The sequence below is a fragment of the Carcharhinus amblyrhynchos genome, chromosome 1 (assembly GCF_965287045.1).
Source record: "Carcharhinus amblyrhynchos chromosome 1, sCarAmb.v2.hapA, whole genome shotgun sequence".
Lineage (NCBI taxonomy): Eukaryota > Metazoa > Chordata > Chondrichthyes > Carcharhiniformes > Carcharhinidae > Carcharhinus > Carcharhinus amblyrhynchos.
In genome coordinates this window covers 153907591-154380835 of record NC_137324.1, presented here as the reverse complement: position 1 = coordinate 154380835, position 473245 = coordinate 153907591, and the positions used below count along the sequence as shown (strand labels likewise).

The window sequence follows — 473245 nt, the reverse complement described above, 5'->3', positions numbered from 1 at the left end:
GGGCAGGCTCGAAGGGCTAGATGGCCTACTCCTGCTCCTATTTCCTATTTCCTATTTCTAAAATGCTGGAGAACCTCAGCAGGTCTGACAGTATCTGTGGATCTAGACTAGAGCAAATGTTGAAACATGCTGGGAAGGGGATGTCAGTCCAGAAACGTGGAATTTTTTTATTTGTCTGGTGAGTGTGTGGAACAGAGTTGGGGACTAGATGTGTGACTCTGGGTGAGGTGGGGGTTTCCTTCACTGCTGCTGTCAGTTCCAACCTCTCCACACTTTTGACCTACCATATATTAAGCTGATCTTTCTCTACACTCTATCTGTAACTGTAACACTAGCGTCTCCTTTCCTTCTTGTCTATGTACTCCATGAATGGTCTGTTTTGCCCATATCGTTGAAACATTGAAATGTTGGCTCTATTCTCTCTGCACAGATACTGTCAAACCTGCTGAGTTTCTCCAGCATTTCTGTTTTTGTCTTAGCTTCCAGCGTCCACAGTATTTTGCCTTTATCTTAGGCATGGTGGCACAATGGTTAACACTTCTGCCACACAGCGTCAGGAACCCAGGTTTGATTCCTGGCTTGGGGCCACTGTCCATGCAGAGTCTACACATTCTCCCCGTGTCTGCGTGGGTTTCCTCCAGGTGCCCCGGTTTCCTCCCACAGTCCGAAAGACGGGCTGGTTAGGTGCATTTGCCATGCTAGGTTCTCCCTCAGTGTATCTGAACAGGTTCTGGAGTGTGGCGACTAGGTGATTTTCACAGTAACTTAATTACAGTGTTAATGGAAGTCTACTTGTGACACTAATAAATAAACAAACAGACATTTAAAGTTAAACTTAAAAAAAAACAGAAAATGCTGGAAAATCTCAGCAAATCTGACAGCGTCTGTGGAGAGAGAATGGAGCCAAAGTTTCGAGACTGGATGACCCTATTATTTTGTTTCAGATTCCAGCATGCAGTACAGTGCTTTTATCTTTTTAAAAAAAATTGTGTGTGTTTCAACTACAAATCCCACAATTCTCGTTCAGAATTTTCCTCCTTCCCACCCCACACTCACATACTGGATCGCGTCAGTTCACGTCGCCCACGTCACTGAATAGTTGGATCGGTTGGGAAGTCGGTGAGTTTTTTTTGTTGGGGGGTGGGGGGAAAGAAAGTGTGCAGGCGGCGGCTGGGAGAGAGCTGGAGCTGTCACTCAGACATCCCAGGGAGCCACGGCGCGAGAGACAGTGTCCGGGCTGGGCCGGACTGCACTGTATTGGACTGGACAAGAGCGGGAAGAGTCAGACTCCACACTTCACACGAAGTCTGCCTGTCCCATCATCAGCCGAGTGAGGCTTCTCCCGCCCCTCTTCTTCCAACACCTCCCCACCTCCCTCCAGGCTTCTTCAACAGGGGATTTGAGGTGGGGGGTGGGGGGGGAGAAAGTGAACAGATTACCTGGGGAAAAGTTAGCTCAGACTTTTCCTTCCCTTCACCGGGCCGGGTGTGGGGAGGGACCACCCCGGGGTTTTATCTTCACCGACATCTGCAGCCCCTGAGCAAAGAAGATGAGTGCCGGCGATATTGTCTACCACGGCTGGCTGAGGAAGTCTCCACCGGAGAAAAAGTTGAGACGTTACGTAAGTTTTTTTTCAAAAAATACACAACTTCGGTATAAATGTGTGCAGATTAAACTGGTTCAGGTTTAAACTCTGTGAATGATGCTGCAAGCCAACCCAATTGTGAAAGTTTCGTGTTTACCTGCGCAAAAATTTAATTTCGCTTTCCCAAACAATGAACGATTGATTATTCCCTTCGGCAGGACAGGACATTTACTGGATGTCTTAGTGCCAGTGTGAAGGGTACTGGCACTAAGACATCCAGTAAATGTGTACAGTAACTGCTGGCACTGCTCCTTGTACACTGCACTCTTGTTTAGTATGCAAACTGGGACTCGTTTGGAATTGCTTACTGGACGTGACAATTTTATTGAAAAGCCGAATTGAACTATTGCCAGCACAGGGCAGTGGAGTGTGCAGTAGTCCATTCCAGAGTTTGCAGATGGGGGGTGGGGGGTCAAAGTTATGGAGTCCACTGTCTCTATAGGAATGTTTTGGCGTTTTATCATTTGAGTGAGGTTAAAGTCACACATGGCTGAGCACAGGGGACAGGTCAGATCGCCGATATGTGCTGAGCAGCGATACTTTTCAAGGGACGGTTTGTGAACTGATGAAACTGTCAAGTTTCCCAGTGTGGGGCACACCCATTAACTTGGCTGCTGCTATGATTACATTTGAGGTAGAATGGGTGTTGGTGTTTTCTAATGCAGGTGCAATGCCAAACGACGTGGAAGGATGAAGTGAGTGCTTTGTAATGGGCGGAAATCCCTTGGGAAGTCACGGGTGCCTTGGCTCCCAGGTGTGGTGTCCTGTCCCCCCCCCCCCCCCCGTTGCTGCAGGTCTGGGGGAGGTTGCAGTATTTTGGCAAGACAATAAAAAAATCTTTTCATCCACCCAGACACTTCTCTTGATTTGAGAAGGATAGGACTAGCCAGACATTGGGAGAAACATCCTTGGATTCAAAATGTATTTTTAAAATAATTTCTGTGGAAATCTGGCAGAGGCTTGTGATAGCCATGAAGATTTTATAACTTTCTCTGCAATCGAACTCTGTTCTCTGTGGTAGCCTAGTTCTCTCATGGAAAGTTGTAATGGCGTTTCATTCCTGGACAACACCTAACTTATTTTGAAAACCTATTGCAAACTTTGTACACTTCACTCAGTCCGCAGGTTTGAAGAGCCGATGAGCTAATTATTTACCTGCAGCTTGAGAAAATAATTTCTAGTTTCGGGACTTTGACCCTTTTAGGTTTTGGATTGGCTGCTCTAGCTCTGGGTAAAATAATTTAAGGTCGTCTTAAAGAAAGACTGCATTTGCATGGCAATCTAAAATTGTTGTGACTTAACACACTGGAAAACCATGAATCTTTGGATATACTTTGGAGATGTACTTGGAAAAGTAGAATCTGTTGGTATTCATTTTCCGCGAGTTTTACTTGGTTTAATCACAGTTTTATGGTGATGACTACATAAGTGAGAAATGGTTTCACCCTCTCAAGTTCAAATTACCGGGTTTGTTTTTATTAAGCCTCTCAAGTTTTCTTCCCACTCCTTCCTGCCAAATTAGTTACTTGCAGGGAATACCCAGAATGGTGGGTGCAGTAAATGTCTTGTTACTGTCAAGACTTTTAAAACTAGTGCCATGCAATTTGTATTTACAGACTATTAAATTGAAGTGTTTGGAAATGAGCATCACTTTCTGCCATTTGGTTTTGCTGGAAAAGAATAAACAAAGTGAAAGGATACATTTTGCAAGATCAGCATCTGTCAGCATTTTCATATGTAATAAGCCTCTTACTGCCCTGGTATTAATCAATATTGATAATCAAAATGTGGATCTGAATGTAACGTGTGCCATTTCCACTTCAGCAAGATCAAGTACTGTATCCCCATTGTAAATTCAAAATATAACATCCCATTCTTAAATTGTTATTTACAATATAAATTACAATACTTTTGAGCCTGTCGAAAGAGCATATAGAAGTTTTTCACCCATTTTGATTGAGATGCTTTATTTGTTCAAGTTCCACTCTTCGTAATGCTAGGGAGAGAAAAGGGTTTGCGTGAAGATTGCATTGCTCTCCCTTGCTTTGGGCTTCCCAACTTGGAGAAGAAATTGCATGAGTTGAGTCATTCACATTTTCAGGCTGCAATAAATCACTTCACAGCCAATGAATTAGTTTTGAAGTACAGGCAAATGCAAAAGACAACTTGTGAACAGCAAGAACCCAAACATCAGCAAGATAAGTAACCACTTAATCTCATCTTGGTGGTGACTAAAGGATAAATGTTGGCTGGGACCTCAGGAGTACTTCCTTGCTCTTAAAATAATGCCACAGGATCTTCCAAGTTTACCTTAAAAGGTGAATAACAGCTTGGTATAAAGGCACATCCAAAAGATAACAGATACCCCAAAGATGTGCTCTTAGGCTGATTGGTTTACCAGATTGACACTATTCTCCCCTGAATCTGGCTAAGTTAGGGGTTCCATTCGTAGACACGCAGGGTAGAATAGGTGTAGGGTGATGCGGCGGCGTGGGCTCGTTGGGCCGAAGGGCCTGTTTCCCATGCTGGGTTGTTCTTTGTCATGTTCATTTGGTAGTGTATTGTAATGTCTGTGTTCATTACGTTCAGAAGCCCCTGGTGCGAGACCTGAATTCTGACTTGGAGTTGATTGCTACCACTGATCTACACTGGCACTTTCATTTTCGTTCGTCAAACCTAATAAGCCAACGTATCTCAACCGATTGCAGCATCACTTTTTCTTCCCTATTTCCCCCCAGCAAGCAGCCACAATTTTTAAAAATTCATTTGTGGGACATGGGCATCATTAGCTGGGCCAGCGTTTATTGCCCATCCCTCGTTTACCTTGAACTGAGTGGCTTGCTAGGCCATTTCACAGAGCAGTTGAAAGTCAGCCACATTGCTGTGACTCTGGAGTCACATGTAGGCTAGATCAGATAAGAACGGCAGATTTCCTTCCCTAGAACAGTAGTGAACAAGATGATGAGTTTTTCAGACAATTGACAGTGGTTTCATGGTCATCAATAGATTCTTAATTCTAGATTTTTTTTTATATTGCATTCAAATTCCACCCTCTGCTGTGGCAGGATTCAAACCTGAGTCCCCAGATCATTTGCTGAGTTTCTCGATTGAGTCTAATGATAGTACCACTAGCAGTGGCCTCCCCCAAATATGCATTTATGTAATGTAGTTCCATGTAATAAAATGGCCCTGTTTCCATGAAAAGATCATCATACAAAATTTGCCACCCAGCTGTTTATGGATGTAAGGGCCCAAAGCTTGGTCAAAAAGGTGGATTTTAACAGCATCTTAAAGGAGGGGGAGAGGTTTGGGGGGGAATTCCTGAACTTAAAAACTATACATCTGAAGCCATTGCCTCCAGTGTTGTCAAAAGAAAATCAGTAATGAGCAAGAGCTAGAGTTGGAGGAATGCATGTAGAGATGGCAACAGTCACAGGTAATGTCTCTTCTATCCATCCATGTAGGGAATGGATTTTACTTATGTACAACAATATCCAGGTAATATGGACCACCTGTAGAAACAAAACAAACTCTACAATATATTTTAAAAATTACCATAGTTATGGAAGAAGAAGAAAGAATGCCATCCCCAGTAGCATGCTAGTCCACATTTATTAGATTGACTGACTGATTAAACCTTAAATTTATCTTGATGGTATTTGAACACACAACCTCTGGATTTTAAGTACCTCCACACTACCATACATGAGAGAAGCATTACTTAGTATTACTTGTACTTGTATTTAGTTAATTTTCAGAAGAAAAGTTGAACTGATACTAGCAGCTCAGGACAAGGATCTTTTGTTTCAGCTTGACCACCTGAAAATAGAAAGAGTCAAGGAGATTTGCCTTTTGAATTGTTAGGAAATGTGGAAAAGGCAACTTATATTTTTTTTCAGCTTGATTGTTTTTACTTAAAAACTGCTGTGAATAGTGAGGAAATAGTGAGCTCAAATAGTTATTCACGTGAACAAACATAATCATGCAGTGGTAAAGTGCCTGAATTTGGAGAGGGGTTGGATCTTGTGAACTAGAGTGAAGGTCAGAGAGACATGGCATTTCCTGTAAATTAAGTGAATATGGAAGGGAAGGAAATGGTGAAGAGAGAATGCAATCCTGGGAGGGCGAATAATTTTTGAGCAGGTTTTTGGGGATGTAGTGGTATTTATTCCACCTACAGTCTTTTATAGACTAAGTATCTTCAAATTTCAAAGTAATAAACCAGTTTACCATTCTTAAAATAAACTGTTGCTCAAATGCATTTAAAATGAATTGGGGAGCTCTAATATTTGAAAAATTGTACAGTTTGAAAAGCACCACGAGAAGACTTCAAGAACTTTCACAGTTATTGTTTGGAGGTCTGGGTTAGGAATCCAGAGCTTTTCTCAAATTCCCTAGAAAATGTCCTTGCGTTTTTAATGTGTCAGATGACTTTGTGATCAATCTTTCTTTTAATAATTTTACAAAATCAACTATAACAGAATGAGTGGATCAGTGATATTAATTGGCCCAAAAATCCACTCATTAACTCTTTAATAAATTGCTAACTCTTTCAGATTGCCTCTTGCTCATTGCTTTTTTCCTGTTACTCGCAACCTCCTTATTCATGTCATTCGTCAAATTGCCAATTCCCACCCTCCTGCTTACTGTCTATTCTGCACATTGCTTCCCTCCCACTTGCTGCCTCTTGCACTCACCACTTTCCTCTCTGACCCTCGTGCTTGCCGTTTCCCCCTCCTGAACCCCTGCTCTTTGAGTGAGGGCTCAGGAGAGGAACAGCAAGAAGGAAGAAAAGAGTGAGGGGCTTCAGGAGGAAAGTTAGAGCAGGGAGTGGGAGAAGTTCTGAGAAAAGTGATAGCTTCAGGATCCAGGAACCCACGGAAGTGAAATTTTGCTGTTTATTCCACCTGATTTATTATGTTAGCCTGGGCTCTCAGCCATTAATTTCCCTTCATGGGGAGTGTAGCAGTTTGCGTGTGGGCTAGAGTAATAGTTAACCTCATTTAACCATCAGGCTGTGCACAGCTGTAATAATCAAGTGTGTCACTTATTGGACTGTTGTGCAGGCAACCTGTTGCACAGGCATACAGCTTGGAGTGAACACGGGTTACAGGGATGCGGAAGGGTGGATGAAGTAATGGAGGAATTTGAGCACTCAGGAAAGAATTTTAAATTGGAACTGTTGCCGCAATGGGTTTGGATGGAGATTGACATGCGTGGGTGATGGGTAAATGGGACTTGATGTGAGCTAGAATATGGATAGCATTGATTTAGAGCTCAAGTTTAATGAAGGTGCAAGGTGGAGACCAGCCATTAGAGTAGTGAAATGATTGAGAATTGACATTGTTGAGTTGAGGTGACGAAGGCATAAGTGAGTAGCAGATGGGCTGAGGCCATGGTACAGATGGACAATATTATGGAGGTGGACATAGGTAGCCTTCATAATGGGGTGTTGTAGGGTCAGAAATCCTGGTCTGTGCCTATAAATGCTGCAAAAATGTATTTAAAAGTTTGTATTCTTAAGAAACCATACCTTGTGAAAGCATGTAAACTTTTCAAATCAAAATTATGAAAACAAGAGTTTGGCAATCTTAGAAAAAATAATAAAGGCTCCTGATTATTCCCAAAGATTTGGGAATCTACTCCAGGCTTTGTAATTGCTTGTAACAATTTTTCTGGTTTCAGAATAGCATTGTGACTTGAACCAATACTGTGTTTCTGTTTGCTTTGATTCCAACAAGGCCATCATGATGTGTATACTTCTTCAGATTCCATTATCATACATGTGTACACTGAAGTGCCTGCTGGCTTTGTAAGGTCTGACCAGGTTTGGAAATAGAGCAATGTGTTGCAGTGTCAAAGGCAATAAGATCAGAGGTGCAAGATGCAGTATTATATTTTAAACTTTTAATTTCCTTTCAATCAATCCCTCCTTAGCCATACCAAACAAATTGGGTAGTTCACCTGCCATTTAATTTTATTTTTTACAGAGCACGAGAGGTATGAAATAACTTTAGGAAAACAGAATAGATACTCAATCTGTCATGGAAGTGGTGGGTGCCTGGTAATCATTATTTGTAGTCTGCAGAATGTGCTGGAAACTCTGAGCAGGTCAGCCAAGATATTCACATGCCTGTCTGCCACTTGCATCTCAGTTCTGAAGAAAGGGCCACATTAGAAGCTTTAGCAGATCTCTCCTTCCCGCAATCTGTGTGTTCCCAATAATGTTGGTTATTATTTCACGTTTCCAGCATTTGCTATATTTTGCTTTCTGTTTTTTTTTACATTTTGTAGCTTGATGATCAAAATGTCAGTGTGGGCTCTGTAAAATCATGATGTAGCAAAAACAAGAGGAAGTTGCTGAAGAGGAAAAGCAAAATTTGCAGCTGGAACATCTTTTAAATGTACGAACACATTCAGATTGAAACTAGATGTGTAATATCCTGCATTGTTCTGTAAGAGGTAGTAGTGTCTGTTGTGGTTCTCTTGACACTGATATCAGCATTATGTTTACTGCTAGGGACAGCCTGATAAAGGGCTTTTAAAACTGATTATACCACTGTCTCTGAGTTTCCCTTCTGTTTTGCTTCTGTTTTATGATCTTTTGGTTTCACTGTCCTTTCCTTTCTAAAAGAGTTTAGAAAGCTACTATGACTACTGCTGTTGTCCCCACCAGTACATAAATCCAAAATGTGACTGGTGACATTTTTCCGAATGCAAAATTGATTTACTAAAGTTGGCAAATAAGGAAAAATAAGTGGAAAATATTGCGAAAGTGCTACAACTGAGGTTATTTTAAAATGTGCATAGGTGTACTTATCGGAGTTGTCTTATTCATTCCGATTAGTCTCACTTAGGTTTTTGCAAAATATACATTTAATGTTGATTGTGCCCTTTAAGGAAAACCTGGACTTAAACCCTGGCCTTCTGTTTTCAGATCATAGGGTTCAAATCTGGTTTACATTGACAAGCTGTATGTTGCCGGCTTCTTGCTATGAGGATTTTGTATGGATTCAGTACTGATCATAGGATTACAGAACAAAACTGTTTCTGGTTTGCTCTAATCAGTATTCTTATTTCAAAATTTCATATGGTGACTGGTGTTACTAATGCAAAACGGGTGACACAGGAGCAATAGTCATGCTCTCCTGCATTTGTTGGGGATGAGTAGAGGGAGCTTGACTTGGGATTGCTTAATGCTGACACTATCTGAAATGTGAGAGTTCTTGATCAGCGCACAAATTTTTTTTTAAATATACGGAGGAGGAATAACACTGAAACATGGATGTTAGAATTTTAGACAATTGCAAGCTGAATTCAAACTTGGTTTAGTATTAGAAGCGAGCATGAGGAATTAGGCATTGATCTTCCTGATTTGATTTTGATTTATTAATGTCATGTGTTAACATACAGTGAAAATTATTGTTTCTTGTGCGCTATGCAGACAAAACATACTGTTCATAGAGAAGGAAACGAGTGAGTGCAGAATGTAGTGATACGTTCATAGCTAGGGTGTAGAGAAAGATCAACTTAATGCAAGGTAAGTTCATTCAAAAGTTTGACCGCAGCAGGGAAGAAGCAGTTCTTGAGTCGGTTGGTACGTGACCTCAGACTTTTATATCTTGGGGTGCTTGGGGTCCTTAGTTATGCTGGCTGCTTTGCTGAGGCGGTGGGAAGTGTAGACGGAGTCAGTGGATGGGAGGCTGGTTTGCATGATGGTTTGGGCTACATTCACGGCCTTTTGTAGTTTCTTGCAGTCTTGGGCAAAGCAGGAGCCATACCAAGCTGTGATACAACCAGAAAGAATGTGTTCTATGGGGCATCTGTAAAAGTTGGTGAGGGTTGTAGCTGATATGCCAAAAGTTCAAAATTAACACTTCAGCTTTGCAAACACTATTACCCCCTTACTTCCTTCCTTGAAATAGGCTTGTCAGTAAAATTTCACTGCATATAGAATGTGTTGTACGTAATAGATTTTGATTTGATTTATTATTGTCACATGTTAACATACAGTGAAAAGTATTGTTTCTTGCATGCTATACAGACAAAGCATACTGTTCATAGAAAAGGAAGTGAGAGAGTGCAGAATGTAGTATTAGAACCATAGCTAGGGTGTAGAGAAAGATCAACTTAATGCAAGGTAGGTCCATTCAAAAGTCTGACTTTTGAGATTGGTCTGTAGGAGTGTCAAAGTATAATCCATTAGGTTTCTGTCTGTTTGAGTCTGTGCTCGATTCAGTTTTTTTCTATATATATTAATTAGAATCTCAAATATTGATTTCTGTATGCAGGGCAGCAGAGTGGTTAACATGCTGTCTCAAAGCTCCAGAGACCCAGGTTTGGATTGGGTCATTGTACGGAGTCTGCACATTCTCCCCATGTCTGTATGGGTTTCCTCCAGGTGCTGCGGTTTCCTCCCAGTCTGAGGGATGTGCAGGTTAGGTGCATTGGCCATACTAAATTCTCTGTGTACCCAAACAGACGCCGGAGTTTGGAGACTTGGGAATGCAATGAAGAGTAACTTCATTGCATTGTTAATGTAAGCTTATTTGTGACGCTAGTAAATAAACATAATAATACTATTTTTCTTTGAATAACTGGCACTGTCTTTTGCAAGTTAGGACCAAGGCTTTGGGGGCGTTGGTGTAAATTTACAGGTGGTCCCCTGAACAGAACGTTGTGGAAATTTCCGGCAACATTTAACTGACTTCCACGTGAAAGTTTGGCGTTGATTTTGCTTGATGTGGACCAGGATGCAGCAATTTTAAATGAAAGAATGAAACAAAAAGTGGCATTTTTTTCCCTGTATTTTGTAGCATCAGTCTTGAAACATCAGAATATCCAGTGCTCATTATCAACTCCAAACCACGCAAGTGTTTAACATGCCATTGCATCAATGCAGGAAATCCCACACAAATTAGTTAAATATTTTATAATCTGATTCACATACTTGTTGCATATTTGTTTAAATCAACACAACTATTCATTTTCACCAACAGTTATGTTTCTGCACTTTTAGATGCCAAGTTAGAAATTAAAGAATATCACACTTTCCTGATTGTGGTTTGGATTTGATTGCCTGTTAAGAAGAGATGCAGAAATGTTTCCTTACCCTCCTTATTTTTGCTTATTAATGTCAGTGCACAGTGTTAGCATAGAACCATATAAAATCTGTGATGCATAGAGGCCATTTGGTTCATCATGAGTGGCCCAGTTGTTAGCATTGCTGCCTCATAGTGCCAGGGACCCATATTTGATTCCAGCCTTGGCTAACTGTCTGTGTGGAGTTTGCATATTCTCCATGGGTTTTTGCTTGGGTTTTCCTCCAGGTGCTCTGGTTTTCTCCCACAGTCCGAAAATGTGCAGGTTAGGTGATTGGCCAAATTGCTCCTTAGTGTCTGAAGAGGTTTGGGGGATTGGCGGGGTAAATGCATGGGGTTACGGTGATAAGGCAGGTAGTGAGCCTGGGTAAGATGCTCTGTCGGAGAGTCAGTGCAGACTTGATGGGCCGAATGGCTTCCTTCTGCATTTTAGGGATTCAATGATTCTATGTTTTTGCCAGCCAGAAAGTTGTCTTTGCAGCCTAATCCCATTTTTCTGTTCTTGCTCCCTAGCTGTATAGGCTATGGTACTTAAAGTGCATATACAAGTATTTTTAAATGCAATGAAGACATCTGCCTCTACTATTTTAAGACAGTGTTCCAGGTCCCCATTAAACTTTGAATAAAAAAAATTCTTTTCAGCCCCCTTTAATTCTTCAACTAAATACTTTAAATCTATGCCCCCTGGTTTTGGCAGGGTAATGGATCATTTCTAATGGTAATAGATTGTTTTTATCCACCCTACCAAGGCTCCGCATAACAGTAGTTGTCTCCGTCAAATCTCCCATCAACATCTTTTGTTCTAAAAAAAAGCAACTTGAGCCAATCTAATCCTTTGTCAGAGCTAAAATCCTCCATTCTTGACAACATGCTTGTAAATCTCCTCTGGTATACTCTCGTGCGATCACATCCTTTCTGTAATGTGATAACCAGAACTTGCTTACTGTTGTTGTGGTGTATCTAGTGTTTCATATAGTTCTACCAGAGTCTTGCTTCTTTTATATTCTCTTTCTCAACCATTAAGGGAAAGGATTCCAAATGCCTTTTTAACAACTTTTATCTCTGCCCTGCTACTTTCAGTGGACTGTGGCCATGCACTCCAAGGGTCCTCAATATTTCCCAGTATCTGTCAGTTATTTTCTTGTCTTTTTGCTGTTCCCTAATGCATTGCATCGCTCCTTTATTTTTCCAGATTCAACTCCACTGGCTACCAGAACAGTTCATTAATATGAAGGAGATTACAGTTGATCCCTTTACAAATGATGCAAACTTTTAAAAGTTTTTGTAAAGCATTCTCAAAACGTCTGTGGAATTTGTAATTGTAATCGTAAGAAATGTAAAAAAAACTGTTTCTGGCTTAGGGGTTGTCACATTCTATAAATTTATTGATATATACCATAAACAGCAATGGACTCAGTACTGAGCCCTGAGGAACAACACTGGAAATAGTCTTCTAGTCACAGAAACAGCTGTCGGCCATTACCCTTAGCTTTTTGTCACTGGACCAGTTTTGAATCAAAATGGCCACTTTCCAGTGAATCCCTTGGGTTCTCACTTTTCTCACCAATTTGTCGTATGGGGGACCTTGTGGATTGCTAAAATCCATTTAGACCACATCATTTGTACCAACTTTATCAACTCTCCTTATTACTCTCCTTATTAATCAAAGTTTGTCAGATAGATATAACGTTCCCTTTGTCGTATCCTATTCTGTATGTTCTTTGAAATCCAGGGGTGCCTAGATTTCAGTCAAACCTTTCACCAATCGGGAATGTATTTGTTCTAAGACTCTTAATCTCCTCCTTGAATACCTCCCATGCTCTGCCACTGATGTACTTTCCGACTTGCTGCTTTCATAACATAAGAAGATAAGAAATAGGAGCAGGAGTAGGCCATCTAGCCCTTTGAGCCTGCCCCGCCATTCAATAAGATCATGGCTGATCTGAAGTGGCTCAGCTCCACTTTCCCGCTTTCTCCCCATAACCCTTAATTCCCTTGCCTACCAAAAACCTATCTACCTGTGTCTTAAATATATTTAGCGAGGTAGCCTCCACCACTCCAACGGGCAGAGAATTCCAGAGATTCACCACCCTTTGAGTGAAGAAGTTCCTCCTCAACTCTGTTCTAAACTGCTTCCCCCCTCATCTTGAGGCTGTGCCCTCTAGTCCTGCTGTCCTTTCTGAGCGGGAAGAATCTCTCTACCTCTACCCTATCCATCCCCTTCATTATCTTATACGTCTCTATAAGATCCCCCCTCATCCTTCTAAACTCCAACGAGTACAGACCCGGTCTATTCAGCCTCTCTTCATAGTCCAACTCCCTCATCTCTGGTATCAGCCTAGTGAACCTCCTCTGCACTCCCTCCAAGGCCAAAATATCCTTGTGCAAGTGCGGCGACCAAAACCGCACACAGTACTCCAACTGCAGCCTCACCAGTGCCTTGTACAGTTGCAGCAAGACCTCCCTGCTTTTATATTCTATCCTCCTCGCTATAAAGGCCAGCATCCCATTCGCCTTCTTGATCACCTGCAGACTGGGTTTTTGCAACTCATGCACAAGGACCCCCAGGTCCCTCTGCACCATAGCACGCTGCAGCTTTTCGCCCTTTAAATAGTAATCCCTCCTACTATTATTCCTGCCAAAGTGGATAACCTCACACTTGCTAACATTGTACTCCATCTGCCAGGTCCTCGCCCACTCGCTCAGCCTATCCAGATCCCTCTGCAGACTTTCCACACCCTCCGCACAATTTGCTTTTCCACTTATCTTCGTGTTATCAGCAAATTTTAACACCCTACACTCAGCCCCCTCCTCCAGATCATCTATATAAATGGTAAATAGTTGAGGCCCCAGCACCGATCCCTGCGGCACTCCACTAGTCACCAACCACCAATCAGAATAGCAACATTTCAGTCTAATGTTGCCAAGTCACACAGTAAACATGGTCACACAGTGGCTTAGTAAAATTGTCATTTTCCCAATTCAAAACCTTGTTGACTCCTGGTCTATTTTATCTTTATTCATAGCTGCGAAATCTAACTAAATTGTGCTTTCTACCTCTGATATTAATCCTTTTCACACCTCTACCACTAGCTCAGCTTAATTTTCGAAAACAAAGCCCAGAATTGTCCCATTCTTTGTTATCCTTGTGCTGAAAGAGTTCTCCTCGATACTCTTTAATTCTCTACCCCCTATACATGGATGTAATCCCAGTTAATATTGGGGTAGTTGAAATCTCCACTATAGTGCCTGCTGTTTCTGAACCTTCTGAATTTCCCTTCATAATTTGTTGTTCTCTCTCTGAGGGTCTATAGACACTCCCAGCAGTGTGATTGCCTGCTTTTGTTCCTCTGGTCAACTCATATGGCTATATTTGGTGATCCTTCTATCATATCATCCCTCCTCACAGCTGTGACTGTGTCTTTAACCAACATTGTGACCCCTCCCAACTTCTTTGTATATTAACCTCTCCATCTCGCCTGAAAACACTATAACCAGGAATGTTGAGCCGCCATCCCTCCTTTTCTTTAAGCTACATTTCAGTAATAGTTGTGATATCATTCACTAAATGTCTATTTATTGCCCTCAGCTCATCTGCATTATTCACTTGGCTCCTTACATTTAAATATATATCATTAATGGTGGTTTTTGTAATAATCTTACACTAATCACTGAACAACTTTTTTTTTTCCTTGACCTTCCATATTTGCTTACATATTCTCTGCCTCCTGTTTCCAGCTTTGCTTCTCTTCCTTCTGAATTTATGCATAGGTTCTGACTCACCTTTCAAGGTGGTTAAAAACTGCCAAGACAATACCAGCAAATCGACCTGCCATGATTTTGGACCCAGTCCTGTGGAGTTGTAACCACTTCGGATGGTACAGGTCCCACCTCCCACAGATCTGGGCTTAACACCCCAGAAACATAAAGTTCTCCTTAATACACCATCCCTCCAGCCATGCATTTAGCTGCACCATCCCCGGATTTCTGTGCATTGCATGTGGAATAATTTGGAGACTCCTACCTTTGAGGTCCTACTGTTTAATTTCTTTCTTTTGCTCCCGGAAATATACATTCAGGACCTCATCTCTTTCTCTGTCTTATTTAATTGGTACAGCTACGGACCACGCTCTCTGGCTGTTCATCCTTCCCTCTTCCTGCTGTTCATGCAGCTCTTAGCCTTGTAAATGCACAGCAATAACTCCAGCTGTGGCTCAAGCTCTGAAATCTGGATATTGAGCTTCTTCAACTAATGACAATTCCTGTACATATAGTTGTTGCAACCTGGAGTTCCCAGATAGCACAGGATATGTATCTGATGGTCCTGCTATGTGCCTATTTCTTAGACTACTAGCTAAACTTACCAGCAATAAAACTTGAGGTTCACTTAGACATAAGCCTGATTAAAACTTCTGAACTTAAGTTAATGGGTCACAAACTCAATTTCTTGGTTTAACCTTTTTAACTTCAAGAAAAAAGAGATACTACTCACCTGCTTTCTCCCTGCCTTCCTGGAGTGTTACTACTTGGTTTTTAGTTTCTCTGCTGCTGTTCAGGTCCAAGCTTTGATAATGGCTCTGTCATTGAAAATTCATCTTAAGTACCTGTTGCTCCTGTAGGTGGCAGTGTGATTGGTATTTTCAATGTTAAAAGTATTATTCTGACACAATAGTTGCATATTCATAGTGAGTATATTGTCCTACTCTTATCGGCCTTTGGGTTCCTGCAAATTTATCAGGCCTTTCTCGAATTTATTTTCATCAGTTTTTTTTGGTAACTGAATGTCTGATGTTCAAAGTAAAGGTTTAAACATAAAAAGTCAAGTTAGATAATATGTAACCACCATTAAGTTTATCAATTGAATTGTTTGTTATGCCTTTTTATGTCTTCGTTGAAGGATTTAATTGAAAGCCTTAGACTTTCTCAAAAGCCTGTGTTTAAACTTCATACTTTTGCCTACACCTGACAATGTCATCACCTGCATGTTGATGACACCCAATACTGAAGCTTTCGCTTTGGGTCCAGTTACAAACTTAATTCAGTAGTCGCTGACTCCATCCATCTCCCTGCTTGCTGTTTGAGGCTGAATCAAACTGTTTCCAACTTTAGCATCATTTTGACCTGAGATGAAGCGAAGCACATCACCAATACTGCCTATTTTTATCTCCTTAATGTTGGCCACTGTGCTGTACCTCAGCTCATCTGTTGCTGAAATCCTCGCTCTTTTTTTCTCTTTGTTTCTTCTAGTCACTTCAACTATACCGGTGAATGCTTTGCCAGCCTGCCACATTCTGCCCACCCCTTAAATTTGATGTAGTCCGAAACTCCACTGCTCATCCTAACTCGCTGTCTGGCCTAACTCATCAAGTCCTGTTCATCTATCACTCCTAATCTGTGTTGACTGCTGGTTAAGCAACACCTCAAGTTTAAAATTGTCAACATTGTTTTGACATTCTAACCTCCCTTGGCCACTCCATAATTTTCTTCGACCGTACAAACCTCCAGGAGGACCATGTTCCTCCAATTTTAGCTTCTTGAGCAACTGGGTTTTAATCAAAGCGCAATTGGTGGTTGTGCCTCAAGCTGCCAAGGCCCTGACCTCTGGAATTCACTTTCTAAACCACTCTGCCTCTGTTTGCCTCATTTCTCCCCTTAAGATGCTTCTTAAAACCTACCTTAGGCCAAGCTTAGGAACGAGCATCTTTTTCAGTTCAGCCACTAATTTTGTTTGCTGCAAAGCCCTTTGTTGGAATGTACTATGTCAAAGGTTCTGTATAACTACAAGTTGCGTGTTTCATGGAGATGGTGCAGTCTGAGTATGTAGTGTACCTACATACCAGGATGTACAGTACTATTCAATTAGCTTTGTTGATTATCATTTCTGTCCTCTAGCTTCGTACATGTTTTAACCACTTCAAAGAATTTTGAAATGCAAGAATATAAATTTCAGAAGCTTTAATGAGATAACATTTATAATGTGCTCAAAAGTGAGAGGCTGTGTGCAATGGAGAGACCTGTTGTGGCTTTTGTTTCATGTTTTAAAAGTCAATAAATCAATAAATCTGCATCAGAGACAGAGAAAGTGGAGTCAGAGAGATTCATTTAATGTTTAATTTACAAAAAAAGGTGAATCGTGAAACCAACTAATTATTTCCATGTATATTTTGTTAACTGAAAAGTCCAGTGCAAATGACTTACAAGCCACGTTATAATCTCCAACATTTTCTGAGACGTGGGATGATCGGCACAAAAAGAGATTCTTTCGTTGTTCCAAATTGATTTTGTTGAAGATTAATTTTGAAAGCAAATAAGTTCTCATTTAAAAAAAAGCAAGGAAGGGCGAAGGAAATTGAGAATGAGAAGGCTTCTGACTTCTAGGGAGCAAATGGGCAAGGTGATTGATGGAACAAGAACATGAATAGGCAGTTCCAAAGGGTTGGGGAAATTATAGGAATGAGGGGTTTTGCCACATGGATGGATAATCTGAATGTGGTTACGTAATGGATGCCCAGGCTATAAGGGAACTGGGGAAGCTCAACTGATTGGAAGGCATGGTAAAAGGAGTCAAAAAAGTTACATTTTTCCTTCTACTAGTATCCCAAATACAGACTGCAGTCGCTGGGTCTCCTTCGCCATACTACCCATTACCACCGACCTGAAAGGAAGGACAAGAATGGGGAGTGGAAGGAAGTGTGATGATAGAGACTGAGAGAAGGAAAAAAAACATAGAGGGAATAGGCACCAGGGTGAAACGTTAGGGAGGAGAAACACGGTGCGTGGAAGATCAGAAGAGACAAACAACACTAAAATAAAGAATGGTTCAGAAATAAGGGGAGGTCAGACAGAGAAAATAAAGTGTAGGCTATGAAGGTTTGAAGTGCATGTATGTAAATGTGTGCAACATAGTACATGGAGTTTGAGAGATTCAGGCACCAGTTATAGTGAAAATAGTAGAAACTGACACAAAAGAGCCGATGATTGGGAATGTGGTTGTTCTAGCCACATTCAGGAATGATGGGGAAGGGAAAGAGGAAAAGACAACCTGTATCGGTTAAATAAACGATTATAGCTTTGGAGAGCAATGATGACGTTTAAGGATCGATAACAGAATCTTTTTCAGATAACACAGAGTGAATCTAATTGCCTGAAGGCTGCTATCCATAATGGTCTTAGGGTGGCAGTGCCCAGCATGACTTGCATGTTGGGCACTGCCATCTTTATGAATGAGCATATTCCTCTGATTAGTCCTTTAACTGTCTGCCACCATTCAAAACAAGATGTTGCAGAAGTGCAAAGCTTTGAACTGATCTCCTGGTTATGAGTTTGCTTAGCTCTGTCTATAACACCCTATCTCTGTTGTTTGGCACAAATGCAGCTTCACCAGGTTGGCACCTCATCAAGTATGCCTGGTGCACTTCCATGGGTGCCAGGTATCCAAGTAACCATTCTTCAAGTAGGAGCCTAGGTAGTGCAAATCAGCGCAACATGTGAAAATCTGATTTTATTCACTGTTATAGTTTTCGTCAAGAGCTATTAATTAGGAAAGACGACTATGATTATCCCCTCTTCCCCCACTCCTTCATGTTTCTGTGTTACTGTCAGAGTATTGAGGTTGAGTGTAGCACCCCAAAGGCTACATTGCCTGATGTCAGTTAACACACTGGTTAGAGGTTGAAATTAGAATCTTTCTGGTCGATGTAGCTCAATTTCCCCATTGTAAAATCAAGAATGCATAGATACATTATATGGCACATCAGCTTAAATACTGACCATACCTTTCTGAGCTCAAATTCAGCCTTAACTGAGGATGATGGTCAACCCTAATTTCCTAGTTCCATCTGGAGTACAGCACTTTCCCTAATTTGACAAAAGTTTTGAATGTTGGAGTCGCCAGAGGATGACTGCTATGGGAAATGGAAATGTAATGTCATACAGGTATGATAATGATGTTTTTTTGAGGTTGAGCCTGAGTAACAGGAACTTTACTCTCGGCATATTGTTGTGCAGTACCCGATCAGAAATGCTTGATGCTGACGCTGGTTGCCTGAAATAGAAAAAAATTCCAGTATTCAGTGCATCTAGAAAAAGGATGTGTTGTCTTCTGAATTTATTCTGTTATCTCATCCTTTTGTTGAGTTCCCTGCATTGTTCTCATGCAAAGGAGGTTAGTATCATAGAATCCTTATGGTGCAGAAAGAGACCATTCAGCCCCTTGAGTCTGCACTGGCCCTCCCCATAACTGTGTATTTACCATGACTAATCCACCTAACCGGCATGTCTTTCAACTGGAGCACCCAGAGGGAACGTATGCAGAATTGAATGTGCAAATTCCACACAATCACTCAAGGCCCGAATTGAACCTAGCAACAATGCTATTCACTGTGATGACAATTTTAATTCCAACAAAGCAGTAAATTCCTAAGTATAATAGGATAAATCACAGAAAATCATGAAACTTAAGAACATAAGCAGTCGGAACAAGATAAAACCATATGGCCTGTCAAGCTTGCTGCACCATTCAGTATGATCATGGATGATGTTGAGCTTCAGCCTCACTTTTCCATGTCCATATCCCTTGATTCCTGAGATACCAAAATATATTCACATCCACAACCCTCTGGAATAAGTAGAGAATTCCAAAGATTGGCAACCCTTATGAATGAAGAAATTTCTCCTCATCTCAGGCCTTAATGATTGTTCCCTTACCCTGAGACTGTGACCTGTGTTTTTGACTCCCAAGCCAGCAGAAACAACCCCACTGTGCCTATCCTGTCAAGCCCTTTCACAATCTTATGTTTCAATGAGATTGCCTCACATTCTGCTTAGTTCCAGAGAATATTAGCCCCATTTATTCAGCCTGTCATTTTAGGACAACCTTATCATTCCAGGAACCAGTCTAGTGAACTTTCACTCTACTACTGCCAATTCACATATATCCTTCCTTAAATATAGAAATCAAAAGTGTATACAGTCCTCCAGGTGTGGCCCTATATAATTGTAGCAAGACGTCTTTACTCCTGTACTCCAATCCCCGTGCAGTAAAGACCAATGTGCCGTTTGCTTTCCTAGTTGCTTGTTGTACCTGCATGTTATCGCTCTGTTTCTTGTATGAGTATACGCAAATCTCTGACCGTCAAGTTTCTTCCCTGTTAAAAATATTCTTTTTCTATTCTCATGACCAATGTGAACAACCTCATACTTCCCCATACTTCCTTGTGTTATCTTTTTGCCACTCACTTAACCTGTCTATAAAGTCTTTGCAGCTTTGTGTATCTTCCTCACAGCTTACGGTCCCACCTAGCTTTGTAATGTCAGCAAACCTACATACATTACTTTCTGTCTCTTTGTCTCAGTCTAATATGGATTGTAAGTAACTGAGGCTCCAGCACTGATCCTTGTGGCACCCCACTAGTCATAGCTTGCCAAATTGAAAATGCCCCATTTATCCCTGCTCTCGACTTCCATCTATTAACCAATCTTCAACCCATGTTAATATATCACCCCAAACTTCATGGGTCCTTAACTTGTGTATTAACTCTTTGTGTGGTACCTGATCAGATATCTTTGGAAATCCAGTTACACTGCATGTACTGGCTCCCCATTATGCACTTTATTAGCTGCATTCCTCAAAATTCCCTACTAAATTTAATGAGCATGATTTCCTTTTTGTAGAACCATGTTGGCTTGTTCCAGTCTTACTGTGCTTTACTAAGACTTCTTTAATAATAGATTATAGTAGTGAATATACTAGACTAGATTCCAGTACTTTCTCTAAGATTGATGTCAGGCTAATTGGACTTTAATTCCCTGTTTTCTCTCTTCCTTTCTTGAATAACAATGCTACATTTGCAAACTTCCAATCAGCATCACACCATCTAGGGAATTTTGGAAAATCATAGCCAGCGCATCCAAGATCACTGCAGCTTTCTCATTTAGAACCCTAGGGTCTACGTCATCGTCCTCTGCAGGTTTGACGGTTTTTCGTCCGTTCAGCTTCTCCAGCACTTTTTCTCTGCTTCGTTAATTTCCTCACTCTTAGGTTAGCCCTTAGGTTATCCTTTATGACTGGTATGGAACTTTTGTCTTCTACTGTGGAGACAGACATAAAATATTTGTTCAATGTCTGCCTTTACCATTTCTTCATTCCTCTTGATAATTTCTCTTGTCTCTGCTTAAGGGACCAAAGTTTACATTGGCCACTCCTTTTCTTTGAATATACTTGTGAAAGCTCTTGTAATCTGTCTTCGTATTCTTGGCTAGCTTACTCTTTTTTTTCTTTTTATCAACTTTTTGAGAGCCCTTTGCTGGTTTAGAAAACACATCTAATCTTCAGATTTACTACTATTCTTTGCAACATTTTAAGCCTTTTTAAAAAAGAAACTAATGCTCACCTTGGCCTCCTTAGTAAGCTGAGGATGGATGTCATTCAGCATTTTTGTTTTTAATGGAATGTGATTTTTGTCACATTTTGAATTTTCATATTTTGAATGGTGGGGGAGGGTATTGGTGGTAGTGACCATAATACATGTTTGTAATAAACCACTGATATGCACAATTGTGTTATATTCTTGTAGTTGCGGGTGCTTTATTCTGCTACAAAGCCGGGATCTTTCTTATTGCTTATTTTAACTTCATGGGTCTGCTAGTTTGTGGTATGTGACTCTGACCAATTTTCTGTAGTCAAAGCATCCTTAATAGTGCTTCAGGCATAAAGGTCTTGACTTAATTGGTTAATTGGCCAATAACACAGCTTTTTGTTTATTTTGAGTTATGGCCTCAATTACTTTTTCCACATTGTTATGATACAGGTAATCAATTCTCCCCCACTCCTTGCACCTGTATGTTGTTAAAATGGATGTTCCCTTATCGAGCACTTCTTCGAATGTGCAGTTTGGTCCTTCAGTTCTGTTTTTCTGTACTCTAAAGAAAATATATCTTGTCGATGAATAGTTGTGGTTTACATGTCTACTCTATGTGCTGTAAATCAATGTCCTCATAGAAACATAGAAACTAGAAGCAGGAGTAGGCCATTCAGCCCTTTGAACCTGTTTTGCCATTCATTTTGATCATGGCTGATCATCAGATTCAATCTCCAGATTTCCTCCTCCCCCCACCCCAACCATATCTCTTGATCCCTTTATCCCCAAGAGCTATATTTAATTTCTTCTTGAAATCACACAACATTTTGGACTCGACCACTTTGTGGTAGTCAATTCCATACATTTACTACCCTCTGGGTGAAGAAATTTCTCTTCACTTCAGTTGTAAAACGTTTGCCCCTTGTCGTCGAACTATGATCCCTAGTTCTGGACTCCCCCACCATCAGGAATATTCTTTCTGGATCTATCCTGTCTAAGTGCTCCCTAATTGTGTAGGGGAGAGGGAGCTGGATGAGACAAAAGGAAATGTAGGAACAAGAGGATGAACAATTTCCAAAAATGCTTGATCTGGCATATCTATTTCAGCATATTGCATTCAGCTAAATTGTGCGGATTGTGATTCCAAGTACCTTCTTACATTGGTTTTATATTGTCTATTTGACATCAAATGGTGAAAAAATATAGCCATGTTAGAACCTTGTGTCAGAAACATGACTTGAAATGTGTGAAGCATTAAAAATTGTTTTGGTTTGTTCTGTTGTTTTGGTTCCACTTTTTGCTTTGGAAACTCAATTTACTTCTACCATCGTGACGCTTGTGCAAGTGGTTACACAATAATAGAACCTTGAACTTAAAACAATGTTACAAAGAAGTTGGAAATCTTTTTGTTATTATGTTGGATGAACATTTGGTCTGCAATCAAGTTTTTGAACTTATTATTGGGCTTGCCCTGATGAAGCAGTGGGTTCAACTGTGTTAATGTGTGTGTGTAGATGGATGTCTGTGTGTGAGAGAGAGATAACTGGCTACAGTTTTCCAAAGTAATGTTCTACCAAGTTACAAGTACCTGACTTTGAAGCTTCTGCCTGAATCCTTCTCACCTCGGGCGATTCCTTGAGCTGTTCGGTTTGGTATATTTCATTCTGACTATTTTCATTGGGACAGTTTTTAGTTTGTTCATTCAGTGGAAACTACCGTCCGAAATTCAACGCAATGGCGTGTTGTTTTCTGGTCAGTGGCGAAGCAGTGGTGCTCGATGAAAGTTGTTCACAATGATCCCTGTGGTACGCTTTTCCTCATTCCCAAAGGAAGTTGAAATCTGACAGCGAGTCAAGAGCATCTTTTGGTATACAGTAGCAGTGATGTCAGTAAGCAGCCAAACACTATAAAATATTCACATAAATCAGAAGATTAAAAACAATTAATATCCTTCACTTTTAAATTTGCTATTCGAAAAACTAAATGATTACAGTTGGACTACGATAGATGCAAAAATAATGATAGCGAAGCTTGAAAAAATGTAAACTGTGGAAGTTTTGTATCATTATGAGAAACTTTGAGATCTGCCAAATATAGAACTAACTTCCCCAGGCCAGTGAATGTGTTTAGCAATAAATATGAAGTGAGCACACCTCTAAAGACCCAGTTGCACCTCACTGAATAAGGCGTGGATTTCTCAAAAGGTTTACCATGAGACTAACATGAGACAGATCATACATATTTTTGTCATATTTGAACTGTTTCACATTTTGAATTGGGGTGGGGTGGGATTGGTGCTAGTGGCCATAATCGATGTGTATAATAACTCACCAATATGTACAACATGGTTGTATTTCTGCAGTTTGGGTATTTTATTGTGCCACACAGCTGAGATCTTTTTCATTGCTTACTTTTACTTCGTAGGTTCACTCATTTCTGGTATGTACCTCTGACGGGTTTTCTATTGTCAAAGCATTGTTATTGGTGCTTCAAGCAAAAAAAAGGTCTTGACTTAATTAGTTAATTGGCCGCCAACACAACTTTTTATTTATTTTGTGTTATGTTATTGCAGACCAGTTGTTCATCCAATAGAATAAAGAAAACTCCGAGTTCTTTGTAACTTGGGTGGAATTTTACGACTTGATTGCGCCCGTTTTGTGGCAGGAAAATGTTGTAAAATCAGCATGATGCAACTAGTGGGAATGGTGCCCATTTTCATTTTACCAAAAAAAATCGGTACCATTGGGAGCCCACCCAGAATGGGTGAAACACCAATTTGCATTTTTTTTTGCGTTCATCACAATGACATTAGTGAGTTTCACTCCCAATTGCCCCAGCTCACCAGCCTTAACCACCTCGTTCACAGTAGCCAGATCTATCAGGAAAACACCTTCTCAATAAAAGTTGGGTTCAGGCACTTGATGAACGAGAGTGAACAAGGAGGTGAGTCTCGGCATTGAAACTGCTCCTTGCTGCTCAGGGGTTTGTTTTGTGGTGGCCACGGTGGGGGAGCTGGGAGAGGAAGGAGGGAGCGGAAACCCTGGCAGTTTCACCACGGGTGTCCTTTGAGCAGCTGTCGGACATTGCATGCCGCTGATGGCCCCGGCTCCAAAAGGTGACAGCGCAACACCTGTGCCAATTTTGCAGGACTTGGCACCTCGGAGCACGGGGGTGGGGGAGGGGAACCATCCATTCCTGGTAGCTGTGAAGGTGATGGCGGCCTTAAACTTCTATGCCACAGGCCACGAGTGGAGACGTGTGTCATTTCCCAACCATTCATCCACAAGTATGTCAAAGAGGTCATTATGCCCAGGCCGGTCAGTATATCAAATTTGACCTGGACCAGGCCCAGCAGGAAGTCCAGGCTGCAGAATGTGTGGCCATAGTGGGGATGCCAAATGTGTGGGGGGGCTATATACTGCACCCACTTCGCCATCAAGGCCCTGGTGAAGAATCCAGGAGGATTCATGAACAGAAAGGGCTTCACTGACATCAACATGCAGGGTCCCTTTGGCGACTGTCAGGGTAAGTACATCCAATTCTACCCTTAGCTTCCTTCGCCAACCACCAATATATCACTTATGGAGTTTTGTATCACAACAGAATGAATTTTCAGTGAGGATTTTGAATTATTTCTTCAAATGTTTGCCATTAATTATCTATCTCCATTCCTTTTAATCCAGTTTCCCAATCAACCATAGCCAATTTGCCTCTCAGACTCATGTAATTAGCATTATTTAAGTTCAGAACTCTTGTTTTGGACTTGAGCCTATCACTCTCAAAGTTAATGTGAAATCCATTGTATTACGATCACACTGCCCCATAGGATCCTGTACTATCAGATTACTAATTAATTCTGTTGGATTACACAACACAAGAACTAAAATAACCTTATTTCTGGTTAGTTCCATTAGGTATTGTTCGAAGAAATTGTGAACTCATCCTTCAGATAACCTTTGCCAACTTGCTTTGTCCAATCCAAATGAGCATTCTCTCTCTGACTTTAGGTACTATGCCCTACGAGGATGCTTGGCCAGAGACTTCCATGCATTGTTCTGTGGTTATGCTTGGCAAGGGTTTGCGGAGATTTGTCATTGCCTCCTGCGGGTTCTGTCTGATCAAGAGACCCTCCTGCTCTCACTGCCTTCCATAGGCAAATTGGAAGGACTTTCAGGTTGATAATCAAACTATTTGGCCATTTTCTGAATGCACTTTCTACGCCCATCAAGTTCCAGAGTGAGACCTGAAACCAGAGCTTTTGGCTCGGAGGGAGGGACACTACGACAAGATTTCATATACAAGATTATGTTCCTATTTTCTTTTGAAGAATAATCTGTCCAATGATATAGTTAGTGTTAGTGTGTCTACAAATGACGCACACTGGTATTTTTGACCTCTATTCCTTGCATCTAGCCACATAGATACTAATTCATAATTTTCAGCCATGATCCTTTATCACAGTTATACTAATTTTGTAATTTAGTATCAGAGCCACATGCCCCAATGCCCCTCCTTTTTCATTCTGTCTCCCAAACTATATCTCTGAAATGGCGAATAAAGTATTTTCAAGTGCACTCAGTGTTGCTTTGTGGCTAGTGTGCATACAGCAAGATCCCACAAACAGCATGTTCTAAAGAATGAAAGGAAAAAAATTAACTTAGTTGGTTAAGCTGAGGAAATATAAAGTGCCAAGGCCTAACAGGATACATCTTGGATCCAGAAGAAGTTAAGAGAGGAAATTGCAGAAGCTCCAGAAAATTATATTTCAGGGACCAATTAAGTTTGGATGTGGGCTGGAGGTTTGGAAGTAACCCAGCACAGTAAACATACTTTTAAAAATGGAAATAGGCTGAGCTAATCCTGCTAATGACATACTGCTCATCTGAACCTGCAAAGTAGGGAAATGTTTGCACCTTTAGATAGAGGGAAAATAGTTGCAAATAGTCAGCACCGATTTCAGAAGGGAAGATCATACAGCACAGAAGGAGGTCCATGAACCGTCATTCCTCATATTCCTATTTCCTCGTACCTGACAACATCCTGATGGTTATCTGACATATTCTTTGAGGGGTCAATATCCTTCCTATAGTTCAGAGCCCAAAACATCACACAGCATTCTAAGTCAGATCCTATTAAATCTTTATGTAAGCTCGCCATTACCGCAGCTCTTGTATTTTATATCTCGAGAAAGTGCCTCAAATTCTGTTATCCAGAAGAGGTCCTAGACCTGAACCTTGGTGGGCACCCTTGTACAGTAAGGACCACTCTGGGAAAATGGCCCTTAACTCCTCCATTTTATCTCTTCGAACAAGTTTGTAAAATCAAGTTTGCTATTCTTCAAATTTCATTCCCCGAAAACAGTTATGATGCTTGACAAGCTTTGTAGTTTTGTTTAAAACAAAAGACGTAGGTCCAGCAGGTGAGGAAAATTCAGTGAATTTAATATTTTTGGACTTTAGGAGAGCCCCTAGTAATGCACAATATGGGAGATCATCAGAGATGTTTAAGGGGCATGACGGTTGGAGAATAACGAACTGTTCTTTCCAGCAGTGGAAGGATGGGTCAGGGTCAATGGAAATAGCCTGTCCCAAGTTGGTGGGGGATCAAGAAAAAGGGATCATATATATGAGATTATATGCAAGAGGCTTAGAATAAGGCACAAGGGAGTTTGGTAAAATTGGATAGTATTCATTTTAGTGCAAGGAGTCTGACAAATGAAGCAAGTGAACATAGGGCACAATTTAAAACATGGGGATAAGATGTCATTGCTGTCTCTGAGAGGAGCTGGTCTGGGAGCTCAGTATTCAGGGTTATAGGATCTTCAGGCGACACAGAATGGAGGTTTGAAAATAAAAGGGAGAGTGTCACAATTCTGATCAATTACAGCAATAAGGAGGTATCACATCTTAGGAGGCTCTTTTTAATAAAGCTGCATGGGTAGAATGTAAAACTAAAAAGGAGCAGTTGCATCTGTGTACTAAAGGCTCCCTAACAGTCCAAGAGAAATGGAAGAGCAGATATGTAGGCAAGTCTCAGAAGAGTAAAATGAATAGGGTAGTGATAGTGGGGATTTCAGTTTCGTCAACATGAAGTAGCGTTGTCATAGTGAAACGTTTAGAGGGAGTGGAATACTTAAAGTGCATGCAGTAGAACTTTCAAGTCAGTACGTAGAAGGTCCTACAAGAATGGGGGCTGTCCTGGATTTAAATTTAGGTAACAAAGCTGGGCAAGTGGTTGAAGTATCAGCAGGGGAGCATTTTGCAATCACAGCTGTTGGATTCAAGATTTTAATGGAAAAGTCCAAGGATGAGCCAGAAATCGAAGTTCTAAACTGGGGGGAGGCTGATTTTAATAAGATCAGATATGATTTGGCCAGAGTGAACTGGGAGCAGACATTTTTAGGTAAATCTGTGACACTACAGTAGGATGCATTCAAGAAGAAAATAGGGAGCATACAGGGTCAACATCTTCCACTACAGAAAAAGAGTGGGACCAACAAATCCAGCGAAACATGGATATCGAGGGATATACAGCATTGGATAAAGAGAAAAAGGGAGGTCTATGGCAGACGTTGAGGGCTCAAAACAACAGCAGCCCTAGAGGAGAATGGAATGTGCAAGGGGGAACTTAGGAGAGCAAGAAGGGGAATATGAAAGGAAACTACAAGTAGAATAAAGGGAAATCTCAAGTTGTTTTACAAGTACGTTAAGGGTAAAAGGATAACCAGAGAATAGGGCCCATTAAGGACCACAGTGGTAGTTTGTGTGTGGAGCTGGAGGATGTAGCTGGACTTGAAGTAGATACTTTGTGAGAGAGACAATGTGGGTATAGAAATCAGGGAAAAGGACTGTAAGAAATTAACCTAGACACAGAGGAGGTTCTGAGTGGTCTGGCAGGCTTAAAAGTAGATAAATCTTCAGGACCAGATGAAATGTATCTCAGCTGTGAGTGAGACAAGGGAGGAAATAGTGGAGGTGCTGGCAACAATTTTCACAAGCCACAGAAGAGCCAATGTGGGACCATTATTCAAGAAGAGATAAACCAGGAAACCACAGGCCAGTCAGTCTAACCTCAGTGGTGGGGAGGCTATTAGAAGCAGTTAATCTACATTTGGAGAGGCAGGGATTAATCAGAACAGTCAGCGTGGTTTTGTTTAAAGGAGGTCATGTTTGACCACAGTGGCACAGTGGTTAGCACTGCTGCCTCATAGTGCCAGGGTCCTGTGTTCAATTTCCACCTTGGGTGGCTGTCTGTATGGAATTTGTACATTTTCCCTGTGTCACAGTGAGTTTCCTCTGGGTGTTCCAGTTTCCTTCCACAGTCCAAAAATGGGTAAATTGTGTGGTTTAGCCATGGTAAATGCATGGGATTAAGAGGATAGGGCAGTGGGAAGGGTCTGGTTGGGAGGGTTCTTTTCACCCTAGGAGAACTTACTGCCTGAAAGGATGGTGGAGGCAGAGACCCTCATAACATTTAGAAGTATTTAGATGTGCATTTGCAATACAAAGGCATACAAGTGCTGGAAAATGGGATTAGAATAGTTGGGTGGTTTGTCTTTGATGGGCCAAAGGGCCTTTTTTGTGCTGTTTAACTCTCTGACTCTGAGATTAGAGGGCAGGAGAAACATTTTCATGGGTTGAAACCGTGGAATTTGCTTCCGGGGTAAATGGTTGGGGCAGAAATAACATTAGTATTCAGGTTTTGATTGGGTGACAGACCAACTGATTAAAACTATTGGTTACCATGGAAAGTAAGTGGTGGCTCTGTGAATGGGATGAATGACTTGTTTCTGTGTTGTAACTTAATTGTACTTCTAAGTAAAACTAGGGCAGTTAGCCTTTCTAGAGAGAAAACCCAATTGTCTTTGAAATCCAGCTAATCAAATTATTGATCCTTTAAAGGATAGTGGATATTTAAACAGAAATGCTGGGAACTTAGAGCAGATCAATGTTCATTCGTGCAGACGAGCTTATGCTTTGGATGTGAACTATTTTTCAGACCTGAAATATGAGAGCCAGATAGGCACTGTAGCTCAGTCAGAAAAAAGGCAGATGAAATGTCATCAGTAGAATAATTTAAAAGATCAAAGTGAAATGATGTAATAATTGTACTACTAAGCTTGCCTGTCTCGCATCTTTCTGTTCTCAAGGGTCTGCATCACAAATGTTAATTGGTTGGTACTTTCAAACATAACTTGCATTTGTATAACACCTTCAGTGAAGCAAAATATATCAAGTCCCTTCGTAGAATAATTCTTGAGCAAACTTTTACAATGAGCCACAAAGTGATCGTGGAACAGGAGACAAAATGCTTGGCCAAACTTGTTATAGGAGCGCCTTAAAAGGAGGTAGAGGTAGAGAGCTTTAGGAAGGGAATTCCAGAGCTTTGGGTCAAGGCAGTTGAAGACAACTCCATTAAAGATGGAGTTTACAATTGGTGATAAGTGACATGACAATGTTGGGGTACAGAGATCTCTAGCGGTTGTCGGATTCATAGGGGTTACAGAATTGGGATGGAAGAGGCCGTGGAGAGGTTTGGAAACAAGGATGAGAATTTTAAAATTTGAAACATTGTCACATGGAAACCAGTGTTGGTCAGTGAGCACAGAGGGAATGGATGAACCAGAAGCTAGGGATCGGAGTAGGCCATTTGGCCCTTTGAACCTGTTCTGCCATTCAGTGTCATCATGGCTGAATCTCTATCTCAATATCATGTTCCCGCTTTCTCTCCGTACTCCTTGATGCCATGAGAATCTAAAAGATTATCTATTTCTTCCTTAAGCACATTCAGTGACGACTTCCACAGCCTTCTGTGGTAGAGAATTCCATTTGTCACTACCCTTTGAGTGAAGAAATGTTTCGTTATCTCAGTATTACATGTTATACCCTCTCCTATCCTCGGTTTGTGACCCCTGGTCTAGTTTCCCCAGTAAGAAGTCTCACAACACCAGGTTAGGGTCCAACCAGTTTATTTGATAGTAATCTCACATGCTTTCGGAAACGGTGTTCCTTTGTCAGGTGTGTGGAAGTATCTGATCGGAACCTTCCACACACCTGACGAAGGAACACCGTTTCCAAAAGCTTGAGAGATTACTATCAAATAAACTGGTTGGACCCTAACCTGGTGTTGTGAGACTTCTTACTGTGTTTACCCCAGTCCAACACCGGCATCTCTACATCTGGTTTCCCCAACCAGGGAAAACGTTCTCCCTGCATCTAGTCTTTCTAGCTCTGTTAGAATTTTATACGTTTCGATCAGATCTTCTGTCATTCTGCTAAACTCTAGTGAATACAGCCTCAGTTAAACCAATCTCTCCTCACTGAACAGTCCTGTCAAACTTCAGTATCAACCTAGTGAACTTCCTCAGCACTCCCTCTATGGCAATTATATACTTTCTTAGGTAGGAAGACCAAAACTGCACATACTGCTCCAGATGTTGTCCTACCTAGGTCCTGTATATCTAGACCCTCATTCTGAACTCGAAACTTCTTGTGATGAATGGCAATGCACCATTTTGCCTTCCTAATTGGTTGCTGCACCTGCCTCTCCTCTTTCATTGACTGGTGTACAAGGGCACTAGATTTCTTTGTACATCCACACTTCCCGATATATCACCATTTAAATAATAGTCTTCCTTTTGGTTTTCTCACTGAAGTGTGTAATTTCACATCTAGCCAAGAAGGACTGCATTGCTATGTGTTCACCCACTCTCTCAACTTGTCCAACTCACCTTGAAACCTCCTTGCATCCTCCACACAACTCACAATTTTGTGTCATCACCAAACTTGGAAATGTTACATTTAGTTTCCTCATCCAGCTATATATATCATGAACAGCTGGGGTCCAAGCAATGATCCCAACAGTACCCCATTATTTACTGCCTCCACTTGGAAAAAGACCCTTTATTTCCATACTCTGTTTTCCTGTCTGTCAACCAATTCTTAATCCAAGCCAATGCATTATTCCCAGTCCCAGGTAATTACATTTTGCCAGCTAACCTCTTGTGAATGTCCTTATCAAAAACCTGCTGAAAGTTCCAAATGTATCGTATCTATTCATCCATTCTACTAGTTACAATGGCACAGTGGTTAGTACTGCTGCGTCACAGCACCAGGGACCCAGGTTTGATTCCCGGCTTGGATTGTTGTCTGTCCGGAGTCTGCACATTCTACCTTTGTCTGTGTGGGTTTCCTCTGGGTGCTGTGGTTTCCTCCTGCAGTTCGAAAGACCTGCTGATTAGGTGCATTGGCCATGCTAAATCATCCCTCAGCATACCCGAACAGGCGACGGAGTGTGGCAACTTGGGGATTTTCACAGTAACTTCATTGCAGTGTTAATGTAATTCTACTTATGACACTAATTAAAAAAACTTCAACTTATATCCACAAAAATAGAATATTAGGATATGTGGAGCAGAGTTTTGAATGAGCTCAAGTTTATGGAGTTTGCAAGATGGAAGGCCAGCGAGGAGAACATTGTCAGAGTCAAGTTTACAGGTCACAAAGGCATACTTGAGGGTTTCAACAGTAGCTAAACTGAGGCAGAGATGGCAATGGGCAGTTCACCATCTGCGAGATTCAACATTTTTTAGTTTTTGTTTGGTTACATAAGAACTAGGAGAAGGAGTTGGCCATCTGGCCCCTCGAGCCTGCTCTGCCCTTCAATAAGATCATGGCTGATCTTTTCATGGACTCGGCTCTACTTGCCCACCCGCTCACCAAAACCCTTAATTCCTTTGCTATTCAAAAATTTATTCCAGCCACAATAATATTTTACTTGTATTATTTCATGTTAACTTGAATTCCAAATCATCACACTTTAAGTTGCTATTTTAACTGCTGCAAGGTACACTTGCAATATTTTTCTAATGAGAGGTTTCTGTTAAGTACGTTCAATTTTCACTTTAATTGAGTTAATTAATTGTGTTTGTTATCATTCCTGCAAGAAAGGATGGAGACATGAGTAGGGACCAATTAATTTAGTCATTTTAATCATATTTAATTGTGTTAATGATGATTAAAGTATTGATGTTAGTACATAATTCTTGGTTTTGTTTTGGCCTTGACACATGTTTATTCAACTTGTCTATAAGCTGTTTGAAGGAACTATTTCTACTGTATGTACACTGAAAGAGAAAATTATATATCAGTTAAATATTGTCTTAAGGATTTGAGCATGGTAATGCATTTGACGAGAGTGAAAGGTTAAATGATACTTATACCCGTGTCCTGTTTGTGCTGCAGTTATGCTGTGAGATGTCATAACAGCAATGTGTAATTTCTCAAGTTACTGAAAGATAGCCACAGTATGTGTTGTCAGCCAATGAAATTCACTGAGCATCCAGCACTATTTTCTGCAGGTCCCTGGTGGACTGTCTATGACTTCGTTTATGCTATTAGTTGCCAGTTTGGACTGAGTCCAGTGGTTTCTTTACAGCTGATAGGTGGCTTCTGAGCTGACCAGTGTAGTGACTGTAATTTGGGGGTTGGGGGTTAGAATGTGCAGTGACTGCTTACAGCTCATTCTCTTGCTGATGCGGCAAGACCTTGCCAATGTGTGTTTTGTTTTCCCCACCCCCATAGTATGTCCCAGTGGGGCACTGATGTAATGGTGGTAAGACTACCTGATGCTTATTAGGCTGAGGTTTTCTTCACTTGTAGTAGCAGAGCCCCTTGTCAGTGGATGTTCTAGCTGCCTGTATGCCCAAGGATGACAACATTTAAAACCAGCTCTTCTTGGAAGTGAATTCTGATTTTTTATTTTGTTTGAAAGGTATTTTGCAATTTCAAGAATTTTGGAAAAGCTAGAACAGATTTTGTGATGTATTTGTAAAGCTTTTATTTTGTTTCAGCTGTTGTAAATCATTGTCTGTCATAAATTTTATTTTTGATTATTTGCACAGAAATGTTGAGATTTCACAACTGTGTAGACCAAGGATAGATTTGCGACAAATAAGAATTTAAGTGCTTTAACTGAAGTGGTTAGTAATGGGTTCAGTTTGGCAAGCAGTATCTGCAAAACATGAGCAGTTGCTAAGCAAAGTGGATTTCCTTAAAAATGTTGGAATTGACTTTGATTGTAACGGCATGTCAATATTCATCATTCAGTATTCACTGGCATATTCAGAGTTAATTGTGAAATTTGGAGAAGGGACTATTTTCGGTAGATTATTTTATTTTCTAAACTACCCATTTTGATTTTAACATTTTTTTTTCAAATGGCTATAGTTGTCATGTTGCTCAGGAGAAAACATCCACCCACATCCTGTACAACTTTCGGTGGGTGTTGTTGGTGAACGTGATTGTTTTCTCAGCAGTAAAGTGGACTAAAAGCTATGATTTTTTTTACTTCTGGTTTTGTGAACCGTTCAGCTAAAATATTTTGAGGTATGCATCTACTTAACTTCCAAATTATGAATTTTTGGTGTGCTTTATTGTTAAATGCTCCTTGCCTTGTAGAGGTTAATTTTGTATATTTGACATTGTGAAGCAGAGATTTGTTTACGAGGGAACGATGTGATTTGATCACGCACAGTATGACAATATGTTGACATTTTGGAGCTCAGAAAAGCTGTCCACTTTATCTTTAATTTCAGTTCGAAAGAAAGTATAAAATTATGCAATTTTCTTCATGATCCTCCTTCCCAGCTTGATTCTTTGTGCCAGTGATTAATGAGATAATCCTATTCATGACTCGTTAATGCTGAAAATCTTGCCATATTAGCATGTCCTTGCTTCACTGGGCTCATTCAAACTAGAGTGAGACTTCAAATCATATTGGATCACACTCTCTCTATAATTGTAGATTAATTGAATTTCAAACTGTACATTTGGATCAAGGAAATTGACTATTCTGCTCCCCGCCTTGTTGCTATTGTCTATAGATTATGCTTTGAAGTGGCAATGCAAACATTTTCTTTGTTTCTACAGCGTAATCACTTTTGGCTACAACATAGTGCTGCAAATACCATAGTTTCAAGAAAGCAATATTTTAATTTTTCCTAATCCTCAACTTGTGTTGACTCACCTGTTGAGTTGTGGATTTTTTTTGTCGCTATTTTTGCTGACATCAAATCTAATAATGCTGGAATATTAGTGTCTTTAACAGAACATTTTCCTAGGCTCTAAGGAACTGCAGTGTTCCTTTTGGTTTAAGTTTTTTCAGTCGAAGAATGACAGGCAATTGGTTGGATCGCTGATGTATATGGTATTGCTAATGTGAAAGCTGAAGCAATTTATAGAGGAATAGAACCCTCAAGTTGCCCTCCGGAATCTTGGTAAGCTCAGAGGAGTGTGTGATTGATTAATATATATTTCATACTTACATTATGTGCGTAGGTATGTATGTGTTCATGTAAATTTTGTATACATATATGTTTTGGAATGTATGCTAATAAATACTGCAGCTTGTTCGAGCCCTTGGTCTTGTTTGTATACGTGTATCCAATGCGTAGATGTTGCGTGCACGTTTGGCATTTTTGAGTTTCACTCTAGGTGTGACTTGCAATGTCAGTGCGATGTAGTCATTGGCTTAAAGAAAACTGAGATATGAGCTAAACCAACAAGTAAAGTACATTTTCCCAGGATGAAGTAGTTTACACATATCCAGATTGTAAGTTCTGCATTATTACATGGATGATTTTGTTTATTATCTGTTGACTTCCTTGCATCATTACATTTCCGTATTTTGTTCTCACGGATGATGCAGGCAAAGCTACATTTTATTGCCCCCTCCCCCTCCCATTGCCCTGAGGAACTATCAGTGCACCTTCTTTTTGAGTTATTGCATTGTTCTGAATTTTGACTCTGCGGTGATGAAGGAATTTAATCCAGATCAGTGAGGAGGGGAATTTGGAGATTATGTTCTCCATTTACAAGTAAATACCTGATGGTAAGAAGGTTGAATATTGAATCCAGTAGCAGGTGTGCCCTTCAAGTGGAATTCTCTGTTCAGGATGATGTCAAGCTGCCCAAGTGTTACAGCAGCACCTGGAAATTCTAACCATAGAGTTAGATGCACATTTGGCATTTTTGAGCTTCACTCAAGGTGTGACTTATAGCATCAGTGAGATGTAATTATTGGCTTAAAGAAAAGTGAGGGCCAGAAAGTGAGCCAAATATCAGAGTACCATGGACTCTGCCCTTCTCTGTAGCTGGTCAATAACAGTAAAATTAGGTTGATCCAAAAAATGTTCCATTGTATGGAGCAGAACTTTGTCTTCTGTGCCAACAAGATCATTAACTGTGTTTGCTGTTGTGGCCCCACATTCTCTAGAAACTGCTCCACAAGTATTGCTGAACTTGGTCAAATTTTTCTTCCTGTTTTTGTTGAGTCCCTTGCATTGTGGTTAAGGTACTGATCAATGGTGGTTCCCAGGGTACTGATGGCAAAGGACTTGGTGATGCTAACGCTGCTGGAGTTCATGGGAGATGGGTGTTTTCTCTTGCACTACCTGTCATATGCATGTATTTTATCAGCCATTTGCGTGCCCAAGCCTAGATATTGCCCAGGTTCAATTATAGGCTGGTATGAGCTGTTTTATTATTGGAGGATTTGAAAATAGATATGAACATTGAGTCATCATTGACCAGCTCCTGGCCTTATCTCAGAATCTCATAGATTCTTGTGTTGGAAGGCAATTGATTAAGCAGGTGATGATTTTTTGGGTGATTACTTCCAGGAGGAACACCAACAGCAGCGTCCTGGGCTGCAATGATTAGCCTCCAACACCCATGACCATTTTCCTTTGGAAGGTATGAATGTACTGATATCGTTGAATTGTGGTTAAATTGAGTATATTCAGGGTGATTCCTTGTTCAATACTGCATGCTTCCAGGGTCATTTATGGCATTAGTTCTCGAGCATTTTTGGTTCATGGACCCTGTTTCAAATGCATTTGCAATCACTGACCTCCAATCCAAATGATAATGATACACGACACTCATACTGGATGTGTAAGAGTGTTTCAATAAAGCTTTTAAGAAAACAGATAATTACTTAGAATAGCAATTTAAGAACTGTTACACTGATGTCGACAGTGATGAGACAGAACAGACAAACAAGAGGTGAAGGACAAGCATAACTCTATCTTCTAGAGCTTGCCAATTGAGCTTCTTTTAATGTGGTTAAAGATTGCTTGTTGATGACACACATGCAGGCGGTACAAAGATCGCATCCAATGCAAATAACTTCTGGCCAAATCAGTATTGCCAGTAGTTTAATCTTTTTTAGATGTTTAACAGGCTCAAACAGGTTATTATTTTAATTTTTTTTAAAAATTTCCCATAATTTTATCAGTTTCTGCCCCTTCGATTCTATTACTCACTTGAATGTGACATTCTCAGCAATGTTTTACACACTTGTGCAAACCCAGCCCAATTTCTCTCTCATTCAATCATATGGGGAGTTTACATTACAATGTGTTGGAAAATTAAAGTAAGTCTAACTGACGGTGCTTCCATGATTGCAAGAATCAAGTCAACAGGAGATTGATATAAACAGAAAATGCTTGAAATACTCAGCAGGCCAACAGCATTATAATGACTCTTGTTTATTGCATTAGTCCAAATTGAAAGTATCCAAATATCTTGGCAAGTATCCCATTAAAAATAAATGTGAGACTTGCCACTGAAAACTATAACAGCTGTGGCATCCTTCACTGCAAAGAAGGGCAAGTATTAGGGTGCTTTGCAAGTAGACATCTTATCAGCTACTTGTGTGTACAACCACTGCTAACTTGTACCAAATGAATGGAATGTATTTGTTCTTTTTTTTTCCTTGTGTTTTTCTCTTTTTTGCCTAGGAAGAAGCTTATTTTGCTAGCCTTATGGGAAGTCTGTGCAGACCCCAGTTTCAGAACCACTGATTTAGAGTAATTTCTTATTTCATCAATCCCGCAGCCTCTCAAGATTTAGTGGAGTGACAAGTATTGGAGGTTGCCTGCTAGGCTTGTCCTTACACCCATCATTTCAGAAAAATGATGTCTGGAGGAATGTGCAAAACCCTGTACTGGATATGTTAAATTATTTTCTGTTTTTCTTTATATTTTCAAGTGTTAGTAGGGCTTAGAGCAGCAGGTGAACACCCCCTCTCCCGCGTGGGTTTCCATCAGGTGCACTGGTTTTCGCCCAGTCTGGTTAGGTGGATTGGCCATGCTAAATTCTCCTTCAGTGTACCTGAACAGACGCCAGAGTGTAATGGCTAGGGGAATTTCAGAGTAACTTCATTGTGGTGTTAATGTAAGCCTACTTGTGACTAATAAATAAACTTAAACTAGATTTGACCTTGACATTCTTGGGTAAGGCAGGCTCGGATACAGAGGCCAACATTTTGTGCATCCAGTGGCCATTTTGACAGTGTGCACGTAGGGACTTTGGAGGATGGTTTTATCTGTGATATCCTTTGTGGCTGAATAGCCTGCTGATCGCCACAGGTATGCATGAATCATGGCTATTTTGGTATAGAATTCTGCTCTGCAAGGAGTCATTCTGGAGGTGATGAGGGAGAAAATGGTTGGAGATCAAAACAGTTTGTTGTTGTTGGTAGACTGGTAATGAGCAGCAACGATCATTAATGTTTACAACTGTTTAAACTCCTATTTTTAGCTCACTGCTGAGAGCTGGGTTTCGAGTAGCTTTCGTACTGTTCTGTGAAGACAGATAGTGAAAACATATTTCAGACTGTGACGCACAAAACACATAAGGATTGTATTTCTTTTTCCTTTCTGCTTCGTGGAGCTGCCAAATGCTTAGCACAATAGATGAACTTTTATTCCCTGGATGAAGTAGTGCTGCTGGTGGGTAGGAGAGAAATGAGGGAAGAGAGTTTTATGGACCACCTACTCTTTTTGCAATTTAATGTGTCAGTGGATGGAGGTGTGAAATGCAACCCATCATCCAACTGCACTTTATGAACTTGCACTAATCAAAATGTACTGCAGGAAAAAGATGTATAGAACATAGATCACCACACAGCACAGAATATGAATTGTTTGTGCAGCTGTTTGTAGGATGCCCTTGGAGATGGGGAAACCATGTGAACTAATTTTGTATTCTATATTTTTTATATATGTGTGTGTGTGTGTGTGTGTGTGTGTATATATGTCAAACTTGGTTAACATTTTTTTTCTGTCAACAAGGCCATAGCAATCTGGAATATTTAAAAAAAATTATATTGTTATTGGCCTCCGCAATTTGAAGAATACAACAGCTTTGGCCACCCAGCGTTAGTAATAATCATCCTGAGGAGGGAAAGCACCACAATTAGACAAAGTAGTGTTCCTCCTTCTTTTACCCTGACAACATAGCTGCTATCTATAATTTCCTAATTCAAAAACAAAAAATGCTGGAGAAACTCAGCAGCTCTGACAGCATCGGAGGCAAAAGAACAGAGTCAACATTTCGAGTCTCGATGACCCTTCGTCAGAGCAGGAGAGAGGAAAACTGGACAAGATTTAAGAGGTGTGGGAGTCTGTAATTGGGCAAAAGGAATGTAAATGGTGATGATGAAGGCTGAGGCAGATGCTTAAGAAGTCCATTAAGTGATCAAAATGTGTGAATGGCAAAATAAAAGTTTAGATTATTAGGGGATTATCTGAGAAATGTGGCAGCTGGCCCAAGGACATTGCAAGAGGCCAAGGACGGACGTGTGGACAGGCAACGTTCTAGTGAACCCTAATACAAACTGGAGGAACAGCACCTTGTCTTCCGACTGGGCAATTTACAGCCTTGAACTGTAACATTGAATTCACCTTCAGAGGATGAACTCACTTCTCCACTTTCAACCCTTTTCTATTTATTTTGTTTAATCTTGTTTCATCCTATTGATCTATCTTATCTTTCTTTCTTTCCTCCGTTTCTCCACTTGCCATTCCAGCTCTCCTCCTTGCCCCCACCCCCCTCATGACCCCTTTCAGGGCAACTGCCACACTCCTCAGGCTGTCCTTGAACAATCTGCATGTTTGTCCTGTCACTTAATGGACATTCTTAACACCTTCTCAGCCTTCTATATCATTTACATCCCCTTTGTCCTATTCCACTCCTGCCTCCATCACCCTCATTGTATAATCTCTGCTGATTCTCTTTGCTCTCAGCTCTGAAGAAGGGTCATCCAGACAAGAAACATTGGTTCTATTCTCTCCCCACCGATGCTGTCAGATCTTCTGAGATTTTCCAGCATTTTCTGTTTTTGTTTCAGATTACGGCATCAGCAGTATTTTGCTTTTTTCTTAACCTGGTAGGTAGGTGCTTTTCTAAGCTGTACAACTAGAAATGTGATTCATGCTCAAATGTAAGCCATCAAAATTTTCCAACTGACGGTTGGAAAAAAAAATGACCTGTTTTTGATGTTTTTATTCTTTAATTTAGTGTTGCACTACGCTGCCCTTTCAGTTTATTCAGGCAATGTTAGGCATCTTTGTTTGACTTTGGCGCAATTGAAAATTTGAAAACAACTCATTAGAATATCTTAGTCTTATCTACATGTCAATTATACTTCTTCCGAGCTCACTTTAAGTTGCATGTTTGAAACATGTGCCTTCTGCACTGTAGGGATTCTAAGACCACTTTAATCCTTATATAATTACAAGCAAACTCTGCATGCCACTTGTGGTTTAACATTTATTAGAGATAAGTGTTCTACTTCATACTTTTCCGTCTTTTTTTTAGGTTATTGTACTTTTAGGGTGTCTTGTGAAGATCTTGGACATCATTAAAGCTTGCTATCCCTGGTTGGACATATTGGAGGAGTGTCGTCACAGCTCATCTCCATCACTCACTTCATTGGTTCACCAAATGCCCACATTCCCAAACCAATTGAAAGGCAAATTGATTCTTCAGTCCCTGATTGGAGGATTTGTGACCAATCAAACAACATTTTTCTTTTTATACCTTGTGGACAAAATTGTTTAAACAATTTTTATTTACTGCCCCTTTGATCTTCCTTCTGAGTCGCACGCAGCTGTGACCTTGTGATTAGCATTTAATTCCTGGAGACTTCAGAGCACTTCTGGAGGGTTGGCAACTCTAACATCATGAATAATAAAGACAAGTGATGGTGTTTGGCTGGAATGAACCTATAAGTGGCTAATGTAGTGTAGATGATTTTACTGCTTTTCTTTCTGGCTTGTTGCATTATTAATAAAACCCAAAATAATTAGCAATAGCCTGCTGCTTTAGTCAAACCATCCATTACCTGGTGAAGTTATCAAATTGGTTTGAGATAGTGGGGTATGAAATGTTCAACTCATGCTGTTTCTTGTTTTTTGCGAAGTGACCCAAAGCTCATCCATCCATATTGTAGCTATCTGGAGTTGAGTAATTACTACTTCATGACAATGGAACCACTGATATGACTCCAGAGTTTTGCGAGCCCCTCTGGAGGAGAGCCTGTCTCACTCGTTAATATAGTGTGGAATATAACTGAAGTGTTGCATTAAACTGCAGTAACTCACATTGAGTATAGTGCTTTTATGTGTGGAAAAAATTAGACAACCACTTCATGGAGACATTGATTCGACAAGAGTTTTGGAAGAACTTAACTTTACAGATTGGAGGATTTTAAAATATTCTTTCATGTGATTCAAATGCCCCTCGCAAAGTCTACACTTGTTGCCCATCCCTAAATGTCTATGCAGAGGTAAATGGTGGTGAGCTGCCTCCTTGAACCACTGCACTGCGTGAAATGTAGGCACATCTGTTAGGAAGTTCCAGCTTTTCAACTCAACAGCAGTGAAAGAATGGCAATATGATTCCAAGCTATGATCCTGTGTGGTTTAGAAGGTGACGTACAGTTATTGATGATCTCATGCGTTTGTTGCCTTATCCTTCAAGGCATGCTTCAAATGTGTCTTTTAATTGCTGCACTGAATTAATAGATGGTACATGCACTGCTGTCACTGTGTGCTGGTGATGGAGAAGGTGAACACAAGATGATGGATGGGCACTGCTTTGCCCTGAATAGTACCAATCTTCTCGAGTGTCATTGGACCTGCATTTATCCAGGCAAGTGGAGAGTATTCCAACACACTCCTGCCCTGTGCCTTGTAGATGGTGGACATGCTTTGCGGAGTCAGGAAGTAAGTTGTTTGCCACAGAATTCCCAATTTCTGCCCTGCTCTGGATAGCTTTAGCCGCAGTGTACATGTGATGAGTTCAGTTAAGTTTCTCATCAATGGCTGTGTGGTGGGCAGTGTTATGAAGGGCGGAAGCAAATGATCCTTGTGATAGGAAGAATATAGGATGGGAAGCTTCTCTTGGGGTTGAATTGGATGCTGAGTTTGTGGTAGTGTCTCAATCTGAAACCCTGAATAGAGGGAGGATGGCATTGTGAATACAGAATTTGTAGTTAAAGACAATAGTTTTGGCCTTTTCACTGTTTAAGGAGAAGAAATTTACATCTTATCAAGACTGGATACTGGATCAGTAGTATGAAAAAACAGGAATAGTGGAGGTGCGGTGACAGTTAGATCTGGGTACCATTAAAGTACTTGTGAGAGTGGTACCCATGTTAACGAATAATTTTACTAAGGTGCTGCAAGAAATTAAGAAAAAGGCAAAGAGATACTTCAGGGACAGCGGAGGTATGGATTCTTTATTGAGAAGAGGCTATTGCTGAAGGAACTGTGGATATAATTGGATAGTTATGAATGGAATAAAGTGAGAGCAGTCTCACCAAGCAGGAGAGCAAAGAAGTTTTGGAGAAGCATAGTGGGATCAACTATGCCAGAATAAATGAGGATAATGTATTATCGCTTGTTAGGTTAGAGCTGCTTTACTGCCCATGCAGGTCTGTTTTACACAGTTCTCAGGGGAGGTCTGTTAAATGTTGAGTACTCTGTCAACTCAAATATATTGATTATGCAAGGATGCCTGGTTTCCCTCTGAAAATTTCAAATTTAGTGGCTGAAAGCAGAGTTTTAAGCATCCCCTCTCCTGTATCTCAGACTGAATCATGGATGTTGAATAGGCACTGCTTGCTATCAATGAGATTTGGTAGTATCTATAATTATACTTACGAGGATTCAAATTCCGATATTGTTCTCTTTGTGCAAAAAGATATCACATTAACAGTTGCAGTATTTAATGAATTTTATACTGGATTGCCTGGGAAATGTATGAAGTTATATTTTCAGCAATTATAATCTTTTCATTTAGTTGCTGATAGTTCTCACTGGGGGTTTCTAGCAATGAGTCAGTGGTTGTTGGGGATGCCCCACCCCGGAAAGGATTGCCTTACTCATAACATTTAAAGACTAAATCTCCAAGGAGATTGCCATTAAATAATTCCTATTTTCAGAAGAAACATTAAACAGAGATCCCATCTGCTCTCTCACATAGGCATAAAAGATCACACCACATTTTTTCAAGAAAAGCAGGGATGTTTTTCTTGCGCCCTGGTCACTATTTATGCATTCAACACCACCCAAACAAATGATATGCTTTTATACCCATTGTCGCTTGTGGGATTTTGACTGTTTTTTTTTTAGTTACAATAGTAACATCATTTCAATAGTACGTAAATTGGCTATGAAAAGCTTTGGGATTTGCTAAGATTCTGAAAGGCACTTTATGAATCCCAGTTTCTTCTTCTTATCCATTCAACTCTTATGTACGATAAGGTTGTAATCTCCTGCTGTTATGATTCAACATGTTGCCCCAGAGCTAGGCACAGGATAGTGCTCCCTTTAAAGTTTAAGTTTATTTATTAGTGTCATAAGTAGGCTTACATTAGCACCGTAATTAAGTTCCTGTGAAAATCTGAGTCGCCACACTAAGGTGCCTTTTGGATACACTAAAGGAGAATTTAGCATGGCCAATGCACCTAACCAGCACATCTTTCAGACTGTGGGAGGAAACTGGAGCACCTGGAGGAAACCCACATAGACACGGGGAGAACACGCAGACTCCACACAGACAGTGACCCAAGTCAGGAATTGAACCCGGTCTCTGGCACTGTGAGGCAGTGGTGCTAACCACCATGTTGGTGTTTTATTTTGGAACATGAGCAAATGACGTTTGTGTATTGATCCCTGGCTTTTCATGAATTAAACTTGGCTCTGTTAGCCACACATCAGTGTTACAGATTCATGAAAAGATGGATCTAGAATGCAGGATTAAAGAGACGGATCTGGTAGAGTAAATGTGGAGATTTGCTGCACAGACAACAATCATCTGATAACCCAAATTAAAATGTGTTTGTTCCATTTCTCAAAATTAAAATAATCTCCCTATTTGAGCTATTGCAAAGAGCTAGTAAACAGAAGCTGAATAAGTAGGCATGTTGCTGCTCTAGTTTCCTGCTACAAACCTGGTTTAAAAAATTGATTTTCTATTAAGTAAATAGCTAGGTGGTAGATATTGCAATGGATCAATGCTAGCCCTTCATGAATTGTGTTAAGTTTGCTTCCAAGTTGTAGTCAGCTGCACAAAACTATTGTCAGGAGATGGTATCACTTTAGTGGATCTTCTTGACACACAGGCAGCTCTAGGTTCCGAAATGCTACAGCAACTCCAACGTCTGCTGTTACACCTGAAAGAACTGTCCTTGACCGAGTGTTGCAGACTGGCACATTCCAAGGTCCAGGTCTGCGTGCTGAGGGACGCGCTGAAGCTTGGGGCAGCTGCCGCAAAGGCACAATGGGGAAAGGCCACACTATAAGGCCTTTTAACGGAGGCAGACCGAGGGCCCGAGAACTGCAGAATACCCTCGACCTGCGTAACTGTGTGCCAATCTGAGCAATAACGGCACACAGTAACTTATTGAGGCATGTATATAGCTTTAAGTATTGAAATGTAATGACTGTAATTTGTACAAAAGTGTAAAAATGTTTTGATTCTGCACTGTTTGCAATTCAAAGCCATGTAGATTTGCAATAGTTTATTTGAGATTTTTATGAATAAATTATAGTTTTGGAAAATAATCTGCTGTTACACTGTCCTACACAAACATAATGATTTTTGCCAATATATTAGCAAAACTCTTCATGTTTAGAACTGCTGTACAAAGTGGCTGTTTAGTACCAACGGAGTATTTTAGTGACAGGGAATGGAAAGTTGGTATATATTCAGCATTTTCTCCCTCTTCACCAGCAGTTGTACATTTTGTTCTGGATTTTATGAGTTCATCCTTTGGATGAGTACTCTTTTGGATGGCCCTAATCTGTGTTTCTATTTATTCTGAATATTTTGTATTTGTACAGTTCACGAAATTTCACATCTGTTTGGCACTTCATAAATTGAAGGAAAATCTGGATGTAATTTGATGGGAATTTGAATACAATTTTGGAATAGTTGCCAAAAGAAATTTGAGGAAAGCAGCTTTGGAAGGGTGGTTAAGCAATTGTTGTTCATAGAACCCCTGCAGTGCAGAAGGAGGCCATTCGGTTCATCGAGTCTGCATCGACTGCAATTCCGCCCAGACCCTATTCCCGTAACCACTCATTTACCCTGCAAATCCCCTGACACTAGGATCAATTTATAGCGGTCAATTAACCTAACCCACACATCTTCAGACTGTGGGAGGAAACAGGAACACCCAGAGGAAACCCACGTAGACACGGGGAGAATATGCAAACTCCACATGGACAGTGACCTGAGGCTGGAATTGAACGTGGGTCCCTGGCACTGAGAGGCAGCAGTGCTAACGATTGTGTTGTCCCTGTTGTGCAATTGTAATTAACTGAATTCCAAAACACACAAACCTCAAGTTTTTTTAACATCCCGATTTTAAACTGTTGTTACAGTTTGACAACTTCTGCCCCTCACCCTTGTAAGCGTCTAAGTGTAAATGGATGTGAGAATCATCCTTTATCAAGAATACTTAATATCATGTGTGGCAACTGAAACCTAGTGCTGAGTAAAATCCCTACAGTGCAGGAGGGAGCCATTGAGTCTGCACCAACTCTCTGAAAGAGCATCTCACCCAGCTGCTCTTGCACCCTATCTTCATAACCCCACATAATTACCCTACATACTTTGGGACACTAAGGGGCAATTTAGCATGGCCAACCACCTCACCTGCACATCTTTGGATTGTGGGAGGAAACTGGAGCACCTGAAGGAAATCCCCACACTCGCAGGGAGAATGTGCAGATTCCACACAGACAGCACCTAATGTTGGAATCAAACCCGGGTCCCTGGCACTGTGAGGCAACAGTGCTAAGCACTGTGCTACCCAAGGTATTTTACTTGAATGCAAACACGTAGACTAGTCAAGTGACCAGTTGCTGTTGAATGTACCCTTTCAGCATTGCCTGCATCAATAGCCTCCCCAGTATCTTATTCAATTACTCTTTTTATCTTTTGCATGGAGTCCTCTTGCAGCTTTTTGGGACTGATTTTCGATATTGAAAAAACTACTTTTGATGTATCTAGATTTATTTTTAAAGTTTGGAGTGATGGGTAGTTTAGATACCATTTGAGGTAGCTGCATCTCCTCATAGTGGGAAGGAAGCAGTTCATAACAAGCCTGTTGTGTTAATTGGAAAACATATCACACTTGTTGAATTGGAAAATAATTGAGCCGAGAAACACAAGGTGGAGGCTGGGATACAAGCTGGCAGGGAGAATTTTCAAACAGGATGCAGTACTGGCTGCTGAGTTTTTTTAGAGAGGAAGCTGCAGTATGTTTTGTGGAGGCTAAGGTCAAACATGCCAAAGGAACAGTTAGAAGTCATAGTTTAAGTCACTAAGGGCCCACTGGTGTAGGAAAGTGTGGCAAGTTCTTCGTAAGTTGTGCATTTTGAAACACTTGGACTATGCAATCATGCAAAACTTAAAAGAAAGATCAAATTAAACTTCTGCACTACGTGACACTACACAAGACAGTAAAGACTGAAAATATTGTAGGTATGCTGCCACAATCCCACTGGTGGAATTGGTGAAGAGTAGTAGTAGCTGAAGCTTTTTATTTGTGTTTTATTTATTTGGGTCATGGACTATGGGCACTCCCTGACAAGGCAAGCATTTATTGCATGTCCCTAACCGCCCTTAAGATGTCTGATTTCATCTCACTCTGTTTGTTTGATCTGTTTCTGGAGAGATTGAAACAGCATATGTGTGAAAGACACAAATATCCAATTCCGGTCACAAATGGGTATTATTACACCCCCTCTGGGTTATGCTATTGTATAAGCAGATGTAAAGCAGTGTGAGCCAAGTCCCACAAAAGCAAGTGCCGCTTCCCACTTCGGGAAGTGACTGGTGCCATTGAATACGAGAAAATATCTATCTCAGAATTCGTACTAAGTGGTGAGTTTGCCTCAATTTCCCCTAACATTCTAATTTTATCCTGTGCCCTCTAATGTTTGAACATTTACTTTTAGTAAACATTGAGGCTGGATTAATGTTGTCAATTACTCAAAAATTTGAAAGCTCAATTTTAGATCACATTTGAAGTCTCCTATCCAAAAACAGCAAACTCGACTTCCTTAGCCTTTCTAATTACTCAGAATGCCTTATCCCCGAATCATATCAACTGCTTTACTCTGCATCCTTTTGAGGGCAATATATTTCCTATGACTAACACCTTATGCAGCAATAATACCATTATATTTGGTTTCTACACTCCTCTTCAAATACAAACTTGTGTTGCAGTTTCATGTATTGCTTTCCTCGTCAGCACTGAGTCTGCACTACACTCATTGTACCTTTATATTATGCTTGGCATTGTTCTACTTGTTTGTAAAATGGCTTTGTTCAGAGCTGCAAAATGATCCTTGGCTTCAGGTGAATAACCATACACAGAGAGCAGATGACTTATCTCTTTGTACATCTACTTAAAACTCTCTAATGTCTTGCCTTGGTATTGTAGGTCTAATGTACATGAAAGTGTACTAATTTTGAAAGGTGAAAGGTGCTGGAGTACTGCTGTTATGGCTTTTTTCTTTTTGTTCATGGGCTGTGAGCATCACTGACGAGACAAGCGTTTACTGCCCATCCCTAATTGCTCCTCCAAACGTGGTGGCGAGCTGCCTTCTATAACTGTTGTTATCCATGTGCTATAGGTACACCCACAGTGCTTTTCAGGGAGAGGATTCCAACATTTTGGCCTGGGAACAGTAAGGAATGACAAAAGAGTTGTGTGGCTTTGAGGGGAATTTGCAGGTTGTGCATGCTGCCCTTGTTTTTCAAGGTTGCAGATTTAGAAGGTGCTGTCATTAGGACTCTGACCACTGCAGTACACCTTGTAGATGGTATACACTGCAGCCAATATGCATTGGTGCTGGAAGGAAAGAATGTTTAAAGTGGTTAAGGGGGTACTTTGCCGTGGGTGGTGTCAAGCTTCCTGTGTTTATACAGGCTCACTTGTTGAGACAAGTGGAGAGCATTCCTTCACACTCCTGACTTGTGCCTTGTAAATGATGGACAGACCTTTGGAGAGGCAGGAGGTGAGCCACTTGCCATGAAATTTGCAGCCTCTGACCTACTCTTACAGCCGCAGTATTTATATGGCTGACCAAGTTAAGTCTGTGGCCAAGTTACATCTTTGATCAATGGTAGTCTCCCAAATTGTTGGTGGCAAAAACAGTGATGGGAATGTCATTGAACATCAGAGGGAGATTATTAGAATCAAGAAAGGGTTATGATGGTCATTGCCTGGCACTTGTGTTGACTATATTTTATTTGTCAGTCCAAGCCTGACATTTTCCAGGTTTTTCTGCATGTGGCTGATTACTGCTTCAGTAGCTGAGGATTTGTAAATGGTATTGAACATTGTGCAATCATTGGCAAAAATCACAATTTGTGACCATTTGATGGAGGAAAGATGATTGAAGTAAGCGAAGAGGGGTAAGACTAACCCTGCAGCAATGTCCTGGGGTTAAGATGATTTGGTCTCTAATAACCATAACTATTGTCCTTTGTGTGAGAGTATGCCTCCAACCAATGGAGAATTTCCCCCATGATTCTCAATGACTTCTATTTTGCTTGCAGTCTGAGAGGCCACATTCAATCAAATTATGCCTTGTTGTCAAAAGCAATCATCTCCCCTCAAACAATTCGATTCTTGCTTTCGTATTTAGGTCAAAGCTATGACGAGATGTGAAGCTGAGTGACTCTTGTGGAACCCAAATTGAGCATTGGGGAGTAAGTTATGTGTGCGCTTGATAGCACTGTTGACTATACCTTTCCTCACTTTGTTTGGGAGAAGGCTAATGGTGTGCTAATTGACCAGGTTGAATTTGTTTTGTATTTTGTGGATAAGGTATACCTGGGCAGTTTTCCACAATGTCAAGAAAAGACAGGGTTGTAGCTGTCCTGAACAGCTTGGCGCCTAGTTCTGGAGGACAAGTCTTCTTCGTTATCACAGCCAGGATGTGGTCAAGGCCCATAGCCTTTGATGTGTTTGATTTCTTGATATCACACAGTGACATTGAATTGGTCAAAGACTGGCATCTGTGGTGGTGGGAATCTCAGGAGGCGGGCTAGGTGGATCATCCATTTGGCAATTCTGGAGGAAGATGGTTGGAAATGCTTTGGTCCTTTTCCCTGGATGCTCAGCTCCCCAGTCTTGAGGATGGATCTCTGTGGAAATTTCTCCTCCATTAGTAGTTTAATGTTCAATCACCATTCACAACTGGATGTGACGGGACTGTAGAGTTTTGATTTCTCCGTGTTGGTATCACTTAGCGCTGCCTTTGCTAATTAACCTGCATGTAATGTTGTGTTATAGGGTTACTGATTGGCACTGCATTTTTAGCTTTGCCTGGTGGTGCTGGTTCTGACATGCTGTCCTACACTCCTTTCATTAAACCAGTGTTTGTGTTCTGGTCTGACTGTAATGGTAAAATGGGAGACATGATGGTTGAATGCAATTCTGCTGCTGTTGATGGCCCACAACACACTCTATGGATGCTCAGTTTTGAGCTGCTAGATTTGCTCTGAATCTGGTCAACTTAGTATCCTGTATGTGATGATGGTGCCATGAAGCCAGCTGCAGGTTGGTCATTCCACTTCACTGAGGTTCGCTCTCCCAGTTATGTGTTGAAAGTTGGTAATCTACTTCTTTCAGCTGTTTTAAGACAACCAACAGAACAACAAAAATTTGGGTTTCAACCTAAAATGTGTAGCTGCCTTTTGCTGTGCCAAGTTTCATCCCTTCTGTCACAGTAGAGATAGAGAATTGGGGAAAATGTACAGAGGAGGGCCATTAGGTTGACATCAAGGTTGAAATACTTTTTTATTATCATGTTAAGTTGAGAGAAGTTAGACTCTTTGCTCTGAAAAAGCCTGGATCTTAAAGAGTTTAATTGAGATGTTTTAAATATAATGAAAGATTAAACTTTGTCCAAGTATATGAGTCTGTCAAACTTAAATATGTTAAGGAGTTTGCTGACACATGCAACCACTGGAAGAATTCACATTGTAGATGGGTACTGGAGCATGTGCCATTGTGCTGTGGTCTTCGATAATTTCTTGTAGTGCATTAAGGGTCAGAGGGGTATTTCCCAGAATTTTTTTTCCCTAAATGGGCTTTGAGTCATTTTTTGCCTCAACTGGGAGATTGCGTAATCAATGGATTGGGTTTGGGATTCAGCAATTAAACCATGCTGTATAGGCCAGCTAAATCTATTATTTCGCTGTGCTTTAATGCACTATTTTAAGAAGTACTTACTGATAAATCTTTTTTTTATCACAATAGACCTCAGGGATTCATCTGTAGGTATAGGTACCAGGATGTAAAATTATCTAGATGCATTTTATTTAAAAAATACCTTTGATTTATTCTACACTTCGCACTGCTGAACTGTTTTCAAGTAATAGTTAAAACATTTTATAATATGACCTGTGTGGTCAGTTGTTTTTGTTTTCATAAGTCAGTTGAATAAGTTGTCAATGCTGTTTGTCTTGTGTGTCTCATACAGTTTATTATGAGCATTACTGGAATGAATACAATTTAGGGGGCAGTTTAGCTATCTTGCTTTCTCAGTTGCATTCACTGCGCGTGTCTGTTGGAAGGAAGAATTAATTGGTTGACTTTGTCCAAGAATCTCTGGTGATCTTTTTGTAACTACTGTAGATTAACCTGGTACATTTTTCTTCTGGCATACTAATTTTCCCAGCATTTTAAGAAATTTATTCGTGGGATGTGGGCATCACTGGCTAGGCCAGTATTTATTGCCCATTTCTAATTGTCCTTAAGAAAATGATGGTGAGCTGACTTCTGGAACTGCTGCAGTCCCTTTAACGTAGGTGCACCCACAGTGCCATTAGGGAGGGATTTTGACCCAGCGACTCTGAGGGAACAACAATACATTTCCAAGTTAGGATAGTGAGTATCGTGGGGGTTACTTCCAAGTGATGGGTTTCCACGTATTCAACTATGTATTCATTATACTATTCTGTAATATAATCAGTAGTCTGTATCCATGTTAATGAATGACAGTGCTGTTACAATGATGATTAAGTGTTGACAGGAAAATTATATATTTTTAAAATAATTTTATCTTTAAGTTGTTATGCATTCTAGCACTTTGCAGCCTACTGGTGTAGAAACCCATTGTGTCATGACAAGAAAATAACCTTGATGTTATTCTATGATGTGATGATATATTTTCATTTATAATGTCTCTCTTTATAATGATGAAGGAGACAATTGTGAAAATCAGCCAAGCAGTGAAAGCATAAAAGGAACTACAGTTCAGTCTGAAGTTTTGGCTTAAAGCAAGTTAGATCACCTATCTGTAGTGGCAGTCACTTGTGTTACTGAAAATGATTATTTTCTTTAAATTGATTTCCTTCTGATTCACACCTAATATCCCTTAATGTTGAAAATGCTAGCTTTACTTAGTTGCTTGTTAATGTGCAGTGAGACTTGACCATCGCCAATCAATAAATTCCTTGCAGCCTGAATACAGTAGCTCAGTATTGTCAAGTTTTCTCTTTCCACTCTTAGCTTCTCTTCTAAGAAGATGAATAAGATGAAGGACACATCTACAAATGATTGTTGTGCTTCAACCAGAGGCCAGGGTTTAAAAAGATACCTCATTAAATTTAAGCAGATGTGTGCACACATGCATGGCAGACAGAGCATCAGTTTAACATCTCATTATAAAAGTGGCACCAGCAACAATGCAATACTCCGTCAGCACTGCAGTGATGTGTCATGCCTAATTCTTGCGCTCAAGTCCTTTGCCTGGACCTCCTGGCTCAGGGCAAGAATGCTACCAGTTGTGCCATGTTTAACATGATAAAAGAAAAGTTTTTAAAGTTTCGTGCAAAAGGCTGTACTTCCAATGCAGCGCTCCTTCAACATTGTTTTGTTTTTTTCCCCTTCCTGAATTAAGTGAGTTGCAGAGATTTCATTTGTAGTTAAAATCGACTAACAGCGTGAACAGGCATTTTCCTAATGCTAATCTTTCAGCGGTGGATAGAGAAGAGAGAAATCTATCTGATCCAGAGCTGAGAGAGTCAGTTTTCCTTGATCTGTGCGTTAAGGAATATTTGTCATTTCACTGGGATGACGCCTGTTAAAGACACAGTTGTTTTCACTGAAAAGCTCATAAGCAATTCTGATGACAGTTTGCCATTTCCTGTGCAGCTAAAGGAAATCTAGAGCAGTGAATCAGATGGAGCAAGGGATGGCAGATGAATCCAACATAGGAATGAGGAACAGAAAAGACCATTTGTATATCACATGGTTATGCATATTGGGAATGGAAAATGAAGTATGTTCACTATGAAAGGATGTCTCTGCTCAGGTGCAATGGTGCACAACTAGCATTTATTGGTCACTTACTAAGTTTGAAAATGATGGAAACGTTTTGCAAGCTTATTGAATCCTGAGAGAATTTGCCTTGCTCTGCCTGTGCACCTCCCCCCACCCCCATCCCATTCTTTCCCAGATTCTGTACTTGCTTAGAAACTGTTGAATCCCTAATTTCTTCCAGTTTTGCTGGAAGATTATTGACCTGAAACATTGAACGGGATTCTCCGATCTCATCCGAATTTCCCTCTCCGCATATGCTGCCTGACTTGGGTATTTGAGGAGTTTTCTGTATATAATTTCAGATTTCCAGCATCTGTAGTGCACAGTTTTTGTTTTAATAATCATTTTTGAGGGTATTTTTTTGGAAATTGTAAAACTTGAGCTCTTGATCTTTGAAGTATAATTGTTATGTTGGACAGGGCTCAGAAAAGTATGGTTGAGTTGATCCTGTGTCTTAGACTTCGAAATTCTGTGGAATGTCTTACAGACCTGACAGTGTTCTCTTTGAAGAAATATGTTTAGATCAGTGAAGAGTGTTAATGCAATTCTCTTGATGGCTTGGCGAGGTTATCCTAGAATAAATTGCTAGTATGTTCTGAAATACTTTCAGGGATAATGATACAGTTGCTGCAAATGGCACACCTTCCTCTCAATAACAGAGTGGAAATTGGCCAGGTTTCCGTCCCCTAGTTGTTGGGTAGAGAATCTCACTGCCAATTTTGGAGATTGTGGATATTGCAATGAAGTCAGGAACGGTCTGGGGTTCATTATTCCAAAATTGTGCATGTTAGGTGGATTGGCCATGCTAAATTGCCCCTTTATTGTCTCAAGATGTATAGGTTAGATGGATGGTAAATGTTATAGAGGGCCTGGGTAAGAGAGTTTGTCAGAGAGTCAGTGCAGACTTGATGGGTCGAATGCCTCTTCTGCACTGTAGGAATTTATGATTATTCGAGTAAGCCAACACACACTTTCAATGATCAGATGCATGGATAACAGCCCCTCCCTCGCAGGGCAATCTCTCAGTTGCTCTTAACTTTTCCTTTCACTGACCACTGACCTTTGTTCTCCTAGTAACACATTCTGCTAACATACTTTTAAGCCTCTATCAGCACCTTCCACAGTCCTTCATGCTGCTATTAACATTTTCTCTGTCGTGCCCCACACATCTTTGTTGCAATCGCTCCTATCTCCCACCAAACTTTTTAAGAATTCCTGGTAATGTCCTGTTCAGAAATTGAAAACTTTCTTTGTATGGGGATGGGTTTTTTTAAACGGGATGCAGTGGGTAAATAAATTATGAATGCTTTGTTTACCACATCTACCTGATGTACATCCCAGAGTTGCTTGGTGTGATGAAAAGGCAATTGGAACTGAGGAGTGATGATGGCGTCAGGTTTTCCTCTTCCTGTTTAGGCCAGTGCTTGCTTCAGTGCAGCTGCACCTTTGTTCAACTGATTGTTTAAAAATAGATCTTGAAGTGCTGATGTGAATCTGGGAAACATTTTAGAGTAAGTGCACTCAGTCTTTAATTACCATTTGGTACCTAAACGCTCAAATAGTTTGAAAAGATTGGATTGTGTATGACAGATTCCATTTCTGATGTGATTTGAAAAGTTTCAGTGAATTTCTCTTTTGTCCTGTTTGGTAATATGCAACTTTTTCATCTGCTGACTGCCTGAGACCTTTGCTTAGTCACGTCTGTTTGGAGACTAAAAGCTGGTTGGTTTATTTGGTTAAATTGTTAACAGTTTGTTTTTGGTAGGTGCGAAATGTGGTTTGATTGGTGTTATTTTTGTCCTGTCATGTGCTGAGGCTGCAGACTGAGGTGGTTTAATCAGAGTTCGAAATGTTTGACCCCGAGGTGCTCGGTGCTAAATGTCACCATGTTGTAGTTTGCATTCTGTTTTCTGACCTCAAAAATGTCCTCTTAGTGTCAAAATGAGAAGAGAGATTTTTTTTAATCACTGCTCTCCTTTCCCCTCTCTGACACCATGATCTGCCCACTCTGCAATCAGCTTGCAGCATTGCTTTGGTACCAGCACTGCTATTTTGGAGTTCAACATTCCAGCCAATGCCCTCTCTTAACCTTGCATAGCTGAATGCATTAAGCAGTAGGAAGAACATACCCCCTGCCCCCCCCAGTAGGGTGAAAAGAAATGGATCATCCACTATGTTCTGTGTTAGTTGCTGATTGATTTCTGATGTGTGTTATGCTATTATACATATGTATGGTGCTCTCTTAAAGGCAACAGCCTACAAGCAGAGTGTGACAGGTGCAGAAGGGGTATTTTGCTGACTTCAAGGCTTCCTTTCTCTTGCAATGTGAAGAATGAAGAAAAGTATAGCCTAGGAAAAGGCCCTTTTGGCCCTCCAAGCCTTTGCCAATCATGTTGCCCAAACCAAACCTAAAAAACCTTCTGCCTTTACTCAGTCCGTATCTGTCTATTCCCTCCCTATTCATGTTTCCTTTCGGATGTCTCTTAAATGTTGCTCATGTGTCTGCTTCCACCACCTCCTCTGGCAGCGCATTCCAAGCACCCACCACTCTGAGTGAAAAACTTCCCCACGCATCTTCCTTAAACTTCCCCCGCCTGTCACCTTGAACCTGTGCCCCCTTGTAATTGACACCCCCACCCTGGGGAAAAGCCACTGACTATCCACACCGCCTATGCCTCTCATAACTTTGTAGGCCTCTATCAAGCCTCCCGTCAGCCTCTGTCTTTCCAGTGAAAACAATCCTAGTTGACAGAGGCTGAGGGGAGACCTGCATTACTGGGAGAAAAATAGATGGCTGTGTTCAATGAAATATGGAATGGATTGGTGAGAATTGACCAAACCAAGCACAAATGACCAAACATGAGGCAGCCATCCACACAAATTGAAAGACCATTTATTTCCAAGATAAATGTGTTAATAGTCTTTCTTCCCAAAAACAATACCGCAATGAAACAAGTTGCCAAAGGAAATGGTCACAACCCCTTTACTGGAAATCTGCAAGGCCTACCTTTTAGATTATTTCTATTTATAAGTTTTTGTCATCAGCCTACCATATCAGCAGGTCGTATCTGGTGTACCTATTGTTAAACGTATACTACAAAAACAAAGAATCCTGGAAAATCTCAACAGGTCTGACCACATCTATGAAGAAAGAATAGGGCCACGGTGTCAAGTCTGGATGAACCTTGGTCATTGCCATATACATGTTCACAGAATATGGATATTAATCTGTGGTGCCAACAACACAGCTAAAACAGAATAAGAATGGTTGCAATGATGCAGAACAAGACAAGTTCTTAGGAGTGAGGGAAGGGCACTCAGCAGGAGGCCACATTGACCCAAGGTGTTCTGTGAGTAATTGTCCTGTGTAAACCTCAGCAACAGCTGATGTTTGAAGGCTCAGTGCTTCACTAAGGAGGCTGAAATCTGCAAACTGCTGCTACCCCAACTCCCAATCTCCTGATCATGGCAGAGATTTTTTTGAGTCTGGCTCCTTCCAAGCTGTTGCTTGAGATAATAGCAAGATCTCACAGTTTGCCATCTACTGTTGCAATTAGGAGATCATTAAGATGCTCTGTTCAAAGACAAATTTTCAAAGAATGACTTTATTCCAGTCCCTCTTTCCAAAAAGAAGCAAAGACAACAGTTTTCAGACTTTCTTCAGGGTCCAGTTTGATGTTGACTGCATTGCTTTGCAGATGCCAAAGTCAGCCAGCCCTACCATGTATTGAAATGAAAAGGATTCCTTTCCAAGTGGGGTTAGGCTGGGTGGCTCATTTTCCGCCAGTACAGACATGATGGGCCAAGTGGTCTTGTTCTGTGCCAGAAACTTTGTGATTCACTTACTGTCAAGCTTGTTTGTGACTACATGTATATGTCATACAGATCACTGCCTGGTACTCTGGCAACAGAAGATGCCTTTGTTTTGTGACAGTCCACTATGCCAGCTGCATTTCAGCCACCACAGCAAACTGCAGGGTGGATAATGGGTGACCAGGGCTATCTGCTGACCATCTGATGATGACTCTGCCATGCAATTCACGCACATGTACGCAGCATGCAATACAATAAAAGCCATGTTACCACAAGACAGAGCAGACCATTTGGCATGGTGGAGCAACTATTCCATTACCTGGACCATTCTGAGGAGTCCTGCAGAACTTGGCTTAATGGGTTTGAAGGTTTGCTTTCATGAGGAGAGACAGCTCTCTTGGGTAAGATGCTGATGAGCTAGCAGAGGAGGAGCAGGATGTGGAAGAAAAGGAAGTGGTAATCAAGACAGACCCCTTCTTCCCAGACTGTTAGTGAAGAACTAAGTCACGTGTAACACCAGTAACTTCAGCCTCCTTTCCCCACTCACCAGTACCACACTACTTGTCTTGCCTCTGTCACTAACCTTCACAACATCCACCTGGCCATGATGCAAAAATTAAAGCAATATAAAATAAACATTCCACAGCAAATTTATAAATAAATTATACCACATTGTATACACAGAAAGTAATCATGCTCGTGCATTCCTTTAGTGCCTGTCTTCCATGTCCTGTGCGAAGATGGCCTTGAAAGAAAACCTCAAGTAACTTTGAACCGAGAAGATCATCTTCAGATTACGTTATTTCTGCATGGGTACAACAGTCCGGGCTAAGTGACTAACAGGCAAGAACAAGGGCAATGGTAATGTGTTGTAGCACAAATGTTGTTATTCTGAGGGAGGACAGCAGGCCGTTGCTCCATGTGGCCACTGCCACTCTCACCAGGTGGCATTTCAGCAATTCTGGTAATGCGCTGTAGGACAGGTGCAAACTTAGACTATTTTCACTCTTGTAAGTCAGAAGAGATTGTGGGTTGAGGGGAATTGGGAAATAATGAGGAGTATTAGGCATGAACATATAGTCACCTGCATGGGGCTTAAAGCATGCAAGCACGCAAATCCACTGCTGGTTAATCCCTGCTGCTTTTGGTTGTATACCATGTTCTCTGGCAAGAGACGGAAATGTGTCAATGTCAAGAAATCTGTTTGGCTGATGTGGCTGTGATGGCTTGATTGCTTACAACAGGCAGAATGATGTGGGTTTGAGGTTTGCAACAAAGCTGTGTGTGTGAAAACATATGCAAGTTAATTCTGAGTCTTGATTGATGAAGATTGTTGTAAGGTGACAGTGTAGTGATTTAAGCACTGGCTGGTTGATGTGACATTTTGAAAATGAATTCACTCATCTTGATCACTTGTGTGAAATAATTTATCAGCAAGCACTGATTGGCTGGAATTCTCCCAGAAAAACCTTAAGTGTTGAATTCACGTGAAAAATTGATTAATTCACACTGTTTATTTTCAGCGGGAGTTCAGAGAAGAATCTCTCACACAGTGTGCACTGGCGTGTATAACATAATTCAGGGGGCATGGTGTATTCCCACCCGGGAGATCGGCACATGCACAATGGCCTCACGCTGTTGGCCTCCTGATTGCTGAGCAGTCCTGCAATCCCTGCACCGCCAGCTGTGTGACACCCACTTTTACCTCTCCCTTGCAGTGGTGGTGGTGGGGTGGGGGGGAAGGAATGCTACTGAGCCCAGAGACTCGAGGTCCCAGGCCCGCTAATCATATTTAAAAACAATTTAAGTTGACATTCAAATCATTTCCGCGCCTCCCCGCCAGTTTCCGGCATGGAGTTGACGCTGCCAGAAATCCATCACTGGGAGATGCCCTCGCAGCAGGAATGCATGCGTGATACCACACATCGCCCGCAGTTAGATTCCCCTGGCCTGCTGCATTTAAAAAAAAAAATTAGCATTGCAGAATGGAAAAATCGTCCCCATTATCTTTCACGTTTTAGACGTTTTTGCAGAGAGTAAAATAAGTGATTGGGGGGGGGGGGTACACATTAGAAACTGAAGCGTTTTAACAAAAATATTCTTTTAAAACTTGAAAATGTATCAGAATGAAAAAATCTGACATTACAAAAAAAAAATCTCTTTTCCAGGACAATGAAGTTCTTCAGTAGTAGCCACAATGTTGTACACTAACAAGGCATAACCTTTTTTTGAATTCTTTCGATAATGATAGCAGGTAAAAGGTGAAATTCTCATCAGTTCTAAGGATCTCAGCCTCACACCCTCTGGCAATGTGTGGTATTACTAATGGCAAGTTCTGCATTTCCATGTTTAACAACCACGTGTCCAGACACTAGAAGGAGTGAAAAAGGCCAAATTTGTGGGAGCACAGATATCTTGTAGGGTTGTCGGGCTGAAGGTGGTTACACAAATGTTGTGAAGACATGGAGGGATTTAACCACAGGATAAGAATTTTCAAGTTTTACCCCCAGCTTGTGTTGCTGTTTTTTCTGAAGAAGTCATCTGACTTGCCCAGCAGCTAATCGTTAACCTAATGGTAAAATGTGTTGATCCAGTAGCAAAAGCTAATGCAGGGAAACTATTCACATTAAAATGATTTAATCTTCTTTAAAAATGTTGACTACTTTTATGCATGGAAGTCTGGTTTCGTGATTTCACTTAAAAATCCTATTGTTTATGCTCAAGATTGTGTTGTGACTGAGTGACTAACAATACCATTTAAGTTCTATCATAATATAGTGCCAGGAAATGATATGCTACTGTTTCAGTTGGCTAACTGAGTATCTTTTGCAAAATTGAATTTATATTTAGCATTTCTTGTCCATTCTTAGGACCATGCTGTGCTGCAAATGACTCATGGTGCTATAACCTAATTTTCTATGAATGTTAGTCATTACTGATCCAGAGGTGCCTCTTTACCAAGTCAATGGTAAAGTTGGTCTGACTAACCTCAGTTGTTTGTCTTTTTTTCTGGCAGAGAGAGGTTTCTTTGAGCGCTCTGATGCACAGCTCTTCTGTACTGTCTATTGTTTTGTCACAACGTTCCTCAGTGGGACTGCCATTGATAGTGTCCACACAAGGATGTTTGGAAGTGTTTTTGAACCATAGCTGTATTTTGCTGCTGCAGTAATGAGTTGCTCTATTTTCAGTCAGTGGGTCTGAGCATGCATTTTGACTATTAGATTGTGCACTCAATCACTTCAGTTTGGAAGATCATGTTGAAGTTCCTGACACAGTGCCAGCGTACTACTTTTCAAGTACCAAACTGCATTATTGGCAAGATGTAGTAATTGCTGATCCCCAGGCAGAATAGTGCAGCATTGACAGTGATCTTTGGAAACCATTCACAGCTAGATTTCCCCTCTACACCCCCAACCCCAAACATTAGAGTTGCATCAGCGACGTATTACTGGTCCCTGTAATGTTAAATACACAACAATTTAAATAATTATCCTTAATCTATGAATACCAAAGGAGCTTGGAAACTCCAAGCCTTCTGTAGGACAAGATAAAAATGTGGGTGCAACTTCTGAGGGAATTTTTTTTGAAAAATGGATTTGAAAAACAATCACATTTTGTGTACAGCTGCAAAAGTCAACTTGCACACTAATATGCCGTTACTTTTTAAAATTGTGCTGCAGAATTAACTTTAATGTAACATACCATTCTGTCCTTGTGATTCTATTATTTTAAATTATAATGTGACTGTACCCTTGATGTCTAATACCCTTTAAGATGCATCTGCTCCCTACATAAAAACACTATTACTATATGCATATGTAATAGTCAAAGACATCAATTCACCATTAAACAGGTGTTTTCTACTATTTTCTTAAGATAAGTTTGTATTCTTACCGGGCTGTAAGAGTAACTGAAAGGTGTGTTACCTTTCCTGTTTCAGCAATAGAACAGAAGTTGGGATCCACGATTCTGCATCAAAAACCCATTTTAACTCATTCACATGCAGGTGGTTTTGTCAACCTGGTCAGAATACGCAGCTGAAGATAGGTTGTGACTTCAGTTACAGTCACAACATCCACAAGGTACAGAGACTTGCATCATGTTAAGGACCAGATCAGAAACTCCAAGGTATTTTTGTGAAGTTAGCCTAGACCACGACTTTTACTTTTGATTTTGGAATTAGGGTGAGCATTAAGTGTTTCACTGCAGGTATAATTCCAATGACATGCTGGAAAGCTTTCATCAAAATAAACTTTATTTAAGAACACAGTTAGAAGGTAACAAAGAATTATCGTAACTTTTACCAATTGAAATAGTTAAACATGACAAAGTTTATATCTTTAACAGCTAGCTATCTCTTTGCTCTAATTTAGTAGTATCCCCACATTGACATAAATCCCTTCTTTTGAACCAGTTAGCACAGAAACTAAAGAAACTTATGTAGGTACTAGATTTCTGGCCTTCTAACAGCTCTGAAGAGTGAGCCAGACAGATACTTGTCTTCTAATTCTCATAGAGCAACCTCCAGAGAAAGCTCCACCCCCAAAGCAGCAGAATCACAAAATTATTCTCAAGCAGATTCTAATCTCCAGACCTCAGAGCAAGAGTTACAAAGAAAGCTACCTCTTCCTAAAGATGCAAAAAAGTAGACTGCTTTGAGTTCCCTGTGAAATCCTAGCCCCACACAGTTATTTTGGCCTTTGCTGTCAAACAGCCCTATCAAGTCCTACTCTGCAATATCCCCAGGGAAGAGACACAGCAACAGAGCGCTGCATTAGTTGAGATTAAAACAAACATTGTACCAATTATGCTGCTGCAGTAACAATATAGTGCAGCTGCATATAGACAGAATGGACATTTCCATTGTTGAACCCTCGCCCGTGTGGATTCCATGGTGGGCATGTGGTAGAGTTCCAGCCTATGACTCCGAGTGCATAGAACAGATCTTGAGTAAGAGACACAACTAAAATGCCTTTCTTAAAGGCACTATATCATCACAATCCGACTGCAGAAGAGCTGAATCTAATTTGTTATACATACTACCCAGTCACTGAAGTTTTGGGACTAATTGAAGATGGGAAAACCCTGCAAATCTGCTGCAGTTACACTTTGAAAGCAAAGTGCATTCACTTTTTGTGCTGCTGGGTTAAGTTGGATCTCTTAGTGGCTGGTGCAGATGATTCCCTACCTCCAATCCTACACTGTTTAGAACATGTTGGCTTTAGGTAGTAGGCAAAAATCCTTTATTTTTCTAAGTGTGAAAGCTGCATATTCATACATAATAGGATAACATTTTAATACAAGGCTATTTATGTGAATAACTTGCATAGATTTAAGTGAACGATGATTCTAAAATCTTTGTATAGCATAAGCTTCACTGCTCTCAAAGGAACAAATATCAACCATAAAATTTCCTAAACTTGGGAGTGTCCTCTTGATAAATAATTAAGCTTTGAAAGATGAAAAAGAGGATTTTCTTCAGCAATGGCAATCTTTTCTAATTAAACTTGCAGTATAATGTAAGGTAATGGAGCATTTTAAAACCTAACCCAACTATTGAACAAATAACATTGCTGCATTTGGAGGTAGTTTTATTGTGTCAGTTAAGACCCCTCATACTTTGAGACCTTTATCGTGTTCAAAAGGGAAAAATGTTCCATCCTGTAAACCAGCTTACATAAGATCCAAGAGTCAAAAGCTCAGGGTGCTATTTATTGTAAGTTTCAGCTGCCACTAGGCAAGGTTGTAACAGACACTTAATTGCACTTCAGCTTTCTGCTTGTAATAAACCCCTTTATCCAACTTTTTCTCAGACATGATTCCTGGTGACACAAATAAAACTTTTAATTAAATTGTGTGGTTTAAAATTCCGCCATGCATTAGTTTTACTGTGGAAAATGTCATGTACCCATTCAACTTTGCTTATGAGGTATCCTCAGTGTATTAGAATCATCCAGATGGTAAAAGGTAGTGGAGTGTAAGAGTGTACTGTTATCTTCAGTAACCAGATGGAAAATTCATGGCCTTTGGCTGAAAAACTCCATTTGGTTAGCTAGATGTAAGAATGTATGGATTCAAATCCACCTTTTCACCAGGAAGTTTTATTGCACCATTTTAATAACTTTGTGCATCCAAATATTTGAATACATCACTTGAATAATTGATGGAATAGTTAATCAACAAGTTGGCTGCCACAGCACTAAAATGTTAAGTATCAATCAATACCAGTAATGGTTAGAAATTACAACTCAGCCATTAATCTTCTTCCCAGCCACCCAATCTGTACTGACAATATTGTGGGGAAAAAACCCAAAGCTTTCCAAATCATGAGTGTGTACACCGAGCAAGAAATTGGCAAACGCTAACCAACACTTTCCACACAGTTGTGAATTTAAACCCATGACGTAGATAAACAAGTAATTACCATGCAAGTGCAGTGGGCAGTGATTTACAAAGATGCAGATGTACTCAATATTTTTCCTTATGGAATGCAAGTATAGGCAGTCCTCGACTTCACTATGTTCGACTTATGACGAATGGCGGTTACAAATGCCCTGTTTTGAATTTGCAAATCTGGTTTAGACTTTACAACACTGCACCAGTGAACAAATTCAAACATTAATACGTGTGCATCAAGGTTCTGTGCTGCTCATCCCCTGACTTCACACATTCTCCTGCTTTTCTGATAGTTGGTGAATTGTTGTGTTTCTAAACTTTTTCTTAAAACTTGCATTCTAGAATTTATTGCTATGTTTTTTATAATTGAATACAACTTGTCTGGATTATTTTGGCAAAAGTGGGGTATTGGGCCTTGGTTCAAGAACTAATCCCCCATTAATAATAATTTTCTTGTATGAAAATTGGTTCCAACTTGAGATGTGATTTTCTGGAACCAGATGCATCATTGGTCCACAGGCTGCTTGTATATGAAGACACAAGATGCATTATTTTTGGTGGGGCCACATTACAAGTGTAATGGGACTCTGTTTTAAGGCCCAACCGAAGCACCGTGTGTTGCAAAATTTGATCATTTATGATTGTAACTACACGATAGCAAAAGGTTCTATTCAAGATAAAAGTAGGAAATGCATCTTTGTAAAGAGAAAAATCTTGATTAATGGGATTCTTAATGGTGCAATAGTCCCTAAAAGGAAAGGGAGCCGGTTTAGATGTCCTGATAAGTGGTATTTCCGGTTATCACCTTTTCATATGAATTAAAATTGCACATATTTCATCCAGACGTGATTTTTAGTACAAACTTCATGTACGTAAATGTCACCTTTCTAAATGATGCTGTATCTTTTAGATTCTGGACTGGTATTAATAAACTAATCAGCTTCTGTGAGCATTGATACTTTATTCCATCAGGGGATTGACATAATGGACTGTGAGTTGGATTGCATTTTGAAACCACATAGATTACCTCATTGCATTAGTGAACATAAAATGGAGCACTTGGTGCAGTGTTCCAGAGCTCTTGCAACTACTGCAGTTAGGGTAATATTTAAAAGGATCTGATGGGCAATATTGTATCTTGCATTCATATGATAAGTACATTTTCCTTAATTAAACAGGAGGTGTAAATATGTTGCAAGAAAAACTGAGCAAGAATATTATTTACATCACTATCTGATGCACTTTGTATATATAAATAGTTTTAATATATAACATTTATATACAGAATGTTCTATTAATGTACTTAAATAGTGTGTGCAACTGTAAGAAATCCATATTCAATTTAGCACAGCTTCATTTCTGGGTCCAGTTTATGCCTCTTTTTGGGAGCTTGACTTTTTGCAGTGGAAATTCTTCTAAAATTAAAATGCTTGGCATGGTTTGAATTGAATCGTTGGGCTGGAAATGTCTGTTTTTGCATCATGTATGATATTATTAAACTAGAAACAGTGCAGAAAAGATTTACCAGGATGCTACTGGGACTTGATGGTTTGAGTTATAAGGAGAGACTGGACAGACTGGGACTATTTTCCCTGGAGCATAGATGACTTAGGAGTGGTGTTATAGAGGTCTGCAAAATAATGAGGGGCTTAGATAAGGTGGATAGTCAACATCTTTTTCCAAAGGTAGGGGAGTCCAAAACTAGGGGGCGTAAGTTTAAGGTGAAAGGGGAGAGATACAAAAGGGTACAGAGGCAATTTTTTCACACACAGGGTGAGTGCCTGGAATGAGCTGCCAGAGGTAGTAGTAGAGGTGGGTACAATTTTGTCTTTTAAAAAGCATTTAGACAGTTACATGGGTAAGATAGGTCAAATGCAGACAATTGGGACTAGCTTAATGGCAAAAGCTGGGTGGCATGAACAAGCCTCAGGGCCTGTTCCTATGTTGTAAACCTCTCTGACTCTGTCCTGATCACAATTCATCCCTCAATCAACGTGACAAAGACAGATTATCTGGTCATTATCACATTGCTGGTGTGGGAGCTTGCTGTGCACATTGGCTGCCCACATTTCCTGCATTACCACAGTGACTACACTTCAAATGTATTTAATTGGTTGCAAAGCATTTTGAGACCTGCGATCATGAAAATTACTATATAAGTGCATGTTTTTCTTAACGGTATAGAGTAATATGCAACACATGTCTATCTGTACCATACTTCTGTTTTCATTGCATTTCATTTGGTTTTGCACTCCATGCCCTTGTGTTAATGTAAATTTGCAACAAGTCCTTTTACACATGGTCCTGTTCTTGAGCAACATCTTCAATCGGTTGAGTAGAATGCTATGTGCTTTGTGAACACCACTTGTTAAATATAAGTTAATGTGCCAAGAGGAAAGAAACGTTCTCCAAGACCCTTTTGGGGCAGCAAAACTAGACCTTTTGAAGATTGTTGGTTCCTGTTGATATTCAGAATCAGAATATTCTGAAGTTATTAGTGCAGCATGCACATCAAGCACAAGTGTTTTCTCCTCTTTTCACTTTTATGGATTGGGTAGGTTGCCACAATGTAGTGAATGTCAGTGTTCTATAATTTATTGAATTTAAGTTCTAAAATATATTGCTACTCAAAGAAAAATAGAACTTTACTCACTCCTTCAGCTGACCAGTAGTTCTAAAACTAAGTCTCAAAACATTTCTCTAACTTGATAATTAAAGTGGTAAAGTTATTTTGGGGACTGTTTTGGAATTGAAATTATGGGCCATGTGATGCTCGGAAGTTATGATGGGTTGTATTCCCAACTTCAGAAAATTACATTGCCCTATTTGGGTGTGGACTTTCTCTCTTTAGAGTCTTCCTCTTCTCCTAAACCAAGAATCGAAATCTGTAAAATGTTGACAAAACAAAAGTTTAAGATATTTAGGAATATAGCTATGCAACCTGATGTTAAGAACATGTAAGTATTAATTTCAGTAGTTAACCTCTGACCTAGAAAATAATGGTTTCACTAAAGTGCCTGCATTTTGCGTGATTTGATTTTCATCTTGATTTCTCTCTTCTTTTGATCTGTGCCCATCTCTGGTATCTGTCTCTTCATAACTCCCATTTTCTCTCACTTTTTAACACACGCTTCCCCTCTTGTCTTTTTTTTAATCTTCTTTTCATTAACTCACACAGCAGGGGATGGAATTTTGTGCTATAACGTATCATTTTCTTTAGTTTCCAACTCAACACTAAACCCTTTCTCATTGATTCCCAGTTGTTCTTTTCAAATATTTGCTTGCAGGTTTGCGTAGGTCTGCTATGTAATTCTGGATGAGGAGCAGGGAATATCTGGTAGTACAGTATTCAGTGTGCCCTGTTGTATCGAGTCGGGAGGGCAAAGGGGTGGGGGAGCTAAGTGGTGCCTGGAAAATGGAAGAATTCCCTTTGGACTTCACTTGCTTTGTAATGCTTGTTTTTATTGATTGGATGTAACAGAGCTAAAGGAGGTAGGGCTTTTTCCTCTCATCTTTCAGTGATGGTGATACGCTCTCTCTCACTGGGGACTTAATGAAGCTTCAGAAGGATTGTGGATAAAGAAGTTCTGATGGGCTGAGGTAGCATTTTATAAACATTCTTTCTCTGAGCAAAAAATCTTTTGCCATCATGTTGTGCTGCAGTTGGGAGAATACAACAACAGTGAGGCTTTGTGTGTTGGTGCTAGTTTCCTGTTACTGATTTTCCAAGTAGCTGGTCTGATTCAAAAAGGGACAACAGTACACAGAGTTTAACAGTTATAAATTGTTTTATAAATCTCTGGTAATTTGTAATTCTAATGCCAAAATGTGTTCAGTTGTATGGTAGATAAAGAAGAATATTGTAGGGAAAAATTGTGTTCAAAAACTATAACCGGGTGATGCAGTGCAATGTCTTTGTTTATCTAAATATCTCGCAAGAGTAGCAAAGTTAAGGTCAAAGAATGTAAACATGTATGTTAAATCATTCAAGGCTTGTCTTTATGTGCTTATAAATAGTATGGCCCTTTATAGTATTGTGTACTATTGTGCTTGTTTATCGTTTTTTATGTTTATAGCATACAAGGTGACCTTTGTTGTCTGTCTCTGTTAACTCTTGTTTTGAAATTCCTCCATGGCCTCAACTGTTTACCCCCACCCCATCCCCTCCCCTCCCCTTCTTGGGCAGCTCTCCGATTCTCGTCTCTTGTATACAAGTGATTTTCAGCACTCCACTTTCAGCTGCCTGAACCCTGAGCTTTGCAATTTTCTCTCTGTATCTCTACGCTTCTCTCTCTTTCACTCTTCTTCAAAACAATGCTTAACGCTTACCACTATAACCAAGATTTTGCTCATCTGCCCTAACATCTCCTTGTCATGGTAACTTCATTGTAGTGTTAATGTAAGCCTACTTGTGACACTAATAAATAAACAAACTAATCTGGTTCTCGGCAGATTTTAATTGTTTATCGCACTTGCGAAGTGTTTTGACATGTTTTACCATATTCCATCATTGCAAGCTGTTGTTGTAATTGACTTCTGCACCCATTTGTATCAAGGACTGTTATTTGAGATATTGGGCTCTTCAGCCACTGTCAGTGTTGTTGCCGTTGATGCTTTCATCGTCGTCTTTGGATTTAAGTGTTTGCCATACGAGATTTTTGTATGTTTGTTAATAACTTGACATGATGGTGCGGAATTGTGAAAGGATTTGCTGCGATGTTTTCTGAATTTTGCTACTTCCATGGTTTGTTTCTCCAATATATCAATGCTTCTTTCCATTGCTGGATTGAGATTATCAGTTAACAATTTTTTTTTCACTCGAGGGATGTGGGTATTGGTAGCTAGGCCAGCATTTATTGGCCATCCCTAATTACCATTGATAATTTCTCTCATCTGTATTTAATATGTCATTACCCTTTCCCATTTTCTCATTGTATTAATGTGTCTGTCTTAACATTCAGTTCTTAAAAAAAGTCTGAAAGAAAAAAGATTCTCTCCCAGGATCCTTTGCAATCCAAAGATGTGCAGGTTGTGTAGATTGGCTGTGCTAAATTGCCCCTCAGTGGCAGGGGGACTAAGTAGGGTAAATGCATGGGGTTAAGACGATAGAGCCTGGGTGGGATTATGGTCGGTGCAGACTCAATGGGCAGAATGGCAGCCTCCTGCGCTGTAGGATTCTATGATTATGGCATCTTCTGCTCTTGTTTCAGAGTGCTTTCATTGCTGTATTTTGCTTTCTACTTGTTTCAACTATTCATTCAATAAACAGAATATTTACAAATATGATAGACGCTTACCTCGCGAAGTCTTTTTGTCCATGTGTCATATGAGGCTGAAAAAATGTGAAATATGATTCTTAAAGTGGTTTCATGACTTACAATAGTATAGTTGTTGGAATAACATCCTATTCTCCTTTTAATCTAGTAATTGTATTGTAGGGGCTACTCTGCAGTTTGCACCTGGTATCTCCTTAAGTAGTTTTTATACTTTGTATTCTGCTCTGGTGAAGCATCTTGGAACATTTAATTACTTCAAAAATGTCATATGAATATAATTTATTGCTGTTACTGCCACTAATGTAATGAAATGGAGTATTTCAGAAACTAGAGTACTTCAAGAATTTGATGTAGCATCATTAATTATCTTGGGATTGTACAGTGGTTAGCGCTGCTGTCTCACAGCACCAGGGATCCAGGTTCAATTCCAGCCTCGGATCACTGTCTGAATGGAATTTGCACATTCTCCCTGTGTCTGCATGGGTTTCCTCTGTGTCTTCCATTGTCTACGCTAAATTGACCTTAGTGTCAGGAGGATTAGCAGGGAAAATACGTGGGGTTGTGGGAATAGGGCCTGAGTGGGATTGTGGTTGGTGCAGACTCGATGACCGAATGGCCGCCTTCTGCACTGTGGGGATTCTATGGATCTTCAGTATCTGTTCTGAGATTCATCCTATTTCAGATTCATGGTCTTGTCTGACAAAGTCTTGATATTGACGCTCACTAACATCAAACAAGTTCAATAATTAGAATGATTTTTAAAGACTATCGTAATGGAGATATTAAAGAAACAAAAATCTGGAATGCTAATGTGGAATGTTGGGGTAGCAGGGTGGCACGGTGGCGCAGTAATTAGCACTGCCGCCATACAGCGTCAATGACTCCGGTTCAATTCCCGGCTTGGGTCACTGTGCGGAGTCTGCACGTTCTTCCCATGTCTGTGCAGATCTCTTCCAGGTGCTCCGGTTTCTTCCCACAGTCTGAAAGACATGCTGGACAAATGAATTGTCCATGCTAAATTCTTCCCCAGTGAATCCGAACAGGCGCTGGAGTGCGGAGACCAGGGAATTTTCAGAGTAACTTCATTAAAATGTTAATGTAAACCTATTTGTGACAAGAATAAATAAATAAACTTTTTAAGAAACTTTTAAGTAATGACACATGAGCTTTCATTCATAATGGAGGCTCTGTTGTCGAATTGAATTGATGCCAACAATTTCCAATTTCCTTTGATTATGTGTTTAAGAAAGCTACTCGGCTACATCTCCTTAAAGCAAGAGTATGTGTTTTATGCTAATGGTCTACAGAACCGCACAACAACTACATGGACTTAGTCAAAGCTCAAATTTTGCAATGACTAGTGCTTCACCAATTCAGCAACTTTTTAAATGTTATTTGATTATTGTGCAAAGTGAATTGTCTTGCACCGTGCTTGATCCTGTTAATCTATTGGAAGCACTGATTATAACGAAGATTTGAAATATTATTTACATGGGGTAGGGCTTAATGTGGTGATGAGACAAATGGATACTTAGCATTTATGGAATGTACTGCTAACCACTACAGTATAAATTGTTCAATACTTCTGGGAAGAAAAATTTGTACACCTACACATTGCCTGACCACTTCTGAAGAGATCCTGGTGAATTATCTTTTACATGATGTCACTGTGGCAAGTCTAGCAGCTGATTTCTGGGTCACCGTTCTGGATGTATTAGCTTTCCAGATCTTTTGGAGGGCTCCTTCTATTAGCGTTGCTACCATGTTACTGTACATGTCCAGCAGAAATGAACAGAGACCCACCGCAGCAGCCACCCTCCCTCCCAACTCACCCACTGTCCAACCAACACATCCCCTTGCTTTGCCTCAATTATATACTTGGAAAATAAATATATTGGGATTCTTTTTAGGCTCCAACCAGATCTATTTAGCCATCAGTAATCTCTTGACTTCCTTTCTGAAACATCTCTGCCTCACAACCAATTTCTCTTATCTTAAAGATCTTAGCCATCCTTCCTAACGTCTTTTTCTTGTCAATTTTTCTGATTCTGTAGCATTCTTTGGATATTTTTCAATTGCTGATATATTAATGCGTGTTGTTGTGGAACATCACAACAGACCATATTTTTTAAAGAAGTACATATATTCAACAAAGAACACACAAATGTACAACATAAAATATTTATTAAGTGTGGTCTGCAAACATGATGAAACAGTAAAAATCTATGCACTTATCTATCGATGCAACTGTTTCAAAGCTCCTATTTTCTTCCTTTGTGCAATGGCAGCTAGCTAAAATCAACCTTCCCATCTATGGAGACAATTTCTTTTTGACTCATTCAAATGCTGGTTCTTAAATTGGCATCTTTTGCATTTTAACAGGGAGGCAAGATTTGTTCAAAATCTTTAATATCTAGCCTTGTTTAAAAATAACAGGTCGTAATTGAATTAAACTATATATTAGACCTCCAAACCTGTTACCAGTAAAATAAAAGCATTGTACTTCGCTGCTGTCATATTTAAACTGCAAGCACAGTCCCTGATTTGAAGGAACGTGTGAAGAAAAGTGGAACAAGACAGGACAGTTAACTCCTGTTGTCTGGTATGTATTTGCCTGGTTACATAATGTTATACAGCTGATCCTGTACAGAGGCCCATCCTCTGCCTTACCCCTGCAACCTTGCACATCTTCCAAGGCCAATCCACCGAAACTACACTTCCATGGACATTGAGGGGCAACTTAGCGTGGCCAATCCACCTAACTTGCATATCTTTGGACTGTGGGAGGAAACCAGAGCACCCGGAGGAAACCCACGCAGATAGGGAGAATGTGCAAACTCCACACAATCACCCAAAGCCAGAATCGAACCCAGGTGTTTGGCATTGTGATGCAGCAATGCTAACCACAGTGCCATCTAAAAGTTCAGACATTATTCCAAAACCAAATAGAACATGATAGGCCACAATTGGGTGACAAATGTTGATCTGTGGAACATCATCTCAGTGTATGTTTCATAATAGATACTGTCCACTCATTAAAGTTACATTTTTAAATCAAGTTTGGGAAAACGCTTGAATGATGATTGTACAGTTGTTGGATTTTCCTCAATTCATTCATTTATAGCTTGTGGTAAAAAGATCGACCAAGTCTCCTGCCAGCTGCAAGCTGTACCATACAAATGCCATAAGAGGGTAACATGTCACAGGATAGTAAGTGCTCTTTTGCATCACTTCACAGATCCCAGGGACTAATTACCACTTCCTCCCAGCTCCCCGTAAGACAGGAAATAGCACCACCTTTATATACAGGTGAAAACAATAAATGCAAATTATTACAAACAAGACACGCCCTGAAAGCAGCAAGATGCTACAAGAAATTAGTGGAACATTGTCTTCAACATTATTTTCAATTAATGCAGTTCTTTGCTGTAGATTTGGCAGAAATGATATAGGAAATTAACCTTTGTCCTTTTGCAGCAGTGCAAAGCAGGTAATGTGGGACCACAGCACTGCCCCGCCTCTGTTTTGTTGTTAAAGCAGGCTTGTATGGTGATCAAACATCTTCTTTTCAATGGCCAGCCAATTATGGTTTTAACCATGGAAATCTTTGTTCTATTTCAACATTTGAATACTTTCAATGCCATTTTGTGGTCTGTTTTACTTTCAACACTTGTCAGCAAATTAAAATCCAGCTCAGTTCTTGTGTAATAGTCACTACATTTCAACAATACATGTTTTGAATTTCAAAAACAAAGCCCTCTTGATGGGTCAACCATTGAGGATCTAACGTATTTATCTGTGAACTTGCATAGTTTGGCACATGTTAGTAATTGAAACATTACTATTGAAATACCCTGTAACTGACCAATTTTAATTGGCATTTGACCAATAAAATTATCACTGTTTCAAAGAAACTAGCAATAACTAGCATCTAAAATCAAACTTCTGCAAGTTGCATGATCTACAGACTGAAGAACTATTTGCTGCTTGTGGATAGGTCTTAATCTTGAACTTTTTGATTTATTATTGTCACATATATTGGGATACAGTGAAAAATATTGTTTCTATACAGACAAAGCATACCGCTCTTGAGAAGGAGAGAGGGGAGAATGTAATGTTATAGTCATAACTATAGAGAAATGTCAATGCAAGGTAGGGCCGTTCAAAAGTCTGATGGCAGCAGTGAAGAAGCTGTTCTTCAGCCGGTTGGTAGGTGACCTCAGACTTTTGTATTTTTTTTCCCAGCGGAAGAAGGTGGAAGAGAACATGCCCAGGGGCGTGGGGTCCTTGATTATGCTGGCTGCTTTGCCAAGGCAATGGATGGGAGGCTGGTTTGCAAAATGGATTGTGCTGCATTCACAATCTTTTATAGTTTCTTGCAGTCTTGGGCAGAGCAGGAGCCATACCAAGCTGTGATATAACCAGAAAGAGTGCTTTTTATGGTACAACTGTAAAAGTCAGTGAGAGTCGTAGCTGACATGCCAAGTTTCCTTCGTCTTTTGAGGAAGTCGAGGTGTTGGTGGGCTTCATTAATTATCATGTTGGCATGGGGGGACCAGGACAGAACTTTCATAAGCAAAGACTGAAATTTCACACGGAAACTGCCTATCAGGAACATTTATTCCTAATCGATCAAGTATTGGCATGGGTCTCTGGAATTGTTGTCCGCTAAGTTGGCCACTACCCATGCATGGCTAATTGACAATTTGAATGTGAGCAATTGCATTGTGGATTTTCAAATTTAAAAAATGTTAATTGTTTTCCACATACCTTGGTCAGCATTTATCTCTCCTCCAAAACGATCAAAAATTGTACAAGCCATTAATCTCATTAGTTATTAGTGGGGGGTCTTGTTACACGCAAATTGATTGTGAAGCACTTAATGACACCTAGAGGGCTGAAAGGTGTAGGTCCCTTTGTGTAACACAATGCAGAATCCGTCTGGGTTCCTTTTCCAGCATAAGGCACACAGATTTCTACAAATGCAAACAAATAATTAAGAGCGTAGTTTTGTAATTTTCATGGGAAAATGCGAAGAATCATTAAGTGCAAACCACAAAAACATTGGTTAAAAATTCCATGTAACAAAAATAGGATCTGCTTCAGTTACAGTAAATCATTGGGTCCAATTATAGTTGGACACATTACAAAATACTGAAAAATTAATTGTAACTGTTGCAATGCTGATAATAAGCAATGGTGTTTTAGGCAATGATTCCAATGTTTTGTGCTTTTTCAAAGTTATTTTAGCGTACGTATCGGAGAAGAGTTCAAACACAGGTGTATATTTTCCTGCAAGTACAATCATGTAAATTAAAAGCAAATAGAGATTTGAAAGGTGAATCCACTAGCTGTTGAGAATATTTTGAACTGAGTTTCACATCTCCAAGATGACCTCTGTCTCAAATGGATCTCAGAAATGTGTCCCGTTTCCACGCGTTCTTACAGGTGAAAGCACATGGACCAGAACTAATTCAGCATCAGACTAACAATTTTACTCGGAAAAGCTAAAAAAATGGCAACATGGGAAACTGAAACATCGACATCCAATATAAGAACATAAGTCCATAAGAAATAGGAGCAGGAGTAGGCCATCTAGCCCTTCGAGCCTGCCCCGCCATTCAATAAGATCATGGCTGATCTGTTGCGGCTCAGTTCCACATTCCCACCCTCTCCCCATAACCCTTAATCCCCTCTCTTATCAAAAACCCATCAACCTGCGTCTTAAAAATATTTAGCGAGGTAGCCTCCACCACTTCAACGGGTAGTGAATTCCAGAGATTCACCACCCTTTGAGTGAAGAAGTTCCTCCTCAACTCCGTTCTAAACCGCCCCCCCTTTTATCTTGAGGCTGTGCCCCCTAGTCCTACTATCCTTTCTGAGCAGGAAGAGTCTCTCCACCTCTATCCTATCCATCCCATTCATCATCTTATACGTCTCAATGAGATCTCCCCTCATTCTTCTAAACTCTAACGAGTACAAGCCTAGTTTATTCAGCCTCTCCTCATAGCTCAACCCCCTCAACTCCGGCATCAGCCTAGTAAACCTCCTCTGCACTCCCTCCAAGGCCAAAATATCCTTGCGTAAGTACAGCACCCAAAACTGCACACAGTACTCCAGCTGCGGCCTCACCAATGCCCTATACAGCCGCAGCAAGACCTCCCTACTTTTATATTCAATCCCCCTCGCTATGAAGGCCAGCATCCCATTCGCCTTCCTGATCACCTGCTGCACCTGCAAGCTGGGTTTTTGCGGCTCATGCACAAGGACCCCGAGGTCCCTCTGCACCGTCGCATGCTGCAGTTTTTCGCCACGTAAGTGATAATCCTTCCTACCATTATTCCTACCAAAGTGGACCACCTCGCACTTGCCAACATTAAATTCCATTTGCCATTTCCTGGCCCATTCGCCCAGCCTATCTAGATCCTTCTGTAGACTCTCCACACCCTCCGCACAATTTGCCTTTCCTCCAATCATCATGTCATCAGCAAATTTCGACACCCTACACTCGGTTCCCTCCTCCAGATCATCTATATAAATGGTAAATAGCTGAGGCCCCAGCACTGACCCCTGAGGCACTCCACTAGTCACCATCTGCCAATCCGAATAGCACCCATTGACCCCCACTCTCTGCCTCCTATTTGACAACCAATCCTCTATCCACGCTAACACCCTACCCCCAACTCCCTGTCCCCTGACCTTCTGCAATAACCTCCTGTGAGGTACCTTGTCAAACGTCTTCTGAAAATCCAGAAAGACCACATCCACCGGCTCTCCTCTATCCACCGCCCTAGACACATCCTCATAGAACTCCAGTAAATTTGTCAGACACGACTTCCCTTTGAGAGGCCTAGAGAGTGGACATGGAGAGGATGTTTCCAGTAGTGGGAGAGACTAGAGGGCACAACCTCAAGTGAAGCTCTTTTAAAACTGAGGAGGAGGAATTTCTTCAGCCAGTGGGTGGTGAATCTGTGGCACTCATTGCCACTGAGGGCTGTGAAGGCCAAGTCATTGATTGTCTTTTAGGACAGAGATAGATAGATAGTGCTCGATCAATAAGGAGATCAAGGGTTACGAGGAGAAGGCAGGAAAATGGGCATGAGAATCATACCAGCCATGGTTGAATGGTGGAGCAGACTCAATGGGCCGAATGGTCTAATTCTGCTCCTATATCTTATGGACACCAGTTTAGTAAGGACTGAGTCTGTGACTGAAGCATATTGTTAGTGATAGTAAAGGAAACTTGACTTTGCATTAACCATGGCGTACTTGACTTTGGAATGTCTGCTGCTGGGACTGGGTGGAAAAGAAATGTGTCCTCAGCATAAAAGCAAAATACTAGGGATGCTGAAAATCTGAAATAAAAACAGAATATGTTTGAGATTCGCAACAGATTATGAAGCAGGCTATGGAGAGAGAAACAGTTAACATTACAGCCCTGTGACCTTTCAGCAGAAGGGTTCTGGTAAAAGGTCACAGACTTGAAACGTTAACTTTGTTTCCCTCGTATTATCTCTCTCCACAGACGCTGCCTGACCGGCTGAGTATTTCCAACACCAGAGTATTCTCAGTTTGGTCCACCTCTATGAAGTTAATGCCCAATCAAGAAAACTGCTTTTTAAATTATTTTCCCTTCTCAGAAGATCCTTAATCCTAATCTTGTCAACACAGCTCCAGGTAGGTAGCATCATTTTCCTCTGAAGGTATTAATAGTTTTCATAAGCAAATCAAATGAAATTGCCTGAAACGTTTCGAGGCTTTTTTTTGCAGTATTCCTTTTCTGGTTCACTTTTTAACCACAGATTAAGTTAAAATCCTTTCTTGATGTTGAATCTTGATGCCAGTTAGGAAATTGATTGTGAAATAGACTGAAGCAAGAAGCTGTTAAACACAGACTGAATGGCACAAGAGCCGCTTAGTGTAATTTCCTGTACTTTTCAGGCATAACTAATGTAAGCACTTGTTTTAATGTAACATAAACATCTGTTAATGCTCATAAATGTACCATATTGCACTCATTAAGTGAAGAGGGAATGGAAAGATAGATGGAAATTCAAGCATAATGAGGTTTCCGCATCAGTGATGCACCTCCAGTGATTTACTAAATTACAACAACACAACTGTAATATTTATTGTAGCCAAGTATAATGAAAACAAGTTGCACTTAAATAGTGCTTGGTTAGAATGAAACAAACTTTTTTTTGTGAGCCACGTGCTATTTGTTTATATTTTCATTGCTTCTTTTGCCAGGTTAACTGCGGTATTCCATGTTGTAAATTAGTGTAACGCCCACACATCGGTTTCTCAGCTTGGTTCTTGAGCAGGGTAATATTATCAGACTTGCATCCCGTTTTTTATATTGTAGCTCTGCTTGAGGCAGTGCCATAATTTTAGTGAGTGGACTTGACTACCAGTGGTGGTAAGGATCACGCCACAGGCTGGTGCGCCAGTGGTTGCTGTCTTGCAAAGTTGCAAGTGACATTTGTAGCAACCGGCTATGTGTGATTGTTCTAGTCTTTGTTGCTGTTGTGCTCTGCTGTAAAAATGAGCCAAAGTGGGAGCATAGGGAACCAGTTCGCATTGAGTGGTAATGAATCGACAAGGTCATTTCGGTGTTGAGATGGATCAACAAGATATCCAGATAATTTTTTTAAAATCATGATTGACTACATATAGAACCACAAGAATTTTATAGCACAAACGGGCCCATTTGATTTTTTCATTTGATGTGCCCCAATTCTTCACTAGAGTAATGCAAAACTAATCCTACCGTCTGCTCACTCCTTCTGGCCTACCTCAAGTATTTGTCTAATTTTCTTTTTGAAAGTTGTATTGCATCTGATCTCAGTGGCAAAGCTTTCATAATCTCTTTCATGTTTCTCATTGCATCTCTCATTCTTTTAGTCGAGTAATAGTTTTTAAATTGATTACATTATCAGCTTGCAACTGAATTAAAAGTTCTGTATCGTTGCTCGTGCAGCTTTTGCCTCAGTGGGGGGAGGGGAGCACCTTCTACTGGACGTGTTGGAAGGCAGCAATGATTAGTGGTGGTCTCTTTAATGGTATGGGATTGAAGCCGACTCTGGATGGGATGATGGATTTATTTTTACATAGCCATGGTTGATCTGAGTGTTCTGCTGCTGGTGACTGTTATTTTCAGTCTATTGTGTCTACTTCCTGCATGTCAAAGGTCTTTGGAGGAGGGTGGTGTAAAGATGGGAAGCTGGCAGGAAAGTGACCAGACTGCATGTCGCAGGGCAGGCTCAACCGCAGGAACAGCTGGTGCATCGACTGAATTCACAGGCAACAAAGGGTAAAACTACGGTGGGAATAACTTCACAAAGTGCAGATAAACTTTCAGTCGAAACGTTCCCGTTGAGTTGAGTTTTTGTTTTAGGATCTGAAGCGTTAACTGGCAGCTTTACCCCAAAATCAAGCTGAAGTAGGAGATGCTGTGTGAAAGTGAGAGTCCAAGGCATGGGGTGTGATTCCTGCAGCTGCAGTTTCTATGTCAGCATACCCTAGTTTTCTCTTCAGAAGGTGGAAATTGTTGTGTTGTGAGGAACTTATTATCAGGAAGATGCAGTGGCCGTTTTTTTAAAAAAAATGATTTCTACAAAGTTAGAAACTTGAACGTATTGTGATGTTTTCTGAAATGCTGTTTCTGATAAATCCATTATTGCTATTATTTAGAAATCATGAAAGTTCACAAATGATGTTTGAGATTGAGACCCTAGTTAACAATGATTGCTGGTAATGTTAACATGCAAAACAAATACAGTATATTTGGATAAGACTTATTCTGCCTTGGCGTGTGTAGCAACAGAATCTTTGAGCAACAGGTCTAACCTTTGACAAAAATAATTGAACAATGCCTTTTGTGTACATTTTTCTCGCAGATTTCCTCAAGGTTAATTCTGAGCCTTTTTTAGAAAAAGCCTCCACGCCCCGTTGCCCCATCAATCTTGTCTTTGTCTTTTAATTTGGACTCCCTAATATGTATGGATTTTCGTACCTGGTCTAGGCTATTGATGAATTGGAGTAATTTCAAATTTTTTTTTTTATTTTGTAGCATTCCATTGGTTAACATGTCACTTGGGCTTCAGTGACTAGAATGGCGTTAGCTGAGTCTGTGTACAGAGTGAAATCTGTTGTGAATTATGTGCTCCAGAAATCTGAAGAATGAGAGCCATTTGGTGTAACTTTTTGTTTTTGAGCCATATTTTTGTGCTGCTATGCTACTATTGGATCATCTTATAATGTTTCAAGCAAATTGTTGCAATGGGGTGGGAGTTTTGGGCTATTTTTGTAGTCCCCTAAAATTGGGATTGATGGCGCTGAGACCAACAAATGTAAAAATCCTTTGAAAACAGGAAACTCGGCCACAGTGTGAGGAACAGATGATCAGGATGATAGCCAGCTGAGTGGAAACTTCCAGGGAGCCTGTTTTTTCCTTGTTTTGCTCTGTGCACAACTGAGCTTCCTGGAAAACTCACAAAAAAAACTTTGGTCCGATCGTTTGAGTTTCGTGTAGTCACACATGCAGTAAATAGTTTCCCATTGTGTTCTGACCTGCCTTCACAGTAGTGCAAACAATTTTGTTTTTTCTGTGGTGGCACAATTTACTTTATTTCCAAAACGTAGTAATTTATGTTGCCTTCCATTCTTCTTAGAATCACAATGAAGAAATATTTCAAGCATATGTTTCGAGAAAGAAAAATTGTAAGAAATGCAGTTCTGTAATTTGTATATTATAGTTAACATTGCTTTATGGGTCGTTGACATATCTCAAACGTAAATAGAAAATACTATTGCTATGTTGTTCTCTAAAGTACATCGCGTGTACTAATAGATCATGCTTGATTGAATATTGCGATAAGGGGTTGTTATGTAGAATCTTCTTGCTCTCTTCGTACACATGATGGAGCCTGGTCACTTCAAATTTAAGTGTTGTCTCAGTCCAGAACATTTAGCTCCAAAGCTCATATAGGAAGAGATTTTGGCCCAGATTTTCACATCAAAGCAATGGTGTGGCTAATGACATCCAATTGTATCACAACTTCAGATAAGTAGCAGATGCATCATTAAACTCAAATATCCAATGGTTGTGGTCTAGGTTGTACCAGTCAACCATTGCTTTAAAGTAAGTAGCTCACCATTGAAATGCAGTGAATGGTGTGAAGTTGTATTTATGGGGGCGGCATGTTAGCATAGTGGTTAGCACTGCTGCTTCACAGTGCCAGGGACAGAGGTTCAGTTTCCGGCTTGGGTCACTGTGTGGAGTTTGCACATTCTCCTCATGTCTTGTGGGTTTCCTCCAGGTGCTCTGGCTTCCTCCTTCAGCCTAAAGATGTGCGGGTTAGGTTGATGGACCATTGCTAAAATTGTGTCCTGAGATGCACAGGTTAGAGGGATTAGCGGGTAAATGTGTGGGGATAAGAGGAGGTAAGGCCTGGGTGGGATTGTGGTTGGTGCAAACTCAATGGGCAGATGGCCTCTTTCTGCACTGCAGGGTTTCTATAATTCTAAAATTAAACTAATCTCAAAGTCAAATCTGGTCTGCTCAGGTCTTGAGCACCCATTTAATAACATGTTAAGTGCCAATCAACCTTACTGGCACTGAAAATCAACTTTATTAAAGGTTAGAGTCTGTCTCATTCCTTTCGATATTAGTTATTGAAAATGTATTTTTTGGTGACTTTACCACCTTCTTTTCTCTTCCTCTATCTTAATCCCCAATATCTCTTTCCCCTCTTAATTTCTCTTTCAAATTGGCATTGAATTATTTAACTCCCACAGTTCTCAGACCATCTACTATTTATTTCCCAATAGATAATTTTGAATGATTAAGGAGAAACGTCATGTGTCCTGTTTCTGTCAAAGCGCTGTTATTAATTGGCAGTTCCAACAACTTGTGATATCAAAAAAATTGAAAACCTAAGTGTGCAAGGTATGTCTGTGTAATGACAAATGCCTTTAGATGCCCCGCGACTGCAAATTTGTTCCAGAACTACCTTTTATTCTTTTTTAAATTTAGAGCCTGAAGCTTCAGGAGTTCAAATCCCACCACTGGTCTTGAACATGTACTCTAGGCTATCAGTTCAGTGTGTTACTGAAGGAGTGATGCATTGTCAGAGGCACTGTTTTTCTGATGGCTCATTGTGCTGAGCCCTGTCTATCATGTTGTGGTGGACAAAATGAGATCCATGGAGTATTTGTAAAAGACTAGGGGGAGTTACTTGACCAAAAGTTAACCCTTAAATAATGCCACCTGCTCAGATTAACTGGTCGTTTCCCTCGTTGCTGTTTGTGCAGGCTTGCTGAATGCAAATTGTTGCCAAATGTGACGATATAAGGGACTATAATTCAAGAGTAAGTAATAGGTTATGAAGTGTTCTGGGATTTTTTGATAATGTAAATGTGTTGAACGAATAGAAGTGCTTTATATTGGGAGTTGATTACTTCTGAGGTTATTGGTTAATTACAGCTGCTGAACTAGATTATAAAAACATTTTTTTTTTGTTTCCTGTTTATATCGTTCTGTGGGGCTAAAACCTCAGGGAGCTAATTGCTGCAACATCCTGTTCTAGTTTGGGCCTGGCTACCTGGTGAATTTCAGTCTTTGTTTACCACTTTTCTCCCACTTGAAGACAGCAGCCCAATGTGTTCTGAGCAGACTTACTGATTTATGATGAATAAATAGTGCATGTTTGGTTTTGTTAGGGGGTTCAAGAATTTTATGATGCCTTAGGAATCACATTTTACGATTGTTGGTTTTCCTTGAGAACTGCAAAGGGGTGACCACCTTCTAACAGTAACATTCAGATGAGCCAAATTGCTGGGACAGTTATGCAGTTAATGTGCTGCCTCAGTAACAGCCCTACCACAATTAACCCCAAGCCTGAGTAATCTGTTAGTAGGCATTGGTTGCAATGCTATATGCCACCAAGGGAAATAGTGGACCAGATTTTACCGGAAGTGGGCATCTGAGTGGGTCCTGTTTGTTAGATTCCTGGTTGTACGGTTAACTTAAAATTGCTTACCCCAAACTTGATGGAAGTGCAGGATGACGAATGCATAGAGAGGGCAGCAGGACATGAGGAACCTGGGTGAACATGGAACGAAATGTATCTCCGTAACCATTTGAGATTTAAGGTTCAGCAAATAAGCTGAGGAGACTGAATTAGAAAAGAAATGAATTGGAGGCTGGCACGGTGGCACAGTGGTTAGTGCTGTTGCCTCTCCTTTCCAGGGATTTGAGTTTGATTCTGGCCTCAGGCGTCTGTCAGTCTATGTGGAGTTGACACCGTCTCCCCTTGTACATGTGGGTTTTTAAAGTAAGAAGTCTCTCAATACTAGGTTAAAGTCCAACAGGTTTATTTGGTAGCAAAAGCCACTAGCTTTCAGAGTGCTCCTCCTTCATCAGATAAGTGGGAGTTCTGTTCACAATCAGGGCATATAAAGACACAAACTCAAGTTACAAAGTAATGGTTGGAATGTGAGTCTTTACAGAAAATCAAGTCTTAAAGGTACAGACAGTGTGAGTGGAGAGAGTGTTGAGCACAGTTTAAAGAGATGTGTATTGTCTCCAGCCAGGATAGTAAGTGAGATTTTGCAAGCCCAGGCAAGTCATGGGGGTTACTGATAATGTGACATGAACCCAAGATCCCGGTTGAGGCTGTCCTCTTGTGCGGAATTTGGCTATCAGTCTCTGCTCAGCAACTCTGCATTGTCGTGTGTCGTGAAGGCCGCCTTGGAGAATGCTTACCTGAAGATCAGAGGCCGAATGCCCGTGACTGCTGAAGTGTTTGCCAACAGGAAGGGAACGCTCTTGCCTGGTCGTCCAGTACTTCCCTGGAGCAGAGAAGCTACGACATCTTCTCTGGAGCCTTCAACATGTCATTGACAAAGACAAACATCTTGCCAAGGCCATCCCCACACCCCCACTTCTTGCCTTCAAACAACTGCACAAACTCTGACAGACCATTGTCCACAGCAAACTACCCAGCCTTCAGGAGAACAGTGACCACGACACCACACAATCTTGCCACAGCAACCTCTGCAAGACATGCCAGATCATCGACATGGATGCCATCATTTCACATGAGAACACTATCCACCAGATACACGGTACATACACTTGCAACTTGGCCAACGTTGTCTACCTGATACGCTGCAGGAAATGATGTCCTGAGGCATGGTACACTGGGGAGACCATGCAGACGCTATGACAACGGATGAATGAACACTGCTCGATAATCACTAGGCAAGAGTGTTCTCTTCCTATTGGGGAACACTTCAGCAGTCACGGGCATTTGGCCTCTGATCTTCGGGTAAGTGTTCTCCAAGACGGCCTTCATGACATACGACAGCGCAGAGTCGCTGAGCAGAAACTGATAGTCAAGTTCCGCACACATGAGAACGGCCACAACAGGGATCTTGGGTTCATGTCATACTATCTGTAACCCCTATGGCTTGCCAGGGCTTGCAAAATCTCACTAACTATCCTGGCTGGAGACAATACACATCTCTTTTTAACATGTGCTAAACGTGCTCTCCACTCGCATTGTCTGTACCTTTTAAGACTTCTTTACCTGTAAAGACTTGCATTCCAACCATTATTTTGTAAATTGAGTTTGTGTCTTTATATGCCCTGTTTGTGAACAGAACTCCCACTTACCTGACGAAGAAGCAGTGTTCTGAAAGCTAGTGGCTTTTACTACCAAATAAACCTGTTGGACTTTTAAATTAGTGTTGTGAGACTTACTGAGTTTACCCCAGTCCAACGCCGGCATCTCCACTTTGGGGTTTTTGCCAGCTACCCCGGTTTCTGGTCACACCCCAAAGATGTGTAGGTTTGGTCGATTGGCCATAGTAAGTTGTCCCTCAGTTTGTCTGTGTGTGTGTCCTGTGATGGACTGGCATACCCTGCCTAATGCCCAGTGTCTATCAGGATATGGTCCAACTTTCTGCAACCCTGGATTGGAGTAAGTGATTAAGTAAAAGTGAAGTGGAGAAGTAAGTTCAATGTTAAATCAGGCATAGAGGGAAAGAAAGTTGGAATTAAGAGAAGGAAAAAGAAACAAGGAGAAAGATTTACAACCCGACATTTCTACAGTCTCCTAAAAACAAACCAGAAATAAAATAAAATAATTTTTATTTTCTGAACAAGAGGCTCATTAGCAGTTACTGCATCATTAACCGAGTACTTATGCCGATCGTTTTAGACTTGTTGGAGTGAGCTTAATGGGCAATAAATGTAAACAACATCATGAAAATCTGTTTTTGCAAAGCTAATGGTGCAGCAGCACAAATGGTAGCAACTTGTGATTTGCAATTCACAGAGTATTTCTTCCCTGCTGCAAACTGCTTATCAATTTGTGCATTAATAATGGTGTGTGTCATTCACCCATTTTTCACAAATGGAAAAAAATGCCAATCACAGCAAGTTGAGGAGGGGATGGCCTAATGGTACTATTACTAGTCTATTAATTCAGAAACTTAGCCAATGTTCTGGGCACCGGAGTTCAAACCCCACCACAGTAGGTGGTGGAATTTGAATTCAGTAAATAAATCTGGAATTAAGAATCTACTTCTGACCATGAAACCATGGTCGATTGTTGGAAAAACCCACCTGGTTCACTAGTACCCTTTAGGGAAAGAAATCTGCCATCCTTACCTGGTCTGGCCTCCAGATCCACAGCAATATGGTTGACTCTCAACTGCTGTCCAAAGGCAACTAGGGATGGGCAATAAATGCTGGCCAGCCAGTGGCACTCATGTCCCATGAATGAATGAAAAGAATAAAAACTACGCTAAGCTGCCTCAAGGTTATGCAGTTGAATTCCTTTTCTGGGTGGAAAGCAGACCTTGGGCTTGATGCTGCATGAAAACTTTGGCAATCCGATACCTAGGCATTGAATTTCCTTTGAGAGTGCAACCTGAAATTCTGTGCTGTTCACCTATGCTTACTTGCAAAGTGGTCCTCATCCCAGGAAACTAACTAATAAAATGAAAGCTAATTTTTTTTTTGGTTTGTGACACATATATTTGGGACAATTTTTAGTCTCATTTTTCATTCTAACCAATGTTTATTTTACATTATTGGCGTTTGGCCAAATGGCTGGCTGCACATGAACTTTAACTAATTTGGACAGTCTTGTTGAAGTTTACTAAATATGTTAAGCAGGCATATGTCCGGAAAGTTGCTGTAGTTGACAGGTACATGACTGTTAAGATGATAGCTGAGAAGCTATCTGGTACGTTTATAAAATATTCTAAGGTACGCTTTGTACTACATATGGCATCACCTGACTTGGGGTTATTGATGGTTAGATAACACATGTTGGGTATTAGCCAGCTTGGCAAATTAAATTATGTTGTTCTTGCAGTTAAATCAGTGACCTCGAGTATTGTTCTTTCAGCCTGGGATGTGTGATGAGGAGAAATATGGAGATATTTAGGATTGTTTCATGACATTTGGTTCTGTTGATATTCCTAGAGTCTGGGGAATTGAGCCATTTGTTCTGACAGGTAATGTTAGTATCAGTGACATGAAATGGAATGTGTGGCTGGAGGAGATCGAAGTGCATGTTGACTGTTGCAACCTGTCTTGGGGCGAAGGAAAACACCAAGCCAAGTGATTGTATTGTTAATCAATGCAAGTGCTTTGGTGAGGGAAACTCCCAAGACCTTGCCTGATATGGGAGTGTGAACTTACAGTGAAAGCTTTGAAGGACCTTTACGTAGTAATGCCAATGCCACATTCCAAAGGCATGTTTGTCATCACGTAAGATATGAAGAGGAGGAAATGGTCACCTAATTTATGACCCATTTGAGGCAGGCATCAGAGCGATACAATTATGCCCTGGATCTGAATAACCAGATAATGCATCAGGTGGTCCAACATTACAAGTTGGATAAGTTGAGGTGCATGTAAACTGCTGCAAAGATGAGACTTAATATTGGGTGACTCTTTTGAAAATAGCAGCTCTATTGGAAGAAGTGAATGGACAACTTTGCAGCACGAAGCTTTGGTCCTGCCTCTGCCATTGGTCAGGACAAAAGTTGAGATAAATCAAATGGTTCAGCAGAATCTGAGTACATGTAAATGTAAACAGCAAAAGAGTGTTTCAGATGTGCCAACTTGGGGCACTATGGACAAAATGCCTGGTGCCTTGCCACAGGATATATTGGGGCACAGACCATTTTGGCAAAACGTGATGAAGCAAAGCTATAAAACAGCAAAGCCTGGTGTGCCATGTCAAGGAAATAACAACTAAAGTAGCACAACTGAGAGATGGGTTGGAGTAGATAGAGTTGAGCACTCATACATGATTGCTCCTATTGGCAGAAACTATGCAAGTTCCAATGATTGTCGTGTTGAATGAGTATTATTGTATATTCAGGTAGTGACGGTAATGTCATCAACAGAGCACTGTGGGAGGATCTGAGAACAAAGAAAATCAAGTGTACTGCTTGAAAATGTGTCAAAGACCTCTGTTCTTGCAAACCTAAAACCCCCACTTCAAATTGTTGGTTGCTTCAATGTTGTGAGAGCTGGGGATCAGAAGAATGAGGCAGAATTAGTTGTAATTCAGGCGGATGGTGAACAAAATGTCAGGAAAGTGAGGAAGTTTTCTTGGACTTGTGAACTATTATTTGAGATGCGTTCCAAATTGGTGTACTGGTGTTGTCACAGGCCTAGTAATCCAGCAAACCTAGGGTAATGCTCTGGGGACTAGGATTCCAATCCGGCCATGACAAATGATGCAATTTGAATTCAATTAAAAAACCTGAAATCTAAACTTAAAAGTTCGATGACCATGAAACCATTGTCGGTTGTAAAAACCCATCTGATTCACAAATATCCTTTAGGGAAGGCAGTCTGCTGTCCTTACCTGGTTTGGCCTACAAGTGACTTCAGACCCACAGCAATGTAGTTGACTCTTAAAATGGCTCAGCAAATAGCTCAGTTCAAGGGCAATTCGGAATGGGCAATAAATGCTGGCCCAGCCAGCAACACCAACGTCCCATGAAAGCATTTTTTAAAACTCCTGGCCGGTCCATTGAGGAAGTTGACCAGAAAGAATGAACAGTTCAGATTTGATGAACAAAAATTTGCACCATAGCTTTGAAAGACAGTTTGACAAATGCTCAAACCTTGGGATACGATGATCCAAATGCACCAACGAAAGTCATGGCAGTTGCTAATCCATGAGCATGAGGAGCAATGCTGGTGCAACTGCGTGCTCAAAACCTGTGAATTGTTGCCTTTGAGCAGATCTTTGTCCAATGTAGAAAGGAGGTATTTTCAGATGGAAAAGAAGTTTCTAAGATTAGTGTAGACTTGTGAAAGATTCCATGCAAACTTGTTGACATTGAGTTTGGATTAGTGATGGATCACAAGCTTTTGGAGATGATTTGTTCTCCCAGATCCAAACAATGTGCTTGATTTAAAAGAGGAGTTTTGAGATGAGGTGGTTCATATTGCTGGAAAGATGGGCATTGATGTACTGCTGCCGCAGCTAATGAGAAAGGGTCAAAGACACAGATCCTCAGAAGAGAAGGAGGCTGAATGTCATGCAGTTTGTGATCTGGGTGCAGTGTGAACTACCAATGACAAAGATTGAAAGCGAGTCAAAGATCCAGAATTGGATGATATCAAACAGAAAATCCAAGCTGGAAATGTACAAGATGAACTGCATACAATTGGGAAATATGTTCTGAAGACTGAAAGTATTGAAGAAATTTATTTACTCAGTGAGTTAAGTGAAATAATAATTTGTTAGTTTGTTTACAAAATCTTTTACCATAACTTAATAAGGCATGCAGTTTAAACTATGCTCATCAAACAGGTAAATCATGGTCTTGTTTTTGGCCTAATAGGATGTCATGATGTTAACTGTTTGTGTATGTGTGGACTCAGTGTTAGCTACCGTACAGAATTCAAATAAGGTACTATAAGTTCCACTCTTCTGCATATGGGGTCATCTAACCTTGGGGAAGTTGATGGGCAGGTAATGCATGTTTAAAGTTTATTTTATTAGTGTCTGCAATGAACCTACTGTGAAAGTCCCCTAATCGCCACATTCTGGCATTTGTTTGGGCACACTGAGGGAGAATTTAGCATAGCTAATGCACCTAACCATCAGGCCTTCCACACTGTTGGAGGAAACTGGAGCACCTGGAGGAAACCCATACAAACATGAGGGCAACATGCAGGCTCTGCACAGACAGTGACCCAAGCCAGGTATTGACCTGGTGCTGTGAAGCAGCAGTGTTAACCACTGCCACCATGTTGAGGAGCTAGCCAGCATAGCAGATTAAATGATATTCTTGCAGTTAAATCTGTGACTTGAGGTGATGCTGAGATATGACAATCGCTAAGGTGGCCATTATTTGCACAGAATGTCAGAAAAATATGTTTTTAATGTCCCTAATGCTCAACATCCAATGGTGTTATATGATGTAACGTTGCATAGAAAAATATAATCCTAGGAAAATATGCACTTGAAGATTCAATCAGCAATGGGTTCTAAATGTATAAACTTCCCTATGTTATGTTGTGCAACATTAAGCAGCTATTATCAAGGGTTGAATTGAAGTAAGCAGCTATACAGTAAAACTTGTGTGTTTTGGCAGAATATCAAAACTGGAACATTTATAATTAGAATGTCAAAGCTCAAAAACCCTTTTGATTTTGAAACTGAGAATGTGGTTGAACATTGTCACCTTTTTCACAATTCATAAACGACCCATTTTCACATAATCATGTTGTCGTTCCTGTTCTTTGCAGTCATTTCACACCATTTTGAGAGCTGGCATTATAACTCAGTAAATAATGAGTTCACATACTTCGAGGTGAAGTTGGAACATTAGGAAGAAGACATTCTTACCTTTGAAGGACCACGTATAATATAAATGCTTCCATTGTTCGTTCTCAGTATTACTGTGGTTTGTTGCTGCATCGTGTTGGTTAGCTGGATTTTACTATGTGGTTTGTGGTTGATGGTATCATCGTGCATTTTGAGCATTAATTCTGCATTGCAGATTGGGTTGAGGGTGACAATCCTGCACTGATTATTGCTGATTTAATATAACATTACAATAGAAATTGTGCTACCTGATGACAAAGACCAAAGGACAGTTCATATTCTACAGGTTTGCATAGGAATAGTCCTTTTGAATGTGACTATTTCTGAAAAAAAGAGATGTGCTGTCAAAGTTTTTTAATATTGCACTCATCAGGACAGCTTGCATGAAATAGCAATGGTAAAGAGAAATACAATTTATACTGCGTGAGAACAGTTGGCAAGTGGACTCTGGCAGAGACATTGCTGTGGGGAATGCAGCAAAGAACGGTAGCTTTTGTTCAAATTCAAATCAGGCTAGTTGATTCTGATTGGTCAAAGGATTGCCATATGGAATGAATCAGGGATCTCTCTCCCCCCCCCCCCCCCCCAAAACAATGACCTTTTTTTAATCGAAAAAGTACAACGCATGGACGTGCTCCTTCTGTCTACAGGGGATAGAACCCTCTGTGTAAATATATGTGACTTTGAAATGTAAAAGTCACACTGTGAGCCCACTTGACAACCTTGGGTTGATTTTCAGTATCATTCTTAGCACACTGTTTAGCAAGTGTTTTCCAGTTACAGAATCCCTTGGATGCTTTGTTTTGGGTTTTGCAGACATTGGCTAATTGGAGATCGCCAATACTTTTTTCCTTTTGTGAACAGCCAAAAGGAGGTGTTGTTTGTTGCAATCTGCCAATCATTGGGTTGTATGGCCTAAATACCTGGCATCACACTGACACGGAAATGTGGTGGCAGCATCCTGTTAATGGATAATGTTATTTGTTTTGCCACTGCATTGTAACAGCTTGCTTCACCTGTTGCTCAAGATTTTGAGAAAATGTCTGAATCTATATCCATTGAACTTACGAAATTAGCAACTTCTGCAAGTAGATGGAGTTATAAGGGATCCCTCCTAGGCCAAGCTTTTGCAAACATCATTGTTAGTTTTGCCAAGAAACAATATCTAATGCCTTACCCCTTGCAACTTTCTGATAATTAGCCAACACATTTGCTATCTTTGAATCCACAGCTGCATGCAAGAACATCCCATTACACCTCAAATGGGCTCCATTCTACATTCTAATTCACCATTTCTAAAGGAGCAGTTAATCCCCCTTCCTTCCATGGGTTAACTACATACTCTGTCAGTGGGTTCTCCACTACAGTCTATAGCAAGCCTACCATCACTGGTCAGTATGTTTGGTCTTATCGGCAACCTCGTAAGTTGGGTTAAGCCATTCAATCGCTGAGCAAGCATGATGTTGAAATATTGTATGTCAAAGCAATCCTGCAGGACAATAGCTATCCCTGATCAGATGATTGACCATATTTTGCGCAAACTCATGAATGGGCCTACCTTTGGTCCCGAAAAGTGTCCTGTTACCACAGAAGGGGGAGGAGGTATTTGAGCAATAAATGAAGCAAGCCTTTTTGCTTTTGAGGCCACCTTCTTGCATTACAAAAATTTCATGGATCCCCTAAAACACAGCACAGGCATTTTTTTCTGTGGAAAAAAAAAGATTCTACAATTAAGCACCTATCATTTTTATTTTACTTGATATGAAACTTGTCGCTGGTGTTGGCCACTAGATTGAGGCTTGGAATGAGAGGCATGGGTTTTAGATTAGCCTCCGATGAGAAGACTAAACAACAGGTTGCAGATGAGAGATGTGGTGATGTTTTGCAGCTGGATGCTTGCTTAGGCCTGCATGAGTGGCAGTGCTCAGTTACTGGCCTGTTACTGAGTCAGCTCAGTAAGAAGTCTCACAACACCAGGTTAGAGTCTCACCAGTTCATTTGATAGAAACTGGTTGGACTCTAACCTGGTATTGTGAGACTTCTTACTGTGTTTACCCCAGTCCAACGCTGGCATTTCTACATCACCGGAGTCAGCTAGTCAGGGTCCTCCAGTGTTGGTTGAAAAATTCTTCAGACAAAGGGATGTAGGTAGACTGCATAAGGTCCATATTTTATATGCTATGTAGGTATTTTTGACAGACCCTTTGAAATCCCCTCATGGATATATACCCCCCTCCCATCCCCACTTTTGAGAACCCCTGTCCAGTCCCACATCATTTCCTGTTCACCAGTTAGTCTGTGCTCATTGACCTACATTGGTCATCCATCCCCCAGTGCTTGGAATTTAAAATTTGCTTCCTTGTATTTGAATCATTTCATGGCCTCTGCCCTCTCTATCTCTGGAACATTTCCCAAGTTCACAACTCACCAAGGGATCTGTGTTCCTCCACCCCTGGCATCCCTGCTCACTTTGTCCCACCAGTTGCAGAGTTGGGGGAAAGGACTAAATGAGGGAGGAGCATGTGAATGACGCACTTAGGGCATCATATGATTCAAATATGGGAATAGGAATTTTAATGCGTTTTTAAGGGACCTATTTAAATGAACAGTGAAGGGTGTGGGACAAGCCAAAGAAGAACAGTCCGTACCTGCTTGAACAAATATAATACCAGATCCGTAAGGTCTCTCTCTGTCTCTCTCTCTCTCCTCTGTCTCTCTCTCTCTCCTCTGTCTCTCTCTCTCTCCTCTGTCTCTCTCTCTCTCTCCTCTGTCTCTCTCTCTCTCCTCTGTCTCTCTCTCTCTCCTCTGTCTCTCTCTCTCTCCTCTGTCTCTCTCTCTCTCCTCTGTCTCTCTCTCTCTCTGTGTCTCTCTCTCTCTCTGTGTGTGTCTCTCTCTCTCTGTGTCTCTCTCTCTCTCTGTGTCTCTCTCTCTCTCTGTGTCTCTCTCTCTCTCTGTGTCTCTCTCTCTCTCTGTGTCTCTCTCTCTCTCACTGTGTCTCTCTCTCTCTCTCACTGTGTCTCTCTCTCTCTCACTGTGTCTCTCTCTCTCTCACTGTGTCTCTCTCTCTCTCACTGTGTCTCTCTCTCTCTCTCTCTGTGTCTCTCTGTCTGTGTCTCTCTCTCTGTGTCTCTCTCTCTCTCTCTGTCTGTCTCTCTCTGTGTCTGTGTCTCTCTCTCTCTCTCTCTCTGTGTCTGTCTCTCTCTGTCTCTCTCTGTCTCTCTCACAGTATATAATGAAGAAGTTGGAAAGTGATCCATCAGGTGCTCAGACTGAGCAAACAGTTGACTCCCATTTTCATATTAAACCAGTGTTGCTGCCAGCAGCCCCTGCCCCCTGGCGCACCCCCCCCCCCCCCCACCCCCAATCCTTAATTTGAACAAAGAGCCTTTTGTTTTGCAGTGAATGAAATGGCACAGGGTGGGGGAGGTGGGGAGTGGGTTCACCATATTAGAACATGAGCGAAGAGGCAGTCTTTAGAAACAAAGTGATGCAATCAGCATTTGGGTAAGGAGGAAGAAAAAAAGAGATCAATTTAAAAACTCCTAAATAAAGGTGGTAAGGGGAGGGCTGAGCCATGAAGCTGACACAAATGCTCGAGAGGTGATGAGCAGCCCAGGACTTGTCAGCCAGCCTCGCTCACGCATGCACAGTTCATTCACTTATTCTAGTTCATGTGCCTGGACTTGTACACTTGAACCTCTTGGACCCACCCTCATTGGCTTTTGTCTTGATCTAGTCTCATGACGATCTGTGCAGTGATGCACCGCAACTTTCCAAATGCATTGGTTTGCATAATAAGTTAATTGTTTAAAACACATTCCTCACCACAACACCTTTCCATTTGGTCTTAAGCCCTCCTTTTCTCCTTTCTGGCAGTCCTATCTCCATCAGTCGCCTCACCACAAGATGACCATACCATTTTGGATACTCCCATTTGGTTCCTGATTTTTGTCCTTTCCCTTTATTTCATGTTGCTATTTAGTTATTAACTGAATATTAATTCATACCAACAAATTGAATCTTATGATGTGTTTTACTGGTGACTTATTGATATTCTTCCATAAAACTGGAGCGGAAATGCTGCAGTATTGTAAGACAAGAGGAAGCTGGAGCTGAGATTTCTGCTGCATGGGTTTGCTCAAGACGGTTTTAGGGAAATGCAAATCCATTATACACCAGAGTGACTTGATAGTTCCAACATTGCATCTTTACAAATCTTCTGATTTTAAAGTTCTTAAATCAGTGCAAGAACAGACATAGGAGCAGAGGCAGGCCATTGAGCCCATTGGGTTTCTAGTATTAAGAATGTGATTTTGGTTTGATTTATTATTGTCATGTATTATATACAGTGAAACATATTATTTCTTGTGTGCTATACAGATAAAGCATGCCCTACATAGAGAAGGAAAGGAGATGGTTCAGAATATAGTGTTATAGTCATAGCTAGGCTGCAGAGAAAGATAAACTTGATATAAAGTGGGTCCATTCAGAAGTCTGATGGCAGCAGGGAAGAAGCTGCTCTCAAGTCAGTTGGTACGTGATCTCAGTCTTTTGTGTGTGTTTTGGCATATAAGAAGGTGGCCAGTACTCGCGATGAGCAAGTCCAGCCTCTCTTCCTCCAGTTATTTCTATTGAAGAACTATTAATCTTGAAATGTTAGAATCCAGACCATGGAATGGATCACAGCAATATATGTTTGATATACCTTTAATAGTAGATCTCCTAGCAAGAGTTGAGTTAATTGGATGTCAATACGACAGTTAACTGTCTTTTGAATCTCAAACTACATTAAAATACTTTCTTTAAATAATGCGGAAAGGGGAAATTTATTATTTAATCTCTTGACTTTATCTATGAAGTAGCTGAATCAAAAGGAAGAAAAAGCAACCCAGGGATGTAAGTCATGACCATTGAAAAGCCCTGATCCTGTCCTGCTTAGGTCAGTCCAACTCAAACACATTTTTCCAATCATTTTTATTCATGCACAGATTGTTTTCATACAGGATTCTATCAATATGGAAATAATGCATTATATTTAGCTTAAGTATGTGGGCTATGAGGGTTGCAGAAGCTAAGTGTGAAACATGATTAACTGACTGAAGATGCAACAGACTGAAGAAATTCCAAAACAAAATACTGGAAAGCATAGGAAGTTTGCCAACTTGTGATCAGTTATCTCTAGTGAAGAATTTTCATTGGTGGGGATTGGAAAAAAATAGTCTGTTCTATTTCATATTCTGACCTCAAAAGCAATTTATTGTCTCTGGGTGTACATTTTATTTGAAGTTGAGAGGTTGATCAAGTTGTTGAAATTTGGCAAACTTCTGTATCTTCAGCATAATCTAAGCTGTCCTATTTTAGATTGATATGGAGCCGTAATTTAGTTTGATAGTTACCCCATAATTTTCTACCACTTTTGTGTAACACTTGTGTTTTCCTTTAACACAAATACAAGAATGCTGAGCATTTAATGGGTTAAATCAAAGGTTTAATGGGTTACTCATTCTATGATGTTTCTAAAATTCTATAAACTCAGTGAGCTGGAGGTGCAAATGATTTATAGATGTTCTGGAAGTGTTGACGTCCTAAACCTGTAGGTTTCAGTAACCGTAACAGTGTAAGCTTTTACTTGACCCCTATTAGTGGGATTCTAAGATCTGAATGAATTCAGCCAAATAATTCCATATCCAAAGCAACTCACTTGCAAACAAGGTATTTTAAAATTGGTCAGACAAGTTGTGATTTTTTTTTAGGGAAATCTTTCATGATCACAGGGACTTAGCCCCATTTTGACATTGAGGTACTAACGAATACAATTAGCATGGCAAAGCATTAAGTTCAACTAACTTGTATCTCAGATTTTAATTTTGGTGTATGGTTTCTGCCATTGTATATCATATAATTTAAACTGAAACTTAGAATATGTTTAGATTTTACTTTTATTCCGGGAGTGTGATCAATTTTATTTCAAAGCACTACCGCAGCTGTCCTGAAAAGTTAGTAGTGAAAACAAAAGATTGCTGGAAATACTTGGGGGGGGGGGGGGGGCGGGATTTTAAGGCCCTCCCACTGTCAGGATCTTCCAGTCCTGTCGAAGTCACTGGAGCTTTGAATGGCTTACTGCAGTTTCTGGCCCAGCAAAGGTTCTGCCCACCCAGTGGCCAAAATCTTCCATCCTAGTTCACAGCTGGGATTGTCTGGTGTCACTGAGAGTGAATGGCATTTTGGCTGGAACACCAAATTTTGCGTTCTCGCTCACAGCAGGCCCCGGCCACTGACCAGACTGGAGAAGCCTGCCCAATGTTTTAGGTCCGTGAGCCACCTTCAGAACATTTCTGAAGACTAGTTATTGACCTGAAACATGTCTATGTCTCTCATATTCTCTCTCTCTCTCTGTCTCTCTCCCCCTCCCCACAGAAGTTGCCAGACATGCTGAATGTTTGTCCAGCACAAGATATTTTGTTTCTGATTTACTTAAATATGGACATCCTTTTTGCAGAAGACTGATTTTAACCCACTTCCAAAGGACAGCTCTTCTAATAAAGGCAGGATTTTCTGATCCAGCCCCCCATGGGACAGGAAATTCCTGCCCAAAATCAACGGATCTTCTGGTCCGTCAAATTTTCTGTCCTGCCTGCATTGATTCCTGCGGTGGGTAGAAACCAGAAAATCCCACCCTAAGAATGGATGTATTGTGCTGAAATTGCGTATTGATTTTTAAGCTGCTAAATTGGTCATTCTGCTTTTCATCCAAAGAGCATTTATAGATTATATGAAAATAAGCTGCTTGTGAGCAAAATGTCTTCACGCAAAGTGGGATATTTTTGCTTTTCAGTTGTAGACCTGATGGTAAAAGTAAACAGCATTATTGACAAATTAAAAGCCTGTATCAGATGAACTGATCCAAAAAAATACTGCATTTGCTGGAAACTGAAATAAAAACAGAAAACGCTGGTTAGATTCAGCAAGTCTGGCAGCACCTGTGGAGAGAAAAACAGAGTTAACAATCCAACTCCGTATGAACTCTTCTTTGGAATCCAGAGTCTCATTTCAGATCAGTGAGTAATATATTACTCTGTACATCATGTACAAAAAGGGAAAGTGACAAAAGGCCATTGCAATTAAATGATGCAAACCTGAGCATTAGCCTTCCTAACTAGCAATAATGCTTATTCCTGGATGCAGCAAAAACATTGCATTACATTATTATCCTCAACACAGGAGACACCTCGCTTCACTTATGTAATCCCAGGAAAGACATTTTCCCGCACTGTAGCTAGAGGTTGTACACGTTGCAGCAGACAATAATGATCGGGAACATTCCCTGCACATTTCATTCCTGCTAAACATTGTTTATGTATTTAACAGGCTGACACCGTGCATTTTAATCACCAGTTATTTATTTGTTGAAAACTAATTTGGAAAGCTAATGTTTGTTTATATTCTAAACCTACATTACACAACATGAGATCAATTAACACTTGTGCTTCCTCGAGCTATGCTGGAGCCATAAGGGAACAAAACATAGTATTGTACACTTTTACCTCATTAGCTACCAGTGGTTGGTTATATTACGAAAAGCTGAGAGATGTAACTTGTATTCCTTTATGTAGTGCTGAAAATCTAAATGTTAACGAATTCTATCCCACGTCACTGCAATGTATTCTCCATTACAGTAGCGTGGGGAATTACAAGCGAGACTATCAGACTGCTACAATAAAGCATATTGTACTGAAATGATGTATGATGGTCTTTAACGTGAAGCAGATGCCATTTCTAGATTTTTGAAATGTAATTAATGCAGAACAAACCAAATCAGTTTGTCATTGTGACCTATCTGTTCACCTGTTGAATATTAATACTATCCCATATCAATGGTGAAATATAGACTTGAAAAGCAAAAATGTTACGTTTTTATTGCAATCCAACTTCTCCAATACTTAGGGTGAAGGCAGTGTAAATTGGAGATGAAGACACACATGACTATCAGTAGATCAGAAACTGCTGTGATATCAAAAGCAGTTGCAACTAATTCTGAGCATTAAAATTATTCTTTCCACCCTCCTCACCATGCCCAACTGCTCAATAGGGGATCCGCACAATCTGATTTGCTACCTGCAATGTTGGTATTAGACTTTCAATCACATGACAGGTATTTAGAGAGGAACGTTTCCCAACAACATGAAACACCGTGTTCACGTTAGTTGTCTTTATTGATCTTCACAGTTAAAGTTTTTTTAGAAATCCTGGTGCTTAATCCTGGATTCTGCCAAGGTTACAACCTTGTTATTTTCTTAAAAAAAACAACTGTCGACGTTTTGTCTGTTCCAAACGGGGTACGTACTTTCCTAAAAATATATTTTCTGTTGCTTCACCTCAGAGCCTTATTTCTTATGCATGTAATGGTAACTAAAAAAAAGCCAACAATTAACAAGGTTCAATCAAAGCTCAAAACCACAAATAATAAAAATTACAAATCAAAAATACATTTGTGAACAATAAGTGATCCAACAAGTTTGCTCAACTTAATTTCATGCAATAGTTTTGACTATTATTTTTTCAGCCTGTTGACTTTACATTTTTAAGCTTGCGCACTTGTTACCAATTTATATTAAAATTCAGCAATTATATGGGAAAATTTATGACTAAAATTTTCTGGCCATTCATACTGGGGGGGGGCCTTCCATTCCTGCCAATGACGCATTCGCACCGTGGGTTTCCCGGTGACAAGTGGTGCATTCAGTTAGCAGCACCCTTTGACAACAGTGGGACTAGAAGATCCTGCCAATGGCAGGCTGCCTCTGTTGCTACAAAACGAGCAGTGGGTTGAACAGGAACCCTAAGTGTCTCATTGTCACCTGATGCGTAACTTCAGACAGAGTTTTGGGGCTTACAAATGGTTTTAAATTGCCGCCTTGTTCCCTGATTTGCTAGATGTGTGATTTACACCAATCTAGGTCTTATATGCATGTGTTTTACATTTTTCCCTGATGACCAGAAAGTGGAACCTGTTTACCTAACAACTTATTTAAACAGCATTTCCCTTTGTCTTTAATATTCAGTTGAATTGTTTAAATGAAATTGAGTCTGCTGAATAATTTACTTTTTAATTAGGAATTGGGATAGAATCTATAATTTTTGTCTTTTTTGTCCAGTTGGTTTTGTCACTGTCCCTTTAAATTTCATCACCATGAATTGGCATTTTTCAAAAGATTTTTTTAAAATCTTAATGCAAATTTTGGGCTTTTAAAAAAGTTGTTTATGGTATAAGGGTGTTTCTGGCAACATCTGCATTTACCTGCCAGTACCCCTCCAATTAGCTGACTTGGAACAAAACACAGTTGCTTCATTGTTGCTGGATCAAAATCCTGGAACTCCTTTCTTAACAGGGCGGCACGGTGGCATAGTGGTTAGCACTCACAGCTCCAGAGATCTGGGTTTGATTCCTGGCTTGGGTCACTGTGTGGAATTTGCACATTCTCTCCGTGTCTGCATGAATTGCTTCTGGGTGCTCCAGTTTCCTCCCACAGTCCAAAGATGTGCGGGTTAGGTGCAATGGCCATGCTAAATTGCTTCTTAGTGTCTCGGGATGCATAAGTTCGAGGGATTAGCGGGTTTAAAATGGAGGTTACGGGGATAGGACCTGGGTGGGATTGTGGTCTGTGCAGACTCGATGGGCCAAATGGCTTCCTGCACTGTAGAATTCTATGAACTGCACTGTGGGTGTACCTTCACACATGAACTGCAAGGTATGATTCTGGCTAGTGGAGAATTTTGAGGACTTCCTGGTCATTCTTGACCACACACCAATATGCTGCCACCTCTGGTGGGTCTGCCGCCCCCCCCCCCCCCCCCTCCATGGGACCCAGATGGTGGATGAAAAACGTGAGATGCTGTCTGAAAGGTATGATTCTGAGAGCATGTCTGAACTGTGGGTTGTATTTGGATACTTCCACCCCAGAGCAGTTGAAGGGACTTGCCAATTACACCCACGCATTCTGATCATGTGCAATATGCCGAGTTTGATAGATTTCCTTTGATTGACACAGAGGTTGCCCTCACCTTGAGGGTTTGTGAGTTTCTATGCTTTTGTCAGAACTTTGGAATACATTGGAAATTGAATTCATAGCATTATTACAGGCAGGTTTTGGCTTTCAATAATACATGCTCAGTGTTATTCCTAACTTAGGCCATGCTTGTAATTAATAGTGCCTGTGTTTCTTTTGGTGACATTTAAAAAGAAGATTGCTTACTGGAAGTGGGTTTCAGTCATATCAATCATGATGTGTTTCTCTCCTCTATTTTTAGCTCCAAGTTCATTTTAAAAGTACAAGGTTGGAATGGCTGCATAAACTGAACTTTGGAATGTCTAATGTGGTTCCTTTTTTGTTTATGGAAGTGTGAAGAGTACAAGTTGACAAACCTCTAAATAATGTCTTTTAAGATGGAATTCAACGTAGGAATTGGGTGATAAAGGAGTGGTGGGGGAGGAGTTACCTGCTAACAAGGGAATTGGGGAAGAGGTGGACTATTTGCAAATTTGGGGAAATGCCTGATTATTTCAGTGGGTCAGTTTGCATGGGCCCCTCTGAGTGCTGTCTGTCTGTGGTCCCCAAAGCTCTAACCACATCAGTTACCCTCCTGGACGACATCACCATTCAACTGAAAGACTCCCAAGTACTGGGATCTCCTTCCAGTTTTGACAAGCCTTGAAACTGCCATTCCAGTTTTGCTGATTGCTGGGACTGCCCTCTGTATTCTCAAATTGCTGAATCTCCCTGTATTAGCTCCGCAGACCTCCCGCTCCAGTGTTTCCAGATCTGTATAAGTTTCCCAGCGATCCCAGTTTGAGACTTCCGACAATGTTTTGTTTTCGGTGGCTTTCTCTACAAGTTCCATGGATTTCATGAATGTCTTCCCATTGATTTCAAACCATCTCAAATACATCTCAAAAGACGCTAGATCTGAGACTCCATTCTACTGAGCTTCAGGCAGCTTTCCAATGCATTTGAATTCTAGAGTTGTCTCAATACTGATGAGTGTACATTTATAATACGTAACAGTGTATTGACCGTTGCAAAATTTCTTTACATGTAAACTTGTGAGGATGTTGAAATTGCTGCCACATAAGGTGGTTGAAGTAGATAGCAATGGCATGTTTGCGGGGAGGGAATAGAGGAATGTGAGAGCAGGGGGTGAAAAGCTTGTTGTTGGAGTCTTGTGTGGTGTGTAAACATCAGCATCGACCAGTGGGCTGAATGAACAAGATTCTCTGTGTATTTGTGTGATTCTGACTTATCATGAACATCGTCAAAACATGTCGTTATTAAAAACTATTTCAGTGGCTTGTTTCATTGGTTGAAGTGTTTTGGTTTTTTACACGGAGATTCATGTTTCACATTGATAGGGTAGGAGTTTTTGCAACTAGAACAAAAGTGTGATCAGTTCTTCTGTTTTAAGTGACTTTTCATTGATCAGGGCCCCTCCGTGAATTAAGTGAATTGAGAATCCCCCTCCAAAGACAGGAGATGGGCACCAAAGCAGTAGAACAATTCATGTCAACTTCATGCTTCAATTTTGTCCCAGGCTGGATTTTTGAGACACTGCTGATATAAAAACGTATAGCTAAAGCCACATTTTCTGCATGAAAATATAGTATATAAACACAAAATAGGTTTACCAAGAGAATCACAAGCGTAAATCATCAGCACATTTGAACACTTAATGCTTTGAAAATAAGTATATACTTTGAACTGTATGTGCAAGTATGCATTGGCTTTCCACTCAATAAAGCAAACACTTGGTTAAATTACGAAGCGGAAGTTCATGCTTTGAGGATATTGAGGGTGATTTTCTGCACTCAGCAAGCTCGCCTAGTCCACTGACGATGGCAGAGAAAGTGGATTCCTTCAAATTTGAACAAGTGCTACCTTTTGGACATCATGAATGTTTGTTTGAAATTTCCTCCTTGATGCCACTGAGTAATATCAGTAATAGCAATATTGAGTACAATAAAAGATGTAGAGATTTTAAAACCATGATTTGTAAATCAAAAGGCAAATAAGTTCTAGAACTAGGAATGCTAAAACCGTACAGCTGATCTGTCAGCAACTGTAAAGAGAAAACCGGTTAATGTTTTCAATACTGTTTGGCAGAACTAAAAGCAAATGAAGTTTTAAGAAAATTTGGGGAAAATGTAATCAAAGGAGTAAAGGGATTTGGGGAGAGAATATTGAGATCTGTAAATTGCTTAATAGATAATTATTACATAAGATATAAAGCATAGAAACAAGTAATTTGGCTAACTTGTTCATTCAATGTTCACATGTTGCATGATCCTCTTCCCACCAGAGCACCCACCTCATCTAATATGGTCAGCCCAATCTATTCCTCTTTTTTCCAAATGAAAATCCAAATCTGGCTTCCCCTTAAATACTTCTGCCTGGATGACAGTGTGTGCCAGGAACATTCAGGAAACCTGATACAGAGCAAAGTAGCCCACTTGATTGGCACCCCATCTGCAAACATTCAGGCCCTTCATTACCAATGCACTATAATGGCAGTGTGAAAAATCTACAATATGCATTGTAACCAGTACTACTTAGGCAGTATCTTCTAAACCTGTGACCGCTACCATCTGAAAGGACAAGGGCAGCAGTCACTTGAAAGTTCCACTGTCTGAAACTTGCCCTCCATTTTGACTTGGAAATCATGTCACCGTTCTTTCACTGTCGCTCAGTCAAAATCCTGGAACTCCCAGCCTAACAGCATTGTGGGTGTACCTACACCACATGAACTGCAATGGTTCAAGAAAGTCGCTCACCACCACCTTCTTGAGGGCAATTAAGGAAGGGCAATAAATGCTGGCCTAACATCTGTGAATGAATAAAAAAAGTCTTTGCTGTCTGCCTTAACATCTTCCTGTTGTAGCGAGTCCCACATTATAACCATCGCTGGGTCAAAAGGTTTTCACTGATTTCCCTGATGGATATATGAAGTGATTATCTTGTATTTATGACCCCTTTTTAGCCCTCCCTTAAGTGAAAACATCTTTCCTAATCCACCCCATCAAACCCCTCCATAAAAGACCTCTGTTGGGTTACCTATGCTGTCTTTCTTTCCAGAGAAAAGTGCCCAGCCTATACTATCATTGCTAATAAGCTATAATACAAATTAAAACTTGTACGTTACATCGCATATCATTATTTTTGCACCTTGTCCAGTGCCTTGATATCCTTTTATTCACATTGCTGGAAGTGTAGCCTTATCTCGTTTCTGAGAGTTTAACCTGCATTCTCTGATTGACAATTTTCTCCTTTTTAAAAATGAGCTATATTCTTATCACCTCATCAACCTGTTTTAGATCATTTTACTTTTCTGTATGCTTAGATCTTTGCTCCTCTATCCATATTGGACTCTTAGTTTCAGAGGATCTTTGGTCCCCTTATCTTGCCACCAAAATGTAACATCTCATCTTTATCTGTATGGAAATTATTTTGCCAATTACAAATCCAATCTGTAAATGCATTTGTGTTGTCTGTTAAAATGTAACCAGTGCCAACTTCGTATGTAATGTGACTAGTGGGAACAAGATTTAAGGGTCAGCTGAGCCAGTAAACCATGGAATCAATAACAAAGGGATGTTATAGTCAGCTGACCAGCTGATTCACTATAAATAAGGAACTATGTAGAATTGTGGGCAGTTTGGATTGGCCCAGGACGAGGCCCCAAGTTTGGAGTAATGTTTCTCTATTAAACCCTTTCTTTGATTTGTAAGTTGGAGTAAGTTTTGTTGTATTTTCATTAGCTGTATTTTGAAGAGTTCCTTCTGAAGAAGTATTGTCTTGTATTTTATCACCGTCTGCCTTGGTGTTGACAAGATCCTACAGTTTAGTGTCATCTGTAAATTCTGGTAATGCATGTGAATGGTCGTTGATGAACTCATTAAAAATTCAAAATACCAAAATTGCAAATAATGTGGGAGAAAGAAAAAGAAAAGTAAAAAATTGGAGGAGAGGCGAAGTCCGTAAATGCTGAAGATCTGAAGTGACGAGAGAAAATTCTGGTGAAACACATTGCCCCCCCCCACCAGTCTGCACAGTGGTTAGCACTGCTGCGTCACTGTGCCAGGGACCTGGGTTCCATTCCTGGCTTGGGTCACACACACTCTGTGCAGAGTCTGCATGTTCTGCCCATGTCTGAATGGGTTTCCTCTAGGTGCTTCGGTTTCCTCACACAGTTCAAAACACAAACTGGTTAGGTCCATTGCCATGATAAATTCTCCCTCAATGTACCCAAACAGGCACCAGAGTGTGGCAACTAGGGGACTTTCATAGTAATCTCATTTGCAATGTTCAAAGGAATGAAAAGGTTAACAGCATATCCCCTCCCCAGCACTATTATCTCCAACAGTGCAGTGTTTGACAAAATGTAACCCTGTCTAAAACGTTGACCAACCCTTTGGATGCTGACAGACGTACCCCATATCACCAGTACCCCTGTTGTAAAGAACATGGCCATTATTGCTAAGGGCGCAAGCCCTTGTCCAGGCTAAAGAAAAGGTGGAAAACTAATTGTGAAGCTTGCATTGAGGTTGTTTGAAGCACTGTAAGAGACCAAAAATAGTTGAAGTGTGAATCGAAGTAGAATCTAAAGTGGTGAGCCACAAGGGCCATCATTACACAGACAAGGCAGAGGTATTTCCCAAGTCCCTTGCCTGAATTGGAGACAGCATGATGACCAATAAATGCAGCATAATAGATTGAAGGAAATGAATGTAAATTGCAGTTTCACGTTGACATTTTGTTTGGGGCCCTGAAGAGCAGTGTGGGAAGAGATAAATGGACAAATGTTGAATCTGCTGTAATTTATGTGGGAAGGTGCCAGGGAGATGGGCAAGTGAAAGTAGGGGTGGTGAGTGAACATAGCTTTCCTGGCTGGAATAGCCACTACGAAATGTTAACACTATAAATATAGCAAAGGAAAAAAAGCAGATGTTTAGCCCTTTTTTGATTTAATCAGAATGAAGAACTTGAAGTATTAATGCTCTACTGCTTCTGTGGCTGTGGAAGCCACAAGATTTAAATATAGAATCTGATTTTTTTCAATCCCATATATTTGCACATAACAAAGAATGATTTATATGCATGCCTACTGCAAATTGGCAAAACATAGAGGAGCTTTTGTTCTGTGATTGAGCATGGTGCTGATGTCAGTTCTCCTGCCTCACATACAGAATTATTCTAGCATTAAATTGGTCATTGTTCCCTAATGCAGGGAACTTTTCTTTCACAGTTATTAAATTGTCTCATTTATGTGATTGCTTTTGTTCTTTATTTTGACCATGCCTGTTATGCAGCACATGAGTCATCTAGATTGTTGTAAATACTAATGAGTACTGTGTCACACCGTGACGGGAGTGGCAATCCCCCAGTTTATTCAGTGAATATCTCACCAGTTGACAAGATAAGTTACTGATGTTGGACAAGTGTTGAAGAACTGTTAATTTTTAAAAGACCGTCAAATTGGTTACCTTCAGCAGAAACACAAAAAGCTCCCAATTATATTTTTTTTAGGAGGTGGCGGTGGGGTTCAACTATTTAACAAAACAAGTTATCTGAAAGATGTTTAGCTCACCTATGTGGGATAAAAATGAACACCATAAATAGCAGTTGACTTTTTGAGGGGCTGGAAATAAGCATGAACTAACGCCGCAATCTAGATCACTGCCAATAAGGGGCAACATGATGGCACTTTTTGCATCAAGTCACTTATGTCCACTGACTTGGATGAAAGGACCAAATGTGTGGTTGCTAAATTTGCTGATGACGCAAAGATAGGAAGGAAAGTGAGTTGTGAGGAGGTCTGAAGGAGTCTGTAAAGGGACACAAGTTAAGCAAGTGAGCAAAATTTTACAAAATGTGAATTTATCCACTTTGGCAGGAACAGTAGAAAAGCAGTAAATTCTGCTGCATGCTCTCAGGTGAACACAGTAAGAAGTCTCAACATCAGGTTAAAGTCCAACAGGTTTATTTGGTAGCACAAGCCACTAGCTTTCGGAGCACTGTTCCTTCATCAGATAAGTGGGAGTTCTGTTCACAAATGGGGCATTTAAAGAGACGAACTCAATTTGCAAAATAATGTGTAGAAACTTGATGTCTGTGTCGATATGTGTGATCTTCTTGGGGATCCTCTCCACTTGGTGCCAACAGTGTGCAGTATCAGTGGTAGCCATGATGTGGAGATCTGGGTGCCCTGGTACATGAAGCATGAAAAGTTAGTATGCAGGTACAAAGTGATTAGAAAGACAAATAGAATGCTGCCATGTATTGCAAGGGAATGTTTTGCTGCAGCTATAGAAAGCATTGATGAGACAACAGCTAGAGCACTGAGTACAGTCTTAGTCTTATTTAAGGGCAGACATAAACACGTTTAGAAGCAGTTCGGAGAAGGTTCACTTGACTGATATCTGGGAGGGAGGGATTATCTGATGAACAAAAGTTGGGCAGGCTGTTCCTGTATTTGTTGGAGTTTAGAAAATTGAGAGATGATCCTGAGGGGGGTTTATAGAGTAGATGCTGAAAGGATGTTTCCCTGTGTGGGAGAGATTAGAATTATGGGCCGCAGCCTAAAACTACAGGGTCTCCCATTTGAAATGAAGATGAGAGGACATTCTTTTTTTCGCAAAAGGACTGAGAATCTTTGGAATTCTCTTCCCCAGAGTGCATTGAGGCAGGGTCAATTAATATTTTTAAGGCAGAGATAGACTGTTGACGAACAAAGGAGTCAAAGTTTAGCAGGGGTTAGGCAGAATGTAGAGTTGAGGCCACAGTCAGATCAACCATGATTTTGTTGAATGATAGAGCAGGTTCAAGGGACCAAATGGCCTACTCCTCCTCCTGTGAGATGCATTATTATCTTCACATTACTCAATGCTGTAAAGGAATTTAGTTTAACACATTTGACTTTTTTTTTCTTTAATTTGCATATGCTTTATTGGCACACATTTGGAAGCATAAAACTTAACCCTAAGCCTGTTTATCAGGAAGTGTGGTTTTAAAAGTGCTTGGCTTCCCACCTTTTTCTGCACCTGCCCCACTTTTTCCCTCTCTCTCTTCTCTACCCCCCACCCCTCTCCCTCCAAACTCACTCCAGTTCTCACTGTCCTCCTCTTCCTCCTTCAGTTTGCCTCATTGCCAAGGGGATATGATTGCAGTGTCATTCCTTACTGATCCTTTTAACAGTATATAAACTTATTAATCTATATTTTCCATTCTAATGCAAAGCAAAAGACCTCATGAAACTGGGAAAACAATGATTTATACGCCAGCCTCGGGAATTAGCCATGAACTAGTTCAGTTTCATTTTACATGAAACAACTTTGCAAAGTATTACCTGGGTTGAGTTTAATTGTCTGGCAAAGTGCACTGAGATGTATCTGAAATTGTGTCATTTGCATTCTCTATTGATGCCAAAACTGCTGATACACTCTCAAGCTGCTGTCAAATGATTTGCATTTATACAACACAGTCCTTCGATAATGTTTTGAGAACAACATGTGCAAATTAATGTTTAATCTGGATAAGGATCACAAGATTGTAGCATTGAGAGAATTCTGGACAATTTCTGTGCAGCTGCTTGGGTTGTCGAGCATTTGGCACTTAGATCTATTTACTGGAAACATTTTGGCATTTGCACAATTACAAAGACAAGAGCTGTGGATAATCCAAGTAATGGTGTGTGTAAGAGGTGAGTGAGATAGTTAATGTGTTCAATAACTTTTAATGATTAAGAACCTAAGAATGGCCATTCTGAGTAACACTACAGAACATTAACAAAAGTAGTTGACAGTGTTTCAAAAATATATGAACTTGTCTCGCTTCATGGTTTCTAGTGGTTGAAATTTCCAGCATTTCAGTTTTCATTCTGTCTCGGTTCAAGAGATTTGATTTATTATTATTGTTCCATGTATTAGTATACAGCGAAAAGTATTGTTCCTTGTGTGCTACACAGACAAAGCCTATCGTTCTGAGAAGGAGAGGGGAAGATTGCAGAATGTAGTGTTACAATCATAGCTAGGGTGTAGAGAAGGATCAGCTTAGCGTGAGATAATCCATTCAAAAGTCTGATGGCAGCAGGGAAGAAGTTTTCAAGTTGCTTGGTATGCAACTTCAGACTTTTGTATCCTTTTCCTAGTGGAAAAAGGTGGAAGAGAGTATGTCCGGTATGCATGGGGTCCTTAATTATGCTGGCGGCTTTTCTGAGACAGCCAGAAGTGTAGACAAAGTCAATGAATAGGAGGCTGGTTTGCCTGATGGACTGGGCATCATTCACTACCCTTTGTAATTTCTTGTGGTCATAGAGCAGGAGCCATACCAAGCTGTGATGCAACCAAAAGGAATGCTTTCTAAGGTGCATCTGTAAAAGTTGGTGAGAGCCGTAGCAGAAATGCCAAATTTCTTCTGAGTAGAGGTATTGATGGGCTTTCTTAACTATAGTTTCGGCATGGGGAGACCAGGATAAGTTGGTGATCTGGACGCCTAAGAGTCTGAAGTTCTCGACCATTTGTGCTTCGTCCCCATTGATGTAGGCAGGAGCATGTTCTCCACCACACTTCCTGCAGTCGATGACTATCTCCTTCGTTTTGTTGATGTTGAGGGAGAGATTATTGCCGTCGCACCAGTTCAGCAGATTCTCTCTCATTCCTGTACTCCGTCTTGTCATTGTTTGAGATTTGACCCACTACGGTGATGCCATCAGCAAACTTGAAAATCGAGTTGGAGGGGAAGTTGGTCTCATGGTCATAGGTGAATAAGGAGTAGTTTTTGGGGGGCTGCCTTATTAGAATGGTTGATTTTCAAGATCTTAAGATTTCTCTTCATATTTTACTGTTGGTGCTATCTGGTGGTGTGGCCCACTGCACCATTGTTTAAAATAAATAAATGATGCTGCAGTTGGCCAGATATGTGCACAAGAGTTGGAAAAAATAGCCCATGTTCTTAATTCTAACTGCATTCTAATGACTCTTTGATGTGTATTTGTGGATATTGGTGAGCATGACTTCATGTTTGGATGCCGCTGCCACCCCCCCCCCCCCCCAAATGATCGAGTAGCCTGCCAGTGCACCAAGGGTGTGATTATAGTTTGATAAGATTGATAGGTCCTGTTATTGACTAAGGACATAGAAAATTTTAAGAATATGGACAGGGTATGAATTCAAAATAGGAACCCAAAAACATCTGTATGTCCCAATTTGATTACCCCAAAATCCTAAATAACACCACCTGAAGACCTAACTTAATCTTAAATCTACATGGAAGATTAATTAGTATTTATATGCTCTAAAGAGAACAGTGCTACCTTCTTTACTGTGCTACACTTATTTCACTTATTTTCTTAATTATTTGCTGTGGTCATCCTAAACTTGTGTATTTCATGCACAAGGACACTCAGCTCCCTCTGCCTCTCAGAGCTCTGCAATCTCTCACCATTTGGATCATTTTTAATCTTATGGCCAAAACGGACAGTTTCACATTTTTCTACATTATGCTTCATTTGCTACATTTTTGCCCAATCACTTGACCTATCTATAACCCCTTGCAGCTTCCTGTGTTCTCTTCACAACTTACTTTCCTATCTTTGTATCATCAGCAAATTTAGCAACCGTACCTTTTGGTCCCTTCATCCGAGTCATTTATATAATTTGTAAAAAGATGAAGCCCCAGAACTGATCACAGTGGTGCACCATTGTTTCCACCTTGCCAACCAAAGAGTGATCCTTTTTAAAATTCATTTACAGCATTTGGGCATTGCCGGCTGGGTCAACATTTGTTGCCCATCCCGAATTGCCCTTGAACTGAGTGGCTTGCTACGCCATTTCTGAGTCCATTAAGAGTCAACCACATTGCTGTAGATCTGGAGTTACATGCAGGCCATACCAGGTAAGGGCGGCAGATTTATTTCCCTAAAGGACATTAGTGAATCAGTTGGGTTTTACGACGACTAATAATGGCTTCGTGGTCATCATTAAACTTCTAATTCCAGATTGTTTTCTATTGAATTCAAATTTCACCATCTGCCATGAAGGGATTTGAACCTGGGTACCCAGAGGATTGTCCTGGATCTCTGGATTACTAGTCCAGTGACAATACCAATTATTTGTTGAAAAATATCATTTTGGTAAAACAGCCTGTCTTCATTATGTAGCAAAAGAGAAATAAAATCATGATCAAAGGTTTTAAATGTGCTGTATTGAGATAGCTGTCAATCTGCAATCTATGACCACAGTTCAAGAGAGTCTTGGAATTCTTATTTCATTGCAAGTAAATTTGGAAAATTCCCAATGTGATACCCCTTTTTCATTTCATTAAAATAATTTATTTTCCGAGGAGCAAGTTGGAACAAGAAGGAGCACAATCCAATTCTTGGAAATTATACTTCCATGAGTGCAGAGATATTGAGTAACTTGAATTACATTTCTTAATTCATTTGCTTACTGAAGGTTTCTCTGAAAGTGCAATTAATCCAGGATTTAACTGTTTGGTCAGTTCCAAGTCAGAATTTCCATGTTGCTTTAGGCTTTCTGATACTACGTTGAATGAACTGTTTTTCAATTTGGCATTTGGGCTCTCCCTGTTTCTATGTGGCTCTGTTGCCTTACTACCTTAGTTTTCACAAGCTTATTTGTCACTTTCGTTTAATAGCTTTGAACTGTGTGCCTTGTGACAACTCCTGAAGAGCAGCTTGGAGTTAGTACCAGTTGTGAAATTGTTACATTTCCTTTTTATTCTCTAACGTCTAACATTGTTTAATTTAATGAAACTAGCAGAGATGCGCAAAACATTTGGGACAATATTAATATTTTTATTGCAGCAGAACTTCTTTAAGTTTTTCTCCTTACCCTATTACCACTCTTTTTTAGCCATGTAATAGTAACTGTCTTCAACACTGTCACATACCATCCTTTTTCCTATCCCATTCACCACTTGCTCAAAACCTATTCCTTCTCAAGTTGTTATGAAGTCATCAACCTAAAATGTTACCTCTTTCTGTCCACAGGTCCTGCCTGACCAATTTCCAATATTTGCTGTATTTATTCCAGATTTCCAGCATCCAGAATACTTTGCTGCTGCTGCTTCACTTTCGATGCTAGAAAGGCCATAACTAAAGGCACTGTCTACATGCTGTGTGACTGTGATGCACTGATGCTGCTTATCTCTGTGCAGCCTTTGAAGTGGTTGATGATACAATTCTCCTCTTTTGTTCAGCTTCATGGGCCCCACCTTGGTTCCAGTCTACCTGATTGTAGCTAGAGTATCTCCACTAATGATTTCATTTGCTACACTCCACTATCTAACTGTTTCCCAAACACAGCATCCTCTTATTATATGCTAATCTTTAGCAACAACATCTGCAGAAATAGGGCAGGGACTACCCTTTTCAATCCCACCACCATCTCTGCACAGTCAGGCATTCTAACATTCAGCCTTGAATGTGCTGCAATTTTCTGCGGTAAAACATTATGAAGAGCTAAACCATTGATCAGGATTTTGCAGTAATAACTTTCTAATAATTGCATGTTAGAATGTGACAGTCCACAGCAAGTCTGTGATGAGTGTAAGTGAAAGGAACAGCTAATGCCATTCGTTCCCTGCTGACTGGAAAATCCTGGTCAATGACTTTGGCCCTGATACAATGCCCACTGTCTCAGACTAAACCAGACTGTTGGAAACCTCCCAGTCTCCTATTCATCCCTGTGCTGAGTTTCCAAGTCCATACTTTAACCGCAAAGATAACTTACTTTCACCTTTGCAACGTCATGTGCTGCTGCGCCTTTTCAGCCCATTTGCTGTTGAAACTTCATTCATGTCTTTGTCACCCCCACCATAGTCAACAGTTTTAATGTTCTTCCAGCTGGTCGCCAGATTGGTGTCCTCTACGAATTTCAGCTCATCAGTAGCTTATCTATTCCTTATGTTGTTCCATACTTAAGCCCGACACATTCACCATCCCCAGTCCTCTCTGCCTATATTGGCAATCTGTCTTCCGAAATGTAAAACGTATACAGCCTCTCCTCTGCAGCGTGTGTGCGCAGACACGCACGCGCACACACACACACACACACAGTCTAGCAATGGTGCTGATAAATGAAAAGTAAAGTGTCTTGAGACATAATTTTTTGAATATAATGTGATGAATTGTTTGTTGAATATGAAAATAATTATAAAGGGAGCATCTTGCATCAGCATTTGAGAGGGTATGTTGGTGGGTTTTCTAAAGATGAATAATGGTTGTTAGTAGGGAGGTCTTTGTTGCCAGCCTGATCAAGGGGAAAATTTTTTACATAGGACGAAGGGGATGTGAATTCCCATGTCTAATGATGCAAAGCTCGTGACAATATTTTTGAGAAAATTGTTACATTTTATTGTGTTTCCGGTTTTCTCAGTTAAGCACTGGTAGGTGTAATCCACTTGTTGAAATACTTTGGGGTGCATTAAGAGCAAAGAAACTTTATTTGACTGCCTTCTCTCAAACTACCCACCCACTACTGATGCACCAGAAAATGAGCCACGGGGTACATGGACCATGGTGTAGATAAACTCGAGCTTTCCTCTTTGAGAGAGTGTCAGTGTTCGTTTGCCTCAAAGAAGATTTTTTTTAACCCATGAAGAGCACTAAACATGAATTGAATAAGTTATTGTTTTTATTAGATGAGGTTATGTGAATTTTACCGGGATTTTGCTTCTCAGTGGCAACAGCTTTGAGAGTTATCCCTTTTGTTTTCATTCAGTTTCAACATGATGACTTTTCCATCTGTCAGGATTGTACAAAATAAAAGATTCCTGTCCAAATCACAGAAGCTTATTCTCACTACTGAGAATAATATGGTCAACTTTTGCTACCACATATGTCTAGCATAAATATTTGCAGCAGAAATAATTGAATCTTTAAGGAGTTAATTGAAATTTAAACCTTCCTTTCCTTGTTTATAACCAGTGAATTTATTGTGGCATGATACAGCACGTTCAGTTGTGTGGGTTTATGTCTGAAGTGAGCTGTTTAACTATGTTCGTTTAGAGTTGAAAGTAAGCCCCTAATGATTTTTGTAGTTGAAAAGCTTTCTCACTATTTGGGCCCAACTTAACACTTCTGCATTTGAGTTTGTGCCAAAGCCAGTTCATACATCAGTGCTGAATAAAGGTCTGTCTGTAGCTGCAAATTAACATTTATATATTTCTCTGTTCCAATGCTGGTGGATCTGTTTTTTTTTACGAACAGAAAATGTGTATACTCTTCTCTTGATTGCCGATTTGTTGGGCAATCATACTTCCCAAACATCAGTACCTTGAATTGTCAACAATAGATCCAGATTCCATCTATGATCAAGACATAAATTCTATCGTTGTTTACTTTCCACTACTGCCATATCACTTTCAACCTCTGAGTGGGAAGTTGTGCTGATTGTGATTCTCCTAAGAATTACTATGTTGTAAAAGTTTTCTGTAGGCAAGGGTGCCAATTGGATATATGATCCTCTGGCATCCTGTCAGGGGTGCAGAGGAATAAAACAGGTTTTGCTGGACCCTGCTTTGCAGTCAAGTGGCCATCTCTAAAGCGCTGTCGGACTTGGCATTCAATGGGACACTGCTCTGCTCCTTGGAAGATCTCGGGCAGGTCTACCCATCCTCCACAACTTGCCCTTCGTTAATTCTTAATGGGTGTGGCAGCCACAGGTAGCCCTGCCGTTGCTCACTCCCCACTAGCAACATTGCTTGAAGCAGGAACACGTTGGCCTGCTTTTCCAATGTCCTAACCTGCAAGTTTGCTCCTGGTCCTGCTTTCAAGCTTGCCTGTGGGATGCAGAATGATTCAGTTTAATGACTCTAATGTGATCCTTGCTAGCCTTTCACTCTCCATGCTCCATAAACTCCCAACTTGTCCAAAACGCTCATGCACGTGTCCCTCACTAATTCAGTCGTCCATATTTCTGAAATCCACAGGTCTATATCTTCCCCAAAACATTTGATACATTTGACTTTGACCTTTTCCCTTTTAATCTCCCATTCATGACAGATCCTTCAGCCATCTTGATCCTTGCTTTTTTTTGAGCTCCCTTTCACAATCTCTGCTCCGGCGTGTCTCTTGATCCTCAAAGCCCATTTCTTTGAGCTGTTTGTCAATTCCCCCTTTACTATGTCTGTTTGTGAAGCACTTGGGACACCTTTGGAACATAGTGGCACAGTGGTTAGCACTGGTGCCTCACTGTGCCAGGGACCCAGATTCGATTCCTGGTTTGGATTACTGTCTGTGTGGAGTCTGCACATTCTCCCCTTGTCTGCGTGGCTTTCCTCAAAGTGCTCTGGTTTCCCCCCACAGTGCAGGTTAGGTGCTTGGCCATGGTAAATTCTCCTTCAGTTTTCTTGAACAGGCACCGGAGTGTGGCAACTACGGAATTTTCACTGTAATTTCATTGCAGTGTTAATGTAAGTCTACTTGTGAGACTGATAAATAAACGTACTCTTTGGTACATGAAACTGCATGAATTACACTTCATAATTTTCAATTTGAGTCAGTCTTCCATTGTCATGTCTGCAAAATAAACTATACGATTTATATGAGGATTGCAAATACTTGCCCTTATTTGGCCAGTTGTGGAATGAGAATGTTTCTGAATTCATACTCCTTTGAATCAAGAGGTGTGATCTGGTTCTAGATTGTTGTGCAACTTGTGTTGAAGGGGCTAAATCTGTGTGATGTATCTTTGTACAGCATATAAATGCCAGATTATGACTAATTGGCATCCACACAATGACATGACATTAAGCTGAATTATTGTGAAATTTCTGGTTTTCCCTCTCTCAGGACCAAAGAAAAAGTCTAGTTTCTTCTTAACTTCCATGTACAGAATCACAACACCATGTGTGTATTAAATGATTTTCAGTTAGAAATGTTAGGACTCTCTTTTTGTAATTTAGTGTTTGACTAAAATGGGGTGAAAAAGATTAATGGGGGGGGGTTGGTGGGAGGGTGCTTATTAGTTGTGTTGTTAAGTGGGACAGAGGAACTGACTGTGTTTTGCTGAGAACTGAAAGACTTTTGCAGATAATTCTTTGCTGAATATTGTGGTGAAGTAGGGAATGATTTTTCATGGAGTAGGTTGGAATTGCATTTCCACAAGGCCCTGACATTGAACTGTGTTGGAGAGAGAAATGTCAACACAGTTTCTAAACTACAATAAGTTCTCACGTTGAGTCGTCCCAACGTTAACTTGTTAAGTTGTTTCAATTTAACATCATGTTATTCGTGGAGTGAGTTTTCACAATTAGCATTGTGGATTTTGTATTAATGTCGACCCATACCAGGTGTGATGTCAGATCACGTGACCCAGTTGGCACCATTTTGAATTGGCCTCTCCCTCCGGGTCGCTGTTGACCTTCCCCATGGTAACCTCTCCAGCTTGCAACTTACCTCCATAATCCTGAAATCTTTAAGCTGCTCTCACTCCATAGGTTGCTTCCTGCCTCCCGCCACTTATCTCCCGAGCCCTTATTCACAGCAACCACTCCCAAAATGCAGAGGTCAGGTAGATTAGCCATGTTAAATTAGTGCCAGGGGATTCCCAAGATAAATGCTTGAGGTAACAGGGATACGGGCTGAGTGGAACTGTTGAGCCTGCACCGACACTGAGCCAAATGGCCTGCTACACTGCAGGGATCTTATGATTAGCATCATTTGCTCAATATGGGTAACTGGTTAAACATGCACAGTGGGGAACTGTGTGTGTGTCCATTTTTAATATATTTTTGTATTTATATATAATGACAGCACCAATCATTTAAAAAAAAATACCTTATCTCAGGATTTATGCACTGCCTTGGTGGTTGTGTTCCTGGTAGTACAGCTACAGCAGTTTGTGTTGATTGAAAAGTCACAAATGTTGAGGATATTCTATTCTTTTACTTCAACCTGTTTTGTTTATTTTATACTGACCATTATTTAATGGTTTGCTTGAAATCTAGGAGGTGATATTGCAACCCATCTTCAGAAGACTGTAAAATATTATTGTGTTAAGCAAGTTCCAGTTAGTTCAAGTCAGGTTGCCTGCTTTTTATAGGGGCGTAATGGTGTTGTATGATTTTTTTTTATCCTCCCCAAGAAACACATTTGTAATTGGTTTGTTAAGGACCAAGGTATAATTAAAAATTCCGTTGTGTATATATTTTAAGAGACCTGTGCACTTTAGCAATGAAGATTGTTCCTGCTTCTGTTTGCACAGAAAACCTGTTCCGTGTACAAATTAGAAATCTGAATTGTATAGTCAGTGTGTGATCATCATATTCGTCTTCATTTTCTTCTTTATCATTGTCTTTGTCCGTTCTCTGCCTAAAGGCATGTCTGACTCAGTGATGCAATCTCCACCATGTGTAAGGCAAGGATGCAGGTGCCAAATCTACCAAAAAATATTTGGATGAGCATTTGAAATATAATTCCCAGTGATAAGGGACAAGTGCAGGAAAATGCGATTAGCATGCCTTTAATAGTGGAAATTATCAGTGCAGACTCAATGGGCCGAAGAGCCTTTTCTGCACTATATGACTCTCTGGGTGGAATTTTCCCATCTCGCCTGCCACAGGAATCAGGGGTGGGGGGAGCAATACAAAGGATTTTCCAGTTTTAGGGTAAGCACAGCTGGAAAATCCTGCCCTATGACTCTACCCCTGCCAGAAAGAGATCAAATGCCACGCTGTTGTTACCAATCTGATCCACGCCAGTCATCGTTAACTGAGCCAACCGGCCACCTCAAGGAGTTCAAATTGCTGTGGCACCAACATGCACATGTATGTTGTAGCCCAGAGCTATGGATAGTGATGGTAGAAAATCCTATTTCAGTCTACCACTGGCTGACCAGGAATCTCTCCCACTCTTTGTGCCAGCCATTGGCCCATGTTGGAAGGATTTACTGCAAGATACTCAACCAGTTTGGCCACGTAATGAACGTATGTTCCTTGGGCATTAATCCCTGGCATAGACTTTGAACCCAGAGCTTCTGACTCGGAGACAGGCGCAAGACCTCCTCAATACATTAATCTGCTAATAAATTGTTTATATTGCAAAAGACATGGATTTTATTTTTGGAGTATTGCTTTTAGAAGAGTTGGAATGAGTCTGTATGTTGTATATAGTTTGGGTGTCCTGTTGTGTCATTGAGCATTATTGGGTTCTATTTATTGCTGTTGTTTGCTGTTATTAGAATGTTCGTGCAACTCCATTCCTTCCCTTCCTCAAAGGAAAATCCTGTTGTGAACAAGTGATTCTGCAGCTCAGACCCAGTGTTATTTGCAATCCAGAGCCACCTGAGGTTTTTGACAATCAAAATGTCATTTTGTTACCCAGAATAGAAGTTTCAATTTTGGAAACTTTTGGTTCAACTTCTTTGCAAGATTTTAAAGAGCCTTGAATTTGATGGGATGGGTTTTCAATTTGTTCCGTAAACTATTTATCTTGGCTGCAATTAGTTTTGCTTTCAGTTGCGACATGTTTGGGTTGTTTTCAGTTTCCTTTTTTTTGATCGGCGGAATGATTAGCAATTTCAGCTTGTGGTTCCTGCGTTTTTACATTCAGTAGTTAATTTACCTTGACGGATTTAGAAAATTTGGGGAATGGAGAAGGGGGGAGGAAACAAATGCATTGTTATTCCTTCAAAGAATGATAGGTTACAAAATGCTACTACTCTTCTTTAAACTATGCTGTTTAATTATTTAGAAATCTCAGAACAGATTCACAGCACTGCATGTTTTGAAGTGCAGTGCTTATTACTTTGGCATATACAGCAGCCATTTCATGCAAGGCAAGCTCCCACAAACAGTAATGATTATTGAATCAGTTTTGGTTGAAGGAGGAGTGTTTGCCCAGAACAGAAATTCAGGTTAGCAGGATTGCAACTGCTCTTAAGCTTACCTTGAATCTGGTTTCCAGGATTGCATCAAAACTCAATATCCATCGTTGCAGGTTTAAATCTTACTGTGTCCTTTAAAAGTCTCTTGATCTCATTTGGGTTTCACTAACTAGCTATATTGTCTTTCAGTTTTTGGTTTTTATCTAGTAATCTGATTTTTCCCCTTGGACTACTCCAGGGTATTGTTGATATAAAATGCAAAGAATTCCAGGTTGTGTCAATTTTTACAGTTGGTGTGAAAAGTACAATATAGGGATACAGGTTAAATACGCAGAGACCAAGATTTCACTGGCTCGCCCTGCCCATCAATGAGTGGAGTGAGCTGATAAAATTGCGCTAGAGCCAAGAAATCAGGATCGCATCCAATGTCTTGGTTCTCACGATCTTACGAGAGCTGGATTTCCGCCGAGAGGCTGATTAATATATTTAGATTTATTATAATATTCATTTGCATTTGCACTGAATCGTCTGGGCTCACTTGCCTTACAGCCTCACCGGGAGAGATTCTGTCTGGCGAGGAAAACACTTGCTCCCCATTAACAGGAACAGTTGTGTTGGCCTACAGTTCCACCGGTGAGACCATCGAGGCCACCTGGGAAAGCTGAGGGAAGAGGGGTGCCCCTTGGGCAAGGCCAGCCTGGCATTGCCACCCTGGCACCTTGCCAGTGCTATTTCTATTGGACATCCTGGCAGTGCCAGGGGTGGGGCCAATGGAGGCAGGGCCTGAAAGAGCAGCCCGATCGCACAGGGAGGGGCTGCCCACTGCCACTCGCTCTGTGATCAGACCAGGGGGGAGTGAAGCCTGCTGTCACTCTACGGGCAATTGGATTGGGGTGAGGGGAGGAGGTGGGCATGATCAGCCTGGGCGGTGGGGCTACATGTCTGTGCAGTGTGAGGTTCACGATCAGCTGCGCACCCTACAGTTGTGGGGTGGAGAGCGGGGGTAAGAGTGTGGAGGTTCAGGCTGGCATCAGCACCTCTGCCTGTCAGACCCTGTGTTGAAATTGCGAATGTGCAGACACAGAGGTCTGCACATAATCGCTCCCTCTGCAGGCCGACTGGCAAATTGAGCCCAGCCCACTGCCTGCAGTAGCTAGAAACTGTCGAGCCCATATTTTCAATGTCTAAGTATGTAAGGTTGGGCGTGAAAACTTGACCAAATAACAGATCAGGAACTCTCCCATTTTCACGCTAACTGGACACTTAGAATCATCTTCGTAAAATTCCACACAAATTAGATTAAGATGGCATTTGCACCATGTATAATAATATTGGGTTATAATTAATGCAATATTGGGCCATACATTGCGAAGGCACAGCAATTCCTTTGGTTTTATTTGCTTTTGCCATTGCAATATTTTGCACCACAAGTTGCTCGCAGTGTGAGCTGATACGATCACAGTGAAGGAGACGGGCATCTGAAACCTGACTAAGTACCCAATCACTCCTTCAGTAGTTAAAATGGAGTATTATAAATCCAAGAACTGAGAAGGATGTCTAACCTAGTGTAGGTGAATTCAATGTGAAATCCAGTACAGGAGGAAAAAGAGAATGAAGGAAGATTCTGATGACACAAAGGTTGGAGATGTTGTGGATTGTGTGGAGGGATGTCAGAAGTTGCAGCGAGACATTGATAGGATGCAAGACTGGGCAGAGAAGTGGCAGATGGAGTTCAACCCAGGTAAGCATGAAGTGGTTCATTTTGGCAGGTCAAATAGAATGGCAGAATATAATATTAATGGTAGTACTCTTGGCAGTGTGGAAGATCAGAAGGATCTTGGGGTCCGAGTTCATAAGATGCTCAAAGCAGCTGCGCAGGTTGAAGCTGTGGTTAAGAAGGCGTATGGTGTACTAGCTTTCATCAATTGAAGAATTGCGTTTAGGAGTCGAGAGATAATGTTGCAGCTGTGTAAGACCCTGGTCAGACCCCACTTGGAGTACTGTGCTCAGTTCTGGTCACCTCATTACAGGAAGGATGTGGAAGCTGTAGAAAAGGTGTAGAGGAGATTTTACAAGGATGTTGCTTGGATTGGGAAGCATGCCTTATGAGGATAGGTTGAGGGAGCTCAGCCTTTTCTTGGAGAGAAGAAGGATGAGGGTTGACCTGCTAGAGGTGTATAAGATGTTGAGAGGTATTGATTGAGTGGATAGTCAGAGACTTTTTCCCAGGGCTGAAATGGTTGCCTCAAGAGGACACAGGTTTAAGGTGCTGAGAAGTAAGTACAAAGGAGATGTCAGGGGTAAGTTTTTCACTGAGGGTGGTGGGTGCGTGGAATGGACTGCCAGCAACGGTGGTGGAGGCGGATTCAGTAGTGTCTTTTAATAGACTTTTAGATAAGTACATGGAACTTAGGGAGCTATAGCTAAGCCTAGTTATCTCTAAGGTAGGGACATATTTGGCATGACTTTGTGGGCCGAAGGGCCTCTATAGTGCTGTAGTTTTTCTATCTTTCTAAGGAAAGATAGAAATAAGGGGAGGGGAAAATAGAGACGAAGGAAAAGTTTAAAGAAAGTCTTTTTAATTTTGTAGTTTTAATAATCCAACAACAATTAAAACCTGAAGGAATGAGAATCTTCATTTGTAATCATTAATTTTCAATGCCAGAGAATTTCAATGGCAATAAGAACACTTAGCATGTTATTAACAAAAATCTTTGGCTAATACAGATTTAATGAAATATACACAACTTTAAATGGCTCCAAAACTGGTTTGTTACATCATTTTTGACTGGTTCTAATTTTCTATTCAGTTTAGATCCAAAGTAAATTGGAAGTACTGTGCAAATATAGAACATAGAACATTACAGCGCAATACAGGCCCTTCGACCCTCGATGTTGCGCCGACCAGTGGAACCAATCTAATGACCCTCTAACCTAAACTATTCCAATGTTATCCATATGCCTATCCACTGACCATTTGAACGCCCTTAAAGTTGGCGAGTCCACAACTGCTGCAGGCAGGGCATTCCACGCCCTTACTACCCTCTGAGTAAAGAACCTACCTCTGACATCCGTCCTATAATTGCCACCCCTCAATTTAAAGCTATGTCCCCTTGTGCTAGCCATCACCATCCAAGGAAAGGCTCTCACTGTCTGCCCTATCTAACCCTCTGATCATTTTGTGTGCCTCAATTAGGTCACCTCTTAACCTTCTTCTCTCTAATGAAAATAACTTCTCAAGTCCCTCAGCCTTCCCTCATAAGACCTTCAACTTCATGCCATTCATTGTGTTTCAGCAGTGAGACAGGCATCAAGGTGCAGTTTTCAGGAAGCTAATGGCAGAGAAGCACAGCTCAAACAGCAACTTTTGAACTTCCATCCAGCTGTTCTTGCCTGAAGTTGCTGTGGTATTTGTGAAAAAAAAGTGATACAATTAGCTTTGCCATTATTTTGACAGGAAATTATGGGCCAATATTTATACCAGCACTTATGTGTGAAACCACAAAAGTTCACAGAATAAATGGTCGTTCAGTTTAGAGCAATCCAAACTAATCCCACAAACTGTACTCACTCCCTAAAACTCAGGCCAGATGTGCAGCAGTAACCATTTCTTAATATTCCTTTCATTTTTGGCACTAGTCTTTCAGCCAAAGTTTTCCTGGACCATCCAAGAAAACCACCGGCTTCACAGCTGGCTTCTCTCTACATTTGTTCAGCACTTAGAAAAAATGCAGGAGGCATGTGTCTCTCCCACCAAACTCCTCCTCCTCCTCCTCCTCCTCCTCCCCCCCCTAAAGCGCACAGGGATCTCAGCCCACTGATGATCCTCAGAGCAACTGCCCTTAGCACCGCCAGTGTACTCTCCAGGCTTTTCCCTCTCCTCCCGTTCCCTGGGGGGGCTACCCTTAGCTACATGTCCCCAGCAGGTTCTCTTCTCCTGATTCACCTTTTGAAAAACCTGCTGTTAACATCACCAATATAATGTTACGCCGACACAGTTCCCAAAATAAGGGAACAAAACAGTGGAGGAGCTGACCAATGGTGTGTTCTTGTCCAGTGGGAACCTTGTTACGTCACTGGCAGGGGCAAGTGAAAATCAGAACCCGTGATCTCACCAGTGAGATTCACGGTTTTGGGTTCTCATGAGATGTTTGCAGTTGGATCGCTGTTGAGCAAAATCGGCCCCTATGCTGCAGTGAATGTTTGCACAATAGTATAACCAGGTGGTGCAGGTGCATTATCTTTGTGTCTTTCATCATTTTTAATATTCTTCACACTGCACAGGGAGTCACATGCACTCTTTCATTCACAGAATCTTCACAGTGCAGAAGTAGGCCATTCAGCCCATTGTGCCTGCACTGACTCTGATAGAGCATCTTACATAGGCTCTATCCCTATAATCCCATGTACTTACCCCACTAATCCTCCTAACCTACACACCTTGGACACTAAGGGACAATTTACCATGGCCAGTCAACCTAACCCACACATTATTGGAGTGTGGGAGGGAACCAGAGCACCCGATGGAAACCATGCAGACACTGGGAGCACGTGCAAACTACTTACAGCCACCCAAGGCCACAATTGAACCTGGGTCCCTGGTGCCGTGAGGCAGCAGTACTAACCATTTAGTCTATCATACACTCCTGGTGTGCAGGATTGGTGCAAATGTGCTGTTCCTCTCATAAGGGTAAGTCAGAATCCTCCGATGATCTCTGGTGGAAATAGTTGAGTTTTTTTCCTTTAATTCAGATCGTCCCACTTAATTAGACACCACCCACTTAAGTGTACTAAATAAGGGGTTTCTGAATGTTGCTTAGTTGAGCTTTTAATTTATTTATTGTTCACAGGAGACAATCCATTCAAAAATCCCATCCGTTTGACAAAATACCAAACATGTTGTTGATAAATACTTTCTCGGTTACCAATTCACTGCTATAGAAACATTTATTGTTTCAGCTTTATACTATTAAACATTTCTACAAAATAACAGATGCTCCAAGGTTATGTAGAACCGACCTCCATTTGCTCCCTGTTTCCGCTGTTCTCTCCATTTCTTTAAATGAGCCGTTACCTAAGCATACTTAAATTTTTATGGCCTGAATGAGAGACACTTAACTGCTTTGAAGATGCCGATGTCTGAAGATGGAGACTCCGATTCACGATTCCAGTTGTGTATCAGAGACCTGAGCGAACAATGCAGTACACCTTCACAAATCTAATACTCAAGTCATAACATTATGGAAGCTGTTACTCTATTATGTGCAAGTCTTGGCTGAGTGCAACTTGGGCTCCAGTCCCACTAGAATATTCTGACCCCGATATAAAATGTGTTAAGTATAAATTATGAAACAAGACTCCAATTTAATATAAATTTTCCCTGAATGTTTGTTTGTGTAACATAGTAATGCTGAGTCCCATCAAATGGTTGGATTCCTGAACGAAGATCGATCAATCAGGTTTGAGTTATTCAATGAATCAGTTCCAAAGTGATGAATAAATTCTTCATCTGGATCCAGAAGGGAACTAAAATCAGCTCTATTAGTTGAAGGGGGATGGGTAAGAGAGTCCGCCACCCTGCTTCAGGCCCTGTGTTAAATTCTAATCCACAGGTTTCAGTGTTTGTAACATGGAGATATTTTCTTGTTTGAGGATGTTTAGGGGTCTCCTTTCTGTTGTTGAGCATGCTGAGTTGGTTGTAAGATTTGGAGTTGTGCAGTATTTATTTGTTTTTTTTGGTCTTGTAATCCTTGCATTTACAGAGGGATTACTTTCTTTTGATACCCTTCACTTTATAGATAAGAGCAGTAGTGGCATGGCAGGGTGATGGGTTGCTGATTTGGTGATTGGTGTGCCATTATTAGTCTTCACAGTGGGTGAGGAAAGCCCCCATTAGAACTATTGGGCTTGCGTTCTTTTTATACTTTTATTGCTTTTGGATTAAGCAATCCTTGATTATTTCCTATGAAGGCACAGATTGATCATGCATTTTGGAAATGAACGGGTTCTTTTTTTGTTGGCATCTTTATTGTGATTTGAGTTAGAGAAATATGTACTTGTGCATGCCATGGCATGGTCAGTTAATCCTTGGATGTTTTGCCTTTTTTAGGTTGGTCCTCTATATTTATTGGCTGCATCAGTCATAACAGTGGTTATCTGATTATTTGGCTCAAGGAATGTATAATGGAAACATTTACCTTGTTGTTAGGATCTCTTTGGGGAAAATGGTTGGAATCTCATTTAATGGCAGGGTCTATGTGATGCCTCTGGGGTGCCTAGAGATGGGAGTAGTTTTGTTCAATGTGTAGAAATGGTGTATCGGTTCTTAATCTTGTGTGTTGTTGATCCTGATTAGGCTTGCTCGAGTGGGTTAGGGCAAGAGTAACTGTCTTTATCTGAGTCAGATGGAGAGTACATAGGGTGGGAAGTAGGTTGCCCTCCTCTCAGATGTCCCTCTTTAGAGGGCTTTTGTGCCACTCTCCTCCTTGAGACTTAATTCCCCTGAGGATATGGTTATCCTGTTGGCTGCGGGTTCTAAGTGCAAGTCTGAGTGCTTTGGTTCTGCGTTGTTGGAGTCTTTCTTCAGTTGGATGTTAGGTTAGTTGGAGGGGTAGGTTGCCCTTCTCCAGATGACCCTATGTAGGGATTTTGAGACTGTTTTGAGGTTTGAGCTGCCCTAGGGCTGCCATATCCTTTTTCATATCAGGTTATGTTGCTCTGTTCCTGGTATCGTTCTTGTGAAAGTGTATATTGCCAGACTGTCTTGCCAATTAGCTAATCCTGGTATTTTCCTTTTTCTGGGACTTCCTTTCTCTCTCTGGGTAGGTGAGATGCTGATACAGGCTCGGATTTGTTATAGAAACATAGTCTCTGCCTGCTCCTATCTTCTATTTGGCCCATCAGGCCTGCTCCACCATTCATCACGATCATGGCTGATTGTCCAACTCAACAGCCTAATGCTGCTTTCTCCCTATAACCTTTGATCCCATTTGCCCCAAGTGCTATATCTAGCTGTCTCTCGAGTACATTAGATATTTTGGCATTAAATACTTCCTGTGGTAATGAATTCGACAGGCTCAGCACTCTTTGGGTGAAGAAATGTCTCCTCATCTCTGTCCTAAATGGTCGAGCCTGAATCTTGAAACTGTGACCACTGGTCCTGGACTCCCCCACCATCAGGAGCATTCTCCCTGCATCTACCTTATATTGAATTATATTGAATTCCAGAAATTCCCTTGACTTTTCAGGAGGAGGAGGGTTGCATCTCTCCCCAAGATATCCTGTTGCTGGATGTCTTTGACGATTCTTCTTCTCCTTAGTGGTGTTTTTTTTGTGGAAAATGACTTGACCTTTTCCAAGAATGGTGGGACTTGCACAATGCCTCAGATACAACTGGAGAGGAGTGAGATCTGCTGTATTATGAGTTTGGCATGGTATATCGTTGGTCTACTGGCTCTTGCCACACCATGTCTTCTATCGATGGTGGTGTTCTGATGCTCCCCTTTCTTCTGGAATATACTTTAATTCCCAGGAGGTCTTGGGATTGGTTGTATTTGCCCCTTAGAGGATCCCATATATTGTACAGCACTGCCATTGTTATCCTGTGAAGGAGGGTGTGCACCATCCTGAGATCCCCCACTCTGGTATTCTTTCATTACCTGTACAAAGGGAGACACCAACTACAACAATGACAATGATAATCTGATGAATATTCATTCATTTTTTCCCGCATTCTACAGAAAAGATGTGTATTAATGGTGCTCATGGAAATCAAAAGGCAAATTCCTGACGAATGCATTTGAAGTTGAGAACCATAAAAATGAACTGTCTGAATTATTGTTGTGGTAGATTTTTTGTTACATTTAGCAAAAAAGGTATTATTTTCTTTAAATTATAATTTTGTAGCCTGATTGGAATGTACAGAGACAGCTTGATAAATGCAATTCGGTTGAGATGGTACTTTTAGAATTCACTGTTGGAATGTCTCATTTTAAAATTGCCTGAAAAATTATTCTTGTCTTGCACCAAATAGAGCTTTGTTGCCGTAGCATTGTAAGCAAACATAATTAGCCAGTTGGATCTATGACAATCAGTGAGCTGTAGGGAATTGGGAGAAAACATGGTGCAGACATATTTCTCCAACATGTGGAACGTTGCAAGGACTTCTGATCCGGCCTCCTGCAGTTATTTGTCTGTGAGGGAGAAGTGAGGATTGATTATTTGGTGTTAGCATGGGTTGCTTGGACAGTGGACTGGATCATGTTGAGCTGTGGAAGTGCTGTACTAGGAAGGCATGAGGAGCAATTCCTGTTTACTGCTCATTTTAACTTCAGTCTCCAGCAGGAATAACCCAGCTGCTTCCCTTAATACAGTGATTGAACTACTATTCATTGCATGTGTGTGTGATATCCTTATTTATGAGAACCACAACTGTTAGATTCAGGAACTGATGAGTATTAAAGATCCGGTGAAAGACTCTATAAAATTCTGATATTTTATTGGGAAGCTAAATTTGTTGGTACAGTGTCACCAGTATGTTAGCTACCTATCTCATGCAACTAATTGAGAATCCAAATGTGACAAATTGCAGCTTTGACCAGAAAATGGTAAATGGAACGTAGGAACAGGAGTAGGCCATTTAGCCCTCGAACCTGCTCCATTATTCAACCAGGTCATGGCTGATCAGCCTCAACACCATTTTCTTGCAATATCCTCATATCCTGTGATGCCTTTAATGTCTGGAAGTCTGTTGGTCTGAACATACTCAATGACTAAGCCTTTACAGCTCTCTGGATTCCAAAGATTCACCAACTTTGAATGAAGAAATTCCTCCTCATCTCAATCCTAAATGGCCTACACCTTACCTTGGAATTGCCCCACCTAAACTAGATTCTGCATCTGTGGCCTGGACTTCCTGGTTCCGGCACAGCTGATGTGGCAAGCTTGCCAAAAGTTTCATCACCTTCGATGAAACCGGGAGATCTTGCTGGCAGGAGGGGATGGAAAATCCTGTCCTGTATGTTTGAATGAATACACCCCTCATTCTTATAAACTCTAAAGAATATAGGCTCAGTTTGCCGCAGTTGCCGCACCACTTCACCATGTTCTCCATCTCATTCCTGTACTCTGTGTCATCATTGTTTGAGATTCGATCCACTACGTGGTGTTGTCAGTAAACTTGAAAACCGAATTGGAGGGAAATTTGGCCACACGGTCGTAGGTGTATAAAGAGTACAGTAGGGGGCTGAGAACACAGTCTTGTGGGGCATCAGTGTTGAGGATGATCATGGAGGAGATGTTGTCTATCCTCATTGATTGCGGTCTGTGAGTTAGGAAGCTCGGATCCAGTTGCAATCACAGTACCACCTCCAATGCAAGTTTACTCTTCCTTAAATTTAGGGGCCAGAATTGGCAATAAAAAGTAACATATCCTTTACCTTCCCAATAGATTGCTTCATCTGCATGCTAACTCTAAATTCCTTGTACCAGCACACTCGAGTCTCTTTGAACGTCAAAACCTATAAGTTTCTCACTCGATTAAAAGAAAAATTCTGTTTTATTCTTACAACAAAAGGAATAACTTAACATTAGTCTGAAGAGGCCTTCTGCTGAAGGAGCCCCTTTCCTGCCCGAGATCAAGGGTGAGAACTTTTTCTGTTCACCATCTTGATTCATTGGGCACCTGCCAACCTTAAAAATTGGGCTGGGTGGGTAAAGGCCCTAATGGGCCTTAATTAGGGCATTGGTGAGATTCTCGTCTGAGGCCCTGTCCATCCCACCACAAATTCATGTGCGGGTCACATGAATCCTGGGGTAGGGAACATAAAATTCTAGCCTTGGTTTTCCTGAAGAAAATCTCTTCCTAATAGAGATGAAAAGAATTATTGTGGTTAGAAAATTATGAGAACAAATGATTTCCTAGGGGGTCACCATTTATTCTTTCTGATGACTAAAATTTAGAAATGTTAAGTGCTCCGTTTGTGGCAGTATTTGTTTGAAACTATCTGGAATGTTTGCAAGAGAGAACATTTAGAGTTCATAATGTTGATGAGAGAGCTCGGCTCCTAATAAGTAACTTTACAGCTTATTGGTGTTGTAACAGTGTTTGCTGCAACTCATCAAATGAAATGGGCCAAGGTCACTGAATAATAAACCATTTTGTTACTTATAAATGATATCTTTTCAAAGGATTCAGTAGTGTATCTTTTCTTTAAAATATTTGGAAACTATTACCTATTGTCACTGCTCGCTGGGTGCGCTGAAGGACTATATAGACCAGGGAGGCCCCAAGTCAGAAGGTTGAGAGTTCAAGGCAAATTTCATGACCCGAGAATGCAAAAACTCCTCAGTGCAGCACAGTGTGTACAGCTAGAGACATTGTCTTTCAAAAAAAATCATTTCAATGCAGAACTTAGTTACCTGCCTGGGGAATAGAAACATCTTGTGGCATTATTCAGGGCAAGGAATATGTCCAGTGATATTTTGCCAACATTGACCCCTCAACCAGCACCAAAACAGGTGTTAGTTGAATCTTGCTGTGCATAGATTAGCTGCTGTGTTTTACAAAGCCACAACAGCGATGATACCTGCATAAAGTAATTCATTGGCGATAAAGCTCCTCGATGTTGTCTAAGGTTGTGAAAAGTGCTATTCCTTTTGCTCTCTGTTTCTCTGTCTCCTTAACCTACAATCGCCTTCACTGAACTAGAGTGATGAAAGTAGAGGTTGAAATGATAGGTATCAGTGTTTTTAGGGGGTGGGAATTGGCATTATTCCTAATCCTGATTTCCAGACAACATCTCCTGCAGAAGCCTGCGTGTGCATGCTGATTGAAGCTGTAGTGGGGAATCACAGTATTCACAATGAATGTATCTCTCAAGCTAAGTTTCCACCCTTGCATCTTGTAGCATGATGGAGTATGTTTCGATAGGCAGTGATTACAGAATTGTTACAGCACGCAAGGAGGTGATACAGCTATCAGTACTGGCTGTCCGAATGAGAGGTTTTCACCTGGTGCAGTTATCCTACCTTCTCCTTGTAAACCCACATTGTTTTCCTCCTCTTCATCCTGTTGAATGCCTCAATTAAACCTGCCTCCATCACACTCAGGCAGTGCATTTCAAATCTTAACAACTCATTGCGTGAAAATCACTATTCACTTAAAGTTGTTTCACTTAAAGTTGTCATTTTCAGGCACGCAATCACAACTTGAAGTGAGGACTTACTGTATGCTTTGTAAAATGTTGATACTCTTTCTAACAGTTCTCCATGCACTTACTATTTCAAGGAGTATCAAGTAAATCTTTCTCTACACTGTCCCCATCAAAAGACTTCCAGACAAGTACAGCATGGGATTAGATACAGAGTAAAGCGCTCCCTACACTGTTCCATCAACGTTCCCAGGACAGGCTGAGTTAGCACAGCATTGCCCTCTTCACTTGCAGCCATAATAAAAATCACAAAGCAATTGTAAATATTTCTACATACAAGAAAAATAGATGACCAAAGTAAATTTGCTGACGTAGCATCCATGAATTTGTCTCCTCTTTCTACTGTCTTTATCACTGAACAGCCGGTTTTATTAAAGCACAAAATGGCAGTAAAAACGTTAGAAAGTTTTAATGGTGCTGACACTTCAATGGAATGTTCTTGGTTTATTTTCAGGCATGGAAGAAGCGCTGGTTTGTACTTCGAAGTGGCCGTCTGACTGGAGATCCGGATGTGTTGGAATACTACAAAAATGATCATGCAAAGAAACCTATCCGTGTCATTGACTTGAATCTTTGTGAGCAAGTGGATGCTGGGCTGACTTTTAATAAGAAGGATCTTGAGAACAGTTACATTTTTGATATCCGAACAATTGACCGTGTCTTCTACCTGGTAGCAGACACTGAAGAAGAAATGAATAAGTGGGTTCGATGCATCTGTGATATCTGTGGGTTCAATCCTACTGATGAGGGTAAGTGCCTTGCCTTTGCTTATTTCCACTAAGTGTTGCCCTTGATGGCATATAATTGGCATTGTTTTTACACCATTTTAGTCCACGATTAGAATGAAGAGATTGGATCCTAAAAATAGATAATAGAAGCAATATCTGGATAGACAGAGTTGGGATCTAATTAAGCTGAGGAAGTGATGACCTACATGGAGAGCAAGAGCACACATTAAGCCAGCATGTAAATTTGTGGGCGCATTGAAACATGATGCAACTGAGGAAAATGTATCAAACGACGCACTTGTTCACATGGTAAGCTGGGCATTACTGGTATCCAGTAATGCTAAGAGCATCCAAGGGCTTTAAATTTTTTGAAGGTGGAAAATCTGTAATAATATTTTAAAATTTAGCATAACACTGCGGCATGCTCACCGTAAGGGGAGTTACCTAAGCTGGGGCCATCAGAAGGGGGCCTGGCTCACTGGTCTTCCCCCTCACCAGTCCCCCTGGCGGATCCCTTTGACAATGGTTCATTCCTCGGTCCAGAACAGGATTTGTATGGAAGGACACAATGGTCGGGCTGCACGATGCATTATTCTTATCCAATAGCAGTTCAGTAGATACGCCAATAAGCATCCCCTTATGTCCTGTATAGTTTTGGTTGAATCATTGCACTCCTGCTGCTTGAGTCAGAATGTCATGTAATCAAGTCTCACTTTAGAGATTTCAGCGTATAATGTCGGCTGACACTTCATTGCAGTACTGAAGAGATGCTCCAGTCTTGGAGGTGACATCTGTCAAATGAGATGCTAAACCAACCAAGTTGTTGTCTTTTGTCTCACACTACAATTTCCACAGTCTAGATGCTGTTCCATTCCATTAAGATAAAAGCAAAATTTGCGGATCCTGGAAACTGAAACAAGATCTGGAGGAGGGAACCGAGTGTATGGTGTCGAAATTTGCTGATGACACCAAGATTGGTGGAATGGCAAATTGTGCGGAGGGTGTGGAGAGTCTGCAGAAGGATCTAGATAGGCTGGGCGAATGGGCCAGGAACTGGCAAATGGAATTTAATGTTGGCAAATGTGAGGTTGTCCACTTTGGTAGGAATAATGGTAGGAAGGACTATTACTTACGCAGCGAAAAACTGCAGCATGCGACGGTGCAGAGGGACCTCGGGGTCCTTGTGCATGAGTTGCAAAAACCCAGCCTGCAGGTGCAGCAGGTGGTCAGGAAGGCCAATGGGATGCTGGCCTTCATAGCAAGGAGGATTGAATATAAAAGTAGGGAGGTCTTGCTGCAGCTGTATAGGGCATTGGTGAGGCCGCAGCTTTGTGTGCAGTTTTGGTCGCCGTACTTACGCAAGGATATTTTGGCCTTGGAGGGAGTGCAGAGGAGGTTTACTAGGCTGATTCTGGAGTTGAGGGGGTTGAACTATGAGGAGAGGCTGAATAAACTAGGCTTGTACTCGTTAGAGTTTAGAAGAATGGGGGGAGATCTCATTGAGACGTATAAGATGATGAATGGGATGGACAGGATAGAGGTGGAGAGGCTCTTCCCGCTCAGAAAGGACAGTAGGACTAGAGGGCACAGCCTCAGGATAAAGGGGGGGCGGTTTAGAACGGAGTTGAGGAGGAACTTCTTCACTCAAAGGGTGGTGAATCTCTGGAATTCTCTGCCCGTTGAAGTGGTGGAGGCTGCCTCGCTAAATATTTTTAAGACGCGGGTTGATGGGTTTTTGGTAAGCGAGGGGATTAAGGGTTATGGGGAGAGGGCGGGAATGTGGAACTGAGCCACGACAGATCCGCCATGATCTTATTGAATGGCGGGGCAGGCTCGAAGGGCTAGATGGCCTACTCCTGCTCCTATTTCTTATGTTCTTATGTAACAGAAAATGCTGGAAAATCTCAGCAGATCTGATCGCACCTGAGGAGAGAGAACAAAGCCAAAGTTTCGAGTCTGGATAACCCTTCATCAGACGTCATGCTGGAATTGGCAGAAATGGAGTTGGAGTTGGTGAAGGGTCATCCAGACACTGTCTCTGTCTGCATTTACCCTTCTCCTTTCCTTATTTCTCTCTATCTCTCTCTTTTTTCCTTTCCCACTCTGCCTTCTTTCTCTGTCTCAAGGGTGGCACAGTGGTTAGCACTGCTGCCTCACAGTGCCAGGGACCTGGGTTCAATTCCCAGCTTGGGTCACTGTCTATGTGGAGTTTGCACATTTTCCTGGTGTCTGCATGGGTTTCCTCCGGGTGCTCCAATTTCCTCCCACAATCTGAAAGATGTACTGGTTAGGTGTATTGACCTGAACAGGTACTGGAATGTGGCAACTAGGAGAATTTCACAGTAACTTCATTGCAGTGTTAATGTAAGCCTTACTTGTGACATATTAATTTAAAGAAACGTTAAAACTCTCTTTCCCCTTTTTCCCTCTTTTTGTCTCCTCTTTCCCTCTCTTTCTCTCTGTCTCTTTTCCCACTCTATCTTTCTCCTTTACAACTCTCTCTCTTTCTCTCCCCCCGCCCCCAGCCTCTCTCACCCCCCACCCCCCTCTCCCTCTCCCTAGCTATGTTTGTGTGTATCTCTCTCTCTCTCTCTCTCTCTCTCCCTCCCCTCAAACACTGTTCTTCTCGCTTGTCTTTCCCTCTTTCACTCACATCTTTCCCTTTCTCTCTCATCTTTCTCTCTCTTACTCTGTCTCTCTCTCTCACGATGTCTGGGTGTGTCTCTCCCTCCATCTTCATATCTCTCTGTCCAACTCTGTTCCCCCCCTTCTCTCTCTCCTTTCCCACTCTTTTTCCCATTCTGTCTTTCTCTCTTTTGCAACTCTCTCTCTCTCTCTCTCTCTCCCCCCGCCCCCACTGTATCTTTCTGTCTCTTCTTTCCCACTTTGTTTCTGTCTCTCTCCCTCTCTCTCTCTCTCTCTCTGGAGCCTGGACCCCCTCTGGACAGTCTGCAGGGGCCAGGCCACATTTTGAGCCTAGGATGCATTGAAGTGGAAGTTTTGTTTCCATGCACGGATGCTACTTGTGCATTCTTTTCACAGCAAATATCTGTGTATAAGGTACTTTATAATTGTTACCCGTCTTTCCGATAAGATATTAAACCAAGGCCCTGTCTGTGTCTCAAAAGATCCTATGGCACTTCTTCAAAAAAGGGCAAGGGATTTGTCCCTGATGTTCTGGCCAATATTTATCCCTCAATTTACATCATAGTAAAAGATAATCTGGTGGTTATCATTTTACATGTTGTAGGAGCCTGCTGTGCCCAAGTTGGCTGCGGTATTTCCTACATTACAACAGTGTCTACACTCCAAGATTACTTCATTGGTTGTAAAGAACTTAAGAACATCCTGTTTACTTGGGATGACTTTCAATAGATCACAACAAGATAGCTGCTCTGCTATGTTCGAATCCCTGAGCCAGAATCAGGGTCATTTATGAATACCATAGCACCGGGTTACCTATGAACATGTTGTGCGCTAACAGGAGAGATGGCACCAATCCAGCCACACCCCAGCCCTGAATCAAGTGGCACTAGGCACCGACTGTAATCAGCTATCCCAGGCCAACCGGTGATCTGCAGTGCTAGAGTATTGTTACTTTGAGGCAGGATTCTGACCTAGAGGTGTTCAGTCATAATCCCACAGAAGGTAGCATTGCACTATTGATTCCTCCGCCAAGCACATACACCAGATATCTAAACCCGCAGTTCATCTTGTACTGAGCAAGATTACTATTACAGTGACACATCATCAGTAGGATAAAACTAACCTGTCTCACAACAGTCTAAACCGTGCTCGTGTTCTGTATTAGTGGGTGAACCTTTGGTGAATCTAACATTTGGTGAATTCTGCTTCACAATGAAAGGAAGTGTCAAGGTCGAAAGATGAAAAAGCGGCATCGCTATGAATGCCACAAGCCAGTTATCCTTGTGATAACTTTTTTGACACCTCCTGCTTAAAACCCAAAAGGTTACAAGGATTGTAAAACTTCAGTTTCTGCCACAGTCTGTATTTGTGCTGAAGATAAAGATCAAGCAAGCTTTTGCTCTTCTGCTCCACAGGAGGTTTCTGTCCTCCCTGAGGTCACCTTAGGACACCTGTGTTATGGTGTGACAGGTGTACCACCCCAGTCAAACTCCCCACTTGCCGTTGTCCCCAGAGTGGGTCATGACCAGCCTCCAGGATACTTCCGACCAGAAGCCAAGAGCCCATCGGGGCTCGCCTCTCTGCTTCAGCGGTTAAGTGAAAAAATGAAAAGTGTAATGGTATTTAAGCAGTGGCCAAGTTCTCCCACTTGTTGTTGTATGCCTGTGTGACTGAATGCTTGAACATAGATATATTTTCTGACAGGCCATCACACTGGTTTCGTTGCTTTTCACCCAACACAAGCATTATTTCCGCAGAAGTCATTGGATATTGATTAGGTGTTCAGTCTCCGGGCTGATCGCTGTATACCCATTCCTCCCACGAAAGACATGCCAGTTAGGTGAATTGGCCATGCTGAATTCTCCTCGGTGTACCCAAACGGGGGTGGAGTGTGGCAACTAGGGGATTTTCACAATAATTTCATTGCAGTGTGAGTGTAAGCCCACTTGTGACACTAATAAATAAACTTTAAACCCTTTACAATTGTTGCCCTTGAAAGTAAAAGTACAAGTCAGATTCATTGTATTTACTTTGCTGAAACTGGCACCCATCATAGACACTGATTTCATGCAGATAGTTTCTTGTGTGTAGAATAGCCAGCAGAGGGATAGCAGCCCGTCTGCCATTAGCAGCACTCTTGTGTAAAAACCTCTTTGCTTTATGCAAAGATGTTCCATTTTTATTTGATAAATTAACTACATTGGAGTGTATCTATCTCTAGGTTGTAATAATTCTGCATTCATTAAATAGGTAAGGTTCTCCCAAAAGTGTTGAATTGGTGGGAAAACTGTTCTTGATCACAGTTTTTTTCTCAGTTCAACTTCACACTCAAATCGTTAAAAACATATCGAGAACAAATAGAAACACATGCTAAAAGGAGAGTGCACTTTCCTACATTGGCTCAACTTTCCAATTTTCTGGCCTTATTTCCCTTCTGCTGAACATGACACCTTGACAGTTCAACAAGATAGTGTTGACCTTTCAGCACGTCACTCAAATGGCCACTTCTCTTAGGTGATCTTAGTAAAATTTTTTCGTTAGAACTTTGAGAACCATGCAGCAGGTCTTGGAAAGTTGTCATCTCAGAAATTTGAGAATTATTTAAAGATATCCTTTTTAAAAAAAATATGCACCAAATTACTTTATACAATTACCTTTGTGCCTGCCGTCCCACCACAATTCATTACTTTCCCAAGCTTGCTTGCACAGGTGCATTAGCCTGTCAAAATATTTAGAACAGAGGCAGATGGGTGTTTGGTAAGCATTTAGAATCCATTCCATATATCCTGAATATCTGTCTATTACAGAATATTGTTGTCTTTTATGAACGGCACTAACCATTTCTTGCAGTGGGCGCGATACTGACAAACAAGGTCATATTTGTGCTGAATCTAATTTTTCAGAAAGGGGTCAGTGTTGCCATTATTCTTGCTGCCATTGCCTGTTGACGAAGTTTGTGGCTTTCTGTAAAGTGAGCTGATGTAATGAAGCAAGCTTAAATGATAAATTTTGGCACAGGGCATTCTGTCTGTTGAACTTTGTTGTTGATATCCAGCTATTGTCAGACATCAAAGCTTATTGTCTTTCCTGCAAAGCAAAAAATGATCTAGTGTCTTGCACACGACGCTCCTGATTTAAGAGAAACAAGTTAAATGGGTGCCCAGATGGGCCGGGTGTCCTTGTCTTCCTGTTTTTGTTCTGGCACACAAACAGATTAGATCACAAGTTATCATTTGCATTGGCAAAACTGCTCATATTTGATACATCTGTCTCCAATTTTAACAGTTTGATGAAATGTGTGCAGTTAGTACGATCAGTTAACATACTTTCAGCCATTCTTTAAGAATGAACTTTTGATTCAATACACAGCAGAGATTGCAGTTGAAACCTTACAGTACCACTTTATTACTGTGCATCTGTCTTGACAGCTGGGTTACATGGGCCCACTGCTATGGTACTAGAGCAGAATAATTGGAAATAATTTTAACAGTAGTCATGCGGTGAGAACATATGTGTAGGAAGAACCAGGAAATAGCTGTTGATCTGATCTGGGTCAGGCACACTACCACAATTAGTCTTAGGAATGAGGTCATTGCAAGCACAGTGCAACTACACGACCCAAAAAACATGGTTACAGCATTAGCAGCTAACTTGAACCCTTTGATTATCAAGTGTGCTTTCCCCGAGTTGAGTAAACTGTTTACCAGACATTTATGGACGTTTCTGGCCCTCAGGATGCTTTATGCAGCCCAGTGTGCTGCACAACCAATTGATTACTCGAGTAAGTGGACTTATGTCATTTAAGTGAGCAATATGAAAGTGTATTTACATACAGCAGGATTCACAAACATTGGGTAAGATAAAGGATCGGTTAATCTGTTTCTAGTGGTTTTGATTAAGGACATGGGAAAAATGGTTTTTTCCTTTGCAATTATTGCAATGGATCTTTATACCACCAGAGTAAGCAGCAGAGACCTCTGTTTAACACCTTTTCTCAAAGCTGACATCTTCAGCCATACAGTTCTGGCTGAGTATTGCACTTCATTGTCAGCAAGGATTAAATAGAATGGTTACTACAAAGAAGGAGGCCATTTGGCCTGTTGTGTCTGCACTGGCTTTCTGGAAGAGCAAGTCACTTAGTGCCATTTCCCTTTCTTTTCACTGCAATGCTGCTTCGATTTGTGATCCAATTCTCTTTTAAAAATCACAATTAGATCTGCCTCCACTAACTCTCAGGCAGTGCATTCCAGATCTTAATCACGCGTTGTTTAATAAAGTTTCTCCTCCTGTTACCATTTCTCTTTTTCCCAGTCAAGCTAAGTTGATGTCATCTGGTTTTCTGGGAATAGTTTCTCCCCATCTATTCTGTCCATCCCTGCCATGATTTTGTATATCGCTATCAAATCTCCTCTCAACCTTCTCTTGTCTAATGGGAACAGGTCCAGCTTCTTGAACCTATGCTGTGAATCTTTACTGCACCTTTTCTAATCACAACCTTCCTGAAGTGTAGTGCTCAGAACTGGATGCAATACTTCAAGTGTGGGGCTTCAATCAAAGCCTTCTGCAGAGCCAGGGGTGAATAAGATTGATAAATATTTAGCTATGCAGAGTTTGCACCTTCTCCCTGTGTCTGCATGGGATTCCTCTGGTTGAGCCAGTTTCTTCCCACATTCAATGATATGCAGATTAGGTGGATTGGCCATGATAAAATTGCTCCTTGATGTTCCAAGACACACAGGTTAGGTGGATTGGTGGGGTAAATATGTGTGGTTATAGGTAAGCCTGGGTACGAGTCAGTGCAGACTCAGTGGGCCGATTGACCACCTACTGCACTATAAGATTCTATGATCCTGATGAATGTTTTCACAGATCAAACAGATGCAGTATTGTAACAATGGACTGAACGTGTACACCTGACGTCAGACAAATAACTATCTGATTGGATTGATTGGTTAAACCACTATCAGCATTCATTTTGTCCTCCATGTTGTCCCATTGATCATGAACAGCAGAGTAACAGAGAGGTTAGCACTGCTGCTTCACAGCACCAGGAACTTGGGTACGATTCCTGGCTTGGGTCATTGTCTGTGCAGAGTTTGCATGTTCTCCCAATGTCTGCGTGGGTTTCCTCCAAGTGCTCTGGCTTCCCACAATCTGAAAGATGTACTGGTTAGGTACATTGGCTGTGCTAAATTCTCCCTCAGTGTATCTGAACAGGTGCCAGAGTGTGGTGACTCGAGATTTTCACAGTAACTTCACGCAGTGTTAATGTAAGCCTAGTGGCACTAATAAAATAAACTTTTTTAAAAAATCATGGCTCTAGAATAATCCCCCATATGCTGTTTAAACGTTGCTTGGTTTCAAAGCACCTTTCCTTAGGTACCCATTTTCTTTAAGGTCTGAAGTCTGAGTTGCACCATGTTGCTCTATGTTCAAGTCTCAAGCTTTAGCCTCAAATTTATAGTTGTTGGCTTATTTCTAACCCCCTTGCTGATCTGAATGGTTGCATGAACTTCTTTTCTCGATGAACTGTTGTATCCAACCATTTCATGCCGTTCTTTGGTTCCCATGCCTATTGTGCCCTCCAAACTCCTCATCACCTTCCAGGATATGGAAGCTTTGAATTCTTTTGCTTATTGTTCTCCCAGTTGCTGTAACTCTAATAACTCATTCACCATCTTCTTTTTGTTTGGCACATCTTTTCCCAATGATTTGGGTTTTCTACAAGCCCTGCAGTTTGATCCATTTGCAGGACATTTCCTTCTGTTTGTGGACTCAGTCTTCCACAACTTCTGTATATCTTTCTGTCTGTTTGGTGTGCATTCTCTTGTTGCTGTTGCACTGTATCACTCGTAATTAAAAGCTGGCTGTTTTGGCAGTTGGTGCCTCCATCTCGGCTTGAGGTTTCGTGGACTCTGGCAGTGTCTGCAGTCTGCTGAATTGTGAGCTTGCCCTTTCCAATAAGTTTTTGTACCTCAGGCTTGCAGTGACCCATGTGAGTTAACCAACCATCCTTTCATCTGTGTCTTTAAATTCACATTTTATGGCTGTGTTTTTCAACTTATGAAATTGTCAACATGCGCACTTAGTTCCCGAAATTCATATTGGTAGTTCTATTTTTTTCACAAGTAGGCTTGCATTAACACTGCAACGAAGTTACTATGATTACATAACTTTGACTGGAGTTGTGTGCTGAATGTTTCAAGAAAAAGTTGTCTGCATTTCTGCCTTGCTTCTAAGCAAGGCTATCCATTCCAACTTCCTCCAACCATCTTCTGCTATGGTCTCCCAGTTTAAAACAAGTATAACTAACATCTTAAGCATGACCACCTCTGGTCAGGACTCTTGCTTTTTATACTCTACCTCTGGAGTCTTGTATCTAAGAGCTCTCTCTTCCTAGCTTGGCTTGTCAAGATATTCTACTTGGTGTTAGTAGAGTCAATCCATTCTGAAGCTTAAAAAAAATAATTTTAGCCAGCACACCCTTTCAGTTGAATCCTGCTTGAAAGACATGGCCTCCCTAGCCACCTTGATCTGGAAATAAACCCAAACTACTTGACACAGAACAACACCCAGGGTCCCCCTCATACTTATCCTGGTTGACCTCGTTCCTTCCCCCCAGCCCCAATCATTGTTCCCCTCCCAGGCAACTTGGGTCACATGATCAATTACTGCATGTCAGCTGCTTTTTACAATAATTTTTTTTTGGAGAAACCTATCTTTTGTCAGAACCATCACCTCAAAATTAATGTTTCTTTTCCCCAAAAGCACATGGGCCATCGCATTAGACTCGTACATTAGATTCTTGGAACCTGACTGCAGTGCAACGTGAATATGGCATTCACGTTGCACAGAGCTACATGTTCACATGACTATCAGTTCCCTGCTCTTTACTAATAATAAAATGTAACATGCGTGTTCGTGTAGAATGTAGCATCCCTGCATTGCTAGGGAAATTATTTAAACTAAAACATTCACTAAATGCATAGTGTTGTATTTCAACAAACTATGCTAGATTACTCTGTATACAAAACAAAAGTGACATTTGTAGGTTAACCTTTGTATTTGCATAAACCTTAAACAAATCAAAACAAACAATACCAGGGTTCCCATTTGGAATTTTTGTTTTAAGACCTTGGCTACAAAACATTAATTGCACTTGCTGGTTTAACCTTGAGTAAAGTTTAACCTCTTGATAAAAGTGATCTGGAATAGTAAACTGGCCCCCACAACACCAGTTTTTAAAAATAGGATATGGGGGAGGATTAGAAAACAGAGCGATTCAGACAGTACGTGAATGTTTAGAGCATTTCTAGCTGTAGTCATGTGTCCAGTTTGATTTGTGTGTGAAATTATATTATTCTATTATAACTGATGTATGACTACAGCAGAGACTGTATTATTTGTATGATATATTTCAGTGTAAATTGAATCATCTTTAATTCTGTCTACTTTAAATTTGTCCTCGATAGATTTGCCAGTGCAGATGAAGGAACAAATCCTTTTTTTTCTCTCTGAGAACAAGTGATGTGTGCGTAGGTGGATTTTATAACGCCAGGGACTTACCCACACAAGGCATGAATCAGCAAACACAATGACTGTTTGGTGTTCATAATATTGTTTGGCATTATGATTCCTCTGTTGGTATATAATTCAGACACAATCAATTAGTCAGGCTTTTGGTATTTCAAATACAGTACACACAAGAGCAACATAGTAGTGTTAGTTTAAAATGATCTGAGCAGATTCATTTATTGTTGGGCACAATCTGATTCTCCGTTTTCATACTAGCATGTGAGGTGAATTCTTACCAATATGAAGCCTTCCGAGTAGAGGCAGAAGCCACCTTTCTTCATGCCCAATAATGTGGGTCATGAAACTAATCCTGTCAGGTAAGCCTTGCTATCAATTGAACTCGATTGTCTACACCAGACAAGGGTTAACCTGAAATTGTCACCACAGATAGAGGAAGAACAGAACTCACTGGAGTATCTTGTAGTGTGTACTCTTTGTGGGGTTATAGTAATTCACATAGAGAATTATAACCAAGTGGTCAGTAGAGTGATTATAAATCTGCCCACTGGACAATATGAAAATGATAATAATCCTTGGGCCAACTTTAGGAAGCTCCCAATTTACTAGTTGATGCTGACAGTGCGTCTCCCAAGATAATAAGCAATATTTCTCCTCAGCTGAATTGTTCAGCAACCTGAAAATTCCCATACAGGTGACAGACAAGTTGTCTCCTTTATGTTACCAAGCTTATGCACCATGCAAGAGCTCAACACTATGGCTGTGTCCAACAACAGAGGGTACATTGGTCTTTAGGACATTACCAAGCCACCTAGTTCAGAACTTTCTCAGTGCTTGGTCAGAATCATTCTTGACCTGATGAGAGCCATGATGTATGATGAGGCTATAATGCATATTCGAGAGTATGTCATGGAGAAGTTGGGGTGCTTGGACAGGAAGGCTGATTTCTTGAATAATATCCTAGCAGCAAGCCAAATGCAACTGAATATTTATTTTAAGTAATCTTGATTTTGTCAGGTCATTGCTCAAGAGAGCATTTTAAAGAAATGCACCTTGCACAACTACATCAATCTGCGATGACCCCAGGAGAAGCCTGTGTTTACTTTTGTGTTACATCCCCTTCAAACCAGACGGGACTGGGATGCTTTCTGAAAGAGTGTTAATTGGTTCCTTGAGGCAGAATTAATAACTGCTTAAGCTCCACTTACCATCAGGCCCCAATTTTCAGGTGTTTGAATGAGTGCAGGGGCAGGGAGAAAGCTGAAAAGTGACTCAGCTCGGACCTTGAGTGGACAGGGCATGGGCAGGTCCATCAACAACCTCCTTCTAACATTGGGTGCCCCCTCGCAAATGATCTGGCTTTTGCATGCATTTCCTCCACACCACCTGGCCCCTGGGAAGGGAAGAGAGTTAAGGACATACAGTGCAAGGAATGAGCTGTTTCAGTGCTGCCAGAGCCCACCCAGTCATTTAAAGAGGTCAGTCAGAAAACGGAGTTGCTGAGGATGCTGTGCCATCAGGACTGTTGTGACGCAAGTGAGACGGCACATAGATGTGCACCTTGCCAGTGTTAACAAACAGCGTTCAGCGATTTTATAAATGGAATATGGCTGTTGCTGAATGCAACTCAAGGGCTGAAATGGTCAAGGGAGAAGTGGGAGATCCTACACTGCAGGGTTGAGCTGGAGAAACTGGGTGATTGCGCGTGGTGCCTCGTTTTTGCAGCCAGTTGTTTCAATTATTTACCTCTTTGTTTGACATGCCCTTCATCTGTTAATTAATGTTTTGAGTTACCATAAACACTCAATGAGTTGAATCCAAGCAGAGTCGCCTTTAAATTCTGGTTAAACAGAGCATTGTGATATCTGATGAGGCCCAATTTAGCACCAGGATATGCAAGTGTGCAACCTAATATCCCTACAAATGAATCTACTGTATTAGTTTTTTCAGATTCAAATTTGAAATGAAAAACATAGTATTACACTAATAAAGTGAAAAAATCTTTACTCAATTAGTTTATATATAGTTTACATTTTGTTGGCCATCCTTGGGGGATGGGGTTGACCTGGGGAAAAGGTAGGGGTTTATCACTAGAAAAGCTCCATAATCCTTTTATGTGCTCAATGTTGCCATGCAGTCAGTGCAGTCAAATGTGTTATTAGTATTTACGTGTTGCAGTGCGAAATTTTAGAAAATCTCTACACCTCCACAGCATGACCCAGGTAAACAAACAGACATTCATCGGAATCTTCAGGGTCATCACCACCTTGGCTAAAGAATGCACTGTATCTACAGTGATATCGTCTGTCAGTTCAGTGTGCATCATACGGCATCATCTATCTTTTTATCGTTGTCTCTGACAGAATCTCCATCTTAGCACCCGAGAGGCAAAAGGGAAATGCCTCACCATCATGTAGATTCGCATCACCCTGCTCCTCATCACTGCCATTGTTTTCTGCAGCTGTAATCTGTTTGAACCCAGCATTGTTGAAGCAGCTTGCAAATGTGGCTTTCCTTCCCCATTTTTTTCAGTGTCAACGTGGCCTCGAGAACAGTGGGATTTTAGCCCTACTTCTTATCAATGGCCTGTGAGATCTGCCTTCAGTAGTGGGTTTTCCAGATCCTGAGCACATCCTCATCCACTGGCTGGAGTTTGGCCATGGTGTTGGGAGGCAAGAACATCAGCTTGATGGTCTTGAGGCCAGCAGTTCAGGGCAGTTGTTTACAATGTTGGCAATGTTCTTTTTCTTTTGAATCCCAGGGAGTGGTGATGGCCTAGTTGCACTATTGCTCGATTATTAATCCAGAAACTCAGCTAATGTTCTGGGGACCGGGGTTCGAATCCTGCTATGGCAGATGGTGAAATTTGAATTCAATAAAATATATCTGGAGTTATGAATCTACTGATGACCATGAAATCATTGTCAATTGTCTGGCTCACTAATGTCCTTTAGGGAAGGAATTCTGCCGTCCTTACCTGGTCTGGCCTACATGTGGGTCCAAATCCACAGCAACGTGGTTGACACTCAATTGCCCTCTGGTAACTAGGGATGGGCAATAAATGCTAGCTACCCAGTGAAGCCTATGTCCAACAAATGAACCAAAAAAAAATTTTGTCTACTTTTCTGATCCTTTTTTTATTTGCCTTATTCTGTGTGGGTAGTGACTTTTGAAAAGAATTGTGGTTTCTTGGTCTTCCTCATGAGAGGCAACAGATTTTTGATGCCATCCATGTTGGCATTGTCCATAGCCGTGGTCCATTCTTTGCTCTGCTTTCTGCCATTACACGTGCTCCTGTAAACTCCAAAGAGCAGTCTGGCAAAAGACGGTAAAACCGTCCGGTTTCACCCATGTCAAATATGTCTCTTTATGCATTTACATTCAAGACATGGACAAGACCATTTAAGAGCCAGTCATCTGTCATTGTTGTCATAATGGCAATGCCCTCACCACTCGCTGAGCAGAAGACAATGTTGTGCCTTGTCTTGAATCAGTCCAGTCATCCATCATTGCATGTAAATTCCATGTGTCCCAGCTTCTTCACCATGGTGACTCCCCTTCTCTGCAGGATGGAGCTGGAAATTGGCACATCTCTGCTTGGCCAGCATGGATTGTACCACATTAGCAGAGCTGCTTCGATGTTGGCACAGATGGTCATTCTCTCCTCCTCCCCCTTTGCTGGAGAGAATGCCCATTTGTTGAACTGTTCCAAGATGTTCTCCTTGGCTTTCAGAATTGTGGACAAATATGATAGCAGAATTCCCAGCTTTCTTGCAGTGTCTACTTTCTGTCACTATTTTCCACCTGCCCTCTCAACGTTTCGCTCTGGTTAACAAAATCTTTAACTTTCTCACAGGTCTTGCCAGGTCTAGTTCCACAGAGAAATTTGAGTGCACTTAGCTCCAACCAATCTGCTTTTTTGGCACAATCTTGTGACCCCTGATTTCAGCATTATTTCTCTTGTCAGCACCCAGCAAAGGTTTGGCTAATCCAGATCAATCATTATGGAATTTCAGCGAGTCATGGGCATTGTTCTATTGCTTTTGATAATTCTGCCAGTGGGAATAGTTGTTAACATCAACAAAGCAGAATTTCATGCCACCTGAGAGTGAGTCATCAAGAGTTCACTGTGCGTTGATTTTAATTAGATCATTACAGTGAAAGCTTTTTAGAAAGCAAAATCTTGTCCAATATATTTTGTATTGTTGGCATTGTAGGGATTCCTTTCTCCTTAAAAGGTTATTGTTCAGTATGAGGATCATAACAAACCCTTCAGACTGTTGCAACCAGATCTCAAAACAGTCTCAAAAAAGCTAGAGAAAGATTTCTATTTCACTTGGAAGGCTGGCAACAGCACCTACTATCAGAGGTTGGCATGGATAGAGAGGAGCAGGATCTTAGATAGCACAGGGGTACAGGTAACAAGAGTTATGAATGAGGCTGTTTATTTAGGTAGAATTCTAGGCATTTGAGAAATTAAGCTTGGACAAACTAGAGCAAGGGTTTCAATAATGGTTGGGATGAAACAGACAGATTTTGTTTTAGGATGAATGTGCACAGTATTGATGTAGGAGTGGATGTGGAGTTTGAAGCTATGGTCAGCATTGAATAGAACAACAAGGTTATGCACTGTTGAACTGATGTGAACTTAACTTTCATTGTTAAGCTGGACTGCATTTTGGCTATCATCAGCATGACAATGTTTCCAAGCTTAAAAAAAGTTTATACATTGATCCGCAATCAAAACAATTGAAGCAAGAAAGATTTCAGCAGGTATTAAATAGGAACAATATAAACCAATCTAAACAAAGTGATTTGTGGCTTAACTGCTTTTTATCAAAAATTGCTTTGAAGATATGGCTGGAATTTTATACTAGCCACCCTGTGCACCCCATCTTGCACTCCAATCTAACTTCGCTTATGGAGCAGACATTAAGAATCAGGTGGCGTGGGAAGTTTCTGTTTCCACTGGTATTTTACCAGTGGCAGGGTAGGTATGGGCTGGCTCACCTACCCACCCTTTAGCCACTCTAGGACCCCAACAGAGGCTCTCCTAACAGTGATTGCCACTCTGACTTATTCCGACTCCCCCACCCACCTCATCCTGACCTCCCGATCACAGCCCTTCCTAACTAACCAAAGAGAGGCCGCCGTACTTGCAGTCCAGCCTCTGTGCCATTCCACATGGGGGACTGACTGCAGTTGCAGCAGTGGCCACCACTCCCATTGCTGAGACTGTGAGCCATCTAATGGGCCAACAGCTCTCTGAAGGAGGACACCAAACACATGGCACAAAAGCCATTACCTAAACCACTTAGCAGTTTAACAATAAAACAAAGTCAGATTTTTCTGGCTGTGCAGAGACGGGCTTGCTGCCGAATTTCTTTGGGTGGGCGAAGGGGGGTGTGGTGGTGGTGGTGACTGTACGTGGGGACAATGCACAGTTTTCCACCCCCCTCCATGAGGACAATGCCATTCCTTCTGATGAAAACATAAATTTATTCATTGTATTGGTGTTGAATGGAAATTTAACATGATATCTGCCATGTATTGAGTTTCCTTTGTTTGATAACTCAGAATTCCAGTAGTTAAACTGTTGAGATGTCTAGCATTTTCCTGGAAATTTTGGTGCAAAAATAATGATTTATGTAAATTGATGGGGCAACTGAGGCTGATGGATGATTCTAGTTGAGACAGTTCATAATGTGATTATGATTTAGCAATAGAAAGTTGTTTCACAATTTTGAAATATAAAACTATAATTGGTAACTTGAGACGTTGAAGAGATGTAGTCAGCCAGGTACATATTTGTGTCTGAGAAGCTTTTAGCTGTCTCTGTCCATGTTTCCCAATATATAAGTCCCTGGCTTATTCAGAATATTTGTTTACACCTAGGTGATGAGTAGCAATTTTGAGTCATCATAGATGTTGGTTTGTGCAAATCATTAGGGTTGCAGAGATAAATGGCATTGCCAATGTTTCTGTCTGAAGTTTTGGTGAGTGAAACTGGTTAGTGTACTGCCTTTTAATGTTCTTAATGGTGCAAAAGAAAGTAGAACAGGATATGACTTTTGATCTGTTTTTACTATTAAGAACATTGCAGAATTGCCAGAACAGGCAGATAAAACAAAATTGCATCAATATTGAACCCTTGGAATTTGTTGAAGAATATGTCCTTGCTAGTGTTGGATTGCTGGTCTGGATTGTATTCACCTCAGTAAATGCCAGTCACTTGGCTCACGTACTTATCAGTTTGTTGCAGTCTGGGAATGTTTCCATTGACTGAACAGAAGCCTGTCGCGCCTATATTTAACAAAGGGAGCAAGTCGGTGTCTAGCAAATGTATGCCAATTTGACATTCAATACTTAAAGGTATTATTAGATATGCTCTACACAATGTTTTGAAAGAGTGCTGCTTATTAGGGATTCTCAATATGGCTCTTGAAAATACAAATCATGTCTCGGCAACTTGACAGGAAGTTTTGAAGAGGGGACAAAGTTGTTTGATGGTAAATAGTCTATACAGGCCCCAACACTTAAAGCATCCTTGCTTATCCTCAACAGCTGCCTTGCCTGATGTATATTAAATGCGCCAGCTATTTTGGGCAGTGCTTCTATGTTGTCTTTTAACCAGCCTGGTTATTCACTATTTCTGGTCACAAAATTAAACCAAACCCATTATAAACTTTTGAATAAAAAGATGAGAACCAACGTGCCCTTTCAACTCAGTTTTAACTATCATTGGAACAACGTTTCCTTGAATCCTAAAGCTTTTTGATCTCCCCTGTTTTTTCTTTTGCTCCCAATCTCTGCTCTGGTGTTTGTTGAGCATCACTGGTCTTAGTTCCGAACCTTAACCTGTCAACTCCTTGTGGGATAATTTTCCCAGGGATGGTTTAGAGCTGGGAAAATTATAAAGTAGTGAACTGAGCCAGCTCTCTGATGCTTCCTGTCTCTGGCTGCTTTTCCCAGGAGCTGGCTGCGTGCCTGGGTGTCAAACCGCTTGGCTGTGGCGAGAAGCCAATTGCAGCCATTATGGTATCAATTAACTGCCATTTTCCTAGGGCAATGGCAGTTTGCTGGAGACGTTCTGGACCCCTGCTGTTTGTGCAACTTTTCTCGTTACAGGAGGTGAAAGCACAACGAGAGGGTGAAATGCCATAAAATGAATATGCAAAGCTTTCTTTAAATCAGTCTTGGTTTCATTCAGCACGTTCACAGGCTAAAGCAAGCATTTCCCTTGCTGACGGATCTGGGTGTTTGGACATGTCTGCCTGTTCTAGTAATGTATCTCCATTTTGTGGCACTCTTACCTTCTCTCTTTGGAGCAGAACACGCAGTTCTTAGTGAGGGTGCCAGTCACCCTTTTCTTTTGCGTCTCTGACCTTCCAGTGACTGGTACCAGTCTGCCCATGGTATGGGATGGCACTCCTAGTGGTGGTGGTGGTTGCTTAATTGAGCACCTCTGGGAAGCTTGTGTCCTTTCTCATACCATTCCTCCTTCTGCATTTCAAATCCTGAACTCATTGCTGGAATATTAATAACAAAATCAGTTTGCTTGTCTTCCACCCGGATGTCAGACCTCAGCTCTGCCGTTTTTGCATGGGCCTTGGTTACAGAGTCCGCCTGGAACAGCAGGCCAATTAGGTTGACACAAATAATCAACATAAGTCGGGATCTGGGTTATGACCTTAGTTTGAAGCAACTTTAACTATGATTTGGATGAAGCCATTGTTAATACAATCCTTCTACCTTTGTGACATCAGCAAATTTTTATGTGGGAGTTCAGATTTGGGGGAAATACTTTGAAGACTAATTTTGTACTGGTGACTGGACTCAGTGTGGAAGAAGTTCTTATGTTGATTATGTCAATAAATAAGGCATTTACGTCATGGTAATTCTAGATTTGTCTGACATGCTTGAATGCAGAACAGATAGAGACCTACCTGGTGCCTCACTCATAAAATGCTTAAAATTCAGGGGCATTGTTATAGGGCTTATAGAGATGGTAAATAGGTTGATGAGTATATACGGTCAAGACCGGGAAATACAAAGCCAGAATAAATATAGTTTAGAAATCACACATCACATTCTATGTTAAGAATAATGCTTGGCTTTTCTCCACCTGCCTGTCAGGGGAATATCTTGGCGGGACCACCACATAGATCAATTCCAGGGTATTTAGTAATCATTACAGACTTGGGGCAACAAAGCTTAATGACTAGAGGAATGTAAACCAGGAGAGAATGCTTCGGAGGCGACGCAGACAAAGTTTTAAAACTTCTGAAGGGAGTGAGTTCCATCAGTTTGTCATAAAAAAAAATACTTACGTGCCAAATGATTTTCTAATCTGCAAGCTGAAGAACCTGAATTGGACAGGACAGATGGTCTGACATGTGTTTGCTTTAATGCAAGGAGTATGACAGGTTAGGCAGATGAACTTAAAAGCTTAGATTACTACATGAAAGAAAGATGTTGTGGTAATTATGGAGACTTGGATGAAAGAAGGGCAGGACTGGTAGTTTAGCATTCCAGGATTTAGATGCTTCAGGCGAGATAGGGTGGCAGAAGAGGTGGGGGTGTTGCTTTACTGATTAGGGAGAATGTCACAGTTATACAGAGGGAGGATACGTTCGTGCAATCATGCAGTGAGGCCATATGGGTAGAACTCAGGAACAGGATCAGTGCAATCACACTGTTGGGGTTGTACTCAAGACCTCCTAACAGCCAGCGCGAAGTGGAGGAACTGATATGCCAACAGATTATGGGAAGATGTGAAAACAGCAGGGTTGTTGTGATGGGTGATTTTAAATTCCCCAATATGGACTGGGATTCCTTTAGCGTCAGGGGTTTGGATGGGGCTGAGTTTCTTCAGTGTTTCCAAGAGTGCTTTTTGAGGCATTGTGTAGTTATTCCACCTCGGGAAGAGGCTATCTTAGACCTGGTTCTGAGAAAAGAGCCCAGACAGGTGATTGTCTCAGTGGGGGACCATTTCTTGAACAGTGATCCAATTCTACCAGATTCAAGATACTTATAAAAAAGGGTAGAAGTAGTCCCAGAATGAAAGTACTGACTGTGGGAAGGCTATCTATGATAGTATTAGGCAGGAGCTAGGGAATGTAGACTGGGGACAGCTGTTTGAGGGTAAATCCACATCTGATATGTGGGAGGCTTTTAAAAGTCACTTGTTAACAATTCAGGACAAGTATGTCCCTGTAAAAATGAAAGATAAAGATGGCAAGATTCGGGAACCCTGGATGACAAGAAAGATTGTGAGCTTAGTGAAAAAGAAGGAGGCATACATAAATTTCAGGAAATTGAAAATGGACAAGACTCTTGAGGAATACAAAGATGGCAGGAAAGAGCTTTGAAAGGCTAAAAGGGGCCATGAAATGTTCTTGGCAGGCAGGATTAAGGAGAATCCCAAGTCTTTTTATCCATATATAAAGAGGAAGAGAATAGCTAAGGAAAGAATGGGTCCATTCAACAACAGTGGAGGGAATTTGTGTTTGGAAGCAGATGAGGTGGGTGAGGTCCTTAACGTATACTTGGCATCAGTATTCACAAAGGAGAAGGATTTGGTGGATAGTGAATATGGAAAGGAGGATGTTAACATTCTAGAGCATGTTGAGATAAAAAGGAAGGTGGTATTGGAGGTTTTGAGAACACTAAGGTAGGCAAATGCTAGATAGGGTCTATCCCAGAATACTAAGAGGCGCAGGAAGAATTTACTGACGCATTGGCCAAAATCTTTGTATCCCCTTTAGCCACGGGGTGAGGTACCAGAGGATTGTAGAGTAAGTAACGTTATTTCTCTGTTTAAGAAGGGCAGAAGACAATCCGAGAAATTATAGCCCTGTGGCTAGCACTGCTGCCTCACAGCGCTGGGGATCTCGGTTTGATTCCCAGCTTGGGTCACTCTGTGCGGAGTCTGCACGTTCTCCCTGCGTTGCATCAGTTTTCTCTGGGTGCTTTGGTTTTCTCCCACGGTCTGAAAGATACCTTGTTAGGTATATTGGCAATGCTAAATTCTCCCTCAGTGTACCCGAACAGATGCCGGAGTGTGGCGACAAGGGGATTTTCATAGCAGCTTCATTGCAATATTAGTGTAAGCCTACTTGTGTCACTTAAATAAACTTTAAGGTAAGATCTTGCCATCAATGCAAGTTAAATCGATGTTTGAGCTTAGGCCCCCATCCTGGCCACCTTCGAGGTTCTTTAGCACCTAAAAGAAAATTGACATTGCAGAACTTAGGAAAGGAAGGACTTCACCAACATAATTGGAGGTGTTAAATGAAGGCTGACTATCTGGTGACAAAACAACAGTCAAATAATTGGGAATATTTTCAAAGTAAGAAGTAAATGGAGGTGCAGGGGAGTTAAGGGGTTTTGAGAGTGAGAGAGGATAAGTAACCAGATTACAAGTGGGAAAGTTAGTAGGGTAGAGGATACTCAACAAGTATTGATTACAGTGACCCAGCAATATATACATGTACCTTTAATCTAGCAGGGAAAAAACTAGCATAATAAAAGGAAGAAAATTAAAGTAAGATGGTTAAATTTGAATATTAGAAGCAGTTTAAATGTAAGCGTGGAACTGTTCATGGCAACTTGGAACAAAGCATGGTGGGAACATCAGAAATGTGGTAAACCCATAGGACAGAAATTAATTTAACATTTGGGGTATTGAGTACGGGGAACGGACAGAAAAAAAGGCAATGTCATCATATATGTCAGGGTCAATTGGAGCATAAAACAAATTGATCCTATGGGAGGAAATGAGGTACATAAAGAACCACTTTAGGATAGAAGTTTCCAATGGGAAAAAGATCCAAGCTGCTGCTTGGGATTTTCTAAAGGTCAGCACGAGGAGGATAGATTGCTTTGTGAGGAGATAGAGTCATTGAGAAATAGGAACGTAATTGAAAACGGAAACTTCAACCAACCGAACATAAATTGGATTCTCAGGAGGTTTGGAGTTAGAGTTGGTAAATGTAATGCATGACTGTTTCATGACTCAAATGTGCAAGACCAGCCATGAAAGCTAGCACTCACCTTAATCTAACATACTTAAATGGCTCAACAAATTTCAGTCATGCAAACCACAGGTAACGTTGCTGCAAATTTAAAACAATCTTGGGATTTGGCTGTAAGATGAGGAAACAAAAGAAATTTTTAAAAGAATGAAATAAATGTAGCAAAACAGGAAGTTTATTAATATTTCAGTAGATGACAAACTCTCAAGTGTTAATACTGAGTACGTAAGACAAATGCAAAGCTGGATTTTAACTCTGTGAGTAAGATCCAGTAGGGCATAGGAAGCTTGAAAGTGGGTGCAGCATGCATGTGAGTGACTTTTAAATGGGACGCCGCATTACCGTATTCCTGGGTTTTGTTACCATTTGGCAAGATGTCAGCCAGCTTGAGGTGACATTACAGGGACACTCCAAACACATGCAATTTGCTGTAGTTGGAAGCACAAAAGGAGGAATTCACAAAATAGACTCCAGATATTCAGGGACCTGCTTTTAGTAACAGCTCCCTGAATGTGATGAGAGGTCTGTAAGAGCCCAGAAAAGGAATTGCTCCAGAAGAGAAAAGCCAAAATAGAACTCATGCCATCCAGGAATGTCACCAAACTACACATGTTTATGGGCATGATCAACTTTACTCTACAGACACCTTCAAAAATAATCTTCCAACACAAGTGTTTTCAATAAAGCCTTTCATACAAGCAGACAAGAAAACAGTTATGAGGCAAATTTGGTGGTATATTTCCCTGTCGTGTTGTAATTGTACCTTCTCCTGACTTACACGATTTTGTTCCGGGAATTCCACTCTCCCACAGATAATTTGCAAAAGCCATGTTAATATCAGTTGAATTGAGCAATTAACACATTCAAATTGACACCCCATCTCTGTATATGCAGCTTCGTGTAATGCACTTAGAATCATAGAACCCCTTCAGTGTAGCAGGAGGCCATTCTGCCCATTGAAGCTGCACTGACAACAATCCCACCCAGGCCATATACCCTCGACCCCACATATTTACCCTGCTAGTTCCCCTGACGCTAAGGGGCAATTTAGCATGGCCAATCAACCTAATGCATGCATCTTTGGAATGTGGGAGGAAACTGGAACACCCGGAGGGCATGGGGAGAACATGCAAACTCCACACATGCAATCACCCAAGGCCAGAAATGAACCTGGGTCCCTGGTGCTGAGAGAAGCAGTGCTAACCATTATGCCACCGTGCTGTATAATAGGAGCTGGCTTCCTCATACACTCATATTTTTCCAGGTCTTAACTCAACCCACACGCTTGCTTGCAATAAAATCTACCAACTGCCCTTCCAGCACCGCTGCCGCCCTTGCCCCTCTCCTACCTCCATCATGAGATCAGCAAGCTCAGACTCAACAAACCTGATCATAAATGGGTTAACGTGTTAAAAAGGGAAAAAAGATGTCAAGTTGCTTGAGCAAAGGTTTATTTCGGAGTTTGGTTCTCAAGGAGTTGATGTATTGGGAAAACTGAGATCCCAGGACGAGATGCTCCCAGAGTATTGAGCAAGACTAGTGAAGTTTATGAAGCACTGCAAATTGTTTTAATAGCAATGGATGCCAAGGAGATAGCACTTGATTAGAAACAGGCTAACATGATCTTTGTTTTCAGAAGAGTGATAAAGCATTATTAAAACACTGTTTTAAATGAGGAAGAACCTTCATGGCCAACTTCCTTAAGTTTTTTTGAGGAAGTTAAATTCACAATCGTTAATCCCACAAAGTTATGTTTTCAGACTTCCAAAAGGCATTCGATAGTTCGATGAGTGCCTAGTATGCTCAAAGCCCCATGCCTCTGAGCTTAACTAGCATTTTGCAAGCATGGGCTGTCTTGGTGTGGTCTATATTTTGCACGTCGCAAAGAGCGAAAGGGACATGCTGTTTGATATGATAACATGTGGCAAAACAGTGTGTCCAAAGGTCGATGTGATTCTGCAATTGGACGACATTTGCTAAGTAATCGTCAATGTGCAAAAATTACGCTTACAACTAGTTAAATATTGTCAGTTGGGCTCTGTGTGGTCCATTTGAGTGTACTGGAAGTTGCATATATTAATATGCAGGACCCTGCTCCTTGTGGAGAGAATATTTACATACATTTCAGCTAGACAAATAAATTATAATCATTTGCTGGCTCATTCCAAAGGGCAATGTCCCGACTAGAGTCCAAACAGCTTTGTTTAAATTGATAACAATGCTTGGCAGTTAACTTTCATTCATTATTAACTGGTGCATTCTCCCTGGTAATGGTTCTACCAATCAAAATTTATTTGCCAACCAATCAGCGCCCTCTTCTCATATAGTATAAAGTTGTAATTTCCCCTGATGGTGGTATTCTTGCAATCATCCTGATGAGACAAAAAGCTTCGACAAAATGTCCTTTTTCAACAATACTCAAATTTTGTACTACAAAATGACCAACGTTCATTTTAGTGATGTCTTAAAATGCAATTTCCATCTATTATCTAGAGTTAGAAATATCTCATTAGAAACTAAATGTGGCACCAAGGCGAGAGACAATTTCTAAGTCACTAATCTGTTAACATACTCAGATTCTGTTTGTTCAAGCCAATCTCGCAAATATATATTTTGGTTCAATGCTGGTTTTGCTGCTTATGGAAATTTGTTGTCAAGATGTTCAACAAATGTATTTTTGATGGGCTGTGTGGGGGAAGTGCAGGGAAAATTTAAGAGACTGAATAGCTTCACTATTGCATCAGCTTTGTTAACATTCAAAATATTATCTTGCCTTCCAAAAGAACTTCCCCACAATGGTGTCCAGTATCTCATTCTAGTTTGAGAGTACAATTCCAGGATCCTGCTGGGTTACTAAAAATGATTAGAGAAGTAGGAATTTTTTTAAAAAGTTAGAAAATTTCTCTTTTCCAACAATGTCCACATTTTTCCAGCCACAAAATTCGCATAAGGAAGTATTTGACATCTGTAACAAAAATTTATTCTGCAATCTTTTACGCATTTTGAGCTCCAGAGAAGATGTTGATTAAAACTTTGTGAAACACAGCAGTATTGCTCTGCGGTTTGCCATTGCACTGAAATACAGTGCTGTATAATTAACAGTTCTAGTGCATCCAGTTTAATTTTTCATATGGGTAGCATTTTGGAATACTTCAGAGCTCGCTGCCACAATCTGAATTTACATACAAATATATTGTAGATTGATCAGTTCTTTCAATTTTCAAATATTGATCCAATCCCTGCCCTGTTCTCAGTCTGTTCCATTAAAAGTTGAACATTGTTGTTACGGTCTTTTTATTTCATTTATTGATAACACTTTTTTTTTTGTACCATTATAGATGCTGTTAAACCATCAAATCCCTCTGGTAATGCTGGTACTGAGGTACCTCTTTCTGTACAGCCTTCTGTTCGGCCAGCAGTTTCCATGGGCTCGCTACCTCCCCCCTATCAGCCCATCAGTGTGCGACGTCTGGCATCGTTATCCAGCCAGGAAGATCCACAGGATTATCTGTGGCTAGCCAACTGTGAAAGCAAAAAGCCTGAACCCACTAGGTAAGATGAGTACTTGGGAAGAGTAGCAGTATCATTTGTAAACTCCATTAGGGCCACACTATTTAATCTGAATTCCTGACACAACTTCATAATTTGTATAACTGGAATATTATTCATATGAAATGTGAATAGAAGTTGTACTTTTTGTCAGTGGTCATTGATACTCTTGAAGTAATTTTAAAAAATTCTGTTAAGGCTACTTGTTTTTTGTGGTTTGGAGTTGAGTTTTCAATTGATTTAGGCATAAGGCAAGTTCCTCTGTTGCATTTTGGCCACTGATATCAGGACTGGGTCTCTAATGCTTATTGCTTGCAATGTTATAGGAGCTATCAAATATTATTATCTAGAGATGCTGAAAAAATGCAGAAAGTTGACTTTTATGGTTGTGCCCTACTTTATTGATGGATTTAGTTTGTTGCCTGACTAACTTACATAAACTGTGACCAGTATGATATAGTTGAAAATAAGAGAATGATGTTTGGTTGGTCAAAGAGGAGGAAAACTGGGAGGTGAAACTGTCCTTACCTTTCCTCTGTTCAGTTTCTGCATCTTTGATGCTGTTACTCTCAAGCTTTGTCTCTTTTCCAAAATCTCTCTCTCTCTCTCTCTCTCTCTGATTACCTGATTTCCTTAATTCAGTCTTTAATCTCCTGTTCTACATCAAACTTTAAACCTGTATACATTTTCTTTAAATTAACTTATTAGAATCATTATGCCATTGAAACTGAAGTTTTTTAAAAGTACTTCATTCTAGTTGTGTGTCCAGCAATACAGAACAAAACAATTCTTTCATCCAAATTGCACAGATTCCTAACCCTAACTTATTAGTGAAAATAGTCTCCAGATGAAATTTTGTCACAACAATACCACTATGTTTCATTGGAATGCATATCTCCTCAGGAATGAAAAGATCTATCCCAGCCAGATTTCCAAATGTCAATAAACAAAAGAGATTAGAAGTGGGACGTGCAACCAGTTACCCAGCTCTCTTTCAAAGCTGCAATAATTGCTACAAATAAAAGAAAATTCCTGGAACACTTAAAACTACTTCTTTGTGTTGTTTGCCTTATGAAGATGACCTTGTTCATCATCTGAGATGTTTGGTGATGTTCCAGAGGGAATGTATGTGACTGCTCATGTTGATCTCTGCCAGAAGGTTCTGCTGCATGTAGGATCGATAGATGATTGAACTTCGGATGAGTTGCTGGTTCAGAATTTCCCCTCGTTGCATTTTCTCTTCACCTCCGATATGCACTTGCTTTCAAAGGAGGCACTTTTTTTTTGTCTGATTATGCCAGATGCAGAGATCCTGGATAAGTTCCTCCAAGGACCCAAATCAACATCAAAACTCCAAAGCAAAGCCTTGTAGTGCTTCCTTTGGCCGCCACGAGAGCATACTCCAGACTCGAGCTTTCCATAGAAGTGTCAGACATTCTGGCTACATGAACGGCCAGCTACAGTTGTGACTGTCTCAATATGGCATTGATGCTTGGCATGCCAGCTTGGGTGAACACCTGACATCTAATCTGCAGAAGTTTCCAAAGGCAGGTGAAGTGAAAGTAGTTGAGCTTTTTGGCTGGTTCACAGTCCAAGCCTGGCATGCGAAGAGTGAGTAAGCACGACTACTGCTCTATAGTAGGCAGACTTTACTCCTCCATTCCCAAACTGATGATCAAAGTCTCCCAAAGGCTACAGATGCTTTGGGAAATTATTGCATGTGTCTTGTCATCAATATAAACAGCTGAGATAAATGAACATGTCCACTGCTGATCGATCTGGTCATGGACTGAAATCTTTATCGCAAGATAGGACTTTCCTGGAACAAGCTAGTGCTTTATTTCAATTTTCTTTGTGCTAATTATCAGGCCAAAGCTGTGGCATGTATTGGAGAACAAGTCCAGATTACATTGCATGACCAGCCCTGAACTGGCAGTAGTGCACAGTCATCAGCAAACAGGAGATCACAAAGGACACCCTTGGAGACCTTGCTCTTTGCCTGGAGCTGTCTCGGGTTCAGCAACTTCCATCCATGCAATATCTAATCACAGCATGGCAATGAAAAATGTGCTGAAGAGGATTGGTGCCAGCACATAGCCCTGTTTAACTCCACCAGTGACTGGGAATGGGTCAGAAGATTTGCCATCATTCGGGGCATGTGTGAGCATGAAGACGTGGAACTGTCGAACAATTGTAATGAATGATCACTTAATAAACTGTGTGTTAACTGAGGCAGATTTAAGGATGATGAAGCCTGCAGCAAAATACCCCATCCTTTGCCAAAAGCTTGGGGCATGTAGCCAAGTGTGGTAACCACTTAAAATGAATGCAGAAGAAGATTACTGTCACATGGGCAAAAGTGGAGTGAATCAGCAGATGTTGCATGAAATATGAAGTGTAAAGAGGAACTAAGTATGCAGAAAGGAAAAGATACTGCAGAACTTGAGAGGGGGATAACCAACAAAGAGAAAGACTGGACACGTGTCCTCACTCAGAGTCTCCAGTGATTCTATGAAGTGTCAGCTTTTTTATATGTTAAAAATGCTGTATTTCAGTTTTGGAGATCGGCTAACACTATAATCTCTGACTCAGAGTTGAGTGAGACTAAGTTGCCAGGAGCCTGGTCACAGATTGGTCTTTAATGAAGTTGCAGAAAAAGCAGGGTACAAGCAAAAATCTGCGCTGAAGAATAGCTGGTGCATGTATGGTTCTATTATTTTGGCATGATTGAATGATGTCATGGAAGGGTTTTAATCTAAGAACAAGCATCTTAACATTGGTACTGCATGATGGCACTGGGCCAGTAGAACACGGCAAGGGCAGAGCTGATGGAAGTGCAGGAGAATTGAACCTGCACTAGATTCTTCAGAACTGTCATGGCAACCATATTCTATATGGTTTTGCAGCTTTTATTCTTTAATGCTTAGAAATAATGTTTCAAAATATGTTTTAGAAATGCATTTATATTGAATTTACTTACCATGTTATGCGAGATAAACATTTGACAGAACAATTAGTACAAAATAAAGTAGTTGAAACACAGCATTAGGACCTGTAAATTGAGTATTTATAGATTTTCTCAACATTTACCAGCACCTTTTCTATTTTACCATACCATTAACATTTAATATGCCACTTTTGCACTTTGTTTTCCTAATTTCTCTTTCATGCATCAGTGTCACAGTCTTATTATTTTTCAGTTGAAATACAATGGATTCCTTCAGAAACTGAGAATCTAGATTTGGTGTTTGAAAGGTCGTAATTGACATCTGTATCCCCCTCAGTGTTTACCTCACTGCTGTTACAAGCTTTGTAACTTCAAAACAACATATACCTCAATTTTGTAGAACAACACTACCTGTTTTTGCCTTTTACAATATTATTCATAAAACATTGCAATCCTCTTATTATAGCAAGAGGATTTGAGTAAAGGAATAGGGATATTTTACTACAATTCTATAGGGCGTTGGTGAGGCCACACCTGGAATATTGTGTGTAGCTTTGGTGTCCTTATCTGAGGAAGGATGCTCTTGCTATAGAGAGAGTGCAGTGAAGGTTTACCAGGCTGATTCCTGGGATGGCAGGTCTATCGTATAGGTTAGGATTATATTAACTGGAGTTTAGAAGAGTGAGCGGGAATCTCATTAAAACTTATAAAGTTATAACAGAGTTAGACATTGTGGATTCAGAAAGAATCCCCCGACGGTGGGGGAATCCCGAACTAGGGGTCATGGTTTGAGGATAAGGGTAAACCTTTTGGAACTGAGGTGAGGAGAAATTTCTTCAGCCAGGGTGATGAATATGCGGAATTCACTACTACAGAAATTAGTTGAGGCAAAAATGTTGTCTGATTTCAAGAAAATATTAGATATTGCTCTTGGGGCTAAAGGAATATGGTGGAGGATCGGAATATTGAATTTGAGGATCAGCCATGATCGTGCCGAATAGCGGAGCAGGCTCAAAGGGCCTAATGGCCTAATCCTGCTTCTAGTTTCTGTTTCCATGTTCCTAATATGAACAGCAGCTAGTGCAAAGTGCTGCATTGGAATGCATCTGTTATAGAAGCGAGAAGATTCAAAACAACGTGATGACAAAGAAAAGAGAACACTGATATTGAATCTAAAGTTTATACCCATCCCCTGTCTGCAACTGCCTATTAATTGATATTGTCTCTTTAACCATTGGTTCTGGTCCTATTGCCTGGATGAATGCAGCTCCAATGATACTCAAGAAGCTCAACAACATGTAGGACAAGGGAGCCTACTTGATTGGCACCCCCCATCCACCAGCTTAAACATTCACTGCCTCCACCAGTGACGCACAGTGGCAGCAGCATGTGCTATGTACAAGTACATAGCAGCAACTCGTCAAGATGCCTTCATCAGAACTTTCCAAACTTGTAACCTTATACCATCTAAAAGGATAAGGGCAACAGATGTATGGAAACACCACCAGGTGCAAGTTCCACTCCAAGTCAAACACCATCCTGATTTTGAATTATATCGCTGTTACTTCATTGTCACTGGGATCAAAATCCTGGGTTTCCCTTCCTTAAACGCACCATGAGTATTCCTACAAAACATGGACTGCAGCGGTTCATGAAGACAGCTCACCATTACCTTATAAGGAAGCTCAAATCATCATTTTCCAAATGTTCTAGAAGCATTTCATATAGCCAAAGCAACTGTCATAACAGACAGTTTGATCCTGTGATGATAAACTGCAGAATTTCTTTGAATAAGCTTCTCTATTCATATTTGTGTTTTATGAGCTGTTAAATTTCTAACTCTTAAATGTTAAACTTTGATTCTGTAAGCACATAAATGGTGAAAAGATGGTAAAGAGAAGGGATGAGGCGGTTTAAGGACCAAAATGGGAATCTATGCATGGAGGCAGAGGAATATGGCTGAGGCACTAAATGAGTGCAACTCTCTCTATCAAAGAAGATGATGCCAAAATCAGTGAAAGAGGAGATAACAGGATTGTCGAAAGATGGATAAGGCTGTAACAATTAGTAAGTCACCTGGACCGGATCAGATGCATCGAGGATGCAGAGGGAATTATGGTTGGAAATTGCAGATGCACTAGCCTTAATCTTCCAATACTCTTTAGATACAGAGATGGTGTCAGAGGACTGGAGAATTGGAAATGTTGGACCTCTGACTGGAAACTAAAGCCAATCAGTTTAACTACGGTGATGGGAAAGCTTTTAGGGATGATAATGATCTTTGGAATAAAATGAACAATTACTTGGACAAGTGTGGATTAATTTAAGAAAACCAGCATGGAATAGTCAAAAGCAAATTGAGTTTAACTAATTTGATTGAATTGTTTTGCTAAGATATCAGATGGTTGATGAAGGTTGGTTGATGTAATGTACGTGGACTTTGGCTAGATGTTTTATGAAGTGCCACATGATAGATTTCTCAGAAAAACTGAAACACATGGAATAAAAGGGACATGGCAGCATGGATTCAAAGTTGGCTGAGTAACAGGAAACAGGTTTAATGGTTAATAGTTATTTGTCAAACTGGAGGCACGTATATATGGTGCGGTTCCCCAGGAGTTGGTACTAAGGCCACTGCTTTTCTTGATATATTTTAATGACTTAGACTCTAAGGGTGCGCAGGGCTCAATTTCAAAAGTTACATATGACAATTAGTGGAAACTGATGAGGACAGTGATCGACTTGAAGAAGCAGTTGGCTGGAATCGGCATAACGTGGCAGGTGAAATTAATGCAGAGAAGTGTGAAGTGGTGCTTTTTTGTAGAAAGAATTAGGAGAGGTAACATAAAATAAAAAATTCAATTCTAAATAGGATGCCGGAAAAGAGAGAACCAGCATATGTACGCCCAAATCATTGAAGGTGACAGGTGAGGTTGAGAACGTGGTTAAAAATGTTTAAAGGATGCTGGGCTTTTCAAATAGAGACAGAGTTCTAGAGTAAGGAATTTTTGATGAACCTTTAAAATCAAACATCGGTTTGGCTTCAACCGGAGTATTTTGTCCAGTTCCAGGTACTGCAGCCTTTTCGGGTTTTTCGAGAATGGCTCTGGAAATGAGGGACTTGAGTTATGTGGATAGATTGTGCGAGTTGGGGTTGTTCTTTTACGAGAAGAGAAAGTTGAGAGAAGATATAATAGAAGTGTTCAAAAACATGAGAAGCCTGGATAGAGCAGACAGACAGTAATTGTTCCTGTTGATGGGACAGTCAAGTGCCAGAAGACGTGAAGGTAGTTGTCTAAAGAATCAACGATAACATAAGGAAAAACACTTGCACAGCGAAAACCTGAGAGGATGGTGAGGGATACCATTTGGTCTCAAAGGAAAAGCACCTCAAAGAGAACATTTAAGGCTATGGGGAAAGAATGGGTTCAGCTAGTTTGCTCTTGCTGAAAGCTGACACAGATACGACAGACTTGCCAAAAGGCCTGTAAGTAAACCATTCTGTAAGTGAATATGTGAACAAAACGTATGTGATTGCAAACATCCATTATCTAATCAGACTGATGCAACCACTAAGCAAGCAAGGCAGTCACCTGGAGTGGCAAAATTTGCATTTGGTTGGTGGTGGCAGGGGGAAACAAAAATATTGAATGAACTATTCCTGAAACTACATAGACAATCCAACGGACTTCAAGAGTGGCAATCAGATGTCTAGATATATTCACGTATGTTGACATACATATAGATTTCCATGTATTTACATTGTAGCCTTTGCCAAAAATTTGTATTCCTCATTGCAACATGACTGTTCTATAACTGTAGACCAATAAATAATATTGAAGAATGTAAATTGATCCAGCTCATTTGATCACAATGGTCATGGGTGTATAAAATTATCTAGTAACTGTGCACTTCTTCTAGTACATATCCTGTGAAAAGTGTAGAACAATGAGAATACACAATCAGTATCATAATATTCTCCATTTTTATGTAAAGAATGCTCAGAGTCTACTTGCCAATGAATCAGTGCTCTTCTCATGTAGTGTGAATTGTTCTTTTACTGTCCTGATGAGAAGAATAGTATTTCTTTTCAGCAATACTTAAGCAACGTACCACCAAATGACTAAAATAAATTGGCTTCCAGTAATTGTGTATTTTTTCATTCTTGAGATATTTTTATAGCTTAGTTTTATCTATGGCACTGGCCCTTAAAGGAACAATAACAAAGTAATCTGCTGTTGCAAAACAAATATTTAAGAGTTACTTAAGTACGTTGGAAATTAGCTGTTGTTTATTTAATGTTTCAAGTTTATTCACTTATTTGCCTGTGCCTTGGTCAAATTTTATATATTTCATTCTGTTTGTGTTTTTTTTAACCAATTCTAATTTGACAGGATATGCGCAAAATTCATTGTATTTCTGTAATTGGCTGCTTTGTCATCAGCTGCATTTCAGAGGAAGATGGCACTTTCATATAAATGTCTGCTTCTTTTTGTTTAAGATCTTTATTACATTCTGCACTGAAATTAGATTTAGCCACGCCATTTTTATGTTGTCATCTTCCATTTCCTCTGTGAAATAGCCGAGCATCATCATTTACCACAGAAGAGGGGGACGAGTATCTTCTGCTGGAAGATTTTGAAAGCAAAAAGCATCCGATTCACAATCAGTGAGTTTAATGAATTGCAAATGGGTCTATAGTGAAAACATGGACCCGTATGCAGTTCTCAGCATTTCAGACTTGATCTGTGTGCCAGAAATGGTTTGGCTTTCCACTCTGCAAACTACACTCTTGCCACTGCTTGAAATTCTAACCTTGATATATCTGCTTCCTACTAACTTTACAGTGGCTTTTGTGAAATTACGTCAGAGTTTCTGGGAAATGGCATGGCGTGGAACTCGTGCTTGGTGAATCCTGAGTCCAGGATGGTAAAGGTTGCATGGCACGCACTTGTCAATCAATTATTAACCAATGTAGACCCTTGAAGAAATGTTTTATATGATCCACTAATCTAATTTGTTGAAATGGATCGCTACATGAATTGATTCTAACTTTCATAAGTTGGTGGTAAACATATTGAATAAAGCTGAATCCAATGATATTTAAACCTGTCTAAATACTCTAGTGCAATTAAAGGAATGTTCCAAGATGAGGCATAGTGAATTATCTTTGAATGTTATGTTAGATGGAAAAAATGTCAGCTATACCTTTTTTTAAATGGTTGACTTAATCAGAGTACATTCTAAATATATGCATATAATGTATGTATCCATATTACATGTATGTGAAATATCCAGTGTCTGTGTACTATATTCAATTGAACATTGAAGCCAATTGATTGAGGCTGAAAGTAGATGATGATGATATTCCCAGAAGAAGAGTACAATCTCTTTAAGAGCCTAGTCTTCAAAAATAATTGTACTTGGATTGGAAAGCCAGTCATGCATAAAAGGGGAGGGCTGAAAAGAGGTAGATACTGAAACAAGTTAGGTGTTGAAGAACTGAAATGTGGATCTAGGCCCTGTATTGGTTCCTTACTCAATAATAACAATAATTAAGTTTATTTATTAGTCACAAGTAAGGCTTACATTAACACTGCAATGAAGCTACTGTGAAATTCCCCAAGCCACCACACTCCGGCGCCCGGTTGGGTCATTGCATCTAACCTAAGAACTTGTTTTTTATACACTATGTCTAACAATGAAATGATTCCAATGCGCTTTACAGAAGTGAAATAAAATCTGACACTCAGCCATATAAGGTGACATGAGGGCAGATGGCCAATAGCCTGGGCAAAGGGCTAGATTCTAAGGAGCGTCTCATAAGAAAAAGGAGAAATAGCGAGGTTGAGGGTGGAAATTGTGGAGTTTAGGGCTTGGGAAGCTAAAGGCACAGCAATCATTCATGGAGGAATTAAAACGGGGAATACTCAAGAGCCTAGAATTGTAAAAGTACAGATATCATGAGGGTTATGGTGGAGGAGCTTACAGAAAAAGGGTGGGGCTAGGTAAGGGACAGATTTGAAAACCAGGAAGAAAGTTTTGAAAATGGAAGCATGTTTAATAGGGAGCCAGTTTAGATCAGTGAGAACAGGGGTGATGGATGAACAGGACTTGGTGCAAGCAAGAACATGGGCAGCAGAGTTTTAGCTTATCTCAACATTACATTGCGTAGAAAGTGGGAGGCTGATGAGTGTATTTGAATCCTCAGGTCCAGACGAACAGATGAGTTGAGACAGATGAGGTAGAAATAGTACTAGTGATGGAGCAGGTTTGTGATCAGAAGGTCATCTCAAGGTCAAACAGGTTGTGAACAGACTAATCAGTCTCAAACAGTTGCCAGAGAGTGGGATGGAATTTGGTAGCTTGGGAATGAAGTTGCCACCGAATAGTTACAATCTTCCCAATATTTAATTGGAGGAATTTTCTGCTGATCCAGTCCTGGAAGGTGGATAAGCAGTCTGCAATTTAACAACAGTGGAGAAGACAAGAGAGGCGGTGGTGAGGTAGAGCTGGTTGTCATCAACATACCTGTGAAAACTAATGTTGTTTTTCTCCATGATATTGCCAGGGGCAGTATGTAGATGCGAGGTAGAAGGGGTCCAAGTATACATCTTTGGAGCATAACGGGTGTAACAGAGCAAAGAGAAAACCCATTGCAGATTACACTCTGGCTGCAGTTAGGTAGTTAAGAGTTGAGACCAATGAGTGCAGTCCCCCTCAGCTGGACGATAGTGAACTTGCATTGGAGTAAGATGGTATAGTCAACTCCGTCAAAGTCAACAATTAAGTTGCTCTTTGAAACAATCGTTATGGACCAAGTGTGCTGACCTTTAGTGGTCTCAAGGACATCAATATATTTTGTTAGACATTGACTACGTCCTAAGGCAATTCCACTAAGGAACACAACCTCTAAAACCTTATTGGGTGAATTGTAGGTGTTCTATAGATAGGGAACCCAAAGAAAATCTTAACAAGCCAGCTAGTCCCTTTGTGTCCAAACTGATGAAAGACTTTTGTACCTCATCTGTATTAAGAGCTAAGGACCTCCATGCTGGTCCTCAGAACAATAGCCCTGTGGAAAGTTCAGTGAAACCCTCAAGTATATGTCAAAGGAAAGGTAGTCAAAAAGAACTTGGAAAATTGGGTTAACCCAGTGCCTTATACTATGCTTGCCATTAGTGGGGTGCTTAAGTCTTTAATGAAGTATTCCCTGGTGACCTGTTCTGTGGACAAGAGTCATGCAGATTCCTTGACAGTGCTAAAGAGGAACTCTCCAAAAATATTGTTGAACACATAGTGAAAGTGAGGGAGTGGATCAAGTTGGTTATTCCTGTGTAGTAACAGGAAAGCAAGGTCTTTGCTTTGTGGCAAGAACCTTATGATGCTACAGATGGTGCACTATAAAGATCAGATGCTTTCAGAGAAGGCATCCTGAACAGATCTACCACACAAACATCTTTAAGCTATTGAGAAGAGAGGGGCCTATCAGTGGTGGAGAAACTACCAGGGAACCTGACACCAAGATACAGAGAATACAAAGAAGAGTTTACCTCTCTGGTGAACTGACTGAAGATCAGTATGGACAGGCACAGGATGTGGACTAGACTTTGCATTTCCATCTCAGCCCAGGAGGACAAGGGCAATCTGATGTGTGCTAGTGGCACCAGCTGAACTGACAATAGAAGTAAGACCTTACAGAATCCCAGAAGTCAAACAAAAGGAGGAGAATTAGTTAAGAAGATGGAAATTGAACAAGGTATCCTAATTTAGTGCTTACTTGATGGTAGTCTAGGTGGATGTGGGGTAATGATTGAAGGAAACCAATTATCTCACCACCTTGGAACAACAACATCTTGGACATTGCCGATCCTTGTAACAGTTCACAAGCTGTATTTTCAGTTGCTGGCAGGGTGGAGAACAATTTGAAAATGGCAACCCTGGAAGGCATTCCTGCTTGGTAATGCCTGCTTGATGCACTCCAGTTTTTAAAGCGAAGGTGAGGTGGGGGAGTGGAAGGGAGGTGGGAACCAGTTTGCCTCTAATTAACAGCCTGTTAAGCTCTTGATGAGCTTGTTAATTGGCCGGAGAGAGCAAGAATGAAATTTTCAACGTGGAAACGATGAACCACTCGTAACTATGGACCGGGTTATGAGTGGGTGTCCAACAGTCACTGCCTAGGCTCCAATGTGCAGATTGCTAATGCTTGTGGATCCATAAATCCAGTTTTTGGAGTTGGCATTAGTAATATGCATGTCATAGAACATAGAAAAACTGCAGCACAAACAGGCCCTTCGGCCCACAAGTTGCATCGAATGTGTCCCTGCCTACTAGGTTTACCTATAACCCTCTATCTTACTAAGTCCCATGTACATATCCAAAAGTCTCTTAAAGGACCCTTTTGAATCTGCAGGGTCATACCGATGTTTAACGTTGCAGCAGTTAATTTTACAAAAGGAACAAACAAATCTGTACACCTTTGCAGACGTTATATTTCAAAATTTTCAAGGTAACTAAAAAACTGCCTGAAGATAAGTAACATAAGGCTTCCCATCTAGGTTACTTTTGATTTGGGGCTTTTTTTTTAAGATCACATACTTAATTATTTGAACTATGGAAAAATATGATAAATCTAGTTGTATGAGATATTTTGTTTCAATGAGAGATGATCACTGAATCACTCAACGTGTAAAAATAATGAATGAGCAAGATGTTAGTGTGTGGATGAATTGAGATACAAATTACTCATGGAAACCCAAAACTTTTTAAAAGAAGTGGACCAATATTTGTCACTTTTTTGTGGACTTGCCTGCACATTGCCATTACAGGTTGTTATTGCAGTTACCAGAAGTTGAGTTATATTTGCATATTATAGAATGGCTATAGCACAAAAGGAAGCTGATCAGGCTGTTGTGTTTGTGCCAGCACACTGCAAGAGCAACTCAGCTAGTCATCTTTCTCTGCCCTTTCCCAATAACCCTGGACAGTTTTTCAGATCATAATCTAATTCCCATTTGAAAGCCACAATTGACTCTGCCCATGACACACTCTTAGCTAATGCATTTCATGTTATCCCAACCATGTGTTACATGAAAATGTTTTTCCTCGTAGCACCTTTGGTTCTTTTGTCAAACACCTTAAACCAGTGTCCAAACCCGCAGTAATTACACTCTGTACCAGCCATACTCCGGTGGAGAAATTGTTCCCATTCGTGAAAAGATCAGGAATAAGACACAGATTTATGGGCGGCACGTTGGTACAGTAGTTAGCACTGCTGCCTCACAGCTCCAGGGGCCTGGGTTCGATTCCTTGGGTCATGGTCTGTGTGGACTTTGCATGTTCTTCCCGTGTCTGTGTGGGTTTCTTCCCACAGTCTGAAAGATGTGCTGGTAAGATGCATTGGCCATGCTAAATTGCCCCTTGGTCTCCTGGGATGCGTAGGTTAGAGAGACTAGCGGGGTAAATATGTTGGGTTATGGGGATAGGATCTAGGTGGGACTGTTGTCAGTGCTGACCTGACAGGCCAAATGGCCTCCTCCTGCACGGTAGGATTTCTGTGATTTAAAATAATTCTTAAAGGCAGCAAAAATGTTCTGAGATAAAGCTGAGATAAGCAGGCCTGGAATGCACTACCTGAGAGCACGGTGGAGGCAGGTTTAATTCAAACATTCAAAAGGGAATTAGACTACTATCTGAAAAGGGTGAGTGTTCACAGGGAGAAGGTGGAGGAATGGAACTAGGTGAGTTGCTCAGACGGAGAGCCACATGAGTGGCAGTGCAGACATGATGGGACAAGTGGCCTCCTTCTGTGCCATAACAATTTTATGATTCTGTTTGTTTGGATCAAACTCCTTGAGAATGTCAGTAAAACTAAAATAGTGCAGATGCTGAATCAAAAACAGAAAAGGCTGGGAAGACACTGCAGACCAGTCAGCTTTGGGGAGAATGAATTAAATTTAGTGCTTCAGGTGAAGGAGGGTCTGTTATCTCGCCAGATTCTGACTGGCCCTCTGTGTGATTTTCCATTTTTTTGTTTTTCCATGAAAATGCTGCTGTGCAGTCTGACATGTTCTCTCATAATGTCATGGCGAATTGTAGAAGTACAATTTTTGTTCTTCTACCTTTTCCTCACGCTCCATGTCAGAAAATCCAATCAAGCAAATAACTTCAACTGTGTCCTTAATTCTTTGGTGCACCATATCATGGTCTTTGACCATGAATGTGTCCAACAAAGAACACTTAAAGGACCAGTTGAACTCGTTAACCTGCCTTGCGAAAGACTAGCTATTCATTTAATTTGATGTGAATAATGTACATGATTTTCATAATGGGATAAGATTCTCTAATTTATTTCTAAGAGACATACTTAATAAAGACAAAAGCATGAGAATTAATGTGCGAAAAAGAGGGAGAATTGCACGCTGGCAATAGTACTTTTTGAAAGGATTATCCAGGTTGGATTTAGATTTAGTATATCTGTCATATTCCTTCAAAGACAATTTAAGGAGCAGATGTCCTCCATGTATCAAAGCCTAAAATGACATTAGCAGTGATGCTTCTGTCTATAGCCCAGCTGTAAAACCAAATTTATCGGTGATCAAAAACTTGTTTGGAACTTCATTGTGTTTGGAAACTATAAAGAGTTACTTTGCTCCTAGAATTATGATTAAACTGTCACAATTGCACAATCTCCATTATTAAAACATGACTAGACCCTAGTTTCCATCCTTTAAATTGTTGCCGCATTTCCCAATGGCGCATAACTTTGATTGAAGCAAATTTGATGTATTGCTTGAAAAAAATACTATTCTGTCGAAGCTTTTTGTCTTGCACTCATCAGAACCTTTTGCAACAACATCGATGTAAGGGGAAGCAACAAGGTAATATTGTATGAGAGGGGAGTGCTGATTAGTTGAGAAGTGGACTCTGTGGGGAAGTTACCGTGAAGCATGCATCACTTGACAACCAATTAACACACTCTTCTCATACAGTATTAATTTGTTGCTTCCCCTTACATTGGTATTCATGAAAACTATCCTGATGAAAGTAAGACAAAAAGATTTGACAAAACAGCAATACTCAAATTCTGTACTATCACACAAAATTGATGTATATTTTCACGATCTTATCAAATGGACAAAACCCTGGCAGATGATGCATAAATGTGAAGTTGCTCACTTTAGCAGGAAGAATAAGAAAACCTAGATGGAAATGGCTGTAGAGGATTCACGGTGTTCCAGTGCATGAGTCTCAAAAAAATTTGTATCCAAGAACCGCAAGTAATTATTAAGACTGATAAAGCACTGTCTTTTATTACAAGATGAATTGAACATGAAAGTAAGGATGTTGCTTCAGTTATAGAGTATTGGTGAGATTGCATCTCGAATATTGTGTTCAGTTTTGGTGTCCTTATTAAAGGGAGAATGTAAATGCATTAGAGGTACTTGAACAGAAGTTCGCTAGATTGATACCTGGAATGAGCAGTTAGCCTTATGAGGAAAGGCTAGACAGACTGGTTTGTGTCCACTGGAGTCTAGAAGAGTGAGGGGGATCTGATTGCAGTATCCTGAACGTTATTGACCAGGTGGACATGGAAAAGGATGTTTCTGCTTGTAGGTGAGTCCAGAACTGGGAGGCAATATTTTAAAAATAGGAGTTGGCCTGGTTAGGATAGAGATGAGGATATGTTTTTCTGAGGTTTGTGTGATTTAGGAACCCTCTGCCTCAGAATTTGTGGTCATTAACTTTTTTTTAAGGCAGAGGTAGTTAGATTCTTGTTGGACAAGAAAATCAAAGGTTATCTGAGGTACATGGAAATGCAGGACTAGAAACACAAACAGATCAGCCTTGATTTTATCAAATGGCAGTGTAGGCTTGAGAGACCGAATGGTCTACTTCTCCAATTTTATATGTTCATATGGCCAAATTGTATAGAAATGTATGGAATCTGAATATGGTGGAGGTGCAGTTGATTGCACCAGTAGAATTTCCAGTATTGGTCTTCACTTTATTCTGTTTCACTGTGTCCTGAAGCAGCTCTTTTTCTTTCTGTTCAAAGGCAACCTCCGCCACAGATAGGACAAAGAGGCAGGTCTCAAATCCATCCTAGCTGGAACATTGATCAAATCCCAAGCTGTTTGCACCAATATGATGTACACAGGCCATGAGCGAACCAGCCCTATGCACTTGACATGCAAGTTTTGACCAGAGCCATGAATAGTGATGGTAGAGGCTTCAGTTTTCTTTCCATCACTTGGCTGACCAGAAATATCTCCCATTTTTACTATCTGTCATTTGCGTTTTTGGGAAAGATTTACAAATGGATACCCAACCTGTTTAGATGTATAAGGGACACAGCTCGGCCATCAAGTCTTGGAGTTGGACTTGAATCAAAAGCTTCTGGTTCAGAGGCAGGAATGGTACCCACTGTAACACAAAACCTCTCCAACAGCGCGCTCAGTCATATATGGAAGTTGTTCAGATACTAGCTTTGTTAAAGTTTTATTCACGTTTATTGAGAAGTGTGTAATCTGTATAGGTAATATGTTTTTTTTAATAACTTAGACGAGAATTTTAAATTTGTGGCATGGGGAAGTAGAATTCAATATATTTGGTGAAGACCAAGGAAATGGGTGAGTGGGACTTGATGCCATGTAAGATATGCAGAGCTTTGGATAAGAAGGTTTACAGAGGGCAGAGTCTCAATAGGTTTCCATGGGGGTGAAAATTGTGTGTTAAATAAAGCTATGTAATTTGATCTGTAGTTGAAATGTAAAATTTCTTGTCTGCATGTTTGCATTCCAGTGGATTTACTTTCTCTTGACTGCTGATTCAAGTGATTTATTTAATATGTTACTTATAGCAGCCCTACCCTTTCTTTCATTACTAAATTAGAAGCAAGTGAGATCAGCAGGCCACACTGATGGCATGCTTTCTGTGTCATTCCCTTTTTGTAATAAATGTAAAAGTACAACTAAGTGTTCTAATCCACAGATTGCCTAAAAGAAAAGTTGGGGTTGCTAGATTGTCTCCATCAAATCAGTTTTCACCGAACGCAGCCAGTTGCTGACTCCATTTGCACTTGTCACTTTTCTACATTTTGTTAATGATGCTAATGTGGAAAATAGTTATTGAGAGTCCTCTGTTTTGTTTTTCAGGTTGCATGCAGACTCTTTGACCAAGTCCACCTCGTCAGAAACTGACTGCAATGACAATGTACCTTCTCACAAACCCCCAGCACCTCCAGCAACTAAACAGGCTGTGAATGGCTTCTTTTCACAACAAAGTTTTTATGATTCTCCCCCACCCAGAGCTACATCTACGTCTACAGATTCAAGTCTTTACAACCTGCCAAGAAGTTTTTCCCAAGACATAATTGCTGGAACTTGCCCTCCATCGGTTGCTGACACTGAAGGAGATTTATATGTATTTAATACACCCTCACGGATATCTGGTATAGAAAATCAAATGAGACAGATGTCTGTCTGTTATGACATTCCTCCCACGCCAGGAGGTACTTATCAGATTCCACGACCTTCCGGAGAGGGGACCCTAAGTCAAAGTTGCTCAAAGTTGGAACCTATACCAGATGTTCCTCCTCCTCGCCCACCAAAACCTTCTCTATCTCATGACCGTTCCCCCGTGGACACCTATTGTGTACCACGCTCGTCCTCAGAGGCTGATACTAATTACAGCATTCCTACATCAGGCAAAACTCTTCGAAGCAATACCATTGGCACTGTGGAAGGCCATTGGCTAAGAAAAGGTCAGTTCAGTGGCTTGAGTAAGTAACCATACTTTCTCTGATCTCTCTCGTTTAACCACTGAGTCATAAAGACCACGGAGGCTCCGGGTTCAATTGCTAGGCAGTGTTGAGATATCTGATCACTTCTGTGATTGTATTAAAACTGTTACAGTTGGTCTCGCTGCTCCTAGAATAATGAGGGGAAAAGTAAAGCAGTTTTTTGTTCCAATTTGCTGTGCAGTGTCCCCGCTCCTGCAGTGTGTGTGTGTGTGTGTGTGTGTGTGTGTGTGTGTGTGTGTGTGTGTGTGTGTGTGTGTGTGTCAAGTGAGGACAGGAATATGGTTCTCTCCATGGTTGAATAATTTAACAACATTTGCTGCTGAGGCTCGTGAATCGAGTAGGAGCCTGTGAAATTTTCTCGAATCAATAGCTTTTAAATGAGGAGTGGTGGGGAAATATGTTTGAGAAAACAACATTTTTCATAAATGTGGAGTTGTCCCCCTAAAGGACAAGCCATGAAACCAAAAAAGCGAATTCACATTGGCAAGCCCATACTTGTCCGGAAATTTGACTCTGAAATAATATTTAGTAACATTGAAACGATGCACCTTTTTCATCATAAGCCTATTTTCATAGTCCATGTATAATTTTTGTAAAGGCTAGAAAGGAGAGGAATTTGCTTTCATTGTTGATGTGTACTCTGCTGTACAAAATAAATTGATGGTCACCAAGCCTGTTTCAAAAATGCCAAGGGCTATCATGACATTACTTCAAACACGTAGATTTTTATTTGAGTTTCTGAAGAGAGATCTGAAGTCATTGAGTCTAGCACGTGTCTGAGCTTGTCAATTAGCAACTTCAGCTCAAGTTGTCCAGGGCCTATTATGCTCCCAGCACAAGTGTCGATTCTGTGAAACAGGGAACCATGTGATGGTTGTCTCAATTGTATCACATAATATTCCTGTTGTGCAGTTCTAGAATTCTAATGAATGGGATAGAGCCCCAGGCAACTGTGCTTATGTACGGTTGTTTGCTTTCTTCAGTTTTGTTTGGTTTCTGATTGTCTTTTACTAGCAACATCCTCATTACCCTGCTTAAAGTTTCAGATACTTCTGCCACCTATATTCTGCAGCCAGGTGTGTGCCCATGTACAGCCATTAATTGCTATTAAATAAGAATAATGGGAAGTACTTACAATGCAAAATATTCTCTTACCCCAGCATTTTGTTTTAACTTCATTATTTGTATGTAACAATTTACTTAAAAAGCTGTTAATATCTTGGTGCACATTTAAAGGAAAGTTTTTCAGGTTGGACAGGGGCTTTGATTTGTGTTTGGGTGACAACTGCTCGAGGTTTAGTTGCCGAGTGTGGGTGTTGACTCCGTAAGGATTGACAGCCCTTTCATTCATTTGTGTTATGTTATTGCCTTAAAAATGATTGAATTCAATAAGAAAGCTGCAATAGTCAGATTATATGCCAGCTTTTCCCCTTTCAAGCTTTTTATCTTCCTGTTCCCATTTATGAAATTGTTAAATTCAACCTAAACTGGGTAAGGTTTTCAATTTGCATTGGTTACAGGTTGGAATAATGATTTAAAATTATTATGCACGTATATAGGAACTGGAGTAGACTGTTCAGTCTGTCAAACCTGCCCCACCATTCAATTAGATCATGGTTGATCAACCATGCTAATGCTATTTTCTTGCACTACCTCCATGTCCCTTGATATATTCACTATTGATCTCTTTCTTAAATGTGCTCAATAATTGAGCTTCAACAACCTTCTGGGTAGAGAATTCATAAGACTCTCCACCCTCCAAGTGAAGAAATTCCTTCTCCCCTCAATCTTAAATGACTTGTCCCTTATCCTTGAGATTATGTCCCTAGTTTTAGACTCACCAGCTGGGGGAAACAGCCTATCTACATTTACCCTGTCATACCTTGTAAGAATTTTGTACATTTCAATGAAGTCAGCTCTCATTCTTCGAAACTCTAGGGCTTTCAGTCGCAGTCTCCTCAATCTCTCCCCACAAAACAATCCCGCCATCCCAGGGATTAATCTGATGAATCTCCATTGCATTTCCTCTGTGGCAAGTATATCCCTCCAAAGATAAAGGGACCAAAACTGTACACAGTGCTCCAGATGAGGCCTCACCAAGGCTCTATAGAACTGCAGCAAGACATTTGTACTCAACTCCCCTTGCAACAAAGACCAACATACCATTTACCGCCTCAATTGCTTTGTTGCACCTGCATGCTAACTTTTAGTGTCTCATGAACAAGGACATCCAGGCGTTATTACATTGCAATAATTAAAGTATATATATATCAGCCTTGGGAAATGTGGCATCAGTTAATTTTACTGTCAGGAAAGGTATTCTGATTAGCTCATACCATGCAATGCCCTCCAGCTAAAAGTATACAGCATTCTGCTGCTGCTGCTGTAACCAGAGAGTAGGAAGCATGCATAACTAGACTCTTCTGTCTGAGGCACTGTTACTCCTCCTTTGGAGAACTTGGCACATGATTAGTTTCTGCTATAAGCTGGATTTACACATGCAGTGACTGTATCCATGCGCTGACTCACTCATTGCTCTCCAATCTTTTGAACATTTTCACTTCATAAATAGAACATTGCTGTCATTTCTATTTTATTTCAGATCAGTATTGGAGCGAGTTTTCTGTTTTGGAAGGTCTGGTTGAATGCAGTAAAGAATGAAATTAAAAGGAAGTGCAGGCTGCAGTAAAACCTTGACATTAAGTAACTTCTGTGCAATTAATTTTATTACATATTTGTAATAAATCCATTTCTTTATAGCTATAAAGCTGTTCTTTTCAGTTACTGTGAAATTACAGCACATCACCCTATATCGGTATAAAAGATTACCTTAGACATCAACCAATTATAGAGAAACAAATGCTTTTAAGCATACAGTACCGTCAAACTTCAAAGTCTTAAAGATCTATGCAATTGTGATGGACAGAACTGTTGTACTATTAGTAAGTGATCTTGACTGCCATTTTGAGAGGGAATCAACACCAAAAGCTATTGTAATTTAAACCATTGGTTTCATTTCAGTTTTCAACAAATTAGATATTTTTGAACATTGAATGTAATACGTTCTGCTGTTCGTGTCCTACTTTCTTCCCATTTTGATTTTGGTAACCTCAGTCTTGAAACTCTTTCTTTTACAGACTGTGGTCCTCAAGATAGCTACGATATTCCAAGAACATTTTCAAATTCAGTCGATCTTGGGGAAGGGTTTAGTAGTTACCTAGTAAGTGTGTTTTACTTATTTTAATACAAGTCATCACAAGGCTGCATTTATTTAGAATGAGTTCTTAACCCTTCAGGTTTCAAAATGTAACAACGTACTTTTTCAGTGTACATTGTAAGGCATAATGGGGTAGAATTAAAATAACCAAAATAATCAAATCATATGTCCTGGAATAGTCATTATCAAATACAGTATTTGCAGAAGAGATATTTATTGAGTAATTCCAGAAAAAACTGTGTAACCATGGCTCATTTGGAGCACTTTCGCCTCTGGTCCACAATGTTCTGAGCCCATTCCAGGGCTTGAGCACAAAAATCTACACTTAGTCCAGTGGAGTACTCGAGTGTTTGTGGTACATTTGGCCATTTAACTCCTGTAATCAAGTCAGAGTTGCAAATTAATTCCCAAAGGAAAGTTGAGAGCGTAGATACAGCACAGGCTTGTCCAATGCATTGCCTGCAAGCCCTCCCCCCCTCCAGGTTTCTTACTCATTCTCACCTCCACATACTAAGGCACAAACACACCTACTCTCCCAGTGAGTGTGTGTGAGTGATTAAGCATCAAGAGATTTGGAGTGAGCCAGACAAACAGTCTTTGTACCTTCTCCTTCCCACCCTGCCGAGTGAAAAGGTTGGACAGCCTGGATATAGCAGAATGGAAGTACAGTCTAAATGTCCATGATGTCTCATGGCTGCATAATGTATTATTTAAGATTACAACTTGCTGACACTTTCCTGCAGCACCTCCCACACCGTGACCACCACCACCTTAAAGGACAAGGGCAACAGGTGTATGCGATACCTCCATTTTCAAACTCCACTAAGTCATGTGCTGCCCTTGTATATGTCAGCATTCCTCCAACCTCCCTGTGTCAAAATCCTAAATCTCCCTACCTAACAGTATTGTAAGGACACCTTCCATGTGGATTTTAGTAACTCAAGGCGGCCCACCATTAGGCCCACCATCTAGGGATTGGTATTAAATGTTGCCCAACAAGGATTACCCACATCTCAAGAATGAATTTATAAAGAAGGATCGGGGAGCGGAGGCCTTTTAAATGGCCTGTAACCCCATGGCAATTTTTCTCGTAGTAAGAAGTCTCAACACCAGGTTAAAGCCCCACAGGTTTATTTGGTAACAAACGCTACTAGCTTTTGGAGCGCTGCTTCTTTGTCAGGTGAGTGGGGAGTTCTGATACCAAATAAACCTGTTGGACTTTAACCTGGTGTTGTGAGACTTCTTATTGTGCTTAACCAAGTCCAACGCTGGCATTTCCACATCAATTTTTCTCCCTCCAAGCTCATTACCAGGGCAGGCTATCCCCAGTATTTCAGTTAGTACTTGAAGATTGCTATAGTACTGAACTATACAGGTCTGAATAGGATGAGATTTTAATTCCTTCAAAACCCACCCACTTAATGAGTTAAAATATAACCTTTAGTATCCTTGATGTCATTGAGACATCTGAAAGTACTTTGCAGCCAATGAAAAGCTTCTGAAGAGTAATCTTGTTATAATTTTGGCAAACGTAACAACCAAGTTTCATATTGCAAGGTCTTACACAAACAGCAATAGAACAAATGGCCAGTTGATCTGTTTTTGGAAGCTGGTTGAGGACTCCTCTTTGAATAGTACAGTGGGACCTTATTGATTTCATATCTCTGACAATGCAGAACTTCTTAAGTACCATTGAAAGCCAGTCTGGCATATGTGCTCAAACCTGTAATGAGGTTTGAACCCAGGACCTTCTGATTCTGAGGTGAGAATGCTGCCATTTGGCAAGCTGATATTAGGAGGAATGCTGTTCTTTTTTTTTTGAAAGAGTAAATTGAGCAATTTGAATGAGTTTTTTTAAATTGCAACTTTTTTCCCTTCAATTTTAAGCAAAGGAAGGATATGCTGCCACTGTCAAGTTTGTGTAATGAAGAAGCTGACCAGAACTATGTGCCCATGGATGCCAACTCTCCACCACGCCTGCAGTCAATCAGCCACACTGAACCAATCCAGGACACGAATTATGTAGCTATGACACCTGGTCCTTTTGATTTCCCTGGACTGGGAATGCAGGTACCACCTCCAGCACACATGGGTTTCAGAGTAAGCCCAAAAACACCTCCCAGGAGGCCAGTACCGACTGCTGATTGTCAGCCACCGCCAGTGGACAGGAACCTTAAACCCGACAGGAAAGGTAAGTGTAGATTTGTACTGCCTTTCACATGTTTCAGTTTATTCTTGTTTATTGCGGTTTAATCTTGTGTTAAAAATATTAAGGTGATGTATCAATTTAATATTTTGTGATTCACTGAAAACATGAGTAAGTAGAAATATTTTATTTGAACATTCAGGGTAAAATAATTTTGAAATGTTTGCTGTTAATTTGGAAGAATGTGATGTATCTATGATTTCCATTTGAAGTGCTGGATTTTAAAATGGAAGCGTTCACCGCACAATTTGGCGAAAAAGAAGGAAAATTTGCACAGAAGCTGCTTGCTGGCTGCAAAACCAATTAGATTATTGACAATTTTTTAAAATATTTATGGCATCTACAACTATTTAAAAAAAAGTTAGAAGAGAGCTGAGTTTTGCATATTAATTTTAATTAATTTTACATAGTGTAATAAAATTGAAAAATATGCTTGAAGAACTCTTCCAGATTCAAAAAGAGTTACTACATTAATAACTATATCCTTTTCCAGTACCACGGCTCGTGAGAAAGGCCTGGTCTAGTTGGTGTGGAAAATAATGGTGTTACAAGGTCATCTGCAGTCTTAAATGCTTTTGGTTTGTTAGCATTAAATTGCTTTCAACTGTGAAGCAGACTTTCTCTACACCATACACAGATGTATGTTGAATGGATTTTTATCCTTCTGTCAGAGCCATGCTGCTTTTCAAAGTTTATGTTCCAAGTTTGTGCAATTATCCAGTGAAACCTAACACGAGTTTCATGTTAGTTAGATCAGACAATTCACAGTTTTGGTTGAAAATATCTTTTAATTGACATTATTACAAGAAACCACTTGAATCATTCCTTTTCAGTTAGTAAATTAGTTATTTTGATTCGATCTACTGCTGTTTTAGAAGTGGTGAAATGCTAAAGTGTTTTGATTTGTATTTGGAATGTTCTTGTATCTGCTGTCTGTTTTTATAAATTTGATGCGCTCTTGTACCTGGGCCTTGCTGCAAAAATGCTTTTATTGTTCAGCTATTTCTGGTGGAGGTTGCTATAGCTGAGTTTATACTCAAACATCACATTGCATTTGCTTCTAAGATTTTGGGTTAATTTTAACATCACCTGCATTTTAAGTAATGTATAAAAAATATTTTTAACGTTTCATTAGGAAGTGGATCGAAGTTTCTTGCGTCACTGTTGTCACTAGGCACGTTTAGCTTCTTGGTGCCGGTAATTGTGGGGACAGGGCAGAAAACCACATTATTTCTTGCGTGAAAGCTTGGCATCTCGCATTGCTCCCAGCTCCAAATGCTCTTTGAGCACTGCCCAAGTTTGGAAAAACAGAACCTATAATTGTTTTGTGGGGTGGTTTACACAATCAAGTAGACCATAGCAGAAATGTGATTTATTATCTTTCATGAAGATCCTAGTGACAATATATGCATGTTAAACTTTGAAGAATATTATCTGAATAATCTGCTTACAATACTTTTTTTCCCACCCCCACCCACTTTCCTTTCTTTGTCCTCTGCTTCTGTGCAATCAATGCTCCTTATCTCGCAACATCCAAGCTATTCGGATTGTGAGACTGATCTGGTACTGGTGATTACAGAATGTAGGTGGTACATCACCATCACCCTTTGAAGGATGCTGTACCCTTATAAGAGTACGGTATTCCAACCCAGTAGCTTCACTTTAGATTGAAACCAAGCTTGTAAATTGAAAGCAAGTTTGCCTTTACTGTCAGTGTTTGAATTACAGCTGTAGTGGCAGAATGCAATCTTTTTATGCAATAGTGTTAGGGCGGTAGTTTCAAATGTCAGATAACTTCTCAGACAGTGTTATAAGACAAAAATTCCAAGTAGAATGATTCTTGAATTTTGCTTGGAACATATATTGAAAGGTGGTTTGTGACCATATTTGACGTTGAGAAATGCCTGGTCCATAACAGTGATTTGAGGGTTCCACAAGGATTGAAAGATGCTGAAGATTTGTTATTTTACATTGTTATTAAATCTGACGCTTGTGTGGGGGGTTGGGAAGGTTCATGAGTACAGTTCATTTCAGAGCAATCACATTTTCTCAGGATTATATAAATTCTGTGAGGTTTGTTAAAACTGAGAAATTTTCCTTTCCACATTGACCTTATTCCCTTCAAATTTAGCTAAAGTCTATGCGGATGATTGAGAGAAAACAGCAACCTCAGATGTATTGGTATTGCTTAAGATATTGCCAGCTAGTCAGTGCAAGACCTAGATTTCCTAGGTAATGATTGTTCCCTAATAGGGACCAGGCTATGTCAAATACACAATTTAGTTTACAATTCCTACTGTGTAATATGGCTGCTTTAAAAATATATATACATACTAATTTCTAATGGCATTTTTCTACGGGGATGAGTTGTATCAATTAGGTGTGTATGTGTTGTGGTTAGCAAAGATGTGTATTTGTGCTGATCTTTGCCTCCTGAAATGCAGTTGCTAAGTGGAATCAATAGCACTTACAGGCAAACTTCCCCGTAACACTGCAGGTTCAGATTGCCATGTTTCATTTTTAACTGCAGAGGAGATGTTTTTATTGTAGAGATATGAAAGCATTGTTGGGGAAATGTAATAGATTTCTTTTCCATTTTAAAGTAGGTTTTCGACCATAGAGAATTCATCCTGACATGATACTATGTGAACAACTATTTTCAGGAAGTTTTGTAGGTTGATTTGTTCCTGCTTTTAATAAGGAGGCGAGCTTTTGAGTTTTGCTTTTTTTTTTGTTCGTATTTGTCAGAGAAAGATGATATACTTTGATTACAGCCCCCGTGAATTCTGTGAAGCTTTTAGATGTTAGTGTTATGCTGTGAAAATCTGGTTTGTGTAGAGCTAGGAAATTAAACATTTCCATTTGGGATACTCAGTGGATTCAGCCATTCTCTGGTCAAGTCCTTTGCTTGGGCCAATGCAGTGGAAAACTCTTTCCACTGTCACAACAATGCACTTAATCTCAAACTCAAAAGAGTGCTCTCAGTTGCACAGATATTTTTTAAGAACATAAGAACATAAGAACATAAGAAATAGGAGCAGGAGTAGGCCATCTAGCCCTTCGAGCCTGCCCCGCCATTCAATAAGATCATGGCTGATCTGTCGTGGCTCAGTTCCACTTTCCCGCCCTCTCCCCATAACCCTCAATCCCTTCTCTTATCAAAAACCCATCAACCCGCTTCTTAAAAATATTTAGCGAGGCAGCCTCCACCACTTCAACGGGCAGAGAATTCCAGAGATTCACCACCCTTTGAGTGAAGAAGTTCCTCCTCAACTCCGTTCTAAACCGCCTCCCCTTTATCTTGAGGCTGTGCCCCCTAGTCCTACTGTCTTTTTTGAGCGGGAAGAGTCTCTCCACCTCTATCCTATCCATCTCATTCATCATCTTATACGTCTCAATGAGATCTCCCCTCATTCTTCTAAACTCTAACGAGTACAAGCCTAGTTTATTCAGCCTCTCCTCATAGCTCAATCCCCTCAACTCCGGTATCAGCCTAGTAAACCTCCTCTGCACTCCCTCCAGGGCCAAAATATCCTTGCGCAGGTGCGGCGCCCAAAACTGCACACAGTGCTCCAACTGCGGCCTCACCAATGCCCTATATTTCCATATTCACACTAACCATTTGATCATTTTCTCATTCTGTACCAATCAGTTGCCAGTTCTGTTCAGGAGACCCACTGGGAAAATATGTGAGACTCACCAAACATGTTTCACATAGATCCCCACAACCAATGGAGAGCAAAGACTTTCCTGCCTCATTCCGAGCTGGATTCTTGCCAAGCCGAGATAAAATGAATGTGTCAATCACTACCGATGCTACTGACTTTAATTAGAGGAAACAAAAAAGAATATACAGCCCTCTGAGAAAGGCAATAAATTCATGATGATGTGCAGTGGGATCAAGGTTACTGTGTGATTTATCTCCTACCGACTCTGCAAATTTCTGAGAGTGGCCACGTTATTGGACAAAGTGGCCAGCTTTTTACTTTTGGGGAAGAAACATCAATGAGAAGATGGTCCTGAACCGATCGTTCACACCAGCTAAAACTGCATTAGTGAGACTCTTGGTAACAGAATGAGTGAGGAGGTGATAAAATCCAAAATGCTTGGAGCAAGAGGGCTTTTAAAGGATTTGAAAAGAATTGGCAGCAAATATACATACTCTGAGTTGTTGACTGAGACACAGATGATAAAACATTTAATGAAAAATTATCACTGGGAATTACCTCTGGGCTTTTTCTCAGTACACCATTGTAGCTTAACAGAGGTTGAACAGCAGTCCGAACTATGCGTGTAAACAGGGTGTCCACCATAATTATGGTGGTGTAGCTGGAGAATCCCTGAGAAAATGTCTAACAAATATAAATCTTCTCATTTACCACACTTCAACAAAATTGCATCATTATCATTAGGTTCCTGTGCCTGTCCCTGCCATCCATCCTCAACTTAGAAGTCCCAAAGCAATCCCAAGAAATATAGGGGAGATCAAAAAAAAGTACTTCTTTACTGCATGGGCCTTGCTAGTAATAAGGCAGAAGCACGACCACCAAACCATTTGGGCTGGAAGAAATTGCTAGTGGCAACATCCTCTTGTAGTTAAATGACATTTGGTTCCAAGTTAATTGATGTGTAATAAACATGGGGAGTCTGTAAGTTTCTAAATCATGGGGAAGCACTTTTGCTTTCCTGCAGTAAGATTGCAGCCATTCCACTTGCATAATGCGGAAATTAGTGAGAGGTATGAAGTACTTTCATTTTGCATTTCTGCAGAATAATCTTAATTCGCTTTCCTTATAGCAAGACAAGAGTGAATAATTGGCTCCATAAATACTGCATTCAATGTTTACAGTCCTGATCCAGATTAATTTCAGTACCTTGGAGTACTTACTCTGATTAGTTTTGTACAAAACTTGCATATTAATGCACACACATTTCGGCAGCAATTTTTGAAGTATCGTAGAACGATGTAATAGCAAGTCAGTATCCAAAGTATCCTGAAATTGGCCAGAATGACTGCTGTCACAATAACTTGTCAACCTTGTAAGTTTAGAATTGACTTTGACAAAGAAATTAACTGGCTGTTAACTTGATGCACGTTGGGATGCATGCTGACATGGACATCAGTTCAGTTATAGCGTAAAACTTTTCCTTCATTATACTGAAAGTTGTAAGAATTATGCACATTGTGCATGCTAATGCATGTGCAAAATGTGTAAATTGTGTTTTTAATCAATTTGTAGAGTAGACCAACAGCATTAATCAAGGATTTGATAAGTTGAGTTAACATCCCTGAAGGAAGTGTAGTCTTGTACTGTAGATCAGTTTACACTGTTGCATTTTCAATTCATTGCAGAGTTGTTTGCTTTCTCGTACGAACGTTTCCAGGTTTCTCGTAAGATATCCATTCCCTTTAGGTATGCAGTCCCATAAATATCTGATGCTTCGCCTAAATGGCTAATGTTGATGTCATTCAGAATGGCTAGCGCCAACATCCTCTTTGGCCTTGGAGAACATCATAGCCAAACCTAACCCTATTCAGAGTCGAAACAGAAAACTCAGGTGGTAAGACAGTATCTGTTTCAAGAGAGAAACATTTCAATTCGCTGATCTTTTGTCAGAACTGGAAAGAGTTGGAAATGTAACAGGATTTAGGCAAGTACAGAGTCAAGCAAAGGGGAACAAAAGTGAAGGCCTCTGATAGGCATGAAGACAGGTGTGATTAAATGACAGTGATACAAGGCACAAGGGGGTTGATAAAGAAACTGCAGCTGGGTCCAGGAGAATTGTAAATGATGAGAGCAGGATCTTCTTCAATAGCCAATGTATAAAAATAGGGCAGTGGCATTATCTGAAATTGTTGAACTCAATATTGAACCGGGAAGGCTGCAAAGTGTCTGATTCATAGATGAGGTGCAGTCCCTCCAGTTTATGTTGAGCTTCTTTGGAACAGTGCAGGAGGTCAAGATGAGAGGTCAGAGTGGAGCAGAGTATTAAAATGATAGGTACCTGGAAGCTTAGGTCACACTTTTAGACTGAGTGGAGGTGTTGTGCAAAGTGGTCACCCACCCAGTGTGTGTTGATCTCTACAATATAGAGGATTGTGAACAATGAATAAAGTATACAAAGTTGAAAAGGTACAAGTGATTGAAGAGTGGACCAGAATGTTGTGGCAGTCCCTTCAGAATGCTAGAAAAAGAAGGGCAGGGTGATTCTTTATCATCCCCAACAGAACCACCTCTGATCGCTGTACCCACCCAAGATTAGTACAAAAGCAAAGTACTGCAGATGCTGGAAATCTGAAGTGAAATGAAAAAGTGCTGGTCAGGTAGCATCTATGAAGAGAGATAAATACAACCTTCTGGACTGAACATTGGTTTCAACAATTTCAGATTATAATCTTTTTTCTACATAACAAGTGTAGGTGATGATTCTGCCCTTCTCATTTACAAATCCTTCAGACACATCTTTTCTTCCTTTTACTTATCCCGTTACCATCCCTTTTGCCTGGCATCATCATCCCTTTGTTATTTAATCTTCGCTATCAGGAGGAATCTCGGTCCCTTTGGTCTTTCCCTCTTAGCATCAGAGATCCAACCCCTGGCCTTTTATCTCTCTCTTTCCCAATTCCCTGGGTCTCAAATGCTGCTCCATGTGCAAAGGCAATTTATTTGTACTACTTTCAATTTATTACACTGCATTCATTGATCACTACTCAATCTCCTCTACACTGGGGAGACCAAGCTTCAATTCAGTGACTGCTTTGTGGAACACTTCCATTCACTGCACATCAAGCTTCAGGTAGCCTGTCATTATAATTCTCTGCTCCACTCCGACTCTGCTGTCAGTCTCCTACCCTGTTGGAACCTACAGTGAAGCTTGAAGAACAGCATCTCATCTTTGGAAGATACAACCTTCTGGACTGAACATTGGTTTCAACAATTTCTGATTATAATCCTTTTTCTAAATTTCAACTGGTGAAGATTCTGCCCTTCTCATTTACAAATTCTCTGCACACATCTTTTCTTCCTTTGCTTATCCCATCACCATACCCTTTTGCCTGGCACCATCTTTCCTTTGGTCATTTAATCTTCTCTATCAAGAAGAATCTTGGTCAAGTTTGGTCATTCCCTCTTCCCAAACCCTTTCCCTGCCTCTTTACTTCACTAAAATATGTTACATTTCTAACTTTCCCAATTCTGATGAAAGGTCATTGATCTGAAAGGTTAGCTATCTCTCTTCACAGATGGTGCCTGACCAGCACTTCCTGTTTTCACTTCAGATTTCTAGCATCTGCAGTATTTTGCTTTTGTACTAATCCTACCCAGAACTGATAGTTACATTTGCAATTCCACCAAGTGTCCCTGATGACATTTGAGTGCAGAAGTGTTTGCTGGTTTCTACCTCCATCCCCGACCAAGAGGCATCATGGCTGATTGTAACGCATTCCTCCATATTGATATCAGTTAACACAGCTAACTGGCAACCTAATCCAGGTCCTCCCTGTCATGTAGAGCTAGCTTGTTTGCTGGTTAACTCCACTAAGCACTTGGGACACTCAGGCTGCAAAGTTCAAGGAGGGCGAGTCTATTTGCCCTTCCCTATCATCAGAGTGAAGTTTCCATTTCACATAGTACATTACACAGCAGTCCACAATGAAACTAGCTCTTCTTTGTACAACTTGAGGGGAAAACAAATTAGTCTCCCGCCATCCTTGGGCTTGAAGTCATTACTGCTTATGGGAGCCAACTGTTCACACCCCTTGCTAAAGCAAGCAGTGGAGATTTTGTGAGCAAGTAGTTTAATTCTAGTCTAAATGCCAGTGTTAAATGTGGTTTGTTTCCCGTGTAATTTGAAAGATTGAGGTAATGGCTGAAATTGAGGATGTGGCTTTCAGAAGTCTTGATGTCTCCACGAGTTTGATTGCTAAACTAACCAAACAGGAGTCAGTCTGTTTACTGGAAATGACTGATGGAATTGCAGATGGCTGATAACGTTTAAGATTTGCTCGCAGTATAGATTTTTTTTTAAATGCTGCATTCCTGAATTGAAAATGCTGTCCCACCCTAGTTGAGCACCAAGTTGGTGATCATTGACATGTGGCGAAAGGACGAGCTTTGAGAGTTAGAGCCAGGCATGTTGGTCAGATACAGCCGAGTATGTTTACTCAGCATCTCACCATGCATGCCTGGCTGATGACGGTGGCTGTTTGAAATGAAAGATATTCCATTCCTCGGCACAAGCAGAGAACAAAACTCCATAAGATTTTAAGATAAAAATGAATCTGTCTGATGACATTGTCTTTGCAACTGACTTCACTGCATTGCAATCAGGGATGGGCAAAAATTAGTCACCTCTTCCTATAAACTGATTGCTATCTAGCTAGTCCTGCTGTAACATGTGTATGTGTCGGCTAAGAGCAGGATCAGATTAGACTCCACTGCTTTTCTTCCTGTGCACACGATTCTGCAGATGTTTAATGTTCAGAAAATCTACGAAAATGGCTACTTGAAAAAGGCATCTGAGAGTGGGCGAATCTTGTGGAGCTGTTTGAAAGAGGTTTAGGCTGGTGGTTGTGACAGAAGCGTTCAGCTGTTTGTGGGACACTGGGAAGTTCATCTGTACCCTGGGAAGAATTCTGCGTTTACTTTTCAATAATTGCCTGCTTTGACTACACTGCTTCGGATGTGTGCATGATATAGCTACTTATTCCTCTACTTAAAAAATAAATAAATAATGTTTTGAATCTCTAAGCATGAGCATGGTGAAGACTGGCTGATTGGCCAGATTGCTTTTGCTCGGCTGGTTATCACTTGCACCTGCAATTTCAGCACAGCTAACTGGCCACGCTAAGAGCCCAATATTGCACAACCATTTTACAAAGAAAAATTATAACCGAAGAGTCTTCTTTTCTCATCAATTAGGTCAAAGTCCTAAAATATTAAGAGCTAAACCTGTTTTAGAACGAACTGATACTCAAACCATAGGTGACTTTCCTCCAAGACGACACAAGGGTAGGTAATGTTCAGCATGCAATATTAAGATGGCTTGGAACTTTAACTGACTAAACTTTTGGTAATGTCTGTTACTATGCAATTAATCCTCCCATCAATAGATTGCATTCTTGTTCAATTAATCAGTAAACGTTATGTCTCTGTTTGTCATTTTACACTTTTGATATCTTTTATACAATGCTAAATATTTCTGGATAAGTCATGAAATCTGCTGTTTATAATCCATAACCCTCTACACCTGTAAAACATCTGCATTCTAACAGCTCATGTGGCTGCCATTAAACGAAGGTTTTAAACTTTATTATCAGTAAGTGGTTCCATTTTACCTTGACAGCAGAACTTATTGACAATTTCATTACACTCTATTTATATACGGAACAAAAATGAACCATTGTACAGTAATCCACACCATGAATCCGAGCAGAAATAAATTGCAAACTTTGTTTAGAGTGGCCTCTGCTGTCCTGATGAGAGTTTGCAGAAAGGTTCCAACATATTAAAATGTCACAGTGAATATTTTTAAAACCCTGTTAGTTTAGTCTTCTTCTTATTACTAAGCAACTTGCGTTCTGACATGAAGCAAACTGTGTTTATATAATACATAAAAAGCACAAATGAAAGTAGTGTTGTTTCTTGAACAGCCTTCAGCAGTATGCCTTTGAAATCTATTGTCTTCCACAGTTAGGACTGGAAGAATAGAGATCGATTTAGCTGCAACTTTTCTTTTCAATTTTATTAGCACAGGCGGCACAGTGGTTAGCACTGCTGTCTCTCAGTGCCAGGGACCTGGGTTCAATTCCGGCCTTGTACACTATCTGCGTGTTGTCTGCACGTTCTCCTGTGAATTTCCTCTCGGTGCTCTGGTTTCCCCTCTCAGTGCTCTGGTTTCCCCTCTCAGTCCAAAGATGTGCAGGTTAGGTTGATTAGCTATGCTAAATTGCCCCAGGGATGTGTCGGTTAGGGGGAATTAGCAGCGTAAATACATGATGTTACAGGGATAGACCAAGGATTGTTGTTGGAGAGTCAGTGGGGGCTCGATGGGCTCCTTCTGCACTTCATGGATTCTATGAATAAAAATGACTGAGAAATAATTTTAAAATCTTGATGCTTATTTTGAAATGGGTTGGACTTTAACAATGAAATATTTGGTTTGGTGCTGCTTACAAGTTCAACAGATTGTATAATTGGGGCAGTGTGGTGGCATAGTGATTAGCATTGCTGCTTCACAGTGCCAGGGACCTGGGTTCAATTCCTGGCTTGGGTCACTGTCTGTGTGGAGTTGCACATTTTCCCTGTGTCTGCATGGGTTTCCTCCCACAGTAAAGAGATGTGCAGGTTAGGTTGATTGGCCATGCTAAATTCCCCCTAGTGTCAGGGGATTTAGCAGGGTAAATGTGTGGGGTTAAGGGAATAGGGGCTGGGTGGGATTGTGGTTGGTGCAGACTCGATGGGCTGAATGGCCTCCCTCTGTACTGTAGGGATTCTATGAATTCCAGAAAATTGTCTGCACTTTTACGGAATTCAAGCAAATCATACGTTTTAATTGGACTCTGTGCTTGGCCCGTTAAGAAAGATTTTGAATCTATCCTTTTAGAAGGAAGTCTCTTTATTTGGCTGCATGCTTTGAAACTTCAGATGTGGATTGACATGGTTTTTAAACCTTTCAAATGAATGGATGGAAGATCATTGGTCTTGCCTCCTGTAGTTTCTCATGGTGCTGCTGGCCAGTGAAGCTCCCCACCAATATTGTTGTCTTGTAAAATCAGCACCTTGTGTATCAGGCAGGCTATACTTGATGTCAAGGTTGGGCAATCAAATGCTCTCTGTTTCTAATTAGTGCAGCTACATTCTGAAATTTCCTCGCTGATTTACAGCCAGCTTCTGTTTGCCCGAGTTAACATGAGCAGTAATACATTCTGCAGTACGTTTACTGATTTTAAATAGTCTAAGTTTTTGTTGACTTTAGTCTTGCGCAAACAGCGAGTTTTTCGCAGAACAGTTTTCTAAAACTAGCTACATGGTTAAAACACATGGTTTGCATTTCTGAGAACCTGAGATGGATGATTAAATGAATTAACTGTCATGAGTTTTGCCAGATCTTGATCATTTTCTCAGGAGGGTGGGGAAGAGGTAGATTGAGAAACCATATTTCTTGTTTTCCCACACTTCCTGAGAATTGGCCATGATGCCAAATGATTTTCCAGTGGTTACAATTACGAACCATTATAAGTCCAAGTGCCTGAAGCACAGTTGAAGCTTCTTGTGTTTAATGGAGAGTATTTTCAAAGGGCTCAATAATCCCCAATTAATATGTCTGTGATATTAGTTACAAGTTGTATACTTTTCCAATTTTAATTGATGCTCTGAGTTGTAAACATGCCACCAGCATCTTTAATATTTTGTATGCTGTTTGTTAAATGACACCCAGCAATTTTCTACAGTAAGTATATTCATGTGCACTTTTTATACCACAGTTAAACCTGCCCCCTTGGAAATTAAACCTTTACCTGAATTTGAAGAAATGCAAGAATTAGCTCCAGTAAGATCGCCAGTGACCAAAACCTTTACCAGAGAGTAAGTCCTAACAGTCACTTAATATTATCTGTACAGTATTGCATTTTTGTCACATTGCATTTGTTCAACAGGGTTTGGATATATCAATCCTTAAGTATAGCTGATTTTGCATTAATTATGTGTTTTAAATGTTCATGGAAATTTAAAGGTTTGAACTATGTCAAGTCACAAAAAGGCAGTTACCTCAAGTTGGCGTGGAGATTTGAACAAAGTTACTAGAAACTTCTGAGTTTCCCATTTTGACTCTGCTATCAAACTGACACAATACATACACAGGATGGCATGGTAGCTCAGTGGTTAGCACTGCTGTTTCACAGAGCCAGGGACTTGGGTTCGATTCTTGGCTTGGGTCACTGTCAGTTCTCCCCATGTCTGCGTGGGTTTCCTCCGGGTGTTTCAGTTCCCTCCCACATTCTGAAAGACGTGCGGTTAGGTGCATTGACCCAAACAGGCACCAGACCCTGGCGACTAGGGGAATTTCACAGCAACTTCATTGCAGTGTTAATATAAGCCTTCCTTGTGACTAATAAATAAACTTTAACTTTTAACCTGAATCTTGTATCCTCTCCTACCACTACTCCTCTCTGTGACAACCTGAGCTCTGAATCCTGACTTGTGTTTCCTCGGTTTCTCACCTCTTTAACACAAAATTCCCGTTCTGTTGACGTTCCAGGTTACCTGTTCTTCAGGTCTAGGATCCCAAAATGATTTGAATCTAATTCCCACTTTCTATAGGCTCACATTGTTTGCCAAATGACCTCAATCTTTCATTCTCAACAGTTATATTTTATACTTGCTTTGTCTTTCCTTCATTACCATCCTATTCTGGAGCACAGATTCACGCTGGCAAGAGAATTAAAATTATATGTGTTAAGCTTATTTAATGAACTGAGGGCTGAATTTTCCCCATGACAGGTTTCGTGGTGGGCAGGACAAAAAATTTAGAGAGGCGTCAAAAATCGGAAACCCGAAAGTGTTGAATTTTCTCTTCACCAAGAGTCCAGGGAGTGGCCAGTTTGCGATTGTGAAGAAATGGTGTGAGAAAAGTACCAATATTTCATAGACAATGGTGGATGGTGGGTTGCATTTCCCATTAATCCAGGCAGGAATCCCATTTGCATTCCTTACCAGGTCATGAATGCTCATTAAAAATGCCATTCACCGGAATCTCTCAGCCTTCCTAATCTAGCGCCACATTAGTAGAAAATAAGAGCAGACTGAAACATGTTTGGAAATAAGGGCCACTCATTTCGCTCATGAATTCAAGATGAGTGTGACATTTAAAGCCTGCCTGCAGAAGTGCAGCTCCGGGTTCTTGCCAAGGCCAGGGAGACGCTACACCGGCAGTGTGGGGGTGTAGATTTGCTGTCCTTATTGGCTTCCTCCAGTGCCCAAGAGGGTGTTGTCTGGATGCCCAGGCAGGACAGCAAACCAGACAAGAATGAGCTTTGTGACCAGAGAAATGAGTCTGGGTGGGGGAGGGAACAATGGACAACAATGGGGCTGGAGGAGTTGGGAAAACAACGGCAGAGGCAGATGGGAGACCATAGGTGGTGAAGCTAGAACCTAACATTAAAGACTGAAACACAGACACAGTAAGGAGTGGAATGGGAACAGAATTAAATGAGTTGGAATGGATGCATGCAGATTGTAAAAGAGGGTGGGGAGTGTGGCATAAGTGATTAAGGCTTGCACAGAGATTCAGGGATGTAAGGGAAGAGAGAGGCTTACACATGAGGGCCAGGTTGTGGGGGAGGAACACTGTTGTCAGCAGTCAAGAAGGAATGGGAGAATTAAGAGAAAGATGATCAAAATTGCTGCTCTGGGACCAAGTATGATGTGGAGATGCCGGCATTGGACTAGGGTAAACATAGTAAGAAATCTGACAACACCAGGTTTAAGTCCAACCAATTTATTTAATAGTAAATTCACAAGCTTTGGGGGTTTGCCCTTCGTCAGTTGGACTTAAACCTGGTGTTGCCAGACTTCTTACTGGGGCCAAGTAATCAGGGTGCAAGAGGGAAATTGTTCCTGGGACTTCGCACCCTGACCATCAGGTTTGCTAGATTGAATTCAGTTCAAGGGTTTTCCAGGCAATGCTGTAGGGCTATGTATGGCATGTCTGTTGTAATTCCACTTCAGGGAGGGGCAAGGCCTATGTGCTCAACTGGAATGAGACATCATTTGGTGTGTAGGCCATGATCTTGCTGTCATCGGCTAAGGTCTTGTCTGTCTTCGTATTGGACCATAGTTGGGATGCTAAGAGTTGGGGGAGGCACCTGTGGCTTGTAAAGGGGGAGTGATAATACAGAGGGGCTATTCGAGACTTTCCTGGATTTCTTCTGTGACAGTTCACACAAACTCAATATTAGGGAGGGTCAAGGTCCACAGTGGGCATGGTGACATTGAAGGTATGGATTCAGATGGGAAGGATGGTATATTGACCACTATAACTAGGATCCAGGATTAGTGAGGGGTGATGTTGTAGAATAATGGGAGAGCCCTACCTGCAGCCATAGGGTTCCAGGAAAATTGGAGGAATAATAACACTCATTGAGGAATGATCGAAGCTGGTCTAATAAAATCTGAGTGCCATCATCTTGACAAATTGAAATAAAGGCACACTAACAAATCCCAAGCGAAAAAGTACCTGGAGGGGAGAATTCCAAGTCAGTATATCGGAGGATCCCAAGGCTTCTCTCGGGAGCCCATTTTGTGGGGCGGTCTCAGCCTGTTTGCACTCAAAACATTGAAATGGAATCAGAGATAGGAGAAAAGTGAAGGATCCCCTCGAGAAATTTACATTGGAACTGTGTTGCCTTTTAAGTGCTTTAAAGAGACTGCAGGAGTCACTAGCTTCACAGTGTAGTCACTCAATTTGAGCTTCAACAGAGAGGAATGTGAGAATGGAAATGAGGTCAAGTATCTGGGAAGCACTGCTGCTGCAGACATGCTAGATCAATCTCTAAGATTCTTCATCCAGTTGGCATGGATCACAGACCAAATGGAATCCAGTCTTTGCTGAAGTGCTAGTTAAGGTTAATTGGCATAAAATATAAGATGTTTTGATAAGGTTATATATTTTATAGTGTGTCCAGAGAGGTCCAAGAGTGAATCCTTGATTTGAATTCTGTGGAATATATGTGATACAGCACTTTAAGAGTGTTTGATGTGCAGGTTAGGTTGATTGGCAATGTAAATTGATCTTTAGTGTCAGGGGAATTAGCAGGGTAAATATGTGGGGTTACGGGGATAGGACTTGAGTGGGCTTGTTGGTGCAAGCTCGATGGGTTGAATGGCCTCCTTCTGCACTGTAGGGACGCTATGATTTTCAGGTCTGCACCCTGTTCTGTGGAAAGAAAAATGTGCATTGCTATAATAACACAACAAACACCAAAACGTATTTGTTGCATTTGTCCCTCTTTTCCCAGCTTGGGATGTCTCCCTCTTGTTCTAGGCAAGCTTGGACTGGATGAAGATATGTTGATGGAATGTGATGGAGAGTTGGGAAGCATGCATACCTTGTGTGTGTGCTGAGCCCTCCCCAGTAAAGATGGAGTTTGTGCAGCATGATAGATGAAATGCTGGTGATTGGAGATGTGTCCCTGCTAATATTGTGTGAGATTGCTGAGCAGTGTAACCCTTGGAGTGCATGATGCCATAATGAGAATGTGAGATTGGAATGAGGAGAAGGGTGACTTACCTTGGCGAAACAGATGAAATCAATCATTGTCTTCCTGCACTGAATTGTGTTTTTGAGGACGGTTACACAATGAGCTCACCACCCTCTCAAAAGGTGTACCAGGCCGATGAGGCTGTTAGACCTCCTGGAGCCACCCCTGGCGTAGAGGGTATCCTAGCGTTATCACACATCATTTATGAGAGCCCCCACGGAGTCATTGCAAAATCTTGGAGCAACGTTTTTCTTTGCCACAGCCATTGCCATACCTCTTCTTCTGAAAGCTGAGTTAGACAGAATGAGTTTGATGTTTAAGTATGGCACCAGGTGACAGCGAGGGCGAACGAATCAGTTCTCGAACCGTCACGTGATTTAGAGATAAAATCACGCGTAATTAATGAGTGAACAAGTGTGAAATCAGATAATTTCCCACCACGCTGCCCAGCAGGACATGTCATGGAACCCACTCACCACTGCACTTAATTTCAAAAATGGGAAATTCCACTCATTTGTTTTTATTTATTTAACATGTAACCTTGTGTAATCAAATTTATATTTTACTGAAGGCTTTATAATTGTATGCTGTGACTTGAGATACTGTGTTTTTTTTTGCAAGGGGGTACACTGTATCTATTACCTAGAAGTACTGATATTAAAAACTTAACCCCACTAAATTATTAACTGGCCCCTCGATCGAATTCTGTGAAATATACATAGCACAATGTTGTAGGAGTGTTTGATTTACTGGCCCACACCCTGATCTGTAGAAAGAAAAACTTGCACTGCTGTAATAACAAAACAAACGCCAGAATCTATTTGTGGCACTTGGCTTGTGTACCAGCTGAAAGAATGTAATCCTTGCAAGCCAGAGCTTGTTTGTAGCATCTTGTGGTTACTTTTACAGCATATTGCACAGAAATACATCAGACTCTTGACTGGAAAAAGCCTAGTTCTGAAATGTTTAATTGCCTATACTGAATGCCTGCATCTTTCAGATTTAAAATATACTCTCCAGTCTATACATTATTAGTTAAATAGAGATTATCAGTGTGATAAATCCCTATATGTTCATTTTTTTTGCAGGAATGTTTCTATTTTAGGATCACGTATATGTTGTAATTTCAGCCTGTATTGCTTGAAAATTGTGCATAAAATATTAATTGGTTGCTTTATACATTAACTTTTTCTCCATGAAGGTTAACTAACTTTGGATGTGGCCACAATGTTTGATTCCACCAAATTTGGGTGATATAGGTGTTAGCTTGGATTTTTTAAAAAAATTAAAAATTCATTCATAAAAGTACATCAGTGCATTCCCAATTCCATCCCTGATAAATGTGTGTTTTTTCAGTCTCCCTAACTTAGCTATGTAACACCTACTGATTAACTTGGCTATTGAAAGTAGACCTGTAGCACAATCTACTTTTCATTTGTTTCCAAACTTTGGGTTGGTGAGGATGCAAATAGTGGGCTAACTAGAGCTAACTATGACTGAAAGATAAACTAGTTGTATGGGTATAATTATAAATCCTTAGAAATCTTTGGATCAGTTTTGATACGAATTGGAGGGAGAGCTTGTCACTGTTGAAGTCATATTGAGCAGACAAGAAGAGGGTTGTAGTTGTTAGAAGTCAATTATTTCAGTCCCAGGACACAGGAGTTTCTTAAAGCAATATCCTAGACCCAACCATACTCAGGTGCTTTTATCAATTACCTTCCTATCATCCTAAGGTCAGAAGTGGAGATGTTCACTGCACCATTTGCAACTCCTGGATATAAAAGTAATCCATATGCACAAGCAGCAAGACCTGAACAGCATTCAGGCTTCAGCTGTTAAATGGCAAATAACATTTGTGTAACGGTGCCAGGCAATGACAGTCTGTAACAAGAGAGATTCTTACCATCTCCCCATGACATTGAATGGCATTACAATCACTGAATCCCTCACTATTAACATCCTTGATCTTACCAGTGACCAGAAGTTTAGCTATGCCTTTTTAAAAACATTTTCATTCAGGGGATGTAGGCATCATTGGCAGGGTCAGCATTTGTTGCCCCTGAGAAGTTGGTGGTGAGCTGCCGCCTTGAATCATGTGTTGTAGGAACACCCATAGTGCTGTCAGGAAGGAAGTTCCAGGATTTTGACATAGTGACAGTGAAGGAGCTGCATGAGAGTTCCAAAGCAGACTGGTGTGTGTATGCACAATATTTATATGGCAGGTCCAGTTCATTTTCTGGTGCATGGTGTCTTCCCACTTCCCCCCAACTCCAACTCCCCAGGATGTTGATAATTGATCTGTAACCATATAAATACTGCGCTACAAGAACAGCTCAGAGGATGGGAATTCTGCAGCACATAATTCATCACCTGACTCCCCAAAGTCTGTCCACCATCTACAAAGCACAAGTCAGGAGTGTAATGGAATACTCTCCATTTGCCTGAATGAATATAGCTCCAACAACAGTCAAGAAACTCAACACCATCCAGTACAAAGCAACTCGATTGATTGGTACCCCATCCACCACCTAAAGTATTCACTCCTACCACCTATGCATGTTGACAAGTGTTTGCCATCTACAATATGCGCTGCAGCAACTCACCATGGCTTCTTTGACAGCACCTTCTAAAACTGTGACTTCTGCATTTATAAGGACAAGGGCACAAATGATTAAGAACACCACCCCCAGCAAGTTCCCCATCAAACCACATATCTTCCTGACTTGGAAAATGTATCTCCATTCCTTCAATGTCACTGGATCAAAAACCCTGGAATTCCTTTCTTAACAACACTGAAATGTACCTACACTAGATGGACTGCAATATTCAAGAAGAAAACTCACCACCACCCTCCAGAGGGCAATTAGGGATGGACAATAAATGCTGGCTTTAGTAGCAATGCCCACATCCCCTGAAAGAATACATCTAAAATCATGTTTATACACTAAATTTTTGAGTGGTGTCCACATCCAGAAAATATTTTAGAAGTCAGACGTGCTTAAATTTACCCCCATAATTTAAATTCCAGATGAGTTGCAAATTTGTTGTGTTGCATGCAATCCCTATCTTCTATGATAACAAGCCTTTTGCATCTCTCAACATGAGAATCTCTCGTGTTAAAACTGGGCAACTTTCCTTTACCTGTAAAGCAAAAGGAGCATGCAAGAAATGTGCGCAGCAAATGGACCGTCTTTTGTTTTCTGCCATCCTTATCTTCTAGCTCCTTGTTTTCTGATTGGATCATAAACCACTTTCAGAAGGGTAATCAGCAGAAAGACTTCTGGCTGTGCTGTTCTTGAGCTGACCATTGGGTGGTGCACAAAGGCAATCTGATGACAATTTAAACACCATCATTTTTCATTTCCAGAGCAGCTGATGCAGCATTTAGTACAGAGCCATGTACCCTTAACACTCTTTGATGCAATACACTGGAACCTTTATCTTGCAACAGATAAGGTCCCAGTATTTGAACATTTTTGGTAAAATTGATAGTCTTGTTTTCTCAGGTGTTTGGAAAAATAATGGTTATGCCTCAACATATTCTTGTTCTGTTAACTGATGCTAGAAATTAAAAATCTTTTTGCACTGTTTTATGTTAAAATGAAAGAAAGTACTTGCACTTACTTTAGCACCTTTCATGACCAAATGCTCCATAGCTCTTGCAAGTCAATAAGATATATTTGAAACGTAGTCAATTGTTTAAATGTAGGGAAATGGAGCAACTAGGATACACAACAAGGTTACACAAACAGCATTGAAAGAAATTAACAAATCATGTGTTTTAATAATGTTGGTTAACGGATTAATGTAAGTCAGCACAATAGGACAAGTACCCTCTTCGTTTGAATAGTGATGTGGAACATTCCCTCCACAAAGAGGGACAGAAAGGACCTGAATTTAGCATCACATTGTAAAGACATCCTTCGATAGTGCAGTACTCCCCCAGAACCACATTGAATAGCTAGCGAAAATTATGCACCAACCTTTCTGCATCAAGGCATGAAACCACGACTTCCATTTGAACATAAGTATTTTCATTCATTTTGAGCAGATTAAATCAATTTAATTCCATTTAAGAATTGGACATTCACACCTGCCCTATTATTGGGATTATTTGCCTACCTCTAGTGAAAGTAGATTAATCTCAAGAAACTGGATACTATCTAAACATTTTTTGTGACATTGGACATAACTCCAGTTAAAAACGTATTTGGGGGCTAATGATCTGTTCCATGGCTCCTAGTCACTTATTTTCAATTTATATCCTATATGATTGTCATTTTTTCTTCATTTTACATGAATTCACATTTGATCCTAATTACCAAAAGCTGTTTTACTTGGAAAATTAATTTGGAAAAAATTGTTCCAAACGTTCTGTACATCAATAAAATTGGACATAGGACAAACTTGGATTTATCTCTGCTTTTAAGCTCATTTACACAATATATTTTATTAATTAACTTGGCATGATTTTTATCATGTCCTGAGTTGAGTATAATTTGTGGTTTGTCCATGAGTCTTCGGTTCGGTCCACTGCCTCACGTACAGTTTTATACTTTGCAAATGCTGATCGTGTATATGGGAAGATCATAAAGTGTAATTGTTTGGATTCTTGCTTCTTTTCCTTCCCCAATAATCCCTAAGAATCAGCCACTCCAGGTTTCCTGTCAATCCCCGACCAGCTTCCATACACAGCACTGCTTCCAGCACTGACTCACAGGAGGATAGTGAAGAGAACTACGTGGCCATGGAGTCTGCTCCTTCCACAGATGATCCAGTATGTAACCTTCCGATTCATCGATTTTCATGTAGCATTATCATATCACAGTCTCAGCAGAGAAACAAAATATAGTGCAATGTAGGTAGAGTATTTTGAAGCATTCACCATTAAAACTTGCAACAGTGGTGATCATCCTGATTTTAACATAGGTTGATTTGATTCTTCTCATGAAACATCTTGTTTAAAAAGAAGTTCCATTTCTGATTAAAAATGTACATAGTATCACTGGATAGCTACTTTAGTGTTACTAAAGAAAAGTTGAGGTGTTAGTTATCTGGCTGTCTGTAAATGCTGCATTTGGGTAAGTTGTGATAATCTGTATCTTACCTTTTGCAAAATGGGATTGGATTTGTCATTATGTTCTCAGATTGGAATAATACACTTGGAAGGACTCCTCCTATATCTGTGAATTCTCTCATTTGGTTTGTATTTCTCTTCAATTGCTCCTTTTACTTTGATTCCTTTTATGATTTATATTAGAAGCTGTCTTATTTTTTATTCAAGCTCCCCTTAAGTCATCAAAATGCCTGTGTTGCCTTTTCCAGTACTGTCATCTTCTAATACTATTTTTTGTATTGTTTTCCCATCTACTTTTATTTCTTTTCCTCTCAGGTCTGTGCTATTCCACATCGTGGCTTTTCCTTGGAGTTTTCTGAAGCTTTCTACTTGCTCTGGTTTCTCCTTTCTTTAAGTTTACCATTTCCTTTCTTTTCTGTCCCTTCATTTCTTTTCAGTGAAGAGTCCTTCTATTGTACTGTTCCTATCACACCCATTGAGCGAGAAGTATCAGCATGGGAATGGACAGAAGAGATGAGGTGGGATGATTTTGGAACCGCAGCTTTCACCTCTGTAAGCAGCTGTTTTTCAGTAAGACTGTGTATTTTTAATGAAAAGGGGTTTTCACTGTAAAGCATTGTTATTTTTGGTCAGCCACTCTTGAGCAGTCTGTTGAGTTCACACTGTTAATATGTTACAGGTGTGCAGAATCTTAGAGAAATGATTTTCAGTGAGGTGTTTCTGTATAATGCCTCTTGGATAATTGCTTACAAGAAGGTGTAATGTGCCTAATAACTTCTAGAGGGGCTGTAAATATTATTAATTCTTCTTCAGAAGCTCGTGTAGACTCTCAAAACAGCAATTTTGTTTCAGCTAGAAATACATAGTCAAGCAAGTACCTTTATTTTTAAACAGTCCCAGGTAATGGTAGAGAGATTGCAGGACTTATTGCAATTGCTTCTGTTCTTACTGGATACGATGAGACATATTTCAAGTTCGTGAACTGACAGCTATCATCTGATGTAAGCGATCCAGAATCATAATTTGTCATGTGTTAATCACTTCAGTTAATTTCCTGTTGAAATAGGATACAGAGGAGCTCATTTGAACTTGCCTGAACTATTTCCCACCCTGGGGGCAAGAGAAAAGTTAGATTCCTGCTTTGAACACTGACATGTAATCAATGTGGGTCAGGTTGCTGTTTTCCTCCCTCCAGAGAATGCTTAGCATTCAGAAAGTATCTTTCAGCAGCCAAACCAATATTACCATTTGTACATCACACAGAGATATAGGTTCTTGCTATTAATTCTGTCTCACTTTTTTGAACCAATAGGATCACACATTTTCATTTTAATTTAACTGTCTTATGACATACACCTCACATGATCTCATACTGCCTCTCGACTTTTTAAAAATCTTAAAACAAGATAAAACAAAATAATATTCTCCAGCCAGCCCTTGGTAATCATACAGTCTTTGCGTGTTTCTCTTCTGACCAGGCATTAAGAGACCCACACTGTCAATTGAAGTTGACTACATTAGTTGAATGAGTTTTTTTTCTGTCCATCCTTTGTTAATAGAGGTACCGCTGAAGAAAGAAAAGATTTTCCTGCGACCATTTGACTAAATGCCTGCTACATAGTGATTCCAGAAGGGCCTGTTTGTCAGGCACATTTTCCCTTTAACTGGATTTAAAAAATCATTTTATTGTGTGGCCTTACAGCAACCTCATCAGCAAGCAGACATAGAACCTGGATTATTGCACTGATAACAACAATTGTTTAATAAATTTGTCTTCAGTATTGCTGTAAAACTGAATGCATGAATTAAGTTATGCATTCTCCATGGCAATGTCTTTACCAATCAGAGTACACTTGCCAACCAATCAGCACCCTTTTCTCATGAAGTTGTTCCCTTTTTGTTTGGCACATTGTCATGATAAGTGCAAGGCAAAAAGCTTCGACAATGTGTCTTTTTCCAGCAATACTCAAGTACTACACTATTAAACAACTAAATTTGCGCAGTGTTTGATCTGATTAAAGTGAAGTTTAACAATCAAAACAGATTTTCAAATGTAAATTACCTTAATAGCAATTTTGTCCACTAGAAGGAACCTATTCTCTGTTGTATTGCAACAACTGGGGAAAGGTTGATGATATTAATCTGTACATTTTGTCCCCATGGCCATGTCACATTTACCCATTGACTTTTTTGCAGACCATGAAACAAGGAGCGCTGCAATGTGGTGATGGGGGAAGCAGTTTAACAAGATCTAAAGGTGACAAACAACAAGTGGAATACTTAGACCTGGATCTAGACCCTGGAAAATCAACACCGCCTCGAAAGGTACACTTTATATATTACGGATGAGTGCTTGCAGTCCACTGCACATAATGTTTAAAATGTATCCGTAATTGGCTCCAAAAATGCCATTATAACCCTACTGTCCAGTTATGCTGTATTGTACTAGGAGCATTTAAACATGACTATAATACTTATGCAATTCACTGTATCCCAATACATGTGACTTCTGCAATTTTTTTATAAGAGTTGCTTTTGATTGGATAAGTCACCTTATGGAGTTTCTACATAATAGTTTTATTTCAGAGATTCCAAATCTTCCTTTAATCCAGAGGTACAGCATTGACAAACTATTGTTGTTAAAGGCTAGTGTCCATGTATGCTGGAACAACTGATCATTTACACAGAATTTGGCATTTCAGATCTATTATAGTGTTGACCCAGATGTGCCTGACTTTGGAAAATATAATTCCACTTTGATGCTGTTATGTATCCAACCAATACGATTCTTTATTGGCTTGCATTCCTCCAAGTTTCTCCTTGGTTATTGATTTGATTTATTATTGTCACAAATATTAGATTACAGTGAAAAGTATTGTTCCTTATGTGCTATAAACACAAAGCATACCCTTCTTAGAATACATAGGGGAGAAGGAAAGGGGAAAGTGCAGAATGTAAGAGACTGAAATAGAGCATCATTAGAGTGTTTAAAAGAGTTAGAGTACAGTTTTAAAAGCCTGGAATGAGTGTAAAAGACAGAATTAGAGAGTATGCTGGGGGCAGCTCACAAGAAGCTGCCTCGCTCCAGTGCCATCTTGAGATAGTTGAGCTTGCAGACGGTCATTGCTTGGAGTAAAAACTGAGTAGTACTGCAATCTTCTGTTTGTTTTATTTCAGAAAAGTAATGGTACAGGTACAGTACCAGCCGATGAAAAAGTAGATTATGTATTGGTGGACCAAGAGAGAACACTTGCACTGAAGAACACCAGAAAGGCATGGACTGATGAAAGACAGTCTACTGAGTCAGAGACCCCAGCTAAAAATGCAAAGTGACCTAACACCGTCATTCAGACAGACCATCATGCCTTGTTGAGATGCCTTTACTATCCTGCCGCTAATGGCCTTCTAGCCAGTGTGCCCTACGCGAGTAAGCCATCAATCTGTTCATAAAGCGGTCAGAGGTGATTTAATGGCCAGAGACTCAAAACTTTACAAACAAGCAACATACATCATCGGAAAGGGGAAATTATTGGAATCAAGGTGATAACTAATTAAGTGCAAGTTGTATGGATTTTTATACATTGTCTGCGGAGACTATCTTTGACTCTGCATGTTCACTGCATTTGGACTTGGGATGCTTCAAGCGCTCTAATATTCAGTTTTAAAACACCATTTGGAAGAGTTACTTAGGGTACAAGGACCAGCTGTTAGTTATTGCAGGCATCTGGCCTCAAAAGTCAATCCTACCTATGTAGAAAATAACTTCACTTTTTAAAAAAAATTCTAGTCCAAATGGAAAATTTTAAACATCCAGTCTGAAAAGTACATTCTCACTAAACTAATTTTCAAGTTTTTTAAAAAAAAAATCAAAGTCTAGGTTTATTTAAGCTAGGTTTAGTTAAGACAATTTTTTTGACACCATTAGACTTAACAGAAGTAGTTACAGTAGAACTACTAATACATCATTCAAACTCTAGAGCAACATTGCTGGCAGTGACCTTTAGATGACCATTACCAATAATTATCTACAAAAAGAAAATCCAAAAATCCCATCAAGTTCCTTTCCAGATCTGAAAGCAGTATGAACCATAGATGCCAATGATTTTGCATTCTTTGGTGTATATGTCATTGCTAATGCAGAAGAGGAACACTCACTCAACAGTTGTTGAGTTCATAACCTGGAAAGTTGAAATTTTATTCCTTTTAATATGATTTACATGCCTGGATTCAAAAATAAACTTGCAGAGTGTAGATTCAGCAGGGTAGAGTCGTGCATTCCTTATCACTGATCCAGAGAAAAACTAGTTTGATATGCCACAAAAATGTCTCCTAATTTTCATGCTCAGGTGGTACCTTCTGGCAAATTCTAGCGTGCTTGTATCTGAGAGCCTTATTTCAAAATATACAAATTCCGTTTTAGCAAAAACTGTGCAATTTTTTGTCCTACTTTCAGCTCTAAGTTCTTTGATTTTACAGATAGTTGCATCAATGCTTTTGCATTTGGAGATCCGGGATGCAGTACCTAGATTTAATAACAAATGCCACCTGCTGCTTTATAACAGCAGTTATGTGAAACCCTCATCTCTAGGAACCACCTTATGTCATTTCACTAATGTAACCACCGCCTTATCTTGGGAATGTGATAATTGTGTTGTACATAAAAAAAGAAACTTTTTCTCTTCAGATCACTTATAAAGTGCTTACAAACTGTAAATGTACTAAAAGTTACTAACATTTGTATTTACAGAAATTGTCTATATGCATAAAAATGTTGAAGTCCATCAAAGATTTTATCATTAAATCTTGAATGAATGACAATTTTACGTGTATGTTTGTAGTTTTCCAACTCACGGCCTTTGTAGCTAAAATAAATATATTGGCTGAAGAATCTTTTCTCTCAATGTAAATTGCACATAGTGATGGTTACTCATTATAATGAAGCAGTAACACTACTTGTATTTTAATGCAAGTTACGGAAATGTCAGTCATAATGTAAATGTAAAATTAAATCAATGACAATATTCTGCTCAGGGTGTTTGAATTTATTTTCTATTCATTTGTGCAAATATCCTGATGAGTTGAAATTTATCACATAATTTTCATCCCCTAGCCACCTCCCTACCATGGACCAAATGGTATTTAATATGTTTATTCATATTCAATAACTAGGCAGTGTGTATTTTGTGAAGTTGGAAAAAACCATTTGGTGAACTCTGCCATTTTATGTTCTCTTTCTGGCTTATTCATATGTGCACAGACCCTATTGGCCACAATGAGCTTAATGTTGATATAGATATGCAGCTGATGTGTGCACAAATGGCTAGAATGGTGCATTCAAGACTCTGATGCCCTTATCCTAACTTGCACCAAATCCCATTGAGTCATATTTGCTGACCTACATTGGCTGTGGCAACAAACTCCTTGTTTTTAAACCCTTTGATATACTTACCTCTCCTCATCTCTGTAATTTCCTTCCCTACAACCTTTCCAGTTCCCGGCACTCTGCCATTTGGCCTTTTACACACCCATGATTTTAATTGTGCCATTATTGCTGACTGTGCCTTCAGCTCCCTCTACAAACCTTTCCACAATTACAAAATCTCATATTTATTTAGAACTTTCAATGTGATTAAAACATCCCAAGATGCTTCATAAGAACATTATCAATACAATTGGATTCCAAGCTATGAGATATTTGGGCTGATGGCCAAAAGATTGCTCTGAGAGGATTTAAGGCGCATCTTTAAAGAAGGAAAGAGGAATTTGATTGCTTCTACGGTGCTTAGTATCTTGATCTTTGGGAATATCAGCAATGAAAAGATGCATCAGTGGTCAAGTAAATTCTAGATATTGGTTAAAAAAATCAAAGACCCTGAAGTAAAATGTTGGTTTTTCAAAAGAATAGTGGAGGAGAAACACTTGAGGTTTGATCTTAGTGTGAAAGACTTAAAGAACAAAGAACAAAACAGCCTGGGAAACAGGCCCTTCGGCCCAATGAGCCCGCGCCACCATCTTAACACCACCAGTCCCCCCCTCCACCCATGACCCTTATCTAATGTTTTATGGCCATCCACATCGAGGGAAACTAATTTAGGGACAATTTATTACTGCCGATCAGCCTAACAGCACATCTTTGGGGTGTGGGAGGAAACTGGAGCACCCAGAGAAAACCCACACAAGCACGGGGAGAATGCGCAAACTCCCACAGACACCGACCCAAATCCATGTGTCTGCACAGCAATCAGTGATAGTCACTGAGCTGTCATCTTGCCCAGTATCTGGTCCAGTTTAGGCACACACTAACGACATGAAGCACTAGGCCAATCTCGAACAACCAAGAGCAGCCCAAGTACGACCCATCGCGTGTATGTCTCTTGTTGGACACAAGGCAGACAAAAGTAAAAATGGAACGTGGGCTACAAGTCATTTTAACCACAGAATCCTCATAACATCTTAATAGGAAATAGTAGAGTGGACTTGGGCTGAAAATTCATACCCCTCTTGCATTTCTACAGTAAATGTGCCAGGAATGCAGCAGAAATCTGAAAATTGGACTGGGACCCAGATAGGCAATCTCTTCCAAAAAAGGAATAAAAACAAAATGCTGGAAATAGTCAGGAGGTACCTATAGAGAGAAATAAAGTTAACATTTCAGGTCAACGACGATGACTCTTCATCAGAATGTTCTTCCTAAAAGCACCAACCGAGGCAACAAATTCTTCTATGAATGGTTGGATGATTTTTCCCAACTGCATAAGGAAGCTTCAAAGCTGATGCTGGAGATGCTGCAGAAATGTGAGTTTAGCAATCCATCCATCCCCACTCAACCATGGCACCAGAGCTTACTCAGCTTTATTATTCTAATCAGAATTTTGATCAAAGGTTGTGCAGTTCTTCTGGGTAACCAAAATAAACTAAATTTAAAAATTGAGAGATAAATTAAAAGTCAGCCCCTTAAAGAGATTCTGTAAATTAAGTAATCAGAATCTGAAAGGAAATTTGAAATCTCTAAAAACATGATGGAAGAAGTTGATGGTACTTATCTGGTGAAGCTGTTAAATGAAATTGTACGCTTTTATCCTCTCTCCCATCCCCACCACAGTCTTTCAGGCACCAAGTCATGAGCCAGTGTTGGAAATCTATTGATCTGCAATACAGCTGTTTGTAAGGGACTGAAAATCTGCACACCTCATACACTTCCAATGTAAGCATGCAGCAGAAGATCTGAAAATTGAGCTAAGACTCCAAATCAATTTCTTCTAAAAAAAATACATCCATTGAGACAGCAAATTCCTTTACGATCTGTTAGGTGTTTCTCCTACTTGCATATGGAATCTTCAAAGATGCTGGTGCTGAATAGGCTGCAGAAACGTAGGACAAGAGTTTCCACTCTCATTCTTCTTGGGCGGGTCAGGTAATGGAAGTGGAAAAAATCTCGCAAGGCGCCCAAATCTCCTTTTATGTCAGAGGAAAGTTTTCCCACGATTGTCCTCATCCCCAGCAGTGACATAATAGGAATCCTGACAATCAAAGTTGGGAATCCATTATAATAAATTTGATTAGGCTGTGGTTAGGGATGAGGAAAATGAAGAAATCCAGCCACCAGACCCTCAACACATCTCTTGGGCAGATTCCCATTGTGCCAAGCATTCATTTTCCTAATGTTACAACAAATTAGTTTTCGTTCAATTGCAGTTACTCACGTTCATGGATTTTCTTAGAATTTTGTTTCAATCTGATGTACATTTGTGTTGGGTTGTTAGGTCAACTTAATCTGGTTCAAGGAGACAAAGGTCACCTTGGCCTTGTTGGGCTAACCAGTGGTCTTTCACAAGAAATACCTGTGGAGAATGTTATAAAACTGAAATCTTACTGTTGAGAGGATGGTTGGGAATTTCAATTTCTGACAGACTTTGGACTTTCCACATGTGCAGGCTGGAGGCAGCCTATACCAATGCAAATTCCTTTTAGCCTTTTGGCTGAGATCAAGCCCAAGATGGGGGTGCAATATTTTTTACTGTCAGCTTGGATTGTGTACATCTGTCTTGTAGCGACCATGAATTGAATTCAATTAGAATTTGGTTGTTGGAGCAAGCAATGGGTGGTACAGTGGTTAGCACCGCTGCCTCATAGCGACCTGGGTTCAATTCCTAGGCTGGGTCATTGTGCAAAGTCTGCATATTCTCCCCACATCTGCTTGGGCTTCGTCTGGGTGCTCCAGTTTCCTCCCACAGTCAGAAAGATGTGCTGGTTAGATACATTGGCTATGTTAAATTCTCCCTTAGTGTACCTGAACAGGTGCCGGAGGGTGGTGAATAAAGGATTTTCACAGTAACTTCTTTGCTGTGTTAATGTAAGCCTATTTTTGACATAATTAAACTTTAAACATGGATTTGGGCTCACCTAGTCGACTGTGCATTGACTTTGTAACTTTAAGAATGGAGTAAAAATATGATTTTTAATTCTGCAATCTAAGTTCTTTGGACCCAGGGGGAAGCCCAGCATATCCGCGCATAAAGAAAGGAAAGGAAACCACTCAAAACCTGGGTCAGATGACAGGTTGTAGCATAGCGTTGATGACAAGTATTCCAGGCAGCAGACAAGGTGAATTCCCAAAAGGGAGCGGGGACAGGAAGAGGAACCATTTCCTCAGGACCAATGAAAGAAAAAGGGCTCTGTAAAGCAGACTTTAAGACCTGGTAATCGAAGAAGGCTCAGAAGAAGCACACTGATGCAATGTTATAAAGAAAGAGGAACATTGGGCAGTGAGGGAGGCAACTACTGGCAAAATATATCCATTATTATTGCTTTTCAAAGTCTCATAGATGGTTAGAAACAGCAACCTTTCTAGACTGGAGAAATTGTATAAATATCATATACTGTCTTAATAAAAGAGTATGTATTGAATACACTTTGGGTTAATGAGTGAAATTAGTTACCTTTTGTAGATGGGACAAATTCATTAAAATATATGTGTCCAAGAACCCACATGATGTTTGGTTTCCTTACCTGAGGAAAGATGAGCTTGCCATTGGGAGTGCAACAAAGTTTCATTAGATTGGTTCTTAGAATGGCTGGATTGCCCTTTGAGGAAAGATTGAGGCGATTGGGCCTATTGTACCTAGAGTTAAGAAGAATGAGAGGTGATCTCACTAAAGGTACAAAATTCTTGGGTAGATGCAAGGTGTTTCCCTGGCTGCGGGTGTCCATTACCAGGGGACATAGTTTCAGATTACGGAGATAGTGCAGGAAAATTATAGGGGTGGAAGATCAACCACGATCTGGTTGAATAGCAGAGCAGGCTTGAGAGGCCTAATGGCCTATGTTCTATTTTAGTAATGCCACATTATAGTACCCCAGGTGTTGTTAAGAGCTTAAGCATCCCCAGTGCCTGCACCCAAGAAGGACCATACTCCCAAGTTCCTGCCATGTGGCATTTCAGGGAGACTGCACTCTGACCCCACCACCTACCCTGTGTTTCCAGAACCTAACTTTCATCTGCCAGTCAGTATGGGGATTGAGCTTTTGCCTCCATAAAGGAGTGTATAAGAAGACTAGTTGTCTTCACTTTACCATGCATCCCATCCTCAAACTCTGTGGCCCCATCTCCATGTTACCACTTTTTGACCCTAATCCGGTCTAGATCTTCCCCTTCATCCATAACTGCAGTTTCCAACCACCATCTTCTAGCTTCTTCCTGCTCCAGTGCAGGTCTCTGATCAGAACCACCAATAGCCTCATTTTCAAACCGATTCCACCTCCATAACTCACATGCTCCCTTCCCAAAATCTTGCAGGATGCTGATGAAAGTTTTAATCCCCTTCCCTTCCAGTTCTAAAGCCCTGATTTGACTCTCGAGATTAGAAGTAATGTGAAATCTGTGCATACATAGCTTTGATTTGAAACTCCTATGGAAGGGTATCATAAAATGATAGAACACAGAAGTAAGCCACATGGCCCTTCATACTTCCACTTTCTCGTTTCCCCATAGACCTGTAAACTTTTCTCTTCCAAGTATTTGTCCAATGCCTTTTGAAAGTTACAACTGAATCTGCTTCCATTCCCCTTTCAGGAAGTGCATTCCAGATCATAAGAACTCACTCTTTAGAGTTTCCTCATGCCATATCTGGCTCCTTTGCCAATTATCCTGTGGCTAATGACCTCCCTTTCTCACTGGAAAAAGTTTCTTCTTATTGACTCTATTAACACCCTTCATGATTTTGACTACCTCTATCAAATCTCCCCTGAATCTTCCCTGCTGTATGAAGAATAACCCCAGTTTCTCCAGGATTTCTTCAGTATTACCATGCAACTAAAGTTCTTTGTTGTTGGTATCATGCTAATAAATCTCTGCAGCATCTCAAATAACTTGAATCCTTCAGAAAGTGTGGTGCTCAAATTAGACCGCAAATATCCAGCTGATACCTAAACAATGTTTTATAAAGGCTTGGCATGATTTCCCTGATGTTGCTCTCAATATCAAATCTTCCATAGGTCTATTTAACAGATCTTCTCAACTTACCTTTAAATATTCAATGCCTTGTACATGTACCTTCCAGGTCGCTCTCTTCCCATACCTCATAGTTATAATTGTATCATTTAGATTATAGGACCTCACCTTATTCTTTCTACCAAAAATTAATCACTTCACACTTCCCTGCATTAAATTTCATCCATCATGTGTCTGAGCATTTCACTAGTCTATTACCTTCTAAAGTCTGTAACCATCTTCCTTTTCCTGTTTACTACATTTGAGTTTTGTTTTATATGTAAACTTAGAATTTCTGCACTATATACCAAGTCACTTATATACATCAGAAAACATAATAGTCCTAATACTGAGCCCTGGGTGTTTGTCTCCATTCTTAAAAACAATTCACCACTACTCCGTTTTCTGTCCTGTATCCAATTCCTTATCCATCAGCCACTGTCCCTTTAATCCACTGAGCTTCAAATTTGCTATCAAGACTATTTGGTGAATTAAACATGCTTGTTTAAAATCTATTGTAAGTAAGTTATTGGATTCTATAATTAAAGGCAGAGATGCTGAGAAGAAATTTGAGCTGATGAGAGAAAGTCAATATGTGAAGAGTCATTTTTTGAAAAACCTAATTTAATTTTTTGAGGAAGTACCTAAAGTAATAGACTAGAAATGTTATCGATGTATCGTATATGCAGAAGACTTTAGAAAAGACTCCATATAAGAGACTGTTAACTAAAGTTGAAGCTTATTAAACTGGCAGTAAATTATTGCTCTGGTTGGGCAATTGAGTTAGATATTCAAGAGAGAGTAGGAAAGTAATATGTATTTGAATCAGACAGAAATGATTAGTGGTGTCCCACAAGGATCAATGCTGGGGCCTCAACAATTCACTACATTTAATGACTTAGCTAACACAACAGAGAACCATGTAACCAAATGTACCACTTCTAAACTTGAGCATAAAAAAAAATCAAGGCTGATACTCCAGTATCACACTGAGGGAGTACAGAACTATCATAAATGCCAGTGTTTGGCCAACATATCCAATAGACATAAAAGACTATTCTGAAAAAAGGGTGGTTATCATGTGAACCTGACCAATAATTATCCCTGAAACATCACAAAAACAGATAATCTGGTCACTATCACGTTACTATTTATGGGAGCTTGCTGTGTACAAATGGACCACCTTGTTTCTTACACAACAGTACTTCATTAGCCATAACTATGTCCCAAGGTCATGAAAAGTGCTATATAAATGCACTTTCTTTTCTCTTAGAGCTCCCACTGAACATTTATTGTTTATTAGCCAGTCATTGAATGCAATCCACACTGAAATGAATCCTCCACCAATTGAGGAGTTTCACATTTGAATGTTCCATGTCCTTTTCGATAATCACTCTAAAACTAATTATACTGTAATCACTGTTTCCAAATGCTGGCCTAGTGAGCCATAATCCACTTCTCTTATGAGGAAGGAAGCAGTGCTGGATTGTTATATGAGAAATAGAAATTGGAGTCAGACATTTGGCCCTTCAAGCCTACTCCACCATTCAGCAAAATTATGGCTGATTTTCTGCTATCCATGCAGTCCCAAAACACGTGAGGAGAATTGAAACCTTCCATTTATATCATTCACTTAAATTTCTGGAATCTTTCTACAGTTTGCCTAAAAATATGTTCCTTGAACTCCAGTTTGTTATTTTCTGGCCGATCCTATACACCTAGAGGGCTTGTGAAGCAGTGGGTCATACTAAGCTCCAGAGGACTTGATGACTAAGGCAGTTGTATTCATAACACAACCGGAAAAGGTTAAATGTCAAATTTGCTATCTTGCCAATATATATCAAGGACAGCATACATTCTCCTGGCCAGGAGCAACTCCTGGCCAGTTTTGTAAGGGATAGAAATTGGAGGTTTCATAGCTTCAGGCTACTACAATATATGTAAAAGTGTATGCTGTCATAGCAACGACGCCTTTGGGGGAGGTTGGTTAGATGGCTATGGATCAGATTGGTGCTAACAGCACAAGGGTTGGCTGCCCCATTCCGGCTGCAGTGAGTTTGGGACCTCCTTCCTGGCCCTACCTAATATGTAAGCCACGGTGCTGGTAGTTGTGCCAACCTTCATTAAGAGAACTGAAACAGTATACAGCTAGAAATGTAAATCAATAGTGTTTCTTGATTATAGTCAAATAGCTTCTATACAAGTACAGCATCCTGATTCATTGCTAAAACAGTATATTTGATCAGGCCAGCCCTTGTTCATTTTGTTCACTATTTTCCCTGAATATATTGTAAGTTGGAATAAAAATAGTGCTCATACCTCCCCTTTTTTTAATCAGATCTTTATTTCCATTATAGCATCATCCCACATGGCTACTTGTGCCTCCAGCTATAATACGTTTCTGTATTATACAACACCTCCCCCCCCCCCCCCCACCAAGCACACATTTCCCCCCCCCCCCAAAAACCTGGCAAGCAGCAGAACTGATTCAGATGTCCCATACCAGGTCCCCCTATAGCCCTTTCCCTCGCATCAGTTTCCAATCTGTCTTTCCTTACTAATTTGATACTGATTAGACTGAGACTTTAGGAACATCTAGCGATTACTGCTTTTGAGATCCTGCTGTTTAGATCCCTGGACCGCTGCAAGGTCTCAACTCTTTTTGTATTGGCATCATTAATTCCAATATCAAGGACAACTTCTGACTGTTACCCTGCTCACCCCCTTGCCTCCTGCAAAATATTCTGCACTCGTTCCATGATGTTCTTCAGCCAGGCATTAGGAAGACACCATATGACATTATTTATATGAAAATTTGCAAAAATGCTTCATCATCAATTATGCTTTAACAATTATGTTTCTAAATTTATTCAGTAACTTGCTCCGTGGTGTTATGGATCGGCTTTGAACAGCATTCACGTCATCATCTTCACTAGTATTTGGCTCCCCACTTATACAAAGCATTCCTTGGCTTGTACTCGAATATTCCAGTCTTGCATGTGGATAACCTACTTGCTGCTCACTCATTCCAGTACAAAAACATTAAAATACCTTTCTCATGTATCTACTTATGGCAAGTTCTTGTTAAGTACACTGTTCCAATTTAACAGATTTTTTTCACACCTGACATTGTTTCCCCGAATAACCTGTCGAATGTTTACTCTTTACTCACCAACAGTAAAAACAGATTATCTGGTAATTTGATCATTCTTACAGTTTTATTTGCAGAAGCTTGCTGTGTGCATAGTGATTGTCCAATTTTTCAACAATAATGATAACAGCTCAAGTCTTTTTCATTGATTGTAAAGTGCCTTAAGATACCCTGAGGTTGTGAAAGGTGCTATTTAAGTGCAAGTCTTTCTTCTTCCTTGAAAATTCTGCTAGCTCCAGCAGATCCATTTACTCTTTTGAACACCCTGTCATAGCTGCTGTGGCAGACAGTTCGAGGGAGGCAGCAAATAGTCATGTATTATTCTTTCCCATGTCTTTTTCAAAGATTGTGCTGCCAGCTGATTAAAATCGCCATTTTTTGTCCAAGATGGTCCATTTTTCAGCATTTCAAATCATTACTGCACTTCAACTAATAGCTCAGTCGGATCAGACCTTTAAAATGAGGGTCCAGAGTTAAAGTTTCTGTTCAGGCAGTGTTTTTGGGGGTGGGCCAGTGGCATGCACTGTTGCCTCACAGCACCAGGACCTGGGTTCAATTCCTGGCTTGGGTGACTATCTGTGTGGAATTTGCAAATTCTCCCTGTGTCTGCGTGGGTTTCCTCAGGCTGCTCTGGTTTCCTCCCACAGTCTAAAGATGTGTGGGTTAGGTTGATTGGCAATGCTAAATTAACCCTAGTGTCAGGGGATCAGCAGGATAAATATGTGGGTGTACAGGAATAGGGCTTGGGTGGGATTGTGGTCAGTGCAGAATTGATGGGCCAAATGGCCTCCTTCTGCACTGTAGGGACTCTATAATTCTATGATTGACCAGATTACAGGATGGGCCTCTGAGTGAACATGAAGCAGATTCAGGAAGCACTAATCTACATTGATATGGTACCTTTAATGTAACACAATATATCAAAGCACTTTTAAGTGAGCATTATCAAACAAAATACTACACCAAACCACATAAGGAGACATTAGCTTAGGTAGAGTTTTGAGGACCATCTGAGAGACAGATGGAAAGTCAAAATGAAGAGAATTCCAGACCTGTGGGCCTATGCAATTGAAAGCATCACCATCAAAAGCAGAGACATGAAAATCAGGGTGTCACAAGAGACCAGAATTGAAAGAAGACAAAGCTCTTGGAAAGTTGAAGAGCTTGGGCAGGTTACAAAGATAAGGACAAAGACATGGAACGATTTGATAGTATGAAAATTTATAAATCAGGACATTACCAGACGGGTGGCTCAGTGAACACAGATATGCGCAGCAAAAGTTTGGTTGAGCTGAAGTTTTTGGATGGTATGAGGTGGGAGGCTAACAAAAAGAAAATTTAATCATGCTAGAACAGTAATTCATGGACTTCTGCCTCCTGTATCAATCTTTTTGGGTTTATTTCTGTATCATTTCATTCTATATGAGTTTTAATTCTCTATTCACTCAATATTTCTTTCATAATTGGTTTGTTATTCTTCTTATTCCCTTTTTTTAAGAAAAATAGGCAGATGTTTACTTTTAGTACTTCAGCACAACCTAACTCTAATGCAGCGAAAGTTGGTGTGAGAAATGTTGGTGCTCCAAATGTGTTTTTTGGTAAGTGTACACACATTATAACAAGAAAACATATAGAAATAAGATTGATTCTTCACGCCAGAGGGTTTGATACCCAATCATAATTTCCATGGGAAAAAAGCAGCTTGAGGCATTGGCTGAAGTTCCATCCTTGTTTAAATTGCTATGAGACCAGCTGTCTGAACAACATTTCCCTCATCATTTGGCAGCTGTCAGGCGTGTTTGCATTCTCCAGAGACTTTGTTTATAGTTTTTTGAACACAAGTAGTTTCCATTTTATATCAACTATTTAACTAATTGTAAATGACCATAACCATTACTCACACCAACCTCACCACATTCCCTACACCTCGTTAATCTAATGTATGCCAGATATTATTTTCTACTAGGAAAGCATAATGGAAAAGAGCCATTAAACAGCAAGATAACTCATGGCAATTTGTATCTAATATAGCTTTTAAAGAAAATGCAACTGATTGGAAACTCATTTCTAGGCTGAGAAAATCTCTCAAATGTAATTGCTTGGTCATATAACTAATCCAATTTTACAAATATCTTTGTTGAAAAGTCTCACTCAGGAAATGCAGTTTATCATCTACTAACATTTGCAGGGCAGCACGGTGGCACAGTGGTTAGCATTGCTGCCTCACAGTACCAGGGACCTGGATTCAATTCCGGCCTTGGGTGATTGACTGTGCGGAGTTTGCATTTTCTCTCTGTGTCTGCATGGATTTCCTCCTACAGTCCAAAGATGTAGAGGTTAGGTTGATTGGCTATGGTAAATTGCCCTTCAGTTTCAGGGGAATTAGCAGGATAAATACATGGGGTTATGGGGATAGGGCCTGGATAAAATTGCTGTCGGTGCAGGCTCAATGGGCCAAGTGGCCTCTTTCTGTCCTGTAGGGATTCTATGATATGAGAGCTGGAACAATTTCATGGTATAAGCATCGGAATGATATCATATAGGGGTGCAAGCTGTTTCTATATCAGATACAAACATCACAAAAGTCAACATTTTGTCAAACATTATCCCTCTAGGGCTGGTATTTAATGTTCTGCAAGTACAGGTTACACAAATATTTTAATCCAGGACAGTCCTTCTTTCCAAATAGCAAGTGATGTGGTCCAGAAAATCAGGATGCCTTTTTTGATTTAAAGTAGTATTATTTTTTACTGGGATTATTTTCAGTTTGAATTCTTATTGGCTAGTATCAGAGTGTGAAGAGTTAAACACCCAGAAGCACATCAATTATTTCTCAAAAGATAGATTATGAATCCAGGATCCAGATTGAACCTAGGATGCCTACAGTGCAGAAGGAAGCCAATCTACCCAAGAGACTGCACTTTCTCTCCAAAACAGCATCCCAGCCAGGCCCTCACCTTTGCTATCCCATAATGATGTGCATTAACCATGGCCAATCCACCTCACCTACACATCTTTAGACTGCGAGAGAACCCGAGAAAACTCATGCAGACACGGGGAGAATTTGCAAACTCTGCACAGTCACCCAAAGCCAGAATTGAACCTGAATTCATGGTGTTGTAAGATAGCATTGTGAGCCACTATGTCACCCCATTAGGCGAAAGCAGTGGAGTTCAGGAAGTGATGTGAGCTGTAAAGGAAAGCTCAATATTATGGTCACCATGGTAGGCTTCTGCAGAAAATGCAGATGTATGGGATTGAGGGTAATCTAGGAAATTGGACCAGGAATCGGCTAGCAGATAGGAGACAGAGGGTGGTGGTTGATGGTAAATATTTGTCATGGAGTTCAGTTACAAGTGGTGTGCCTCAGGGATCTGTTTTGGGGCCACTGCTGTTTGTAATTTTTATTAATGATCTGGATGAGGGTATAGTTGGGTGGATTAGTAAATTTGCTGATGACACCAAAGTCGGAGGTGTGGTAGATTGTGAGGAAGGGTGTCGTAGTTTGCAGGGTGACTTAGACAGGTTGCAGAGCTGGGCCGAGAGGTGGTGGATGGAGTTTAATGCGGAGAAGTGTGAGGTAATTCACTTTGGTAGGAATAACAGATGTGTTGAGTATAGGGCTAACGGGAGGACTCTGAATAGTGTGGATGAACAGAGGGATCTAGGTGTATGTGTACATAGATCCCTGAAAGTAGGGAATCAAGTAGATAAGGTTGTTAAGAAGGCATACGGTGTCTTGGCGTTTATTGGTAGGGGGATTGAATTTAGGAGTCGCAGCGTCATGATGCAACTGTACACAACTCTGGTGCAGCCGCACTTGGAGTATTGTGTGCAGTTCTGGTCCCCACATTATAGGAAGGATGTGGAGGCTTTGGAGAGGGTGCAGAGGAGGTTTACCAGGATGTTGCCTGGTATGGAGGGGAGGTCCTATGAGGAGAGACTGGGGGATTTGGGGTTGCTTTCGCTAGAAAGAAGGCGGCTAAGAGGAGATCTTATTGAAACATATAAGATGATTAGAGGTTTAGATAGGGTGGATAGTGATAGCCTTTTTCCTCGGATGGAGAAAGCTAGCACGAGGGGGCATGGCTTTAAATTAAGGGGGGGTAGTTATAGGACGGATGTCAGGGGTAAGTTCTTTACCCAGAGGGTGGTGAGGGATTGGAATGCCCTGCCTGCTGCAGTTGTAAATGTGCCTAGTTTGGGGGCGTTTAAGAGATCCGTGGATAGGTTTAGGTTAGAGGGTCATTGTTTTTTAACTGGTCGGCGCAACATCGTGGGCCGAAGGGCCTGTTCTGCGCTGTATGTTCTATTATGTATGGAGTGGTAACTGGTCAAGGACTTCTAAAAAAAACTTTCTTTCCATGTTCAAAAATTGGCCATCCTTTTTATACAGATAGAGGCAGGGCAATCTTTTATTTAGTTTTTTTTGCTTGCAAGTCATCAGAAATAATAATCAGGACTAGTCAGAGATATGGGTTAGATTAAGCACATCCTGAGAGAAAATAATAAGTGGTGAATGCTATTAAGGGTTGCTGTAGATGGGTTCAAGATGTTGTTAATTTTAGAAGAATAACAAGGCAAAGTATGAGTACATGGTACAGGAAGTCACTTAGAATGGTAGCATAGATTTATTTGCAGAACGACAGCAAAGCAACATCCTTCATGTTCTGATAGAACCATGGTTGCATAACTTCTATATTTTTGAGACAGGTTCTAATTGAAAATGGAAACAAAGAATAGAACCTGGAAAGGTCAGTTTGCAAAGAGACTATAATTGAAACCGAGATTGGAAACCAAAATTTCTGGTACATCTGGAACTTGTTGAAAGGCACGAAGAACAGAGAGAGTGCAATAGAGTTCAGATGTTGATTCCTGTGATGCAGTTAAGGCAGGCTAGATCCAGAAGCAGAAAATAGGGTGAAAGGAGGCAGGTGTGGGACATTATATTGAAAAATTGGTTTAAAACTTTAGTATATATTTATCTTCATTATTTACTAAAGGGGTTGAAATCTTCAGTTTGCTCTGAGAGAAGCAAGCTGCTAGCTGCAAGGAGGCACCTCAACAGCACAATCAGCCAGGGCTAGTTTCCAGGCAGAACTTCACAGATATTAGATCTCAAGGTCTATCTTAACAATGTGAGATCTCTACCATTTGCTTTGACAACCAAAAGGTCTAAAGATTACATAAGAAGGCAATACTATCTACAGCATGAGCAAAAAGGTTTGTCTATCAAACATCCCTAGCTTGAGCAAATTCATTAAGAACCTGGAACCCTGGGCAGGGAGGATAATTGAAATCCACAAGTCAGGCATAATTAATATTGAGAACAAATTATAGCTGGTGGTAAATCAGACTAAATGACATGTACAAACTTTTACATTGATTGGATATTATAATCAAGTAGACGTGCACATGTTGTAATTGCTTGGTTGCACTCATATCTTATACATTACGCAAACCTAATCAATGGTTGAGTGGAAATAGATAACCTCTGAGCACATGTACATCTTTGATTGGTATATGCTAATTTCTTATAACTGGATATTCACAATAACTGCCTGTACAATCCTTGAATCAGAGTGCCACTAGTTGGAGCACTGGGGCCATGTGTACTATAGTACATAATAAAGACCTCGTCTGAAATTCCAAAAGTCTTTGTCTAGATTTCTCAAGAGTAAGTGTGTGAAGTTCACTTTATCTGAATAGCTGTATTTTTCTCCCTAACATATGGAAATGTACATTGTTAAGATGACAGCGCAGGCTTACTGGGCCAAAGGGCCTGTTTCCATGCTGTGTTGTTCTTTGATGCGGCTGGTCCAGTTTCGTAAAGATAACATTAGTGGATCTAAACTTAAGAAATGGGAGTAGGAGTAGGCCATCTAACCCTTTGAGCCTGCCCCGCCATTCAATAAGATCATGGCTGATCTGAAGTGGATCAGTTCCACTTTCCCGCTCTCTCCCCATACCCCTTAATTCCCTTGTCTGTCAAAAACCTATCTACCCGTGACTTAAGTATATTTAGCGAGGTAGCTTCCACCACTTCAACGGGCAGAGAGTTCCAGAGATTCACCACCCTTTTGAGTGAAGAAGTTCCTCCTCAACTCTGATCTAAACTGCACCCCCCCCCCCTTATCTTGAGGCTGTGCCCTTTAGTCCTGCTATTCTTTCTAAGTGGGAAGAATCTCTCTACCTCTACCCTATCCATCCCTTTCATTATCTTATACAACGCTACAAGATCCCCCCTCATCCTTCTAAACTCCAACGACATGGATTTGGGCCAGTGTCTGTGGAACTTTGCGCATTCTCCCCATGCTTGCGTGGGTTTCCTCCCACACCCCAAAGATGTGCTATTAGGCTGACTGGAGGTAATAAATTGTCCCTAAATTAGTTTCCCTCAATTTGGAATGCCACAAGCATAGATAAGGGTCATGGGCGGAGGGGGGGGGACTGGTAATGTTAAAATGGTGGCGCAAGCTCGTTGGGCCGAAGGACCTGTTTCCCGGGCTGTTTTTGTTCTTTGAGTACAGACCCAGTCTATTTAGTCTCTCTTCATAGTCCAACCCCCTCATCTCCTGTATCAGCCTACTGAACCTCCTCTGCACTCCCTCCAAGGCCAAAATATCCTTGCGCAAGTGCAACGACCAAAACTGCACACAGTACTCCAGCTGCAGCCTCACCCGTGCCCTGTACAGTTGCATCTATGCCATACAAACCATCATAAGCAGATCTGAAGAGTTTCTGCAGCCATGTGGCAATTTCTTCTGCTCTCTGATTAGTTCCTCAGGTGTTTATGTTCATCTGAACAGATAGATGTTTAAGGTTACATCATTTCTGGAAGACAATGCAGCTATCACTCAGTATTGCACTAAAACATCAGCCTGGATTATATGCTCAAATTGTTTCATTCCAACCCAAAGATAACATCATCCCATCAAACTGGAATGCCCGAGAGTCATTTACTCGAGTAGACCAAATGGAATTGGTTCTCACATGTCATGGTACTGTTCAAAAACCTCTTGCAATGAATGGGTTCCTGCTATTGTGTTTCCACATAAATACACTGATCAAAGTTGCTTCTGCAGTTATATGTTAGGTTAGGTTTTACAAAAATAAATACAACCATGTGCTAATTGCAGCATCTGTTAGTAAACTGTAAATCATTAATAAAGTTTTCAAAACTACATAAAGGGAACCAAGGTACAGATTGTTCTTTTGTGAAACTATCACAGTTGCTCTCTAAAAACAAGCAAATGAGCGAGCTTGCAATTATATAACACATTTCCAACTTCAGGACTTGCCAATGTACTTCCTAGCCAATTATGCACTTTCAAGCTGCAAGTTATTATTACAATGCAGCAACATCCCACAACCATAATGAGATAAATGGCCACATAACATTTCAATGATGTTGGCAGAGGGACAAATGTCACCAAGAACTTTCCCATGAAAAATGCTATATGATCTTTTACATCCTCTTGAGAAGGCAGATTGATAGGGCCCAATTCATCGTCTCATCTGAAAAATAGCACCTCCACCAGTGTGGCACTCTCAGTAATGCACAGATATGTTCAAGTCCACAACCCTTTAATACAAAGGCCACTGCTATCATTGAGCCTAGGTTAACAATGTGAAGGATAAAGTAAACTCAAAATTTTCCTGATTTATATTACTTCTTGCCTATAAAAATATAATCATTGCAAGATTTAATACTGATCTTGCAAGCTGCACCAACATCAGATAACTAGGGAATAAGTATGCCCTGACAGGGCAAATAGACTCAATGCTATAGCAACTGCATCAGACGCAAAATATTGAGGGATAATCTTGCAAGACGGCATTTTTAGCATGTAACAACTGTAGAACTGACAGTGAAGTATAATAGGGCTATCTCTAATTCACTTAATTTGACTTATTTAATGAGCCTCTATACTAACAATATCCCTATGGTGTATACTTCAACTGTGGTACAGACAGAATCCTGCAGTGGCATGTTAGCCTTTATTGCAAAGGGATTGGAGTCCAGAAATAAAGAAGTCGAGCACAAGTTGCACAGGGTCTTGGTGAGGCTACATCTGGAGTCATCTGCAGTCTTCCTCTCCATATTTAAAAGAGATACTTGCCTTGGAAGCAATGCAGCAAAGGTTCACTAAATTGGTCCGTTGATGAAGGGGGTTGCCTTATGTTGAGAGGCTGAACAGATTGGGTCTAATTTCTCTGGAGTTTAGAAGAACGAGAAGTAATCTCATTGAAATGTACAAGATTCGGAAGGGGTTTCATTATATGTTTGCCAAGAGAGTGTTTCTACTGCTCAGGGAATCTAAAATGTGGCGCAGTCTCAGGGTAAGGGACCGATCATTTAGAATTGAGAAGAGGCAAAATTTCTTCACTCAAAACGGTAACAAATCTTTGAAATTTTCTGTCTGAGGGCTGTGGAAGCCCCATCATTGAATTTAAGGCTCAGATAGATTGATTTTTGGTCTCCCAGGGAATCATGTGATATGGGGAATGGGCAGGGTAGGGGAGTTGAAGTCCAAGATCAGCTATGATTGTATAAAATGACAGAGCAGGTTTGAAGGGCCATATGGTCTACTCCTGCTTCTACTTCTTATGTTCTTGTTTTTGCCTACATGGTCTTCATTCCGGATTCCGCAATATTCACTTTTGGAAGTATAACTTCGTAAAATCTATTCTCAGATGTCCAATTTTGTATAAATATACTATGGATGCTTTTAAGTATAAGGTTTGCTCAGCAACTAACTGAAAAATGAATGATTGAGATTATACATGTTTTAAAAGGGAATGATGGATTAATGGAACTTGAGAGGCAATGGAAACAATTTAGCAATCACCACAGTACACTAATGGACTATCCATTTATGAGAACCCACATTTTTCATTAAACTAAAACTGCACTAAAGCACTTACTATTTTACCATCATGTTTATAGACCATCCTTGAAAGCAAGTGGACTGGGTGATATATAGAACATCATTGGAACAGCTTCCAATTTAAAATGAGAAGATGAAGTTTACACTGCAGAATGAAGACAAGAGAAAGTTTAAGAATCTGGTGTGTAATAATTTCATGATGGACAATCATAACTCAGAGGAGACTAATAACTATTCACCACTAGGCATAGGTGAATCAAATTTGAAGACTTAAAGCAATCTGAAAACCTATAACTTGCTTTTGTGCACAGAAAATATCCAAGGACACACACAAGCAGAGAAATTTGGATATAATTTGGATTACAAGTTATTCCTTACCTTGAAAATGAAAAAATAAATGGTGCCTTCTCCACAAGCATTAGATAATGACTTTTATAATGTGTTTACCAAGTGTGTTAATTTTGCTTATGAGTAAGAAAAAACAGAAATGGTGTTTTGACCAATTTGACCTAACTCATACGTGCAAGAAATCAGAACTAATTTGAATCCTCTTTCACACATTCAAGCAGGTATATTTAAATATCAGGTGATCTGACAAAAGGTTAAAATATATATGAAACAAACAGCATTAGTAAATGTGGTGTAGCTCAAATGCAACACATCACAATAAAGACAAAATGGCATTTTTAGGGAACTTTTTACATAAAAATACAAGCACATGTAAATTACAACAGTTTTGTAAACTTGGTACAGCAGATTTGTAAAAAAAACATTTTATGTGAACTAAAACTACATTACATTCCATGAACAATTCAATGTTACTAGGTCCACGCAGGATAGTTGGTTGATAACTTTCTAAAATAAATCTCCTCTGTATCTTCATTGCATTTCATGATGAAGCATTGCTTTACTAAAACCACAGACATTGAAGGCCACTGAATTGAATGTATTACACTCTCAAGTAAATAGAACTGGACAAGTATCTGGGAATAGTCAGATATGCCTGAGGCTTAGACTATAGGTGAGCACTTAAGTCCATCTGTTTCAGCCTGAGAGCCCATTATGATATCCCAGAACAATCTTTCCTTTCTTCGAGATCAACTTGAGTTACGATTTTTTTACTCCCTCACTATAGCATTGGGTTACTTTCACTTGAAAGATAAGTTGTTCCTAAAAAGTCTTTTGATTGCCAAGGGAATGGTTCATCAAAATCGGTAGTACACTGACTAATTCAATTTTTGGAATATGGCTGGAGAAGTTACTGTATGTAGGTACTCTAAAGAGGGATGCATTTGGTCCAACATGTATCGGTCATCGGTTGTTCCGATTACAGCTCTGCACCTACACAGAAAATGTTAAGTAAAGATCTGTGTTTGGATTTTTTGTGGAGGTTCTCTCAATCTACTGCTACAAACAGCCATTTACACCAAAGTTCAAGCGTAAGATTAGGCAAACCCAAATGGCTTCTCGGCCTTTTGGCTAAGATCAAGTGTACTATCGACATGCTGCGCTTGGTTGACATCATTAGGTTACATTTTAGCTTCATTTTAAGCAATTTTTAAAAGCAGCATCTCAGCCTTTTGGCTAAGATGCAAATGAAATCAAGTCTTGGAGGAGGAGCTATTCCTATTCCAATTACTTGGATCATGTAGATCAAGCCCAAGACAGAAGGTGAGAGCCCTGTCTTATTAACTTGGATCAGGAATGTCTCAACTTGTTGAGACTCTGAATTGGAATTGATTGCATTGAATTGGAATAAACACAAAAAAAAAATGGGCAAACCCACTGGAAATTCCTCCTGGTTCTTCAATTGACTGTGGGATGGTGCTTAAAACCTTGCAATTGAACAATTAGCAGTGGGGCAAGTGTTTAAAGCAGGTGAGATATTGAGAATTATGAAATGTAAGTTGCAATTTAACTGCTTAGTTGAAAATAAAAATGGGAAAAGAACCTCAGTGATTCATTTTAATATTTAACAGATCACTTTGAAAAATTAGTTAGTTCCATCTCACACAAGCTGCTGTTAAACAGTAAAGAAAACCAAAAGGTTCTCCAGCCTATGGAAAAACATAAAATGTTTGAGCTTATGGCAGAGATTGACTTTCTTTTTTACAAATATTTTATTTGTCTCCCAGAAATGCATTTCTCTCAGATTTCCATTCATGGTGAATAAGTTCTGCAAGGGCTAGTTCCACTACTGGAAGGAATTAATTAATGTTGCATCGTGATAGAAAAAGTATTAAAAATGCTTTATAAAAAGTCATTCATTTTAAATGTAGCGCATTCATCTCCATGGGGCAGAAATAATTCAGGATGAGGTATTCAGTTTGGAAATTGTCAATTAATTGAGCTCTACTGCTAGCAGATATTATGGTCTGGAAATTACGCGACTGGAACTGTAATTGATCCAGAAAAAGTTAAATAAAGGTTGTTGCTTGGATTTTTTTGTGGGGGTTGTCTCATTCTACTGGGGCCCACAAATGGGCCCACTGAAGAGGACCTGAATTTTATTACTTTTGTGTGACGTTTGAATTAAAAGTGATCATGCTAATTTTTTTGTTCAGTATGTTATACTGTTGAGAGGAGAGAGTTATAGCACAATCCTTTTATTTAGGCTGTCCAGCCAGAGATGGTGAGAAAGTCTCCTATTTCTGTGGCTGTAACAGACCCAGGTCAAATTAGTTTGGAAAACATCAGCTCAGCTTCTGATTGGTGCCATATCACCAAAATCGCCATACAAATATTTGACCATATTAGGTTCCCACAAGAACTTGGTGTAACAGTGCAGAATTAAAGCACATTGTTGGGCTAAGAGTACAGGGAGAATTTTTTCTCTACACAACTGGCTAAAGCCATGTCTGCCTGCTCACAATATTCGAAGCTGACAAAAATGGCAAAAAAGGAAAATGATTCTAATCTTGTAGCACTGAGACCTCTGGTCTTAATGAATGCAAATATTCATCAAAACTAGATTACTTAAGGCATCAATATTAGCGATTTTTCAGTGGAATTGAAACGTATCCTTTCACGTGTGTCTTGAGTTCCATTAAGATAGAGTCTAAAATCCAATAACAAACTTCACTATGCACATGATAGGAGCAGTGCACTTCAGCAGATTGACACAATCATCCGTAAGTTCTAAAAGGAAAATGCTTGCATGTGTCTGTCACATCAGAGTCTGAAGCAATATGATCTTCTCATTAATGCAAAATCTATGCAACACCACCATTAGATTTTCCCCACAGCGGGAAACCTGCCGCTCCATGGCTAATCGAAAATCTTCTTTCACTCCTTTAGTAATACCTCGGGTTACAGTGTGATGTCTGCAACACAAATTAAAAAAGCAAATTATCCAACTGGCTACACATTCCTGTCAACTGTAAATAACTTTTCATCCTTTGGCAATATCCTACCATAAGAAAATTTCAAGTTATTAAAATTTAACTTACTAGAGATTAATAATATTTAAATATATAATGTATGCATTGGAAGATCGTCAATATTTGAAGTAATGTTTTAAATACATTGAATTATTTGATCTAAATACACTTTCATTTATCTAGCCAAATTCTCAAATTTGTGATCAAATTATTTTGCACTAATTATATAAAAGTTGATTGGTAAATATTTAAGGACATTTTGAAAAACAATGATTTATGACCCACATGCTTTCTAACTAAAGCATGCAAATTTGTTGGTTGATTTTTTTAAAAAGCAATGGTGCAAATGCATTGGAATGGATAACATTGTCTTTGTTGTGATAAATGCTCCCTTGCTGCACTCATTTCATAACAACTTCCAAAATATAGTCAGAGACATCCCTTCAAAAAAAAATGTATTGAAATAATCTCATGGCAAAGTTGCATTTTGTGAAGTACAATATACTAAAATGATCACTGTATGGCATGATGCTTAAATCATGGATTGTGTAAACAAAAAATAAAGACATTTTTAAAAAATTTAAAAACCCATGGGTTAACATGTGACAAACACAGCACATGACGAACAGGTCGTGTGGTACCTGTCAGCTGTCTGACTGCTGGGCTGCAGTTTGAACTCCTGCGGAAGAACCCCCAGTGGAGGGCTAGAATTCCTTGAAAACAGTAAACATCAACAATACATTCAACACTCACACATATTCACCAATAGCACAAAACTTCTACCTGTTGCCAACAGGAAAAAGATAACTGGAAGGAATTGAACAGAGTACATAATAACTTTCAAATTCATAATTTACTACATGCACAAAATACATAGGCTTTTCATTAGTTAAAACATGCAACATAATAAAATGCAAGACATGCACACCTTTTGAATCACTGGTTTAAAAAAACAGGTGCAGTGAAATCAGGAACTAGTGTTTTTACAGCAGAGAAAATGCATGCAGGATTTCATCATCACATCTGCTTAAGGTCAAGAAGTCCGACTTTTCCCTTACAGCCTCACCAGGCCATGCATCTCATGTGACAGTAAAGACAGATGACTTTATCTCAAACTTCCATCAATGCTCTTTTATTGGCAATTCTTGCTTTATTTGCCCATTTGCTTTTTCTCCCAACTACATTTATTACAGTTAATGAAAGATTTCACCAACGTAGACACATAACTGGAAGCTTGATAGTACATGACTTCACAGCTCATTTTCTACAAGATCATGCATGCAGAATAGCCCTTGGAAAAGAAAACTGAAAAGATGTGATAACATGCCAAGTTTTATAAAGAATGGCCAAAGTGGAAATACTTCTTTATTCACATCAGAAACAATCTTTCCTTTTTTAGGATCAGAAGCAGCACTCTAGACTGCCAAAATTTATGTAATAATGGGGAAAAGCACAATAACAAACAATGGCAAGTTGGTAAGATCATCAAATTCAAGGACACAGCACTATGAAACCTACAGACCCTTAACACATATGACCACCCCCCACTCCCCAATCCACTACCAAAACATTTTTATGTCATATTAATTGGCATGCAGGCCACACTTTTTAAAAGAAAGCAAAAGAAAAGGCTTAGATGATTTTAATAAATCAATAATTTATTCTAATAGACACACTAGTTTTCAGTGCAGCATGAATACATGTCAATGATTTGTTGGAGACTACGAGAGGAATTTTCCCTATCCTCCTGCCACAGGAATTGCAGCGGGCAGTCCATCTAAAGGTCTGTTCACCTTGAGCAGAATTTTCCGGCTTTGGGACGAGCACAGTTGGAAAATCCCACTCTACATCTCAATCTAGAGTAAGAATAATTAATTAGTGGAGAGCCATCTTCAATGGGATGAGAATGCTTCCAATTTATCTGGGTTGGATCCAACATTTGGCAGGCAAAGTTATAACTGAACAGAGAGCTGCCTTTAACAAGATAGTTCAGATGTAGTCAAGGTACGTTTTCATGAGGGGAAGAGGTAGGGCAAACAAATCCAGAGCTCTGAGTTAGACAGTAAAATGAAACAGCAAAAAAAGGTGCATATAACAGATTTCAGTTGGATAATCTAACAGAGAATTATGCTTAATATAGAAGGTTTGGAAGGGAATAAAAAAACCAAATAAGAGTAGCAAAGGGCGGGTGGGGAAGAGGCTGACAGTGAACATAAAAAAGCAATCTAAAAATCTTCTATAGGTATATGAATAGAAAAAACAGACAATAAAAGGATTGGGGATAGTTGGGGAACAAAAAGGGGATTTGCACTTGGAAGCAAGGAGCATGGCTGAAGTATTAAATTAATACTTTGCATCTGTCTTTACCAAGGCAGAGGATGCTAGCCAGGTCATGGTGAAAGAGGAGATAGTTCAGACACTTGTTTAGTTTAAAACTGATAAGGAGAAGGTATTGGATAGACAGGACAGGATGCGATGCATCCAAGCATATTTAGATGTAGGGATGCTGCTAGAGAACTGGAGAATTGCAAATGTTGTTCAAAAGAGAATGGAATGGTGAGTGTAGCAATTACAGTCTAGTCAGTTTAACTATGGCGGCAGGAAAGCTTTTAGCAACAATGATTGGGACAAAACTAATAGCCACTTGGACCAATATGGATTAATTAAGCAAAGACAGATTTGTTAAGGGCAAATCATATTGAACTAAAAGTAAAATACCATAGATGCTGAAGATCTGAAATAAATACAAAAAATGCTACAAAAACTCAGCAGGTCTGGCAGCACCTGTGGGGAGAGAAACAGAGTTAACGTTTCAAGTCCCATATGACTCTCCTTCAGAATCGAATTTCTTCCAAAGTGTCATACTGGACTCAAAATGTTAACTGTTTCTCTCTCCACAGATGGAGACACAGCGAGTAGAATTTACTATCTGAGAATACATTCAATTGTGACATTCAAAACACAAAAAGGCAGCATGATGTCACAGTGGTTAGCACTACTGCCTCACAGTGTCCGGGACCCAGGATCAATTCCAGCCTTGGGTGACTGTGTGGAATTTGCATGTTCTTCCCATATCTGTGTGGATTTCCTTCCACAATCCAAAGATGTGCAGGATAGATAGACTGGCCATGGTAAATTGCCCCTTAGTGTCTTGCTTAGGTAGATTAGCCATGGTAAATTCATCCTCTGGCCTTGTTTCAGATTCCAGCATCCGCAGCATTTTCCTTATTTCAGTAGCTACTCGAATCCCCTTTTAACTTTTCTCCCCTCATGTTTATCCAAGAGTTCGGAAAATATCTTGTTTTTGGGAGAAACTGTAACATCTAGAGTAGCTAAATGTGTCATTTAGAGATTCAGCAGATAAGTAAATAAAACTGTAAAACTTTTTTTTACATTAAAGTATCTATTTTGTATAACAGGCCAAGATTTTTATTTTTATTTTAATCTGTCCAATATAAATTCCAAATCTCTCTGTAAGATAGGAGGGGAAATTATTTCCAATTAGTTCAATCATAGCTCCTGACTTCTTTGTCAGTTAAAATATATCAGCAACATGTGTATTACAAACATAAATTAAATCTAATTTCTCAAAAAACAGTGCTGTTCTGTTTTTCAGTCCAGCTAGCTATTTGAACTGCCCAAATGTGAAAATGAAACAAAAGGTTAGCACAGCTGGCCACAACTGAAAGATATTTTTAATAAGGCAATTATTTTCCACATAAGAACAATTCCTCAAGTTCCCCATTGACTAAAACAATTTCTCAGCAGGAAAGTTAATTATTGAAGTGTTGTTTATCTCTGAAATTCTCAGAAGAAAAGATAATTTAGTGATCAAGAGAAAACTGGACCTTACCTGCAATTCCAAAGATTCTTAGTTCCAGTAATTGTGATTATAATATACACACTCACGCGCATGCATACATCCACACACAAATCTTTTGTACTATACCATGGCATTTAACTAGAGTTCTACCTCAGTTGTTAGTATCTGAGTCAGTGGGACAATAATGAGAAACAAAGTAAGGGAGTGGAGGATAATAGTTTTTTTTTCCTTTTTTTCCTCTCTTATTACTTCCTCCTATTTTAAAAACGTGATGCCTTACTGAAACCCAGCAAAAGGAGTGCTAATTGATCTCCCTCCAACGTAAGTTGACCACAATGATGGCCACCAATACACTAGTCCACATGTGCGCTGAAAACCAACAACACTGCATCCGGTGTACAGCCTTGATGTATGGCCATAGTGCAGAAAGCAGGAGCAAGAGAGAGTGTGGGTTTATTGTATATTCTAAATACTTGTATATCTGTACCAAGATGATTAGAGTTTTACCTTGTCACTTTTAACAAGAAAGAAAAACAGCATTCTGGAGTTTGTGAAGGAAAATAACCCTGCTCTTTGCTTGCTTTTTATTTATCAGCCTTTTGTGATGCATAAGAGGGCAGCTCATTATGCTGTCAGGAATCTGATGAAAACAAGGGAACCATATGAACTTTTGAACCAAGGTTAGACAACTTTGGTTGTTTTGAGAGCAGCCTAGTACTTCACATTGTTGGTGTACACTTAAACTGGACCAGATGCTGGGCAACACGACAGCTCAGTGACTATCACTGTTTGCTGTACAGATACATGGATTTGGGCCAGTGTCTGTGGGAGTTTGCGCATTCTCCCTGTGCTTGCGTGGGTTTTCTCTGGGTGCTCCGGTTTCCTCCCACACCCTGAAGATGTGCTGTTAGGCTGACTGGTGTAACAAATTGTCCCTAAATTAGTCTTCCCTCAATGTGGAATGCCATAAGCATAAACAAGGATCATGGGTGGAGAAGGGACTCAATGTTAAAATGGCGGCACTGGCTCGTTGGGCTGAAGGGCCTGTTTCCCGTGCTGTGTTGCTCTTTGTACTTCAATTTGATGGCTGTTTCACTGAAAAACAGTGTGGTGTACACAAACATCACCAGCAAATGGAGCCCATCATTCACAATGATGTGTGTCAATATAACTACTGCATTGACAACAAACACAACCCATCTAGAATATTTTCATTCCCCTGTGAGCATCAGCACCATCAGATGCCTATTCAACAACAGGCAGTAAAGCAATCAAGCATAATCTTGCACTCATCTGGTGTCCATGTGTACACTTTCAGTGGAAGTACTGGATAGTGATTAGAACGGACAACCTTGGTCAGGTGTCCCCTCCCTAATCCAAGTACATTGTAACAAGCTAGAAGTACAAAACCTGATTTTCCAGGTTTGGATGGTAACAATGATCACTGGATAAACATTAATTCACCATCCAGAGATTTTAAAACCATCAATAAATTGAGCAAAAGAAAAACAACTTCACTGATGTTTAAAAGAAACTTTAAAATTTAACTGTTCCAAGGACACTCAAAAATCTGAAAAACTTAAATGCTTAAAGAAATGTTAGTTATTCACTAAGCTCCCAAGATAGTTCAAACTACTGTTGGCCTTCTCAGAGATTTAACTCTTTCCAGCATCTTTTTCCCTTAGTAATTGCAACACATAATCCTTGTAACATGCTGTAACAAAGTAAGGAGCAACATGAGCTACTCAAACAACAAAATTCCAATATGAGTCACAGTATGCACCAATAATCATCTTACAAGCTTAGTACTCACTTTATTAGAAGACCTTGATTTGGCAAGAGCTCTAGATGAATTTTACCACCTTCTGTTGTTCTGAGATAAGCAAATTCTTCCAACATGTCAATGTCGACAGATGTGATTAAGGACAAGTTGACTATTGTTATTTTAGTATAACACTCCATTAGTTCATTTTAATAAATTCACAAAAAGGTGCGGAATGTATTCTTCTACCACCAACCTGAGAGCACATTCAGAATTCGATCCCATCTAATTAATTTATTCAGATGCAAGAATATCACGTCTTGTACAACTCGAGGTATAAACAAACTACACAGAATTACAGTGAACATACGACATAGAAGCAGGACACTCAACCACAGTGATATTTATGCTCCACGTGAATCTCCTTCTATTTCATCTATAATCACCTTAGCTTTACAACATATTTTTCTACCCCCTTTTCCCCCATGCACTCCAATCGGTAAAAGTTATACCTTGATTACAAAATGTTACTTCAGTACAGAGATATTCCATTTTAAGAGCATTCTAATAATGCATTTTTGTTTTAATGCGATGTGAAAAGAAAGAATATACTTGGATACAGCTGCCTCCATTTTCACTTGTGTGGTTACTGCACATGGGCCCAGAACCGCATTGTAACTATGCATGTTCTATCACAGACTACAGTAACATATTGGAGCCAAATGAGTGCATAATTCAGTATTTTTCTTTTCCGTTCTTGGTGTGCTTCACCTGAAGTTCAATTGCAGCACAATCAACACTGAAGTCACACTCAAACTGGAATGATTTCTGTGGCACCAGGGCTCCCTTAACTACCTATTCAAATAAGGCAAGAAAGTTTGTTTCAAGTAAGAATTAGACATGCGCACAGCCAGAAGGATGCACTGATATTATAGCACAATATCCAATTTAATGCTTTTTGACGTAATAGAAACAAATGCTGTAATAACAGAATAACACAGAAATTCATTAACACAAAAGTCTCATTGACCTCCAAATACTTTTTACTTCATTTGATACTAAATCTAGAGGTGATACACACTTTGGTTTCTAATCTTTTGAGCTCCTGATTTCCAAGCACAACAGTTGAAAATAATAGATGTAAATGAAGCTCCAAATGCTTATCAACTAATTAAGTTTAAGCACCATCATGAGTGTACTAGAAGCTACCAGTCAATTTGTGCAGTCAAGTTACACCAGCAGCAAATAAATTGAAAGGTAAATTCATCAGTTCTGCTGGTGTAGAGTAGTGTTGGCCAACACACCAATAGAAATCGCCTGTTCTTCACAGTGCAGACACATTCTTTATACCCACCTGATCGACCAGACAGGGCCTGAATTTAGCATCCCAATTCAAAAATGGCCCCTTCACCAATACAGCAGTCTCTCAGTACTACAACAAAGTGAAGTCTTTGGAACAGAGGTTGAATCCATTACCTTCTGACATCAAACGCACAGATAAAAGGTGATTAATAGACAGGATGGCATCTTAGACCTTCCCAGCAAACAACAAAAAAGGTAAAAGGATACTCGTGACATAATTGAAGAAGTTTTCATACTGAAATGATCCTTGCTGACAGATTTTATCAACTGCTTTGAGAAACAGGTTCTCTCCACGAGGCCAGTCCAGCTGGAGCAGTACAATCACGTGACCTAAAGCTAGATCATCTCGTATGTCTGTAAAGGCTCTCAACTACAAAAAGCAAAGTTATTTGTTAAATCTCCCTGAAGGAAACAAGAAATTGCAGAATTATTTTTCAGTGCTTTGGTTTTATTATCTCAATGAACAACTAAAAAACTTAAATGATGATGAGATGACACAAAGTGTTGGTGCACAAATGTGCATCTCCAGCACAATAGCAGATACTAATTGATCCCCAGATGACGGATTTGTCATTTTAACCCAGCACTTCATTTGAATTATTTATTACTGTTTGGTATTGTTTACTAATAATTCAGGAGGGATTACTTGTCACCCTTACACCTCTTTCAGAGGCTCCTCACTGGCGAGTCCTACTCCACCAGGCATTACACTCACTTTCTATTTACTTGCACATGCAGGACCTTGCATATCAAAATTGAACATTTGCCAAACCACATAAACAAACTTGTATGTACATACCTCCTCATCACATCTTCAGCATGCCCTAAAATAATTTATAGCTTGTTATTTTTGAAGTAAATTCACTTCTATGTAGGCAAATCGAGCAACAATTTGCACACAGCAAGTTCCTAGAATTAGCAAATGACAAATAGCCAGTTTGTCTTTTTGGTGGCGTTGTTTATAGCAGATGAAACGTTGCCCAAGCTACTGAAAAAAATTCTCTTCGTTTTTCAAAAAGGCCTCAGGAACTTCTATATCATCTAGCAGTTAGATGGGATTTTTTATTTAATACCTGTTCTGAAAGATGGAAAGGTAAAATATATGCTACATAAAATATACTAGATAAAATTCTTAAGAACTTGACAGGGTAGATGCTGAGAAAAAACTTCCCTCTGGCTGTGAAGTCTTCAAATACCATAACCAATAGAACTAGTAGCCTCAGCTACTGTTCGGTTCTCCACAGCCTCCACTTGCCTATCAACAAATCTCAAACAATTAGGTTTCATGCCTAACATTCACATACTTCACTTTATCCTCATCCACTTGACACTATTGCATACCTCACATTCACAGCTTACCGATTACAGACACACTGTCAACTATTCAACCATGACAGCCTTTTCACCCACATAAAATGCACAAGTCTTACTGGCTCCCATGCCCCTCTCTGGTAGGACAACATGGTTGGCAGTTGATTGACAACAGCAAGAGCTAACTGGAGAGGCCAGCACTGGATAAGATGGCCTCAGGTCATTATTGGGATGGCCATTGCTGAGGCCATGGTCGGTGGCAAGCTGAAATCATCAAAAACTCATACTCAACCTTTTTTTCCCTCAAATCCCACTTCCCTCTTAATCTACACATTCTTCTGATTTACAAGTACAGATATTGGAAGTATTGCTTACTTTTCCCCCCTGCTCTCCACATCACAACATTGCTCTGGTGTCTTTTTCCTTTTAGATATACAAGGAACCATAGGGAGACCTGTAATCCTCACAAAGTTGTGTGCTCCTTCTCACTCTCTGCCTGCCCCTTTGGAGAATGAAATGTAGTAACCTTTGTGGCCTTGTTCAAGTAACAGTGGACAGCAAGCTGTAGGATATTGCAAAAGTCAAATGGATTAAAATTCATCACCTTCTTTCCCCCTCCTCTGCCTGTTTCAGTAACTTGGCCTGCTCTGCATAGTCTCTGCTGACTCTCCAAGTCACACTGCATTCAAAGGCAAATGCCTACAAGTCCATCCATCTCTGGCAGCACCAAGTTTGTGCAAAAACTTTGAAGTAACAAAAAAGTGCTTAGATGACTTCCTGGATACTTTTGCACTTGCAACAACTATAGAAAGCACCACTTATGAAATTAAGAACATAAGAACATAAGAAATAGGAGCAGGAGTAGGCCATCTAGCTCTTCGAGCCTGCTCCGCCATTCAATAAGATCATGGCTGATCTGTTGTAGCTCAGTTCCACTTTCCCGCCCTCTCCCCATAACCCTTAATCCCCTCTCTTATCAAGAACCCATCAACCCGCTTCTTAAAAATATTTAGCGAGGCAGCCTCCACCACTTCAACGGGCAGAGAATTCCAGAGATTCACCACCCTTTGAGTGAAGAAGTTCCTCCTCAACTCCGTTCTAAACCGCCTCCCCTTTATCTTGAGGCTGTGCCCCCTAGTCCTACTGTCTTTTTTGAGCGGGAAGAGTCTCTCCACCTCTATCCTATCCATCCCATTCATCATCTTATACGTCTCAATGAGATCTCCCCTCATTCTTCTAAACTCTAACGAGTACAAGCCTAGTTTATTCAGCCTCTCCTCATAGCTCAATCCCCTCAACTCCGGTATCAGCCTAGTAAACCTCCTCTGCACTCCCTCCAGGGCCAAAATATCCTTGCGCAGGTGCGGCGCCCAAAACTGCACACAGTACTCCAGCTGCGGCCTCACCAATGCCCTATACAGCTGCAGCAAGACCTCCCTACTTTTATATTCAATCCCCCTCGCTATGAAGGCCAGCATCCCATTCGCCTTCCTGACCACCTGCTGCACCTGCAAGCTGGGTTTTTGCGACTCATGCACAAGGACCCCGAGGTCCCTCTGCACCGTCGCCTGCTGCAGTTTTTCGCCACGTAAGTAATAGTCCTTCCTACCATTCTTCCTACCAAATTAGAGCAATAATCAGCAACTAACCTATACGCAATTGATCATCCCCTGAAAAGCACTAATAAAGTGCCCTTCCTATTGCTGAATGTGTGCTCAGCTGTGTGAGGTTAAAAGGCTGAAATATCAATCTCCAAAATGGCATCAGAAACATCACAATCTACTTGCTGCGTACCTCCAGCAAATGTTCATTGTGTGTGGCAACATCTGTATCAATACAACACTGGGTGTGATTTGCTCCTCAAGTGTGTTGCCATGCCTTGGATACCATGTGGAGCTCTTTGTAGTGCCCAAAAAAGTAAGAGGCCAATGTGCCTAACTTATTACCTAGCATGTTTTGTGTCCACAATTCCCCATACAACAACCTCTGAACAAATGGCGACATGGTGACACAGTGGTTAGCACTGCTGCCACACAGCACCAAGGACCTTGGTTCGATTCTGGCTTAGGGTGACTGTGTAGAATTTGTGTCTGACTCAAAAACAGCTTCTTCCCAGCTGTCATACTTTTGGATGGACTTACCTTACATTAAGTTGATCTTTCTCTATACCCTAGCTATGACTAACACTACATTCAGCACTCTTGTTTCCTTTTCTGTGAACAGTATGCTTTATCTGTATGTCACACAAGAAATATTATTCACTGTACATTAATATACGTGACAATAATAAATCAAATCAAATTATGTCTGCACGGGTTTCATCCAGATGTTCCTGTTTTCTCCCGCAGTCCAAAGACGTGCAGGTTAGGTGAACTGGCTATGCTAAATTGTCCCTTAGTGTCCCAAGATGTTTAGGTTAGGAGGCTTAACAAGTAAATGTTTGGGGTTACGAGGACAGGGCAGGGTGTGGACCTTAGTAAGATGCTCTGGCAGAGAGTCAGTGCAGACTTGATGGGTTGAATGGCTCCTTCTGCACCGTAGGAATTCTGTGGATTGGATGAAACGCCAGTAAAAGGCCAGATAAATCCTTAGTAAATAGAAACATAGCCAGCACTAATGTGCATACTTCCAGCATTCAGTTGCCCACCTGGTTTTCCTCTAACCTGCAATTAGGGTGGGAAATCAGAGTGAAAAAAGGGCGAATAATCCAGATAATGGTAAATAAAATCTTCCCCAATTGCCTACTGGATGAATGCACAGCCAACTGATCCAGATACTCATAGTTTTGACTTCTAGTTTATGCTGTGTCAACACAACTCAACCAAACAGCAAATGAAACACTGCCATTGGTTTCAGTACTTGAGGATGATGGAGGGGCAGGGAAGTGGGAATATGGTTCTTGATCATGATTATAATAATGACCCTTAACTGAATACATAAAATGCAATGGGGAATACCGAGCCCCTGAAAGCTACTATACTATACTCCTTTCTTCCTTTTTATAGTTAACCATCAAACTAGCACTTGTTAGCCATGGTTTAGGTGAATAAAGTCATCAAGATTCAGCCTCCAAGAAAAGAAGAGGAAAAATCTATGGTATTTCACAGATTTTTTGTGTTTACCAGAACTGACTCAAGTTTTCCATTATAAATGCTGTAATTTACTAATGTTAACAAAGATATTCAGTCAATCAACTTACCTTAAAACAGGCCAACATTAACTGAAGACAGTATGGCATCATAGCTTTGCTTGTACAGGGCAACAGTTTAAGGTCTAAAGCTGAAAGTAAAAGGGGTAAAAAACTGAAATTGGCACCATTACCACTGAATCTTTTAAGAAATTAAGCAGAATTATAATTTCTATAAATTCAGATTTATTGCATATGTTAAATTATGCCACATATATCATTTGTCAGGAATTAATACAAATGACAATGTACTTAATTAGAATTTTTAAAAATGCACACAGGAATAATCCCATGCTTCTTCCTTTCCTGCTTTTGAATGACAACAAATAAAACTCAGTTAAGATGCTTGGAGGGCAACCATTTCCTCGGCCTCCGCCATGATGCTATTAATCAAAGACCCAAGTGCAGTTCAGAAGCAATACAGGTTGTTTCTCCTATAATGGTGCGAGTTCAGGAACTGAGCAACATGTGGTTAGGCAATCTACATCTTTGGGTTAGCGCTTTCATAATTATCACAAAAATACAGGGCTCCAACATGCTCCATTTTACAAGGAAATTTGTGTCAATATCTTTATGCAAGTGTGCAGGAACAGAACTCTTGGTGCAGTATCAATTATTTTAATGTCTTCCATCACAGTCACCAAAGTTCTATAGACAAAAAACACAAAATCCTGACAGCATCAGCACTGGCATTGTAAGTAGGAGTTCTAAGGTTTTAGAGGGGCACAAACAATTTGAATATTTAGATTTGATTTGGAACAGGTGGCAAGAATCCACTTGTCCCAATGATATTTTGTGTGTGAAAACAAAAAGACATCTTTTTCATGGGTTTTTCTAAGCTTATAAATGAGGTTAATCAATCTGAAACCTTAACTCTGTTTCTCTCTCAAAAAATGCTGAATACTTCCAGCATTTTCTGTTTTTAGTTCAGAGTTCCAATATCGGCATTGTTTAACTTTACTAGAAATTATTCAATTGCATTCCAAACTATACCACACAATGCAAAAGGAAGTTGGAAAATATAAACCACAAATACTTACTTTTGAGTCAAACTAATCGTGCACCTCACCCTAATATATTTTGCCTATGTTGAACAGGGAAACAGGCTACTGTGACACTGTAGAGATGTACTTGGATCAAGGCATTCCAATGAGGCAACGTATAATTACATTCTGTGTGATTAGTGTAGAAGGAAAACAGGCACTGCCAAATAGTACATATCTGAATATTTCACTGTAGACCATACCTTTCCTAAATCTAGGTTTCACTTTTGGAGCTTCCTCCTGCAATTTCACTACATCCTGTGTGCATGGAATGATACTGCACATAACATCCAACACCTTATCACATGTCATCTATGGAAGGAAAACAAGAGGGCAGATTCACAATGGACTTCATTACGCTGTCAATAGTGAAAAAATAAATGACACAGTCATATACTCAATTTATCAACTTAAATAATATAGGCACTTCAGAAAAACATCAAAGACTAGAAAATCTAAATAAACTATTCCATTTTTGACAGATCAAACTCGTCCATCTTTTCTCGTCACACTTCTCATTTTCAGGGATATATCCAATTGCCTCTTGAACTCAATTTTATCGTTTGATTTGGTGGTCTTCCCATTCATTAATGGCAGAAGTAAATTTAAATACTTGTTTTAAAAAGAAAAAAGTGTTCATGTATGAATCAGATAGTGCAATTTATCTGAAAGACTGTGGTCAGCAGAGGATTCCTTAATTAACAAATCTTCTTGTGTTATAAGTTTTTCATTTAACTTTTACACTGCCCATAAAAGGAGCAGCCAACTTAGTTTCATTCAACAGCAGTGACAGCAACCAGCTCATTCCTCATTTACAATTATTCTACTTTACAGAAGGAAGTTACAGAACAGCAACAGTTTGATACAGTCTTTCGATCTTTGAAGGAATAGCATTTCATTTTCACATTGTGTCCACTACTTAAATTAGAAACTAACTCCATGAAAAACTGTCAGCTGAGTTCCAACAACAAACCACACCATTAACCCAGAAGGTCACTTAAATCCAAAAACTCTACTGTCCCTTTTGATGAATAATATGCAAATCCAAAAATGTGCAACCAAGTTTTCAAACAGATGAACAAGATTTTCCATATCTTATCAAAAACAATCAATTTTGCAATAGAAGTTTTGAAGTTTGTAAAGTGGACAGGCAAAAGTCAATTTTCAAGTGCTCAGAATGTATTACCATTGTGTACTTACTCTATATTCTCCTAATGCAAAGTGACAGGCAGCCATTTGAATTAATGCTCTCTGTTGTTCGAGTGTACCTTGATTCATGACATGCTGCTGGGCTCCTTGAAGAGCACCTAACTGATGAAGACTGTTTATTGCTTTTCTATACTGGCCCTTCAAAGAAAAAAAATCAATTACATACTAAAGGCAATAAAAAAAGGAAATAGATCACTAACAGTATTTATATAATCCCATCCTACATAATAAAAAAGTCAAAAATTTATGGCCTATTTTTAAGCCAATTCAATAATCCCGCTTTCCCTTAATCAGCAAACTAACATTTGAATAGATCATAAAAGCTGCAACTGTTTTCTTTCTTCTGATAACTAATATGGTGTTTACTTTTTATCCAGCATCCTCCACCTATTACCATTCCTCCTCTCCCTTCAGCAGCACAGAAGACAATATCATGTGTTTTGCTGAAAAAAACTGACATGTCAAAGTTTGTTGGGTTCCATGAGAAACATGTTTTCGACAGAATGATACCTAATCTCCTGCCAGTTGCATTTTTCCAAAATGTGGATGATACATTTGCTATATTTAAATCTGCAGCTGCATATAATTTCCTTGTATGTTTTAATGTCCTGTGGTCAAGATCACATTTGAAATGGAACTGTCAAATTAACTCCTTTTCCTTGATGTATTAATTGAGAAATCTATCAGAACATAAGAACATAAGAACATAAGAAATAGGAGCAGGAGTAGGCCATCTGGCCCTTCGAGCCTGCCCCGCCATTCAATAAGATCATGGCTGATCTGTCGTGGCTCAGTTCCACTTTCCCGCCCTCTCCCCATAACCCTTAATCCCCTCTCTTATCAAAAACCCATCAACCCGCTTCTTAAAAATATTTAGCGAGGCAGCCTCCACCACTTCAACGGGCAGAGAATTCCAGAGATTCACCACCCTTTGAGTGAAGAAGTTCCTCCTCAACTCCGTTCTGAACCGCCCCCCCTTTATCTTGAGGCTGTGCCCCCTAGTCCTACTGTCTTTTTTGAGCGGGAAGAGTCTTTCCACCTCTATCCTATCCATCCCATTCATCATCTTATACGTCTCAATGAGATCTCCCCTCATTCTTCTAAACTCTAACGAGTACAAGCCTAGTTTATTCAGCCTCTCCTCATAGCTCAACCCCCTCAACTCCGGTATCAGCCTAGTAAACCTCCTCTGCACTCCCTCCAGGGCCAAAATATCCTTGCGCAGGTGCGGTGCCCAAAACTGCACACAGTACTCCAGCTGCGGCCTCACCAATGCCCTATACAGCTGCAGCAAGACCTCCCTACTTTTATATTCAATCCCCCTCGCTATGAAGGCCAGCATCCCATTCGCCTTCCTGACCACCTGCTGCACTTGCAGGCTGGGTTTTTGCGACTCATGCACAAGGACCCCGAGGTCCCTCTGCACCGTCGCCTGCTGCAGTTTTTCGCCACGTAAGTAATAGTCCTTCCTACCATTCTTCCTACCAAAGTGGACCACCTCACACTTGCCAACATTAAATTCCATTTGCCATTTCCTGGCCCATTCGCCCAGCCTATCTAGATCCTTCTGCAGACTCTCCACACCCTCCGCACAATTTGCCTTTCCCCCAATCTTGGTGTCATCAGCAAATTTCGACACCCTACACTCGGTTCCCTCCTCCAGATCATCTATATAAATGGTAAATAGCTGAGGCCCCAGCACCGACCCCTGGGGCACCCCACTAGTCACCAACCGCCAATCCGAATAGCACCCATTGACCCCCACTCTCTGCCTCCTATTTGACAACCAATCCTCTATCCACGCTAACACCCTACCCCCAACTCCATGTCCTCTGACCTTCTGCAGTAACCTCTTGTGAGGTACCTTATCAAACGCCTTCTGAAAATCCAGAAAGACCACATCCACCGGCTCTCCTCTATCCACCGCCCTAGACACATCCTCATAGAACTCCAGTAAATTTGTCAGACACGACTTCCCTTTAATGAAACCGTGTTGCGTCTGCCCTATCAAGCAATTCCCTTCAAGATGCCTCGCAATTTCCTCCTTAATGACGGATTCTAACATTTTACCTACCACAGACGTTAAACTAACCGGCCTGTAATTCCCCGCCTTTTGCCTGGCACCCTTCTTAAACAACGGCGTAACATTAGCCGTTTTCCAATCTTCCGGCACTTCCCCGGAATCCAGCGACGTCTGGAAAATAACCACCAAGGCATCCACTATCACCTCCGCCATTTCTTTCAGAACCCTCGGATGCATTCCATCCGGTCCTGGGGACTTGTCCACAATCAGCCCCTCCAGTCTGTCGCGCACCACCTCTCTAGTAACAGTAATGTCATTAAGACCCTCCAGTCCTACCACCTTTCCATCGCTAACACCCGGCAAATTATTCACGTCCTCCTCCGTGAAGACAGAAACAAAAAAGTTATTCAAGACCTTAGCCATATCCCCATCCCCTACCACTAGGTCCCCTTTCTCATCCGCTAAGGGACCAACGTTCACCCTAGCCAGCCTCTTCCTTTTTATATATTTATAAAAACTCTTGCTATCCTTTTTTATATTAAGCGCTAGCCCAGCTTCATAGCTTCTTCTACCCTCCTTTATCAACTTTTTTGTCAATCTTTGTTGACATTTAAACCTTTCCCAATCCTCTTCTCGCCCACTGCTCTTAGCTACTCTAAATTCCTCCGCTTTTAATTTAACACTTTCCTTCACCTCCTTCGTTATCCACGGCTTATTACCTCTCTTCCTACTGTCCTTTTTAACCATCGGAATAAATTTCTGCTGAGCACCAAGAAAGATCTCCTTAAAGATCCTCCACTGCTCCTCAGCAGACCTACCTTCCAACGCGCTCCCCCAGTCCACATTCGCCAATTCTTCTCTCATCCTACCATACTCCCCTCTATTCAAACAAAGGACACGTGTCCGGGAACCCACTTTCTCCTCCTCCATCTGCAACAGAAACTCCACCATACAATGATCACTCTCTCCAAGAGGATCCTTCACCTCAAGGTCCCTAATTCTACCCGCCTCATTACATAGCACCAGATCCAAGATAGCTCGCTCCCTCGTCGGCTCCAACACACACTGTTCCAGGAAACTATCCCGGCAGCATTCCAAGAACTCCTCCTCGAGCCCACCTCGTCCAACATGGGTCGACCAATCAATATGCAGATTGAAATCCCCCATAACTACTGCCGTCCCATTCCTGCACGCCGCACTTATTTGCGCGTTAACAGCCCGCCCCACCTCCAGATCATTATTCGGGGGCCTATAGACGACACCCACCAGCGTCTTCCTCCCTTTGCTGTTCCTAATCTCCACCCACAACGATTCCACTTTCTGCTCTTTGGCTCCGATATCATCCCTTGCTACCACCTTGATGCTGTCCTTAATCAGCAGAGCTACGCCACCCCCTCTTTCCTCCTGCCTATCCTTCCTAAACACTTGATAGCCCTGTACATTCATCTCCCAGTCCCTGTCACCTTGCAGCCACGTCTCTGTAATGGCCACCAGATCGTATCCATTTGTGTCGATCTGCGCCACCAGCTCATCCACTTTATTCCGAATGCTTCGTGCATTCAGATAAAGCGCTTTCATCCCAGCCTTCTTCTGGACCCTATTTGCCGTAACGCCACCACTTGGGACATCCTCAGCCTCTTCCCTTACCTGTACCCTATCCTTAACTGTAGACCTCCTAACATCACCTACCCTCGCACCCTCCCCCCCACTAATTAGTTTAAAGCCCTGTCTACAGTCCTCTTTACTCGATTCGCCAGCACTCTGGTCCCAGCACGATTCAGACCAACCCCATCCCGCCCGAACAAGTCCCACCTACCCCAATACTGGTGCCAATGCCCCATAAATTCGATCCCATTCCTCCCACACCAATCTCTGAGCCACCCATTCACTTCCTTTATCCTGTCAACCCTACGCCCGTCTGCACTCGGTTCAGGCAGTAGCCCAGAGAAGACCACCTTGTCGGTTCTACTTTTTAATTCCATTCCCAGCTTCTCATACTCCCTCCCCAGATCCTCAGTCCGCACTTTGCCTACGTCGCTGGCACCCACATGTACCACCACAACTGGGTTCTCACCCTCCCACTCCAGATTCCTCTGCAGCCCAGCTGCGACATCCTGTACCCGAGCACCAGGCAGACAACACACCCTTCTGTGCACTTTGTCATTGTGACAAAGGACAGTGTCAATACCCTTCACCCCACTATCTCCAATCACTACTACGTTCCTTTTCCCCTTCTCTTTGCCTATGTCCTGCTGCATCACTGTACCGTGTGCAGTTTGCTCACCAACCTCACCTGCCTCGTCCTCTTCCAGAGTGGAAGCAAGAACCTCAAACCTGTTATGCAGATTAAGAGGCTGAGGCCTCCGCTCCTCACCCCCCTTCCTCCTCCCAGCAGCCCCCTTTTGTTCCTGACCCTTAGATTTAGACAGTCTAGAGGGGGTGGATGTCACTTGCACCCCATTGACAATGGCACCCTCTCTCCCCCTGATGAGCCTCAGTGTCTGTAGCTCAGAGGCCAGCTCATCCACCTTGAGCTGGAGCTCCTCCAGCAACCTGCACTTACTGCAGACATGGTCACTGGGAAGGACCCTGGGGTCCACCAGTTCCCACATCATACAGGAACCGCACATCACATGCCCCTCCATTATTCAATATAATTTGTTGTGGGAAAAAATTTTTTCCTTGTTTCTTGCTGTAGTAGTTTTGAAAAAAAAATTTTTTTTTTCCTTGTTCTTTCCACCTGGCCTTTTTACCTTCCAGCCCTTTTTGATATTAAGCCCTAATAGCTCACTCTGCTTCCCTCTCACTCCGCTGCCCGCTCCGACGCTGCCCGCTATCTACACCAGGCCTCCTTTTAAACTTGGCGCTGATTTAAAGCTGATGGGCCACAACTGCCTGATAATCACTCCCTCACAATTCTTAAAGCAGTAAATACAATAAGTAAATGCTTTAAACAGTTCTACAAAGAACAAAGTGCTTTAAACTTATTTTAAACAGGTTTTTAACAGGTAAAGTCTTAGCTTTCTCTCTGATGCTCCTTCCTCGTCTGCTCCAGCAAACAATGTAAGGCTTCACCGTGTGGACACTTGATAATTAAAGCTGATGGGCCACAACTGCCTGATAATCACTCCCTCACAATTCTTAAAGCAGTAAATACAATAAGTAAATGCTTTAAACAGTTCTACAAAGAACAAAGTGCTTTAAACTTATTTTAAACAGGTTTTTAACAGGTAAAGTCTTAGCTTTCTCTCTGATGCTCCTTCCTCGTCTGCTCCAGCAAACAATGAGGGGTTTCTCTACCACAATCTACTGCAAGTCTACCTTCACTGGTCAAAAAAAGCATTGAGATTCTTATAGTTCCATACACTATAAGATTGGTGCTTTCGTCAACCTTGTATAAAGGGTTTGGGCCATTTGCTCGTCATGCAAGCCTGATGCCAAAACGCGGCACATCAAAGACATTCTTCTTGACAATGGATATACTGATCAGATCATTTCGTGGTATATACCATGCAAACTCATGAACAAGACTAATGTCCTCACTTTTGCTCCTGAAAAATGCCCAGTCTGCCTCAGGTTATCTTGGAAGGGTAAAGTACGTCAAAAATTTGAGCAACAAGTGAAGTTAATTGTTTCAGACTGCTACAATGCAACACAGATGGTATCTGCCTAATAGGATACTGCCAAAAAAACGTTCTGCCCATCACACAAATGAGTAATCTGGTACATGAATTCAGTGCTACTGTGATGCTAGCTATGTAGACTGTAAATCTCAAAGACTGGCAGATCACATCAAACAGCATGACCCAGCTGCTGTTCGCAATGGGCAAGGTACAGGCTATACCCAACCAGCCAATGCTTACAAAACTCAAAACAGCGGGTTAAAAAAACAAAATATTAGATGTTATTCCACAATGACTGGACAACATTTGCTAAGAGTTTAAGGTTGTAAATTGGACTTCCAGTACAGTGTGTGCGCATGTGTACTGGAAGGCATATATATTAATACACAAGGTCTTGCTCTTTGCAAACAGAAAGAACACATTGCATCTATTTCAGCCAAACAAAATAAGTGATAGCCATTTGCTGATTCATTCCCCCAGGGCAATATCTTGACCAATCAAGGTCAAGCTGCTTGGTTTAAATTTCCAACAATGCTTGGCAGTTATCTGTCAGTCACTGGTGACTAGTGCATTTTCCATGGCAATGCCTCTACCACAGTCCACTTGCCAACCAATCAGCATTCTTGTGAAGTGTCCTGATGAGTGCAAGGTACAAACTTCAACATCTCTTTTTTCAGCAATACTCCACCAAACTACTGTATTGCCATGTGGAGAACTACGTAAAGGCACGATGCATTGTTGCCAACAAAGGATACCACTGAAATGCCAAATGGTTTATTTCTAAAAGGAGCATGATAATATCAAAAATAAAGTTCAAACTTAATCCAACTAAAATGTTTCAGATTGATCTATACAAAATGTTTTGAGAGAATGAATATGGGAATTGCCTTTTGACTGGGTTACAGTGGTAATCACTGCCTCCTGGAAAATTGATTTTTTGGGTCAGAAATAGATTTTACACAATACATTTTCTTTATTACACTCAGTATATTGCATTAGCATCCAAACATAGGAATCAACTTCACAGAAAATAACTGCATGAGAAGGAGAAGGAAGCAGATTTTACCTTGGGAGAATGGCACTATACTAAGAAGCAGGGATACACTGAGAAATTTCCCAATGTGACAAGTCAAAATATGAACAGATAAAATGTACATAAAAGCTGCCGGATTTTCATAAAAAACCTAACTGGTTCACTAATGTCCCCCAAGGACGGAAACTACCACCATGTAACTACAGTTCCAAGCTACATGGTTGACAACGCCTTTAGACAACTAGGAATGGGTAAGATATGTGATCAAATTTGTTTAAAAAGAGGATATTCAGACGCTAAGTGGACTGTGGGGGACAGATTACATTGGAAAATTCAAGCTTAATAACAAATTTGAGAATCCTGTTAAGCGAAACCTCTTTTTTAGGGATGTGTATAGTGGGATAGATGAGGATTTTTTATAGTAGCTGGATATTGGAGAATTTTTGTTTGAATGTGATTGTGTACATGTTTGGTGACATACGAATGGGAAAGTAGAAAATAATAAGATAGAAACAAAAACACTGACTGAAATACTTAACCAAGAAGAGCTTCAAAGTCACAATAGGCACACAATACGAAATGTTATTGTGAGGATAACTTCATTAACTTCAATCAATAAATTCAGAATAAGCCTTTAGTTAATAAGACTAAGCAAATATAGTTGCAGCAAAGGATCTTTCTGTGCTTCCACAGTCAGTGTGACCTCAAATAACTTACCTGGTATACAATCATGTCGGTTATGAATATCCTTAACCACAGCCAAGTTTCAGTCTTCCAAGACATGCAGATTCGCGTGAATTCTAAAGAGTGAAAGATAAATCACAAATAAATTCTACAATATATCATAACACAATGCATCTCAGTTGAAAAAAAAGTAGAAAACTGTTTTTCAGTATTTGTAATTCCAGAATTCCAATAAATCAGCAAATCTGGAATATCACCGGCACAAGTAATTAATATAAAAAGGACCTACAATTCTAGGTCAATCAATCCCATGCCTTATGTCACTGTCTGGTGACAAAAATGGACCTGAATCGTCCCTAATTTACAAGTTCTCTTTGTACTACACTTCTGAACATAATAAACTACCTTTTCTGAAATAGCACCCTCAAAATAGTTACGTGTAAAGAGAAATTATTTTCTATTATTTTGGCACTGCATTAGTATGCCAAAAAGTTAGTGAAGCCATTATTGTTTATTATTAACGGACACTCCTGCTCCTAATTTACATGCTTGTCCACAATGGAGTCAGAGGGTATAGGAGGTAGGAAGTGGAGGACACAGCTAAATCAGCCATGATGTTACTGAATGCCGGAAATAGGGTCATGGGCTGAATAGTCTACTCCTATTCCTTGACGTGTCTGGGAAAACCATAATCAGAGCACATCCAAGTCCAAAAAATAAGGTGTACTGTCAAAGTATTAAGCCACAGAATCAGAATAGCCGTGACATTGACTGTTTGTTGTGCGGCCATTAGAATACCTTTTTATTTCTATTATCACTGTTTGTGATTTGAATAAACTTCCTGTTTGCCAGATTTTCTTCTAGAAGTGGTTAGCACTGCTGCTTCACCCAAGGGACCTGGGTTCAATTCCAGCCTTGGATAACTGTCTGGAGTTTGCACATTTTCCCCATGTCTGCATGGGTTTCCTCCAGGTGCTCCTGTTTCTTTCCACAGTCCAATGATGAGCAGGTTAAATGGATTGGCCATACTAAATTGCCCCTTAGTGTCCAAATATCTGGAGGTTAGATTAATTATCTATGGGAAATGTATGGGGTTACAGAGATGGGACTAGGTAAGACACTCTGTCAGAGCCAGACTTAATGGGCCAAATGGCCTCTTCTGCACTGTAGGGATTCTTTGATTTTTGACAAACCAGCTGCTTACAGTTTAGATCTAATTCTATGGTTTTTCTGATAAAGATAGTAACCAGAGAATTTGGAAACCACGCTCTTTTGAAGATGTGCTGATTTATCACTTGGGTTTCTTGGGTAACACTTCAAACATTTAAAAGAGCAGTTTTCATTTTGATAATTATGAACAAATCCATGTCTTCAGAATTAATTTCTTCACTTTATCTCCAGATATTTAAATAAAAAGGCTTAAAAATTGAAACCCAACATTTTACAAGTGTGCAGCTACAATTCAGGGAAAGTCATGATGTAGAGATGCTGGCGTTGGACTGGGGTAACACAGTAAGAAGTCTCACAACACCAGGTTAGAGACTCTAACCTGGTGTTGTGAGACTTCTTACCAAGTTCAGGGAAACACAGAGAGGTGATCTAAATTGAAGAATTTAAAGGAAATTCACAATTTGCTGTTATGTGCCAACCCCTGACTTGTCTCAAATTTTGCAGGAAGCACAGGAGAGATCAGACAGCACAGTCACCTTGGGCTCACGGAATACCTTAAGTGGTCAATTAACATCCAATTAAGGGCTTCATCCCATTGCCGCAAGCTTTTACCACACCATACGGGTATCTCAGCAGTTTTAGCTATGCGACCTAATGTCAAGTAAGGATGGGGAAATTTCCTTTCGATCCCCATCCAAAAGATAATCCAATCCTCACTTGCCGCTTGAAGCGCAGCCCCTTCCACGCCACAACCCTGGATTGATCTGTCAGTCCAGGCTCCTCAGTAATGGGGACTGCTTGCAGACCCAAGGGTGGTTCCCTGTGGCTAATAATCCGATTGCCTGGCAGCTGTCAATGGCAGGAGTCATTCCTCCTGAGAAATGGATGGAAGTCCAATCTTAAAATAGTCAACATTCCTCCTAGCATCAAATACAGGGCAGCTGTTGGGATTGTGGATGGACATCCCTCTATCCCTCCAACTTTTTAAGCAGAGTGGGCAAGATCCATAGCACTAACCAGCTCTTGGTTAACCTTCCGTGGAACAATCATTGGAACATTTGTCTACCTCTTGTTTGATTTATTATTGTCATATGTATTAACATACAGTGAAAAGCACTGTTTCTTGCGTGCTATACAGACAACATGTATCATTCATAGAGACAGAAACGAGAGAGTGCAGAATGTAGTGTTACAGTCATAGCTAGGGTGTAGAGAAAGATCAACCTAACGCAAGGTAGGTCTGTTCAAAAATCTGACAGCAGCAGGGAAGAAGCTGTTCTTCAGTCGGTTGATACGTGACCTCAGATTTTTGTATCTTTTTCACAAGAGAAGGAGGTGGAAGAGAGAATTTCCAGGATGCGTGGGGTCCTTAATTATGCTGGCTGCTTTGCCGAGGCAGCAGGAGGTATAGACAAAGTCAATGGATGGAAGGCTGGTTTGCATGATGGATTGGGCTACATTCACGACCTTTTGTAGTTCCTTGCGGTCTTGGGCAGAGCAGGAGCCATATCAAGCTATGATATAACTAGAAAGGATGCTTTCTATGGTGCATCTATAAAAGTTGATGAGAGTCGTAACTAACATGCCAAATTTCCTTAGTCTTCTGAGAAAGTAAAGGCATTGGTGGGCTTTCTTAACTATAGTATCAGCATGGGGAGGACTGGACAGGTTGATGGTAATCTGACACCTAAAAACTTGAAGCTCTTGAAACTTTCTACTTTGTCCTCATTGAAGTAGACAGGGGCATGTTCTCCTTTACACTTCCTGGAGTCAGTGACAATATCCTTCATTTTGTTGACATTGAGGGAGAGATTAATGTTGCCGCACCAATTCACCAGATTCTCTATCTCACTGTGTTGTCAGCAAACTTGAAAATCGAATTGGAGGAGAATTTGGTCACACAGTCATAGGTGTACAAGGAGTATAGCATGGGGCTGAGAACACAAGCCTTGAGGGGCACCGGTATTGAAGATGATCATGGAGGAGGTGTTGTTGCCTGTCCTTATTGACTGTGGTCTGAGAGTTAGGAAGTTCAGGATCCAGTCGCAGAGGGAGGTACCAAGGCCCAGGCCACAGTGTTTGGGGATAAGTTAAGTTTCATGGAAATTATAGTTGAAGGCTGAGCTGTAGTCAATAAATAGGAGTCTGACACAGGTGTCCTTGTTATCTAGGTGTTTCAGGGTTGAGTGCAGGTCCAGGGAAGTGGCATCTGCTGTGGATCTGTTGCAGTGGTAGGCAAACTGTAGTGGATCCAGGTAGTCCAGAAGACTGAAATTGATTCATGCTATGACTGACCTTTTGAAGTACTTCATAATGATGGCTGTCACAGCCACCAGCCAATAGTCATTAAGGCACGCTGCTTGATTTTTCTTACCGCCGGGATGATGGTCACCTTCTTGAAGCAAATAGGGGCTTCAGATTGTTGTAAAGAGAGGCTGAAAATGTCTGGCAATAGCTCAGGATGTTTGCAGACTTATTATCACTGACCCATGACTGTCATTTAATGGTTTAACAGCTTACCTCTGCAAGTTTCAGTACTGCCTGCAAGTTCCCTGGTCATCTTTTTTAACCTGTAGTTTTTTTACTTTTACTTGCCTGTCAAATTTTAAAGTTTAAATTTGAGGCCAGTTCATATACAATGTTATTTAAATGAAATCCACTGACACTTTTTATTTTAAACTTAAAATGTTGTTGTATTCCATTTCAAGTTCAGCGCGAGCTCATGACAATGAGAAAAAACATAAGCAGGATTTAAAATGTGAATACACATTATATAGAACATGTGACTAGTGTCTTAAGAGTTATCTGTTTGAGGTCAATTTAATCAGATCATTGTAGTTCTGCTTTATTCTGACTACTGGTTTGACGCTCTTGAAAAGACCTCTTTAAAATGTGGCCTCACCTATTATAAAGACTCAAGATATAGGCCCTTTAGACCACGTAATAGCAGGGTTCCAGTGTAGTTTACACAGACATAGCTGATTCTCAAAAAAATTAAAACTTGTCTTTTGCTTTCCTAACATCCCCGATCGTATTTACTGGAGAAAAACCAAATGGATGAACAGTAGTAAGACCATGTAACTCACTGCACAGATAAGACCAGGAATATTTCAGCTGCAATCATGCTTTTATTGTTTGTACCTTTGGTATCAATACAATTTTAATTTGCAATGGCACTGATGTGACAAGAAGGACTTCCGTCATCTGAAAGTCAGTCATCAAGCAAATCTCCACAAAATCAAAGGCAGCAATTGTATTTTAAATTTGTCACAGACTTTAACCAACCAGTGGCAGAATTGTACCATAAATGGTATAGAATTTATAGCATAATACAATTATGGGTAAATTAGAGAACAATTCCCCTATGGAAAACCTGAAATGGGATTGAATTGTTCAATGCTTTAACATTTATATTAGACCAGGAATAAGTTAACCAAGACAGTGATTTGATGCAGCAACTGTTAACTGCAAATCTCTAAAATATAGCAAGATAAAGCCTTATGCGTTTGCACAGATATTTTGAGGGAAAATAAGTCAAAAAATCCTCTCCTCACAAATAGGTCCTAACAGAGTAAAAGAATTTAATTTCCACTATAAGATGGGATCAGTCTTACCTTTTTCCAAAGCCTCTTGAGAATGAAGCAATTCCCAACTTTCTCTTGCAAGCTTAAAGTTTTCAAGTACATCAATTGAGTTTGGCAGCTCAATCTTATTGACAACGATGTGACGATTACGCCCTTTTCCAGAACATTCTTCATCGTCTGAACTCTAAATTATAAAGTGAAATAAAGTTAACATCTTTAAAATTTAAATGTTAAACAATTAATATTGCTTTATGAGTTACACTTTCTACCAATTTTCCCACTTCTGGATAAGTTAACACTTTCAATGGTCTCTTGTACCTTGCACAAGTGGTTGGTTCTCATGTGTGAGCCTCAACAACGAACATTTCCAGACTACTCAACCATGAAAAACAAGGATTACCACAGCTCCTAATTCTCTGTCCTAAGACAATATCCACACATACACTTCCAGCAGGGATTGCTAGATCTTACTTTCTCAAACAATCTACCAGATGTGGAGAGCACACATGAAGGAGCATTGGATGAGGCAGGAAAGTCATCAGGTACACCCACAATTACCAATGCAAGTTCAGCCTTGCTCGACAGAGGGGAGTTTTTAAAATAATTAAAACTAAAATCAAAGAAAGGATACCCAAATACAAGTTCTCCCAGCTTCTGAGTATAATTTAGATTTGGGTGTGGGGGGTAGAACTTGTGATTATTAATCCATTTGAAGTGATCAACTGAAGAGAATGACTGCACCAGGCACCAGATAACAATTTAGGATGGAAAATGTAGCTGATTTTTCTCTCTCCTTTAGGTGGGCTATGGTCAATTGCAATGCCTACCACTGCCCAAACAGAAATCATCCAACTTGCAGGGCGCTGAACTTGAAGCTATCATAGTGACATGACTCAGCTACACATGGTTGTGCTCTGCTGTGTCACTGGGAAGCCATTAATATTTTAAAAATAATCATTCCATTTAATCACATTAATATAAAACCGCATTTATTGTCAGTAAACTGTCAGCACTGGCTCAGTTGGTAGCTGTCATGATGAGAGAGAAAGGAAGGATTCAAAACAGAGTAACACTTGGAGAAGAGAAAGGTTATGGGTGCTATGCTGGAAAAATCATAATAACCTTGAAATGGGAGACTGATGGTAGCAGGCAAAAGGTTGAAGAGGAGGAACTGAATGATTGAGGGCCGAGGGAAAGATGATCAGCTGGCAGACTTTATGGATGTGATAGATATATTCAATTCTGAAGGCAAGCAAAAATATTAACTAACGGATTACACAGCAGACAGCCAGATTTGTCAATCATCTAGTGATTACCCGTTCACAGCCTGAGAATTTGAGGCCATGGAAAAGGCCAACATCTGGGAGAAGGACTTTAAACACAGAGGCAAAATTGCAGGGAAAAGGGTAATATAAATCTAAATGCCATCACAGATGGTAAACCACTGGAGAGAAGTCAGAAACTACCTGCACTTGAAAACATCCCCTAAATAGATTCCCTACAGCCACCATCTTCTTGATTGATAGTTCAATCCCCAGAATATCTAACAGGTATGTTCAAATCAATGCAATTTGCCCTCCATATGCAGACAGTATATCTTGTATCTGCAAATGAACTACCTGACCTCACACTAAATGCATCAAGATGCTGATTTGAGTTGCAAACAGCTCATGGAAATTTCAGGCAGCTTCAGTTAGTTGCACTGTTAACTTGTAAAGACTAAGAAATGCATTTGGAAAGCAGAGAGTTTGCTTTTTCACAACCCAAACATTCATAAGTATGATTCTATTAACTCAAGCCACGGAGGCAGTATTCAGACATCTACAATGAATCTCCATCTACGTGCCTCACTAAAGCAAGCATTTGCTAACTATGCAAGGACAGTGCTGGTGCACATGGCAAATCATCAGGTTGTCAATGTATAACTGCTCCTTTAGTTGATGGTCATCTAATCACAATTCTATTGCTGACTCGTTCTATTTTGCAGCCATTTGATCGCACGTGAAGGCAACAGCTAGATTCTACAGCCAAATACAGAACTACATTCACATAACAATATATGACCATGAAAGTTATGAAGTCAGTGGCCACCCCAAATTTTGCTGTTCATCAGATGGTGTAAGAAACAGTCTCTGAATAAGCTACTTTAACTGAAATTGTGGACTTGAGGTTTTTGATATGTTATAATTCTGTATTGGTGGCATCTATTTTGCTACTGTGCAATAATAACTTGTGAATAATTCACAAGTTTATTTTAGCCTTTACGATGCAGTGTTTGAAATTTATCGGAGAACTCAGAAGTGCATAGTGGGCATCTCTGCAATTTCTGATGTACAAAAACTTGGTAAAAGGATCATCATTGATTCTACTGCATACATGTAATAGGAAGTTTATCGCCTAATACAAGATGCCTGAGTTGCAAAACAAATTATGCAAGCTGCAGACAGCATAAAATACCAGGTCCTCCCAGTGGTCCAGAAGGTTGGTGCTGGGGGGAGGTCAGTAGTAGTTGACCCCACATTTTAATTTAGCAGTGTAGTCAAGCCAGTTGAAGGATTCATAACTGATGACGATATTTGCCGTTGATGCAAAAAGATTGCTAACAGCGATCAAATAACATTTTGTCAAATGAGAAAGGAGTCAATCATTGTATTATGTAGCTGTCAAGAGTTTTTTTTAGATCCCCAGGTCAGTGGACAAATTCAAAATAGCAATAATACTCCATTTTAATCAGGCCACATAACCAAGAAATTGATTGATCACAGAGTTCTCCAGTAACCCACTACTCTCAAACTGGCATCTAGTCCAGGTACACAAAGTTCTGAGGTTCAACTTTGGCTCAAGTGAAACCATTTGGTCTTTCTTCAGCATAAGTTCTTCATGAATTGTGCAGCTGATCTATGCTTAGGGCACTCATTATTTTCACCCTAATTTAGACAACTGATTCTTAAGTACTTCATCACACAAGGCTTCATGTCATGTGGCCTGGTAGACAATAAATTAGTATATAAGAACTAATATTGTTGGATATCTTTGTGACAGAATCAACTTTGCACAATATTAAAGATCAATGTCAATCTGGAGTAAAAGTTCAAAGTTTATTTATTAATGTCACAAGTAGGCTTACATTAACATTGTAATTAACTTAGTTACTATGAAAATTCCCAAGTTGTCACACTCCAGCACCAGTTTCAGTACACTGAGGAGAATTTAGCTTGGCCAATGCACCTGAACAGCACAGCTTTCGGACTGTGGGAGGAAACCCAAACACTGCACAAAACTCATCCACACATGGAGAGAACATTCAGATTCCACACAGATAGTGAACAAAACCAGCAATCGAACCCAGGTCCTTGGCACTGAGAGGCAGCAATGTTAACCACTGTGCTACCATACCGCCCACAACAGAATGTGAGCCAAGAATGGGAAAAAGTCATTTGGGTCTTGTACGTTCCTTTAGCACTGTAACTCTCCAAGGTAAGTGATCATTTTGGATATCTTTAATATCTTTTCCTCTACTATTATGTTGGGCAAATTATTCCACAAAAATGGCATGTTTTTAAGTTATTCTTACATCTATTGTATTGTGAATTAATTTTTCATTTATTTAGTTCTAGCCTGACAAATCCAAGTACTTGAAATCAATATTAATAATAAACATATTTTAGCTGTAGAGTGCTCGCATACTGTGATACTCAGGTAGAAGTGGACGGTGCTCAATTCAATGACGGACAACCAGCTTATAAGGCAGAAAACACACATGACCAAGGTGTCTTAAACTGAAAGGTCTTCCATAAGCTTTTTATAGCTGCAAAGCTTTAGTATGCGGAAATATTTAATCTTAAGTCATCCTTTCTATTCAAGAAAACTTTTGGTAATCTTCTCTATAACCATTCCAATGTATTATGTGGAAGAGTGGCTTGTCCAAGGAATACATAAATAAATTGAATAATGATTAAACTACACACAGGTCTGCACTCAACTTACTGACCACCAAAGATCCTGCTTTGTGAAGCTAATTAAAACACTAGAATATCATTGCATTAACCAGATTTTCCCTGTCTCAAAGAAATAGTTTCCAACCAGCTTCTAGATCTTAAACTGTACAATCAACCAGGAGCAAGTACTCTCATTGTCTAATTTCCCTCTTCCACAACAGTCATGTGTTATCCTGGATACAATAAATCATGAAGAGTATCAGACATCCTGTATACAATAACAAGTTGAAGTGAGTTTGATGACGGGAAGAAAGACTGTAATAGTTTTGGTCATTTGAAATGGTTTAAATCTTACAATAGCACATGGAAAGCACAATCGGAAAAAAAACATTTATCTGAAAGGCAACAAGGTATGGGGTAGTTTGTGATTCTTTGGTTTACCTTGTTTGATGTTTCATGCAAGAATGGACCTTCAGCCTATGCATGAGGATATTCCTGAATGGTTCAAGTGGTAGCAAATTCCTCAACTGAAATCAGATAAATACTTCCACAGAGTACTGGAAAAACCTTTATAGAAATGTTCTCTTTTAACCAAAGTACAGTACAATCATATAGATGAACTGGAAGAAAGAAAACTTACAAAAAGGAAAAAAAGACGAGCACAAAGATACAGAAACTACATTGAGAGAAAAGAGGTGGTAGGCATACTGGATAGAATCTTTCAGATGTGCACTGAAAAAGCAAGCAGGAACTTAACCCCACTCCTGATGGCTGCCCAGCAGCTAGTTAATGCTCAGTGGATTGTTAACCGTCTGGAGTCTGGAAGTAACAAAGATTCAGAGGAGAGTTTCAGCAGATGAGCTGAGCAAAGACCAGATGGGTGTGATTATAGAGGTGGAACCAGGCAGTCTTTGCGTTGGAGAGGACATGAGATCAGAAACTGAGCTCAGCATCAAAGATGATAGAAAAGTTTCAAGCAGTTTGTTCAACATGAAACAGTAGCAGGAGAAGAGGACGGAATTAATGGCAAATTTGTGACGGGAGTAAAAGATGATGACTTCAGATATGCTGGTGCTGATAACAATGGCTTCACCCATCCCAGGGTTCATCTGCAAGAAATTGCAGCTCACCCATGATTGGATGTCAACTAAACATGCCAATAACACAGAGGCAGTTCTGGAGTTGGGAGGGAAAGACATGGGTGTATACATGTGGAACCTGTATGTTATTAAGGGGATCAGGGGTTATGAGGAAAAGGCAGGAGAATGGGGATGAGAAAAATATCTGCCATGATTGAATGGTGGAGCAGACTCAATGGGCCATATTAATAAGGGGATCAGGGGTTATGAGGAAAAGGCAGGAGAATGGGGATGAGAAAAATATCTGCCATGATTGAATGGTGGAGCAGACTCAATGGGCCAAGTAGCCTAATGTCCTCTTACATTTTATGGTCTTATGTGAAAACTGACCCATGGCTACAGATGGTGTTTCCATGCATAATATTACAAAAGGTCTGACACCTAGTCATTTACAGTAGGCAAAAGAATAACTTTCCAAAAAATGTAAAATTTAGGAGGTACAGATTACCCACCAGTGTTTTTTCCCTTCCGTCTCCAAGTTTTCGTCTTTTATGAATGTGTTTACCCCTATCGATATCCACGTCACCATAGATATTTGACAAGTCATCCAACAAAATAAGAGGAACTTGGTTGTTGGAAGGGCTTGATGCTAAAAATAAAATTAGTTTAAGCTATTAATCAATATGCATAAAACAGCATTAGCATTAACAAGAGCAAGTACTCTGCAGCAACTCAGCAAGGTTTAACATAGAACATAGAACACTACAGCACAAACAGGCCCTTCGGCCCACGAGTTGCGCCGATCACATCAACACCTACCAACCTACAGACCTATATATAACCCTCAATCTCATTAAACCCCATATACTCATCCAGAAGTCTTTTAAAAGACCCCAGCGAGTTCGCCTCCACCACCACTGATGGCAGCCGATTCCATTCACTCACCACCCTCTGAGTGAAAAACTTACCCCTAACATCACTTCTGAACTTCCCTCCCTGCACCTTAAATCTGTGTCCTCTCGTAGCAACCATTTCAACCCGGGGAAATAGCCTCTGAGAGTCCACCCTATCTATTCCTCTCAACATTTTGTAAACTTCTATCAGGTCGCCTCTCAACCTTCGTCTCTCCAGGGAAAAGAGTCCCAGCTCCCTCAACCTAACTTCATAAGGCATGCCTCCCAGTCCAGGCAACATCCTTGTAAATCTCCTCTGTACCCTCTCAATAGCTTCTACATCTTTCCTATAGTGAGGCGACCAGAACTGTGCACAATACTCTAAATGAGGCCTGACAAGGGTCTTATAAAGTTGCAGCATTACCTCCCGACTCCTAAACTCAAACCCTCGATTAATGAAGGCCAGTTTCTTCAACTGCACCTGTCAAACCAATAATCTCTATCACCTCAAAGGAAAAGAGTAGCATGTGGGAAAACCACAGCCTGCAAGTTCCCTTCCATGTCACATCCCATCCTAATTTGAAATATATCACCAGTCCTTCATCATCCCTGGATCTAAATCCTGAAACTCCCTGAACAGCACAAGGGGAAGAAAGGGGTGAACAAATGCTTCCTGAGAGGAAAAAGACATTTCTGCTCACAAACAAAGAAAAAAGTCATCTTGCTTTGAGCATTCAGAATTAATTCAGCAGTTCATCATAAACTGCTTTCATAAATGCTGAATGATAGCATCAATATAAATCTGCCCAAAATGTGCCAATTAATGTTAACATATCTGGCTTATCTATGGAAAGTTGCTGAGGTATGTCCAGTTCACAGAAAACAGGACAAATCCTACTAATTTGCATCCTATCAGCCTACACTCAGTCAATGGCAAAGTGAAGGCATCATCAACAATATGACGCAGATCTTACCAATAACCTCCATTCTGATGCTCAGTTTGGATTCTGCCATGGCCATTCAGCTCAAGGCCACATTACAGCCTTTGACCAAACATGAACAAGAGCTGAATTTCAGAGGTGAGGTCAAATTGATTGCACTTGACAACAATTAACATTTGGCCAACTGTTATATCAAGCAGCCCTAGCAAAATTGAAGTCGGAATCACAGGTAAAACTGTCCACTGTTTGGAGTCAACACAAAGGAAGATGTTTGTGGATGTTGGAGACCAATCATCACTGCTCCAGAACATCGCTGCAGGAGTTCCTTTGGTAGTATCCTAGGCCCAACCATCTTCAGTTGCTTCAATGACAATCCCACCATCATAATGTCAAAAGTGGGGATGTTCACTGATGATTGCACAATGTTCAGTGCCATTCATGACACCCCCGATACTGAAACAGTCCTGTCCATATGCAGCAAGTCGTGGGCAACATTTAGGCTTGGGCTGACAATTTCTGAATCCCCTTCTACCAACATCTTGGGGCTAGCATTGACCAGGGGCTCTGCACCATCCATGACAAAGCAGCTCACTTGGTCATCACTCCAGCCAACATCTTAGAAGTTCACTCCTGGCACCACTGGTGCATACTGTCAGTAGTACATAGTATCTACAAGATGAACAAATAAACAAGATCATGTAGACAAATGGAACATCCATGAAGTGCGATCCCAATGAACTGACCAGTTGGTTTGGTTCAGTGATGTTGGCTAAAGGGCAACTACTGACCAGATCAAAATTGCACAATGGCTAGATTGTTATAACACAGGCAATAAAGAGAAGATTCATAAGAAATTTTATTGTAAAGGTTCTGAGACTCCTTGACTGAAACGATGCTGGTGGAAGTATGGCAGGATTATCCCTTCCAGCCTCCAGTTGTGCTCGTATTATCTCTTCCCCAAATCCTCAGTTTTCAATCTTCAAATTACATAAAAAGCAAGCACTAGTACCATTTACTGTGCTGCCTGGGCATCTACCCTGTCAGGGTCAAAATTATCAGTGGCATCTCACAATTCCCCTAATGTGGATGGTGTGAAGAAGTTTGGGCACCTTAACTAAATTACAAAACCTCAATTTTAAAAACCTAGAATATTTCTGTCACTGCTTTTCTAATGGTAACTGATCACTGTAGCATTAGTCATCCACTTCCTCATCTGTATAATATGCTTGCAGGATGCAAGGCTGACAATTGTCTTATCCTGAAAAGAGACAAAATTTCTGGTAGATGATCCATCACTCAACTATCTCTAACTCTTCTAATGCTACAGAATGATTGGTAGAGGTAGAGCATGGAGAATAGTGACGAGAAAAGGTTGGAATCCAAACAGAACCAGATGCATACAAACTTATCTCCCATCTATTCACTGCATTGAGCTTGAAATTTAATTTCATTAAAAAGTCAATTCTTCCACCACAGATCTACGTTTTTAAGCTCAATTGAGATCCAAAGTTTGACATCTGTTACGTTTCAGCAGTACTGAACAATGAGACTTTCCTGTACTTTCTAAAATAAATTATACAATTTTATTTTCTTCATGCTTGAATAAAACAGTGTTCAAGATTACATTTTTCTGTACTTTCCTCTTGAGAATTTTTTGAATTCTGTGAAACTGATGAACTTAACAGAGACGCTTCTGCAATAGATCAATATAGTGATGTCTGGAAAGGTGCAGGGTTCTTCTAGTTTTGTTTCACACAGTTTTAAAATAATTACAACCTGCCAACAGAACACCAGTATATGGGCTGCAGTGATTCAAGGCAACAGCTTATCAGCACCTTCTGAAGAGAAGTTACAAATGGGCAATAAATGCTGACCTACCCAGCAATGCTCACATCCTGGTGACACAATTTTTTAAAAAACATTTATTCTCTCTTTTGATCAATTACCAGCTTTCTTTATTTTCCTCCCTGCATTTTCATACAGGTGAAATATCACTGTATAATATGGGAAGTCCTGTAGATAGAAGAGCTCTAACTTTGGTCTACTTGAGACAATGTTATTTTCTTAAGAACCCCTCAACTAACCTTGAAATAGAGATGGCTGGATACTGCCGACATATTGGAATGCATTCTTGAAGAAAACTAGTAATGTAGAATAAACAACTTGATGCTTATACTTCCTGTGGCCCTCATCGTCAAAGTTGTTTATATATCTGCATAAATCTTTCATCCTATGCAGAATTTCACCACAATTCCTGAAAGATAAAAATCGAACAAAATCTGGAACTCAAGGATGATTGGAATACTTGGAAAAAACACACAAAAAACCCTCAATATCACATTGAACTGTGGATTTAGATTTCAGGCTGCAATATGAGGATGACAGGGGGGATTTTGTGGTGGGAGATGAGGAAATGGCTGAGGCCTTAAATAAGTTTTTTGCCTCGGTCTTCACAGAGGAGGACGCGAATAGTTTGCCAGATATTAAAGATAGGATGGTAGGAATTGAGGGCCTGAATGCGATTACTGTCACTAGAGAGGTAGTGCTTGATCGACTAGCGGGACTGATGGTGGACAAGTCCCCAGGACCGGATACAATGCATCCCAGGGTTCTGAAGGAAATGGCAGAGGTGATAGTAGATGCCTTAGTGATTATTTACCAAACTTCGCTGGATTCCGGGGAAGTGCCGGAAGATTGGAAAACAGCTAATGTTACGCCGCTGTTTAAAAAAGGTAGCAGACAAAAGGCAGGGAATTGTAGGCCAGTTAGTTTAACGTCTGTTGTTGGAAAAATGCTGGAATCCGTCAAAGAAGAAATAGTGAGGCACCTAGAGAAGAATTGTTTGATAGAGCAGACGCAGCACGGATTCGTTAAGGGGAAGTCGTGTTTGACAAACTTATTGGAATTCTATGAGGATGTGACTAGTGCGGTAGACAGAGGGGAACCGGTGGATGTGATGTTTCTCGATTTTCAGAAGGCGTTTGATAAGGTGCTGCACAAAAGGTTGCTTCAGAAGGTTAGGGGGCATGGAGTTGGGGGTAAGGTGTTAGCGTGGATAGAGGATTGGCTGTCTAAAAGGAGGCAGAGAGATGGTATCAATGGGTGCTATTCTGATTGGCAGTTGGTAACTAGTGGAGTGCCGCAGGGATTGGTGCTGGGGCCTCAGCTATTTCCCATTTATATAGATGATCTGGAGGAGGGGGCTGAGTGTAGGGTGTCAAAATTTGCTGATGACACAAAGATGAGTAGAAAAGCAAATTGTGCAGAGGGTGTGGAAAGTCTGCAGAGGGATCTAGATAGGCTGAGCGAGTGGGTGAGGACCTGGCAGATGGAGTACAATGCTAGCAAGTGTGAGGTTATCCACTTTGGCAGGAATAACAGGAGGAGGGATTACTATTTAAAGGGCGAAAAGCTGCAGCACGCTATGGTGCAGAGGGTCCTTGTTGCAAAAACCCAGTCTGCAGATGCAGCAGGCGATCAAGACGGCGAATGGGATGCTGGCCTTTATAGCGAGGGGGATAGAATATAAAAGCAGGGAGGTCTTGCTGCAACTGTACAGGGCACTGGTGAGGCCGCAGCTGGAGTAGTGTGTGCAGTTTTGGTCACCGCACTTGCGCAAGGATATTTTGGCCTTGGAGGGAGTGCAGAGGAGGTTCACTAGGCTGATACCAGAGATGAGGGGGTTGGACTATGAAGAGAGGCTGAATAGACTGCGTCTGTACTCGTTGGAATTTAGAAGGATGAGGGGGGATCTCATAGTGACGTATAAGATAATGAAGGGGATGGATAGGGTAGAGGTAGAGAGATTCTTCCCACTCAGAAAGGACAGCAGGACTAGAGGGCACAGCCTTAAGATAAGGGGGGGGGGGATGCAGTTTAGAACAGAGTTGAGGAGGAACTTCTTCACTCAAAGGGTGGTGAATCTCTGGAATTCTCTGCCCGTTGAAGTGGTGGAGACTACCTCGCTAAACATATTTAAGTCATAAGTAGATAGGTTTTTGGTAGGCAAGGGAATTAAGGATTATGGGGAGAAAGCGGAACTGAGCCACTTCAGATCAGCCATGATCTTACTGAATGGCAGGGCAGGCTCAAAGGGCTAGATGGTCTACTCCTGCTCCTACTTCTTATGTTCATGTTCTTATATCTGTCACACCATTGATTTTTAATAAACGTATGTTTGTGTTACATCTACAAAAGTCAGCACAGAAAGAATGAAAGCAGTGTAATAACAGTACTATGTACAGACTGACTCTGAATTGAAAGATCAATGTTTTCTCTACTTCTTTTGATCATTACATCTATAGATGGCTACCCACGTCAACGGAGTAGGAATCGGCTTCGACCTAACCAAAACTTTTTTTTAAGTCAAGAAGCTAAGGCATGGGAGAGCACTACTGTTCAATACAACACAAGGAAGAAAATATGGATTAGTTAAAGCAAGTTATTGAAACTTGAAGGAGGAAGGAAAGGCTGAAAGGAGGTAAGGAGTTCAATAGCTTTGAGCTTCGAGAATATGTTACGTGCTTTGAGAAAACAATGAGAGCTGTAATGAGGATAAGCATGCAGATTGAAATATTAATAAGAGAAACAAGAAACAAAAGTTCAGAGGAGCAAAGAATATGGAAACAATGTCAGGCTGCAAGCATTTCTTTCCTTGCAGCTAGCAGAATTTCCATAATGTACTAGTAAGAAATCGGATTTGAATTTATACCTTAGTTAATTCAAATTATTTCAAAAATGCATTCGGTGTCTTCAACTTTTATTTAGATAGGGCAACTTGACACCAAACAAAGGACAGTGGTGCAGTTAATAGGGAATAATTTGTTGCTTGATTCTAGAGTTTATTCATATTCAAACTTATTAATGTTAATAATAATAGTTAATATTAATTTATTCATTTTTGTCAAATGGCCATTCTGCCAGTCCTAAACTGATTGGAGCAACCTTATCCCCACCTGGGACTAGGAGGATAACTAACACTGATTGGAGGAAGAAGGTAAGAGTTCCCAGGAGATCCACTTTCATTGATAGACAATAGAAGCAAGAGTATGCCATTTGACCTCCTTTGAGCCTGCTCAACCATTCATTATGATCATGGCTGATCAAATTCAATACCCTGATCCCACCTTACCCCCATATCCCTTTAGCCCCATTTTATTCAAGTGTGCTTGCCCCAGAACAGCCTTAAAATATCCTTATGGAGAGGTCTGTGCATTGGACAAGCCTACTTAAACAACGCTGGAAGACAGCCTAGAAATCAGTTATCTTACAAAATGATTAAAAGTTTTATATTAGATTATTTGAAACAGTCTCCCCCCACATCAGCCCCATCAGATAAAAGGTGAAAGAGTTCCCTCCTTTGATTACAATAGCCTGTAATTTGGGGCATTTTTCTACAATGCTTATCCCAGGAAACAGTGGGTGGAAATGTTCAATCAGAATTCTAACCTGTTTGATTTGTCCATCTGCCACTCACACCTCATTGCGACAATAGACATGATTTCAAACAATCTGTCCCATGGTTCCATTATCAATGATGACTTCTCTGTCAGCCCTTCTATGATATATTTCTGAGTGCTTCGCTTGGTGGGTGACTTTATATCAGCCGTGTCTTGGGAACCTAACAGAAGATTGGAGAAAACTCATTTTTGTGTGTTAATTGGCTAAAACACAAACAGGGAAAATACAGCCTTTCCATCCACCGTGGATCATTCTTTTAATTTCCTTAGTTTAATTCTGAAAAATCCATCCATTTAGAACTTACAAAAGGATCCACTTAATATTTCAAAGTCAAATCATCTCCATCAAAACATTTCTGATAGGTTTCGTTTACCAGGTAAGATTATAAAACAAATTACTTTTCAAATTCCTGATTGTAAACAGTCCCCAGAATTTGCCAATTCTGGCTGACTGCATGTCTCAAAATTAAAGGATATATTCATTATATTAAGTACATACAAACATGACCAATGTGCTCCTTCTCCCCACCCAAAGTGTCTCCAATATAACAATGATCAATAATTTTGCTGCATTACAGGTACCATTTAATTGCCCAAGAAATATAACATCAGTTGAAAAGCAATATTAGGTTAAAAAGGGATGATGAAATCAAATTATCCCAGGAAATAGCAGGCACCAGGATTTCAAATAAGGAAGAACTTCTGAGTCAAGCAGTATTGTCAGTGAGTCATAGCATAAATCAGGTACTTTCCCAAAGTAATAATGAAAAATAACAGGGGTGGCAAAATTTCCTGCCAAGTTGTGTCAGTCTTCTGACATCAGCAGAGAGGAAACTTAGACATACAAACATACTGCCAGGTCCTACCCACTTCTCTCGTAGCAATCTTCCAAAATATGAACGTAAATATGGGTAAGAAAACTTCAATAGGTTGATAATGAAGTAACATCATGTGTCACATAAACCTCATTAAGATCTTAGCCACAATGAATATAAAGAACGGCTGTACAAAACAGAAGGGAGTGTTAAAAACAAATTACTGCGGATGCTGGGATCTGAAGCCAAAAGCGAAAATGCTGGAAAATATCAGCAGGTCTGGCAGCATCAATGACGACTTCTCTGTCAGCTGTTCTATGAAATATTTCTGAGTGCTTCGCTTGGTGGGTGACTTTATATCAGCTGTGTCTTGGGAACCTAGCAGAGGGTTGGAACAAACTCATTTTTGTCTGTTAATTGATTAAAACGCAAACAGGGAAAGTACAGCCTTTCCATCCATGGTGGATCATTCTTTTAATTGCAGGAAGGAGAGAAAAAAGAACTGGCGTTTTGAATCCAGATGACCCTTTGTCAAAGCTTTGTCAAATATCAGGACGTCTATCCTAACCTGATAAGTGTGAGTGCAAGTGAGAGGTTATCCATTTTGGTAGGAATAATGGTAGGAAAGACTACTACTTACATGGCGAAAAGCTGCAGCATGCTACGGTGCAGAGGGACCTGGGGGTCCTTGTGCATGAGTCGCAAAAATGCAGCCTGCAGGTGCAGCAGGTGGTCAGGAAGGCAAATGGGATGCTGGCCTTCATAGCGAGGGGGATTGAATATAAAAGTAGGGAGGTCTTGCTGCAACTGTACAGGGCACTGGTGAGGCCGCAGCTGGAGTACTGTGCGCAGTTTTGGTCGCCGCACTTGCGCAAGGATATTTTGGCCTTGGAGGGAGTGCAGAGGAGGTTCACTAGGCTGATACCGGAATTGAGGGGGTTCAGCTATGAGGAGAGGCTGAATAAACTGGGCTTGTACTCGTTAGAGTTTAGAAGGATGAGGGGAGATCTCGTTGAGACGTACAAGATGATGAAAGGGATGGATAGGGTAGAAGTGGAGAGGTTCTTCCCGCTCAGAAAGGACAGTAGGACTAGAGGGCACAGCCTCAAGATAGGGGGGGAGCAGTTTAGAACGGAGTTGAGGAGGAACTTCTTCACTCAAAGGGTGGAGAATCTCTGGAATTCTCTGCCCATTGAAGTGGTTGAGGCTTCCTCGCTAAACATATTTAAGACGCGGGTAGATAGGTTGGTAGGCAAGGGAATTAAGGGTTATGGGGAGAAGGCAGGAAAGTGGAACTGAGCCACTTCATATCAGCCATGATCTTATTGATTGGCGGGGCAGGCTCGAAGGGCTAGATGGCCTACTCCTGCTCCTATTTCTTATGTTCTTATGTTCTGATAAGGGTAATTTGGTGGATCAGAGTCATATTAATTTACAACACTGAAGGAGCCATTCAGCCCATTGCATCAACGGACAGATCATTAAATACAATACAATGAGTAGATTAGTGTCAGTTTCTCTAAGCCAGCAGCAAACCATTTGTATTTTTCATGGATGCCAGTCTCTTTAATCTGATGCAAATGCTGTAGTCCACAAAAAAGAATTCACAAGCCTGACTATGGAAACTTCACCAAAGTTAGTCATGAAGAAGACCTCTTCTAGTGGTGTTGTGACCAGAGTGGAATGTCTCACTGGTAGTCACTCTGAGCCACTCTAATAATATTTTCTAGCAGTCAACAATAGGGTAAGGCTAATGCCTAATAGACAGTGCATTTTTTTCATGAGGATAATGCTTGGAACAAGGATACTTAAATGAAGCAAAGCAAAAAAATACATTGGATGTGCTGTAAAAGTCCTATTTACACAGGTTTACACAACTGATTATTAATAAATTAAGAGATCACCTTCCGGCAGCTATATAAGCAACTCGTTCTCTTACAACTGGTCCTGTGATCACGCAATACTGAGCTCTTAGGAGAGTACATTGCATTACCTTGATGCTGGTTTTCCAATGAAGGAGATCTGGTAACATAACCAATGTAAAACTCTGCTGCCTTGTGGAGGTACTGATACAACAGATTTGCAGGTAATCTCACGTCAGGGTTATTAATAATTAGAGGTAGGACATCACACACTGTAGATACAAAAATACTCTGAGTTATAGAAGCATTTATGTTACCACAAGAAAAAAAGTTTCATGTCATTTGGCACTACAAGTATTATACTGGATTTGAAATAGCAGGCATACAAACAGTTCAATTATACACTGCCCCTTCTTCAAAAAAAGTGCAGTTTAAGGAAAGGAAATATATTATTAACACCTTTTTATGTTAAAGGAGAATAAATAATCTAAAAAGTGTATTTTTTGGAAACCAGAAATCATAGGAAGACATGATGGACCTCAATTCTTGGATTATAACACAATATTATAACATCCCAAGAATGACGAATACACTCAAGGGATTTTGCCAGACATTCAAATAGTACAGGGAGCAGCAGTCACCTGACACCTCACCCAGCCAAACTTCTTTATATATCCACTTGTCACAAGCATCAGCAAACATCAAGAGCTTCGCATCTGAGCCTGACCAATATCCACACACATGCACACTGTATTGTGAGCAGCAATGAGAAATAAGATCCTGGTTCATTATTCTCTTACCTCACCTAGGGGCACTAAAGTGCACTGCAGTACTACTCTGGTTGTGATGAACTCAAAAAGCCAAAAACAAAGACTGAGATTGTACAAATCTAGATAACCCAAAACCATACCATATGGTGTACTTACCCATGCATCCATCAGCAAGTTCCAACTCAAAGCAATCCAGGCATTGTTACAAACTCATTTTCATAAAGACTTTGCTTTCTTACCAAATAACTTTCTAAAACAGTTGACAGGCGAGTCTTGGTCATCAAGGTTTTCAGCTTCCAATAACGTTTCACCAAGGCTGACCTAATTTATGAAACAAAATAAACCCAAAATATTTATCAACATCAATTCATTCATACTCAAAAACATTCCCAAGTTCCTAAAACTCCATTCTTAAAAAGTCTTGCATTTAACACATTGTATTTAAAGCCCTCAGCATCACACATGCAAAGGTCACTGTAAACTACACAATTATCAGTACAAATGAGGGAAGCCATTCATCCCATTTAGCTCATTCTCTTATAAAAACCCACAATCTTCTCCCCTAACACAATATCTAGCCACCTCTTAAATGCTTCCACCATGTTTCTCAGAAGACTATGCCACATATCAATCATTATGAAGCAAGTGCTTTATAACCTCAGTCCTAAATGTACCTTTCAACAGTATGCTGTAAGGCTTTGTTTAGCAGTCATGGTGAAACATGACAAATATACCAGATTAGCCTCATCTATTTCATCTAGCCTCTTAAATGTATATTCCTCCAAAAGATTCCCCTCTTATTCAACCCCTTTAAGACTGAAGAATCTAAGGCTTGATTGTTGGCATCAATCACTGTTAACTAAACATTAACTGCCACAAAGAGTATTTAACACTGGCAATGTGGCTGACTTCATTTTGAATGGGACCTACCACAGGGATGCGAAGCATCTACTCTTTTTAGGTCTTAGGCCCTTTTTAATATGGAAGGATACCTTTAATATGCAAACTGGAATCTTATGATGCCAACTGAAATCAGAACTAGCCAAGGCCCATCCTTTGCACACTTTAACAAGAAGCAGCTGAGGAACGATTAAGTGTTAAATTATTTTTTTTGTGAGCCCCAGAGGCGCAGCAAAGACCTCTGTATGGCCCTGCAACTTTCACTGGTGGCCCAAGCTGATCAATTAGGCAAGTTGCATTAGAGTGACTGTTTGGCACTACACATCTTGCCTGTAAAATTTAAATGGGGCTCTGCCTTCAAATCAGAGTCGTCTTCTTTGCTGGAATGAGGGGCCAGCTAATTGTCCATCGTCTCATGTTCTCTTTCCATGTCTCCCTTTCTAACCATGTCTATATTGTTTTTCTTGCATTCTCTATCTATTCTTTTTCTTCTTTCAGTTGCTTTTCTCTCATATCAATTTGAATGGATAGGGCAGCATGAAAGGAGATACTACAGGCTGGCAAACTACATCTTGTTATAGCACTTCCCTTGACATCTACTTCTACACCGTCACATATTGCTTCTTCCCTTTATGTCAGGTCACTTCCAGTATCTGACACAGTATCCCAGTATCCACTCACAGTTATAGTGACTATGCCCATCACACTAATCCCACAAGGCCTGTACAACCATTAACCCTTACAGTGACACCAGCTTTCACTTATTCCCAAAGCTCTGATGTCACCTTCTTCCCCACCACTTCCATTCCTAAAATTCCCCTTTGTGTTCCATCCTCTTCACCACCATTTCAATCTCTTATTGTTACCTCTCCAATTTGATCACCCTACCCAAGTTATTAAATTCTAAACGTTCTCCCACATTTCCTTATTTCACCACCATACCCTGTTCTCATTCCCCACAGTCCCTCCACCTATAACTCTTCATTATTCCAGCTCACTCCCAGTGCCATACACCTACAACCTCAACCACTTACCTCCACAATGCTCACCTGAAAAGCACAATCCACAGAATGGTTTAACGACAGGAGGCAGCCATTTGGTCTTTGTGCTCTTATCAGCTTTCTACAAAAGCAACTCTCCCAATCACACTCTCCTGTCCTACAGACGTAGTCTATAGGCCACCAAATAATAACATCATAGTTGGGTGGCGCAGTGGCTAGCACTGCTGCCTCACGGTGCCAGGGACCCAGGCTCACTGTGTGGAGTTTGCATGTTCTCCCCACATCTGCGTGGGTTTCCTCCCACAGTCCAAAAGGTGTGCGGATTAGGTTGATTGGCCATGCTAAAATGCCCCTTAGTGTCTGGGGGACTAAGAGTGAATATGTGGGGTTACAATATTAGGACCTAGGTGGGATTATGATTATGATAATGGTCATTTGGCCATTATGACTCAATGGCCAAATGGCCTCCTTCTGCACTGTAGGGGTTCTATGAACTAATGCATGTAAAAATAGTACAGCAATTGTCATGGGGGATTTTAATCTACATGTTGATTGGTCAAACCAGGTCAATGCAGCCTTAAGAAGGAGTTCATGAAATGTATCTGCAATAAGACACAAACAATATGCCAAAAATTGGTAACAAGGAGGCTATGGCAGGTGAGGAAAGAGGGTGTGTTGGGCAAGCTAATGGGACTAAAGGTAGACAAGTCTCCTGGCCCTGATGGAATGCATCCCAAAGTACTAAAAAGAGATGGTGGGGGAAATAGCAAATGCACTAGTGGTAATTTATCAAAATTCACTGGACTTTGGGGCAGTTCCAGCAGACTGAAAAACAGCAAATGTAACACCACAGTTTAAAAAAGGAGATAGATGAAAAGTGAGTTACTATAGGCTGGTAAGCTTAACTTCTGTAGTGGAGAAAACGCTCAACTCTATCATCAAGGAAGAAATAGCAAGTATCTGGATATAAATTGTCCTGTTGGGCAGACACAGCATAAATTCATGAAAGGCAGTGATGTTTAATTAATTTACTGGAATTCTTTGAGGACATTATAGCCTAGTGGACAACGGGGAACCGGTGAACGTGGTGTATCTGGATTTCCAGAAGGCATTCGACAAGATGCTGCGCAAAAGGCTGCTGCATAAGATAAAGGTGTACGGCATTACAGGTAAATAATTGCATGGATAGAAGATTGGTTAACTAACAGAAAGCAAAGAATGTGGATAATTGGGTGTTTTCTGGTTGGTGGTCACTGACTAGTGGTGTGCCTCAGGAATCAGTATTGGGACCGCAAGAGTTGGGGACCAAGTGTAGGGTGTCAAAGTTTGCAGATGACACCAAGATGAGTGGTAGATCAAAGTGTGCAGAGGACACTGAAAGTCTGCAGAGGGATACAGATAGTTTAAGTGAAGGGACAAGGGTCTGGCAGATGTTGGTAAATGTGAGGTCATCCATTTTAGTAGGAATAGCAGCAAAATGGCTTATTATTTAAATGGTAAAAAATTGCAGCAAGTTGCTATGCAGAGGGACCTGGGTGTCCTCGTGCATGAATTGCAAAAAGTTGGTTTACAGGTGCAGCAGGTAATTCAGAAGGCAAATGGAATTTTGTCCATTGCTAGAGGGATGGAGTTTAAAAACAGGAAGGTTATGTTGCAGCTGTACATGATGCTGGTGAGGCCACACCTGGAGTACTGTGTACAGTTTTGGTCTCCTTACTTGAGAAAGGATGTGCTGGCACTGGAGGGGGTGCAGAGTAGGTTCACTAGCTTGATTCTGGAGTTGAGAGGGTTGGCTTATGAGGAGAGACTGAGCAAACTGGGACTTTACTCATTGGAATTTAGAAGAATGAGGGGGGGGATCTTATACAAACATATAAAATTAAGATGGGAATATGTATGATAGAAGCAGGGAAATTGTTTCCACTGGCAGGTGAAACTAGAACAAGGGGGCATAGTCCCAAAATAAGGTGGAGCAAATTTAGTTGAAGGGGAACCTTCTTCACCCAAAGAGTTGTTAATCTGTGGAATTCCCTGCCCAGTGAAGCAGTTGAAGCTACCATGTTGAATGTTTTTAAGGCAAAGATAGATTTTGAACAGTAAAGGAATTAAGGGTCATGGTGAGTGGGTAAGTGGAACTGAGTCCACAAAAAGATCTTACTGAATGGTGGAGCAGGCTCGAGGGGCCAGATAGGCTACTCCTGTTCTTAGTTTTTATGTTCTTATATTGTTATAAAGTACATCAAAGAATTTTGTAATGAAATTTGCACAGAAAGTAGCATTGTAAACTTGAAACACTGAGCACAGAAGATGAAACAGTGGCTCATAGTAAATCATCATTCAGGGTTCTGAGAAATGTGGAGGAACACAGAGATCTTGGGGTTTATATCCACGGATCTCTGAATATTGGCACTCAAGTGGATAGAGCCGTGAAGAAGGCTTATAGTGTGTTAGCATTTATTAACGGGGTTTGAGTTTAAGAGTTGTGAAGTTATGCTGCAACTGTACAGGACCTTGGTGAGACCACATTTGGAATACTGTGCACAGTTCTGGTCACCTCGCTATAAAGGAGGGTGTGGAAGCATTGGAGACAGTGCATGCACAGGAGATTTAGCAGGATGCTGCCTGGTTTGGACAGTAGGTCTTATGAGGAAAGGTTGAGGGAGCTGGGGCTTTTCTCTTTAGAGCAGAGGAGGATGAGAGGCGCCTTAATAGAGGTTTATAAGATGACGAGGGAGATAGATAGAATGGGCATTCAGAGACTATTTCCTCGGGTGGAAGTAACTGCTACTAGGGGGCATAACTATAAGGTTTGTGGTGGGAGATAAAGGAGGGATGTCAGAGGTAGATTCTTTCCACAGAGTGGTTGAGATGCGGGATGGACTGCCCGCTGTGATAATGGAGTTGGGCGCTTTAGGAACTTTCAAGCAGTTATTGGATAGGCACATGGAGCACACCAGAATGATAGGGAGTGGGATAGCTTGATATTGGGTTTGGACATAAATTGGCACAACATCAAGGGACGAAGGGCCTGTACTGTGCTGTATTGTTCTATGTTCCAGGTTCTATCAATAACAGCCAATACTTATGTAAAATTCCTTCAGTCACTTACCCTCCTCTATCCCCAATAAATGAAGCAATAATTATTCAATCACAAACTTCTGTTCACCCTTTTCCAATCCCCATGAAAGCAAATCTAAGAAGTTGTTCAGAAGTCCTGTCTTTTCTCGGATCTCCTACATACATTTGATAGACCAGAAAACAAGTCTAATTCAACAAGCTGCCCCAACAAAATTATTGAAATTGTAGGATCCTAGCATATTGTATTTATATCCAGGGGTGCAGCCAGGTTCTAAAGTTAGGGGGAGCGAGCGAGCACATAAAAAAGGGCCATGACACATACCAAATAATTTTAAATTCATTACACATTTTTATTTTATATTTAAAATCAAAACATAATAAAAACACGTGTTAATTATTTTATATTTTAAACGTAAAACGAAAACAAAACAAAGCAATATGAAAAATTATCGTGGTGATTGCATGCCCTGTTGAGAGATTGCATGCCTTCCTTGCTGCCTGAAGTCCCCGCATCCGTATCACATCCCATGATTGCAGTACATGGATCAAGGACTTCAGGTCTCGGGAAGGTTGCTCCCCCTCTTCCCCTCTAGCTGCGCCTCTGATTACATCCCGTCTAGCACCTATTTCAGCTGTAACATGGGGCACAATACTACTCACATTACTCATTCTAAGGCCTAATGCATTTTCATGTAGCCTTTTCATTATCTGTTGGCTTTTAGTTTTCATTCTTCTTGACAAAATCAAGAATACCTATCTCTTCTTCAGCCTGATGTGCTACCTTTAAAATCCTGTAACATATCCTCTAATTTGATTTGCACTTCCACGTTATCAATCCTACTTCAAATCTGGGTATACTTACTGCTGCTGCCTTTTACTAAGATGTATCACTTCACAATTATAGAGCAGCAACAGAAATTCGAAGGTAGAGGACATGCAAACAAATGGAAGGGAGACAATGCCACCTAATGTCAAGATGCCTGCAATTACAACTCAACAGTCAAATGTCGAATGGGTTCTTGCTATTATGCTGTGATTGAAAACTATGACTTAATATTCATGATACAGAAGCACAGAGAATGCACAATGATCACAAGACATAGTTATAAAATCTTTAGAATGAATGTTGCAGCTATAAAACTAACACAGTGACATTAAGTGCAAACCCTAAGTAGACACATCACAACATCTATTTTAGCATTACAAACATTTGCCTCTTCTATTATTTGGACTTTTTATTTCAAGAATTTACATGATGGTGGTCTGCTCTTTCAGAAATATCCCATAATCTACTTTTATAAAATCGAATGAGATTTTTATTTTAATTCTTAGTGAAATTCGACAGCTAGGAGAGGATAAGCACTTTACTCACAAATTGGTAATCACCAGAACTCCAACATATCAACCACATTAAGTCATATCTCAGCTTAATGAGTCATATCAGTTCTTGTCCCGAACACTAGACAGGAGTGCACACAATGGTACATTTCTACTCACTCTCCTGTCTCCTGTTGAGTACTGTTGGCTGGTGATCGCGTGGCATTCCATAGCCTAGATCAGCATTCAAAACTGCTGGCTGCAACAGGATTGATTACAGTTGGCAGACACCATCTTTGTATTCCCATTAAAGTAAAATCCAGATTTCACCAGAAAAAGGAACATCAATCAATTATTTGTTTGCAATCTTTGATTTTGAACTTTTAGGTGGGGGAAGACCAAGTTATTTCATAACATTCTTTCCTTCTCCACATTTTCCATATTTTATTATATTATGTACTGGTCCTAACCAAAGTAGGAAGGAAACAAAATTGCTCCCAGATACTGACAATGCCACTGTGCACTTTCCACTAGCTGTTGTGGATTCTAATTTTCCATTCTGGCCTGTAAGGAAATGTCCAATTTCTGCAAAGCATCACCCTCCACTAAATTATTGGGGTCAGGACTTATCAAGTCTTAAATCTTGGGACTTGCCCTCTTATGCTCCAGTTTGTCACTAAACACTACAGATTTTAAAATTTGTAGAAAAACACCATACAAAACAAGCAGATTATTTTGGTTTAGGAACAGTTTCTTGAAGTGAGAAAAACTACTGCATTAATTTTAAACCCTGTTTTTAAATTAAGCAACAGAACAGATCCATCATAGCTGCTGAAACAAAATACATGACTCCAGCACACTGACAATATACGGGTTAGTTAATAACAGTCAAATAACATTAGATTGGTATTGTAAAAATATACATACCCCGTGCTGTACTACAGATTCTGGAAACCGTCTTAAGAGCAGCAGCAACATTTCTGCTCTCTCCAATGTGTTGAAACACTGCTCTGTTGCTTTAAGAAGCATTTCACATTGTATTCGACCCGGAAGGGTCTCAAACAATCCTGAAAAGTAATTTAACAGTGTTTTAAATCTCAGAAATGTACACTATGTTATTTTGTACTTCAAAATTTCTAAAGGATTCATATTTGGTTTGAGCAGAGAGAGCACATAAGGTCAATCAATATGTGCATTTAGCACACATTGTATTTAAAGCCCTCAATGTCACACATGCAAAGGTCACAGTAAATAATTTGGAAACAGAAAGCAGTGCCTCCCTGGAGTTGGAAATTCAGTTGCTGTTAGAAGCTGGTGGACACAGACATTGTCCTTCTCTCTCTCTACAAGCTTTTTGGAAAGTTCCAGGACTGGAAAGCCTCAGAGACTTAATCACCATTCAAAAGACCAAGTCACAGCAGGTGCTAAAAAGTTGAAAATCCAGCACCGCATGAGCATACTTGCTTTTTGTGCCAAGTCGAGACAGGGCTGAGTGTTTGTGGGATGGTTCTTGACTTGGAACAGCATAGCTAGCTCGCGATTAAGGTTCATACTGTATCATGTTTGAATCTTATAACTGATAAAAGTTATGCTGATTTTTTTTGTATTATATTTTAACTGTGCTCTTAAATAAACTTTGTTTGATAAAAGCTTCCTAGTGGGTCATTTGAATCGTACCTGAACAGAAAGACCTTATGCTCATCTGTGCCAAATTAAAACGTATAACCTTAGGATCTAGGCTATCTTCTTAAAACACCTTGGGGTTTCTGACCTGGGTCTTAACAACTGTGGGCTCTTTTCCAGAATTAAAATCTATATTCCTTGTCTGGTTTAAGATTATTGGACTCAGAAAACAGTGAGTGGTGAGTATACTTGTTTTCTTTTCAGGTATTGCATTCAGTTTAAGTAGCAATGCCTTGTGGAATAGTGGTTCTTACAGTGGCTAGAAGTTTCTTGGGGATGGAAGAAGTTACTCAGGTGGTTTACAAAAGGTGGTTAAAAAAAAGCTTTTGGAATTGACAAAATGCTGCAGTTAACAGGTGAGGAATGCAGACAGCTCAAATACTACAGAAGGAAGCAAAGAGGAACCAGGGTATAATTGCTGGCATCTGCTGAAGCACACACATCTCACAGCCAAGAGGCCATTTTAACAGTGAAAACCCAGACAGGCCAGTTTACAACTCAAGAGACTGAGAAACAGTTTATTTCAAAGTTGTCTTAGAGCGAAGATTGTGCAGACACTTTCACAAAGGCAATTTAAATATCTTCACTGAACCAGGATCATCTGCCTTTTATTGTGTGGTAACTATGAGCTGTATTTGACTTATAGGTTTACTTAATTTGGATGCTGTTTGGGAATGGGAAAGTCTTAAGGAGTTCACGATCGCATATATTTCAGAACAAGGGGCAATTTCTACATAAACTGTGGATGTGTTTAGTAATTCATATATTTAATTGTCTTTGAGTGTCATAATCCTATTCATGTATGTTTATCTTTTAATGTAATAAATAGTCTTAGTAATTGTTACAGGATGATTGGGTGCTTATTCTTACTGGGGGTTTCACATGAATCCTCACACCATTCTAAAAAGAAAACTAAACAAACTGGCATTTCAAGTTGAAACACCCTCATAGATAATAACCACACTGTTCATGTCACTATATCTACAATTAACTGGAGGAATGTTATGCCTTTTAGTGTTTGATGAAGGTAGCTTTGAAATTTCTTTGCCACCAACTTGAGTTAGAAATAAGAGACTTAAATCCATTTTAAGAGATGTTCATATTAACTTAAAGCAGGATAGTGTCCAGCTCAACAAGCAAAGCTCACAAGGGTGGCAGAAGTCCAAGAGAACACAAGTGAATTGGCACTTTAACAAGAGCAAACAGCTGCTTGCACTGTTTGAAACAGACAGTCCGCTAAATACTGTTTAAGTAGCACCTTCGCAGTTGCCACCTATGGCAAATGATCAGCAACATTTGCTCAACATGGGCCCCTGCTGGGATAAGTGGCAACAGTACAAGTGTAGGGTACTGTTTTGGCACAAAAACTCCTGTAACCGATCAATCAACAGCAGTTGCAATGAGTTAGACTTGTCATTGCCTGTTTAAAATGACAACAATATCTTGCCCTGGCAGTTGTTTGAGATGCAAAGTGGAAACTATCCATCCTCCACAGGGCATTTGAACAAACTGGACAAGCAACTGTCTCTCTCCTTGACTACATTACTCAATTCTGAAATTAACAGCCAAACAAGAAAGTGCAATTTAGAATCTTGAATTAAAACATCAAATCAAGTAGCAAAAGACAAACAAGAAGCAAAGAAAGATTGAATTGTGCGAGAGGCACACAAAGATGCAAAAGTTAAAAATATTAAAAACTTAAAAGCAGCAGAATTGTTGAAACAATAGTTAATAAAGCATAAGGCATCCTGGGTTTTACCAGAGGTGGATAGAGTAAAAAAAGAAAGGTTTCATGCCCCTAATACAAGAAAGAGATAATAAAGTGTTGATCTAAACAGTTTAAGTGGACATTGTAAAACCAAAAGGTGGCTGCTACAGGTCATATAATTCACATGGTGGCTACAATTTCTGGAAATCTTCAAAAGCAGTTACAGGAGAAAAAGCTCAACCCTCACCTTTGTGAAATCTCAGGCATCTCATTGTGAGGGCACAGCACAATAAACGAAACCAGGGACATACATAGCAACATACATAGAAAATAGAAGCAGCATTCAGCTATTCAAGCTTGTTCAAGCATTCATTATGATCATGGCTGATCGAATTCAATATCCTGATCTCGCCTTGAACCCTTTAGCACAAAGAGATAAATCTAATTTCTTCTTGAAATCACACAACATTTTGGCCTTAACTTCCTTCCGGGGTTGTGAATTCCACACATTCACCACTTTTTGGGTGAAAAAATTTCTCCTCACCTCAATCGTAAAGGTTTACCTCTTATCTGTAAATTATGACCCCTAGTTCTGGACTCCCCACCATCAGGAATATTCTTTCTGAATCTATTCTATCTAATCCTATTAGAATTCTATAAGTTTCTATGAGATTGGATTGGAAGGGACCTAGAGCTGGGGGTACGGAGGGTGAGGAGTTTGTAAAATGTGTTTTGGAAGGGTCCCTAGAGCAGTATGTAACTAGCCCGACTAGGGAAGGGGCTATACTGGATTTAGTGTTGGGTAATGAGCCGGGGCAGGTGGTTGAGGTTGAGGTAGGCAAACATGTGGTTAACAGTGACCACAAGTCTGTCTACTTTAGGACAAAAATGGAAAGGGATGAGTGCCAGCCGAACGGGAGGGTGCTGAACTGGGGGAAGGCGAGCTATAGCCGGATTAGGAGGGAGCTGAAGGACACTGATTGGGAGGGACTGCTAGCTGGCAAGTCCACGGTTGGCAAGTGGGAAGATTTTAAGGGCAAACTGAAAATGTTGCAGGACAGGCATGTTCCAGTTAAGCGGAAGGATGGGAAAGGTAGGATTAGAGAGCTGTGGATTACAGGGGGTATTGAAGACTTGGTGAGGAAGAAGAGGGATGCGTACGTTAGGTCAAAACAACTGGGTACGGAGAGTGCACTGGAGGAACATAGAGTGAGTAGGAGGGAGCTAAAAAGGGGAGTTAGAAGGGCGAAGAGAGGGCATGAAATGGCTTTGGCTGATAGGATTAAGGAAAATGCAAAGGCATTTTATTCCTATATTAGGAGCAAGAGAGTAGTTAGAGGGAAAATTGGTCCTCTTAGGGACAAAAGTGGGGAGTTATGTATTGAGTCGGAGGGAATGGGGGAGCTCCTGAATGAATACTTTGCGTCGGTATTCACGAAGGAGAGGGGTTCGGTGTCGTGCGGTGTCTTGGAGGGAGCTGTGGATCAGTGGCAGGAAATATCTATTACGAGGGAGGAAGTGCTAGGGCTTTTAGGTAGCGTAAGGACGGATAAAGCTCCGGGGCCTGATGGTATTTATCCCAGGCTGCTTAGGGAGGTGAAAGATGAAATTGCTGGGCCTCTGGCGCAAATCTTTGTCTCTTCTTTGGACACAGGTGAGGTCCCAGAAGACTGGAGGGTAGCTAATGTGGTACCGCTGTTTAAAAAAGGAAGTAGGGATAACCCTGGAAATTATAGACCGGTGAGTTTGACATCGGTGGTAGGGAAATTAATGGAAAAAATACTTAGGGGTAGGATGTATGAGCATTTGGAGCGTTGCGATCTGATTAGGGATACGCAACACGGCTTTGTTAGAGGGAGGTCTTGCCTTACGAATCTGGTAAAATTCTTTGAGGTGGTGACAAAAACGGTTGACGATGGGAGAGCCGTTGATGTCATCTATATGGATTTCAGTAAGGCGTTTGACAAAGTCCCTCATGGTAGGCTGGTGGAAAAGGTTAAGACGCATGGGATACAAGGACAGGTAGCTAGGCGGATTGAGAACTGGCTGGGCAATAGGAGACAGAGGGTAGTTGTTGAGGGGACCTTTTCGGGCCGGAGGCCAGTGACCAGTGGTGTGCCGCAGGGCTCAGTACTGGGACCTCTCCTCTTTGTAGAATACATAAACGATTTGGAAGAGAGCATACGTGGTGTGATCAGCAAGTTTGCGGATGACACCAAGATGGCAGGGTTGGCGGATACTGAAGCGGAATGTCAGGTGATACAACAGGATATAAATAGGTTGGTACATTGGGCAGATAGGTGGCAGATGGAATTTAATCCTGACAAATGCGAGGTGATGCATTTTGGAAGGAATAATGCAGAGAGGAACTACGTGATAAAAGGTAGACCGATTAGGAGTATAGAAATACAGAGGGACCTGGGAGTGCAGGTTCACAAGTCTATGAAGGTTGCAACACAAGTGGAGAAGGTTGTGAGGAAACCTTATGGAATGCTAGCCTTTATAGGAAGGGGTATAGAGTGTAGGAGCTGCCGTCTAATGCTTCAGTTGTACAGAACGTTGGTTAGACCGCATTTGGAGTACTGCATCCAGTTCTGGTCACCTTACTACCAGAAGGACGTGGAGACTCTGGAGAGGGTGCAGAGGAGGTTTACCAGGATGTTGCCTGGCATGGAGGGACTGAGTTACGAGGAAAGGTTGGAGAAATTGGGACTTCTCTCCTTGGAAAGACGGAGATTGAGGGGAGACATGATAGAGGTATATAAGATACTGAAGGGAATAGATAGAGTCAAAAGTGAGAGACTGCTCCCTAGACTGGGTACAATTACGAGAGGTCATGATCTAAGGGTGAGGGGGAAGAAGTATAATGTGGATATGAGAGGAAGGTTCTTCACGCAGAGGGTCGTGGGGGTATGGAACGCGCTACCGAGTAGGGTGGTGGAGGCAGGAACGTTGGACTCGTTTAAGGTTTACTTAGATAGATACATGAGCGAAACGAGGATGGAGGGTTATAGTAGGGGGTATTAAATAGGGTCAGAGCCTCGGGAGACACCGGAAATGCAGACTTGTATGTTAACGTTTTTGTCTTTTTATTCCGCAGTGGAGGTCCACCTTGTTGTCAAACGAGGGGCATGCACACCGTGGGTCGTGCGTGGGCTGCTCTTGGAGGTTCCGGGAGTGGCCTAGTACTTCGTGTCGGTGTGTGTGCTTGATCCTGGACCGGTAGACAGGCGCCGCAACAGCTCAGTGACTAGCACTGCTAGCTGTGCAGATACATGGATTTGGGCCTGTGTCTGTGGGAGTTTGCGCATTCTCCCTGTGGTTGCGTGGGTTTCCTCCGGGCGCTCCGGTTTCCTCCCACACCCCAAAGATGTGCTCTTAGGCTGACTGGTTTACCAAATTGACACTATTCTCCCCTGAACCTGGCTAAGTTAGGGGTTCCACTCGTAGACACGCAGGGTAGAATAGGTGTAGGAGGATACGGCAGCACAGGCTCGTTGGGCCGAAGGGCCTGTTTCCCGTGCTGGGTTGTTCTTTGTACTTTGTTTTGTTCTTTGAGATCCCTTCTCACTCTTTTAAAGTTCAATGAAGATAATTCTGACTTAGTCCTACCATCCCAGCAATCGGCATGGTAAACCTTCCTTCACTTCCTCTATAGCAAGAACATCCTTCCTCAGATAAGGACACCAAAGCTGCACCAGACGATTTGTCTCCCCAGTCTGGTGCTACAACAAAAGGAGAGCCAACAAGACTCATTATATCTGTAGAAGTTATAATAGCTACCATCTATCTCCTAAGGTAAACAATGGAATTGGAATTTGGGCAGAGGAACTATTTGCTAACCTGCAACTGACTGGGCACCATCACATGGCCTAAGCTTCTGACCTTGGAAAAGTTTAATATTACATTTCTAGACTCAAAACTCAGCTTGCTATTTAACGTCCAGGTGGGAAACATCAAAACAGGACTCCAGGCTGACCAACAGCCTGCATCAAACTGACCTACGGCTTCAGGGCAGAACTGTACAGATGGTTAGAACCGCTGCCGCAGTGCCAGAGACCCAGTTTCAATTCTGACCCCGGGTCATTGTCAGTGTTGAGCTTGCGCTTTCTCCCCACGTCTGCATGGGTTTCCTCTGGGTGCTCCAGTTTCCTCCCACAGTCCAAAAATGTGCAGTTTGGATGAATTGACCACGCTAAATCGCCCTTAAGTGTCAGAGGGACTAGCATGGTAAATATGTTGGGTTACGTGGATAGGGCCTGAGCGGGATTGCTGTCAGTGCAGACTTGATAGGCCAAATGGCCTCCTTTTGCACTGTAGTAATTCTATGATTTCTATGAAAGCATGTTTGGCATTAACTCTCACAAAGACCACGTCTCTGTACACCAACGTGCGTAACCATCAACTTTAAAAAGGAATTTTGCAACTCTTGTTTCATTTAGCTGAACCCACATGAACTGTAACTCCTCCGTGAAGGAATCCTCACTGGTCTCTTTGACTTTCTGGACTCTGGCAATCATGTGAACTGACATTTATACCTGTGGTTCTTTTTAAGTTATTCATAGTTGTAAAAATTTCTTTCCTATCTTCTTATTGTGTGATGTGTACGTGTACGAAGTTGTGCCTAGGTTTGAATGTATGAATTAACTACACTTTTGATTTAACCCTGACGAGAGTTTATTGCAAGTAATTTTAAAAACTGACCTCACAAGCATAGGGTTGGGGGGAACATGCCACAGCCTATTTTAAAAGTTAAAACATGTCAACTTCCAGGCAGGCTGTGAGAAAAGAAAGGAGTTTTCCTCTCTTCTCTATTTGTAACAAAAGAAGTTATGTTAAACCTGCTAAACAAAAACTGATCCGGCCTCAACTACAATAAAATGTCTAGTTCTCATAAGATCACATGAAAAAGGAACAGTGGTTCATTCAGCACTCCAAGCTTCTTCCACGATTCAGTAATCTAAATGTGGCCTTAACTTTACTTTCCTGCTTGACCCCCATAACTCTTAATTCTCTTGTCAATCAAACATCTGTCTAACATTGTTCTGGATACCACACTTCAGGAAGGATGTAAAGGCAATAGAGTACAGAAGAGAGTCACAAGAATGGTTCCAGGAACCAGGAATCAACTTCAATTACACAGATAGATCAGAGAAATTGGAGTGGATCTCTTGGAAGAAGAAAAGGTCGAGAGATTTAATATAGGTATGCAAAATCAGAAGGCAGTCTGCACGGCGAAGATAGGGAGAAGCTGTCATCTTTGGCAGGAGAGTCAAGACCAGTGAGCTTGTGCAGGACCGATCAGCCTGAGTAAGATTTCAGCCAGAATGAGGATATCGGGAATTTGGAGCTGAAATGAAAGAGGTTTTCATCTTCGGAAGGAGCGCAGAGGCAGACATGTGAGGGAGACTCGAGGGCAAGTGAGAGGTAGAAGGAAATTGAACTGTGGTGTCACAGCCAGCAGGTAAGTGATTGGCTAGTGACTGGTTGAACGTTGGTCCCTTAGAGGATGAGAAGGGGGACTTAGTGGTAGGGGATGGGGATATGGCAGAGGTCTTGAATAACTTTTTTGTTTCGGTCTTCACGGAGGAGGACGTGAATAATTTGCCGGATGTTAGAGATGGAAAGGTGGTAGGACTGGAGGGTCTCGATGACATTACTGTTACTAGAGAGGTGGTGCTCGACAGACTGGAGGGGCTGATTGTGGACAAGTCCCCAGGACCGGATGGAATGCATCCAAGGGTCCTGAAAGAAATGGCGGAGGTGATAGTGGATGCCTTGTTGGTTATTTTCCAGACGTCGCTGGATTCCGGGGAAGTGCTGGAAGATTGGAAAACGGCTAATGTTACGCTGTTGTTTAAGAAGGGTGCCAGGCAAAAGGCGGGGAATTATAGGCCTGTTAGTTTAACGTCTGTTGTAGGTAAAATGTTAGAATCCGTCATCAAGGAGGAAATAGCGAGGCATCTTGAGGGGAACTGCTTGATAGAGCAGACGCAGCACGGTTTCCTTAAAGGGAAGTCGTGTCTGACAAATTTACTGGAGTTCTATGAGGATGTGTCTAGGGCAGTGGATAGAAGAGAGCCAGTGGATGTGGTCTTTCTGGATTTTCAGAAGGCGTTTGACAAGGTACCTCACAAGAGGTTATTACAGAAGGTCAGGGGGCATGGAGTTGGGGGTAGGGTGTTAGCGTGGATAGAGGACTGGTTGTCAAATACGAGGCAGAGAGTGGGGGTCAATGGGTGCTATTCGGATTGGCGGATGGTGACTAGTGGAGTGCCCCAGGGGTCAGTGCTGGGGCCTCCGCTATTTACCATTTATATAGATGATCTGGAGGAGGGAACCGAGTGCAGGGTGTCGAAATTTGCTGATGACACCAAAATTGGTGGAAAGGCAAATTGTGCGGAGGGTGGGGAGAGTCTACAGAAGGATCTAGATAGGCTGGGCAAATGGGCCAGGAAATGGCAAATGGAATTTAATGTTGGCAAGTGCGAGTTGGTCCACTTTGGTAGGAATAATGGTAGGAAGGATTATTACTTACATGGAGAAAAACTGCAGCAGGCGACGGTGCAGAGGGACCTCGGGGTCCTTGTGCATGAGTCGCAAAAACCCAGCTTGCAGGTGCAGCAGGTGGTCAGGAAGGCGAATGGGATGCTGGCCTTCATAGCGAGGGGGATTGAATATAAAAGTAGGGAGGTCTTGCTGCGGCTGTATAGGGCATTGGTGAGGCCACAGCTGGAGTAGTGTGTGCAGTTTTGGGCGCCGTACTTACGCAAGGATATTTTAGCCTTGGAGGGAGTGCAGAGGAGGTTTACTAGGCTGATGCCGGAGTTGAGGGGGTTGAATAGATTAGGAGAGGCTGAATAGATTAGGCTTGTACTCGTTAGAGTTTAGAAGAATGAGGGGAGATCTCATTGAGACGTATAAGATGATGAATGGGATGGATAGGATAGAGGTGGAGAGACTCTTCCCGCTCAGAAAGGATAGTAGGACTAGGGGGCATAGCCTCAAGATAAAGGGGGGGCGGTTTAGAACGGAGTTGAGGAGGAACTTCTTCACTCAAAGGGTGGTGAATCTCTGGAATTCTCTGCCCGTTGAAGTGGTGGAGGCTGCCTCGCTAAATATTTTTAAGACGTGGGTTGATGGGTTTTTGATGAGAGAGGGGATTAAGGGTTATGGGGAGAGGGCGGGAATGTGGAACTGAGCCACGACAGATCAGCCATGATCTTATTGAATGGCGGGGCAGGCTCGAAGGGCTAGTTGGCCTACTCCTGCTCCTATTTCTTATGTTCTTATGTACTTTTTCTTTTCATTTTCCTCTTGCATTGTCGTTTTTATTGTCAGTGAACTTAAGTCATGGCAGGAGATCCCAAAGCCGTGTCATGTTCCTCTTATGCGATATGACAGTTCAGGGACCCTTCCGTTGTCCACGGCTCCTCACGTCTAACTGCAGCGCCTGTTAGACCATTTGGAAGCTCTGGAGCTGGGGATGGAATCATTTTGGAATATCCATGATGCTGAGGAAGTCGTGGATAGCACATTCAGCGAGTTGGTCACATCACAGATAAAAATCAGGAGATAGGAAATGGGTGACCACCAGACAGAGGAAGAGGAGAAAGGCAGTGCAGGTGTCCCCTACTGTCATCTCCCTCCAAAACAGATGTACTGTTTTGGATACTGTTGGGGTAGGTGGACATTACTAATTAGATGTCGAGGCATTTGGCTATTTTAATACACTCAATGAGTGCCTTGTTCGAGTCTTTACGTCGCTCATCGACAGAGAGTCATAGTTACTCCCGCCATTTACCCACGCTTCATTGAATTTCTTCACTTTGACCTACAGAGCACTGGGCAGAAATCACATCGTGTCAACACCAGCCGGTGGCCCTCGCGATGCTTTGTTTTAATTAAACAGTCGGATTCCAAGGGAAGGTGGCAGCAGCGAGGTCCATGGCACCGTGGCTGACTCTGCTGCACAGGCAGGCAGGAGAGAATGGCAGAGCTATAGTGGTAGGGGACTCAATTGTAAGGGAAACAGACAGGTGTTTCTGTGGATGCAAACGAGACTCCAGGATAGTATGTTGCCTCTCTGGTGCACGGGTCAAAGGTGTCTCTGAGCAGCTGCAGGACATTCTGGTGGGGGACGGTGAACAGTCAGCTGTCGTGGTGCATAAAGGCTCCAACAATAAGAGGTAAAAAAAAAAAAATCGGATGAGGTCCTACAAGTTGAATTTAGGGAGTTAGGAGTCAAACTAAAAAGACCTTAACGGTAGTAATCTCAGGATTGCTACCAGTGCCACATGCTAGTCAGTGTAGGAATGTCAGGATAGCTAAGATGAATATGTGGCTTGAGGGATGGTTCAAGAGGGAAGGATTCACATTCCTGCAACATTGGAACTTGCTCTGGGAGAGGTCAGACAAGTACAAATTGAACAGTCTGCACTTGGGCAGGACTGGAACCAATGTCCTAGGGGGAGTGCTTGCCCATGCTGTTGGGGAGGGTTTAAACTAATGTGGCGGGGGATGGGAACTGATAAGGACGTCAGAGGGAATAAAGTGGGGACAGAAATAAAAGGCAGTAAGGGGAAAAATGAAAGGCAGAGAAACCAAAGTCAAAAATCAAAAAGGGCCACAGTACAGAGTCTGAGAAGAACGCAGTGAATGGGTCCGGTAAGGCTAAGAGAAATAAAACACAGGGAGAGTGTACAAAACATGACCAGACAGATGATCTGAGAAAGCAGGGAAGTCTAAATTAAACAGCATTTATTTCAACGCAAGAGGCCTGACGGACAAAGCAGATGAACTCATGAGTACATGGGGCTAGGATATTATAGCTATTACTGAAACACAGTTATGGGAGGGGCAGGACTGGCAGCTCCATGTTCCAGGGTACAGATACTATAGGAAAGATAGAACAGGAGGTGAGAGAGAAGGGGGAGTTGCATTTTTGATTAGGGAGAACATCACAGCAGTACTGAGAAGGGATATATCTGACAGTTTTCCCACTGAGTCTATGAGGGTAGAACTGAAAAATAAGAAGGGAGAGATCACTTTGATAGAATTGTACTACAGGCCCCCAAATAGTCAGCAGGGAACTGAAGAGCAAGATGTAAGGAGATTAGAGATAACGCCAAGAAAAATAGGATGGTAATAGTAGGGGAATTTAACTTTCCCAACATTGACTGGGATAGCCATAGCAAGGACAGAAATTTGAGTGTATTCTACAAGTGTATTCAGAAGGAATTTCTCATTCAGCATGTGGATAGGCTGACTAGAGAGGAGGCAAAACTTGACCTCCTCTTGGGAAATAAGAAAAGGCAGGTGACAGAAGTGTTAGTGAGGGATCAGTGACCATAATTCCATTAGTGTTAAGATAGCTATGGAAAATGATAGGTCTGGCCCAAAACTTAAAATTCTAAATTAGAACAAGATAAATTTTGATAGTTTTAGACAGGAACGGTTAAAAGTTGATTTGGGGAGTCTGTTGGCAGGCAAAAGGACTGCTGTAAGTGAGAGGCTTTCAAAAGCGTGTTAACCATGGTTCAGGATAAGCACATACCTCTTAGAGCGATGGGCAAGGCTGGTAGAAGTAGGGAACCCTGGATGACTTGTATTGAGGTCCTGGTCAAAGAGGAGATGGCATATGACATGCATAGGCAGCTGGGATCAAGTGGATCCCTTGAAGAGTACAGAGGGTGTCAGAGTAGAGTTAAGAGAGAAATCAGGAAGGTAGAAAGGGGACACGAGATTGCTTTGGCAAATAAGGCAAAGGAGAATCCAAAAAGTTGCTATGAATACATAAAGGCAAAAGAGTAACGAGGGAGAGAATAGGGCCTCTTAAGAATCAATAAGGTCATCTATGTGCAAATCTACTAGAGATGGGTGAGATCCTAAATGAATATTTCTCATCGGTATTTAGTGTTGAGAAAGGTATGGATGTTAGGGAACTTGGGGAAATAAATAGTGATGTCTTGAGGAGCGTATTTATTACAGAGAAGGTGGTGCTAGAAGGCTTAAGTGCATCAAGGTAGACAAATCCCCTGACCTAATGAAAACTGTTTCAGTACATTATGTGAGGCTAGGGAGAAAATTGCGGGTCCCCTAGCAGAGATATTTGAATCATCAACAGCGACAGGTGAGATGCCTGAAGGCGAAAGGTGGCAAATGTTGTGCCTTTAAGAAGGGGTGCAGGGAAAAACCTGAGAACTGCAGACTGGTGAGCCCAAGGTCTGCAGGGGTAAGTTATTAGAAGGTATTCTGAGAGACAGGATCTGCAGGCATTTAGAGAGTCAAGGGCTGATAAGTAACAGTCAGCAAAGCTTTGAGTGGAAAATCATGTCTCACGAATTTGATTAAGTTTTTTGAAGGGGTAACAAAGAAGGTAGATGACGGAAGTGTGTTGACGTTGTCTACATGGACTTTGGCAAGGTCTTTGACAAGATACCGCATGGTAGGTCGTTGCATAAGGTTAAATGTCACTGAATCCAGAGTGAGATAGTCAATTTGACATAAAATTGGCTCGATGACAGAAGACAGAGAATGATTGTAGAGGGTTGTTTTTCAAACTGGAGGAATGTGATCAGTGGTGTGCCTCAGAGATCAGTGCTGGGTCCAATGTTATTTGTCATTTATATTAATGATTTGGATGAGAATTTAGGAGGCATGGTTAGTAAGTTTGCAGACGAGACCAAGATTGGTGCATAGTGGACAGTGAAGAAGGTTATTTAGCATTGCAAAGGGATTTATTGGGCTAATGGTGCGACGAATGGCAAATGGAGTTTAATTTAGATAAATGTGAGGTGGTGCATTTTGGTAGATCAAATTGGAGCAGGACATACTCAGTTAGGGTGTTGGGGAGAGTTATAGATCAAGAGATAAAAAAGGATAGCAAGAGTTTTTATAAATACATAAAAAGGAAGAGGCTGGCTAGGGTGAACGTTGGACCCTTAGAGGATGAGAGGGGGGACTTAGTGGTAGGGGATGGGGAAATGGCTGAGGCCCTGAATAACTTTTTTGTTTCGGTCTTCACGGAGGAGGACGTGAATAATTTGCCAGGTGTTAGCGATGGAAAGATGGTAGGAGTGAAGGGCCTGAATGAAATTATTGTTACTAGAGAGGCAGTGCTCGACAGACTGGAGGGACCGATTGTGGACAAGTCCCCAGGACCGGATGGAATGCATCCAAGGGTTCTGAAGGAAATGGCAGAGGTGATAGTGGATGCCTTGGTGATTATTTTCCAAACGTCGCTGGATTCCGGGGAAGTGCTGCAAGATTGGAAAACGGCTAATGTTACGCCGTTGTTTAAGAAGGGTGCCAGGCAAAAGGCAGGGAATTATAGGCCAGTTAGTTTAACGTCTGTTGTAGGAAAAATGTTAGAATCCATGATCAAGGAGAAAATAGGGAGGCATCTTGAGGAGAATTGTTTGGTAGAGCAGACGCAGCACGGTTTCGTTAAGGGGAAATCGTGTCTGACGAATTTATTGGAGTTCTATGAGGATGTGTCTAGGGCGGTGGATAGAGGAGAGCTGGTGGATGTGGTCTTTCTTGATTTTCAGAAGGCGTTTGACAAGGTGCCTCACAAGAGGTTATTGCAGAAGGTCAGGGGGCACGGAGTTGGGGGTAGGGTGTTAGCGTGGATAGAGGATTGGTTGTCAAATAGGAGGCAGAGAGTGGGGGTCAATGGGTGCTATTCGGATTGGCGGGTGGTGACTAGTGGAGTGCCCCAGGGGTTGGTACTACGGCCTCAGCTATTCACCATTTATATAGATGATCTGGAGGAGGGAACCGAGTGTATGGTGTCGAAATTTGCTGATGACACCAAGATTGGTGGAACGGCAAATTGTGCGGAGGGTGTGGAGAGTCCGCAGAAGGATCTAGATAGGCTGGGCGAATGGGCCAGGAAATGGCAAATGGAATTTAATGTTGGAAAATGTGAGGTTGTCCACTTTGGTAGGAATAATAGTAGGAAAGACTATTACTTACGTGGCAAAAAACTGCAGCATGCGACGGTGCAGAGGGACCTCGGGGTCCTTGTGCATGAGTCGCAAAAACCTAGCCTGCAGGTGCAGCAGGTGGTCAGGAAGGCGAATGGGATGCTGGCCTTCATAGCGAGGGGGATTGAATATAAAAGTAGGGAGGTCTTGCTGCGGCTGTATAGGGCACTGGTGAGGCCGCAGCTGGAGTGCTGTGTGCAGTTTTGGTCGCCATACTTACGCAAGGATATTTTGGCCTTGGAGGGAGTGCAGAGGAGGTTTACTAGGCTGATTCCGGAGTTGAGGGGGTTGAACTATGAGGAGAGGCTGAATAAACTAGGCTTGTACTCGTTAGAGTTCAGAAGAATGAGGGGAGATCTCATTGAGACGTATAAGATGATGAATGGGATGGATAGGATAGAGGTGGAGAGGCTCTTCCCGCTCAGAAAGGACAGTAGGGCTAGAGGGCACAGCCTCAGAATAAAGGGGGGGCGGTTTAGAACAGAGTTGAGGAGGAACTTCTTCACTCAAACAGTGGTGAATCTCTGGAATTCTCTGCCCGTTGAAGTGGTGGAGGCCGCCTCGCTCAATATTTTTAAGACGCGGGTTGATAGGTTTTTGATAGGCAAGGGGATTAAGGGTTATGGGGAGAGGGCGGGAATGTGGAACTGAGCCACGACAGGTCAGCCATGATCTTATTGAATGGCGGGGCAGGCTCGAGGGGCTAGATGGCCTACTCCTGCTCCTATTTCTTATGTTCTTAAGAGATCTAAGAATACAGGTTCATAGCTGCTGAAAGTGGAGTCAAAGGTGGACAGGTTGGTGAAGGCGGCATTCGGCATGATTGGTTTCATTGGCCAGAATATTAAATAAGGAGTTAGGACGTCTTGTTGAACTTGTACAATACATTAGTAAGGCCAATACTGCATGCAGTTCTGGTCACCCTATTATCGAAACAATATTATTGAACTAGAAAGAGTGCAGAAAAGACTTACTAGGATGCTACCAGGACTAGATGGTTTGAGTTATAAGGAGAGACTGGAGAGACTGGATAGACTGGGACTTTTTCCCCTGGAGCATAGGAGGCTTAGGGCTGATCTTATAGAGCTCTATAAAATAATGAGTGGCTTAGATTAAGTTGATAATCAACATCTTTTCACAAAGGTAGAGGGGACTAAAAGTAGAGGGCATAGGTTTAAGATGAGAAGGGAGAGATACAGAGGGGCAACTTTTTTCAGTGGTGAGTGTCTGGAACGAGCTGCCAGAGGCAGTAGTAGAGGCGGGTACAATTTTGTCTTTTAAAAAGTATTTCAACAGTTACTTGAGTAAGATGGGTATAGAGGGATGTGGGCCAAAAGCAGGCAATTGGGACTAGCTTAGTGGTAAAAATTGGGCAGCATGAGCAAGTTAGCCAAAGGGCCTATTTCCATGCTGTAAACCGCTATTACTCTAACCAGAGGGCACACATTTAAAGTAATTGGCAAAAGAAGCAACAGTGACAGAAGAAAAAAACCTTTCTTATGCAGCGAGTGGTAAGAATCAAGAATCCACTGCCTAAGAGTTTAGTGGAGGGAGGTTCAATCAAGGCATTCAAGAGGGAATTGAATTATGTAAAATAGGATAAGCAGGGCTATGTAGAAAAGGCAGAAATGTGGCACAAGATGAATTGTTCCTTAGAGAGCCAGCAGAGCAAATGCCCTCCTCTATTGTAACTAATTCAAGATTTTGTGAATGAAACTCCACGGTTGCAATAGTTAATTTTCAGGCTGGCAGTAATTAACATAATCACATTGGTATGCAGTTAGTTAGACTTGAAATGACTTGACTTAACTTTGTGGTGAGTTTGCTTTGCCTACACCATTCAACTACAGGAACTTCAAGTTCAATAGGGGATTCAGATAGAAAGATGCCAATTTTCATAAAGCTGATGACAGGCCAGTGCACCTCCAATGGCAACGTTTAGATTTCTGCATTTAATCACATTTCTATTCTCTAGTGAATTTGTTGCAGCATTTGCATTTAAATAATGGTGACCACCATTACCCTAATTTTTATTTTGATCATTTATGGGCTACTTTCCCTTCATTAAAAAAGGCTCATTCTCTGGAAGAAGTGAGAACAAATGTTAACTTTTACTGCATTACCCACTGAGTTCTAAGGACTAGTGTTAAATTATGAGAAACCAAAAACAACAGTCTATTTTTCTTGATTCAAAATTCCTTATTTCAAATTATGTACTAGTTCACTTAAAGCACTAAATTCCCACTTTTATGTTATTTACATATCTTAATTGAAAGTATCAGATAATTCAATATTTTAGTACAAAAAATTATCAGAAATTAATTATATTGCAAGGTTACTAAATTTGTTAGTTAACTATTTTTTCCACAAAACCAGTAGAGGTGCTACAACAATTTTTTTATGCTCTGGATCCAATCCATAGGAATCAGGTAGAATACAAATCACCCAACTGTAAAACCTATAACAGCAGTTAAAAAGCTTTATGACAATAAATATGATTGCGACTAAACTATTTTAGTCTGTCAAATTAGAAGGACAGTCTCACTGAACCACGTGAAGTCTAATTCATCTTGCTTTGCTGTCATTGATATCTGTCACATATTTAACCAAACTGATCAAAATATCTCTTTGCTGTTTTGCTCTTACGAACAGGAACATCACTGCATTTGCTCAAAATTTTAAAGTGTCACATGCTCAACTTAGAAACAGAAAAGATTAGGGCACCCGGACAGGCCATTTGACCTATCATGGCAATGCTGGCATAACAGGTTATCCAGCCTAATTGCATATTTTAGCTTTTGGCACCTACACACCTTACGTATCCAAGTGTATTTTTTAACACAATGATGTTTTCTGCCTCTATCACTGTTTCAGGCAGAGTGCTCCACCACCTTCTGTGTGAAAGATTATTCAACTGTCCTCTTATCCTTCTACTAATTACTTTAAATCTATGCCCCTTGATATTGACCTCTCTGCTAATGGAACTAGGTCCTTCCTATCTATTTCAAGTTCAATTTTATACATCTCAATAAATCTGCTGCTCTGTTCTAAGGGAAACTACCCCAACCTATCCAAACTTTCCTCTTAATTAACATTTTTCATTTCCAATAACATCTGCATAAAATCATTGGCCATCCCCTCCAGCACACCGCCCCCCCCCCCCCCCCAGCACACCGCCGCGCCCCCCCCCCCAAGCACACCGCCGCCGCCGCCGCCCCCCCCCCCCACCCCCCCAAGCACACCGCCGCCCCCCCCCCCCAAAAAGCATATAAACACTGCCCCCTCCCCTTTGACTAAAATCCTGCTGCTGGGAAGTGTGAAATTTCAGCCAATGTCTCAACTAACAAAGAAAAGAACTAAAAATGTAAAACAGACGTCCTTTCTCATTATATTAATTCAATTCATAATGATATACATTTCATATAATGGTAGAGACAAATATTTATTTCAAAAGTAGCAGTCTTTTCAGAACAAAAAAATGACTGGTGATGTTGACTTACAAGTCCATAATCCAATCAAAAGGATCAGATGACTACATAGATCATGGGTGATCAAACTCAGTTAAACTTGCTAGAATTTTGTCTGTAATTTGCTGACTATCAATTTGTATACAGATGCTACTTTATTTTTTTCTACACCAGCATAACCTTTCACTGGAGACAACTTTGACATTTTCTGAATGAGATGCTAAGTGATCTCAAAGAACTTTTAAGTTTTGTGAGACAGAGTCCCACAGGATAACAGGCCATTCTAGATTGTTAAGTTATTCAGAAATTCACTGTCTTCTCTGTGAAGTAGCATACAATGTACAGCATGGGCAGCAAAGCTTTGGCAAAGGGTCATCTGAACTCGAAACGTCAGCTCTTTTCTCTCCTTATAGATGTTGCCAGACCTGCTGAGATTTTTCCAGCATTTTCTCTTTTGGCATCAGTACAGCGTGTTGGTTTACAATAGTTTGGCAAACAAACAATATGATATTAAGAAACATTAACCAATATTTTACCTCGTAAAAACTGTGTTTGCTTGTCCTGGACATCATTACGCAGTGCTGCTGTAATAACACTTATTTCCCTCCATACCATTGGTTGATCAGGAAAATTTACAAACCTGGTATTTAAAACAAATCATACTGAGATACTTGTAATGTATAGACATTATTTCACTGTTCTGGAAAGCACACCATTACCAAACTATAAAATACTTAAGTCTTGAATTCAGATAAATGGTGGTTGGCTCAGATATATCAAAACAAATAAAACTGGATTAATTATATAGGAAGTGTTTGATTTATAATTTATGATAAGTACTGCGTTTCACGACCCAATGTAGAAACATCTAATTGAAGAGTATGAGTTATTATTACCTTGTTGCTCAAAAGAATTTATTAATAATTCCATTAATTGATGATATCAAAAATATTAAATATTTATTTTCTGGGATTAAAAAGGGAAAACTCTCCTGTAATAATGATTATTTCATATTCAGAGCCTATACAAGCTCCCAAGAATGAGGTCTAATAAATGATCTATACCGAAAATATTTTCTGTTCAGGTACATCATCAACATTTTGTTTTGCCAGATTTCTGGCATTTGCTATTTCTTCTTTACAACTTTTAGAGCTGCCTAGCAGTATCTCAAAGCATTTTATTGTTGCCTGTTTGCGTGGAAAGTTATTTGTTGTGTTACTTACATGTCATAAAGGAGTCTTCCAGCTGAAGCTGTTCTCTCAGCATTTCGCTCAATTGTGTACATTTCATACTAAAATTAGAAACTGTTATTAATAGAAAATCCATAAAACTAATCCAAAGCAGTTAGATGATTTCATAAAAGCAGTATTCAGTTATAGCTCAAGAGAGAAAAGAGACAGCAAAAGTTGAGTTTCAAATGTCAATAATCTGCTGACTGACCCCAGGTAACAAATCTGGAAGTCAAATGGGCAATTGAGCTCAGGAATCATTTAAAATCAAGCTTTGTGCGTGATCTCACTCCAGCCATTTGTCGTTAATCCATCCCTGCCAGCTTTTATTTCACCATCTGGATTCTGGCTTAGAGAATGCTGGCACTAGAGCAGTAAGTGTCTGGATTTTGCACTCAACACTGAAGTAACAGCAGACATTACTGATGAAGAAAGCTGTCCAGGGGTTTCCAATTCATGGATTTTATCTTGACCATGTCAATTACATCCTGGGACCAGTTGTAAGAGTTTAATGGCATCCAGCAATGGCGACATCATCAAGCTGGCTAAGCAGCCAATCATATTGAAGAATTCGCAAAGACAGCAAACCAGGAAATAACAAGCAGGTTTGATTGTTTTTACTTATAATTTTAGTGAGTGAAATAAATATTGGGACTTAAACATAGGATTAAAGTAGAAGCCAAAATTTCATAAGCTTAAAATAATTTACCAAAACATGGATTTTTTAACAATGGGATGAAAAAATTCCACAAATAAAAAAAATTAGATTTAGGGGTCGTTCAGTGGTAATCATGGCTGAGTACAGCACTAAAAATCAAGACACACCTCATTCATCAGCTTTTTTTTTACAGCAAGACTAATAATGTGAAAAGTGGAAGTTCACCTTACAATAGCAATTTCAAATTTATTTATATCGACAAAGACTTCAACAGGACACCCTGTGAAGCAGTGGGGAATCACTGACAGCAACTAATGGGTATCTGCATTTAGCTATGCATGTGCAGATGCCAGAAGTCTCTCTCAGTTTCAGAGGGATGATAACAAATGCCAACAATTTTGCTCTTGTTATAATCACAAAGTATAATCCAGCAGAACATGTTGAAACTTACTTTGCACTTCTGTTTATTGTTAAGAACGAGAATAATTGAAACATTAGTGCAGGGGGAAATAAACAGTAAATTAGTTCAAAACATTTCATTATAATATTTCAATAATACTGACATAAATATTTCAATTAATCTGTGATTGAAATGAGCTGCAATTTGATAATAACCAGCAAAACTTTCAGTTTAATGCTAAAACACTGATCCAGGACTTTACCATATATGAATATTAGCTTAAAAGATTCACTAATCGTCTTTGTACTCATTGGACTACTTAACCAGAGTGCTGTGGTTTCACTCCCACAAGTTCAGTTGTGATGGCAACACAAGAACTGAGTGAAATTAAAGATAGGTCAGATATCAGAGAACAGCTGGCAATGGATTACAGTTAGAATTTAATCAAATAGTTCTCCTAATGTCACAAGTTAGAAGGGCAAAGTGAAACGTACCTCTGAATTTCCACCTTAAAATCATTTTAGGATACATATATTATAACGTGACTGTGATCTTCCATATTACTTAGTCCCAAAACAAATTCCTACAACTGTCTCTACTTTTCCTGCCCAGTCAAAATTGAAACATTTTTCTCCATGACAGATTACCTCTTGGATTTTGAACTGGTTATTACTAGCTATTTCAATCAGTTCCCAGGCTTGCAAAATAAACACTGTCACTGAAGGATGTTTCAGGGGAACAGAATAAAATGGTTTAATATATTCAGATCTGTTGAGTGAAGAATCAGGTGTATTTTTTCAAGTAGTGCTCCTGTTGGCTGTCTGAACATATTCATTTCCTGCAGTCACAAGTTAACTAAAGTAATTAGAGTTATTTTATAGAATAGAATCAGGAAAGTGTCAAGCTATTGAATTCAAACATCCCATGCAACTGACACTGAGGACTTTTTTTGAAAGTAATAATAGGTTTGCTTTCCAACTACAGTGGAAATGAGGTTGACAGTCCAGTCTGGTAATGGATCGACCCACATCTCTTTCCATATCTTAATCAGGAACCTGTGATTAGGACGTTATATTTCATTGCTTGCACTTAGTTCACTAGACTGCCTAATAAATCCAATCAGAAGACTATGTGATACCATGCAAAAGGCTAACAATTTTTAGAACATGTATTTATATAATACCTTCAACCATAATTAAACATCACAAACTGCTTCAGAGTGTTTATTGAACAAAGTGTGATACTGAATCAAAGGAATTTTAGAACATGTCGAAGCAGAATGACTTGAAACAATTAATTTCTAAGTAGAATAGGTACCTCATGGTCTCCCATTTATATATATTTTTAAATCTCTTTCTTTTATTAAAGTAAGCACAAACGACTCCCAGGTGGCATGGTGGCTAGCACTGCTGCCTCACAGTGCCAGGGACCTGGATTCGATTCCCAGCTTGGGTCACTGTCTGTTCAGAGTCTGCACATACTCCACATGTTTGCGTGGGGGTTCCCTCTGGGTACTCTGGTTTCCTCGCACAGTCCAAAAAACGCATTGCTTAGGTGCGTTGGTCATGCTAAATTCTCCCTTGGTGTACCTGAACAGGTGCCAGAGTGTGGCAACTAGGGGATTTTCAAAGTAACTTCATTGCAGTGTTAATGTAAGCCTACTTGTGGCACAAATAAATAAACATCAAACATTAAAAGACTCCAGCCTTCCAAAGCATCAACTGTCCCCCAGTCAAACCAAATTATCTTAAAAAAAATTACTCAAAATTCCTACATTTCTAACAGCAATTCCAAATTTAGTGCCAATTTATGCCAACTCATGGACATTTTGCAATGAACATCAACAAAAATCTGGGTTGAAACTTCCTTGTGATCCTTAGAGAGTAAAAGGCTTTATTTTCCTATTAGTTAATACTGGAATGTATGTGGGTCACAGAGGTTGGAGCCACAATTGTAAATTACTTTGCATACGCTACATTGCATTACACAGTACAAAATATCAAGGAGTTATAAGGCTGGATTTTAATTTAAGGGTTCTGAGCTTTTTTTTAATGTAAAACTTTAACTTTTTCTTGAACTTATATTAAATGCACTTTAATTTTTAAAATAAACAATGCATTCATTGCCTAAGCAAGTTGCAAGGTAAAAGCTGTGATGCACCACTCTATGAAACTATCAATAAATGGTTATGCACCCTGAAGATAAATGCCAATGTTTAGAACATAAGAAATAGGAGCAGGAGTAGGCCATCCAGCCCTTCGAGCCTGCCCCGCCATTCAATAAGATCATGGCTGATCTGTCGTGGCTCAGTTCCACATTCCCGCCCTCTCCCCATAACCCTTAATCCCCTCGCTTATCAAAAACCCATCAACCCGCATCTTAAAAATATTTAGCGAGGCAGCCTCCACCACCTCAACGGGCAGAGAATTCCAGAGATTCACCACCCTTTGAGTGAAGAAGTTCCTCCTCAACTCCGTTCTAAACCGTCCCCCCTTTATCTTGAGGCTGTGCCCCCTAGTCCTACTGTCCTTTCTGAGCGGGAAGAGCCTCTCCACCTCTATCCTATCCATCCCATTCATCATCTTATACGTCTCAATGAGATCTCCCCTCATTCTTCTGAACTCTAACGAGTACAAGCCTAGTTTATTCAGCCTCTCCTCATAGCTCAACCCCCTCAACTCCGGTATCAGCCTAGTAAACCTCCTCTGCACTCCCTCCAAGGCCAAAATATCCTTGCGTAAGTATGGCGACCAAAACTGCACACAGTACTCCAGCTGCGGCCTCACCAATGCCCTATACAGCTACAGCAAGACCTCCCTACTTTTACATTCAATCCCCCTCGCTATGAAGGCCAGCATCCCATTAGCCTTCCTGACCACCTGCATCCCATTAACAGAGATAAAGGCAAAATATTGTGGATGCTAAAATCTGAAAACTTAAACAAAAATGCTGAAAAATCTCAGTAGATCTGACAGCTTTGGCAAAGGATTACCACAACTCAAAATGTTGGCTTTATTCTTACTCCATAGATGCTATGAGACCTATGGAAATTTTCCAACATTTTTTGTTTCTGTGTCAATACCTAACACTATACCCTGTACAGGGCTGTCATTTGTCAAAAAGTAAACAAAGTACAGAGCAGACAGCATGACATACGAACAATATAAATTGGACAGAGTTTTCACACAGTTTTCCAAAGCTGTGACTGTGCTAGATGTCAGTCATTAGGAGATACAGATGTTATCCATTAGTGTTATACACTGTACTGAACTGTAAAACAGTAAACTGTAATCCCTTACATGTAAAACTGAGAAGTTTAATGTACAGTGAAGATTATTGTTGACAATGGCTATGAAGCATAAAACACTCCAGGACATGTTCAACAATAATCCCATTACCACCACCTTTACTGTCCTGCCTCCCCCGTTCTCCGGGCTCACACCGACCTGAATACTGAAGTCCGTAGGGTACAATGTCCTGGCGGTGATGAGCCAGGCTTTGGCGGCCCACGGATCCTCCGCCACTAAATCCCGAGCTTTCTTCACTAGGAACTCACAGTCCACCTGCGCCGCCATCATGCCAGAGCGGAGAGTCAGCGCGCAGGCGCACTGAACCGGGCACGCGCACAGCGGGATCCTCAAGTGCGCATGAGCCGAGGCTCCAACTTTGATTGGATATCTATTGGACCAATGGAGAGCCTCTCCTGCAGTGAATGAGTGATGAATTGTTTCATTGAACTGCCCTGGAGTAGGAACTCCTATTGATATAGGAGAGCATCTTTCAAAACTTCAGGACACCCCAAAGCTTCTCACTGCCAAAGAAACTGTTCCAATGCAGGGAAAACATAGCAACTTTCCATTCTTTCATTAAACTTTCCTGGAGTAGGAACTCCCATTGATGTAGGATAGCATCTTTCAAAACTTCAAGACACCCCAAAGCTTCTCACTGCCAATGAAACTGTTCCAATGCAGGGGAAATACAGCAAATTTCCATTGTTTCATTGAAATTCCCTAGAGCAGGAACTCCCATTGATATAGGATAGCATCTTTCAAAACTTCAAGACACCCCAAAGCTTCTCACTGCCAAAGAAACTGTTCCAATGCAGGGAAACACAGCAAGTTAGTTAGATCAATTACCGATTAAGTCGATTGCGATTTGACTTCTTATTGTCACGTTTATTGGGATACAGTGAAAACTATTGTTTCTTGCGCACTATACAGACAAACCCAGGTTCGATTCCCAGCTTGAGTCACTGTCTGTCTGGAGCTTTCACTTTCTTTGCATATCTGCGTGGGTTTCCTCTGGGTGCTCCGGTTTCCCCCCACAGTCCAAAGATGTGCGGGTTAGGCTGATCAGCCATGCAAAATTGACCCTAGTTTCAGGCAATTAGCAGGTTAGTTTTGCCTGGGTCCTGGATGGGACTGTTCTTGGTGCAGGCTCGGTGGGCCGAATAGCCTCCTTCTATACTATAGGGAGGCTATGATTCATTGCTTGATAGGCTCATTCATAGAGAAGGAAAGGAGAGGGTGAAAAATGTAGTATTACAGTCATAGCTAGGGTTTAGAGAAAGATCAACTTAATTTGATTTACTATTGTCACATGTATTGGGGATACAGTGAAAAGTATTATAATCTTGATTGAGAGATAAATTTTACCAGGCCAACAGGAACACTGCCCTGCTCTTCAAATAGGATCTTTTACATCTACCTGAGAGGGTAGGCAGGATGCCAGTTTAATGCCTTCTTCAAAAGGCCGCATGGTGATATTGAATTGAATTGGCTGATATGAAGCCCTTTAAAGTTTCAAAATGGCATCAATGGCACGTGCACGCTTCTGACGGAAAGTGCAGTAGTTACTATATTGGTAGAAAGATTGGCATATTCAGATCAAAAGTATGCAGCGATCATCAGATACTTACAATCTATATGTTGGTATATTTCTTTTGACTTCTATTTTACTAACCTCTTCTAAACTACATAAAGTATTAGTATCTGAGCAGTATGTTTCTATAGATTTAGATCTTGGGGCTAAAGGGACCAAGCGAAATGGGGAGAAAGGGGGATCAAGATATTGAATTTGATGATCATAATGAATGGCAGCGCAGGCTCAAAGGACTGAATGGCCTATACCTGCTTCTAGTTTCTATGTTTCTATAGATGGTTACAATTGAAATCGCACACTGTCTTCATCAATCTTCACCCTCTTCTTGCTCTTCTTTCATTGCCCGGACAGATTATGTGCTTGGGTATCAGAAGGGAAAAGGATTATGGTGAGCGGGGAGGAGAAAGTAAGAGGTGCATACTTCCAACATCAGCAGCTTCTGTGTTAGAAGAGAATGTAGATGAGGGAGAAATGGGATGAGAAGGAGGACTAGGTAAGCAGATAACTTCATCTACATTGTCTTCAGCCCCACCAAGGACCACAGCCTCAGCAATGTCCCCTCTCATTATAACCCAAGTCTTCTACATGGGGCTTAGTCAAAATGGCATGCTGTCTGCATTCTACTCAATTGTGTGGGTTAATAGTGCACCACAATCATTGACTCCATTTTCAGGGATTAAGCAATTTATCTCAGACAGTGCAGCACTCTTCAATATTGCACTGGATTGTCAGCTGACAAGTGCTCAAATCCTCAAGAGTGGCTTGAACACACAACCTTCTGACACAGATGTAAAAGTCTAATCATGAGTCACGGCTTTACCGTAGATGAAATTACCATTGCTATGCATGGTTCATTTATTTGGATGTAGATTTCGGGAAGAAATGTGGTTAAGAGCACGACTTATTCTTCTTCAAATAATATCATGGAACAATTAACATTCACCAGGACCAGTAGATTCAGTTTAACACCCTCAACAAAGTGTGTCTTTTCTTGATCTCTAATCTGGATAGGATCCATCCTAAAGTGCCAAAGGAAGTAAATGTGGAAATTAGAAGCTTTGATTGCAATCTTCCAATCTCCTTTGGATATGTAAGCGGTGCTAAAGGACTGCAGGGTTTCAATTTTATATTCCTTTACAAAAAAACACTGCAACTGATTAACTGAAGCTGATTAACTAGGCACCAGGGACAGGTGTGCATGCGCACTTAGCTTACACTGCATCTGCTGGCAAATGCACAGTTTCTCCCACCACTGGTGTACACTTGACATGATGTGGAGATGCCAGCGTTGGACTGGCGTAAACACAGTAAGAAGTCTCACAACACCAGGTTAAAGTCCAACAGATTCATTTGGTAGCAAACGCCACTAGCTTTCAGAGTGCTGCTCCTTCGTCAGGTGAGTGGGAGATCTGCCACTCCCCTGACGAAGGAGCAACGCTCCAAAAGCTAGTGGTGTTTGCTACCAAATAAACCCATTGGACTTTAACCTGGTGTTGTGAGACTTCTATACTTGACAGCTAGAGATGGTACTGGTTTACACCTCACTCAGCTACTCTCTCTGGCGCATCTTGCCCACAACAGCCCCAAGTCCTCGCTGGCCCACCCTCTCCACTACACTTCTCCTAAGCCCTTCATTTGGCAGTGGCGATGACATCGCTCTAACCCAGAGAAATGTCTGTAATTCTGCTTTAGTTATTCTATAGATTGATCTGCAGTATTTTAATCATCAGAGTTCGTCAGTCACTGACACTGACATCATAATGTGGAGATGCCAGCGTTGGACTGAGGTAAAACAGAAAGAAATCCCACAACACCGGTTTCGAGTCCAAACAGGTTTATTTGTTGCAAAAGCTGCAAGCTTTCGGGACAGCCTGTCCCTTCTTCAGGTGGCTGGGCATTCTGATAAATTGTGCCAGCCAAATTTGATTGCGTTCATTCAATGGAGAAGTAATGCAATTGATATTTTGTATGGAGTTTCAAAAGACATTTGACTAAATGCCTCACAATGAACTTGTTAACAAAATCAAAGTCCATGGGTTTAAAGAGGCAGTGGCAAATAGGTGAAAAATAAGTTAGAGATAGAAAGCACAGAGTGGTAGTGAACAATTGTTTATCACACAAGAGGGCAGCACACAACTATGGCAATCAACGTTTGATATATACATCCACAGCTTATTTTCAAAAGTATAAATTACCTGGTCCTGCTGTCAGGAGGCGTGCACTCAAAGCTTGGAGCAATTATAAAGCTTGGAACAATAGCTAACAATGAGGAGGACAGTAGCAGACTTCAGGATCTTATTAAGAGAATATGGGCAAACTGGGCCTGTGTTCACTAGAGTTTCAAAGAACGGGCGGTAATCTCATTGAAACCTAAGAAGTATTTAAAGGAACAAACAGAGTGGATGCAAGTAAGATGTGTTCCAATGTTTCCAAGAGGATATAGACAAACTGGTGAAATATACAGAAATGTGGCTAATTAAAGTTAATGCAGAGAAAAGTGTACATTTTGGAATGAAGAGAGATGACATAAACTAAACAGTATAATTTTAAATGGGTTCAACATAAAAGAGACCTGGAGATTTACATACATAAATCTTCGTAGGTGCAAGGACAGGTTGATAAATTATTAAAAACAAAATAATTTATTTGGCATTATAAATAGAGGAATAGAGTCCAAAAACAAGAAAGTCTTGATGAACCTTTATTCTGAGAATCACTGGTTGGGTCTCAGCTGGAGTATTGTGTCCAAATTTGGAGTCCAGATTTTAGTAAGGGTATCAAGGCCTTGGTGAAGATGCAGAGGAAATTTATTAAAATGATACTAAGGATAAGAGAATTTAGCTATGTGGGTAGTCCAGAGAAGTTGAGGTTGTTCTCCTTAGAGGGTGATGAAGAGGAGAATTAATAGAGGCGTTCGTTAACACAAAGAGTTCTGATAGACAGAGAAAACAGGGAGAAACTGTTTCCACTGACAGAAGGGTTCACTAACTAAATTACACATATCTAACATAACTGGCAAAAGAACCAGGTGGAAGATGAGAATTGTTTAATGCATCATTATGATTGGGATGCGTAACCTGAAAAGTGGTGGAGACATTCGATGATATCAGTCAAAAGGAAATTGGATGTACAATTAAAAAGGAAAATACTTGCAGGGCATTGGGGAAAGGACAGGGGAGTGGATCTAATTGGATAGAACTTTAAAACATTTGACACAGGCACGATGAGTCAAATGTCCTCCTTCTGCACTGTAGAATGATTCAATGAATGGTTCAATGATTCACTCTCACCATCAATCCACATTACAATGCTAAAGCTCTGAAGTAAAGTTTCACTCCACAACTCAGAGCCAACTTGTCATTTTGATTTTGATTTGATTTATTATTGTCACATGTATTATACAGTGAGTAGTAATGTTTCTTGTGCACTATACAGACAAAGCATGCCATTCATTGAGAAGGAAATGAGAAAGTGCAGAATGTAATGTTACTAGGGTGTAGAGACACAACAACTTAATGGAAGGTTGGTCCATTCAAAAGTCTGACAGCAGCAGGGAAGAAGTTGTTCTTGAGTCAGTTGGTATGTAACCTTAGACTTTTGTAACTTTTTCCTGATGGAAGAAGGTAAAAGAGAGAATGTCCGGGGTGTGTGGGATCCTTACTTATACTAGCTGCTTTGCCAAAGCAGAGGTAAGTGTAGACAGAGTCAATGAATAGGAGGCTGGTTTGCGTGATAGATTGGGCTACATTCACGACCTTTTGTAGTTTCTTGCGGTCTTGGACAGAGCAGGAGCCTCACCAAGCTGTGATACACCAGAAATAATGCTTTTTATGGTGCATCTGGAGAAGGTGGTGAGAGTCGTAGTGGACATGCCAAATTTCCTTAGTCTTCTGAAAACGTAGAGGCATTAATAGGCTTTCTTAACTATAAATAAAAGCAAATTACTGTGGATGCTGGAATCTGAAACCAAAAGAGAAAATGCTGGAAAATCCCAGCAGGTCTGCCAGCAACTGTAAGGAGCAAAAAGAGCTGGTGTTTCAAATCCAGACAGCCCTTTCTCAAAACTCCAGCTTTGACAAAGGGTCATCTGGATTCAAAACGTCAGCTCTTTTCACTCCTTACAGATGCTGCCAGGCCTGCTGAGATTTTCAGGCATTTTCTCTTTTGGTTTCTTAACTATAGTATCAGTGAGGGAGGAGCAGGACAGGTTGTTGGTGATCGGGACACCTAAAAACTTGAAGCTCTCGACCCTTTCTACTTCGTTCCCGTTGATGTAGAGAGTGGCATGTTCTCCACTATGCTTCCTGAAATCGATGATAATCTCCTTCCTTTTGTTGACATTCAGGGAGAGATTATTGTCGGCGCATCAGTTCACCACATTCTCTATTTCATTCCTGTACTCTATCATATTATTGTTTGAAATCCGACCCACTAAGGTGGAGTTGGAGGGGAATTTGGCCACACAATCATAGGTGTATAAGGAGGATAGTAGGGGGCTGAGAACACAGCCTTGTAGGCACCGATGTTGAGGATGATCATGGAGGAAGTGTTGTTGCCCTTACAGATTGTGATCTGTGGATTAGGAAGTTCAGGATCCAGTCGCAGAGGGAGGAGCCGAGGCCCAAGCCACAGAATTTAGAGATGAGTTTCGCAGGAATAATGGGGTTGAAGGCTGAGCTGTAGTCAATAAATAGGAGTCTGCCATAGGTATCTTTGTTATCTAGGTGTTCCAGGGTTGAGTGCAGGGCCAGGGAGATGGCATCTGCTGTGGATCAGTTGTAGCAGTAGGCAAACTGTAGTGGATTCAGGCAGTCCAGGCGTCTGGAATTGTTTCATACCATGGCTAACCTTTCGAAGCACTTCATAATAATGGGTGTCAGAACCATTGGACGATAGTCATTAAGACACACTGCTTGGCTTTTCTTTGGCACTGGAATGACGGTCATCTTCATGAAGCAGATAGGGACCTCAGATTGTTGTAAAGAGATTAAAATGCCAACGAACCCAACAACATTCATTTATTTATTAGGATATAAAGATGGGAAATAAATTATATTTGTACTGTGTTATGAGGAATAAGGTCACAGTTAAGTAAGCTTAATTAGTGTTTCTGTATTCGTGTGCTAAGAAATCATTAAAACTTCAGTTTAGCTTCATGTTAAACAAAGGTGCCTACAAGTCTGTAGTTCAACTTCACTTTAAACTTTGCCAGCATGCTAATTGAATTTTTACAACATTAGAACAACTGCATCCTTTTAAAAAGGATTAAACTGTTGCTTACCAAACAGAGTCCCACACTGAAAAGCAGAAGCACTTATTTTCAGTCTGCAGCCAGGTAACCCAAAAACAAGAAACTGTTCATAGGAGGTGTTAATACAGGCAGAGGGGCAGAAAGCAAGTCCCAGAAACCAAAGAACAGAAAGTTCCAGAAAACAGGGAATGAAACAGTTCCAGAAAGACTGCAGTCAAAGGGACAAAGAACTGGAATCTAAACAAGATATGTTCTCTGAAGTTAAAGGAGCAAAGAGGTCAGACAGAGCTACTAGATGAAGTCCTAGAAACATCAGCTAGCGAGAAGCCAGACATCCAAATCATCCTAAGGTAGGCAACACTACTGTTCTGTTGGCATGGCTGTGTATCTGAGAGGTTGCGTGGAAGTTTGAATATATGTTGTGATTCAGGGCAGAGGAATACTGAAAGGAGAAGTTGAAACCCTGGACTTGGATCTTTGGAGATCACATCCAAGAGAAAAGCTTGTGCAGGAGAAAATTTCAAAGTTCTTCTCGTGTGGTGATTGGAAACCCTTGTGTGAAAGCCCAGGTTCCAGACCTACTACTGCTACTATAATATGCATAGACGAACAGCAAGATGTCAAATTTGAAATTCTTCAGTCAGTTGACAGCCTCCTCATCAACCTGGTGTAGGTAGTGAGACGACCGCTGAAATACACATTGGGGCACTTGTCGATCATCTGCAACATTTTGCCACAGTTGCATAGGAGAGAGTCACGGTGTCCCCCATGGAAGAGGTTATTGAGACAGTGTCTGATTCTAGTTGTGAAATGGTTCAGTTTGACCCACCCACTGTGTGGGAGGTCAAAGCCTGAGATTTCCATTGTGGGATCATCAACCAGGTCCTGATTCTGAGCTGGGTTGTTGGTGTTGTACCACAGGTCCTTCTGTAGCAGAACTGAATGGCTGAGGCAGGTTGGTCTAGAATGGACACCCTGAGATGAGGCATTTGCTGGGAGACCAGTTGACTCACAGTGTGACAAGCATCTGGGAGGATTTGGTGAGAAATCCACAGAAGTTGGATTGGGTGGCATCAGTCACTTGGTTTCAGAGTGTGGTGTGTCTGACCACATTTCAGCTACTGGTTACATGGACTGCATACTTACAAAGAATATTAGAACATAAGATAGATTTGGTAACTTGTTCTATCCTTACAAATCTGTATATATCTGTGAACATGTGGCTGGGGTGAAGGAATTGGATTTTATTGCTTAATTCATGTTTTATTCATTTGTTAAAAGTTAATCGGCAATCCTATGACTTTGTTCATCCACGTCTCGAACGCAAAAATTAAGAGTGAGGATATATCAAGCAGGGTTCCACTCTGGGATCTGATTTGTCCGATAGCTGCATCAGCTGGGATCGTAGCTTAACTAAAAACAAAACTTATCAGGCTGTAAACACAAGCATGAGATTTTCAATGCATGCTGGAATTGTCATCCTCACCCTCTCTATCACATGCAGCATGATGGAGCAATCTGTCACTACTTTTATTAGGTTTTCTGTTATTGGTTACTGCAAGCCCATGATATTCTTCAATTATCTGAGTAATTCTTCCAGCTACTTATGGGACAAGGTGTTTTCAATCAATCTGCTATCAAAATTAATTGATGGAGGATGGATTTAGAATATCACATTTAGAAGTCCTGCCAAACAAGTTAAACATTTGAATTAAAAATTAACTTGGATAACTTATTCATGTTTTAAAAATTAACTTCTCTTATCATAAAAGCTACTCAGTTATTAAACTCACACTGCTGATAAGAGTTTGTTGAGCAATGAAGTCTGAGTGGTTTCAGAACTTATGAGGCAGCAGCACTCTGGTAGTGTTACTGCACTGGAGATCCAGAACTCTGGGAATATCAGTTCCCCATGTCAACCAAGGAATTTAAATTCAATTAATGAGATAAATCTGCAAAATACAAAGCTAGCACCTGATCATGAAACTACTGGTTGTTATAAAAACCCATCTAGTTCATTAATGTCCTTGATACTCTCAATTATCCTTGACATGATGGAAAGTGGCACTTGCTCAGCAACAACCAGTTCACTGTGTTTGGGTTCTACTAGTGCCGGGCATCACATTCCAAGCATGGACAAAAAAGCTGAATTCCTGACAGGCCAAGAACAAATAAAAAAAAGTCCATCCTCCTTAACTCTGCTCTAATGCAGTGAAAACAGGTTTCCAATTATATTAGCGCAAAGTAAAACTGGTGATGCATCCTTCAGTATCATGTAAAAGTGACATTCTTAAAAGCTTTACAAAACTTTTTCTGTCTTCACCTTATTTACATTTCTTTATTTTTTCATCTTTTTCTCATCTCATTTCCTTTTAATCCCTTTCACTATATTTTCTTTTATAAGCTGTTTTTGTATTAATAGATTGTTTATTTGTATTCCTTTGTTTATTTATTAGTGTCACAAGTAGGCTTACATTAACACCTCTGTGAAGTGACTGTGAAAATCCCCTATCCCCACACTCTGGCATACACTGAGGGGGAATTTAACATGGCCAATGCACCTAACCAGCACATCTTTTGGGGTGTGGGAGGAAACCCATGCAGACATGAGAAGAACATGCAGACTCTGCACGAACAGTGACCCAAGCCAGGAATTGAACCTGGGTCCCCGGCATTGTGAGGCAGCAGCATTAACCATTGTGCCACCATGCCTTGTTGCTAAACAGTTATATATTGTATTTTCTCCTGCTGTTAATTGAGTTAGGATTATGCTACAAACAGGATCAAGGGTGAATCAAAACATTTGTACCCTTTTCTTTATTGTATTATTTTTGAAGAGGAATGTCTGTGTTTTGTAACCTCTAGAGTGTGCGGTCAATTTAAAAAAGCAAGCTTTCATGGGCTTAAAAAAGAGGATTATTTATTCACCCCAGAAATCCAAATCCTACATCAATCATTCAGCACCCATGCACACACATATGCTTGAGAAAGCAATACAATTAGAGAGAATAGTGCACCATTACAACATGTAAACAAAAGAAAATTCATAGTTCATATGTCTGGTTCATTGTTTCTGTGTTTCTAGATAGGAAAACAATCATTGCAGACCCAGTAAATGAAATAAATTTTCTCCAGTCACTAAAGCCAGGTATGAAGGTTATTGAAGTATTCCCTCAAAAGGATGAATGTTCAGCAGGGCTGGCATGTACACTAGACAAACTGTGTGTGTGTGTGCGCGTGCGCGTGCGTAAAACAAAACACAGAACTGGAAGGCAGCCTGATTTTTATTGATGAGCAAATATCAAATTTGTTTTCACTTTCCAGCAGATTAGGTTAGTCATACTGAAAGAAAGTTATTGTGTACATTACTCCAGCTGTGTTTACCTTTAGAAATCGTGATGACATTTTATCCTGATCACTGATTTAGTAGCTTTTTAAAATGAATTGTGGTGCTGGCTAGGCCACCTGGCATGATCACTATGTCAATGTGCAAGTATACCCACCATCCTTTAATTAGGTGCAAATCATGGCATATTTTAGTTACAGTCAATGCTATTGAAAATCAGGTAATGTAATGAAGATTGCATACAATGCTATGATAAACATTCAAATTATCTTGATTTTTTTAAGTGCCTTTGTTATTAAACTGTGGTGATTGTTCTTTTAAGGATCAAACTGCAGAGTAAGGGTCACATGACCTACAGAATCAATCAGGGAGAAGTTGGAGACTCACCTCTTTTATATTCAGAGTCACCCCAGGAGCTGAGTGTGGCCACGAGGCTGCAAGCCTCTGTATAGTTTTAACCTGTAAATAAACAAGGCGCGCAATGGTATCTGTAAGCTATGGGCAACAGTCTGCCCAACTCCCAGTGATCATGAAGGACCAGCCTCCTCGGCCGCAATTGGCTTAATGAAATCATGTTAAATGGGAACAAAATTTTCCAATTGCAGGAAGGAGTGCTCAAACGGATTAAGAAATAAAAGAGTGTCTTCAAAGATGAATTAGGCAAAATTAGGTCTACAAGCAAAGATGTACGTGGACCCTGAGGCAACCCCTTAATACTTTAGGGTGAGTACCATATGCTTTACAAGAGAAAGTAGATACTAAATTAAAGCATTTGGAAGAACTGGGCATTATCCAACCAATTCAATTCTTGGAATGGGTAGCACCGATAGTTTTCATATTGAAACCAGAAAAAAAGTTTGTATTTGTATTACAAATTAAGAGTTTATTGGGCTGTCAAGTTGGATAAATATCCAATCCAAAAGATCTGTATGGCTGGAGCTCAACCTTATACAGAGCTGGATATGAGTCAATTATGTCAGCAACTTGCATTAGATTACACTTCCTGAGGCTATGTTACAATAAATGCACAGAAAAAGGATGTTCCAATACATGCACCAAACTTTAGACGTGTCTTCAGCATATGCAGTTTTCCAGTAGACAATGGAGAGTTTGCTCAGGGGTTGCCACAAGTTGTGGTGTGCCTTAATGGTGTTCTCATAATTTGCTCAACAGAAGCCAAGCATCTAGCAAATTTAGAGGAGGTGCTGAAGAGATTTCAAGCGACTGGAGTTCACTCAACAGGCAGAAATGTACTTTTCAAGCCAATGGTGCCACCAACCTGGGGTACCATGTAGATGCACAAGGATTACACCCCATGGATGACAAGTCAAGGCCATAAAGGAAACATCAGCCCCAAAAACATTTCTGAATTCGTCATTTTTGGGAATGGTAAATTACTATGGGTTTTTTCTTACCAAACTAGTCGACATTATTGGCAAAAGAAATGTTACCATTGTTCTTGGAAGACTCCCCAGAAAAAAAGGTTTTAACAAAGTAAAACAATTGCTCCATTCTTCTAGCTTGTTAGTACATTTCGACCTGTCTACTATTCCATTGTTAACACAGTGCTCAGCCAAGCATCTCAAAGGTGAAGATGATCGCCAGAAGTTATGTGTGGTGGCCTAGCACCAATGCCAACATGAAGAGCCCAATCAAGCATTGTGAATAGTGCCAATTGCAATAAAGGATGCCTGCTGCAGCCCCTCTGCACTCTTGGAAATGGCTGGCCAGCCTTGGGTATGAGTCCATATTGATTATGTTGGTCCATTCATGGGCACAATATTTCTGCTCATTGTTTATACACACTTTAATCAGATGGACTTTTCTGAGGTGAAGTCTCTGACATCACACTACCATTGAAAGATTACACCCATGTTTTTACACCCACAGAATACCTGAAGTAACAGTATTTAGCAATGGAATTGTATTCACAAGCACTGAGTTTCAAAGCTTCATCACACTCAAGGGTATCAAGCACATTAGAATTGTGCCTTATCGCCCAGCATTCAATGGACCACTGAGTGAGCCATCCAAACTTTTAAAGAAGCAGTCAGGAGGGACCTTGGACAACAAAATCTCATGGGAGCACAGCGGTTAGTACTGCTGTATCACAGTGCCAGGAATCTGGGTTCGATTCCTGGCTTGGGTTACTGTCTGGGTGGAGTTTGCACACTCTTCCTGTGTCTGCATGGGTTTCCTCCAGGAGCTCCAAATTCCTCGCACACTTTGAAAGATGTGCTGGTTAGCTGCATTAACCTGAACAGGCACCGGTGTGTGGCAGCTAAGGGAATTTCACAGTAACTTCATTGCAGTGTTAATGTAAGATGTACTTGTGACTAATAAATAAATAAACTTTCTTCCTGGTTACTCCGTATGCAATAATGGGAGTCCCACCAGCAGAGTTATTAATGAGACAGAGCCTTATGTTTCCAAATTTGCCAGGGAGGGTAAAAACCAGCCAAAACAATCAGAAGGCAAGTCATGATTCACGTCAATCAACACAGCCACTTAGAGCGGATGAATGCTAGGTATGTGAGGAATTTTGGTAGTGAGTCGCGTTGGTCCCTGGAATTGCTATCGCTAAAACTTAGAACCCTATCTTATCAAGTGGAAAAAGAAGCAAGAATCATTTGAAAATGCATAGACAATTTGAGAAAAAGAGAGATGCCCAGCAACCAGTTTTGCCACCAGGAAATATATTGCCATCAGGAAATATTGCTGACTGTTTTAGCACTGAAGTGCATGGTGATTTTATTGCAGGCACAGCCGAGGCCTCCATGGAAATAGATCGAACTGAATTGCCTGTGCCTGAAGAGGCACCTGTCATTGTGGTTGGCCAACTGAGGAAGTGCCCCATACAGAGGAGTTATGCCACTCCACAAGGATTTGGAAACCCCTTTTAAAGGCTTAACTTGTGAGTCTGTTTATTGTTTTTTTGAGCCCCGCTAATTGTCCGCCATCTCACCACTATTCAATGACTTGAGCAATGTTGATTTTCCTCGACTCACACTTATGATTTGTAATATATCGAAGGAAGTTTTTCAACCAACTCAGTTCAAACTATATAGTGGTGTTTCTTTTTAGAGTCTTGTGGCTAGCATAAACCAGTGGCATGAGACATTGGCCACATTGTTTCTAGGTCTGTAGTACAGGGAAGTGTATAAAAGAATAGGAGGCAATTCACTAATTGTTATAATTAAATGTGTCGAAGCACTCCGAATGATACAGGGAGGACCTGCAAATGTGATAATGACTATATTCTGTTGTTTGGGTCTTGATTGAGGGATAAATAGTGATCAGGCTGATTTTTCAAACAGCGCCATGGGACTTTTACATGCACTCAACAGGGAAAATAAACCTTGGTTTAATGTCTCATCCAAAAGACCAACATTTCTGACAGTTCAGCACTGAAGTCTCAGCCTAGATTTAAAGTGGAGATGGATAAATATTTGACAGATTGAGGAATAGAGGGCTATGGGGAAATGACACAGGAAAGGAGTTGAGGCTAGCATTGATCAGCCATGATCATATTGAATGCAGGACAGGACAGGCTTGAAGGGCCTGGCAGTCAACTCCTGTTTCTAGTTCTTGTGTTGTGTTCTTTTGCTCAACTTGAGGCTGGTGACAGCTGTACAGGAGGGCACAGTGGTCATGAGGATAAGCACTCAAAACAAACAGTGAAAAAACATGTGCCAGTACAAGTAAAGAAAAAGAATGAAAAGGTGGTGCGACGCAAAGAATGAAAGTAAAAAAGAAAAATAAAAGAGAGACTGGCACCCCTGGTCTCCCTGTACAGAAGATTAACCCATAAAGTGGAAATAATGCAAGCATTTGGAAATGCTTGAGGTACTGTCTGATACCACAATCAAACAGTAGAAGTCTTCAAAGTTCCAATTACATGTCTAAAGCTATGAATGTTCTCCATGTTGGATCAGCAGAAACAATAAAGAACAAGGCTAAAAAGCAGAAGTACAATTGCTGCTGGATTTCTCAACAAGCAGTACAATTTGGAAGAACATTGTGCTTGTGAGCAACCAGTTATATTTAAAATACATATAGTTTTATTGAAGATCTTTTCTCATTTTTTTTTATAAACAACGCAACACATGGTAATACGCCTTAAACTAAGGTCGCCTCGTTCCACTGCCAGAGTAAAATAAATGGATATTACTGGCTTTCAAAGAATAACAGCATAACAGGAGACTTACATCTCAGTGCACATAAATCAACCACCCTCGTAAGGATAAAAGGCAGCATCGCAAAATCAGGATTATAATCACAAAGGCAATAGTTGAGGATTAATGATGAACTGCAGGATAACATAGCCATCCACAGAGCTTGAAAAGGCCAAAGCCTTGGCATTATTTTTGAGCAACATTAAGGATCAATCCATCATAGTTTCACCAATACCTCTACACTTCCATTGTGTTATTGCTCAGAAGCACCAGTAGAGAGAGAGACCCAGGTAGGAGGCAAGGTCCCATCACGTTTGGCTGCCTCCAGCCTCTTTCAACAAACATTAAGGTCAAAACAATGTAAGATCAGTGATCGCGGTATATAACCGACTCCAGGTCTCAAAGATTGGACATAGTATGCCTCTTTGAACTTGAAATACCCAGCCTTCAAGTCGAGATTAAGAACACATGGCAGCCAGCTCTCAAATTCAGCTTGGAAATTATCTTCAGCTCTCGTCAGGAGATCGGGCGCACGGACACTCCTTCTCCAGCTCCATCTCCGAATTAACCAGGATGTCCAACATAGCATGAAGTAGGATTTCCAAGTACTGACGGTGAGCCTTCACCAAAGAAATTGCCGTCTTGACTGACAGGACTCTTTCCTCCACTTCATCCATTTTCCTTTGGATATTTTACAGTCCATCAACGTGAGCACCAATGATTTGTGCCAGGAAGCTGAGATGGCCACCCACAAATTTACTCACAATGGCAGCCATTATCTTGATACCTAGAACATCGCCAGAATGTGAGGCCGTTTGTCAGGTGAACCGTCACTGCGAACAAGGCCTCAACCCAGCTGTCTCCAAATGCCTTGACCAAACGAGGATTTTCTTGACTTTACACATCACCCAAACTTAACCAGGATCTTCCAGGAACACAGAACAGGTTATACACTCCAGGATTAGATATTAATGCGTTGTGCATTGGGATAAATAAAGGGATTAAAAGATGAGTAGTGACAGACCTCACGAAATGCAACTGTTGCTGCTCTTGCATAATGAGACGGTAATTGACAGGAGCTACCGGCAAGTGGTCACACCGGGGCAATGGGAAGAAGGCAACTGGGTAACGGTTAGGAAGGGGAAAGCTCACGTGATGAAGAGCACGCCGGTGGCTGTCCCCCTTCAAAATAGGTACTCCTGTCTGAGTACTGCTGGGGGGGACAGCTCATCTGGGGGAGGAAGCGATGGCCAGCTCTCTGGAACTGAGCCTGACCCAGTACTTCAAAAAAGTAAGAAAAAGAGCAGCAAGGCAGTGTTAATAGGGGACTCCATAGTGAGGGGATCAGACAGGCGTTTTTGCGGACGCAGATGGGAATCGCGGATGGTGGTTTGCCTCCCTGGAGCTGGGATCCGGGATGTCTCTGGACGCGTCCCAGACATCCTGAAAGGGGAGGGTGAGGAGCCAGAGGTTGTGGTTCATATAGGTGCCGCTGACATAGGTAGGAAGAGGGAAGGGGTCATGAAAAGGGATTATAGGGAATTAGGTAGATAGCTGAGAAAGAGGAATGCGAAGGTAGTAATCTCAGGATTGCTGCCTGCGCCGCGGGAGAGCGAGAGCAGAAATGGAATGAGGTGGAGGGTGAATGCGTGGCTGAGGGACTGGAGCAGGGGGCAGGGATTCCGGTTCCTGGATCATTGGGACCTCTTTAGGGGCAGGTGTGACCTGTTCAGTAAAGACGGGTGGCACTTGAATCCCAGGGGGACCAATATCTTGGCGGAAAGATTGGCTAGGGCTACTGGGGGGGACTTTAAACTAGAAAAGTTGGGGGGAGGGAATAGAGATGAGGAGACTGAGAGCGAGGAGGTTAGCTCCCAGGTAGAGAAGGACTGTAGACAGTATGAGAGGGAGGTTAGATGGGTAATGGAGAAGGGAAGTGCCCAGACCGAGGATCTGAGGGGCGTCTATTTTAACGCCAGGAGTGTAGTGAACGAAGTAGATGAGCTTAGGGCGTGGATTGCTGCTTGGGAATGTGATGTGGTGGCCATTAGAGACTTGGATGTCTCAGGGACAGGACTGGGTACTACAGGTGCCGGGATTCAGATGCTTCAGGAAGGACAGGGAGGGGGGCAAAAGAGTGGGTGGAGTGGCACTGTTGATCAGGGACAGTGTCATGGCTGCAGAGAAGGTGGATGCCGTGGAGGGACTGTCTACGGAGTCTCTGTGGGTGGAAGTTAGGAACAGCAAAGGGTCAATAACTTTGCTGGGTGTTTTCTATAGGCCGCCCAATAGCGACAGGAAAGTTGAGGTGCAGATAGGGAAACAGATCCTAGAGAGATGTAGTAATAACAGAGTTGTCGTGATGGGAGACTTTAATTTCCCAAACATTGACTGGAATATCCCTATGGTAAGGTGTTTGGATGGGGAGGAGTTTGTTAGGTGTGTTCAGGAGGGTTTCCTGACTCAGCACATGGATAAGCCTACGAGAGGAGAGGCTGTACTTGACCTGGTGCTGGCTAATGAACCAGGACAGGTGACGGATCTCTCGGTGGGAGAGCATCTCGGGGATGGAGATCATAATTCCATCTCCTTCACGATAGCATTGGAAAGAGATAGGATCAGGCAGGCTAGGAAGGTGTTTGTCTGGAGTAAGGGGAAATATGACGACATCAGGCAGACAATTGGACGAGTAAACTGGAAGGTGGTGTTCATGGGGAAAAGCACTGAAGGAAGGTGGCAGATTTTCAAGGAATGTTTGACTGGAGCTCTACACGACAACTTTCCGATGTGACAAGGAGGTTTTGGTAGGTTGCAGGAGCCGTGGTGCATGAAGGTTGTGGTGAACCTGGTCAGGAAGAAAAGAAAGGCGTATAAAAGGTTTAGAGATCTAAGAGATGTTAAGGATCTAGAGGAGTATAAAGGCTTGTAGAAAGGGGCTTAAAAAGGAAATTAGCAGAGCCAGAAGGGGTCATGAGAAGGCCTTGGCAGATAAAATTAAGGAGAATCCCAAGGCGTTCTACAAATATGTGAAGAGTAAAAGGATGAGAAAAGAAGGGATAGGACCTATAAAAGGTGAAGGGGGAAAAGTCTGTGTGGAACCAGACGAAATGACAGAGGTGCTTAATGAGTACTTTGTCTCAATATTCACGGTGGAAAGTGATCTGGGAGGTTGTACTACAGGTTTGCGGCAGACTGAAAAGATTGAGTATGTGGATATTAAGAAAGAGGATGTGTTGGAACTTTTAAATTCTATCAAGATAGATAAATCACCAGGACCGGATGGGATGTACCCCAGGTTACTGTGGGAGGTGAGGGTAGTGATTGCAGAGCCCCTGGCGATGATCTTTGCATCGTCAATGGAGACAGGAGAGGTTCCGGAGGATTGCGGATGTGGTTCCTATTTTCAAGAAAGTGAACAGGGATAGCCCGGGAAATTACCGACCAGTGAGTCTGACCTCAGTGGTTGGTAAGTTGATGGAGAGGATTCTGAGGGACAAGATTTATGAGCATTTAGAGAAGTTTAGAATGATCAGAAATAGTCAGCACGGCTTTGTCAAGGGCAGGTCGTGCCTTACAAGCCTAGTTGAGTTCTTTGAAAATGTGACTGAACACATTGACGAAGGAAGAGCAGTGGACGTGGTTTACATGGACTTCAGCAAGGCGTTTGATAAGGTCCCCCATGCAAGACTTCTTGAGAAGGTGAGAGGGCATGGGATCCAAGGGGCTTTGGCCTTGTGGATCCAGAACTGGCTTACCTGCAGAAGGCAGAGAGTGGTTGTGGATGGGTCTTTTTCAGCATGGAGGTCGGTCACCAGTGGAGTGCCCCAGGGATCTGTTCTAGGACCCTTGCTGTTTGTCATTTTCATAAATGACCTAGATGAGGAAGTGGAGGGATGGGTTAGTAAGTTCGCCGACGATACGAAGGTTGGTGGTGTTGTGGATAGTCTGGAGGGATGTCAGAAGTTGCAGTGTGACATAGATAGGATGCAAGACTGGGTGGAGAAGTGGCAGATGGACTTCAATGTGGATAAATGTGTAGTGGTCCATTTTGGCAGGACCAATGGGATGCAGGAGTACAATATCAAGGGTAGGAGTCTTAGCTGTGTTGAAGAGCAGAAGGATCTTGGGGTCTGGGCCCATAGGACTCTTAAATCGGCCTTGCAGGTGGAGGACGTGGTCAAGAAGGTGTATGGTGTACTGGCCTTCATTAATCGAGGGATTGAGTTTAGGAATCGGGAGGTAATGCTGCAACTTTATAAGACCCTTGTCAGACCCCACAGAGTACTGTGCGCAGTTCTGGTCACTTCACTACAGGAAGGATGTGGAAGCTATTGAGAGGGTGCAGAGGAGATTTACAAGGATGTTGCCTGGATTGGGAGGCATGCCTTATGAAGATAGGTTGAGGGAGCTAGGTCTCTTCTCCCTGGAGAGACGAAGGTTGCGAGGCGACCTGATAGGGTTTTATAAAATGTTGAGAGGAATGGATAAGGTGGATTCTCGGAGGCTATTTCCCAGGGCTGAAATGGTCGCTATGAGAGGACACAGGTTTAAGGTGCTGAGAAGCAAGTACAGAGGAGATGTTAGGGGGAAGTTTTTCACTCAGAGGGTGGTGAGTGAATGGAATCGGCTGCCGTCGGTGGTGGTAGAGGCAAACTCGCTGGGGTCTTTTAAAAGACTTCTGGATGAGTGTATGGGATCTAATGGCATTGGAAGTTACAGATAGTTCTATGGCTTGGTAGGTATAGATGTGATCGGCGCCACTTGTGGGCCGAAGGGCCTGTTTGTGCTGTAGTGTTCTATGTTCTATGTGACCCCCTCACAAACAATTAAATTTAGCATTTAGTAAATATAAAAGTGTACCTCATTAAAGTATCCAGCTTGGGGCACAGTGCATTCTTGTTGGATACACCATTTAAGAGCCAGCCAAACAAAACATCACCAGGAGAGCAGCACGAAGTGGTTCTCGTTCCATCTGAGTGAGTAATTTCAGGAAACTGTTCCTGCACAAACATGTACCAAAATAGCATTTTAGTTCATTCAGCAGGGAGCTGGAGAATGGTGTAATCATCTCTCAGTACAACCTTCCATTTCAGCATTTTCAATCAGTAACTGTAATCTACATGTTCTTTGCTGAGATATTTTTTCCATCCAGCTGGTAAATATCTCCTTTCTCAGAAACCTTTTATTTCTATCCTGTTACGTCTTATGGTTCCTAGAAGTTCAAAATATTCACACATTTAGACACAAATGTTGGAGCTTCATGAAATGTATTCCTCAGACATACAATTCTTGCAGAAGAACATAAGAACATAAGAAATAGGAGCAGGAGTAGGCCATCTAGCCTGCCCCGCCATTCAATAAGATCATGGCTGATCTGTCGTGGCTCAGTTCCACATTCCCGCCCTCTCCCCATAACCCTTAATCCCCTTGCTTATCAAAAACCCATCAACCCGCGTCTTAAAAATACTTAGCGAGGCAGCCTCCACCACTTCAATGGGCAGAGAATTCCAGAGAAATTTGAATTTCCTGTTAATAGCTGAAAGGATGACATGACAAAATTTTACACATTAGGTCACTTACTGCAAAACAAAACACCCAAAACTATCCTTGTAGGCAATTTTAAACCACTGCACTGAACATTTCCCCCTTTTCTATTAGTGCAGCTGAAAACCCACTTCATAGATATAATTTACTGTGTCCCATAAGTAGATATTCAATTCTCCCAGAATCAGTTCAAAATGATTCTTTGCTGCAGAACTTTCTCAGCCTGGGACCATTTAATCTCCAAACTGTCTTTAACAGTAAGTCTCCCACTCACCCACCCACCCACATTTTTATGAGGTGAACCATAGGGTGTTGCTGCCTGTAGCTCCTCTCCCTCTCCTAAATCTTGGCACCTAACATTCTGAGTTTTTGGGATATCTTAGATGGGTGGCACGGTGACACAGTGGTTAGCACAGCTGCCTCATAGTGACAGGGTTCAATTCCCAGTTGGGCCACTGTGTGGGGTCTGCATGCTGTCCCCATGTCTGCATGGGCTTCACCCAGGTGCTCCAGTTTCCTCCCACAGTCTGAAAGACGTGCATTGGCCATGCTGAAATTCTCCCTCAGTGTACCTGAACAGGAAGTGGAGAATGGTGACGAGGGGATTTTCACAGTAACTTCATTGCAGTTTTAGTATAAACCTACTTGTGACATTAATAACTAGATAAGGTTGTGAGCTTGTCCTTCCAATCAGAGCTTTTTCTACATCATGGTGTACAAGCCCCAAATGATCTGATCAAGTAGCCTTTTTCATCCCTTTCTTTGAACTTACTGGCTTCATTTCTCAATCTTACTAAGAAATTGTTAACATCCTAATCTGGTTCCTGCCTCAGGCTTTGAATCTCCTATTAGTGGATGCAATGGTTTGACTTTGGCTGGAAATGCATGCTGAATTTCTTAAAAATGTGTCTTTAATTAAACTGTCAACTCACAGCTATTAAACAAATCTAAACACTTCTCTCCTGCCCACTAAAGGATATAGCTGACCCTTTCCATTGCATGACTGCTTCTTGGAAAAGTGAATGCCAATTTGCATTTTTGTTTAAACTTCTCTAATCATGCTGAGCTGGAGCTGTGCGTCCATCACTGTGATGCCAATCATTTTATTTCTGATCAATGCACTCTGTTTTTCTTTCTCTCTGGCTCTATTTTTTCTCAGTCTAATTCAGCATTTATTTTGTTTACTGTGCTTGGCTTTTACTCTCAAGACATGTTGCCATGTTAAGTCTTGCAGTTACCAGAAAATTGAAATAATCACAGTTTTAGACACAAATGCTGAAGATTCATAGAATCTCTTTCCGAGATCACACCAAATGCTGAGAGCTAATACATTGCTGATTCGATAAGCAGACTGCAGTGCATTAGTGAATGATGTGGCATTCTGGATATTTAGGCCTGGGGGAGACAGTGGTGTAGTGGTAAGGCCTTTGGGCTGGTAATCCAAAGGGACAGGCTAATGCTCAAAGCAACATGAGTTTAACCACCTTGGCAGCTCTTTAAATTTAAATTCAATGAATTATTCTGTAATATAAAGATAATTTCAGTAACGGTGACCAGGAAACTGTCGTATATATAAAGAAAAACCATCTGGTTCACTAATGTCCTTTGGGAAAGGCAATCTGCCATCCTTACCTGATGTTGCCTACATGTGACTCCAGACCCACAGCAATGTGACCGACTCTTACACAGAAACAGAAAAGGCTGGAAAATCTCAGCAGGTCTGACAGCATGTGTGTAGAGAGGGAGCCAACGTTTCAAGTCTGGATGACAATTCGAGACTTTGGCTTGATTCTCTCTCCACAGATGCTGTCAGACCTGGTGAGATTTTCCAGCGTTTTCTGTTCTTGTTTCAGATTCCAGCATTCGCAGTATTTTGCTTTCATCTGATTGACTTGTAACCGCCCTCCAAAATGGCTTTCGGTGCCACTCATTTCAAGGGCATTTAGGGATGGGGAACAAACACCAGCCTCACTAGCACATCAAGATTCCATGAATGAATAAAAAGAAACCACATAGTTCCTAAATTGTATTGGAATACTATAACACAATCTTTCTAAAACTATAGAAGTTTGCAACACAGAAGTCAGGCATTAATCCGTGTTGATTTTTTGTTTGAGAAATCCAAAATACTTTTCACTACCTTGGCTTCTCCTTGTAGCCCTGCACTTTATCCAATCTTTTGTTCAAAAAAAAAGAAAAATGTACTCTACCGTAACTATATAGAAAAGTTTTCAATTTTCAACGAGAAACACATTATTGTACACATGACTTTTGAAGCAAGTTAGTTACTTCTAAGGTTTCTCCAGTCACACTGCATGCTGGTTTTCCCAAAAGGAAAAGCAAGATAAGCAATGCCACCAATGTGAATGTTCCCATACTGTTAATGGTTTGGAACTTAGGACTGTGCCAAAGATATGGTGAAGCTTTAAAATAAAAACAATTCTTAAAAACAACTGCTTGCAAATGTAAAATGATTTTTCTGCTTGGGAATTTAAAAATTGTTTTTCCTGGTACAGCTATTATGAATTAATGCTGTAGCTCAAGTAAAACAGGAGGGAGGAGTAGTGGGAGATTAAACAAAAATCAAGACACTGAGTCCAGATCTGCCACCCACAGCTTCAGAAAAGGACAAGTTGTTAGAAGCTAAGAACTAAGAGCACAAACATGAAGTATCTTGGGCCTGCTCCCCCTCATTCAAAATGATCTTCCGGTTCAACTCCATTTCCTTCTCACCCCCATATATCTGGTCTTCTGACATTTCAGTTTAGTTACAGTACCCAATGAGAGGCTGTCACCCTCTCTCATTTGTATAATTTATTGATGGTTATTACATAAGATTAAATCTCACAGGATCCAAGGTGAGGTAGCGAAATGGAGACAAAATTGGCTGAGTGACAGAAGAGAGAGGTTGTAGAGGGTTGTTTTTACAACTGGAGACCTGTGATCTGTGGGTCTCACCTCAGGGATTGAGGTGAGTCCACTGTTATTTGTCATTTATATCAATAGTTTGGATGAGAGTTTAGTAGGCATGATTAGTAAGTTTGCAGATGACACCAAGATTGGTGGCATAGTGGACAGTGAAGGAGGTTATCTAGGATTGCAATGGGATCTTGATCAATTGGGCCAGTAGGCTGATAAATGGCAGATAGAATTTAATTTAGATAAATGCATTTTGATAGATTGAACCAGGGCAGGATTTACTCAATTACTGGGAGGGTGTTTTGGAGAGTTATAGAACAAAGAGGTCTAAGGGAACAGGTTCATATCTCCATGAAAGTGGAGTCACAGGTGGACAGAGTGGTGAAGGCGGCATTCGGCATGCTTGGTTTCATCAGTCAGAACATTGAATACAGGAGTTGAGACATCTTGTTGAAGTTGTACAAGACATTAGTAAGGCCACACTTGAAATACTTGTACAGTTCTAGTCAACCTATTTTAGAAAGGATATTAAACTAAAGGGTACAGAAAAAAGTTACTTGGATGCTATCAGATCTTGATGGTTTGAGTTATAAGGAGAGGCTGGATAGACTGCGACTTTTTTCTCTAGAGCATAGGAGGCTTAGGGGTGATCTTGTAGCGATCTATAAAATAATGAGGGGCATAGATCAGTTAGATAGTCAATATCTTTTCCCAAAGGTAGGGGAGTCTAAAACCAGAGGGCATAGGTTTAAGGTGAGAGGGGAGAGATACAAAAGGGTCCAGAGGGGCAATATTTTCACACAGAGTGGTGAGTGTCTGAAACAAACTGCCCAAGGTGGTAGTAGTAGAGGTGGGTACAATTTTGACTTTTAAAAACCATTTAGATAATTACATGGGTAGGATGGGTATAGAGAGATATGGGCCAAATGTGGCAATTGGGACTAGTTTAGTGGTTAAAAAAAAGGGTGGCATGAATTGTGCGGAGGGTGTGGAGAGTCTGCAGAAGGATCTAGATAGGCTGGGCGAATGGGCCAGGAAATGGCAAATGGAATTTAATGTTGGCAAGTGCGAGGTGGTCCACTTTAGTAGGAATAATGGTAGGAAGGACTATGTCTTACGTGGCGAAAAACTGCAGCAGGTGACGGTGCAGAGGGACCTCGGGGTCCTTGTGCATGAGTCGCAAAAACCCAGCCTGCAGGTGCAGCAGGTGGTCAGGAAGGCGAATGGGATGCTGGCCTTCATAGAGAAGGGGATTGAATATAAAAGTAGGGAGGCTGTATAGGGCATTGGTGAGGCCACAGCTGGAGTACTGTGTGCAGTTTTGGTCGCCACACTTACACAAGGATATTTTGGCCTTGGAGGGAGTGCAGAGGAGGTTTACTAGGCTGATACCGGAGTTGAGGGGGTTGAGCTATGAGGAGAGGCTGAATAAACTAGGCTTGTACTCGTTAGAGTTTAGAAGAGTGAGGGGAGATCTCATTGAGACGTATAAGATGATGAATGGGATGGATAGGATAGAGGTGGAGAGACTCTTCCCGCTCAGAAAGGACAGTAGGACTAGGGGGCACAGCCTCAAGATAAAGGGGGGGCAGTTTAGAACAGAGTTGAGGAGGAACATCTTCACTCAAAAGGGTGGTGAATCTCTGGAATTCTCTGCCCGTTGAAGTGGTGGAGGCTGCCTCGATAAATATTTTTAAGACGCGGGTTGATGGGTTTTTGATAAGCGAGGGGATTAAGGGTTATGGGGAGAGGGCGGGAATGTGGAACTGATCCACTTCAGATCAGCCATGATCTTATTGAATGGCGGGGCAGGCTCGAAGGGCTAGATGGCCTACTCCTGCTCCTATTTCTTATGTTCTTATGAATAAGTTGGGCTGAATGGCCTGTTTCCATGTAAACCTCTATGGCTCTATGTGGACTCCGCGTTCCCAAATTGTCATTAAGAAAACAGTGAGCTGTCTTCTTGAACTGCTGTTCTTGTGTAGGTATACCCATAATGCTGTGAGGAAGGGAGTTCCAGAATTTTGACCAAGGAATGAAAGACATTATATTTCCAGACACCTAGGGAGATGGAGGGCCTGTCTACACTTTGTTGTGCACAGCGCAGGGTGCAGGCAGTCCCTTACACATTTGCATCTTGAGGGTTAGTGGCTTGGTTCTGCGCAACGGATGGCCACATTAACAGCCTGTAAATGGGGAATGGATAAGTATGAGTGGGACACGTGAGGGTTTCGTGTGGGAGGACCTCAAGAGGGGGAAGCGTGAGGTCGACATGGGGCATAGGAACACTCAGAATGTTGTCTGTGGTGGAAGGGGAGCTGTGAGAGAGGAGGAGGAGGAGGACAAGGATATCTACTAGAATAACATTAAGGTCCAGGTTTAAAGAGGGAGATGGGTATAACTGGAGGGAGGGAAACATGCACATGGTGTTCTTGCAGAATGATAAGAGGTACAAGGATGTGACGGGAGGGGAGGGTGGAATGGGGTGAGTTTTGGAAGCTGGACTTTCTTTAGAGATGGAGCAGCATCATTTCCACAGCTGTGCAATGATTCAATTGAAAAGTAACCTTGCAAAGAAATTGCCAGGAGAGGGGTCTGAAGTTTCTGGGAGGAGTCAACTGCTGCATCTTTGAGCTAATTGAAAAGGCATCCTAATAATTTCCATTTCGGGCCTTGGAGAGCAAGGCTCAACTGAAGCATATTAGGAAGATGCAAATTGCAATTGAATGATTTGGGCACTTTAACCCAGTGTGCATTCTTATGAGAATCCATTAGGGCTTTGGGCCAAAGTTAGATTGGACATGAGCAACCACTTTGTCCCTCTCTCAGGAAGCTGCAAAGGTCAGAAGGATCCAATTATAAAGGGGCCACGGCTGGAAAAGAAATACTCCAAACAATCCTATGCATGGCAGCTGAGAGGTTTCGGCTTTAAATGACTTGACAATTACAGTCACTACATTAGTGCATATCTACGCCAAAGGATGTGGAGATGCTGGTGTTGGACTGGGATAAACACAGTAAGAAGTCTGACAACGCCAGGTTTAAGTCCAACCGATTTATTTGATAGTAAACTTACAAGCTTTCGGGGTTAACCTCTTCGTCAGGTGAACTCTTCATTCACGATCAAATAAATCAGTTGGACTTAAACCTGGTGTTGTCAGACTTCTTACTGTGTTTACGCCAAAGGAGTCAGCCTGACAGTGCTGTGTCTGAAGCTATCGACTGTGTGCGTGGCATTAAGAGCTCTTTGGCAGCAACCACAATTCAGTAATACAAAAGACTTCCACTCTTTCAACGTGCAGCTGCTCTGATCACCAAAGACAGATTATGCAGTTTTGTGCAAGGTACCCAGGAGCTTGAATAACTCACATCCGGAGTCACTCACAGGAGCCACAGATCTTTGAAAGCCTTCAGCACATCCAGGGTTGGCTCATTGGTGATAAAGACTACTCCCAAAAGACATGGCTAAAGTACTTCAGAGGAGAAGTACAATGAACGTGGCTTATTCTGCAACATGTTCCTTGATTGAACAGACCATTGGCATGTTGAAGATGCATTTCAGATGCCTGGATCAATCAGGTGGCGTTCTCTTTGGCAGTCTACCCAGAGGATCTCCTGTTTCCTGTTCTCCACACAACCTGGAGCTCTAAAGGGGGCTGAGCTGCCAGATGGAGAAGCTTCATGTCTCCTCTGATGAGGAAGACGTTGAAAGTGTTGACCTCAATAGGGCAAGGATATTGAAGCCTCATAGGAAAAGGCCACAGCACAGGCCAGATGCAACAGGCAGGACTATGAGACCCTTATAGTGACAAGGGTCGGAGGGCAATGAAAACAATGAGCTCAGACAAACCCATTTCACCCTGTCCCCTCAATGCAGGGTAAATATTAACACCCTGTTATCCTCAACATCTCAACGAAGGACATCAATCGCAGAATGAGTACTTACAATCTTGCTTGACATGATGGTTAAGCAATCTGTGGACCGCGCAGCTGTTCTTGAATGGGATAAGAACTGCACCAATGCTCACTGTGAAATAGTCTTTTCAATCAGCATACCAACATTTCACTGTCTATGGCAGCCTTCACAAGGCCAGAACAGCATTACAAACATCATTCCATGCATTGCAGTACACCTGGAGAATTTCAAGGTGCCTCAAGGAGGGCAATCATCAATCACTGGTTCCCACTTGACCATCTGAAGATTGATCTGAATCCAGACTGCAGCATCTCTCCTGCAAGAGCAATGTTCTGACCTCATCCTCACTCGGAGTTCCCAGGGTGTCATCACTCTGAAGACACTGTGATTGGTCACTTTCAATCATGGATATGAGTCTTCCAGTCAGATTTCAGAGAAAGCTTCAGCAGCACAATTGTCTGATCATTGACAAGCGCTCATGAGCCAACCTTCAGCTGGGGCTTCCCAAGTTCATGTCTAGCATTGCCTTGAAATCTGGGAGTGAAATGGCCCAGTCACTCCCGACACCACATTTAAACAATACTTAGTTGGATACTTGATAATAAAAAGCACATAGCAGATATAATGGAACATCACTCTCATCACGTGGGGCCTTCACATTTTCATTCTAGCAGATTGAGGTATGTGTGAAGAAACCTAAGACACTGATGGTGCTGTTACAATCAGATTACAATATCGACTGCCCTTCTGAGAGATAGCGCAGGGATTCTGACAAGTCATGCTAGCCAGGCCTTCACGAGAAAACCAGGATCTCACATGTAGTTCATGAGGCTAGGCACACATCTATAACATTGCACAGTTGTGGCCACCTAGCAGACATTTCAGGTGTCACCAAATAAACAAAGAACAAAGAACAACCCAGCACGGGAAACAGGCCCTTCAGCCCAACAAGCCCGCGCCGCCGCATCACCCTACACCTATTCTACCCTGCGTGTCTACGAATAGAACCCCTGACTTAGCCAGATTCAGGGGAGAATAGTGTCAATTTGGTAAAACCAATCAGCCTAAGAGCACATCTTTGGGGTGTGGGAGGAAATCGGAGCGCCCGGAGGAAACCCACGCAACCACAGGGAGAATGCACAAACTCCCACAGACACAGGCCCAAATCCATGTATCTGCACAGCCAGCAGTGCTAGTCACCGAGCTGTTGCGGCGCCCATCTACCGGTCCAGGATCAAGCACACACACCGACACGAAGTACTAGGCCACTCCCGGAATCTCCAAGAGCAGCCCACGCACGACCCACCGTGTGCATGCCCCTCGTTTGACAACGAGGTGGACCTCCACCTGCGGAATAAAAGACAAAAACGTTAATCACAAGCCTGCCTTTCCGGTGTCTCCCGAGGTTCTAACCCTTATTTAATAACCCCTACCATAACCCTCCATCCTCGTTTCACTCATGTGTTTATCTAACTGAACCTTAAACGAGTCCAATGTTCCCGCCTCCACCACCCTACTCGGTAGCGCGTTCCATACCCCTACAACTCTCTGCGTAAAGAACCTTCCTCTCATATCCAAATTATATCTCTTCCCCCCTCACCCTTAAATCATGTCCTCTTGCATTTGTAACCAATCTAGGGAGCAGTCTCTCACTACTGACTCTGTCTATTCCCTTCAGTATCTTATATACCGCTATCATGTCCCCCCTTAATCTCCGTCTTTCCAAAGAGAACAGTCCCAGTTTCTCCAACCTTTCCTCTAGATTCCTCTAAAGCTAGGTCCATTGATCTGTATCATACAAGTGAAGAGTGGGAACTGTTATAAGGGTAATGTTTAACTGTGAGTGAGGTTACATTCAAGCAGGCAGCCATGAACACCTAAGGCAATGACTTAAACTGGAACCCACACCCAAACCCGACAGACATTTTACAACATCCACATAGGACAGACTTCAGTGCAGCAGCATCAGGGGTGGTGAGCAGGCCAGAAGAAACATAAGTGGTGACGTACTTTCAAGCTCCTGCACACGTGACACACGTGAATTCAGGCTGTTAATTCGACCTGACTAAGCATATCAGGCTTAGCTCCTGTCAATCAATTTCCTGTAAGAAGTCTCTCAACACCAGGTTAAAGTCCAAAAGGTTTATTTTATAGTAAATGCCACAAGCTTTCGGAACGCTGTTCCTTCGTCAGGTGAGTGGAGAGTTCTGATCAAAAACAGGGCATATAAAGGCACACAGAGTTTACAGAATACTGATTCTGTGAGGAGACACCCGCACAACCTCAAACAGACCATTGTCTGCAGCAAACTACCCAGCCTTCAGGAGAACCGTGACCACAACACCACAAAACCCTGCCACAGCAACCTCTGCAAGACATGCCAGATCACCGACATGGATGCCATGATCACATGTGAGAATACCATCCACCAGGTACACGGCACATACTCTTGCAGCTCAGCCAACATTGTCTACCTGATACACTGCAGGAAAGGATGTCCCGAAGCACAGTACACTGGGGAGACCATGCAGACGCTATGACAATGGATGAATGAACACCGCAAGACAATCACCAGCCAAGACTGTTCCCTTCCTGTTGGCGAACACTTCAGCGGTCACAGGCATTCGGCCTCTGATCTTCAGGTAAACATTCTCCAAGGCGGCGTTCATGACATATAACAGCACAGAGTCGCTAAGTGGAAAGTGATAGCCAAGTTCCACACACGAGGACAGCCTCAACCAGGATCTTGGGTTCATGTCACATTATCTGTAACCCCCATGACTTGCCTGGACTTGCAACATCTCACTTACTGTCCTGTCTGGAGCCAATACACATCCCTTTTTACCTATGCTTAATGCTATCTCCACTCACATTGTCTGCACCTTTAACATTTGAATAGCAGATTAGCTGTAAAGACTTGCATTCTAATCAGTATTTTGTAAACTGTGTCTGCCTTTATATGCCCTGTTTCTGATCAAAACTCTCCACTCACCTGACGAAGCGTTCCAAAAGCTTGTGAAGTTTACTATCAAAAAAAACTTGTTGGACTTTAACCTGGTGTTGTAAGATTTCTTGCTGTGTTTACCCCAGTCCAAGGCTGGCATCTCCACATCAATCAATTTCCTGTCAGGGTTGTAAGGGGAAGGATGTTAGAAGAATTTCCCTGGCTCTTGGCTCAAGTGCTTGAGAGGCAATAAGCCTAATTTAACCATCAGGGTATGCTGAAATGATTAAGTGCACAGCCACTTAGAGGGACACTGTTGCTAAGCCATTTCAGAGAAAAGTAAAAAGTCAACCACACTGTTGTTTGCTGGAGTCACATACAGGCCAGTCTGGGTAAAGGAAACAGACCTCTTTGTTTCAGTATTTGTCAACCAGCTAGGTTTTATGACAGTTCAGTAGTTTCATGATTTTTTCAGTTTAACACCTTGAAAAGATTTTATTTGCATATGTGACAATCAGGTTCTATTATTATGTCAAGATATCACATTCTCCCATTGGCTATATTTATCTATTACAGAAGCTTTCCCATTTGGAACTCGAATGGTGGCTGACTGCCGAGTATCAAACATATGTTATTTCCCCATGTGCGAAGCAGAGAATCTGATCGTGATGCTTGGATTGGAGGCAAAGATACACAAACACTACGTAAGCAGAAGAACTTCAAATCCAAGGAAATATTTACTGGTTATGTTTGTTGGACCAGGTTCTCTGATCCTGTTTTCGGATTCTTCTAAGGTTAGCCGAGTGCTCAATACCAACATTTTATTTAAATTTCTTTAATTAACTTAATTTAATTTCACCAGCTGCCACAGTGGGATAAGAACTCATGTCTCTAGCTGATTAGTTCAGCTCCCTGGATTACGAAGCTAGTGATTTAACCACTGTGCTACTGTTCCCCAAAATGGTGCATAATACAAGGAAACAACATGAACCAGAGGCCTCAGAAATAACAACTTCTCAACATCTTTTGGAGAAGTCCTCTAAATATCTTTACATATAAAAGCAAGAGGAACATAAAAATGCAAATCTCTTGCAAAGGCATCCACTGATGATGGCTCAGTGAATTTCAAAATCTCAAAGGAAAAGGGCTTTAGATTATTGAGAGGTTATTTGATTGAAGGCCAATGCAGTTCACAGGATGACAACAAATCTCAAGTTTTTACCTAAACACTCTCCTGTGTTTTAAGTAAGTTCCTTAATGCCAGGTGATTTTAAAAATTTTTTAATTTTAATTTTTTCCATGGCTTCACACCTCCTGTCTCTAACCATCAGCCCAATAAACCTGAGATATCTGGGATCCACCGATTCTGACCTCTTGTGCATTCTTGATTTTAATTGGTCTGACATTAGAAGCTGCCCCCCGCACCCCCTCAACTGTCTGTGTTCTGGAACTTCTTTCCTAATATTCTGGCTCATAACTTCTGGCTTCCCCAGGAAGGCGTACCCTAATGATGCGCTGGGGAATCCCTCCAGGAGGTTCCTATGTAAGGATTTACCTGGCCCACTGCCCAGAAGTGCTGACGTCCTCTGGATAACAGTGCTGGGCTGGGAACCATCCGGCAGAAGTGATTTAAATCACAAATTTTGAATAGTCCTGCCTATTTTAGCCTGAGTGTTACTCTGAAACAGTTAGGGCAAAAAAGCGCTTCTAAACAGAGTAACGATTTTAACACCCAGACCTAGCCTCCAAGGAGATGAACCACACCACCCCCACTGCCAATTCAATCTCCTCTCTGACTCCGACCTACCCACATCTAGACTCCGGCTCCAACGCCCCCTCAACTCCATTTCTTTTCCTCAGGGCACACAGCAAAGATTATCTGAGGGGGATTTGGCTCACTTGTTTGAAGAGACAGCTATGGAATCCAGACTCTGGAAGAGGAATTGAAAGTAAGACTATGGGCAAATAATTTGCAGTCTAAGCATTGGAGATAGCTCATTAACATCTTAACTACTGGCTCAGATCTTTTAATTTTCTTTTAATTGCATGATCATCTAAATATGTACGGGTAGACAGAACTGATGAGTTTATTGGTCTCATTGTTTGAAATGTTGTAACCATTGCTCCACTGAAAGCATTTGAAAAAACATTACATCAAATGTGTTGAACAATTGAGAACATCCCTGCAATTAAAAGTAAATTAGAAGGTCTGAGCCAGTAGTTAGGATGTTAATAAGTTAACTCCAATGTTTAGATTGTAAGTGATGATTCATGAATCTTGCCTTGTCTTTTATCTATTTTAAGGCTGAGTTATGTGGATTCATGATTCCACAAGGGAGTCAAAGGGTATAGGGGTAGACAGGAAGATAAAGGCCACAATCTCATCAGCCGTGATCTTATCAAATGATGGAGCAGGCTCAAGGGGCAGAATGACCCATTCTTGCTCCTAATTAATACGTTTGTGTGCACGTCTATAGAATGACTGACCTTTGCTCTTGCCACGTGTGTCCTGTTTCTCACAAACAAGGGTAAAGATCAGCATTGTCTCAGCATTTAAATACTAACCATACAAACATAATGCAAAGATAGGGAAAGAGATCCTGGGACATTGCACCTCAAGGTAAATAAACATAGCATAACAATGCTAAAACCCATCTCATACCAATTATTTATTCTTTGCGATAAAATGCAAATATTTTTCCAGTCTTTGAAATCTGTAGACACTAAAATCTGAAATTATGTTCTCTTGTTCAGTTGCTGACATCAGTTTGTTTTCCATGCTTTTACAAGTTCTACAAGTTAAATGGGTTTGACACATAGCACTGACTTATCACAATAAGAAGTCTCATAACACCAGGTTATAGTCCAACCAGTTTATTTGATAGTAATCCCACAAGCTTTCAGAGAAAGGCTGTGTGTCTTTATATGCCTTTCTCTGATCAGAACCTTCCACACACCTGACGAAGGAACACCGTTTCCGAAAGCTTGTGGGATTACTATCAAATAAACTGGTTGGACTTTAAACCTGGTGTTGTGAGACTTCTTACTGTGTTTACCCCAGTCCAACACCGGTATCTCTACATCATGACTTATCACAAACCAGTGTGTTGGAGCTCAAAGAGAAGAATGCGCTGTCTCAGATTAGCATTGCAAATCTACATTTTGCTAGCCCCATAACATTTCCTTTCCATTTCTAGTTGGCATTTCCCTGGTGCAGTGGAATGTTGAGGCTTCATGGTATTCAGTGACTAGTGATGTGCTTCAGGTATCAGTATTGGGACCGCAATTGTTAACAATTTACATGGATGATGTGGAGTTGGGTACCAACTGTAGTATGTCAAAATTCACACAAACTAAGATGAGTGGCAGAGCAAAGTGTGTAGAGGATGCTGTAAGTCTGCAAAGGGATACAGAGAGTCTAAGTAAGTGGGCGAGGGTCTGGCAGGTAAATGTGAGATCATCTATTTTGGTAGAATTAACAGCAAAATGGACTATTATTTAAATGGTAAAACATTGCAGAGGGACCTGGATGTCCTTGTGCAGGAATCTCAAGAAATTGGTTTGCAGGTGCAGCAGGTAATTAAGAAGGCAAATAGAATTTTCTCCTTCATTGCTAGAGGGATAGAGTTTAAAAATAGTGAGGTTATGTTGCAGCTATATAAGGTGCTGGTGAGGCTACACCTGGAGTACTGTGTACAATTTTGATCTCCTTACTTGAGAAAGGATATATTGGCACTGGAGGGGGTGCGGAGGAGATTCACTAGGTTGATTCCAGAGTTGAGAGGGCTGGCTTGTGAGGACAGACTGAGTAGTCTGGGGCGATACTCATTGGAATTCAGAAGAATGACGGGAGATGTTACAGAAACATAAGATTATGAAGGGAATACGCAAGATAGAAGCGGGGAAGTTGTTTCCACTGGCAGATGAAACTAGAACTAGGGGGCATAGCCTGAAAGTAAGGGGGAGCAGATTTAGGACTGAGTTGAGGAGGGACTTCTTCACACAAAGGGTTGTGAATCTGTGGAATTCCCTGCCCGGTGAAACAGTTGAGGCTACCTTGTTGAATGTTTTTAAGGTAAAGATAGATAGATTTTTGAACAGTAAAGGAATTAAGGGTTATGGTGAGTGGGCTGGTAAGCAGAGCCGAATCCACAAAAAGATCAGCCATGATCTTACTGAATGGCGGGGCAGGCTCGAGGGGCCAGATGGCCTACTCCTGCTCCTAGTTCTTATATTCTCATGTTGACCATGCAAACCTAAGTAAGTCACTGCTTCTTCGAATTTAGGAAACAGTAGATTCTTGAGCAAGTCTTCACTGTGATTTTGGGAAAGCTTTAAAAACAACAAGCAGTCCTGTATGGAATGTACTGGAATTCACGCACATCTACTGTTTTACAAGGTTTGGAGAAAAATACACAGTTTTGGCTTTTCTGCATATTTATTTCACATCCATCAACTTTACAATTAACAAATGTTACGTATCACATTCATATTGTACTTTTAAAAAAAGTAGAGGAATCTAGCCAATGCTCAAAAGCTTCATTAAAACTAGAAAAATAACCAGATCTCTGCTAATTGGGTCTGTATTTTTTAAAATTGTGCTTTTTGCTCTCCTATTCACTTTTGGATTTCTCTTAATCTTGGTCATGCAAATTCTACTAATTTGCCTGCACAGTTTAGCTGACATTCTGAACTGAAGTCCACTTTGTCAATCTGTTTATTTTCCCTGCAGCTTCTTTTGGCTCCTTCTCTCCTGTGAATCAATAGTTTCACTTTGCACTTTTCCCAAGTGGATTGTTTTGTCTTCACCAATTCCTGCCCCAACCAATCACAATGTCTCTGCTTTTCTATGTCCCTGATGTTCCAGGCTTTAATAAACCTCCAGCCATCCTCTCTGCCTCTCTTGGCATTCTCTCTTGAGCCTTCCTTGCTGGTTTCTCACAAACAACACAACTATACTACATTCTCCTCTCTCCCAGTAACATTCCTGCACAGCTGGCGTATCTGCTGGGAGCTAACATTGCTCATCTCCTTCCTGTCATTCTCACCAATACCCTCTTAGACAATGCTACCAAATAGGTTACCTATTTCCTTCTATAATTGATGCTTGCTTATTTGCATACAAGGCCCTTGCTGTCACATCATTATGGTGGGTGATTATATTGAACTCTTGGCTTTCACTGAAATTTAGCTCATGGGTGGCAACACTTGGATCCATTTTAAAGCTTCATTGCCTATCTACAATATCTCCTACTTTTCTTACTGAATACAAGGCCATGACTAAACAGCCTTTTGGCCTCCTAGTCCACCTTTCAAACATCCCACCTTTCATTTCATATAGCCACCCCCAGCTCCATCTCAAGTTTCTACCCAAAATGACCTCCATCCTTTCTTTCTTCAGTCACTGCAATGTAACATCCCATTCTCCAATTCCATTCTCCAGCTTGCCTCATCTCTCTCCCCTGAATTTTGTCAATTACTATCAATATTTTTTAAAAAATTTATTTGTGGGATGTGAGAAAGTAGTGTAATTTTTAAGGCTGCAAGAGCTAACAGTACAATCAGCAGTGATGGACGAGTTCAGCAGCATACAGAAAGGGGGAGGCACATGACAGACAGTTAACTAGGTTACACGAAACAGATAACCGCAGTGATGAGATTAAGCGCAAAATGGGAGTTGAGAGAGTGTTAATTGAAGGAATGACACAATACAAGCCATTTACAGTGTTTAAAGTTAACAAGGTTAACAGCCAAATAAGGGGGAATAACACAATACAAGCCATCACAATGTTTGAAAAACAGTATAAAATGTGCTGCAAATCTATGTAAGGTGTGCCTATTTTGACTAGACACCCGGTCTTGCAAGAACAACAAATAAAATCTTGCTCCTTCAGAACTTGACTTGACTAAATTGTTTAACTGTGAGCTGTGTTTCTCACATGGGACATGGGCATCACTGGCTGGCCAACATTTATTGCCTATGCTTAGTTGAGAGTTAACCACATTGCTGTGGCTCTGGAGTCACATGTAGTCCAGACCAGGTAACAATAGCAGATTTCCTTCCCTAAAGGACATTAGCGAACGAGACTGGTTTTTCTGACAATTGATAATGATTTCATGGTATCCCCAGCCATCCTTTAGAGCTTATCTCTATTCCCATGCTCTCGTTATTCTCAATCACCTCATTGTGTCCCTCACGTATGCACTCCTCCTCCTGAATATCCCTTTCCAATTCCGCTTCCTTGTGTTTATTCCTAGGATGAATCATTTAGATCTGGGCTTCCAACTCCCATTTGTTTTTCTGCAAATATCGATTTGCTAAATCACTCACTTTCTGCCATGTATCACCCTAAGTTTGACAAAATCTTTTCTCTCTTCCATCCTGGTTGTTCAACCGTGTATGCCATCCGTCATTGTTCTCAAGATCAAGGGGTAAAGCATAACTGACAGACAACTGGCGTAGTTATCCATCAACATGGCTCTTGGTTCATGTCAAGCACTCAGACCTTGCTGCACTTGATTCCACTCCAAGCCCACCCTGGACTGCTTTTCTCCACTACCAACTATCTTCTTGAATCTTTCTCTATCACCTTTAATAAGCAAGAACCTCACAGAATTAGTCACTAAGATTGAGACTATATATTTACATACCTATGCTGCTTTTCCTACCTCCCTTATGTCACCAAGCTACTCCATCCATCCTACACAGCTCCCCTTTGGCCTGAACCCACATTTCTCTCCTTATCTGCCCCTCATGCTTTCTCAGCCAATCTCCTGTCTCTTTGAAATAAAGCAGAATGCTTCAAAAAAAAACTCAGATCTAGCAGCATAGGAGAAGAGATAACGTTTCAAGTCTGTATGATTCACTTTCGGAGCATTGCTCCTCTGATCTCATTCCCACTTATCTTCCCTTCCAAGCCAATATCAATAGACCACACGATGAACCCTTTCCTCAGATTCTATCCCCTCATGTTCAAAGTTACCAATACTCCTTGCTCAAAAGAAAACATTCTTCACTCATTGAACAACTCATGAATATTAAAGTTGGTTTAGCTCAGCTGGGGGGAGGGTTGGTGATTTGGTTTAGCTCACTTGGGAAGGGTCACTTTAGCCCAGTTAGCTGGACAGCTGGTTGGTGAGGTAGAGTGATGCCAACAGCAACGGGTTCAATTCCCGTACCAGCTGAGATTACTCATGAAGGCCCACTTCTCAACCTCACCCCTTGCCTGAGGTGTGGTGATCCTCAGGTTAAATCACCACCAGTCAGCTCTCCCCCTCAAAAGGGAGGTCAGCCTATGATCATCTAGAACCACGGTGACTTTACCTTTAATATTAAAAATTACAAAGCTTCACATGTAATTGCCAGCATGTGCTGAATTTCCCGTTTCTGAAAGGAAAAATTTAGTGTGCTATAACTGGTGTCAACACTCCATTAAGAAATCAGGCCAGATTCCTGTGCTTGAAAAGGATCACTCTGAAAAACACGTGTGGAATCAGGTGGAAATAGGGTCAGGCATCATACAGGTTTAAACAATGTACATATTTTCAGTCTGATAACAAACATGGTAACTTGGGCACAGTGCAAAGTATCATTATTTTTACCAGAGTCAGCAGCTGTAGGAAGGGAGAAATTTGCAATCGTGTTATATATGCAATTTCATAACAGTTAACAATTTCATAAAGTTAAAAATGTGATGTTTGACAAATGTAAACATTGAAAAGAAGTGCTGCAACCAAAAGATCATATAGCATTGTCTCTTTAAAAAGCATGTGGTTTTGTGCTTGGAATTTTAAATTGCAGAAAGCATGCTGCAGATGCCAATTTTGCAACAATGTGCCGAAATCCTAGCAGCCAGAGTTCCAGCATAGCAAAACAGGCTTTTGAACTAGACCAATGATCCTTTTGAGAATTACTGGAATTTGTAAGCCCTTGTTTCATTCATGAGTCTTGTATTATTCAGATGGTATTCTATCAGGAAGTTTATTCAGTTTGTTAAGTGTTTTAATAAAGTTTCACCAGTTTTAAAATAAAGACCTGTTTATGGTTCATGATAGACAGTGTCTGATCCTGCTTTAATTTATAAGGTGAGGTATATCCCTTTGGATGGTTCCAAAATCGTGTAGAGGGAAACATCACCTTTGCGTTGTAACATTACACAAAATAAAGAGTGTTCTAAGAACATAAGAAATAGAGCAGGAGTAGGCCATCTAGCCCTTCGAGCCTGCCCCGCCATTCAATAAGATCATGGCTGATCTGTCGTGGCTCAGTTCCACATTCCCGCCCTCTCCCCATAACCCTTAATCCCCTCGCTTATCAAAAGCCCATCAACCCGCGTCTTAAAAATATTTAGCGAGGTTGCCTCCACCACTTCAACGGGCAGAGAAGAGATTCACCACCCTTTGAGTGAAGAAGTTCCTCCTCAACTCCGTTCTAAACCACCCCCCCCCTTTATCTTGAGGCTGTGCCCCCTAGTCCTACTATCCTTTCTGAGCGGGAAGAGTCTCTCCACCTCTATCCTATCCATCCCAATCATCATCTTACACATCTCAATGAGATCTCCCCTCAATCTTCTAAACTCTAACGAGTACAAGCCTAGTTTATTCAGCCGCTCCTCATAGCTCAACCCCCTCAACTCCGGCATCAGCCTAGTAAACCTCCTCTGCACTCCCTCCAAGGCCAAAATATCCTTGCGTAAGTACGGCGCCCAAAACTGCACACAGTACTCCAGCTGCGGCCTCACCAGTGCCCTATACAGCTGCAGCAAGACCTCCCTACTTTTATATTCAATCCCCCTCGCTATGAAGGCCAGCATCCCATTCGCCTTCCTGATCACCTGCTGCACCTGCAAGCTGGGTTTTTGCGACTCATGCACAAGGACCCCGAGGTCCCTCTGCACCGTCGCCTGCTTCAGTTTTTTGCCACATAAGTAATAATCCTTCCTACCATTATTCCTACCAAAGTGGACCACCTCGCACTTGCCAACATTAAATTCCATTTGCCAGTTCCTGGCCCATTCGCCCAGCCTATCTAGATCCTTCTGCAGACTCTCCACACCCTCCGCACAATTTGCCGTTCCACCAATCTTGGTGTCATCAGCAAATTTCGAAACCATACACTCGGTTCCCTCCTCCAGATCATCTATATAAATGGTAAATAGCTGAGGCCCCAGCACCGACCCCTGGGGCACTCCACTAGTCACCACCCGCCAATCCGAATAGCACCCATTGACCCCCACTCTCTGCCTCCTATTTGACAACCAATCCTCTATCCACGCTAACACCCTACCCCCAACTCCATGTCCCTCGACCTTCTGCAATAACCTCTTGTGAGGTACCTTGTCAAACGCCTTCTGAAAATCAAGACCGACCACATCCACCGGCTCTCCTCTATCCACCGCCCTAGACACATCCTCATAGAACTCCAGTAAATTTGTCAGACACGACTTCCCTTTAATGAAACCGTGCTGCGTCTGCTCTATCAAGCAATTCCCCGCAAGATGCCTCGCTATTTCCTCCTTGATGACGGATTCTAACATTTTACCTACAACAGACGTTAAACTAACCGGCCTATAATTCCCTGCCTTTTGCCTGGCACCCTTCTTAAACAACGGCGTAACATTAGCCGTTTTCCAATCTTCCGGCACTTCCCCGGAATCCAGCGACGTCTGGAAAATAACCACCAAGGCATCCACTATCACCTCCGCCATTTCTTTCAGAACCCTCAGATGCATTCCATCCGGTCCTGGCGACTTGTCCACAATCAGCCCCTCCAGTCTGTCGAGCACTGCCTCTCTAGTAACAGTAACGTCATTAAGACCCTCCAGTCCTACCACCTTTCCATCTCTAACACCCGGCAAATTATTCACGTCCTCCTCCGTGAAGACAGAAACAAAAAAGTTATTCAAGACCTTAGCCATATCCCCATCCCCTACCACTAAGTCCCCCTTCTCATCCTCTAAGGGATCAACGTTCACCCTAGCCAGCCTCTTCCTTTTTATATATTTATAAAAACTCTTGCTATCCTTTTTTATATTAAGCGCTAGCCCAGCTTCATAGTTTCTCCTACCCTTCTTTATCAACTTCTTTGTCAATCTTTGTTGACATTTAAACCTCTCCCAATCCTCTTCTCGCCCACTACTCTTAGCTACTCTAAACGCCTCTGCTTTTAATTTATCACTTTCCTTTACCTCCTTCGTTATCCACGGCTTATTACCTCTCCTCCTACTGTCCTTTTTGACCATCGGAATAAATTTCTGCTGAGCACCAAGAAAGATCTCCTTAAAGATCCTCCACTACTCCTCAGCAGACCTACCTTCCAACGCGCTCCCCCAGTCCACATTCGCCAATTCTTCTCTCATCCTACTGTACTCCCCTCTGTTCAAACAAAGGACGTGCGTCCGGGAACCCACTTTGTCCTCCTCCATCTGCACCAGAAACTCCACCATACAATGATCACTCTCCCCAAGAGGATCCTTCACCGCAAGGTCCCTAATTCTACCCGCCTCATTACATAACACCAGATCCAAGATAGCTCGCTCCCTCGTTGGCTCCAACACACACTGTTCAAGGAAACTATCCCGGCAGCATTCCAAGAACTCCTCCTTGAGCCCACCGCGTCCAACATGGGTCGACCGATCAATATGTAGATTGAAATCCCCCATAACTACGGCCATCCCATTCCTGCACGCCGCACTTATTTGCGCGTTAACAGCCCGCCCCACCTCCAGATCATTGTTCGGGGGCCTATAGACGACACCCACCAGCGTCTTCCTCCCTTTGCTGTTCCTAATCTCCACCCACAACGATTCCACTTTCTGCTCCTATAAAGACAAACAATGAAAAGTTTAAATTAGGACTTAATTGAATGGATTTTTTAAAAAAAAACATAAAGTAGTTAAACATTCAAAGAACATTTTTATTGAACAAACTCTTTTAAAGTTTATTTATTAGCATCACAAGTAGGCTTACAGTAACACTGCAATAAAGTTACTGTGAAAATCCCCTTGTCACCACTCACCCTGTTTGGGTACGCTGAGGGAGAATTTAGCATGGCCAGTGAATCTAACTTTGTTTTTTGGACACTCTGATTTCCTCCCACAGTCTGAAGGAAACCCACGCAGACACAGGGAGAACATGCAGATTCTGCTTAAAAAGTGTCCCAGACCCTGGCGCTGAGGAGGCAGTGCCAATCACTCTGTTAGCCCCACATTTCTGATGGAGATTAATTTTTTAAAAAAATGAAATTATCTGATTGTAATTTGGTCTCTAATTACATACCCTTCTCCTGTTGATTTACTTTTTGCTAAAGGAACAAATCATCACATTCATCATTTCAATAACAAAAACTCAGGAAGAAAGATCCTTCCATGGCTTATTAAGGAAATTGAGGATCATTTTACATTAAAAGAGACTTGTATAAATGTTGCACTACTGAATAGCTGTAAAGCTAAGGTCGGACAGTTTTTCAAAAAACAGCAAAGGGCCACCAAAAAAGCTGATTAAAAAGGTTTTAAAAAATGAGTAAACTATTCACGGGTAAAAGAACAGACTGTAAGAGCTTTTACAGGCATATAAAAAGGATAGTAACAAAAGTAAATTTTAAAGACAGGAGAAATTATGAATGAGGAAATTGAACAAATAATTTCTGCATCTTCACAGTAAAAGGTTTTGTTTCTTCACCAGAAACAAAAGGTTCCCTGGAGCCACTAATAGTGTGGAGAAGGTAATTATATCAGCTTAGAAAAAGTTCTGAAGGAATCAAAAGGACTAAAATCCAACCTAATACCTTTATTTGTCATGTGTATTAGTATATATTAAAAAGCATTGTCTCTTGTGCACTATACAGGCAAAACATACCCTACAGAGGGAACAGTGCAGAATATAGTGTCACAGTTACAGCTGTGTAGAGAAAGATCAACTTAATGTGAGGTAGGTCCATTCAAAAATCTGACGGTCGCAGGGAAGGGGCTGTTCTCGAGTCAGTTGGTACAAGATCTCAGATTTTTGTATTATTTTCCGAACGGTAGAAAGAATGTTTTTGATTATGCTGGCTGCTTTTCCAAGGCATTGGGAAATGTAGACAGAGTCAATGGATGGGAGGCTGGTTTGCATGATGAATTGGATTACATTTACGACCCTTTGTAGTTTCTTGCAGTCTTGGACAGAGCAGGAGCCATACCAAGCTGTAATACAACCAGGAAAATGCTTTCCATGGTGCATCTGTAAAAGTTGGAGAGAGTCGTAATGGACATGCCAAGTTTCCTCAGCCTCCTCAGAAAGTAGAGGTGAGCGTGGGCTTTCTTAACGAGATCTCTGGATAGGTTTATGGACGAAAAGGGATTGGTATAGGCTAGTGGGTCATTGTTTTTGTAACTGGTTGGCGCAACATCGTGGGCCGAAGGGCCTGTTCTGCGCTGTAATGTTCTATGTTCTATGTTCTATATAGCATCAGCATGGAGGGACCAGGACAGGTTATTGATGATCTGGACACCTAGAAATTTGAAGCTCTTAAGCATTTCCACTTCATCACCATTGATGTAGATAGGGGCATGCCCTTAACTATGCTGATGAGATGCCACACAAGAAGGTTAATAAAAAAGATAAGGCAAGGTTAATATATTGGCACAGAGAGGGGATTGGTTAATAGATAGGAAGCAAAGAGTGGGGATAAATAAAATTTAAATTGTCAGGCTGTGACTGGTGGAATGTCACAACAATCAGTGCCAGAATTTCAGCTATTTACAATCTATATTAACGATTGAGATAAAGAGAGTAATTCATACAAAACTGAGAAGGACACCAAGAAATTGCAAAGGAATATAGACAGGTTAAGTGAGACAATATGGCAGATGGAGTATAATGTGGAGAAATAAGAGATTACTTTAATGGTAGGTATAGAAAAGCAAGGTGCAAAAATTGCAAAGGTTGATGTTCAGAGGGACTTGGATATACTCAAAAGACAGCAAGTTAGCATGCAGGTACATCAAGCTATGAACATAAGAACATAAGAAATAGGAGCAGGAGTAGGCCATCCAGCCCTTCGAGCCTGCCCCGCCATTCAATAAGATCATGGCTGATCTGTCGCTGCTCAGTTCCACTTTCCCGCCCTCTCCCCATAACCCTTAATCCCCTCTCCTATCAAAAACCCATCAACCCGCGTCTTAAAAATATTTAGCGAGGCAGCCTCCACCACTTCAACGGGCAGAGAATTCCAGAGATTCACCACCCTTTGAGTGAAGAAGTTCCTCCTCAACTCCGTTCTAAACCGCATCATCTTATACGTCTCAATGAGATCTCCTCTCATTCTTCTAAACTCTAACGAGTACAAGCCCAGTTTATTCAGCCTCTCCTCATAGCTCAACCCCCTCAACTCCGGTATCAGCCTAGTAAACCTCCTCTGCACTCCCTCCAAGGCCAAAATATCTTTGCGCAGGTGCGGCGCCCAAAAATGCACACAGTACTCCAGTTGCGGCCTCACCAATGCCCTATACAGCTGCAGCAAGACCTCCCTACTTTTATATTCAATCCCCCTCGCTATGAAGGCCAGCATCCCATTCGCCTTCCTGACCACCTGCTGCACCTGCAAGCTGGGTTTTTGCGACTCATGCACAAGGACCCCGAGGTCCCTCTGCACCGTCGCCTGCTGCAGTTTTTCGCCTCGTAAGTAATAGTCCTTCCTACCATTTTTCCTACCAAAGTGGACCACCTCACACTTGCCAACATTAAATTCCATTTGCCATTTCCTGGCCCATTCGCCCAGCCTATCTAGATCCTTCTGCAGACTCTCCACACCCTCCGCACAATTTGCCGTTCCCCCAATCTTGGTGTCATCAGCAAATTTCGACACTCTACACTCGGTTCCCTCCTCCAGATCATCTATATAAATGGTAAAAAGCTGAGGCCCCAGCACCGACCCCTGGGGCACTCCACTAGTCACCATCCGCCAATCCGAATAGCACCCGTTGACCCCCACTCTCTGCCTCCTATTTGACAACCAATCCTCTATCCACGCTAACACCCTACCCCCAACTCCATGTTCCTCGACCTTCTGCAATAACCTCTTGTGAGGCACTTTGTCAAACGCTTTCTGAAAATCTAGAAAGACCACATCCACCGGCTCTCCTCTATCCACCGCCCTAGACACATCCTCATAGAACTCCAGTAAATTTGTCAGACACGACTTCCCTTTAATGAAACCGTGCTGCGTCTGCTCTATCAAGCAATTCCCTTCAAGATGCCTCGCAATTTCCTCCTTAATGACAGATTCTAACATTTTACCTACCACAGACGTTAAACTAACCGGCCTATAATTCCCCGCCTTTTGCCTGGCACCCTTCTTAAACAACGGCGTAACATTAGCCGTTTTCCAATCATCCGGCACTTCCCCGGAATCCAGCGACGTTTGGAAAATAACCACCAAGGCATCCACTATCACCTCCGCCATTTCTTTCAGAACCCTCGGATGCATTCCATCCGGTCCTGGGGACTTGTCCACAATCAGCCCCTCCAGTCTGTCGAGCACCGCCTTTCTAGTAACAGTAATGTCATTAAGACCCTCCAGTCCTACCACCTTTCTATCGCTAACACCCGGCAAATTATTCACGTCCTCCTCCGTGAAGACAGAAACAAAAAAGTTATTCAATACCTTAGCCATATCCCCATCCCCTACCACTAGGTCCCCTTTCTCATCCTCTAAAGGACCAACATTCACCCTAGCCAGCCTCTTTCTTTTTATATATTTATAAAAACTCTTGCTATCCTTTTTTATATTAAGCGCTAGCCCAGCTTCATAGTTTCTCCTACCCTTCCTTATCAACTTCTTTGTCAATCTTTGTTGACATTTAAACCTCTCCCAATCCTCTTCTCGCCCACTACTCTTAGCTACTCTAAATTCCTCCGCTTTTAGTTTAACACTTTCCTTCACCTCCTTTGTTATCCACGGCTTATTACCTCTCCTCCTACTATCCTTTTTGACCATCGGAATAAATTTCCGTTGAGCACCAAGAAAGATCTCCTTAAAGATCCTCCACTGCTCCTTAACAGACCCTCCCTCCAACGCGCTCTCCCAGTCCACATTCGCCAATTCTTCTCTCATCCTTCCGTATTTCCCTCTATTCAAACAAAGGACGCGTGTCCGGGAACCCACTTTCTCCTCCTCCATCTGCACCAGAAACTCCACCATACAATGATCACTCTCCCCAAGAGGATCCTTCACCACAAGGTCCCTAATTCTACCCGCGTCATTACATAGCACCAGATCCAAGATAGCTCGCTCCCTCGTCGGCTCCAACACACACTGTTCGAGGAAACTATCCCGGCAGCATTCCAAGAACTCTTCCTCGAGCCCCCCACGTCCAACATGGGTCGACCAATCAATATGCAGATTGAAATCCCCCATAACTACGGCCGTCCCATTCCTGCACGCCGCACTTATTTGCGCGTTAACAGCCCGCCCCATCTCCAGATCATTATTCGGGGGCCTATAGACGACACCCACCAGCGTCTTCCTCCCTTTGCTGTTCCTAATCTCCACCCACAACGATTCCACCCTCTGCTCCTTGGCTCCAATATCATCCCTTGCTACCACCGTGATGCTATCCTTAATCAGCAGAGCTACGCACCCCCCTTTTCCCTCCTGTCTATCCTTCCTAAACACTTGATAGCCCTGTACATTCAGCTCCCAGTCCCTGTCACCCTGCAGCCACGTCTCTGTAATGGCCACCAGATCGTATCCATTTGTGTCGAGCTGCGCCATCAGCTCATCCACTTTATTCCGAATGCTTCGTGCATTCAGATAAAGTGCTTTCATCCCAGCCTTCACCTGGACCCTATTTGCCGCAACGCCACCAACTATACTCATGCCCCCTACTCCCTCTATTATTGGGACATCCTCGGCCTCTTCCCTTACATGTACACTCTCCTTAACTTTAGACCTCGTAAGGTCACCTACCCTCACACCCTCCCCCCCCATAATTAGTTTAAAGCCCTGTCTACAGTCCTCTTTACTCGATTCGCCAGCACTCTGGTCCCAGCACGATTCAGACCAACCCCATCCCTCCCGAACAGGTCCCACCTACCCCAATACTGGTGCCAATGCCCCATAAATTCAAACCCATTCCTCCCACACCAATCCCTGAGCCACCCATTCACTTCCTTAATCCTGTCAACCCTATGCCCATCTGCACACGGTTCAGGCAGTAGCCCAGAGATAACCACCTTGTCGGTTCTACTTTTTAATTCCATTCCAAGCTTTTCATACTCCCTCCCCAGATCCTCAGTCTGCATTTTGCTTACGTCGCCGGCACCCACATGTACCACAACGACCGGATTCTCACCCTCTCACTCCAGGTTCCTCTGCAGCCCAGCTGCGACATCCCGTACCCTAGCACCAGGCAGACAACACACCCTTCTGTGCACTTTGTCATTGTGACAAAGGACAGTGTCAATACCCTTCACCCCACTATCCCCAATAACTACTACGTTCCTTTTCCTTTTCTCTTTGCCTATGTCCTGCTGCAGCACTGTACCCTGTGCAGCTTGCTCACCAACCTCACCTGACTCGTTCTCGTCCAACTTGGAAGCAAGAACCTCAAACCTGTTATGCAGATTAAGAGGCTGAGGCCTCCGCTCCTCACCCCCCTTCCTCTTCCCAGTAGCCCCCTCTTGTCCCTGACCCTTAGAGTTAGCCAGTCTAGGGGGGGTGGATGTCACTTGCACCCCATTGACAATGGCACCCTCTCTCCCCTTGATGAGCCTCAGTGTCTGTAGCTCAGAGGCCAGCTCATTTACCCTGAGCTGGAGCTCCTCCAGCAACCTGCACTTACTGCAGACATGGTCACTGGGATGAACCCTAGGGTCCACCAGTTCCCACATCATACAGAAACCACACATCACATGCCCCTCCATTATTTACTGTAGTGGTTTTGAAAAAATTTTTTTTGTTTTTTTGGTTTTTTTTGTTTTTCAAACGAACTCACCTGGCCTTTTTTCCCTCAAGCCCTTTTTGATATTAAGCCCTAGTAGCTCACTCTGCTTCCCTCTCACTCCGCTGCCCGCTGTCTACGCCAGGCCTCCTTTTAAACCTGGCGCTGATTTAAATCTGATGGCCCACAACTGCCTGCTAACCACTCCCTCAGAATTCTTAAAGCAGTAAATACAATAAATAAATGCTTTAAACAGTTCTACAAAGAACAAAGTGCTTTAAACTTATTTTAAACTGGTTTTTAACAGGTAAAATCTTAGCTGTCTCTCTGCTCCTTCACTCGTCTGCTCCAGCAAACAATGGAAGGCAAATAAAATGAAAGCAAACAATGAAGAAAGCGGCAAATGGCCTTTATTGCAGTGTAGAAAGAAGTCTTGATACAATTGTACAGGGCATTGGCACAGCCACACCTGAAGTATGTACATAGCTTTGCTACCCATATTTAAGGAAGTATATATTTGCATTGGAGGTGGCACAGTGAAAGTTCATTAGATTTATTCCTGCGATGAGGTGATAGGCTCTCTTCATAGGACAATGTAAATTGGGCCGATATTCTCTGGGGTTTAGAAGAATGAAAGATGATCTTATTGAAGTATCAAGATACTGAAGGGACTTGATATGGTAAATACTAAGAAGTCCTTTCTGCTGGCTGGGGAAGCTAGAATATAGGGGCGCAGTCTCAGAACAAGGGGCCACTCATTCAGGACTGAGATGAAGAGAAATTTCTTCATCCAGGGAGATGTGAAGCTTGGAAATCCCCTAACCCCAGAGGATTGCAGGTGCTCCATTAATGAGGTGATAGGCAGATTTTTGGGTCTCGGAGAATCAAGGAATATGCGTTGGGGTTTGGGGGCAGAAAGTGGAGTTGAGGCCGTAAACCAACCATGATTGTATTGACTAGCAGAGCCTTAAGACTTACTTGAAGAACAAAGAACAAATAAAATTACAGCACAGGAACAGGCCCTTTGGCCCTCAAAGCCTGCACCGACCTTGCTGCCTAACTGAAGTAAAACTCCCTATCTTTCTGGGGACCATATCTGTCCATTCCCATCCTATTCATGTATTTGTCCAGACGTCCCTTAAAAGTCACTATCTTATCTGCTTCCACTATCTCCCCCGGTAGTGAGTTTCAGACACCCACCACCCTCTGTGTAAAAGAATTGCCTCCTACATCCTCGTAAACCTTGTCCCTCGCATCTTAAACCTATGCCACCTAGTAATGGACTCTTCCACCCTGAGAAAAAGCTTCTGACTATCCACTCTGTCCATGCCCTTCATAATCTTATAAACTTCTATCAGGTCACCCCTCAACCTCCGTCATCCCAGTGAGAATAAAGCAAGTTTCTCCAACTTCTCTTCAAAGCTAATGCCCTCCATACCAGGCAACTTCCTGGTAAATCTTTTCTGTACCCTCTCCAAAGTCTCCACATCCTTCTGGTAGTGTGGTGACCAGAATCGTACACAGTATTCCACATGCAGCTTAAGGTTCCATAAAACTGCAACATGACTTGCCAATTTTTAAACTCAATGCCCCAGCCGATGAAGGCAAGCATGCTGTATGCCTTTTGCAGGACCAGAGAATCCTGCCACCAGCAATCAAGAAGCCACCTCCTGACAGTGGGAAACACATGACTGGGAGGCTGGAGAATTTTGCTCATGATTTTTGCATTCTATGTAGACACAAGTCTCAGAACAACACTTCGAAGTTTCATCCCTCTTAAAAATAGAAAATCCTCATTTTTTTGTTTATGACAGAAGTGAGTAACATCATGCTCCCATAATACTCTGCCACCTTGCTGTCCACTCAATCTAAGTCCCTTTTGTAGCCTGCGTCCTCCATATAATTTACATTTCCACCTAGCTTTTCATCATCCGCAAATTTAAACACATTACTCTCTCCAAATCATAAATACAGCTTGTAAATAAATGAGGCCCAGGCACTGATCCTTGCAGTATTCCACTCGTCACAGCCTGCCAACTTGAGGATTTCCCATTTACATCTACCTTTTGCTTCCTGCCTGTTAAATCAATCTTCTGTCCATGCTAATATATTACCCCCAATTTGTTGACTAGATACTACTTCAGAGCAGTTTCCTATTTATTGGACTATTTGGTTTCCTTGAAAATAATTGCCTGACGTAAATGTTGGCACACTTCCTAGTGGCTGCCTCCAGAGCAGCAGAACCAAAAAAAAGCAGCAGATTACCTACCTGCTATCCCAGAGAATTGTATAAATACATCTTTCAGCATTTACGTTCATGTAACGAGTAGCATGTTAGGATCAGGAATTTCATTTTGGGTACATGTTAAAGTTTTGCATGTTAAATGTTAAAGCTTTTGTGACATTCCATTATTTTCCCAGTAAGACTCAACGGTACATTCAGCAATCAATACTTGGATGTGGTTCAACTGAAAAACAAAGTTAAATACTGCAAGTTTGCATTAACAGTGATGGTGATATCAAGCTCAGTTAATAACTTTGCCATGCAAATTTTATTGCCTTATTTGACATTTCTAGACCTGGTTTGCTAGGTTTCTCATTTCCATTTATAAGGCTGCAATCTGATCATGTTACTAATACATCAGGGAAATATGACTGGTCAAGTAAATGTGGAACAGTTTTATGCAAATCATGGCTGCCCATCCCTAAATTGGTTAGAAGAATAACTTAACATTTAATAAATGCTCAGAATCGTTACTACCAGAGAAATGCTGAACCTGCTGGGTAGGATCCTCTTTCAGAGAGATGTGTAGACTCAATGGGCCAAATGGCTTCTTTGTGCACTGTGGGGATGCTATGGTTCTATAATTTCAAATATGTTCAATATAGTATATAACATATTACAAATCTTTAGGGACAGAGGGACATTCAGGGTTCATATATTTCAATTTTTGGTCTTCTGAAGCTGACTTACCTGGGAAGGCAGGAAATTTCATTCAATGAATAAACACAATAAATACTAGAATATTCCATGGTAACAGAACCAAAATTCTTCTACCAAGCAGGTACTGTAATAAAAATTTATTGTGTAAACAAACTCAAGTTGTATTGAAAGTTTACTTCTGTTCTGCAGGAAGTTGTTGGGAAGCAAAGAAAAGACAGGAGACAGAATATCTCAAGAATGGTACATGCAATAATGTTGGATAATAATTTATAGGTAACATAAGAACATAATAAGAACATAAGAAATAGGAGCAGGAGTAGGCCATCTAGCCCTTCGAGCCTGCCCCGCCATTCAATAAGATCATGGCTGATCTGTTGTGGCTCAGTTCCACTTTCCCGCCCTCTCCCCATAACCCTTAATCCCCTCTCTTATCAAGAACCCATCAACCCGCTTCTTAAAAATATTTAGCGAGGCAGCCTCCACCACTTCAACGGGCAGAGAATTCCAGAGATTCACCACCCTTTGAGTGAAGAAGTTCCTCCTCAACTCCGTTCTAAACCGCCTCCCCTTTCTCTTGAGGCTGTGCCCCCTAGTCCTACTGTCTTTTCTGAGCAGGAAGAGTCTCTCCACCTCTATCCTATCCATCCCATTCATCATCTTATACGTCTCAATGAGATCTCCCCTCATTCTTCTAAACTCTAACGAGTACAAGCCTAGTTTATTCAGCCTCTCCTCATAGCTCAATCCCCTCAACTCCGGTATCAGCCTAGTAAACCTCCTCTGCACTCCCTCCAAGGCCAAAATATCCTTGCGCAGGTGCGGCGCCCAAAACTGCACACAGTACTCCAGCTGCGGCCTCACCAATGCCCTATACAGCTGCAGCAAGACCTCCCTACTTTTATATTCAATCCCCCTCGCTATGAAGGCCAGCATCCCATTCGCCTTCCTGACCACCTGCTGCACCTGCAAGCTGGGTTTTTGCGACTCATGCACAAGGACCCCGAGGTCCCTCTGCACCGTCGCCTGCTGCAGTTTTTCGCCACATAAGTAATAGTCCTTCCTACCATTCTTCCTACCAAAGTGGACCACCTCACACTTGCCAACATTAAATTCCATTTGCCATTTCCTGGCCCATTCGCCCAGCCTATCTAGATCCTTCTGCAGACTCTCCACACCCTCCGCACAATTTGCCTTTCCCCCAATCTTGGTGTCATCAGCAAATTTCGACACCCTGCACTCGGTTCCCTCCTCCAGATCATCTATATAAATGGTAAATAGCTGAGGCCCCAGCACCAACCCCTGGGGCACCCCACTAGTCACCAACCGCCAATCCGAATAGCACCCATTGACCCCCACTCTCTGCCTCCTATTTGACAACCAATCCTCTATCCACGCTAACACCCTACCCCCAACTCCATGTCCCCTGACCTTCTGCAATAACCTCTTGTGAGGTACCTTGTCAAACGCCTTCTGAAAATCCAGAAAGACCACATCCACCGGCTCTCCTCTATCCACTGCCCTAGACACATCCTCATAGAACTCCAGTAAATTTGTCAGACACGACTTCCCTTTAATGAAACCGTGTTGCAGTCACATTAAACTATGCTAAAGGTTTGCTTGTGTGTTAGGGACTGTCTAAACCCATTTAGCAAGGGGTTGGGAACCTGAGGGTAGACTTGAAACAAAAATAATGGTTGGCAAACAAAAAATCAATGAGTCTGGAAGACAGAGGAAACAAAATATAGAAAATAAAGAGAGTTTGGCAGTGTTTGAGGGCATATACTTCAAAGCAAGAAATGTTGCAAATAAAGCAGACAGGCCGAGGTAGATAGAAAGTTGGCAGTAATGATATCACAGCTATTACAGAAATATGACTTCATGAGAAACAGGAATGGCAGCTCAACATTCCTGGTTACCAGGGCTGGATTTAGGCATAAGCTAAGCAAGCTACAGCTTAGGGCCTCACAGAATTTCAAGGAGGTTTACGATGAGGAGAACATTTAAGAGCGGATACCAGAAAAAAAAACACCAGCTTGAAGAGTAACTCAAAAAATTACCATAGCATATCATTTGAGGGCATAATTCATGATTTTGCTTTTGAGAAATCAAGAAAGAAAATGTTTTAAGTTGTATCTGATATCAGTTTTCTGATTTTGCTAACGATTTCATTACTTATATTAATAAAATTGATCCTGATTACTTACTGTCAGCATTTTGTATATATATTTAATGTAATTTTTAAAATAATTTTAAGATACATTAAGTATCGTTTCCAGGGTATACTATATTATAATCTATGAGAGAGATTAAGCCAGCCAAATGATAAATATGTAATCAGAAAATGCCTTCATTTGAAAATAATTTGTATTTTTCATTTTAAATACCTTGCTATTAAAAGGCATAATTATATTTTCAACTTTTTTGTGGCAACCCAAGGTCCTGTTTTGGTACGCACCTTTGTGAGACCTTTCAGTGTAACTTTTTAACAAGGGGCCTCCAAGCTTTAAATAGCTTAGGAACTCACCAAGTTTAAATCCAGCACTGCTGGTTACAGAGTTTTCAAGTGAGAGAGGGGGATAAAAAGGGACAGAGATGGCAAGTTTAGTTAGAGAGCAATTACAGCTGTGAGGAGGGATGATATGTTAGAAGGATCATCAATTGGAGCCACATGGATTGAGTTTAGGAACAAAAAAAGGGCAGTCAAACTACTATGAGTTTACTTTAGACCCACAGTCAGAGGGAGAAACAAAAGCTAATGTTTTTAATCTCTGAAAAATAAAGAAAAAGTAGGGAATAATAGTAGGGGATTTTAATCACTGAGGTAGTATGAAAGGAATGGAGGAAACATAATTCTTAAGGTGCATTCAGGAAAACACTTTTGGCCAGTATGTAGCAAGCTCAACAAGAGGAGGTGCAGTCCTGGATTTAGTTTTCAGAAATAAATCTGGGCAGGTGGAAGGAGTGACAATGGGAGAACATTTTGGTGATAGCGATCATAATTCAGTTAGTTTTAACATAAATCTGGAAAACAACAAAGATAGAACAGGACTTAAATTTCTAATTTGGAAAGGCCACTATTACTAAGCTATGATTTAGCAAAACTGGACTGGAAACAGGTACTTGACAATAAATCAACGACAGAGCAGTGGGAGGCATTCAAGGGGGAGATTAAAGGGGTTCAGAGTAAGCATTCCCACAAAGAAGGGTAGAATGGCCAAATCTAGAGCCCCTGGATGTCAAAGGAACTTGCAGGGTTAGACGAGACACAAATGGAAAGCTTATTTAACATCAAGAGCTCTAAGCTACAGAAAATCAAGAGGAAGACAAAGAGGAGGGGTGAAATTAGAAAGGAAACTGGGAAGGCAAAAAGAGAACATGAAAGAATATTAGCAAGCAAAATCGAGAACACACAAATACTTTATCAGTACATTAAGAGTTTATGCAGGGCTCAAAAATCTAAAAGGTAACCTGTCTGTGGAGGTGAAGAATGTGGGTATGTTTTTAATTAATACTCTTAAGTTTATATTCACAGAAGAGGGGGCAATGCAGACATTTTGGTTAAGGGGAGAAATGTGAAGTATTGGATGTGATAAACATTGGGAGAGAGGACATATTAAGGGGATTAGCATCCTCAAAAGGATGTTAATCACTAGGGTTGGATGAAATGTATCCCAGGTTGTTAAAAGCCAAGGAGGAAATTGCAGTGTGCCTGACCATCATTTCATAATCCTCACTGGATATAGATGAGGTGTCAGAGGATTGGAGGTCTGTTAACAGTATACCTTTGTTTAAAAACAGACCAAGAAATAAACCAAATAATTTCAGGACCATTCTTACATCAGTCATGGACAAATTACTGGAATCAATTCTGAGGGACAGAATAAGCTGTCATGTAGAAAGGCACAGATTAATGAAGGCTAAATCAGCATAGATTTGTTAAGGGAATGTTGTCAGAATTTGATGGAATTTTTTGAGGAACAAAGAACATTGATGAGGTAGTGCAGTTGATGTGGTTGGCATGGATTTTAGCAAGGTTCCAGATAACAAATTAGCTTTTTTTAAAAAGCCCAGATGATCCAGGGAAATGTAGCAAGCTGGATACAAAACTGGCCCGTTACAGGAAACGGAGTAATTGTTGGTAGATGTTTTGTAACTGGAAGGCTGTTACCAATGGGCTTCTGCAGAACTCACTACTAGGCCCCTGCTTTATTGTGTAGATTAATGATTTCGATATACATATGTCGAGAGAAGGATCAAGAAGACTGCAGACAACACACAAATTGGCTACGTGGTCAACAGTGAGGACTGCTGTGAACTGCAGGAAGATAGTGATAAACTGGTCAGTTGGGCAGAAAACTGGGAAACACAATCAACCCAGAGAACTGAAGTGATATATTTGGGAATGTCAAACAAGGCAAAGGATTACACAATAAATAGGCGGATGCTGGGAGGTGTAAAGAGGGAGGGAATGTCCACAAACCCCTGAAGATAGCGGGACAGGTTGATAAGGTGGTTAAAGCGAATGAAATCCTTTTATTTATTAGCAAAGACATATGCTGTTAAAGCTGGAAGCCTATGCTGTAAATATATAAAACATTAGTTAGGCCATGACTTAAATCTGCGTGCAATTTTGGTCACCACATTACAGAAATGTTGCAAGTGCATTGGAGAGGGTACAGAGAAGATTTACAAGGCTGTTTCCCATTCTGGAAAGTTGCAGCCATGAGAAAACGCTGGACAATCTGGGGTTGGTATCCTTGGAGCAGAGGAGGATGAGGAGAGACATGACTGAGGTGTACAAAATTGTGAGGGGCCTGGATAGAGTGGATGGGAAGGGCCTATTTATCTTAGCAGCAGGATTAGTAACTAGGGTCATACATTTAGCGATTAATAGAAAGATTAATGGGGAGATGAGGAAAATAATTTTCACTCAGAAGGTTGTAGATGTCTGGAACTCATACCTGAAAGGGTTATAGAGGCAGAAACCCTCAACTGATTTTCAAGGCATCTGCATATGCAGATCAAATGCTGTAACCTGCAGGCTATAGACCAAATGCTGGGAAGTAGAATTAGGCTAGATAAAAGCAAATTACTGTGGATCCTGGAATCTGGTTGGGTAGTTTGTCAGCTGGCAGTGACATGATGGGCCATGTGGCCTCTTTCTATGCTGTAAACTTTCTATGATTCTACTAAAAACACTGAACATGAGGGACACTAAAACCAACGTCAAGATGTTACCACAATGAGTAATTCTGCATATTTTATACCAAAATTCCATTAAACGTAAGAATTTCAATTTATTCTGCAATAAAATAGTGCTAATCGTAGCCTATATTAATCTTTAAATAATTAAACAATGAAAACAAATTTGCAAAAAAAAATTGGCAGAATCCCTACAGAGTCAGAGGTTTACAGCATGGAAACAGGCCCTTTGGCCCAACTTACCCTTTTTTTAAACCCCTAAGCTGATCCCAACTGCCCACATTTGGCCCATATCGCTCAGTACCCATTTTATCCATGTAACTATCTAAATGCTTTTTTAAAAGATAAAATTGTACCCACTTCCACTACTACCTCTGGCAACTTGTTCCAGACACTCAGCACCTCTAAGAAAAAATTGCCCCTCTGGACACTTTTGTTATCTACCCCCCCCCCCCCCCCCCCCCACCTTAAACCTATGCCCTCTAGTTTCAGACTCCCCTACCTTTGGGAATAGATATTGACTATCTACCTGATCTATGCCCCTCATTATTTTATAGACCTCTATAAGGTCACGCTTCAGCCTCCTACACTCCAGAGAAAAGAGTTCCAGTCTATTCAGCATCTCCTTATAACTCAATCCATCAAGTCCTGGTAGCATCCTAGTAAATTTTTTCTGCAATCTTTCTAGTTTAATAATATCTTTTCTATAATAGGGTGACCAGAACTGCACACAAAATTCCAAGTGTTGACTCACCAATGTCTTGTACAACTTTAACAAGATGTCCCAATTCCTGTATTTAATATTCTGATCAACGAAACCGAGCACGCCGAATGCCTTCTTTACCACTCTGTGAACCACCTGTAACTCCACTTTCAAGGAGCTATGAATATGTACCCCTAGATCTCTTTGTTCTTTAACTCTCTCCAACGCCGTACCGTTAACTGAATAAGTCCTGCCCTGGTTCAATCTACCAAAATGCATCACCTCATTTGTCTAAATTAAACTCCATCTGCTATTTGTCAGCCCACTGGCCCCATTGATCAAAATCCCGTTGCAGAGATAACTTTCTTCACTGTCCACTATGCCACCAATCTTGGTGTCATCTGCAAATTTACTAACAATGCCTCCTATATTCTCATCCAAATCATTAACATACATGACAAATAACAGTGGACCTGCACTGATCCCTGAGGCACACCGCCGGTCACAGGCCTCCAGTTGGAAAAACAACTCTCTACAATCACCCTCTGGCTTCTGTCGAGAAGCCAATTTTGTGTCCACTTAGATACCTCACCCTGAGTCTCGTGAGATGCAACCTTATGCAATAACTTACTATGTGATACCTTGTCAAAAGCCTTGCTAAATCCATGTAGACATCATCAACTGCATTGCCCTCACCTACCTTTTTGGTAACTCCTTCAAAAAACTCAAACTTGAGACATGATTTTCTACTCACAAAGCCATGCTGGCTGTCCCTAATCAATCCTTGCATCTCTAAATGCCTGTAGATCCTGTCACTCGAAATATCTTTCAACAACTCTTTCTTCTTGACCTGGGCCTCAATATGCCAAGTCATCTGGGATTCCCTACTTCTGCCAACCTTTCCCTTCACTCTAAAAGGTGTTTAACCTGACCGCTGGTTAACACATTTGAAAACCTTCCACTCACCAGATGTCCCTTTGCATTCCCAGAGTCCCCTACTAACTCCTACAGTGCAGGAAGTGGCCATTCGGCTCAACAAATCTGCACCACAATCCCACTCAGGCCCTATCTCCTGCTGGTCCCCCTGACACTAATGGGCAATTTAGCAAGGCCAATTCACCTAACCCATACATCTTTGGAGTGTAGGAGGAAACCAGAGCACCGGAGGAAACCAATAGTCATGGGAGAATGTGCAAATTTCACACAGACAGTGACTCAGTCGGAATTGAACCTGGATTGCTGGTGCCATGAGGCAGGGAATGTTAAGAGAATTCACAATTATTTTCAACCAGAGTACTGAAACCAGAAGTACTTTAATGCCTTTTCCTTTCTCCTGCATAATTATGTTTAAAGGATATCACTGTTGAATCCAAAAGAACATGAGGTAAACCACCGTTGAACTTATTTGAATGAAGTGAAAATATGATACTGAAAAATATTTTAGCAAAAAGTACTGTTTATTCCATATATATCGCAAAATCATTTAGGTCAGCTCAAAAGAAACATTTCCATTGGCTACTTAATTATCCAATGAGAGATACCAAACTAATTCCTACACACATGCAGTTAATCACTAAACAGAATATGTTTTCATAAAAATGACTTGAGAAGTTAGGGATTGTAACAATCAAATTGTGACAAATTGCTTCAGTTTAACTTGAACCATTCAAAGCCAGATGATGTTGTCTGAATTTTAATAAAAACAGCTTCCTCCTTTTGGCAATAGATGGTAATTACATTGAGTCAGTTCAACCTAATGATAATCATTAGGATCAATGAGTGTGTCAACTTTCAAAGGTACATTTCTCATTAACTTTTTCTATAAATGTCGCTAGAAAAGAATGGAGGTGCAAGGCAAGCCCAGCATAGAACCATTTCAATTGACAATGACAAAGGGCAGAAGTTTCTTAAAGACAATGCAAAATTCGGTCAGCCGAGAAATCACAACAAGTTGTGGAAGACGATGAAAAATCCATTGTCCATTTTGCTTAACCGCATTAGCTCAGTGTTGCAAAATTCAGATTTTGCTTTCTCAGTCCAATATTTCATCAGTGTGGTTAGATTTGTTAAATTATACGGTGCAACTCAAGCAGTCCCTGTGTACCAAAACCACAAAAGATGAAGTAACATTAATGTCTTTCTGTTCTGAAAAGTATCAGGGGTCAAGCTGCTCAAGCCATCTCCTTAGGAATGGTCATATTTTCATTTACCAAAATGTTAGAAAAATGTAAAAAAAAATCTACTTTTGAGCTTATTAGTGTTTATGCATGTAACAAGGAATGTTACATATTAAAAGCCACAAAGTTAGAAACTAGTATTACAGACTAGTTTTAGAATATGATCACAACTTAAATTATGACATCTAACGGCTGGAATTTTCAAAATTATACATGAATTTCAGAATTGGTTCTATGACGCAAACTGGAAGAGAAAACGTATGGTGGGAAATTTCCACTGAATTTTAGGCAACGGTGAATAGAAAAGCACAGGTCACATCACCTCAGACATGTGGTAAAAGCAAAATACTGCGTATGTAGGAACCTGAAACAGAAAATGCTGGAAAATCTCAAGGTCTGACAGCATCTGTGGAGAGAGAATAGAGTTAATGTTGCAAGTCTAGAAGACCCTTTGTCAGAGCTCAGACGAAGAGTCATCTAGACTTGAAATGTTGGTTCTATTCTCTCCCCACAGATGCTGTCAGGCCTGCTGAGATTTTCCAGCATTTTGTTTCGACCTCAGACACGTATATGCTATGTCAAAACACCAAGGTACAAGATTTCTTACCTCTGCCCAATGTTCCAATGCTAAAACAATAACCAATTCAATGACATGATTAAAATACTATGAAACTCCAGTTTATATTCTCCAAAGGGAAGAGCAAATGGCAAAACTGAAACATATTTTGACTTTCCAAAACAAATCCTTAGAACAAAAAAAGATTGCTGACATTCACAGGGCTTGGACCTTACTCCCCCATTAGAATGGATTATGTCACCTCTCTCTCCCCCTCCAATAGCAGAAAGCCTGAACTGAAACTCATTATTTGACACAGACCCCCAACATGGGTAAATATCTAATCTCTGAAGTCATACAATCTTCTACTGTTCATTATTAAAGCTAGTACCAGAATTTACTTTGTTGTAAGTTGAGGTTTTACATGACACCTAATGATACAAGCAAACATTTCACAAATCTACTCAGTTAAATCATCACTTAGAAATGTGCAATACAGCAACAGCACTTCCTCATTAGGCAGGCAGACAATGTTCCTACCAATTTTAGTCATACAGATGCTGATACATTAAGCTCATGACGCCCCTAAAATTTATTGAATGAATGGCAACATGTTAAAAAGGCTATAGCAGAAATATTTGCGAGACAACTGATCAAAATGTGTTTGATAATGATCTGAAAATTATTTGAAAGGCATTCCAAAAGGCATGAGCTGAAAAATCAGCAAGAACTTTGTCACATATATTGCATTACTGCGTACTGATGCTACAATAACCTCATTAGGCTAATGCATCAAAAGAAACTTGCTATGGCCTACAGGTGTGATGCTTCTGTTGAAATTTTATGATAATTCAAAGTTGAAACATTCTTATAGGCATGCGTTTGCGTACATTTTCTGGATATAGCTGACACATTAAAAGATTCTCCAAACATTTTAACATTTATATTTGAATGCGGGGTATCCTGGATGCCCAGCTTTTGAAAATTCAAAATGACTCGAGAAATAAAATTTAATGAGCATACAACATTAACTTCCATTTAAATAGTGTTTTTAAACACAAAATAGTCTCAAGATGCTTCACAGGAATGTTAAACAAAATTGAACGCTGTGCCACACAAGGAGATATTAGGGCAGATGAAGAGAGGTAGATTATAAAGGAGTGTCTTAAAGAAGAAAAAATGAAGTGGCAGAGAAGTTTAGAAAGGCATTAGCAAACACACAGTTTTGCAAAATTAAAGTGTCAGATGAAACCAAAGTTCGGCGAATATGTGATTAAAAGCATTTTACGATTAACATAGTAGCTAAGGATTGATCACTTACAGATCAGACAAAAAAAAGGAATTCATATCCAGTTTTTATAGTCAAGCATTTGAGTTTACAAACACTGGGAAGGCTCCCAAAGGAATTACAGGTGTATCTGATGACACTATATTGCAAATGGATTGCATTCCTAAACAGATAGCTGCAGAGTGCTTTGAAAGGTTGCAAGCATTTTGATACTCAGCTGTATGTCTGCATTTTAGGATTACATTGGTTCCCATCCATCAAAACAAGTAGATACAATTTAATGTAAGTTAAACACAAAGACAATGCTCTACCCAAATTTACAAGTACAATGTTGGGAGACTACAGATATTTAAACTGTAACTTTTCTCATATAAGTAACCTTTGGTAATGATAAATACTTCAGCAAATGTAACTCAATCTCTTTCTTTGCAATTTGTTACCAATGCCGTTAACAAAGATTTTCGATATTTTCAAAATAAATCACAAAATCAGACCAGATTAATAACCAATCGTTTATTGTTCAACATCCATCCAATCCACCATAACCTATAGCTCCAATTCAAGATTTGATACTCTACAAGAAGTCAGTTCTGTCTGGTTGTTGAATGTTTTCATTAAAACAATTGCACACATATTTACAAAATTCACATTGCCTTACCATCCCAATTTTTTTTTCCTATCCCACACAAGCTAAATAAATGTACTCTCCTCTTCAGAGTAGAAGAGCTACTCCAAACAAGGAGGAAAAAATGACAACACTAAATTATACACTACATAAATATGGCAGTATCAGTGGATATGCTAGCTACATATACATTAGCATGAGTGGACTTTTCCTTCCACTCTACCAATGGCAATATCATACTACAGGCAATGATAAACTGAGGTCTACAGGAAATAACTGCTTTTCTTCTTTGAACACTATTACAGCATTGACTCAGGTCTGGGGAAATTGATTCACAATATTTCAAGTTGAAGTAGAAAAGTAATCAAAATAAGGCACAATGAATATTACCTACATTTCGATAAATGGAGGGGAACCAGACTTCAGTGTTACATCATTGCAGAGAAATATAATTGCGTAACATTCAGTGGGAATAAACCACATAACATTTTGAAACTGAGCCAGCACAATCAGTTAGCAGTACCCCCTCTTTCCTTTGATTATATACTGATTTAGTGCAGTTTTATGGGAAAATAGCCTTTAAAACCGCATTGTGCAGAGAATTCAAAATTCACCTCTGAACCCCAGCTGTCAGTAGTGCAAACTACCTACTGTTTTATTGTAAAAGCAAGATCACTGGTGATTGTTTTTAATGTTGCTGTACATAAAAAATTGCACAAAACAAGGATCCCTAGATAAGGAGCCTTGTCCTATTACACCCAGTTTAAAGAATCTTGAAACATTAGTGATGTCAGACGGCTAAAGCCCATCTCACTTCCACCAGCAAATAAAAAGTCCAAGATAAATCAACTCTTGGGTGTTTCTTTTTTTTGCTAACATGGACGTAACCGTACCTGACTTATACAACAACTGCAAAACAATGTTGGCAGCATATACTGGACATTTTAATTAAAATCTCCACACAAGGGTATTCATCACTTTTTACAAAATATATTTTGCATTCGATCATTTGTAGCTTGTGAAGAAAAAGAAAGCTGCAGAAATCTGAGTAAAGTGGGTTGCAGCACGGAAGGCCCTTGCTTTGGTTGCTGAACAGTTTTAGTCCTGCTTTGAGTGCTCCTTAACGTCTTCCTCATCTGTGTATTCTGACGGTTCATCCCATGGTTTCAGCAACCGGCCTATGTAGTCATATTTTTCTGCAATTAAATAGCCAAGATTTTAATTCAGTAATACATCATGCTTCTAAAGTAAATTAACTCAAGTTTCATCATAATTTAGAAACTGGTGTATGTCAGTTTTTATTTTTCGGTGATACAGATATTATTTGGAACCTTATCATTTTCACTTGCGTGCACTACTGCAAAATCATGGAGAACACAGAATTTGGTAAATAATTACCAAATGCACAACAAAGCAGCAGATACCTTTTTCAAATGTTTGTTTATTTATTAGTGTCACAAGTAGACTTCCATTAACACTGCAATGCCATTACAGTGAAAATCCCCTCGTTGCCACACTCCAGAGCTCGTTGAGGTACACTAAGGGAGTATTCAGATGTCCAAGCACCTAACCAGCACATCTTTTGAACTGTGGGAGGAAACGCGCGCAGATATAGGAAGAACGTATAGACTCCACACAGATTAAGAACAATGAATTGTAAACATGTTTAAACCTGTATTTCTACCCCAAAGTTATGATTCCTCACAACTTTTCTGTTCAGATGATTATCCAATTCTCTTTTAAGCTCTTAATGAATCTTCTCCTAGTATCTGTTTTACAATTAAGCATTCAGAAAGTGTATTTCAGATTCTAACCTCATTGTGTTAAAGTTTCTCCTCACATCACAGTTCTTTCTATTGCTTTCACTGTAAATTGTGTTCTTTGATCTTTCCACCAAAGGAACAGTTTCTCTCTATCTGCTCTGTCTAGCCCCCTCATGATTTTGAACTCATTTATCAAATCTTCTCAAACTTTTCTTCTCCAAGAATAATAACTCCTACTGCCCCATCTATCCACCAAATTTCCTCATCCCTGGAACCACTCAAATCTTTTCTGCAATATCTCTAATGCCTTCACATTCTTCCTATGCAGTGCTCAGAAATGGACATAATACTCAAGTTTAAAACAAACCAGTATTTAATACATAATATCATAAGATCCATGCTTTTGTACTCAATGCATCTACTTATGAAGTCCAGGATCCTGCACGCTTTATTAACCGTTTACTCAAGCTGCCCTGTCACTTTCAATGATCTGTGCACCTATACTGCAAGATCCTTTATAATTGTAAACTTCATGTTGTCTGTCTTCATTTCTCTGACCAAACTGATTCATTTCTCACTTATCGGCATTAAATTTCATTTGCCATTTGCGCATGTATTCCACCAGCCTGTCTGTATTTGCTTGAAGTTTACCATTATCCTCTTCACAGTATGTAATACTTCCAGGTTTTGTGCTGTCTGCAAATTTTGAAACTAAGCCCAGTGAATAGGTATTTATCAAGAGAAGCAGGAGCTCAACACCAACCCTATGGGGAACTCACAATATAATAGTCCAAATAACAACCATTCACCACTACTCTGCTTCCTGTCACCGAGCTAATTTTGTATCTATGCTGCTACTGTCCCTTTTATTCCATGAGTTCTAACTTTGCTGACAAGCTTGTTATGGGACACTTCAAATGCCTTTTGGAAATCCACACACCCCTCACCAATCCTCTCTGTTAGGCTGTTTATGTTTCCCTCTGCTTCCATCACAGTGTAGCCAGGTCACTGATGACAGCGTTTTAATAAGGTATGCTAATCATTTTCAGCTGCTGGATTCCATTCTAAATCAATGTTCTGCACTAATCCACAAGGGCAGTAGCTTCAAAAGTAATATTAAACACAGTAAAGCCAAGAATTTCCATGATCTGGCTACAGGGTTAATATAACCACAAAACTAACTGATATTGCAATCACCTATTTCTGCCTAGATTTCCTGGGAAAGATCATTAAGATACATGAGCTTATTAAAAAAGTTGGGAATCAGTATAATCAATCTAGTTACAAAATTAAAGCCTGAAGCCAACAAATCATTCTTTATGCACATTAGGCACTAATATTTTTAAAAATAAAACTGTGGAAGCTTTTCTTTTCATGCAACAGGTTATGTCGCCTGCAAGATATAATGTGTAGAAAAGACAGTATGGCTCAGTAGTGAGAAATATGTTTAATGCATTGGGCCCTACTTTGTCAAATAAAATGCAAAAAACCTGTGTTCTCCCGTCTTGCATAATTTACGCTCAAATTTTCCTGGGAAGACGGAGCACAACACAATTCTTCTGCCTTTGATGCACCGAAAATGACAAAGAAATTGCAGATCAACACCACAGAGAAAGTTCTACAATATACAAATTCAAGCATATTAGGAGAATCACGTAGCATCTACAATCACTGTGTAACAATGAAGGGAATAAGTGAACCATAAAACCTATGCACAAATACAAATCAGAAGAAGATAAGGTTGAAACATTAACGCCTTCTGATGTGTACCAAGCTTTGATTAAATTGAACACGATGATCTGTTGATGAAATGGTCATAAACCTGCTTTGCCAGGAGAGAATTTTGCAAAATTTGTGCCATCGGCATGTACATCCAAATTCTAGGCATACACAGGAGGGGAGGGGGGAAGAGGGCCAAGGGAGCGGGGGAAGGGCAGCGGAGGAGGAAGTGGGGGGGGGAAGGGAAGGGAAGCGGAGGAGGTGGAGGAAGTGGGGGGAAGGGAAGCGGAGGAGGAGGAGGAGGAGGAGGAGGAGGAGGAGGAGGAGGAGGAGGAAGTGGGGGGGAAGGGAAGCGGAGGAGGAGGAGGAAGTGGGGGGGGGAAGGGAAGCGGAGGAGGAGGAGGAAGTGGGGGGGGGAAGGGAAGCGGAGGAGGAGGAGGAAGTGGGGGGGAAGGGAAGCGGAGGAGGAGGAGGAAGTGGGGGGGAAGGGAAGCAGAGGAGGAGGAGGAAGTGGGGGGGGGAAGGGAAGCGGAGGAGGAGGAGGAAGTGGGGGGGGGGAGGGAAGCGGAGGAGGAGGAGGAAGTGGGGGGGGAAGGGAAGCGGGAGGAGGAGGAGGAAGTGGGGGGGGAAGGGAAGCGGGAGGAGGAGGAGGAAGTGGGGGGGGAGGGAAGTGGGAGGAGGAGGAGGAAGTGGGGGGGAAGGGAAGCAGAGGAGGAGGAGGAGGAGGAGGAGGAGGAGGAGGAGGAGGAGGAGGAGGAGGAGGAAGAAGTGGGGGGAAGGGAAGCGGAGGAGGAGGAAGTGGGGGGGAAGGGAAGCGGAGGAGGAGGAGGAAGTGGGGGGGGGGGAAGGGAAGCGGAGGAGGAGGAGGAAGTGGGGGGGGAGGGAAGTGGGAGGAGGAGGAGGAAGTGGGGGGGAAGGGAAGGGAAGCGGAGGAGGTGGAGGAAGTGGGGGGGAGGGAAGTGGGAGGAGGAGGAGGAAGTGGGGGGGAAGGGAAGCAGAGGAGGAGGAGGAGGAGGAGGAGGAGGAGGAGGAGGAGGAAGAAGTGGGGGGAAGGGAAGCGGAGGAGGAGGAAGTGGGGGGGAAGGGAAGCGGAGGAGGAGGAGGAGGAGGAGGAGGAAGTGGGGGGGAAGGGAAGCGGAGGAGGAGGAGGAAGTGGGGGGAAGGGAAGCGGAGGAGGAGGAAGTGGGGGGGGGGAAGGGAAGCGGAGGTACATAAATGCACATCTTTTCAGGAAAGCAGTTTTAGAAAGGCTAGCAAGGCTAGGAACAGGGAGATTGTACAACTGAACGTGTGGCTAAAGGACTGGTGTAGGAGGGAGGGTTTCAAATCTGTGAATCACTGGAAAGTCTTCAAGAGAGGATGGCACCTGTACAAGGAGGATGGGTTACACCTAAACTGGAGGAGCACGAATATCCTGGCCGGGAGTTTTGCTAGTGTGGTTCGGGTGGGTTTAAACTAATGTGACGGGGGGTGGGGATCAAAACAATAGGTCAATAACCATAGAGGCTGGGGACGGGTTTGAGGCTAGGACAAAGCTAGCTAAGAGGCACAGCATTCTGGGGGAGGATGACCTCAGTGGGCCTGGAGGTCTGGAGTGCATCTGCTTCGATGCAATGAGTGTAACGGGCAAGACAGATGAACTTAGAGCCTTAATGCTTGCACAGAACTTGGATATGGTTGCAGTGACGGAGATTTGATTAAAAGGAGGACAGGACTAGCAGCTGAATATTCCAGGGTATTTTAGGTGAGACAGAGGAGGGGGCAGTAGCAATACTGGTTAGCAAGTATATTACAGCAGTACAGAGGGTGGACAATTTAGAAGGGTCATGTAACGAGTCACTGTGGGTGCAGCTCAGAAAACAGGAAGGGCGCTATACTGGGGGTATACTGCAGGCCTCCCAACAGCCCACAGGAAGTTGAGGAACGGATATACAAGGAGATTCTGGACAGGTGCAGAAAAAATAGGGTTGTTGCAGTGGGAGACTTTAATTTCCCTTGTATAGACTGGAAATCACTTAGGGCTGGGGGTCTGGACAGGGAGGAATTTATAAAATGTGTACAGGAAGGTTCTTTGGAACAATATGTTGATAGTCCAACTAGAGAGGGGGCTATACTGGACCTAGGACTGGGGAATGAGCCTGGTCAGGTCAAAGTTTCAGTAGGGGAACATGTGGCAAATAGTGACCACAATTCTGTAAACTTTAGGATAGTAATGGAAAAAGATGAGTGTTGTCCTACGGATAAGGTGCTGAATTGGGGGAAGGCTAACTACAGCCGGATTAGGCAGGATTTGGTGGCTGTTGATTGGGAGAGGCTGTTCGAGGGTAAATCCACATCTGGCATGTGGAAGTCTTTTAAGGAGCAGTTGATAGGGCTGCAGGACAGGCATGTGCCTATAAAAAGGAAGGATAGGAAAGGTAGGATTCAACAGCTGTGGCTAACCAGTGAAATCGTGGGTCTAATCAAAAAGAAAAAAAAGCAGCATATGTAAGGTCCAGGCAGCTAAAAACAGATGGAGCACTGGAGGAATACAGAGAAAGTAGAAAAGAACTCAAACAGGGAGTTAGAAGGGCAAAAAGGGGTCACGAAATGTCTTTGGCAGGCTTGATTAAGGAGAATCCTAAGGCATTTTATACATACGTTAGGAACAAGAGGGTTGTCAGGGAAAGAATCCGACCTCTCAGGGACAAAGGAGGGAATTATGCTTAGAACCCAAGGAAGTAGGTGAGATCCTAAATGAGTACTTTGCATCAGTACTCACAAAGGAGAGGGACATGTTGACTGGTAGTGTCTCAGAGGGATGTATTGACCTGTTAGAAAAAATCTCAATTACAAGGGAGGAAGTGTTAGGTTTTTCCGGAAACATTAAGACAGACGAATCCCCAGGGCCTGATGGCATCTATCCTAGACTGCTCAGGGAGACAAGAGATGAAATTGCTGGGCCTCGAACAGAAATCTTTGTCTCTTCACTGGACACAGGTGAGGTCCCAGAGGATTGGAGGATAGCAAATGTGGTCCCGTTATTTAAGAAGAGTAGCAAGGATAACCCGGGTAATTATAGACCGGTGAGCTTGACGTTCGTGGTAGGGAAATTGTTGGAGAAGATTCTTAGAGATAGGATATATGCACATTTAGTACTGAATAATCTCATTAGCGATAGACAGCATGGTTTTGTACAAGGGAGGTCATGCCTCACAAATGTGATTGAGTTTTTTGAGGAGGTGACAAAAACGATTGACGAGGGAAGGGCCGTCGTGGATGTCATCTATGTGGATTTTAGTAAAGCGTTTGACAAGGTCCCTCATGGCAGGCTGCTGCAAAAGGTTAAATCTTAAGGGATAAAAGGTGAGCTAGCTAGATGGGTGGAGAACTGGCTTGGCCATAAAAGACAGAGGATAGCAGCGGAGGGTTCTTTTTCCGGTTGGAGATCTGTGACTAGTGGTGTTCCGCAGGACTCTGTACTGGGACCTCTGCTGTTTGTGATATATATAAATGATTTGGAAAAAGATGTAGCTGGTGTGATCAGTAAGTCTGCAAATGACACGAAAATTGCTGGAGTTGCAGATAGTGATGAACATTGTCAGAATACAGCAGGATATAGACAGGCTGGAAAATTGGGCGAAGAAATGGCAGATGGAATTTAATCCAGATAAATGCGAAGTGATGCATTTTGGTAGATCTAATGTAGAGGGGAGCTATACAATAAATGGCAGAACCATCAAGAGTATAGACACACAGAGAGACCTGGGTGTGCAAGTCCACAGATCCTTAAAGCTGTCAGCACAGGTGGAGAGGGTGGCAAAGGCGGCATATGGCATGCTTGCCTTTATTGGACAGGGCATAGAGTACAGAAGTTGGCATATGTTGCAGCTATATAGAGCATTGGTTAGGCCATATTTGGAATACAGCGATCAGTTCTGGTTGCCACACTACCAGAAGGACGTGGAGGCTTTGGAAAGAGTACAGAAAAGGTTTACCAGGATGTTGCCTGGTATGGAGGGTCTGAGCTATGAGGAGAGATTGGGTAAACTGGGGTTGTTCTCCCTGGAAAGACAGAGGAAGAGAGGCGACCTAATAGAGGTGTGTAAAATTATGAAGGCATAGAGTGAACAGTGGGAAGCTTTTTCCCAGGTCGGAGGTGACAAACCCAAGTGGTCACAAGTTCAAGGTGAGGGGGACAAAGTTCAACACAGATGTCAGGGGGACGTATTTTACACAGAGGGTGGTGGGGGCCTAGAATGCACTGCCAAGCAATGTGGTTGAGGCAGACACATTGGGATCATTTAAGACTTATCTAGATAGCCACATGAACAGACTGGGGATAAAGGGATACAAACAAATGGTCTAGTTGGGCGCATGAGCGGCGCAGGCTTGGAGGGCCAAAGGGCCTGTTCCTGTGCTGTACTGTTCTTTGTTCAGTTAAATGTTCAAACTAGCAAGAAGGAAAATTAGGAAATCAATTTCATAGAACAATCTGTAGAAAGAAATTCTAGTCATTAAATAGGAAAAGAAGTGAGCTTTCAAGCCCTTAGGCCTGTTTCACCATTCATTCAATTAGATCATCATCGACCTGTATTTTAATTTCATTAACTCTCTCGGTTTCACACCCCTTAGTATAATTATCAAACAAATCTCTATCAATCACAGCTTTGTAAATGCAGTTGACCTAATCTTTAGCAACTTTTTTTTTGGGGGGTGGAGGGAAGGCAGTGGTACGAAATGAGAGTTTCAGATTCCAAGAGAACCTTTGTTTGCAGATGTGCTCCCTGAACAGCCTGGCTTTTATTTTAAGGTTTGTCCTCTAAGATCAATATATGCATTTGGAGGTCCAAGACCAGAACTGAATAATCGAGTTCCCATTTAACATTGCCTCATTTTTCATTGTTAACAGAGCATTTAAACAGAGTCTGTATTATTGTTTAGCGTCAAGAATTTTGTTTTAATCATTACATGTGCATTTGACAAAGGGCCATGCACTCCTTTGGAAAGAGCATCTCCCATTTCCTAACCCACTCACTTGCTGCCAACCCTCTGGTTTGCGGCCTCTCCCCTTCTGTTTACCCTCTGACTTGTTGCTTCTCCAGCTCCCTAACCCACCCTCTCACTCGTGACGTACTGCCTCTGCCACTCCCCAACTCTCTCTCACTCATCCTTGCTGTCTTTCCAATTCCTGAACACTCACTATGACTGAGGATTCTTGAGGTGAACGCTGAGAGGCAGGAGGAATAGCTTTAACCTGCCCAGCGAGGTTTCTGGAGAGGGAAGCAATAAGCAGGTGAACTGGAGAGCAGGAAGTTTAGTAAGAGCAAGGATCAGTGAAAGGAAGAGTCAAGGAACGGTAGAGGCCCCATGACAGAATATTGGTAGCAGGTGAGCAGGTTAGGGAGCAGTACAAGTTGGAAGTCAGAAAGTCATCAGCAGGAGAGGAGGTTAGGAAGTGGGAAAGGCTGCAGGTTAGAAGGTTAGTGAGGATAAATGTCCACAATTACCTGGAGATCAGATAGCAGGTTATGGTAAGCAGGGGATTTGGGAAGCAGGATCTGAGACAAGCAAGATCAGCAATGCATGAGAGGCAAGCAGAAAGTTACCAAACAGTATTTTTTTCCATTTTTAAATTAACTTAAAAGTTTCTAGAATTGTAAATATTTCAACTTACAGGGTGTAATTTTTTTTGATGAGGAAGTCCTACAGAACTAGAGCATTTACGCTAGTTTTAATGGGGAATGTGATTCACTACAAATCCTTTCACTTAAAGGTAAAGCTACAATTTTAAATGGGGACTTACTGTACTCCAGATGTGATCTAACCAAAGCTTTGTACAATAGTAGCATTACCTTTATCTTAGGTGCATCAGACTTTCAGAGTTAGCCTTCAAACAAAATTACTGGTGGAACTGAAGGACTGTTGGATGTTCAGTGGGATGGGTATGGAATTCATAGCTATAACCAATGGCCTGTGAAGGAAACACTACCTACTTGCTACTGGAAACAGCTGCTTGGTATCAGGTTAACAAAAGAAGACAATAAGATGATGTTCACAATGGCGACACACTAGGTTAATGTTAGCTGTACTCCCTTATATTAGGTAATAATAGCTCATCCAACTCAACATCTCTTCTTCAACTGAGAGAGGCTTTGAACTTATATAATTTGTGCACACTTCGGTGACCATGTAGCATGTCAACCACACCACCTTCATTCAACAACCTGTTTAATTTCAAAAAAATATAAACGAGGGATTTTCTTTTCCAGGAGCCATGCAGAGGATCTCTCAAATGCTTTCTCTGTCCCAGTGGTCAGGCAGAGTATTCTTAATCCCTCCCCCCCCCCCGATCAGCTTTCTGACCCTGCCACAGGATCAAATAGCTTTCAAAGTCAAAAATAACATCTTGTATGACAGAGGCAAACTACCCCTCCTCATCCTTCTCTGCCACCTGCAGCAGTCGATATAGTTGATCACATCATTCTTCTTTAATACCTCTCCAATGTTGTCTAGCTGGGTAAGACTCCATTTGTCTGGCTCCGTTTTCATCATCTAATTATCGTCAAAGAATTATCAATGCTACTCTTCTCTTTCCTGCTCTCCTGCAGCTATTGCTGGTGTCTCTCAAAGGTCTATCTAAGGCACCCTTCTATCTCATCTACAGGCTTCCCCATGACATCACCTGAAAATGGCAGTTTGAGTGTCTGCTTACGACACTTGGCTTTACCTCACCACCACCTCTCTCAACCCTTCCAAACTGTAAATTTAGAATGTTACAGCTCAATTAACATGGAAAGAGGAATCCTAAATGAAACCCTTACTATACAATAGTCCCAATACATTCCTCATTGTTATAGCATCAACAGCTAATGTCAAATGTAACCAATGAAAGGTGTTGAATACTTACCCATAAATTGCATCTCCCATTCTCTAACACTTTCCATTTGTACAGCATTTAAATCAGATAGATCATCAAATTCATCCCTCAGAGCTTCTTTATCAAGACAGAAAGTAGCCAAACCTCTAGAGGCATCCCGGCCAGCAAATATGCCATAGGGACCATCTGTTTAAAAAGAAGTTTCAGAAATAGATTAGAAGCTTATTGAATTAGCAGTTAATAACTAATATTTGATTTTGTTCCAAGTTTCTATAAACAGTAGTTGATAGACAAAGTTCAAGAATGTTTAATCATCTAGGCAATTTAACATAAGTTGCGACTCCTGAAACTATTCAGGAATATTAAAAGGCCATTTTGTTTAATATGTTCTTTTTCTTTTCAAAATAAAGCAAACTTTCTCATATGCCTGTCAATTTAGTTTAATTCCTCAGAAATACAAATTTCCTCGAACTCTTTCACAGTCCCCAGGTGACCTTCCTGAATATCTCCATATTTTAACGATCAGTTAATTTTGCTATTACTCGATTTAATAGGAATTAAGAACACCGAAAGGTAAGCCTACTGACTTCCTTGTAGAAATGCCACTTTCAATTGAGAAAAAAGGCCAAAGCCATGCCATCACAATGATTGAAAAGAATCTAAAAGGGAAAGGGCAGATCAGTATTAATTTATGGGTTTAAGGCCTGAAAAACAAAAAAGATTGAGAATAAGGATTTAATTGTTCTCAAGTCATAAGAATGTATGTTAGCTTTGGATTGCAGTTGAGAGAAGCAGACATATTTCCCATAGGTGGCAAGAACTGCAATATATCAAGCTATTGTGCTAATTTATAAAACATACTAAGCTGGTTCAGCATGCTCATGAAGCAACACTGAAGCTCAGCATCAAAACAAAACAAGTTATTAAAAACAACAAACAAAAAAATCTGATGATATGGGCAAACATCCAAGTGAGTTCAAAAAATAGAACAGGATATCCAAGCAATGCAATGAAAAAAAAACCCGTGGCTAGAAGAAACCACATGGCCTCAGAGGATCCCATACATGTTTAAGCAAAGTTTGCCCAGTTTCCAACATGCATACGTGAGACTTGCATTCTTGTGGATCACTTTTCCGAGGCTCAATCTATGCAGAGCTACAACATGTTTTAGATGTGTTTTGGTTATACAATGAGCAAAATTCTTTGTCAGAGACCTAGCTCAGACAAGGTCATCGTTGCAAAAATTCCTCCATGAAGCTTTCTCAGCCCAACCATTTTCAGCTGCTTCAACAAGTACATTTCATGTAAGAACTGAAATGAGGCCACTCACCTCTATTTGCAACTTCTGCAGTGATGGAGCAGGTTGTACTAACTTTGTTACTGAACAACAGCTAAATTGGGCCAGCCAAAGGGCATGCCTAGAAACTGGGTACTCTATATGTGGCCAATCTCCTTAGCCCTCAAATCTTCTTCCATCATCCACAAAGCCAAAGTCAGGAGGGTGTAGGAATACTCAATAGGTTAAGTGCAACCAAAACAATCAAGCAGCACAATACTACACAGGATGGAGCAATGTGTTTGATTGGTGCTCTTACCATTAGAATCATTATCCATCTCCTCCACCATAGACAATGTTCACAGGATTCACAATCTATAGGATGCATTTCAGCAACCAAGTTACTTGTATTGCATCTGCAGCCACTGCCAAGGGAGACAAGAGTAGCAATGTTGCCAGAACCCATTCACCTTCAAGTTCTCTTCCAAGTTGCACACTATCCTGTATTGGGCATGCAGCAACATTCTTTCGTCACCTGATGTCAACATCCTGGAATTCCCTGCCTTAACAACTATACGAGATCATCATCAACACAAAGACTACTAAACATAGAACATAACAGCACTGTACAGGCCCTTTGGCCCTCAATGTTGTGTCGAGCTATGACCAATCCCAAGATCAAAGCTATCCCCTCCCTATAATTCTGGAGTACTCCATGTGCCTATCCAATAACCACTTGAAAGTGTCCAACTCCACTATCTATTCAGGTAGTCTATTCCACACCCCAACCACTCTCTGAGCGAAGAATCTACCTCGGACATCCCTCCTATATCTCCCACCGTGAACCTTAAAGTTATGCCCCCTAATAACAGCTACATCCACCCGAGGAAATAGACTCTGCACGTCCACGCTATCAATCCCTCTCATCATCTTATAAACCTCTATTTAGTCGCCTCTCATCCTCCTACGCTCCAAAGAGAAAAGCCCCAGCTCCCTCAACCTTTCCTTGTAAGGCCTAACCTGCAAACCAAGTAGCATCCTGGTAAATCGCCTCTGCACCCTCTCCAATGCTTCCACATCCTTCTTATAATGAGGTGACCAGAACTGAACACAATATTCCAAACGTGGTCTCACCAACGTCCGGTACAGTTGCAGCATAACCTCATGGCTTTAAACTCAAACCCCAAGGCTAACACGCTATAAGCCTTCTTCACGGCTCTATCCACTTGAGTGGCAATCTTCAGAGATCTGTGGATACGAACCCCAAGATCTCTGTTCCTCCACATTCCTTAGAACCTTGCCATTGACTCTGTAATCTGCATTCAAGTTTGTCCTACCAAAATGAATCATCTCAAAGTTCAAAGAGATGAAAGAAAAACCTCCTCAGAACAACTCAGAATGGACAATAATTGCAGCATTGCCAGTGCCACCCACATGCCAAGAAAAATAGTTTTGATTTCAGTGCAGGTCAGATAAAACTTTCAGCTACTTAAATCTTCCTCAGGGAGATGAATAGCCAAATGCTTTTTTAAAAATGATTTTTTTAGATAACATCAGAGGGACACAAAAGAAACGTCTCTAAAACACATCTGATTAACTTTCTATACTTATTCACATTCAATCATATTCTTAATCAAATAATTACTGCCTTTTTTCCAAAAGTAACTATTTCACACCACATTTAATCATGATTTATTTCACAGCTGCTATTCTGTAGATTAGTCAGAGGTAGCGTGGTGGAATTCTAACCTTTAGAATCTCGCAGGGATTTTTTAAAAATACTTGTGTTCTAGTTCTGTGATAGGTTTCAATAATAGGAGATATTAATCCATTTTTAACCAATTGTTACCAATATGGATAATATGTTTTCTTCTGAACATAGTTTCTTTTAATAAATGTTTTAAGTCTTAGGAATTATCCTGGCGACTTCTCACTAAACACGATAAATCATCCAATGGAAGGACCTTAAAATCACATATAGTACACATGTGGCTAAAGCAAAATAATGCATTTGCACCAACCAACTGGGTCAGCTTCACAGTGACAACTTTATTTTCAGAAGGACTGATACATATCTGGGTTACATTCCACTTTTGCCAAAGTTCTTGGACATTTAGAGTTTAATATTTACCCGCAAAATAAATTATGCAAATTAAAATCAATGATTTCTTTGTTGATCTACTTCATTTATCCAAATAATCTCAAACATCAATCAGTTACCTTGCCAGCTGACTGATGTTTGGAGTTAAGTGCTATAATGTAGTGAAATGTTACCTTCAGCACCATCAGTATTAAAACAAAACCGGACCCCTCAGAGCTTGTTAATTATCTTAAAGCTTTTACCACTTTCTCCTATTATTTATAGATTCAGTTTTCAATTAATCTAACCAATCTACTTTTAATGATTGCTTAAAATAGTTACATGCTGGACTCCTGCTTCTGAAAATCCAAGTCAGTTACAAACAATGGACAGCCTATGATTGCAATTCAATTAGCTACCTCAGAAGAATTTCAAAAGATTTGTGCAGCATATATAATTCTTCTAAAATCATGTCAATTGTACTTTCAGACTTTAAATAACTCAAAATGCTCTTCTGCATTAACCATGTTACTATTTTACCATTCTCCAATTAATGAATTGATCTTCGATTTGTCTAGCCTGCCGCAGAATGGCATGAAAAACTTTAACATGTCATCGCGTGATAACCTGTTGAAAGGCTTATTTGCAATTTAACAATAAATCTACTTCAGACACGTATTTTGTTTTAAACATAAAAAATTTGAAATCCTACAGCACGTCAACTTTTCTCATTACTAATTCTTATGCTCATATTTATGATGGAAATGACCTGTTACAAATTGGTCATGCTATGATACTTTACCACTTTGCTAAAATTTTAACTACTACATACAGTTTTATAAAACAATAGAAATTTATGGCACAGAAAACAATTTAGCCCACCTTTCTGCGCTAGCTGAAAAACAGCTATCCAGCCTATCCACCTTTTAGTTCTTTTTCGTTTTGTAGTTTATGGGACTTCAACAATGTGGCCAAGTTCCTTTGAATGCAACAAGAGTTTCTGTAGCTACCACCTTTTTGGGTGGAGTGTTCCAGATTCCCACAATCTTTTGCATGAAAGAATTTTTGTGCCACTAACCTCTAATCCAAGTACCAATTACTTTAAAATTACAACACCTGGGAATTTTACCAATGGAATTGGATTCTTTTGAAACATTATAAAGGTCCCTAATTTTGTACACTTTAACTAAATCTCCTCAGTCCCCTCTGATCTAAAGAGCACAACCCCCAGCCCTTTCTAAAAGCTAAAATTCTCCAGCTGTACCAATCTTTCATAAATCTCCTCTCGACTGTAATCATAGTTCTCCCCTAATGGCATGCCCAGGGTATCCAACTGGTGTTTTGTTTACCTCCTATCCCTCAACTAAAACAACTATGTACCGTGCCTTCTTGACCACCATATCTACCTGTCCTGCAATGTTAGGGGTCTGTGGACATGCATTCCAAGGTCCCTCTGTTTCTTTATACTTTACAGTATTCTAGCATTTACTGTGCATTCTCTCACTTGGTTTTCCCTTCTTAATGCTTTACCTTATATTTTTCAAGATTGAATTTCATGAGATTTTTCTGGCCACATGACTAGTCTCGTAATATCTTTCTGCAGTCTACAGATTTCTTCCTCACTATCAACCGCACAGCCAATTTCTATCAGTGGCAAAATTCATAATTTTACCACTACAATTAAATATAGGCATTGAGCCAGATTTTGCTATGAAAATAACAGTGAATAACTAACATGCAAATCTGATGGCAATTTGTGGTGACAGCAAATGCATAGTTAATCTGAAAATCTATAAATTGCTGAGATATACTGCCCCACCATGAGCGGCATGAAAATAGCATCTCACTGCTTAACTGCCATTCAAATGTCTTAATTGACTTGGGATTCCTGTCCTTGCAGGCTAGGTGCACACTAAATCTGACAGTAAATGTTGAGCTTTTCCATTCCAGTCCGAGATCCATTTCACATTGAAATCTTAATTGTCAAAAACCTTCTCCGGCACTGAAAATTAACTTTTATAGGTATACAGTCTCATTCCTTCAGTGGTTACTTTTTCAATACAAGATTTAAACAAAATTTGTAGTGCTCGTCTCTTATTGTAATACAGAATTCAAAGTCTGCCTATTAACAAATTTTCAATTTGACTGTTTAAGGAAATACGCAACGGATTGTCTTGTTCACGTCGATCCCAGATAACCTATAGGGGTGCTGCACTGTTTGGACAATGACAATTTGCCAAGTAAATCGCACAAAAAGTCCATGGGCAAGTGCAAGTCTGATAAATGGCCATTTGCTCACTGCTCACAGCAGAATTTGATTATTAAATCAAATACTGTATAAAGAACAGAACATGACTTAAAATGAGGAGTTACAATTATCTTTATGTACTTTGCCTTAATTAGCCAACTACTTCTAAACTTGCTTCACCTCAGAATTATGTGTGGCCCTGACTCCTTATCTGCATCATGACAGTAGAACATAAGAATTAGGAACAGGAATACACCATTTAGCCCCTTGAATCTGCTCTGCCATTCATTACAATCATGGCTGATTTCATCTCGGCCTCAACTCCACTTTCCTGCCCATTATCTGTAACCCTTCAACTCATTACCAAGAAACAAATCTCTAATACATTCAATGAACTCTCCCTTTTGAGGCTACGTTTTCCAGTTTAATTAATCTAGATTGACAAATAGCTTTAAAAATATTTTGTCATCTTCTTCTTCCTATTCCTGATTAAGCTTTTCACTTTTGTTTGCCAAGTCCTCCAATTATTCTAAATTAACTTTTCTGTGGATCAAGACCTCATAGCATTTTAATTTATTCTATCTTTAAAACTGAAAGTGAAATAAACATCCCTTTACCTTCACTTACAGGTTAATGAGATTTCAGATAATTATTAAATTTATTTACCCCAGTGCTACTTCACATGTTGTCAATCATTTATTTCCTGTGTGAAACTGTTACATCTATCTCATTTGCTTTAATCATCCGCTTTGCCTCAGATACTGAAATACTCCACGGTCAGATCTGCAGTTGCCTTCAATAGCCTAAATAGCAAAATGATCTACTTAAAGCAGGCAATTGCTAATTGGTACTCTTATTTTTCCAGTATTTATTTCTACCCAATTTTCATCATTCATGTGCTCTGAATCATCAAATCATAGAAAGACAGAAGGCTGGCTGAACCATCAAGTGTCAGTTTTCCACAAAAGCAAGCCAGCTAATCCCATTCCCTCTGCCCTTTACCCAATGTCAAAATTGATGAAGTAATTGCCTTCTAAAAGCTATGAGCAGATTCGCCTTCACCATCTTTTCAGACAGTGCATTCTAGATCAAAGTTGTATACCAAGTAATAACATGTTTCCTCAGAACACCTTTGGTTCATTTGCCAATCACTTTAAATCTGGCACTTTCATATCAGGTTCTGGTTCTAGACCCTACTGCTGATTGGAATAGTTTCTTTATTTACAGTTTAGACCCCTTGTGATACAGAACAGCTCTATCAAATCTCCTTTCAAGCTTTTGTGCTCTAATGAGAATAATACCAGCTTCTCCAATCTATCCATGTAATTCACATCACTACTTCTTAGAACCATTCTTGTAAAGCTTTTCTGCACCTCCTTAATCCTTCACAGCCTACCTGAATTGTGGTGTGATGCCCAGAATTATACGCAATGTATAAACGTTCATCCTAATTTCCTTGCATTTGTACACTATACCTCTATTTATGAAGCCAAAGATCCTGAATGTCTTTTAAACTACTTTCTCAACTGCTCTGATGCCTTCATGATATAAATCTCCAACCTCTGTTCCTGTACCCCCTTTTAAACTTACTTCGCCTTTCTTTCATCCTTCCAAAACAAATATTTTGCACTTTTTTGCATTAAGTCTTATCTACCCTGATCCACCCATTAACCCCGTCTACAGCCTCTCAAGCCTCTTCATAGTTCACAATATTTTCAAAATTTGTCATTTGCAAATTTTTAAACTGCATACCAAAATTCACAAAAAAAAAGAGGTCCTGATACTGACCCCTTCATTCCAAGCAACAACCATTTCCCACTAATCTGTTTCTTGTCACCCATCAATGTTGTATCCATGCAGCCACTTTTATTCCATGGGCTTCGATTTTGCTGACAAGTCAACCATGCTGCCATTTTATCAAACAGCTTTTGGAAGTGCTTGACGCAATCACATTCTCTTCCCTCTCTGTCCCCTCACTAAAATATTAAGTTAAGTTAGTTAAGTGCAAATTGCCTTTTAAAAAAGCTTTAATAACACATCCTTGGGTTCTAAAAGTAGAATCCATAGATAGTGGACGAATTGGTTGTGATATTCCAAAAAAATCATGGACTCTGGAACAATCCAATGGATAAATAAAACACTGCTATCCAAGAAAAGAGGAGAGAGAAAAAGGGAGCAACAATCCAGTTAGTCTGACAATCATTAGGAAAACGCTGGAATCCTTCAGCAAGAACTACCTTAATTAATCCATACTTGTGTTAAATTTTCCCTCGACTATCATTTCTACAAGCTTCCTCAGCACTGAAGTTGAACCAATTGGTCCTTAGATGCTAGTTTATCCTCACACCCTTTACTGGAACAAAATATTCATCTAATGCTTCACCTCTGCTTTCATGAACAGGTCTCCTTTTTGTTTCCTTAATTGGTTCCACATTGACTGTACCAGAACCAGCTCCTCTTTACAGCGATCCATTGCTCAATTATATTTTTGCCTGCCAACCTTTGCAATTTACCACGGCTCATTCCATTCTCAATCGGCTAAAATTGATCCTCCTCCAACTAAGAATTTATAGTCCAGACTGCTCCTGGTCTTTTTCAAACCATTTTAAAGCTTACGATACTGTGATCACTGTTTCTTAATAACACTCGCTCCACTTGACACACATGACTGCAGAATCAGATCCACTCTTTCATCTGTACCCTGCATGTGTCATACTGGCCCTCTGTTTAATTAAAAACTGATATAAAAATATAAAATACATTTCTGCAGAAGTAACTAAATGTGGACACAAGTTTCTTTCAACAAAAGTAACACTCAATACAAGGCTATCCGCTTAATAAACAGGAGGACATTGGAACATTTAGGTTATGAATTCCAGCTTTATTTAATTAAATGGGGAAACTGGGCTCTCACATTTGGATTTTAGGTTTTCTTTAACATTAAAAGCAAATCGCAAGAACAATACAGGGACAAACTACTTGAGAGACTGCAGAATGGGAATTTTGACAGATGGAAGCTGCTCCTTTCCTAAAAGGACCAAAACTCTTGTAAAATATACAAGTCTCTTGGTGACTTTATTCTCCAGGTGCAATTCTTTTCATTCACCAATATCTTCTACTTCCTGTAATATCGACAGTGATCAGTCATTCTTTTACTGGGACTGAAAAACCAACAAATCGCCTGGGCCTGGTGGTCTACACCCTAGGTGTAGATATCGAATGCACTGGGTGAGAGTCCCCAAACAAAAATGCCTAAAATCAGGAACAGTCCCAGCGGATTGGAAAGCAGCAAATATAACACAGACGATTAAGAGAGGAAGGATTAAAAAAAGGGAATTACTGGTAAGTTAGCAGTCATGGATCATCACGAAAACATTGGAATCTATTAAGAAAGTGGTAACAAGGCACTTGAAAATCATTGTACAATTTAGACAGAAACAACATGATTATATAGAAGGAAAATAGTGCTTGACAAACCTATTCTTTTTTTAAGGATGTAACCAGCAAGGTAGATAAAGGGGAACCAGTGGATATAGTATAGGTGGATATTCAAAAGGGATTCAATAAGGTGTCAATTGAGAGAAGGGCTTTTGGGTTGTGGGTGCATGGACAGAGGAATGGTTCAAGGACAGAAAACAGGCTTGGAAGAAACAAACATTTTCAGGTTGGCAAGCTGTTACTGCTGAAGTGCTGCAAGATTCAGTGCTGGGGCTAGTCGTTTATAATAATGCTTTGACACACTACACTCATCCAAGTGTGATGTTACAAAACTAGATGGGAAATAAGTTGTGAGAAACACACAAGGTGTCTGCAAAGGGAAATAGGTAGGTTTGTCCAAAGATGTACAGGTTAGGTAGACTGGCCATGCTAAATGCATGGAATTATGATTGGGGCGGACTGGGTGGGACAGGGAGGCGACTGGTTAAGATGCTCTTTTGGAGAGTTGGTGCAAATTCAAATGGGCCGTATAGTCTCTTTCTGCACTGTAGGGATTCTATGGCATGTGAGTGGGCATGAAGATGGCAAATGGAATGTAATGCAAGGAAATGTGCGTTTATTTGTTTGGTAGTGAGAATAGAACAATTTAACAGATTGAATTTAAATAAGTGAGAAAAGATTAAATGTTGATAATCCGAGGGATCTAACACAAGGAACATAAAACACATTGTACAGCAGCCAATTAGGAAAGCAAATGGTATTCTGGCCTTTATTGAAGAGGGGTGGAGTACAAAAGTGAGGGATTCTTGCTGCATTTCTATTTGCCTTAGAAAGGGTGAAATGAGGTTTCATGAGTGGCACTGTCCTCTATGGAATTAAGAACGAGGGGTGGTCTCTTTGAAACATAAGATTCTGAGGGGCTATGACATATTAGATGCTGACAGGCTGTTTGTCCTGGCTGGAGCGTATAATAAAACCAGGAAATCTCTCAGGAAGAGACAGCCATTTTCGATAAAGTTAAGAAGAAATCCCATCATTCACTAGGTTATGAATCTTTGGAATTCTCAAACCACAACTTCTCCATCACTCCAGAAGCACCTGGATGCTAAATCGCCAAGTTTATTCAAGGCTGAGATCAATAGATTTTTGTACACTGAGGAAATCAAATAATGAAGTGGAGCTGAGGGCAAGGTCAGCTGTGCTCCCATATTGCCAGACCCGATGGATATATTTGAGTTTTAAATAGAGAAGGCTTGGAGCTTAGAAGGTGTATTGCATTAATTAATCAGAGAGGAAAACTGAATATGTGAGGAGAGACTAGAGAAGTAATAAATTATTTCCACTGCAGTGGAGAGAGATAGTTAAGAGGAAGTTACTAGAATTATGAATTATTGCTACGTGGAATGCTTTATTACCGAGAATAGTTGGCATAGAGGTCACTGTGGGGAGAAAGTAGTACAGTAGGACCAGTTCTGATTGGCTGCATTGCAACAAATTGCTTTCATTTTGGTTATGTATGTCTATGGAAGGTTCATAGTACTGATGCAACTTCAGTTTTAATCATGTCTGACCTAAACAGCATAGGTCCTAAACAGAATGTAAACAACGTGACTGACCAAAAAAAACTGCTTTTTCAGTTTTGATTCATTGAGATTGAGGCAACTAGTATAAGGTATTCAATACTTTGTGGCAAAAAAGTAGTCCGACTTACCTTTTCTTCTTATCCCCACGTGGTTTTGCCGCATAATAACTGCAACAGTTAATTACAAACCTACGAAATGGGAGATTATATATACATTGTAAGTAATAGCAGCTGCCTTGGATAGTAAATTACAACACAGCACAATCCAAGTTGACTATTTAACAAATCAGTTTACTTTTACTTAATTAGGAAAATCTGAGTCTCAAGGATGCCTAGCTTGCAACATACTGTCCAGGGTGGCTACTATTATTTAAACACAAGCACTTTCACTTTGGAACTTAGCTTTGTAATTTCTGCAGATTTCACAATTTAGTCTTTGCCAGATGCGCTGCTCAGTATTGCAGGAACATGAAAATGCTAATAATTGGAAAATCTTGTTTGAACTACAAATTCTAGATTTTAATGGGAAGAACTATTTATAAAGATCCAACCACACCCCTCTACCTGCAAAAAGAAAAATCTGCATATCCTAACTCCTGATGTAAACAATTATTGCAGAGCACCACAGCTTACAACTGGATAAGCATGGGAAAAACTTTTGTTGTATTGCCCAGCTTTTAAAGCCAGACTGAATAAAGGAAAGATTTCTTACTGTTGAGATAATTCCACTTAGAAATAAATCAATAAAGTCCAGAAACAAACAGCAGGGTTTGTGCTGAACACTAACTTGCTTGTAGTCTTCACAATACTGGTGTAGCCAGGGGCCAAGTAAAATTCAGCCAATGTAAATTGCATAAACTTCAACACCATGTTGCAGACAGAGCCAAAATTCCAGGTATCCCACCAGCTGGTTAAAATCCCAACAGAGGGTTCCTAAAAAGTCCAGTTGTATGCTTTCTTTTCTTCATCTACAAATATCAATAGTCCACATTTTCATCTTGGTATAAATATAATTAATTTTATGATGGTAACAATGGTAAAACTAGCAGTTTTTGCTATCATTATGCCATTGAAATTGACAGCAACTTCTAGAGTCCTCCCAGAACAAAACAGAATTCTACATTATTCCAGAGGCTGTTCAGGCACTTTTAGACTGCAAATAATAGATCAACTGAACTGATGAAAATGTCCACTCCTGTGCTGTCATTCCTACTGTAAAAAATCCTTGAAAAAATTGAAAGTTACTAAACTCAGTAATTACTGAGAAACCCCTTCAGATGCTAATTTTATATTTACAGAAAGTCAATTTCTCCATTCTTTTAAAAACAGATCAATTTTTAAGGTTGTTTAGCTTTATTTTAGTTGCTGTCTTATCCAATCATCATTTATTTTGTCATCTGAAAACTGAAAATGAAAGAGAAGGGTATCAAGTGCTTTTGGTTTGCAGTATGTGAATACTGGAATGTCATTGGCTGCTTTTTGACATCACTGCTACTGCACATCAAGGGACCTCTCCCCTGCTTCTTGATTCAGCGGCAGGTTTAAACAGTCATTTGGAAAAGGGGAAAGACCGTGTCAAAGATCACTAGATCTTTGAAAGCCGATTTAATCAAGCAAGGCAAGTTGCTTCACCTCTGACTGCAAAACCTGCCCATCAGCAAAACCTTCCAATTATTTTCTCCTGTGTCTACCCCAAAAGAAGTCATAGAAAGAGAAGCTTTCAAGTTGCTATCACAACTCTACCACTCTGACTCAATTATTCCCATTCCTATAGGACAATATGTCAGCTGCTCACTGAAGACCTCCCACGTTACTGTGGTAAATTACAAAAGCAGTCTTTAGAGGTCATATCACAAGCGCTAACTTTCCAAGAGATCAAATTACAAACACAGACAAATTGTCAACAACAGAAAAGATATCCATCAGGTGGATGAAAAAGTAATTTGGAGAGGAAATTAAAAAGCTATGCTGAGAGACTCCCCAGGATGCCAAATTCAAATATGAAAAGTGAGTGCAATCTGGGAGACTCTAAGCTTGCACCATGACCAGCCAATGTGGAAAAAAAAACTGAGGCAAACTGCTCATTGGAGTTGAAGGTAAAATTTAACGTTTAGTTTGCAAGTTCTTTATTCTATACCAGAGAGTATTCATTAGAAATTGTTGACACACCACAGATGAATTTCTGTAAATACCCTTTTATATAAAACAGATAAATGTACTTCACGTATTTACTTAAATATCTACCAACATGCAATGTAAAGCTTTTTACAGTGTTTTTTTTAAACAAGTTTGAAACTCAGGCTCTAATTTATCAAATACAACACATCTTAGTGTAACTTCTAGCTTTTTGCTCATCAGTTGCAGGTGGTACTCTGACTCAAAGCGATTGCTGAGATTAAAATGAGACAACATATTTACCTCCCTACCCCATCCCTGCTTTCCATCCACAACAAAGAAATGCTGTACGTTTGGGTTCATCTTACTTTCTTCTGGTAGTTATTCCAACTGACCGTGCTGCACAGGCCTTTCCATACAAAACTTCTGGCTTTCCCATGATGCTGAAGTGTGGCATTTCACTCATTTGGATTTTAGCAAATGACCAATAAGTGGTAACCACCGAAGTAAAGCACAACACAAGCAGCAAATAAAACTCTTTCTTAGATATGCTATTTTGAATTTCCCTCAGTCATGATTTAGTAACTATAATTTTGAGAGGTTGACATCTTTGACTTTTAATAGGTAACACCAGTGTCTTCTTGTCCAATCCTACCACTGTTGGCCTAGCACCAGGTATATACCTCGAGTTGCCATTTTCTTTTCCTCACTAGCTACACACTGAAGCTATTTAATGAGAACTGCAAAAACACTTTCTGCTGTGGGTATTTTTTTTAAAAAAAGGTTTTTTTCCAACATCACCACCATTCCGCCATATGCCTCAGGGTCTGATTCTTATTTACCTCTTTGCAGGGTGTCTCACCATTCACTTGGTAATTGTTTCTCGTGGAATCCACTGCCAGCATTTAAATTGTTCATTCTACCATCTTCCTACATTTCCAACCCCCAGTGGCAAAAATATTATCAACCACATAAACAATGGACACCATCTCTAAAAAGGGACCTCGTACGTTATAGTTCAACCCAAGAAATAAAACACTACAACCTGCAAGGCTTCGGGCATTATTCCAAAGAGGAATAGATAAACAGATACAACAACAATTACAGCAGAAATACATACATCTAGCCCAACTTCACTTCAAAGGGCTCCATCACCAGAGAGGATAGGGTGTTTTCTGTGGGTGATGAGAAAAATTTCACTCTATTAATGACATTACAGTTCCGGTAGACCCACCTTTTGTTTCTTCACTTGCCCTATCACACACTGTTTTTCCTTACCCTCCGACTCCAACCTTGCTTTTTTTTTTGCTGACTGTGTACTTACTATGTACCTACAAATTGTTCAATCTGGAACTTCTTCCAGTTCTAACCAAAGGTTGTCAACTTGAAGCGTTAACTGTTTCGCTCTTCAAAGATGCTGTCTTCCCAGAATATTTACATATTTATTTTCACAATGCTGCTTTCCTCCATAGCATTTATCAAAATGATCACTTATTTAAAAAACACATTTGAGCATTGACAAATAGTTACCATGAAGATCTATTTAACCACGTGACTCCAGTGTCACAAAATTGTTGTTGACTCTCAACTGCCCTCCAAGGGCAACTAGGGACGGGCAATAAATGTTGGCCAGCCAGCGACACCCATGTCTCATAGATAAATAATGGTTTTAATCACAGTCTCCCAGGGGAGACTCAGATTTGACAGTCTTAGGATTGGCTGCAAGACCCCTTTAAATGTGCATGATTTGCTTTTGTCTGAACTCTGAAGTTATACTGCTTGCACCAGAACCTGCAAAATAGTAAGCGTCTTAATCATTTTGGTGCCTGTATCCCTGCTATTTGAATCCCTATGGCCCTCAGCAAGTCTCTCCCCTGTCCCTCACTCCACCAATTTTCACTCTGGGTTGCACAAAACATGAAGCCTTAAAGTGGACTCACAGCAGGAAAGCTTGGGAAACACCGAAGAACTTCCCTTAACCTTTATATAGCATTGTATTGTCTTTCTTTTCTTCACTTAAAAACAAGATCGGCCATTATTTGTGAGCCATCAGGAAGCAGTGACACCATGGATAAAGGAAATAAATGCTTAATCCTAGACTACAAGCTAGAAAATGTTAGTACCATTGCATAATGTTGCTAATCTTACTGCAGCTATGCAATACTTACCGGCATGCTGATTTGACATGCAAACCATCTTCAGAGTGGTGTGCACAAACTGAGGGTGGAAGGAAGGAAGGAACAATCTTTGCCAAAATGCACTTAGGGGGATTAGATGCAGATTCATCTGTGTTGCCTCTCCATAAACGAATAATGCTGGTACTTTGGAAAACTAAGTCTCAAAATTCACCCCTTCACCAGTTACACTTAAGTTGTATTGTGTGAAAACTATGCCATCTCATTCTAATACGCATTACTCTCTCACAAGGTTTTCTAATTACATGATTAGAATGTGTACACAAGCATATATTTGTTTCAAATCTAGCTAGATGGATCAAAAAATTGTATTGTTTTTAACATATCCAAACTAAAATACGATGCAAGAGAATTTAAGGATCTAATGGAGAGCCACAGAAAAGTTGAAAACCTCCAATCCGAAGTAATTTTAAGTCAGGAGTTTCACTATCAGAATGTCTTATATGCTACTTGCTATAAAAACACAAACCAATGAAACATCTTATTTTCTGCCCCTTACCCCTCTGCTTCTCTTGATTCACTAAAGTTATTTCCTACTTTTCAAGTCACTGCAACCTTTTCTTCGGTAGTTTATTCCGCATTCATTAGTTTTAGGAGATGAAATGAAAAGGCAGCTAACTTGGCACATAAGTGCATGTGCAGATATTATCTAAACTCAGCGTTTCTGGAATATCAGAGGAAATTGCAGCAGTTCCTATGCAGTTAAAAAAAAACACAGCAAGGAATATAAATCTGAAGATATGAGTCACCACGAGTTACTCTGCTGCATCTAGCAGGACCAGTGGCAGGTCTGGAGTATTCGACTGCCCAGTCCCCTAAAGAGTAAACGGTAAAGAATTTTAAAATGACAGCAGAAATAGCAGGGAGCATACTTTCAAATGCAAAAATAACCCCACCGAGTGTGACAAAAATAACTCCAATGCCACAAAGCACAAACATTTATTTAGTATCAGCTTATCACAAGTCACATATGCCTCAGAAAAAAGAGAGGACCAGGCTCCATTGCAGTCTTGATCAAGGTGACAGAATAGGTTAATATTTTCAGAAGTGTAGTCTTTTGGATGAGGTTTTAATGGAGAATTTGACTGCTTATTCAGATAGATCTAAATGATGCCAGAGAATTATTCTGAGAAGAGTGCAGCATTCTCCCAGTGTTCTGGCCAACATTCCTGCCTTTGTCAGTAATGCCAAAAAGAGGGAATTAAATCATTAGTTTGGTTGCTGATGGTAAAACTGGAGTGCAAATTAGTTGCTGTGTTTAAATTACACTTAAAGTTGTAAAGCAACTTCCAATATCTGGAAGAGAAAGGCACCATACAAATGCAATCTCTGTACTGTGGAATTCAGCACATAACCTACAAGATTATGCAAAAATAGCATTACACTTTACATGAATATCTATAGAGATAACAATCACATGGCCACTTAAACCCCATGTTTGCTTTCTCCCTTTAAAAAAAATCAAAAAATAAATAATGCTTTATTGGCACAAAACTTACTAAAAATCTAAAAATACTATTCTGTACATAATGAATTTCTGACAATATTATTAAATTGAAGCCAATATCCTGAGCACATTGGTGGTAAAAGGCTGCTTTAAATTTGGCACAAAACAGAAATCAATTGTAAAAGGGGTCCAGAGTGACCCTATAACAAGATTTAAACTTAATTTCAAAAATTTGAAACATGACATGACAGTAAATCAGGATTAATTCTGTCGACATATCCAAGGGTGGAACTGTTTCAGAAGTGTAAAGATACTTAAATATTTGAAAATCTACAGCATTTAAATATACATGCAAAGTACCATGACCAATAGAAAAATATAGCACAGCACATTCTTATCTTTCGCCATTTTAACAACTTCCAGATGCTGAGATTAAACCATGATTTTCATCAGTTCTTTGCCAAGTTCACCACATAGGTAAGCCTCAATGCAACGAGCATAACGGTGCACATGCTGCACACAAAATATATCAGTGACATCGTATTTAAAAAGGGAACCTCAGCTGCAGTTTCCTGACAGGAAAATGCTATTTTGCTGACTCCATGAAGTGAAATTATTCAAATCAAAAAGAAATTTGTAGTATGCTGTTGAATACTAATCAGCTTTAGATGTACAATACAAATTCAATAAAACAACATCAGACACCTGAAATGTTAATCCTACTTATGTCTTTCCATGGATGGAAATTGTCCTGCTGAGTGTTTCCAGCACTTCCCATTTTAGATTTGCGGTATTTTTCTTTTCGGTTTTGCTTAATTCACTGCCCCATCTCTGCTAGAACAGCTCACTTCCTTGAAGACAGTCTGCTCTTCAACATGATTTTCATATTTTATCCCCTTCACCTCCAACGCAATCCACTTTTCATCGTGTTTGATCGCATGTTGAATAAAAATCCTCTCAGCAACTGAGCTCCACTCAACTCATTCCACATGATTTAATTCCACCTTTCCTGTTTCAGATATACTCATGATGCACTATCTTAGTGATGTTCAGAGTTACTCTAACAATGTCTCCTGCTGCTTTAAGATACAACTTAATTGAATACATGCTCTTACCTTTTCTCTTCAGCAGCATTGACAAAAGGTCTGCCAAAGGGTCACAAAACCCAAGATGTTAACCCTACTTTCCTTAGTGTATAGATGCTGTTTGATTTGAATATCAATCTTGCGCAATAACCTTCCACTATTTTGGATATTATTCTGCCAGTGATAGTGCTTAAACTAAATTGGAGGATGTACCATTTCATAAAGATTAGAAATTATACCACATATGAACGCAAATGTAATTGCATTGAATTCATGAGGCAAATCATGAGTCCTTGGCAGATCAGATTGGATAAGTGTGTTAAGTGTGAAAAATTTGATTTACTGAACATACGCTTAAGTTACTCTGCTTACAGGCATTCTGTCTCCTGAGTCAGATGACTGTCTTTGCTGTGTGACACGTAGGGAGAGGTATGCTGGACCAGAAATATGCAACAGATATACTGTTGCTCAGTGGGTTTTACAACAAGTATTTTATTTTATTCACGAGATAAATATTTTGTGAGCGTTCACTAAACCCATTGCTGCATGGTGCTTAGAAAAATTAAAGGATTCCATTCATTTGCAGTCTAGAGACACACTATTTTAATGACCCAAGGCTCAGAATGTCTGTTACCTCTAAATGACCCAACTGGCTACTGATCAGAATGCAACTGATTTCAAGAATGCAGAGCAATTAAATTTAGAGAAATCTGACTATGCTTTAGCAAAATACATTATACCAAAAACAAACAACAATCCTGCCCTTTTAAAACAGCACAATCTCTTTAACTTTTAAGGGTCCTTAACTATGAACAGCGTGCAAGATAATCTTTGGCATGAAGAAAAACTTAGAACAAACATTGTTTAATTGCTGTGCCTTGGGAGTATCTTTCAATTTCATCTACTACTGTGATTTGAAAGATAGACAATTATATCTGCTTCTAGCACTATATCAATTGCACTTTGCAACTATTAGTTGATACAAGATCTAAACTTTTTTTTTCCCAAAATCATCCATCTGCATAAAGCTATCCCCAATGAAATCAAGTATTAAATAAATGAGAAACAATGGCGCGTGCTGCAACAGAGCATTAATATCCCAACAGACCTTTGCACCAATTCATTGCAACTCCAGACAGTTCAAGTATTATTTTATTTTGAAACTATAATAATGGCCTATTTTATCTGGCTTCAAAAATGCTTCTGCATTTCTCAGCGGAAGGACAAACAGTATTTTGATGTCAATAAATATAGTTTCCACCACTTAGAAAACTACTCTTGCAGTATGCAAATATCTTTCCTATCTCTCCAAACAATTTCTCATTTTCTGTACTTTAAGTCTCTATTAAAACCTCCCCATGACCTTCTCTGTGCCATGGAGAGCAAAGCAAATTTCCCCCAGTAAAGCACTGATCTTTAATTAATGTTGATTAAGAAGAAAAGGCTCTTTCAATCCATTAGTTCTGTTATTTATTTCATTCAATGTTTTGCAACCCCCCCCAATTTACTTAATTCATTTTTTCCTCCTTTTGTTAACTTTTTCTTAAATTAATGGCGTCCTCAAAAATTCTGCCTATAGCTAATTTAAACTCATTACCCTTTTCATTCATTTTCACTTTTAACAACCCAGTCTTCTTCCCCATTTGTCCAAACATTTCTCAATTTTCCTCTCCACCCTAATGGACTTTTGTCATTAGTTAGAATAATGCAGTAACCTCTTTCTGCCTAAACCTTTGTTTTGAGATCCTCGGGCAACTTTTTTTCTCTCAATCCCAATAAGCCTCCTTCTAAATTCCATGTGTCCACAATCCAAACCTGTTCCACCTTCCTTATACACAAAATTAACTCATCACTTTCAGCTGTACATTTTCTATCCGAACCTTCAGAGTTTTGGTCTAATCAGTCTTGCCCTAAAGAGTGCAACTCGTCTCGACTCCCTACGTACTAACCAATCTTCTACGGTTTACATCTGTAAAATGTAAGTGCCGGTCGTTTTCAGTTTTCACAGAATAAAAGTCACGAAATTTGATCAAAAACAGGAAAAGTACCAGAATACTTTTCATAAAGCTGAATGATTTTATTAACCAGAAATAAGTGGCCTCTCCTACATTACATAAACACCCCATATGTTATAAAACCCACTGGACAACAGTACATCTGCTGAGTATTTCTGGTCCGTGTTGATATGCACGATCTTTTTGGAAATCCTCTCCACTTGGAACTGGTAGTTTGTGGTGTCAACGATAACCATGATGTGGAGATGCTGCAACGCCGGCATCTCTACATCATATTTCTCATCCGTTATAGTTCTCCCTATGTATTACACAGCAAAGACAGTCATCTGACTCAGGAGGCAGAATGTCTGCAAGCAAAGTGAACTTATGTTCAGCAAATCTAATTTTTCCGACTAAAATATTTAGAAAGCCAATTTGACCTGCAAGGGGCTCAGGACTTAAAGAATTCAACAAAATCACACCTGCACATTCGTACATGGTAAAATGCTCCCATCTCTGAAGTAGTACATCTTCAAACTTAGTTTGAGGGAAAAAAAATTAGGATAAATACTATTAAAAGATAAAAAGGTTACAGAAAATTGTATATTTGGAAATTTACAGAACATGAAATTGCAAGGATTACATCAAAATGGTCAGGATCTTAAGTGCATATTTTTTAGTTAATACAATTTTGAAGTATTCCATTGATCCAGATAATTTAACCAGTGGAACTGAATTTCATAGCTTCTTGCACAATAATTTGATGTCAAAGTCAGTCACCTACAACTTTTAATTTAACAGTGTGCAAATATTTCAATTTGATTCTTGAATTTGGATTCCACATCTCATCACCTTCAAAAGCCACTGATTTACAAATGGGGTGATTTAAATATTTTAGCATTAAATTCCTACTTTCCCATTTTACGTTGATTTAAATCAAATTATTGTATAGCTCCAATTCAGTTCAAGAAATGACCTTGAAATTTCAAAGTTAGTTGTGTTACGTACTCCTGAAGACGCAGTACCAGACCTAAAGAGAACAGAATTAGCATCCACACATCCCTTTTTTTGAACGTGTAGATTGTGTGCCAAAATTTGAGAGATAGAAAGTTTGGAACACGTGGAATCTTACCTATCCACTGCTCAGTCAATAATCGTGTCATACTAATATTATTGCAGAGATTGCCCAACCTATAATTGTTAACCATATTACATAATAGGATCCCTTCAGTGTAGGAGGCGGCCATTTGGTTTGCACCGAATCTCCCACAGAGCACTTTAACCAAATCCCCACTGCCACCACCCCCCCCAACTCCTTTATCCCCAAAATCTTAAGAATGTACTCCGCTAATCCCCCTAACCTACACATCTAGGGATACTAAGGAGAGATTTAGCACGGCCAATCCACCTAACTTGCACTTCTTTGGACTGTGGGAGGAGACCAGAACACTAGAGGAAACCCACGCAAACGTGGGGAGAACATACAAACTCAACTCCACACAGACAGTCACACAAGACCAGAACTGAACACAGGTCCCTGATACTGAGAGGCAGCAGTGCTAATCACTGTACAAGTGTAATTTGAAAGAGATCTGACAAAACTCTTATAAGTTATTACACTTCTGGAATGAGGATAGGTTACCCTGGGTAGTTTCTTCAAAGAAAATGAGATTTTTTTGTGTGTAAAGTGTATTTATGTATTAAAAATAGCCTTACTCAGCACATGCAAATTTAACTGAAAATTAGCTCAGTTCCCCCACTTAACTACCAAAGAAAACACAACACGTCAACACCCAGATTCAAAGGTGATAAGTGAGCCCTTGAGGTAGATTAAGCTGAGTTACAGATTACATACTGGCGGCTGAAGGACAAAAATTGGGGCACTTGAGACAGGTAGGGGACTAGCTGGCTCTTAAAGTTAGCCAAGCCAGATCAGATGTATCCAAGGATACAAAGGGAAGTAGGGATGGAAATTGCAGAGACACTGGTCACAATTTCCCAATCCTGCTTTGATTCAGGAAAACAGGACAGGAGAACTGCAAATTTCAACCCATTCTTCAGAAGAGGGTTAATAATAAACAAGCAACTACAGGCCATTTTACCCTCAGTGGTGAGAAACAATAGCCAGTGTAAAACTGTCATTTGAATAAATGCAGAGTAATTAAGAAAAATCGCCATGGATCTATTATGGGGAAATCATGTTTAATATGATAATTTTTTTGCTTAAGAGAAGATTGAGGAGAATAATGCGACTCTATGGTATAGGTGGACTTACAAAGGACATCTAATAAAGTGTCAACTCTGGATACCAAGTTTTAGGAAGGATGTGAAGGGTTTGGAGTGGGTGCAGAAAAAATTGAAAATGGTTCCAAGGTTGAGGGATTTCAGTTACATTAATAGACTGGTGAAGCTGGAGAAAGAAAAAGTTGAGAGGAATTTGACAGATGTCCAAAATCATGAGAGGTTTAGACCAAGTAGATTGGGAGAAACTGTTCCCATTAGCACCAGATTCAAGAAACCAAGCACGGCAATTTAGGTCAACTGACACAAGCAAAGGAAAAACATTTTTAAAATGCAGCAATTGGTTAGAACGTTGAATACACTGCTTGAATATGTGGTGAAGGCAGACTCAATCGTGGCTTTCAAAAAGTGATTGCATAAAAAAAAGTTTAATTTACAAAAAGGACTACCAGGAATGAGCAAAGCTGGTCTTAAAAAGAGCCAAAAAGGGCAAGTCAGATTAAAAGGTCTTCTTCTGGATTGCAACCATTTTACAATTCTAGATTCCTCTAACACGGTGTCAACTATGGCACTTCACATTCAAGTCAGCAAGCTGTGCACAAAAGTTCTACTCCAGACTTTGAGTAGAAACACTAACTCCTGACAAAACTATAAAGCATGGTTGAACATCAATGGTGTCAGATGGAGTTCTTCCTTTACCAAGGGGGTTACAAGTTTCTAAAATACCAGTCTAAAGCCAGTCCATAATTCATTCCCTTTAAAGTACTCCCTCCAGTTGTGGTATATTGACAGATTGTTTCACGGAGGGATATTTTTGAAGTAATTCTGTCATAGCGTGGAGGATTAGAGCATGCAAAGAGTTTTAAAGAATAACTTCAGGAGAAACAAGTCCATTAATATTTCAATGCACTGTGCCAAAAACTGTTGCTAACCCAGTCATGCATGCATGCTTACTAGGCATTACTGATCAAATATGAAATGTGACCAGGTCTTCATACTTAAATTTATAATACCAAAGGGCATGACCATTTCAGACTAGATTATGTAATTTACTAAAATCATCAGGGTGCATTTATATTCTCGTTAAAGTTGCATAATCCCATGCAAGAAAGCAAGCAGTATTCTCAATGCTATATTCTTTCATTTCCACAGAGGACCTTAATGGAAAACAGTTATCGATTGCTCAAATCTATGATGCTGTAACTGATAACCATCATGCAATGCTACACAGATATCACCCAACGTCACAAGGAGAGCAAAGTTCATCCATGAGTGCATCAGTTTTCTGTCTGGCTTTTATAAAGCACTGCTAATCTCATTTGCTTTAAAACTTAGTTCATAAAAAAACACATTGCTTGTGATGGGGGGTGGGGAGGAAGAGGGCCTATATTCTCCTAGAATCCAACTATTCCACTCCCCAAGATATCAGATAACTGACAGCAAAAAGTACCACCAACATAACTGTGGATACAACAACTTATTTCTATAACATCTGTGAAGTGATAAGTCATCCCAAAGACCTTCCCCTCATTCTCTGTAATATCCTCCAGCCATGATGTGAGACCTGGTGTTGTGAGACTTCATATTGTATGCTCCAGCCCACAGCTTTAAAAGACACTATGATAGAAAGCCATAAGGAGGTATTAGCTGGGATAATTAAATGTTTGGGCAAAGAGGTAGTAGATTTTAAAGCAGTATCTTAAAGGAGGAAGAAGTGTAGGGAAGATACCCAGAGTTTAGGTTGGACTTAAGGGCATAGCCTCCAATGGCAGAGTAAATAAAATTGGGGTGCTCAAGAAGCCAAAATCAGAGGAATGCAGATATCTCAGATGGCTGTGGACTGGAGGATACAGTAAGAAGTCTCACAACACCAGGTCTCACATCATGGCTGGAGGATAACACAGAGAGTGAGGGGAGGCCGTGGGAGGTGGCGGGGGGGGGGGTTTGAAAACACGATTGGAATTTTAAAAAACAAGACATTACTTGATTGGAAACAATATAGCTCAGCGAGTCCAGAAGTAATAACTGAATGGGACTTGGTGATGAAAGTTAAAACATGAATGATGACCTCAAGTTTAAGAGGGCAAAATGTGGGAGACCATGAGGCTAATATTTGTATTTTCTCATCGACAGGATTTACCAGGCTCTTTCACGAAAGTTGAGTTACAATCAAATTTTGTTCCCAACTGAAGATACTGCATAAAACACTGCACCTAACTGATAGCAAAGACTGAATTAGAAGTAATATTCTCAAAAGTCTGGGAATGCAAAATCCGAACGCACCTATTCTTCACTAGTTCAACACCTGAGTTCATTCACTGCCTGAACAGAAAAGCGCCACAAAGGCGTGCAGCTAACTTCACGCTATTGCCACTTTGAGTTCTACTGATGGAGGTGTATCACAAGAAAAGATCTTCAGATCCATAACGAGACATTTCACTGTGCAAGTGTAAATCTGTCAATAGAATTACTAGCCGGACACATCCTCAAGAAGCATTTGTTGGGTGGGGCGGGGGAACTCTGCAACTATTTAATAAAGACAATTATTTAAATTCCTACTTCTCACCTCTCTGGCTTAACTGATGAATATCGTGTTGGAGTAAAAATATATTCCCTATTAATGTGCTGCTCTCCTCCCGTACGTGAACAGTTGGCATACAAATACACCAAGAATAAATGAGTGGGAAATGCAAACACACATAAATTGGACATAACTGATCGATCATCAGCACACAGTATTACAACGAAGTTGTACATGCAGGCAGATGTCTATCTGCATTCCGTGGCACTGGTTGTGAAGCCCCTGTGTTTTGTTTAGTAGGTGGGTGATTTTGTTGTTGCACTGACCGGGTCCGTAGAATTTCTTCCCTTTGGTCACATCGAAGACTTTGCCGTTGACGGCGAGCAGGAGCCGCGGGTTCTGAAGCCCGTCGTACTCACGCAGCTGTTCCAGGCTGAAATCACGTTTCTTCATCTTGGGCAGCTCGGGCTCCTTGCACTCGGTCTCCGAGCCGGCCCTCCTCCTCCGGTACAGTCTGTACACCCCGAGCAAAGCCAGCAGCAGTAGACAGACATTAAACACTAACCCACCGACACCGAAGCCGGCCATCCCGGCCGCTTCCTCCTCCTCTAGGGACGGGCCACCCCCCTCGCCGCCACCATTCCCTTCCACATTGTCCGCCATAATACACGTTAGCAACCCCACTGGTCGCGCGTACCCACTCCAGTATAATGGCGTCCCATTGGTAGCGTCTCCGCCAATCAAACGCCGAGTCCGCAGGGCCTGACGGGAATTGTAGTCCTCCAGTTAGAACGGGCGAAGAACCCAGCGCGCAGGCGCGTGCTGTCCGGCGCCACCGCGCAGGCGCGTGTTGGCTCAGAGTTGGATACGTGGCGCCTCTTCTGAAAGGGGCACGTGCAGCGCAGACTGTCCTGGGGCAATGTATCGGACTGAGTCCCCTGTCTGGCAGCATGAGGATCTCTTTCACACCTTATGTGGCATAGCGGCATAGGAAGAATTTAATGCATTTAAAGCAAACCAGTTATTACCTAGAATCATATAATGATACATTTAGTAGACAGATATTTTAGATGAACGTGGAATCTTTTGACCTAATTTTATTGGTGGACTAATTCATTCCTCATACTTTATTAATTTAAAATATATTTCAGTATATTTAGCACTGCTGCCTCGTAGCACAAGGGTAGTCATGATGTAGAGATGCTGGCATTGGACTGGGCTAAACACAGTAAAAGTGCAGTCAGAAGTCTCACAACACCAGGTTAGAGTCCAACCAGTTTATTTGGTAGTAATCTCACAAGCTTTCGGAAACGGTGTTCCTTTGTCAGGTGTGGAAGGTTCGAACCTATAAACTTTCAGATTACTATCAGGTAAACTGGTTGGACTCTAACCTGGTGTTGTGAGACTTCTGACTGCACAAGGGACCAGGGTTCAATTCCAGACCTGGGTGACTGTGTGGAGTTTGCATGTTCTCCCTTACATGGGTTTCGTCCAGGTGCTCCAGTTTCCTGTCACAGTCCAAAGACGCGCGGGTTAGGTTGATTGGCCATGCTAAATTGTCCCTTAGTGTCCCAAGATGATGTGGAGATGCCAGTGTTGGACTGGGGTGGGCACAGAAGTCATACAACACTTAACTTAGGTTAAAGTCCAACAGGTTTATTGGTAGCATGAACTTTCAGAGCACTGCCCCTCACCTGATGAAGGGGCAGCGCTATGAAAGGTCATGCTACCAAATAAATCTGTTGGATTTGAACCTGGTTTTAGACTTCTTGTTGTCCCAAGATGTGTACATTAGGGGGATTAATGGGGTAATGGGGATGGGAGCTGGGTAAGATTGTCAGAGTGCAGACTCAATGGGCCAAATGGCCTCCTTCACTGCAGGGATTCTATGATTCTAAAGGAGATATACAAACACTAAAAATGTAAAAAAGCAACATTTGGTGCTATAAAATGGCTGTTTCTAACAATGATTACAAGAGCTCAAGGAAGACAAGACCACCGCATATTAGTTGCTGGGGACAAGGTTCCTTAGTAGTGGGATCTGAGGCAAATCCCTTGAATATTTAGCCTTGTTTGGTTGCTTAGGACGATGAACTGTTCAAGAATTTTAAGTTTAAGTTTATTTATTAATCCACAAGTAGGCTTACATTAACACTACAATGAAGTTACTGTGAACCCCTAGTCACCACACTCCATTGCCAGGGAGAATTTAGCATGGCCAATGCACCTAACCAGCACATCTTTCAGACTGTGGGAGGAAACTCACACAGATACGGGGAGAACATGCAGACTCCGCACAGGCGGTGACCCAAGCCAGGAATTGAACCGTGGTCCCTGCTAACCACTGTGCCATCGTGTCCTCAAAAAGGGTAAAGGAGTCTCGTTTAGTAGCCAGGTAAATATATGTAGAAACAGCAGAATTAAGGGAAAGTTTATCAAAAAAGGAAGACAAAATATATTAGAGAAGGTCTGAGACATGCCAAAATAAGTCGAGGAGATGAACAGTAAAACAAACATAAAAGGGAAGTAAAATTAAAACTAAGCATCAAATACAAATAAAATCAAAATGTTGACAGACAAGCACACAGGAACTTCAGTGGGCATACATAAGAAGTTGTTGAGTGTGGGTGATTCAGTAAGTAAATGCCCTCAGGTAAGTGATTAGTAGTCATGATGTGGGAATGCCGGCGTTGGACTGGCGTAAACACAGTAAAAAGTCTTTTACTGTAAGTGATTAGGACAGGCTAGTATTCAAAGCAACATTCAGGGACAGGAGCTGAGAGCAGCATTGCTTTAGCAAAGTGCTGGTGGAAACCAAGAAGATGATACAGGATAAAAGATTGATAAAGTAAGCAAAATGATAAAGTGAGCCAATGTGAAGCTACCTAAGAGATCTTGTTAGCGAACATTTATCAAATACTGTCCAACCTGCGGAAAGTTTTAAGGTTCCAGAAGAAAAGCTAATTAGAAAACCAGAGAAGAAGAGGGTCCTGAATACTATGATTTTACTAGGCTGCCTCTGCCTTTGAACTAGCTTTTCCAGCTCAGAGAGAGAACATCATCTTAAGTGAATGATGTGTGCTATAAAAACTATATCTGAAGAAAGGTGAGTGTCTAGCTGAAGGTAGCACAGCACACTTTGATGGTTAGAAGGAATGCTGAAGAACCCAGGTACGGAAACAGTGGGGGCAGTCCTTGTAAGAATAAGTGAGATTGGAAAAACATAGGGACTTAAAAAGAGAAACATAGGGACTTAACATGAGAATTGGATCAAAAGCTCAAGGATAGAGGATTAAAAATTATGCACAGTAAGTAGTCTTACAACATCAGGTTAAAGTCCAAAAGGTTTATTTGGTAGCATGAGCTTTCAGAGCACTGACCCTTCATCAGGTACCCCACACTGGTGTTGTGAGACTATTTACTGTGCCTACTCCAGTCCAACCCTGGCAACTCCACATCATGTTCTCTGGTATAAAACAGTATTTGGGAAAGGAAAGGATTCTTGAAAATCTGTGGAAATAAAACAGTGATTGCTGCCTGTGTGAATACAGCATTGCTACCTTCATATATGGGAATCCTTTGAAAAAAAATGATTCAGGAGAGATGAGTTGCACCTGGTGACAAATGTGTTGAGGTGGTAATAACTAAATCATGGAAAGGAAGAGAAGAAGAAAAATCAGGATTTCAGGAATTGTAGAATAAAAGGCAGTGGCAGGTAGGTTTTGAGCACACATCACCAGATAAACATATAAACCATGGCAGACATAGAGGGGGGTAGTATGTGATAAGGAAACTGATAAGATCTATCTACATGATTGCAGGAAGAGAGAACTATGAAATGTTACTGGCAAGTTGATTTGCAATACTTATTTAAAACTACTTAATTTTTTTGCTACATCTAATTCAATCCAATCAAAGTCCAATTCAAAGTCACAACAAGTGACACGTTCCAGATCCAAGTTGACAAGACAGGCTGGCCTCTTCCTGTTTTGAGCTTGATCTACATGGTCCAAACTGATTGGAGCAGGCATTGCACCTCCTCCAGGGCCTGTTCTCATTTGTGTCTTAGCCAAAAGGCCTAGATGCCATTTTTGAAAAATGCTTCAAATGAAGCTTCTGTGTAACCTTATTGACTTCTATCACGTGCAGGGCAGCAAAACTAAGAAAGCAGATTGACCTATTTTGTTTACTTTTGTTCATATGTGGCATGTTTTCTGAAGGGGTTGATGATGTCTCACTTTTTAATCTGAATCTAACCCCTAAAATGTATCTTGCACTTACTGGTCCATTGTTGGAAAGGAAAGAGCCCAGAGAACGTGTGCCTCACTTTGTTGACCAAACAAAACAACTTGTAATTATATAGCAGCTTTAAAATGTCCCAGCTTATTTCCCAAGGCATTATAACACAAGGATGTATAAGTGCAGATGATCAAAAACTTGGTCAACAGATCGAGAAAGGTGGTCACACGTTTGGGAGTTGGCAACGCATTCAAGGAGTTTGGCGAGGAAAGAGAGGCTGGAGATGAGGCAATGATTTACAAGAATGGGGGCTTAGCTACTGAAATTTTTTGAGAGGGATGATGATGGGGAATATGAAGGAGCAGCGTAGTGATATTTTTCTGACAACTGTCATATATTTTTGTGAACAACAGGAGATATATTTCCTAATAATTTTATTAGGGGGGTCATAATACCTCAACAACATCTTGGATTTATATAAAGTCTCTACGCAGCAAAATAGCCCAAAATACTTCACAGGGGTGTAATCAAAATATTGTTTGACACTGAGTATCTTGAGCTATTACGACAGTGAATAAAGCTTGGTTTAGATAACAATGCTGCTAAAAGAGATAGCTGAGGAAATTGTGGAGGCATTGGTGATGATCCTGCAGGAATCATTGGAGACAGGGAGGTCCCAGGGGAGTGGAAAGTAGCTAATGCAACACTGCTGTTTAAGAAGGGAGGGAGGCAGCAGACAGGAAATTTGGTCATTGCCAAGATTTGAGAGTCTACTATTAAAGATGAGATCGAGAGTACTTGGGAGTGCATGAAAAAATAGGACTGAGTCAGCATGGCTTTGTCAAGGGGAGGTCATGTCTGACAAATCTGTTAGAGTTCTTTGAGGAGGTCACAAGGAAGTTAGATAAAGGAGAACCAGTGGACATAATTTATTTAGATTTCCAGAAGGCCTTTGACAAGGCGCTGCATAGGAGATTGCTAAATAAGTTAAGAGCCCGTGGTGTTAAGGGTAAGATCCTGGCATGGATAGAGGATTGGCAGAAGGAAGAGAATGGGGATAAAGGGGTCTTTTTCAGGATAGCAGCTGGTGACTAGTGGGGTGCCTTAGGGATCAGTGTAGGAATCATAACTTTTCACAATTTACATTAACAATTTGGAAGAAGGAACTGAAGGCACTGTTGCTAAGTTTGCGGATGACACAAAGATATGTAGAGGGACAGACAGTATTGAGGAAGCAGGGGGGCTGCAGAAGGACTTGGACAGGTTAGGAGGTGGACAAAGAAGTGGCAGATGGAATACAATGTGGAAAAGCGTGAGGTTATGCACTTTGGAAGAGAAATGAAGGCATAGACTATTTCTTAAATAGGGAAATGCTGAGGAAATCAGAAGCATAAAGGGACTTGGGAGTCCTTCTTCAAGATTCTGTTAAGATGAATGTGCAGGTTCAGTCAGCAGTTGGGAAGGCAAATGCAATGTCAGCATTCATGTCAAGAAGGCCACAATACAATAGGAATGTACATAACCACGGCCAAACATCAGGAAATCCATGATTGCCTGTACTCTTTTAGGACATGGTGCCTGAAGATGGAGTGAGTCTATTTGATTCCACAAGTGATAAATTTGGATGGATTGTTTTTACCTAGTAAGAAAGCTAATGGGAATTATGGGAAATAAGTACTTATGAGATTCTGAATTGTGTTTTGGAAGATAATTTATATCTTACCTATTAGATTGTGGTATTTAGCTTGATTGGAAACATGAAAACAATGCTAATTTGCAGAGTCCAATTCTGCTACAACCTTGTTTTGTTGTCTCTCCAATGCACTTGATGTCATTAAAGAAACTTGCTCAAGATTGCCAGCAACAGCACTTATTCATTGATTATAAACATTGATGGTTTTTATGAAGAAAGGAATGCACAAGAAATCTACCGCAGAAATAATGTATTTGAGGAGTATGAATACAATACCTGAAGACAGGTACAATGGAACAATGTTAAAACAGCAAAAGCATTATCAAGGAAGGCCAAGGAAGGAAAATACATCACATGATGGAGGAAATTTTCATTTACAACAAAGGGAAGACAGGATGACTTTCAATATATACAACTGGACAAGATGACAAAGGAAAAGTATATTAAAGCGGAGGATACGTGGATCATAAAATGATGGAGATAAACGAGACAAAATAAGAGCACAAAACCCACAAAAAGAAATGAAACAGCTAACAAAGGGAAGAAAATGTAATGATTGGTTACATTAATGATACATAAACAGTTCAAGTGATTAAAAGATTAAAATTAGTTGGGAATCATAGAATTTTTAATTGACTTGAAGTTGTTAGGATGGGATGGGTGGTGTGCTATGTGGATCAATGCTGGAGCCTCATCCTTTTACAATTCAGATAAATTATTTAGATGAAGATATCAAAGGTATGGTTGCTAAATTTGTTGAGGACTCAAAAGATAGGTGGAAAATTAAATTGTGAAGGGGACATAAGGAAGCTACAAAGGGTTAAATGAATGGGCAAAAATCTTGCAAATGGACTAGTATGTGCAAAAGTGAAATTGTTCATTTGGCATGAGAAGAAAAACATTATCTGGTGAGAGATTGCAAAGTTCAGATTCAGAGGGACCTGGGCATCCTCGTGCATGGATCACAAAAGGCTAGTACGCAGGTATAGCAAATAATTAGGAAAATTAATAGAATGTCATTGTAGGGAGGTTATACTTCAGTTGTACAGGGCACTGGTGAGACCACCTTTGGTGTACAGTGTACTGTATTGGTGTCCTTATTTACAGAAGGATATAAATGTTTTAGAAGTTCAGAGAGGGTTTGCTAGATCAATACCCATAATAGGCAGGTTAGGTTGGGCAGGCTAAGCTTTTATCCACCATAATTTATAAGAGTATGAGGTGAGTTGATTGAAATCCTGAGATGTCTTGACAGGGTGGATTAGAAAGGATATTTTCTCTTAAGGGGAATTTATAAATAGGGGTCACTGTTTAAGAATAAGGGGATGCTCATTTAAGAAAGGAATAGAGAGAATTTCTTTCTCTCACAGGATTGAGAGTCTTTAGAACTTTCTTCCTCAAAAGACAGTGGAAGCAGAGTCTTTAAATACATTTTTAGGCAGAGTTAGACGGATTCTTGGTTAAGATGGGGGTGAAAGGTTATCAGGGTGGCAGGAATGTGGGGTTGAGGTTACAGTCTGATCACCAATGATCTTACTGAATGGCGGACCAGGCTTGAGCAGCCTACCTTTGCTCATAATTTGCATATTCATACGAAGATCTGAAAAAATGTTGAATATTACAGGATTGCTAGATAATAATGCATCAACAGATGAGAATATTACAAGGCATTGTCATGCTCAGTGAAGGCATATTATGTTCATAACTTTTGTGATACAAACTTTATTCCATGTGGATTCTTAATTCTTATAAAAATAAAATGTTCATTTCGATGTACCGATGCACAGATGACCACTGAGGGTCAACTGACCTAGCTTGTATATTCAAAAACACTCATTGTATAACAGAGACAAAAAGGTACATCCCTCATAAAAAGGTACCACTACACATATCATGTGGCTATCTGAAGACATTCCTGAATTGAATAGGTATATTTGTTAAACAATGGACATGACTCCCCTCAGGATGAATGTCATTTATTGTTGAAAATAATCATGGATTTTAGTAGGTTGGGGTCATTTCAACTGCTATGAAGAATGATTCAATGTTTGGTTAATTCAAACTTCTTTTCCCAAACTTGGACATTAAAAAAACATACAGATGTGGATCAAGATGGAGATCAAGAGTTAAAAAACTGAGCAGAGTAGTCCATTGTTTGTTTCAAAAACACTGATCACAACTGGAGTCTAATTTTAAAAAAGATTAAAAGAGGGTATCCAGAGGGTAAAAAGCAATATGACCGAGAAAGTCACCTTGCACTCATTTTGACAGCTACCAGCTACCAGAAACTAGACCAAACAAATTGTAAAACTTTGGGCCGATTACAAAATCTCTCTCAGGATTCAAACCGTACACAATCCAATACAGATCTTTTCAAAAAACACAAAGATCAACAAGGTACGATATTTTAACTTAGATTTAAAGGCTGTTTCGTTGGAGTTTGATGTAGCAATTCACAATAATATATGCAATAACAGTGTAGTTAAAGCTGCTCCATCAAAAGCAAGATATGGGAACAATATCTTAAATATATTGAATTTACAGAGTTTATTAAAATTGTAAAATAACATTTGTATTTTTGTAATGAAGCTTGTTTGTAAAAATGTTACCTGTGCAACATGTAAAATGTTGGTTGTTAAAGTGTTTATGATGTTAAAAACTTCATGTATTTCAAACATTTGTTGCAAAGAAAATGTTATCACAGTAAAGTTTTATTTTTTCTAGGATGGGGTGCCATATGTCTGTTTTTGACCAGCAGCAGTACAATATTTCTTTTAAATGTCTGAGGAATCTGTAATTGGCTTTAACACTGAAAAGTTCAAGAGATTGTATCAATTGTAAAAGGATAATGACAAGCATTAGAATTCCATTTGACCTGGAAGCAGTACCAACAGTAAAGTTAAGATACAAAATCTTGGTGGCTGGCAGACAAGAAGGAGAGGTGGAAGCAGGAGATCAGCAAGCAACTCACTAATGTCCTTTAGGGAAACAAATATGCATGCCTTACCTGGTCTGGTCTAGATGTGTCTCTAGAGCTATAGAAATGTGGTTGACTCTCAACTGCCCTCTGAACAACAGCAACAGGGATGGGCACTAAATGCTGGCCCTCAGCGCCATGTCCCACGAATGAATATAAAAAGCTGCAGGAACTCTTGAGGCACTGGGGAATGGGGTAAAAAAAAAGTCTAAAACCTGGGAAACTGAATTGCTTAAGAGATACTAAAGAGCAGGATATTTTATCAGAAGGGGTCAAACTGAACTGGGATTGTGATATCTCAGGGGATTGACAACCACCATGTTTAGTAATTAACAATTTATTGTAATGAATAAACTACAAGTGCAAGAAATGTGCTACTGACCACTTCAACTCCAGAGTCAGGGTGACTGGGAAAGCCCACACCCAGTCCCAAAATTTGGGTGCTTTTCAGTCCAATTAGCCAATCGGGTCACATAACCCCTGAAACCAACCCGAAAAGGTGCTCGCTACTACATCACCACCCCATAAGTCCTTTACTACCGTACACAAATAAACATCAAGCTATTTACAATTAAACAAGTACTTTAACACAATCCACTATAAGCTCACTCTGTCAGGGACTTTTCTTCTGGGGATGATGTAATTCAGCAGGTGGTGTCTTCACAGCAGAGGTATCATAGGTTTGACTTTCAATAACTGGACTCAACTTACAAAAGGTACATCCGTGTTTATTAGTTCTTTAGTTCCCGCAAGAACATTCCATAGCCTTTCAGGTTGACTTGGTCCTATACTTCCTTCACTCAGAACAACATTACTGGCAAGTATAATCAGAGCTGAGTACCCCATTCATTCTCTATGTGACTCCCTTGTTGTCAAGTCATCAGGATTTTATGTTGAACTTCCACCTCATACATACTGTGGCTGTTTTGGTAGAGTTTGATGTTGCAATTCACACTAATGTTTGCAAAAACAATGTGGTTAAACATACCTGTCAAAAGGTTAGAAAACGAGAGATAGTAACAATATCTTAAAAATTCTGGCCATGACAACGCTTGGGATCCAACTTGGAACAGTCCCAAAATTTTTGACATATATTAGATCATCCATTTCAAATGTCCTCTCAATCCTTGTTGAGTCACAATTCTTCTTTGAACACTTTGCTTTGACTCCACCCTCCCTGCCAAATTGGGAAACAGCAGGTCCAATCTGGTCCTCATAAGCCTAACCATCAGCAACATGGCAGTATTTACTTCTGTGGTCATTTGTGGTTCTATAACTAATGAGAAAACATGTTAATTTTGTTTGCAGGAATGCTGATGATTGCTTTTTCATGGCTGTTGTGAAGGTTTGTACAGTTTCTCTTACTGAATCTATTCAATGAGGGGTGATAAGGTGCAGTACGTATATGTTTGATGCCATTTGACAACATGAAATGTTGGAACTCCTTGCCTGGTAAATGCTGTTCTGTTGTCTGAAGCCAACATCTCTGGCAACCCGTGGGTAGCAAAGCTTTGCTTTAAATTTTCCACTATTGCAAAATAAGTTGTGGACTTCATTCCATAAATGTTCAACTATTTTGAATGTGCAACCATTATAAATAGGAATATTATACCCATAAATGGGCCGATAAAATCCACGGTCTAACCCATGGTTGACTTGACCATTCCCAAGAGTGCAACTGGCATGCAGATGGTAACTTTTGTTGCACCTGGCATTGGTCACACTGTTTGGTCACCAAACATAGCAGTGAGCCAATATTTGCATTTTGGAGACAGCTGGGTGGGTGCTGTATAATTCCTCAAGTAACAACTGACTGCCAAGAATGGGGTGATTCCCCCTTACTCCCCACGCAAGGACAGCATCTTCACAGCTCAGTTCATCCTTCCTTGGTTGAAGGTTTCTTTTTGCTATGTCTTCCAGTAGCATCTTCGGTGTTTTTTTTTCAATAATGCATGCAGAGGTGCCAGCACTGAAAATAAGTTTGGAATGAATCTCAATAATTTACGATTCCAGGGAAGAACCTTAGCTTAGATGTATTCTTCAGGGCTGGTGTTTTGTCAATTCCATCAATGCAATCCTTGTGCATTCACTCTAAATAAAAAACCAAATAAGTCACCTCATTTACCTGAAAGGTACACGCACTTCACTCCTTTTAGTCTTACACCAGCCTTCTGGTAACTTTTTGAAATCTCCAGGTTAGATAGATACGCCTCTTCTATGGTTCCTGTGATTAGCACATCATGTAAATGTACGACTCCTTTAGTCAAATCTTGTAACAGAGGGTGTGATTCTCCCAAAAAATTCTAAGTGCTGATTTCACAGGAAAAATGGTGTAAATTGTTTTTCAGTGGGAGTTTAGACTCGAATCTCCCACACTGTGGAATATTGAGGTCACAATCGTGAATCTCATTAAAAGTGTGGGGTGGGGCCTATTCACACTCGAGTCTGACAGTTCCAGAGCTCTGTGCATGCATAGTGGCCCTGTACTGTCAGTCTGCAGTTTGCTGGCCAGCCTAGGAACCCTGCAGGGCTGCCCCTGCATCCCCCATCCCCATTGTCCAATCACAGCCCTCACAACCACTCCCAGGCCAGCCCTGACTGACCACCATCACCCCCCCCCTCCCCCCCTCCCACAACCAGCAGTAATGATCACCCTATGGAAGGTAGACCCCACCCCCACCAGACCTTTCTCCTGAGCCGGCCCCAATTGGTGGCCTCATTCCAGTCCTAATTGATTCCAATGCAGACTCGCAGCATGACCCCTCCCCCCAAACTACAAAAAAGGTGCACCTAACTAACCTGTAGGTTTCAAAAAGATACCTGAAAGCTGGAGTTAAACTAACAAAAGTGTAGCTTTCAGGTGAGAGCATAATCACCCTCTAAGCCCTGCCCCCTTAGCATTGCCCAGTGCCTGGTGCAGTGCCAAGATGCCCCAAGCATGGCTTTGTCCCTTGGGCACTACCAGGGTGCATCACCCACCCAAGCTCCTGGGGGGCCCCAATTGCTACCCCTTCACTCCAGTGGGGTCTCCGAAAGTTCACCAAAAACAGAGAGCTACTCTAAACTGCGCCAGAGTGAATTTGTACTGGCAGGGTGGGAGATGTTATCAGGCCCACATAATGCAGTTCCAGGCCCGACAATGACATTTAAATAACATTGAAAATAGATTAAAATTACTTATCTGGTGTTCCCAGCAGGTTCCTGCATAGTCCCAACCACAGTAAGATGTCTCTAACCTGCTGTTGAGTCCAACCAATTTATTTGATACTAATCCCACAAGCTTTCAGAAACAGTGTTCCTTCATCAGGGGCATGGAAGGTTCTGATCAGAAAAGGGCATATAAAGTCACACACAGTTTACAGAATATTGATTAGAATGCAAGTCTTTACAGCTAACCTGCTATTCAAGTCTTAAAGATGCAGACAATGCAAGTTGATGAATTGTTTGCATCTTTAAGACTTGAATAGCAGGTTAGCTGTAAAGACTTGCATTCTGATCAGTATTCTGTAAATTGTGAGAGACTTTATATGCCCTTCTCTGATCAGAACCTTCCACACACCTGACAAAGGAACACTGTTCCCGAAAGCTTGTGGGATTACTACCAAGTAAACTGGTTGGACTCTAACCTGGTGTTGAGACTTCTTACTGTGTTCTTACCCCAGTCCAATGCCAGCATCTCTACATGACATCCCAACCATGCCAGATTTCCCTTGCTAGGACATGTGCATGCATCAAGAACGCATGCGTGAAACCTGCAAATTAGCACGTGTGCATGTCCTGACCCAATCCACCGAAAGATTTGCAGGTTGGAATGGGAGAATTGCACTCAAACTCTTCATTGTGCGTTGAGAAATTGTGCAAACCAACAAGATTCCAAATGGCAATCTGGTGTACTGGTACAGGCCCTATGTGAGTCAGTAGTGATGGATTCTCTGGAAGCAACTTCCAGTTTCAACTGCTAGTATGCATGACTAACTTGATGCATGTTAGACCCCCAGCCAACTTTGTGTACAAGTCCTCTATTTTAGGTATACGGTACCTGTCTAATTTTGCTGCATGGTTTACTGTTACTTTGTAATCTCTGCATATTCACACAGACTTGTTGGCTTTGACTACTGGCATAACGAGAGCTGCCCATTTCACAAATTGCATGGATTTTGTGATGCCCAAATCTTCTATTTGTCTAGGTTCTATCTTTACCGTCCCATGAAATGAGGCACAGATCTGACTCAATAGAGTTTTGGTGTAGCTTCAGGATCAACATGAATTTTGGCTTTCAAGCCTTGAATTTTGCCCAATTCATCTCAAAATAGCCTCTGGTACTTTAAGGCCTTCATGTAGGCCCCCTTCAGTAATTAAAAAAAATTCTAGCCAATTCAGTTTAATTTCCTGAAGCCAATCTCAACCTATCAAACTTGATCCTTGGCCCACAACTACAATTAAGGGCAGATTGTTGCCTCTAACATAGAGGTTGTTCCCCAAGATCAGTATAACCTCATCCACACACACAGACCCTTCCCCGAGGTATCACTGTTTGCTCTCCCACTACTGTGCTGCAGATTCCTGTATCTACCTCCCTTTCGCGTGATGACTGTTGACCATCAGTATGATTGAGATAAGGCTACTTTGCCTTCCTTCATATTATTTATGTACATTAGCTCTTTATTCAGAATTACTCTCCATGGTGTGCACTGAGCTAGAATCTTGGCCCTGCTTTACCCTACATTTGCTTCTCGCACACCTCTTTCTGCTGTGGGTATAACAGTTTCCTTGAACCTACACTTCTTGTAGGGTTGGTTCCCCCCACACTGATTGCACTTCTCACAAATCTTGGTTTTTGCCCAAATCTCTGCACTCTTACGCTCTGTATTTCTTTGCTCATCAAACTCTGCATGCTCTAACAACTTCCCTCCAAACTTGGTAGACATTAGCATCTTGATGTTTCCGTTTTTGCACTTTCTAGCACTATCGTTAGTTTTTTCCTGCCTACGGATTTTCCTGTATGACAATATTATTAAACCCACACTCCAGGCTGTCTCTTAAGACAACATTAAAGGCAAACGCAAATTCACAATACTAAGCAGTTTGCCTCAATCGCACCAGACAAGAGTGTTCTCTCCCTGTTGGGGAACACTTCAGTGGTCACGGGCTTTCAGCCTCTGATCTTCGGGTTAGCGTTCTCCAAGGCAGCCTTCACAACACACGACAGAGAATGACTAAGCAGACTAATAGCCAAGTTCTGCACACAAGGACAGCTTCAACCAGGATCTTGGGTTCATGTTACACTATTTATAATGCCCATGACTTACCTGGACTTGCAAAATCTCACTAACTGTTCTGTCTGGAGACAATACACATCTCTTTATCCTGTGCTTAATGCTCTCTCCACTCACATTGTCTGTATTTTTGAGACTTGATTACCTGTAAAGGCTTGCATTCCAACTATTATTTTGTAAATCGAGTTTGTGTCTTTATATGCCCTGTTTGCCAATAGAACTCCCACTTACCTGAAGGGGCAGCACTCCAAAAGCTAGTGCTTTTGCTACCAAATGAACTTGTTGGACTTTAACTTGGTGTTGTGAGACTTCTATGCTTCAATCTAGCCATGAAAGCTGTTATCATTCCCCAGGGGCTCTAGCTGAGTTGAATTTATATCTCTACACAATTACCAAGGGCTTCGGGTGATAATGCCAGTTTACTACTTCTTCAAAAGTTTGAGTCTGGGATGCCTGGACAAGCTCTTTAGGTTTCAGTAAGGCAAGCTGTTAGCAGCATTACCCTCCTCTTCCCCTCTCTGCTGTTTGCTTTGAAAAAATATTGCAAGTGTTACAATATATTGAACCTCAACTTCCAAATTAAGATCAAAGGACTCTAATTTTCTGACTTCTGAATGGACCTGGCTTGAAGGACTTCCACCCAAGATCTGCTCCATCTTTCTTTGTGTCAATTTGAAGTTGCTCCCATTGATTCTCAATGCCAATGTGGCATCTCAAGGGATTGGCGACCACTAAGTTTAGTGACTAAACAAATTATTCATTGTAATGAATAAACTATGTACAAGTGCAAGCAACGTGTTACTACTTGGCCTCTAGTCTCAGACTAACTGGGAAACCTTAATCTCCGGTTTCATGCACATCAGTCTGACGACTCCCCCCAAAAGGGGCGTTCTCCTCTATGGATGTTATTGATTGGTCAGTTGAAAAGGAACTCTGGAAGGTTACCACTGCAGCACTATCCTAACCTAAAGTCAAGAGAATATATAATAGTGTACCTTGATGATGATCACACTCGTGAAACTCAATACTGCATGAATAAAGAAAAGCTACATAGCTCCACATTATACTACATTGCACCACATTTACATGGTGAGTGATGTGCATGACATACCTTTATTGTATTGGCAATTTAAAGTTAAATTTACTGGTAAACATGAATTAAAAGATAATTCAAATAAAATTTGTTCAAATGAAAGCTACAAAGAGTGGAACCTTGTTAGGAATATATTCATTTGGGGATCATTCATTATTTTGATATATACCTCCCCAGATACTGTAACAGTAAATTACACATATATGATTGACAGGAATACTATATATGCACTTTGTTTATATACAGAAGTTCCCAAAATTCAAAGGTACAGAACATGGGAAATTACACTACAAGATACAAAGGGTTTGGTCTAATTTAATGTTTAAACTTTTAAAAATTAAAATTCAGATATCTTGTAGATTTGTACTAAAGAGGTAGAGGTATTGTGACTAGACTAATAATCTAGAGACCCAGGACAATGCTGAAGACCAGGATTTGAATCCCACCACAGCAGATGATGAACATACAAATTAGAAGCAGGCAATTCAGCCCCTTGTGCCTGCTCCACCATTCAATAAAGATCATGATTGTAATTTCAACATATTCCTGAAACATTGTTATTGTAAATAACAATTTGGTTCACTAAATGTCTTTTATGGATGGAAATTCTGCTATCGTTACCTGGTCTGGCCTAGAATACTGGATTAGCTGAATGTCATCATGGTAAAGGAGTCCAAGCTTGCACTAGGAACAACTACCCAGTGGCTCAAAAAGGGGCTAATTTCCTACATTTATTGAGGATGCACAGCATTTTTGGAGCTAGTATTTATCCTTATCTCCTTTTTGAATGGCAACCAGCTATTTGGAGCCAAACACAGTACTTGTAACATATTTCAAGCTCTACCAGAAGTGATTGTCACTATTTTATAGTCGCTTGGCGCTGGAAGTATGAAAACGATATTCCTCTTCCACCAGGACCTCTACAACCAGGTCTGAGCCCTCTCTTCTGTCTCTGGGCCATTAACACAACATACCAGTCAATGCACTCCATTCCTTCAATGGAAATGGGTATATGGAACCTACATGTAGTGCTCCTTGAAAATGGCATCTAATCAATGAAACCTGGAGGGTTCTGGCTCAGCATCTCTGGGCTAATTCAAATCTTGGTGATTAGCAATTAGAACTAAAATTGTGGGCTAAATACAGGCTTTGAAACACTTAGTTCTCTTTTGTCAGAAGAGTCCCTGACATGTATTAATCATTAATTTTCTGTTAATTTTATTAACTCAATCTGTTGAGATGGGTTAGAAGTTAAAAAGCAACTTAAGGAAGAATCGTACATGCACACAAAATTACAAGGGGTATTTAAGAATGGCAAATTAGGTAGATTGAAAACAAAATTGTTCTAGATTTTAGACACACACCCATTCATTGGGATAGAGGAGTAAATGGAAAAGATCAGGTAGTTGAGTTAAAGGTAGGTGACCAGACATGAGGTTAACATTTTAGGTCTGTAAGCTTGGAGTACCTGGTTCTCTCCATGTATGTTGCCTGACTTGCTGAAAATTTCCAGCATTTTGTTTGTATTTCAGATCTTCAGTATTTTATTTTGTAATGTTTTAAAGTCCAAATCAAAAGTACAAAAGGACTTCTGATTCAAATAGGCTATATTTTAGAAAAGGTAAGCAAGTTTAGATAATGTGGAATGATAAATTAGCAGCACTAGATTAGGATGTTATTTTAAAAAGGAAATATACCATTTATAAAGACGTCAAGTTTCTAAATATGAAAACAAAGCAGTAATTTGAGGAAGCATATGACTTATTGGGATAAAAATGATAGAATACAAGAAAAAAATTAAATACACAACAAAAGAGGAAAAGTAATGATTGATCTGAAAAAGTATTTTGTAAAACAGAATTGTTAAAATGTGTGTATCCTTGAGGACGGAGTAAGTAAAGGATAAACTGGAATTGGTAAGGTATTTGTCTAGTACTTCATCTGAGATATAAAAGAGGATATGGGTGAACAAATCAATAATGAATTATTTAAAGACAAGATACTAATGCTACTACAACTAAATATCCATCTGTCAGCTCAGGTGCAACTAAATGAAATCATTCCATTGCTGTCAATGCTAAACTGGCCTCCTCAGTCACCTGTATCCCTTTCTGTGACAAGTCATTCTAATAAACAAAAGTTAATTAGCTATAGGAGGATAGATTGCTGGAATTTATGGCATGGAATACAAGGGTACTGAGAGAATGGGAAATAAATTCTACAAATTATACCACATGGTTCTATTAGGACTAAATGTGTTAGAGGGTAGCTAAATAATACTTTTTCAAAGGTTAGATGGAGCTAATTCACAATAGCTGAGCAGGCCAGTTTAACATCTGTGATAGGGAAAATGAATGAAAATACTAAACATTGAGATATATGGAAAAGTCATCAGAAGCAGTTAACAGGGATCTTAGAAACTAATATTACTTCATAAGCCTAATACTGTTCTTTGAAAAGAGCACTGCTGCCTCACAGTGCCAGGGTTCTATTCCTGGCTTGGATGATTGAGGAGTTTGCACGTTCTCGCAGTGTCTGGGTGGGTTTCCTCCGGGTGCTTCTGTTTCCTCCCAGTCCAAAAGGCATTCAAATTAGGAGCACTGGCATGATGGATGGATTGGGGGGAGAGAGAAACCACAACGGTCTTGAGCTTTCAGAAAGCTTATAAAAATTGGTGAAAGACGACACTATTGGAGAAAGATAACAGGCATGGAATTTAAGGAAGGAGTAGCAATTTCAGATAAAAACAAAGTGAGGAAAATAGCAGAAATTAGGTTTTTTTCATAGTGGTTAGCAGATAGCGTGACCTACAGGATTCTGTCTGGAACAACTTCTATTCACTGTCTGTCAGGGCCATCTAACAGTTTGTGATTGGAGAAGCAACAGCAAAGTGAGTGAGTAGGTGTGCTTCAGTGTCAAAATGCTCACTTGCCCTTATTCCCACATATCCACAGACACACACACACACACACGCAGACACAGAGACACACACAGGGGGAGGATGAGTGAGTGAGCGTCCTGGGAATGGGTGGGAGTCAGACACATTCTTTAATAATTGCTCAATTTTGATTATTTGAATAGAAACAATGTTCCTGTGTTACTGTGCCACCATGCCATCCCTGGACTATTTGCAACTGAATAACTAACAGGTAGAAATTCTATTATTGGCGAGTTTTGTAACTAAGTCACTTCTATTTGAAAAATGAAATGCTTTGAGATTTTGTCCTTTCAAAATATTCAATATTGACATTGGAGTTAGAATCCCCACTTCCTTTCTCCAATACACTGGAGAAAACTACCTCAACTTAAATGTGGAAGTTGCATAAAGAATGTCAATTAGCAATATGACTAGTCATAAACCCAATATGAGCCTGCATATATTATAGGGACTCAAGAATCGCCAGTTTTTAAAGTTGCGTTATACCTGCTCTTTAAAATGCTATACCGCGCTTTAAAAATTTGAAGGTGATCCCCTATTGTAATTAAATCAAATAAAATTTGACGTTGAAAACACGGAGGTTCAGTAACATTGCTTAAATTTTAGCCTCCAAATTTTCAAAATCAGATTCAGAAATTGAACCTATTCTTAAAACAACCAACGGATAATGCATCAGGCATGGCTAATGTCACACTGATGTCATTTAGATACTGCAAGAGTAGAAATGGTCACAAAATCCCAGGGATGTCCAAAATATTCACCGCTAATTCACTCTTGAAGGAGCTAACTAATTTTGTTAGTTTGTCATGTTTGAATTCTGTGGGCCTGGAGGTTTGAAAACAACGGATTTATATTGGATCCGATTGGAAGATAATTAATTGTTCACAGTTCTAATCTAGGATTTATTGGCAACTCAGTTGTATGCCAATTAATAACATGGATTTAAAGATGATTTGAACCATAAAAAAATCATACATAGCCTGTGCAACCCATCAAGACAAAAGCTTGGACACCTCGGACAAGAGCAATGCTATAGATGATATTTTCAAAATACAATTCTTTTTCGAGTAAGATGTGTGGGAGCTATTAAGTGGTAGGAGAAAAGTAAATTTACTGCACTTAAGTCAAAGTAACTTGGTGCAGTGGATTTGTTTGTGCAGATCCAGATGGACATTGCAAATTTTATGCATTCGCAAAATGCTAATTACATAAAAAACTGGTGCGAAAATACATCTATTATATTGTGTATACAACTTGCACGACTTGACATGTGTACAAGTGATGTTCAAGTGTATTTACAAATGTATACATTTAGCTTTAACTGCTCAGAGGTATGTGCTTACATTGATAAATTTATCAAGGTACTGTAACTTAAGTGATTAAAACACTGAGCAATTTTTTTTGCCAGATTGTATACATTGCTCTTCCACCTCTGATCTTTACATTTAAATACCAGAAATCACAATATATATACACAATTCATCTCATTTTGAACCAACAGGAATACAAAATATTACACTGGAGAGTTACCCAGTCGTGTATAGTTATGAAGAACATTGTAATTTCTGTAGTTAAAGAAATTTGAAATGCTATAGTTTTTCAGATTCCATATACAGAGCGGAAAGAGAAGTTTTTGAAATCTACAACTTTTGTTAGCACAGTAGCAGAGGCAAGGCACTCTCCCACAGAATAACAAGAAAAAATTAGAAACCATGGCACACAAGTCAGATTTTCCAAACCTACCTGTGTCTAGCGCAGAAACCACTTTGGCAGATGCGTAAGAAACAGGTCACTTGAACAATGAGACCAAAAACTTATGACAATTGTAAAATTCAATTTAAATACATAACGCAAGGGTGGTACATCCATTTGAGAATTTTAAAACTTGGCACACAATAGCCACCATAGTGAGAGTCAAGTTTTCCCTCAGCAGAATGAGTCTCCAAAGAATCACAGTGCAACCAGTTACATTTTCTGATTGATTTTGTATGTTTTTATATGCATTTTTATAAAAGTTGAGAAGATTGCCACAAATTACACACGCTAATGCTAGATGTGCACACTTATTTCATTAGATGAAAAAATTAGGGTAAATATTCTAAACTGATTACTTTAAATGGTATATACAATCTTTCATCCAAGTATTTTACAATTGCTTCGTTCAGCTGGGTTTAAGCCTGGATTATACATTAAGGTATTATATGCATGTTATTTCAGCAAATTAAATCATGTACAGCTGCAGCATATTTATAATGGTAGTTATGTGGATTCCACACTGCTACTGTTCTTTCTAGCCCTCTGATTACCAGCAGTAATTCATGTTACTGCCCAGACTTTCCTACATTCAAGTCTGAACAGATAGGAAGACCAATAGATTGTTTTCACTGGTTGCATTAGGATGCTACTCTTAATAGCATATATTTAAATAGAATAAATGTGTCTGATTGAAGTTTTTCCAGTAATTTTCACAAATGTGAATACAACCTTCAAAATAAACCAGCAACCCACCCACCTTTTGCTAAGTATAATTTAAAATAAATGACACTGTCTTAATAATTCCCAAGAGCAAAATTAAACAAAATCACTTCAGCAAATGAGCACTTAAGTTTTTTTGTAAATTTCCACAAAAATTAACATTTTACAACAATATAATGGCATTAAAAAAATTACAAATCAAATGTAGTGCTTTACTGAAAGCACACTATAAGCATAAAATAATGAAACAAAACCAGACCCCCCCCCAGTACCTCCTGAAGTGAGAATAATTTGTTATTTTATCTTTATCTGCGTAACAAGTTGCAGATAACTTAAGCAGTGCAAGATATTAGTGATTCAGAAGACCATTTTTAAAAAGCTGCACAATCTTCTTCAGTTTTACTTTCATTCAAGCCCAAACCATACCATCTATGCAAGTCATTCTGTAACAATCTCCATTAAATTGTCAATAACTATATAACCAACTGCTTTAAACCTAAAACACTCTGCATCCAGGATGATGCACAACCATTTTCAACACACTGTTAATTAAGTTATTCATTCACTTATGTTGCAACCTTGGTTATATCATCTTGGATGTAATAGTTTTTCTTTCCAGATTTTATTCTCTCCCTACCCAAGTAATTTCAATTGTACACTTCCCAGACATAAATTTATGTACTCTGATATAGGTATATATAATTAATAATTAACAATAGGAGGAACTGGCTGCAAAAGCACTATGGTAATGGACTAAAAAATAAATTTTCTTCTTTAAGAAGTATGAGAAATCCTCATTGAAATGTAAGGCATCCCAAATTCAAATGTGTAATTTTTGCATATTGTGCAGGAATGCGTTTCTGTAAACAGTAGCTCAAGGTACTCTTGAAAATCAAAATGAGGGGTATGACAAATTGATTAGATTCCAAGCTCCCCTCCTCAAACAGCTGGCTGAAAGCTCAAAACTTGGACTTGGTAAGTTTTCCCACCCCCAAAACTGAAAGTAAGATGAATATTTTCAAGTTTTTTCTTTCATTGAGGCAGTGTCTAAAAACTGGACAAGGTCCTTGAGCTTAAAATACTGATGCGATTTGTATAAGCAGGGAGACGTGATGCAGAAAGTCTATTTCTCAGGTGTTTCAGTTTCAGTGGTAGTCATGGCAGCAGTATTCTGGCTCATGTTCTCCTCAGATTTCCCAGATGACGCATTCCTTTTGGAAGGGTTTGTTGAGACCTGAGGCTTATTGGTGAGTAAGGGCTTAGCAGCATTTACTGGTTTACTAGCAGAGGAGTTCGATAGATGTCTTCTACGACCACTGTCATCAGCCCCAGAAGAACGTCTCTTTCGACCAACCTCATCACCAAATGGGGGCTAAGAAATAAAAATTATTAGCACGTTTCAACAAACAAAAGTCAGAAGCATAATTATATCTACACTGCCAAAGTAGAGCACAAAGAACATTATTGAGCAAAATATATTACTTTTAAAATGCTGAAGCATGTAAGCAGATTATATGACTAGATCAGAAAGTATAAAATTGATTAGTAGCTTCAAGATAGTAGTGGATATCTACCAACCAACCAGACACTTGTACAAATATAGCACAATAATTTACTGCCTGGGATCAGGCTTAAAAGATCAGACAGACATGACAGTTTGCAATAAAATATGAGTAGAAAATGCAAGAAAGATTGGGCAGACCTGGCAGTGTCTGTGGAGAAAAAAAACAACAGCTAATGTTTCAAGTCTGTATGACTCTTCAAAAACAAAAGCTGCCAGGCTCGAGTTTTTACAGCATCTGCAGTATTTTGCAGGTTATATGTTTGTGTTTCTGTGACAATTTCAGGATCAGGGCTGAATGGCAAAGGTGTAAAATTACTTAGCAGTTTTGCCTGACCAAACTGTAGAATTAATTGCAGGGTTTAACAGCCATTTTCTATGTTGGACAATACTTCAAATGGCTATCACCTACTTGCTTGCAGTGTACAAAGACAATGATGGAGCAGTCAAAAAATTCTGCAGTATTAATAAAAACTATTGATTCAAAGTTCTGATACATCAATATTCTTATTCTATTGTAATTGTGCCTTGTAAAAGCTATGCATGATATTTCTTATTCACCAATAATCATGTGAATAGGAGCTTTCTTTGTAAGGAGCAAGGAGAAATCCTTCAAAGACTGGCCGTAAGAAATGCTACACAGGTAGATGATCAATTTTCATCACAAATGTACACAATAGGCAAATGTTCTTCATCTAAAATATTTCAGAACAAGAGCTTAGAAATCATTTCACCCACAGAAAGGAGTTGGTCCCATTGAGCCTTTATTATTTAAGAAATTGGGTTAAAAAAATAAACCAGCATTTTCTGCATAGTATAGAACTCTGAGATGAGTTAAACAGCATTAGTTTCTCAAAAGACAATTTTTAAACAGGCAACAATTAGACCCTGGAAGGGTCTGTCACTTGGTTCAGACTGCCATGTTGACATTCCTAAGTTGGTAAGATGGCATCTTGTGTAACCTTTGTCAGAGTTACAGAATTTTACATCATGGAAGGCGACCATATGATCCACTGTGAACATACCTGCTCTCTAAATGAGCATTATACTTTTCCCTGCATCCTTGATCATTTGAACAGAAACATTGCACAACTAAGGCCCTCTTGAATCTGCCTCCATCAACACTTTCCAGGCAGTGCATTCCAGACCTGAATCACTCGCTGTGTGAAAATGATTTTTCTCACATCACATTTGCTTCTTTTGTAGATCACATTAACTTTGTGCCCTTTTGTCATGATCTTTTAATGAGTGGTAACAGTTTCTCCATATCTACTCAGTCCAGACCCTCAATTTTGAGCACCTCTATCAAATCTCTTCTTGGCCTTCTTCTCTCCAAAAGGAGAACAGTCCCAACTTTTCCTATCTATCCTCATAACTAAAGTTTTTCATCCTTGGAAACTACTTCTGCATTCTCACCAACATGTTAACATTCTTCCCATCATGTGGTGCCCAGAATTATACACAACACTCCAGCTGAGGTGTGACTAATGCCCTGCATAAGTTCAGCATAACCTTCTTGTGCTCTATGCCCCTATTAATAAAGCTCAGGATATTGCACATTTTATTAGCTTCACTCCATCTATCCACTAAGCCAGAGGTCACCATTTCAAGTTTACGTCATGCTATATTGGTCTGGTTGAAGCCATTTTTGCCAGTCTGGTGTAACTGTAAAATTTAGATTCAGAAACCATAGACACCTAAGGTAGGAAGTTAACTATTTGAGTAATTTAATGTAGTTTATTAAGTTTGTTTAGAGGATCACATCCTAGCCCTTTCCAAATACTTGCATAGCTACATAGAAACCTACCAAAATGCATGACCTTGCACTTTGCCACACTGAACTTCCTCTGCTGCATATCTGCCAATTCCACCAACTTGCTAAATCCTCAAGTTCTACACAGTCCTCCTCAAAGTTCAACTCAACCAATTTTGTATCCATGTTGCTTCTGTCCCCTTTATTCCATGTATTTGGAAAGTACCAGGAACTGACCCTCAGCATGATGCAAACTAAAAGGCTGACCTTGGGCATGGTGATCATCAAGGGAGGAGGTAACAGATTGGTCAGAAGGATTTGAAGAGGTGACTGACACCGGTAAGCTACCAGCCCCCATAAAAAGCACATATTAACAAATGTTCTAGGAGGGGGGTGCAGTCCTGGGAGGTTGTAATGCTCATCAGGCAGTCACTTTCTTTACATGGAACAGGAAGAGTTTTCTGACACTGGAGAGCAGAATACAAGCTACTGAGGTCAACACTGTCAAACGTCCTTTCAGCCTCTGGGATCTGAAACTGGTTTTTCTGTCTAATTAATTAATGCATCAGATCTGATGAAACTTAACAAACTATGTTAAATTACTCAAATAATCAACTGCCTACCTTAGATGTCTGTGTTCTCAATGTAAGTTTTACGTTTAGATCAGACTGGCAAAAATGTTTTCAACTACAGGCCATTACGTTGCTGGCACTGGCCCTCAAATACGGCTCTGGAGAATCAAGGGGGCCTGCATTGTGCACAGAGGGGAATGCAGTGGCCATCGACAGCAAGTGGCATTCTTGTACTTTGCCCAGCTCCACATCAAGCCAAGCCCCTTTTAAAGACCTACCTATTTGGTGGTGGCCTCTTTTGAAGCCTGGCTACATGCAGATTGGCAACAATCAGGGCAAATTAATTTCGTGAAGCAGGCAGTAGGTTTCACACTATTTGCATATGTAAAGGTTCAATGCCAGTTTCTGGTGTGGACGTTAGACAATATTTTAACACCAGACCAATATAGTGCTAGCTACATTTCTGGTTGGAATGTTCACAGCCTGTCATTTTGAATGCTTTGGTACTGTAGGTCAAGGTCTTGTATATTGTAGGAGTGGAGTGAGATCAAAATGGGTAAACATTCCCACAAAAAACATTCCTGGGCAATTCAATCCTTTCCCAATTCAATAACTATAACTTATTTATTCTTAATAAGCCAAGCAAATGATGAATATAATCAGCTAATTACAATTGCAGACCCAAGTAAACACTAAGTCATTCCCAAGTAACTGAAGAAATCCTCTGTCACGAATAAAGAACAAAATGCAAAATATACTCACATCGACTCTGAAGTCTTCAAGACGCTTGAACTTGCTAAGGTATTCTTGCAGTTTGGGGTCAATTGGCAAATTCTTGGTTTGAGTGTACTTGAGAAAAGCCCAAAATTTTTCCAAACCATAGAGTTGTCCTGAAATGAAGGCAGCATTTTAGTTCTAAAAAAATAGTCAATTTATTAATTTCTTTATAAATTTAGAACCCCAAGACTGATTATTTTTATATGTCATCAATTTATCTTCTATTCCTGTTGCCATGCACGTTTGCAATTATTTATAAAAGTAACAATTTTTTCTGTGTTGTAACTACAGACCCTTCATCTCATACAAACTGCTATACAACAAGCTACTTTTCAATGCTTTGGAACGATGGCTACCTGCTTCGTAGTCTTTTACGGTTTCCTCTTGGAAGTCCTTGAATATGTCATGACGAAATCTTCTCTCTAATCCATAACTGTAAAATCTAAACAGGCACTCCAACCCATATCTGTAACAAAAAAGTGAGGGGGAAATAAAAGGAAAAATGTCAACTATTCTAAATGCAACGCAAATGAAAAAAGTTAGAATTTAAACTGTAGTCATTCTGGTAGTAACTGCTGGAAGTGCCAGACTTGAATGAATCAAATATACAAACTGTACATAATATAATTAAGTTGAACCTGAATTTGATCTAATGTGGGCTTATTAAAAGTTGTGGGGACAGAGTAGAAGAAAATAGGACAAAACACATTGTGGTAGTACTAAAAACAATTTCTTGATAATGTTGACACCTCCAGGTCTGGACCGTATGCTAGAAAGTTCCACAGTACAATTAGCAGAGATTTGCCGCCAAAACAAATTTTTCTGATGGGGTTCAGTAAGCAAGTCAGTTAGTAACCCTAGCATTTATTTTGTACAATGAAAGTCATTTCTAAATGCATGCAATTTGCTCAGATTCTTCAACCATAACAATTTACAACTTTTCTAGGTACCTATTTAGATTTTACCCAGACAATTAACACCAAAGGGAAAAAAAATGATATGCTTCTCATTACTTCAGAGGCTTCAAAGTGACTTGGCCTGATCATCATTATTTTCCAGCAAGTCAGACTGACCTCAGGGTGTGCCAATGCACTTTATAGTCAATAGAAGTACTTCAAATAGAGACACTCTTGTCATGCATGAAATACAACAGCCAATTTGCACACAGCAAGATTAAACAAACAGCAATACGGTAATTCTTTGAAATGTCAACATTCACTATTAATCCCACAGAAGGGATATCTAAGTCAGTAGTAGTCAGGTAATGTTTCATAGTTTACCTTCCATTATTTGCCCAGAGCAACAGAAACACAACAAACCAGCACAAACATTCCAAAGAAAGTAATGCTTGAATTTTTGAAGATCAAGTGCTCTGCTCACATCAATGAAGTAAGTGAAATATAGATAAAAATCTTTACACTGTGTTTTACGAAATTTGGTAAAACTCAAACTTGAGGTACGAAACAGTTTAAGATGGTATACTAATGTCTTAAGTGTAGAAGAGCTTGAAAACACACATCCTTAGATCCCTGAAGGTTACAGGATAGGTAATTAAGGTGGCGAACAGGGCACCTGGCATAGAGTACAGAGCAGGGAGGTAAAACTAGAACAGTATACAACACTAGTTAGACCACAGCTAGATGGTTTTAATCACTCAATGCATTACAACAAGGACTATAGAGGAGGTTTTGAAAGGATGTTGCAGGAAGGCCTTCCTAGCTGTGCTTGCCTAATGACTGTGTGTTCTCTGAATAAACCAAAGTTCTAAAGATCAATACTTAAAAGTTTCACGCTCCATTAAAAAAGTTCTACTTTTCTGTTCTTACGACCAAAGTGAATAGTTTCCCTCATTCTTGTCCATTTGTAATGTTGCTGTCCACTCACTAAACCTGTCTATTCTTCACAGCCACAGTTTGTCATCCTCATAGCTTTTATTCCCATCTAAATTTATATAGTCAGCAGACTTGGTTACATAACTCATGATCTCCTCATTAATATAGATTGTAAAGAACTGAGGCCCCAGCTGATGATTCTTGAAAAATGCTCTGTTTATCCCTACTCTGTTTCTTATCTGTTAACCAATCCTCTATCCAAGCTAATATTAGCCCAACTCTATAAGCCCTTATCTTGGTAATAAGCCGTGGATAACGAAGGAGGTGAAGGAAAGTGTTAAATTAAAAGCGGAGGAATTTAGAGTACCTAAGAGTAGTGGGCGAGAAGAGGATTGGGAGAGGTTTAAATGTCAACAAAGATTGACAAAGAAGTTGATAAAGAAGGGTAGGAGAAACTATGAAGCTGGGCTAGCGCTTAATATAAAAAAAGGATAGCAAGAGTTTTTATAAATATATAAAAAGGAAGAGGCTGGCTAGGGTGAACGTTGGTCCTTTAGAGGATGAGAAAGGGGACCTAGTGGTAGGGGATGGGGATATGGCTAAGGTATTGAATAACTTTTTTGTTTCTGTCTTCACGGAGGAGGACGTGAATAATTTGCTGGGTGTTAGTGATGGAAAGGTGGTAGGACTGGAGGGTCTTAATGACATTACTGTTACTAGAGGCGCGGCGCTCGACAGACTGGAGGGGCTGACTGTGGACAAGTCCCCAGGACCGGATGGAATGCATCCGAGGGTTCTGAAAGAAATGGCGGAGGTGATAGTGGATGCCTTGGTGGTTATTTTCCAAACGTCGCTGGATTCCGGGGAAGTGCAGGAGGATTGGAAAACGGCTAATGTTACGCCGTTGTTTAAGAAGGGTGCCAGGCAAAAGGCGGGGAATTATAGGCCGGTTAGTTTAACGTCTGTGGTAGGTAAAATGTTAGAATCCGTCATTAAGGAGGAAATTGCGAGGCATCTTGAAGGGAACTGCTTGATAGAGCAGACGCAGCACGGTTTCATTAAAGGGAAGTCGTGTCTGACAAATTTACTGGAGTTCTATGAGGATGTGTCTAGGGCGGTGGATAGAGGAGAGCCGATGGATGTGGTCTTTCTGGATTTTCAGGAGGCGTTTGACAAAGTACCTCACAAGAGGTTATTGCAGAAGGTCGAGGGACATGGAGTTGGGGGTAGGGTGTTAGCGTGGATAGAGGATTGGTTGTCAAATAGGAGGCAGAGAGTGGGGGTCAACGGGTGCTATTCGGATTGGCGGATGGTGACTAGTGGAGTGCCCCAGGGGTCAGTGCTGGGGCCTCAGCTTTTTACCATTTATATAGATGATCTGGAGGAGGGAACCGAGTGTAGGGTGTCGAAATTTGCTGATGACACCAAGATTGGTGGAACGGCAAATTGTGTGGAGGGTGTGGAGTCTGCAGAAGGATCTAGATAGGCTGGGCGAATGGGCCAGGAAATGGCAAATGGAATTTAATGTTGGCAAGTGTGAGGTGGTCCACTTTGGTAGGAATAATGGTAGGAAGGACTATTACTTACGTGGCGAAAAACTGCAGCAGGCGACGGTGCAGAGGGACCTCAGGGTCCTTGTGCACGAGTCGCAAAAACCCAGCTTGCAGGTGGTCAGGAAGGCGAATGGGATGCTGGCCTTCATCGCGAGGGGGATTGAATATAAAAGTAGGGATGTCTTGCTGCAGCTGTATAGGGCATTGGTGAGGCCGCAGCTGGAGTACTGTGTGCAGTTTTGGGCGCCGCACCTGCGCAAAGATATTTTGGCCTTGGAGGGAGTGCAGAGGAGGTTTACTAGACTGATACCAGAGTTGAGGGGGTTGAGCTATGAGGAGAGGCTGAATAAACTAGGCTTGTACTCGTTAGAGTTTAGAAGAATGAGGGGAGATCTCATTGAGATGTATAAGATGATGAATGGGATGGATAGGATAGAGGTGGAGAGACTCTTCCCGCTCAAAAAAGACAGTAGGACTAGGGGGCACAGCCTCAAGATAAAGGGGGGGGGGGCGGTTTAGAACGGAGTTGAGGAGGAACTTCTTCACTCAAAGGGTGGTGAATCTCTGGAATTCTCTGCCCGTTGAAGTGGTGGAGGCTGCCTCGCTAAATATTTTTAAGACGCGGGTTGATGGGTTTTTGATAAGAGAGGGGATTAAGGGTTATGGGGAGAGGGCGGGAAAGTGGAACTGAGCCACGACAGATCAGCCATGATCTTATTGAATGGCGGGGGAGGCTCGAAGGGCTAGATGGCCTACTCCTGCTCCTATTTCTTATGTTCTTATTGTGTGCGGCACCTTATTAAATACCTTTGGAAATAAATACACTACAACTGATTCTCTTGTACTTACTCTTAGATACATCCTCAAAAGATTTCAATATATTTGTCAAACATCATTTCCCTTTCATAAAACAATGCTGACTTTGATTGATTATACCATTATTTTCGAAGTGCACTGTCAGGACATCCATAATAGAATCCAGCATGTTTCCAATGACCAGGTTAACAAGCCTGTCACTATGTGTTGTCTCTCCTTCAATGGTGGTGCTACTGCTTTTGCTAACTTCCAATCTGCTGGGACTGTTGCAGAATCCAGGAAATTTTAGAAAACAAAATCACAAAACTTTTTAAGCCCAGAGGATCTTTTCTATGAAACTAATTAAACTTCCTTCATTGTACATTACCAGATCTAAGATAACTTTATCCTTAATTGATTCTACCAAATCTTCTCAAAACTATCACAAAAACATTCTACAAATTCATCTTCCAGACCATCTGTGCTAATTTGATTAAAGACCCACAATTATTACACCTTTGTTACAAGCTTCAATTATCTTTAATACTCTGTTCAACTAGGGGGGGTGTGGTGGTGGTGGCACAAGTGGTTATTGAACCTTGTCTTCCCTAATCTCTAGTATCAATTCTACTTCCTGATCTGAACCAAAATCCTCTCTCACTAACGTCCTTACGTCATCCTCAACTCTGACTACTCCTCTTCCATTAGTAGTCTGTCTTTTTGAAATGCATTTCCTGGAATGTTTACTTTGGTCACCTTGTAACCACATTGTCATGTTAGATTTCTAAATTTCACTTCACTTGAACCCCCCCACCTCTTAGTTTAAAATTCAATCCACATCCCTGTTGTATTTGCCAGAGCACTTACCTCAAAGGTTTGAATGCAGTCCAGCCCAACAGAAAAGCTCCTCTAGTAATGGTGCCAGTGCCCCATGAACTAAATTCCTCCTGTCCAACTCTTTGATCCACATGTTTAAATTCCCTAATCTGCTCAATCTGATGTCAAGGGATGGGTAACTTAAAATACCCCGAGATTATCACCATCTGAGGTTCTGTTTTAATTTAGATCCTAACTTCTCAAACTCTGAGTAAATCAATCATTCTTAGTTCTTACATGGATTAGAACAACTGGATCCTCGCACCAAATTCTTTTCTATCCGTAAAGAGATGTCTTTAACTTGGACACTAAGCAGGCAACACAATCTTCTGAACTCCCAGTCTCAGCAGCAGAAAACTGCATCCACCCCATTGTCCCATGTCATTGGGAAATTCCTTTACATACTCTCCACCTGAACGGATTTCAGCTGTATGGTGCTACGATCAGTCTACCAGCTCCTCTGCAGATCTCATCTTCATCGAGAGGTAACAAGTACCTTGTATCTGCTCATCAAAGCTGAGGCTCACCAAACCATACCTACCCGACTTGCAATCACAAGCACTGACAAACTCTAAAGGGACTGCCTCCAGGAACAAGTGTTCAGGTAATCTCTGCCTTCCCAATGTTTTGCAATGTCTGCAGCTTGTATTCCAACTCTCTGCCAAAGTTGAGCAGTAGATCTCATTGTAGATGTGGTTGTCCAATATCAAAATACTTCCCACAAACTCCTACATGTTGCTGTCATGCCACACTACCACTTCTACTCATTCAATGTGGGCATTGCTGGCTGGGTCAGTATTTATTACCATCTTTAATTGCCCTCCAACTGAAAGGCTTGCTAGGCCATTTCAGAGAGCATTTTAAGAGTCAACCACATTGCTGAGGATCTGGAGTCATATTTAGATCTGACCAGGTTAAGGACAGCAGATTTACTTCCTTAAAAGACATTGGTGAACCACAGTCAGAGGTTTACAGCATGAAAACAGGCCTTTCAGCCCAACTTGTCCATGCTGCCCCCCCTTTTTAAAAACCCCTAAACTAATCCCTATTACCCACATTGGCTCATTTCCCTCCATACCCATCATACCCATGTAACCATCTAAATGCTTTTTAAAAAGATAAAATGGTACCTGCAACCAAAATTGTACAACTACCATTTCATGGTCATCATTAGACTTCTAATTCCAGATTTGAGTTCAAATTCCACCATCTGCCATGATGGGATTTGAACATAGTCCCCAGATCATTACTCTGATTCTCTGGATTACGAGTCCAGTGACTACTATTACACCACTTCTTTCCCTGATATGTCTGTTGCTCCTATTTGATTTGTTTTGTTAACTAGTTATTAATTTACTAAAGTAAAGAAGCATCTGATTTTCACTGCTCCATCGTTGTGCCTTCACCTACCAACTTCTTCAATTTTGCCTCCTCCTTAACTCTCCCCACTTCATTTTCTTCCTCAATATGTTAATTTGATCAAGGTTCTGAAAACCTGTTCTAATATCATATTACAATGTCACATTCTGTTTTAAGCAGCACGAATGATATGCTCTGGAATTTTTTTTATGCGTGCAAGTTTTTGTTACAGGAGAACCAATTTGATCTGTATCAACAATTGTAGTTTCTTGTTCTATACTTTGTTTTTTCATCTTCAACTACAACTGATTATTGTACCTGTAATTGTCTTTTGCATCCTCAAGCGACAGTTGTTTAAATTCTTCATACATCTTCCTGTTGAAGTGATCTCTGAGGAAGAAGGACCAGAAACGGAACAGCGTGTTCATTTCCTGGGACTGTCCAATTCCTAACCGCTTCCTCTCTGAAAAGTGAAGATAATGCAAGTAAATCTGTTGCATTGCCAGTATCCTTTTAAAGTGAGCTTGAAAGAGCCTAGAAAAATGGATGCTCGAACCAGAGTTGTCATTGATTCAAACAGTGTAGTTTTTTTACAAAACGATTTTAAATGAAATACATTAAAAATTGCACATAAATTGACTAATGATGTGGCTTTGGTGATTAAAGACTATAGTCAGTAAACAAAACTGGTTACAACCAACCACATTTCCAGATTTCCTTATCATTTTACTCTTCTTTGACATTGCCTGTATTCAGTAGTTAAATTGCATAAGCTGATGATATTGATCGTAATCACCACGAACATAGCCCAATGGGAAGTGCTGTGATCAGATTTAGGAGTAGGAGGTCACTTGGCCCCTCAAGCCTGCTCCACCATTCAATTAAACCATGGCTGATCTGATTGCCACCTCAGCTCCCCTTTCCAACCTATAGCTTTCAGACCATTGCTCATCAAGAATCTCCATACCTTTATCTTAAAAATATTCAAGACTCTGCTCTCAATGCCTTTTCAGGAAGAGTGTACGAAAGATTCATGACCCTCAATATTAGTCATCTGCCTTAAAATGATAACCCCTTATTTTTATTGTGATTTCCGGTTCTAGATTCTCCCACAAGATGAAACAGCCTTTCCATATCTACTCTGTCAAGATCCCTCAGGATCTTATGTTTCAATCAAGCCACACTCTCCCAAACTCCAGCAGACACAAGTCTAACCTATTCAACCATGCTATGTATTAGTCTGGTAAACCTTCCCCAAATTCTTCCACTGCAATCGCATCCTCTCTTAAAAAGAGAGACCAATATTGTATGCAGTATTCCAGAAATGGTCTCACCAATGCCGTCATAACTGAAGGATAACAGCTCTACCTTTTGTATTCAATTCCCCTCACAATAACCAACAAATTGTTGGCTGCACTTGCACACTGACCCTTTGTGATTCATGCACTAGGACACGCAGACCCCGAGGCACCTCAGAGTTCTGCAATCTCTTACTATGTGGATAGTATGCTTTTATGGCCTCTTCACAACTTATTTTGCTAACAATTTTTGTATCATCAGCAAATTTCAGTCCTTTCATCCACGTAATTGATATAAATTATAAAATGCTGAGGCCTCAACATTAATCCCTACAGCACACATCTTGATAGCCAGAAAACAACCTATTTATGTCTCCTCTCTGCCGCCTGTTAACTAGTCAATCCTCTCTTCATGCTTAAATACTACCCCCTACATCAGCACCTTATCAAATGTCTTTTAGAAATTTAAGGCCAATACATCCACAAGTTCCCCTTTATCCACAACACAAGGCACTTCTACAAAGAGCACTAATAATTGGTTGACCATGATTGACCTCTCCCAAAAGTACATTGACTCTGCCTAATTATCTTGATTTATTTTTCTAAATGCTTTAATGAGGTATTTAATAACATTTTCCCTTAGCAAACATTAAGCTAACTGGCCTGTAGTTTCCTACTTTTTGAATAAAGGAGTCACATGTGCCATTTTCCAATCTAATGGAACCATCCATTAGGGAATTTTGGAAAATTAAAATGCATCAACTGCCTCACTGGCCACCTCCTTTAAGACCCTGGAATGAAGTCCATTAGGATCCAGGATTTGTCAGTCTGCAACTCCAACAATTTTCACATTAATATCTTATTCATTTACTTATTTGTGTCACAAGCAGGCTTACATTAACACTGCAATTAAGTTACTACGAAAATCCCCAAGTTGCCACACGCCGGTACCTCTTCTGGCACACTGAAGGAGAATTTAGCACAGCCAATCAACTTAACCTGCACATCTTTGGACTGTAGGAGGAAACCCACAGACATGGGGAGGCTATGCAGACTCTGCACAGACAGTGGCCCAAGCCAGGGGTTTGAACCCAGGTCCCTGGCGCTGCGACAGCAGTGCCAACAACTGTGCTGCCTTCATGACCTGTGGTATACTGCCAATCTAGTCTTTCTTACCTGTAAAAAGTTACAGCTAAAAATTTAATATAGGAACCTTCAATCAAGGAAAGCAGTTTTTATTGGATTACAACAGGTGCCACGAGTATCAGCAGCATTTGTTTTTACTTGCTACATCAGTAAAAAATACCGATTTTGCAACAACTTGTCAGGTTAAGATATTTTCTTCAATTGTACATTGTGGAAAAAACATTAACATAAATTTCTTTTAAAGCTTATATCTTGAAACAAAAAACATTGCACAAACTCTAGTAGAACCGTTACTATGTTTGATGAATGTCCTGTGTGTGTTATGGTCAGACGATCCTACCTCCACTTAAAACAAGGAAACAGGCTCACCATTTAAACACCTCCGACGATATTTGTGGTAAACTTGTTGGGTGAAGCCATTTTCTCTTAAAAGCTCATGGGAGGGGTGCTGGAATTTGGGTAGAGAGTTTGGTGTACAGCCGTAACTTCCAACAAATGGTGTGCCTTCTGAAGGGCTGGCATTGGAACTACTGAAAAAGATGAAAGCAACGTCAAAGCTAGGAATTTAATTTTATTTTCCCCACAACATTGTCTCTAATCATGTTTCTTGTGAATCAAATGCTGAAGCCGGTTTGTAATTTCTCCAATTTACAGGCTGGAGATTTCCCAGCCTATTGCTGGTTTTCTCAGCAAAATTTATCAAACTAAACAAATCTGCACACACATGCAGAGTTTTACATGTGAAGTACATTCAATACCACCTTGTGCACCAGTTTAAAATATTTTATACCAGAAGTTGGTCCCACCTACAAAATCAGCAACACCCATAGATCAAAATTTTCTCCATAGGTTACTACTAATTGGAACCATTCAAGGAGACATAAAATTAAAAAGATAGAATGCCACCAATAAACACAATTTAAAAGTTTTTAAATGGTTTTATATTTATGAAGAAACCTTAACTTGTAAATAGTTCTGTATATTTTCAGTTATTAAAAATAGGTTAACCATAAGTGGTGGACTAGATACTGATTAAAAATTTTGATTTTAGAAATATAGGAATGGGAGTAGGTCAATTTACACCTCAAGCCTGTTCTGGTTTCAATCAGGTCATGGGCAAACTGCAGCTAACTCTATGCACCCTTCTTTAGAACATAGAAAAGCTACAGCACAAACAGGCTCTTTGGCCCACAAGTTGTGCCGATCATATCCATACCTATAACCCTCAATTCTATTAAGTCCCACGTACTCAGCCAGAAGTCTCTTAAAAGATCCTATTGAATGTGCCTCCACCACCACCGATGGCAGCCGACTCCGCTCACCCACTACCGTCTGAGTGAAAAACTTGCCCCTGATATCTTCTCTGTACCTACTCCCCAGCACCTTAAACCTGTGTCCTCTTGTAGCAACCATTCCAGCCCTGGGAAATAGCCTCAGAATCCCCCCGATTTATACCTCTTAACATCTTATACATTTCTATCAGGTCACCTCTCACCCTTCGTCTCTCCAAGGAGGAAAAAACCAAGCTCCCTCAACCTATCCTCATAAGGCATGCCACCCAATCCCGGCAACATCCTTGTAAATCTCCTCTGCGCCCTTTCAATAGCTTCCACATCCTACCTGTAATGAGGCGACCAGAACTGAGCACAGTACTCCAAAAGCGGCCTGACCAGGGTCTTACAAAGCTGCAGCATTATCTCCTGACTCCGAAACTCAATCCCTCGATTGATGAAGGCCAGTACACCATATGCCTTCTTAACCACATCCTCTACCTGCCAGGCCGATTTGTCGTATGGACCCGGACCCCAAGGTCCTTCTGATCCTCTACGCTGCTAAGAGTCTTACGCTTGATATTATACTCCTTCATCCCATTTGATCTGCCAAAATGAACCACTACACATTTATCCGGGTTGAAGTCTATCTGCTACTTCTCCGCCCAGTCTTGCATCCTATGTCATGCTGTAACTTCTGACAACCCTCCAAACAATCTACAACACCAACCTTCTTGTCGTCACCCAATTTTCCAACCCATCCCTCCACTTCCTCATCCAGGTCATTTATGAAAATGAACAGCAAGGGTCCCAGAACAGATCCCTGGGGCACTCCATTGGTGACTGACCTCTGTGCAGAAAAAGACCCATCTACAACCACTCTCTGCCTTCTGCAGGCAGGCCAGTTGTGGATCCACAAGGCAACAGCCCCTTGTATCCCATGCCATATCCCTTCATAATTTTGGTAAACAAAAATCTATTGATCTTAGATTTGAAATTAACCACTGATTTAGCAACAACTACTGATAGTGGAACAGTTCTTGACTTCTATCACCTTGTAGATGTGTAGAAGAGCCAACCAGTGGAAATAGTTTCTCTGAACTCTCTCATTTGGTTTCCATATTATCTTAAACTTGTATCTCTTTGTGGTATTCCTTCCCCAGAATGGCTTACAATGCTCCAGGGCTTTATATAACTGGAGTATAACTTCTAGCTCCTTGTCATAGTGCAGAAAGGGGCCATTGGCCCATCGAGCCGCACCGACAACAGTCCCACTCAAGCCCCATCCCCATAACCCCTTGCTGATCTCCCTGATACTAAGAGGCAACTGAGCATGGCTAATCAATCTAACCTGCACTGGAACCTTCCACACAGCTGACGAAGGAACAGCATTTCCGAAAGCTTGTGGGAGGACTATCAAATTAACTGGTTGGACTTTAGCCTGGTGTTGAGAGACTGCTTACTGTGTTTACCCCAGTTCAACGCCAGCATCTCTACATTATGTATGAATTACACATTTTTATTATTCATCAACAATTCTTGTAGCATAACTGAATATTTATGAACTCAGCATGAACACCCCATGATGGAACCTCCTGAGATTTAGTACATCAATAGAGTCATAACAGCATAAGAGATAGGAGTAGACCATACAGACCCTCGAGCCTGTCCTGCCATTCAATAAGATCATGGCTGATCTGAAAGTGGTTCCGTTCCACTTACCCACCTGCTCTCCATAACCCTTAACTCCCTTATTGATCAGAAATTTATCTATCTGTGACTTAAACATATTCAATGTAGTAGTCTCCACCGCTTCAATGGGCAGAGAAATTCCAGAGATTCACTATCCTCAGAAGTTTCTCCTCAACTCTTTTCTAAACTGACTCCCCCTTATTTTCAGGCTGTGTCTCTAATTCTTGTTTCCTTTCTAAGTTGAAAGAATCTCTCTGCCTCTACCCTGTCTAGCCCCTTCATTATCTTATATGTATCTATAGAAGGCTGAGGGGGGGGATCTTAAACTCCAATGAGTACAGGCCCAATTGACTCAATCTCTCCTCATAAGCTAACCCTCTCACCTCTGGTATCAACCTGGTGAACCTTCTCTGTACTCCCTCCAAGGCCAATATATCCTTTCGCAAATAAGGGGACCAAAATTGCACACAGTACTCCAGTTGCGGCCTCACCAGTACCTTGTACAACTGCAGCAAGACCTCCCTGCTTTTATATTCCATCCCCCTCGCAATAAAGGCCAACATTCCATTTGCCTTCTTGATCACCTGCAGACTGAGTTTTTGTGATTCATACACAAGGACCCCCAGGTCCTCTGCACAGTAGCACGTTGTAATTTTTCACCATTTAAATAAATAGTCCATTTTACTATTATTCTTTCCAAAGTGGATAACCTCACACTTGCCAACGTTATACTTCATCTGCCAGATCCTCGCCCTCTCACTCAGCCTATCCAAATCTCTCTGCAGACTTTCCGCGTCCTCCACGCAATTCGCTTTCCCACTCATCTTTGTGTCATCAGCAAACTTTGTTACGCTACACTTGGTCCCCTCCTCCAGATTGTCTATGTATGTGGTAAACAGTTGAGGCCCCAGCACCGATCCCTGCGGCACGCCATGAGTCACCAACTGCCAACCAGAAAAGCACCCATTTATTCCAACTCTCTGCTTCCTGTTAGCTAGCCAATCCTCAATCCACGCTAACACTTTACCCCCAACTCTGTGTACCTTAATCGTCTGCAGCAATCTTTTGTGAGGCACCTTATCGAATGCCTTCTGGAAATCTAAAAACACCACATTCACCGGTACCCCTCTGTTAACCGCACTTGTTACATCTTCATAAAAATACAGTAAATTCATCAAACACGACTTTCCCTTCATGAATCCATGCTGCATCTGCATGATCGAACCATTCTTTTCCAGGTGTCCTGCTATTTCTTCTTTAATGATGGATTCCAGCATTTTCCCAACTACGGACGTGAAGCTAACTGGCTTGTAGTTAACCCACATTTTGTCTACTTCCTTTTTTTTTTAAAGAAACAGCAGCATAACATTAGCTATTTTCCAATCAGCCAGCACTTCCCCAGAATCCAGTGAATTTTGATAAATTACTAACGCATCTGCTATTACTTCTGCCATTTCTTTCCGTACCCTGGGATGCATTCCAGCTGGGCCCGGGGACTTGTCTACCTTTAGTCCCATAGTCTACCAAACACGACCTCTTTAGTAATATTAATCATTTTAAAGGACCTCACCCGCTACAGTCCCACGACCGTTAATGCTCAGCAAGCTATTTGTGTCCTCTACCGTGAAGACCGACATGAAAAACTTGTTTGTTTAAGGCCTCGGTCATTTCCTTCTTTCCCATTATTAAATTCCCCTTCTTGTCTTCTAAGGATCCAACATTTACTTTAGTCACTCTTTTCCTTTTTATATATTTGTAAAAACTTCTACTAATCAGTTTTTATATTTTGTGCTAGTTTAGTTTCATAATCTTTCTTTTCTTTATCGCTTTCTTAGTCGTTCTTTGTTGTTTTTTAAAGCTTTCCCAATCTTCTAATTCCCCACTAGTTTTGGCACTCTGTATGCATCGGTTTTTAATTTAATACTCTCCTTTATTTCCTTCGTTATCCACGGCTGGTTATCCCTTTTCTTACATTCCTTCTTTATCACTGGAATATATTTTTGCTGAATACTGAGAAAAATCTCACTAAAAATCCCCCACTGTTCTTCAGCTGTCCTACCAACTAGTCTGTGCTCCCAGTCTACATTAGCCAGTTCCACCCTCATCCTATTGTACTCCCCTCTGTTCAAGCAGAGGACACTGGTTTGGGACTCTACTTTCTCACCCTCCATCTGTATTAGAAATTCAACCATATTGTGATCACTCATCCCAAGAGGATCCCTCACAAGATGATCTTTAATTCTAGCTGTCTCATTACACAGGACCAGATCCAAGACAACTCGCTCCCTCGTAGGTTCTGTAACATATTGTTTGAGGAAACCATCCCGACAGCATTCTAAGAACTCTTCCTCAAGACAACCGCATTCGACTTGAGTCAACCAATCAACATGCAGGTTAAAATCCCCCATGAATATTGCTGTTCCGTTTTTGCACGCATCCATTATTCGCATGTTTAAAGCCTGCCCCACCTCAAAAGTTATTATCTGGGGCCCATAGATCACACCCGCCAGTGACTTTCTCCCCTTACTATTCCTTATCTCTACCCACAACGATCCTACATTTTGCTTCTTAGAGCCTATATCGTCACTCACTACCGCCCTGATATTATCTTTTATTAACAGAGCTACCCCGCCTCCTTTTCCTTCCGAAATGTCTGATACCCCTGGATATTCAATTCCCAGTCCCGGTCACCCTGCAACTATGTCTCTGTAATGGCCACTAGATCATACCCATTTGTACTGATTTGTGTTCACTTGAGTCAAGTGAACATATGCAGTCTACTGATTATGCAATTACAATTATCAATATTACAATCATTGTACATATGGCTGTATTTTCTATTTTTATGGAAAACTAATGGAAATGCCTTATGCATTTGATATACATCAATAAATGATATTTGTAAAATTGATACAATGTGCAATTATCATAATGTTGGTTTATAATTGCACTGGGTTTCTACATTTTATAAATAAAAATAATGCAGTATTAATAAATACTATAAATAAAAGTATTCACCTAACAGATGACGTTCTTGGTCTATGTTCTTTTGAGTCCATAACCCAACCAATATGACACTCAAGTGGTGGATTTGAACTATGCCTTGTTTTTCTTTTCCTTGGTGTCTGCAATAAAAATCACCTGGAATTAAAAACTACCAATAACTTAGCTTCTGCCTCAGTAAATTAACTTTAGCCTAGTGCACACATTCACATCGTGTATTTGGGCCAAGTTACTGTGAGGTCAGAAAGGGCCTGAGGTAGAGAGATTATGAGGTTAAATAGGGATATATCGCAAGACTAGTACTGTATAAAATGAATATGATAGTAATGAAGTACATCTTGCTTTGAAATCATGAGTTTACAGCACAAATTCACAGGTAAAGTCTGAAAATACTAAATGGCTTAGCATTGCTAATTCAGGTTTTAAAGTTTACATTGTATTTTATGGAAATTTCCAAATCACCAATTGAATGAGTATCATCTTTTCTGTATTTCCTAGAAAGCAATTCATTTTCTAACAGAGAAAATAACATTTGGTAAAATAATGCTTTAGGAAGTTATAATTTAAATCATGTGTTTATAATAAGAGAAAAAAAAACGAGAAAGACAGACAAGGAAAGCAAATGGCCACCACACCTAAAGGATAGCATCCAAATCACAATATGACATAACCAGTCTTGTATCATTCCACACTCCTGAGCAATGATACAGTTGGGTTAGCATCCACAGGAAAATCTGACCAAAATTTTACATATATAGTTTTTAAAATCATTCAATAAGCAAATAAGATTCGACTAGAAGATAATGATAAAATGAGCACATCTTACAAAGCATAGTTCTCATTAGCTGCCAATTGGGACATGGCATTACCTAGTACAGTTTAAGTGCATTCAGAATTTGGCCAAAATAACGTCAGGTAAAATCTTTACACATCATTCTATTTCTCTTAAAAATAGAAACAGTTAATACCTCAACGTCTAAGGGCCGTCCTTCTTTGACAACAGGGTAGAACCGTGGTGTTTTATTGGGATCCTGTAGCCTAGGTGTACGTGGAGTCCTTGGGGTTCTGGTAGGACATACTGGAGATTCTGGTACAGTTGTCGGCAAAGAACGGGCTAGGTTCGATGGTGGGGCTTCAGCAACACCAAACAACTTGTTGGCTAACTCTTCAGCATAATCTGTCAGACACAAGCAATTCAAGATTTCTTTCCGTAAGTATATGGTTTTGGTTTAAATAGTAACAAAGGTTCTCTGTAACATAGAAAACATTGAAATACCATTTAAATACCAGCCTTTGCTCATATTCTGATACTGCTCTTCTCAAAGCAAAGGTTTTATGTTTTAGTATACTTACGTTTCACCACCCTTAAGCAGTTTACTGCAAGTAAAATCAGTTAGATTTTACTTGCAGTAAAATAGAGGTTGCAAGGGTAACACGAAACCACGTGACAATTGCCAATAGGATTGATCGAAACCTGTCTATGCCCTGACCTGCATGAATATTTTTTGAGTGACAGGAAATTTGAGAAAAGTTTTGAAACACACAGATCCATGGGTATATTTTTTTTAGAAGTTAATTTATTAGTGTCACAAGTAGGCCTATGTTAACACTGCAATGAAGTTACTGTGCTAAAAATTCTCCCTCAGTGTACCTGAACAGGCGCTACACTGTGGCAATTAGGGGATTTTCACAGTGCCTTCATTGCAGTGAAAATGCAAGTCTATTTGTGACTAATTAATAACTTTACTTTAATCCCCTAGTTGCTACACTCCAGCACCTATTTGAACACACTGAGGGAGAATTTAGCATGTCAGTGCACCATACCAGCGCGTTTTTTGGACTGGAAGGAAACCCATACAGACATGGGGAGAACGTGTAGACTCTGCATAGACAGCGACTCAAGCCAGGAATTGAACCTGGGTCCCTGCTGCTGAGGGGCAGCAGCGTTAATCACCGCGTCAATTCCTTTTTGGAAACTTGGACTGAATTTGCCTCCACCATCCTCTCAGGCGTGCCATTCCCAAACTCACAACCGTCTGCATAAAGAGTTTCATATCATCAACAATTCTGCTAATTATCTCAAATATGACCCCTCTGTGTATGGGAATAGTTTCCTCCATGCACTTTGTTTGGACCCTTCATAATCTCAAACATCTCCAAGAATTTTCTCAACCCATTCTTCTCCAAAAATGACCTCATCACTGGAGCCATTCTCATTTAAATCTTTCCTGCACCCACTTTAAAGCCCTTACATCTTTCCTAAAACGTAGTGCCCAGATACAAAATCCAGCATGTGGAGAAGGTGTGACACAACGATTTATCATAACTTCCTTTAATTTTGTATTCTTATGCCTCTTTACGAAACCGATGATGATCTCCTTTACGCTCTTCTTAATGTATTCTTTCATGGGATGTGGGTGTTGCTGACAAGGTCAGCATCTAATTCCTCTTGAATAGGACAGCTCGAGCAGGGCGTTGGGGAGTCAGGTTGGGAGTTTTATGACAGAATAGCAAGCCGTGACCCCTCTTGTAATAACGGCATTGAAATTGTAATCAATTAATTAATTGTAATTTCAATTTTGACGGCCTCGAATGGTCATGTTAAGGGATTTAGGGATTGTAACACATTTGATTGTGAAAGGAGATGAGTGTGGGATACAGTCACTATGTAGCACTTGTTCAGTACATACAGAACTTGCCACTTATCAGCCCAAGTGGGAATGCTTTTATGTACAGGTGGACCACTTCACTGAGGAATTTATATTAGCTTGACTGAAGTCTCCCAACAAAATAACTTCCCGGTTTTTGTTGGTCATTGCCTGGCACTTGTGTGGCTTGAATGATGCTTGAAACTTTATCAGTCAAAACCTGAACGTTGTTTGGATTGCTTCATTATTTGAAAAATGGAACTGATTGTTGTTATCAACAGTAAACAGTCCCACTTCTGACCACATGCTGGCATAAGTCATTAATGAAGCAGCCAATGATGATTGGGCCTAGTTTACTATCCTGAGAAACTCCTGCAGCATCCTGGAAGCTGCTACATCTTCCTTTGTGTTAAGGGTGATTCCAACCACTGGAGAGTTTTCTCAAATCCCATAGGATTCCTTGGTTCTAAACCCAGCTGCCTTGATGTCAAAGACAATCACTCTCACCTCATGTCTGGAATTCAACTCTTTTGTCCATGTTTGCACAAAAGTTGCAATGAGATCTGGAGCAAAGTGTTGGCAGAAAACAAACTAGCCACACCGAGCAAGTGATGCTTGATAGCACTGTTAATGATTCCTTCCATTGCTGTGATGATTGATAGTAGGCTGAAGAGATAGTAATTTATCAGGTTGGATTGGTCTTGGCTTTTGTGGACCGGACATACCTGTACAATTCACCACATTTCAGGTACTGCTGAAGCTGTTTTAAAGCAGATTGGCAGGAAACATTGCTAAATCCAGAGCACAGTTTGCAGCAGCATAGCTTGAATGCAGCCAGTACTCATCTATTCCAATTGCTGTATACAACGCATTCAGGCACTTGAGAGATTACTTAAGTGAACTGACTTTATCTGAAGATTGGAATCAATGATGGTGGGGACCAATATTCCCTCTAAGCTGCATGGCCACACAGCAACCTAAAACTTGCAGTGCATAAACTGGTCGCTTTAAACTGTGGCACACGCATGACCACAAAGAATCTAAAGGGCCCATGTAACTAAACAACTGGCCAAGTGCTACATCGAAGTCTCCAACCAGAATATATATTTTGCCCCAAGTGGTGTTCAATACGGAGTAGCTGTGAAGTGGTTGACAGAGGGTGATAAATGATAAATCAGTGGGAAACTGCCATATACCTGAAGCCATGAAATTTCATGGGGTCTGAGCATCAAGGACTCCCAGAACCACAATCACCTGACTGTTCACAGCACTGCTGTCAGTTCTGACACTGGCCAGAGCATACCAAAGGATGTTAGGCACTGACTGACAGTCATACTTAGAAAACCATACCGATGTCAGTCTATTACTTGACCAGTCTGTGAATAACCGTCCACACTTCAGCCCCAGACACCAAGATGTTGGTGAGGATAACTTGGAAGGATTGTTGTGTCCAAACTTTGATGCCGAGATTACTGCCAAATAATGGCCAAAACAATGAATGGGCTTTTTACAGAAACCAACATTTTATTCCAAGATTATTTAGGTTTTATTTAAATTCAATTCAAATTTATAAACTGTGCAATTTTGATTGTGTTCTCTGAACACTAACCCAGCACCTCAATAACATTACTGCAATCCTGTGTTATTTATTGCTTCACTGATCCTTATACAATCAAAAAGTTTGTTTCTGCCAGCATGCCAAACAAACATCGATGAAATAAATATATTAGATATTTGATCCATTTTTGTTAAAGCCATAAAAACAGAAACAATTTGCATTATAGATACAATGCAGGAGCTGTGATCTAGTGTAAGTAAACTCACAAATAGAATTTACTTTAAAGTAGATGTCACCCATCACTTCTTGTGCATTTAAATTCAACTAATGAACTTGCTCTTGAAATCATAAAGAGGAAACAGGAATCAGACATTAAGAAATTGATGCTTGCTATAGGCTAGATTGATCTTACCTTGTTGGGCCTTTGGTGGTGCAGGAGGCACCTCCTGGTTCGGGTCAACTGGAGGTTCAGGTGCGAGAGTATCAAAATGTTCTTTACTGATCACATTCAACTTCTTAAAATTCTCAATTTCTTGCTATACCATAAGCAGAAAAACACGAGTTATATTGGGAAAATGTTCGATTGAGTGGTCAATTTGCTTACATGGAAGTCAAAAGCCTACTAGGACTAAGAATGAGTCAAATGGCCAGTTTTCAGGTTGTAATTATGCATTTTATGCATACTGATCAGACTGGTCCATAGCAACCACATTCTAAACAATCTGTTTAAAGTTTCTAAGCTTATTTATTAGTGTCACAAATAGGCTTACATTAACACTGCAATGAAGTTACTGTGAAAATCCCCTAGTCATCACACTTCCCAGGTACACTGGGAAAATTTAGCATGGCCAACGCACTTAGCCAGCACGACTTTCAGATCATGGGAGGAAACCGGAGCACCCAGAGAAAACCCACGCAGACACGTGGAGAATGTGTAGACTCCACACAGACAGTGACCCAAGCCAGGAATCTAACCTGGGTCCCTGGCGTTGAGGTAGCAGCGCCAAACACTGCCACCGTGTTGGTCAGACAGCACCACAAAAATCAACAAGACCATTTTAGTTTTCTTTATAACAATCATGGCAGCTCTTGCATTACACCTTTTCTGAGCCTCTCTCTCTTGTGACCTGACTGGCCACAGGCATCAAGTTTCATTCTCCTGGTTTCCTTGTTCTACAGAACTTGGCTTCAAATAGTGAGCTGCAAAGGGGCTGTAATGCCTGCTACCTCTGCTTGTCACCCTGCTGCTCGCAATCAGACTAACTCCTTCCCATTCTTGGTTTCCTGCTCAAGAAGGTGAAGTTAGGTGGGTGGTGGGGAGGAGGAACCAAGTGAACACAATTCCCTTTTTCATTGTGAAGATCAATACTATAATCAAAATTTCCAAGTTAGAAATGGATACTTCCCATGAACTGTTATGCGGATAAAGTGGTTATGTATCCCTCTGGCATTAGTATTTACAAGGAAATGCAATGCAGCATATTTGAGCAGAATTAAAGAGTAAAACAAGCACTGACACTGAATAATTTTGGCCAATAAAATTTAGTGATGTGAATTCTACCCTGCTATTAGAACTCAAATATTGGCAAAAAAAAAAGCAGGGTGAGAAAGCCACACTTGATGCTAAAACAGCTTATGAAAAAATTAGGCCTCCAAACTGTTGCCTTGTTAGGTCTACAACGTCACATCTGATCACCTTCCCAAGGAGCTGATCTTGTAATATCAGAGGGGGTGGTTGACAGCAGTGATTTGATTCATTTTATTTACATGATATTTCAATGAAAATAATTTTGGGACTGACATAGGAGTCAATCTAGAGCCATTCTATTCAAACAAAGCATGCTACAAGCAGCACTTTTTAAAATCAAACCGCAAAAATTCCAAATGCTTTTATGTGTAATTACTTTGCAGTGAAACAACTTTTAGTAGGCAAATATGGTGGCCACTGTTACCAAACTTCCACTTGTAGAGGCAAAGTTTGATCAGGGATAGTTAGCATGGCTTCGTCAGAGGGACGTCATGCCTAACAAATTGGGCTGAATTTTTTGACGTGACCAGGTGTGTAGAAGAGGGTAATGCAGTTGATGAAGCTTATACGAATTTCAGAGCTTTTGACAAGGTGTCGCATGGGAGACTTGTAAAGGCAGCAAATACACATGGGACACAGGGTTATTTGGTAAGTTACCAAATGAAGTGAATAAGTGGTTTGTTTTTGGTAGTATGGACTGAGGGGAAAAAACGGTCAAGGCATTTGGACCCTTCCTCCTTTAGGTGAGGCCTTGCTTTAAGATCAAATTCAACAAAGCAACATTTTTCATGTGATGAGACACCCCATTGAAGAGACAGTAAATTATAGATACCAACTTCAAATTGGGAATTCATTTCAGGTGTTTCACTCCAGGCATTACATCCATCCCCAACTGCAAGTAAATTTCAAGTGGAGAAAAGAAAGATAAAGGCTCAATAATGCTCAAATTTTGTGGCACTGATACTAATTTTTCCCCAATTTATATTTCCCATCTTCCCATTCAGAACTAAGTATTTCTTCTGTATTGGTTATGGATGAGTACAAGGCTAAATTATATTTTAACATTTTTCATTCTTTTACATGCTGCTTGTTCTCAATGTAAGTATTATTTATATATTATACAAAGACTATAACGTAATAGTTAGTTCTAGTGACAACATTCCATTGGACAAGTTTCAAATAATGAGATAGACATGCCTTCGCTCCAGAAGATCGGGTTGAATTCCAACAAAATTAAAAATAGAAAGGGAGAAACAGGTCACAGTCAAATGTAGGTCAATACACCATACATCATTTTGAAAGGTTTGGGTTTTTATAAAAAGTATTTTAGTATGCTGAGCATACCATCACAGATAGGACTCAACAGAATATTTGATTTAAGGTATAATAAAATTTGGCACATACATTTGATGGTCCCTTTATCAGAGACACCTCATTACACAAAACAATTCCATTTAATATAGCTACAAATTAAAAAGATTCATAATACATAGCCAGCCTGTATTTCACCTTTATTGTTGAATATTCTGGCCCATTTTCTTCCATCCAAAGGTCTTGTTCATAGTAATATAAGCCATCGTTGATAGCTTTTGCCAACTCCGTTGTAATTTTTGCTCGTGAAACATGATTTCCAGTACGGTCGCCACCCGGGTGTTTGCGCATGTGTGGAGGGGTCTGAGTTACAATCAGGATCTTGTTCACATCACGATCATCAATTTCATAGTCTGAGTCATCATCTGACCAATCAGTGAAGGTATTCTTGCGTCCTTCCATCTGTTCCATTTCTTCATCAAACATGAAATCCAATTCCTCTTGCTCTTCTTGCTCCACTTTGTGAGCTTGAGGTTTGGATGACTCATTTTCCTACAAATAAACAAAATTAGATTTTCATTATTTTATACAAACAAATTAAGAATAGGCTACTTGACTTCTCGACAGTCAATAAGATCATAGCTGATCCAACTCCACATTCCTGCCTCCCCCGGTAACCTTCAACTCCCTGTTAGCCATTAATCTACCTACCTCTGCCATAAAAATATTCTATGACCATGCCTGCCTTCAAACTCTCTGGGAAAGAGAGTGTTAGAGTTTCAGTCCTCGGAAATAATTTCACACTTCAGTTTTAAATGGGAAACTCATTTTTAAGCTGTATCCCTAGTTCTCATCCCTCCCAAGATGAAAATCTTTTCAACATCCAACCTGTCAAGTCACCTCAAGATCCAGTATGTTTCATGAAGATTACCTTTCATTCTTCACTCCAAATGGATCCAACCTCTGTCAGTCCAACCTTTCAGATAGCCCAGGTATCAGTTGAGCGAACTTTCACTGACTGTTTCTAATGCATTTATATTCTTTCTTAGAGGAAACCAAAACTGTACACAGTATTCCAGATGTGGTGGTAGGCAGTTTTAAGAGGTGTATTTGCATTGCTAAATATTAGCAATAAGGTAAGTTTTGAGTGGGTTTAATTTCATGTTTCTGTGGCAAGATAAAACCTAGTTATATTCATGCTGGACAAAGGTGTTTTTAGGTGGGGTTGTTAAATGCAATTGTGTTTCTATTGTGCTTAGAGGGAGCTATGGTGTGAAGAGTAAATAGGCCAGCAGAATTATGCAGCCGCTGCTGAGCAAGTAGAGGTCCTTTTAGGAGAACAAAAGCTGGCAGTTGAAGGAGGACACCAAGAAGTGAACATCTTTCAACTCTACCAGAAGTCTAGACTGGATGGGAGCTGCAAAGAGGCAGGTTTCCCAAAAGAAGTTACCATCCAGATAATCTGAGAATTGGGACAGAAAGAATGTCTTAAGATGACTGATGTTAAGGGAATAGAGACCAAGGTATTGTTCCAGAAGGATTCAAGGAAGAGTAAACTAAATGTTCTTATTTAAAAGAGACAACTATAGTAACCAGATGTAAAGTGGGAAAACAGGCTCCAGAGATAAATCTAAAGTTTGATGCAATTTGGAGAAATCAAGTGTTAAAGCAACCGTGAATAGTTTAAACAGCAGTGCCGACAAAGAAATCCTAAAGGAATAGTGTAAAACCTGGATATTAAATTCACTGTTAAAAGTAGAGCAGAAGCTTTAGAGCCATTTGTAAAGCCTGGACTGATTTGGAATGCAAGCTACTTTTAGTACGAAGGAATATTTTTAAAACATTTCACTTGAGGGTCAGTGTATTCATTGCATTTCACTTGAGGTTCGGAGTATATCTGACTACAGTCATCTTGTGCATTTGAAGGGACGTTGTATTATTAAAACTGTTGCAGCTTAAGATATGCTTAGTAATCCATGTTTGTCTTAAAATCTGTGTAATTTAAAGGGGGAGGGGTAAAGGAGTTTGTGCTGCAATCCAATTTTTCCATATTTAAAATGGTTTTTCCTTGATGTTAAAACTAATTAGTGATCCTGTGACTCTGTTCCTCCACTTTTTAATAAGTTACGGAATCTTCCCTGCCCAGTTATAAAATGAACTCGGTCTCACCAACACTGTACAACTGTGGCAAAAAACCCCAACCTTTATATTCCAATTCTCTTGCAATAAGCAATAACATTCCATTTGCCTTTCTAATTACTTGCTGTACCTACACACCATCTTCGAGATTCATGTACCAGCACACCAATGGCCCTCTGTACAACCGAGTTCTGCAAATCTTGTCTCTTCAAATAATATACAGCTTCTCTATTCTTTCTGCCACTGGACAAGTTCATATTTTCCCACATTATACTCAAAAGGATTGTTTGTCTACCTACTTAACCTTTGCAAGCTCCGTATTATTGTCATCTTCCCAATTTACTTTTCTACCTAACTGTGGCATTAGCCAGTTTAGCAACCATACATCTGATGCCTTCATCCACGCGATTTATATAAATTGTAAAAAAAAAGTGTAGACCCCAACATTGATCCTTGTGCCACACCACTTGTCATATCTTGCCAACCTGAAAACGACCATTTATACTATCTTTATTTTATTAGCTAACCAATCTCCTATCCAGGCAAGTGTTACTGCTTTATAGCGATGAATTGAACTTTTTTGAAGTTATAAACCAGTGTTCTATTTAACTGACAGAATGTTATCAAGTGGATTAAATAATGCAATATATACTATAAACATTACAGAATTGCTAAGCTAAAAGCAGCTCAAGATTAAAAGGAAAAACTTAAAATTCAAAATCGGAAACATAATTTAACCCCTGGAACCTAAAGTGCACGCGCAACAGGTTATGATGAAAAGTCTCCTCTTTTAATAAATGGTAAGGACTCCTACTTGAAATTAGCTTAGATAGTTTCAATGAAAACTAACCTGAAATACAAACTACCAGTAATTGTGCACCTTTTGACAAGATTGAGAATAGTAAATACAAAATATTACACTGGGTACATCAGTGTATTTGATACTGACAAATGGAAAAGCTATCCCCAACTATTCGATATCGATTCGACTACTGGACAAATTAGTTGCCTACAAAAATGCTTTTTCAGTAAGCAAATTTCTGGTTACACTTTAAACTATGCTACATCTCCTCAATACACTCTGCACCCTAACTGCAGACATTAGTCTAGGCAACAAGCCAAAAAGCAATTGTTAAGTCTCAAAGACTGTATATTAGAAGACAGGAAGTCAAGGCTATATGGAATATAGCCTGTTTTGTCTAAGAAATAAGTTTACATTTGGTACAGACCCCACAGCGCTTCACAATATATAATTCAATAAATAGCACATTGATGTCTTAACAGTTTTGGCACCAAGGGGTCTGGCATTATGTCATAATAAAGGACCCCACACATTCCAGACATACTCTCTTCATCCTTCTTCCATTAGGAAATAGATACAAAAGCCTGTGGACATGTACCAACTGACTTAAGAACAGCTTCTTCCCAGCTGCCATTAGACTTTTGAACGGACCCACCTTGTATCAGGTTGATCTTTCTCTACATCCTAGCTATGACTATAACACTACATTCTGCATGCTCTCATTTCCTTCTCCAAGCATGGTATGCTTTGTCTGTGTAGCGTGCAATAATAAATCAAATCAAAATCAAGTACACCATTTATAGATGAGGGCAAAATGCATATGCACCTTTGGATTGAGTTGTGATGGACGGTGTCTCTTTTTCACTTCTATCCAAGGATCAGATTCCAGATCAGGCAAACTTGTAGAAAGTCCCTTAGACATTGTCTGAAGATTATTGGTTTCAACATTTTTTTTGGCATCAACAGGACTTCCCACCCTAGGAGAGCTTGGAGCAGATTCTGAAAGTCACAAAAGACAAAATATTTTACAATAATGCTTCATGCCACATAATCCAGACTACAAATGGGCTATTTGGCGCAACTCGAGTATGAAAGCATCATACACCACTTTTTAATTACCTCTACACATCTTCCATGTCTTTCTGTTCCCGGCTCCCTCAAGCGAACAATAAGCTTAAACTGTGACAATGCTACCTGCCTCAGCCATGCCATTCCTTCTGGCAAGTTTTGTTTTATGTGATAGTGGTAAGAATAAAGTGGGTGTTTTGCTGGAGCAACTAGTGGTTATGTTATATTTACATCCCTTGTTCAGTACTCACCAATGTGGAGACCATTTGTAGAAAAGCTGTTTGATGAAATTAGTTTGTAGTTTAGTTATAGGCATTAGACAAATAATCGAAGTATGCCAACCTAATATGATTTTCTGCTGAATTCTGGGTCGGTAGCTTATCACATGACGTGGTCTTTGTTAGCATCACCCTCGCATTTGACAAGAGAGAAAAAGCACTTGGCCCTTAAACCAGGGATGCATGACAAGGTTGAACTACACAGGTGTGAACTATCCACCTCCTTAGCAATTAAAACTTATCAGCTGTGATCTCTAAATTGGAAGACCTATTGTGCAAAGAAAAAAAGCTATTAAAATATTAGCCTTGTGCAACAAATTGGTGCAGTTTAACTCATGATGTTTACAAGAAGTCACTTTCTTTCACAGTAGGTAACCATTTTTGATTTTGTAAGTCTAGAATTTAGTTCTGCAACTACCTTTAGTGACTGTAATTTTTAAAAAATGTTTATTACTTAGGAATATGCATTTGTTGAAATTGTTGTTATATTTAACACAACAATCACCTTCAAAGCACTGATCTTGTATGCATTTTATATAAACTTGTGTAATCCATGCAACTTTGCAAGTTTTGCAAAATTATCCTGCATTTTTAAATTGACTTTTACCAAGCATTGACAGATATAATAAAAACATATCATGGCAAAGGAGTTTCTCAACTAAAACACATTGATTAGTGCTTGTTTTAATTAAGTTCTACAGGGTATACGGATACCTATAGATAAATTAAGACATCTAGACTGATGAACCTATATTCCCAGACATCACATGCTGTCTTTTCTCAAATAAAGCAGACATCAAAACCATTCTAAAGTGATTTTAAACACCAATAATGCTAGGCACTGATATTCATACACTTTGCAAGACCTTTTCAGTACTATTTATTTTGTGATAGTTTTATTAGTACCTTGTAATTTTTTTCTATCCTTTCAAAAGTAACTCATTCCAAATCACATCCACTTCAGGGAGTGGGGGGACAAATCACCCAGCAAATGGCCTCTAAAAACAATCACGTGACAACGGTCTGATTTAATACCAATTAAACAAAGACTGAGATGAACTTATGATATCAATCATGAGGGCATGACAGCATATTCCTCCTATCATAATTAAACAGGCAAGGAAAATATTATACACATCCTAAGTAAAGGAAACAAATTTTAACGAAGGAGGTTGATCCTATAAGTAATTGGCATCGTAAGGAACCAGTCAGGAGATACTGCAAGATGACATCAATAGATCACCGTTACCCTCCAGGAATGAATCAGAAACTGATTATGCATCACCCAGACCAATCACAGATTAATTATGCACCCTTTAAGCCAGTTAGGAAACAACCCCAACTCATTTAGACCAGAATGCAATATCATTGATCACACTGCGGGTCGTGACTTGGAAAGAGTTAAAAAGCAGCAACTTTGACTAAGGTGAGCAGCAAGATCGAAGCTGAAGCTTAGAGCCTGTTGTCAACAGGGAGCAGAAATTACTAGGAGGGAACAGAGACCGAATGTCAACCTGCGCCCAACGCTGAACTGGGAAGCAAGAACCATAATATGCTAGTGAAGTCCTGCCCTGTTTTGATAATCATTAATTCATAAATTATTAAAATTTCCTGAGTTACTTCAGCAAACTGTCTCCTGTTGCCTGTATGGTTAAGGTCTCAAAGAACACAAAAGAAATTTTAGTTACAAGTGTGTCCAGAACTTATACATTACATCAAAAACTTGATTTATATAACATCTTTAACATTAATTTTCCCAAAGTGCTTCACAAGAGCAAAAACAAAATTTGATGGAGCTATATAAGGTGATATTTGGGCAGCTGACCAAAATGTTAGATTTTAAGGAATTTCTTGAGGAAGGAGGTTTATAGGAGAGGATTCCGGAGCGAAGAATGTTGACAATTGAAGGCACCCCTGCCAAAAGTGCAACAATTAAACAGATAGTGGAGGATATGAAGGAGTGAGATCAGAGAACCAGAAGACAAAGATCATGGAAGGATTTGGAAAAAAAGCCAAAAGTTTTTAAAATCAAGGTGTTATTTAACCAAGAGCCAGTATAGACAAGCAACCACGGTCAGCACTTTTGGATAACCTTACAGTTATGGAGGGTAGAACATGGGATGCCAACTGGGCACACATTAAGACCCGAATCTTCTAACGTTTAACAAAATTAAGGTTATTGTTTTAACAGCAGATAAGCTGAGGCAAGGGCAGGTTGGCTGATGTTAAGAGGCTGAAATAGCAATCTTGACAGTGTTTCAGGGTAACTCAACTCATGGTCAAGTATTATACCAATGTCCATTTAGTTCAGCCTCAAGGCAGTCATCTAGGAGGGGAATAGAATTGTTGGCGAAGGAAAAGTTTGCAGCAGGGGCCAAAGGCACAGATCTCTCTTGTTCCCAGCATTTAACTGGATGCCAAGTCAAACAACATAACATTGGAGAAGGATTCAGAGAGGTAGTGGTGAGGTAGAGCAGCATACGTTTAAAATTTATGAAATATGCTACTGGCAAGATAGCATTTGCAGCCCATCCCTAATTCCTCTGAAGGTGGCAGTAGTGAGTTTCCTTCTTGAACCACTGCAGTCCATCTGGTGTAGGTGCCCAAAGTGCTGTTAGGAAGTGACTTCTAGGTTTTTGGCCCAGCAATAGAAACATAGTGACAGTTCTAAGACAGGATGACGTGTAGTTTGAAGCAGAACTCAGGTGGTGTTCCCATGTGTCTGCTGAACTCTGCCTTCTAGGTGGTAGAGTTTATGCATTTGGAAGGTGCTGCTGAAGGCTTGGTGAGCCATTGCAATGAACATACTGCTGCCAGTGAGCCTGTAATGGAAGGAGGAGGATGATCAAGCAGGCTGCTTTGTCCTGGATAGTGTAGAACTTGAGTATTGTTGGAGCTACACTCACCCAGGAAAGAATATTCCACCACACTAACTTGTGCCTTTCAGGTGGTAGTGGGCAAGTTCTGGGAGTTGAGTCAAGATACTTGCAGTAGTCTTGCAGCCAATAATGTGGCATTCTTTCCACAGTACCTATGCAGTTGGTCCTGTTCAGTTTCTGAACAAAGCAAACATGCACCACCCCCCACCAACACCTCCAACCAAACAGTCATGGATGGGGTCCTCTGCAATGGTAATGGCACTGAATGACTAAGGGAGATGATTAGGTTCTTTCTTTTTGAGCATGAGGTGGTATGAATGTTTCTTGCCACTGTTCACTTCACCCCATGCCTGAATATTGTCCAGGTCTTGCTGCATGTGGGCAGATCCTCAGTGGTCACAAATCATACTCAAGACATGCAATCAACAAACACCTCCACTTTGACCTTAAAGGAAGGCCATTAATAAAGTAGCTGAAGATGGTTGGAATTAGGACACCATACTGAGAAGCGAGAACCAGCACTATGTTTTTTTGGATAATGGCAATTGGCAATTTGTTGGTGGCAAAATAGGCAGGGACCAAAGAAAGATGCTTAGGGGACAACGGAGGTATGAACGCTAATGTAGAAATAGAAGCCAATGAGTTATTCTCTGGCTATGACAGAATAGATAAAAATGGGACCAGGTGAGAGAAGTTACATCCAGCTAGATGATAAGGAAGGCAAATGGATGTTAGGGTAACTGGTTTCCTTCTCACCTTATTAAATAGCCTTATAAAACTAGAGGCGTTGTGTTGTCAACTGTGACAAAAACTGCAGATATGTTGAGAAGGGATTATTTACGTTTGTTGGAGTCACAAAGTTTCATTGGAAACCTAAGAATCATTTCAGTAACGTGGCTTATTTAGACACTTGATTCAAAGGATTAAGAGTGTGTTCTGGGAAAAATGGCCATGGATTTAGAAAGCGATAATTTTGAGGAGTTCCGAGGAATTGGAAATGGGGTACAAGTTTGCAAGTTCAGAACAAAGAAAGGGACCAGAGAAGAGAGAACCAATAACAGTATCAACTAATGTGAAGGGCAGGAAGGGGAGTTGGACTGCTAACAGTTCAGGGAACTGCAGGTGAACAAATTTAGCTTGGTGAGGGCATGAAGGTGGACAGGAAGAAAGGAAGATTCAAGTTCAGGATTAGGGCCAGGTAAACTTTTATAAGCAGCTTAGTTCAATGAACTAAAAACATCAAATTGGATGATTTCAATCTTAGTGACAAAAATAGTCCATAAGTTCATCATGCAGAGAGAAGTTTAAGATGAAGCCGAAGCAAAGAAGCCATCAGTCCAACAGAACATAAATTTTAAAGCGAACGCTTACACTGTTTTTTCAAAGGAGCCCAAAAGCTGAAGCACAGAGTGCAAAAGGGTGCAACGTTAACAGATGGCATTGGCAACAGGGTAGTAAGTTTGGAATTTCACGTGTAGAAATTTGGTGCAGAAGGAAGGTACTTCTTTTTGCCTTTAATTCTGATGTTTGTGCAAAAGTAAGCTATAGAGTTGCAGATTTAAACAGTGGTTTAACAGTCATTATTTCTTAGTATTTTTCAATTAGTGTTTGATTTACTAAAAGCTAACAAGAATCTGAAAATAAATATTGATTAAGACATGGCAGAGCAGACTGTGTTTCTAGACTGTTCATAGGAGTTGTTGGAAGACAGTGAGACTGTCCCAATCAGAGAAATCTATAGAAAAGATGTCTCTCTAGTTCAGATCAAGTCAGCTGGAATGCAGAATTATAGATACACTGATACAAGGGTTAGGGAAGAATAATCTGGAAAACTGGCTCCAAACAGTGGTAACATCCTTGAAATAGGTGCAGGGCTCCCTGTAGTACTCAGATGTCATGATGTGGAGATGCTGGCGTTGGACTGGGGTAAACACAATAAGAAGTCTGACAACACCAGGTTTGAGTCCAACCAATTTATTTGATAGTAAACTCACAAGCTTTTGGGGTTTGCCCCTTTGTCAGGTGAATGGAGAGTTCTGGCCTCAGACAGAGCATATAGCTGCACAGACAGTTTACAGATTACTGATTAGAACGTGAGTCTTTACAATTAACCTGCTATTCAAGTCTTAAAGATGCTGACAACGTGAGTGGAAAAAGCATTATGCATAGGTTAAAGAGATGTGTATTGTCTCCAGACAGCACAGTAAGTGAGGTTTTGCAAACCCAGGCAAGTCACGGGGGTTACAGATAGTGTGACATGAACCCAAGATCCCAGTCGAGACTGTCCTCATGTGCGCAGAACCTGGCTATCAGTCTCTGCTCAGCAACTCTGCGCTGTGTGTTGTGAAGGCCGCCTTGGAGAACGCTTACCCAAAGGTCAGAGGCCGAATGCCCGTGACCACTGAAGTGCTCGCCAACAGGAAGGGAACAGTCTTGCCTAGTGATTGTCGAGTGATGTTCATTCATTCGTTATCGTAGCGTCTGCATGGTCTCCCCAATGTACCATGCTTCGGGACATCTTTCCTGCAGTGGATTAGATAGACAACATTGGCCGAGTTGCAAGAGTATGTGCCATGTACCTGTGGAAGGTGTTCTCACGTGTGATGATGTCATCCATGTCGATGATCCAGCATGTCTTGCAGAGGCTGCTGTGGCCAGGTTGTGTGTTGTTGCGGTCACTATTCTCCTGAAGGCTGGGTAGTTTGCTGTGTACAAAGGTCTGAGGTTGTGCGGTTGTTTGAAGGCAAGAAGTGGGGGTGTGGGGATGGCCCTAGTGAGATGTTCATCTTCATCAATGATATGTTGAAGACTCTGGAGAAGATGTCATAGCTTTTCTGCTCTGGGGAAGTACTGGACGACAAAGGGTACTCTGTCCACCATGTCCCGTGTTTGTCTTCTGAGGAGGTTGGTGCGCTTTTTCACTGTGGCGCATCAGAACTGTCGATCTCTGATTTGAGTGCCATATCCTGTTCTTATGAGGGCATCTTTCAGCACCTGGAGGTGTCTGCCACGATCCTCCTCATCTGAGCAGATCCTGCGTATACGGAGGGCTTGTCCGTAAGGGATGGCTTCTTTAACGTGTTTAGGGTGGAAGCTGGAGAAGTGAAGCATTGTGAGGTTGTCTGTGGGCTTGCGGTACAATGAGGTGCTGAGGTGATCATCCTTGTTGGAGATGCATGTCCAAGAATGCAACCGATTCCGGAGAATAGTCCATGGTGAGTCTGATGGTGGGTGGAACTTGTTGATGTCATCATATAGTTGTTTCAGTGATTGTTCACCATGAGTCCAAAGGAAGAAAATGTCATCGATGTATCTAGTGTATAGCATCGGTTGAAGGTCTTGTGCGGTGAAGAAGTCTTGTTCGAGCCTGTGCATGAAGATGTTGGCATATTGAGGCGCAAATTTGGTCCCCATGGCTGTTCCGTGTGTCTGGATGAAAAACTGGTCGTTGAAGGTGAAGACATCGTGGTCCAGGATAAAGCGGATGAGTTGTAAAATTGCATCTGAAAACTGGCAGCTGTCGGCGTTGAGTACTGAGGCAGTTGCAGCAATGCCATCATTGTGGGGGATGTTGGTGTAGAGCGCCGAGGCATCCATTGTGACCAGGAGTATCCCTGGTTCAACTGCTCCAAGTGCGCCAAGTTTCCGTAGGAAGTCCGTAGTGTCGTGACAAAAGCTGGGGTTTCTTTGTACAATTGGTTTCAGGATGCCCTTGACATAGCCGGAGAGGTTCTCGCACAGGGTCCCATTGCCCGATACGATGGGATGCCTTGAGTATCTTTGGGAGGCAGCAGAGATCTCCAACGCAGGGAATACATGGAATGAGAGCACGGCGGGACCAAATTTGCACCTCAATATGCCAACATCTTCATGCACAGGCTCGAACAAGACTTCTTCACCGCACAAGGTCCGGATCAAAGGTCTTGATCACAGTGTTGAATTGACGGGTGTGTTCTTTGGTCGGATCTGCGCATAACTGTCTGTAGTGTTTCTCATTGTTTAGTTGTTGGTACACTTTTTTGCAGTAATCCGTTCTGCTCACTATGACGATGGCCCCTCCTTTGTCTGCTGGTTTGATGACAATGTTGCGGTTGGCCTCGAGAGCGTGGATGGCGTTGCGCTTGGGTGATGTTCGGGGCTGTCTTGAGAGTGTGGCTGATGAATCTGGTGTTAACGCACCTCCTGATGGCTTGGACACACATGTCCAGTCGGGGGCAGCGGCCTTCGGGAGGAGTCCAATTGCAGTACTTCCTCAGATGTGTCACTGATAGCATACTGAGTAAAGGCAACTGAGATGAGACAAGATGCTACAAGGTCCTTTCTATCTACTGCTGAAAGGGCATCAAGAATGCAGACTTTGGCACCTGGGAGCAAGACACTGTCTTAACGGAACAGGAAGGGAAATCTAATGTGGTAGTCAGAGGAGACTCAATAATTGAGATAGCATCCTTTGTAAGTAGGCTCAGGTGTACCATGTGATATATTACCCGAGAGTGTGACAGAGGCAAAATTCAGTTGTGGCTTTCAAAGCAGAACTGGATCATTTTCTGGAGAGAAAACAAATCATAAAGATATTGGGAAAAGGCAAGAGGATGGCACTGGATGAACTGTTCTTGCAGAGGCAGTATAGAAAGATAGGACAAATGGCCTCCTGTGCTGTAACTATTCTATGCTCGTACGTGCACCAATTCCTCACCATCATGGCTGAGGCTGCAGTGGATCCAGCGACAGCTCCAGAAGAAAATTAAGTGGGATTGGGCAGGCCCCAGTGAAGAGAGAGAATAGTATATCAGATACCCTAAAAGAAATGTATATTGAATCAAGGACGGTACTGCCCAGGGTTATCGTGAGCAAGTTAACAACAATGAAAAAAATGGCACACGAGAGAGAAACCCCCAAGGCCATTTATTATCAGAATGTTTTAAAAGGAAAAAAGGTGAGAACATTTTAGGTGCCTTCACTGTGATCTTCAAAAATAACAGTAAATACTGGAAATACAGCCACCCGTGGAGCAAGAAATAAATTAACATTTCAAGTCAGTGAACCTTTGTCACAAAGCCTGTCAACCCCAACACTTTCTCCATAAGGGTGCCTGACCAAGTGTTTCCTGCATTTTCTGTTCTTAATTGCCAGCTCCGGCAATTATTTTGCCTTTTTCTAAAATTCTCAATTCAGGAATCAGTCTTTTAGATTGGAAAACTATATGACACTATGCTATTTAACAAGGTGAGAGAAGGAAACCAGGTTACCTTAACATCCATTTTCAGGGAATTACTACAGCGTACAACTAAGAATGGAGTAACTGAACACCTGGAAAATTTTTAGGGTGGGTCATGCCTGGTGAAGCTGAATGTTTTTGAAGAGATGGCTGAAATAATGGTACACAGGAATTCCCATTGATGCTATTTAAAATATTTACACTAAGTCCCCATTTACATTGCGTTTTTACATTGTTTCACTTTAATGCAAGTCACGAAATGAAGTGTGTACTCTTGTTTAGCGTTCAAGCTTTGTTTTAAAGTCATTTTGCACTGATCTGAAGTAGTACATGAGCCAATTGGTGCACTTTTGGAACAGCCTATTCCACTCTGACACTCTCACTGCCAACCCTCCAATTCACAGCTCTCCTGCTCGTTGACTGATCCTCTAATTGCCAACCCCCCCAGTTCAGACTTATTTCCTCCAAGTTGAAGCTGCTCCTTTTGGCTTTTACCACTCATCTTCAGAGTTCACGCACACAAGAGTACAGGAAGGAACATGGCAAGTGTTTGGGGGGGGGGGGGGGTGCGCGCGCGGTGTGCGTGTATATTATGGAAGGAATTCATTTGAACTATCTACGGTTGTACTGTCTGCAATTTCGAAGATTAAAGGATAATTTGATTGAAGTTTTCAACTATTAAAGGGAACGGATGCGCTAAGTGTGAGAAAAACAATTTTGTAGGTTAGGGAATCTCATGCTAGGGAACAAAGCAAAAATTAGAGCCAGGCCTCTTAGGAGTGAACTTGGGTGATAGAAGTATGAACTCCCGTTCACAAATCAGTTAACGCTGGGTCAGTTGTTCATTTTAACATTTCCACTTCAGATCTCTGTTAATTAAAGGCATCAAGGGATATGGAAATAGAGGTATATGGAGTTGTAGATCAGCCACAACCTAATTCAATGGCAAAACAGGCACACAGGTTTAAATGGTCTACTCCCGTTCCCATAGTCTATTTCTCAATTCTTGTAATACTCATTGTCTAGCGCTTCAATATCTTTTTTGTACTAAGAAGCCCAGAGGATGCAAATATTTAAAAGTGGTCAGTTTCAAACTTCCAAAACACAATGGTGAAAGAGCGAAGTCTGTCTTGCATACAACTATAAAGAGATCAAGCATCTAATGTCTGAAATAGTCCTGAAGCTGATCAGCAAAAAGTTTAAAAAAACATCCATTGATATTGGGCACCTCCAGTGTTGGTTAACCCAGAGAACTTGATTCAGTTACTGTACTTCTCTAATTGAACTATGTCATCAGCCCTTTTGATTACGCAATGAAAACATATCACAAACCAGTAAGACCGGCCCGACAGAATTGTACATTTGTTGCAGACCATCTCCCAACGGAGGGAGGGAACACTGTGTTAGTGTGGCGGAGGAGAAACAATGCATAGACTAGTTGATAAATTCAAAAAGGTTTGGCTAGTTCAAGATGAAAATGCTTGGAGCGCCTGTAAACCACACTCGTGACAAACAGAAAAGGAAGAATGTCCAATACTGAACTACTATTTTCCTTTTACAATATTTGCCCTGTCACCATGGCCACTTGCCTCCATATATTCTTTTTCAGCAGTAAGGGAAGGCGACTTCCAAGGCCTGTCCTTTCTTAGCCTATAACAAGCATACGTGCTGTAGGGTAAAGACAGATAAAGTGTCAGTTTACACTAAATTGAAGCATGTTACTTTGCTGGTTTATGTTCCAATCGCCTTGCTCCGGATTGGGGCTGCAAGTTGGGAGACTAATGCAAGCACTCAAACCAGGGACGACAAAATAAAGAAACAGCAGTATTCAACTGCCTGACATCAAGCTGCATGCATTACCAATGATGTTGGACTAATATTTTAACTGAAAGATTTACAGTATGCTCACCAGTTTGAGAGCCGTACATCTGCCCAGGTACAAATTCTGGGCAGTTAATTAAACGAGAGAAATCAGTTCTTGGAATGTCAGAAACTGGTGGGCCTGGAATAGGCCATTTTTCAGGACTCTCTTTTTTCCTCATTTTCTGGTCCACGATTTGTACCTCCGTACTCCCTTTTAAAGCCTAATTAATATTAAAAAAAAAAGCATAGCATTGGTAAACAGACTAAATGATTTCTATGATACTTATAAATGAATTCAAAACATTATCTTTGGTACACAGTTTATATATACTCAAGTCAATTAAAGAATTAAGATCAAAAATGGGGATAGGGGCACAATCTTCACCAATACATAAATGCAAAAATTCAGAATAATTGTGACAAATTAATAGATGGTGAAGCCCTGGAATTATTCAAAATACAATTAGATATTATGATGAGAATTAAACGCAAGTTTTCACGTGCACACTTATTTCTATCCTTTATTTATTTGTGCTGAAACATATTTCAGTGCAGGGCTATTTTTCTAACGTACTGCCACACAACTTCTTCTAAACCTACAAAAAGAATTTAAACTTTTTTCCTTCAAAACATGCATTACAAGATAATCACATGCCTTAAAGATCCCTTTTTCTGCTCTAAATTCATAATTGAGTAAATAAATTGGGCATGGTGTTTGCTATTACAAGAGGTAAAATTTTTGACATTGGCCTTCTCAACTGAGTTTCAGAATAATCTTTTCAGAAATATAATCTGGAATGCATTTTACAATTAACTCAACATCTTACATGATTTGTTACAAAATATGGTCTGTTTCCTTCTTTGAAATAAGTTAATCTTCCAAATAGGAAAACTAGAATAGCCTCAAAAAAGCCTCCCAATAGATACAATGTATTTCAGTTGGACAGAAGTCTTGATTGTAAACTATGCTCATAATTCTCTAGATTTTGTACCACTTCCAGATAAAGCTGTACAATCAATGAAAACTCATGGAAGAGAAGCTTCAAGTAACTCAAAAAACAGAAATACAACTTTCACATGTTATGATAAAACTTAGTAAGGGACAATGGAACCTACATGCTTAGAGTTTTTGTTCTGCTGTTAAACTGAAAAATTCAAAAGCTATCATAAAACTCTGAACTGTAGGAAGCTGATTTTTATGAAAGGCAAAGAACCAAATTGGTGAACCAAAATAGACAGCTATTCTGCAAGCTACTAAACAGAAAAGCTTGCACACATTTGCCCAAGAAGCATTGTATACTTTAGGGGTGTCCTGTTGGCTTCAACCAATTCTATTTTTCTATGGGAGATTTTGGATTTTCACTAATCCTTAGTATAGGATTTTCAATGTTTGTCAATCTACACAATTCCTGTGATGGAAGTCTCATGCTTTGTACAATTTAAATACTGATTTCCTTGATGCATACATGCGAAAATGCTACAATTCAGCATAAAATAGGGTGCAAATCTATTCATGTCAAGAAGTTAAGTCACCTTCTGCAGGACAAGAATGGGAAAAAAATGACAGTCAATAATATCCATTAATTTAATTTTCCCAAGGCAATTTAAAACAAACTTTTTATGGTTTTCGTTGTACGTTAGGGACAGTGTAACCACTTCCTCCTGAAACCTGCCACTTTAATCCTCTCAAGGGCTATGAATTTATTGGACATCTGTAGCCTTTCAGTTAGCAAGTCAGGAATGCTGGATAGTCTAACAATCATACCCAGCAAATCTGGGACTACTGACATCACAAATTTAGATTATCTCATTTATTACGCTCTGATGCTATTTGAACTTTTACATATATTTCTCCCATCTTCAAGATCAAACACCTTTTTCTGAAAATGTGATGTTCTGAGCCCTGGTCAAGTTAAGAGGCAAGACTAAACTCAGCAGGCACTGGTTAGAGGTTAGGCCACTTTTGTGCAATCTTCAGCCTCATTATAGAAATGAAAATAAAGTCAAATATAAATTAATTACCAGAACGAAAAATGAGATACATGTAATTCATTACCAATTCACTTCCAATTTAGTAGGGGTATTTAAGATTCTAAAAATTTAACTGGATGAATGGGGAGCAATTACTTCCTCAAGTGACATTAATATAGAAATGCCACTGTGAAGAGTTCAAAGAAATTTGTTAAAGCAGCGTGATTAAAACATGGAGCACCATCACAGGAAGTAGTTACGGCAAAATTCATTACACCTTTTGAAGAAAAAAAGCGAATTAATATTTGAAGCACAGGAAGACGACGAAAACAAGGCAGTGGAATGAAAGCTCTAATTAAGAGCTGATACAATCAAGAACAGAACAATTTCCAACTGTACTATAATTTTATTGTTCTAATGGTTACAAGGATAAATAGGTGGGGCAAAGGGCCTAAGTAAGGTAGTCTGTCAGACTGGATGGACAGAATGACTGCTTTCTGCATTGTAGGGGATTCTATGATTTGTACTTCAGTGAGAAAAAATTTTGTATTACACATTGGAACATTGCAAGCTTTGGGAAAAGATCTTCACTATTAAACACTGCATACATATAGAAACCTGTGTGTCTGCTGCTTAGCAGAACTGAACCATTGGACTTCATGACTCACCACCACATTTATTCCCTTTTCAGAGAATCAAGGTTAGACATACTTGTGGCCATGATAGCTTTTGCAGAATTTAAAGGCTTCAGAGTTCTGCATAACGAACAGGCCAGGAGTTAAGTATTGAATGCTGGAAAGGATCAATTACGTTCAAATCAATATGGATTGGAATTCGACATTTTTGGAACACAAAGCACTGACAATGTGACAATTTTCTCTTCGTGATGTATTCTCAGTGTTCAAAGATTACTAATAATGGCTCCCAGTACATTTTTAATTTTAACAGTATTTCCAAATCACAAATGGGACATGGAAGAGGCAGATCTCGAGTGTAGCCTCAGCTACTTGAACACATGCACATATTACTAAGCACCACACTAAATATCCGAGCAAACTGGCTATTAAAATGGCAATAAATAAGAAAATTTAGCTTTGTCTAACTTCTGAAAATAAATTTCAAAAGCTATCATAAAACTCTTTGATCTGTCAGAAGCTGATGTTTATAAAAGGCAAAGAACCAAATCGGTGAACCAAAATAGATGAATTAATGCGGCCACAAACAAAAATGTGCAATTCAGAACAAACTCGTGTTCAAAAGGGGAAATTGCTGGTACTAGAAGGCTGCAACTGAAATTATTAAAAAATGGATTTTCATATCTTTACATGGCAGTCAGAAGAACTTAAATACTTGTAGTTTTTATTTCATAAGAGTGCTCCATGGCATACATGTGCAGTATGTCAATTTCTTTAACATATTTGAGCTTCAAGTTTTTAAAAGCATAGCTTTAGAAGTGAACATAGAAAACATTGCCTTTTGCAATGTTTCATGCATATTGGAAATACTGGCATTTTTTCAAGTAGTAATTCAACACTTTGAAACATCACTGTTATATGCTGCTATTTTGCATTATATGGTGTAATTACAATATAGTTCAAAGGTCCTTGGATCTGTAACCATTATAGTTGGCATGCTCTCCTCTCTAAGCCCCGCAACAAGATTTGATCAATAATTTAAGCTGAGACACAAATGTAGTAATTCAGCTAGGTGCTGCATCAAAATGCCAGCTTTTGATAAATATTAGGCCCAGGCCTATCCGTTCAGATGATCATTTAAGATTCCATGACACTATTCAAATAGAAGAATAATCATCGTGGGGCAACTCAAGATATTTAATAGCCAGTTAGCTCCGATAGTTAGTGTGGTGCTTAGTAACGTGTGCATGTGTTCAATTAGTTGAGGTTATTCTTGGGGTCTGCCTCTTCTATTCGTCCCAATGTAATAAATCATCTTTTTTCAGTCGGATGATTAAAAAGGGGGTTGCTATCAGTTTTTAAAAAGCTTGTATTAACCTGTTAGCTTACAGCGAAAATGCATGCAGCACCTTTAGCTGTCAACTGTTACAAAGCACTTCACTAGTTGCATTATCAGTGATGTAAATTGGGAATGCACGACAACCCAGAACTGGAGGAACAAAGATAGCTTGAGAATGCTACAGGGCTGGAGGGAGTAACAGATGGGGAGTGGATGTGGTGATTTGAAATCAAGGATGAGAATTTTAAAATTGAGATGATGTTAAACAGGAATCAATGCAAGTCAGGGAGCACAGCGGTAGGAGGTGAGCAGATCTCAATTGTTGGGTTATGGTCTGAGTTTTGGGTAAACCTCAGCTCATACATGACAAGAGGCTGTAAAAGGGATGTGTGTGTGTCTGGCTCAGGCCAGGGTTCTCATTCATTGTCACACCAAGTGATCTCACCCACTCTCTCAGTTTGAGAGTGAGCACCCCGAGACTGGGAGTGAGCTAGACACGCACTCACACCTTTCACACTTACGGTTGTTTGATGATTAATGTCCCCTCCCACACTGCCCCAAACAAAAAGCCTGCTATAAAGAGTTAACCAACACTAACAAATGGCTAGTGAGCTTGAGTGTAAGGAGCTATTAATGATGTCACACAAGAGTGAGGGGAAATTTGAGAGATGAACAGCAGTCTGTCCTATTGCTTTGCAATCTGTACATAATAGGATATGCAAATAAAAATTACTAAGGATCACCGCTTTCTTACTAAGAAAAAAAATCCTACATCCTCCAAGATTATCTTGATCAATGGTGGCTGCACCAGATGGTGGCAGCAATGACCAGACCCATAGGAAACAGCCCAAGAAATTCAGCAGCAGCAGAGTGCAGGACTTTGAATGTTACCTGTAATTGGACTACAGGAGGAAGCCTTGGATAAGCCAGTGGTTAACACAGAAAGCAGCATGGAAATGGGAACCTCAAATTATCATGAATTCTACCTGACCTCTAAAAACCCCAGAATGAAGAGGACCTCAAACAGGCCAAGTAATGGGAAAAACTTGAGGAATTGTTTCAAGTTCTCCAAATACATCAGATCTTGTGACTATGATTAACAAAAACTAGGTTGTATGCTACTAGCAGCATTGCCAATGAGGTGCTGGCCAGGCAAGAGGTAAATGAGGTGTCACTGGTACCTCTGACTTGTATTCAATCAGGCAAAATGGAGCACGTTAAGTTCAATTGTCGAAATCAAAGGCCAGGAGATGAAATAGATTCATTTATAAATGATCTCTCAGTTGGCTGACAATTGAAATAATGGAACGTTAGATGATTGAGCAAGAGAACAACTGTCAGCGTTTTAGAAGAAATCCAGTCAGGCTTTCTACAACATAAAGATCTGATACCTCACTAAGTAGTACAACTGGTTAGGTAGGCCAAACTGCAAAAACAAAAGATTGTTTTAAGGGGGCGAATCAGAAATCTGTGGGATAAGCTGTTTGAAGTCCGTTTACTGGGTACAAAACTGAAAACAAATTGCAGCAGCAACCAGGGTGCGTATGAATGCCAACTGCCATTTTACAATTTCCCCCACTGAGGCACAAAGAACATCCCACCCAGACGACAGAATTTCAGCACCATGGCAAAATTGGTCATTTTAAAACAGCGTGTCATTCTAAACAAGTCTGTGTTTGCAAAGCAAAAAGAAAATAATTTGAAAGGAAGCTCCAAACACAAGTATAGGAATCAGACAGCCAGGAAATCACTTTCCTTGGTGAAATCAAAGAGAGCAAAAACCTATACTGGAGTGCAAAGGTGAAAATCAATGGATATCATGGAAATAAAAGGAATGAAACCAGATGGACTACCTAGCACTGAAAACAATGGCAAACCTCGCTCTTTGACCCTGCAAAGTTGCCCTCACTAACATCTGGGGGCTTGTGACAGAACTGGGAAAGTTCTCTTACAGAATAGTCTAGGCAACAGTCTAATATAGTCATATCACAGAATCATACCGTACACAGATAATGTCCCACACAACACTATTTCTGAGTATGTCCTGTCCCACCAGCACCTTGCAAACCTATGACCACAACCAACTAAAAGGGCAAGGGCAGCAGATACCTAGGAACACCACCACCTGGAAGCCCCCCCCCTCCAATTCACTCACCATCCTGACTTGTAAATATATCTCCTTTCCTTCATTGTTGTTAGGTTAAAATCCTGGAATTCCCTCCCTAATAACACTGTATCCTAACAGCACAGTAGATGTAAGTATACCTGAGGGGCTGCTGGTGTTCAAGAAGGCATCTCATCACCACATTCTGAAGGGCCAACAGGGTTGGGCAATAACATTAGCCAGTGACACCCACATCCCATAAAATATTTTTTAAAAATACAGAATTTAAATTGGATACGAGATCTGTGGTCTCAGCTCCATCAGAAAAGAACTAAGTGGCTGCACAAAGTTGCTCCGCAAACGTCAAACTTCAAGGTCCAGGAGGAAGCTAAAAAAGTTAAAGGTCACTTTGATACAACATTAAGACATAAAAGGAAGACAAATCACTGTAACACTGTCATTTAGCACCAGGATGATCCTCGGTAATCAGGAAAACCTGCATATAAGCCTGAACCAAATCAAACCTAAAAGTTGAAGTAGTCAACGACAAAGAACAAGACAACAAATTAAGAGAATTTCCAAAACTTGGGAAAATTGAAAACTGTGCATCACAACATACTAAAGGCAGATGCAAAACCCTGTTACATCCAGGAAGATCCCACATCCGCTAAGGAGAGGTATGAAGTGAGATTGAGGCTATGCTTCAACAAGAAGTCACTTCACCAGCTACAAAACCAACCAGGTGGTGTTCTCATACGGCTTCAATTCCAAAACCAAATAGATCCATCAGAATCTGTCAGCCTAACATAATAGAAAAAGACTGTGGATGGGGAGATGCAATGGCATCTATAGACAAGAACCTTGCAAAACCTGAAGAATATGAACTTTAGTAAACTTCATGCAATTATCACTGGCTCAGGGGTCAAAACTTCTAACCACTTACCTAACACCTTTGGAATAGTACTGTTTCAACTGTCTACCTTTTGGCAGTATCTGCAGAGGTTTTCTAGAAGTGGACGTCCAACATACTAGAAAGTATGGAAGATGTTATATGCCACACAGATGACGTTTTAGTCCATGGTTCAACAAAAGGCAAGATATAACAAGCAAGTAAGTGAAGTATTAAAAACACAAAAATCCCTGATTAACACTTGAGAACTGAGTTTTCAAAACCCACAAAAATCAGGCTATGAAAACAGGAATCACTGCAGACCTGCAGAAGACAAAAGACAACAGAATTTCTGCCCATCCTAGAATATCACCAAATATTAAAGGTTTATAAGTATGGGTGAGGTGAACCAAATGGGAAAATTTCTAACTGATCTAGCTCAAATAAACAAACTCCAAAACAACTTTTGAGGCAAGACCAAGTTTGGTGCTGGGCTGTGCATCAACAACAATCATTTGAGTGACAAAAAAATGTTCATCAGAGATTCTAACTTATTATCCCAAAAGTCTAACTATTATCATGAGGAATACCTTCGCAACAGGACTGAGAGAAGTCCTGTTCCAGATTCAGAATAATGGGATAAGAAGATATGCCTATTATACGTCAAGGTCGAAACAGACAAACCACCGGTAACTACATTAAATACAAATTAAATCACAATGAAGTCTTCCAAATCCAGAGATTCAGACTGAACCTCACATGCGATGATGCCATTACAAGTTATGTGCAGGAATAATACCAAACCACTTCTTACACTATTGTGGATACCCAACTGCCAAGAACAAGTTTTTTAAAATTTTAGCAAGCAAGTTGAGGCCTTCATGACCGCAACTGCTCAATATTTGCCAGCAACAGCGCAGAGAATCTTGGGTGGCTTAAATGGATATTGAGTTACCTCTTGAACTGAGGTGCAACAGTTCCATGAGCTCGTAGGAGCACAGAAAATATCAGCAGGAATAGGCTATTCCAGCCAGCTTTGCCATTTATTTCGATCATGACCGATCATCAAATTCAATATCTTGATGCCACCACCCTCCTCCCCCACCCCACATCCCACCATAGCCCTCAATCCATTTCGCTCCAAGAGCTATACCTAATGTCTTCTTGAAATCACAATGTTTTGGCCTCAACAACTTCACTTCTGAAGCCATCAGAGCCTTTCTGAAGAGGATTATTTCTACACGTCATTTCAGACATTGGCACCTCCACCAACTGGCGAAAATTTGCCTGAGTGCTTCTAATCTTTCACATCATCCTACAGATGTAGCCATGTCAAGGTTTGCCAGTGTACCAGCAGGCCAGCGGGGGGGCACCACTTATCATTAAGAAGGTAAAAAAAATTCCTTGCAGAATGGCTTTACTTGAAGCTAAATTTTTGATGGGTCGCAGGTTAAGTTCCATGCCTTTTTCACACATTACTCACACATTAATGCCAAGCATCACAGCAATGGACCATGACCAGGCCTAACAGAATGAAGATTATAGAAGACCACAAGCCCATACCTTCAATCAAATGACACTAGGCTCATAAATAAAGGAGAGATGGCATGGTTGAGAATCCAGCAGAGAGAAGATAATTTAAGGAAGACGTTTCAACAAGCAACATCTTGTCCATCCAGAAACCAGTATCACCTGAAGAAATAGGTGTGCCTTGACTTTGATGAACAAGAAGCTGTTAGCCAGATAGGCTGCATTCCCTGGTCCTCAAAAGGAAATGATGACTACAGAACCAACAACAATGGAAACAAGAAATCACAACTCTTGGATCATGAGTTTGGAGCAAGCAGACCCTCATTATCCTCAAAAAGAACTCCATACGTATTTGGGAAGATTGGTGAAACCACCATAAAGATTATCCCTGTTAAAAACAGAGGCTTTGCAAGGAGGTGTAGGTGAATGTGTGCATTGCATGGAGATAAAACTTGGGTGGAAATTTAGGTAGAGTCAGTTAATAATACTGTCACATAGAAGAGAATCTGCGAGATGAGCAGTGGCTCCTTCCTATTTCTGGGCAATCTTGCACATCCTTGAGTCTGTAAATAAAGGCTACTTTTAAAAAAGATTGTTGCCTCCAGCCAGAATTCAAAAGAGTAAGAAGGGAATCCCTACAGTACAGAAGGAGGCCATTCAGCCCATTGAGTCTGCATCTACTACAATCCCACCCAGGCCCACTTCCCTTTACCCTACGTATTTATCCTGCAAGTCCTCCTGACATTAAGACGAAATTTGGCATGGTCAATCTAATCTGCACGTTTGGATTGTGGGAGGAAACCAGAACACCCAGAGGAATACGAAGATATGGGGAGAATATGCAAACTACAGACAGTCACCCAAGGCCAGAATCGAACACTAGTCCTTGGCATCGAGAAGCAGAGTGCTAACCACTGTGCCACCGTGCTGCCTTTGAGTCATCTTCCAAGATGACTCAAAGACAACAATAGGTTACAAGCAGTGGAGATTTCAACAACAGCCAGACAAGAAAACAAGTGCAATAACAAAGTTCGGCATTATTCCCTGCATTTCTCATTACAGAACATTAAGACATTACCTCTAAAATGAGATTCACATCTGTAGTTAGAGCCTGTACCCGGTGGAAACTAGCAATCAGGGAAATGGGTAGAAAACCTTGTTCATCCATCTTTCTCCGTAGAAAAAAATCTCTTTCCAGGTTTTCTGTACTGAAGTAATATTCACTAAAGAACAAAATTGCCAATGTTAAAATACTTCCCAGTTGTCTTCATTAGGAAAGCATTCCTATAGCAGCACAAGAAACATCTACATACATTTGCCGTTTTATGTACTCCTTCAGTAAGGTTTCATCCACTGTGTACATCTGTGCTCCACTTCCATCATCATAGTAGTACATCATGTTTGTGTTGTACTCCGGTATATATTGATCAGAGGTGTCATACGAATGCTTGTAGCCATATGGGTAATCATAATTCACTGAGGAGAAAATAACCCAAATCAGTATTAACAAAATTTACATTCATACTTGAAGGTGCATCACATCAAAATTATCACCTGCCATGCTTCTACTATGTGTACCCATTATTTCATGGGATTGAGTTTATATACAACATACATTCATGAAATACAAGACTGGAATAGAGTGCATTATATAATAATACAAGACTGGAAAGTACATTATTCACATGTCTAAGTTTTTCCCCCCAAACAGCTACTGTACTTCACTTTTAACTCAGAAGTATTATAGCAATCTTTGATGGAAACATGGATGATATCATAAACATACTTACTTCTGGAACTGAAAAATGTTGTAGAGAAAACTGATACCTATTCATTAACAAATATTACCCATGTTGACCCTTTTTGGTTGGAATGATTTGTTTGGCATAATTAATACTATTTCTAGCCACGAATAAGCATTTAAATGACAAAACAATGAATGGAAATACAGAATGTGATAAAACACTGGAAAATACTGTAATCACGTATCAAAATGTTATCCTTTTACCATAAAAAAGTACTTTTGGCAAGAGAGTCATCATTTCTATTGATCACAACCTAAAAGGCAAACACCTGAAAATTTGGGAAAACTGATAAGGTAATCCTGGATGGTTAATCAGGTAGTGTTCTGACCATGCAACAATAGCGACAGAGAAACTCTTCTATAACACTCAATCCAAGGTACAGTAATTCATCTGCATTGTACATGCTGGGTAAAGAGAACTTAATTACACAAAATCCATTTTCTTCATCTGCTGATGCCACGTACTTGCAAGTGTGTCCAATATTTTAAGTTGTAAATAGGTTCAGTTGATAGAATTTGAACAAAATACTCACCACGAGAGTTTCCCCTGCCACGTCCCCTTCCTCGACCTCGACCTCTACCTCTGCCTCTGAAACTTCCTCGCACACCACCACCTTCACTTCTAACACTGCCAACTTCATCAGCATCATCTCTTCTGTCTTTATCACGCTTGTCATCTCGACGCCAACCTTCAGAAAAATGAGTTTGCATTATTCAAGTGCAGTTAAGAAAATTGCTTTGAATTTTGTCCATATTGTCAATTAATGGCTTAAAAATGTCACAATCAGAAACCTAGTTTTAAATGATGCATCACAACGCAAAGGTTTCAAGCACTGTCCATCATCCAACTTAATTGATACTGTTAAATCACTGGGCAGAATCTTATGCTCTTAAAAGATTCACAGGTGTCAGGACTATTTCTGATGGTATCATTATTCCATCTGGGTGATTTTCCTTGAGGCCATCTCAGTGTTTATTTTCCAATTAAGGACAACTGGCAAAATCCAGAGGCAAAAAGATCAATATGAAGACCGAGGACTAGACAGAATGCAGACCCGCTGGCAAAAGGTAAATATTGCCAAAGCGCTTAGAAACATATGATGGTTTCTTGGGAGTCTCGCAGAATCAGAGTTGCACAGCATGAAAAAGAGGGGCTTTTTGGCCCATCATGCCTGCACTGGCCATCAAGCACCTATCTATTCTAAACCCATTTTCCTGTACTTCGTCCATAGCTTTGTATGACAATTCTAAATGCTTCTTGAATGTTGCGAGGTTTCCCATTTCTATTACATTTTCAGACTGCAAGTTCCAGACTCCCACAACCTCTCGGTGAAACCATTTTCCCTCAACTCTCCCAGTCCTTACCTTAAGCCTATGCCTCCTGGTATTGACCCCTCTACTAAAGAGGGGAAGTATGTCCCTACCTATGTCCCTCAAAGGGCATCTTCTCCAGAGCCTTCAGCAGATCATTGAAGATGACGAACATCTCACCAATGCCATCCCCACACCCCCACTTCTTGCCTTCAAACAACCGCACAACCTCAAACAGACCACTGTCCGCAGCAAACTACCCAGCCTTTAGGACAGCAATGACCACGGCACCACACAACCCTGCCACAGCAACCTCTGCAAAACATGCCAGATCATCAACACGGATGCCATCATCTCAAGTGAGAACACCATCCTCCAGGTACACAACTTGCAACTCGGCCAACGTTGTCTACCTGATATGCGGCAGGAAAGGATATCCCAAAGCATGGTACATTGAGGAGACCATGCAGACATTACGACAACGGAGGAATGAATACCGCTTGACAATCACCAGGCAAGACTGTTCTCTTCCTGTTGCAGAAGAGTTCAGCGGTCATGGGCACTCAGCCTCTGATCTTCGGGTAAGCGTTCTCCAAGGCTGCCTTCACGACACACAACAGTGCAGAGTTGCTGAGCAGAAACTGATAGCCAAGTTCCACACAGGAGGATGGCCTCAACTGAGATCTTGGGTTTGTGTCACACTATTTGTAACCCATACAACTTGCCTGGACTTGCAAAATCTCACCAACTGTCTTGTCTGGAGACAATACACATCTCTTTAACCTGTGCTTAATGCTCTCTCCACTCACATTGTCTGTACCTTTAAGACCTGATTAGCTGTGAAGACACGCGTTCCAATCATTATTCTCTAAATTGAGTTTGTGTCTTTATATGTCCTGTTTATGAACAGAACTCCCACTTGCTTGACAAAGGAGCAGCACTCAAAGCTAATGGATTTTGCTACCAAATAAACCTGTTGGACTTTAACCTGGTGTTGAGAGATTCTTACTGTGGTCAGACAATGACCAGTGTAACTGCACTTCCGACAAGAACTCTTGGAGGCAGGAATGTATTGGGGAGTTGGCCCTACATTTTCATATTTTTCTTCCAGTTCCATTGAAGACACCTCCGCAGGCCCAGGCATGTTCATCCAGTTTGTCTGTACTTTGTTGGTCCGATTGCTGAAAATGACGCACATTTATGGGTCCAGATACAATACAGTGAAACTCATGTGGGTTATGTGCTTCAATAAAAGTTATTATATAAACATTCTGAATGAAAGTTAATGTAAAATCAAAAAGGTCATGCTTCACTACTCAGTTTTTACATCGAATCCCTTAGCTTCCACTCTTGTGCTTCCAACAATATTCTGCTCCCTGGTCTCTTAACATTTCCTACTAATAGTGTGATGCTGTATATACTTAATCCTCAATAAATCACTCAGCAGGTTTTCTGGGAACAAAGTGTGGAAAAATTGTTTTCCTCTCCTCTGAAGAAAGTGACAACTTGAAAAGCACAAAATTTAACATTTTTTTCAAAAATGTATCTGTCAAATTCAATATATTTCTGTATCTTCATACAAGTTTTAAAAGCCCTGTTCTCTCCAAAACGGTGCAATATTAAGAAATATTATGCCATTATTAGCTGAATGGAAATTCTACTTGTATTCGAACTGCACAAGTGCCCAGGACAAATCAATATCAGTTAACTGAACTGCTGGACATTTTCCTTCACATTCTAGTGATTCCTGCTGATATCTGAGACAAGGAGAGTGGGATCATACACTCATGTTGCACACATCAGCTGACTGGCAAAGTTCTGGATAAAACAATCCTGGGTATTTTTAAACAAGCATAAAAACTTGCACTGTACATGAAAAGCTCATGCAAGTCACTTACTTCTTGAATAATCATTTCTTTTGTTATTTTGTAGTGATCGCGTTGTATCTGACTGAGATCGTGAACTGTTACGTGAGCTGGGCCTTTCTTGACCATCTTGTTTCACTTCGTCTAGGTGTAATGGAACCCATTTATGCTTGTTTGCTAAAGTGTTTTAAAAACAAAATCAAATAATTATGCTCTTCACACTGGAATATCCTTCAACATAAAGTTACAGGAGCCAAAAGTTGCAAAACGAGGACATTTAAAGAAAAATTGCCTTTCAATCTGAAAATCTAAATCAAAATATCTTCCCAAACACAACTCTGCTGGTTTACAACTTGAAACGTATTCTTCGAGAGCAATTAGACCTGAAAGTATGAAAACCATGAATAGAAATAGATAAATGAACCAAATAGGTACATGAATAACAAGATGTTGAATTATTTGACTCACCAAATTTTTAAAAATGCAAGATAATTGGACACCAGTGGACTACTAGTGACATACGACATTCTGGGGGGGGGGGGGGGGGGGGGCGCGCGCGCGTGCGCAACATGGTGGCTGGGGAGGTGGTGGGGGGAGTGGTACTGAGCAAATTGTTGGAGTTACAGGCTGACAAATCCTTGGGTCCTAATGGACTTCATCCCAAGGTCTTAAAAGAAGTGAGACAGTAGATGCATTAGTTTACATTTTGCAAAACCCCCTAGATTGAGGGAAGGTTCTATTAGATTAAAAATAGAGACGGAGACTTATTTATTCAAAAAAAGGGGGAGAGACAGAAAGCACGAACCCACAGGTCAGTTAGCTTAACGTCTACCACAAGGAAAAAAGTAGAAGCTATTAAAGATGTTACAGTGTTACAGGGAACTTAGAACAATTCAAGTTAATAAAGCAGATTTAACACACTTTAGTTTTGTGATGGGCAAATCACATTGAACCAATTTACCGGAGTTCTTTGAAATACCATGTGATGTGGTTAAAGGGGAACTGGCATATGTAATCTACTTAGATTTCTAGTTGACATTTGATAAGGTGACACATCAAACAATGGTTATTGCAGAAAATAAAAGCTCATTGTGTAGGGAGTAGCAGATTGGCATGCAAGAAGTTTGGCTATCTAACAGGAAACAAAGAGGACAAATAAATCTACTGGTCAGCAAGATATAATGGGGATGTGCCACAGGAATCAAGGCCTTCTTTACTGCACAATTCTATGAAGAATGAGTCATGTTTTTCGATTACTCATATCAATTTGGAAGACCACCGATCCAACTCCCCAAATGCTCTTTAATTTGCCTTTCATGTAACATGCTGCTTAAACAAGAGTTCACACTGTTAAGTTCCAATTCACATGTAGGAAGATGGTCCCAGAAATTGCTATCTATTCAGTGACCTTAAAAGATGTCACAAAGTGGGTGTTCAGCGTTTGCCAGTACCAGCACATTTTAATCTAAGCATAATAAAAGAATTCCAGCAGAACTTCAACAACCAATAGCTGATTTATTGCAGCATAAGAAGCTCTCCTAATGCTTAAAGTTGCTTGCACAAATATACAAAGTCAGGCTTTGAAACCAGGCACTGCAAAGTGCATAACTGTGGATAAAACTGAATATTCTAAAAGGATTCAAAAATAGTATGTAAAAAGGAACAGTGAACTCAAAGAACAAGCAAGGAGAACAATATCCCCCACAATGCAGAAATGTTGCATCAAGCCAGGAAAGGCAGCCCTCATCTCAACATTAAATACGTGTACTGAGAATATACCTGCAATGATTCTAAGAATTCTGAGAAAACAAGCTTTAATGTACTGAAGTTCTCAAAAGGGCTGGGGGCTGCTCAAGCCCCATTCTAGAGAATTAAGTCCATTATCTGGGACAATACTTCAGTGCAATACTGAGATGGTGCTGCTGTCTTTCAGATGAAATATCAAACTGAGGTTTCGTCTATTCGTTGAAGTAGATGTAAAAGATCCTAAAGCACAATCTGAGAAGCAGTGGCGTTATAGATACCTTGGAAAACATTAAAGCCTAAATCAACACGTTTATCACAATGTTACTTGTGGGACTTTGCTGTGTACAAGCTGGCTACTAAGGCTCCTCTATGTTAAAACAATAATTACATTTCAAAGTACTTCACCGACTGAAGTACTTTTGGGACATCCCAAGATCAAAATTAAAACTACATAGGTGCAAGTATTACTGCTGGCCATCATTACATAATTTTTTAAAGTCTAAATCATTATTTTCTAGAATTATAGAACCCTACAGTGCAGAAAGAGGCCCTTCGGCCCATCGAGTCTGCACCGAACATAATCCCACCCAGGCCCTACCCCCATATCCCTACGTTTTATACCCACTAATCCCTCTAACCTACGCATCCCTAGACACTAAGGGGCAATTTCTTAGCATGGCTAATCAACCTAACCCACACATCTTTGGACTGTGGGATGAAACTGGAGTACCCGGAGGAAACCCATGCAGACACGAGGAGAATGTGCAAACTCCACGCAGACAGTGACCTGAGCTGGGAATCGAACCCAGGACCCTGGAGCTGTGAAGCAGCAGTGCGAGCCACTGTACTTTCTAAGTGGTGGGAAAATAACACAATTTGTGCTTTTAATTAAAATGCAACTGAGATAATATAATGGTCTCCATTTTGATTTCAAGTCAAATTTAAGGAAGGAAGTTAAAAGACTAATAACATTATACAAATACATAAGCCATTACTGTATACTGAGATTATAACAAATGCCTATCCAGCAAGAAAAGTTTGGCTAATTTGTAGTTACTTACATCTGAAGAGCACACTTGCCAAGAAATAAACTTGCCTACAAGAAACTCAGCCAATCGCAGTGGAGGAAACGATATATGCAGAAAACATCCATGTTTCAGTTACCACTGTAGACAGGATCATGAGTTTGCAGTGCAAATTGTGACCTTTGGCTGCTTTACATAGGGAAATTAATTGAAAGAGACTAAACTGAAAACTGCTATTATGAAGGCAGGTTGGAATGATGCAGTAACTCAATTTATCCATATGCACTTTTGTAGAGGTAAGAAAGAATTTTGTTTTTAAATTGCTGGCAGCAGAATTTTATTAGAAAATCATATCAACACACTTAAAAATATTGCAACTTGCTTTTTAACCCCATTTAAGTCTGCTTTCACATTTCTTCCTAGGAACCAATAGCAATGTGTGTATGGCCCAAGAGCTGATCACAACACCATCTGTTGTGTAGCTGACTCCAAGTGAGTATTACGTAAAATAATTTTTTTAAAGTGCAAATGAAATGTTGAAAATACTCAGGTCAGGAATTAACCCCTTCTCCTTTCCACCCTACCAGAATTCCCTTTTGTTTAGTCTGCCTTTTCCATGTCTTTATCCAATCCTGTTAAAAAGTCATCATTTTGAAACATTAATTTTTTTCTCTCCATTTTCCTCCCACCAGTCCAAAGATGTGCAGGTTTGGTTGATTGGCCGGTCAGGCTAAATATGTAGATTAGGGGGATAAGCAGGGCAAATACGTGGGGTTACGGGCCAAATGGCCTCCTTCTGCATTATAGGGATTCAATGAACAACAAGATGTTGTCCATCATGAAATATTTCCAGATTTAGAAAAAAAAAATTGTTTTTCTGTATCATACTTGTGAACTTCTGATTTTGAGACGGTTGGCTAGGAGGCAGGAAAAGGTCTCAATATAACTTGAGATTTTGTACAAAACATACTACCTTTCTTCCCTTTTTGTGAAGGCCCTTGGGATTCGTCTTCAATGGTTGACTTTTCCTCATCATCATTTTGTTGCGTTTCTCGGTTTTCTTTGCTTTCACTGTTATCTTTCTTTTCAGCCTTGTCTTTTTTCTTATTTTTATTCAGAGGCTTTTTGTTTGGTTGGTTCATAATGTTATGGTGCTATAAAAATGTGAAAAGATATAAAAATTAAATATCTAAGTTGCACATTTCAATATAGTACCTTTCAACTCAACTGACCAATAATCCATGAATTGGTAGTTAAAGTCATCTAAAGCAATTGTGTAGCAAGGATGGATATACTGGTAAGTTCAATCTCTGGACCAAATTCAGGCAGAGAAATCAAATGTAAATGGTGCAATATATGAAAGAAAAATTAATTCCCAATTTCTCTGGTATGGGAGTCAAGAACAGAGACATAGCATTAAAATTATAGCTTGGCCATGGTGGCTTTGCATAAAATACAATACAAAGCTGGAACCTTTTCTTCAAAATGGTTGTGATGCCAGCCAATTGAAATTTCAAATTCTCAATTATGGTGGAGGGCTCAGACACACACAAAAGATAACAAGACAGAAGTTAAAAATTGGCAAGTCATATTGCAGCTTTATAGAACCTTAATTAGGCTGCACTTGGGATAGCGCTCAATTCTGGTAGCCACACGACCAGAAGGATGTGGAGATTTTGGAGGGTACAGAAAAAGATTTACCGGGATGTTGCCCTGTGTGGGAGGCATCAGCTATGAGGAGAGGTTGGAGAAACTTGGTTCAGTGGAATGACGGAAGTTGAGGGACGACCTGACATAAGTCTACAAGATTATTGGAGGCATGGACAGAGTGGATAGTCAGAAGCTTTTTCCCAGGATGGAAAAGTCAATTAGTAGGGGGCACAGGTTTAAGGTGTGAGGGGCAAGGTTTAAAAGGAGATGTACAAGGCAGATTTTTTTTTGCACAGAAGATGGTGGATGCCTGCAACTTGTGGCCGGGGCAGGTAGTAAAAATAGATATGATAGCTATGTTTACACATCTTGACAAATACATGAATAGGATGGGAATAGAGGGATATGATCCTCGGAAGGGAAGGGGGTTTTAATTAAATCTGGTAGCATGGTCAGTGCAAGCTTGGAGGGTCAAAGGGCTTGTTCCTGTACTTTAATTTTCTTTGTTCTTAAATTCTTAAGTGGAGTTTTGTTTGAAACTGTAGTTTTGTAAAACTTAAGATGCAATAGGTGGAGAAAATGGATCAGTACTTTCCTTGTAGTAGAAATTTGTGGGTCACAGAAGAAACTTCTTCAGACCAAGCTAGTGATCAACATGTTGAAATGTCTTCTGATATAGAAAACCAGTATCCATGACAGGAGAAAAAAAATACGTTCAGAATGTAGTTGTACACCTTTAGTGGAAAAGTGAAGATGGTATCACTTGGCTGCATAATATAGGAGTTTCTTAAAAGGACTGCATTCATATTCTACTAGAGATCATTCAAAACTCTGCAGTCCACGTCTCAAGTTGCAGCCAGTCCCATTTCCCTATCCTGTGCTCACTAATCTACAAACTCTGTCAAGCGAACATACCTCTTTATTAGCAATTTCTCCTGGTGTAGGCCAGTTTGTGATGTCACTGAAATCACTTGCCTAAAATAGAAAGAAAATATAGACTATTTAAAAATTCAACAGACTTAGAGAACTTACAGCACAGAAGGATAACTGTTCTGGCTCTTCGCAAGAGTTTACTATTGAACTTTGTCACCTTTTTTCCAGACCATAACTAGTTGTGCAAGAGAAATCTTCCTTATTGTTTCAAACCTCTTGGAAAGAGTTCATCTCTATTTACTCTGTCAAAATCCTTCATGATTTTGAATACCTCTTAAATCTCCCCTCAATCTTTTCAGCTCTGGGTGGAACAAGCCAATCTGTCCATATAACTGAAATCCCTCAGTCCCTGTATCTACCCTATCCATATGCAAATGAGATTACACATTTAACAAACCTTTAAATGACAAAGTATGGTACATAAAAGAAATCACACATTTAAAAGTTACTGGCATTTATTATTAACGTCAAGAGCTTAAGAAACTTGAAGAGGGTAGAGTTACGGCTTCAAGCTCCTTTCATAAAAATTGGCACACTGTGGGGATGCTCCCCAGAACGCCATCCTACGAAGGCAGCTGTTGAATAAAATAAAGCCCCGATCTCATCCATTCATCAATACTCCTGTAGCTGTCCTCATATGTCCCCCCTTCATAAACTGGAGCTCATCCAAAGCAAGTTATTTATGTAGGACTTTAAAATAATCGTGCTTCACTGAATAATTTTAAAGTTAGATTTTACATCAAGTTACATGAGGTGGTATTAGTGCAGATAATCAAAAGCTTGGTCAAAGGGGCAGTGTCCTTAAGGAAAAGTGAAGTATATAGAGGTGGAGGGAAGGAAGTCCAGGACATATGGGCCTTGGGAACTGAAGATGCAGCCACCAAAGTTGCTGCAATTAAAATCAGGGATGCTCAAGAGATCAAAATTGGAGTAGCGGTATGCTAGTGGTAGTGTGGTCCCTTTAAGACAGCATTTCACGAGGACCACATAATTGGGCTGGATCCTACAGTGTCCTAATGGATTGGAAAGGATCAGCAGTTCAGGCAAGCAAGCAGTATAGCCATGTAGATATTCCATCAGACCCACTTGCACATGTAGTTGTTAATTGTTGCTTTGACAATAAAGCCTTTTGTTCTGAAGTGTCATCAAGTTGCCTTCTATTTACTACATTGGCACGAGGAAAAACCTTTGCACATTCCTTGGGTATGCAGTGCACTACTAGAGGGAGCAAGAGACTGGGGTATCAAAGAAAAGATAAACAAAGTACAAGGGCATGTTAAACTGCTTTTCATTGGGAAATTAGGACATTTCAAGCCCAAAGTAGAAAGCTGAGGTAGTATATTGAGAAACTATGTTTTTTTGTAGAGAATGAGATAATAACTGAACAAAAGCAGAATTCTGAATTTAAGGTTCAGAGACTTACAGTTTAATCAGAGTTAAGGTTTTATTTAGAGGGGTAAGTCATGGCAGGAAGAGCTCAAAGCCACAAGTCCTCACGTTCCACATGGGAAGCTGAGAAGATATTGCAGTGCCCGGGGCTAGCATGTGTCTCCAGCTGCAGCTCCTGGAAGCCTGGATTTCAGTGCTGTAAGCTGAGACGATCATGGATAGCAAATACAGAGATGGTCATACCACAGGCTAAGACTGCACAGTCAGAAAGGGAATAGGTGACTACCAGACACAGTAGGAACCCCATGGCTATTCCCCTGCTGAACAGATACACAACTTTGAAAACGGTTGGGGGAAATGGCCTCAGGAAAAAGTAGCAATAGCCCAATTCATTGCACCATGGTTGGGTCTGTTGCACAGGAGAGGAGGAGAAAGTGTTGGAATGCAATAGTTATAGGGGATTCAATTGCGGGGAAACAGATCATCATTTCTGTGACTGCAAACAAAACTCCAGGATGGTATGTTGCCTCCCTAGTGCTAGGGTCAAGGATGTCTATAGGACATTCTGAAGGGGGAGACTGAACAGCCAGTGACTATGGTACATATGGCAATGACATTGGTGAGAAAAGGGATGGTGTTCTAAAAGCAGAACATAGGGAGTTAGGAAGTTGAAAAGTAGGACCTCAAAAGGTAATGATCTCAGGATTAATGCCAGTGCCACGTGCTAGTCAGAGGAGAAATTCCAGGATGTATCAGACGAATACATGGCTGGAAAGATGGTGCAAGGAGTAGCGTTTCCAATTCCTGGGACATTAGGACAGATTTTGGGGAAGGTGGGACCCACTACAAACTGGACAGGTTACACTGAACGCTATTTAGCACCTGCACACGAATGATCCTGTATGACAGTTCAAAAAAATGCAGGACTGTGGATGGGAAAGGGTCAGTTGCGAAAAACGTGACAGAAAAACTGGAGTTAAGAGCCTGAAATATGAATGCGATGCAAAAAAGATTCCGTGGGCTAGTAGTAAATAGAGAGGTAATAATTTCAAGAAACAAATGTTACTAAAACACAGGTAGAAATCATCTAGAAAAAAGTCAGGTTCATTTATTGAGTTCTGTTTTTGTCACAATGAGTGAAGAATCCATTCTCAAAACATTAACCTGTTCCTTACTCTCCTTTCCAGATAACGAAACCCGAACAGAAATACAACCTTTTATGGCATGCCTCTATCATATTTAAACATGCTAAACACACTTCTCAGAAATACATATGGAGGAGATACTAGGTTTGTCAAAGAGGTAGGTTTTCAGAAGTGTCTTAAAAAGAGAAACAAGGTAGAGAGGTGTAGGGAGGGAATTCCAGAGGTTGAAGCCTACTGAAGGCATGGCCAAAAGTAGAACCATTAAAATCAGGGGTGTTCCAAGTAGCCAGAATGAGAAAACAGCAGATAACTTGTGAACTTTGAGGGGCTGGAGGAGATATGATATTGAAAGCCAAGGTCCTGAAGTGATTCGAAAGAGTGAAAATTTTGAAATCAAAACATTGCCTAATTGGGAGTGTATTCTGGTGGCTGCGCAGAAGGATAATGGGTGAGTAGGATTTGGTTGCAAGTGAAGACACAGACAGTAGTTTATGTAGATTGTGAGGAAACGAGCCAGGATTCTCATTGGAATAATCAATTCCAGAGGTAAGGTAACAAAGACACGAACAAAGGCTTCAGCAGCAGGTCAGATGAGACAAGAGGCAAAGTTTGGTGATGTTACAGAAGTAACTAGGTAGTCTCAGCAATGGCATGGATGTGGAAGGGGAGCTCATCTGTGTAAAATATGACACCACTATTGCAAACAGACTGACTCAACTTCAGAGAGAAGGATGGGGTCAAAATCTAGGAAACAGAATGATATAGTAAATAACCTTCAGAAATGAAGCAAATCAGAAATTAGAAAGTGAAAAGAAATTGGAATTCAGAAAAATAGATCACGATGGAATATACAATTCAAAACCACTGATAAAAAATATATATTCCTATAATACATTACTAGTACAAACTTGATTCATCATTTTATCAACTCTGAAATGTGTAGTGTCAAGATATTTTCCGGGTGCTGGTAGGAGCGCAGCAGGAGGAATAAGAGCGTGGAGGAAGGGTAAAAAGGAGAAAATAGGGTTAGCCCAGGCAACTAAAGGTACAGCAGATTATAAAACTATTTTTGGCCAGAGGCAGAACCACTTATCTGGGCAACTGGGTGAGTTATCAACAAAACTTTCTAACACAGCCATAAGGACAGTCCTTTAAAGGATTAGATAGCTTAGTTTACATACCTTCACAGTTTTCTTTGTTTTGGGCTTGCCTGCCTTGATTACTTTGGTCAAACTTTGTTGCTCTGAAAATTAAAATATTCAGTTTAAGTCTTTTGCACACAACCAAAAATATCAAACAAGATACAATATATTAAAACATTATAACAAGGATGAAATATTGCCATGTGGATTTAGCCAACAGCAAACCCACAAAATGCAAAACTTTGTTAAGTCTCATCTTCTTTGTGTCTTGTAATGATTTCTTCATATTATACACAAATCAAGTGAGCTGTTGGTTTTCACCATGGCTTTGAAGCCTACACATGAATGCCAAACTCCCATTCTTATGTCCCTTTGACTTTAAGCATACTTGGAGAACCATGAGACAGTCAATGATGAATTATGAAAAAGAAAGTGTTGATAAATTCAGTGAGTTGTTTTGAGGATATAGATAGTAAGTTGACTCAGCTACCTATATCAATAACTCAGTGGAGACCAATTATAATGTACCCTTGTTTGCCAATGTTACAAAATTAGGCAGGAAAGTAAGCTGTGAGAAGGACACAATCTGGCTGCAAAAGACACATTCAGCAATTGAGCAAGAACATGACAGATGAAATATATCAGTAAGTGTTAAGTTACCAACTCTGGAAGAAAAATAAAACAGCAAATTATTTTTCAAAATAGAGAGATGAAAATGTATGACTTTGCACAAGAATCAAAGTCAACATGTAGGTGCAGGAAACAATTAAGAAAGGAAAGAATAAACTAGCCTTTATTCTGGAGTCAGAGTGAAGAAATCTCACTGGAATTGTATAGAGCCTTTGTGAGACCATACTTGGAATACACTGTGTAGGTCTGGTTTTCTTGCCTTATAGTGCCATTCAGCCCATCAAGTCTGCACCAACCACAATCCCATCCGGCCTCTATTCCCATAACCCCACGTATTTACCCTGGTAATTCCCTGACACTAGCATCAATTTATCATGGCCAATCAACCTAACCTGCACATCTTTGGGGTGCCATAAAAAGGTCTACTAGACTGATGCCTGGGTTGACATCATTTCGACCAAGATTATATTTCCTATAAAGGGCAGATAGAGTAGATGCTGGACGATTGATTCCACTCGCTGGGAAATCTGGAACCAGTGGTCACAATCCCAGAATAAGGGTTTGACCATTTAGGACTGAGCTGAGAAATTTCTTCACTCAAAACTTTGTTGATCCTCTGAATTTTCTACTGCATATGCTCAGTTATTGATTTATCCAAGTTAAATATAAATATTAGATTTTTGGATATTAAAAGGGCTAAGGAATACAGGGATAATGTAAGAAGATGGAATTGAGGTAGATGGTCAGCTGCAATGGTATTGAATGATAGAGCCAAATGGTCAAGTTCTGCTCCCATTTCTTAGATTATTTTCTTACCTTTCAATTGTTTGAGTTGTTCTGAATGTATTAATAGTTGCAATTCTCTGTGGTCAAAGATATGGCTCCACAAAACCAAGCAGCAAAGTAAGTGCAAAGAAATATTAAAAATTAGACACCAAGGATTATTTTGCAAGGACTGGTGCCAGGAACATACTTACTCATCAGTTACATAAACAATTTGGACTTCTACATCAGAAGTAAGTTAAAATTTGGGAATGACATCAACTTTGGTTAAAGATATAGTTCATGAGAAGGACTGTGACAAAACAAAGGAATAGATTAATAAATTTACAGAATGGGCATGTAATTGCTAAATGAATTTCAAAATACATATGATATATGTTTGGTAGGAAGAAAAAGGCAGCACACATTCCTTTGGAAGCAAGTATCTAAATGGAGCAGAGGGATCTGGGGTACAAATATAGAAAAATATCAATGCAGATTAAACAGGCTACAAAACCTACATTGTGTAGCTTTATTTCTAGAGAAGTGGAAAGGAGAGTATTTAATGTTAAGCTAGTAGTTACACAGATACTGAGAAGGTGCGAAACCAATTTATTATAATGATACCAGGACAGAGGTTATAACTATTACGAAAGATTGAACATGGGTCTATTCTCTGATAAAAGTGACCTGGTAGATATTGAAGATTGGGGGAATTTGGAAGAAACTTGTTTTAAAAAAACCCAGAGAGGTG

General features: G+C 40.6%; 4 protein-coding genes and 1 non-coding gene across 16 annotated transcripts in view; 2 read left to right on the top strand and 3 right to left on the bottom strand.

Moving 5' to 3' along the window:
- The first annotated feature begins 1099 nt into the window (after positions 1 to 1099).
- On the top strand, positions 1100 to 199302 carry gab1 (GRB2-associated binding protein 1). Of its 5 annotated transcripts, XM_080193938.1 has the most exons (12): positions 1107 to 1621; positions 126731 to 127025; positions 151558 to 151771; positions 159298 to 159384; positions 167873 to 168480; positions 171657 to 171739; positions 173624 to 173927; positions 182864 to 182953; positions 185428 to 185527; positions 193849 to 193981; positions 196478 to 196606; positions 197459 to 199302. In XM_080193938.1, exons 1-12 carry the CDS (start codon positions 1550 to 1552, stop codon positions 197612 to 197614), a joined length of 2271 nt encoding a protein of 756 aa, XP_080050064.1. In that variant the 5' UTR covers positions 1107 to 1549; the 3' UTR covers positions 197615 to 199302. The 5 variants fall into 5 exon arrangements, with proteins under 5 accessions (XP_080050099.1, XP_080050064.1, XP_080050082.1 ...); XM_080193956.1 differs by lacking the exon at positions 182864 to 182953; XM_080193946.1 differs by lacking the exon at positions 159298 to 159384 and having other exon boundaries at positions 1108 to 1621.
- Positions 199303 to 217147: 17845 nt separating this feature from the next.
- ints10 (integrator complex subunit 10) lies at positions 217148 to 292769 on the bottom strand. 2 transcript variants are annotated; one of them, XM_080193916.1, is made up of 18 exons: positions 292641 to 292769; positions 288131 to 288198; positions 287444 to 287547; positions 268987 to 269126; positions 262003 to 262084; positions 261125 to 261265; positions 258306 to 258477; positions 254942 to 255111; positions 251536 to 251672; positions 246037 to 246190; positions 241286 to 241368; positions 233881 to 234027; positions 232884 to 232992; positions 231650 to 231729; positions 227347 to 227509; positions 225829 to 225922; positions 220834 to 220905; positions 217148 to 220135 (listed from the first exon to the last, which is right to left on the bottom strand). In XM_080193916.1, the coding sequence occupies exons 1-18, from the start codon at positions 292767 to 292769 to the stop codon at positions 219979 to 219981; spliced, it is 2202 nt and encodes a 733-aa protein (XP_080050042.1). In that variant the 3' UTR covers positions 217148 to 219978. The 2 variants fall into 2 exon arrangements, with proteins under 2 accessions (XP_080050042.1, XP_080050051.1); XM_080193925.1 differs by lacking the exon at positions 220834 to 220905.
- LOC145351423 (U2 spliceosomal RNA) lies at positions 218272 to 218462 on the top strand. The gene has a single exon (XR_013888397.1). It is a non-coding gene; the product is annotated as a U2 spliceosomal RNA (small nuclear RNA).
- Positions 292770 to 352460: 59691 nt separating the features above from the next.
- LOC145346525 (membrane-associated progesterone receptor component 2-like) lies at positions 352461 to 387836 on the bottom strand. The gene is made up of 3 exons (XM_080193903.1): positions 387477 to 387836; positions 362959 to 363114; positions 352461 to 353783 (listed from the first exon to the last, which is right to left on the bottom strand). The coding sequence occupies exons 1-3, from the start codon at positions 387811 to 387813 to the stop codon at positions 353686 to 353688; spliced, it is 591 nt and encodes a 196-aa protein (XP_080050029.1). The 5' UTR covers positions 387814 to 387836; the 3' UTR covers positions 352461 to 353685.
- An 18793-nt stretch (positions 387837 to 406629) lies between these two features.
- Positions 406630 to 473245, bottom strand: part of LOC145346500 (la-related protein 1B-like) — a 95517-nt gene continuing 28901 nt past the window's right edge. For 3 of the 7 annotated variants that reach the window (XM_080193841.1, XM_080193849.1, XM_080193885.1), the window contains 18 exons: positions 471139 to 471200; positions 467406 to 467465; positions 465814 to 465994; positions 462103 to 462246; positions 459427 to 459582; positions 458403 to 458565; positions 458168 to 458312; positions 448668 to 448842; positions 438142 to 438314; positions 434573 to 434926; positions 431948 to 432071; positions 428298 to 428506; positions 427345 to 427451; positions 421733 to 421893; positions 419238 to 419382; positions 412861 to 412970; positions 412490 to 412617; positions 406630 to 409213 (listed from right to left, as the gene is read on the bottom strand). In XM_080193841.1, the coding sequence (XP_080049967.1) occupies positions 408965 to 409213; positions 412490 to 412617; positions 412861 to 412970; positions 419238 to 419382; positions 421733 to 421893; positions 427345 to 427451; positions 428298 to 428506; positions 431948 to 432071; positions 434573 to 434926; positions 438142 to 438314; positions 448668 to 448842; positions 458168 to 458312; positions 458403 to 458565; positions 459427 to 459582; positions 462103 to 462246; positions 465814 to 465994; positions 467406 to 467465; positions 471139 to 471200 (2846 nt within the window). In that variant the 3' untranslated portion in view covers positions 406630 to 408964. Of the gene's footprint in view, positions 409214 to 412489; positions 412618 to 412860; positions 412971 to 419237; positions 419383 to 421732; positions 421894 to 427344; positions 427452 to 428297; positions 428507 to 431947; positions 432072 to 434572; positions 434927 to 438141; positions 438315 to 448347; positions 448427 to 448667; positions 448843 to 458167; positions 458313 to 458402; positions 458566 to 459426; positions 459583 to 462102; positions 462247 to 465813; positions 465995 to 467405; positions 467466 to 471138; positions 471201 to 472706 lie in introns of those variants that run through there. The other 4 variants (XM_080193868.1, XM_080193876.1, XM_080193857.1 and 1 more) reach the window with 4 other exon arrangements.

Coding starts and splice junctions, on each gene's coding strand:
- LOC145346525 (XM_080193903.1), bottom strand. CDS start 387,813: ATGGCGGACAATGTGGAAGGGAATGGTGGCGGCGAGGGGGGTGGCCCG. Junction 363,115..387,476: donor GAAGAAATTCTACGGACCCG/GTCAGTGCAACA, acceptor CTTTTTAAACAG/ATGGTCCCTATGGCATATTT. Junction 353,784..362,958: donor ATGGGAGATGCAATTTATGG/GTAAGTATTCAA, acceptor ATTTAATTGCAG/AAAAATATGACTACATAGGC.
- ints10 (XM_080193916.1), bottom strand. CDS start 292,769: ATGGCGGCGCAGGTGGACTGTGAGTTCCTAGTGAAGAAAGCTCGGGAT. Junction 234,028..241,285: donor CCGACATGATTGTATACCAG/GTAAGTTATTTG, acceptor TTTTCTTTGAAG/GGCCAGTATAGAAAAGCAAT. Junction 220,136..220,833: donor AGCAGTCAGACAGCTGACAG/GTACCACACGAC, acceptor TTTGTGTTGCAG/ACATCACACTGTAACCCGAG.
- gab1 (XM_080193938.1), top strand. CDS start 1,550: ATGAGTGCCGGCGATATTGTCTACCACGGCTGGCTGAGGAAGTCTCCA. Junction 151,772..159,297: donor AAAAAGCCTGAACCCACTAG/GTAAGATGAGTA, acceptor TCTGTGAAATAG/CCGAGCATCATCATTTACCA. Junction 159,385..167,872: donor AAGCATCCGATTCACAATCA/GTGAGTTTAATG, acceptor TTTGTTTTTCAG/GTTGCATGCAGACTCTTTGA.